General features: G+C 50.4%; 205 protein-coding genes across 205 annotated transcripts in view; 101 read left to right on the top strand and 104 right to left on the bottom strand.

Moving 5' to 3' along the window:
- The window catches only part of N7496_006893 (uncharacterized protein), a gene marked incomplete at both ends in the record, with an annotated part of 787 nt that extends 429 nt beyond the window's left edge, over positions 1-358 (bottom strand). The window contains 3 exon segments of the mRNA XM_056699822.1: positions 1-66; positions 119-261; positions 275-358. The exon segment at positions 1-66 is cut by the window's left edge and continues 247 nt beyond it. Coding sequence (XP_056555235.1) covers positions 1-66; positions 119-261; positions 275-358 — 293 coding nt within the window.
- A 93-nt stretch (positions 359-451) lies between these two features.
- N7496_006892 (uncharacterized protein) lies at positions 452-1,338 on the bottom strand (the record flags this gene model as incomplete). The annotated part of the gene is made up of 4 exons (XM_056699821.1): positions 452-541; positions 591-849; positions 904-1,122; positions 1,184-1,338. 4 exons carry the CDS (start codon positions 1,336-1,338, stop codon positions 452-454), a joined length of 723 nt encoding a protein of 240 aa, XP_056555234.1.
- Positions 1,339-2,188: 850 nt separating this feature from the next.
- Positions 2,189-3,698, top strand: N7496_006891 (M20 family metallopeptidase; the record flags this gene model as incomplete). The annotated part of the gene is made up of 4 exons (XM_056699820.1): positions 2,189-2,204; positions 2,240-2,331; positions 2,393-3,404; positions 3,475-3,698. 4 exons carry the CDS (start codon positions 2,189-2,191, stop codon positions 3,696-3,698), a joined length of 1,344 nt encoding a protein of 447 aa, XP_056555233.1.
- Positions 3,699-4,374: 676 nt separating this feature from the next.
- N7496_006890 (uncharacterized protein) lies at positions 4,375-6,368 on the bottom strand (the record flags this gene model as incomplete). The annotated part of the gene is made up of 4 exons (XM_056699819.1): positions 4,375-5,526; positions 5,586-5,753; positions 5,815-6,071; positions 6,167-6,368. The coding sequence occupies 4 exons, from the start codon at positions 6,366-6,368 to the stop codon at positions 4,375-4,377; spliced, it is 1,779 nt and encodes a 592-aa protein (XP_056555232.1).
- A 308-nt stretch (positions 6,369-6,676) lies between these two features.
- On the top strand, positions 6,677-7,924 carry N7496_006889 (pseudouridine synthase PUS4; the record flags this gene model as incomplete). Its single annotated transcript, XM_056699818.1, has 2 exons — positions 6,677-6,710; positions 6,777-7,924. The coding sequence occupies 2 exons, from the start codon at positions 6,677-6,679 to the stop codon at positions 7,922-7,924; spliced, it is 1,182 nt and encodes a 393-aa protein (XP_056555231.1).
- Positions 7,925-8,323: 399 nt separating this feature from the next.
- On the bottom strand, positions 8,324-9,479 carry N7496_006888 (EBP2 family rRNA-processing protein; the record flags this gene model as incomplete). Its single annotated transcript, XM_056699817.1, has 2 exons — positions 8,324-8,610; positions 8,678-9,479. 2 exons carry the CDS (start codon positions 9,477-9,479, stop codon positions 8,324-8,326), a joined length of 1,089 nt encoding a protein of 362 aa, XP_056555230.1.
- Positions 9,480-9,742: 263 nt separating this feature from the next.
- N7496_006887 (uncharacterized protein) lies at positions 9,743-10,116 on the top strand (the record flags this gene model as incomplete). The annotated part of the gene is made up of 2 exons (XM_056699816.1): positions 9,743-9,802; positions 9,862-10,116. The coding sequence occupies 2 exons, from the start codon at positions 9,743-9,745 to the stop codon at positions 10,114-10,116; spliced, it is 315 nt and encodes a 104-aa protein (XP_056555229.1).
- Positions 10,117-10,560: 444 nt separating this feature from the next.
- N7496_006886 (protein disulfide isomerase family protein) lies at positions 10,561-11,734 on the bottom strand (the record flags this gene model as incomplete). The annotated part of the gene is made up of 2 exons (XM_056699815.1): positions 10,561-11,138; positions 11,212-11,734. The coding sequence occupies 2 exons, from the start codon at positions 11,732-11,734 to the stop codon at positions 10,561-10,563; spliced, it is 1,101 nt and encodes a 366-aa protein (XP_056555228.1).
- A 472-nt stretch (positions 11,735-12,206) lies between these two features.
- N7496_006885 (MKT1 family protein) lies at positions 12,207-14,906 on the bottom strand (the record flags this gene model as incomplete). Its single annotated transcript, XM_056699814.1, has 7 exons — positions 12,207-12,299; positions 12,354-12,546; positions 12,609-12,840; positions 12,902-13,148; positions 13,209-14,141; positions 14,238-14,818; positions 14,900-14,906. 7 exons carry the CDS (start codon positions 14,904-14,906, stop codon positions 12,207-12,209), a joined length of 2,286 nt encoding a protein of 761 aa, XP_056555227.1.
- Positions 14,907-16,194: 1,288 nt separating this feature from the next.
- N7496_006884 (uncharacterized protein) lies at positions 16,195-17,608 on the top strand (the record flags this gene model as incomplete). Its single annotated transcript, XM_056699813.1, has 6 exons — positions 16,195-16,365; positions 16,426-16,509; positions 16,571-16,624; positions 16,678-16,694; positions 16,761-16,911; positions 16,985-17,608. 6 exons carry the CDS (start codon positions 16,195-16,197, stop codon positions 17,606-17,608), a joined length of 1,101 nt encoding a protein of 366 aa, XP_056555226.1.
- Positions 17,609-18,445: 837 nt separating this feature from the next.
- Positions 18,446-20,287, bottom strand: samB (MYND-type zinc finger protein MUB1; the record flags this gene model as incomplete). Its single annotated transcript, XM_056699812.1, has 1 exon — positions 18,446-20,287. The coding sequence occupies one exon, from the start codon at positions 20,285-20,287 to the stop codon at positions 18,446-18,448; it is 1,842 nt and encodes a 613-aa protein (XP_056555225.1).
- Positions 20,288-25,108: 4,821 nt separating this feature from the next.
- N7496_006882 (WD40 repeat domain-containing protein) lies at positions 25,109-26,549 on the top strand (the record flags this gene model as incomplete). The annotated part of the gene is made up of 5 exons (XM_056699811.1): positions 25,109-25,226; positions 25,383-26,095; positions 26,165-26,254; positions 26,334-26,453; positions 26,529-26,549. The coding sequence occupies 5 exons, from the start codon at positions 25,109-25,111 to the stop codon at positions 26,547-26,549; spliced, it is 1,062 nt and encodes a 353-aa protein (XP_056555224.1).
- A 115-nt stretch (positions 26,550-26,664) lies between these two features.
- Positions 26,665-26,844, bottom strand: N7496_006881 (uncharacterized protein; the record flags this gene model as incomplete). Its single annotated transcript, XM_056699810.1, has 1 exon — positions 26,665-26,844. One exon carries the CDS (start codon positions 26,842-26,844, stop codon positions 26,665-26,667), a length of 180 nt encoding a protein of 59 aa, XP_056555223.1.
- Positions 26,845-29,743: 2,899 nt separating this feature from the next.
- On the top strand, positions 29,744-30,725 carry N7496_006880 (phosducin family protein; the record flags this gene model as incomplete). The annotated part of the gene is made up of 3 exons (XM_056699809.1): positions 29,744-30,361; positions 30,419-30,648; positions 30,710-30,725. 3 exons carry the CDS (start codon positions 29,744-29,746, stop codon positions 30,723-30,725), a joined length of 864 nt encoding a protein of 287 aa, XP_056555222.1.
- A 1,263-nt stretch (positions 30,726-31,988) lies between these two features.
- On the top strand, positions 31,989-35,714 carry N7496_006879 (uncharacterized protein; the record flags this gene model as incomplete). Its single annotated transcript, XM_056699808.1, has 2 exons — positions 31,989-33,266; positions 33,654-35,714. The coding sequence occupies 2 exons, from the start codon at positions 31,989-31,991 to the stop codon at positions 35,712-35,714; spliced, it is 3,339 nt and encodes a 1,112-aa protein (XP_056555221.1).
- Positions 35,715-36,248: 534 nt separating this feature from the next.
- On the bottom strand, positions 36,249-37,705 carry N7496_006878 (putative transcription initiation factor subunit (TAF30); the record flags this gene model as incomplete). Its single annotated transcript, XM_056699807.1, has 7 exons — positions 36,249-36,337; positions 36,401-36,521; positions 36,575-36,715; positions 36,782-36,924; positions 37,037-37,188; positions 37,456-37,496; positions 37,697-37,705. The coding sequence occupies 7 exons, from the start codon at positions 37,703-37,705 to the stop codon at positions 36,249-36,251; spliced, it is 696 nt and encodes a 231-aa protein (XP_056555220.1).
- Positions 37,706-38,670: 965 nt separating this feature from the next.
- Positions 38,671-39,765, bottom strand: N7496_006877 (Ran GTPase-binding protein YRB1; the record flags this gene model as incomplete). The annotated part of the gene is made up of 4 exons (XM_056699806.1): positions 38,671-38,744; positions 38,807-38,935; positions 39,001-39,244; positions 39,463-39,765. The coding sequence occupies 4 exons, from the start codon at positions 39,763-39,765 to the stop codon at positions 38,671-38,673; spliced, it is 750 nt and encodes a 249-aa protein (XP_056555219.1).
- Positions 39,766-40,655: 890 nt separating this feature from the next.
- Positions 40,656-43,160, bottom strand: N7496_006876 (uncharacterized protein; the record flags this gene model as incomplete). The annotated part of the gene is made up of 1 exon (XM_056699805.1): positions 40,656-43,160. One exon carries the CDS (start codon positions 43,158-43,160, stop codon positions 40,656-40,658), a length of 2,505 nt encoding a protein of 834 aa, XP_056555218.1.
- Positions 43,161-45,117: 1,957 nt separating this feature from the next.
- Positions 45,118-45,744, top strand: N7496_006875 (ankyrin repeat domain-containing protein; the record flags this gene model as incomplete). Its single annotated transcript, XM_056699804.1, has 1 exon — positions 45,118-45,744. One exon carries the CDS (start codon positions 45,118-45,120, stop codon positions 45,742-45,744), a length of 627 nt encoding a protein of 208 aa, XP_056555217.1.
- A 294-nt stretch (positions 45,745-46,038) lies between these two features.
- Positions 46,039-46,578, bottom strand: N7496_006874 (uncharacterized protein; the record flags this gene model as incomplete). The annotated part of the gene is made up of 1 exon (XM_056699803.1): positions 46,039-46,578. One exon carries the CDS (start codon positions 46,576-46,578, stop codon positions 46,039-46,041), a length of 540 nt encoding a protein of 179 aa, XP_056555216.1.
- Positions 46,579-47,548: 970 nt separating this feature from the next.
- On the bottom strand, positions 47,549-48,810 carry N7496_006873 (putative mitochondrial oxaloacetate transporter (Oac); the record flags this gene model as incomplete). Its single annotated transcript, XM_056699802.1, has 6 exons — positions 47,549-47,641; positions 47,699-47,844; positions 47,903-48,374; positions 48,449-48,578; positions 48,643-48,717; positions 48,794-48,810. 6 exons carry the CDS (start codon positions 48,808-48,810, stop codon positions 47,549-47,551), a joined length of 933 nt encoding a protein of 310 aa, XP_056555215.1.
- A 620-nt stretch (positions 48,811-49,430) lies between these two features.
- N7496_006872 (WD-repeat containing protein SWD2) lies at positions 49,431-50,672 on the top strand (the record flags this gene model as incomplete). The annotated part of the gene is made up of 3 exons (XM_056699801.1): positions 49,431-49,535; positions 49,597-49,825; positions 49,885-50,672. 3 exons carry the CDS (start codon positions 49,431-49,433, stop codon positions 50,670-50,672), a joined length of 1,122 nt encoding a protein of 373 aa, XP_056555214.1.
- A 267-nt stretch (positions 50,673-50,939) lies between these two features.
- N7496_006871 (uncharacterized protein) lies at positions 50,940-52,673 on the bottom strand (the record flags this gene model as incomplete). Its single annotated transcript, XM_056699800.1, has 1 exon — positions 50,940-52,673. The coding sequence occupies one exon, from the start codon at positions 52,671-52,673 to the stop codon at positions 50,940-50,942; it is 1,734 nt and encodes a 577-aa protein (XP_056555213.1).
- Positions 52,674-53,438: 765 nt separating this feature from the next.
- N7496_006870 (uncharacterized protein) lies at positions 53,439-55,401 on the bottom strand (the record flags this gene model as incomplete). The annotated part of the gene is made up of 7 exons (XM_056699799.1): positions 53,439-53,714; positions 53,778-54,388; positions 54,448-54,522; positions 54,573-54,613; positions 54,669-54,994; positions 55,054-55,248; positions 55,327-55,401. 7 exons carry the CDS (start codon positions 55,399-55,401, stop codon positions 53,439-53,441), a joined length of 1,599 nt encoding a protein of 532 aa, XP_056555212.1.
- Positions 55,402-55,699: 298 nt separating this feature from the next.
- N7496_006869 (uncharacterized protein) lies at positions 55,700-56,886 on the top strand (the record flags this gene model as incomplete). Its single annotated transcript, XM_056699798.1, has 2 exons — positions 55,700-55,785; positions 55,857-56,886. The coding sequence occupies 2 exons, from the start codon at positions 55,700-55,702 to the stop codon at positions 56,884-56,886; spliced, it is 1,116 nt and encodes a 371-aa protein (XP_056555211.1).
- A 131-nt stretch (positions 56,887-57,017) lies between these two features.
- On the bottom strand, positions 57,018-57,961 carry N7496_006868 (DUF4112 domain-containing protein; the record flags this gene model as incomplete). Its single annotated transcript, XM_056699797.1, has 3 exons — positions 57,018-57,540; positions 57,604-57,818; positions 57,887-57,961. The coding sequence occupies 3 exons, from the start codon at positions 57,959-57,961 to the stop codon at positions 57,018-57,020; spliced, it is 813 nt and encodes a 270-aa protein (XP_056555210.1).
- A 667-nt stretch (positions 57,962-58,628) lies between these two features.
- N7496_006867 (decapping enzyme complex catalytic subunit DCP2) lies at positions 58,629-61,303 on the top strand (the record flags this gene model as incomplete). Its single annotated transcript, XM_056699796.1, has 2 exons — positions 58,629-58,659; positions 58,728-61,303. The coding sequence occupies 2 exons, from the start codon at positions 58,629-58,631 to the stop codon at positions 61,301-61,303; spliced, it is 2,607 nt and encodes an 868-aa protein (XP_056555209.1).
- Positions 61,304-62,519: 1,216 nt separating this feature from the next.
- On the top strand, positions 62,520-63,804 carry N7496_006866 (uncharacterized protein; the record flags this gene model as incomplete). The annotated part of the gene is made up of 2 exons (XM_056699795.1): positions 62,520-62,553; positions 62,696-63,804. 2 exons carry the CDS (start codon positions 62,520-62,522, stop codon positions 63,802-63,804), a joined length of 1,143 nt encoding a protein of 380 aa, XP_056555208.1.
- Positions 63,805-63,915: 111 nt separating this feature from the next.
- On the top strand, positions 63,916-65,337 carry N7496_006865 (YgfZ/GcvT domain-containing protein; the record flags this gene model as incomplete). The annotated part of the gene is made up of 1 exon (XM_056699794.1): positions 63,916-65,337. One exon carries the CDS (start codon positions 63,916-63,918, stop codon positions 65,335-65,337), a length of 1,422 nt encoding a protein of 473 aa, XP_056555207.1.
- A 187-nt stretch (positions 65,338-65,524) lies between these two features.
- N7496_006864 (putative cell cycle control protein (Cwf23)) lies at positions 65,525-66,811 on the bottom strand (the record flags this gene model as incomplete). Its single annotated transcript, XM_056699793.1, has 1 exon — positions 65,525-66,811. The coding sequence occupies one exon, from the start codon at positions 66,809-66,811 to the stop codon at positions 65,525-65,527; it is 1,287 nt and encodes a 428-aa protein (XP_056555206.1).
- A 551-nt stretch (positions 66,812-67,362) lies between these two features.
- On the top strand, positions 67,363-68,622 carry N7496_006863 (uncharacterized protein; the record flags this gene model as incomplete). Its single annotated transcript, XM_056699792.1, has 2 exons — positions 67,363-67,736; positions 67,812-68,622. 2 exons carry the CDS (start codon positions 67,363-67,365, stop codon positions 68,620-68,622), a joined length of 1,185 nt encoding a protein of 394 aa, XP_056555205.1.
- A 2,101-nt stretch (positions 68,623-70,723) lies between these two features.
- Positions 70,724-72,053, top strand: N7496_006862 (uncharacterized protein; the record flags this gene model as incomplete). The annotated part of the gene is made up of 4 exons (XM_056699791.1): positions 70,724-70,929; positions 70,978-71,236; positions 71,294-71,746; positions 71,997-72,053. The coding sequence occupies 4 exons, from the start codon at positions 70,724-70,726 to the stop codon at positions 72,051-72,053; spliced, it is 975 nt and encodes a 324-aa protein (XP_056555204.1).
- A 562-nt stretch (positions 72,054-72,615) lies between these two features.
- Positions 72,616-74,207, top strand: N7496_006861 (uncharacterized protein; the record flags this gene model as incomplete). Its single annotated transcript, XM_056699790.1, has 3 exons — positions 72,616-72,706; positions 72,765-73,115; positions 73,171-74,207. The coding sequence occupies 3 exons, from the start codon at positions 72,616-72,618 to the stop codon at positions 74,205-74,207; spliced, it is 1,479 nt and encodes a 492-aa protein (XP_056555203.1).
- Positions 74,208-74,378: 171 nt separating this feature from the next.
- On the bottom strand, positions 74,379-75,578 carry N7496_006860 (amidohydrolase family protein; the record flags this gene model as incomplete). The annotated part of the gene is made up of 1 exon (XM_056699789.1): positions 74,379-75,578. One exon carries the CDS (start codon positions 75,576-75,578, stop codon positions 74,379-74,381), a length of 1,200 nt encoding a protein of 399 aa, XP_056555202.1.
- Positions 75,579-76,204: 626 nt separating this feature from the next.
- Positions 76,205-76,537, bottom strand: N7496_006859 (uncharacterized protein; the record flags this gene model as incomplete). Its single annotated transcript, XM_056699788.1, has 1 exon — positions 76,205-76,537. The coding sequence occupies one exon, from the start codon at positions 76,535-76,537 to the stop codon at positions 76,205-76,207; it is 333 nt and encodes a 110-aa protein (XP_056555201.1).
- A 797-nt stretch (positions 76,538-77,334) lies between these two features.
- On the top strand, positions 77,335-78,573 carry N7496_006858 (calcium-dependent phosphotriesterase; the record flags this gene model as incomplete). The annotated part of the gene is made up of 1 exon (XM_056699787.1): positions 77,335-78,573. One exon carries the CDS (start codon positions 77,335-77,337, stop codon positions 78,571-78,573), a length of 1,239 nt encoding a protein of 412 aa, XP_056555200.1.
- A 399-nt stretch (positions 78,574-78,972) lies between these two features.
- N7496_006857 (isopenicillin N synthase family dioxygenase) lies at positions 78,973-80,123 on the top strand (the record flags this gene model as incomplete). The annotated part of the gene is made up of 2 exons (XM_056699786.1): positions 78,973-79,041; positions 79,131-80,123. 2 exons carry the CDS (start codon positions 78,973-78,975, stop codon positions 80,121-80,123), a joined length of 1,062 nt encoding a protein of 353 aa, XP_056555199.1.
- Positions 80,124-80,375: 252 nt separating this feature from the next.
- Positions 80,376-81,373, bottom strand: N7496_006856 (SDR family NAD(P)-dependent oxidoreductase; the record flags this gene model as incomplete). The annotated part of the gene is made up of 2 exons (XM_056699785.1): positions 80,376-81,217; positions 81,301-81,373. 2 exons carry the CDS (start codon positions 81,371-81,373, stop codon positions 80,376-80,378), a joined length of 915 nt encoding a protein of 304 aa, XP_056555198.1.
- A 1,590-nt stretch (positions 81,374-82,963) lies between these two features.
- Positions 82,964-84,439, top strand: N7496_006855 (ferritin-like domain-containing protein; the record flags this gene model as incomplete). Its single annotated transcript, XM_056699784.1, has 2 exons — positions 82,964-83,338; positions 83,402-84,439. 2 exons carry the CDS (start codon positions 82,964-82,966, stop codon positions 84,437-84,439), a joined length of 1,413 nt encoding a protein of 470 aa, XP_056555197.1.
- A 436-nt stretch (positions 84,440-84,875) lies between these two features.
- On the top strand, positions 84,876-85,802 carry N7496_006854 (uncharacterized protein; the record flags this gene model as incomplete). Its single annotated transcript, XM_056699783.1, has 1 exon — positions 84,876-85,802. The coding sequence occupies one exon, from the start codon at positions 84,876-84,878 to the stop codon at positions 85,800-85,802; it is 927 nt and encodes a 308-aa protein (XP_056555196.1).
- A 241-nt stretch (positions 85,803-86,043) lies between these two features.
- N7496_006853 (uncharacterized protein) lies at positions 86,044-86,973 on the bottom strand (the record flags this gene model as incomplete). The annotated part of the gene is made up of 1 exon (XM_056699782.1): positions 86,044-86,973. The coding sequence occupies one exon, from the start codon at positions 86,971-86,973 to the stop codon at positions 86,044-86,046; it is 930 nt and encodes a 309-aa protein (XP_056555195.1).
- A 146-nt stretch (positions 86,974-87,119) lies between these two features.
- On the bottom strand, positions 87,120-89,660 carry N7496_006852 (DUF3632 domain-containing protein; the record flags this gene model as incomplete). Its single annotated transcript, XM_056699781.1, has 5 exons — positions 87,120-88,003; positions 88,117-88,225; positions 88,690-89,135; positions 89,197-89,260; positions 89,322-89,660. The coding sequence occupies 5 exons, from the start codon at positions 89,658-89,660 to the stop codon at positions 87,120-87,122; spliced, it is 1,842 nt and encodes a 613-aa protein (XP_056555194.1).
- Positions 89,661-90,368: 708 nt separating this feature from the next.
- N7496_006851 (uncharacterized protein) lies at positions 90,369-90,904 on the top strand (the record flags this gene model as incomplete). The annotated part of the gene is made up of 2 exons (XM_056699780.1): positions 90,369-90,389; positions 90,458-90,904. The coding sequence occupies 2 exons, from the start codon at positions 90,369-90,371 to the stop codon at positions 90,902-90,904; spliced, it is 468 nt and encodes a 155-aa protein (XP_056555193.1).
- A 1,238-nt stretch (positions 90,905-92,142) lies between these two features.
- On the bottom strand, positions 92,143-93,340 carry N7496_006850 (carbon-nitrogen hydrolase family protein; the record flags this gene model as incomplete). The annotated part of the gene is made up of 3 exons (XM_056699779.1): positions 92,143-92,411; positions 92,470-92,797; positions 92,864-93,340. The coding sequence occupies 3 exons, from the start codon at positions 93,338-93,340 to the stop codon at positions 92,143-92,145; spliced, it is 1,074 nt and encodes a 357-aa protein (XP_056555192.1).
- A 217-nt stretch (positions 93,341-93,557) lies between these two features.
- Positions 93,558-96,251, bottom strand: N7496_006849 (fungal specific transcription factor domain-containing protein; the record flags this gene model as incomplete). Its single annotated transcript, XM_056699778.1, has 7 exons — positions 93,558-94,133; positions 94,187-94,636; positions 94,685-95,017; positions 95,067-95,129; positions 95,187-95,880; positions 95,945-95,993; positions 96,152-96,251. 7 exons carry the CDS (start codon positions 96,249-96,251, stop codon positions 93,558-93,560), a joined length of 2,265 nt encoding a protein of 754 aa, XP_056555191.1.
- Positions 96,252-96,812: 561 nt separating this feature from the next.
- N7496_006848 (potassium transporter) lies at positions 96,813-99,720 on the bottom strand (the record flags this gene model as incomplete). Its single annotated transcript, XM_056699777.1, has 11 exons — positions 96,813-97,745; positions 97,804-97,950; positions 97,999-98,154; positions 98,216-98,267; positions 98,321-98,487; positions 98,555-98,723; positions 98,782-98,827; positions 98,888-99,062; positions 99,121-99,355; positions 99,424-99,449; positions 99,508-99,720. 11 exons carry the CDS (start codon positions 99,718-99,720, stop codon positions 96,813-96,815), a joined length of 2,319 nt encoding a protein of 772 aa, XP_056555190.1.
- Positions 99,721-101,671: 1,951 nt separating this feature from the next.
- On the bottom strand, positions 101,672-103,633 carry afeA (adenylate-forming enzyme AfeA; the record flags this gene model as incomplete). The annotated part of the gene is made up of 3 exons (XM_056699776.1): positions 101,672-102,077; positions 102,150-103,279; positions 103,385-103,633. 3 exons carry the CDS (start codon positions 103,631-103,633, stop codon positions 101,672-101,674), a joined length of 1,785 nt encoding a protein of 594 aa, XP_056555189.1.
- A 3,098-nt stretch (positions 103,634-106,731) lies between these two features.
- On the top strand, positions 106,732-108,258 carry N7496_006846 (integral membrane protein TmpA; the record flags this gene model as incomplete). Its single annotated transcript, XM_056699775.1, has 1 exon — positions 106,732-108,258. One exon carries the CDS (start codon positions 106,732-106,734, stop codon positions 108,256-108,258), a length of 1,527 nt encoding a protein of 508 aa, XP_056555188.1.
- Positions 108,259-110,536: 2,278 nt separating this feature from the next.
- Positions 110,537-111,864, top strand: N7496_006845 (FAD-dependent oxidoreductase; the record flags this gene model as incomplete). The annotated part of the gene is made up of 2 exons (XM_056699774.1): positions 110,537-110,554; positions 110,614-111,864. 2 exons carry the CDS (start codon positions 110,537-110,539, stop codon positions 111,862-111,864), a joined length of 1,269 nt encoding a protein of 422 aa, XP_056555187.1.
- A 678-nt stretch (positions 111,865-112,542) lies between these two features.
- N7496_006844 (Major facilitator superfamily domain general substrate transporter) lies at positions 112,543-113,986 on the top strand (the record flags this gene model as incomplete). Its single annotated transcript, XM_056699773.1, is given in 4 exon segments — positions 112,543-112,733; positions 112,793-113,166; positions 113,227-113,857; positions 113,869-113,986. 4 exon segments carry the CDS (start codon positions 112,543-112,545, stop codon positions 113,984-113,986), a joined length of 1,314 nt encoding a protein of 437 aa, XP_056555186.1.
- Positions 113,987-114,287: 301 nt separating this feature from the next.
- Positions 114,288-114,653, bottom strand: N7496_006843 (uncharacterized protein; the record flags this gene model as incomplete). The annotated part of the gene is made up of 2 exons (XM_056699772.1): positions 114,288-114,361; positions 114,428-114,653. 2 exons carry the CDS (start codon positions 114,651-114,653, stop codon positions 114,288-114,290), a joined length of 300 nt encoding a protein of 99 aa, XP_056555185.1.
- A 1,215-nt stretch (positions 114,654-115,868) lies between these two features.
- N7496_006842 (alpha-arrestin) lies at positions 115,869-117,491 on the bottom strand (the record flags this gene model as incomplete). Its single annotated transcript, XM_056699771.1, has 1 exon — positions 115,869-117,491. One exon carries the CDS (start codon positions 117,489-117,491, stop codon positions 115,869-115,871), a length of 1,623 nt encoding a protein of 540 aa, XP_056555184.1.
- Positions 117,492-123,940: 6,449 nt separating this feature from the next.
- On the top strand, positions 123,941-124,966 carry N7496_006841 (PIG-L family deacetylase; the record flags this gene model as incomplete). Its single annotated transcript, XM_056699770.1, has 2 exons — positions 123,941-124,178; positions 124,305-124,966. The coding sequence occupies 2 exons, from the start codon at positions 123,941-123,943 to the stop codon at positions 124,964-124,966; spliced, it is 900 nt and encodes a 299-aa protein (XP_056555183.1).
- Positions 124,967-125,514: 548 nt separating this feature from the next.
- Positions 125,515-127,842, bottom strand: N7496_006840 (uncharacterized protein; the record flags this gene model as incomplete). Its single annotated transcript, XM_056699769.1, has 1 exon — positions 125,515-127,842. One exon carries the CDS (start codon positions 127,840-127,842, stop codon positions 125,515-125,517), a length of 2,328 nt encoding a protein of 775 aa, XP_056555182.1.
- A 1,465-nt stretch (positions 127,843-129,307) lies between these two features.
- On the top strand, positions 129,308-130,482 carry N7496_006839 (uncharacterized protein; the record flags this gene model as incomplete). Its single annotated transcript, XM_056699768.1, has 4 exons — positions 129,308-129,512; positions 129,635-129,854; positions 129,910-130,244; positions 130,340-130,482. 4 exons carry the CDS (start codon positions 129,308-129,310, stop codon positions 130,480-130,482), a joined length of 903 nt encoding a protein of 300 aa, XP_056555181.1.
- A 1,317-nt stretch (positions 130,483-131,799) lies between these two features.
- N7496_006838 (uncharacterized protein) lies at positions 131,800-132,915 on the top strand (the record flags this gene model as incomplete). The annotated part of the gene is made up of 3 exons (XM_056699767.1): positions 131,800-132,048; positions 132,099-132,361; positions 132,417-132,915. 3 exons carry the CDS (start codon positions 131,800-131,802, stop codon positions 132,913-132,915), a joined length of 1,011 nt encoding a protein of 336 aa, XP_056555180.1.
- Positions 132,916-133,345: 430 nt separating this feature from the next.
- Positions 133,346-133,844, top strand: N7496_006837 (U4/U6-U5 snRNP complex subunit LSM3; the record flags this gene model as incomplete). The annotated part of the gene is made up of 4 exons (XM_056699766.1): positions 133,346-133,468; positions 133,538-133,630; positions 133,690-133,726; positions 133,810-133,844. 4 exons carry the CDS (start codon positions 133,346-133,348, stop codon positions 133,842-133,844), a joined length of 288 nt encoding a protein of 95 aa, XP_056555179.1.
- Positions 133,845-134,505: 661 nt separating this feature from the next.
- On the top strand, positions 134,506-136,546 carry N7496_006836 (putative GTP binding protein (GTPBP1); the record flags this gene model as incomplete). Its single annotated transcript, XM_056699765.1, has 3 exons — positions 134,506-134,559; positions 134,618-136,142; positions 136,203-136,546. The coding sequence occupies 3 exons, from the start codon at positions 134,506-134,508 to the stop codon at positions 136,544-136,546; spliced, it is 1,923 nt and encodes a 640-aa protein (XP_056555178.1).
- Positions 136,547-137,223: 677 nt separating this feature from the next.
- On the top strand, positions 137,224-138,117 carry N7496_006835 (uncharacterized protein; the record flags this gene model as incomplete). The annotated part of the gene is made up of 2 exons (XM_056699764.1): positions 137,224-137,383; positions 137,528-138,117. 2 exons carry the CDS (start codon positions 137,224-137,226, stop codon positions 138,115-138,117), a joined length of 750 nt encoding a protein of 249 aa, XP_056555177.1.
- A 475-nt stretch (positions 138,118-138,592) lies between these two features.
- On the bottom strand, positions 138,593-142,288 carry N7496_006834 (DEAD/DEAH box helicase; the record flags this gene model as incomplete). Its single annotated transcript, XM_056699763.1, has 1 exon — positions 138,593-142,288. One exon carries the CDS (start codon positions 142,286-142,288, stop codon positions 138,593-138,595), a length of 3,696 nt encoding a protein of 1,231 aa, XP_056555176.1.
- Positions 142,289-142,639: 351 nt separating this feature from the next.
- On the top strand, positions 142,640-143,900 carry N7496_006833 (uncharacterized protein; the record flags this gene model as incomplete). Its single annotated transcript, XM_056699762.1, has 2 exons — positions 142,640-142,812; positions 142,898-143,900. The coding sequence occupies 2 exons, from the start codon at positions 142,640-142,642 to the stop codon at positions 143,898-143,900; spliced, it is 1,176 nt and encodes a 391-aa protein (XP_056555175.1).
- Positions 143,901-144,058: 158 nt separating this feature from the next.
- On the bottom strand, positions 144,059-146,160 carry N7496_006832 (putative CorA family metal ion transporter; the record flags this gene model as incomplete). Its single annotated transcript, XM_056699761.1, has 4 exons — positions 144,059-144,152; positions 144,210-144,263; positions 144,322-144,374; positions 144,433-146,160. The coding sequence occupies 4 exons, from the start codon at positions 146,158-146,160 to the stop codon at positions 144,059-144,061; spliced, it is 1,929 nt and encodes a 642-aa protein (XP_056555174.1).
- Positions 146,161-147,789: 1,629 nt separating this feature from the next.
- On the top strand, positions 147,790-153,074 carry N7496_006831 (sodium:solute symporter family protein; the record flags this gene model as incomplete). The annotated part of the gene is made up of 10 exons (XM_056699760.1): positions 147,790-147,868; positions 147,918-147,981; positions 148,031-148,088; positions 148,137-148,323; positions 148,376-148,475; positions 151,486-151,723; positions 151,777-151,947; positions 152,002-152,320; positions 152,378-152,892; positions 152,943-153,074. The coding sequence occupies 10 exons, from the start codon at positions 147,790-147,792 to the stop codon at positions 153,072-153,074; spliced, it is 1,863 nt and encodes a 620-aa protein (XP_056555173.1).
- Positions 153,075-153,270: 196 nt separating this feature from the next.
- N7496_006830 (Gfo/Idh/MocA family oxidoreductase) lies at positions 153,271-154,554 on the bottom strand (the record flags this gene model as incomplete). The annotated part of the gene is made up of 1 exon (XM_056699759.1): positions 153,271-154,554. The coding sequence occupies one exon, from the start codon at positions 154,552-154,554 to the stop codon at positions 153,271-153,273; it is 1,284 nt and encodes a 427-aa protein (XP_056555172.1).
- Positions 154,555-155,154: 600 nt separating this feature from the next.
- N7496_006829 (polysaccharide lyase family 26 protein) lies at positions 155,155-157,782 on the bottom strand (the record flags this gene model as incomplete). The annotated part of the gene is made up of 1 exon (XM_056699758.1): positions 155,155-157,782. One exon carries the CDS (start codon positions 157,780-157,782, stop codon positions 155,155-155,157), a length of 2,628 nt encoding a protein of 875 aa, XP_056555171.1.
- Positions 157,783-160,265: 2,483 nt separating this feature from the next.
- On the bottom strand, positions 160,266-161,107 carry N7496_006828 (uncharacterized protein; the record flags this gene model as incomplete). The annotated part of the gene is made up of 3 exons (XM_056699757.1): positions 160,266-160,355; positions 160,410-160,618; positions 160,675-161,107. 3 exons carry the CDS (start codon positions 161,105-161,107, stop codon positions 160,266-160,268), a joined length of 732 nt encoding a protein of 243 aa, XP_056555170.1.
- Positions 161,108-162,222: 1,115 nt separating this feature from the next.
- N7496_006827 (uncharacterized protein) lies at positions 162,223-164,703 on the top strand (the record flags this gene model as incomplete). The annotated part of the gene is made up of 14 exons (XM_056699756.1): positions 162,223-162,325; positions 162,379-162,412; positions 162,467-162,516; positions 162,567-162,661; positions 162,720-162,865; positions 162,914-163,097; positions 163,157-163,226; positions 163,274-163,558; positions 163,610-163,660; positions 163,712-164,019; positions 164,072-164,172; positions 164,223-164,395; positions 164,462-164,624; positions 164,676-164,703. 14 exons carry the CDS (start codon positions 162,223-162,225, stop codon positions 164,701-164,703), a joined length of 1,791 nt encoding a protein of 596 aa, XP_056555169.1.
- A 317-nt stretch (positions 164,704-165,020) lies between these two features.
- N7496_006826 (DNA-directed DNA polymerase gamma MIP1) lies at positions 165,021-168,534 on the bottom strand (the record flags this gene model as incomplete). Its single annotated transcript, XM_056699755.1, has 2 exons — positions 165,021-168,277; positions 168,351-168,534. The coding sequence occupies 2 exons, from the start codon at positions 168,532-168,534 to the stop codon at positions 165,021-165,023; spliced, it is 3,441 nt and encodes a 1,146-aa protein (XP_056555168.1).
- Positions 168,535-169,168: 634 nt separating this feature from the next.
- Positions 169,169-169,722, top strand: N7496_006825 (uncharacterized protein; the record flags this gene model as incomplete). The annotated part of the gene is made up of 2 exons (XM_056699754.1): positions 169,169-169,439; positions 169,511-169,722. 2 exons carry the CDS (start codon positions 169,169-169,171, stop codon positions 169,720-169,722), a joined length of 483 nt encoding a protein of 160 aa, XP_056555167.1.
- A 247-nt stretch (positions 169,723-169,969) lies between these two features.
- Positions 169,970-171,587, bottom strand: N7496_006824 (gluconeogenesis factor YvcK family protein; the record flags this gene model as incomplete). The annotated part of the gene is made up of 2 exons (XM_056699753.1): positions 169,970-171,318; positions 171,392-171,587. 2 exons carry the CDS (start codon positions 171,585-171,587, stop codon positions 169,970-169,972), a joined length of 1,545 nt encoding a protein of 514 aa, XP_056555166.1.
- Positions 171,588-172,320: 733 nt separating this feature from the next.
- atmA (DNA-binding protein kinase TEL1) lies at positions 172,321-181,471 on the bottom strand (the record flags this gene model as incomplete). Its single annotated transcript, XM_056699752.1, is given in 10 exon segments — positions 172,321-172,340; positions 172,397-173,354; positions 173,406-174,467; positions 174,521-174,911; positions 174,964-179,416; positions 179,475-179,815; positions 179,870-180,781; positions 180,796-181,218; positions 181,292-181,334; positions 181,393-181,471. 10 exon segments carry the CDS (start codon positions 181,469-181,471, stop codon positions 172,321-172,323), a joined length of 8,682 nt encoding a protein of 2,893 aa, XP_056555165.1.
- Positions 181,472-181,742: 271 nt separating this feature from the next.
- Positions 181,743-187,026, top strand: N7496_006822 (nuclear pore complex Nup192/Nup205 family protein; the record flags this gene model as incomplete). The annotated part of the gene is made up of 5 exons (XM_056699751.1): positions 181,743-181,929; positions 182,013-186,377; positions 186,438-186,593; positions 186,650-186,921; positions 186,976-187,026. 5 exons carry the CDS (start codon positions 181,743-181,745, stop codon positions 187,024-187,026), a joined length of 5,031 nt encoding a protein of 1,676 aa, XP_056555164.1.
- A 677-nt stretch (positions 187,027-187,703) lies between these two features.
- Positions 187,704-190,601, top strand: N7496_006821 (cullin family protein; the record flags this gene model as incomplete). The annotated part of the gene is made up of 5 exons (XM_056699750.1): positions 187,704-188,426; positions 188,481-189,555; positions 189,615-190,043; positions 190,094-190,454; positions 190,541-190,601. 5 exons carry the CDS (start codon positions 187,704-187,706, stop codon positions 190,599-190,601), a joined length of 2,649 nt encoding a protein of 882 aa, XP_056555163.1.
- Positions 190,602-193,186: 2,585 nt separating this feature from the next.
- On the top strand, positions 193,187-195,210 carry N7496_006820 (uncharacterized protein; the record flags this gene model as incomplete). Its single annotated transcript, XM_056699749.1, has 4 exons — positions 193,187-193,193; positions 193,319-193,829; positions 193,893-194,518; positions 194,582-195,210. The coding sequence occupies 4 exons, from the start codon at positions 193,187-193,189 to the stop codon at positions 195,208-195,210; spliced, it is 1,773 nt and encodes a 590-aa protein (XP_056555162.1).
- Positions 195,211-196,089: 879 nt separating this feature from the next.
- Positions 196,090-196,881, bottom strand: N7496_006819 (mRNA splicing protein SMD2; the record flags this gene model as incomplete). The annotated part of the gene is made up of 4 exons (XM_056699748.1): positions 196,090-196,132; positions 196,259-196,507; positions 196,753-196,785; positions 196,853-196,881. The coding sequence occupies 4 exons, from the start codon at positions 196,879-196,881 to the stop codon at positions 196,090-196,092; spliced, it is 354 nt and encodes a 117-aa protein (XP_056555161.1).
- A 758-nt stretch (positions 196,882-197,639) lies between these two features.
- On the top strand, positions 197,640-201,273 carry N7496_006818 (putative GATA transcription factor (Ams2); the record flags this gene model as incomplete). The annotated part of the gene is made up of 2 exons (XM_056699747.1): positions 197,640-197,833; positions 197,898-201,273. The coding sequence occupies 2 exons, from the start codon at positions 197,640-197,642 to the stop codon at positions 201,271-201,273; spliced, it is 3,570 nt and encodes a 1,189-aa protein (XP_056555160.1).
- A 905-nt stretch (positions 201,274-202,178) lies between these two features.
- N7496_006817 (putative ssDNA binding protein Ssb3) lies at positions 202,179-202,731 on the bottom strand (the record flags this gene model as incomplete). Its single annotated transcript, XM_056699746.1, has 3 exons — positions 202,179-202,249; positions 202,329-202,383; positions 202,486-202,731. The coding sequence occupies 3 exons, from the start codon at positions 202,729-202,731 to the stop codon at positions 202,179-202,181; spliced, it is 372 nt and encodes a 123-aa protein (XP_056555159.1).
- Positions 202,732-203,275: 544 nt separating this feature from the next.
- On the top strand, positions 203,276-204,730 carry N7496_006816 (microfibrillar-associated 1 family protein; the record flags this gene model as incomplete). The annotated part of the gene is made up of 1 exon (XM_056699745.1): positions 203,276-204,730. The coding sequence occupies one exon, from the start codon at positions 203,276-203,278 to the stop codon at positions 204,728-204,730; it is 1,455 nt and encodes a 484-aa protein (XP_056555158.1).
- Positions 204,731-205,211: 481 nt separating this feature from the next.
- N7496_006815 (trafficking protein particle complex subunit 5) lies at positions 205,212-206,055 on the bottom strand (the record flags this gene model as incomplete). The annotated part of the gene is made up of 2 exons (XM_056699744.1): positions 205,212-205,698; positions 205,775-206,055. The coding sequence occupies 2 exons, from the start codon at positions 206,053-206,055 to the stop codon at positions 205,212-205,214; spliced, it is 768 nt and encodes a 255-aa protein (XP_056555157.1).
- Positions 206,056-207,494: 1,439 nt separating this feature from the next.
- Positions 207,495-209,363, bottom strand: N7496_006814 (putative NAD+ kinase; the record flags this gene model as incomplete). The annotated part of the gene is made up of 5 exons (XM_056699743.1): positions 207,495-207,651; positions 207,722-207,998; positions 208,095-209,097; positions 209,189-209,236; positions 209,319-209,363. 5 exons carry the CDS (start codon positions 209,361-209,363, stop codon positions 207,495-207,497), a joined length of 1,530 nt encoding a protein of 509 aa, XP_056555156.1.
- Positions 209,364-210,266: 903 nt separating this feature from the next.
- Positions 210,267-211,475, bottom strand: N7496_006813 (uncharacterized protein; the record flags this gene model as incomplete). Its single annotated transcript, XM_056699742.1, has 1 exon — positions 210,267-211,475. One exon carries the CDS (start codon positions 211,473-211,475, stop codon positions 210,267-210,269), a length of 1,209 nt encoding a protein of 402 aa, XP_056555155.1.
- Positions 211,476-223,094: 11,619 nt separating this feature from the next.
- On the top strand, positions 223,095-223,915 carry N7496_006812 (OBAP family protein; the record flags this gene model as incomplete). Its single annotated transcript, XM_056699741.1, has 3 exons — positions 223,095-223,311; positions 223,365-223,820; positions 223,878-223,915. 3 exons carry the CDS (start codon positions 223,095-223,097, stop codon positions 223,913-223,915), a joined length of 711 nt encoding a protein of 236 aa, XP_056555154.1.
- A 738-nt stretch (positions 223,916-224,653) lies between these two features.
- N7496_006811 (putative mitochondrial inner membrane protease subunit 1) lies at positions 224,654-225,254 on the top strand (the record flags this gene model as incomplete). The annotated part of the gene is made up of 2 exons (XM_056699740.1): positions 224,654-225,010; positions 225,081-225,254. The coding sequence occupies 2 exons, from the start codon at positions 224,654-224,656 to the stop codon at positions 225,252-225,254; spliced, it is 531 nt and encodes a 176-aa protein (XP_056555153.1).
- A 192-nt stretch (positions 225,255-225,446) lies between these two features.
- On the bottom strand, positions 225,447-226,760 carry N7496_006810 (mitochondrial 54S ribosomal protein mL38; the record flags this gene model as incomplete). The annotated part of the gene is made up of 2 exons (XM_056699739.1): positions 225,447-226,171; positions 226,238-226,760. The coding sequence occupies 2 exons, from the start codon at positions 226,758-226,760 to the stop codon at positions 225,447-225,449; spliced, it is 1,248 nt and encodes a 415-aa protein (XP_056555152.1).
- A 207-nt stretch (positions 226,761-226,967) lies between these two features.
- N7496_006809 (mitochondrial 54S ribosomal protein uL4m) lies at positions 226,968-227,907 on the top strand (the record flags this gene model as incomplete). Its single annotated transcript, XM_056699738.1, has 2 exons — positions 226,968-227,051; positions 227,134-227,907. 2 exons carry the CDS (start codon positions 226,968-226,970, stop codon positions 227,905-227,907), a joined length of 858 nt encoding a protein of 285 aa, XP_056555151.1.
- A 458-nt stretch (positions 227,908-228,365) lies between these two features.
- N7496_006808 (mitochondrial 37S ribosomal protein mS47) lies at positions 228,366-230,012 on the top strand (the record flags this gene model as incomplete). The annotated part of the gene is made up of 3 exons (XM_056699737.1): positions 228,366-228,520; positions 228,584-228,745; positions 228,807-230,012. The coding sequence occupies exons 1-3, from the start codon at positions 228,398-228,400 to the stop codon at positions 230,010-230,012; spliced, it is 1,491 nt and encodes a 496-aa protein (XP_056555150.1). The 5' UTR covers positions 228,366-228,397.
- A 635-nt stretch (positions 230,013-230,647) lies between these two features.
- Positions 230,648-231,934, top strand: N7496_006807 (iron-containing alcohol dehydrogenase; the record flags this gene model as incomplete). Its single annotated transcript, XM_056699736.1, has 1 exon — positions 230,648-231,934. One exon carries the CDS (start codon positions 230,648-230,650, stop codon positions 231,932-231,934), a length of 1,287 nt encoding a protein of 428 aa, XP_056555149.1.
- A 646-nt stretch (positions 231,935-232,580) lies between these two features.
- Positions 232,581-234,735, top strand: N7496_006806 (Zn(II)2Cys6 transcription factor; the record flags this gene model as incomplete). Its single annotated transcript, XM_056699735.1, has 3 exons — positions 232,581-232,586; positions 232,672-233,691; positions 233,746-234,735. 3 exons carry the CDS (start codon positions 232,581-232,583, stop codon positions 234,733-234,735), a joined length of 2,016 nt encoding a protein of 671 aa, XP_056555148.1.
- A 625-nt stretch (positions 234,736-235,360) lies between these two features.
- N7496_006805 (RidA family protein) lies at positions 235,361-235,821 on the top strand (the record flags this gene model as incomplete). Its single annotated transcript, XM_056699734.1, has 2 exons — positions 235,361-235,472; positions 235,526-235,821. 2 exons carry the CDS (start codon positions 235,361-235,363, stop codon positions 235,819-235,821), a joined length of 408 nt encoding a protein of 135 aa, XP_056555147.1.
- Positions 235,822-235,977: 156 nt separating this feature from the next.
- On the bottom strand, positions 235,978-236,733 carry N7496_006804 (GNAT family N-acetyltransferase; the record flags this gene model as incomplete). Its single annotated transcript, XM_056699733.1, has 1 exon — positions 235,978-236,733. One exon carries the CDS (start codon positions 236,731-236,733, stop codon positions 235,978-235,980), a length of 756 nt encoding a protein of 251 aa, XP_056555146.1.
- A 407-nt stretch (positions 236,734-237,140) lies between these two features.
- N7496_006803 (arylsulfatase) lies at positions 237,141-239,072 on the bottom strand (the record flags this gene model as incomplete). The annotated part of the gene is made up of 2 exons (XM_056699732.1): positions 237,141-238,842; positions 238,918-239,072. The coding sequence occupies 2 exons, from the start codon at positions 239,070-239,072 to the stop codon at positions 237,141-237,143; spliced, it is 1,857 nt and encodes a 618-aa protein (XP_056555145.1).
- Positions 239,073-239,844: 772 nt separating this feature from the next.
- Positions 239,845-241,716, top strand: N7496_006802 (sugar porter family MFS transporter; the record flags this gene model as incomplete). The annotated part of the gene is made up of 2 exons (XM_056699731.1): positions 239,845-240,169; positions 240,233-241,716. The coding sequence occupies 2 exons, from the start codon at positions 239,845-239,847 to the stop codon at positions 241,714-241,716; spliced, it is 1,809 nt and encodes a 602-aa protein (XP_056555144.1).
- A 798-nt stretch (positions 241,717-242,514) lies between these two features.
- Positions 242,515-243,483, bottom strand: atfB (bZIP transcription factor atfB; the record flags this gene model as incomplete). The annotated part of the gene is made up of 1 exon (XM_056699730.1): positions 242,515-243,483. One exon carries the CDS (start codon positions 243,481-243,483, stop codon positions 242,515-242,517), a length of 969 nt encoding a protein of 322 aa, XP_056555143.1.
- A 1,647-nt stretch (positions 243,484-245,130) lies between these two features.
- On the bottom strand, positions 245,131-247,039 carry N7496_006800 (uncharacterized protein; the record flags this gene model as incomplete). The annotated part of the gene is made up of 3 exons (XM_056699729.1): positions 245,131-245,831; positions 245,905-246,231; positions 246,301-247,039. 3 exons carry the CDS (start codon positions 247,037-247,039, stop codon positions 245,131-245,133), a joined length of 1,767 nt encoding a protein of 588 aa, XP_056555142.1.
- Positions 247,040-247,589: 550 nt separating this feature from the next.
- On the bottom strand, positions 247,590-249,307 carry snf4 (AMP-activated serine/threonine-protein kinase regulatory subunit SNF4; the record flags this gene model as incomplete). Its single annotated transcript, XM_056699728.1, has 6 exons — positions 247,590-247,772; positions 247,838-247,947; positions 248,037-248,393; positions 248,467-248,616; positions 248,726-248,849; positions 249,158-249,307. 6 exons carry the CDS (start codon positions 249,305-249,307, stop codon positions 247,590-247,592), a joined length of 1,074 nt encoding a protein of 357 aa, XP_056555141.1.
- A 366-nt stretch (positions 249,308-249,673) lies between these two features.
- On the bottom strand, positions 249,674-250,917 carry N7496_006798 (SRR1 family protein; the record flags this gene model as incomplete). Its single annotated transcript, XM_056699727.1, has 3 exons — positions 249,674-249,797; positions 249,865-250,515; positions 250,574-250,917. The coding sequence occupies 3 exons, from the start codon at positions 250,915-250,917 to the stop codon at positions 249,674-249,676; spliced, it is 1,119 nt and encodes a 372-aa protein (XP_056555140.1).
- Positions 250,918-251,582: 665 nt separating this feature from the next.
- On the bottom strand, positions 251,583-253,697 carry N7496_006797 (uncharacterized protein; the record flags this gene model as incomplete). Its single annotated transcript, XM_056699726.1, has 1 exon — positions 251,583-253,697. The coding sequence occupies one exon, from the start codon at positions 253,695-253,697 to the stop codon at positions 251,583-251,585; it is 2,115 nt and encodes a 704-aa protein (XP_056555139.1).
- Positions 253,698-255,097: 1,400 nt separating this feature from the next.
- Positions 255,098-257,308, bottom strand: mdv1 (uncharacterized protein; the record flags this gene model as incomplete). Its single annotated transcript, XM_056699725.1, has 4 exons — positions 255,098-255,373; positions 255,433-256,454; positions 256,529-257,129; positions 257,225-257,308. 4 exons carry the CDS (start codon positions 257,306-257,308, stop codon positions 255,098-255,100), a joined length of 1,983 nt encoding a protein of 660 aa, XP_056555138.1.
- Positions 257,309-257,915: 607 nt separating this feature from the next.
- Positions 257,916-258,988, top strand: N7496_006795 (chorismate mutase ARO7; the record flags this gene model as incomplete). Its single annotated transcript, XM_056699724.1, has 3 exons — positions 257,916-257,986; positions 258,191-258,845; positions 258,911-258,988. The coding sequence occupies 3 exons, from the start codon at positions 257,916-257,918 to the stop codon at positions 258,986-258,988; spliced, it is 804 nt and encodes a 267-aa protein (XP_056555137.1).
- A 184-nt stretch (positions 258,989-259,172) lies between these two features.
- On the bottom strand, positions 259,173-260,154 carry N7496_006794 (protein-transporting protein BCP1; the record flags this gene model as incomplete). The annotated part of the gene is made up of 3 exons (XM_056699723.1): positions 259,173-259,730; positions 259,788-260,024; positions 260,080-260,154. The coding sequence occupies 3 exons, from the start codon at positions 260,152-260,154 to the stop codon at positions 259,173-259,175; spliced, it is 870 nt and encodes a 289-aa protein (XP_056555136.1).
- A 502-nt stretch (positions 260,155-260,656) lies between these two features.
- On the bottom strand, positions 260,657-261,388 carry N7496_006793 (uncharacterized protein; the record flags this gene model as incomplete). The annotated part of the gene is made up of 1 exon (XM_056699722.1): positions 260,657-261,388. The coding sequence occupies one exon, from the start codon at positions 261,386-261,388 to the stop codon at positions 260,657-260,659; it is 732 nt and encodes a 243-aa protein (XP_056555135.1).
- A 933-nt stretch (positions 261,389-262,321) lies between these two features.
- N7496_006792 (uncharacterized protein) lies at positions 262,322-262,789 on the top strand (the record flags this gene model as incomplete). Its single annotated transcript, XM_056699721.1, has 2 exons — positions 262,322-262,609; positions 262,688-262,789. The coding sequence occupies 2 exons, from the start codon at positions 262,322-262,324 to the stop codon at positions 262,787-262,789; spliced, it is 390 nt and encodes a 129-aa protein (XP_056555134.1).
- Positions 262,790-264,539: 1,750 nt separating this feature from the next.
- Positions 264,540-266,030, bottom strand: N7496_006791 (alpha-mannosyltransferase; the record flags this gene model as incomplete). Its single annotated transcript, XM_056699720.1, has 1 exon — positions 264,540-266,030. One exon carries the CDS (start codon positions 266,028-266,030, stop codon positions 264,540-264,542), a length of 1,491 nt encoding a protein of 496 aa, XP_056555133.1.
- Positions 266,031-267,256: 1,226 nt separating this feature from the next.
- N7496_006790 (Zn(II)2Cys6 transcription factor) lies at positions 267,257-269,692 on the top strand (the record flags this gene model as incomplete). The annotated part of the gene is made up of 1 exon (XM_056699719.1): positions 267,257-269,692. One exon carries the CDS (start codon positions 267,257-267,259, stop codon positions 269,690-269,692), a length of 2,436 nt encoding a protein of 811 aa, XP_056555132.1.
- Positions 269,693-275,245: 5,553 nt separating this feature from the next.
- On the top strand, positions 275,246-276,544 carry N7496_006789 (uncharacterized protein; the record flags this gene model as incomplete). The annotated part of the gene is made up of 1 exon (XM_056699718.1): positions 275,246-276,544. The coding sequence occupies one exon, from the start codon at positions 275,246-275,248 to the stop codon at positions 276,542-276,544; it is 1,299 nt and encodes a 432-aa protein (XP_056555131.1).
- Positions 276,545-278,372: 1,828 nt separating this feature from the next.
- N7496_006788 (non-ribosomal peptide synthetase) lies at positions 278,373-282,206 on the bottom strand (the record flags this gene model as incomplete). The annotated part of the gene is made up of 1 exon (XM_056699717.1): positions 278,373-282,206. One exon carries the CDS (start codon positions 282,204-282,206, stop codon positions 278,373-278,375), a length of 3,834 nt encoding a protein of 1,277 aa, XP_056555130.1.
- Positions 282,207-285,250: 3,044 nt separating this feature from the next.
- N7496_006787 (EGFR-like transmembrane domain-containing protein) lies at positions 285,251-286,084 on the top strand (the record flags this gene model as incomplete). The annotated part of the gene is made up of 1 exon (XM_056699716.1): positions 285,251-286,084. The coding sequence occupies one exon, from the start codon at positions 285,251-285,253 to the stop codon at positions 286,082-286,084; it is 834 nt and encodes a 277-aa protein (XP_056555129.1).
- A 1,052-nt stretch (positions 286,085-287,136) lies between these two features.
- On the top strand, positions 287,137-289,402 carry N7496_006786 (uncharacterized protein; the record flags this gene model as incomplete). The annotated part of the gene is made up of 3 exons (XM_056699715.1): positions 287,137-287,426; positions 287,479-287,617; positions 287,669-289,402. 3 exons carry the CDS (start codon positions 287,137-287,139, stop codon positions 289,400-289,402), a joined length of 2,163 nt encoding a protein of 720 aa, XP_056555128.1.
- Positions 289,403-289,784: 382 nt separating this feature from the next.
- Positions 289,785-290,492, top strand: N7496_006785 (uncharacterized protein; the record flags this gene model as incomplete). The annotated part of the gene is made up of 1 exon (XM_056699714.1): positions 289,785-290,492. The coding sequence occupies one exon, from the start codon at positions 289,785-289,787 to the stop codon at positions 290,490-290,492; it is 708 nt and encodes a 235-aa protein (XP_056555127.1).
- Positions 290,493-290,527: 35 nt separating this feature from the next.
- On the bottom strand, positions 290,528-291,026 carry N7496_006784 (uncharacterized protein; the record flags this gene model as incomplete). The annotated part of the gene is made up of 2 exons (XM_056699713.1): positions 290,528-290,695; positions 290,769-291,026. The coding sequence occupies 2 exons, from the start codon at positions 291,024-291,026 to the stop codon at positions 290,528-290,530; spliced, it is 426 nt and encodes a 141-aa protein (XP_056555126.1).
- A 921-nt stretch (positions 291,027-291,947) lies between these two features.
- On the bottom strand, positions 291,948-292,747 carry N7496_006783 (dienelactone hydrolase family protein; the record flags this gene model as incomplete). Its single annotated transcript, XM_056699712.1, has 2 exons — positions 291,948-292,470; positions 292,530-292,747. The coding sequence occupies 2 exons, from the start codon at positions 292,745-292,747 to the stop codon at positions 291,948-291,950; spliced, it is 741 nt and encodes a 246-aa protein (XP_056555125.1).
- Positions 292,748-294,041: 1,294 nt separating this feature from the next.
- On the top strand, positions 294,042-294,362 carry N7496_006782 (uncharacterized protein; the record flags this gene model as incomplete). The annotated part of the gene is made up of 1 exon (XM_056699711.1): positions 294,042-294,362. The coding sequence occupies one exon, from the start codon at positions 294,042-294,044 to the stop codon at positions 294,360-294,362; it is 321 nt and encodes a 106-aa protein (XP_056555124.1).
- Positions 294,363-295,094: 732 nt separating this feature from the next.
- On the top strand, positions 295,095-297,244 carry N7496_006781 (kinesin-3 family protein uncB; the record flags this gene model as incomplete). Its single annotated transcript, XM_056699710.1, has 2 exons — positions 295,095-295,458; positions 295,551-297,244. The coding sequence occupies 2 exons, from the start codon at positions 295,095-295,097 to the stop codon at positions 297,242-297,244; spliced, it is 2,058 nt and encodes a 685-aa protein (XP_056555123.1).
- Positions 297,245-297,758: 514 nt separating this feature from the next.
- On the top strand, positions 297,759-299,491 carry N7496_006780 (translation initiation factor eIF2B subunit delta; the record flags this gene model as incomplete). The annotated part of the gene is made up of 2 exons (XM_056699709.1): positions 297,759-298,433; positions 298,496-299,491. 2 exons carry the CDS (start codon positions 297,759-297,761, stop codon positions 299,489-299,491), a joined length of 1,671 nt encoding a protein of 556 aa, XP_056555122.1.
- A 480-nt stretch (positions 299,492-299,971) lies between these two features.
- Positions 299,972-300,595, top strand: N7496_006779 (uncharacterized protein; the record flags this gene model as incomplete). The annotated part of the gene is made up of 1 exon (XM_056699708.1): positions 299,972-300,595. One exon carries the CDS (start codon positions 299,972-299,974, stop codon positions 300,593-300,595), a length of 624 nt encoding a protein of 207 aa, XP_056555121.1.
- Positions 300,596-300,890: 295 nt separating this feature from the next.
- On the bottom strand, positions 300,891-302,988 carry N7496_006778 (DNA-directed DNA polymerase alpha subunit POL12; the record flags this gene model as incomplete). The annotated part of the gene is made up of 3 exons (XM_056699707.1): positions 300,891-301,064; positions 301,130-302,597; positions 302,666-302,988. 3 exons carry the CDS (start codon positions 302,986-302,988, stop codon positions 300,891-300,893), a joined length of 1,965 nt encoding a protein of 654 aa, XP_056555120.1.
- Positions 302,989-303,295: 307 nt separating this feature from the next.
- N7496_006777 (CRAL/TRIO domain protein) lies at positions 303,296-304,388 on the top strand (the record flags this gene model as incomplete). The annotated part of the gene is made up of 2 exons (XM_056699706.1): positions 303,296-303,995; positions 304,054-304,388. The coding sequence occupies 2 exons, from the start codon at positions 303,296-303,298 to the stop codon at positions 304,386-304,388; spliced, it is 1,035 nt and encodes a 344-aa protein (XP_056555119.1).
- Positions 304,389-304,953: 565 nt separating this feature from the next.
- Positions 304,954-306,776, bottom strand: N7496_006776 (MFS transporter; the record flags this gene model as incomplete). The annotated part of the gene is made up of 3 exons (XM_056699705.1): positions 304,954-305,266; positions 305,330-305,771; positions 305,849-306,776. 3 exons carry the CDS (start codon positions 306,774-306,776, stop codon positions 304,954-304,956), a joined length of 1,683 nt encoding a protein of 560 aa, XP_056555118.1.
- Positions 306,777-310,889: 4,113 nt separating this feature from the next.
- N7496_006775 (TauD/TfdA dioxygenase family protein) lies at positions 310,890-312,099 on the top strand (the record flags this gene model as incomplete). The annotated part of the gene is made up of 3 exons (XM_056699704.1): positions 310,890-311,233; positions 311,318-311,889; positions 311,942-312,099. The coding sequence occupies 3 exons, from the start codon at positions 310,890-310,892 to the stop codon at positions 312,097-312,099; spliced, it is 1,074 nt and encodes a 357-aa protein (XP_056555117.1).
- Positions 312,100-313,277: 1,178 nt separating this feature from the next.
- N7496_006774 (MATE family efflux transporter) lies at positions 313,278-314,861 on the bottom strand (the record flags this gene model as incomplete). The annotated part of the gene is made up of 2 exons (XM_056699703.1): positions 313,278-314,161; positions 314,225-314,861. The coding sequence occupies 2 exons, from the start codon at positions 314,859-314,861 to the stop codon at positions 313,278-313,280; spliced, it is 1,521 nt and encodes a 506-aa protein (XP_056555116.1).
- Positions 314,862-315,930: 1,069 nt separating this feature from the next.
- Positions 315,931-317,975, bottom strand: N7496_006773 (uncharacterized protein; the record flags this gene model as incomplete). The annotated part of the gene is made up of 7 exons (XM_056699702.1): positions 315,931-316,125; positions 316,189-316,316; positions 316,372-316,446; positions 316,496-317,125; positions 317,182-317,271; positions 317,322-317,635; positions 317,749-317,975. The coding sequence occupies 7 exons, from the start codon at positions 317,973-317,975 to the stop codon at positions 315,931-315,933; spliced, it is 1,659 nt and encodes a 552-aa protein (XP_056555115.1).
- Positions 317,976-319,025: 1,050 nt separating this feature from the next.
- On the top strand, positions 319,026-320,668 carry N7496_006772 (agmatinase; the record flags this gene model as incomplete). The annotated part of the gene is made up of 8 exons (XM_056699701.1): positions 319,026-319,160; positions 319,238-319,334; positions 319,395-319,485; positions 319,553-319,636; positions 319,708-319,929; positions 319,985-320,295; positions 320,359-320,509; positions 320,581-320,668. 8 exons carry the CDS (start codon positions 319,026-319,028, stop codon positions 320,666-320,668), a joined length of 1,179 nt encoding a protein of 392 aa, XP_056555114.1.
- A 3,876-nt stretch (positions 320,669-324,544) lies between these two features.
- On the top strand, positions 324,545-330,065 carry N7496_006771 (uncharacterized protein; the record flags this gene model as incomplete). Its single annotated transcript, XM_056699700.1, has 4 exons — positions 324,545-324,701; positions 324,847-325,170; positions 325,241-325,419; positions 325,482-330,065. 4 exons carry the CDS (start codon positions 324,545-324,547, stop codon positions 330,063-330,065), a joined length of 5,244 nt encoding a protein of 1,747 aa, XP_056555113.1.
- An 863-nt stretch (positions 330,066-330,928) lies between these two features.
- N7496_006770 (uncharacterized protein) lies at positions 330,929-332,395 on the bottom strand (the record flags this gene model as incomplete). Its single annotated transcript, XM_056699699.1, has 2 exons — positions 330,929-332,222; positions 332,295-332,395. 2 exons carry the CDS (start codon positions 332,393-332,395, stop codon positions 330,929-330,931), a joined length of 1,395 nt encoding a protein of 464 aa, XP_056555112.1.
- Positions 332,396-333,069: 674 nt separating this feature from the next.
- On the top strand, positions 333,070-334,606 carry N7496_006769 (GDP-Man:Man(1)GlcNAc(2)-PP-dolichol alpha-1,3-mannosyltransferase; the record flags this gene model as incomplete). Its single annotated transcript, XM_056699698.1, has 2 exons — positions 333,070-333,916; positions 333,990-334,606. The coding sequence occupies 2 exons, from the start codon at positions 333,070-333,072 to the stop codon at positions 334,604-334,606; spliced, it is 1,464 nt and encodes a 487-aa protein (XP_056555111.1).
- Positions 334,607-334,762: 156 nt separating this feature from the next.
- Positions 334,763-336,679, top strand: N7496_006768 (uncharacterized protein; the record flags this gene model as incomplete). The annotated part of the gene is made up of 1 exon (XM_056699697.1): positions 334,763-336,679. One exon carries the CDS (start codon positions 334,763-334,765, stop codon positions 336,677-336,679), a length of 1,917 nt encoding a protein of 638 aa, XP_056555110.1.
- Positions 336,680-337,871: 1,192 nt separating this feature from the next.
- On the top strand, positions 337,872-339,658 carry N7496_006767 (sugar transport protein; the record flags this gene model as incomplete). The annotated part of the gene is made up of 3 exons (XM_056699696.1): positions 337,872-338,100; positions 338,374-338,989; positions 339,070-339,658. 3 exons carry the CDS (start codon positions 337,872-337,874, stop codon positions 339,656-339,658), a joined length of 1,434 nt encoding a protein of 477 aa, XP_056555109.1.
- A 204-nt stretch (positions 339,659-339,862) lies between these two features.
- N7496_006766 (MFS transporter) lies at positions 339,863-341,839 on the bottom strand (the record flags this gene model as incomplete). The annotated part of the gene is made up of 3 exons (XM_056699695.1): positions 339,863-340,531; positions 340,587-341,487; positions 341,547-341,839. The coding sequence occupies 3 exons, from the start codon at positions 341,837-341,839 to the stop codon at positions 339,863-339,865; spliced, it is 1,863 nt and encodes a 620-aa protein (XP_056555108.1).
- A 1,271-nt stretch (positions 341,840-343,110) lies between these two features.
- N7496_006765 (inositol polyphosphate kinase KCS1) lies at positions 343,111-347,208 on the bottom strand (the record flags this gene model as incomplete). Its single annotated transcript, XM_056699694.1, has 3 exons — positions 343,111-344,992; positions 345,106-346,858; positions 346,893-347,208. 3 exons carry the CDS (start codon positions 347,206-347,208, stop codon positions 343,111-343,113), a joined length of 3,951 nt encoding a protein of 1,316 aa, XP_056555107.1.
- Positions 347,209-350,328: 3,120 nt separating this feature from the next.
- N7496_006764 (DUF614 domain protein) lies at positions 350,329-351,543 on the top strand (the record flags this gene model as incomplete). The annotated part of the gene is made up of 4 exons (XM_056699693.1): positions 350,329-350,514; positions 350,599-351,268; positions 351,351-351,370; positions 351,436-351,543. The coding sequence occupies 4 exons, from the start codon at positions 350,329-350,331 to the stop codon at positions 351,541-351,543; spliced, it is 984 nt and encodes a 327-aa protein (XP_056555106.1).
- Positions 351,544-353,517: 1,974 nt separating this feature from the next.
- Positions 353,518-355,134, top strand: cp6 (uncharacterized protein; the record flags this gene model as incomplete). The annotated part of the gene is made up of 5 exons (XM_056699692.1): positions 353,518-353,762; positions 353,815-354,145; positions 354,190-354,703; positions 354,755-355,021; positions 355,070-355,134. 5 exons carry the CDS (start codon positions 353,518-353,520, stop codon positions 355,132-355,134), a joined length of 1,422 nt encoding a protein of 473 aa, XP_056555105.1.
- A 1,817-nt stretch (positions 355,135-356,951) lies between these two features.
- N7496_006762 (uncharacterized protein) lies at positions 356,952-358,233 on the top strand (the record flags this gene model as incomplete). The annotated part of the gene is made up of 6 exons (XM_056699691.1): positions 356,952-357,131; positions 357,157-357,223; positions 357,282-357,349; positions 357,417-357,790; positions 357,846-357,916; positions 357,971-358,233. 6 exons carry the CDS (start codon positions 356,952-356,954, stop codon positions 358,231-358,233), a joined length of 1,023 nt encoding a protein of 340 aa, XP_056555104.1.
- A 549-nt stretch (positions 358,234-358,782) lies between these two features.
- N7496_006761 (Large-conductance mechanosensitive channel) lies at positions 358,783-359,577 on the top strand (the record flags this gene model as incomplete). The annotated part of the gene is made up of 4 exons (XM_056699690.1): positions 358,783-358,919; positions 358,990-359,190; positions 359,278-359,422; positions 359,479-359,577. The coding sequence occupies 4 exons, from the start codon at positions 358,783-358,785 to the stop codon at positions 359,575-359,577; spliced, it is 582 nt and encodes a 193-aa protein (XP_056555103.1).
- A 195-nt stretch (positions 359,578-359,772) lies between these two features.
- Positions 359,773-361,071, bottom strand: N7496_006760 (alpha-hydroxy acid oxidase; the record flags this gene model as incomplete). Its single annotated transcript, XM_056699689.1, has 3 exons — positions 359,773-360,479; positions 360,542-360,867; positions 360,974-361,071. The coding sequence occupies 3 exons, from the start codon at positions 361,069-361,071 to the stop codon at positions 359,773-359,775; spliced, it is 1,131 nt and encodes a 376-aa protein (XP_056555102.1).
- Positions 361,072-361,757: 686 nt separating this feature from the next.
- Positions 361,758-362,244, top strand: N7496_006759 (Dabb family protein; the record flags this gene model as incomplete). The annotated part of the gene is made up of 3 exons (XM_056699688.1): positions 361,758-361,823; positions 361,889-361,999; positions 362,080-362,244. The coding sequence occupies 3 exons, from the start codon at positions 361,758-361,760 to the stop codon at positions 362,242-362,244; spliced, it is 342 nt and encodes a 113-aa protein (XP_056555101.1).
- A 239-nt stretch (positions 362,245-362,483) lies between these two features.
- Positions 362,484-363,425, bottom strand: N7496_006758 (SDR family NAD(P)-dependent oxidoreductase; the record flags this gene model as incomplete). Its single annotated transcript, XM_056699687.1, has 2 exons — positions 362,484-363,339; positions 363,415-363,425. 2 exons carry the CDS (start codon positions 363,423-363,425, stop codon positions 362,484-362,486), a joined length of 867 nt encoding a protein of 288 aa, XP_056555100.1.
- Positions 363,426-364,172: 747 nt separating this feature from the next.
- N7496_006757 (uncharacterized protein) lies at positions 364,173-365,779 on the top strand (the record flags this gene model as incomplete). Its single annotated transcript, XM_056699686.1, has 6 exons — positions 364,173-364,325; positions 364,374-364,501; positions 364,565-364,715; positions 364,779-364,825; positions 365,011-365,437; positions 365,495-365,779. The coding sequence occupies 6 exons, from the start codon at positions 364,173-364,175 to the stop codon at positions 365,777-365,779; spliced, it is 1,191 nt and encodes a 396-aa protein (XP_056555099.1).
- A 394-nt stretch (positions 365,780-366,173) lies between these two features.
- N7496_006756 (sugar phosphate/phosphate translocator) lies at positions 366,174-367,731 on the bottom strand (the record flags this gene model as incomplete). Its single annotated transcript, XM_056699685.1, has 7 exons — positions 366,174-366,497; positions 366,553-366,960; positions 367,024-367,123; positions 367,200-367,317; positions 367,406-367,411; positions 367,485-367,552; positions 367,631-367,731. 7 exons carry the CDS (start codon positions 367,729-367,731, stop codon positions 366,174-366,176), a joined length of 1,125 nt encoding a protein of 374 aa, XP_056555098.1.
- Positions 367,732-369,495: 1,764 nt separating this feature from the next.
- N7496_006755 (isopenicillin N synthase family dioxygenase) lies at positions 369,496-370,841 on the top strand (the record flags this gene model as incomplete). Its single annotated transcript, XM_056699684.1, has 6 exons — positions 369,496-369,651; positions 369,732-369,839; positions 369,900-370,319; positions 370,377-370,513; positions 370,563-370,734; positions 370,794-370,841. The coding sequence occupies 6 exons, from the start codon at positions 369,496-369,498 to the stop codon at positions 370,839-370,841; spliced, it is 1,041 nt and encodes a 346-aa protein (XP_056555097.1).
- Positions 370,842-371,027: 186 nt separating this feature from the next.
- Positions 371,028-372,669, bottom strand: N7496_006754 (class I SAM-dependent methyltransferase; the record flags this gene model as incomplete). The annotated part of the gene is made up of 11 exons (XM_056699683.1): positions 371,028-371,124; positions 371,183-371,611; positions 371,682-371,868; positions 371,940-371,965; positions 372,014-372,054; positions 372,112-372,187; positions 372,256-372,297; positions 372,348-372,377; positions 372,428-372,484; positions 372,537-372,589; positions 372,640-372,669. The coding sequence occupies 11 exons, from the start codon at positions 372,667-372,669 to the stop codon at positions 371,028-371,030; spliced, it is 1,068 nt and encodes a 355-aa protein (XP_056555096.1).
- A 673-nt stretch (positions 372,670-373,342) lies between these two features.
- On the bottom strand, positions 373,343-374,409 carry N7496_006753 (phytanoyl-CoA dioxygenase family protein; the record flags this gene model as incomplete). Its single annotated transcript, XM_056699682.1, has 2 exons — positions 373,343-374,288; positions 374,342-374,409. 2 exons carry the CDS (start codon positions 374,407-374,409, stop codon positions 373,343-373,345), a joined length of 1,014 nt encoding a protein of 337 aa, XP_056555095.1.
- Positions 374,410-377,203: 2,794 nt separating this feature from the next.
- On the top strand, positions 377,204-378,316 carry N7496_006752 (intradiol ring-cleavage dioxygenase; the record flags this gene model as incomplete). Its single annotated transcript, XM_056699681.1, has 1 exon — positions 377,204-378,316. One exon carries the CDS (start codon positions 377,204-377,206, stop codon positions 378,314-378,316), a length of 1,113 nt encoding a protein of 370 aa, XP_056555094.1.
- Positions 378,317-379,002: 686 nt separating this feature from the next.
- N7496_006751 (uncharacterized protein) lies at positions 379,003-380,686 on the bottom strand (the record flags this gene model as incomplete). The annotated part of the gene is made up of 3 exons (XM_056699680.1): positions 379,003-379,197; positions 379,267-379,367; positions 379,435-380,686. 3 exons carry the CDS (start codon positions 380,684-380,686, stop codon positions 379,003-379,005), a joined length of 1,548 nt encoding a protein of 515 aa, XP_056555093.1.
- Positions 380,687-382,154: 1,468 nt separating this feature from the next.
- On the bottom strand, positions 382,155-384,441 carry N7496_006750 (uncharacterized protein; the record flags this gene model as incomplete). The annotated part of the gene is made up of 2 exons (XM_056699679.1): positions 382,155-384,269; positions 384,331-384,441. The coding sequence occupies 2 exons, from the start codon at positions 384,439-384,441 to the stop codon at positions 382,155-382,157; spliced, it is 2,226 nt and encodes a 741-aa protein (XP_056555092.1).
- A 977-nt stretch (positions 384,442-385,418) lies between these two features.
- Positions 385,419-387,003, top strand: N7496_006749 (MFS transporter; the record flags this gene model as incomplete). Its single annotated transcript, XM_056699678.1, has 4 exons — positions 385,419-385,518; positions 385,600-386,628; positions 386,682-386,855; positions 386,906-387,003. The coding sequence occupies 4 exons, from the start codon at positions 385,419-385,421 to the stop codon at positions 387,001-387,003; spliced, it is 1,401 nt and encodes a 466-aa protein (XP_056555091.1).
- A 308-nt stretch (positions 387,004-387,311) lies between these two features.
- Positions 387,312-389,678, bottom strand: N7496_006748 (PalH/RIM21 family protein; the record flags this gene model as incomplete). The annotated part of the gene is made up of 2 exons (XM_056699677.1): positions 387,312-389,434; positions 389,570-389,678. 2 exons carry the CDS (start codon positions 389,676-389,678, stop codon positions 387,312-387,314), a joined length of 2,232 nt encoding a protein of 743 aa, XP_056555090.1.
- A 1,209-nt stretch (positions 389,679-390,887) lies between these two features.
- Positions 390,888-392,215, bottom strand: N7496_006747 (pepsin-like aspartic protease; the record flags this gene model as incomplete). Its single annotated transcript, XM_056699676.1, has 3 exons — positions 390,888-391,225; positions 391,292-391,812; positions 391,890-392,215. The coding sequence occupies 3 exons, from the start codon at positions 392,213-392,215 to the stop codon at positions 390,888-390,890; spliced, it is 1,185 nt and encodes a 394-aa protein (XP_056555089.1).
- Positions 392,216-395,690: 3,475 nt separating this feature from the next.
- Positions 395,691-399,063, bottom strand: N7496_006746 (uncharacterized protein; the record flags this gene model as incomplete). Its single annotated transcript, XM_056699675.1, is given in 6 exon segments — positions 395,691-396,470; positions 396,540-396,844; positions 397,004-397,629; positions 397,644-398,635; positions 398,676-398,854; positions 398,934-399,063. 6 exon segments carry the CDS (start codon positions 399,061-399,063, stop codon positions 395,691-395,693), a joined length of 3,012 nt encoding a protein of 1,003 aa, XP_056555088.1.
- Positions 399,064-399,845: 782 nt separating this feature from the next.
- On the bottom strand, positions 399,846-401,742 carry N7496_006745 (putative UV radiation resistance protein (UVRAG); the record flags this gene model as incomplete). Its single annotated transcript, XM_056699674.1, has 2 exons — positions 399,846-401,612; positions 401,662-401,742. The coding sequence occupies 2 exons, from the start codon at positions 401,740-401,742 to the stop codon at positions 399,846-399,848; spliced, it is 1,848 nt and encodes a 615-aa protein (XP_056555087.1).
- Positions 401,743-402,082: 340 nt separating this feature from the next.
- N7496_006744 (mitochondrial 54S ribosomal protein mL67) lies at positions 402,083-403,219 on the top strand (the record flags this gene model as incomplete). Its single annotated transcript, XM_056699673.1, has 2 exons — positions 402,083-402,364; positions 402,497-403,219. The coding sequence occupies 2 exons, from the start codon at positions 402,083-402,085 to the stop codon at positions 403,217-403,219; spliced, it is 1,005 nt and encodes a 334-aa protein (XP_056555086.1).
- An 840-nt stretch (positions 403,220-404,059) lies between these two features.
- ptcG (type 2C protein phosphatase PTC1) lies at positions 404,060-405,828 on the bottom strand (the record flags this gene model as incomplete). The annotated part of the gene is made up of 2 exons (XM_056699672.1): positions 404,060-404,500; positions 404,557-405,828. 2 exons carry the CDS (start codon positions 405,826-405,828, stop codon positions 404,060-404,062), a joined length of 1,713 nt encoding a protein of 570 aa, XP_056555085.1.
- Positions 405,829-407,468: 1,640 nt separating this feature from the next.
- Positions 407,469-409,395, bottom strand: N7496_006742 (PPIL2 family peptidylprolyl isomerase; the record flags this gene model as incomplete). The annotated part of the gene is made up of 4 exons (XM_056699671.1): positions 407,469-407,967; positions 408,031-409,223; positions 409,309-409,325; positions 409,386-409,395. 4 exons carry the CDS (start codon positions 409,393-409,395, stop codon positions 407,469-407,471), a joined length of 1,719 nt encoding a protein of 572 aa, XP_056555084.1.
- Positions 409,396-410,382: 987 nt separating this feature from the next.
- On the top strand, positions 410,383-412,584 carry N7496_006741 (putative C6 transcription factor; the record flags this gene model as incomplete). The annotated part of the gene is made up of 5 exons (XM_056699670.1): positions 410,383-410,718; positions 410,786-411,139; positions 411,190-411,524; positions 411,601-411,951; positions 412,008-412,584. The coding sequence occupies 5 exons, from the start codon at positions 410,383-410,385 to the stop codon at positions 412,582-412,584; spliced, it is 1,953 nt and encodes a 650-aa protein (XP_056555083.1).
- Positions 412,585-412,910: 326 nt separating this feature from the next.
- On the bottom strand, positions 412,911-415,047 carry N7496_006740 (mRNA decapping enhancer EDC3; the record flags this gene model as incomplete). The annotated part of the gene is made up of 4 exons (XM_056699669.1): positions 412,911-413,158; positions 413,216-413,754; positions 413,808-414,870; positions 414,933-415,047. The coding sequence occupies 4 exons, from the start codon at positions 415,045-415,047 to the stop codon at positions 412,911-412,913; spliced, it is 1,965 nt and encodes a 654-aa protein (XP_056555082.1).
- Positions 415,048-415,488: 441 nt separating this feature from the next.
- On the bottom strand, positions 415,489-417,781 carry N7496_006739 (DEAD/DEAH box helicase; the record flags this gene model as incomplete). Its single annotated transcript, XM_056699668.1, has 3 exons — positions 415,489-416,284; positions 416,338-416,756; positions 416,810-417,781. 3 exons carry the CDS (start codon positions 417,779-417,781, stop codon positions 415,489-415,491), a joined length of 2,187 nt encoding a protein of 728 aa, XP_056555081.1.
- Positions 417,782-418,730: 949 nt separating this feature from the next.
- N7496_006738 (uncharacterized protein) lies at positions 418,731-421,354 on the top strand (the record flags this gene model as incomplete). The annotated part of the gene is made up of 4 exons (XM_056699667.1): positions 418,731-418,808; positions 418,874-419,150; positions 419,206-419,837; positions 419,888-421,354. The coding sequence occupies 4 exons, from the start codon at positions 418,731-418,733 to the stop codon at positions 421,352-421,354; spliced, it is 2,454 nt and encodes an 817-aa protein (XP_056555080.1).
- A 309-nt stretch (positions 421,355-421,663) lies between these two features.
- Positions 421,664-423,415, bottom strand: N7496_006737 (uncharacterized protein; the record flags this gene model as incomplete). The annotated part of the gene is made up of 1 exon (XM_056699666.1): positions 421,664-423,415. The coding sequence occupies one exon, from the start codon at positions 423,413-423,415 to the stop codon at positions 421,664-421,666; it is 1,752 nt and encodes a 583-aa protein (XP_056555079.1).
- A 997-nt stretch (positions 423,416-424,412) lies between these two features.
- N7496_006736 (mitofusin) lies at positions 424,413-427,390 on the bottom strand (the record flags this gene model as incomplete). The annotated part of the gene is made up of 4 exons (XM_056699665.1): positions 424,413-424,774; positions 424,831-426,881; positions 426,952-427,000; positions 427,078-427,390. The coding sequence occupies 4 exons, from the start codon at positions 427,388-427,390 to the stop codon at positions 424,413-424,415; spliced, it is 2,775 nt and encodes a 924-aa protein (XP_056555078.1).
- A 2,161-nt stretch (positions 427,391-429,551) lies between these two features.
- N7496_006735 (glycosyl hydrolase family 79 C-terminal domain-containing protein) lies at positions 429,552-431,404 on the top strand (the record flags this gene model as incomplete). The annotated part of the gene is made up of 7 exons (XM_056699664.1): positions 429,552-429,711; positions 429,763-429,862; positions 429,925-430,377; positions 430,428-430,493; positions 430,540-430,577; positions 430,624-430,832; positions 430,886-431,404. 7 exons carry the CDS (start codon positions 429,552-429,554, stop codon positions 431,402-431,404), a joined length of 1,545 nt encoding a protein of 514 aa, XP_056555077.1.
- Positions 431,405-432,066: 662 nt separating this feature from the next.
- On the top strand, positions 432,067-433,001 carry N7496_006734 (ESCRT-III subunit protein DID4; the record flags this gene model as incomplete). Its single annotated transcript, XM_056699663.1, has 5 exons — positions 432,067-432,072; positions 432,127-432,341; positions 432,418-432,478; positions 432,541-432,801; positions 432,861-433,001. 5 exons carry the CDS (start codon positions 432,067-432,069, stop codon positions 432,999-433,001), a joined length of 684 nt encoding a protein of 227 aa, XP_056555076.1.
- Positions 433,002-433,417: 416 nt separating this feature from the next.
- Positions 433,418-434,991, bottom strand: N7496_006733 (Protein kinase domain-containing protein; the record flags this gene model as incomplete). The annotated part of the gene is made up of 3 exons (XM_056699662.1): positions 433,418-433,960; positions 434,027-434,544; positions 434,625-434,991. The coding sequence occupies 3 exons, from the start codon at positions 434,989-434,991 to the stop codon at positions 433,418-433,420; spliced, it is 1,428 nt and encodes a 475-aa protein (XP_056555075.1).
- Positions 434,992-436,209: 1,218 nt separating this feature from the next.
- On the top strand, positions 436,210-437,865 carry N7496_006732 (uncharacterized protein; the record flags this gene model as incomplete). Its single annotated transcript, XM_056699661.1, has 2 exons — positions 436,210-437,108; positions 437,220-437,865. The coding sequence occupies 2 exons, from the start codon at positions 436,210-436,212 to the stop codon at positions 437,863-437,865; spliced, it is 1,545 nt and encodes a 514-aa protein (XP_056555074.1).
- Positions 437,866-438,567: 702 nt separating this feature from the next.
- N7496_006731 (triose-phosphate isomerase TPI1) lies at positions 438,568-439,702 on the top strand (the record flags this gene model as incomplete). The annotated part of the gene is made up of 5 exons (XM_056699660.1): positions 438,568-438,605; positions 438,716-438,995; positions 439,100-439,174; positions 439,292-439,619; positions 439,674-439,702. 5 exons carry the CDS (start codon positions 438,568-438,570, stop codon positions 439,700-439,702), a joined length of 750 nt encoding a protein of 249 aa, XP_056555073.1.
- A 291-nt stretch (positions 439,703-439,993) lies between these two features.
- N7496_006730 (mitochondrial distribution and morphology protein 10) lies at positions 439,994-441,515 on the bottom strand (the record flags this gene model as incomplete). Its single annotated transcript, XM_056699659.1, has 2 exons — positions 439,994-441,366; positions 441,419-441,515. The coding sequence occupies 2 exons, from the start codon at positions 441,513-441,515 to the stop codon at positions 439,994-439,996; spliced, it is 1,470 nt and encodes a 489-aa protein (XP_056555072.1).
- Positions 441,516-441,760: 245 nt separating this feature from the next.
- On the top strand, positions 441,761-442,628 carry N7496_006729 (ribosome assembly factor MRT4; the record flags this gene model as incomplete). The annotated part of the gene is made up of 2 exons (XM_056699658.1): positions 441,761-441,954; positions 442,085-442,628. 2 exons carry the CDS (start codon positions 441,761-441,763, stop codon positions 442,626-442,628), a joined length of 738 nt encoding a protein of 245 aa, XP_056555071.1.
- Positions 442,629-443,476: 848 nt separating this feature from the next.
- On the bottom strand, positions 443,477-444,906 carry N7496_006728 (U1 small nuclear ribonucleoprotein 70 kDa; the record flags this gene model as incomplete). The annotated part of the gene is made up of 4 exons (XM_056699657.1): positions 443,477-444,195; positions 444,290-444,386; positions 444,451-444,578; positions 444,645-444,906. The coding sequence occupies 4 exons, from the start codon at positions 444,904-444,906 to the stop codon at positions 443,477-443,479; spliced, it is 1,206 nt and encodes a 401-aa protein (XP_056555070.1).
- A 223-nt stretch (positions 444,907-445,129) lies between these two features.
- Positions 445,130-445,684, top strand: N7496_006727 (mitochondrial 54S ribosomal protein mL43; the record flags this gene model as incomplete). Its single annotated transcript, XM_056699656.1, has 3 exons — positions 445,130-445,168; positions 445,245-445,327; positions 445,393-445,684. The coding sequence occupies 3 exons, from the start codon at positions 445,130-445,132 to the stop codon at positions 445,682-445,684; spliced, it is 414 nt and encodes a 137-aa protein (XP_056555069.1).
- Positions 445,685-446,195: 511 nt separating this feature from the next.
- Positions 446,196-447,466, bottom strand: N7496_006726 (putative RING finger domain protein; the record flags this gene model as incomplete). Its single annotated transcript, XM_056699655.1, has 3 exons — positions 446,196-446,348; positions 446,409-447,227; positions 447,314-447,466. 3 exons carry the CDS (start codon positions 447,464-447,466, stop codon positions 446,196-446,198), a joined length of 1,125 nt encoding a protein of 374 aa, XP_056555068.1.
- A 349-nt stretch (positions 447,467-447,815) lies between these two features.
- On the bottom strand, positions 447,816-449,503 carry N7496_006725 (pre-mRNA-processing factor 19 family protein; the record flags this gene model as incomplete). The annotated part of the gene is made up of 5 exons (XM_056699654.1): positions 447,816-448,276; positions 448,343-448,806; positions 448,877-449,318; positions 449,372-449,416; positions 449,491-449,503. 5 exons carry the CDS (start codon positions 449,501-449,503, stop codon positions 447,816-447,818), a joined length of 1,425 nt encoding a protein of 474 aa, XP_056555067.1.
- Positions 449,504-449,820: 317 nt separating this feature from the next.
- On the top strand, positions 449,821-450,373 carry N7496_006724 (DUF4604 domain-containing protein; the record flags this gene model as incomplete). The annotated part of the gene is made up of 2 exons (XM_056699653.1): positions 449,821-449,848; positions 449,898-450,373. 2 exons carry the CDS (start codon positions 449,821-449,823, stop codon positions 450,371-450,373), a joined length of 504 nt encoding a protein of 167 aa, XP_056555066.1.
- A 415-nt stretch (positions 450,374-450,788) lies between these two features.
- Positions 450,789-454,372, top strand: N7496_006723 (GTPase RIA1; the record flags this gene model as incomplete). The annotated part of the gene is made up of 6 exons (XM_056699652.1): positions 450,789-450,851; positions 450,917-450,937; positions 451,025-451,968; positions 452,028-453,551; positions 453,617-453,933; positions 453,993-454,372. 6 exons carry the CDS (start codon positions 450,789-450,791, stop codon positions 454,370-454,372), a joined length of 3,249 nt encoding a protein of 1,082 aa, XP_056555065.1.
- An 852-nt stretch (positions 454,373-455,224) lies between these two features.
- On the bottom strand, positions 455,225-455,962 carry N7496_006722 (exosome non-catalytic core subunit CSL4; the record flags this gene model as incomplete). The annotated part of the gene is made up of 1 exon (XM_056699651.1): positions 455,225-455,962. One exon carries the CDS (start codon positions 455,960-455,962, stop codon positions 455,225-455,227), a length of 738 nt encoding a protein of 245 aa, XP_056555064.1.
- Positions 455,963-456,510: 548 nt separating this feature from the next.
- Positions 456,511-458,611, bottom strand: vac8 (protein anchor VAC8; the record flags this gene model as incomplete). The annotated part of the gene is made up of 6 exons (XM_056699650.1): positions 456,511-456,842; positions 456,903-457,652; positions 457,719-457,964; positions 458,028-458,141; positions 458,201-458,321; positions 458,444-458,611. 6 exons carry the CDS (start codon positions 458,609-458,611, stop codon positions 456,511-456,513), a joined length of 1,731 nt encoding a protein of 576 aa, XP_056555063.1.
- A 2,202-nt stretch (positions 458,612-460,813) lies between these two features.
- N7496_006720 (FHA domain protein) lies at positions 460,814-462,672 on the top strand (the record flags this gene model as incomplete). Its single annotated transcript, XM_056699649.1, has 4 exons — positions 460,814-461,231; positions 461,303-461,828; positions 461,884-461,980; positions 462,040-462,672. The coding sequence occupies 4 exons, from the start codon at positions 460,814-460,816 to the stop codon at positions 462,670-462,672; spliced, it is 1,674 nt and encodes a 557-aa protein (XP_056555062.1).
- Positions 462,673-464,403: 1,731 nt separating this feature from the next.
- N7496_006719 (uncharacterized protein) lies at positions 464,404-464,933 on the top strand (the record flags this gene model as incomplete). The annotated part of the gene is made up of 3 exons (XM_056699648.1): positions 464,404-464,487; positions 464,585-464,646; positions 464,837-464,933. 3 exons carry the CDS (start codon positions 464,404-464,406, stop codon positions 464,931-464,933), a joined length of 243 nt encoding a protein of 80 aa, XP_056555061.1.
- Positions 464,934-466,559: 1,626 nt separating this feature from the next.
- Positions 466,560-469,073, top strand: N7496_006718 (glycoside hydrolase family 3 protein; the record flags this gene model as incomplete). Its single annotated transcript, XM_056699647.1, has 3 exons — positions 466,560-466,644; positions 466,705-467,141; positions 467,196-469,073. 3 exons carry the CDS (start codon positions 466,560-466,562, stop codon positions 469,071-469,073), a joined length of 2,400 nt encoding a protein of 799 aa, XP_056555060.1.
- A 666-nt stretch (positions 469,074-469,739) lies between these two features.
- On the top strand, positions 469,740-470,084 carry N7496_006717 (uncharacterized protein; the record flags this gene model as incomplete). The annotated part of the gene is made up of 1 exon (XM_056699646.1): positions 469,740-470,084. The coding sequence occupies one exon, from the start codon at positions 469,740-469,742 to the stop codon at positions 470,082-470,084; it is 345 nt and encodes a 114-aa protein (XP_056555059.1).
- A 123-nt stretch (positions 470,085-470,207) lies between these two features.
- Positions 470,208-471,446, top strand: N7496_006716 (uncharacterized protein; the record flags this gene model as incomplete). Its single annotated transcript, XM_056699645.1, has 1 exon — positions 470,208-471,446. One exon carries the CDS (start codon positions 470,208-470,210, stop codon positions 471,444-471,446), a length of 1,239 nt encoding a protein of 412 aa, XP_056555058.1.
- A 326-nt stretch (positions 471,447-471,772) lies between these two features.
- Positions 471,773-471,976, bottom strand: N7496_006715 (uncharacterized protein; the record flags this gene model as incomplete). Its single annotated transcript, XM_056699644.1, has 1 exon — positions 471,773-471,976. One exon carries the CDS (start codon positions 471,974-471,976, stop codon positions 471,773-471,775), a length of 204 nt encoding a protein of 67 aa, XP_056555057.1.
- Positions 471,977-472,006: 30 nt separating this feature from the next.
- N7496_006714 (uncharacterized protein) lies at positions 472,007-472,944 on the top strand (the record flags this gene model as incomplete). Its single annotated transcript, XM_056699643.1, has 2 exons — positions 472,007-472,134; positions 472,449-472,944. 2 exons carry the CDS (start codon positions 472,007-472,009, stop codon positions 472,942-472,944), a joined length of 624 nt encoding a protein of 207 aa, XP_056555056.1.
- Positions 472,945-473,046: 102 nt separating this feature from the next.
- Positions 473,047-473,430, top strand: N7496_006713 (uncharacterized protein; the record flags this gene model as incomplete). Its single annotated transcript, XM_056699642.1, has 1 exon — positions 473,047-473,430. The coding sequence occupies one exon, from the start codon at positions 473,047-473,049 to the stop codon at positions 473,428-473,430; it is 384 nt and encodes a 127-aa protein (XP_056555055.1).
- A 388-nt stretch (positions 473,431-473,818) lies between these two features.
- Positions 473,819-475,232, bottom strand: N7496_006712 (uncharacterized protein; the record flags this gene model as incomplete). Its single annotated transcript, XM_056699641.1, has 7 exons — positions 473,819-474,035; positions 474,088-474,242; positions 474,298-474,453; positions 474,509-474,631; positions 474,680-474,835; positions 474,890-475,036; positions 475,089-475,232. The coding sequence occupies 7 exons, from the start codon at positions 475,230-475,232 to the stop codon at positions 473,819-473,821; spliced, it is 1,098 nt and encodes a 365-aa protein (XP_056555054.1).
- Positions 475,233-475,500: 268 nt separating this feature from the next.
- On the top strand, positions 475,501-478,319 carry vp16 (tethering complex subunit VPS16; the record flags this gene model as incomplete). The annotated part of the gene is made up of 7 exons (XM_056699640.1): positions 475,501-475,645; positions 475,698-475,804; positions 475,861-475,989; positions 476,046-476,539; positions 476,598-476,692; positions 476,741-478,011; positions 478,071-478,319. 7 exons carry the CDS (start codon positions 475,501-475,503, stop codon positions 478,317-478,319), a joined length of 2,490 nt encoding a protein of 829 aa, XP_056555053.1.
- A 42-nt stretch (positions 478,320-478,361) lies between these two features.
- On the bottom strand, positions 478,362-479,053 carry N7496_006710 (Alb1 domain-containing protein; the record flags this gene model as incomplete). Its single annotated transcript, XM_056699639.1, has 3 exons — positions 478,362-478,601; positions 478,684-478,976; positions 479,038-479,053. 3 exons carry the CDS (start codon positions 479,051-479,053, stop codon positions 478,362-478,364), a joined length of 549 nt encoding a protein of 182 aa, XP_056555052.1.
- Positions 479,054-479,340: 287 nt separating this feature from the next.
- On the top strand, positions 479,341-481,415 carry N7496_006709 (ubiquitin-specific protease UBP1; the record flags this gene model as incomplete). Its single annotated transcript, XM_056699638.1, has 2 exons — positions 479,341-481,059; positions 481,113-481,415. 2 exons carry the CDS (start codon positions 479,341-479,343, stop codon positions 481,413-481,415), a joined length of 2,022 nt encoding a protein of 673 aa, XP_056555051.1.
- A 509-nt stretch (positions 481,416-481,924) lies between these two features.
- Positions 481,925-486,045, bottom strand: N7496_006708 (putative SNF2 family helicase; the record flags this gene model as incomplete). The annotated part of the gene is made up of 10 exons (XM_056699637.1): positions 481,925-482,173; positions 482,226-482,402; positions 482,460-483,635; positions 483,720-483,807; positions 483,853-483,952; positions 484,007-484,164; positions 484,224-484,343; positions 484,400-484,572; positions 484,701-485,421; positions 485,480-486,045. 10 exons carry the CDS (start codon positions 486,043-486,045, stop codon positions 481,925-481,927), a joined length of 3,528 nt encoding a protein of 1,175 aa, XP_056555050.1.
- Positions 486,046-489,012: 2,967 nt separating this feature from the next.
- On the bottom strand, positions 489,013-489,799 carry N7496_006707 (uncharacterized protein; the record flags this gene model as incomplete). The annotated part of the gene is made up of 3 exons (XM_056699636.1): positions 489,013-489,286; positions 489,455-489,666; positions 489,758-489,799. The coding sequence occupies 3 exons, from the start codon at positions 489,797-489,799 to the stop codon at positions 489,013-489,015; spliced, it is 528 nt and encodes a 175-aa protein (XP_056555049.1).
- A 1,629-nt stretch (positions 489,800-491,428) lies between these two features.
- On the bottom strand, positions 491,429-493,895 carry N7496_006706 (uncharacterized protein; the record flags this gene model as incomplete). Its single annotated transcript, XM_056699635.1, has 5 exons — positions 491,429-491,526; positions 491,574-491,645; positions 491,701-493,500; positions 493,591-493,721; positions 493,801-493,895. 5 exons carry the CDS (start codon positions 493,893-493,895, stop codon positions 491,429-491,431), a joined length of 2,196 nt encoding a protein of 731 aa, XP_056555048.1.
- Positions 493,896-495,843: 1,948 nt separating this feature from the next.
- Positions 495,844-496,467, bottom strand: N7496_006705 (uncharacterized protein; the record flags this gene model as incomplete). Its single annotated transcript, XM_056699634.1, has 1 exon — positions 495,844-496,467. One exon carries the CDS (start codon positions 496,465-496,467, stop codon positions 495,844-495,846), a length of 624 nt encoding a protein of 207 aa, XP_056555047.1.
- Positions 496,468-496,756: 289 nt separating this feature from the next.
- On the bottom strand, positions 496,757-500,353 carry N7496_006704 (NPA1/URB1 family protein; the record flags this gene model as incomplete). The annotated part of the gene is made up of 5 exons (XM_056699633.1): positions 496,757-497,077; positions 497,134-497,460; positions 497,514-498,307; positions 498,365-500,149; positions 500,206-500,353. 5 exons carry the CDS (start codon positions 500,351-500,353, stop codon positions 496,757-496,759), a joined length of 3,375 nt encoding a protein of 1,124 aa, XP_056555046.1.
- A 637-nt stretch (positions 500,354-500,990) lies between these two features.
- N7496_006703 (Sec1 family protein) lies at positions 500,991-503,461 on the bottom strand (the record flags this gene model as incomplete). Its single annotated transcript, XM_056699632.1, has 8 exons — positions 500,991-502,113; positions 502,178-502,499; positions 502,529-502,643; positions 502,705-502,907; positions 502,965-503,111; positions 503,173-503,260; positions 503,323-503,360; positions 503,428-503,461. 8 exons carry the CDS (start codon positions 503,459-503,461, stop codon positions 500,991-500,993), a joined length of 2,070 nt encoding a protein of 689 aa, XP_056555045.1.
- Positions 503,462-503,914: 453 nt separating this feature from the next.
- On the top strand, positions 503,915-506,344 carry N7496_006702 (ATP-dependent RNA helicase SUV3; the record flags this gene model as incomplete). Its single annotated transcript, XM_056699631.1, has 2 exons — positions 503,915-505,209; positions 505,261-506,344. The coding sequence occupies 2 exons, from the start codon at positions 503,915-503,917 to the stop codon at positions 506,342-506,344; spliced, it is 2,379 nt and encodes a 792-aa protein (XP_056555044.1).
- A 436-nt stretch (positions 506,345-506,780) lies between these two features.
- Positions 506,781-510,482, top strand: N7496_006701 (uncharacterized protein; the record flags this gene model as incomplete). Its single annotated transcript, XM_056699630.1, has 1 exon — positions 506,781-510,482. The coding sequence occupies one exon, from the start codon at positions 506,781-506,783 to the stop codon at positions 510,480-510,482; it is 3,702 nt and encodes a 1,233-aa protein (XP_056555043.1).
- A 396-nt stretch (positions 510,483-510,878) lies between these two features.
- Positions 510,879-511,791, top strand: N7496_006700 (histidine phosphatase family protein; the record flags this gene model as incomplete). The annotated part of the gene is made up of 4 exons (XM_056699629.1): positions 510,879-510,927; positions 510,973-511,363; positions 511,454-511,663; positions 511,725-511,791. The coding sequence occupies 4 exons, from the start codon at positions 510,879-510,881 to the stop codon at positions 511,789-511,791; spliced, it is 717 nt and encodes a 238-aa protein (XP_056555042.1).
- Positions 511,792-512,547: 756 nt separating this feature from the next.
- Positions 512,548-513,894, top strand: N7496_006699 (LLM class flavin-dependent oxidoreductase; the record flags this gene model as incomplete). The annotated part of the gene is made up of 1 exon (XM_056699628.1): positions 512,548-513,894. One exon carries the CDS (start codon positions 512,548-512,550, stop codon positions 513,892-513,894), a length of 1,347 nt encoding a protein of 448 aa, XP_056555041.1.
- A 139-nt stretch (positions 513,895-514,033) lies between these two features.
- N7496_006698 (putative G-patch domain protein) lies at positions 514,034-514,846 on the bottom strand (the record flags this gene model as incomplete). The annotated part of the gene is made up of 1 exon (XM_056699627.1): positions 514,034-514,846. One exon carries the CDS (start codon positions 514,844-514,846, stop codon positions 514,034-514,036), a length of 813 nt encoding a protein of 270 aa, XP_056555040.1.
- A 210-nt stretch (positions 514,847-515,056) lies between these two features.
- N7496_006697 (putative oxidoreductase) lies at positions 515,057-516,367 on the top strand (the record flags this gene model as incomplete). Its single annotated transcript, XM_056699626.1, has 2 exons — positions 515,057-515,233; positions 515,291-516,367. The coding sequence occupies 2 exons, from the start codon at positions 515,057-515,059 to the stop codon at positions 516,365-516,367; spliced, it is 1,254 nt and encodes a 417-aa protein (XP_056555039.1).
- Positions 516,368-516,803: 436 nt separating this feature from the next.
- N7496_006696 (NAD-dependent epimerase/dehydratase family protein) lies at positions 516,804-518,110 on the bottom strand (the record flags this gene model as incomplete). Its single annotated transcript, XM_056699625.1, has 2 exons — positions 516,804-517,986; positions 518,082-518,110. The coding sequence occupies 2 exons, from the start codon at positions 518,108-518,110 to the stop codon at positions 516,804-516,806; spliced, it is 1,212 nt and encodes a 403-aa protein (XP_056555038.1).
- Positions 518,111-519,750: 1,640 nt separating this feature from the next.
- N7496_006695 (deadenylation-dependent mRNA-decapping factor PAT1) lies at positions 519,751-522,349 on the bottom strand (the record flags this gene model as incomplete). The annotated part of the gene is made up of 3 exons (XM_056699624.1): positions 519,751-519,881; positions 519,939-522,158; positions 522,219-522,349. 3 exons carry the CDS (start codon positions 522,347-522,349, stop codon positions 519,758-519,760), a joined length of 2,475 nt encoding a protein of 824 aa, XP_056555037.1. The 3' UTR covers positions 519,751-519,757.
- A 952-nt stretch (positions 522,350-523,301) lies between these two features.
- N7496_006694 (glycosyltransferase family 15 protein) lies at positions 523,302-524,680 on the top strand (the record flags this gene model as incomplete). The annotated part of the gene is made up of 4 exons (XM_056699623.1): positions 523,302-523,349; positions 523,448-524,200; positions 524,263-524,551; positions 524,616-524,680. 4 exons carry the CDS (start codon positions 523,302-523,304, stop codon positions 524,678-524,680), a joined length of 1,155 nt encoding a protein of 384 aa, XP_056555036.1.
- A 931-nt stretch (positions 524,681-525,611) lies between these two features.
- On the bottom strand, positions 525,612-526,296 carry N7496_006693 (mitochondrial 37S ribosomal protein uS12m; the record flags this gene model as incomplete). Its single annotated transcript, XM_056699622.1, has 2 exons — positions 525,612-525,677; positions 525,766-526,296. 2 exons carry the CDS (start codon positions 526,294-526,296, stop codon positions 525,612-525,614), a joined length of 597 nt encoding a protein of 198 aa, XP_056555035.1.
- Positions 526,297-526,616: 320 nt separating this feature from the next.
- N7496_006692 (proteasome maturation protein) lies at positions 526,617-527,463 on the top strand (the record flags this gene model as incomplete). The annotated part of the gene is made up of 3 exons (XM_056699621.1): positions 526,617-526,619; positions 526,832-527,282; positions 527,396-527,463. The coding sequence occupies 3 exons, from the start codon at positions 526,617-526,619 to the stop codon at positions 527,461-527,463; spliced, it is 522 nt and encodes a 173-aa protein (XP_056555034.1).
- A 996-nt stretch (positions 527,464-528,459) lies between these two features.
- Positions 528,460-529,471, bottom strand: N7496_006691 (uncharacterized protein; the record flags this gene model as incomplete). The annotated part of the gene is made up of 3 exons (XM_056699620.1): positions 528,460-528,617; positions 528,700-528,783; positions 528,865-529,471. 3 exons carry the CDS (start codon positions 529,469-529,471, stop codon positions 528,460-528,462), a joined length of 849 nt encoding a protein of 282 aa, XP_056555033.1.
- Positions 529,472-530,889: 1,418 nt separating this feature from the next.
- erg8 (phosphomevalonate kinase) lies at positions 530,890-532,430 on the bottom strand (the record flags this gene model as incomplete). Its single annotated transcript, XM_056699619.1, has 2 exons — positions 530,890-531,994; positions 532,069-532,430. The coding sequence occupies 2 exons, from the start codon at positions 532,428-532,430 to the stop codon at positions 530,890-530,892; spliced, it is 1,467 nt and encodes a 488-aa protein (XP_056555032.1).
- Positions 532,431-532,938: 508 nt separating this feature from the next.
- On the bottom strand, positions 532,939-534,285 carry N7496_006689 (putative C6 transcription factor; the record flags this gene model as incomplete). Its single annotated transcript, XM_056699618.1, has 1 exon — positions 532,939-534,285. The coding sequence occupies one exon, from the start codon at positions 534,283-534,285 to the stop codon at positions 532,939-532,941; it is 1,347 nt and encodes a 448-aa protein (XP_056555031.1).
- Positions 534,286-535,261: the final 976 nt, after the last annotated feature.

Below are 535,261 nucleotides of genomic sequence, written 5' to 3'. Positions count from 1 at the left end.
GCGATGATGGTTGTGAAGGCCATTAGATAGCATCGGGAGTTCTTGAGTTTGGAAGCGGCAAAAGAGCTTTTGAGTGTATTAGTTCATCTGGAATAAATAATTCGATATTATCACTCACGTTGAAAGTACGACTATCAAGATGAAAGCGCTCAAAGGCATAGCTATCAGGTATGTTTTTAAAGTGCTGAAGCCTAGTGATTGAAGTACAATGGAAGTAAACTTTGTCGAAGAATAGTTAGAGACATATGATGGAATATTCGGCTGTCAAACTCACAGATGTATATCCACCATTTGGAATGTTTGACTTGAGGGAATAGACGATAAGCATCCAGGTTTTGGGATCTCGAAGAGCTTCCATGGCCTGTTTCCAATCGTATCTACCGGTCTTTGTACCTGCATGATTGCTTCGAAGACGTTCTAGAGCAATCAATTTTCCTGCTCATTAAGAAACTTAGCCGTCTCGGGGTGATCTGGCAAGCGCCAAAGAAGCATCAGGCCCCAGACGAATGTAAGTAGCTAGCGCCATAATAATGAAGAGCCACTGGATTTAATTAGTGAGTATCGAGGGCAATGGTATATAAATACTTTACCTGCCACGGTTTTAATGCGTCGTGAATATGGTAAATCCCCCATGCCATAATACTTGCGAATATACCTGATGCTGAATTGCTTGCAAACCAGAGACCATGGCGTAAGGGCTGCTCAGAAGTTCGATACCATAGAGACGTGATTAGGCTAAAGCCTGGGGAGATACTAGCCTCCGCAACCCCAAGGAAGAACCTGGCTACCATCAAGCCTGCAAAGTTCTTTGTCGCAGCATGACAACCAAGAATAATAGCCCACACAATACTGAAAGCCAGAGTCAATAATTATGATACGCCAAATAAATATTCAACTACTCACAAGACCGTTGCTAATGACTTTCCTAATGGAAGCTTCACCAGCATCATCAAAACAGGATAGGATGCGAGCAAGTATCCAAAGTAAAACATGCTGACTGCCCAACTGTATTTAGTTCCATATAGCTCCAAATCTTGAATGATTCCCATTATTGTGCTGTTGGAAAGGGCTTGTTTATCCAAAAACTGAAGCATGTATGCAATAAGCATGAAAGGTAGAATGCTGAACCGAAATCAAGTGTCAGTTAACCGTGGAAGGGCAACAGGTAGAAGGAATTATCAACTTCATGTCTATTTTTCGAATAACTCTTCTCTCCTCGGCCGTATAAGAGATTCTCTCCGAGCTGTAGATTACAGCCCCTTTAAGTGGAGCTGGCAAGGGTTCTGTATCATTGCTAGTAACCTCTGGTTTTTTCTCCTCGTCTAGGGAAGCGACCATGTTGAGTTCGTTTTCAGAACTTCGGTGATTGAATAAATCAAGAAGGTAGATAATTCTGTCGGCTTTCTCGATCGGTCATGCGACAAACATTAGAGACATTTTATATGTCAGTCCTAACTACGCTTCCTGAGAGTATCGTTTCTTATCAGCAACAAAATAAAATAGAGCGCGTTAGTTACACGGGGTCTGGGATTCGAGCATGAAGCTATAATGAGATAACGTTATTCTTTTCCGCTACCCCTTATAGGCCAAAATTCAACAAAAGAAAAGGTACGAAATGATAAGGAAAGTCACGGAAAACAGGGCTGTTGGAAGATAGGTTCGATGGCGACAAGGCGGATCATTAAACACTGAACTTGGCGGACGGAAATGGTTAACTTCGACTGCATGATTCCTTCATAATTTACGTCTAAACTAACGCCTTTCGGGCCAGCCCTTCTCGTAATGCCTTCCCCCTTAGGCACTAACTTGCGATAATACCACCCTTGTTGATTAGCCAAGAGCTATGACTGGTCATTTTCTCCTCATAAAAGTCATGCATAAAATTATTTTTCGAGTAATGGAATCTTTCAGATCCAGCATACACAATATATATCACCGGATCCTTTGGGAAATTTCGAATTTCGCATTGCTGGCCATGTACACCTAGAAGATTAAACAAAACCTTCGCTTTGAGTGATAGGAAAAGATAGGTAAAGTATATATCCGGGCCTCGCTTAGGGCATTCGGCCTCTGAGCCTGGTTTACTAGGTGGATGAGAGACTTCTATAACTAAGCCCTATAAGTAGATTTGTAAACTTATAAGTGAACGACCTGAATTTAACCATTTTACTAAGGCACGGTATCGTCGATGCAAAAGGCTGATAGTGATCATTTCCGCCGAATTTTTTTTGTCTCTAAGATGGAATCCACAAGGAATATCTGCAACTGATTGACAGTGTGCAGGAAAGTTTCTTGCGCCATGATGATAAGTTGAAGCGTATTAACCAAGAGGTGACTTCCTATTCCGAGATCCATGCTCTAAGCAAAATTTCTAAGAGCATACGTACATTAGATATGGTCCAATCCCGAGCTAGGCTTCGAGGAGCATAAGGCGCAGATACCATCATGCGCCTTCTTTGAAGCTCTGGGCTCTGAAGGCTATACAGTCCGCCGAAAGTGTTTTGGCCTTGATACTTCCTTCGAGGTTGAATACAGCAAAGGGACGGGAGGAGTCGTGGTAGCTTTCAATGCTGAATATGACGCCCTTCCCGGGATTGGGCATGCATGTGGGCATAATCTTATTGCGACTAGTTCCATTGCAGCTTTCATTGCTGCTGTCGAGTCAATGAACAAGCTTTACAGCGCGGGACTCTCTGATGCTTTCACCTTGCGACTACTTGGAACACCTGCAGAGGAGAATGGGGGAGGGAAGACCCATATGATAGCCGCTGGAGCATACGAAGATGTCGATACGTGTCTGATGGTCCACCCTGCCGGAAGTATGGGGCCTCTCGAGGCTATGGGACTGCACGGCATTGCTGCTCCCCCCGTTGGAGCTTTTCTGGCTAATCAGAAAATTGAGGTGACATTCACGGGTAAGCCGGCGCATGCATCCGCGTTTCCATGGGAAGGCGTCAACGCTCTCGACGCTGCAGTTGCAGCCTATGTCAACATTTCGATACTACAACAACAAATTCACCCGACACAACGTATTCATGGTATCATTTCACATGGTGGCGACCGTCCCAATATTATCCCGGCTCGGACCGTGATGAATTTTGATATTCGATCAACGGATAAACAAGGATTGGAAGCATTAGAGGAAAAGGTTCAGGGCTGTTTCAAGGCTGCAGCTCAGGCAACGGGCTGTGATATGGAGTACACGAAGTATGTTTATGCCTTGTTCGCTCCTTATGTTGAGGACCCTCGCTCATGGTCAATCGAATACAGAAAAGAACGATATCTTGACCTGAAATCCAACATGGTGATGTGTAAGAAATACGTGGAAGCGGCAAAGGCCTTGGGTAACGCTGTTTGGCTTGGAGGCGAAAGTGCTTCGCCCTCTGGGGCTTCCACTGACCAAGGTAGATACTCAATAGGCCGACAAAGGAGTCTTAATTTATGCCATTTGAGTCTTACTGACCAACGTTTTAGGAAATGTGTCATGTGTTACTCCTAGTTTCCATGGGATGTTTATTATCCCCACTGAGAATGGCGCACAGCCACACACGCCTGAGTTTACCAAATACACCGGAACAATGGAAGCATATCAAAGCTGTTTGAACGCTGCTGCCGGAATGGCTATTGTCGCATGCCAGCTACTTGCAAATACGGCCCTGATTGCTCAGGTTAAGGAATTCAGCGATATGAGGCAGTAAACTTGTAATCCTCGGCACAGGCGTCATTCGAGTATCTAGTTGTTCCCCCTCAATGATAATCAAGCTATGTAATATTATTATTTTAGCTTGATCGCTACACTTTATCTCACGTAGATGGGAACTTAACTTGGTATTTTTTCAAGCTTACCGTGTCTGGCGCTGGGGGTTATCATTTCACCGTCGATTTCATAGGGACCTATATTCTACTTATGAAGCTTTGATAAGAGGCTGTGAGAGTAATCAATCCAAGGCAGATGTTGTAACTAAAAGGGTATCTACCCCAAAAACTCGTTCTCTTCAGATACGCTCGAGGCGAATGATGGAGGTTCTTAGGAACCACAGAGGAAGCGGTCTTTGACGTCCTACTCGCTACAGTTCACAGCGGGAACAGACTGAATCATCAAACCCGAAGGCAAAGGTATCATTTCAGCGTAAAGTACAAAGGTTAACCTCTGCAAAAGCATCTAGTCAGTTGAGATGTTCACCAAGGACCTGAAGGAGATACATACAACCCCAAATATCAAAATCAGCTTCAAAGAGCTAATCTTCGGGCAGTATGTTCATGTGACGTCGTTTCGAAGTCGATGCATCATGATCTTGCAAAGCTATGTCTAAAACCATTATCTCATGTAGTGTGACCATTTACCTCATTATCCTCATTCTGATTCTCAGAGTCCTAGCCATTGAGCAATGGTGCTGAATCTCCATTCTGAACTGTTTCAGAAGGTTCCATGTTTCCATTTGCTTCCCCATTCTCCATATTTGCGGGATATTTCTCGGGGAAAGCAGAGCGCATCTGCGCAACGTGCTGGTTGAGCAAGTACTGCATCAGATTGCTGACAGGCATTGTTGTATGCATGCGTCGTTCGGCTTCAACTATTTCGATGCGCATCTGTGCCTCCCAATCATGTTCCGTGGCATGTGCCTCGATATCTTGCTTGCGCTGATCGCCCTTGGTCGAGATGGTCTTTGAACAGCCGGGCATGCGGCATGACCATATTTCTGAGATCTTATTCAATTCAGCAAGAGGGTGGGATGTGAGGGTATCTCCGTTCATGTTGGAGAGCAAAGATGGCGTCTGGGGAGGTTCTGACGAGAGTACGCTCTTCAATAGTGAAGACGCAGCAGATCCAGAACTGGGGAGAAGGGAGCGGCCCCGAGACTTTGCGGTGGCAAGAGGTGTTCTTATCAGCTCATGACCGCGAGTCTTGCTGGGTGTATCGATGTCGTCAATGTCTTCCATGTCTTCCATGGCTTCATCCTCTTCCTCGACTTCGCTGGTATCGGACTGTACGTCCTTGTTGATGACTGCATTACGATGTCGTTTCCCCATGATCTTCCCAGAGACGACAGAGTTCATCTTGGGCCGCAGAACCGATTTCTGTGTGTGGCCCAGGCGTTCATCATCACTAGAGTCCTCGATTGGCTGTAGTGGTGTGAGAAGCCCGGGAGAGAGTGTGCTCTCTTGAGTTGCAGCGTGTGTGAGCTCTCGGTGAATCACATAACGAGCCCACCGGAAGCCAGGCGTATCCTCTTCGTCTAGCCGCTCCACGACCGCACCTGCTCTAGCCGCAATAATCTTGCTTGCATTTTCCCGGCTGAAGGAATATCGATCGGCTAGACGTTCCGTCAAGAGATCGAGATGTAGGCGGCGCTTTGCTAAATAGCCTTCTTCCCTCAGATCTGTTATCATTTGGTAGATAGCATCAATTTGTGATTTCGCTATGGCCGCTGGATCATGCCGAGGTGTTGATACTGTGGTCTCGCTCTGCTCTTCTTCATCCTCGGACTTGTTCGATCGCTCTTCCATGAGCTCGTTGTAGACATCCTGCGCGGGAAAAGATTCAGCGGATGGAAAGAGAATGTTCGAGTAATGCAACGACTCACGCTAAATTGGCGACGAAGGTGAACGAATACATTAGTCTTCTTCCAGTCCATACAGTCACCATCCTCGTCGTCTTCAATCATGCAGCGGAGAAGGAATGGCGCATGTTCCGTGAATACCTCAGCCGATTGCTCTCTAGTCTCGCAATCGCCGTGTGTGTGAAAGACATACTGGCTGGGGTTAGTCGTCGCGACAGAACGCGCTGAGCGGGGGAGTGGTATAGGAACACACCTGCTCACACAGATTCTTAAAAGATGGATTTAGCTGCTTCTTGCCATGCTGGTGCCGATCCGTTAGGAAATAAAGCATATCCACAGCCTGGACCATGCGACTGAAGGTCGGCACATAGCCCTTGGCAGGCGAGATATTATACCAGCCAGCCTTGCCGGCCACCCATAGCTCAACGCTACGATCTTCCGTCTGGCCATAGGCGTAATGGGTGACATCGTCGATAATAACACGTTTAGAAGCGGATTCGGGGTCGAGTACTAGACGAGAGAAGTCGCAAATGTGAGCAATATGTTGACGAACTGATAGGACGCGCCTTGCGATAAGCCGCACAGGCGTGTAATCGAATACGCACGTAGGTGGTTCTGGTCCTCCCTCAGCTCCAAGCAGCCAATCACCTGGACCGGATTCCGTTCTGTGGCATCGAGAAGATTGGCATAGAGCATCTTCCCCGGCCGCAGGACCTTGACGTCGACCAGATCGAAATCCGGCCAGTCATTCTCGTCGGTGATGGAGGAATTGATGGGACGGAGGACGGTATCTTCGCGGGCGCTCATGATTGCGATGACTTCGGGGGGATCATTGTGGTTCGAGTGATGGGGGAGAGGTTTTCGAAAGGGATTTTCGAGGCCTCCTGGAGGTAGAACGTGAAGAACGTGAGAGCAGGTTGGAATCTCGCGGCGTCAACAGTCTCCATTGATGGCCGGTAACTTACCGATACCCGGCAATACCTTATCGATTAGCCTCGACGTACGATACCGCGAATTTAATTACTTGCGGCTCTCAGCTCGAAACCTTTTTCCTCTCCAACTTCCAACGGCGACAGATGCCATTCCCACGAAACTTTCGGTTGTTTCGCACCACAATGTCTGGAGAGAAGATCTTTGAGGGCTGTTTCGGTAAGTCGCATTGCCCAAGAACGGATCAAACCGAGTTCTTCTCCCATTGACAAATAACTTGGTTAGCCGTTCACAAGCCGCAAGGCATCACCTCCGCCGACGTCCTCCGCGACCTACAGCGCCACTTCAACCCCTCCAAGCTCTTCGCGCCATGGATTGAGACCGAAAAGGCTCTCCGCAAGAAGGAGAGCAGCTTCCAGAAGAACCGCCGCCGCAACAAGAACAGGAAAGTCGAGGTGAAGATCGGTCATGGCGGCACACTCGACCCCCTCGCAACGGGCGTACTGATCGCCGGCGTTGGAAAGGGTACCAAGTCGCTCAATGACTTCCTGGCCTGCACCAAGTCCTACGAGACGGTGGTTCTCTTCGGCGCGGAGACGGACACTTACGACCGCTTGGGCAAAATCGTGCGCCGGGCACCATACGAGCATATTACCCGGGAGGCAGTTGAGAAGGCCCTAGACCAATTCCGGGGAAAGATCATGCAGCGTCCACCAATCTTTTCGGCGCTGCGAGTGGATGGAAAGAGGTTATACGAGTATGCGCGCGAGGGCAAGATGCCCCCCGTCGAGATCAAATCTCGGCCCGTCGAGACCGTGGAATTGAAGATCGTGGAGTGGTACGAGCCCGGTACCCACGAGTACAAGTGGCCCGAGGAGGAGATGACTGGCGATGAGAAGATCATCGCCGAGAAGCTCCTCGACAAGGAAGCTGAGATCCCCGTGGAAGGCGAAGCCGCAGACCAAGAAGCTTCTTCTAAGCGAAAGACGCCACCTGCAGCAGATTCGCCCAAAGAAGGAGACCAGGAAGCCGCAAAAAAGCAAAAGGTCTCCGAGGACGGTTCAGCCCAACCGGCCGCACCTGAGCCTGTTGCCCCGGAACCTGCAACTGAAGACGCCCCCACAGAGAAAACAGATGAGCCTCGTCCCCAACCCGCGGCAGTCAAGATTCACATGACCGTTACGTCGGGCTTCTATGTTCGCTCTTTGGCACACGACCTAGGCAAGGCCGTCGGTAGCTGTGGTCTTATGAGCGAGCTCGTTCGAAGTCGCCAGGCTGAATTTGATCTGAAGCCCGAGAATATCCTTGAATATAAGGACTTGGAGCAAGGCGAAGAGGTCTGGGGTCCCAAGGTTCAAAAGTTCCTTGAAAACTGGGAGAACAAGAGGGCCGCTAAGGCGGAGGAGGAGGAAAAAGCGAAAGCTCAACAATAATAAATGCAATGCCATTAGGCAAGGCAAGGGAGAAGATTGTGTACAATAGATACTGCATCATGCAGCCAGGCATTCATGCACATTGAAAAACAAGCTTCCATTCGTCCAGCTTTATTCCCAAAGTATTCAGGTCTTCACGAGGGTAAATGGTTAGGCTAATACACTTCAGATCAAACGTCTCTAGTTCCAACTCTCCAACATCAGACATAAACCGTAAAAGGGTAATTCAATTGACCATGTGCAAATGCAGGGTAAAATTCTAGATATTACAGAAAAGCCAAGGCGGATATCCACCAATAAAATTTTTGTTGCGCCTGGCGCCATCATCATCCTCCTTCCTCAAAATGACAATAACCCGCACAGCCAGCCCATTCACGTCACATTCGGAAAAGACAAGCTTTACGAGCGACCCTTGGCCGCAGCGCGCTTGCTCTTACCGGGCCGCTTGGACGCGCCAGCCTTCATCTTCTTTTGAGAGAAACCACGCAGGTCACCGGTGGACGCGGCATCACCGCTCTTGGAGAAACGTTTCTTACCACCGAAGCCGAACTTCTGGTCGCGCTTCTGGCGCTTGGCGTTGGGGCCACCCTCGCGGTTGCGCCTCTCGGGCTTGCCAGAGTCCTCGATGGCGACGTCGAAGAGATCGTTAGCGTCGTCAGTGGGGGCAGCGGAGTCAGCCTTGCGCTCTGTACGGAATGTAGTTATTAGCTATGGTCCCACAGTCATTCAAAGTGTGTAGGGAGTTAGACATACTCTTCTTCAAGGCATTGATCTTCTCGAGGGTATCACGCTTCTCCTTAGCACGCTGCTGCAACTTGGCGACCTGCACCTGCTTGCCGAACTTCTTGAGATCACGCTGGCGGCGAGCCTCAGCAGCAGCCTTCTTGCCAGCCGCCTCTTCGTACAGCTTCTTCTTAATCTTATCCATGTGCTCGTCGTTCTTGACCATTTCGGCAAAGTAGTCACCGGGCCGGGTGAACGGGATACCCTCCTTCTTGAGCATACCACGGGCCTCGATGGCAGCGGCCTGGCAGACCTTGTAAAAGGCCAATTCACGGTTGAGATCGTCATTGGGGTCGGTCACTTCAATAGGCTCTTGCGACACTAACGAGTTGTGCTCGGAGAATGGGGTGTTCTTGGTGATGAAGGAGATGCGCTTGAGGGAGGTCTTGATGGCGGCGGAGTTGTTGATGGTGAGACGCTGGTGAGTGACTACATCCTCGCGCTCGTCGTCCTCGAGGTCTGATAGCGGGATGTCTTCCTCTTCCTCCTCTTCGTCGTCGTCGTTTTCTTCCTCATCGTCCTCGGCCTCTTCGTCGTCTTCCTCGGCATCTTCAACCTCGTCCTCTTGTTGAACCTCCTCCTCATCCTCTTCCTCCTCAGAAGCAGCAACTTCCTCCTCTTCGGGCTCCTTGCTGGCTTCCGTGGTGGTATCGGTCTTCTTCAAGGATTTGCGCTTCTCAGCGGCCTTGACCATCTTCTTCTGCTTCTCGGCATTGTAGTCCCGGCCCCGGTGGGCATCGAGCGTCTGGAGGAGCTTGCTTCGCTTGACCATGGTGCCTGTTTTGAGGGGAAATTGGGGGTTGGTAACGACGGTGAGGAAACCAGCTGGGTTGATGCTACGGGATTTTTTTGAACTCGGATCAGTCCTAATCGGGTTAGCGTGGCGATAAGGCACTAAACGGGGTTAGCGGGTATCGGGAGCGGAGTAACATGATGATCCGGTCTTATCGAAGCGTTGCTCCATCATCCATGGTTACTTACTCCCGCATTTCTGCTCGGAGCAGTATAGTTACCTCCTGTTGTTGGCTGCACATCATGGCCGAGGAAGCCTCTCCTGAGAAGACTACCGCAGAGGAGTCTTTTCTGTCACAGCCAGTATGATCCTCTTACCACCCACCAACCCTCAACACAGATCTCCCACTGACCAATTCTAGAACTCCGATGCCCAAGGCCAACTCACCGCGGCAGTCGACGAGCTGCTCGACCAACTCCAGAGCAAATTCGACAATGTCTCCAAAGAAATGTTTAGCAAGTGTCCGTACCCTCCCTATCGCTTGGCTACGGTCCTCCCTTCTCTGTACAATACTAACCTCCTGCCAGTGGATGACATGACCCGCCGCCTCGACGAACTGGAGGCCTCATTAACAGCTTCGGGCACCGACTCGGCAGCCGCGACTCCCACTCAATAATGGCGAACCCGTTTATTGTACACATACGGCATTGCATAGTTGGATGCGACAATTGAGCGTTGCATTCTGATTCTCGACTTCGCACGCAATGCTGCTACTGCTGCTACAACTCACACATTTACTTGTCAGGCCAGCGTTCGTCTGCGCCCCTCTACAGCTTCGGCTTCGTTTGATGTTTTTACCAAGATACCCTACGTCTCAAGAAGACGTATTTTTCAGAAGAAATACATATCTTCAAGCAATGAATATATTCTCGTATACAAATGCCTAGGTCTCCTCCTAGAAAGAACTCACCCGGCTGCATTCGACGTGTCTTAATTCATACAATATAGCGAAAAAGGATACCAATCATTTTCCAAGGTTTCATCACAGGGTGTATGGGACGCAAATGAGGGGGTTCCAACCCAATTCCCAATATACTCAACAATTCAAGACGAAACAAGCTTACAGCTCATCCTTGGGCTCAGTCTCTCCGGCAAAGCCACGAAGGATGTTGCTGCGCGAAACGATATCATCAAGTTTCTCAGGGGCAGAGCCACCCTTGCTGAGGACCTTGACCAGACGAGCCAGCTCCTTGGCGGCATACTCCTGGTTCTCGGCGAGCTTGTCGGCAACCTTGACGTAGTACTGAGCGTACTTGTCCTGCAGGTCCTTGGCAGCCTTCTTGATCTCGGTAGCGAGCTTCTCGAAGTTCTTAGCGGGCACGTACTCGGCAACCAGCTTGTCCAGGACGGCAACGGTGCCAGCCTTGTTATTCAGACCACCGCCAACGGCGCGGTTAGAGCCAGTCTTGGTGTTCAGGAACTCGACGAAGGCCTCCTCGGAGCGGGCGCCGGAGTAGGCCTCGGGCTCGGTGGAACCCTTGGGGAAGAACTTGATGGTGGGGTAGCCGGTGACGCCCTGCTCCTTGGCCAAGGCGCGGGCATTCTCAGCTTCGGCGTCGACCTTGGCGATCACAATGTCGGACTCGAGGGCGAAGTCATTGGCAACGGTTTCCCAGACGGGAGCGAGGGTCTTGCAGTCTAAACAGAGAGAAGTACGTGGTTAGTAAATCAGAACTTCCAGAGACAAAGGAGCAGAATAGAAGCTACTCACGGCCACACCACGGCGCAGTGAAAGCAACCAGGACATTCTTGTCGCCACCAACAGTGGTCTTGAAGGTAGCGTCATTCAGGAACTCGATCTTGCTGGGCTCCTTCTGAGCACCGCGCGGCTTAATACCAGTCTTGTCGGTAATCCACTTGGACAAGCTCTCCAGATCACGACCACCCGAGTACTCCTCAGGCTTGTCACTCTTGCCATCGAACCACTTCAGGGTAGGGAAGCCCTGAACGCCGAAGCGCTTGCCCAAATCACGGTGCTCATCAGCATCGACCTTCGCGACGGTGACCTTGTCCTCGGCGAAAGCAAAGGCAGAGGCGAGCTCCTCATAGACGGGAGCAAGGGTCTTGCAGTGGCCGCACCAGGGGGCGAAGAATTCGACGAGAGCGGGCTTGCCGGACTTTAGGACGACCTGGTCAAAGTTGCTGGGGATCAGGTCCGTGACGGCGGAGCTGGCGTTGGCGAAACCGCTGAGCGCGGAGAGGGCGCCGAGCAGCAGGAAGCTCAGGCGAGCCATTTTAATGTGATTTTTAAGGATTTGAAATTATTCAATTGAATGTATGATCAACTTCCTGGAGGAGATAGGAAGGAAAGATGAATGGCGAGGTCGGGGGTGGGCTTCTTTGGCGCTGATGACAAAACATCCCCGAAGAGGCCAAGTGGTTCGTCCCGCCGCAGATCATTCGATTATCAACCACGGAAGTGCTTACTAGACATAGTTTACTACGAGAGTTTACTATAACAGTACTTCATATCTTATTCCCCGTCGGGAAATATTTTGCTTCGTTTCCTTTATTACTAGAGTAGTAATACAAATAGAGAAATTCGCCGTCACATCCTCTGGTGTTCATGTAGAAATAGTTCCTGCTGTCATAAGAGAGGCATGAAACTCAATTGTGACCCGCATACAATGTAAGGCCCGAAAATTCCCCTTCATAATGATGCGTCTGATTGTTAATGTAGCTCTCATAGCAAGATCTTCTCCTCTCTCAACGTCTCTCCGCCAACCACTTGTTAGCATCGTCCCAAAGCTTTGCCTCCTTGAACTCGTTGTTGTCGGCGTTCTGGGAACCCTTGTAAACCTGTATTTAAAGATTAGTTTGAACCCTAGACCCGAAGATATACAAGGCACATACCGCATCCCACAGCTTGAAAGCCAAATCCAGATTTCCTGTGAAGCTCTCGCTATGCTGGAACCATTCCTTGCCCTTCGACTTCACCTCTTGTCGAGCCTCGGGCGAGGTAGGGTTCGCTTGCAGAGGAAGATCATCCAGATAGGTCCGGACAGCAATACCCAAACCGCAGTCATTATCGTCAATGAAGGGAAGCCTATTAAAAAATTAGTTGAGTCTCGCACGTGAGACTGTGAGAGGTTTAGAAGGGATACATACTTAATTCCTAGCTCAACCCAGTCGTTACGGTCTCGATCAACTTCGCCACTCAGTAGCAGACTCGCCAGCACGACCTCGATGAGATTCCTCAACGCGGTGCGAACTTCGGAGATGAGGGAACGGTAGCAAAGGAGTTGTCGGCTTAGGGGGCCAGAGTATCCGATAGGCTTGTGCTGCAACTTCGCAATACAGGCCACACGGGATACCAGCATGTTGAAAGTCTTGTCCTCCTCTGTACGTTCAAGTCAGTCTCGTCTGCTGGGAATACTCTGGTTTTTGACAAAAGAACTTACCCGAGCCTCTCATCGGGCCGCCGGAGACATGTGAGAACCAATGTTTAGTGTTAAGAAGGTTCATACGGAGCATCTCAATGGCAATGAAAATGGCATCCTCCAGGTTGTCGGTAGGATCCACCGCCGACAGAGCTTGCTCCAGGCACTTGCCCCATGCAGTCGGGTTGTGCTTGTCGTCAACGTATCCACGCAACTGCAAGAAGCGCCACATGACATTGGACAATACATCTTCTTGCTTTGACAGGATCTATACGCAAATGTTAGCTGGATGAAGGAGGGGGAATCTGCCTGAGAATTTCCAACATACGGGCGTCTCTCTCGTCGCAAATGTCTTAGCCACGAATTCAGAGTTCTTCAAACTCTGGATGGCAAACTTGAAGGAGCCCCGAGGCGCCTGCAACTTCTTAACATCTTCAGGGAACTTATCACTGGATACCCTCCAAGCTTGGATGGTCTCTTTAACTGATGGGAGTTCCCGGAGGTTGATCTGCCTCTCTTCTGAATTCTCATCGAACCAAGGTCGAATGGTGATGATTTTGGTCTGATAGAATCTGTGGAGGCAATTGGCCAACAGGCCGATCGACTGTGCCCGAATGGGAGTCAAAGTATCGGCCACGAGTTGACGGTATACCTCGGTATCCTCGGTTCCCAGAGGGAGCGAGAGACGGACTTCGCCCGATGTGAGGAAGTTGGGAACATCTCGGCCAAGAACACCCTTGGACAGATAGAAGTACAACTCCTCGGGGAGGCGCAGGCCGATGAGCTCGTGCATATCCGACGAGGTATGCTCCTGGTCCATGGGGCCAACCCGTCCCTCAATATCAATGATCACATGGTGCTTGACAACCAGATACGCCCGCTTGTATCGCTTCGTGTAGTCGAGCTCCGGCATACGACGCTCGTCTTCGATCTGAGCACACAAGGCCAAAGCACTGCGGCCGGCGGCATTGAACATTGGTAGCGCATCGCGAACGAGGGGTAGCTTTCCGGGGAAGGCGGGACTCTCAAACAGCGGGAATGATCGCAGGAATGGTGACCCGAGGAGCAGGCAGAATTCTAGGAATTGGTCATTAGATAGACGGCCGAGTTCTTCCAGTAGAGTCTGCTTTGTGAGCCAGGAGAATTGGGCGGGTTCGATTTCGATGCGAGTCACAAGCTTCTCAATGTCAAAAAGAAGCGTCTCGGAAGGTCCGTAAATGGCATCGATCACAGGGTTGGAGCCACGGGCAAGATAGGCGAGCTACTCGGAGACACTAGGTCAGTTCCAAAGGGCCTCCTCCAGCGACAGTGACGAACGATAGCCGCGGAGTTTTCACGAAGAACACTCATTACTCACCTGTGCACAGGCGCTATAGGGTGCCACCATGAATGAGACTCCATTTTGGGATAGGATTCGCTGCAGGAACTTGTAGAGGGTTTCCGGGGGTGGGGTCCCTGAGGTATCATCGTCAGCGTCGATTAGGGCTACCGGCGGCAAGGTACAAAGGAGTCTGGGCGGGAGCGAGGGGGACCAGATATCCGACATCCGGGCAAGGGATTCTGTCATACCGGCATTGCTAAAGGCATCCACAACTTGGTCCGCTTGCTGCTGATCGTAGAGCTCCCAGGCCTGCTCAAATGAGCGTGCCATGGCGGACTGGTTGCGAGGCTTCTCATCTTTCTTGCCAAAATCCAGGCCATTGAAGACAAAGATACATCCGACACCTAGACTCTTGAAGGTTTGTAGTTCCTTCTCAATGTTGGCTTTCAAGGCGAAGGGAAAGCCGCCCAGAGCGCCGAGCAGGGCCTCCCGGGTCGACTGGTTTACCAGGTGTTGTTGAATGTAGTGCGACGCATCGAGACCGATGACCGCACCCTTTAGCGCGGAGAGGGGGAGGGACTGGGTACGGCCCACGGTCCATTCATCGAGAGGACGGACTAAGGAAGAAGGTCCCAGTTAGCGAGCTTGGGTGAATGGAGGTCAGATTGGGGGGGTGGGCTTTGGTGGCTTGGACTCACTCGGCATGGTTGTGAAGCTGATGGGCAAAAAGCGCGGCTAAACGCCGAGCATTGAGGCCCTTGAAAAAGCGTGGGAGAAGAGTGGGGGAGGAAGGAAGGAAGAGCGGGCAGATCGGAGAAAGATGAGGTCGCGATGGAGTTGCGAAATGACGAGGGGGGAAAGCGGAGGAGGCACAGCTGGCCAGTGTTTTTTTCTCGGACAGCAAACATCATAACATGCGACCGAACCACCTTTTCCCTTAGAGCGCGCTTACAATAAATAGCTAGGATTTAGTTTTTCAATTCTAGACTAAACTACTCGATCGACTTTTATCAATTTTGGAGCCTACTTGATCTATATTCTACATAGCCTAAATATTTGTTCCACCGCGCGGTGGGCCCCATTCAAGCTCAAGTCTACTGGGCAATTGATCGCATGCAACAAGAGAGATATAGAGGCTTATCGAGACGAACATTTGCTGGAGAATCATAAAAACCTTTCTTTACTATCTACAATACTTAAGTTACAAGTCATATTATTCGATCATCGCCCAACTTACCTAAATAAGTAACACCTTGTCACCACTATGCTTTCGTCCCGTTCAGTGCTATATATATCACAAGTTCCTGGGCAGGTCTGTCCCAACTCCCCCGCCAATACAACCTATTCTACCAATAGCTACAAATTGAAAGAGTCTCTGGCTCTGATAAGGTTCTTCAGCGCATAATTGAACTAGTCGATCATTCAAAAAGGTTAGTTTCATCGCTAGCAGAAACTCCCCAAGATATCCACCTAATTTGCCTATCTTCCTCAATTCTCCAAAAAGAGTATCTAACAAAATTACACGTATAAACTAAAAGATAAGTCAAGCCACATCCAGCTCAAACACAGGTGCTTATTAACTGTCCAGTCGGTTAAGGGACTGTACCTACCTAACAGTGACTAGTTCAATGGCGGGGTCGTCCTGCCAATCTGCACGTCGGATATCGCCTGCGCGCGGGAATCCACCCAGACCCATCCATGGACAAAACCTCTTAGTCGACTCGATTAGCCGAATTAATCGGGCTTGATAACCAATCTTTCACTGTTGGTTGATTACCGCGATAGGCCCCGATTTTTTTTTCCGCTTCAGGTAACCGATATCTCCCTAGCGCTAACGCCCCAATCTATATAATTCTCCAATTCTCCAATTTCTCCACGTGTGCCCGTGAACTACTCCCCCTCCACATTTCTGAAGGGAGCTCTTGCTTACACTCAATCTACCTGGATCTGTCTGGTCCTGTTTTCTTGTCTAATTGCAAATCGACCATCCACCATGTCAGATACCGCGATCCCAATTGAGTTGCCCGTCATCGACATCTCTGATCCCCATGACCCCGCCGTGGGGAAGGCGATGCTCGATGCCGCGGCCAAGTATGGTTTTTTGTATGTGAACAGCAAGGGCACAGATTTTGCGACGGAGGATGTCGACCGTGGGTTTGAACTCGTATGTATTCCATTGATGACTTTGGTATGCAGAGTTGGGACAAGCTAACAGTCTGTACAGTCGAAAAAGTTCTTTGCATCTCCTGTGTCCGAGAAGGAGACTTGCCCCATTACGCCCAACGTTGGTGATCCTCGTCCAGTGCCTGTTTTATGAGCACAGTCGCTACTAGGCACAGACTGACTCGATGTCTTTTCATATCTTCTAGAACCGCGGCTGGTCTGGCATGCACACCGAGACTCTGGATCCCGAGCATCAGCGCGTACGTCAGAGACTCCCGGAATTCCAATTGACTAGGCTAACCATTCTCTACAGACTGGCGATTTCAAGGAGTATGTATATACTTACCAATATAAAGATGAACTCAAACCATGAGTACCCACTCACAATTATCACAGAGCCATGAACTTTGGCGACTTCAAAGATGGCAAAGCGCAACAGCCTCTGCCAGCATCCCTGGCACCCCATGAGTCAGAGATCTACGACTTTGCCCAACTCTGCAACAAGACCTGCACCAGAATCCTGACCCTGCTCTCCCTGGGCCTGGAAGTAAGTTAACAATCTACCAATTACCCAATTCCCCCAGATATAAAAAGTATAAATACTAACTACTCTCCTCCAGATCCCCAAAGACTTCTTCACCACCCGCCACGACCCCAGCCTCGGCCCCACAGGCAGCATCCTCCGCTACCTGTTCTACCCATCCATCTTCTCCCCCGCAACAGCATCCTACAAACACGACAAGGACGTCCGAGCCGGCGCCCACTCCGACTACGGCAGTATCACCCTCCTCTTCCAACGACCCGGCCAGCCGGGCCTCGAAATCCTCACGCCAGAGGGATCCTGGGCCCCCGTCCCCATAATCCCAGGCGACAAGCCCGACGCATTCCCCTTCCCGCCGATCTTGGTCAACATCGGCGATCTGCTTAGCTACTGGACGGACGGACTGCTCAAGTCCACCGTGCACCGGGTCGTGTTTCCCCTGGCCGAGCAGCGGAAGCCGAATCCGCAGGATCGGTATACGTTGGTGTATTTCTGTCATCCCGTTGATACGACGGAGTTGGTGCCGGTGCCGAGTGAGATTGTCGCGGCGCATCGGGAGAAGACTGGTGGGTTGAAGGGGGATGGGGCGGTTGGATTTGGAGGTGGTGCTGGCAGCTTGGAGCCGGGCAAGAGGCCGTTGACTGCGGCGGAGCATTTGGAGTCCAGGCTGGCGGCGACGTATGGGTTTACGAAGGAGGAATAGAGGAAAGAAGTGGGAGATCATGGGATTACGTATTTACTTGTCTACACGAGAAAAAAAAAGAGATCAGATGCAAATGAGTTCATTCATTTCGAAACGACAGTGCCAATGAGTATAAGAAAAGAACGCCGCTGCCGTGGAGGCAAAGTGCACATAGACCAGAACAAAAGGACCCTCCAAAAGACGTAAATTGGCATCATAGATGGGACTGCACAAGGAAAATGCTCCCGTGGTGGAACGGTCGAACCTGTCGGTAGTGTTGCCCATCTACGGACATAAGAAACTCGTGACAGCACAATTAAGTATGAGGAAAGATGACAAGCGCAGTGTGTGTCAGGCGGTTAAACCTGTATAAATCGGACGAAGGAGGGACCCTCGTGAGAGTCCCCCATGAAACAATGCGAACAACAAAACAGATATACACTCATGACAGGCTGATGGGAAATATTGAGTAATGATATAGTGTGGAAGGGGGGCCCATCGATCTGGATGGCACCCCTGACGTTATCGGAAGACAAAAAAAAGTCCCCATGTTCGAGGTAAGAGCGGTTCGAAGAGACGATGGGAAAGCCAAATGGGAAATTCAAAACAACATGTGGAAAAATAGGTATCTTGGGGGGTGATGTTTGTCGAATTGGAAACGCCACCAGATTTTGCAATGCCATGCGCAAGTGAGACGTAAGACCTTGAATCAAACAATAGAAGGGGGGAGGGGGAGACGCGATATGACGCTATGCGAGAGCCAATATGCATTTGTGAATAATCAGAAACAGAACTCGAACATCGAGGTCGGCGGGAGGAGGTGTATGGTGAGTGGTTTGTAGAGGTGATGGATTGGTATCAAGGAGTAGTATGGCACCAGTGGCGGTGGTAGACCCACGCGGCCTTTTGGCAGTCTTTGCTGCAATACTTGGTGCGACGGCAGCGACGGCATTTGGCGAACTGGCGCTGGAACTCTTCCCACTTGCCGCACTTGTAGTACGCACATTGACGGATGCCGCCTCGCGACTCGTCCTTGCGGCAGAGATTTCTCATGACGACGCAGGCCCAGTACTGCATGTCCTTCGAGTGGTGCCGAACGGTGAACTTCTCAACCAGTGGGAAGATATTAACATCGTCGGGCAGCAGATACTCGTCCTCCTCCTCAACCTCAACAGGAGAAGACGGGTCTGCATTTTCATCAAGAAGATGCAATTCCCGGTCGATCTTCAGTTTTGGCACGAGGTGAGAGCGCTGGAAATACGACCTCAGATTACAGTACTTGGATACATAAGCCAAGAGCTGCAGTGACATCAGGACATCCTCATCCCGAGGCATAGTGGTCAGGACGCTCTGAGTCGCAGGTGTGTTTCGATCGCGCAGGTACATGGCATAGGGGCTAGGGGCAAGAGTTGGGGAGTTGGGGTTGTTCGGAGCCTGGGTGGGCGAAAGACCCAGCCCGCCATTGGGTTGCGTGGTGCCGTTATTGTTGATGATGCTGCCATCGACGGCAGACCGATGGGCAATGTTGAAGGTCTCTGCATCCTGGCCCTCTTCCGAAGGATCGGTCACTGTCAGGCCATGTGCAGGAGAGACATCGTCAATCATGGTTGTCTGTTGTTCATCGACACCGTCGATCTCCATTCGGTTAGGCAGTCCAACGATGGGATCTGGATTCTGCCCCAAAACAGTATCATCTCCCATGGTCGAGTCCTCACCATTCGCATCGTCCGATTCACCCGAGGCCGACGGTTGCTGCCGAATTGCGGGCCGTTGCCGAGCGGGTGCCGCTTGAGGAATGCTTCGGGACTGAATGGGTCCACTGGGTGTCGTCGGAGAGTCGGGTTGCGAGATGATACCAGTTTGCAGCCCAGGCAGCATGCTTGGGAGGCGCTCGGCATCACGCACGGGTCGTAGACCAAAGGTTTCGGCGGTGTCGATCGGGGGAACGGCGGTGGCCAGGGGTTGCATCGCTCGCAAGCGATGGCTCGTCCGAGAAAACCGGCCATCGTGGGCTCGGTGGTTGTGGACATCCTGTCGGAAGGTGCTTCGTTCGGGGGGTGATGTCATGGGTGCACGGGGAGGGGAAGTGATGTCCATTGCATCGGAGTCGGTCGGTTGGTTATCTTGGTAGTAAGGCTGGGGGATTTCGATGCTTGGGGGAGGGGCCTGTCGGCGAGAGGAGGGGCGGGCTTCGGCGTGGCTGCCCGATTCCACGGGGGCAGTCCGTTCGGGGGCCTCGCGGCTAGAAGAGCTGGGCTTGACAGCCTGGCGACTCGAGGCATGTTTTTGCGAGTCGGGCTCGGCGCGCGATCGCACTTTGTCCACCACCTTGATGTAGTTGTCCAGAATAGTGGCAATCACGGGGACCATGTCGGCCTCGACCACTCTGGTGCGCACACTTTCCGAGCCTCGTACTCCGATGTTGACAACACACTGAAAGGCGAGACTCCATTTCCACATTTCCATCAAATCCTTGCTCCTGCCCTCCTTCAGGATGCACACGAGTCTTTCGATGCCGCCATCGACGGTCAAGATGTCCCTAATCCTTGCCGACGAGGTTGTGAGGTAAGCTAGGTGGTTGAGGGAGTTGATGAGGGGGAGGGTCGATGTGCAATCAAGGGCACGACGGTCATAGAGGGTGGTGGTGATGTTGACCGAGGCCTTGTTCACATTGGGGATGCTGAAGTTGACTTCCCGCATGGTGAACGGGGAGTAACGATTAAAAAAAATCAAACGAGACGAGAAAAGCAATGCAGGCGTGATGGATATGATCTGCGTCCAAGGGATTCGACAAAAGGAAACAGGCCAGGCGATGAGGACCTTGACGATACCCAAATGGTGGTATTTCAGCCCCTAACCAGAGGGATGGCGCCCACGGGGACGAGATCAAGAAACCCTCACAAGAAGTGCTGAGATCCACCCAGAGACATCAGGGAACACCGGTCCAGGAAAGTATATACAGCGCCTGATGGGTTTCCCGAGAATGAGGGGAAGGGGAGCGAGAGGGGGTTGGGTGGTGGAGGAGGGGAGGAGACTTGTGATGACTCCACGAGAACGAGACTGGGCAGGCGAGAATGAGGCGTCAACGAGACGGATGAGGGAGGGATGGTTGAGAGTCCGATTAAAAGAAAGAATCAGTGAATGCAAAATCGATGGAAGGGTCGCGAATCCGATCGTAGGGTCGTTGGTAAGGGAGATGGGCGAAGTTGAAAAGCCTTTGAGGGCGAAAGCGGAGAGGCGTCAGGTGCCTCCTTAATATTACGGCACCCGAGGATTGGCTCCCGCCACCCTCAACTCTGAACTTTGCCTGATTTTCTTGCCCTGCTATTTTTACCGCTCTTCTTATTTTTTTTTTCTCTGCTGTGATACACTGTATTCAAATTAAAAAAAAAGTTGGAAGAAATAATCAGAGAGTACTCGTCTCTATTTAATTCTCCTTCTTCCTGCTATATTATCTTTTCTTCCTCTAAAATCCCCGACGTGCGCTGCAGGGCCTATCCGATCCCTCGTGGCGGCTAATGCTCGGGCTCGGGATGACTGAGGGTGACAAAGCTGATAGGGCCAAGGGCTTAAGGGCCCAGGATGTGTGGCCGAGACCAGTTAACACCGAAGATACATAGGAACATTAACAGAACGAATTACCTGTTTCACACTTTATCTACTAGAGTGCTTGATCCCATTTCAAATTTAATAGATACTACTACGAATTCTCTGCAAAGGCGCTCTTCTTCGCTTCTAGCCCTCGGCCTAGTCCCGACATCCCGATATTAGACCAACAATCTTCCCAATTCGATATACGACATGGTGATCAACGACGCGCAATGCACTAGAAAGCCCCGGAAGCCCCATATGACATGTTAGTCTTTTGATTGGAGCCAGAGAGGGACTTAACTTAGGGAAACCACCAAGGTAGATAGATAGATGAACCGATAGTAGATGGTCTAACGTTGAGCACTCCTCTCGATTTACCATTTCTGGCGAAGATTTCTGTTAGGTCAACCCAGATGTGCATCTATTCCTGGTACATGGGATACTCAAGTTCGAGGTCTCTTCGAGTCGATACCGAGGTACTTGGGATTCAGAAAAGTGCTGGAGGTGTGACTGCATTACGGATGGGATGTCTACTGGCTCAATCTATGCTCTGTCTAGCTCAGAGAGAAGACCATACTATCAGCTATACATGGCATCAAGTGAAAGAGCCCCCTTTGCCTCAATCATGGAGGATATTACGGTAGATCTGCCGTTGCATGCACTAACGCAGGGCATTGCACACCGCACCGGAGCCTGCGAATGCCATCGGGCCGAACTTGAGCGTTGAGAACGGGGCCAACTCTAGTCAGGCAGACGAATCTGTTCATGGGATACTAATCCTCAAGTTCCTCCGTCGTTGACGCTGATTATCATAATAACTATTGTCGTTGGCGAATGACTCAACTGCTAGCCCATGGTGCCGAGGGTTTTATTCTTCAAGTGACTCAGCCGTGCAGGCGTTCGATCGCCCCTGACGAACCGCTTCATGTCAGACATTATTACGTGGGAATCGAAGCCGCACTAGCACGGTCGTACATGAAGAACGCTGCCCAGGCCGCATTGATGCGACCAGTACATCCTATTTGTATTTTGATGTACACTTTGTGTAGATCTTCAACGACGAGTGGGGAATCCCGGTGGAGAGAGAGGGGATTGGCACGTTCAACAGTCAGTAGTGGGCCTTTGCAGAACCAGTTCGGGGGTCCCGGCGCAGCAGTTCCAACGCCTGGAGAAGATGTGGGAAATCAAAATTCCACAATGGAGATAATCTCTCTGCTGGCCTTAATGGATTTGCCATGAGAACCGGTCGTAATTAACGACTAGGAATTGTCGTTCCGTGATGTATGAAGTTTGTCCTCCATACTCCGTAATAATGATCGGCCGTATGCATATCAAACCAAACCTCTTCTTTGGGGGTCCGGGAAAATAGGGGGCTCCAGAAACCGTCGGGCAGTGGGGAGCTCATCTTCCTGCGGCACCCAGGGAGAAGACTGCGAGGCCATTCGGCACGGCGTAATCTATTGAGATTGAAGGCCCCCCCTTCGCAGGATTTAACGGCTGGACCCGCCGGGACGGGGGGCCACCACGCCGATTTGCCAACCCTAAGCTGCCAGGGTTTGTTCTGTTACGAGGCTTAGAAGATTATTCTAGGGTGGTCATTGTAGATTATTCAGCGAGTTTGGTGGAGACTGAAAAGGATCAGAAGCGATTAGAAATGCACTGGTGCGAGAGCTTGGACCCGGTTTATGGCTGCAAGTGCTGTTGGTGGATAATGGGTCCGGGACAAACAGAAGTGGCTAGTGAGTCTCGTTAACTTACTCCGTGAAGTAGTTTTGTACGGAGTAATTATTATTTTTACTACTGTATGGACTCGGAGATGAGTATGGGGCCTGTATTGTGGTATCCAATAATGTGTACAGTATAAGCGCGTACAGTATGAGATGTATTGCTGGTACTGTACCACCATGCCCAGACCGACCGAGGACCCAGCACATGTTGACATGGAATATGGGATATTAGTTGGATGTTGGCAGTTGAAATGGCAACGTATGTTCTCGTAGCAATAATACTTAGCAAGCACAGTCTTCCATAGCATGAATTAATACAAAATCATCGGGGTATCGGAGCAGAGTACCCAAAACGGGAAGCATCCCCCTCAAGAGAGTCAAGCCCAAGAGTCTTTCCACCTCCGCGCTTTGGTGTCTACTGGCGGAGGTCCGAAGGCTAGCATAAGGGGGGGAAAGATCTTCAATATCTGCCGGCAATGACGCCAGGGAGAAGCAGGGCCAATGAGAAGCCTGGGGAAGGAAAAAAGCAAGAGCAGGTAAATAGCCGCCCGCTGGAGTTGGACGTGGAGATCAAAAAAAAAGAAAACGACGCACAGGGGTTCGAGAGAGGGCCGAAGTGCCTGACCCATCATTCTGGTTTGTTGCTACCGTACGGATGTAGTTCCAGCACCCTGGGGAAATATAGTCCGTACAGTAAATACCCTGGTCGTACGGAGTGTACTAGGGCCTATCGTTGCATGTTGCTGTCGAAACTGGGGCGCACTATTGACTTCACTATAATTAGAGATGGGTTTCATCTCCAACTGTAAGTGGAATGATGAGCCCCTAGGCCTGTTAGAAGTATCGCGCCAAATGCTACTCTATTGTTTAGGTGCACCCTAAACATTGCCGGTGGCTATGTTCTAATCTTGAGTGTAGGTGTTATTTTTGAAGGCGATCGCGAAATACCGTGTTTATGGAGCATTCAACCGAGCTTTGAGGATCACTCGTGATATTGGGGTGATCTTTAGCGCTGGTGGGACCTACTTGAAATGATCCTCCATGTTCCTCGATATTATATAGTTATAAGTGTTTGTCATTTTTGGTCTTTGTCATCACGGAGGATATTTTTGAAATAGTAGGTAGGAGTGGATAGCTCTGAGAGGATTTGAAGGCCTCCCCATGCGGTATTAAACAGAGGGAACATGTATTAGCCAGGAAGACATCAGCTGTCAGCCTGGGCGATCAGGGATCGATTCAATTATCTAGGTTGCGTTCATGCAGGATTACTGTCTAGTACTTTTAACCTTACTACCCTATGGGATAGTAGTAATGTGGTATTCATGTACTACTGCTTAATAACAAATCAAGAAAAAAAAGCAACAGAGCTGCCCCCGACGGAGTCAAAGTACATAATCAGGTACCGCGGAGGGATTATTTCCCCTGTGCGTATTATTGACGGTGTATTTTTCACTCCACCCTCGGCCTGGCCTTTAACACTGGAACGGGTAGATATGATGAATCTACTGTATCGAACCATTATACTTCTACCTAAGGCATAATGACGGAATAGAGACTCAATGTATCTATAATAGGAGTTCAATTGACCCTGTAGAATGTAATCTAATCCGAATCGAGACGCCATCCACGGTCTCGATGTGTTTGTTCTTGTTGTCCCTACTAGTGTACCCTGTCATCCCGTTACCACTAGCAGCCGGTAATATATTGCCCATCCAGTAGTCTGGGCCAGCCACCGCGGTAAATATCCAAGGTAACATTACCAGCCCGTACCAATCGTAACTAACCCGTACGGACTTCCGTATCATTTCCAGACGCTCTCTCTTCTTCCTCCCCCCTGGTCAGAGTCCCAGAAACCTTCACTATTCCTTTTCCCTTCCCCTCCCCTTTGAGCGACGTGGAACTCGTACAGGAATTTACTTCCCCCCCCATCAGCAATCCCCCTTGCAAGTGATCATTTTACGTGTATTATGATCGCAGCTTGAGGCCCTGACTCGGTCGCTTCCAACCTTCTGTCCTCTTCGCTCCACTTTCAGCCCCCTCGTCCCAACTTGCCCCCCTCAACACCCTTTCCGACTCTCCCACCCAACCGTCAACCTCCCTCCACACCTCTTCCGCTTTCCACCAACCCCCTGGAACCTCGTTTCCTTCGCTCCCCTTCCTTTTCCTCAACAACGGTTACTAGGGGCCATTTCAATCCGGCAAGATGGCAGCCGATATGACGGGCGAACAGATGCAGGCCAAGATTACTGCGGCCAGGCGCGAAGCTGAGGGTTTGAAGGACAAGATCAGGCGCCGCAAGGATGAGCTGGCCGACACTTCACGTACGATTATTCCCCATTGGATTCTCCGCGATCATTTTCCGGACCTCGATTCCGGACTTTTTGTTTTCCTCGATGGACCAGTTCTCAGGAGAGGCAAATGGGTGGAAATGGATTACGATGAATTGGAATGAATTGCTGACCTCCCTCTCTCCGCAGTCCGCCAAGTTGCCCAGAACCAGACCGATACCCTCCCTCGAATTGGCATGAAGCCGCGCCGGACGCTGAAGGGTCACCTCGCCAAGATCTACGCCATGCACTGGTCGACCGACCGCCGCCACCTTGTGTCAGCTTCGCAGGACGGAAAGCTCATCATCTGGGACGCCTACACTACCAACAAAGTTCACGCCATTCCCCTGCGCTCCTCCTGGGTCATGACCTGCGCCTATGCGCCCAGCGGAAACTACGTCGCCTGCGGTGGTCTCGACAACATTTGCTCCATCTACAACCTGTCGTCGCGCGAGGGTCCTACTCGCGTCGCGCGTGAGCTTTCCGGTCACTCGGGCTACCTCTCCTGCTGTCGCTTCATCAATGACCGCCGCATCATCACCTCTTCCGGCGATATGACCTGTATGCTGTGGGATATCGAGTCCGGATCCAAGGTTACCGAGTTTGCCGACCACCTCGGCGACGTGATGTCGATTAGCATCAACCCTACCAACCAGAACATCTTCGTTTCCGGTGCTTGCGACGCCTTCGCTAAGCTGTGGGATATCCGTACCGGCAAGGCCGTCCAGACCTTTGCTGGTCACGAGTCCGATATCAACGCCATTCAGTTCTTCCCCGATGGAAACGCCTTCGGAACCGGTTCCGACGATACCTCTTGCCGTCTGTTCGATATCCGTGCCGACCGCGAGCTCAACATCTACCAGGTATGGTTTATCCTTGTTACGCGTCAGATTCCACTGGCTAGATACTAATTTTTTTTTCAAATTCAACAGAGCGACCAAGTTCTTTGCGGTATCACCTCCGTTGCGTTCTCCGTTTCTGGCCGGTTATTGTTTGCTGGTTACGACGACTTCGAGTGCAAGGTATGTTTTGTCTCTCAATTTTCTGAGAAATGATGACTTGAGAACAATTGTCTGGAACAATCACTAACTGGAGTTGCAGGTGTGGGATGTTCTGCGCGGCGACAAGGTTGGCTCGCTCAGCGGCCACGAGAACCGTGTCAGCTGCTTGGGTGTCAGCAATGATGGCATCAGTCTGTGCACTGGATCTTGGGACTCTCTCGTAAGTTCTGGTCTTTTTCTGGGTTGCAATTTGATAAAAAACAATACTGATGACTTCCCCCCCCATCCCCTACAGCTTAAGGTCTGGGCCTGGTAATCTCCCCCACAAAAGAAAACAAACGCAAGATACCCCGTGTCGATCATTTGCAATGCTCTTATTCGAAATTTTCTTTGGTTCGATGGGTCGAATCTCCGCCATTGTACGATAATAATCAGTTACCGGGGAACTTTCGGGTTCTCGGGATAATTACGGCGCAGACATCGGTCCGTCGCATGCGATACGGAAGAGTGGTGTAGTGGTAGAAGGCGAGTGCGACGCCTGGGGAAGACACGAAAGCGACGACACAACAATGTTTGGATATGACGAGAGCGCTGCCGCTTGGGATGGTCATGATGAGAGGTGCCGTGGACCTTTCGTGGTGGTTACACCGGAAGTAACAAAAGAACAGAGTTGCCATCCCATGCGGTTCTTTACCTCTATGACCATCCCGTTCGTTGGCTTCCCTCCTGTTGGTGATGATGCCTCTTTTTTTCTCTTCTTCTCCCCTGGATTTACCTTTTTTATTTTTTTTTCTCACCTCGATTTATTCCCTTTCAACTACCCCCTCTTCGTCTGTTTTTTTTTTCTTTGCCCTTTCCGCATCGGTTCGGTATGTATTTTCTTAGTGATGGAATGGACAGGGACCGGTTCGGTGGATTCGGCCATGATCTTTGCGCTTCTTTTGAAATTTCCCCTGCGTTCCCGCGTCATCTCTTCTCAGTTTTCTTTGATTTCCCCCTCTGATCTATCATCACATGTTTGATCGTTTCCCCGCCATATTTCCTTGTGTCTCGCCAAAGAAAGAATTGTGCCTGTACCTATTGCCTCTCCTATGGTCTGGATCTTTGGGGAATTCTTCATCGGATTTCCCTTTTTTTTATGTTGTTCCCTTGTTTTTTCCCTAAGAAGCCTTCAATTTCCATTTGTGATTTCAATCTTTGAGTTTAATTTTCTTCTGGCTGTTTGTCCTGGGACTTGCAGCCGGTCTGTTCGAGCGTTGCGTTGGCCTTCGCTTCCTTCGTTGCGGGTTGGGTGTCTGCAAGCGTGGCGTCAGCGTCAGCCATAGGGCATCCATACAAGGTCTTTGGTGATAGCGTGCCTTGGTAGTGCGTAAGTTGGTAGTAGGTTCGTAGAACCTGTAGATGTGGTCATGATGCTAGGCAGCCGGGAAATTTTGAGGCATGTCTTTTGATGAGCTTGTTGTCTCTGGATAAACCCTGTCTGGAAAGCCAACAGGTCGTGAATTGAACGATGGATGTATCTAGGCAATCATCAAGACAATCCATCTTCACCGCAATTCCAGTCAGCATGCATTGGTTGTACTCCGTGGTTTGGGCTGTTGTCAACCATTTGGGAACATGAAGAATGAGTGGGCCAACATCACGGCCGCAGCCACGTATTCCGATAGCTGGACGAACTCAGCTGATGAACGGGCTCAGGATTCCCGAGTCAGACAGAGATAATGTTCTTTTGAGGTGATTCTTGCCTGACCAGGACCAGTGATCCTGGACGGGGAGGAACATGCCACCGTCGGCGAGGAATAAATTGTATCTGCCTAGAGATAACAGAGCAGTAAATCCTCGACAATTCCAGCTGGTGTATATGATGAGGGGGCTCGAATTGATCAGAATTGATCCTGCCCCTGAAGCATTCGGGGATGTTTACAAGGAAAAAGCCAGTTAGGCCAACCAGATTACTACCTAACCTTCGCATTGACCAGAGTTTTGGCCTCGAGTCACTCTGTCCTTTTGCCATTGTCCTTTGTCTCGCGGGCCTATCATCCGGGTTTAATGACGGGTTGTATAAGGACAGTGCACTACTTTTTAGTACGTGGCCAACATAAAAAAAAACAACCAACCAGTACCGAAGTCCGATTTAAATTAAATAATAACGTTATAACTATTTTTACTTGTCCTGCCCCCAATTTGCGACCAAGTCGTGTTGCCTAACTTGCCTTTGGTCGGGAAGCTTGTGGATCAGATCCTCAAGATCCGCTCCACAAAGTCCACAAGTCCTTCCCGGGGCTGAATCATTCCAGACTTTCCAGCCTGTGCCGTTTTCTACAGTAGTTTCGAACGGTACTTAGCCCGATACGGGCAATGGCGCCGTCAAAACACGGAGAATGGGATTCGAGATTAGCGAATGGGGATGTCAATTCATCGTGGCCCGGAGTAAGAGATCTGCGTCACCTAGGAAGCCACGCGCGCGTAGGTGTTTCAGAATTGCAGGTTGCTTATGCCTTGTTGGGGGGGGGGGTTAACCGGTTAGGAAATAGGGAATGTGTACATACTCCGGAGGGTTGAAACGGGCTGAGAATCTAGGATGCGATATGTGAGCCTATTAGCCTGTTAGCTTGTTAGGGTGGAGAAGGTGAGCGTATACCTGATTTGAATTTGCCAGAGCTATTTGTGATGATGTTGCAAGTAATTTCGCCCTAGGGAAATTGCTTCGAACAAGGAAGTTGGAACCATCCAGTTAGCATATCATCCTTGAGAGAGACTCGCACGAACCGCTCGCATTGATGCGCAGATGGCGGACAAGGATGACTTTCCACGTGGGTTAATTTGGGGGCCGACGATCATTCGGAAGTGAATTCTTGAGATTGGGAGGGTTTGTCTTTTGAGTTTGTTAGGGTTATCCTTGACTCGAGCTGGATACTACTAGGAATAGACTATAGTTGGTACTCGGTTATATACTAGAAGAAGTATACTCAGTCCTATAAACAGTATATACTATATCCCGGCCGAAGCACTCCCACTTCAGAAAGACCACGGCATCAAAATCAAAATCAAATCAAATCAAAAATTAAAGATCCAGTGGAAGATTCTACGTTCAGTGGGGGAGTTAACATCATCCTTTGGTTTGAAACTCGAATGGTCGAAAAAGGGGCTCCTTTTTTTTCCTTTTTCTTTTCCAACCGTTTCACCCTGGCGATCTCTTCCCAGCTCAGCCCCAACTCCGACCATCTGTTTTCTTCTTTGTCTTCATGCCTCCGCGACTACCGCGCTACTCCAGACTCGTTCTAGTCCGACCGTTCTCTTCAGGGGCCAACACCTGCTGAACGTCTGAAACCGCCTTAGACCCGTCGATCCCTCCGATTCAGACACTCCCGCCCAATTCCTGCCCCAGAATTCCCAGACATCCTGGTTCCCTCCAGTCACTCCCACTCCCACACACATCTCTCTCCCTCCCGACCTTAAATCCCATCTCCACCCCCCAGACCCCCCGGAGCCCTCGCTCTTTCTTTCACCATGTCAGCCCAAGAAGAATTCGACCAGCTGGTGGCAAACAATCGTGCCCATACCTCATCCCACCCCGAAGATCGTGACGACTCCCCGCACTTCTCCGACGACAACGATTCCCTCTCCTCCCCACCACGTCACCTGCGCCAACGTCGTGTGTTCGACTCCTCCGACGAAGACGAGGATAACACAGACAACATGGTCTCCTCTCGTGGCAATTACCACGTCCCCAACACCGTCTTCGAAGCCAACACCGGACCCAAGGGTGTCATCGCCGATGCCCAGGCCTTTGAGCGCGCCCGCAAGAAGTCCTTCCGCAAGACCCTCCTCAGCGCTGCGGGCTTCGACTCCAATGGTCCCACCTTTAGCTCAAACAAGGGAACCCGGGACGAGGCATCTGCCCCCGGGGTTGAGGGTTCGTCCGGTAGCGAGGACGATGAGGAGCGGTTTATGCGCAAGTGGCGCGCCTCGCGTATGCAGGAGCTTCAAACCCGCGGTATGCGGCGTCCCTCTCCACGTGGGCGACGCTTTGGATCTGTAGAGACCGTTGATGCTGCGGGGTACCTCGATGCCATTGAGAAGGTGACCTCGGATACTATCGTTGTGGTGTGCATTTATGATCCTCACGTATGTTTGAGACCCCATTGACCCTCTTTAATTTCCGGTCTAACTTTCCTTTTCTAGTCCAATGACAGTGCCATTGTCGAGGAGTGCCTTGTCACTATTGCCCGCAGACAACCTACTACCCGCTTTGTCAAGCTGCATCATGAGATTGCCGAGATGGATCATATCCAGGCTCCAGCGCTGCTTGCCTACCGTGGTGGTGAAGTCTTTACCACCATTACCGATATCATTCGCAACATCCCCAAGGGCCGCAGCTGCAGTGCTGATAGCCTAGAGGACCTGTTGAAGCTGTATGTCGTCATCACGAAGCCCAGAACATGCCCATGATTTGAATACTAATATATCTTCCAGGAACCGTGTGCTCTAAAATAGCATCGACGTCACTCTTTTCTGCATCATCTTCGCACAGCAACGGGCGTCTTGGTTACTTCCTTTTCCTCCATCTCCACTACCATCTCTCTTCACCTCTTCCACTTCTGACATGTCTTCCTATCTCATCTTTTTTTCACTCATCCCCTACCTTCATCTTCTCTGTTAAATGCATACAAAACAGAAAAAGACGGCGGCTGTTTTCAGGCGTTGGGATCTCAATAGACCGTGTGGAACGGAGCTCCTGGCTGGAATCTTGTTTTTCTGGGGCATACGCTGTTTGGCCCTGTGATTTTCCTTATTTGTGTTTTAACGCCGACCTGTGTCTTATGCCGATACTCTCCTTGTGTTATTTCCCTTTTGTTTTCTGTTCTGGCTTTCTGGGGTTTTGGATTTTGAGCATGTGGTGCGGGTTGGGCCTTGGTTAGTTGATATTGGTTTTAGTTGAGATATCCCATGATGTTTTTGATTCTTTACTGTGAATGTCCTCTCCTTTACTTGTAGTTTGTTTCTTGTCTATGAAGTTTAGTTTGAGTTTCAGATTTTGACCTACCATCCATTACATGGCTAATCTCCACAAGCAATCAACTTTTTGCCCTGAATCCATCCCGTTCAACCTTATTCGCCAAATATGCATAACGTAAGGGCCTATGTCATGTTTGTAAGAATGCACGTGGGTGATGGCCATGCAGTATGCGTCTTGTTTCCGTGGGCAAATCAGGATATTCCTTTTGCCGCGCAAGTACACTACTCGAACACGGGGATTGCCTCAGTAGGTGGAGTGAGATTGCACTACAACAGATGTTGGATAATGCCCAGAAAGTGGTATCGATAGTTTCTGTGCTTGAACTCAAATGGAAGTCTACTTAAGACCTCCAGACCCAAATTCCTCTCCCGCTACTAGATGAGCCTCAAGGTCAACATGCAAGAGGATCACCTCGTATCGCCTGGTGACAATGCTGACCACGTCAGCTGAAGAGTACCTAAGTAGTCTATTATTGGATAGATCTGTTACAGTGAAGATAATGCGAGCCTTGGCATCAGCACTTCTCGACGCCTCCAACTATATTGCTAGTGAGAGGATGCCCAAGGCTTATCTGGACTCCCACATGTCTTCTCAGGTCAACGAACTCTACACTGTTTTTGACCTAATTCTTCCCTAACATCATAATCATGACGACTACAGTAGCTTTCCAAGGTCAAAATTCTGGTTCCCAGATAGGCATCAATCAAGGCAAAATCACTCTTCATCACCATACTCATGCAGGTACCTTCCCTGATTCTTTTGGGCGAGACCGCCACTAGATACTTAATAGATACAGATCCCCTAGACAAACTGCCAGTCGCACACGAAGCCGAATTCGACTCCTACAAAGACCAACACGAAGAAGAATGTCTGCCAGGCACTAGAACCGAACTTCTCAGCAAAATCCAAGAATGGGCCATATCACCAGAGGGAAAATGCATGTTCTGGTTAAGCGGGGTGGCCGGAACTGGGAAGTCAACAATATGCCGGACTGTGGCTAGACGGTTGAAACAGGACCGATTACTAGCAGCAACTTTCTTCTTCAAGAGGGGCGAGGGTGATAGGGGGAATGCAACGAAATTCTTCACCACGGTCTCGAGACGGATCGCGAAGAGTACGCCCGAACTAAGATTGCTTATTCAGAATGCCCTTAGTGAGGACACTGATATTGCGACGAGGTCACTTAAGCACCAATTCGATACCTTGTTACTTCAGCCAATTCAAGAGCTCAGGAAATCGAACTCCCATATCCCGACTAGGGTTATCGTGATAGATGCGTTGGATGAATGTGACCCGGACGATGACATACAGGTTATACTACAGTTACTCCCACAACTACGCGAGGCACTAAGTCTACGGATATTCCTGACTAGCAGACCCGAGCTCCCTATCCGTCTAGGATTCTCCGAAATGTCAGATGACGCCTACCAGAATCTAGTTCTTCACCAAATTCCCGAAACGGTGATCGCACACGATATAACCCTATTCTTGGACCACCGACTGTTGAAAATTAGGAAAAATCAATCACTGCCGAATGACTGGCCGGGATCTACAAATATCCAAGCTCTCGTGGCTCTATCCGTGCCATTGTTTATTTTCATCGCGACTCTTTGCCGAATGTTTGAGGACCCGCACTGGGATCCGGTGGATAGTCTAGATGAGGTACTCGGGTATAAGAGAGACGGATCACAATTGGAAGCGACTTATCTTCCTATATTGAATCGACTTCTTAAGGGACAACGCAAGAGACAAGAGTCCCGGCTAGTTGAAGAATATCAGAGAATTCTTGGCACGATCGTGATACTTGAGCGACCACTCTCGATTACGACGCTTTCAAAGCTGGGCGATCTACCTGAGCGCTTGATCGGTCTCAGATTAAAGCTATTGCATTCGATTTTGAACGTGCCCGAGGATACATCTCTGCCAGTACGGCTATTTCACCTTTCTTTTCGGGACTTTCTCCTCGATCCAGAAACAAAGGCGACAAATCCGTTCTGGGTGGATGAGAAGGAGGTACACCGCAGATTGACTAGTCGATGTCTCCTTCTGTGTCAGACCCTAAGAAGGAATATATGTGAACTGCCAAGTGATGGAACAAGGCGCGAAGAGATTGATTCCTTGAATATCAACCGGTGTCTTTCTCCAGAATTGCAATACGCTTGTCGTTATTGGGTACACCATCTCGTGCAGAGTCAAGACTCCCGCAACGAGATAGAAGCCGCTTTTTTATTCCTTCAGAGTCACTTTCTGCATTGGGTTGAGGTCATGAGTATTTTAGGTATCGTTTCAGAGGCCGTTGGAACGATTGAGCTATTGCAATCAGGTATACAAGTAAGTTTCAGACAAGGAGTCTGCGCATAACTGTCCCCCTTGTCCAAAGCCGGCTAATGTCCCAAGCAGAACAAGAACCAGGAAATAATCGACTTCCTCCATGATGCTAAACGTTTTCTTTTGAAATTCAGACAAATCGCCGACGAAGCACCCTTGCAAATATACTCCTCGGGACTTCTATTCACCCCCAGAAAGGCAATTATTCGGAAATATTTCAAAGAGGAGCTTCCTAGCTGGGTATTGAGACCACCAGATGTCGAAGAAGCCTGGAGCGAAGATCTACAGTCTCTCGAGGGACATTCATTCGGTGTTCAAGTCGTTTCATTTTGCTCCAAGGGTCGGATTTTAGCATCGGGTTCATTCGACAAGACGATCAGACTGTGGGACACGAGAACGGGTGCACTGCAGCAAACTCTTAGAGGCCACTCGGATGGAGTTTCATCCCTGGTATTCTATCCCGATAACAACGGTAGGTTTCTTGTATCCGGCTCCTACGATAAAACGGTTCGGCTATGGGATACTGTCACTGGCGAAATGAAGTGGTGTCACAATGATCATTCAGATGGCGTGACGGCCGTGGCTGTATACCCAAACAGTCGACTTTTCGCATCGACTTCGTTCGACCGCACAGTCATGTTGCGAGATATGACCACTGGCGCGATCCTCCAGCCGCCTCTTACGGGCCATTCACGCTCTATATTCTGCCTAGCATTCTCGGCAGACGGAAAACTGCTAGCATCCGGCTCTCGAGATAAAACCATACGTCTTTGGGATTCTACTAGCGGAGCTTGGCAAAGGACGCTTCTGGGCCATTCAGATCTAGTTTACTCTGTGGCATTTTCCCCACAGGGTCTTTTAGCATCTGGCTCCGAAGACAGAACAGCTCGACTCTGGGATCCCGCTACGGGTGCGCTGCTGCAATGTTTCGCGTCTCGCATTGAACTAGACGCAGTTTACGGGGTCACTTTCTCGCCCGATGGGAGACTTTTAGTGACTGGTTCCGGTGATAGAACTGTCAAGGTTCGGGATACTGCCATGGGAACCTTGAAGCATACGTTCAAAAGCCATTCGGCTTTGGCTCGGTCTGTGGCGTTCTCTCCTGATGGCCATACACTTGCGTCAGGCTCCTTGGACCACACAGTACGGCTCTGGGATTTGTCCACACACAGTTCACAGCAGAGTGATGATGGTCATTCTGATTGGGTTTGGACTATCGTATTTTCACCTGATAAACAAATCCTGGCTTCCGCGTCGTGGGATCATACTGTGAAACTTTGGGATCCCATCTCAGGCCATCTACAGAGAACACTGAAAGGTCATTCGGATGCTGTTTTGGCGATAGCATTTACCTCTGATGGCCAATATCTCGCGTCTGGTTCTCGAGATGAATCTATCAAGATTTGGGATATCACCACGGGTTCTCTACAGTTGACGCTTATAGGCCATATGGACCCAATCTACTGTGTCACATTCGCCCCTATTAGTCGACTCTTGGCATCTGGATCGAGCGATGATACAGTTAAGATATGGGACGCTACTACTGGCGCTCTTTTGCAGACACTCAAAGGCCATTCAAGCTCTATTCACTGTGTGGCATTCTCCCCCGATGGTCTATTGTTAGCTTCCGGCTCGAGTGATCATACAGTAAAGCTTTGGGACATTGTTACGGGTACTCTCCGCCATACTCTTGAAGGCCATCAAGATACGCTCCTATCTTTGACCTTCTCCCACAATGGCCAGCTTCTAGTTACTAGTTCGAGCGGCCAGACCGTCAAGAGTTGGGAAGTCATGAGCGCAACCTTGCAACACACCTACATCATGAACGGGGAGGTCACCGGATTGGAGTTCTCGAACAACGATTCATATCTGAGAACAAATCTTGGGTTACTCTATCTCCAATCTTTGGATGATCCTAACACTCAAATCTCCCATCTCGCCAGCGAGGGCATATCCATATTAGAGGATACATGGATTGCAATCTGCGGCGAGGCAGTCCTGTGGCTACCCCCCGAGTATCGATCCGTCTGCTCTGCCATTCACGGTAACAAGGTTGTCCTGGGACACGCCTCGGGTCGAATTTCATTCCTAGGGCTATCATGTTATATTGATCAAGAAGCATCTGGCCGCTAGAAGCGCTACTGTGTGCGTCCATTTTCACAGCCAACGTTGACCATAAGGCCTTTATATCAAGGAATTTGAGATTCAGTATCCAGATTGATCATACAGCCCCCTAACCCGTTTATCAGAAAAAGGAAATAGCCAACTATGATTCCAATCGTAGATATTCCAATGTACATGGACTGGAGTCTACGAAAGAAAAAGAAGAAGAAAAAACCACGGTCACGAAATAGAAAAGACCACACAGCCAAGGTTCCTTTAAGGGCCCGCTAACTCCCCAATTCAAAAACAAACCAGTAAAGAAACATGGAACGGCAAAAAAGGGTGAGATGGGGGAAACAGAGCATGGGGAAGTACAAAATGAGAAGGAAAAAAAAACGTGAAAGACAGGAGGAACTAGAAAGAAATTTTTGCTAGAGCAAGAAACTTTCGTGATATGGAAGGAGATTTGTGCCTAGAACATCCAGAACCGGAACCAAGAATTTCAAATGGGTAAAGGTGACTGTGCCTTTTCTTTGTCCACGTTGCTTCGTTACAGGGGGTTCTTTACAGGGCGCCCCGGTCAGCCGTGAAGTCCCAGAGCATCTTGATCAGGGAATCCGGGAGGGTGTACAGGTCGACATGGAACTCGCCCACTGTGGAAGAAATCAGATTAGCTCGAGAAGTTTCCGAGGTTGAGGGAAAGTGCTTATGCTTACTCTCAGCATCGTTCTTGGTGTACGAATCGGCGGACTTGTTATCATGTACCATCTGTACAACTTGCAGCAGATCATCCTCGTTCAACTTTTGCAGACCATCGGCAAGCTTGTCCATATCAACCTGAATACTATATTAGCCTCGAAAAAAGGTCACGAGCAAAGCAGAGAACTCACATTCTTCTCAGTGCGCTTCTTCTTCTTGGCACTCTCCTCACCGGTAGCACCGCGCTTGGCCTTGAGACCATTCTCGTCACCAGGAACGGGACCAGACTCACGCAACAGTGCCAGGAGGGCGGGCTTGGGGTTGCGGAAGGTCTGGAATACGCAAAGATGTTCAGTCAGCTTCGGTTCATCTCACGTATACACAAAAGAGGATCTCACAATCGGGTGCTTGGCCTCATAACGAGACTGAGCAAAGTTCAAGTCATGCCTGATCGAGTATGTCTTATCCGCAACCAGCTCAATGGTCATATCAAACTCACCCCATCCCTCCTCTTGGATGCGGAAGGGGGGCTTCTTGAAAGCTGTTTTTGTGTCTCGTCAGCCCCGATATGTCCCAAGAAGGGGCAATGCCTAGCAGATGACCGCGCAGCAGCAGCTGGGCATAGGCTCAACTGGTAGGAAGATAATACATACTCTGGATGGCTCGTTCTCCGAAACTGGGGTGCAGGTGGAAGACAGCCTTATCGAAGACGGAAGCCGGCACCTGCTCACCCTTGTCGTTCACCAGATACACCTCGATCGACCACTCGCGCTGAGGGAAACCCTCAATTTCCGATGCCTTGTCACTATACCAAATCAGACGATCATGGTCAGCCTATGTAATATACATCATCTTTCACGTTCCGGTATGTATGCGGGGAAGCTGTGGATGGCAGGTGCTCGCGAGCTCCTTGCGCGCCCATCGGTCTCGACCCCGACGCGTTTCTTATTCTCGTCGCACCGGAGCCATGATTTCATCGGGGGATAGTCCCGTCAAAACCAGGTATATGGAGGAGAGAGGATCAATCGCTCGTGGTGGGTAGGGAAAGGTAAGGTAAGGCCCGGACACGTACATGATGTGCTGCTCCGTGACGAGACGGACAGTGCGCTTAACCTATATCACAGAATAAGAGTTAGCATCCAGAATATTTCAGTTCTAGACGACAGGCTTCAAGTCCAAAAGGAGGCGATCGATCAGCGTGGAGACGCGCGATGTGAGTGCGGCTTCGCACCCCAGATCGCGGTCCGGACGTTGAGAACGACGGGCCCGGGCCTAGCGAGAGCACTTAAAAGAAGGAAGGAAGAATAACTCACGTCAGGCATATTGGCAAGAAGAACGTGAGAATGTCACGGTCACCGGTGTTGTTTAGGTAAGGTGGGTTTGGAGGAGTGCGCGCCGAGAGATGCAAGAAGCTCGGAACAGTTTGCGCGGGTTGGAAGGGAGACGCGGCTCTCCTGTATGCAGGTGATGGAGGGTAAAGGGTGGGTGGAAGAGAGGCAGAAATGAGGCGAGATCGTCGTTGCAATGGTCACAGGGATTTAGCCAGAACGGCGGTGAGCATTGGGGGTATTCGAAGTGAAGGGAGAAAAGATGAGAGCAAGCGGGAGTGGGGAGGAATGAAGTCGACGGGCAACGGAGACCAACTCGGAGAGCTGAACAAAGCCTACAGGTAGAAACCACTCGCCAGCAATAGATATACAACACGTTTTTATTTTGAATTTCTAAAATGATCGATGGGTACCCCAGGAAATTTGGTCCTCTCATGGTCAGTTCAAAATTACTTGCGACCAGGTGCCTGTCATTAGGCCGTGACGGGCTCGTAGCTACTACTAGGCATCATGAGATCAATCTATCTGTCGCTACTTCTAAAGAAAACCCAAGACAGCACACGATAGACTATGTTTTGACGTGCAGGGTGTATATTCGATGGAGAAAAAAAATAATATGTCTATCTACTGCCGACTGTGGACCAAAAGACATCAAGGAACTGCCCTCCGTTTCATAATCACATCACGATAGCCGTTGCGAACAGCATCATCATCATTGACTGCCTTGGTCGTCACGTCGTCGGGGAAAGGGGTAAATGGAGAAAGGTCATAGAGGCATGGATGGGAGAGGAATGGAGGAAATGTCATGATTCTTTCGTATTTGGGGGGAATTTGAATTGTGGGATGGGTAAATGGGTAAAACTGGAGCGCAAGGTCCGTCAGCGAAAAGCATTTCATGCTAATAAGCTTGGGGGCTCCTCCATGCTGGAGAAAAGAAAGATGCACGGTGCGATCCGTGTTTACTCGGAAGCACCGAAGATCTTCTCGTTCTCCTGCTGGGCCTTCTCAAAGGCATCCTTGAAGAGGTTCGCGTCTGGACAACGAAGGTTAGTATAATTTCATGAGAAATCGCTCGTCTGAATGGAATCAACTCACTCTCGCTGTTGGCAAAGCGGATGGCAAGAGTCTGCTTCTCGGGCTCGCCCTCGGAGACATCGGCGGTAGTGTTCCAGACCCAGCTGCGGTCACTGCCGACGTTGGGGCTCAACTTCATCTCGGGGACGACTATTAGATAGGTCGCAGTCAGTATGAATATTCAAAAACTCAGGGGGTTCCCGGGAAATTCTCACTGTAGTGGTTGGCGCAGACCTTGAGGGTCTTGTCTCGGCGCATGACCAGGCGGGTCTTCTGGTTCTCCTTGTGCTTGAGCAGACGGACGTCACCGGTACCACGCTCCTTCCACTCCTTGCTCTCGGGGTCGAACTTGAAGAGCTTGGCGCGCATCTTGAACACCTGCTCTTCGAGCTCCTCGTGGGTCTTGACCTCAACCACATCCTTCAACTCCTGCTTAACCCAGCTGGCATCGGAAACGACCTACACGGAAGAAGAAAAATGGGTTAGAGACGCATATCCAAAACTCATTGCGAACGGGATGAAATGGTGTGGGTGGTTGGGTAGCGGCGAGCCACACAAGCTGCGGGGCTCGAGAAAACACCCCGCGTTCTGGGGCTTGAGTGTTTTGATTTCCATCACCGCGCATCCCCAAAACCACCCAACCCAAGACACCACCCCATTCAAGTATTCCAACTCACCTTGTCGGCCTCAACGTCCTCCTCCTTCTCCTCCTTCTGGGCCTTGGCGGAGCCGGAGCGGTCGTTCTCCTCCTCGTCCGCCTTGGGCTTCTCCTCCTTCTTGGGGCCACCACCGAACATGGAGAAAACGGTGTCGGAAGTCTTCACGGCGGCATCCTTGGCAGTCTCGGCAACCTCAGCGGCCTTAGAGGCGGCAGCCTCAGTGACGGTCTTCTCGCCCTCACCGGTGGTGGCGGTCTCAGGCTTGTCGGCCTCAGGAGCCTGGGTGGTGGGGTCGGGCTTGGTCTCCGCAACGTCAGACATAGCGAAAATAGAGGTGAAAGGGTTTTATTCGGGAAAATAGGAGGTAGGAGAGGATCGGAAAGAGAGTGAATACCGGGGATCAAGGTATTCAGGGGTAAGAAAGTGCTTTGTTGATGCGGGAGGGTTGGATGAGGGGGGAAAAATTAATAGTTTGGGTGCGGGCAGAACTCGCCACCGCTTTCGGGCCTTCGGACGGGTTTACAAGGCAACTACTTCCACCACCAGTAGTTAACTAATGACTTATATCATGGATTTTACACGACATACTGAGCCTAACTAGTACAGCCTACCTGAATTAAGTGCCTGAGGAAAACTAGATAAGCTCTAATGTTCCTCTTTCGAAAGGGTTTCCTCAAGGTCTTTAGAACTATCTTCCTAGATAATCTGCGAATGATTTCATAAAATGCGCTTATAACTATAAGGGATTATGCCAAACTTCATTTTTGAGCAACGAGATTTTCTTTAGACCACCTCGGGGTTTGCAATTATTGTCGCTAACGAGAAGCTTTATCTTTTCATCACTGTTGAAGATGTTGATCTCCCTCTCTTCCTCGGGATCGATGGATTGGACGGATACTCGAAATTAGGCGAGCTCAGTATGCGTGACTTCTATAATTCATAATATACTCCTACGTGGCCTACTTAGAGGGCAGAGGTATAAACTAAGCCTTAAATGATTAGGTCAAGGTTATCCTCTGAAAGACAAAAAAGAATAATACTCGCGTGAGTTCAGCCTCTCCAAGTTACCATCCCGCCCAGCCTGATCGCCGTAAACAAAAACCCCCATCAATAGCCAAAGAAACATAGAAATCAGCAAGAGTCGAGTGCAGAAAAAAAAGAACATAAATCATGGCGACACTGGGAAGCTAGCCTCGACCCCAGCAATGATCCTAGTCGCGGCGCCCCACAACGCGGCGTGCGCGTGCCTGAGCCCGATCTAGCGCGGCACACTTGGCACTACGCACTCGATCCATCATGGAGTGAATATCAACTTGGGCTGCAGAATCGCCGAGGCGATTCCAGGCCTCAATGACAAGCCCTCTGGCTTCCTGGTTGACCCGGACAGAACGGCTGTGCACGACAGCAGAGACGGTTCGGAACTGTTCAAGCGCATTACGAGTAATGACCTCGGAGAGTTGTTTGGAGCGCGAGAGCACGGTATCCCGTGCGAGAAGACCCTGGCGTCGCAGGGTGTCCTGGTGCAGGAAATGAGACCGCTTGACCAGATCCCCCATCCTCACCTGCACATCGGTGGAGACCCGGCCGTACACTTCAGCCAGGCTGGTTTGAGCAATTTGCAAGTCTTTCGTGACTTGCGAGGAGACCTTTCGGGCTGCTCGTCTCCAGCTTGCAATCTTCAGCCACGGTGTTCCAAAGTCAACGGTCGTGACTTGGTTGATTGGTGGCTTCGACTTGGCAGAGACGGTGATATTGATCAAACCATATGCATCCTCTCGGTCTAGCCTTAGTGTATAGACTCCGTCAAACAGCTTGGAAAGCTCGTATGACAGAGGCTGCTCGTATCGGCGAGCGCTCACGTTAAAAGGCGGTTGCTTCTTATACGTGACAAAGCTGCGAGGAGGCTTGATAACCACGTGGCAGTCACCAACAACTTGAATCTCAAAGACGTCCGGACTTCCAGAAGAGCTCGAATCGGTAATTGTAAGCTTTGCGACATGGTCGATGATTGCTGCGGGCTTGCTATTTGGGTGGCACGACTGCCCTGCGGGCCATATAGACCCCGAGGTCTGCGGAACTTTGAGGACTGCCACGGAAGTCGATAAAAGAGGAGGACTCAGTTGAGACCCGGTGTTGGAAAATTTTGGCCCGGAAATCCATTGAGATACAGAAACAAACACGGTATTCACAGCTGCATATCCGATTGAGAGAGCAATAGCGGAAATCAGTGTCAACGTGACAAGGCGCAGCATGGGCCCTAGCTCACGCGCCTTGGAGGAGTATGATGAGTGGAGCCAGTTCCGAGGGTACTTCTCCGGGTCTGTCGATGAGTATAGTTCAACCGGTCTGGGGGCATCAGCAGTAACTTTAGGGATCTTCTTGGGATAGAGGTCCATGAGCGAAGCCAAGTTCCTGTTGAGCTGGCCGGGTGTGATACTCTCGAATGTCTTCAAATCGATGGGATACCGACGCAGCACGGCGGTTTCCCCAGTCCGTGGGTGTCGAGACTCCAGGCACATATGAAGACTGTTGTGGTTCAAAGGGATGGGCTCGCTCGCCCGCTTCCAGAGCGGCTCCTCCGAGATCACCATGGCGGGGATTCCATGCCGCTCCAAGAAAGTATGGACATAGTGCTGCGTCTGGATAGTAGCCGGACTATCTCTATCAGACACGAAAAGAATTGCCACATCTGGTAGAGTCCATTCCGATGCAGACGAGATCCGATATTGATCGCCATCCCACCATGACCGACATGCGGGGCGATTCTTGAAGTCTAGGTGCAAGGTGCTGGGTCGAATCTCGTGAGACTCGGCACTCGCATCCTTGCACTCGTCCACGACAAGCTGGACGTGGATCGGGAGAAGCTCTGCAAAGTTAGGCACGGCACCAGCTCCGAAAGAGGTTGGCACCACATGGTAGCGGGAGGAGTTGGCCGAGCTGGTTTGCGATCCGGCGGTCGAGCTTGATACCAAGACATCGCCGATCTTGTCCAGGATGATATTCCGAGAGTCTGGCTGGCCAATATACAAAACACGATAGGGCTTATCCAGGTCCAGACTTCCTTTGGTCATGGTTTGCTGAACCGTGGTCATCAGGATCGCACCCTCCACGTTATGCGGCAGAGACTCCCTCATCTTGGCCGCCTCCGCGTCATCGAAAATGTGGATCGTGTGCTTCAGCTCTACTCTCTCCCTCTCTGGCCATTTATCGGGCTCCACAAACTCGATCGAGTCGATCGACTGACGATAAGCCGTGCGGGTGGTCAGGTTGCTATTGTCGATCGCCGTCTCATCCTGAGTGAACATGATCGGGAACTGCTGCGAGGCTACCGAGTCCTGCAGATCGTCTCTAACAACGTCCTCGTCCTCTGGGGGATATTCGTCGTCAGGGCCACCGACTTCGCTGCTGCTGTATCGCTCATCGAGACTGGCTACGTCGTCGGCGCCGGTTGGGTCGATCAACGACCCCATATCGGTATTCTCGGAACGGCTGCCATCCTCAGAATGTAGATCGGAGACACTCAGGTCTGCCCAGCTATCACCGAGAGATCTTGCGGGCAGCGTGAGATGTTGGTCTGACGTCATGTTGTTGGCTGGACGAGAGCGGGACAACCACTCTTGAACGGAGGCTGAGAGCGGCGGGAGGGTCGGGTATTGTAGATGAGAGGCTGTGTGGGCGCTCGGGGGACGCCTGGGCGACTCTGAAGCGTCAGCCATGACTTTGGGGGGATCATAGAGTGATTGTGAGAGTGGTTTCAAGGAAAGAAAGGGAAAGGATGAAGCAGAGAGAGAAACCAAACGCACCGCGAGGATGGGGATGCCTGGGATCTAAGCATGTGCCCCCGTTGGGTGGGTCTGCGGGGAGGAGCCCGTCAGCTGGTCGCAGTATCGAAGGGCAACTGCCACGGGCAGCTGCGGAGGAAATGGAGAGTAATGGTGATAGCAGAGAAGACTGAATGTACGAACAGCTCGATAGATAAAAAAGTGGGTGGGCTGTGGTGAAGAAGGAGAGGAGGATGATAAAAAGAGGAAGCTTTGAGGGAAGCCATACTTTCGTAATCGATAAGCATCCAGTGACCAGGGCGGGGTTGCCTGCCCAAATCAGTTTTAAACGGTCAAAGAGCTCCTCAGCAGAAAGTTCTCTCCTTTCCTCCACGATGGAAATTCTTGGTGATTATTTATTCCTTCTCTCTCTAGCTATGAACAAGTTTCTCTTTGTTTACTGCTATCTCTATGGATGCTCTTCGATCGTGACAGTACAAGATGAAGCTACTCCATTCCGCCGATAAGCTGCCACGACTCCACCACGCCCCACCGATCATCCCGGGCCGAATGAAGTATAGTCTACGGAAGTATATAGAGCACGCTACCTAATTCACAACTGTTTATTCAGACATTTTATACAACCTATGGAGTAAATATGTGGGGATATACGGTGAGCTACGATACATTCTTCGGCTCAACAACTCCAAACAGCCTCAACCAGCTTTCGACTTCAGGTTCGACTGAGAGACCATCTCTTACCTCACTCAACACTGCGAGATAACCGTGCCTTCTTTCCAATCACGCCTCTCGCCCAATATCCCCATATCTCGTCACGTGTGTGTCACCATCATGCCTCTTATATCCCTCCCTCTCGAGATTCTTCTCATGATCATCCAGATGCTGGACTGTTCGAGCCTCTCCGCCCTCACTCGCACAAACAGATACCTGAATACCTGCTTCACGAAAAACCTCTATCACCGCAGCATCAGGACTGAACTGATGGTTGGGCGCTCCGCTGGGCGATTCAAAAGAGTTAAGTTGGGACAGCTCGGCGATTTCTCCGGCTTGGGGGTGATGCTAATGTCCCGTATAGCCATGACTTTGACTGGTCATACATACCACCCTCACTGCCGTTGATTGAATCTGCCGCAAGAAACGAGCTGGAAATCGCGACTTTTCTCCTAGAATACGGCGCAAACGTTAATAGGCAAGACTGGAGCGGCGCAACAGCTCTGTACATGGCATCCAAACTACACAATCAGTGGATGGTACGACTGCTTCTCGAACATGGGGCGGATATCAGATTTTCTTATGGGTTCCATCCTCATCAAAGTGAGGTCGAGAAACTAATGCGAACATACTCTGGCCGTCTTAAGGAGGGGGAACCGGTGGTTCCAGCGGAGTGGCCTGGGGAGGTCACATGATATCGGTAGGTTCGTGGACGCAAGAATGAAGGCCATCCAACCCCGTGAAAGATCACCTATCTGATATTGATTTGGTGTGTTTGGTAGAAACAACACCAACCTCTCTCCTTGAATTCTAGCTGGGAAGAAAATCGATGAGAACTGAGAGGGGATTGAGGAAAGGAAGACCGACGAGAGAAACGAGGTCTCCATTCATAACACAAGAAAGGCTATTTTTGCATATCCAAATTTCATTCTTCCCGGTCTTGGAGTTTCCTATTTGAGCCACGGGCGGTTGCTTGCTAAATCCATGGATAGTTACCAGAACGGGTTGTCCTTTATGTAATTCTCCCTTTCTATCGACGGGAGACTCCTATTACGAATAGACTATTACTTATTTGATTTCATTCACGTCATGCATATAAGGCGCTGAGAATCCCTTACAATCATTCATCAACCTATCTGTAAAACTACCCTAGACCAACTACTTCCAAGTCTACCAAAAAATGCCTCTCACATCTCTACCTAATGAAATCCTCCAAACCATCGCCGACAATCTTGAAAACGAGAACGAAGTCAATCAATTCATCCTCACAAGCCGAGGGTTATACTCCCGCTTAAACGACTGGTTCTACCGCCGCAATATCCGGGAAGGAGGATGGGCTCTCTTCCACGCAGCCTACAACGGCCGAGAAGACACCGCAAAGCGACTTCTCCGACTTGGGGCTGATGCAAACGCTAAAGGCAGCCACCATTCCTTCGCGGCTGTGAGGACGGTCTTGGGAGTCGCCGCATGGAGCGAACATTACGAGATGGTCAAGTTGCTTCTCACGTATGCAGCCGATCCCAATGAGCGCGACTCTAGAGGTCGAACGCCGATATTCTACGCTGCGCAGAATGGAAATGTCTCGATTGTGGAGCTCTTGCTCAAGTGGGGAGCGGATGTCAATATCTACGATTTCAGTAATCCTCCCGAGACTCCACTGGACAGCGCTTTGACGGCGGAAGATAGTCAGGGCGTTGTGGCGCTTTTGCTGGATGGGGGTGTTCATGCGGGTATTGTGGAGGGCTCGGCTCTTTGCAGACCGTATTCTCCATGGTCTGAATCGTCTACATCGTCTTTTGAGTATTAATTTTTTTATGTGGGCTAGCATTGCTTTCAGGTTGCTATTTCTACTTGGTTCGGAGTCGTAACATACTCGGCGCGGGATATGGAATATTTCAGAACTGGCGATTAGGGTGTTTCGCATTGCAGATATACTCAAGGAGCGCTAAATGCATTGAATTAAGTTATAATTCTATGAATACATCAATACTGCAGGTCTCTTGCCCAAGTTCCCATTCTTCTCTACCTAGAAATGCTACTCGAAGACCTCAAGCCTATATACATCCACAAAGCAGACCACACATTGTCAAATCGTTCTACATCACAGCACGAAAAGACCGACGACGACTGCAGCCCCACCAAGCATCATCTCTTGAGCAGTAGCAATCGGCATAGCGGCATTGCTAGTAGAGGCGGCAGATCCGGAGCTCGTTTGAGAGCTGGTACTGCTGGCGGCAGAGCTCGTACCTGATGAGGCCGAGCTAGCACTCGTACTTGTAGACTTGGCCTCATTTGTCGCAACAGTCGCTCTAGTGGCCGCAATCTTCGAGGAGGCCGAAGAAACCAGATCCGAATAGTTGCTCGCGCTGAAGGGAATCTTTGTGAAACATTCGCCAGCAGTGGACCAACTATCGTAGTCATCGCTTGTCGTAGTCGCCGTTGAAGCGCTGCTAGTCTCCACGGGAGGAGTCAGGTCGTAAACGCAGCAGAAAGCATCACGGTCTTCAACTAGCATGTTTCCATAGCAGCATTTGGTATCGCCATTGAATGTGTTTGATAACCAATCCCCGGAACAGGTGGCTGCGCTGGAAGTGGCCACTAGGAGGACTATTGGGAGGAGGAATGTCTTGAAGGATGGCATGATGGTTTTATATAAGCCAGAGATTGGGACTTTTGGAACTAATCATTAAAATCAAAGACGGATATTGTCCGGTTCTTATAGAGAATTGGACGCCAAGGACCTTAGCCAGGCCCAGTTGCCCTGTGCACGGAGCTGCAAGTACAACCTTCTTGATTGGCAGAGTAACCCCTGATGCCTTATAATGAGGATCCTTAGCTCGCTCGGCGGGGAACCAACGGTGGGGCTGAGTCCTGGAGACTTGGAAAGTATCCAGTAGGAAGAATTGGAAGCACAAGGTTGCGGCGAGGGATTTGGGGGCCGCTAGATTTCAGGCTCAATCCCACGGGTATCCAGTGCCCTACAGGAAATTCTTAGGTAATGAACGAGAAGCCATACGTAGTTGAGGCTACATAGCGCCTCGTGCATTACATTGTGACTATGCCAGGGGAAAGGAATGCATGCTGCCCTCAATAGTTGTAAATGCCGAGTACACTGAAGCTCCTCTCCGAAGAAATGCCTCTTCGCCAAAACAGAGGCAGGGAAACACTTTCTGCCATGATTCAAAATGTCCAAATCATATGAATCCCACTAAAGAAAGTTTGTTACAACAAGGTACTTTTGAGCACCCTATAGTATGTCAGTTGTTTCTACGGTCTAGATATCTCGGATAGGGATTGCCGGCCGAGACCCACGGGCAAAATGCCTCTGGGTGCCAGGTGGAAGCAATGGCAGGATTGAACTCTAGGAAGCAGAAATCATGTCTTCAATCGCACTAAAATTTACCGCCGTAATTATGTACAAAACAAAATGTTCAAGAATCGGCGGACCAAGAACGCCAAATCTATATCCAAAGAAAACCTGGTATCGCAAAGTCCACCTCACTCAATGCAAGTCAACATGTCTAGAAGAATCAAAGATGAAGTAAGTCTTGATGCAACGCGAGAGCCGGAATGGGCTGAGCTCAAGAAATTTCGGTCTTGGCCCTCATTAACTAGATCTTCTCGCGGAGAAAGTCCGGAAGGATGCGGTCCTCGACGCGGCGCATCAGCTTGTTGGTCTGCTCGGCCAAGCTGAGGGTCAAGATCTAAAAGCCATTGGATTAGTATTTCAATTGACTTATACCCAAGTAGATCAGACTTACGGTGTGGGGGAGAATACGGGCCAGGTGAGCGAAGAAGCCCTTGTAGATAGCCAAGACACCCTCGGTGCGGATAGTCTTGAACAAACAGTCAAAGACACCCTGGTACAGGTTACCAGTTTGGTTGTACATGCGAGCCATGATGGTATCTGGAAATCAAAGTATTAGCCACAGTATCACGTTGGTCTCGAAAAGTGTCAGACATACCAGGAGGATGCATGAAGCAGCACACAACAAAGCCAGACGCCGCACTGCTAGCCAGATGCAAAGCGGGTCCCTCCTCCATACCCAAGTGCCGTGTCAGACGGCGCTTGGCGAAGAAGTATGTGGGGAGCTGAACAGCACTACCGAAGCTGGTACGGATCATAGCAGCTCCAACACCACGATAGATACCCCTGACACCCTCACTTCTATAGATCTTGCTCAGGCCATCGATCGAGTTCTTATAGTTATGCTGGGTACCGACAGGAAGGAAGGGCGAATAGGACTGCAGGCGGGTCTTCACCAGGAAGAACGGAGATCCAGCAGCCGCACCGATGACTCCAGAGGCCGCACCGGCGAAGACATTAGCACCGAGGGACTGCACCTTGGGATCGCTGTAAATGGCGTTGGTAACATTAGAGCGAATGGGTTCGTAAAAGCCGAGGCGGCAGCCATTGAGAAGGACCTGGTAGATGTACTAGATATGATCCGGGCGTTAGCTCACGCCAGACTTTAATAAATGGTGCTATTAGGGGGCATAATTTCACTCACGGCAGATCCAATGCCACGGAACAATCCTCGGGGGCCTTCATTTTGAAGGATAACCTTGACACCGTGCAGGACACCCCGATACTTCTTCACACCTTCGTTCTTCGCCTGCAATTCACCCTGAAGTTGTAACCTAGAGGTTATCAGAATCAGCGCTAACATCAGGCGACCAAGGCGACCGATTCTGTAAAGCTTACCGAATCTTAACGGTCTCGAAACTGTGGGTGACAGTTACGGCACCGCAAGCTGCGATACCACCGGCGAGGAAAGCCCTAATTTAACCACGCCGAACGTTAGCATAAACTTGGGTTAACTCCAATTGCACTGGTGAGGGATGCAACACCATACCCAGTTGTGGTAGACATCGTGACTCAAATGTAAGCCTGTCGCGGCAGATGACGGATCAGTCAGACGAGTAAGATGGCGATCGGGGTGAGATCGGAGAGGGCGATAGAGGTAAAGAACGAGGCGAGCCCCCGATTAGAGAGTGTGGGAAAAGTTGAAAGCCGGCGAGGCTTGTTCGAGGGCACAAATCTCTATATATCGAGGGCCGGTGAAGTGTTGAGACTGTCAGATCAGGCGTCCGGACGAAGTAATCTGGGCTGAAGTGCATCTAAAAGCTTACTTGCGGTTACTGCAGGCCGAAACTCGGCCTCCATGATTGGTCAATTGCCCCTGCCGAGCTCCGACTCCGGGGGCGGTCAGGACGGTCAGGGCGGCCAGGGCGGTGACTCGGCGGAAAGTAAATCCGTGGCGCGAAAAAGAAGGCGCGCGTGGAGAGCTCTTTGTCTGGCCCAAAGCGGAAAGCGCGACCCTGCCCTGGGCCCTTCCGCCCAAACGACCTGAGCGTTGACTGTCTGCATTGTTTCCCTGTACTACCTAACTCAGTTCTCTTATTACTTCAAGCTCAACCTCCTCCTCCTCCTCTCTCACGCCCTCCTGACCTGAATCATCAGTATCCCTCTGCACCACCTACACTCTCAATATGGCCGAGGGCCAGCAGCAGACAGCGGTGTCTCAGCCGACTGCCCAGGCTACTCAGCAGTCTCAGAAGATACCCGATGTTATTCGAGGGTATCGTCCCTGCAAGGTAGGATAGCCAATGGATCCTCAATCTGCCCCCACGCCGCCGCTCATCCTCTTTGTCTTAGTCCTTCAAAAGCTCAAAGTCAGAGTCCACCTCAAACTATACTACCTCTCTAGACTTTGATGACCAGGGCGACTTCGTAGTCGCTGCTGGTGACGACGAAACCATTCAGATCTTTGATGTCAAAGAAGGCAAATCCACCAAATCGGTTCCTAGCAAGAAATACGGTGTTCACCTCGCCCGATTCACTCACCACTCTCGTCAGGTGCTGCATGCCAGTACCAAGGTTGACCGTAAGTACACCGAATGGTATTGATTGATAGAAATTGGTATAACTCAGTCTGTCGGGTAGATTCTTTGCGGTTGCTCGATCTTCACAACGAAGGATATGTGCGGTACTTCTCCGGTCACACAGACAAGGTCACAAGTCTAGCAGTGTCCCCCGGCAGTGATGCCTTTATTTCTTGCTCCAAGGACGACACGGTCACCGTCTGGGATCTCAGTTCCCGCAACCCACAGGGCAAACTCAAATTGGCGACCCCATACCTCGTGGCATTTGACCCTTCGGCTTCGGTTATCGCGATTGCTTCACAGTCTACCTCCTCCGTCCTCCTCTACGATTTCCGCAATTATGACAAAGCGCCCTTTTCCACCTTTGACCTCGCTCCGTTTGAGGAGATTTACACCCCTTCGACTCGTGGACGTGCCTGGACTAAGCTAGAATTCTCCAACGATGGGAAGTTTTTGATGGTTGGAACCGACTATCATGGACATTACATACTAGATGCCTTTGACGGCACGGTCAAGGCTTTCTTGACTGGCAAAAGCGGACCAACTGGTCGCGCTGCCCCAGTGTCAACTACTGGCAAACCTCTGGGTCAAGGCGATGCCTGCTTCACCCCTGATGGACGGTTTGTGATTGGCGGCAACGGAGAGCAGCAAGACGTGCTGGTGTGGGACCTCAATGAAGTACGAGAGGGACGACACGACAATGCCGCGTTACAGCCTACTGCCAGACTACCTCACCGAGGTCGGACTGCTCTCATTGAGTACAATCCGCGGTTTAACATGATTGCCAGTGCCGACAAGGACATTGTGTTCTGGCTTCCCGACGAACCGCCCCGGCCATCCGACAAGTAGGCCTTTCACTTACGACTTTGAAGTAACTTCTGCGGTGGCTCGGATGTGTTTAATTACTATGACCCGAGGTTTAAAGACACTCAGTGGACCAGACTCGTTTCTTGGACTACTATCATCTCTATCATCTCTATCACGAAATATCTATGTGAGCGGAACATCTCAACCGATGGTGTTTCTCAAACAAGGGAACTTTGTCTATTTCTAGCGGAGGGCCCTTCCCAAAGGGTGTGCGGTCGATGAACACCTGACGACCACATCTCTCTATTTCTATGCTTTGCGATCTTTTTCTTTCCCGGCCAAACTTCGGGCTGTGTCACAGATCCAGACCATGGGTCCCTCGAGGTCTTCATCAGTGCCTCGATTAGTCTCGATCGTGGTTTCGATCTGCTTATCGATTGTGCGATTGCTGGAAATGGTCGTCATTCCAGTCACCCACCCATACATGAAAACGCTGTGGTTGATATCCGATAACCCTTCTGCAACTCGATCTGCCACGGGGGGTATTTTTCCCTCTGTCTTTGCCGCAGTGATGGCCGGCTGCGGGTCGATGGCCTTGATGGGGAGTTGCCAGTGTGTTGGCACCTGCCAGTCCGACAACTCCTGGAATTTTTGGACGGCGATCTGGCGGTCCAGGCGCGCATATGGGGGATCACCCATCATAATCTTCGTCCTTTCTTTCTCGGTATCGGTGCCTATGAGTTCCACAATTTCGCGCATGCGAATTGCCGCCTCGTTGGTACACAGCAGCTCATGCTCACCCATGGCGGGCCAGAGCTCGGTTTGTAACAGCGGCTGCTGCTTTTCAACCTCGATCTGCCGAAGAATAGCTCTATGGAAACTGGGTAATGTAACGATTTCCTTGGCATGGGATAGATCAGACACTAGGGCGAGGAGCAGAGTGCAATCCACATTCAAGGTAGCAGTGAAGCGTTTGAATGGCCTGGGCAGCAGGCAGGTCAGCTCGGGCTTTTTGGCACCGGCAGCTATTGACAGAGTCTCTTGACATTCGACCTTGACCCCATAGCTGCGCATCTCATGGAGAATATCATCAATTTCAGGGACATTTCCTTCCCCGATTTTAGGCAGTACCACTCGTAGTCGCGGGTGTCTATACCGCAACCGTGTAGCGTCGGCCGCTTTCCTTAGATCGCGTGCCAACTTGATGAGTTCCAGCTCATCCTCATCATCATCCTCTTCGTAGTCCGAACCATCAAAGTTCCGTAGCACAGTCCGTCGTCGTGGACCGTCACTCCCTTCGTCGGACATACACTCGTCCTCCGAGTCCCGCTCCCACCCTTTCTTAGCCATCTCGAACAGCAATCTGCTTTCCGACATGGTCGACACTTTGACCCATTCTTCTCCATCATCGGCCACGATATCCACAAAGACACTTTTGCGTTTATCCTTATTGGGCTGTTTTCCCCCGCCCTTTTTCGAAGTAGTCTTGGATGCACTCTTCTCCTTCTCAGAAGAATCCTTCACTTGTCCATCCCAATAGAACCGTTTCCCCAACGCAAGAAGCCCGTAGCACGAGCCCCTCGCAATATCCCACACAGCTTGGTAGAATGGTAAATTGGACGACCGCAGCGCATGCATCAGCCGCATATCCACCGAATCATCATCCTCCCCAGCTTCCCCGTCCCCATCACTATCATGGTCCTGATCCTGGTCCTGACTTTGGCTCTCCCTCTGAACCTTCGTCTGGGACTCGCTGGTACTAGCAGCACTCTGGAACCGCTGCTCCAATTTCTGCAGCATCTTCAGCTCAGAGGTCACATTGGACCTGAACTGGCGCACCTCGACGAGTTGCGGATTGCGTAGGGAGGACTTGAGGAGGCTCTGTAGCTCGTCGACTTCGGCGAGAAGATCGAGGCATTGCTGATGCAGGCGCTCGGAGGCTTTAGAACTGGGCTGGATCGGGGAGGGTATGTATTTCTGCAGGTCGAGGGGCTTGTGTGGGAATGTTGGAGGGTCGCCGGTGCTGGCGGGGTCTTGCGTCATTGTGGAAGTGGGGTTACGCGTGTTTTGGGATAGTGGACTATATGGACTGCATAGATGGAGCTGGAGAGATGCTTGATTGGCGCTGGTTGGGGAATTGACGGCTTTGGAAAAGTTGGGTACGAGGCGCGTGTGCTGTGGCTTTGTGCCTGGCGGAGTGCGGGGCGGATGCGATATGCTTGCTTATCGCAGATGGAGCCCAGGAAGTTTGTTTATGTGATTGATATAGTTGAGACTCGTGGGTCTAATATGCAATTGAGTTGGATTCAACCAAGGACCGGAGCATAGGATAGGTTAAATACGGGCATACAAGGGTCCAATATAAGTCAGAGATGAGGCTCTGTATGACTCAAGCTGTCAGTGGGACCCGCCCCGGTCGATCTATAGGCTTCTGGCGGATTCGACTTGTGACAATAAGAGTCATGATCAAAGCAGTATCCTATCCTGGAGGATCTAAATCTCTGTCATTAATATTTGTACATGATGTCAATAACTATTTAATTTCAGCAGCTAAGCAAATCCTGTTTCTGCAGCAAGCTATTCAGAGCATATTCCGGTGGCCAACATACAAGCCAGGTCGATCCAGGTGTATCAAATTCCCATCACACTAAACAAAAAAAATGAAAGGGAAACAAACGCCGCGACATGCATGAAGCTCGAGCCAGACTCTGGACAGATGAATTTTTCACGCTGTTCTCAAGAAAGGCTCAATTGGCCCCGGTCAATGAGGACAAATTGCTAGCACAAGACATCGAGTCATGGTCCGCTCTAATGGGTGAGTCGTTGTCTTTCGCTAGAGTTACGAGGAGATTCGTCATCATCCGACCACTTGTCTCCGTCCTCACCAACGGCGAAGATCGTCTCCTCATCGAGGGAGGCCCGCTGATTCGACGCCGAGACAGGCTTGGGAGGCACGGGCGACAAATCGCGACGCCCAACTGCAGCGGAACTGCCGGGGTACTCGGGAGGAGCATCCAAAGGATCTTCCTCGTCAAGGCCACTGCCGAATGAGCGAATCTCGAACCCGTCATCATCTTGGGCGAGCTGCAAGAAGTTATTAGTATACCACTTTCAACACACAGTTTCGTTTGTTAATAAACCACGTACCTCATCACTCATAGCGAAGCGCCGGTTGTTCGCGGTTGGTCGCCAGAGATAAGCGACAAAGGCAATGTCGAACAGATAGACCAGGTTGAGCCAGCCATCCAGCACGAACCACCGTGTCTTCCAGTGCTCGGGAACAAAGCTGGCATCACTGCGGCCGGCAAAAGCAAATGAGTTGATGAAAAAGAAGCCGAAAATTACGATGATGCTACCAAGGATGCACCACCACAGCTTCTTGTACATCAGCGCCTTGGTCTTCTGCTTACGATCGATCAGGTCCTTCATGGTGGCGTTGAGCGAGTTCAAGGTCCACACATAGAAAGCCGTCAAGGTACCGGCCAAAGGCAGAACAATCAGGAGAACCATCGGGCCGGCACCTTCGGGAGTAATGGACAGACTGGCGATCGAGTAGACCATGGCGAAAATGAAGTGCGCAATGGCCAAGATACGGACATAGACCATGGTCCGGCCCAGAGAGGGCTTGACGACGCCGTAACCCATGCAGACGATGAGAAGGAGGAAGAATGAGAAGGCGTTTCGACCAGCATTGAGAATGGCAACAATAATCATCAATGCCTTTGCCATGGTATTCAATCCATGCCGGTTTTGGTAATCTAGGAGGGGAAAGAAGTCAGATCACGGAGCAGAAAGATGACAAAAACAAACAACATACCATAGAAGCCCCAGGTCATCAGCTGCTCGACAATCAAGAACACAAGGATCGCAGTAATGTAGTTCTGGACGGGCACTGTTTATAGTTAGCACCTGCATCGGCCAATGGACTGATTTCAGCCTTACGGATATCATGGCGGTTTTGAACATATAAGAATGCCCAGAACCTAAAAATCTGTCAGCTTTTCTGCTCTGGAATATACCGAGTCCATATCCACATACATTCCGACAACAGCGTAGACAATTGTCAGAGCCCCGTAGAACGGAAGCTTAGCAATTTGCGCCGCAGGAAGTTCACCGTACGAGTTCCGGAAAGTAACCACCGCGTTATAATCCTCCCCAGAGTATGCATAGGTGCTGACGCAGTAGAAACCGGTCTTGTGTACCGGGTACTTGATGGCATCGGGGTTGTTGAGATGAACAGCCTTGGAAATGATCGGGCTTTGAGAGGCATCGGTGGCGTTTTTGGTAAGAATGAAAGAGCCGACATCTTCTTGGTTGCAAAGTTTCGCGTCCACGGCCGCCTCGTCGCAAATGGTATCCTTCATCTGAGGTGCAATCCATTAATTCCTATTTCTGCCTGGCCGTGAGACTCGGGGGGAGATACCTCGGCGTCATCAGATCGGTACTGGCCAATCAATTCTTCGTCATTCCATTCAAAAATCACCAAACTGGCGAGAGGGTCTCCCTCCTGGTTATCGGCTTTAGAGAACTTGACCAAGATAAAGGGGTCGACATTTCCACCCCAGGCCTTTCGACTGTACATCCCTGAGCATCGTTGTCGGTGTGCCTCGTCGGATTTCTATGGAATCAAGGTTGTCAGAACTCCATTATACAAATACGGATGGACTGATCCCAGCGAGAACGCGACGCCACTCACAATTTCCACTTCGTTAGCAAGCACGGAGCCTGCGAGCAGGGCCGTTAGGCCGAGTGTCCGGAGCCAGCCCTTCATCGCGATCGTGAAGAAGCAAGCAAGGCTCCAGGGTTCGGAGAGAAAGGCTATTTAAAACCACGCCGCATCCAATATGCGCCGGATAATAGTTAGAAAGAGAAAGGTGTCTTTCAGGGCAGATCCACCGAAGCTCGTCCGGAACCGTCGAGCTCAATTGCGTGGCCTGAAAGCCCGGGGAACCCGCGCGTGTAATCTTACCTAAGCCGCCCGCCGGCCGCACCGCCACCAACTACTTTTTTCATGAACTTTTTTGGATATCGGCGATCTTGATCAAGAAGTTAAAGCTAATTACGCAGCAATGCCGGCTAAGGAGTTGGTCCGTCCTTGTTTGGACTGCAAGGATGCAGAAGCTGTCCTGGATACCCGAAAGAGGCAGTATTGTGGGTATGCAACGCATTATCTGCCCCTCTATGCTATCCATCCGGCTCGGTGCAGAGTTCTAAATGACCTTATAGGAACTGCTTCCAGCGTTTCGCTGCTCACAAAGTCTTGCTACGCATGTCCAAATATAAACAATTGAAAAAGGAAACCGGTCAAACACCCAAGCTGCTGCTCCCACTCTCCCTCGGTGTCTCATCCTCAGTTCTGCTGCACATTATCAACGGCGATATTGAACGCCAACTCGCCAACACCTTCGTCAATCTCGGTTTTGAACTCACTATACTTGTCATCGATCCATCAACTATCCTCACGCCAGACGCCAAGTACAACCAGGCTTATGAGGCCGTCACAAAGGCTTTCCCGAAGCTCACATTCAACAGACTGCCATTCCACAGCGTCTTCGAGTACGTTTCTGATATGAAAGAAATCGTCCAAGAATACGCCGGCTCAAGTTTCACCGATGACGAGTCGCTGTCAAACGAGGATCGTCTGACGACATTCCGCGCTTCTATTTCCACCGCTACCTCCAAGGCCGACCTCGACTCGGTCCTGTTGACCAGGCTTGTTGTTGGATACGCCAAAAGTCTTGGCTGCGGCACTGTGGTTTGGGGCGACTCGGACACCCGTCTTGCGGCAAAGACACTTGCCGGGGTTGCCAAGGGTCGCGGTGCCTCGTTGACTTGGTCAGTTTCAGATGGCATGTCTCCCTGGGGTGTGGCCTTTGACTTCCCGCTTCGAGATCTGTCTAAGCCTGAGCTTGAACAGTTCAAGGGTGTTTGCGAAGAGCTTTCGGGCATCGTTGTACCGGATGAGCCTATTTCAGACAATGTTTTGACAAAGAACCTGTCGATTGACGAACTCATGATGCGCTACGTTCGGACACAGGGCGAAAAGTACCGTGGTGTTATGGCGAACGTGTCGAGAACTGCCAATAAACTTGAGTCTACCACGGGATCAGATGATGTTTTGTGCCCGTTGTGTGGAGGACATGTTGGCAATGTCAAGGGCAATTCCGGGGTTACGGTCGCCAATCAATCCAGCGACAATTACAGCTCCAAGTTCTGCTACGGATGCATGAGATCTCGTCCAGGAGCCAATTGCTGATTAAATTACTATGGGAGATGTGCTATCAAAAGAACCCGACCAAAACCAACCTGCAGCAGTCATTACCTGAGTCTGTCCTCAACCCAGTCCGAAAGGGTATCTGTCGTCAATCATACCTTGGAGCGTATCAATCATCTTCCTCGCTCCAGGTCATCCTCACGCTGGCGCGACCCGCCATACCACCTGCTGGAGCCACGTTTATCGCGGGACTTCTTCGCGCGCGGAGGCCTGGTTGGTCCGTCATCAGCATTATCTGCAGGTCGGACTCCTGACATCGCATGCTCGTGATAGCCAGGCGGCGAGCTATCTACCACGCCACTCTCCTGCTTATCCCACTCCTCTGGAAGGCTGTGATCAATGATCCGTTCTTCTCGTCTATTTTCAATGGCCGGAAGGTCATGCCGTCGAGCCTGCTTCTTGAGTGTCTTGGCACCCTTCTCGCGCAGGTGCTTTTCAAGAATGACGGCATTTCTAGTGTTGCATTTGTACACAGCATCCGCGATGTCACCGATGAAGGGAACCAGGCCAATGAAGAAGTCGATGACCACGTTGATCAGCATCATCATACGCAAACGCGGTGGGAGTCCACCATCAATTCCTTCGCAGGTTCTCACGACCATCAAGGCAAGTGCGGCGTCTCCGGCGTCTCCAATACTATGGAATAGCATTGCGTTAGTCCAGATAAGGGATCAGAGTAGATTCGGGTTCGAGACTTACAAGGGAACGAGGCCAATTACACTACCCCAGCCAAAGCGGACTCCGCACAGGTTGAACAGAGCATAGTCGAGTCGGTACGCTCTGCGCTTGACCTGCGTGAGAATTTTGGCATCTTTCTCCGATAGGCCGGGAGGGATAGCCTTGCGACGCCTTTGGGTCTTCTTGCCAAACGCTTTTCCGAGACGGGATGCAGGGACTTCTTCGAAGTAAGGGTCCTAGGAAACAGCCATGGGGTTAGCTCAGTTGTTTTGGTTTGTGGTAGCCTGTTAATCAACAATCGTACCTCAGTGCCAAAATGGTTCCTTGCAGATTCGGCAAGAACCCTCTTGCTGACTAGAGACCAGAGTGCGCCAGACATTGTGCACGTAGTGAGTGCCAACTAGCTCCTGAAGAAGCAGCGTGTAGCTCGTAGGGGTGTGGGGGGTGGAGCTGAAAGATATATTGTGTCCAGGGGGATAAAAATAGAACGTTCAGATTCTCAGTTTCTGCGAGGGCGTTAAAGATCTTAAAACAATAGGTGACCGTAGCTTTCAATGGAGCCAGCAAAATAAGTCATGAAGCGCCCGGGGGAAGACAAAACACAAAAGTCAAGTGGGTGAGGGCGCGCTGTTTAATGGCACAACGTCATTCCCTAATTAAAATTGCGGCGCGCCAAAAAGCCTGGCACCTGCGCCGATCTCTGTGGCGCATGCGATCTTTGCACAGCCACGTTAATAACCAACGCCACAGTTTTGCCTTAGTCAGCTGATCGTCACCTGGAGGTTTGGTGGGTAGTTCCGCTTGCCTTGCGCCTGAGCTGTCCGCCCTCTTCTCCCCCGATTGGCGCTTTGTCTCCCTTTCTCTCCGTCGTCGCAATCTCATACGGCCCCGAGACTATCTCTCCTTTCATCATTACATACATTTTTGGGCTGCTGCACCCTTCCTGCAAGCTTATCCTCTCCCGTTGAGCCGTGTCGCCTCCCGCGGCCTGAGCAAGCGTCTGGTTTCGGTCGTCCACGTTGAAATGCGAAGCTTCGTCGCCCAACATGACCGAATCAAAGATGCAGCTAGAAGACTGTGGGTGTTGATCTGGAATCTCCTTGGTTGATATTCATCTCTAACGTAAACCCGATTACTCTTTACAGGGCTGGATGATTTATGCGTCCGGTTCATCATTAACCTGCCACACGAAGAGCTTGAATTAGTCGAACGAATCTGTTTCCAAGTCGAAGAGGCACAATGGTTCTACGAAGACTTTATTCGACCCCTCGATCCTGCGCTACCCTCACTTTCCCTCAAGGCGTTCAGCTTGCGCATCTTCAAACACTGCCCGCTCATGTCGCAATGGTCCCACTATCACCACATGGCTGCTTTCTCCGAATTCCTAGCTTACAAGACCAGAGTTCCAGTTCGCGGCGCAATCTTGCTCAACGAAGAAATGGACTCTGTTGTTTTGGTGAAAGGTTGGAAGAAAGGCGCGAACTGGAGTTTCCCCCGAGGCAAGATCAACAAAGGCGAGCCTGATTTGGACTGTGCCATTCGTGAAGTCTACGAGGAGACTGGATTCGATGTCCGTGCAGCCAATCTGATCAAAGACGAAGACTCCGTGAAGTCTATTGAGGTTACCATGCGAGAGCAGCACATGCGACTCTTTGTGTTCCCAAATGTTCCCCTTGATACGCATTTCGAGCCCCGTACCCGCAAGGAAATCAGCAAGATTGAATGGTACAAGTTGTCGGAGCTGCCGACTCTTAAGAAGAACAAGCAGCACGACGAAGGAATGGCAGTGGCGAATGCCAACAAGTTCTACATGGTTGCACCATTCTTGCACCCACTGAAGAAGTGGATCGCTCAACAAAAGAGATCGGCGGCCAAGGATCAGACAGGCCTGAAGCCATCTTTGCAAGCCGAAGGCTATGTATCTGTCGATGAGAATGGTCATCGGGCTGATATCGCTTCTTACGGAGGCGGAGTTAGTGACCTCCCAGAGGTCGACACGGTGGTATCTGTACCGGATGTTTCCTCTCACATCAAGCAGTTACTCAAGATTGGAGGAGGCCCCCCAGAACCAGTTCAAGTGCCAGCCTCTCCCACTGCTCAAACACCTGCTGTGGACCAGATGAAGTCGAACGCGCTTCTGGAACTTCTCAGGGCGGGCTCCCAAGTCTCTGCTTCCCAAGTACAGAAAGAAACCGTTGCTTCTCAACCATCAATTCCCTCCGGCGTACCTTCTACTACTCAGCCATCACACCTAGCGCCCAACTTCTTCCCCGGATTTCCTCGACAGCCGCAGAGCATCGCTCCATCCAATTTCATGCAACAAACCTCTGCACAACATCTACCCGGGCAGCAGGTGGGAACTTCCCAGGCTCCTATGCAAGCCTTCCAGCACCAGCAAGTCCCTATCTCTGGACAGTCCGAGCTCTCGGGAACCCCTGCGATGCCCCAGTTCCCACAGATGCCACAGCAGAGCTATCAAGATCTCCACCCTCAATCTCTGCCTTCCGATATTGCGCCTCCTAGGAACGTTGTGGCTCCGTTCCAACGGACTGGCGATCCTCAATTCTCCCAGCCGACTCAACCCTCTCAGGTTCCAGGTGCCATTGTACCACCAGCTAGCAAGCTGCCTCCACCAAAGCTTACTAGCCACTCACTCGCGCTTCTGGGCTTCTTCAAGGATGGAGGCAAGACCCCCAAGACCCCTCATGCTGCCCCGGTGTCTGTCTCTTCGCCTATCCCCGTGCCTGCACCCGCGCCGGTTCCTGGTCAGCAGCGCAAGACTTCTCTCCACCAGGACAGCCTCTTGAACTTGTTCAAAGGCCCAAAGGGTTCACCCGCGGCTCAGCCTGCAGAACTGTTGGGTCAGCCTGTTCGCGTGGCACCACCTGCAGAGAGGCAGATCCTTCAACGACCACCCTCCCAGGTTGTACCTAACCAGCAACGCGGTGCTGCCGGATCAAAACCCCACATGAGTACGGCTCATCCTACGGCCACCGTATCTGGTCCCTTGAGCATGCCCCAATTCGAGCAAAGCCCAAAGTCGGCGGCTAGGCGGACGGCAAATGGAGCGAACCGCAGAAGTAATTCCCATCGCCGGGACCAACCACAGGTCCAGCAACTTTCCTCGCCAATTACGATTCTGCCTCGACCCCAGAGCGCGAAGCGGGATGCATCCAGCTCTGGGCCCCATGTTCCAATGGTGCAGGCTCCATCACAGCCTCAGATTCCCCAACCAGTGGCCCCTGAACCAGTGAAGCCCTTCCAGCCGCAGATTTTGCGCCGCTCTGGAAAGGCGGGCTTTGAGAACATGTTTATGGGTACTTCCAAGCCGGACAATGCGGATCGCAAGCCAAGTCTTCCGGGTTTACAGACCAACCCCGAGGAGCTGGCTCCACAAGCAAACTTTGATCGCCGGCCTAGCCAAACGCATGCGCAAAAGGAAGCGCTTCTCTCACTTTTTGGCAAACCCCAGGTGTCCCCTTCCTTGACCTCGGCTGTCCAGCTTGATTCCCGAGCTGTCAACCAGCAGCCTCCCAATGTCTCCGGTCTGGTCAGCCCACTTTCGTCGCTTCAGTTTGCTAGCAGCGGTGAATCTGTTTCCCGCCATGGGACACCGTCCGATAGCGAACATGTCCCATCTTCCATTAACCGGGTCTCCTCACCAAGCAACAAAGCCTTCTTGCTGAGTTACCTGCAGGGAGTCGCCAAGGGCGGCAACTGAACGGGTCAATTTCATGTGTCGGTTACATTGCCGACAGGGTACGATTAATTCATTCCGGACAATGTTCACATAGTCAATCAAGGATAATTCGATGTATTAAATTTCCCGGTGTTCCATTCCACTTGTATTGCGTCCAGGGGGTTCTGAGGATGAAATGCTACGAGGTACCTAGGTACCTAATCCGGCAGGCAGATAGGCATAGTGAGGGTTTACCTAACGGTTCAATATATATATCCCACACAACCCCTCCCGACCTCTACTTATATCCTGACCGAACTTCCTCAAACCTCATATAGATTCAGTGAATTTAATAAATTGATCTAGCAGCTGTGGTTGCTGGTACGCTATAGAGTAAGCCGCCTAACATCCATTTGAACGAATGCTGAATCATTTGGTATAACCGACGGCACCCTAATAGAGACAAAAATTTAAGCACAATAGGAACAACAATACATATCTACACACTATCGACCAAAAAACGACAGCTGGCGGATTTGAACCGCCGCCTCCGAAGAGACTTGATTTCTAGTCAAGCGCCTTAGACCACTCGGCCAAACTGTCATGTGATTAGATGATGAACGAAGGGAAAAAAGTGTACTATAAGCGAGAAGGTGCTGTGGGGCGGATAAAAAGGGTAATTAGCAAAAACGACAGCTGGCGGATTTGAACCGCCGCCTCCGAAGAGACTTGATTTCTAGTCAAGCGCCTTAGACCACTCGGCCAAACTGTCATATGATTGGATGATGAATGAAGGCGAAAAAGTGTACTATAAGCGAGAGTGTGCTGTGGGGCGGATAAAATGGTAATGTGCCGAAAATGGCAAAAACGACGGCTGGCGGATTTGAACCGCCGCCTCCGAAGAGACTTGATTTCTAGTCAAGCGCCTTAGACCACTCGGCCAAACCGTCCATAAGTGATGGACTGTCATTTTGCCAATATAAGCCAGGGAGCCGGCGTGAAGGCTTATGTAACTCCGTGCTTGGTTGGAACCGGCCTACCTACCTATGGATCCATCAGGTCGACTTCCCCAACATGGAGGCAAGATTGTATCCCGATTATTATGCCTTACCATCTGGCACTCTCCAGTAACCGCTTGGCGTAACGCTTTATCTTCTGATAGTTATGTGTTGATTTAAGCCCATTAGATCCCTGCGTAAGGAGTATAGTGGCTTGAACGGTATGCACTGCCAAGACCCTTCTGCCAGTGATATTTAACATGACGAAGGCGGTGTGGTCGGTGTACAATGGTGGTAAAGGGAGGGTGTTCTAAACCCTCTAAACCCTTATCCTTGGGCCTGCCGCACACCCAAAGCTCTCTTCACAATCACACTCTGCCACCCCCCCATCTTGACTAAGATGGCGGCCAACAATCCACCCGATGACCCCCCTCAGATCCGAAGATCTATGATAAACACGTGATAGAACGAATCCTCGATGTCATTCGTGCTCAACCAAATTACGATCAACGAGTGATTGATCAAATCCTCGATATCGCAGCAGAATGCGAACCTTCACCCCCAGCACCTGCACCACGATTCTACTATACCCGTGAAGCTGGCCAGGAGCATCTGAAGCAATTTGCTACCCACCATGGGTATACCTTGAACACCAGGCGCTCAGACGAATCCAAAGTTGATCTGGTTTGTTCTCGTTGGCCCGATCCCAAGACAAAAGGAGCAGATCATGAGGGGACGAATATACGAGATCGGAAATCCACTGGATGCAGCTGCCCGTTTCGTGTTCAGCTAAGAAAGCGCAATGCAGGGCCGCAGAGACGTGCGTCTGCGGTTCCTCCAGAAAACCCACCAGAGCCGGTGTGGCAGCTACGAGTACAGCATGGAACCCATAATCATGGGCCAAAACGACGGTTTGGCAATTCCGCGCGAGCCCCTGTCTCTACTGGGATGATTGGCAACAACCAATCCGATATCTCCTTCCCAATAAGCGATGAGCTCTTGCTAGATCAACTTTTTGAAGTCTCAGAGGATGGCGTGCATTCACCCCCAGAGCCGCCAATGCCAGAGCCAACCATCGAAGTTCCGGAAGAAAAAGAGCCATCGCCGCCAGCGCTACCCCAAGTGCCACCCCCAGCACCCCCACCACGCTTTTACGACTCGCGCGAGCTTGGTCAGAAAGATATCAACGAATTTGCTGCCAGCCACGGGTACACCCTAACTGTCCGGCGTTCAGATCAGTCAAAAGTTGACCTAGTCTGCTCTCGCTGGCCAGATCCTGCGAACCCACGCGAACGGAAAACAAATGGAACCAATTGCCCGTTCCGACTTCAGTTCAGACGGCGTGCTGGAGTATCGCGGAAACCTGGGTATATTATTCTTTCGGATAGCCCCCAACCGACGGGATGGGAGCTGCGAATCAAAAATGGAGAGCACAATCATGGGCCAATGGCTGAGTCTCCGTTAAAGAAGAGAAAAAGAAAGAGTATCGAGCCATCGGAGTCTGCCAATAACATTGAGCCATCAGGGTCTCCACTCGACACTTGAAGACAGCACAAATAATACAATATCTAAAATCTGAGCTGCCTGTCTCTAATTTTATGGAAGGTCCTTTTGAAACTACACGTGCAAGTAAATATTCTTAAATGGGTTGTATAGATGGATGATGACGGATTCTGCCACTTTCTGCCGCCTAACGTCATTGCCCGCTCCGCGTTCCGTCGGCAAAATGCTGAGAGCCGCTTCACATTAGTCACTTCGATAAATTTGACCTCGACAATGATGCGGCCTCGTCCCTCGACCTGTAGCCGCTGCCTGACACACAGGAGGCTCTTCTCAACAACACATCACCACGCCGAACCATTCCAAAATGTCCCTCCCCCACCAGATGTCGGCTACACTCGGCTCACAAACCGCGGTCTCATATCCATTACCGGAGTCGATAGCTCAACTTTCCTTCAGGGCCTGATCACCCAGAACATGCTGGTTGCTAATGACCCGAACAAAAACATCCGTCACACAGGCACATATGCGGCCTTCCTCAACTCCCAGGGCCGCGTCTTGAACGACACTTTCATCTACCCGGTCCCGAATTCGAACGGCAGTGATATCGAACGCGAATGGCTGGTCGAAGTGGATAAGAATGAAGTTCCGACTTTGATGAAACACCTGAAGAAACATAAGTTGCGCGCGAAGTTGAAGCTACGCGCCCTCGACGACGGCGAGCGCACTGTTTGGTCGTCATGGAAGAATCATTCCGAGCCTCGGTGGGCTGCTTATAACCTCGAGTCCGAGACGGCGTCACCATTTTCTCTGTCTTCGAATGTCGTCGGGTGTATCGATGCCCGGGCGCCGGGCTTTGGGTCCCGTCTCGTTACTCCCGGATCTGACGACCTGCGCAGTCATTTACCCGATGAGTCGCAGGTTGCTGGGTCTGAGGTTGAGTTGGGATCATACACCGTGCGCCGGATACTGCATGGTGTCGCAGAGGGCCAGAAAGAGATTATTCGCGAGTCAGCGCTGCCGCTGGAATGCAATATGGATATGGGACGGGGCATTGATTTCCGCAAGGGTTGCTACGTTGGCCAGGAGTTGACCATCCGGACGCATCACACCGGCGTGGTGCGCAAGCGCATTCTTCCCGTTCAGCTTTACACTGGGGATCTGTCTTCAGCAGATGGCCCTGTGTACGATCCCTCGGTTGAGCTTGCTCTGCCACCTCATGGATCGAACATCAACAAGGCTGGCGGCCGCCGGGGTCGTAGCGCTGGAAAGTTCTTGGATGGTGTTGGCAACATTGGTCTTGCGTTGTGTCGTCTGGAAATGATGACCGATATCGCGCTGACCAGCGAAGGCACACAATACACCCCCGGAAGCGAGTTCAAAGTTTCATTGACATCGGAATCGGAGCAGCCAGCCGAGATCAAGTTGCAGGCTTTCATCCCGCCTTGGACCAGGGAGTTTATCATCGCTGGTGGAGCACGCAAGCCGGCCCCACGGAAAGTTGATCTCGAAGGTGAACGGGCACGATTCCTAGTTGAGCAGCTCGAAGAGGAAGAAGCGCAGCGACGAACCGAATAGTGGACAGCTGCGTCAAATGTAACAATGCATCTATGTATGATAAGATAAAACTCTTGCAAATAATCAATGTATCTCTATTCATGTAAACTGAGGTCTTGGTAGACCGGGGTATCTTTTGAGCCAACAAACCGTCCCTAATCGGAACAAAAAAATAGAAAAGAATTTCGCCATGCAATGTTAAAGTTCCTCACGCTCCATTAGCCTTTGCTGCAGCTTCTGCAGCATCAGCGGCCTCATCTTCTCGGGCAAGCTCTTCTTCAAGAGCCTTGCGCTCCTTTTCACGCTGGGCGTTCTTGAGCCGCATCATAGTAATCTCTTGGAGACTGGGAGTTGATGTCTTTGCTGAAGGATTGAAAGACGAAGCCTTCGGAGGGTTTCCGGTAGCGGAAGGGAATGAGCCAAATGAAGGCGCCTTTCCAGATGGGTGGGACCCGGGCTTGATTCCGGGAAAGTTGAATGAAGGCCTGAAAGGCTTGGTGGATGTATCAGTCGTATCGGCAGGGGGCTTGGATGAGGATCCCTCCGAGCCCACTGATGGCGTTGGCTTCTCAGCATCGCCATTCGTACTGAATCCAAGATCCGGTGCCTGACCTGACGCATAGGCAACTGAATCAACCAGAGCCCAGTCACCATCCGCTTGCCGGATCTTCTTCTCGCTGTCCAATACCGCGGCCTGTGTACTGACAATGGACTTGAAAACCACGACGCCAGTGCCATAGGTGACCTTTCCTTTCTTGCCCTCCACGCGGGCGCGTTTATCCTTCAACACGAAAGTGCCCTCGATCTCTCCAAATGGTGCGCACAAGGCCTTCAGCCAGTCTGCATCCCAGTCCGCTCCACGGCCCTCTCGCGCCCAGCGCACCTTCACCGAGCGCTCGAGTTCAGAAACATTCGTGCCGCCGTCCCGAGATCGATCAACACGCTGACTGCTTCGGTCCGCCGCTTTGCGTGCCTCCTCCTCTTCCTCCTGCATCTTCCTCTGTTCCTCCTCCAACTCCCGCTTCAACTTATCCGTCGCCTCGCGGCGGCGACGGCGCCCGTCCTCAGCGATTCGCTCAATCTCCCGCTGCAGCTTAGCCTCAGCGTCTTCTTCGCCACCGGGAATCCATGGCCTTTTGACACCCTGCTGAGCTGCCGCACCAGCACGCTCCCTCGCTTCAAGGTCCTCGCGCATCTTTCGCTTCGCAGCGTCCATCTGGTCCCGCTCGCGCTGCTTGCGCATACGCGCCTCGCGCGCATTGTCGTAAAGCTGCCGAATCGCGGGATCGGAGAGCACATCGTTGGCGATCTGAAGCAGGTGGAACTTGTCGATGTCGGCAGCGGTGGGATTGGAGATCTTGTCGGGGTGGTATTTCAGCGCGGTGCGGCGGTAGGCGCGCCGGATCTCAGACTCGTTGGCTGCGGGGGAGAGATCTAGCAGCGCATAGAAATCTTGATTGGAGGCGGCATGCGCCTTGAGGTCGTCCGCTGGCATCTTGGAAACTGAATGGGATGTGTGTAAGGAAGAAAGAGAGATAGAGTCCAGGACAGTTTGTAGCGGACGCCACTGTATCATAACCCTTTTTTGCCGCATATTAGTTCACCGCTTCTATCGCCGCCTCTCTAGTATTTACCTTTCTCCATGCATTCAACAGTGGATTTAATTTAGGAGTATGTGCCTCTAGAATATTCTAAATCATTGAGAGCCAAGATAGTTCACACTTTAAACTTGCATCAGATCGGCGGAAGGTCGCGCCTCTTCGCTCCGGTAAACGCCAAGCACCAACCCACACCACACATGCAGGATCTCCATTTTATGTGGTATGATCAGTGTCTTCAAGACTCATTCTTATCTTTCCAACCAAATTTGAATGAAAGTGTCTTGGATATTTGAACTTCGGCGACTTGTAGCAAGGTCGTAATATGATAAGGGGAGGCCGACTTTAACAATCCCCTATATAAAGGCGTATCCCACCCGCGCGCCTCCCTTTCTCTTTTTTCTTTTATTTTTTTACGCCTCTTGTTTTTATAGATCAAGTCGCCGTCATGGGTACCAGCTGGTCATCAAACCGCACTGCGGACCCCTCATTTTCAGCTGTGGATCTAGAACAGCCCCCCGATCTACCCATCCAGTCCAAATACCCTCGTTGTTACGGGGATGTGGTCCCTTCGGTCTGTACCGACCGCCCCGAGGGCTTTTACGACGAGCTGTATGAACAGATGTACTTTGTACAACATGCCAACCAAGACTGCATTGTGGCATTTCATAAATGCGAGAAAGAAAATACCCGTGTCGACCCCGAGGAGTGGTTTAACCTTGCTGAGCGAATTCCCCGAGTATATGAACATCTCGCTCGTAGCACCAATATCCCGAATGTGGACGTAGACCAACCGATTGATCTTCACCCCCGCATCGTCAAGTGAGTAAACTCTCCCTGCCTGCTCGTTTTTTGCAATCGCCGCTAGAACACTGCAATTCTGCGTGGTGGGAGTAGATATCTTGGCCGTCTCCCCGTGGGATATCTGCTAGAGAAGCTGGACCCCGGCCCACTGGCCGCTACGACCCTGCCAATTCTGTCCACATTTCCTGCATCGCGCACATCTTCCGATGATAAGGAATTACCCAATGAGGGAGACAGAGAGCCCCTCCTCCTGCTCTACTACCACTGGGCATTGCAATCGCTCGCCATGCTAGCCTTCCTGCACGAACACGCGGTCTACCTGATGGATTTCGGCGCGAGTACGATATGGATACGTGGTGATCTCTCGATTGCACTATCAGGATTTGTAAACGCAACCATCCCGACAGATGAATGGCCTTACTCTCCCGACGGGACGAGATACGAAGTAGAGATTTACCACCCCACCATTCCCGGTAGTGGGTACCCAGAGCTCACTCCGAAGATCGATCTCTCGGATTGGGCGACCTTTGTCTGGCAATTGATGCGAAAGGATGCGTCTAGTCATGGAGCGAAGAGGTGGGGGTTGCCTACCGATCCAATGGATCTGACGGAGATTCCAGGGGATGTGAATCCATGGGGGTACCATACGCAGCGGCTGAAGGAGGGCAAGCTACAGCTTTTAGAAGAAGAACGATTGGGTCTGATGCTGGTTAAGGCCTGGAAGGGGGAATATGAAAATGCTCGGGAGATCCTTCAAGAGGTACGATCGTATCTCCAGCAGATTGGGGTTCGGACGGACGGAGAGGATGAGGTCCTTCTGGATGATGGGCGAAAATGGGAGGATGTATTCACGGTAGTCCAGACAGATGGCCCCCGTTGGGGCCGGGAGATTAGATATAAATGATATCTATGGGTCCATAACTCGAATACTCGGCTGTAAATTCTAGCTTTCTTGTAAAGTTTATCCTGGACCACAGGCCTCTACCTTGAACCATCAGCATATGGAGCAGAGTTCTGCAGTAGAAGCTGGCTGGTTACTTGGCATAATATGCTTTATAGTTATAAGGCGAAAAAACTGCCATGAGTTGACAGATTGACAGACCTACTTAATGAGTCGGATCATTCATATTTTGAAACCGAGGAAGTATGGACTGCAAGTACAGCTAGCTGTAATCGAGAAGAAACAAGGTTGATGTCGTCATACGAATTTGATAATCTAGGTTAATTATAGGTCCTAAACTTGGGGTCATCTCTTTCACTTTACCGGGTGGGCATATTAACAATGCTATAAAAGCCTCAAAAAGATCTGAACTTATCAGTGATGAAACATGAGGTTGAAGGACTCGATGATCGGCCTGAGGGTAAATCTGGACTCCATTCCAGACCCATACGGCCGGATTTCAACATTCTCTAGCACTTCTATCTTCGGAAATTTCTCCGTACTTTGGGTTGCAGTCACACTGAAAGACCCTTCGCATAACCGATCATATCTTTCTACCCAAATGGGAGAATTTTGACATTTAGGTCTAGTCCCTTATTCTCCTCTATCTGATTCATTTCTGTGGGCCATTGTAGATTTCATTTATTGGAATTTTCTCAGTAATTGGTCCTTTTACAGTCGTATCTTTCCAGGGGTTCGTTCCATATTGATTTCTCCTATCACTACTTTCACCTTTCCGCGAAAAGTCTCTCTCGAGACAATGGGCAAACCCAAGATAGATGAGAACAGGGAACTGGCCGAGGACCCAGTCGAAACGAATTCGACCGCTTCCCACGATATCGAAAAATCCTCATGGTGACTGTTATGACGTGGAATAGGCTGCTGTCTCCTATATCAAGCACCTCTCTTCTCCCGGCCATTCCCGATATGGCGGCCACATACCATACTTCAGGGTTAATAATTGGTCTTACTAATGTCCTGTACATGATCTTCATGGCCTTGAGTCCTTGTTGCTGGGATTCGTGGTGCTAGGCCCTGGGATGATGATTGGTATATATCTACATGAATTTTCTCCCAATCCACATAGCTAGCCGACTTAATGTTCACAGAAAAGATGATGAATTGAATACTGAAAGGTCGATTCATAGAGTCCTGCCTCGCAAGTAGTGTAGTCTTCCTCGCATCGCTAATTGGAATGGCACTGAACCTAGCCGCCTTCATGCTCGTCCGAATGCTGAGCGCCTTCTCCGGCACCGTCATACATGCCATTGGACCGCGATCCGCGATCTGTATCAAACACTTGATCTTGCCAGTGCACTCACATGATTCTGCACAGGAACCCTAGTCGGGCCCACCATCGATCCACTCCTAGCAGGCGCAATAGTCACCTACAAGACGTGGCGGGCGATATTTTGGGTAAAAATATGCGGCATTCTGGGAATGTCCTTGGTATGCATCCTTTTTGAACGTGAATGAGGATATTTTTTCCCGTGATATACCAGCCAGATGTCATTGACATGCATGACTTGCAGAATGCGCGGGCCACGAATCTCGGAAGAAAAATTTCCGATCGCCCCGAGCCATGACGAGATTAGTCCCCAACAAGTGGCTAAGATCGTCAGTCAATAGTTACACAGGGTTCTGGGCAAAGGGACTTCATGATAGAAACCTTTAAGATAGATTTGGATAATTTTATGTGGAACTATAAGACCCAAGTTTTCCCGAGGCAGGCAACGTGATCATCATCATCTCAAAGATGTTCAATATGTTGTCCTTCAACCACAAATTCTACCCAATACTACATGCAGTGATGGCTTTCTTTCATCGTATAACCATAGCTTTTAGTATCGAATACTTGGTTGCCCTGGTTCACCCGCGAATCGAACACGTCGTCTTGATCAAAAGCCTTGCTCGGACCCACGAGACTATTCAAGCTTTACAAAGCATGATAGAGACAGATGGTGCTGGCTCTTGGCCCCCTAAAGCCTCGTATAGAGAATCTTGGCCGGCGGCACTTCGTCCATACCATGACATATTTGTCGAACTGGCTCCACTACTCCCGGTGATGGAGGTTTCGCTCAATGACACAGTTAACCAAAGCCGCCGGACTGAGTATCAATGCCGATCGCGAGGGCTGCTCCAAGAACGTGTGGATATGGAAAAGGTGAAGGCAGTTCTTTCCACCTCTGAAAATGGCCATTTTTCTGTGATTAAGAACGAAGCATACAACGGATTCTATGCATGTATAAGTGCCTTACGACATGCCTTCAGGTACAATATCTTTTAATCTCTATAGAGGTATAGCTAACATCAATGCAGATGGGGTACTGTGCCTGTCGTTAAGGTTGCTCAACGAGACAAGATTATCCAGTTCCCACCTGAGCTAGACCTGCCATGGGGCTTCATCCGTCGACGATATGGTATCACCTCGCAGGGAGGAAATGTGATGTCTAATCTTCAATGCAATATCGATAATGCTACGCGCAGAGTGGCCTATGCAATCAATGGCAGCATGCCCGAGCCTATCCCTTCAGCCGAGTATTACCTTATTTACTCATTTACCGAGCCGGAGAGAAAGGTGCTATACCTCTTAACTCTTTTGAAATTTTGAAATGACTTCTGACGATCAAAATAGGCTTTACCAGTCTATTACCATCTAGTACAATCTATTAGATGCTATGAGAAGGGCCAGAGACAAGCATGTCTTGCTCATCTGCAGGGAATCAGCATTCACCTAAAATCGGTCTTCCGGATATACTATGAAAACGTTGTCGAATCGAAAATACCTCGACATGTCTTTACAGCCTATATTCAAGGATTCCACGGCTGGGCCGCTGGTGAATTCATCGAGGACGAGTATGTCGAATATGATGGGACCTCCGGTGCCCATCTGGTCTTGTTCAATGTCCTTGATTACTTTCTTGGTTTGGAACCCTTCTTTGACGAGCAAGATTTCATGAGATATTTTTCTCACTCGCAGAGGAGATTTATGGCTTCTGTCAAAGCCCATGCCTTCCGGACCGCTGCGGAGCAGGCTAATAACTTTGGATTGACGGAGCAATTCGAGAAAATTGCAAAGCAGCTTCGAGTACGTTCCCATAAAACTTCCGTCATTCATAGCTGACTTTTCCTTTTTGGTAAGACTTTCCGAAGCGCACATCGTAAGCGTACTCGTCAATACTTAAGTGTTGCACGCCCTGAGCGCCTGTTGATGACTGCCGGGTCTTCAACGATAGACTCTGAAGAGGATGCATTGACAATCCAAGATCTCGTTAGGCAGGTGGATGACGGGCTGAAAGAAAAAATGATTCATACATATTAAGTGAATGGCTATGTAGAGCTGGAATTATGCACTCAACACTGTTATCTTGAACCCTCCAGCCAACGGAACTTAGACCACTCATGTTTTCTTGCCAGTAATGCTTCTATTGACTGTGAAACGTCAAAGATAAGCTCTGAATCGGGCGACATGAAAGAGATTAAATAGAATTGAAACGATCACAGTGCAAATTGTAATTTGTTCGGACGAAAGTACGCTCAGCTCGGATTACGGGGGTTTGACCTTACTTAACATTATTTAAAAAATGGCTATAGCTAAATAACCTCGAAGATTCTATGTGATAATACCACATAAGCATTAAGGTAGAGAGGGCTAACTTTCAGCTATGCATAACTGAAGTATGGCTTTTTGGTGAACGGCAACTCATGCCTACGTAAATTATGGTATAGGCTTTCAACTAACTAGTATCTTTCAGGAAGAGAAGATTAGATGCCTATTTAGTAGGTAAACTGCCGTCAGAAACCTTAGGCAACCAAATGAGGCAACAATGCCATCGTACCTGCCTTCACCACGTTTGCTTCACTTTCAAACGGGGCACACCCCCACGTGCTCAGTTACCTTCTACGACTTTCTCTCTCTCGTCTTTCTTCATCAAATCTCCACTGTTTTCGTCCGAAATGACGACTCCCGTCGCCAAGCCACCAAGAGCCGCACTGGCTCTTGCGCTGGCGATTGTGAAGAATAAGCCAGCAGGCATCTCGGTCAAGGGTAAGTAAGCCTTACTGAGAACCTTCCTAAAGTAGCGTCATCTCACTTGTCGCACTAGATTACATTCTTGACCTCCGAAAGTCCATCAGAGAATCGGAGAACCCCAAGCTGATTCTCACCAACTTCTTCTTTGACAGTGTAGAACACTGGCAGAGGGCCTACATGAAGGCCGAGGGTGAGCAAATCAAGCTGCACAACACAATCTTTGAGTTGAAGCAGCAGAATGAGGCTCTCGTCGCCAAACTCAACGCGGCAACTCCACCACCAAAGCGTAAAGCTTTCAGTGACGTTGAGAATGAGCCCGAGACTGGCAGGAAGCGACAGAACACTCGCAATCTTCGGACCCAGTCGCAACGAGACATCGCCAGTCAAGATCAAGAGGTCAATCGTGAGCAGGAAACCGAGCAAGGTATGAGGTGACATTGAATGGTCTTTACGAGTATAAAATGACTGACACAATATAGGCGTCTCCTTCTTGAGACACATCTTTGCCCTCCAGCGAACGCTGCAGGCCAAGCGTCGCAAGACCAAGGCTCTTGCTGTTGACGCAGTCATTGCGTGCAAAGAGGCAGAGCAGGGTCTTTTGACTGCGATCCGGGCGGAGGCCACACCGCCAGCTCCACCAAAGCCTTTCCGAGTCTCGAAGAACAAGAGCAAGGGGCCCGATTTCCTCGCTGTCGTGAAGGCCGTTGACTTGACCTTCAAACTTGTCCACCAGGCCCTTCACAAAATCCCTCAAGCGGCAGACGATGGCCAGTCCCAGCCTAAGATCGTCTACTACTTGGTGTGTCTCTTCAAGTCTACCATGACTGGACTTGCACAATATTGTACTGCGGTATCCAAAGAGAGCGTCGCAGGCAACGGGGCCATGAGAACTACCAGGGTCAAGCCGCGACAAAAGATGAAAGCAGGGGTTCCGACCAGCGCCAAGCAGGACACAGCTCAGGTGCTTGTTGACTTACTCTGCAAGATGGCTCTTTCACTGGACATGAGTCGATTTTGCGACCAGCAGGTGATGGAAGGGTATTTCCACACCGTACTCGACCGGCTCGGAAAGATGCTGGCCCTCTTCACCTTCAACGACATCCAGCTACCAACGAATCTAAACCCAGATATGCGACCTCCCGAAGGCCTCACTGCAATGAGGGAGGAAGATATGTCGCGACAGACCGCCCAGCTGGAGGCAGAGAAGCTCATTTTATTCCTTGATAGAGTTTTGAAAAATGAAACTCTGTTCCCTCCGGCAGGTCCTGCATCCGGTGGCCAACTTCCCTTCAACCTCAAGGTCCAGGAGGCAATGAAGAAGACCTTACTTCAGGCAGTTTTCGGCAAAGAGGATCCTCTCTTCCAAGGGGGCTTGGAGCGACCCGGGACTCCGCCTCCAGCTGATTGTTGGGCACCTCCGAATCGACGACTGGATTTTACCGAATGGTTTGCAGGAGAGCTATGGCGCCTGATTGGCTGGGAGATATTAGATCCTGCCAGAGCCTCTCGCCAGTGATGGCTCGAGTGACTCCATTTGATCGTCTCTCATCGTGTTACAGCGAATGCTGAGTTGAACGTGCTGTTCTCAGAACTGATTGCGCTCATCATTTTGTTCCTGTTGAGAATGATATCATGTTTCATTAAAGAGCAGGAATTATCCAGGATAATGAATAATGAATAATGTCAATTACTTCAAGTTGAGAATGCGAACTGCATTGCCTCCCAACACTGCTGCCACAGCTTCATCCCCCTCAAATGCCGCACTAATAGCCTTGTAGTTGGTAGTCACACTAGTCCACTTGTCATCTTCCTCATTAAGAGGCGGGAAGAAGGGATGATCAGTACCTTCAAAGTTGTCAGCATTAAAAAATGTCATTGGAGGAGGACAATGGCTCATCATCTTACCAAACAACAGGCGATCCGTAGTGCCCCCTCCAGCCTCCACAGCCGCCTTCAACCCAGCAGTCCCATAAGCCACCGCATCTAAATAAATATTCGTCTTCAAAACATCCCAAATACCCCGTTGTGGGCCCTGAACACTCCCCCCATTAACCTTAAAAGTCCGCTCATGGGCAATACAACTCTCAATCCTCCCCGCCAAAAACGGAAGCGTACCACCCGAATGAGCCAACAAGATCCTAAGCTTGGGGAACCGATCAAAGACACCACTCAAATACATACGCGCAATGGCAATAGTCGTCTCCAATGGGAACCCGAGTGCCAACGGGAGAACGTGTCCATAGCGACGAACGATCTCGGGTCCCCCGAATGCCTCGTCCGGCAAGCCATAGTGCGGATGCAAGAACAACATGAGCTGGGTATCTTGCAGCGCTCCCCATACTGCTTCTAACTCGGGGTCATCCAGCCCATTGCCTCGCCCGGTGGTACCCATGATGACGCCGCGGATATGGGGGAGGGCGCTGATTCGATGCACCTCGTCCGCTACGGCGACCTGCTGTGGTGCACCCAGAGGTAAAGTTCCAAATGCAAAGAGACGAGGGAGTTTGTCTGGGGTGGCCGTTGCGCTATTGACTTGTGCACAGGTAGATTCTAGATCATTATTGATCTTTTGAGCCCACTCGGAAGCTTGTTCTTCGCCGATGAAATCTAGCCATGGGTTGGCGAGGGAAATGACGCTGCAATCGATGCCGTGTTTGTCCATGAAGTCGAGTTTGACTTTTATGTCGGAATAGGAAGAGTCGACTGGTCGGCCGCGTTGATCGAGGGGGATATTTGGGTCATCGTCTGATGAGAGGATGATAAGACGGGGTGGTCCACCGTCGGATGGGTCGTGGATGTATGGCACCTTGTGACGGGCGCGGAGCATATCGATGTATGCGGGTGGGTAGACATGGGTGTGGATGTCGACGATCAATGGGTTGGCCATTTTGACGATATTTGCAAGCTTTGAAGAGGTTGACGAAGAAGACGAGGAATAAATGAAGAAGGAAAGTGAGGGGTACAGGAAGTGCAGCTGCAGTCTTCGGTGTTTTCCCTGGACAGATAAGAGGCGGAGATGCGGGGATCTCCAAAGTCCCTATCGCTTCGATGTTACCTTGAGCAATCTAAGCTTATCTTTACTTTGATAAACGATCGATAATGCCGGTCTTTTTTATTTCAACGAGTTCATAGAGTAATATAATGAACTGTCTTCTGGGAGACTTCCTCTTTCTGCAGAATCCACGACACTTGAGAACGCATTGGCCAGACGCAGGAATTTGGATGTTTAGACTTCGCTCCCAAAATGGTGAATCGGATTTACTTCAAGTACTGGGTATGATAATGGAAAAATTTCAATCACTGATTGACCCAAGAACACAATTGTATTGAGCTGATAGTCCATAAAATAACGTCATACATTAAATCGTCAACTGCATGAAAGCCCCTCATTCTCCATATTAATGGTTATTTATGGAAATTTTTGACCAGGCCTATATGTATCACGTCAGCACACTGGCCAGCACCTAGGAACGAACTCAAAAGTACTCACAATCTGACAGAAAATCAATCAAATTAGGAGATCTCCTGGCTTCCAATGGTGCTACCGGCGAGAGTAACGGGCTGCTTGTTGGTGAAGTTGGGGATATCGCCGAAGATAATAGGCGCAGTCTCTCCGGAGACAGCCGCCTTGACGGCCTCCTCGCTCTCCCACACTAGGGTGGCGGCAATCAGGTACTTGGGAGAAGTGCCGGCAAGATCGCGGTCGTACTTGACGACATTCCAGCTCTTCAGACCAGCGGGACCCCAGTGCTTGGCCACCAGAGGCATATGGGTCTGCAGGTAGTAGTCGGTGTCGAACGTGGTGTCCGGCTCATTGGGGTAAACGACGACAGCGGTGAAAGTCATTGTGACGGATTGATAAAGGGTGAGTTTCGTATAGAATAGAAACAAGGAGGTTTAGAGTGCAACAGGGGGGTTCTTAAGTAGAGATGAGGGGCAGTCTTGTTTGTTGTAGAGGATCATCGGCTTATTAATAATTGTTGCGAGGTGGATCTCTTAACTGTCCGAGGTCCGCTGAACACGTTGAGATGCCCCCCCATACATGTGGGCCTTCAACCAACGGAGAGTCAGCGAGCCTCGGTGTACTCTCGGACGGTTTTTTTTCCACAGATAGATGAAGAAGATTGGCAATGTGGGCCATAGTGGATTCTACATATGTAAGTCCAATTGGAGGACACTACATTCACTGTACAATATGTACACTTTTTGTCTTCATGTTAATCATCAAAAATCCATAATCATTATAGTGTATGCCTTGTTCTTCGGCTTTGCCAAGCCGACTGCATAAAGATACATTCACGCACATCTATAGGCCAACATCCAGTACACTTGCCCCTCATTCTCATCATTTCAGGGGCAAAACAACCGATTAGTTAACAAACCCGGTAAGCCACCCCTGGAAGTTTGAAACATTCAACCAATTCCAAGTCAGCATGTCAGCCAATGATTATTTTTGCCGCCCTCCAGACCCTCTTGACCCACGCAAAACCAGCCAACGGCAGCCAGCAATAGCCAGGCGGTGCCAGGGCCCTTCGAGGGTCTAGGATCGGCAGGGTTAAGACTTGCCCCAGACTCTGGGCGCAGGGCCCTGAAATATACAGCTCGTGCCTCCCAAATGTCCTTCCCCGGCGCTTCCACCCCCGATGGCGACCGGCGTGGACCAGCCAAGACGGCGATATCTTGGCCTACTACCATGGAGTACAATAGTACTTCTCATAGCGATCGTCTTCGGATTCTTCTTCAACGATCGGCTTCCTTTGTTTCTGAGTTTTGACCGATCGGCTCAGTCAAAAGAGAGTCCTATTTGGTGGTGGAGATGTTCGCAGATTCACCACCCCTTCATGGAGGGCTGTGAACATATCTGGCTAGATCATCGAGACAGAAAACTCTACGGTGCATGTACTAACACTACATCTCCAAAGGACTGGAACCCTGGAGGCGGCGCTGCTACTACGTGGGCGAGGTCTCGTAGAGATCATATCGCGGTCTTGGAATTGGATCCCTCCGGTCGGGAGAACGAGTACAGGATTCAGCGCCTGGACATTCCAGACAACCTTCACCAGAATTTGAATTTACACGGCTTCGATGCGCGCCGTATTGGCAACAAAATTCGATTCTGGCTCACCAACCATACGCCAGTCCTGGATCCAATTACAGGCAAAGCGCTTGATGTTCAAACTGAATCGAGCGTCGAGGTTTTCGATCTCAATCCGAAATCCGGCAAACTTGTGCATGTCCGGAGTATTTCCAGCGAAGCGCTGGATTCTCCCAACAACCTAGCCGTCGATAAAGATGGAAAGGGATTCTTGGTGATCAACGGCGGTCGCACTAAGCTGGGACCTTTCCGTGGAGGTCCGTTTCAATTTGGCAGCTCGAGTATCTCCTACTGTCGAACAGAGACTGGGTTATGCCGGACTGTCGCCAGCCAGGGCTTCGATCTTGCCAATAGCATTGCCATGGGCCCCGACGGCTTAGCTTACATCTCAATGTCGTCAACCGGGACATTAGCAGTCTACAAAATGACTGGAAATGAGCTTATTCAAATTGATGCTCTGTCACTGGGCTCAGCACTTGATCACCTTTCCGTGGATTCTCGAGGAAACATTCTCATTACTGCATTCACAGACCCTGTCGAATTGCAAGAAGCATCGACAAACCCCCAAGCCTCCGTGACTGCCGGAACAGTCCTGATGGTTCAAAAGAAGAATGGCCGATCGAAAAAATCGGATGAGGAGCAGTATATACTGCAGCCGATGATCGAAGATGAAGCTGCAAAGCTCATGTCAACGACCACGACGGCTGTACACGATGTTCAGTCCGACCGCATATTCTTAGCAGGTGTATTTTCACCGGGTATCAGTATATGTGAAAAGCGATCTTGAATCTGCTCGGTCGGATTGTGTGCATTATAAGATGTTGAGGTGCTATGGGGTACTGTGGCCAGGTGCCATATGGTTAGCAGACATTTGTGTAATTAGCCCGATTTATCCTTTTTTTAGCCTATCGCATGACGAAGCTGGAACGTGCTTTACGGAAGGAAATGTTTAAATTAACCTATCAATTATCTCCAAAGCGCCGAGGTCTGAGCACTGGTTTGCTCGAGCTTATCTTGTGGTCTTATCATTCGTCTCATGCTTGAAGCAGGGGTGCATCATGCGTCTGCATTTCCCCTCTTCTTCCCTCTTCTTCCCTTCTCTTTCTCTCCCAAAGAATCACTCTTAGCGACCATTAGCATTCATTGAAGCGGCGAGGTTTAAGAGGAAACCCCGAATCTAGCGAGGATGGCGGGCAACCTTCAAGATATCAACCCAGCGTCTACTGCCGTGGCCAAGGACGATCTGGTGATTCCTGTTAGTCCTCTCTTCTCTCACAGGGGAGTCTTCTGTCACATGTGCCCAAGCTCTCATATTCAGGTGAATAAAGTCTAAACTGTTCCCAGCTTATCGACTTCGGGCCCTTCTTCACCGGAACCCCGTCCGACAAGCACGCCGTCGCCTTATCTATCACCAATGCCTTCAAGACATCCGGCTTCGTATACCTCAAAGATCATGGCATTCCACCCTCAGTGGTATCCCGAGTCTTCGCTTCATCAGCTGGATTCTTCCGTAGACCACAAAGCCAGAAGGACGGTCTGGGCTGGACTACCCCACAATCGAACCGTGGTTATGTCGCGATCGGGCGTGAGAAGCTAGCTACCCTCGAAGAGACGGGGGAGATGGATGCATTGCGGGGATCTGCACCTGATATCAAAGAGACCATGGAGATAGGCCGTGAGGGAGTCGATGGTCTGCCTAATCAGTGGCCGGATCATCTCGATGATGAAGGGAAGGATTTCAAGGAGACGATGCTTTCCTTCTTTAGTATGTGCAAGGATCTGCACAGACAGGTTATGAGTGCTATTGCTTTGGGCATGAATTTGCCGGAGCACTTTTTCGACGGCTTTGTCAATGAAGGGGATAATAATCTTCGTCTATTGCACTACCCTCCCGTTCGGAAGGATGTCTTCAAGCAGAACCCGAATCAGGTTCGTGCGGGCGAACACAGCGATTATGGGTCTATCACGCTGCTTTTCCAAGATCGACATGGTGGTCTGCAGGTGCGAAGTCCCAAGGGGACGTTTGTCGATGCGACTCCCATCCCTGATACCATTGTCGTCAATGCTGGGGATCTCCTGGCCCGGTGGTCAAATGATACTATCAAGAGTACTCGCCATCGGGTCATTGAGCCGCCCAAACCGGAGGGCCAGGATGTGGATGATACGTCGGATTCGTATCCTTCTCGATACAGTATTGCTTACTTCTGCAATCCGAATAACAACAAGGTGATCGAGGCGCTGCCGGGTACGTTTGGTGAAGATATCAACGTGACCAAGAAATATGCCGATATCACGGCAGGCGACTACCTGGTTCAGCGACTGACTGCCACCTACTGATCAGCGAACCTTGAAGGCTTTACATATTTGTTGCACGGCTTTTGTCTTTTTCCTTCGTACTATCCTTTGTGCCCGATACCCGAGTTATTGCGGCGAGTTTGATCATCTGAGCCATAGTCACATTGAACTATTCGTATCTATGAACTGATAAACTGTCTATTCCGCTGTACCGTTCTATCGATCGATAGGAAATCGCAAACGAGAAACGGGAATATCGGAATGATATCCAGTATTCCATATATATCCCTCCTCTTAATAAGTAGCCGGAATCGCACTGACCCGACCACCATCAGTAACCATCATAGTACCGTTCACGTAACCGCCCGAGTTGCTCGCCAGCCAAAGGACCAAACCAGCGAGATCCTCCTCGCTACCACCGCGAGTAAGAGGAATCATATCGGTCGGGAACGAACCCTCGGAAATACCACCTCCCTGGGCACCATTCTCCGTGAAGACATTATTCGCCATCTCCGAGTCATACAGACCCGGGGCAATACCATTGACGCGAATATTATACGAGGTCAGGTTAGTAGCAAGCATCTTGACGAGATGAGTGGCAGCAGCCTTGGATGCATTGTATGCATAGCTGAACGGCACTTTTCGGTTGAAACCCGCAATAGAGCTGGTGATCACGATCTGTGCGGTGGGCGCGGTAAGCACACCCACCTGCGGCGCGGGTCGTCTCTTGTTGGCAGCTTCGAGGAGAGGCAAAAAGGCTAGGGCGGTGTAGTAGGAGCCGGTTACGTTGACGTTTAAAACCTGCGTGAACTCCTCCATTGGGATATTGAACAGATGTTCGCGGAGCTCGGACAGAGAGGGCTGAGAGCCGTCGGCCTTGGGAGGGGGCGAGCGCATGAGCGGACCCAGGATACCGCCATTGGCGAAGAGGATGTCAACGTGGGTTGTCTGTGCTGCAACGGTCCCGTATGCCGACACCAAGGACTCCTTCGATGTGATGTCGCATTTGACCGGGATGATGACTCCGTCTGCTGCTTGAGCGGCTGTCTCGCGGAGAGCATCTTCCCGGCGACCGAGGATAAAGATCTTCGAGGCATTGTTGGCGGCGAAGGCGCGGGCCATGATACGGCCCAGACCTAGCAAGATAGTCTCATGTTAGTTGTGGACATCAATCAGTGTGGGTATCCCCCAGATTCATCATCCCCTTAGTGGGGCTTACCGCTGCCTCCGCCAGTGATGACCACGACCCGGTCCTGGACGGAGAAAAGATGCGAGGCTTGAAGATTTGACATGGCGAGGAAGATGAGGAGTGTTGATAGAGGGCTGAAACTGCGAGACCGATGCAAATAGAGAGGGGTGTGGAAGAGTGACGGGGTTACCCCTCATAATCACTAATCGGTAAGCACAACATCGTCGTGCTCCACCCCCGGTCGGCGTAGCTCCGAAGGGGTTCGGCTCTCGTGATAGCTTGGCAGATTATCCTTAAGAGTGTGGCCTCGAAGCCAGGTATTTCAATGGATTTGAAAACTGCTTTCAATTGGCGACGCTGTACATGGCAGATGTAAGATCAAGTACTCTTCCATGATTGGAGTTACACTGCACGGCCGGTAGATCTCGTGGACGCAGGCTGAGAAGTTGAAAGATGAGACCGAAAGACAGCAGATGAAATAATATTTCGAGGTGATATTCAGCGCTAGGATAAAGGACTCTGCAGCCAAGAGACCTTTGGAATAACCGTTGGACCGTGCACACGCGAGTCCTACAGTAGTCGCTTCCTGAAGACTTTTACCCCCTATACCAATTAGACGACTAGGAATCGACCGTTCATAATATTCTTGACCATTTTCATTTTTTCATAATTGATATTTTCCATAACGCTGAATTCCGAAGGCTCCGGGGAGGCGGAGATAATTTCCATCTCCATGTACTATTATTTCTCCTTTCTACGGGATCGACGTCATCACCGTCTCCACTATGAAGCGCTCACTCCGTTCTTATCGTCCGAAACAATACAACCTGCTTGAAAGAGTCAAGTACATGCAGGCAATGTGCCTTGATACTTAAGAAGTTTGAAGAGTCTCATAGACGAATCAGTATCTTGATCTCTTGCAGCTGGTCAAATGCTGCTCCCTTCCATAATATTCTGATCGATCAATGCAATTCGTCTATAACCCACGCCTGTCAACGCAACGTAAGCCTAAGATCCGGGATCTCCGCTGATTTTGAGAGACTATATACCCTTGCCACCCGCCAGGGTCAGAATTCTCCCTGTGGAGTGACGTGTATGACAGCATTCTGGAGACCGCCCACTATTCGACCAATGGTGCAATGGCCCATTGCTGCAAGCGTCGAAGATTGATCGAAGAAAAGTAGGAATCGAAACTTAAAAAGGACGCGCCATAACGGCCGTTCAACCGGTTGGGAGTTCTATCCCGCTCACAGTCGCTCATTACCTACGGCTGACCTCAACTTTGGGGATCTCCACAGTGCCCCTTCGTCGTATAGTAGTCGACCGACGCATTTGGTAGCTACGATGAGGTCGTTGACTCTACGGGTGTCGGATTGATGCGCCATTTGAGTCTAAATTGCTGGTGCCAGGTCTCGATGTGCTGAATCTCGCAGCCTGATTTCCTTTCGTACCTGGGTTATGTCGCAATACAGACCTCGTCAGGTCAATTTTGCTGGGTCAATCGTCACCGATGTCGATGTAGGGCTCATGAGGGATTGAGACACAGCCCTGGGACATTATATGTACTTTTTACGATGGCCACCTTCGTCCGAGTTCCTGGATCTTACACCTCTCTCACTCCTATACGCTGTCATATAGTCCGAAAGCGAGACATCAGCTTTGAGAGGGAATCGACAAATTGCTTCCTATCATCATGTGGGATATTCTTCCACTTCTGAGCGTACTGGGCTTCCTGCCCTTTGCTTCTGCAGTTCCCAATGGAATTGTGATTGCTCGCGCAACTACTTCTTCGTCAGCCTCTGTTTCGGCCCCACCAGTTCGAAGCCATCCGTCTTCTGAGCCGCATACTCCTTTCAGTGGAACCCCGTCGGTTACGGGTGCACTCACTGCTTCATCGATCGGATCTGGAATTTCTAACGGAAGCGTCTCACCGGCAGCTACTACCTACCCCAGTGATGGAAAGCTTCATAATGCCGAGCCAGCTCCATATGTTCCTGCCGGAGGAGTTGGTACCAATGGATCGATTCCCGTCTATAATGCGAAGAGCGACTATGACTATGAATCTCTGGTGAGTCTTCACTGTACAAGCCGTTGACCGTTCTAATGTTTTGTTGCTGACTTTGAATTCCAGGCCCTGGCACTGTATCAAGAATGGGTCGAAGTCGACTTGTTCCAGGATGGATTGAAGCGCTTCTCGGCGAAGGACTTCCAGGCCGCTGGGTTGAACGCTGCAGACAGAGAGCTGATTGCATTCATGGCCGAGCAGGCGGTTGGCCACGCAACTCTAATCAGCAACATTCTCGGCGCTGAAGCGCCGCAGCAATGTGCATACAACTATCCATACACCAACGTCAACGAATTCCTCGACTTCTGCCAGAAGGTAACTCGGTTCGGCGAGGCCGGTGTATATGGATTCCTGGCTCACCTCGACTCTCGAGAGGCAGCTAATCTGTTGACGCTGTCCGTCGCGACCGACGCACGCCAGCAGATGATCTTCCGCCAGTTCCAAGGTCTCTTCCCTATGCCCGAATGGTTCGAAGTTGGTATTCCGCAGTCGTGGGCCTGGACTCTCCTGGCGCCATATATCAGTTCCTGCCCAAGCAATCAGACCCGTCTGGTGTGGCAGAACTTCCCGGCTCTGAGAATCCTCAACCAGCCTAGCATTGCTGCGGCTGGCAACAGCAGTTCCAACAGTACTGGCCTCAACAACACTATCAGTGCCGGTACCAATGTTGTCAAATCATCAAACGGTTCTTCCAGCTCCGGCAACAGCACTGGCGCTACGGTGACTAGTGATATTGGTGCTCTCTCTTTCCCCGGTCGCCAGGTGGCTTTGCAATGGGAGAGCGCTGGCAAGGAAGTCGGTCCCAACAATAGCTATGTCACTTCTACTCAGGCAAAGAGCGCGAAGTATGTTGTCTGGGTCTCTCAGCTTAACGTGACATACACGCCTCTGCGTGTCATCAACAGTACTGGTAATGGCAACGGCACCAGTGGTGGCCGTGGATACACGATTCAGCCTAATCTGGAGACCTACCAGGGTGACTCAGCCATCAACGGCACCTTGTTCATTGCTATCACTGATTCTAACCCGGTCTTGACTCCGTTCAACCTGAGCTTGATCAACCCGCACGTTGTTGCTGGTCCTGCCATCTACCAGGCTGGTTAAAGGATAATTGGTGGTCTCGAAACACGAAGAAAGGGAGTTTGGCAGCTAAGGGGGTCTAATATAATTTAATGGAAGTTGTTAATGGGAGCATTGTGATTTGGGAACCGAATACAGTGTGTTGCTCGCGATTCTGCATCATCTTTGACATGCTTAGTATCTGCTCTTGGGTGTAGTCAAGGGCTGGCAGTTATTTGACACGATTGTGACAAGAAGACATATTTGCCTTTCGGAGCCGGTAATTAGCGCTCGCGCAGCCCTCTATATTTAGCATTCCTATAAGCAATAGTCCCGATGCAAATATTTCTCATACTTCGTTGTCACTGGGGCAGTTTCGCCGATCGGCCGATCCTCCGAGTCCGCAGACCCACTCGCGTGTTTTTGTTTCTTGCCAGCTCACCCGCTTATTCAATCTCTCCACAACGCCCATCCACAGATCATGGAGGCTCCAAGAAATCGAAAGCAGCGCCGTGCTGCCGCAGCGAATATGAATACAGCTTCAGAAGAGCCAGACATTCCTCTCGCCCTTCCAGAACGCGGCGATCCGAGCAAGAAGAGCAGCGAGCCAACGTTATATGACATCATTGAGAAGCGCCAAAAAGAGCTTCTCAAACAAGCAGAAAGCCTGGGGAAAGCGCCAGCGCCAGCGTTGGGCAAAGGGCTGCCATCAAAACCAACAGGCACTCGATATGTAACTGTCGACGCGTCGGGGAACTTGGTGGAGGCTGACGGCAATGTCGAAAGCCCAATCCCCATGAACATGGGCACACAAAAAGCCAAACCAGGCCGCAAAGCACAACCAAAAGACAATAACGACGACCCCGAGCTGGAGATAGACAAGCCTCTCCCTCCTCTACTCGATACCATCCTACTTGCCATTCCTCTCACAACCCTTCACCTCACCCTGGCCTATCTCGCCGCACATCAGTATGCCGAATCGACCAACATCCCCGTCCTCATCAAAGAATCGATCTTTATCACCCTCCCTCTCCTCACTTTCCTCGTCCACTTCGTTCACGGCCATATCGTTTCTTTCAAACTCCATACCAGCTTTGGCTTCCTCGCGGCCCGGCCAGTTTCGGTTCTCCCGCTCACGCGCGACAAGTTCACATTCTTTTTCCTCCGGCGTCTGGTCTTCCCGCCAACACTTCGAACTATAATTCTGCTTCCCATCTCAATGCTATTGGGAGCTCATCTTATTACCATTACGAATGGGGAGCCGTACTATGCTGTTATGAAGAAGGCGCCTGCTTTTGGCACTATGTGGATCTGGTGTATTTTGGAGATGTCCTTCGGACCGGCGGTTCTTGGGGCGCTGGGACCATTGATTTGGGGCGTTTACTATATGGGATATGGTATTTTTTGAAAGTTTCTAGGGCTTGGATCTGTATGGGGCCTATCTGACCCGATATCGAATGAGTTTCAAGGTATTGAAACTCCTATTTCAGATGATTAACTGTACAAAACTCTTCGGTCTAATCTATAAAACCATCAACTATTTACTAGGCAGATAAGGTTGCAGCACTTCAAGAATTTCTCCCCATACTTTCTTCTGCAACGCCTTGCCTGGTGGACTTGTAGCAAGCTCTCCCTTGCTGTACACAAAATTAGCTGGCGGACTGAACCCTATGGCTAAGCAATACATACCTGAAGAACATATCGGCACTCCAGAATTGACCATGCGCTTCTTGACCAAGTGTCACTCCACTAACGTAGCTTCTCGCCCCTTCCTCGGCCGAGCGAGCAAGCACAGATTGAATGAGAGCCATGGGAACCTTCAACCAGCTCGAGAAGTCTCGGCCAAGGTCCGTTCGACAAGGCCCCGGGCAAACAGCATTGACGATGACGTCTGAGCTGCTCGTAAACTCCACCAAACCATCTAGAACATAAAAGAGCAAGAGTTTTGTGACGTTGTACTGTCTGTGCACCCCGAAGAAGCTCGGTTCATTGACTTGGTCCAAGATCTTGGCATCGGACCGCGAGAAGATATCAGGCTTTACATTGCGACCGGCAATACTGCCCACAAGTTCAAGATGTGCCGGCTTGCCAGAGATGGCAGGTGAATTTTGGAGCTGTGGCAGGAGAAGTATACCCAGTAGTGCGGTTGAGAGAGCCGTCACTTGCAGAGACATCTCGTATCCCTCAGGGCTGAGACGATAGGACGGCGCCATGATTCCGGCATTAAGAATTGCGATATCCAGCCGAGGTTCTTTGGCAGCCATTTCAGCAAAGGCTTTGACAGAGGCAAATGTGCTCATATCGAGTTCGTAGAGCTGGATGTTGCATGCATCGTAGCCGGTTTGTTGGCATATTCGTGCTCGGGCCTCTTCGCCTTTGTGAAGCGATCGGACACCGAATATGAGGCGTGAGGCACCCCATGTAGCAAATTTCAAAGAAGCTTCATAGCCTAGACCCGTATTGGCACCGGTGATGAGGACGGTTTGACCAGCGAAGGAGGTCGTTGGATCTGTTGGTGGGTGTCGGGCTGCCCACCACATCATATTGAGGCCGTCTCCGTCGGGTGGCGTGGAAGACATGGCGTCGCAACTCTAAATTGAAATGTCCTGAACAATGCAAGAGCTTTTAAGGGGATATTCCCAACTTTGTTGGTAGACCAGGTCTCTTTATATAAGGGGCGTGGGATGTCCGAGAAACGTTCCGATCATAACATTCGGAGGGTTTATCATCGACGAGCTCGGCCTCCACGATCGGAATCTCGAAGGCTAGCAAGCAGCTCTCTCAATGGCTTGCAGTGTCCTCGGGGCTCATACAGTTCGGGTTGTTCACTGGTCTCATGGTCTAGCATCGTTCGGAGCAGCTGAGCCGCTTTCCCGGGCTTGGGAATGTTCTCGCTAGCCACGGAGACATTGTCAGAAAGACCAAATTTAGTCTCAATACTTCTCAGCATATCTTCGCTAATCTTCACTAGGATCTGTACTTGAAGGTCCACCCGAGCTTCAAGCTTGAATCCGCCGAGATGCATGCCCGGAAATAATTGCGGAGTCGGGTGCTGAATACCCAACAGGAAGGGCAAAGAATCCACAATACACGAGAATATTATTCGATAGATACGCACTAGAGACACGTAGCATGAAACCAGCGTCATGGTGATAGGCGTATCGCATGACAGATTGAAAACTTCGCCCTCGGTACAGTGTGGCTGGAAGTGGTTCAAGATATCGATGAGAGCCGTTGAATGATCTAGCATACGACCGACCATGACGTTTTGGGAAGTGATAGAATAAGTGGCATTGATCGCCTCAGGACACTTATCTGCAGTTTTGCAATACTTCACGGTCTCAAGATCAGCAAGAATATTTGCTTGGAGATCAGCTAATTTCTTAAGGGCTTCATTGGGTGGCGCGAACGGTGGAGTAACAGGGAGACGTTCATTCGTAGCACCCGCCAATTCTTCAGCGGCAAAGGGATGAGGCCAGATATCGTTAAAGTCGTCGATGTTGGCTGGCGAGAGTAGACGTTGCACCTCTAGACTTGCTGCGTAGCCCGGGACTTCCGGGGGTGTGTCCAACGAAACAGGCTGCCGCATCGAGCCATCTGGTGTGATATCTGCAACCAAACTTGGAGTTTCATGTCCTTCAAGCACCGAGAATCCTGGCAGAAGCGGACTATTCGATATTTGCGTGGGCCGGCCGGATCTCAGCGCAGGGCCCATGACACACTGGGCGTGGGCTTTCTCACATCGGTGGCAGCGCCCCGTATCCCCTTTCTCACAGCGGAGTTTGTGGCGTCGACATCGGTCACAAGCTGAGCGCTTGTTACCGATGCTGTCTGATGTATGATTCAGCATTGATTATGCTTGGAAGGTATCAAATTTTCGGAGTCGATGCATAAAGAGATAGTGTTGATGGATGGGGATTCGGAGACGAGTGGAGACCGCCGACTCCGAGTGGGGGCCACTCACGCCAAGGCTTTCCAGTGAGGGTTACTATACAGCATGTAGGTTGATGCATTGTATGTGCCACATGGTTAATTAAATAGCTTATGCACACGCATATATGCTGACACAATTGTACTGTATATCAGAAGTCGAAATCCACTCTTGCGACTTCATTCCGGGAAATTATATCTGATAAAAGCTAGATTGAATTGGACAAGGTCTTCTAGGCCCTACCTATGTGCGTACCCATACCCCTTTTGTAACACTCAAAGCTTGGAGGAGGGAAAGATGATCCATTCTGAGCTACCTCCGCGGCTAACTACCAGAAATTGCGCGTTCCTACCTACCTACCTACCTCAACTATCTGCCCCTCCGATTTGCCTTCAATTTCGTCCATTTTGGTCGCCACCGCGTGAGAACGCTTGGAGACATCGCCGGAGGTTTGCTTCCAAATATAAACAAACCGCTTCTTCCAAAATTGCCATCTGTCCAAATTCAGTCCTTCTTTGCCCTTGTAGAGAGAACCCGACTTCTTGATACTGGAATCCTCTTTAGAATCATCCCTTGCCTCTCTGAGCAGTCGTCCACCAGCGTGGACTATCCATTCCTCTGCCACGGCGATATTAGAATCGAGAATTGTCGGATCCTGGATCTCTTCCTCCAGAGCAGCACTCAACTCCCAGACTCCAAAGTTTATCCATCGGGCGAGGTCTCCCGCTAGTAGTCTTGCTGCAAAGGAATTGAGACTTGCCCACTTCTCAGCTAACTGGGAGTCCGGAACACTATCATTGTATGTAGGTGCTATAATATTTCCAGTCAAAGTCAGAGTTAATCTTTACAGCGCGGGGATTTGCAAACGCACATATCCAGTTGTCTCTCATACAAGGTCCCAGCAACGGGAGGTCTTTCCATAGGCGAGCCTCAGACTGTATTTCAGGCTTAGTTGGACCAAATTCCAATATTTTAAAAGTGATTCAATAGACTTACTCCCCATATCGTCGTCGTGCCCCTGGATATTTGGCTCAGAGAGTCCAAAAGCGCCACCATTCGGGTCTGGCCTTGATGGTGGCGGGGAACATGCTGCATGACTTCTATAACTAACTCCCAGAATGACCAGAGAAAGCCCTCAATGTTGCTTTCACTTTGGTTTCCATTTTCTGCTAGGGAGTTTGTTCCGAGTGCGTCGATTCTCTTTGCTGCGTCTGTAGAGTCGACGGTTACACCAGGCTGCAGAACATCGTTCAAAATTTTGAATATTTTCCGTTCCAAATCAGAGAAATTTCCCTGATCCTGAATTGACTGTAGTTGCAGACGTGCTTCGCTCATGGTGAATTATGTGCTTGGTATCGCTGTCCCGGATGCGAAGGCGGAATCAAGACGAGCTGAGCCTCACCTCACGGCGCAGCAACAACTCGTTAGTTAACTACCTAATGGGCGTCGGGATTATTAATCATCCATTTTTTTCATCCTATTATTTCGTACGGTAAACTGGGAGTTCGTTCATCCACGTTTACAACTCTAACATGCCGTCATCATCCGCTAGAGGTCACTCAATAGATGTCTCCACTACAGCCTCCTCGCCCCAGTTAGATCCTGCCGATACTAGCTAATACACCTGCCCCCATCCTCCACGAAATGAGAAAAAGTAAATACAGCGTGGTGACTCCAGTGACCGGAATACGAGCCTCACACAACGCCCAACATACGGGTTCAACTGCGGCTGTGTCGATCGAGAATTGCTGACTGCTTTTGCTGCAAGTTCATCACAAATTCCTACCAATGGTTTCCAGTGTCGACCTTTCCTTATATCGTGGCTGTCTAACACTGTAACTATGTCAACACAGTCTTTGTTGAGCAAGCATTCATTGGGCCGCGAAAGCAATCTCAAAGGTTTCTGATCGAGAGACGTCGGGCGTATATAAAAACCCCTTGCCCTTGGGAAATCTCAAATTGTAAAGCAATCTGCGCAGCACTTCACGTGTATCACTATCACTATCACTGTTACCAGCTATAACCCAGCATCGAGATCAGAAAATGACCACCCCCAAGTCCATTGTATGCGTCCCCAACTACGCATCCCCATCCCCGTGCAATCAATTCAACTGCTAATATTGAATATAAAGTACTCCCTCTCAGGTCTGCCGCAAAATCACTCGTTACGCTACACCACCAGAGACCACGCCGACGACACCGCAAAACATGCTGACTCCACACCCCCTTCTACCGGCCGAGGCTACCCCAAGCAATTCCACAATCGGGAGCAGCTCCAGGACCTGACGGGCCTGCTTACACCAAGACCAGGAGCAACCCTCCAGGAGTTCCCCATCACAGCACAAGGCAAATGGGCTCCAGGGCAAAGCCCTGGTCCTATGCGCTCCATTCATGAATCGGGGAATCCTCAACATAACATTGTGGCGTACCATGACCCCAACAACACGAATCATGGGGCGAATATGACAGGGCCTAATTATCATTCGTATTCTCAAGCGAAGGCTGCGGGGCCAGCAGCGGAGGCTGCGTATAGGCAGTATTATAGTAATGCTGTTGCTGGGAAGCCATGGATGAACTAGCATTTATTTGTCGCTATCACTATATAATAAGGCTATAATATATGGTGATCAAAGAAAATATTTCTTCCCATACCTCCACCGACTGTGCAGGCGTATCGTGATCCGTCCCATCAAACCTCCCAGCGACAAGATTAATTAGTGATGCCTATTGCTTCGTCAGGCTGGGCTCTATAATAGAACATACCACTCAAATTGAGCATCGTACCACCTCTGGCACCCATCCTGGTTTCACGTTGTCTAGGTGAGAGGTACAGTATGCTCCGTAACGAAGGGTTAGGTGGCTGACCTGGTATGTATGGACTGCGAGGCGAGTAGACTGGTTTAGAGCGTCGGGTACGATGTCGCCAGGAGCAATGGAAGCACTTAATTCTCGGACCACTATTACAAGCAGGTCATCCTGCCGCTCATAGCATGAACCAATGCCTATAGTATAAGAAGATGATATGGGCGGGTGAGAAGAAGTAAATGACGAGGTTGTGATGCCTGAGAAGCATAAGAGCTTATACGGTAATTTTCATGTTTCGACCTATATCATTTGGATCTAAAGCGGAATTACTGTAATAGGCAGTCGAGGGCGATGACTCAATCCAATTGGTCCCCGAAAGAAAAGCAAAGAACCACCATCACATATCCATCTGCCAACCTGATCAGCCTTGTCAGCAGCTCAGCCCCACAATTGCCGGGGCGCGATATGAACGAAATAGTGTTTCACTCGGGCGGGAATCACGTTATATGAAAACACGATAATGTTTGGGTGGTGGAATCTCGCTCCAAGCAAGGGAAATCGTGGTCTACGCTGTGACCCGCTCGCTCCCGATGGGTGCGCCATACCATCTTCATAACCACCGGTTCTTCATAGATTTTCGAATACTGTAGAATTCTCAAACATTCCAAATCGAGAGAAAAATGACAAAATGGGGTTTATTGCCATGCATAGTGGCTCATCAAGTTAGTTTAGAACCCAGCGCCGAGGTATTCTTCTTTGTGCAAACGCCTAGGCGGGGGTCACTAACTAGGATCCATTCAAGTCTGTTCAATTGATTCACTGGCGAATATCACACCAGTTATGAATACAATATGATGATGCCGTTAATCGCCGGCACCCAGAAGATTGGACATTTGATGCGAACTGCTGTTGGGGGTTTTCACGGCCTCATCCATATGAGGCTTCTTTACATCCATCGATATGATACATCTGCAAAACTAGTTTTGGGTCATTCCAGGGCTGTAAGATCAAATCAAAAAGGAGGAGGGTTCAAGTCGAGTCCCTCTACCGTCAGCTTGAACTCGCTCCTGGAATAGCTTCCGGCAACATCAAGATCAAGCTTGCCTCGCTCACAATCCTCCAAATCAATTTCCTGAATTAGGAGGCCTTCCTTATCAGAGAATTCTCCCGATTCTAAAGACTCGAGTGCATCGTCAACACATGTTTCCCAGACAGGACCGGCAAGGACTTCTCCCAAGGGGCCAACAATGCTTGATCCACCACGAGCAATGTACTGGTCTCCTGTATTGTCAAACCAATTAGCTTGATGATTACGAGAATAAATAGTAGATACTAATACCTTCTAGTGCAGTTCCTTCCTTCTCAGCATGATCGGTAATCCATGGTGGCAACTCGCGGTACCGGACACACTGGTTCGCAGAGAGGACGAAAGTCCTACCTTCACCAGCAACTGTGCGCATGAGAGGGAGCCATGTGTCTCGGCTATCGGCAGTTGGAGCAAGGTAGATGTTCACGTTCTGAGAATACAGACTCTGTCGAAGGAGAGGCATGAAGTTTTCCCAGCAAATCGCAGCAGCGATGGTAAGCTTCACTCCATTGAGAACGGTCGTGACAGCTTTTAGAGAAGACGGCGAGCCCTGGCCCCAGATGAGGCGCTCAGAAGCAGTCTATTAACGCAGTGAGTGAGCCGTACACAGAGAAACTGTTATAAATTTGTTCTATAGCAAACTTACCGGCATCACCTTTCGTCGCTTTCCCAAGACACCCGAGGTCGGGTCCACGTAAAGCGCCGAACAGTACAAAGTACCACCGGCCTTCTCAATCACACCCGTAGCGATGAAGACACCGGTCTCGCGAGAAACCTTTTCAAGGAACTCTCTCGTGCCATCGCCGCGACGATCAGATCCCCTAGCAACGGGCAGTTTTCTTTCCACCCAGTCATCTCCAGCACCTGCGGGCGTATCTCCAAGATCTATGGCATCTTGGAAATATCGCAAGAATTGCTCTCGTCCATGAGGAGCACGAGCACCAACTGCTGTTCCAAAATCACAGGTACGAGGATAACCTCCGAGGTATGCCTCAGGGAAAAGCACGAGGCTCACCCCTTGGGAAGCTGCATTGCGAGTAATGCGCTCCAACGCAGAGAGAGTAGCGGAGAGGGAGGGGCCAGTGCGGGCCTGCGCCACGGCAACCTTCAACTTTTGAGGCATTGTGTTATGAAAGAAGAAAAAAAAATCCCAAGAAGTTTGAGACTTGCAAGTACCGATAGACTCTATATTTATAGAAAGAAAAAGATACGGTGAACACGAGTGCCGAGGTGGATAAAAGAATCTGACCATTCGAGTCATCATCGGCGTGAACATTCCGATGCGTCGGGGCCAGAATGCCCGAAGGAGGCTCCACCCCCAACTCATGCACTTTGAGATTTTAGAACTCGGCTGAGCCAAACAACGCAGGAAATATAATCGTATCGTCAAACGTTGTGTATGCCTCGTTCATTTCGCTGCCTGTGACATTGTGAGTGTCAGAGCTCAGATTCATCATTGAGTCAAAAAATGCTGTCCCATGGAACATCGCGCAATGTTCAGAGCACAGATGGTTCCCTCTTGGAGAGTCTGTTTGCTGCAGATAGTCTTGTGGACTGGACGGAAAGTCATCTTCCATAATTTCTTGCAACATGCGAAGTACCACTCGATTCCTCGAGATCTCTTGTATCGCACGCATGTGCGATTTAATCAGCACGACCGAATCCGATGTTATGTGTTTCGAAGAAAGACTCATATCAGGGCCTTCATGCGTTGGAATTTCCTTTGCGAGAATATCAAAGACATCACGCAGAGGTTCGGCTTGCGTCCAGCGCTCAGCAAGAATGGCCAACGCAGTCGAACAAGCCCGCAGTGCTTCCGAAACTTCTGTGGCTCGATATGCGGGTGTACGATATGCTGGCGGCGTTGCCCAGAAGCAATAGAGAATCGTGACGCCAACTGTGAACTGACTCAGAAGCTGATAGAAGAGTTAGCGAGTCGATCGTGTTTAATTGCTCAGAACGAACCTACCCCGGGCCACAGCTGAGCTGTTTGTCGATCCTTCTGAAAGGCTCGAAATGTCAATGCAAGTTTAACGGAAGCTGAAACCGACCGGTCGCCAAAGCCATTGCAGACATTATCTTTGGTAGGTTGGTGTAGCAATGCGATCGTGTAGTTGTAAGCCATACCAACCCACCGGTCGCTCAAGTACCCTCGATTAGCTCTGTGACTCAATCGTTGAACCTGAGTTCTCCACGTCTCCAATTCTTCTAACATGTGCTCTCTCCATGCGGAAGATGAATTGATTTGGTGAAAATCTGACCGTAGAATGGTGTTTATTATTCGAGACTGAATGCATCTGCAACGTATGAGGTGCAAGGCTGGCGATATACGAGTTCTTTGAAGCAAATCCCGAGTGGGTGGTTCTGCCAAGTTGGCAGTGTCTTGGGCGAGACTTGCATCATCTACATTTGAGAAAAGCTTTTCTCGTCAGCGAGGTAGAGCGTAGGAAGAAAATTCCAGACATACCTCCACAGTGATGTGCTCATCAGTCAAATTGTTAGGGATGTGGTAGATCCAACTGATAAGTCGGTCTATTGCGTAAGCGGACCAAAACACTCTGCGACGAATTTGCACTTCTTGCGAGAACTCTGGAAACAAAGCCTTCGGCTCATATTCCGATAAATGTAGACTGCTAATAACGCACTGCCGCATAGTCGCCGCTACCATGGTAATGATCATTTGAGAAGACGGAGAATGAAGGGCATGTAATGTCAGGAGAAGGTGCGCTTGAACGTGGAGAACGGGATCCGGATGAGTGAAAACAAAAGATAGATATTTCATGGCAGTATTGTAAAGAACCTAGATTGTTAGAAATTATTTTTTTGAATTTCCTTTCTGGTTAGCGTACCTGCGAGGTGGCGATATCATTCTGAGATACTTGGGGAGTTAGGAGGATGCTGACTGCTTGGACCTGGGGTGAAGATGAGCAATCTGAGACACACAAGCAGAAATTACTCAACGGGCGTACCATTTTAACAAAAAAGTCTTTCCATCTTTCATTTTGTTCCCCTGCAAGGCGTTCCATCGGACGAGCTTTCCAAGTCTCGTACCATTCCAGAAAAGTGCTCACATGAAGGAAGGGATATCGAGGATTGACTCTTTCCAGATATATCTTGACAAGCGCATCTTCGACCTCGGAAGGAAGTCGGATGGAATGATCTGGGTTTAGCAGCTGGGTTGTAATGTGTGGAGACAGATAAACATTCCGTAAGGCACGATCTCCATGAGCAGAGATCCCACATGGACTTCCCCTGGCAAGAGTCGCTAGTATACTAGTGAGGAGACTTGTGTGCCCGCATTTATCGCCGAAAATTGGTGATCCAATGAGGCCGGTGGAATGCAGTGGAGAAGAAACTGAGATATTAGATATGGATGTGCAAACAGGAACACAAAGTTGCTGAGCTCGCTCTGTTTCAGTCTCACAGAGTCCCTCTGTTGACCCGAGATTATCCGAAGAGTCTCTCTGGGATCCAAGTAATGGCACACAATTCCCTTCTGGCTCGGATATGGCACGCTCATCACACCTAACCGCCTCAGTGGATAAGGCTGGACTATCGCCTGTAGAAGGCTGGAACACAACCTGCCGGCGTGAGTGAAAGGCCTCGGCCTGGTGGGTCCGTGGTAATTGAGCCTCAAGCTCGGCGATCTTTTCCTCGAGGGATCTAGTATATCTATAAGAATTAACATTAGCCAAGAGATATCTATACCGATGGGAACGTCACTCACTCGGTACTGATTCGAGATTTTCGAGACACAGGCTCACTGGATATACATTCTACATAAAGACATTATTAAGAATATCTCATGTGATGTGGGACTGTATTCGAACCTTGATCTGCCGTGATGCAATTATGGCATGGCCGTGTGTCACTGCACTACAATATATGATGGTTAGCTCGTCAACTGCGCCCAAACGTGATCAGTCCAAGGTACCCTTTGTTTTCGAGAACGACATCTTTGACACGATAGCGTTTTTTGTCTCTTCCTTGGAGACTCGGTGCTCTCGTTTGCCAGGCTCATTTTTCAATTTCATGCGGTCTAGTTCAGACTTCGGAGGTTGAGGTCCGTCGGCACGAAAATCGCCGACGAGGAAAGTGGGCAAATCCCGAAATCGGCTGGTGCCCGAAAGCGCCAAGAAAACACGTCATCTATCTCCTAGATCGCTTCCAGATTCCAATCTCGGAACTACTAAACCAATAGTTGCAGTAGTAACGCTCACCGTCTCTAATAATTCTCGCTGAATACATTATTACTTCAAATTGAACCCAATTAAGACTCATTTCCTCTCCTCTCTAGCATTTAAAGATCCTATCAAGTCATGAGTGAGCAGATCACGAAGAAGAAAATTTTCAGTGATGACCTATTCTTGGAAGAGAAAGGATATAGGGTGCTTTAATTGAATGTAGCTGGATAAGCCCCGCCATGTTATGGCATGAGCAGAATCGATAATCTCTTCAGCCAAGGAAGGTAATTAGCCAACTTGTGGCACTTTAGCATCCACGTCTTAGTGAAAACTTGAAACCATCTGTCTGACTTCTAATTAATTTCAAATAACGAATCCTTCCTGACCAAAAGATCAAAGCCGAAAGAAGCTTTAGATTTCCTTCACAAAGCCAACCTCAACCACCCTGTCGGTCTCGACATTCAGATGTTGAACTTTAGTTCGGCTAGCATCTCGCAACCACAAAAATGCCCAGAGGAAGCCACGACGGAGGAAGTTAGTCTTTGCCGGAATTTTCAATTGCTCCTTTCCCACGATGTAGATGACCTGAGACTTCCAAGCTCGATGCAGAGTGTTCAATCTTTCCGTATCACTCTCTGGTGATCTGGAAGTCTTTTGAGAGGTCAAATAGCCCCGAACAAGATCGAGAACAAGAATTCCTAGGTCGGGTGTCACTATTTCATCCGTATATCCATGGCGGACAATCAGTCTGTAGCAATTCGGAATGGCTTGCTTGCCCGGACCGGCGCCGTATGTGTAGCAACGAGTGACTGAATATCGTTCTTCAGGAGCCACGGTGGGCATAGACAGGGGACGTAGATGAAGGAACACGGACACCTCAGGTACTGCGCTGAATTTCCGTAGGAAGTGGAGGAAAACAGTCGGTGTATTATTCGAGCTGCCGGATTTATCGAAGAATATTCCCAGCCCACTGATTGGGGTAATGGTAGAATTTCCCGATCCATCCTTTAGGACGAGTTTGTTTTCTCTCAACGCAGTCGTCCGGGATAGAGGTGTGTTATCGGACTCTTCTGCTTTCCATTGCTCCTCCTTTCCATACCGCCAGAGGACAAAAATGCAGGTTAATACCACAGCTACCATCAGCGTGAACCATGCACCATGTGGAACCTTGCTCAAGGCGGCTGAGAGGAACATTCCATCCCAGAGCGCGAAAATAAGGAACACGGGAAAAACCAGATACACGGGTAGCTTCCATACAATGAGTGCAACAACTGTTACCATGCAGGTTGTGAGAAACGAGACGAGTATGACACATGCTCCGTAGGCTTCACCGAGGGCAGTTGTCTATAGCAGAGTCAGTGAGATCAATATTCAATATCAAATGAAGTTAATGAGCACATACATTGTTGTAGACGGCTGTCACAATGATGCTTCCAATCATCATGAGCCAGTTGGCTAATGGAATGTACACTTGCCCGTGGAACTTCTTTGAAGTATGGTATACCTTCACCTGAGGGAAGTAGGATAACTTCATGATTTGGGAAAGCAACTGAGAGGAGTTATATATTTGATCAAGTAGAGGTGGCGATTCACATACCTGGAAAGATCCAGTAATAACGGCCTGGCTTGCCACAATACACGCTAGGATTGCCACCACGAGGCTTGGATATAGCATACCAGGCGGGACAGTGAGATAGAACGGATTCGCATATGCGCTGGGCACTCGGCTAATATAAGCGCCTTGGCCGATATACTAGGAAGGGGCAGTTAGAATATTTTTCCCGTCCTGTGTGGGTTGTACCGTGGGAACTAACCGAGATTAGAAGGCATGGATAGACGAAAAAGAGCCACGAGATTTGGATTGCCCTGCATGAATTGTGAGTAAATCCGAGGCTATTGTACCGAAAGCGTACACGTACCGTTGGCTAAACGCTCCCAAGTCTGCGAACAAGGTTTCAACACCGGTGAAGGCGAGCAAGATTCCTCCTAGTTGTAACCATCCGTCTTTCTTATTGCGCATCAAGAACGAGCCCGCGAAGTAAGGAGAGAATGCCTTGAGCACGGACGCATCATACATGACCAGATTCTAGAATAAAGTAAGAGATTAGCATCGCTTCCTTTCAGATTTCGATTGTGTCTTGCTTCCGCCTTACATAGATTCCAAACGAGAGATTGAAAAACATCCACAATATCACGATTGGAGCAAAACCGCTTGCAATCTTGCTGGTTCCAAATGGTTGAATCACGAAAATGAGGACCAGAATTGCACATGATACGCCAACCACGGTGGAGGAAGAGATGTTTGGGTTCACGACAGTAATGCTAAAAATATTCAGTTTTGGAGGGGTTATTTTGTCATAGGTAGTCAAGCAAAGCTCACCCTTGAATCGCCCCAAGGATAGACTGCGCAGGGGTCAAAACTCCATCTGAAATATAGACATTAGTGAAGTGGACCTATATATTTCCAGGTAATAGCGTTTGCTTACCTGCAAGAAGCAGTGACACTCCAAATGCACCGACGACCTTGAGCGTCCATTTGATGACTGCGCTTTTCTCCATAATATCACGAGCCATTCGATTCGGTTTTTGCAGGTCGTTAGTGTTATACCGCTGCATTTTGAGGAGATTGGTGTGGCGTGGGTCGTGTCGAACAAGTCTTGCCTAGGCGTGATTTGAACATGTCAGTGGAGTTCTCAAGCGAGATCGCTGCATAACATACATATCTTGACAAGAGAGAGTATATAGCAAATGTTCCTCCTTCGCCCTCATCATCTGCATTGAGCACGATGCAAACATATTTGATGGTAACCATGATGGTGAGAGCCCAGATGACGAATGACACTGCGCCGAGGATATCTTCATAGCTAGGTTCACTGCTGAATGTAGACGAGTAGACATATAGAGGGCTTGTTCCAATGTCGCCATAGATCACTCCGAGTGACTGATAAGCGAGCCTATGTATGATGAAGCATTGAGTAAGCACTGAGCGGATAAGCTGATTCTGGGAATTGGAGACACCAACCATGCTAGAGTCCATCCTTTGAAAACCTATCCTCAGATAATCAGTATACTCCGTGACGCTAGAATGCAGATAATTCCAAGTTACCTGCTTGCTGTGAAAGTCTCTTTCCTCCATCTCGGGCGAATCCGTGACGGATGCAACCTCCAGGTCCATCTCTTTTGTGTTTGTAGCTCTGTTTGCATGGATGTGAACCTTGCGTTGGGTTGCACGAGAAGAAAAAACGCCACCAGCGCTGGATGTAGGATGGATATCCATCATGCGATCTTCTGGAGGTTCATCCTCGGTGCTGGTAGACATATTGGCTTTTCTCTAGTCCTGCGTCCTGCTATAGGTGGTTCAATCCCTTGTGAAGTACACGGGGGCTGCTCAGTATTTAAGCTCAGCTACTAATTGCTCCTTTGGGATTCATGGTTTTCATCTCTTATCTCTACACAAAGCCTATAGTAGAGCATGTCAAAATGCACGTGGGAACGAACCAATTGGAGTGAGAAGTTAGGCAAGGGTATGAGATTAGGGAAACGTGAATAAGAGGAGCCAGAGAAATGCCGCATACACAAACATACTTCCTTGATACGGAAGCTCAGACCTTTTCCTTTAGACTGAATAAACCACATTAAATGATACCCTTTCCATCCTCCATGACAAAAAGAAAATCGAAATGGCTGCTGAAAAGTAGAAATTACACCTTTCAAAGACCTAGAGCTCTCTGAGATACATGAAGAGCGCAAAAGTTCACTTGGTTAAGTTTCTCTGCGAAATACTTAATCAATCGTCGGGGAGAGATCCCACATGTACGAGGCAATTATCTCCTCCACAGAACCATATCGCGCGGGGGAGGAAGAGGCTGACGCCACGTTTTGGCTTATCGCTCAAAATTTATGGAGCAAAGTCATTTCTATTGTCATATCAACAATATCTATGATACCAGATATTCGAGTTTAGTTCTTACTCAAATGCTTTGACAATAGACTCCTTCTAGCTGCCTAAAGTCTCAGGCATAAAGGCTATATGACTAAGCAGGATGAGCGGTCGGGTCCAGCCTAGGTAGGTGGGCGGAGTCCTGGTTGGAAGCACGTGATAACCGGTTGTCGGTCGCCGATTGGCCAGCCCATAACTAAATAAAAGACTCGAGAAATTTCAAGCCCAGAACTGTGACTGAGTTAGAAAGATGAAAGGTGACCCATTGGACTAAGACTGAGCTGTACCTAAGAGGAATGAGTCCCCGCATGACTATGACTAAGAGCTTCGGGCCTCCTTTGGAAGTTACCTAACAAGATGGGCTTCAGCTTAACTATAGGCGGTCTGGTCTTGGTAGTTGAAAGAGGACTTTTGTTCGGCGCTGGAGAGAACTATTGGCATCGGTGGGACAAATATACCAGCCCTAGTTTAAGCTGCATTGAAATGCAAGGGCCAGCTAACTCTGAACGAGATCGATCGCATCTACTCCAACTACCAGCTGACCACTGGCTTAGGTAATCTCCGAATGCCAATATCGCCCTTGTGCAACACCGACGCTCTCCACTAGATAAGACGCAAGGGCATCCATCAGTTAAAAAAAACCTGGACAACTTGCCCACCAGAGTATGACGCGAAAATTGAAAAGCAATCAGGTGAGGATATCCTGGATCCTGGATGCAGGAACCGGGGCCCTGGCTCAGGTTACACACGATTTCGATCTCGGCGGATCAGCGCCCGAACAAGGGCCGCGTGGATGGCACGTCGTCAGTGAGAGTGCGGTGTGCCAGGGCTTATAATTGCTTATTTTGTCCCCACCTTCTTCATGCATGTATTATTGGGCAATTTGGGCAGTTATTGTGTGGCTAGAGGGAGGGGTAAAATACGTAGTGTTATGGAATAGATTCATGAGTTGTACACCGATGAAATATTTGCTTTTGGACACTTGATCTGGTATTTCTTGATTTATAGGACTGCCGAGATTCGATCCGCCGAGGTGGCTGGTATAGTTCTAGATTATAGAATCGTGCGCGTAAATATCGTAAGGAACATGTCAAAAAACAAAAGCACCCACCCGGCCATGCTTGCCAATAAGCCGCCCGAAATAGCAAAAGTAGAGGATTGAGTCTTCAAAACGCCCGTCACAGACCCAACACCAACGATAATTCCCACAAACACCGGATCCTTGACAACAAAATTGAACGAACAACGCGAGAAAAGTGTAATGTCAGAGACCTCCGAAATGCAGAGAGAAATTTGACACTGGACTGTTTCGTCAGACAACGACACACCTTCAAGCAACGCCGACGGGTGGAACGTCCGCACTTGTAGGTAGTGCACGAGCCAGTGCCGAGGTGCCTTCGCCTTCGAAGCGTTGGAGTAATGATGCAACCATCTCCCTGTAGTCATTCATCTGCGAGAGCTTGAATCTCTGGATTTTACCACTCGCCGTACGGGGAATCTCTTCCACAAAGACCACACCACCGTCTAGCGATTTGTAACTGGCCAGATGTTGACGGGCGAAGTTATATACTTCTTCCGCCGTCAACCGGCTCACAGATGGATCGCGCGACCGTACCACAAATGCTCGGGGTACTTCGCCACTACCGTCCTTCAAATTCACACCAGTGACAGCTACATCGGAAATCCCGGGATGCCGGAGCAAGACACCTTCAACCTCAGCTGGAGCAACCTGCCATCTATAGAGACAGTTAGTATATCTGATACAGGATGGAGATAGAGTGCCGGTGGAATGGACAGGTAGAGCTTACCCTCGCACTTTGATGAGTTCTTTGGTCCGTCCTACGATAAAGTAATGACCCTGCTTCATGAAAGCCACATCGCCAGTACGGTACCAGCCCTGAGCATCCTTCGCATCTGTGCGGCCCTTGTATGCCAAGAGCAAGCCAGGACCCCGCACGTGGAGTTCACCCGCACGCTCATCACTCCGTACAACATTACCATCATGGTCTACAAGGCGCACCTCGTATCCTCTCAGGCAAGTCCCAATACTGCCAGGATCTCCATGTTGACCATAGCGGGTTTGGAAAGTCACACCGACTTCAGTCATACCCCACAGCTGGCATGCATATGCCATGGGGTGGAGACGACTTCGGAACTGCACCATCGACGGACCGTCGATGGGAGCTCCCGCTACACCCACGTAGCGCAGTGAGCCAAGATAGTCGGAGACTGGCAATGGGGAGCGGTTGATAGTATGGATTATAGCCGGGACTAAGTACGTCTCGGAGATTTGGAATCGATGGACTGTGGCCAGGAACTGCTTTGTCTCAAAGCGCGGCAGGACAAAGAGCGGGTGGCCATAGCGAACCGGGAAAAGGTGAGTCCATAATGCGCCAAAGAGATGGAACATGGGAAGGGACATCAAGCGGCTGACGGGGTAAGGAACGTCGTATTGAATCGATCGATGATGGGACACGATGGCATGATGCGACAGAATGGCCGCCTTGGGCAGACCTCCCGTTCCTGAAGTCGAGAACATGGCAGCTGGTGTGTTTTGCGCCGACATGGGATCCGTGAACATCATCCAGTCACTTTCACCATAGCAGAGCATATTGGCAAAATTGAGGTTGCGCCCATTATCGCCACCAGCGTTGGCAAAGAAATCCGTGCCCGCCGAATATCCCAGTTCGTACCACAGGAACAACTGGGCGCAATGGTCGACGGCACGATCATCGACTACGCATATTTGTTCTGGGGCAATTCCACGGGCAGTCGCAACTTCTCTAACCGTTGGTAAGGCGTCGCGAGTTGTGAGGATCAATTTGGGTTCGGCAAGGCCAACGATATGGTCCAATTCTTGTTGCTGGCTGCGAGGATTCGAGCCCATGTAGACACCTCCGGCGCCGATGATGCCGAAGAACAGGGCAGGGTACAGGATCTATGCGATATTCAACCAGGCCGAGTCAGCATTGCATAATCTCCGAAGACCTTTTCTGATTCTCGACCAGTCCGAATGGCCGGATAGGCATGATGTCTCACTTACACTATTTCCCAAATGCAGCAGGACACAATCTCCCTGTCGCACATTATGCGCCTTAAAACCAGTGATCAAAGTCCGGACTAATTGTCGGAATTGTGTTGCGGTAAAGGAACGAGAAATATCCTCAGCATCGATAAATAGTGGCTGGTTTGGGTTATAGGGTGTCGGACCACAGAATGTAAAGGTCAAAAGGTCTGTATATAAATCCTGGTGCAGCAATGGATCTGCGGCGGTACCTGCCGGTACGGCCATGTTGGGATTCCAGTATCCCATTGTGTATAGAGAAATATTCAGGAGGACTCCGATAAGGTCTTATATATGTGGAAAAAAGAAGTAGTCGCCGTCGAAAGTAGGGAATAGGCGGGATGAAAGGAAGACAGCACCGGACATAGTGGGGGGCCAACAAAGAGGGATCCCTGCCATGGGGTTTTATATTAGCCAGGGACTTGTAGCGGAGCCCAGTTCCAATTAGACAGCAATTTGACACAATTTGATTTCCTGAAGCAAGCGCGATCCTGCCACAAGTCGGTGGAGGGCTGATTTGGAATACTTCGTGCTGACATAAGCGCATCCTTGGGAGTTCCAAAAGTTCCACCCAATCACCTTCATGCAGGAACTGTCAGCCGTTTCTTTTTGACTGGTCCACCACTCTATACTTTCTAGAATTTGTCAAAGGGCTTTCGAGGAAACCCGTCCTCGGCTATCTCATCATGCTGGTGATTATTCTCAGGATCATCAGACCATGAATGTGAAATCACAAGCGAAGAAAAGGATCAAGACAGTTCCAGAATGGGGTTGAGATATCCGGATTTCCGGATTCAGCAATATCGCAACAAGGACCATTGGGTCAATATTGCAAATCAGTTCAACCTTCTCGAGTGTATGTGTCATTGGACGGGTGGACACACTCGATCGCGAACAGGTTCGTCCGGTCTCCACTAGAGTAGTTCGGCGCTAACCCTACAAGACTTGACACTAGTGGCGCAACACTCGCGCCACGGGCCCCTTTCTTCGTTGATTCGACGGATCGTCGCCTGGCATGCATTGTTGAACACCAGCTGAGCCACAGGCTCGGATCACTGGTCTCGTACGATTACAGCTGGCCTTCGAGGCTCTGACACTAGCAGGGTTGCTACATTGCTTTGCCTCGGGTGTACGGGCCATCGGAAAATCACTACTACGTACTTTTGTGCTACAGCACTACTACTACCACCACTGGAACCCATCATGGGTCTCCATCGAGCGGAAGGGGCCCCGATCGAGGATCGCAGATCGACAAGGCAGCAGATCGCATGCCTGCAAATCCCCATAACCTAAACTCATCCAAAAATTGCGGCGAGCCCGCATGAGGACCGGCACGTCGGTCGCTCACTGCAGTCCTCCCTCGCAGCGCCCACTACCATTGGCCGCTAGTTGAATGGACATTACCCCTCTCCCCACGAGACGAGGCTGCTCCGTGCTGTTCGGATGGCGCCAGACAGGGATTGTTGTTAGTTAGCGGAACCGGGGAGAGTGCGGCCCAACCGCTTTTCTCGATGATGTAGTGCACAGCTGTAATCCCGTCCCGTCTCCCACCAATGAACAAATGCAAACGCATCAATGTGTTCTAACCCCCACTCATGTCATGTTTAGCTTGACAGTCTCAACCAGGGTACGAAAGGCTGATCTTCCGTCCACAGGATCCGTGGGTCTCATGGGCCTCGATGCTCCGTCCGATAGTATCTCTTTTTTTCTACCTTCCCCCTTCAATCGGTTGCAGGACATTCCAAAGGGCTTTCGGCCCGCCTGAGGTGGGGCATCTTCAAGATCAAAAGTCCTGAAGTTCTCCATTCCGTGTGACAATCCCAAATGCCAGCTGAGAATGAGACAAAAGTCTGTTTTTCTCTGCTCAGATCTGGATCAACTAGCGATAAGGATGCGCCACAACGGATGCAATGCGCCCCCCTTCCAGGCTCGTGGTGTAGCACAAGGTCCACTGCGTTTCCTGGGATTTACGCCCTGTTTCCCATGAAATTGGGTCTGGTCGCATTGAATCTGGAAGGGTGCCGAGTTTCCCCCCGCTGCAAGGATCTACCGCACCGCGCAGGAGAAAAAGAAAAAAAAGTAACTTGCATTGCAGGGATGCGAGGCACATGAGGAGGGCGGAAACAGCCTCGGTGACGAAGGCACTGATAACCTCATTGTATCAGATTTGCTTTGATAATGGTCATTTTTAGTAATTTCCTTTGACGAGAACAACCAACCCCCGCTCCCAGGGATTTGGCTTCGCCCGGCGGGGCTTGTTCATTGTGACCGGGATCGTCCAGGCAATGAAGCCTTGCCATGGACATTATTGGGTCATCATGCATTAGCCACTTCTCGCGAGGGTCGCTTATATGCAACAGGACCATGTAGGAACGAGATACTGGTGGCAACTTGCATGGCAATAAAGCAAGTTGTCCGTTGAGGCCTGGCCCTCAGTCAATGATCAGATAGAGCAGGAGTCGTGATTGGGTTACATCTCGTTGGGCGAACGATGGAGCCTTGTTGACATGGTTTCTCATTCCGGTCCATCCCGTCTATTCCATGCCTCTTGAGGATAGTGCCCACATTCGACACTATCCTAGACATAGCGGGTCCCATTATAACCCCATCCGGACATCAGGGCCGTTCGTCCGGGGGTCAAGGGTGAGCTGAGGGACGGTAGAGGAGGTCCAACATGCGCATTCATTGGCAATGGCCCATTCCCGCTAGTTGATGCGGGATGTGAGCCGGCATGATGGTGTCATACAACTGTTGAACTTTGGAAGCCAGGATGCACACTATCCGCAAGGGGAGGAGCCATTGAGAGGGGTTTGTGAAGCATCTGAGGATGATCGTCCGGTGACTGAATATTACGCTTTCTGCATCTGATCCGATTTCGACCGGAATCGAAAGAGAGTATTGCAGGGGCGTCTGAAAGGGATTCAGGATGTAGAATGAGACGGGACAAAGGAAGCGACTGGGATAGTGATAAAGATGATAGGACCGCCAGAGACGGAGAAACCGAAGCGTCAAGTCCCAGGAGAGCATTTCCCCATCATCATCTTCTCCTCATTTTCTCAGCCTATGACTGGGGAGGATATCACAGCTGGACAGCATCTCCACTATCCACCGGCTCGCTCACTAGCACACGCCTGTTCGTTGGGCCGAGTACTAGAATCCTTTCATCATTCGTTTCCGTTCATTGCTGCACCTTCATGATCCACATGCTGGCCTGCTTGTGATCTTCCATGAGGTCTTGTCCTAGTCAAATTGCCAATCCCTCGCCCGTTCTTGCATTCAGTCATCTTTCGAACTCAATTATTGTATTCTTGCAACACCTCCACGCCATGTCGGACTCGGAGAAACCCCCCATCACTCTGCCTAAGCCTGCCATGACAAGGATGGTAACCAACTCATCGAATCCCAGTGAGGTGACCCTCACTGATGGCGAACAAGCCAACGTATTCGAGAAGGTCCTCTTCCAAGAGATGGGATCTGTCGATGCGGGCTCAAATCATACCGTCGACCTTGAGGCACAGACCGTCAGTGCTGATCCAAAGCGATTTGCATCCTTGCGGTATGCCATCCTCACACTCTATCGGCGTCTCTTCACGCTGGTATTCTTCGCGAACGTTGGCGTTTTCATTTGGGTCATGGTGTCCAACCAGAAGCTCCTCGCTTTGGTCAATGCCACCGCCGCCAATTTGCTTGCATGTGGATTGGCCCGGCAGCCACTCGTTGTCAACGGCATCTTCCGCATTGTCCTGTCCGTGCCGAGGTCAGCGCCGTTTGTATTGCGCCGCATCGCCTCCAAGGTCTACCACTATGGTGGCGTACATAGCGGGTGCGGCGTTGCAGCCCTAATTTGGTACGTAGGGTTCGTCGGAGTTATGTCGCGTCAGTATTGGACGCCTCCGTCCGTTAGCGCTGCAACGGCCGTCAGCTTTTCAGCTGCTCCGGTGGCCTTAGCTTACATCATCCTCGTGCTGTTGCTAGCCATCATAGTCGTGGCTCACCCCACGTTCCGTATGAAGCGACATGATTATTTCGAACTCACCCACCGTTTCTTGGGGTGGCTTATTGTGAGCTTGTTTGTTGCCTTGTTGTTGGTCTTCGCCCATGAGATCAGCCAGGCGCAGGGGCAGAACTTGGGTCTGTTCCTCGTCAAGTTGCCTGCATTCTGGTTTTTGGTCTTGACGGTAGCTGCTATCGTTCAGCCATGGTTAATGTTGCGAAAGGTCCCTGTCCGCGCAGAGGTCCTGTCTACCCATGCGGTGCGTCTGCACTTCGACCATGCCGTCACCACCTTTGGCAAGGGCACCCAACTAGCCAAGCACCCTCTGCGGGATTGGCATGGCTTTGCCACCTTCCCCGACCCCAGTCCAGCGGGCACACGTGGCAAGCCGAGCTTCTCATGTCTGGTGTCCAAGGCTGGTGACTGGACGAGCGACACGATCAAGAACCCGCCCACCCATTTCTGGAAACGCGGCGTGCTCCTCTATGGCTTTGCATACTCCATGCGCGTGTTCAAGAAGGTGATCGTGGTGACGACGGGATCAGGTATTGGCCCCTGTCTGTCCTTCCTGGGTGATGATAATCGCCCCGAGCTGCGTGTTCTCTGGCAGACTCGCGCTCCGCTCAAGACTTACGGGCAGGGGGTGATTGACCTCGTCCACCGGATGGACAACAATCCAATCATCATGGATACCGATCAGATGGGACGAGTTGATATGGTCCCAATCGTGCAGCGACTGGTCGCAGAATTCGATGCCGAAGCAGTGTGCGTGATCAGTAACCCTGGACTGACTCGCCGAATCGTGTATGAACTCGAAGCGCGCGGGGTTCCAGCATTCGGTCCAATTTTCGACTCTTGAGCATCGTTTTGGTGTCTTTTGCATGTCCCATGATATGATAAACGTCTCGAGATTTGGTGTTCTTTCAGTCTGCTCTTGCATTGCTGCACCTAGATGTTTGTTAGTCGTTTTTTTCTTCTTATACCCCCTTGGGATCACTCAGGCGTTTTTTAGGTACATTTCTTTCGGGGTTCGAGTTATATCATGTTTTCACTCTCCAACGACTTCCCGGCGAAGTTTCTTCGTGCATCTCTTTACCGCACACATATCCTCATGGGGAGAGTTGAAGGGGAAGGTGTGTGGTGGAAGAGGTTGGAGCTCTCTGTACCCAAGTGTCTTTTTTTTTCTGGCGGGAACTTGGGATCTGTGGCCAGGGGTCGCTCGGACCCAGGACCGTGCAGTTAGGCAACCCATGCAGGCAATGGAAGAGCTGTAATTCCCGCAACCTTATGCGTGATCGTATGTGTGCTTCTTCAAATTCCAAATTCCCTGGCTCCACTATCTCGTGACTACGCGCTATGATTGGCTGTCGGCTGTACATAGTGGGACCTTGACATATTTGTGACTCGCCAAGAGTTGACGTTTTCGAGAAGGTCGATTAGAAGAGGAAGAAATAATACGAGAAGTCAACCACTAAACTGTCTAAAATTGATGTTACCAACTATGGATCTGTGTGCGGTCTTCGAACTTACTGCCAATATTCCCTATTTCCCAATCATAAAGACGCAAATCACACTCGGTTCATATGAGCTGGTTATCACCAAATTTCTTACAGGGCCCTAATGGTCTTCTCCATCGACGAAAGATACTACCATGGTCCACAATTTGGCTCATAATGGTATCTACAGTTGCTGGCCAAACCTTGCTGTGAAATTCGGACCCATAGTGTGGAAATTGCAGTGGACCGTGGAGTCAAACTTGTAGAAAGGAGGAAGATAGGAGGCGCAGGCAATCCTCCGTGCATTGAGGCAGTATGAGGACTGTAAGCTGATGCACCTTGGACTCTATGATGGCTGATGAAAAATAATACAATTAACTTCAGTCGAGGAAAACTAGTCAGCCTTTGGAGTAAATATGCGATCTACGAAGTTTTGAATCATTCGCGCTAAGTCGCTTGTCAGATTCCACCTTAATGTATAGACTCGAAACGAACATCCAACCGAAGACCATCTTCTTGTCCTACTGCACCAGCGGATTAGAATAATGTATCATTTCATAGATAAAATATAAAGACTCAAATGAAGAATATCGGGTATAGAGTCACGTGGCTCTATGGTATCTCTTACGAGTTTATTCTAAAGCTGGACACCTGGCCTTGGCGGATGCTTCCAAATGAGAGCCGCGGCATAAGCGTATTATCCGTCATTTATCTCGTATATGCAAGCCATTCTGCATCTCATCCTTGGTTTCTTGATTTCTGGGTGATCATCATGTGAGGTATCGGATACAGACAGGGATCTACTACCTTCCATTACCCCCATGCTCTCAATTGCATACATAAATACGCCTAGAAACTTCAAAATCAATCAAGTCAATTAATTTCCATGGGGCATTCATCAAATTAAACCGAGTTGCCATGTAATCCTTGTATGCTGGAAGGCAGATCACAACAACATATCCTGGGAAGACAACAGCGGCAATCTGATGGGCAAAATGACCACTCGACAAATATATAACAAGGACAACATCCTAGTCTGAATTGCCCGTAATTACCACTTTTGAATGTGAACCTCTAATGCGAATGATACGCGTTAGTCCATCTTTGCACGAGACGTGGAGACGTGCGTGACTCCCCGCATCCCGCCCACTACCTCCTCCACGCAAGCTTTACGCCTGAAAGGACTAAAGAAGAAATCAAATACCAAATCCTCACAAGGAACGCTACCATTTACCTCATTTCGTTATCCAATTCGTTGATGGGGGCAACTGTTGGGTTGAAAATTTGTTTGGTTCCTGAGGCTGTAGAACCCGCTCGAAACAATTTCCCCAAACTGACTAGCGCCTTCGCAGGAGTACAAAGCTACAAAGCCACTCAAGTTTTATATTTGTATTCTATTTTGGCGCGGAACAACAGATCTGGAAGGAACACATACCGGCTGACACATAAAGTCGCAGCTTCTGCTTTTGCTGAGAAATGGCTGCCTTCTTACTCCGCGGACTCCGCGGGCTGGCCTTCCCAATCGGGTAGTCTTCGCGGACTTCGAAGGACGTCAGCAAGTATATCAAGCGCGCTTTCCACAACCTGAGACCTCAGATTCAGATTCAACAACCCAGTCTAATTGACCTCAATTCCCCAAGAATGCCTCAGAGTCGAAAGGTACCTTATTTCCCATGCGTCCTTCGAGAAAAATTACCTCGGAGCTAACCCACTGCCAGGCAATCATCATCGGCGCTGGCCCTGCCGGCCTTGCAGCTGCGCTGCGTCTACACCAGCAAACCAACATCCAAGTCACAATCTATGAGTTACGAGCAGAGCCCACCACTTTGGGCGGAGCCGTTGGTATTCAGCCCAACGGTCTACGCCTCCTGGACCGCCTGGGCGTCTACGAGAAAGCAGCAGCTCGTGGCTTCATCAGCTCAAACTTGACATTGCATTCCATGCAGGGGCATATTGTGGCTCAACAGGACTTCGTTGGCTGGGCGCGAGAGCAGACTGGTTTTGGGTACATGCGCATCAAGCGCACGGATCTGGTGGATGTCCTGCTGGGGGCGGTGCAGAAGGCCAAGATCCCGATTCATTTCAACATGCGGTTGACGACTATCAAAGAGAGCGATGAGAGTGTGCATGTTACGTTCGGAGATGGGTCAACCGATACTGCTGATATGTTGTTCGGGTGTGATGGTATCCATTCGTTCGTGCGACGTGCCTACGTCGATTCCAAAAAGACCCTGGAGTACTCTGGCATGTCGGGTCTTGGATCTATTATTCCCACCAGCATCCTATCTTCTTCGACAACAACCCAGATCACCGGCCTAGACGCTACTCTGACCGAGGATGGTATGCTTGCCGTAAATCCATGCTCAGCAGGGAAAGATGAGCTGTTCTGCTTCTTCTCCAAGGAGGTCGGCCTCCCAAACTCGGGGGATAGCCGCGACGGCTGGGCGGTGCACAGAAAGGAAGAAGTGGATGGCTTCAAGTCCGCCATGTTGGAAACTCTGGAGAGCGCGAAGGGTGAATGGGGAATTGCTATGAAGGAAGTCGTGGACAGCATCTCGGTCGTGAACTTCTATCCCGTTTACAGATTGCGGCCTGGTGGTGTCTGGTCCCGGGGCCGGTGCATTCTGCTTGGTGATGCTGCTCATGCAATGTCCCCTCATGCTGGACAAGGTGTTTCGATGGCTCTTGAGGATGTTTTCTTGCTCTCGCGTTTACTTGAGGACCCTGAACGACCACTCAAGAAGGCCTTTGAGATCTACGATCGAATTCGCCGACCTCGCATCAACGAGATTTTCAAGTTGGCTGCACAGAATGCTCAAGTGCGAAAGAAGACTGGCCCATGGGGTTTGTGGCTCAAGGAAGTTCAATTCTCACTGGCGATGACTCTTTCCTGGGTTTTTGGTGCAGACAAGAGAGGACTGCGACAGGGTCATCTGGTCTACGATGTTGATGAAGTGGACCTGGTCTAGATGTGTTTCTTTTGTCTTTTTCTTTTGTCTGGGCCGATGGAATGATATTTTTTGGTGGGGAGACGGATCGTCATGACAGGGAACAGTAACATGCTTATTATTCTGTATCGCTTTAGCATTAACCACAATTCCACTTCTTTTATCCAAAAGGCTCTTGTTTAAGGCATCCTCACGGCTGGCCTTGTAATCAAAGGACACTTCGCTATTTGGGTATTGCGCCATCCGTTGACCCCAACGAGGCGACCAACGCGTGACCACGGCTAAATGGATCATGAGCCTTAAAAGTCATATATCTATTACCAATCAAACTTCAACTCACCCCCACTGGCTTCACATCAATTCCATGGACATATTCTGCCCCTCGAAGAAGACCTACAAGTGTAGCGGACGGCATACCTCATCAAAGCTTGGCCCCCATATTCCGTCAAATACCCGTAAAGTGGGGCATGATGATAATATCACAAAATCCTTCAACCAACAACCACGTTTCTACTCCAAGAAAAGGCTACATCATTAATAATTCAATGTCTGAGGGATAATGCCGAAAGCCCGAGACCACAGAAGGAGGACTCGCCTTAATAGCTGCTTATCATCAAATACGCCAGTCATGGAAGTTGGGATATAATAGGTGGTATTCGCGCCTCTATATCCTATACTGTCGGATTCACATCATATATCATGTCTTTACACGAAGAAAAAGAAGGTGTCTTGAGTGATGCGCTCTCCTCAGCGCCAGTTCCAGAGTCTGATGGATCAGAAGTCGAGAATCAACCACCCAAAGAACCCGCAACGCCACCTCCACCTCCGAATGGAGGTCTTACTGCCTGGCTCCAAGTAGCAGGAGCATTCTTCTTGTTCTTCAATTGCTGGTCAGTAATTGGGCCATTTATCATCCACATACAGAGCCGCTACTAACGCAATATCCCAGGGGAGTGGTGAACACCTTTGGCGTCTACCAAAGCTACTATGAAGACACCCTACTCCCTGACTACTCTGCATCTTCAATTTCATGGATCGGCACAGTCCAGGGCTTCCTACTCTTGATGGCAGGGGCAGTAGTTGGACCTATCTATGACAAGGGCTACCTCACATCCCTGCTTGCGGCGGGCACATTCCTAGTCGTGTTCGGACTGATGATGACTTCACTCGCAACGAAGTACTATCAGATATTTCTGGCACATGGGCTTGTCGTGGGTCTTGGCTGCTCATGCTTGTTTCTGCCGAGTATTGCTATTGTAGCGACTTATTTCACGTCACGACGGGCACTAGCGACTGGTATCACCGCGTCGGGAGGTAGTATCGGTGAGTCTATACTGAAGAAGTGAAACCCCCGGTGACAGGGAAGCTAATACTCATACTTAGGATCTGTAATTTATCCCATCATGTTTCACAAGTTAATCGGACCGGTGGGCTTTGGCTGGACAACCCGAATTATCGCTTTCGTCGCCCTAGGCGGACTCATCTTCTCCATCGCCGTGATGAAACCGCGTCTCCCACCACCCAAGCAATCTCGATCTCTACTCGACGTGTCCGCATTCAAAGAGGCACCTTTCCTTATCCTGTGTTTAGCCTTTTTCTTTTCCTTCATTGGCTTATACTTCCCATTCTTCTACCTACCAACCTACTTCACCTCCTTCCTCCACACTGACGGTAGCATCGCATTCTACATAATCGCCATTCTAAACGCAGCCTCTGTCTTCGGCCGCATCGCACCCGGAATCCTGGCGGATCACATTGGATCCTTGAACACTATTATCCCGATAAGCTTTATCGCAGCCGTCCTAGCCTTTGCATGGATTGGAATTCGAAATGAGGCGGGTACTATCGTGTTCGCCATTCTGTATGGGTTTGCTTCCGGGGCGATCGTGTCGCTGCCGGCGACTATTCTTGCCCGACTCACGTCTAATATGAGCATCTTGGGTACACGGATGGGGATGTCCTTTACCTTTGCCGGGTTGGGGTTGTTGATTGGCAATCCTATTGCAGGTGCATTGTTGGATATAGAAGGGGGGTGTTCTGGAAGGGACAGCTGTTTAGTGCTGTGATGGTTGCGGTTGGGACTGTGTCGTTTTGTTTGTTGCGGATTTTGAAGTGGAAGCAGGGCGAAGGGTGGAAGATATGATGCTATGAAGTTAATGATGGCAGATGGTTGATTCATAGAGCTGTACGATTGAGAATGTGAATAGTTAATAGATATAAGATATTGAATTATGGAGGTCTGTAGATAATATCAAGGCAACTTTACACTTAATTATGTTCCTCGTAAGTCGGAATATCAGAACAAAACTAACGAAGATATCAACTTGATTCAATAAATGCCAGCCACCCTCAAACCCAACTCCAGCCCCTTGGCTCGATCGTCGTGCATGATCATACTTTTTCGAAGCAGCCCAGTCCGCCCGCTCCTTCTCCTGTTGACTCAATTAGCGTTTCGCCCGTTCATCCTCACTTAGACGACGGAAGAAGCCCCAGTGATGGTGGTGAGGAGTGCCATTTCCTACATCAAGTATAGTCGTCTTAGCACAAATCACAAGATAAGCTTCCAGTAACCAGAAATACTAACCCGCTTTGTCTTTATCACTACCCTGTGATTCACCCCGAGATGCAGATTCAGCCTTGGGCTCTTGTGGATCTTGTGTAACTTGCGATACTTGTGGCACCTGGGGTTCTTGCGGTTCTTGTGGTTCCTGGGACGGAGATATGAGGTTGTCCTGGGTGCCTGAGTCCTCAGAATCCTTTCGCTGATGGTGGTGGAAGGCATCAGATGCCCTACGGAAAAGATTCGACATGATTGTGAGTGAATAAGTATGTTAAATACGTATACCAAGGCAATGTTTGCAAATTCTTTGGTAGATTGACGTATTTAGACCAGCAACCGTGTATATAATAACCTCTTCCAAGCGAATGATGTCATATAGCCTGATAGGAACATCTTGGTATAGGTGGTCATGCGACATGTAAGTCCTAGCTCAAGCCTTGGGACATAGCTTCAGCTCCCACGGCCAATAATCATCTGGTTTCAACCAGATGATGTTTTGAGTTCGGAAAATACATGGCATCATCGGTGGGGACCCGTGGTCGGGAAGCCGGGTCGAGACCTCCGACGGTTCCGGCAGAGTATGTGAATCATGCTATGTATAGACTTTGATTATTAACCTTAAATTAACTTTGAGGAGAGTTTGAAGGGGGCTTTGGGTTGTTTGTATGCCCTCGCTGGTTGCTTTCATCGGTGTCTCTTGAGGGAGAACTTGTCACTCGACACTCAGACTATTGGCTAGCAGGTCTGGTCCCTCGGAAGGCCACTGTAATGGCGATCAACTGTGGAGTCAATGTTTTGTTATCATAAAACCTGGGGATAACATTGCTTTACTATTCTAGATAAGAGACGCCAATCGGTAGTTTGTCAAATGCCAAGGGCCCAGTCAGAAGATGGTATGTGGCGCGAGCATATCTCAACTGCATGCTTAAACTGGCAGTCTAGGTAGTTACCAGTTACACAATTTACATAATCATGGGAAGATGGACCATTTAAGTCAATGCATTAAGTTAGAGTAGAGAGCCCATTGGCAAACAAAGATAATCAACCATAAGACAATAATGTGTTTCTAAGGCAAGAGGGGGAATATGATCATAGCTGAAGACAGAGCAGATGAAATATGCACAGAAGAAGTAGTGATGGGTATAATGCAGGGGTGGAACGAAACCCGTCCGTCCGAGCCAAGAGATGCATTCTTTCTGGTATGACAGTAGTACCAGATTTTTCGTGCTTTTTGTTGAGACCGCGCCGACGCCATTGATGATAGAAGAGAAATGCAAAAAAACCATATGATGCGGGGACATTGATCATGAGCCATGCAATGTCCCCCGAGATGTTGATTATCGTAAAGGTGGGGGATAATAAGAAATAAAAAGGGCTGTGACAAGTCCGTGACTTTGGGATATCTTTCTTTGGGTCGTGGAGATCATAACGTCATGGCGGTAGAATGATAGTAGTGTTGAAGGGATTATTGGCGGGTAGAGTCAACCGACGGAGCGCGAGAGGTGACGCGGGAGGTAGGCTCAGAGGGATGCGGGGTTTGCTCAGTGACCAAGTCGTCAACTGTGAAGCGCATACGGCCGCGGTTGTTGGAGGTAGAGTTGGTAGAGGAGTGGGTTGAGTCGCTGTCCAAACGCAGAGAGTCCATTCTCTCCAACTCGTCGTAGTCGGGCAATGGGAGGGGGGAGCCCTGGTAGTCCTCCATAACGCTGCGAGCGTCATCGAGTTTGAAGTAGCCGGGAGGGCTGGCGGGGACGTCCTCGTAGACAGGAGGCATTTCCTCGTCCCAGCTGATACCGAGACCACTGCGCTCCGTGACGTGGAGGTTGAACTGCATGCGCAGGACACGGGCAGCGCCGGTGGGGGTGATGAGGCGGGTGTTGCGGTTGGGGCAGAACTCCTCGGCGACAATGAGCTCAATGACAAGGTTGTGCTTGACCTCCAGGCCACCGGGAGCCTCCATGTCGCAGACGGGGTTGGTAGAAGGATTGATGCTAGCATCGAACTGCATGGTGATTTCACCACCGGCGGTGTCAAAATCGGTCTTCCAGCCGCTCTTCTCCTCGTTGTGGCCGATAATACGGGTCTCCTGGTGGAGGACACCCTTGTTCTCGCCGCCAATCTTGTGAGCGTGCTTCGTGCAGGCAGTGGAGACAATCTTTTGGTGCTCCTCAATGCGCCACATCATCTTGCGCAGGCGCCAGCGAGTCTGAGTCTCGTCACCCTTGTCCACCACGCCGCTGAGGGTCATCTCCACGGGGAAGTTTCCAATGGGATGAACAACGGAAGGCAGGACGATGCGGCCAGTCAGGTTGGTAGGAGGGAAAATGCGGATAGAAGACTTGTCGTTGCCGGGGATCAGGGCACGGCGGACGTTCAGAGGCAGCTTCAGGCTGAATTCCTCACCAACGGTGCTCTGGGCATGCGCGAGCAGGAAGTACTCGACTTGGCCCAGGGCGCCATTGCAGGAAGCAGGGAGGTGGCCGGGGAACAGGTAGCTGAAGGGGAAGTCGTGCGCGCCAGGCTTCAGGTGAAGAGCCTCCGTGAGGAAGTTCCAGCGGGTGAGCTCCTCCGTGCGGGTAGCACAGCTAGGGCAATGGCTGGAAACGGGCTTCTTGGTGGAAGTCTTGGAAATGAGGCGAACGTCGAACTGGTTGAGAGTGACCTCACCAGCGCTCTCGGGGATAGTCACACGCAGACGGCCAGAGAACAAAGCACCGGTAGAGTTGCTGGGGTTGCCATAGCAGACCAGAGGAGGAGACTCGACCAGAACTTCGAGCTTAGCGGATGGCTTCGCAAGCTCCTCCTTACCAAGGCGCTCCTTGGACCGGCCGGCGCGTCCCAGACTGCGGCGCTTGTCCTTGCTGTGGTCTCGGTGGGGGTGGATCAGGTGGTCCATGTTGAAGGATAGACGACGCTCGGGTGAGCGAGCACGGTCCGGGGTGCCATGCGCTGGCTTCTTGCCAGGGTGATGGGGAATCTCATTGACGGAGGTGGTCGATGATGAATTGGAGTGGATGGGAGTCGAGGAGACCGACGAGTGCAGGGAGCCAGAGCCCCGAACAAAGTTGGGGATCAGACGGCCCGGCATTGTGAAAGCGCCTGTTTTGATAGTGGTTGATGCTGTGTGTCAACGACGAAGTGAGATGGCGGTAATGATCTCGAATAAGTAGTGGGGGGTTGATATAGAATTGGCTTGGCTGATGTTCAGGAAGCAGTGCGGTGCTGGAAGAGTTGTGAAGAAGTAAAAGAAGCCAAGCAAAACATAATCCAGTCTTCAGGGTTTGTAAGAAGGGGAAGGAAGTAGTCCAAGAGGGCCCGGGTTGCGCTGCTTTTTGAATCTTTGTAGAAGATCATGTGCTTGAGCCTAAAAGCCACCGAATCCGTGGAAAACTTCTTGGAACCACAGAAAAATTTCTAGTTGGTTCCCACTTTGTCCACTTTGTCCACTTTGTCCCATGCAGCCAGCCAGGTACCGAGCAGCCATTCGCTCAGGTCTGGCCACCATCACCAGAAAAAATGTGTCTGGAATGGGAAATTCAATTGAACTAACTGGAAAAAAAAATGGGACAGAAAAATTAGAAAATTTAAAAAGTCATTGAGTGGGGCAGGGCCCATCGTCATAGTGGAGTCTGACCATACGCGTACTGACACAATACCACCTCGTTACACCGCCATCTTTATTCTTAGATGGCCGATTGTCTAAGCAAATTCCAAGTAAAAATAAAGAGCAACTCTTGTTTAGAGCGCTGTTGTGATCAAGCACACCATCTTTGTAATTCAATTCTAGACTATATACCATGAGAAGTTGGATATCATATCCTCGCCGAAGTAGACCCGTCCTCTGGGCTCGCACGTCATCGTGGCTTCCTGATGACTCTATACTTTGCCCTATACTTCTTCAGCCTATGGTGGCCAGGAACTTTAACTCTTTGACTCGGCTCTGGTGCCGGCAAGAACCAATAATCACAATGACTCCCGACTTTCTCGACCGAACAAAGATCGAGGGATCGCCTGATGCCAGCAGCCCAGACACTCTACCCCACATCCTCTTTTTCCTTGATGGCTGATGTGGGCATCATTCTGGGATCATCTTAAATTCTGGACCAATCTAGTAAGACCACCTGATGGTGCGCATCCTGGAAACCTTCGGTGTCGATTACCCCTCCCACTACTCCTTGTCAATAATAATAATAATCCTGGATGTTCGATGTCCGAACTTCCTAGCCAGCAAAGAAAAGCCCGTGCGCAGTGAGTCACTGTCGGCTAGAGCCCCGGCGTGGATGGGGATGCGATCTTCCCCCAAGGTTTGTTAGGGAGGCCCTTCCCACTCGGCCCAGAAGGCATGTGGCCGAGGGGCACGGCGGGGTACGACCGATCGCGGTCTCCTTCGGCTCCTTGAGTGGCATTCTTTCTACGGAGTATCATGATAAAGAATCTAGTTATTATTCATTGAGGCAAATGTAATATACTTTGTTAATATGAGTATCCTCCAATAAGACAGCACTTAGTAGTACTAGGCCTTAGTATGGTGTCATCGCTCATCTAGTGCTTAACAATCAACCTCCAAGGCTCGTACTGGGCTCATTTACCCCGGATCCTGAGCACGACCCGGTCGGACCACCCTGCATCGGCCATCTCTGCAAGTGACGGAGTTCCAAGCTTCTGCGTCTGCGTCGACTCTCCGTCCTTGTCGGCGCATTGGCTTTCCCAAGACGCTTTGTTAACACGGAGGCTTGCCCGATCACCTGAGGCTTGGGGCGGGCTCCTCTCCCCGGCTTTGTGGTGCCGTGTTGTCGCCCAGGGTAGTACAGCTACCACACCGAAAGTCTTCTAGTTCGGTTTTTGCTGGCTTGTGACTGCCCCTATTAGAACCTTGCCCGCGGAACCCGAGGAGATAGAACCTCCCCCGGACAGGGGCCGTTTTAACGGAGCCGAGTCGCTCGAGTAGGAACTTGGACCCGGAGGTCTAACATTGAGTATAGAGTAACTACCTAAGTTAGGAGAATAGGGAATTGACTAATATTGTTAGCATAACTTAACTAACTAGTAAGCATGATGCCGACTATACCGTATGATGACCCAGCCCAAGTAATATGCTGCAATTTAATTCCCGAGAGCAGCATGGCTATTAGACTAGCCATAGCTAGTTTTCTCTATAGAAGATATGATACAATAACACCTACTAGTACTGTGGATTCAATAGTACAGTATACTTGTAGTAGTAAAATGATGTACTCCGAAACAACTCCGTGGCCATTGAACCATCACGTGGCGCCATCAGAGGACCAGCGACGGCCCGACCGCTGGGTCATTCTGACTGTCACAATACAGGGGCTGTAACAGTCGAATACCACAATAAAATACACCCGCTAGTGGCAGATCCTCACGATTGCGCTGAGAATTTTTCCCGCTTACCCGCTTTGGGCAATGAAAACGCGTGCCAAAGGCCCAAAGACCCTGTTCGCTCCACTTCTTCTCTGACTCTTTGCTTTTTTTTTTCTACGCCGGCTTCGTCGCCAAACCACTACCACCACCAACAAGGTCAATACCACCACCGCTGGTTCACCTTTTCGGGGTTAGTGGCTGGCATTGGTTCTTTCCCCCCGCACTGCACGCTGGCGCCATTTTGCGGGGCGCAGCCCGGTCATTTGGACTGTCGCAATTTTCTTTCTCAGCTAAGGAGGACCTCGTCGTGATGTAATTTCAGGTTGGGAAAAAAATTAGAGACCTAGAACTGAGATCAGGTACGATTGATAATCTTTGAAATTGATCATCACGCCCCTAGCCTTGGGAGCTGTCAAGAGTTGCTCTGTGCTTCTCGAACAGGGCCATGGGCGAATCATCAATTCCCCTGCCCGCACTAATTACATAACAGTTTGCTCTTTTTGCGCCTGTCAACCCTGTTGCGGGAGATCCCTCCTGGATCACCTTTTCTTTCCCCTGGTGACGGGTAAAAACAAAAAGAAATAATAATAAAAAAAAGCATGGACGGTGTCCACTTGGTATCAGGTACCTCTGACCTGCAGCTACGAGCTGCATCTCATGGCTTCTTACTTTGAAGCCCATAGCTCAAGGACCTATACTCCGGACCTGTGGCCGACATCTTATGTCGGACTGGGATGCTGAAGAAATACCTTCTAGGGCTCGTGCGCACCCGGGTGGACGGCATGGACTCTCCAGCTCGACTTCTCTCCTTGACCGCGGAACAACGTGCCTTCGCCTTTCCTTGCGGTGAGACGCCTGGCGACCGGGGACCCGATCACGCCATGGAGATGTGCTCCTCCAGGCAAATCGTCCAGGCGGTCCAGTCGTCGGGAGGAGCCCCGGACGGAGTACTTTGTCGGAGTCGCCCGCGCGGCCCCTCTTGAGCCTGCAAAGGCCTGGTGCTGCCCACGCCTTGATTCTACGGTAACAGCCTCGCGGCTAAATAATGTACCTCTTTTCTGGCCTCTTTTTATCAGGATCGGTATGTCGATCAACCATAAAAATAAGCCCCCCTTTTAGTTCTCCAGTTCCGCATAGAATAGCCAATTCGAAGTAACCCGTGGGAATGAACAAGCTATGGGAAGAAATGGGCGAAGATGGATCGAAACCCGTTTCAGTAGGACTATCGCGGGGATGTGCAAATCACAGCCGCGTTCTGTCCCAGGTGCTTAGCAGTTAGCTCGACCGTGTACAGAGTACTCCACATGACTCGCCATTCTACACTTTTTACGCCTTACACCCTACGCCTGACAATAAGCACCGACAGATCGGGAATTTGAGCCAATGGAACGAGGTGGCTTGCCGTGAAGATCGAAATTGTCGGCTCTCTGGCGAACTTCCTCTTTCGGGTCGATCTCGGAGACGCCCTCCGATCAGGACTGAGTCACCCCTTCTATAGGGAAGGAGGACGGTGATGGACTATGATTGCTTTGCCTACAACGACAGTTGAATGGCAGTATGAATCTTATATTAATCTAGTATTAGGCCAATTACCTCCTTACTTCATAACGTTACTTTCCTAATCCAATATACAAAGCACATTACCTTCCTAATCCCAAATCACTTACTTCAAACTCTCAGCCCTGCAAGTATCACGCTATAACTAAGCTCTAGTCTTGCAAGAATTCATCATCACCCAAGGAATTGCGTTTCCCATTTGACATTTCATACTACATACTATACAGACATACTATACAAGTCCAACCTCTTCCCCGACTCCAATAATCTCCAATTGCACCATCCTAAACCAAACAATAACAACACACCATTTCAACAATTAAATCACTCAAAAATAAAATAGAAATAATAAAACCCAAGAAAAGAAACATTCTCCGTCCTCTCCATCCTCGATTATCCATTTTCCATACCACCATCAAACTTTTCCTAGTGTTCTCGCCAGCCCGGAAAACTCCCGGGTCCCCGCCCACAATGAAGTGTGCCGCGCAGAAATTTTCTGTTAGGCTGGTCTCTTCACCCACTGGTACTAGACTCGGCCCCTCCTCACCTTCTTTTCCTTCCCCTTCACTAATTGAGTGACTTTGTTTTTTTGTTTTTTTTTTTTTTTTTCCTTCGCCCATAACCCCCACCCACGCCCAGAACCTTATACTCGGCCCGACGAAACGTGATGCTTAACAGGTCCGCCAGTGGCGGCGGCGGACCCGGTCTACGTGTGGTTTGTCCCTGGTTTACGTTGTCGTTTCAAGATGGGGACCTTTTTGGCTCTTCATGCCATGGATGTGTAGTATCGTACTAAGATTGAGGGTCTGTAAAGACCGATATCGCAGAGTATTACTCACGGATATGTAATAGGGAGCTAGTGGGGAGGTAGTACCTAATGATTATCATATGTTTTTCTATGCAACTACAAAGTTAGTATCATATGCTGTTGGTAGAATATTACACGATCGTCAATCGCATAGAGTACAAGAGCGGTCGCAATGGGGCGGTGGACTTGGTCGCGCCCGATGGCGTGTCGTACTCGAGGCGTTGTCCGCCGGGAAACTCGTAGGGTCTGGGTGAGGCTTTTTGAGTAATTTGCCGGGCCGATGGAGTTTCGGTGTGCCGGGTGGATTTGGGTTTGTGGGTTGTGTGGATAGTGTCAGGTTGATGTGGATTTTTTGTTTACATCTTGTTGTACAGTATGTATTTTTGTAGATGACCTGATGTTGATCGCGCTGATCTATGAGGACATATGCTTGTAGTAATTACATGTTTCAATATATTTTGCCAGATGGGGTACGAGTCCTGACATGATGGAAGGCTTGGGTGATCGATGTTCGCACAGAATAGGTCTTGATTGGATGTTGGAAATTGACTCATTGCGGTCCGCGATATTTCACCATTTTGACGTCAAGGTACCGGGGTAAGCTTATGAAGATGGCGTAAGATGAGATGACTCGATCTGCACATTCTGCTACGTCATCTTCAAGATGACTTTGCTAATTTTAACTGCTTATTGTTCCCTATGGTAGACAGGCAAGAAGTGACCTGGCATGAGGAGCAAAGAGAACATTCTCAGGACTCATATGTCGATTGACTTAGTCTGTGTGTAGCGTAGTACATACTGTACGTACTTTGGCTCGACTCTAGAAGAAAATTCGGAATGCCGCTAGAAGTGTTCCATATGCCCAAATAGGCAGGTACAGCAGACAGGGCAGACCGACGGACACCACCGCTAGATTTCTAGAATCTCCTTGATCAATGGTAGCGATGCCACGCGGCTGACCGAGTGGCATCTCATGGGGTGCACTTGAATTTAAGGTATCCAAGGTCAGTGCTCATAATCTGCAGACCATTAAGCACGCGCAGATCATGGTACAATTGGCCTGATAACAGAACTTCCCCCGCAGACCTCGTGACTTGCTCTGATAAGAGTCGTCTTCCTGACAACCACTTGCTTTTTCCTTCCTAGCCGATAATGCGTTCTGTATCTATAGATAAGAAGCCAAGAGAGGGCATGACTTAATCAAATTCAAACTTAATTCCTCCCATGCCTTTACAATCGCCTCAACGAACCCCTGGCACGTGACCCCCACTCCGGGGGATCGTCCCGCAAAAGGAATCATCATCTGAGCTTCCCCTATTCCGGCACCACAGCTTTCGGCCACCGTGTTCTTTTAATATGGCCGACTGATTCGCCCTCCCGACCCTTCTCTTGCCTTGGAACTAGGGGACTCGGTACCCGTTCAACTCATCCTCAATTGACTATCATCTCGCGTGTCTCCTGAAGATAGGCAGCTTCCGCCTCCACCGCAATTCCATCTCAAGCACGTCGACCAAGTGGGATGTTGGCTGTACCCCACCGTGCCAGGGTTAACGGTTGAACCAGTGCAAACATTGATCCACAATCCTCCGAGTCTAACGCCATCGCCCTTACATCTCGATCTATCATCGAGATAAGCTCGAGTTGAGAAGGGTTCTGGGATCCGACACTCTTAGACGCAGACGTCATTATAAACGCGGCCATCGCGTGACCACCGAAGGACTGTTGGCGGCGAATTATCGCGCTATTGATCTCTCCCCGCCTCTCGATACCTGCTATCTCCTTCCACCATGTCGCCATCGTTCAATTGGACTGCTCTGGCGGTTGCCATCGCCGCAGTCTTCCTCTTCTGGACCATCTCCTCCACCTCGTCACCTTTTACTCGCTCCTTTCCCAAACTCCGCAACAAGCGCATCTGTTTGTTGATCGCGCACCCCGATGACGAGGCTATGTTCTTCTCGCCCACGGTGCTGGCACTCACCAAGCCCGAGCTTGGCAACCACCTGAAGATCCTCTGCTTCAGTACTGGTACGTCACTACAAGCACCAATCCTCTCCATTGGGCTCGCTCACGCATGCCAATGGCAATCTCAATCCCATAGGTCGAGTGCACACGTCCACAAGGAAACCAAAGCTAACCACCATCCATCCACAGGCGACGCAGACGGCCTCGGCGAAACCCGCAGAAAAGAACTCCAAAAATCCGCTCTCCTCCTCGGTGTCCGTGACGAATCCGACGTCTTCATCGTCGACGACCCCACCCGCTTCCCAGACAGCATGTCCGCAACCTGGGCCGCAGACCAAATAACCTCCCTGCTAGCCTCAGCCTTCTCCCCAGACCTCGCTGCAACCCTAAACGGAACCGCAAAGAAGAATCCTAAAAAGGCGCCCACCGCTACAATCGATGTCCTCCTCACCTTTGACCAACACGGCATCAGCAACCACCCCAACCACCGCTCGCTGTATCACGGTGCGATCCATTTCCTGCGTACCCTGATGACGGATAAAGAAGGGTTTAATTGTCCTGTGACCTTGTACACGTTGACGTCTACGTCGATGTTGCGCAAGTATGCGGGTGTGCTGGATGCGCCGTACTCGATGTTGTTGGGGGTCTTGGGCAATCTATTCGGCGGGAAGAAGACTAGTGCTGCTGAGGGGCCGGCGCGGTTGTTGTTCGTTAGCTCCGTTGGCGAGTGGTTGACTGCGCAGTCTGCCATGGTTATGGGTCATAAGAGTCAGATGGTCTGGTTCCGGTGGGGATGGATTACCATCGGGAGATATATGACTGTGAATGATTTGAAACGCGAGAATGTCTAGCGTTGGCCAAGAGGGTGATTTTCTGCGTCGCTGAGCCGTTATGGTGTGGTGAGGCAAGATGGAAGTACCTTGTATGATTGGATTCGAGTTCGCGTTTTGTGACTCTTGTACACAGTCTGCACTCGGAGAGATTCCGAGGAGCTTATAATGAATATAATATGCTACTATATACATGAACCTACTGCCTGACAAAGGAATCAGCCGCGCTTCTGAGGGTTGTAAGATAAGCCTGAACGTAACTTCTCCAAGGAGTGTAAATATTTGGACGGTGAGGCACTCAAGGACTGAATGAACTGTGGCATACACGCCCAGCTCAAAAAGGACCAGGATACAGCGAGAATGTCTCAAAGTTCAGCTATGAGATGAATGAAATATTGATGAAAAATACGTTCTATCCAATGCATCTAGTATAAGATCTATAGCCAAGACCAAATGCAAGCCCAGCATCGACCATATTCTCACTCTCATCTTCCATCCGAACGGGGTATCAAAATAAGTAGGACGAATGACGCCAGCAACATTCACCCCACATGCATCCAGTGCATCCCCTAAATCCAAGATTGCTCATCCAGCAAAAAAACGCTATTGCTATTCCTCGGCTTCAGCATATCCAACGCGGCCAGACGTCCATACAACCCAGCATGCGGGTTCTTCTTCGTCGACAACTCATGGTCATCCGGATACTCAGTCCAAGTATTACGCATCTTCTCCAAAGCCTTGTTAAACTCCTCCGTCGCGGACAATTGGAACATGAATAACCGATCCAGCGGTGCCGCCGTCCGATCTAGATAGGGATGTCGCACGGAAATATCGTCCCATTTTCCTTGCTCGGTCCAGCGGGGCCAGCGGCCTGGATCAAAGAGGCCTTTCTGGTCGGTTTGTCGGCGTGTTGGGATATACCGAGGATCGACTTTGTAGGAGCGGCTGCCGAAACCCTTGGCGCCGATCATCTCGATGTGACCCGTGTCTTCGCCGTAGAAGAGCTGGATCTTGCTCGGGATGAAATCGACCCATTCTTCTAGCATTTTGGGTCGTTCTTGGAGATGCCATTCTTTGTCGGAGATGTCTTTCCAGCTGGGCACGCGTACGACCAGGTACAGTATGCGCTGGAGGAGGTAGATTTGTTGCCAGACCTCGAGTCTGATAATGTCGTAGGTTTGAATCGCTTCGGCGAGAATGGGGGAGCGGAATAACTCTGGGTCTGGCATTGTGGCACCTTGTCGCATCTGTCGACGGGCGGCTTCGAGGGCTGGGGCGAGACAGCGCATCACGACTGTGTGAGCTTCGGCCTCTTTTTTTCGAGTTTCCTCTAGAAGATTGTATGCGCCGCGGATGTAGTCTTTGCAATCCTCCAGTCGACCACTGTCAATACTGGTGTTGATCATGAACCGCCACTCTTGTAGCGTTGGGGTCACGTTGTAGGGCTCGGAAGTCATGGTGTCAAAGACTGATCGCACGACGTCAATAGAGACTCGTCCGACGGTATTTGCCCATTCGGTGTATTTCTCAGATCTCTCCGTCTCCGATGCCGACCATCGCTGGCGTGATAGTACGTAGGCTCGCTCGAACAGTTCGTGCCAGACTTTTGCGGGAATTGGGATGTTGTAAGAGGATGAGATGAACTGAACTGTTCGAACCGCGCCGGCAATGTCATTGTTCACCCCCAGACCGTGAGCCACTGCGAAAAGAAGCTTCTCGCTCGGATAGAGCGCTGACCACGGGTCGTAGGCTGTCACTGGTGGCAGCTTTGAGTTGTCGGCTTCTACCTTCAGCGCATCCGCATCCACGTTCCAAACTTCCTTCAGAATATGTTTCATCGCCCGGTCGTGGCCCACATGCGCTGCAGCGAGCATCAAGTTGATAAACGTGCGCTCATCACCGAGGTGACCTTCGTCTTGCATCTCGCTAAAGATACGGAGGATAAGCTTCCGAATACTCCTCTGTGCAGTCCCGAAACCCTGCCATCCTAGTACTGGCTCCTCAGTACGCCGCTTCCTGTAACTTTTCGGATTCATGCGCATGCGATACGCTTCTCGCCCGGTATAGCAATGGTCCCAGACTTTTGCTTCCATGTAGTGGTTGTAGCAGACCGTGTCGGGGACCACGTCCATCTTCATCATGGTGTCCCATACCTGATCTGCGAGATTGCCATTTCCCATGGCCCGAGCGCAATCCAGGAGGTGGGTAAATTCCGCCAATTGCAAAAACTGCCCGCCTGACGTCCGATAGCGGATGACGGTAAATAAATTATTGACAAAACTGTCGAAAACTTCCTCGATGCGCCGGAGGCCATTGACGAGCACGGCCCAAGTGTGTAAAGGGTGGTGGAGGTCGCGGAAGGGCTCCACAAAATGGGTCGGGGAGAGAAGGTGGAGCGCCTCAAGGAAGACAGTCTGGGGTAGAGACCCAACTAGCCCCGCCGACCGTGGGTCGGTCATGGCTTTCATCACTTGGTCGGGCTGGCCATTTTCAACGACGCGAATGAATTTCTCCGCATATTCATGCTCTTGTTCGGGGGTCTCCCAGGAGGGAAAGTCGGCTTCCCCTTCGAAAAGGGAGGCCTCGTCCGGTTCCTCTTGCTGGATGGCCTCGTGTGAGGAGACCACACTGGCGCCAACGTTGTTGTTTCTGGTATTGAATTCGCGGACCGTGTCATTAGGATGGGACTCGCGTCTGCGTTGATGACGAGCGGAGGACAATGGCTGAGAATGGGATGAGCTCAGCGAGGACAGTGATCTTGTGCGCCCGGTGAGATCAAGCGTCTGGTGTCGCGTGGTGGAGGTGTAGAAATGGAGACGACCGTTTGATGCTCTAGGTCGCGATTGGTGTAGCCAGGGAGAGGATAGCCTCTCACCAGCACGGATAGTCCTCCTCATGAGTACGAGAGAGGTGATGGAAGGAGGATGAAGGTGGTACAATCACAACGCAGAAAGAAATAGAAATGCAGGGGGGGAAGAGAATGAGGGGGTGCGCATCGACCCCGGCCACGCCAATCCAGGTCCGGGGGGGGGGAGGGGGTGTCAATACTACGTGTACTAAGCTATGACTGGCCGCACCAGTGAGGGGACAATATGGGAGGTTCCTTAGCAGCCGTTAACTATAGATCATTGTACTGTCTGCCCTCCTTAGTTATAGCAGTTGGCTGACTGATGATTCTATATTACTATAGTTATTCGTAGCTCAGATCTAGATACATTGCGGATGACACTTCCACTGGGGCTGGCCCGTAGTGGAGAGCGGAACAAAGTGGAGTCGTCAACTCTGGAACTCTGGGGAGGATGGACTCGGTTAATCTGTAATTCCGAGTTTCAAGCTATTGACGATTTCAGCGGTTTTTGATATATCGTTAAGCTCCATGGATAGGGATAAACACTATAAAGTGCACTTTAATCTATCTAGCTAATAGGTAGATAGGCGACTCCTTCCCCCCTCTCTTATAATACCTTTAGGAGGGTTCCTAAGTATATCGTTAGGGAGTTAGGAGGCAAGCCGAGTAAAGGAGTCCACTAAACTACTAACCCGCCAGCGTGTGGCTAATATGTAGAGAATGTTTCGGTGAGTGCCGCCCGGATGAGAAGTGGCCAGAGGCATCTGTTCGTTGGTCGCTCAGTTCTCAAGCTGAAAGCCAAGACTTCCAGTTTGGCAACCAATTTCCCGCTTACTACTTTGCAGATCTCCACTACTAAGTATTACCGTTCATTATAACCTATAGCATTTCCACGACTTGACCTCTGCTACACAGGGAAAGGTCAGACACGCGACTCTATTTCCGCATACCTAGACGTACTCCGATTTGAGATAGCAGCAGCCAGGCTTATAGATCAGCTTCCGTACCTAGCCATATGGAGGGTTTGTGCCTACCGGGCTTCTCATCAACACCAGGTGTGACGGGGCGCTGCGGCTCTTCAAGTCGCGGCAGCTCCACATTCGAAAACAGCCGGATAGCACGTTTCTGGAATGCTTGGACTGCCTTAAGGGAGGAGGCTCCCTGCTTCAACTCGTATTTTAACTTTCCAACTCTATGCTAAATATACCTCTAAGCATATTAGGTTAGGGGGCATACGTAACCTTTTCCTCTGCTAGAATTGATAGGTCAGTGTCCAGGGGCCAGGAAAAGACGAAGGGGCTTGACCCCTCCTTATCCAGACCTCACTATGCCTGCTTTGATGAAAGATCTTCTGTATTGTTGAACGAGGTAGCTCACCCGTCTGTATATTAGTCGCATCTCTGTTCCTCTTCTTAGACATAGGAGAGAGTGTTCAACCTATAAGGACATTAGTAACCTACGCTGATGTCCCCTCAGCAGCGCTCTTTTTATTGAGTGGATCAGAGCTCTATATCATGAAGTCTTCGAATCTGGTATCCGTGATAATACTTTGGGGGATATTCCCTCTGAGTGTACTCGCCGAGAGCGAAACATTCTCTATACTTTACCCCTCGGCGTTGCCAACAATCAACTATATCGATTACATTGAGGTTGTCTTTATCACGCCCGACCAGCACCCCATTGTGGGGGCCAACTGTGAAAACGACTATTTGAACACGGGTATATGGTTCTCGATAGCCAGTTAGTAACTTATGTATCCAGCAATCCAACTTGAAAGGGATGTAGAACTAATCTCTGCCTGCTTTTATAATATTGAATAGACCCTAATCTTAAAACTGCAGCGGCTACGTTCACATCCCTTGGCCTATACTATCAAACCCTGGCCTCGCTGACATGTTCCATCTCACTTTACCTCAACACCACCTACGCTACTGTTTCTGACACCACTGTGGTTGGTGGGACTTTCTATATCACCTCAGTGGCTGGGAAGGCACGCTCGCTATATGCAATAGGCTCTACGGCGAATATAGATACAACAAGCTCTCCGGCCAGTGTCGAAACGTCATCCGCAACCACTGCCGCTACCGCCTCTGCTAATACCGCTTCATCAACCCAGACAGCCCCCCTCATCATCTTCAACAGCCCTCTCTGGGTCGAACCATGTCGTCGGGGGCGGATTATCGAACGGCGCAAAAGTCGGGATCATTGTTGGTTCCATCCTTGGAGTTGCGGCTGTCGCAGGGTTTATTACAATTATTGTCCTTCTCTTGCGTCGTATGAAGAGAAGCGAAAAGCAACTTCAGGACTTACAGTCGCAGCAACACGACCCTCCCCACAATAATCCCGGGAATAACAGTGGAGCGCAGGGCGACTACACGGACTCGCAGGCACTGGCGCAACAGTCTGTGTTCCTCTCCGCACCGACGTCAGTGTCAGAGGCCGCTAAGGTCTGTATGGTACAACAACCACGACGCCATTTTGCACGGGGTGTGGCAAAGAGAGCAGGGCACCTTCGGAACCAAAGGCATACTCAGATATCGATGCAGATCCAATAGACCGACACGAGGTGGAAAATGTCGCGCGCCATGAGGTGGAAATGACCATTCTGCGGCATGAGATGGAACCAACCGCGAGGCATGAGATGGACCCAACACCACGCTATGAAATGGCCCCTGGATATAAAAGGTAGATCACGGCTATGACCCAAATTCCGCTCTTCACCCACCTTTATGCCGATTGTACCTTTGCTCTCCTACCCTTATACGCGGGTGTGTCCAATTATTGTCAATATTGCCCGAAACCGGATGACTTTCGCGATGATATCCAGCATGTCAATTCCCAGATCCCGGATTCCTTCAGATACTCGGCGTCGGTTATTAGTCTCTGTACTTTGTTGAGGCGTGATGTTTTCTTCGGACTTTTCGAGGCCCGAGCCTGTCACTATGTCTAGGGATGGATAGTGGTATGATCTCTATCAAAGTCCCTAAAGGCCTAGCTTGTTTGGCGGACTGCGGTCACGGTGTTCATTCTTCCAGTCCTTATATTTTTAATGGCGAGAGTCCGAGCTCCACTGTGCTACTTTAATTTATTATATACTTATGGTCTTCCAATTTTAAATTCTTCTAGTATCCTAGTCTTCTCCCGTACTCGACTAACTTGCTCTGTATTCTCCGTTCCTAATTAGCCGGTTTAGGTAAGACTTTATTCTCCTAGGATTGAGTGCCTTTACTCTCAGGTCTTCAATTAACAGGGCTATCTTCTTTAGATTACCAAGCTATTCTTTAACTATATTAGTTAGATATTGAAGACCTAAGACCTTATAGTATACCATATATTTGAGACTGGAATAAATTGTGACTATTAGGTGGAGTGTTCATTGATCTGGTAAGGCTACGATGCCGCATTTCCAGACCCTGACCGGAAAAATTCAGGGTCCCCCGCAAGGTGCAGACTGATTCAGGGTCTCCAAAATAATGATAGTAGCCAGAATGAGTGCACTGTCAATTGACTAGGATAGGGCGCTTTCCTGGATCAGTACCGCTTAGGCGAGGCTGTCTCTCGTTGGAACGCCACAATGCTCCACCCCCTGATCACAGGAGCCGCAAATCGAAGCGATTGGATATAAATGCCCAACTTGACACAGCTTGTGTCGGATACAACCGATTCGGAGTTGATAAGGAGGGACTAAATTAACGGAAACACCGAGTTCAGCCAATTCGAACAACGTGCTCGTATTTCGCATCGTTCCCTTCTTCCTGCAGGTGGGCCCAATAACGGCTCCATATCAATGGCCTGTTTAGACCAAGCCGGGAAGCTGAAAGCTTAGCTCCGTGCTGGGCTGCGCCCTGGAGTCTGCCTTATAATTGTCCTTGATATCGCAGTTTACGTACAAAGTAGTTACAAGTTACCCTCATCAGAGATTGAGACTGCTTTTAAACCGCGTGGCGGAGTATATTGAGGTTGATCGCAAAAAGTCCACTTGAACACAGGCAGTGCCTATTTGAAAATGCTTTCTGGGACGATTCTCCTGTTATTGACGGCCTTAGGGGCCGCTAATATTGCCTTTGCACAGACGAATATCACCGCCAATGCCTGTGCAGACCCCTCTGCCTTTACCAGCTGCACGACACAAGCCCTAACAGCCAGTACGGGCTGCATGAATCTTTGTGCTGGGAATAAAATCTGTGTTCTTGGCTGCGGATGTGCCATGTACCAGTCCTACATGAACTGTGTGGCCGAGTCATGCTGGAATCAGGTATGTTAGTGAGATATTATTTTCATTGATTCAATTGACCTTGCCGATAGGCATACTCCTGCGAATACGACGAACTGGTAGCAGAATATTTCCTCGAATGTCCCACGGCCACCGAACCGATCCCATACTGGCCAGCCCCAGATAATGCTCCTGCAGGCTGCTCGTGCAATCTTGGCAAGGTATTGCAGTCGGTTCTCAACGCGCAGAAGGAGTATAATTCGTGCATTACGAACAATACCTCGACCTCGGTGATTGAACTAAGCAACAAAGACACTGCATGTGGATGTTGCGAGGTTAGCGCTGGACTATCTGCGTACGTATTTCAATCTTTCTCGATCGCGCTATGCATACTGACAGACTGTGTCTAGTATGTACGAGACCTGCCCCGATACAATCCCGGCCAAAATGGGCGCAGACCTTTGGCTTAACACGGCAACTCTCTATGGCGCGGTGATCGATTGGGATACATGCGGGAGTGTTCTGGACAACTACAAATGCCCGAATCTTGGATTTGCGCCTCCGTCGTCCAATTCTAGTACTTTTTACAAGCCCAATAGTTTCCCTGCCAATGGCACCCAGACGCTGTATAATACTGGGGCTGCGACTGCGCTCACTGCGCCGCCTAGTGGGTCGGTATTCTCCTGGTCACAGTCAAGCGTGACGTACACTGTGACTGCGTCTCCGTGGAAGAACAACGAGGTCAAGGCGACTGGAACTGGTGAATCCGATGGTTCTGGAACTGGGACTGCTGGAGCTGCTGGAGCTTCTAAGACTTCGAGTACTGGAGCAGCTACATCGTTGAAGCAGTCGGTCTCTGTTGTTTGGCTGCCGGTGCTCACGGTCCTCGCCAAAATAATGATCGCTTAGTCGAGAGTTGCCAGATGGCTATCTTAGACGACAACCTGACCTGGCGATGAAATGTTCACGGGTTGTATGCGGTTCGGTCTTTCAATATCTAGTGTCTTTCAATATCTAGTGTCTTTCAATATCTAGTGTCTTTCAATATCTAGTGCCAGATCTGCAGAATGGAATCTGAGCGAAATACAAGGCACAAGGCCATTCTGACTAGCACTGTCAAAAGTAAGCCATGCCTTGATTGTATATACTATAATGTGTTTGCACCGTATGTTTAATTTGCATTGGCAACAAAACCCGGGGTAAATAATGATGACTCAGCATGTCCCCTCCATGGACGCGCTAGTCCCAAACAGGCAGCGGACAGAGCTCGCCGATTCTGATCTCCCGCGCAAGCTGGAAACTCGGTGGTCAGTGTGAACATTATTGCCCACCACTCACAATGGCTGACACCGAAGATGTTGGCGCATCCGTATCGGAGCCCCTCGACCTTGTCCGTCTGTCGCTAGACGAGATTGTGTTTGTGAAGTTGCGCGGAGACCGCGAACTCAAGGGCCGCCTTCACGTGAGCTTTCCCCCTCCAGTCCTGACCCAATGATCCCGGCCTGATGACTGATTTGCGATGACTCTTTAGGCATATGACAGCCACTGCAACCTTGTTTTGGGCGACGTGGAAGAGACCATCTACGTGGTGGAGGAAGACGAGAACGAGCAGGAGATCACAAGGGTAGGGCACGATCGTGGGATATCGTGGTTGAAGCGGTTGCTAATTGGAGACTTGGACAGACAATTAAGAAGCAAGAAGAAATGCTGTTCGTGCGAGGTGAGTTGCTTCTGGAATCTCCTCTCCAGATAAGTTTGGATCCAAATGCCCTTTATACTGACATGCTTTTAATCTACTTCTAGGCGATTCGGTCGTATTGATCTCCCCCCAGGCCTGATCAGCCTCCCATGAAATTGATAGAGGAATCGGCGTCTGGAAGATACCAGCTGGGAGGAAATGGAACAAGATACCATCCACGATTCCGTCGCATTAGATATGAGACCATGAAATTGTGGTTTATGACCCGCACCACCAGTGCTCCTCCCGTAGGCCCCTCGCAGAGCCGCAAGGCTGTACGACTTAGACAATGACTCTAGCACCTTCTCCAAACCCCGCTGTTAGTCACAGCACATTTCCTTTTGGTTCTAAATTAGTCTCCATGGTCCCTGTGGCGCAGCGCATGAGGGTAAAGCTCGAGGTGCGGGCGCTCGTTTTGGCAGTCGGCCCTTGGGATGACTCAAGCCAAGTGACTCGACCCTCTTTATCGATAAAGCTGGGTCCGCCCCTTCGATGGATCTACTTTCCCCCTTCTTCTTTACTTCTTCTCGCTATGTTCTAAGGCTTATTCAGAAATTCTCATCCTCAATAATCTCCTGTTCTTCTAATCCAAAGAGCAGTGTCAAGCAATGATCCCTCGAATACACGTTTGAACTGCGCCAGAGCTTAAGGCGAGATCCACACCCCGAACCGCCCGCAACGTCACTACTCCAGGAGCGATTCACCGTCATTCGACACGAACCCATTTAACTACCTCTTTCCCGATCCAACCCCACAAGAAGATGCCCCAGCTGAAACCGAAAACCAACGCCGAGGAGAGAAAGCGAGGCGAGATCGTATGTGTCTCATGGTTGTCGTAGCAAGGGCCCCCCCCCTCACTAACATGATTTCCAGGCCCTCAGCGAGTTCGCCGAGTACGCTGAACAGCAGCAAGCGCATCGTTCGGCCGTGCCGGTCCCGCCTAGCGACAGCGGATATGAGACCGGTAGCGTGTCGCGCGATGTCGAGGACCATGCTGAGCTCGAGATCCTCGACCAGCTTGGTCTCTCCGATGAACCCCGCACTGTCAAGCTGAAGGAGCTCCTCCTCGGAACGGGGGACTCGACAACTGAGGATAGTCTGCAGGTACTTGCCGCAACGATACAAACCCGAATAGACGAAGGCCATGGAGAGACAATATTCGACCTCGGACTTGAAGATGGCGGCGATTCGATGGGCTTTGACCTTGCGCAATGGGAGACGGCGCTTCAGCGTTTGCGTGAAGCCGCTGAGACGATCCCCGCCCACTGCCGAATATTGCTCACATACAATGTTGGTGGTGCTCAGGAATGTGCAGTGAAAAATGACCGCTTCAAGGGTGCATGGGGCAAAGTCTTGATTCGCCAGGTCGCAACCAATATCGAGGAGGTAGGCGAACTCCGCATTGCGGTCGTAGGCAACGTCGACGCAGGGAAGAGTACCATGCTTGGTGTGCTGGTAAAAGGCACGCTGGACGATGGTCGTGGCCGTGCACGAGTGAACCTCTTCCGTCACAAGCACGAGATTGAGAGTGGGCGAACCAGCTCCGTTGGCATGGAGATCATGGGCTTTGATAGCCACGGCGAAGTCGTGGGCCATACCCAAGGCCGGAAACTGTCTTGGGAAGAGATTGGAAAGCGCTCTGCAAAGGTCATCTCCTTCTCTGACTTGGCTGGCCACGAGCGATACCTGCGCACTACAGTCTTTGGCATGCTGAGCAGCAGCCCCAACTACTGTTTGCTTATGGTCGCCGCCAACAATGGCTTGATTGGCATGAGCCGGGAGCACTTGGGAATTGCTCTAGCTTTGAACGTCCCTGTCATGGTTATTGTTACTAAAATCGACATTTGCCCGCCGCAAATTCTCCAGGAGACCCTGTCTCAACTGTCGAAGATTCTGAAGTCGCCAGGTGCGCGCAAGATTCCCATCTTCGTCAAAGATATGGAAGAAACTATCAATACAGCAACCCAATTCGTCAGCCAGCGCATTTGCCCCATCTTCCAGGTCTCCAATGTTACCGGCGAGAATCTGGAGCTTGTTCGAACATTCTTGAATATCCTCCCCCACCGAGGCCACTACGACCAGGAAGCTCCATTCGAGTTCCTTATCAACGACACTTTCTCAGTGCCCCACGTAGGTACAGTTGTGTCGGGTGTGGTTAAGTCCGGTGTGATTCACGCAGGTGACTCGGTCGTTGTTGGACCCGACTCTCTCGGCCAATTCACCACTACTACAATCAAGTCTATCGAGCGCAAGCGAATACAAGTCAACGCCTGCTTTGCAGGTCAGTCTGGCTCGTTTGCTCTTAAACGTGTTCGCCGCAAGGAAGTTCGCAAGGGTATGGTGGTACTCAAGAAGATGGAGAATCCTCCCAAAGTGTACCGCGAATTCGTGGCCGAGGGTAAGCTATCGTAGATTACACACCATTTCTGTATGAAACTTTCCTAACCTGCCACCCTAGTTCTGATTTTGTCTCACGCAACCACCATCAAGCCCAAGTACCAGGCTATGTTGCACGTTGGAGCGGTAAGCCAAACTTGTGCAGTGATCGACATCGACCGCCCCTTCATCAGGACAGGCGACCGCGCCCTCGTGGCGTTCCGCTTCATCCAAAGGCCCGAGTTCCTGGCCCCAGGCGATCGTGTCCTGTTCCGGGAGGGTAAGACAAAAGGTCTGGGCATTGTGAAGAGCATTGGCTATGACCCCAACCATCCTTTGAATCCCAACGCAGCGAAACCAGAGAGCGAGGGTGACTTGGAGAAGGGGAAAGAGGAAACAAAAGAGAAAGCTGATATAACGGCGTAAAGAATGACTGCATTACATAGTGGGTAGTTTTGTTTCTCGTTTTACTGATTCCCAATTTGTTATTATTCATTGTTCGCTTTGGGCTGCAGCAGTGTTAGACCAACAGCTGTATCTACACCGATCTTATATTTTTCTAGGAAGCTTCCAGTAGGAGTATCTATCATTATGCAGGGCTGTCTCCCATCTCCCATTCTTCTGTAGTTTCCATGATTCTCCATTTATACTTCTCTCACGTGACATGACGTCAGATGATGCCATACATTGAGGGATCCGCACGACGTCGCCATCCAATCAATCCCCAATCGACCAATGAATCTCATCATTGAATCACTCAATTCCTTCAATAAGATTTTCATCTGCAGTCTTCTCCGTATATCTTGGGCTCCACTGACGTAGTCCTCTGGCCGCGGGCCTAGTTACGCCCCCATCCCACTTCCCTTACTGCAGACGCCAGCTAATCTATTCTCCAGCCATTGATGACATCTTGACCTACTCGAAACAGCTGTGCTTTATCTATACTCCCCTCTACCTTACCTACCCCTCTAAGGTCCCATCCTTTAAATTCTACCTAATCCTCCTGATCTCTTGATCTATTTTACCTACCCTACTACCTCCTAAATTATCAACCATCATCCGTATATTCCTATCAACCTTCCACTATCAAATCCTCCATCAAGATGGAAACAGTTAACAAAGTCGTCAATGCAGCCACGGCCGCCCTCTGGGGCGACGGCACCACAGTTCAGCAGCAGTCGACACCACACGGTGAAGAGCCCATTGCCGGTGTTCAAGGCAAGGGCAGCTTCAATGACCCCTACGACGCTGGTAACCGCGAGGGTAAGTTGTGCATATCCATATCTACACCTAGTATTTGAAGAACATGAATCTAGACCCCGGAGAAAGATTCCACAAAACCTACATATTCCCCACCACCAACCGATATAACCAGAATTAAGCTGACTATATACCTTAATCTCTCAGAACAACCCGGATCACCCAGCTTAGAAGGAAACACCGCCCCACAAGAGCCGCAACTCGATGGTGCAAAGCCGGATCCGACCCGTAAAGACCTGATCGCGGATATAAAGACCGACGACGTCGATCTAGAAAAGACTACTCCCAGCGCCCCCATTCTCGCCCCTCCCACTCTGACATCCCCCGCCCTCTCTCCCGTTCCCGTCGCTGGTGCATCTTCGAGCTCGACACCAGCCGAAGCAGGCGGAAGCAGTGCCGTCACAGGCGAGCCTAAAACCGAGCAGCGCTCAACTGAACCCACCGAGGGACAGAGTAGCCAGCGTTCTTACGCCGCTGACCACCGCGAGGTGAGCGAGGAGGCATTGAAGGGCCCGCAAGGCCCGGCCCCCGTTCCTGCGGAAGAATTCGAGAAGGAGGCTAAGGGGCTGAAGCCTGTGAAGAAGGAGGGCACTGTTGAGAATGGTTCGTCTAAGAGTGCTAAGTCTTCTCAAGGGAGTGAGAAGGGGAATGGGAATGGGAAGCATAGTCCACTGCATAGGATGAAGGAGAAATTGAGCAAGGTGGCGCATCCGCGTCATGGGAGCAACAAGGCTTAGTGGATGGTTGACTTTTTGATGTTAGTTTTGGTTGTTGATCTTGTGATTGTTGGATTCTTGTTTGAACTATATCCCTGATGTCTGCTGTTGTGACTATTACCGTCTATACTATACCTTCTCTACTATACCTTCTCGGTCTTGTGGTTTTAGTTTGTTACTCACTTTGATATCTCTGTCTTGGCTTCATGTATTACTAGGCAATGAGTTAAATTCTGAACTATGAGGTCCTCACTATGTAATTTCACGCAGCTTCCAGTAGCTAGAATGAGCAGTAGACACCTAGTGATTAACGACTCGGAAGAGAGCAGTATATTCTATTTTTGCCGTTAACCTATAACAACCTTGAAGAAAAGGCATGGTTTTCCCACCATACATAACGCCAGGAAGAGGGAATCACCCGAGCCCCATATGTTAAAAACCCCTATATACCCCATGTTTCCAAAATGCCACCCTTGACGTCGAAACGCCCAAATTACTACTCAAATAGCAATCTCAGCTCCTCAATGCGGTCCTTCTTCTTATCATCCTCGCCTTCGTCACCACCAACGCGCAGACCAAGCGACCCGGCAATATTCATTTTGCGTTCCTGCACACGAAGCATTCGACCCTCAATCGAATCCTTGACAATGAACCGCGTCACAGAGACATCACGCAGTTGACCCATTCGGTGGACGCGGTCAATAGCTTGCGCCTCGATGGCAAAGCTCCACCACGGATCCATGACGAAGACGTTGCTGGCGACAGTTAGATTGAGACCGACACCACCGGCACGAAGCGAGATAAGGAGGACTCTCGGGGTGGGCTCGGAAGTTTGTGATTTCGAAGTCGAGGGGCCAGACCGTGATGGTGTTTCGTCCTCGGTGTCGATGATCTCGTCCGTGTACTCCTCAGTTTTGGTGAATTGAGCCAGGACTGCCGCGCGAGCTTTCTGAGGCATAGATCCATCGAGGCGAAGATGGGAGATACCCACTTTGGAAAGCTGAGGACCGATGAGGTCTAGGAATGAGGTGAATTGTGAGAACACGACAGATTTTGTGTTTGGTGGAACGCGCGAGAGATGGTTGATCAGTGCGTGGATCTTTGCTGAAGTATGCGCTGAAGGAGAAAGAGGATTGATCCGGCGAAGAGAGATGCGAGGAGCAGGCTGTGAGCTTGACGGTGGGTTATCACTAGCAGCAAAATTTTCCATGGGCGTGACAGAATGAGAAAGCGGGTGCTTTACGACTTCGAAGATATCCTTCGCGTCCACATCTGCACGGCATGAGAAACAGCGAGGCTTCACTCCCTTATTCATCTGATGGCGCACAAAATCCTCGAGACACTTTTTGCATGCGCTATGCCAGCACGCCGTCACTGCGGGATCGATCATCGGTTCCTCACAGCAAATCGGACATTCTCCACTGGACTCGGTTTGAATTTGCCGGAGAGCGTGCGCTGTAAACTTGACGGACCGGTCCTCAGTTTCTGCATTCTCCGTCGATGCCGTAAATCGGTTAATTAGCTCTTGCAGGTCCATGTCATCCGTCAGACTATTGGTAGCATCGAGAGCTGCAGCAACCGTTTCTTCATCGGCGACAATGTCTTTGTTACGGGTGAGAATTGGATGACAGCAGGTCTGGCGAAGACGGAGCAGCTGAGCAAAGATGGTGGAGTATGACTTCAGAAGGGTTCCAGCTTCGACGTTGTCGTTATAGGTTCTTTTGGCTCGAGTGTAAATGCAGTCATAGATTTCGCGTTCTTGTTCCGAAAGCTCAACCTCCTCGATAGTGACAGCACGCTTTGGCAAGGGCACTAGAGGTTCGCCTTCGGGGGTCTTCATCGTTTTTGTTCGCCGAAGCACAAGAGGCTCCAAGACACTTTGGACTACGTTCAGGGCACGAACGAACTCCTTGTTTTCGAAAGGCACAGTAATGAACGTCTTCCAGAAGGAGAAGTTGCTCCATGGCTCCACCTTAAGGAAGCGTACCAGACTGAATAGGTCCTCTAGGCGGTTGACAATCGGTGTACCCGTGAGAACCCATCGATGTGTTGCCTGGATCTCGTAACATGCTCTGGCAGACTTTGACCGCCGATTTTTGATCATGTGGGCTTCGTCGAGAATGACGCGGAAGAATTCGATAGAGAAGAGACCACCAGGCGCATTGAAGGCCGTTGAAGATTGTGCTGCAAATTGGCGGAATTCTGAAAGGACAACACCGTAGCTGGTGACAATGACATGAGGAGCCGATGCATAATTGGCCTCGCAGCAGATATCACGCAGATTGACAGCTTTGTCTGCTCCGTAGTACAAAAGGGTTCTCATGGAGCCTGGCTCGGAAGCTTTCAGCGCCTCACTCTCCCATTGGGATAGTAGGGAGGTTGGTGCGACTACGAGGGTGGTATAGGGCGCAGGAATCACGCCAGTGGACGAGGCTGGGACCCTTGCAAGATCGTTCACAGAGTTCATACCATCTGAAGCCCCGGAGGGACGCTCAGATGTGTGAGAATGGACAAGGCTGAGCATTTCGATAGTCTTTCCAAGGCCCATCTCGTCAGCGAGCACACCGCCAAGACAGTGCTGTTCTTGAGCAGGGAAGTCCACACTCAAGTCACCGGAGTAAGGATTGACATAGAAATGATCTATCCCCTCAACCGAGGGCAGCTCTTTGTCATCAACATCCTTGGTGGGCCAAGTGTATTCTTCCCACAAGGGATGCATGGATCGCTCGCGTGCTTCCTTTTTATCCTTTTCCTTCGACAGCATCCAGAACAGAGCCTGCTTTTGGTACTTGCGTAGATTCATTTTGAAGGTCGAGGCAGGCTCAGCCTCAGGCATACTGAAGTCGAAAGACTGAGCTTTACGATATAGGGTGTCGAGCTGATCTTCTTCCAATTCAGCGGTGTCCTCTTCAGAGGAAGAATCATTGGGGTCTTTGTTGGATTTGGCTTTCTCCTTCTCCTTCTTGACGCCGTCGTATTGTTCGGCCATTTCAGCCGCGCGGAGTAAGCCATCTCGCTTGTGCTTCTCCGTCGTGGGATTGGTAGAAGTTGGCTGGAGATTGATTTCATGAAATAGTTTCACGAGAGCTACTTGTCGAAGTCGCAGGTTTTTTTCTTCGGCGCTCTCCTTCTCTTCAAACAAGCCCATGGATCGATTATCATCCGTAGTTCCCATGAACGGACCACGCATGAACGCCTCCTTGCGTAGATAACATTTCAGCTGCAAGTAGATCGTATCATTCACCCGTACTCGGTCTGGGATAAACACACAGACTCCCTCAAACTGGCACATCTTCTGGTCAATCAAGGTTGAGACCCACTCCGCCGTCTCGTGCGGAAGTCTTCCAATTTCCTGCCCAGCAGCATTTGTGAACCGCGTCAAAACATCCCCCTTATTGTTCGTGAAGAGCTTGCCTCCTCGACCACGTTTTGCAACCGGCTGAGACCGAGCACGTTCGATATTGACTGGATCTCCATGCTTGAGGAGAGCAAGTCCACTCCTTGTGGCCCAGCCTCCTACACCAAAGGCTCCTATATACCTCGCGGCCGGTTGCTTTCGCAGAACTGAGACATGCTCGGTTGGGGTATCCTCGGTATTCGATGTCGGAAGGGTAGTCGATCTTTCACTCGGGGTAGATGCTGATGCATGGGCTTGTCGGATAGTCGGAGTCACTCTGCTGAGAGTCACTTTCGTCGGCTTCTTCCACGACCCGTCGAAAAATATGTTGACCGCTCGCTCGACGTTGTTGGAGGAGGCGGATTGAATAATTCGCAACGATTCGGCAGACAAGTTTTCTCCAATAATGCTGGTAAATAGTTCTGCATCGAAACCGTTTGATGCTGAGGATTGTGTCGTCGGAGGGATGGTTGCTTCGCTTGCGGCTGGTTGGATCGTTTCGTTGTGCAGCGGAGAGTTCGTCGATGGATTCTCTTCTCTGTCACCCCTAGGAGTTTGCGTGGGTGATAGCGCGTTTATGGGACTCGTCAATCCACAAGCCACTGTGTCACCCTTAGAAGGCGTCTCTGGAAGGCCAGCATGTCCATCGTGCTCCGTTTCACGGTCGTCTAGTCCAGGACAATGGCGAGGTAAAGACGCGTCCCCAACCCCTGCAGCCGAATCTTGTGGGGAAACGGAGCTGTCGACGAAAAAGCGTTGTCTTTTCGCTGGCCGGTGCTCCAGATCCTCGTTCATACTCGTGGTTGACACATTCGGTTCGGGCTGAGAAGGAGTAAAAGTAGAGTTGGGGAGACGCGCCGAGGAACGCGAAACGGGCGCGATCGACGTCAGTGTCCCAAAAAAGTCAAATTTCAATTAACCTGCGGATTCAGGATGAAGCCCCGGTAAATCACTACGATTGCTTCATCCATGCAGTTAGTCAGTTAATACACTGCAATCAGCTGTATCTTTTGAATCTGCTTTATCCTCTACTATACTATCTATTTGGCCGGCAAAAAGATCCGCGCTGTGGACCAATACCATCGGGTGGATTACATTTCTCTCGTCGCAACCTCAGCTTCAACTCCACCTTTACACACACCTCCAATGTCATTCTTCCGAGAAGTCGCCCGGCCATGTCGGGCCGCGAAGACATGCCGAGTCACTTCAAGGTACTTCTGGCCTCAAACAAGGCAATTCAGTCGGACTGCAAAGGTCTCTGCGCCTTTGACCGCGGAGGAAGTCCAAGGAGCGCATAAATACTGCGTTTCCCTTCTCTCGTATGCGACACCGAAACGATTGCTTGATCGATATCAAATTATACCGAGAGACCACAATGCTAACCTGAAGCTACAATCCTACTAGAAAATATGACCGTCCCTCCTATACCCTGAGCACCTTCATCCCACCTCACGCCCGATCCTTCTACATCGCCCTGCGCGCCCTAAACGTCTCCCTCTCCATGATCCCGGAGACCACCTCCTCACCCACAATCGGCCTAATGCGCCTACAATTCTGGCGCGACGCAGTCACGAAGATTCTCGCTGGTGCTCCACCCAAAGAACCTGTCGCGATCCTACTCGCCTCCGCCATCTCGGAGCTCAACGAGCGCACCCAAGGCCGTGCTAGCATCACCAAGGGCTGGCTAACCCGTTTGATCAATGCGCGGGAGCAGACACTCACCAACGATCCCTACCCGAACATTGCGGCCCTCGAGTCGTATGCTGAAAACACCTACTCCACGTTGATGTACCTGACGCTGGCGGCGCTGCCAATGACCTCGGTCACGGCGGATCATGTCGCATCGCATATCGGCAAGGCGGTTGGTATTGCGGCTGTTTTGCGAGGATTGCCCTTGGTTGCGTTTCCGCAGCCGTCGCCTCAGTCGCCCAGTGGGCCTCCCGGCATCGGTGGTGGAGCCAAACAGGGCGCGGTGATGCTGCCTCTGGATATCATGGCGCAACATGGTGTCAAGGAGGAAGAGGTGTTGCGACGGGGCGCCGAGGCTGAGGGGCTTCGTGATGCGGTGTTTGCTGTTGCTACGCGAGCGAGTGACCATTTGATTACTGTGGATCAAATGCTGAGCAATCTCCGTGCTGGAAAGGACGTTGGTCACGACTTTGAGCACGAGGGTGAGGAGGGTCATGATTATGATACTTCCGTGATCGGTGGACCTAAGGGCAATGAGACGCCCTTGGATGAGATCAACCGGGCATTTGGTGTCTTCATGCCTGCGATTGCCACACGTCTGTGGCTTGAGCGGCTGCAGCAGTACGACTTTGACGTTTTCCGTCCTGAGTTGCTCAGTGGAGATTGGAGGCTACCGTGGAAGGCTTACATGGCGTTCCGACGGAAGAACATTGAATGAGAAATTAGGGCATAGCCGTTGTATAATAAATGTACTAATAGATACAAGACCTGAAGGTCTCTTGTGCCAAGGCAAATGTACAAATGATAGAGAGGGCTTCTCTTCTTCAAACCACATGACATCGTAATAGCAAAGGACAAGCGAGGACAAGATGAGAATCACCTTTTCTTCCTCTCCCGCCTCTGCTTCCTGGAGCTAACAATGAGTCGTCTCTGCGCGAGCATGACGACATAACGTTGGATTTTATCACGCCTAAAAAAAGGGTCAATACCAATTGTATCTGATGTCAGGCGGGAAATCGGGCCTTACATGAGAAGCAGAGTTGTCACAAAGACGAAGGGAACAGCGATTTTCCAAAAGTATCTGTCAAACTATGTAAGGGTTTTATTCAAGTCAGAAGGGCCTTGCCAGAGAGACTTACGAGTCACTATGCTCGATGCCTGCAAAGTCTGTAAAGTTCATTCCAAAGTAACCCTGTAACTGTGATCAGCCAGTGTGATGGCAACATGAAATGAAAATATAAAACTCATACCGTTAAAAAGGTCATTGGAAGATACAGACAAGTGACAATGGTCAGCTGCTTCATGCTCTCATTCTGGTAGGCTCCGATAGTGTTGAAAATGAGATCAATCATGTTATCTGCGGCGCGCCGCATTTGATCATATCCCTCCACGATAGTGATACAATGATCGAGGACATCTCCGAGATAGGTATGACACATCGAGCTAATCGTGACACTCGAGCCTCCGAAGCTCTTTAGGTTGGGTGTAATAGTACCAATTGTGGCAGGAGGTGGTGGGAGGTCGAGTTCACCGGGGGTAGAAGTCGGACTGAACATCCCTTTTCGCAGGGCGCCAAAGCCTGGGGTACCAATAGGTTCAGATCGATGATCACGGAGTGCGTTGATCACTGCTACCATTGGCTGCATCGAATTTCGCAGCACCGCAATTTCAGATGTCAGGATATAGAGGCTTTTCGACTGGTCGATATCCGGATCAGTCAACACTTCGAGCTCGAGATCTCCGATTGCATCTTGATAGGCCATAGTGACTGGAATAGCAAGATCGATGACTGCATCAAGAATGGCTTGCAGAAGCATACTAGCATCGCATGACTGTCGGAGAATCGTCTCCGGTGAGCTCAGACGTCGGACAATAGGAGCCTCGATATCGTCCGCACTGTTTTCGAAGAACGATGTGACGGTGTTGTCAGCGTGTAGAAAAACGGAAACTTGCTCCAAAGTGACACAGAGTCCTTTCGAAGCCAGCACAGCGTGTCGTTCCATAAAATCAATTCGATCCTCATTCGGGCCACCACGGAATCGCTGCAGGGTTCTAGCTGTAGCGGCCCGAGGAGGAGCAACATTCCCAAACTGGGAGGCCCGTTTTGAAGTTGGTCGTCCTGGACCAGGACGAACGCTGGCCCCAACCGTCGCCTTCTCCTTTTGGTCCTTTGAGGGCGTTTTGGATCGGAAGATATCTTTCAGAGCCTCGAATATAAGACGTCGCTTGGTCAAACGTTTCATCGACACCGAGCTCTTGTCGCTCGCAACAGAGCTTTTACGCTCCTTGCCGCCCCATTCTTGCCCATTACCCTCGTCCTCCGAGTCACTGCTATCTGCCTCTTGCAGTTTCACCAGCTTCTGCAACGTTAGGGCGATAAAGGCGTGGTCTGAGTACCAATCGGCTTTTGTCCGATTGCTAGTGTGCACGATATCCTCGATCGCCAGTCGGTGGAGTCCCTTATGACTACCGACGCATTTGATCACGTCCCAGCTCAATCCATTCACATTGATCCACCGGCATTGTACCCAAGGCTCTCGCTCGCGAGAGAGGAATTGCGGGAGTGTCTCGTTGTCGAGCTCATATTGTCGCATTTCATGTTGGGAAAAGTCCACCACTGTAATCTCGCTCTCTCGCTGTAGGTCGCCCGGCACGTTCGACGCCCATTCCGAGCTGTATGGGGGCAGAGGTTTTGTGGGGTCGATACCCGGTTCTGTACCTGGCTGCCAATTGACTTCACTCAAAAATCCATCCGGATGGTACGATCGTGCAGTATTAGAGCGTCGCGCTCGGCGTTTGGCTGTATCGGTGGAGTTGACTCTGGCTGCCGCGGTGGTGAACGCGTCCGTAACGGACCCCTCCCTTCTCATGGGCGAGATCGGGGAGCTTGGCGATTGGGGACCAGCCTCAAGGTCCACCACTTGAAGGGTATCTGGTTGGGGGGCGCGCTGCGCATAGTCGACGGAGTGGATGCTCATGGTGACGGAGGATCGGTCGAGTGCCGTGTTGTGAAGTCGGGATAGGGTGTCCTCATCGGTCTCGACAGACCAGGCCCTTTGGCACAGACAGGGCACGCTAGAGGTAGTGATACATCAATGGAGAGGCGATACAATATTGAAATGCGCGTGCAACGACACGGTTAATCGTGGGCGGGAAACATGTCGGAGGTGGTTGCGGGGAAATGACGTTAGGGGGAGGGAAAGTTGGACAGGACTCGGGATCGTCGCCCACTGCAACTGGTGTGCTTTGGAGTTGGATTCGAATTTGCCCGTGCTTGTTGCTTCCTCGTGTCTGAAGAAAAGATGTGCGAATGGGCGAATGGGGGGGGGGGATTGCAAGGAGGAAAGACTAATCAGCCTGCGGTCCCAAAAATGCAGCGCATCAGCCGCTGGCCGTTCGGGTCCAGCATGTGCCAGTGGTTCTCAACCAGTGGTCCTTATTCTGGGCCAGCCCGGAGATTCGACTCAGGTCCGATCTATACGATTCACATTGAATTTGCTATCAATCTGATAATCTGCAATATATGACAGAGACGTCGGGGGGCCAATTCCTGCCTGCAGTAGTCGGGGCTAAATCGCTTAACCCACACCATTGCGTTGGTCTGATTTGCTCAATGACTCGGGCAGCTCCAGGCAGTAGTTGGCACCAGCATGCTCATTGACCAATGACGAGCCGCTAATTGGTTAGTCGGCGAGGCTTCAGGCCTGGAGAGCCGCAATATCAAGGACAATGAGGAGGAGTGCCAAGGTCACTGTTATGAGACGATGATAGTAGCCAGACCAGTCATCAATCCGTGAAAAATCTGAAGACTGTTAAGAACGGTAGAGATTGCTTTGATCATTTATTCTGCCTGATATACCTATCAAGGATAATATTGGAGAGTAGAGTAGAAATTGTATCCTGCGCCAGATGATCGCAAGTTCAAGGTTTCAGTCCATCTCTGCGGCAACGGGAAACTCAGTAGAAGCGAGGTATGCACAGAGCCATACCTAGCGAGAATAGAGAGTCTATATCATAGTAGTGAAAAGGTACGAATTTTTTTGGGCTGATAAATAGGAAATTAGATAAAATTCCTCGTGCAAGCCCGTCCAGGTGAAGTACATGGCCTGGATTTGAGGAGGAAGAGCCCGTCCGTGACTCCAGACAAAGTATAGTTCAGACCCCGAGTGTAAATCTACGCTCAACGTGTGCTTCCTCTAGACCCATCTGGATTGTTCTAAATCCCTGCGCAAGTCACATTAAACACTGATCTAATTCGTAATCACATTGACCACCCCTGCTTGCACCATTTTAGTGGCTTCTTTGCAGAAATGACGAGAAAGCATCGCCATGAAGCGCGCTTAGCACGCCATTCCACTGGCAGCTTTTCGAGGAAAGCTGGGCGCGACCACGACTAGATTATTCTCGTTTTAGATACTTGAAAGAGTAATTCTTTAAAACTAGTTTGGTATAGTGGAACTGAATTTGCATCTTTACACCCAACCGATCTCGGCCGATATTTCTGAAGGTCGTGTAGAACCTTTGATAAGTAGCGTAGCTAGAACATTGGCATTGGAATTATCGTTCCCGTCAGCTTTATTCTTTCACTTTATTCAATTTCAAAAGTCATGTCTCAGATATCTCCCCCTTTATCGCAAGGCGTGGGATATGGGGTTGTGATTGGAGTCGGTTTGGCCTTTGCGGCAGGTAAGGTCGTAGATATATGATCCTTGAGAAAGATACTAAACAAACAAAGGAATGATGGTGGTTACCAATACGTTGAAGAAAACAGTTGGCGAAGATAATTCAAAGGCGGAAACGTATGTTTAACTACGCACCTGGTACAGGATTTCATCTGATCGCGACTAGATTCATCGTTGCCAATCGGTCAGTTGGTACCGGTTTAGTCGCCTCGGCGGTTGTCTCGGTAAGTTTCAATGGCAGCTACATTATATCAATTCTGACTCCTTAATAGTCGTGGCTTTGGAGCACAGCTTTACTAAGTGCCGTATTGGTGGCCTACCAATACGGCATTAGTGGACCCTTCTGGTATGGTGCTGGGTGTTCACCCATGATCGTCTGTTTCGCATATCTCGGAACAGTCTGCAAGAGGCGTGTTCCGAGTGCGCATACCGTTTTGGAGATCATCAAGATTCGATATGGTCAGTATTATTCTTGTTCTTGAACACTATTCGGTCTGACTATATAACTCAGGGACACTGGCTCACCTGAGATTTACCTTTTTGGCGGTGGTAAACAACCTTTTCAATACCATCAATATGATTCTCGGGGCTTCGTCAGCCATCACATATTTGTAAGTTGGCCTATAAGGCTCAACCGGTATTTACGAGAGAGTTAACAAAGAAAGGACTGGGATGCATATTATGGCATCTACATTTTTAGGGTTCAGCTCATGGCACTACAAAATCGCTCGTGACACTACATGACAAATCCACACTAGTCCTAATTAGGAATTAGATCTTCCCATCACCAAATGGTACATCCGACATCTACATAATATATGCCAAGCTCTTATGTATGTATATTTCTATACATGAGCGCTTCTCGCGCATACCCTCGCTGTCGCCGCCTACATATGATGAAATCACGTGACCGCTTTTGTTTACCTCCATACCCCTACATACCAACCACCACAACTATCTACCTACCTACCTACCACCCATCACCCTTTTCTACTAGTAAGTCCACCAATCTACCCTTCTCCCACTACCCTTTCTTCTATTCACGATGGCCCTCCTACCACCACCCAATAACTGGCTAATCAAGGTCGAATCCAGTAAGGAAGCCCGCAAGATCCTTAACGAATTTGCCGCTAAGCAAGGGTACGCCATCACTACCGCCCATTCGAACGATTGGTCAGTTCGCCTACACTGTGACCGCAGCGGGCAGCCTAGAAAGCATGCAAATCGGAAGACTACCCGCCGGTCTCCGGTCTCTCGGCGTTGTGGTTGCCACTTCTCTGCCTACCTAGCTAGGCACCCAGAGGGCTGGCTTCTTACCGTTAACGAGGGATCTCATAGTGGGCACGTTGCCTCTGAACCAGCTACACATCCTATCCACCGCCGCCGGCAGCTAAAGGATCTCGAAGAGAGGATAATCAGCATGTTTATGCTGATGTATACGAATACGGAGATCATCAATATTCTACGCCAAGAAGGAGCCTTCGGTGCGCAACCGGCTGACCTGGAGGACCCCTATAAGGCCCTAATACGACTGAATGGAAGAGACATCAAGAACCTTCGTCATCGCGCGCGGTTACGATTACTAAAGGGCCGCTCACCTACTACGGCACTGCTTATGGGCCTACCAGGTTGGGATATCTCGTGGAAGAAGGCAAGTGTGGATTCGAACCAGGTCCTACATGTCTTCTGTGCATCTCATTCAGGCCTTGAAATCCTTGCCCGATTTCCCTCTTTACTCTGGATTGATGCCACATATAAAACCAATCTCTTCAAGATGCCAATGGTTAATATAGTAGGCAAAGCAGCTACCGGACAGACCTTCTTCGTGGCATGCGCCTTTGTCTCTAATGAGAAGGAGGAGTCCTACCAGTGGGTATTAGAGACCCTTCGGGATCTCCTATACTCCCGTTCAATCCCTCCTCCCATCACTATATTTTCGGATGATGCAGAGAGTCTCCTAGCTGCTATGGCAACGGTATTTCCTACTACTATCTCTTTACTCTGCATATGGCATATCCAGAAGAATATTGAGAAGAGGTTAAGACCGATGATTGCTCAGCATCTTCTAGTCTACCATGAGAGGAAGGGGGATATCCGAGAGGAAATCAACGAGCGTTGGAACGGCGCTAAGGGTCTCTTTAATCAAGTCATCTTCGCACCTACACTGGCTGAGATGGAGACTGCTTGGGAAAGCTTTAAAGAGGAATTCAAACACGAGGTTTTTGCAGAGGCAGTACAATATATCTCGGACCAATGGATGAAAGATGGTATTAAGCAACGCTTCCTTCGCTGCCATACCAATCAACACCTTCACTTTGGAGAGACCTCATCCTCGCGGGTAGAGAGTGCCCATGCTTACCTAAAGCGATTTATCCGTTCGTCGATTGGAGACCTTCTGACCGTTATGTGCCGAGTTCAAACCGCGGTCAGTACACGCCATATTACCGTTAATCAAGCGATTAAGGAAGAACGCCAGAAACTGCCAGATAACCTTCTTAAACCCTTATTCCGCGGAGTCCTCAATTGGGTGGCTATCTCAGGCCTACAACTAGTTGCTAGGCAACTAGTTGCATATGAGAAGAAAGAGATCAAGTTGGCTGATTGTACCCACTACCATCGGCAGGCGCTTGGAATACCGTGTCTCCACGAGATTATGACGGCAATTGAAGGCAAGAAAGCTCTCACGAGGGATCAATTCCACCGGCAATGGTGGCTCCTGACTTCAATCGAAGACGACTACCAGCCACTTGATATAGAGAATGTGCTTCAAATCGAGGATCCAGTGATTGCGAAAGCGGCAGGCCGCCCCCGTGGGCGAGCAAATCATACTCGAAAGGACCCTCGGGTAGTGGCTATCAAGGAGGTTGGCGATGTCTCCTCCACCAAGAAATCAACCATCAAGAAATCAACCATCAAGAAATCAACCATCAAGAAATCAACCATCAAGAAATCAACCATCAAGAAATCAACCATCAAGAAATCAACCCGCCAATCGGCCCGATTAGCTCGATCGACCAAGCGAGATCCTTCTGGATTTGAGATTGTGAGGAAGCGTACGGCGCAGGCAGGAAGGAAAGGGCGTGCAGGTCGATCGAATAGGCGATGAGATAGGTGAAATCGATCTAGATCAACAGTGTGTTAGCTTCCAAATTAGGAAATTGTATCTTCTTCGAAATCTCTGCGGATTTGAGCGATTTGGGTAGTTAAAAGGGCCGTTGGGAGAGGGTGTCAGGGAGGGGGGTGGTAGGTAGATAGTTGTGGTGGTTGGTATGTAGGGGTATGGAGGTAAACAAAAGCGGTCACGTGATTTCATCATATGTAGGCGGCGACAGCGAGGGTATGCGCGAGAAGCGCTCATGTATAGAAATATACATACATAAGAGCTTGGCATATATTATGTAGATGTCGGATGTACCATTTGGTGATGGGAAGATCTAATTCCTAATTAGGACTAGTGTGGATTTGTCATGTAGTGTCACGAGCGATTTTGTAGTGCCATGAGCTGAACCCCATTTTTATTACCGCTCGGAGTCGTTATCTATACTCTGACAGGAGGTATCAAAGCTACGTATGAATTAGCCTGTTCCCCTTGATGGGCGCACGAAGCTGACTGTATTGTAGATTCTTGACGGACTATATACACACTTTCATCATTCTAATTCTGTGCTGCTACGTGACCCTTAAAGCCTTGACCAGCCCAGAGGTTGGCTCTATCGGAGGGCTCTATGATCTTGTCGTTGCAGCTCAGCCGAATCACAGTGTGGATGGAAACTACCAAGGATCACTTTTGACTATGACATCCCAACAGGGGATTTTCTTCGCAATTATACTGTTGGTGTCGAACTTTGGGGCCGTCATTGTTGGTACTTCCTCCTACTGAGACCATCGTGAACTGAGACTGACTCTGTATAGATGGACACCGGGTACTTCACAAAAGCCTTCGCCGCATCTCCAGAAGGTGTGGTTCCAGGCTATGTGATTGGAGGAATATCGTATTTCAGTATACCTTGGGCTCTTGGAACTGTGATGGGCATGGTCGCACTTGGCCTGGAGACTACAAAAGCGTTCCCCACATACCCCAGAGTGAGTTCAGTCGGTCAATAGAACATGTTCAGGAAGCTGACGGTCAATTTTCAGATGATGACTAGCACAGAAGTGACAAATGGACTGGCATTGCCGTATGCTGCAATCGCAGTAGCAGGCAAAGGAGGCGCAGTGGCTACACTTTTGATGACCTTCATGGCGGTCACTTCTACACTGTCAGCACAGGTAATCGCCGTATCTTCTATCGTTGCTTTCGATGGCTACCGGACCTATTTCAACAAGAGTGCAACAAACAAGGAAGTTATCCTGTGGAGCAGAATTGGTGTGGTTCTATTTGGTCTCGTTGCAGCAGGTCTTACCGCTCTATTTCACTATGTTGGAATTGATATGGGCTGGACACTTTACATGATTGGTAAGCTCTGAAAAGACCCTGGTCTACTAACTAATATTTACTGACTAAATCATTCAGGAGTGATCACTTGCCCTGGCATCTTTCCCCTCATTCTCTCTATTCTCTGGAGAAAGCAGAGCCGACTGGCAGTCATTGCATCCGCCTATCTCGGTCTTCTGACGGGCCTCGCTGTCTGGCTTGGAACAGCTCATCGATTCTATGGCTCTGTTACAGTGTCTTCCACTGGACAGACACTTCCATGCATGTATGGTACCGTTGCATCTGCATTCAGCCCTTTGCTATACTCTGTGATTATCACATTATTTAGCCCGGAGGACTTTAACTGGACGTCATTGAGCAAGTCTAGTCTGGCTGTCTCTGAGCTGGATGGGACCTCTGAGGATACTGTTGAGACAGAAACAGGAAAGAAACCCCGGATCACTGAAACCAGCGAAGATCAAGACGATACTTCTGAGGCCACCCAAAAAAGGTGGTCAAGATATGCGCTATTCTGGGCCATTGCTACCTTCCTGGGCCATTGGGTTCTCTGGCCGCTTCCCATGTATGCGGCGAAATTCATTTTCAGCAAAGGAGTAAGTGACTTCCGAATCAAGAAGCTGAATAATTTGCTAACAATTACTAGCTCTTTATTGCGTGGATTGTGGTTGCCGAGATCTGGCTGTGGGTTACCTTACTGACAGTCGGCTTTTATCCTCTGTGGAATGGACGCCATAAAATACTTCTTATCGCGCGGAGCATTACTACTGGTGCATAGAAATTTGCTATGAAATCGGCTGCCTAATGTGAATTCAAAGAAATACAGGTACATAGACCTCGGACCTGACTACGATCAATCCATGGACATTGAACGCCCGTAATGGATATGGAAAGAAAAAGGAATCTATTTCACATATCTCTATTTCATAATTCTATCTCATACTAACCACAGTCTATTCATCTGACCTCTTCGCTTAGAATTGCACCAAATCCTTGACTTGGACGACCTGCCCAGTACGAATAGCCTTGTTCGCGGCAATACCAGTCAAGATCGACATGGCCCCATCCACATGCGAGGCAGCACGATGCAGCCTATCAGAAGCTGGGGTACCAAATAGGTCATTGAGCAAGACAGGGTCTCCGCCACCATGGCCACCTTCTCCTTCCTCGATGGGAACCTCGTAAGGTGGTGCGAACATAGGATGCACGTTGATCTTCGTATGAGCCACGGCACCCTCTTGAGCTTGTTCACCACCAGCATTGACGTAAGATTGTTCCAAAACGTCCATTTCCAAGCGACCCTTGGTACCGTTGAAGCTGACTCGGAATCCCTCCCAAGGGCAGTAGGCGACGAGGCTGTATGTCAGGATCGCTCCGGATTGATAGCTGACCAAGACACCCATGGTGTCCTCAATGTTGATTCCGTCACCGAATACACTTTGATCTCGATAATACCCATCTTCATGCTCTGCGTCAAGATACATAGCCTTGAGCTGAGGGTGATCTTCCATGTGGAGAGCAAATGGGTCGTCTGCTGCGGCAGGACTGCCGTGCGCACGACAGTAGAATTTAGTCTCTCCACGAAGCTCGGCATTTTCTTTGCCATAAAATTTCAAATCACCCTGCGCAAAGACAGTCGCGGGACGACTCCCTAGCCAAAAGTTGACCAGATCGAAGTGGTGCGTAGACTTGTGTACCAGAAGCCCTCCGCTGTTGCGCTTGTCTCGGTGCCAGCGACGGAAGTAATCGGCTCCGTGTTGAGTGTTGAGCAGCCATTCGAAGTGAACAGACGTAACTCTTCCAATGGTATCATCCATCAACAGCTCTCGAACCTTGGTGTTGTGCGGCGCATATCGATAGTTGAAGGTAACGCGTAGTTGCCGATTCGTGGCTTTGACAGCATCAAGGATCATCTGGCATTTGATCTCATCCACCGTCATAGGCTTTTCACTGAGAACATTGCATCCTAATTCCATTGCCCGGATAATGTATTGGTGATGAGCTCGATCAATCGTCGTAACAATGATTGTATCGGGCTTTGTTTCTTCAACCATTCGGTCGAAATCAACCGCTTTGAAGGTCGGTAAAGGTGATAGACCTAGCTCTTGTACTCGAACATTGGCGACATTCATGCGAGTTTGGTTGGTATCGCAGAATGCGACAAGCGTTGCTGTATCCTTGAAGTCACGAACAATTGCGCTGTAGAAGAACGAGGCGCGGCCTCCAGTGCCCACGACGGCATATCTGGTTGGAGCCATCTTCAATCTCAACAAATTTCCAGGTCAATATTATTGATGTTTCAAAAGATTGAAAGTCACAAATAAAGAATTCCTTTCCCTCTGGTAAGTCAAACTCTTTTTTTGACGATGCCTCGCGTCGCCCTCGGCTTACTGTTGGTCACGCTGTACCCCTCACAAACCTAGAAAAGATCTACCCCGCGAAAGTGAGTGGCTTACAATTTTTCCATCAATTAGATACCCTATTTGACACGGACTAGCTTTGATACTCCCCGGGGTCCAGGCTTCACCCCCAAAGAGGCAATAGATTGAACCCCCGCTCGAAGTATGGTTTCGGGGCTACGGGTCAATGAAAACCGACGCTATCTTCGCCATAATTTTGGGATCATTCCGTGGCTTTTTGGGCTGTAAGGCCATAGCTGTGGGCTGTAAGAGTAATATTACGCCTTTCACTTGGCGAGAAGCTTGGTTGGATGTTCTATATGCGATGTACATATTCGATTGAAAGATTTGAGGTAAGGATAGGATACTGCCTATGCCCGAGCATTTTCCGTACAAAGGCGATAATTCATCTAATAAGAGTATCTAGAGCAATCTAAATTGATAATACATGCTAGTTGTCTATTTCAAGAATTTCCCGATGCTCGCCAGGTTGGAGATCGCAGATACCCCATACCGAGCAGCTTCATTCGTTGTAATCCATGGCGCTTCTTCCCCCTCTGAGAAATATTCAGGAGCCGTACATTTTATGGCACTCCAATCATGGTCTGCCGTATACCCATCGGTGTTGAAAAATTGCTCCCACGCAGCATGTGCCAGCTTTTCATCATCTTGTTCAACCGCTGCAAAGGCCGTAAGAGTCGAGTGACTTTGCCGCCATGTTGCATGGGATGGGAATTTGAACCCAAATTCTTCGCGCTGGACGTCTGGGCCCCCGTTGTAAGCTCGACAGTATGCAAGCCACACATTCATAAATCTTCCAACGGTATCCGGAACCTCTTCTCGAGCAAAATGGAAGAGTTCGGCGATGATCTCTGGGAACCCAAACAGCATAGATAGATGAGAGATGGCATACTCTGGTGTCGGGGGAGGGCACTCTCGCACCTCTCCACTGGTTGGGTTCAGGAGGATTGCGTTATTCCCAATTCCATGTTTGAGTCCAGAAATACCGTCAAGTAGTTTGATAAGGAGGTCCCTGTAGTGGACCCATCCCTCTGAGCGTCGCTCCCATGCCGTGAGCCAAGCTGCGATAAGGGCTCCGCAGTCCAGACCAATGTTTGTCATGGCAAACCTTTCGGGGATACCGGCATGCTCTTGGACTTTGCGATGTGAGTCCAGCACTAGCAAGGTATTTTGACAATCCTGGAGCTCTGAAATCAAATCACCGGTGCGCTCATCCCCGGTCAAGTAGAAGTAAATCCGGCGATAAAGCACATTGGAAATACGGAGCTGCTTCGAGCTGTCGCTGAAATGCTGAACACCGTGTCGAGTGCCGAACCCTCTGAATTTTCCAGAGTGATAGACATCAACTTCTCCGGTGTGTCGAGTCATCGCTTCCGCCATTTTGAACACCTCGGCTCGTCCGGTCTGGAGGAAGTAAAGCCACAGCCACAGGTCCGTCGAGAGCTCGGAGTTGTCCCACGCAAATCCACCGACATCGTATCTCCAAGCGTGTCGATATGGATCATAGGTATGCTGCACATCTCCGTGGTCCCAGAATCCGTACCAGCGATGCTGCTCAACCTGTCCATGGTAATAATTGAACAAAAGGGAAAGCTTGCCCTCGATCTCGGCCTGTTGGCGTGATGGTTTCAATCCCAAGGTCTGAGAATCGGGGGCCCAGCATCCAGCAAACGCGCCCGAGGACTGCATGTGCTCTGCAGTGGCAATCAAGCGAGGTGACTCACGAACCAATGACGAGAAGGAACTGAAGTCTTCATTCGACGGGGTATGAAGGAATGGTCTCAAAAAGAGCTGATTGGTCCTTCCAATACCATTCGCGGAGACGAATCCCGGCTCAAAATCCTCGTAAGTCACATCAAGAGCTTGCAGTTGCTTTTCGTAGGTATCGAGATCAAGTCCATCGTGATACGGAGATGTATCCAGAGGCTCTGCAAGTGGTGAATATAGCCACACAGTGACAGAGCCTTCCTCGGTGGTCAAGTGGTTCAAGTCAAGCTGTGTGGGATACCGCTCCCAAAAGTCGGACATGCCAACTGCAAGACCTCCGGTGGAAGCTGATCCAACGTATGCAGTTCCATCGGCGCGTCCACCACCAGTGACTTTGACCCAGGAGCAGCCCGGCTTTGTCCGCTTCTTGATGGTGAAGCCATCGGAAGAAAGCTGGGCGAGGGAATACGAGTCCCATGATGGGATATACGACAGCCCATTGGCGAGTTTTGTTCTAGTCCACTCGGCTTCTTGTAGGATGACTTCTCGTCCCGCTGTTTGATCCGTTCGATTTGCAACGGTTGGACCATGCCGTAATCCTGAAAGACCCTGCACCTCCTCTTTCAGAACGCCTCCACTGGACCCGCCCAGTCTCACGTGGCGATTGTGTAGTTCGGTTTTCCCAAGTGGAACATTGAACCGTAAGCCGAGGGACGTGATAGCTTTGTCTGAATCTAGATCGTGGACGAACGAATGGAGGACTCTAATCGAAGAGCTGTGAGAGTAAACATAGAATCGAATGTCGAAGGGGAGATGGGCGCTGCCATTACCATCTTCCACCACACCAGATACTTTGATCAGAGCTCGGCTGGGGGTGGAGTTCTCCACATTCACCGTCTCCACTCGAGTTCTGTACTCTTTCTCATTGATAGATGCGACCACCGTGGCCCCAGAGCAAATTGGTTGCCCTTGAATATCGAGGTGCTCGAGGATTGATGAGCTGCCAGGTGCAGCAAACCTCAGATACAGCCCAGTTGGGGAAGTCACCGATAGTGATGACTCCTGCTGTCCAATCGTGATGCTGCCAGTGGGTTTGGGTGGATGCGACACGCCTTTGACCGTGTACTCCTCAGCATAGTCAATATTACCACTAACCGAATGAGCAGTCCATCTAAGAGAGCCATCGGCCCAATAGGCGAGTTCACGCGAATCAATAGGCCATTGGGCATCCTTCGCTTCGATCACAAATCCCTGACCTGGCTGGTACAGGCCCCGCGGCCACGGCATTCCAAACGAAACGCCATCCGACAGGGCGTGGGGGCCATTCCCCATCAGCCAGCGTAAATTAGCCGGAGACATCGCTGCGAACAAAGGGAAATTCGGTTCAATAATTGTGGAGAGACTTGTGATCCTTCGTGGCGTTTGGTGGCGCTTGGGCCTCGTGAATCAAGCAATGCGGGACAAGACAGCCAAGCGTGGGCCAAGACAAGGGGGGAGATGGATATGCGGAAGTTTGGTGGTGGTCGGTTCAAGCCAGAAAAAGTTGGGTAGTTATACAAATCGTATCACGCCATTGGAGCGGGGGTAAGGAAGCGAGAGAGGGTCAGCATCGCAAGTCCTTGTCTTACCATTCCAACGGTAATCCGGCATCGTGAGGAAATAAACTAAACTAGCGCTCGTCTGTGACTCGTGGCATACGATTGTGCAGCTACTCGGTGCAGCTGATAGCGATCAGACACGCTAAATTTCGGCCTATTCCTGCCCGAATCGATAGGGATATGTCTCAATTTCGGTCGATAATTGGCCCGTTCTTACGGCTAAACCAGGGTGTTGACCCCAGAAAGTCAATCTCCATGTGGTCTGGGGATGCGGAGTAAATTAGTGGAGAGTGTGGAACCGTCGCCTACAAAGAGACCCAGCTATTCCCTGGAATGCGGGGAGTCAACATTCAATCCTCTTTGATTTTCATTTGACTTGGGCCTCTTCTTCCCATCCTCATCACCTATCGAGATGGCCGAACATCAGGAGGACATCTATAACCAGGCCACCACAAGGGTGATTCGTGAAAAGGACGAGGAGACATTTGAGAATGTCGACGATACTCTCAAGGGCGCCCAGAGGGCTACCGCCGATGAACATGGAATGAGCCTTCGAGAGGGTATTCGCAAGTACCCCAAGGCTGTTTTCTGGTCGGTTTGGTTCTCCTCGGCCCTGATCATGGAAGGCTTTGATCACGCTTTCGTCAGTGGTTTCTTTTCCTTCCCTGCATTCCAAGAACACTACGGTACACTGCAGAAGGATGGAACCTATCAAGTTCCTGCAACTATGCAGTCCGCCATTAGCAACGGTGTCAATGCCGGAGAGATCATCGGTCTTCTGCTCAATGGTATCCTCGCCGATTATCTTGGTTACCGTTGGGTTATGATTGCCTGCCTCTTCCTCATGATGGCTTTCATCTTCCTACAGTTCTTCGCCACCAGCATCTACATGTATCTCGGTGCTGAAATCCTTCTCGGTTTACCATGGGGTGTCTTCCAAACACTCACCACTACATATGCGGCTGAAGTTTGTCCGAACGTCCTGCGACCGTATTTGACAATGCTGGTGTCTCTTTGCTGGAGTATTGGTTACCTACTTGGAACTGGTGTCCTGCGTGCATTCCTGTCCTCGACCGGCCAGTGGGCGTATCGCATTCCCTTTGCGCTGCAGTGGATCCTTCCTATCCCTCTTGCGATTGGTATCTACCTGGCCCCAGAATCTCCTTGGTGGCTTATTCGTAAGGGTCGCACCGAGGATGCTGGCAAGGTCCTCCGTCGACTGCGGGCAAAGGATAGCCCGGAGGATGAGATTGAAGATACCGTGGCCATGATGGTCCAGACTGTCCGGATCGAGAACGAAATGAAGGCCACTAGCACCTACTGGGACCTGTTCAAGGGTGTCAACCTGCGTCGTACTGAGATCACCGTCTTCACCTACCTCATCCAGGAGCTGTGTGCTCCCCTTGTTGCCTATATCGTTTACTTCCTCGAGCAGGCCGGTCTTGATCCAAGTACCTCATTCGACTTTGGCATGGGAGAATACTCTCTGGCTATTCTGGGTGTCTTTGTCGCATGGTTCTTCGTGCCTCGAACCGGTCGGCGCACCTTGTTGCTCAGTGGTACGGCTTTCATGACTGCTACAACATTCGTGGTCGGCTTCTTGGGTCTTCCAAGCCTCACGACACACCCGAACATCGGTTATGGAATTGGCGCCATTCTTCTTGTGGAATACTTTGTGTTCTTTATCACCATCGGTCCTATCATCTACACTATTGTGACTGAAATTCCGTCCAACTTCCTCCGAAACAAGAGTGTTGTCCTTGCTCGTGCTGTTTACAATGTTGCCGTTCTTGTTTACGGTCAACTTGTGCCGCATATGATGCAAAAGGCGTCTTGGAACTGGGGAGCAAAGTCTGGGTTCTTCTACGGATCTATCATGGGTCTTGGTTTGATCTGGGCATACTTCCGTCTCCCTGAGACTAAGGACCGCACCTTTGCTGAAATGGATATTTTGTTCAAGAACGAGGTTAAGGCACGAGACTTTGCGAAGACCAAGGTGGATATTGCAAGTGAGACTGTGTCTCAGGACTAATGAGGATGTCATATAACTAGTTTTTAGTCGTTATTACCAGGTCCAAGCAATATCAATATTCGCTTTCGTCCGTTGAAATCTCGTGGTGTTACAATGATAGAGATTGATGATAGAGAGGAAATATAGGGAGTAATGAAAGAGAGTAATGCTCTGCACATATGATTTTTAGTATTTCCTCTTCGATTCATCCAAAACGAGAGAACATCTAATTTTTACCATGTCTCAGAATATGGTCGCAGGTCTAACTCGTGAGTAAAAGAAGTTCTTGGCTGGGTGTGCAAAAACCAGTAAGACTCGGCTATCTATGAGAAGTCAGTGGACGAGCATAGGTCGTCGTCAAGCTTTAGTTAACTCACCCATTCTGGATCGATCTTGGAGTCGGCAATATCTTGACTGTATCCCCTTGTCTTCTCAGTGTCAATAATGCCGTCAATGATAGCATGGGAGACATGAACACCCTTGGGCCCGAATTCACGTGCAAGAGATTGTGACATGGCACGAATTCCGAATTTGCTCATCGCGAAGCCAGAAAGTCCCGAACCTCCTTTAAGCGCTGCCGTGGCACCTGGATGAAATACTTAGCAGCGCAATAGCAATAGCAGTACTGTCGGCGCAACCAACCTGTAAATATCAACGTGGGCGGATACTGCGCTTCCTTCGCATCCAACATAAAAGGAAGCGTTGCCTGCGCGAAATTGAAAGCACCCTTGATAGAGGGCTCAAGGCTACCCAGAAACTCCTCCGAGCTTTGCTCCAAGAACGGCTTCCGCACGAACTTGCTGGCAACGTTGTAGACTGCTGCCGCAATACTGATATCAGAGCCAAAATGAGCTTTGACTTGGTCCATAGTCGCTGTCATGCCCGAGGCGCTTGTCACATCGGTTGGAATGCTGATTGCTGAACCTCCGTTTTCCTTGATCTCCCTTGTGACAGGATCTAAAGACTGCTGCGACCGAGCCAGTAAAACTACTGGATAAGCCTGCGCAAAGCGACGGGCAACGGCACTGCCTGTACCCGGGCCAACGCCAGCAATGATCGCGATTAATTTTGGCATGGTGAAATATTGCAATATGCTTAAGAGCCCATACTGGATCTCCCTGGGAGCAGCACCGCTGATTTATATGCCTCTCTACGATGATATCATCATTCCATCGAGTGAGTAACTATGGTCTGTGCGCACTTAGCATTGCTTCGAGTAAGCTTACATGAGGTGTCTAAAGCTCTTGTTTAGAACCTCTAATCATGGTAAACGGAGCTTCGGAGGACCGAACCGCGATCTTTAGTAATTGGGGTTATGAGCAGGGGTGGCAGCGCTAAGTGAATAATGGATCGGGCTTGAAATAAACGCCGAGATTACTCACGATTTCAGATCTCGGGTCACCCTTTTTGAATATTTACTGGACATATCTAGAGTCCTTGAAAGGCGTTGACAGTAGATTTACAAGTTCAATCCTTGGCTGAATACCAAAATCCTCACATCAATCCTAATTTGAAAGATAACTCGAGAGAGATATTGCCTATTATGCTACTCAGGAAGACAATTCGAATGGAAGACTGTCGACAAGATCTTCTCATGGAATGAAGTGAAAGCTAGCTAGTAGCAGAAGGTATATCGGGCTTTCTTTGGTCTCTTAACTCGAATCTTCAAAATACTACTGCCTGTCTCACTGCTTTGACTTTGATTGAATGCATAATTATGAATTCTTTCAATAAGAAACATCAATTGTCATCCATTTACACCCTACCACCACTAAAATATATCTTTCAACCCGCTTGTGTTCATCTTTGCTTTGTCTCTTCGTTATCAAATTTGCCATCGAAGCTGCTATTTCCGTTACTATTTCGCCCAAGCCTCGTCAATTGGGACTACCCGTATCGGTATAGGAACTCGGTACTTCTAGACCCTAGTAACTAGCATTTGTAGACCTTGATGCCCGAGGCACAAATTCACTTGGGGCGGGGATGCGGATCGCGGCCGCAGTGGGGCCAGTTCCGGGGGAAATGATTGGCTCGTGGAGAAAGTTGTTGCGACTGTCCCAGCTTGGCGATGTACACTCCTCAATTCTCCCAGGGACCCTGGGTTGCACTCGCTTTTTATCCTGTCCAGCCCGCAATAATAGCCATTGAGAATAAACCCTACTATACCTAACTCTCAGGTATTATTTCATTATGACTGAACCCAGAAACAATAAAAGGGCTCGCTATGATGAGGACGTCAACGGCGATGATGTCCGCTTGAATTCCGCGGCTGAAGGCTTCTTTGAAGCCCTGTGTGAGTTGAGTGCTCCTAAGGTCATCATGCTTTCGCTAACCTCACTTTCAAAGCCGAGGCTGGAGTTACGCATTGTTTTGTCAATCTGTGAGTCGTTCATGCACCGACGGCAAGAAAAGACATGTCTGACAATGTAAACAGGGGGAGTGACCATCCTGCCATGCTCGAGGCTATGATCAAAGCGAAACAAGGTCGGTTCCAAAAGATTCCTATGATCCAACTATCTCTAATATTGGCATAGAAAACTCAACCACGTTTCCCAACATCATCACCTGCCCTTCAGAATTGGTCGCGCTCTCGGCTGCACTGGGTTATGCCCAGGTCACTGGAATTCCCGTATGAATCATCTCTTGTATGCAAATTTTCTTTCCACTAACTGACCGATCTACACCAGCAATGCGTGCTTGTTCATGTTGACTGCGGTACCTTGGCATTGGGCCAGTCTATCCATAATGCATCGGTCGGTCGAGTGCCGGTTCTGTGCTTTGCTGGACTCAGCCCTTTCACCCAAAGAGGTGAACTTACGGGCTCAAGAACAGAGTACGAGACTCAAAGTCTAGTCATATTCAGAAGCTAACATTGCTCAAGGTTTATCCATTGGTTGCAAGATGTGCCTGATCAGGCGGCAATTCTCCGCCAATATTGCCGGTATTCCGGGGAAATCAAGACAGGGCGCAACATCAAGGAGATGGTCAACAGAGCCTTGCAATTTTCCATGTCTGATCCTAAGGGCCCAACGTATCTTATGGCTGCGAGAGAGGTGCTGGAAGAGGTATGTTTTTCAGCTTTGGATTTGAACGAAACAACACTTTGCTCACACCGAATTTCCAGAAAGTGGACCGGAAGTTCCTCGAAGAAGAAACACTGACGCCTATCACGCCTAGTTCCCTACCCGAGCCAGGTAAGATATTTGACCTTGAGTCTGTGCAAGCTTCTAACAAGTTACAGAGGTTGAGTTGATTGCGAAAACCCTAATGAGCGCAAAGCGACCTCTTGTTATCACCGGTTATCTGGGCCGAAACCGTAACGCGCCTCCTCTGTTGGAAGAGCTCTGCGACAAGCTGCCTATCGGTGTCGTCGAGATGGTTGGGTCTGACTTTTGCATCAGAAGCGACCATGAAGCCTATCTAGGCGTGACTGTTACTACACACCCTGCAGTTCTAGAAGCCGATGTAATCCTGATCTTGGATTGTGATGTGCCATGGATTCCCACTGCAGGCAAACCTCAAAAAGGCACGAATTTACCCTCAACATTTCGAGTATCCGCTAACTGACGGACTAAAGGAACCAAAATATTCCATCTCGATGTTGATCCGCTCAAGCAGCAAATGCCATGTAAGTCTTGTTAGGCCTTGACTTAGTATGTTGCTAATAATTCATAATCAGTGTTCTCGATCAACGCTATACGCAGGATCAAAGTCAGCTGCGAGCTTGCCCTTAAGCAGCTCAACACCTTCTTGGATCAGCAAGCCCTGAACAGAGCGGACTATGCTGTCCAGTTCGAGGCTCGCGCCACTCGTTACGCTACATGGCGGGAGGAGCTTCGCAGCTTGCAGTCCCCACCTGAAGATGGTGTGATTAGCGTCCCGTATCTTACATCTCGTCTGCGACAGCACGTTCCCCAAGACACGACCTTTGTCATGGAGGCTGTCACCAATGCTGGATTATTGATTCATCACCTGAACTTGGTCATGGTAGGCCGTCGTCCTTACCCGTAATATCGGCAGAACTAACACTATACCGTAGCCTGGAAGCCTCGTTGGCAGTGGTGCGGGTGGTCTCGGTTGGGGTGGTGGTGCCACTCTAGGAGTGAAATTAGCACAGCCAAATTCTTTTGTTTGCGGAATGTGTGTAAACCCCTATCCAATATATGGACAGTATACTAATCCACTACCAGAGTCGGAGACGGAACATACCTTTTCTCGCAGATGGAAAGCGTCTATTGGATCGCCCGCCGCTATGATGTTCCATTCCTGATGATTGTCTTGAACAACGGAGGCTGGAACGCGCCTAAAGTGTCTGCCCTTCTAGTCCATAAGGATGGACTGGCGTCAAAGTCCAATAGGAAAGGTTTGTCAACTCGTTAACTTTAGTCAATCAGGACATCTGTGCGGAGACTGACAATCCTTTATCCAGATCTAAACATCTCCTTCGAGCCATCCCCTGACTATCCAGGGATTGCTGCGGCTGCTGGTAACGCCTGGGGTGCTACAGTGAAGGTGCAAAGCGAATTGGATCAAGCCTTGCAAGAGGGAACTAGAATTGTTCAAGAGGGCAGATGTGCTGTCATTGAGGTTGCGTAAGTGAGAAGAGCCTTATGTCTCAGGCGAATGCTAACCCAGTGTGATAGTGTGCCTTCGATGTGGAAGGAGACTTGAAACCAGTATAGAAACCCGAGATATGGAGGTCCAACAAGCAGTTGTCTTGTTGGTAGTAGATACTGTTACTGTACGCCAAGACTTGAGATGAATGTGCATTTTGTACATTATCGTCACACTATAGGTAACATCTTCGACGCCGTCCCAATGCTAGTCCCTGATGCAATCCACGTAAGAGCATAAAACATACAGCCAGCCCAATATTCAAACATGAGAGGGTAAAAAGTGATTAGGTACACAAAGAGAAAGGGAAAAGGGGCTGAAAGAAAATATAAAGAAAGAAAGTAAAGGAGAGGGTGGAGTAAAGCGGATTAGAGCTAAGCACGAGCAGAAGGCCGAGGCTTCCAAGAAGACCGGTACATGCCAACCTGATGTTGATGCTTGCCATTTCCGTTCGAGGATGGTCGAGGGTTTCGGAAGTCAGGGTATAAGCCAGATTCCATGTCCATCAGCACTGCGCGCTGGGGCTCCGCAGACACCCAGCCGTTGGATTTACCTTTGGCTTTTGAGGGCGAAGAGCGGGTTGTGGTGGGCTTGCCGGCACTAGCAGCCTGGGCTTTCTCTCTGATAATCTCACGGAGCTCCTTGTCATCCTTTGTGATTTGAGCTTTGATAAACGCGAGATCGTTGGATGCCTGCAGGGTAGACATGACCGACTCCCGCGGTATATAGTCATATTTTTCAGGATTGGGAGGAGATCTAGGGGTGATAGAAGGGTCCAAGAAGGCAGCATCATTCTTGTCCAGCAGTTTGGAGATATCCAGAGTCTCCCCATGAGGAATTTTGTGAGGATGTGAAGGTGTGATGCAGTCCATGTCGACCTCTTTCCGCAGGACGTGGTCAATATCGACAGCGGAGAAGTACGCACAAGACTGAGGGAGGTCGTCGATGCCAACTTGCTGTGAGAAGATAGCACGTGTCCAAACGTTGGCGATCTGGAGTGCAAGAGCAGCCCGGTACTTGTCTTCATCCTTCACTAGATAGCGAATCTCGTCATGAACAGTAATAGACAGGCGGGCCTGGATGTTGAACCGTCGAATGAGATAATCCATGCCCACGATGAGAAGGTGAAGATAGTCAACACCTGACGATTGGATAGCCCAGTTAATGCGAGAAGTCATGAAGCTTCCCTTGTTGATGAACCGGCGCATAAGAGCTTCAGTGATCCCAGCGCCGAGTGCCGGGGTTCTCGGCCGTTCCTGATCGGCAAACTCTTCGAGCTTGTTGAACACGAATGATTCAGTGCCACCTCGCCAGAATGGGGTTTCGCTCAGGGCTCGGCGTGAGGTACGCGTGCCCTTGGTCTCCTTATAAAGGTTGGCTGCAGTCTCCTGTGTTTGCCTCTCGGTCAAGGAAGGGTTGAACTGGCGTAGGAGCGTCGCCGCGAACTTGACGCCTGCTCCATAGATTCGACCGTAGTTGAAGACTTTAGCGTCATTACGCGAGATGCCCAGAATCGAGGCACTGCGGGAATGCAAATCGGTCCCTGCAGCCTTGGAGCCTTCCAACGTCATGAAGCCAATCGCGTTACCCCCGTGCAACTGGAACGGAGCGTCTCCAACAAGGCTGGCGATCCACAACTCTTGAGAATCAACATCCGCGCCAACAAAAACATGACCTGGAGGGGCCTTGATCATCGCCTTCAGCTCGGACCCAACCCGATTGGCCTTTGCATTGCTTGCAGTGAGCCAGGTATTCTCCACGGCACGGCGGGTGATGGTACCCATGGGGATGACCTGGGGTAGAATGAAACCTAGCCGATTTTCGGTCGGATCTTGTGCGGAGCCACTCTTTTGGATTTGATCTTCATAAACCACCATCTGACCCATGATTCGGTCTCTCGCGCTGATCCAATAAGAGCACGAGGCGTTCATGTCCAAGGCCTCCTTAGCAAGCTCGAATTGAGAAGACAGGATTCCACGCTCAAAGTACTGCATGTAGCCCTTCCCCAAAGGATTGGTGCACCGAGCCTGCGGGCCATCCTTGTGAGGGATCTTGAAGTAAGTGTTCTTTCGATCGTCGCGTAGCTGCAAGTTCTTCTCCTCGGCCATGTCACATACAACAACCGGTTGGTTCTCGTATTTCTTGACTTGGTCACGAGGAACCCGGAAAGTCCACCCATACTTGTCAGACCAAACAAGCGGGTAACCATCCCAAGACAGCTTGAGCAGGATAGGAGCAATCCTTGTGCGGACGGTGAGATTGATGTCGGCATTGCTAGAAGGGAAAAGATCCTTGTACCACTTGGGCATGCCTGGTTTCTTTTGCCTAGCAGCAGGACGGGGAGGGTCGCCCTTTTTCTTGCCCTTGACCATTTTGATCTCCTGGCCAGACCAGTCCAGCTGCTGTAGCCAGGGATCACTCGTGTACACGTCGGGTTGAGCTTTCACCTCCAAAGCTCCGTCGCATAGCTCGAGGAGTTTTCGTTGGACTTCGTCGAGTCGTTTGTGGTAGGTCTCTTCAGCTTGGGTGAGATATTCTTGCCAGGTCTGATTCACAGGAAGAATGACTGAGGAGAGATGGCGAAGGGCTCCAAAACTGACGGGATGAGGGCAAGTCTCCAAGAAGTTAGGAAAGACTTTCCTGAAGACCCGATGGGTAATTGCAACGTCGGCAGCGCAGTAGTCGACTAGTTCGTCCAACTTTGTGAGAAGCGTTTCCCGATCAAGCTCGCCGAAAAAGTCTCTTTGAGCCTTGTCTATCGTGACATCGCAATGAAACTTGGCGACATCCCGTAAGGAGTTGACTGAGCTCCTTCCCACCCAAAGCTCCTCTTCCTCTTCTCTGAGCATGTTGTTCTCAAGCAACGCCGCCAATTCCACGGAATTTTGCTCGCTCGCAATCTTGTCCCTCAAATCTTTGTTCTTCTTATGACGCATCCAAGTTGGTCTTTGCTGCGAACACATGCCGTTTACGGCGACGTGGAGCGACATTGTATCAAGGAAAAAGTTACGAGTCTGTTTCATGTCGTACTCCTCCAAGACTCGGGCACGGTCATAACCGATGTTATGTCCAACGACAATTCTTGGCTGCGAAGGGTCTCCCAAGGGAATCAACTGCACCTTTTCTTCCGATTCTCCCAAAAGCCAAGGGGATAACCATGCATACCAAGCTGTCGGGCTCACCGCACAAGCCATGACCGCAAAAGGATTATCCTTGTACATGACCTCGGTATCAAAGGTCAGCATTTCCTCGTTGGGCGCATCCACGGGCTCCGATGAGCCGTCCGAATTATATTTTGTCCATCCACTGCGCGTGACCCACTTGCGCGGTTTTGTCGGGCAGCTAAGAGCTGCAAAGGCTTTGGCATTTGTCAAATATGGTTCCGATGCGTCCATTCCAAGCTTGTGAAAGTGTTCGTCAAGTGTCTGGCCATGGAGAGGCGGTAGATCAAAGGCGATCGGCTCGGCTCCGGTCTGAGATTTGCCAAGAAGGTCATGTCTGGCTAGGTGATCTTTTGAGAGGGCAACGAGTTCGGGATCGGGAACCCGACCCTTGTTTGGGAAAATCTGAGGATGGACATAGTCGCTGAGATGCTGAACGCCGATCTCATTGAACCTAGGTAAAGCGGGAACTGTGCCTGGTTAGTCTGGCCGATCTTGAGAAATTTGACTCTGGTTGCGACAATGCTAGCGCCAACGACCTACCAGAAAGAGAGCGTTTCTGGGTTGTCTCATCGTTTGCTGGCGTGGAATATAGCCTTCCGCGCCCACGTATAGGCAAAAGCCATTTCTGTGTGTGGACAACCGGTACTGGGCGCAATTTCAGGCGCGCCGACCTCACAACACCCCTGGAATAAGGAGTGTAGGAGGGATTCCAAAATAACATCATACGGTAGCTGAATTTGCACGTTTCAAGTCATGGTAGCTCGTGCGACTGCAGCCTGGTCGAACCCTGCGCTTGGTATTCAGGATAGATTGATGGCGTAGAGTGATCGTGGAGCTGTTTCCATATCAGTTGCCTATCGCGGTATCTGAGCGTCATGCAGGAGGCGGAAGAAATGTGCTGCCGATAGCGTTGACCGCCTTCCTCTTTAAAGTGGCTTATCGCTAATCGATAACAACTCATGCCGCCATGGCCATTTTGCCATCCATCATTCTTGTACCTTTGTCAACTGCCTTGATCCCTCGTCTTTCACGATTCTTTGTTTCTGTTTGCCGCTAGTGCGCTGCTTATATCGTGACTATATTGTTTCTAGGTCTTTCCAAAAAATCTGGACCTTATTCTACCCTATGTTTAACAAGAGACAGCCTCGCCAGACTCCATTGCCCTGTGGAAAGCGCCCAATCGACAGACCCAGTTGCACTTGCTTGTTAGGTTCCTCCCCAAGATGAGTCGACGGGTTTCTATCGTTGACCTCACGTCCACGCGGGCACATCCCTCCTCTCGCCATTATCAACAAGTTTCCTCCTCTCCTTCCGCCTCTCCAACTCCCTCATCCTCAAGCTCCCCGGAACCACACACGATGGCTCGCGGTACGAAACGAAAACGCCGGGACGATGGAAGTCGTCCTCGTAGCTCAGCTCCACCGAATCGCCCGCAAAGTCCCATAGAGTCTATCGACCTGACTGAGGTTGAGGGCTCCTCCGCTCTTGCCAAAGCACTTGCAAAGCAGCGCGAAGATGCCGTCAAGGCCCAATCAAAGGAGGAAGCAGACAAAGCTCAGTCCATGTTGACTGCATACCAATGCCCAGTATGTATGGATACGCTAGAGGATGCTACCAGCACATCATGTGGTACGTATCATCGCTGCTGTACTCTTATTGCCCACCGACTCTGCTCTAACATGACGACTATCTAATTGCAGGTCACCTCTTCTGTCATAAGTGTATCGTCGAATACCTTCAATCAATCGACGTTCAACGTGCTGAGCAAGGGAAGCAGACCAAGGGAACATGTCCGGTGTGTCGAAAGACTATCACTCGGAACGAGTCGAGTGGACCTCGCAGGAGCCTCATCCCATTGAAGCTCAAGGTGGTCACCAAGAAGAGGAGACTGGTCACTCCTAATAAAGCATGACTCTCTTCGATACTCTTCTTCGAGCATGTAAAGGTGGAGCATGGGCTAGCATGGCGTTCTGGATCATTTTGGTGTTTTGTTTTTCCCGGCACTTTACGAATATGATGATATATGCCTTTTGGGAGTGGGCGATGAATCCCGGTATACTCATTGCACAATCTCCTTTTTTTTCTCATTAAGATTATCGAATGATTCAATGTACTATGTCTGCTTAATTTTCTGAATTCCTTTGTCCACTTCCCTCCACTTATTTATCGCGCCGGCCGGGGTCCAGGGTATTTCTCCTGCCCAACCCACTCCCAAGGCCTCCACGCACCATTGCATCGCCTTTTTTGCCCAACACCACCTCAAGCGCTTGTATTAGGGCATTCGGGTCGTATCTCATACCCACGCACACCTCCTTGCCTCCCTCCATAGCAGTGATTTTGCGCCCATATAAGCGCAAGGTTTCAATGCCCATCTCTGTCAGCCTTTCCCTGTCCACTTGAGGCGTTCCAGGCCCATCTAGATGTAAGATATGGGTCACATAGGCAGTGTATGGAATAGGCGTGTGTGGCCGGATGGTGTCCGGTGATGACGGCGACTCTTCATGGTGGTGAGAAGGTCTATGTGGATGTCGTCCACGGCTTTCCTCACAAGCACGCGCAATAGCTTCGACGAAATCGGACGCTAGGAACGGCGCAGATGGAGGTCCAGTCTCGCGGTCTAAAGAACCGTTCAGAATGAGGATCTTATGGCGAGCTGGACTGGTCATGATATTTTTGCCAACCCCACGAAGAATGATGGCCGGTATGATAGAGGTGTATAAGGAGCCAATGCTGTAGATGATAGCTTGGGCATCGCTCAATGCTTCCAGAACTCGCGGATTTGCGGGTGGTCGAATTTCTTGTCCGTATGGATTGATATACCAAATCCGGCTGATCCGGCAGGGTAAGTCTTCGTTCTGTGTTTTGCTGAAAGAAATATTCTTGTTCCGCAAGGTAGCGAGAGATCCCGGGAGATGATCCTCTTCATATGACACCGCATCAGAGGCTTCAGAGCCGGTATCTTCTAGGTCATCTCCGTCCGCAAGGAGTAGGCTAGGTCGTCTGGGCTTGTTGCCACGGTCGCGCTGGAGGGCCGTAGTCTCGCTCGGATGGGAGATGCTATTTTGGCCAACAATAACAGTTCCATCGGCTAGAGTGGCGGATATGTGGTGTGAGAAGTTGGAGTTTATCGCCGGGATGACACGCACTATGTCCGACTGCACGCCACATATGCTTCCTAGAAGGTAGATGGCACTCTCAAAACTTCCGCTAAAGAGTCGCGCACCCGTAAGGAACAAATTTCCGACACTAGCAGAGGTGAAGTCAAAAGTAGAAGACGGCGGTCGGGCTCGCTTAAGAATCTCCAAATTCAGCATGTTGAAGAATGAGCGGATCAACTCTTTCTTAGCGGGGGTGATAGACTTCCATAGGCTGGACGTGCCATCTACGATGGTGAGCCATTCATGCGCTGCTGCCCCTGCTTCAGCAGGCAAGCGATGATTGAAGAGAGTCTTGATCGCTGTCCGCTCAGAATTGGCAGGCGAGTCTGGAATCAACCGAACAAGACGACCTGTGATAACGGAGTTAGCCAAATATACTCTTCGGGACAGTTCTCGTTAGGTGTCGCGTGTCAAGGAGCCTACTTCGAACATCACCGATTCCAGGGCCCCCAAAGATTCGGATCAGCTCCGACGAGGAGCCACCATTATCACTAATTGGAATGATGTAACTGAGCAAGCAGTTCTTGCTGTCTCGTACAGCGTCGAAGACATCGACCAGGTTGTTCGCGGCGCTACCTCCGGAAATGACGACAATCCCTCGATTGGGCGTGTCAGCCATGGCGGATATCGCCGGTATTGATAGGCCGCGTTAGGTTAAGGACTCGAGTTGTGCGACGCAGTAAAGTGGAAATGAGGCAGTTGAATGTCAAAGACTGAAAATTCTCAACCGATATTACTAGGGACTGGTATATCTCGGCGCGATAACACCTGAACACCTAAGCCCGGAAAACGCCACGACACCCACTGGAGCTTGGCCGTCTCGGCAGCAGGCACCCAAGATAGACGGTTGGCTAGGAATAGCCACCACGTAAAGGATAATTTTATTTCATGCGACAAATATAGATGACAAATTCAAGACATCGATGAGGCGCAGCAGTTCTATTGGCCTTCTGGCCCGGCCGGAAGTCCAACCGCAGGATATTGCCAAGTCTCTGAGTCTTGAAACTCAAATATCCCAGTCCAAGATCAAATTGAGCTTTAACTTCGATTTTGGGTGTACATCTATGTTTCGTTGGCATGCGATGTTTAGATCTTGAAGTAGCTAGATCCGAAGAGTTTCCATTCTTGCTCGAAATCCCCGTAGTCCACTCCCTAGTATGGGGGCAGAATCCTACAGAAACCCCGGATAAGGAGAATTTTTACTTCTACACGGCTGCGAGGGAGTATATAGGCTTTGAGAATTTGAGAAGCTGCGTTATTGACGCGGGCACTCCTGGTGCTCGTCTTCTTTCTCAACATGCATGGCACCGATGCAATATTTACACGCTAGAAACCAAACCGCCTAATTCGCTTCAAGCATAAGATGCCCACCCTAATAGCAAGTTAGCGAATGGCACAGCCAGTCCTATATATGTCACAATCACTTACCACAATAAAGGACAGCCAAGTTCTTCTCATCGGTCGCTTGCTGGATCAATTCGTTGACGGTGGCGGTGACGCTCAGGGTTTTGCTCAACTTTTTTGCAACCACGGTCAAAGCTCTGTCGGCCTCACTGGGTTCGTTGGTCGCAGGCTTATCCTCTGCACCAGGCAGAAGAGGAGGACCATTTCCAGCATCCTGGTTATCTTGCATCTTCTTCATTCGAAGGGGAGACACGGTCCAGCTGTACAATGGATCATATCGAAGCACGTCCAGAATGGTCATGATGCTGTACGACTCTTGCCGGAGCGCTTCCAAGGTGAACTCGCAACAGCGCCGGAAGACACCCTCCGTCTTGGTAATGCCAAACCCATCAACCAGGTCCCGGGTCAATCGGAAAGGAACCACCTCAGGGACAGGAAGAATGCGTCCTTGCTCAAAGGCCACACCCAGGTCAATATGCACCACCTCTCCTGTCTTTTCATCCAAAAGGATATTATGACCATGTCGATCACCGAGTCCGAGGACATGACCCAGAATGGAGATCGCAGCAGTACTCCGGGTATATGCCAATCGTTTGCTAAACCAGTCGTCCGGATTACTGAACTTCTCCATGAAGAAGTATTTCATCACCGGATGGAAATGTTCCGTGACCTGGCGGTACGTTCTGACTCTTTGTTCGAATGATCTGGTCTGCATATCGGCAATATGCTTTCTGCACGCGCTGGGCTTCATGTCCTTGGGGAAATATCGCTGATGTGCGGGCATCAGATAGTCGTGCAGGGGGATGGTATTTGGCACGAATTCAATGATTCCAGCATTCAGCGTTAACGGAAGAACCTTGTAGGTCCGAATTCCCAGATTCCGTTGGCGTGTAGGCTGATGATCTTTAAGAAGACTGCTCACTTGCTCGAACACCTGTTCCATGATTGCGTCCTGACGGAGGTCGTCATTTCCTCCTTTGTACTAGGGGCTTGTTAGCGTAGTCGGTGTTACGAAGGGAGCCAAAGAACTAACCAATTGCTTGTATCGAACCCCGTTGGTGGCAACGGCAGTCACAATCTTCGGAGCACTGACACCAGATGCAAGCGTGAATTCAGAGCTGAATCTGGCGATCGAAGGAACGTCGCTATAGTCGAGATCTGCGCGGAGCTCGATTTTCATTGTGGGTGGAGGCAGCTTATACGTCTCCGCATCCTTCCCCAGGCGATCTCCGGTGGACAGTTTCTTCAGAGGAATCTTCGCACCGGTCTTGAATTTGCTGTCTGGCTTGTCAATCGCGAAACGAACATACGTAATGTTCATGTTGTGAACTGCAATCCAGGTCGGACCGATGTCCTTGTCGTTCTTCAAGCGGTCGACGAGCTTGTTCGCCGCTCGGAAGCGAGAATGCGAGGATTGATCTTTTCCACCTTTTGACTTGCTGCTGGCGAAGATCTGGTACATTCCATGGAATGGATGTTCTGCGCAGATTCGGAAGACCAGTTCAGTGAGAAGAGATTGGAAGTCATCAGAAACATCAAGAAGGCGCGATGAAAGCTGATTCATGAGAGATGCAAATTTGCGACTGGGTACGTCGTTGACATATCGGGATACTGCCGTATTCGCAGTTTTGCTATCTGATTTGTCGAGCCAAAGTGCACAGAAGCGAAGAGCATCGTTGTTGTAAATTTCACTTTCCCGCAGTGCAAGCAGGTAATTTTCGAGACATTGTTGTAAGAAAGCCTCTCGACTTCGCAAGAGACGCTGGTATTCACGGTCGTCGAGATCGAACCATTGTTTTGCTTTGGCACGGAAGATCTTCAGAGATTCCCTTTCTCGGCCTTCGGCGTTCTTCATCATGTCTTCTAGGCCGAGGAGTTCTTTCTCTTTGCGATCACGTAGTTGCTTAACTCGTTTGAAGTCTTCCATTCCGTCAACGTTAAGGAGTTGCTGGTCACAGAAACTCGCGAAGCCGTGGTAGACTCGTCCGGCGGACTCTCCTCCTGAGGCACCTTTCAATTCCTTGACAGCCGGATATAGATAGTCCTGGAGGATTGAGTCTGGTTTTTCTAGCCGCGCCTCGGCGACGTGATGTCCCTAGTGTAGATGCGTTAGGCGTGAAAGATGGCACTCTTCTCGAAATGGCTTACCAAGGTCACAAGCAATTCAGCGCGACTGAGTGGGATAGCTTGTTTATGCAAATCAGTTTGACCCTTCAGCTGTTGCAACATCCGGATCGATGCAGTCATTTCTCCCTGGTCCCAAAGAACGTTCGCAAGGTCAAATCTCGCTGCCCCCTCAATGTTCATTCCCAACTCAGCACAAGGTTCGGCGAGCTTAGACAAGCTAATCGCGGATTTCAAAGAAGCCTGAGAAACGCCATGACTCCTTGTGATATCCAATGATTGGCGGAACACCTTTGCCTCGAGAAGGCGCGAGTCTCCTGGACTTAGGGTTGACTTGGACGTCAAGAAGGCATTCTTTCTGATGGAAGAAAACAATGCCTCGTGCCAGCTCAAAATCTCTCCGACCTCAGCATAGCTACTTCGGTTAGAAAATCTTTGGGGTTCAAAGGAGTAATAGTCAAACTCACCTCTCGGTCTTCAACCAACTGCTTCTGGCCATAATCTTCTCCCATTCGTCCTTCATATCCTGGGCTGACGACGCTTGTAAAACATCACTCATCTCAGTCATGATTCCAAGTGCACGCATCGTATTTCTTAACTCAATCGTCGATTGACCGGTCTCGCTAAGAGTCTTCAATGTTGCCAAAAGACAGTTGTCTAGGGAAAGAGCGACTTCAGACAACGATGCTGATGTGTTCAAACTTTGGAATGCGCGGAACACTGTCGCTGAGGGTGAAACATCCAGTGGTGAGACTGGAATATCCCACTGTTGGAGACTTGTCGCTGCTTGTAGCATGCTGTCGAAAGACGCAGGCACGCCATTAGCACTTCCAGAGGCAGACAACATTGTATTGGCTATTCCTTGAAGGTTTGTCGCGTTCAAGGCCCTCAAAACTCCAAAGGGATTTGCATTGTCGGACATCTGGACTTCGCTGTCGTACTGCGCACTCTGAAAGAGAAGGTTTTTCAAGCCTGAACTCTCGTACTCTAACCTCTCCATCACGGTAGTCAAAGATGAACTTTGTTGAATACCGTAGAAAAGATCTGGATCGTCGATATTTTTAAAGATGTCATGCAGAAGCCCCGCTGGCGGTTCGTATTTTGCCACGGAGGATCTGCGAGATCCCGAAATCACCCTGGATGCCTCGATTTCAAGGAAAAGAAGAGCTGTCTTTTGCAGCCCACACTGATGGGCAGCTGAAGATGCCTGGCCATAGTCAATGTCGAGCCAATTGTCGCGATCAACAATTGTTGACTCCTGAGGAATAGGCCGGTTTCGAAGATACAAGATGCAGCTGATAACAAGTCGAGCATGTGGCATGGTGTCTACAGTGACTTCACCGAGGATCTCTTTAAAAAGACCGGAGATCGACTGTCGAAGTCGACGTTCTGTATCATGTTCAGATAGTAGCACCTCATGAATGATGTATGGCAGGGCCTGCACTGCCAATCCTGGAATCATGTGTAAAACCGCACGCAACGGCCCAATGACGGGATCATGCGAGGCAGCAATGGACAAGGATAGAGAAGCATGGCGAGCCCACTCGGTAATATGCGCAAGCTCAGCACCTCTGTGAAGGGCAAGGTCGCAAATATCGAGCTTCGCTGCAGGAAGCGACAATTTCGGGCAGGAATATGGGTTCCAGAGGAGGGCGGGCATAAGTGATTCGGGAATGATATCGACATAGTCCTGCAAATCATCGGCATCGGTGATGTGGCTGATAATAACCTGGAGTGTCCTCTCAATTAAGCCAGTCTTGGTATGATCTTGGACCTGGAGCTTGCTGCAGAGCAATTGAAGAACAGTAGTCTTGGAATGATGAGCAAGATTCGAGTGGTCACTCAACTCCGGCGTTTGAAACAAAGCGTTCTCCTGCTCGCGCACCAATCTTTCATTGATTTTGCCCGTGGCAGCAAAGGAACGCCCGATCATTCGAGCGGCCCACAGCTGGTACTCTGGACCGTCGTTGAACTCATGAAGCGTTTCCCAAAGTGAAAAGATGTGGGATCCAGATTCCAAATCATTGCCCAAGCTGCTGTCATTGTCTCTCCCATCTTCTTTGAATTCGGGGCAAAGTAACGAGAGTACCAGATCTGCGGATGGCTTACTCAAAAGAGACTGCGCGGAGTCGCGATCTTTGAGTATGGCAAATACCAGATCATTTTCAATATGGGTGCTTTCCGAGTTCGCAAGGGAAGGCAAATTTCGTGCCAAGTCCAGCAATCCTGCAAAAGACTCCTTGGTTTCCCTGCTCCATTCTGAACCTTGACAATCGTCCATGAACGCACAAAGCCACTCGCGGAATGTTTGCGCGATCGAAAGCACAGCTTGGAACTGACTTTGTTGCGTGGTACTTTCTGGAAATGACAAGAAGAGCTTGCGGAGGGTCACCAAGGTTGAGACGCAAATGCCGGCTGTGAATTCGGGGTTCGTCAGCAGGTAAGCTTTCCCTGCCTCAAGCAGATACCAAAAGATTCCTAGGGCATCTTCAGAACAGTGGACATCAACAATCAAAGGACGAAGGGCACTGAGAATCATCTCCAGTGGGTAATTTTCTAGCATGATTGGACCTGCAAGACAGACAAGGACCCTGATCTTGCGGATAACAGAGCATGTATGCAGAGATCCAAGTGCAGGGTGAATAGACTCCAGAAGAGACCGGCAGACAAATGTAGCAAGTACTGGTGACCAGATTGTTTCAAGCTCAAAGCCCGCACGTTTGCACAAAAACTCGAGTTCGTCTAGCAAGTACCGAGCGCGGAAAGATGGTTGTTGATTTGCAGGCAGAGAGCTCTGCGAAGCGCATTTCGCGCTAATTCTGGTCTGGATATCGAGTGCATGGTGAAAGCTTGGACGCTTTGAATATGCTCTTTCTATTTGATCATGTCGATCAAGAGTTTTGAAGAAAGTTGCGATAATCTGTGGGAAATTGTCCTCAATTCGGGCCATGAATCTCTCCTGTCCAAGCAGTTTCCTTAAACGGATCTCAACACCTTTAGGTTGACTTCCCTGCTCGGGAGGGGTGCTTATATCTCGCGCGATACTGTATGCCTCTGCTTTATGAAATGACGCCTCAAGAAGTTCGACATAGGGTATATCAAGGAAACTTGCAAGTTCCTGGCTTTCTGATTCCTTGGCACGCATCATCATTTGTCCAACAACCTCATCTTTCACGTCAAGGATCATATCTTTGAGGGTGCCATATCCGAAGATGCGGTACGGCATAGACATGACACTCTGCGTTTCGGTCCAAGTGTAGAGTATTTGGGAAGCGAAGAGACGAAACAACTCTGTTCCATCTCGCAAACCAAGAGAAGTCGATGTAGTTCCCATGCATGTTTGAGCAAATCCGAGAGAATCGGGGACTTGAGCTGGGGTCTCAAACATATGGTAAATGCTCCTTCGCAACAGAGTATGCCACCGAGACGCCAGTCTTGACAGGACAAGGAGACGAAGAGCAATTCCTTCGATCCAATCTGGATCCCTTGGCAGGCTCTCTAGAACGTCATCAAAGATCGCATCGTGGTCTTTGAGAAGGAATCTTTCAAACAACGATGGTAGAAAATCAGCAACACTAAATTTGACCTGAATATCACCCTCTTGTAGAATCATGAAAAGGGTGGTTCGTGGAGACGGGAGAGATTGCTGATTGCCATATGAGGGACATAACTCCTGGACAGCCCGCACGAGCTCAGAAAGAGCGATATACACGTGAGTAGACGCCCTCTTCTTGGCAAGCAGAGCGTCCATGAACCAGCTGTACAAGTCCATCGCTGAATCGTTCAAGTCGTCAGCCTGTGAATCTGTCCATGACGCGGCAAAGGCGGTCATCATACGAATGCAGACGTTGTGTGAAGCCTCACAACGCTCCATCTCATACGACTGTAGGCATTTCTCTCCGAGATCTTCTAGAACTTGGATCATGTCATCCCGCTGTAGTTGGGAACATCTCCGATAAACTGCTGGCAAAATACCTTGGGTGGATAGGAGATCAGACTCGTCCAGGCCCGTCAGATATTCCACAATGACTGACCGGCAGTCTTCGAGAGTGGTATTCTCCCTCTGCGTTCTCAAAATAATTGATAGTCGAATGGTCTCGCAGCGTTGAAATGTAGCTGCATCAGAGAAGAGACAAGTCGCCGCTCGGTTCGAAGCAAGAATTGCCTGGTTGGCAAAGACCTCGTCCCCTTTGTAGGGCAATTGATCATCCAAGTCCATGATATCTCTCTCGCCCGGTGATTCCGCTTTAAGGTTTTGACGAATCTTTTCAAGGGTTTCCGCCAATGGACAGAGGAGTGGGTAAAGAGCATTGCAGATGCCGGACATCTCCAGTTCAGACTCTGACGCAAGGATTGGTGATATTATCTCAAGGCATGGTTGAATGGCAGTCGACCCGTGTGTTGACAAAAATTCGCAAATGGAATTCCAGAGGGTATTGCAATTCTGTTGAAGACCTTGCACTCGAGATCTCGACTGCGGGGGAAGGCATGCCCCAAACAGAGAACAAACAATGCAGAAAGAAGTCAAAATTTGCAAGATGTCCGCGGTAACGTGAAGCGATCTGTCTCCGCTTATCGTCTTCCATGATTGAAGGAAAGATTCGGACTTTGCTCGCAAGATATCAATTATCACCGAGTCATCTGCATCCTGGCGAGCCGAGGGTTTCAAAGACCATGAGTCTCCATAATTCCAAGGATTCGAACGAAGGATTCGGCAGCCTGTTCCGAAAATATACTCCAGAAGCTCCTTGTTTTCATGGAAGTAGAACCACATCCGAGTAATGACGCCCGATGATCCACGATATCGGAAATCCGGAATCTCGAAAGATCGATTGGTGCATGCCATGAAGAGGTCGAGCAAATTAAGCGGGCGAGCAAACGCAGCGATCTGCGCAGTTTGAAGCCGATCTGTGACATTACCTGCACCAGGATATCAGCAAATCAAATGGCTGAGATGAAGAACATTTAGCTGACGTACCAATAGCCCATACCTCTCTTAGCCAACTGCAAATTTGCTGCGATGCATTTTGCGCTGTCCCCGGGCTCAGCTGTAACCTTTTCCGGGCTATTAATGACCACATCTTCAAAGCCGAGTCGGAAATGGCGGAGGGGCCATTCAAATTTGCAGACGAGAGCATTGATCGTATGTTCTCTGACACGATGGAATATTCCAACAAATCCGCTTCAAGTATTGTGCTCAAGAGTTTGCAGGCCGCTCTAGACGTTACCGAGGAGGAGAAGGCGCGAGTTGCGAGATCTACAGCTTGGGGCCAGTATCCTTTCAGCTGGTGATGTTGGCCACTGGGGCCATTGGCAATACTATCCGAGCGTTCGATTAGTATCAGCAGCTGGATGGGCAATATACCAACTCACCTTGTCAATGCTATCATGGTCCAAGTCGCGATTGTACTGTTATCATCGAGGATGCTTGGAATAGCTCGCTGAATAAAAGAATCTTTTGTATCAATGTCAATCTCGGCTTCAAGAAAAGGGATCAACTGCAACGCGCAGATTTTTGGCGAGCCTATCCCCGATATTGCGTCGCGAAACACATCATCCATTCCCGATGTAAGACGTTGTTTCTTGCTTAATTGCTCCCCAGAAACGGCATGGTCGGGCTTCTGAGCGGCAGCTTTTTCTGTCAGCTTCAGCAAGTTTGCAAGGGCCCATAGCACAGTCCAGCTGTGTTCAGATCGAGCATTCCCTAGGCGAGGCCCATAGACAGGTCCACCACCGTGCCCCCCTTTCTGGTAGAAGACCGTCTCGTCCGGCTGGAGCAACTCCCTATCAGACCGCTTCACATATTCCAACTGGAGACAGTTTGCCAGTCCCTCAATCGAGCGAACTAGCAATTCGGATGGATTCTTATGAGCCAGATCCGCGAAAATGACCAGACACAACATGATCGTCGTGAGAAGCTCATCCTTGAGGCTCTGGAGCTTAGTGGTCCACAGGCGTCGAATTATTGGGATCAGATCCGTCAGGGACGACCGAGCCAGCTCAGACTGATCGAACAAAACTCTGGAAATGACTGTATTGATACTACTGAATGCCAGTTGATGTGTATTTCCGGCCATCAAAGCTGGTGACCTGACAAACTCCACGAGCCCTTGCAGGATACTCTCCGCTGCAGCCTGTATAGGGGCGCCAGGTCTTGACGTCAAAATCTGGATACACGCTAAAACTTCTCCGACGGTGTTTCTATCGCCAACGAATTTCTCTCTATTGCCTGGAGCGGGGGTCATTCTTTGAGGGGTCGGGGGGTATCGCTTGCATCCAGAGAGTCTTCGGGGGCCGACCGGTGTCCACTGCGAATGCTGAGTTGACTCTCATCGCTCTCCTGTACGTGCATTGCATCGAGACAGAAATCAATGAGCCTTTCCCAGTCTGCATCCCCCAGATGCTCGGTATGGGCAGGGTGCTGAAGAAGAGATGTTATGCATTTCATGTAGTCCACGCTGAGTGGCTCCCACAGGCCTTCCCCAGGCACCGGTATGGCCTCTGTGATGTGATCAATGATCGCGCGGACTGTTTTGGCTCGGATGTTGCGCAAAAAGATATCGACTGCTATTCGAAGCACCGAGGCGCATGTTGACAACCGGGTAGCCGATGGGCTTTTAGTATTCGACCGTTGAGCGCGAATGTAGATCGATCGTTCTATCGCAATAAAACGGAAGAGGGCTTCAAAGATCTTGTGGCAGGCTTTGTCGTTAAGTTCCAGTCTTGAGGTGATCCAGGCCGCATGTTAGCTTGTGCATTGGGGGGAAGTAACATTAATTAAAAGGCAGCACTTACAGCTTAGGGCTTTGTTTGTTTTGCTGCAGGATGTGCTTGATATCTAAAAACCCATTAACATAAACCCAACTCGCTATAGTGAGAAAATGAGAGGATCAGACCTGCTAAACCATCAACTCGTTCCTTCTGCTTATCTGAAGAAAGCAGGCTGAGCGCCTTGTCCAAATAGATCTCCCCCATTGCGCTGGGCCAGGCAGCCGCTCGTTTTGAGCTTTCGCGTAGAACGTCGACATCAAGTATCCAGGCTTCCAAAGATAGAATGATTCGCCCCAGGCAACCGTGCCGTGGTCCAGGCGTTCGCGTGTCTGCAATAGCTTCTCGTCCGTTGCGGTGTTGTGGAGCGGCAGTACTGCCAAACTGGATGACCGCCCGGAATTTTGATCGCGTTCCGCCTTTCAGGAAACAACAGAGCTCGAAGCTACCCTTCCCACTTCCTCCACCCCGCGCCGTCATGGCAGAGCTTCACGAGAATCTGGCAGGCCTGCGAGGCTTGTACCAGGATCTCTCAGCCATCTCCGACAGCTCATTTCTGAATGTTGACCGACTCATCTTCGAATTGAGAGAGCATATTGAGGACTTCCAAAAACTCCTAGACAAGCCCGCGAAGAGCAATGCCAGTCGCCAAACAGTACTTTCTGGTAAGTGGTCGCCAATATTTACGCTGTCTTGCTTCGGTTTTTCCCCCGAAATTGTGTCTCTAATATTCGTCGCCACGACTTAGGCAAGATCACGGTTGCCGACGTCGAGTACTCCATCAATGAAGACTTCCAACAAGGCGCACTCCAGCTCGCCGATGCCTTGAACATCGACGAGCTGGAGGCGGCGGTCATGTTTCTCGCCGCACAAGAAGACTCGCAAGTCCTGGACCGATCTCCTCTGATTACTGCGATTATGCGATTCCACGAGCGCCGCCATTTTCTCCTCGAATGTTTACGCCTGATCTGCCGCGAATCTCTCGAATCGGAAGAGCCAGGGAACATTCAGCCTATCATGCAGGAGACTCTAGCGCTCATTCTGAACACCAAGAATCGACAAATGCAGAACGCGTCCCTGTTCGCCAGAAAAGCGTTGGAGTCTATGGGTGACGTCGAAAGGTGGTTGTCACTTCTCGGAGACCAGGTTCAAAAGGCCTCTATCGTTGGGCAGGAGGAGGATCGCGACGTCATGGAAGCTATTGAATATCAACGGCGCAGCCTGCAGCAGCAGCACGAGTCGCTCGGGGCCATCCTACTCTATCTTTTCAAGGGTACCTTCACTAGCGCTGAAGACTTTCGACTCCTTATCACCCATCTGAAGAAGCTAGACCGTCTGGATGGGCTACTTATTCACTACTTTCCGGTTGCAATCGCCTCCTTTGTTCGCCACGGATCTCCTGAGAGTTCCGGTACCCGCGTCGAGGCTCGGTCCTTGCACGATGTGATCACCAAAGCCACCGATGGCCAAACCTGGAACCTCCCCAATTTCCATGCTGCTATCACCGCATTGTGGCTAGCCATCTACAGTGGGTGGTACTTTGACGATGGCCCATCAGATCCTGTCCCCAGTGTCGATCTTGAGAAAGAAGCCGAAGAGCGCACGAAGATGTTCATGGCATCTCTTGACGATGGGGCACTCGACTTGATGTTGGCAATTTGCGCCAGTGTCAACAGCGAAGAATGGGCCGACCCCGCTCGCAGCGAATTAGTGGCATTGCTTTTGAAAGAAAGTCTCATCAGCCTACCCGACTCTAGCTCCTGCAGTGCTTACATGAAAGAACTATTGATGGAAAGTTTCGAGGTGTTCGTGGAGTCATGCATTGCGAACATGCCGGATGCTGTTCGAAAACTCAAATCAGAAGAAGACACTCAACGATTGGATCAAATAACTGCGTTGAGGGATGGTCTGACGTCGAGTACGAACCGCGGTCTGGTGGAGGCTCGAACTCACCTGGAGTCCCTCTTGATGATCATTTCATTTGCTTTTGAACACCGGCAAGATGCTGCGCAGGAATTTTGGGGTGATGTTGAAGGAAACCTCTACGGTTTTCTTCAATGGGCCTCTAAGCGTCAAACGGTGCCTCGAGTCAGCGCTTTTTGCGAGATGCTCTGCTCTATTTCGGAAGGCGAAGAAAACGCTGCTGCTGCACACAGGTTCTTGACAGAGGAGGAAAAATTCCTATCTTCCAAGTTGAAGCGGTCTACAAACATGAACTGGACACAGATGTTCGCCGAACTACACCTCTACGCTACTCGAGTCACGGAAAAATCTACCCCCAGCGGCCAGACCTCGCATACTACTCCGGGCCTCATGCGTGCTCGAAAGCCGGGACCCGTGGACATGAGCGAACCAGAGTCCCCTGTTATGCTCACCTGTTACCTCCGCCTCATGGGTCACTTATGCAAACAGTCTTCAGCCATCCGAGAATGGATGCTTCAAAATCAATCCTTCAAGGTTGCAGAGGAACTTTTGACTTTGTGCAAAGGACCTATCCCAAGTCATCTCAGAGCAACTATTTTCACTACGCTCTCCGCATTGATGACTGACAGAAGTCCCGGTCATGGCAATGAAATGTGGGAGTCGATCAACACATTTTTGGTCAGTGCACCGGCCGGGGAGGCATCAACCCTGATGAAAGCCCCTGTCCATTCCAATCAGAGCCTGTGGTACGAACAGCAAACGTTGCAGAAGATTGGGGAGAGTTTTGATCAAACCAATGCATTTGTGGTTCTCATCAATTCCTTAGTAACCCCCACCTCCGACTTTGGTGAAAAGCCTTTGTCTCTTGCATTCCCAGAGTCGTTAGGAGCAGCATATCGCATGCCTGGAATCGAACCATACGTGGACTTTATCCTGGGTCATGCTCTTTCTCGGAGAATTCAAGATCTCAGTGGCTATCAATCTCGCCTGCTGACCTTCAATTGTTTGGAATTTGTTGTGACAACCTTGCGAACCTTCAATGAGGATCTCGTTACTGTTCTTAGCCAGCCGTCTCTTGCCGAATCTGCTGCAAAGAGTTCCAACCTCGAGGCCTACGTTCGCCTTCATGCGTTTTCCCGTGTGATGGAATGGCTTTTCAACGAAGATGTACTGAAAGCGCTGTTCGCAATCAGCCAACTGGATATATCAGAAGTGGCTGAGGCTTCATCTGATTCAGTTTTGGCCCTGACACTGCTACGCAGCGTCGAGGTAATGAACTTGATTATGGATCTTCAGTCAACTTACTTCAACATCGTCAAGCCAATGGTCAGGTCCAAGTCTGTGGGACATCGCTCTACCGTTGCAAACTCGTCGCTCGCTTCATTTGAAGATAGCGTTCTCAACAATTTGTCCTTGATACCTGCGCTTTGTCTGTATTGTGGCACGGGGCACGAGCAACTTACCGTCACATCTATGGCTCTGCTAGAAAAGCTCACGAGTTCACGCAAACTCAACAAGATGTCCTCGCCTGAGATCACAAAGTGGCAGTCCTCAAACAAGATTGTGGAGGTCCTTGCTAGTGAGGTGGATGTTGACAGTGTAGCGCGCTCACTAGTCTCCATGATGGACCCGGACCTTAGGGAGTTAGAGTGTGGGCCTCAGGCAGCTGGCTATGTTATTCGGGAAAGCCTTCTTGCCCTCTTGAACAGCTGCTTGGGTATGATCACAGATCGCCCCACTGTAGCTCATCTTCTGCTCGGCTTCAGTTGCCTGGGAAATATTCTTGATATACCTTCGGATGGCTTGTTCGCCAATGGGATGTCATTGCTCCATGCCATCATTGGCTTCCTGCAGGCTTACCCTGATGAGTTGGATGGGACCATCACATCATACACGGTGCACCTTAAGCGCATGGCCTTCGAAGTCCTGAAGCATCTATGGTCCTCGAAGCTCGCAACTTACTTCACTCTTACTGAGATGCGTGCGTATGGGTTCTTGATGAACATGTTCGCGGGACAGCCCATCGTCGGACCCAATACTCTCTGGAATGGTCATCCTATTTTCACGGACGAATTCTGGGTCACTGATGCTACTTCGGCTTTGGCAGAATTCCTACTCTACCGAAGCCATCTGTTTGCATATGCTGCCACGGAGATACGCTCTGCAGCAAAGGTCGGATCACCGACCCTCCAGGCCGGGATTCTTTCCACTCTTCTTGGAAGCTCGACCCTGGATAACGGTGAATCTGTCGCCAATGCGTCAGTATTTGATCTCTTTGACTTCGCCGACCTCGATGTCTCGCGCAATTTCCATGTGCCTCAATTGGTGTTCTTGAGCAACATTGCCGTTGACGACTGCGCCAGCCAAGAACGGGACAATTTGATTCTTTACGACATTGCCAAGGTTGAGGAGTTGATCCACATTCGAAAATCGGAGTTACTTGCTGCTGGCCCAGCACGGCCTCACAGTGAAGAACAATTCGAGGCTGAAGCGGAAAGCTTGAAGATTTTTATTCTCGCAACCAATCAGAGCCGGCAAATTGGTTACAATCGGTATCTCGCACTCCGATCATGGGCAGAGCTCGTCACTACCATCACTACTTGCTCCGTCTTAGACGACGCCACCAGGCCGACGTTCATCCTACATGCCATTCAGATGATTCTGCCCAAGCTCGAAGTCTCAATTGAAAGCGAATCCCGAGAAGCCATCGAACTCGCGCGATTGGCAGAGACATTAATTGGCAAGCTTGCATCCGATCTTCCTGAAGCCCCCGCCTCTCGGAGTGGAGACGTCATTGATGAGAAGCTTCATCAGCTCTTCCAAGTGTCCGTCCGTGGTATCATGCTGGCTTCGGGGAATGTATCTTTGAGAGAAGTTCTCTACAGCATCTGCTCCCACTACATCACTCGCATCACGTCCTCTGATGTTACACACGAGAGTCTCCGCCGTCACAGCCAACAAATCGTCAAGACTGCAGGCCCTGGTCTTGTGGAGGCCGTCTGCGACGATGCTTATACCGGGCAGGAGGCTTGTCGTGCTTCGGCTCTACTATTTTTGAACTGCCTGGCAGCTCTGGATAGCCGAACAGATTGCGTTCTTGCTGAGCTGATATCTCAGTCGAACTATCTTAGTCTCTTCCTCGATGCCATCAGGTCACTGCCCGTTGAGCTTCGGAATGCGCAGGCAGCCGGTAAGTTTCGTTCTTGGCCCCGATATCTTCTGCGGGCATCACTCATAACCACGTTTGCAGATACTTCTTCCCTTTTGGCATACTATGAATCTTTGCTAGCACTGCTCCAGCAACTGTCTCAGACCAAGAGCGGAGCCACTTACGTTCTCAAGTCCGGTCTCTTCGACTCCGTTCGCGAGTCGCAACTCTTTGCTGCGGATCCCGACATTGGCATTGGTCAGTTCCTTTATCAAGACGTCTTCTCCTCTTAGCACCGTTATTGACATGATTAGACATTGACAATCCGGATGCTCTCCGGAAGTACTATGACTTGCTTCTATCCGTCATCCGTGTCATCGTTTGTGCCGTTTTCTCCAGGGGGGCCCACAATGAGCAGATCAAGGCACAGACTCTAGCCTTCATCACCGAGAATCGGCCCTGTATGGTCGGTGTCTTCAAGCGATTTGCCAAGATTGGTGGCAGCACCAGTGCCACCCATCACGAAGCTCTCTGCGAACTCGTCAAGTCATTTATGGCCCTCGTGACCGCTACTGATTTCCTCGAGGTTTGTTTCCCCCGCCCTCATTTCAATTGAATATTGTTGCTCATTAGTTCACAGTTCGAGGACCAAGAAATTAAGCAGAGCACTCGGCCCGCTCTGTTTTCATGACCTTGGCTTTAGGGATGTGCATGGATAGGTCCAGGAGAAATGGCGTGTAATTTATCAGCGGAGTGGGAGGTTAAGCGATTTTCGAGACACATTTTCATGAATGCATTACATTTCGTTTCTGGCTCGACGATGAATGAATATATCCGTCTAGCCAGTACGCTGAGCATAATTTTGTCCTTTCATTCTAGACTTGAGTAGTTTTCAGTATGGTTAAGCTGGCGGTCGAGGAGCATACTGTACCTATAACCATACACCCACCTAGTACCCCGTTGATAGGTCTTGATATATTTCTTGCATGTTAACCATGATTGATCACACGTGCCCGCATAATCAAGAGTGACGGGTCACATTTGGGAGACAATTCGAAAAAAAAGAGTCTCGAATCTTTGAGTTGATGTATATAAGAATATTGAACTAGGATCCAAGAGGCTACAAAATGGTCGAATAATAATTTCCAGCAGCATCTATGACGGCGTTGCACAGGCCCCGGAGCTGTTGCTATCTTATCGCCGTGCGGAGGTTGGAACCTTCGCCAGAGAGGAGCAACGTCAATTCCCCTCAACACCCGAAACCCGCACGACTCCGCCCAGACCGCCCTGGCGGAGACATGATCGATCTATCATCGCCATCCTTCCACCGTTAAGAGCATCTCCTCCGTGTCGGACTGAACCGGCTGGATGCAGCAAACCCCGAGCGCCGACCCCGATCAGCGGAGCGGTAAGCGCAAATCGAGCGGCAAGAGGAAGCTTTCCGATCAAGGAGAGCCATCACAATCGCACTCGCAGCGGACCATCTCGGAGCTTCTCTCCTCGAATCCCTCGCGCAGCAACCCCTCGCAGAACCTATCTCCGTCCTCGAAACGGTCCCGCTTCTCCGTTTCACCTTCGCGCCCAGCTTCCGGTCACCCAGTGTCCCCAAACAAGATGTATAACTTCTCTGGTTCCCCACCTAAGAATGGTGCTGCTTTCGTGCGCACATTGACGGGATCAAATTCGAATACACCTTTAGCAAAGACACAGCCATTCGCTGCAAATGCCCGTCAGAACAACTTCAGCCCTCATGCAGGAGCAAAGAAGCTTGTCGTCAAGAACCTCCGCACGGGACCTCGGACGAACCAAGAGCCATACTTCGACAAGACCTGGGCGCAACTGGATGCTGCACTGTCAGTTATTTTTGATGGTCAGAAGCCTGAAATCTCGTTAGAAGAGCTATACAAGGGCGCGGAGAACATCTGTCGTCAAGAGCGGGCGGCCTTACTAGCCAAGAAGGTACAGGAGAGGTGCAAGGATTACGTAGCTGGGAAGCTACGGGACAACTTGGTGACAAGGGCTGGAGGTGGAACCGATGTCGATACATTGCGGGCAGTGATCGAGGCATGGTCGGTCTGGCACTCGAGACTAGTATGTTATTAGTGACTCTGGGAGTCATTGACCTATGGACTAACTTTGTTACAGATCACAGTTCGGTGGATCTTCTACTATCTTGACCAGTCATTCCTCTTACACTCCAAAGATTTCCCTGTCATCCAGGAAATGGGACTTATCCAGTTTCGCGCCTACGTGTTCGCTGATCAGAGCCTGAAGCCTAAAATTTTACGAGGTGCCTGCGATCTCATCGCTGCTGATCGCGGCGCCGAGACTAGCATCATCCCCGATGCAACATTACTCAGAGACGCTATAGAGCTCTTCCATAGCCTCGAGGTTTACAGCAGCGACTTTGAGCCGCTATTCATTGGTGACTCGCGCAGCTTCGTTGATTCATGGGCACAACGGGAATCTACTGGGGATCTCGCTTCATACGTCGAAAACAGCCAGCATCTGATCGAACGTGAAGTCGAACGATGCGGGCTATTCTCATTAAATCGGAGTACCAAGCAGAAGCTGTCCGAGCTGTTGGATGAGATACTGGTCGCCGAGCATGAGGCAGTTCTCCTCAGTGAGAATGATGTGCTCGGCCTGATGCGGTCCGGCAAAAAGGTTGCTTTGAAACAGCTATACAGCCTTCTCACCCGGCGAAACTTGGCAACCAAATTAAAGTCTGCTTTCGGTCATTTCATTGTCGAAGAGGGCTCCAACATTGTCTTTGACGAGAAGAACGAAGCGGATATGGTCATCCATCTACTGCAGTTTAAGAAACAGCTGGACGACACACTAGCTGAGTCGTTCGATCGGAATGAAGACCTGGGCCATACTCTGCGCGAGGCATTCGGCCAATTCATGAACCTTAGCAAGAAGGGGGAATCCACTGCCGGTACCGACAACCCCAAGACCGGAGAGATGATCGCCAAGTACGTGGATCGGTTGTTGAAAGGAGGTTGGAAGATGCCTGCTAGCCAGCAAGAAGGCGCGATGGCGGATGAGGATGCCGAAATCAATCGCCAACTCGACCAAGTCCTGGACCTGTTCCGATTTGTCCAAGGAAAGGCTGTGTTCGAAGCCTTCTACAAGAACGATCTTGCTAGGCGCCTATTGATGGGCCGAAGTGCAAGCGACGATGCCGAGAAGAGTATGCTGGGTCGTCTGAAGAGAGGTATATGCCCGTTCAAACACATCCTTATCCGTGCTTTTCATTTGACTGACTCTCGTTAGAATGTGGATCAAGCTTTACACATAATCTTGAGACTATGTTCAAGGACATGGAAGTGGCACGCGACGAGATGGCAGCATATACTGCTTTCAACCGAGAGCGTGGTCGCAAGGATCGCCCACCGGTTGACCTCAGTGTCAATGTACTCTCCGCCGCCGCATGGCCAACGTACGCTGACGTTCCCGTGCGTATCCCATCGATCATCGCGACCTCGATCAATGATTTCCAAGAATTCTATTGTAACAAACATACCGGTCGCCGGCTCAACTGGAAGCACCAGCTCGCACACTGCCAATTGCGAGCCAAGTTTCCCAAGGGTTCCAAAGAACTAGTGGTTAGCTCGTTCCAGGCAATCGTGCTGCTCCTCTTTAACGACATTGGCGAGGGAGAAACTTTGCCCTACTCGGAAATTCAAGCCGCAACAGGACTCTGTACGTAATTCTCCTCGTTGTAATTGGAGCCTAACTAACAATGCCTTTAGCGGACCCTGAATTGAAGCGAACGTTGCAGTCTCTCGCATGTGCCAAATACCGCGTCTTGTCGAAAACACCAAAGGGCAAGGAGGTGGAGACAACCGACGTCTTCTCCTACAATGCCAGCTTCACCGATGCCAAGATGCGCATCAAGATCAATCAGATTCAGTTGAAGGAGACCAAGGAGGAGAACAAGACTACCCACGAACGAGTCGCAGCCGACCGACACTACGAGACCCAGGCGGCGATTGTGCGCATCATGAAGAGTCGCAAGACCATCAAGCATGCAGAGCTGATTGCGGAGGTAATTGAGGCCACTCGTCACCGTGGTACCCTCCAACCTGCCGAGATCAAGACCAACATTGAGAAGTAAGAATCCATCATTATTTTCTTGTCGAATACTGTCTGTTTCTGCGTCCGGTGAGCATTTGGGCTAACATCTTCCCCCAACACAGATTGATCGAAAAGGACTATATGGAGCGAGCCGAGAACAATCAATACAGATACGTGGCATAGAGCAGGATGCCTCAGGCCGGCGGGGCTAATAGTTTCTCTCTTTTTTTTTTTTTCTCTCCAGTCTTAGCGGTGCGTGGGATTTCCATTTTGGGACCGGAAGGGCGCGTGGATTTGCCGTTTTTTAGTCTTTTTCTTTTCTCCTCCAGTTCTGGGCCTGCGCTTAGGATTGTGCAATTGAACAGTAGTAATACTCATTGCCATTAAGATCGTATATGAATCTGGCGTGATAAATTATTCATTGATTTGAAACGGTTTGAACTCACCACTTATCGTCCTACATAGCCGTCCAATGAGTACTACTCTCTTTCGGTAGAACCCGAGTGGAAGACGGAAGGACGGTCGGAGTAGCTCCGAGTCCCCATATGCCGAGCCGGGACAGTGGACTACTATCAGAGGACTACTCGATAGGAGGTAGAATACTGCATCCGAGCAGACTAAATACGAACTGAGTTGGTAGATGAGTTGGTTGGTAGATTTACTACTACCCCTCCTACTTCAACTACTATACTTCTACTACTCAGCGAAAGCAAAGCGACCAGCGTGACTGGGGGGTTCTAGGGTGGGATCCCCCCCCTTCTTAAGGTCGTTAAACGAAGAAGATTAAGCTGCTAAGTGAGGCAATTACTCTGCTAGACCTACTCAGAACGGGTCCTTGGGCGCGCAGACAGCTTGTATACTCTGTACTTTTGCTCGGCACTCGTGGGGGCTTGGTCAGTGCCGTTCGTAAAGGCTCAGACTTAGACCCTTTCGCAGAGAGCAATAAGAAAACAATGACCAGCTATCCAAGTCTTACGGCTGCTAGTTCAATTAGATCAGATCATTCTTGACCACTGAACTGCCCATAAAGAAGCACGATGTAGTCTTCAAATATCTGCCTTGCAAGATTCCCCTGGCGCATTTGTATCTCAATGCGTTGAGCCCCGCTGGGGCTGCTCGTGACTTCGTGGTGGGGCCAGCACATGATTACTAGCACCATTACTTCTTCGATGGCTATCAGGGTCTCAGCATCTAGGGAGTCTATCGGATTGAGGAAGCAGAGAATATAGTAACACATGAATATAAAGCCAGATCCATCCATTTGGATCAGACAATGCAACTTACCACCGCTCCTTAACCCCATGAACTCTATGGCCATTGCATCACAGCCAATAGATCTACTGTGCTATTCTTATTTTCGCCAGGGGTATATAAGAACCTCTCCCCAGGAGACCCCACCTCGGCGATCTGACAGCGCGGGACTGGCACGATCTGGAGCACGTCTTTTTTTTTGCTGGTCTCATGATGTCCCTTTGCCTCCACTCTGTGCATCTGGGGCCCTTATCCTGGTCCCCGCTTTGGTCTGGACAGATTTGGTAGGTATAGACATATCATGACTGAAAGTTTGGAAGAAGAACGGAATCATTGGTTTGATTATAAGCAGTGACCGAGTACTTGATCATAGAGCTCATACTTCAAGTGGATTATACGTCTACCCACTACGGACTACTGTGCTATTAAGATAGAACCCAGGGATTCAATTCTATTGTTCACGATATTTGTGGTAGAATAGAGTAGTCCCGGCTAACTTTCTGTTTCAGCCGTTAGGGGACCAGCTGTGCAAGGGGGAGGAGCACAGTATGGCCGTTGTCTACTACTCGGGCGAGAATGAACCATTGAATGCGATCTATCAAGTCGTGGAACGGTTGCGCCCGTTCCCTAGCGGTGTATGTTTCGGACGATAAGCTCAGTCAGCCGCTTTCCCCGCTGTCTCGTAGTAGAAGTATGTTAAGTATTACATTGTAGTCAAGTCGTAGCTTTTTCGAGCCGGTCGCGGAATGCGGTGCCTGGCGGGTAGGCGGGATATCCGTAGAGGGTAAGCCGAAGCGCCTACGGTCCAGACCGGAGTACGATGTGGATGGAGATGGGTTCATGTGAGCAGCAGAAAAAAAAGAACAAGGAACATAGAAAGAGAGTCGCAAGCTAGACCTGGTGGCTTAAAGAGAAGGAAATCCCCCCTCTTCGTGGTTGTAGAATTGTTGAACTCCCATTGACCTTGGTGGTGTGTATACTTCCCGTTCTCGTGTATACTTCCTATACTTCCCAAATCGGTACAGTTTCCCTTCTTTGCTCCCCCCTGCCAATAATGTACGATTGAACAAACCCCCACTCAACAATCCTGCGACCCCTCGATATCACCCCACGAATCCCCCAAATCAATTTCCCATTCTCCCCGGCTTGTCTCTTGGAAATCAGCTAACTTGAATCCCAGCGTCCCCGCTGCGTCAACTCCCCACTTTTTCCCCGCCTTCGCATCGCCTCAAGTCCAATCCGCGACCCGTTGTCCAACAGCGATACCTGGTTTAGTTGACAGACTCCCGGACCTGTGAAATTACACAACAGTTTGCCGATTGGCGACTTGGCCTTTGGCAGCACCGTACGACGAATTGCGCAAAGAGAACGTTGTATAAATACCGTGGATTCTCCCGCGTGGAACTACCCCGGATTTCCGTGTTTGATATACCTCGGCGATTCGCTTTTTGAAATACAACGCGAAAGTAATATTCGGACAAGAATATTGAAAAAAGTCCACTTGGTGATCCATAATAATGCAGAGTAGGACTCCTCTACCCTCTGATCCCCACTGCCTTGTTTTCTCTAGTGGAGCGCATACTGGTCGATCCAGTGGATCTACACAAGACGGCAAAGAAACTCGAATCTGACCTTCTGTCACTCTCCAGCCAAGCACTTCTTTTCCGATCCGAACCATCTGGTTCTCACCGCACTCAACTCCCTCACCCTCACGAACCCTTCCCTAGCATTCGACGCCCAGAACAAGATTATCTTCCGCCGCCCAGATGCTCCCCGTAGGCCCGGCAAGGTCTCTATCATAACCGGCGGTGGCTCGGGCCACGAGCCTGCATTCGCGGGCTTCGTCGGCAAAGGTCTCTGTGACGCTTCCGTGGCTGGAACCATTTTCGCCTCGCCCTCGGCAGAGCAGATTCGCAGAGCTGCAATTGATCGAGTCCCCACGGACGCTGGCGTCCTGATTCTTCCTAATAACTATACCGGTGATGTGCTGAACTTTGGTATGGCTGCGGAGAAGTGCCGCGCTGCTGGTATTCGCACCGAGTTCTTTGCGATCAATGATGATGTGGGTGTTGGTCGGGAGAAGGGTGGTAAGGTCGGTCGTCGTGGTATCGCTGGTGGTGTGCTTATTCTGAAGATGACCGGTGCTCTCGCCGAGGCAGGGTAAGTTTGCGCTGATTCCCATAAATTTGGAAGATAATAGGCTCTGACGATCGTCTTTTCTAGTGGTTCTTTGGAGGAGGTTCACAAGCTCGCAGAATTTGCCAATGAGAATTTGGTCTCCATTGGCTCTTCACTTGAGCACGTCCACGTCCCTGGCCGTGGCGTGCCGGAAGATTTCATCCCTAATGGCGAAGTCGAGATTGGCATGGGCATTCACAATGAACCTGGGTCTCACCGCACTAAGGCTGACCTGAACGAGACGGTCTCGACTATGCTCAAGCAGCTGCTCGACCCGAATGACACCGACCGCGCCTTCGTGAAGCACGCCCCGGGGGATGATTTTGTTCTATTGATCAACAACTTGGGTGGTGTTAGCCCTATCGAGCTGGCCGGTATCACTGACGAGGTGCACCGTCAGCTCGTCCGCGATCACAAGGTCAAGCCCGTCCGGGTCATCCAGGGCACTTTCCTGACCAGCTTGAACGGTATGGGCTTCAGCCTCTCGCTGCTGAAACTGGCTGACAATGGCCTGGGCGAGGGCAAGTCGATGCTTGACCTGATCGATGCTCCTGCCGAGGCCGTGGGCTGGTCTGCCCCCATTGACCCCTCTACATGGAACGAGCGTATTGACACGCCGGTGGAGCTCAAGGCTTCTAATGCCATTGAGGATACTCCCAGCAACCTGAAGCGTAAGTCATACTTCTAGACCTGTCCCCTTTACAACCTCTCACTAATCCTAACTCTCATCGTAGTCGACCCATCCATCATCAAAAAAGTCCTCAGCGCCGGTCTCAAGCGCGTCATCGCTGCCGAGCCCGAAGTCACCCGCTACGACACCATCGTCGGCGACGGCGACTGTGGCATCGGCCTCAAGCGCGGCGCCGAAGCAATCCAGAAACTCCTCGACAGCGCCTCCCCAGCCCTAACCGACGATGCCGTCAACACAGTCCTCCGCATCATCGACGTCGTCGAAAACGTAATGGACGGTACATCCGGCGCCATCTACGCAATCTTCCTAAACGCTCTAGTCCACGGCCTCCGCGACCAAGACACCGGCTCCAATCTCCCCGTCACAACCGATGTCTGGGCCAAAGCATTGAAGCACTCCGTCACCGCGTTGGCCAAGTACACGCCCGCGAAACCGGGTGACCGCACGATGATCGATGCGCTGGTACCATTCTGCGATACCCTTCTCGAGACGCAGGATGTGCGCGTTGCGGCTGCTGCCGCGCAGCAAGGCACTGAGTCGACCAAGAGTATGAAGGCTAGTCTTGGTCGGTCGGTTTATGTTGGTGGTCAGGCGGAGTGGATTGGGAAGGTGCCTGATCCTGGTGCTTATGGGCTTAGTGAGTTTTTGACTGGCCTGGCGGAGGCGGTTTAGATCTTGATATAAGCTGTCTTTGGTTGGAAGGGAATCTTGGACTGCCTGGTGATGGGCAGTGAAGGGAAGGTGCCCGTTTTGTGTGTTGTTTTTCGATATAAATAGCGTTTCATTTGGCTCAGGGGCCATCGGCCTCGTGGTTTTGTTCTAATATAATCTCATGATGATGACAATGGATCTTGAGTTGGTCTCGAACATGCGTAGATAGTACTCACCGTACAACATCTAGATGCTATGCCACTATGTAGATGAATATTGTCCAAAGTCCCTAGGGCTATAGGTAGGGTGATGGTGCAAAAGTTACTCCGCCAGCCATACTAGGTCTACATGGGCTAGTCGGGCCTCATAATACATATAACAGTACTTGAATCATCCATGGTCTTTCAAAAAGTTCATTGCTAACCATCATCTGCTACTCCAAGGATATGACGCCGCCCAACGCTTGCCTCTAGAAGCGTGCATCCATCGACCTGAAAAAAAAGACTGAACGCCGGAGATAATTTCATTTTTATCCATCCAAGTTTTTGACCAGGAGCATCGACCAAAGTAACGTCAAAACGACGTTACTTCATACGGAACGATGCGTTGATCTGGAAAAGCCCTAGCGGTGGCTAGAAGCAAGGGCGGCAAGGGTTGTTGTAGAGTCGGGAAGAAAACATAGATAAGAAAAAAAGGGTATCGAGATCGATTACATGGGGGAATCCTTTTTTGATCCCACAAGGCAAAAAAAAGCGAACAAAGCGTTGTTCTCTTTGTGGGCAGGCGGCGCACGATGCAGGAAGATCAAGCGTCCCGCAGATTCGGATCTAAGATACCAGGGTTGGAACCCTGGTGGGATGAACGTGCGCGATAAAAAGATAGGATGACGAAATAAGGCGCTCAGCTCAGCAGGACGAGGATGACAGAGTCACCACGCAGGAACCTGGGTAGGAGGGGGGACAAGGTTAGTCGATAGGAACTCAAAAAGGGCCCGAATCATCACGAATCCCGCCAACCCGGTTCAGGTAGTTGAGATAGTGCGCTCGGGGTCATCGCAGTCCAGACTTACATCTTGCTGACGAATCGGTCCTTGTTCACACCCTTGCCCTTGCTGCCCTTGGGCTTCTCGGTCCACATCTCCTTCACGTTCTCCAGAACCATGTTGCAGTGTCGGTCAAATGCCTTGACACGGGCCAGTAGCTTCCGGTTGTTACGGCAGGAGATCAGGACCTGAGTGTGTGTGCGGGTAGCGGTCTGCAGAAGCGAGAGGGGGCCGGCGGTGAGCTCGTGCTCCTCGACGAGACCGACCTCATATTCTCTGTGAGATGCGCGACGCACGATTAGTTTTCATGTACACTCTTTGCCTGCATGCATAGGAATGTGATGGGATCGAGGGGAGAGAGCAAGAGCATGTCGTTCGGAGATACTGTCAACCCCGCATTTGCGGCGATTAGGCAGCACTCGGAGGGAAAAAGGGGGGTAGGGGGATGTTCATCCGTCGAGCGATCGGGAAACCTCGTCAAGGTGGTCGGGTCTGGGGGGAAGGAAGGTTGAGAGACATACGTGAGCTCGCTCTTCGGCTTGTTGAGCAGGTCTCTGTTCGGGGAACACGGGTCAGCTGAGATACATTAAAGCATGATGAGTCATTGATTGCAAAACGTACTGAATCTTGGGGTCCGGAGCTGTCGACATGGTGTGTGGGAGGTTGGGAATATAAAAGGGCCTGGATGGTCTCGTCGGGTTGTTGAAGATCGCGCGGTCAAGTTCGACCTATCACGTGACCAGGCGAGCTGCTAGGTTGGATGCCTTAAGGTTCAGGCAAATTAAAGACGTGCGCGATTGGCTAGTCACGTCGCGTACACGCTTGTTGATCGACGGATAGCTTCAACCCGCGTATGCAAGGCTTCTTTTCTACAACCGTTCCCGCCTCTTTCTTTCTTCCTTACTCACTCCTCACTTCTCCTCACCCTTCCTTCTCTCCTCTTCAGGCTGTATGTCCCTTTGGCTCTTCCAATTCCTTTTTATCCCGTGCAACCAATCCATCCTAAGAGGCGGTCTATAATTTCACCCTGCCGAGGATCCTTCTCACCTGTCAATCACCCGGCTAACATTCCAATGCTGTAGTCTACTCCACCTCCTGCAGCATAACCTACCGATTCTCCCGGACGACCAGGTTCTTCAATAGTTGCTTGGCTAGGAACTGCCCCGCTACCACCCTGCCATCCCTTCCGAGTACTACCTGCAGTGCATTAAGCCGTCTTTATTGCCTCGTCCTTCCGGATTCAATATCCACACATTCACGCCCTACCTACCAACGACCAAGTGCGAACTTACCTCCTTAAACCTACGAGACTCGCCCATCCACCTTTCTCTATCATTGATTTCCTTCGATTTTCGACATTGCTTTTCAGCCCGCTGTCGTGCATGGTGTACAAGCAGATTTTGTTGAGATGGAATCTCAGGACGGAATTACCGTCCGGCCCATGAGGCTAAAGGTCTTGTACACGTTTGACAACGAGAACAAGACGAATTGCCTCGCTCGGTGGCCCCATGTGCTCGACCTTCAAACTGCCTTTTTGGATGAGCAAACTCAGATCGGTGTGATCGAGTTGAAGACATGCATCCAGGCGATAGTTTCTGCCAGGTTTGACTACCTTGACCCCTATACTGTAGAAATCTTATCCAAGTACTCACACAGACCGATCTAGTCCTGAATTGGTGGCACAGTTGGGAAAGGACTACACAGTCTACGCCTATGACTACTCCGAATATGAAACCCCTTTGGTTGGACAGGGAATGCTATCATGGGTTCTCGCATCTGCCTCGCCAACACCGGATGCTCCTGCTCACCAGTCCAAGACTATGGTGACGGGTCGGGTGTGCAAAAATCCACTTGGACTTTTCTCCAAGGGCGCCCAGGAGACGTTGGAAGTCAAACTGCGGCTGGTCCCAGTCCCTACAGTGATGCAAAGCGAATACCTCGACAGTATGCAAAAGTACCGCGAATTGAGCAATGTCATCCCTCACGACTTTGACGCTCAGTCATGGACGAATTTTCTTCGGCAGAATCCGGCTCTTCTAGAGGCCTCCCGGAGCCAGCAACAAGGTCGCGTGCCTTCGCCAATGGATCAATCAGGCATCGAACGAGTCCACCAGCTTCTGAGTGAGAGCGCCACACCGCGGGACTACTCGACTTATCCTACCAACGAGTCTGTCCGATCTTCATCGCCAACCCACTCCTTCGGCCCTCCTAGCCGAATGTCCACTCCCGCAGGAACTCGCACTCCTACACAACACCACCAGGTTCTGCAACCGAAGCAAAGCTTTTCTCATAGTGACAACATCCGCCCTTCATCTAGTGCTTCTATGCAGGACAGTGATTTCCAACTTCATCAATTTGGCCTCCATTCACGAAGAGATTCAATCAACTCGGGCTATGGTAGTGGAGGTGAAGATGCGGCGGAACCCCAGCAACGGAAGCGGGCGAAGCTCTACCAAGCTGGATGGCCAGGCAAGTCTGATATGAACATTGAACGGCAGCCTAGCTCCCTGCGAGTCGCTGCTAGCACTGCAGCCTCTGTACGAATCCACCGCCCAACCCCGGTGAACCCTGCTCTCTCCGTAGAGCAGTCCCACGAGGAACCTGTTCGCCCTCCAACTCCCATCTCTCGACCTGGCGATTTCCAAAGGCGTACACGACTGCCGTCGAGTCTGCTACGAGAGAGCTCCACGCATAGCAGCAGCTCGTACGCATCTCCTTACACTCATAGCGATGATGTGGCCACGGATCAGACAGCTCATTCGCCGGAAGACCGGTACCAGGGTCTGTTTGAGCCTCCCTTCAACATGCCTTCTTCGCCTCCAGTTCTGGAGTCCCGGTTCCCGTCTCGGTCTAGTCCCAACTTGCCTCCCATCTCTCTGGACACTGATTCTGGTTTCATGAGTGGCGGTCTGGATGACCTTATGGATGAGGGAGCTGGCACTCCCGTGGAAGAGTCCCAGAGGGCTGATTCACGGCCTGTGACTGGTGAGAAGCGCCCCCGGTCAGTTCGTTCTGCAGTGCAAGCAACTTCTCCGGCTAGTGCGATCGGTCTGGTGTCAGAGAGTTTGAATGATCCCATGCTAGTGAGCGATGGTCTAACGGAGCAAAAGTCCAATCAAATGAACTCTCTTCCACGCCCAAGCACATCAGCAGGCTCTCGGCCATCTTCGCGCATGAGCTGCCGGCCGACGCCTAAACCGCTGGCACCCGCACCTATGTCACAAAGTGAAATTGAACAGTTTAGGAGGTCTATCCCCGCCAGCGACCCGGTGGTTCCCGTTCAGCCGCCTGTTTATTATTCACAGACCAGCGCGGGGCCCATGAGCGATTTTTCCATCGTCGAAACACCTGCGCCCCAACCCGAGTACACCAGAAGGGCCCCTCGCAGCGGAGGTGCGGCGAAGAGAGCAATGCAGGTTCAGGCTCGACTCGACGCAGCCATTGCAAGTGGCGGAATTCCTCCGTACTGTGAAAATTGTGGTACTATCGAAACACCTACATGGAGACGGGCATGGACAAAAGACTTCCCTGGCAGCGAAGAGGATGCGAAGAGCATGATGAAGACGCGAGGCCTGCTCTTCTGGGAAGTGATCGAGCGGAATGACAAGGAAGAGGTTGTGAAGTTCCGGATCTACAAGAAGGGCCTTGGTACCGGTACAAGCCCTGAGGACCAGGGATGGACACAACTCCTGCTTTGCAACCCTTGCGGTCTCTGGCTTCACAAATGCAAGACTATGCGTCCAGAGAACCGATGGAATCGACAGCCACCTGCGTGTGGGAGCGATGGCAAGCAAAAGCGGCCATCCAGGAATCGCAAGCAGAGTGGCGGTCCTCTGTCCAAGCCCTCTACGCGCACCCGCAGCAAGGCTGTGTCAATTCGCACTGCACAGTCTTCTCCCGCTCCCACCGAGGCATCCTCTGTGCACAACGAGGAGGGCGCTACTCCTAACATGGAGAACCATGATCAAGATCAGGATCAGGATCAAGCTCAAGAACAGGATGACGAAGCAGAGTATCCTAACAAGCGGCGCAGGGCAAACAGTGCTGAGCCTCCACGATCCAGCGAGAAACCTCGTTGGGATCAGCAAGAAGCCATTGAGGCTTTGCGACTCGCTATTCAATCTAGCCCAGCTAGGAACATTGAGAATCGCAACTTCCCTGCCCCCGACGAGACCAAGCTCACCCCGAAACCTGTGCGCCGTGCTCTCTTTGCGTCTTCCCAGAAGGAAGGGGCACTGAAGGAGCTTGGTTCTTCATTCGTGAACAGCTGCTCGCCTCGTCGCAGCCCCCGCCTCACCAAGGGTGATAAGCAGATCGAGTCAAAGGAAAACCTGGCGCCTACGCCCCAGGATGACATTGATAACCTCTTTGAAGGCCCTTCGCTGGATTTCGATCTACCAGTCAGCCCAACTCCTCGACGCCGCCACACTCGTCCGGCTGCCATGCATGAGAGACGTCACTCACTTCCATGCAATTCACCCACCGCCAATAGGCGCAAGGATGTCGGGGTGCCCACCGCCGCCGCTCGTCTCACTGCTGAGAGACTACAGCGCATTCAGGATGGCCCACAGCATTCTCCACGCTCCGTTGGTTCTCAAAATCGCTCTCCTACCAAACAAGGCGTTCCAGCACTGCCCGATACTGGTCTGCACTCCGAGGCTTTTACGCCTCTGGATGGCATGATCCTTGACATCTTCGATGATGCTGCTGACGAAGCCCACTCGTTTCAACTCGAGAATGACAAATTCTCTGGAAACAACTGGGCGGACTGGCTTCCCTCCGACTATGTCTCCCCCGCCGCGTCCGATGAAGACAACAATCCATCCGACGAGCTCATCAACGCAATCCTTTCGGATCCGGCTATCCTGAAAGAGAATCTCCACAACTCAGAATTCATGCCCTTCACCTTTGACGACAACGTCGTCCCCGACTCGGGCTTCTTCAGCTCCGATGCTCTCCAAACCGACCCCGTGAGTCGAGCCACCGCCAAAGCCACCAAGCCTCCCAAGGAGCGTGGCCAGGCTGCCTCTTCCCCGGCATAAGCATAGACGGCCTTGCCTTCATTTTCCTCTTAATGTCTTCTTTTTCTCTTTATTATTCCCCTTTGCATCCTATTGGATTATTTTCAGCGTCGGTGTTTGGGTTTTGTGAGGTATACGATCTTGTTACCTTTTACTGCATTGTCGGCCTTCACCTACGGGTGGGCCTATGGCTTTTATGTGATGATTTTCATTTTGTTATATGTGATGACCAGGAGTGCCAACTAGAGGGACTTCGAAGAAACCTTCTTTTGAAAGAAAAATGAGATTTGATTGACTGATTCAACTTGTAGCTTTTTTGCTACGTAATTTCCTCTCGGTCGGAATAGAGTAGATGTTAAGTCGCTGGGCAGGTTGTCTTAAGTGACACATAGGAGAACAAATCACCTATGGGCGATCGAGGACGCTTCCAAGACAGCACTTCTATGTCAGCCGGATGTGACAGTTAGAGCTCTTATTCTTTAAGTTCTAATTTGTTTCGACCAAGTCCTGACGACTACTGTGTATTGCAGGAATCTTGATTCCATTCTATAGTCAGCGTGAATGCACGGTATTACAATCGCGACAATAGTCTGCAATATTTTCAATCTATAGCTCTAGCACTAGCCTATGAGCATAAATCCCGGTTCACCTTTGCCCAAAGAAGCTTGAAATAAAGCAACGTATCAAGGCCGAGTTACTCTTCCAACATCAAAAACACATAAAGGGTTTTTTGGTTACATTGCGCAATGTTGCCATCGACAAAAGTTCCATTGATCATGAAATCGTAGGTAATATGCAAAGTCCATATAGGACACGAAACAAGTAAAAATGGTAGCATCGAATATCCCAGCCTTCAAGACATGACTCCTAAGTAATATTCGGATTCCGAGAACACGGTGTATCTTTCCTCCTACTTCAGTCACTTTTTACTCGGCGTCGTAGAAGATAGACTTGAAGCGGTGGGTGGCCTCGACGACTTGCTCGTAGATTTTGTAGTCTGTAGTAACCAATATTAGTATCAATCACTCAAGTACAGCCCGTTGGCGAGCTGTAACGAGCAAAAAAGAGAGACTAACCGCAGTCCGAAGGGTTACCCCAGTCCGTCGTGCCCAATACCCGAATACCAAGACCCTGGGGATGCAATGTTAGTGATATATAGTACTTCCGGACACGAGTGCTCGCGAGATTATGCGTCACGCAAACCCCGATCTTATCCAATGTAAATCAACGTACCTGACCATCTTCCAAATCAGTAACTTTCCCCACAACCTCAACAAGCTTGCCCATCTGCAAATGCGAATCCGGCTTCAAGAGGAGAGTCACATCGCCGTTATTGCCACACGTAATCGTAGCTTGGTCACCGCGGAGTCCGGTCACTGTGCCTAGGATGCGGACGGTGTGTGTTGAGCGCGGGCCTGAGCTGGAGGGGTGGAAGGCGTTGAGGTGGGCGGGGAGGATGCGGGGGGTTTGGAGGGACATTTTCGCGATTCTCTATCTGTTTGCAAAGAGGGATATCGTGGTAGAATGGAGAGTTTGAAGTATTTTGAAGATGTGCGAATAGCTGGTTACAATTCGGAGTTGACTCGAAGCTTCTTGTGTTGACGCGGTGCGCGGGACGCGTGATCACGTGCTGATCGTGATGCACTTACGGCTGATAATGTCCATAGTGTAGCACAGAGAAAATGCCCTACAAGGAGATTTCAACAAAATGTTTGTAGGCTCTAAATTGAATAGGCCGTTGAACTGGGGAATATCGAAATTAAAACGTTCCTCATGAGTTGTTGATGTTTCAATTCCAACTTAATCACTCAACTGGTCATAATCTGATATCATCACGTGATGATATCAATTTCAACCCGAAGCTCTGCTTTCTCCGAGAAGCAACGTCGACAGGAAAGCTTCAAGTGCCCTCAAACCGAACCGGTTGGCGGTCGGATTGTCACTCAGCCTAAATTTTAACTTTCAGGAGTACTTGCCATCTTTCTGCGCACAACGTCAACCACCTTCCATCCATCTCAGCTCGATGCCACCTCCACTCCCCTCCCATCATCGTGGGATGACCGCAAACCCACTGAAGCCTGTGGGTCGGTATCGTCCCGGCAAAGCGATCGCAGAGGAGCCATCATCTGAGGAAGAATCCGAGGAGGAAGAGGATATCGAGGCGCAAAAAGAACAAGAGCGAAAGCGTCGAGCGGAAGAACAACGACGGAGACAGCAGGCGCCGAAAGCGAGCTCATTCCCCGCAGCTGCGATTAAGAAAGCCCAAGAAGAGGAAGATGAGGATGAAGAGGGATTCGTGACCGACGAAGAGGACGACGAAGCAGCTCAACCAACCGCAAAGACCGCGCCTCAAGCGCGACCTGATACCGCGCGAGCTCCAGTGCCTAAACCAGCGCCAGTCGCAAAGCCAGCAGCAAGCGATGAGGAAGAGGATGATGACGACGACGAAGAGGACGAGGAAAGCTCCGAGGAAGAGAGCAGTTCAGAGGACGAAGCACCACGACGAATGTTGATTCGGCCTACATTCATTAAGAAAGATAAACGAGGCAATGCGGGAGGACAAGGCGCAGAAGCCGCAGCCCAAGCACCGATCAGCGGTGCCGACTCCGCTGCAGACAACGAAGCACGACGTGCTCAACGCCAAGAAAAGGCCGACCAATTGGTACGAGACCAACTCGAGAAAGACGCCATTGCAAAGTCCGCCGCAAACAAAGCCTGGGACGACGATGATGACCTCGCCGAAGCCGATGAAGAAACCGCCATCGATGACAGGGACGACGTCGACCCAGAAGCCGAGTATGCCGCCTGGAAACTGCGCGAACTCAAGCGCATCAAGCGCGAGCGCGAAGCCATCGAAGAAGCCGAGAAAGAACGCGAAGAGATCGAGCGCCGGCGCAATCTCACCGCTGAAGAACGCGAGCGTGAGGACCGCGAGTTCATCGCCAAGCAGAACGAAGAGCGCGAGGCAACCCGCGGCCAGACCGGATTCATGCAACGCTATTTCCACAAGGGTGCTTTCTTCCGGGATGACCAGGAGCGCGAGGGTCTGGACCAGCGCAATGTTATGGGTCGTCGGTTCGCGGACGATGTCGCGGTCGAGACGCTACCTCAGTACATGCAGATTCGGGATATGACCAAGCTAGGAAAGAAGGGACGTACGCGCTACCGCGATTTGAAGACGGAGGATACGGGCCGGTTTGGCGAGGGCTATCAGAATCGGAGGCGGGAGAATGCGCCTCCGGTTGGAATTACGGACGAGCGGTTTATGCCTGATCGTGGTGATGATCGGGGTCAGGGACCATCGGGGCCGACTGGTGCTAACGCCAGTGTTGTTCGGCAGCGACGGAGGTCGAGATCGCGATCGCGGTCTCCCAGGAGAGACCGGCGTGATGAGAGGAGTCGGTCTAGGGAGCGGAGGAAACGCAGCCCGTCACCATATGATGATCGTGATAAACGGCGACGAGTGGAGAGCTCTTGATGAGATGATCTTTTCATGGTGTTGGCATGGCGTTTCTGATCAAAAGCTTGCATGGTTGGATTCAAGTCTATGTAATATACTGGCCTTTTGAGCCATCGATACACATTCTATAAGACATGACATATCCCTCTCCCGGAGGGTTCATTATTATTGATCTAATCAATCGTCGCTGGCCAACTGCCAGCTAAGTCTTTGTACATGATTTTCACCGTCAGCCCCCATGGTAGTCCAGTTCCCAGGCCAGTATTGTTTCCGTCAATGCACAACGTAAACAACCGCAGCTTGATCATCAATGTATGCCAACTAGTTCAATGGGAAAGAGTATATTGTGGTGTACTCTGCCCACAGGTACGCAATATAGCGTAGCAACCCCCTATATTTGCCCGAATCACCAGCAGACAAGTAGGAGCTACATATCAATCCCAGACCGAACCTGAGGACCGGCCATGAACAACAGGCATTAATACATCCTCGCACACCCTTATTTAATACCCGCCCTCTCAAGCACCTTCTCCCTCTCCATCACACTCTCCCCAAACCCAAGCAAAAACACCGTCCGACTCGGCCACATCTCCGTAGGCTGATTATGCGCCGAAACCTTCGCCTCAAACCCACACCCATCACAGACACCCTCAATAATGCCCGCCACGAATGCCGCGCAATTGAGCTGATTCATCTCGCGCGGCACGCTGATATACGTATTCACGAGCGGATCGTTGTCCGTGATCATGTATTCGTTGGGGGTATCGGGAGAGACGGAGTGCTCGAGGGCATCTGCGGAACGGCCGAAGAGGAGGCGCCAGAGGGGGCCGTGAATGAGGTGGAGGAGGGTTAGGATACGGAGGGGTCTGTTTGGTGGGGAGGATGAGGTTGAGGAGCTGGAGAGGGCGGAGGAGGAGGTTGTTGTTGTGCGGTAGAAGAGGAGGTCGAGGAGGCGGAGGCCGAGGGGGTATCCTTGTTCATTTAATCTAGAGGGTTAAGTTATTAGCGGCTTTACACTCATGATATATCACAATGTGTTCCAAATCTCTATGGAGGACGCACCGTTTCTCCAAATCTTGAATGCCCGTTACTCGCCGCTGGGCATATGTGACCATCTCCGCGAAGAGATACGCGAAACTCGCCCGGCTGAGCTCTGCATTTCGGCTCCGGTTCAGGTGTCGGTCGTAGATAGTCTTCCGGTTTGAGGGGACACGGAGGCCTTGTGTTGGCTGGGGTGTTGAGGGCTGCTGTGGTGTCTGTGACTTGTCGCTTGATCCGGACTGCGGCGTGGCTGCGGCGTTGCTCACGGATAGCATCGCCGAGTGTCTAGGCGGTGCGGCCATGGTGTGTGGTGGGGGTTTGGAGGATTGCGTGTGTTCAGTCGAGTCGATGATGTTGGTTTGAAAAGGAGAATTGAGCCAGTTCGTGATTGCACAGGTTCAGAGGATCGTGGTATCTGAATTGCGGTGATTAGGGAGGGGAGATGAGGTAGGGAGTCCGCAGCGAAGCTGTGGATGCGATCTACGGTGGAGCACATCCCCCGAGGGTGCAAGTCTCTGCCAGTTGAAGAGCTGTCTTGCTCAGCTTAAGCTCGGAGCAAAAAAAGTCTATTGATTTTACAATTTGCCTTTACGGGGATAAAAAAAAGTATTTTGAAGATATTGACTGCATTGATTCATGTATTCTAGACACGATAGCTCTACCTCGACGCCGCTGAATCCTGATATAGAGCCACCAGGCCGAATGGAAAAAATCCTTCCAACCAGCTTGAAGCACACGACCAAAACCAGCAGCGACAATGCAAAAGCTTTCGCTATATCACGATTGCCGATGGCAACGCAAGACAAGAAAAAGATATCCCTATTCAATTCTGAAAACCAAGCACGTTAGCCAGGTTCCACACCACGACAAAAGTCGTCGAGAAAAAAAATCGACAAAGCGACCAGCAATTTCAATCAGACATCCAAGGAAGTTATGCGCTCAACACCATCTTAGATTAGGTTCGGCGATGGCTAGCGTGGAAACTGCGAATGTAGGAAGTTTTTCATCATAGAAATGGAGGTCGTCTCGTCACGGAGTAACGAAACAACCCTTGCTGGTCGAGCGCGAGATATCGACGATGGGAATCAAACTTACCAAGTTAGTAGTTATTGTAATTGTAGACGGTAGGCTGTGGATTTTCTCTTTCCGGAACCCGAGAGCAGGAAAGATCGCATTAGACTTTCTTGCTCGACGGGTTGACGGTGAAGATGAGAGTGAAGAGAAGAGAAGAGCAGAAAAAAATATCGAGAGGATTTTATAGGGACGAGTGGATTTGCTGAGCCGAGTGGGGCTTTCCTTTCTGGGCTTAGTGTTATAATCATGTGATATATATCACGTGTAACAGAGCATCAATATTCGACGACTCCACTAGAGCTTGGGAATTCGAAAATTCTGGAATATCCACTTGAAAGCGGATCGAAAGTTGTTTCGAAGGAGAGATCTCTTCATTACTATGATACAGAGGGATTTAATGAAAAATCAAAGGAGACTAGGTCCGGACCCTCACCTCATTACGCAAGTCCCTGCAACAGCAGGCTACGCTAACCCAAAGTCTCGTCTAAATGCATTTCAATTTCAATGCTATTCAAGCCAATGTCAATTCCAATATGTGCCCAGTATATACTCCTAAACAGGCCATCCAGTGGCCATTGCAACCCAGCCAAAACGAAACAAAACAAACAGAAACCAAGCCAATATGCCCAAAATTTCAATCTCACCATGCTCCCCCAACCCCCAAGACCTACTTGAAGCTTTTCTGTTTCGTCCTTGAATTCCAGTTCAACGTTTTGGAAATACTATGCACCCAGTCTTCGCCCCGTCGATCTTGGGGTAGCACATTGGCGAATGGGTATCTCGATGCAGACACAGTCACGTAGTCACCGGGATGTAATTCAACCCTGCAAGCACCTTGTTAGCCCAATAATGCTCATAGACCCGGAGCCAATAGAACTCGTAGATTTGACTCACCTCTCCCGTCCATCGAAACTAGCCCACGAACTGGTCCGCGCATCGTAAGGCACACCCATACGTAGCACAATAGTATCTGGCAGGATAATCGGGCGGAAGGATAGGGTGTGTGCGCAAATTGCGGTTACCAGTATAACCGGATTCTCAGGGTGCGAAAGCGAGCCTCCCGCCGCGAGGTTGTACGCCGTGGAACCCGTCGGGGTTGCAATGCAGATTCCGTCCGCAAGCAAGGTAGTGAAATGCTCGTCGTCGCCAAACAGTTCGATTTGAGACATAGCTAAGAGAGGGTTTGTTAGATATGCATGGTTGCGGGGGGAAAGAGAGCCCATTGAACTTCGGCCTGCAGGGAGGGAAATAGTAGCATTTCACGTACTTGGATTTGGACCCCGGTCCAGAACGACGTCGTTGAGAATCTCGTAGACTCGATCCGGGGTATGTGTCAATGTGTCTTCTCCTTCCTCTCCAATCAATTCTTCTACCAGATCCCGGCTTGTGAGAGTTCTCGAGTCGGGGTCTTTCAACCGCGCTTTGCTTCGCATGATAGTGCATTCAAAGCGCAGTCGGAGGCTGACAATGACGCCTTCCCGGAAAGCATTCTCGAGGATTTTTTGGTGATCGGCGAAATCGAATTTCGTCATGAAACCTAGTGAACCGAGTGCAAATGATAGAACTGGCGGTACGATACGCTGGAATAACCAGCTCGTATAGAGGACCGTCCCATCTCCTCCAAGAGTAATAACAAAATCAAACAGGTGCGGCTGCTCCTGTGCAAGTTTTGGATCCCAGTATTGCAATCGGCCCTTGGCCGATGGCTCCTCCTGCACCAGCTGCAGTGCTCCGAAGTCCGGATGTGTCTCTAGACGGCGCTCCACATAGACATTATACGGCGCATCCCGGTCCTTAGACAACAGCCACCGGGTCATTTTCCTGGTCAGACTGACCAGCGACTCATCGTGTGTCTTGCTCACGATGAATACGTTATTGACCGTGAGCTTGAGCTTGATACTGCCGAGTTTCTTTGACAGTTTCCGCACGTTCCATGCCATATCAGAGAGTTGTCGTTTGGTCAGGTGCCGCGATTGAATGACGGTCGGCACGGGTTTGAGCATCTTATTATCGCTATCGATGACGGACACCACGTCGTCCTCATCGAGAGACTTTGTGTCCACGTTGGGCTCCTCATCACTCAATGTCCGGATCACATCCTGCGTCTCGTCCACATGGCTCGACGGTACGGCCCATTCGCCGGCGATAAGGGAATGCACATAACAGGCCGTCGACTTGTCATGTTGATCGAAGTGAGGTCTAAATCGTGGTTTCTCCATTGTAACGAGGGATGATTTACGGCGGTGGTTAGAATCGGGGTAGAAAACGACCTGCAAAGCAAGAACCCCCAAAGCACGGGAATCGTTAGCAATCAGCATCAATGTAAATGAGTAATCAGTAGAATAGGGACTGCTCTCGTACCTCCAACTGATTTTGCTGCATCTCAGAGTCGCTCATCGCCCCGTGGCTCTACAGATGCCATAAAGTCAGTCACCGAGTGTCGCGACGTTGACCATCCCCCGCATCCTGCACAGCGCAGCGATCAACGTACCTCGCCCATGGCGCCCGAGGACGACCGCACGTAATCTTCGGCCATCGCGCGTCAATTCCTTTTCAGGTTTATTTTGCGCCGCTCAGGCTCTCATTGTGGGTGCTGTTTAGCTTCCGACCTGGCCGGTTACAAGGTTGCAAACGGTATGGACTTGGGAGAAAGTGGGTATGACGTCGGTCCACCCATTCTCTCGCCGAACCCCCCGCCATCTCCCTTTGTCGAGCATGCTTTTGATCGGGTGCGTGATTTTCCTAGACTCCAAGGCACGGAAATATAAAGCATTTTCTTTCTCGAGGCCGTTTCAAGTTTTTTTTTTAAATTGTCCAGCTTTGTCTTGGTGAACCGAGAACAAGGGGGGCTCTTTTTGTATGCGGATCCGGGGCGCCGGGCTGTAGATAGAATCCGCAGAAGCATTGAGACCCCCGTCATCCTCAATAAAAATGTTATGATATCCGCCAATCTGTATGCCTCTCCAGACCTTACATGTCCCCAAGTTCTACTTCAATCAGCATAGACAAAACCATTCTCCAGGTAAGATATCTTCGGAGGCAAGTTGATCCATCGAGGCAGTTTATCCGGATCGGGAGAGCTTCCACAGCCAATCAACAGGTTTGAAAGTATACTTCGACATTACAACAGAAAAAGCAAGTCTACGACAGGCAAGGAAGAGTTGCTTGATAAGCTAGTTTGATTGGGCGAGATCGTCTGTCATCGCCAGCTATTGCTATGTTGAAACAAAAAGAAAAGGTTGAGCGATTGCTCCTGGTCAAAGCCATCTTACTGAAGAGTAAGTCCCAGGGTATCCTGCCATGTTGTCACAACTCCGGAGCGAAAAAAAAAAAAAAAGATAGAGAAACAAAAAATGGGACATCAAACTCCACGCTATGCTCGCTGTAAGACTGGGAACGGCAAAAAGGGAAATGTTGTGTGTTGCAGTCGTTGATGAGCTCAGACCCGATAGTAACCATAGGTCATGCAGGGTTGGGTCAAGTCGGGGTAACGCTGCACGGGAGCCCTGACATGCTGGTCGGAATCGTCGTTATCAAAGAAAAAGGATTTGTGCAAGAGGTTGAGGGCTTGCTTGGATGACTGTTTCGGGATTGGGAAGTTCGAGGGCTGCGCCATGGGGAGCTGCTCTTGCGGGCTGAACTGAGGTTGAGTCGAACCGAAATCGTTGACCTCATCATCCACCTCACCCTCGGCATCGGCCTCGTCGTCATTTTCATCGTCTGATGGCGAAAAGGTTTCCTCGAGCTTCAGCCCCTTGCCCAGAGTTCCCTGGTGGATTTGGCCAAGAGCATTGCTGGGGTGGCTGTACAAGCCCATACCAACAAGCTCTTCCTCGGGCTTGCCGACTTTCTTCTGAGTAAATGCTGACTCGTCATCAAAATGCTGAATGGGAAGGAAGTCCGGTGTTGATGGACCACTCATTTCACCGGGGGAGGGCACACTGGCGTAGCTGGGGCAAGTTGTCTCTGCTGGAGGAATGTTGTTGGCCATCGAGAGCATGTCCAGGGTCCAGCCATCAGACGTAGATTGGTCGATTCCCGAGAAGTCAGCGTTGGCAGTGGTATCCCAAGTGATTGGCTCGACCTGCGAGCCAGCCACGGAAAGCGAGGGCGTCTGTTGCTGAAAGGCCAGGGAATCCTGCATGTCCGCATATTCGGGGAAATATCCAGTTGAGAAAGTTGGACCCGCGGAGACAGGGTAAGACATCATGCTGTCAGTGGGTAGGCCGTGCATGGGCTGATCTTGCATGGTCATCGTCACGAAAGCCTCCGAGGCATAATCAGGCAGGCGGATTGGGTTAGAGAACCCGCGGGTCCTGGCCGAGGAGGGATGCCAGGAGATGGGTCGAGTGTTCTGCGCGTTCGAGGCGAGGATTGCCGCCTCCAGGGCTGACTGATGATACTGGTTGGGCATTCCATACATGCCATTCTGAGCGATGGCGGTGCGTCTCCGGACGGCCGACGACGGGCTGTTCCCTGCACTACGGGGCTTCATGACCCGATTTTGTCGCGGCCGAGGGAAAGCACGCATCCAGTCCTGCATTTGGGCGTTGGAAAGTTGATCAGACGACATTTCGGGGAACCATTGTGAGCCTGTTGTTGAAGAGGCCTGAGGTTGTTGATAACCGTAGTCGGAATAATCGGCCATAAAAACACAAGTTGATGGAGTTGTTGGGAGAGAGAGAGAGTTGAAAAGATGACGTTATATTATCCGCTGGAAAGTGACTCGATGAGAAGGAGACAGAGTTGACTGGATTTCCAGAGGAGGTGAAGTGGGAGAGTTGAGGTGAGGTTGGTTGTAGATGGTGGTGGTGATGGTTGATGGAGAGGAAGGAGAGATGGTGAGAGCCGAAGTTCCAGCGAGGGAACGACGGCAGGAGCGGGAGGTTTTTTATCACGGGGGGATCTTAATGTCGTGGACGTTTAATCATTCCAATAAAAGGCAGGAGGCTGCAGGGCGACAGTAATATAAGGGGAGCGAGATCCAGGGAGGGCGATCTACCCAGGTCCACGATCCCACCGCACATGCTAACTACTAAGATGACACGACGTTGACACTAACGAAACGAGCCTAGTCCAACCAAAATCCCGAATCCCGAATCCATAAATTCGAAAAAAGAGAGAATGTTAAATAAAAATCCAAAATGATCCAAGTCATCGATGAATCAGAGCTAACTTGGGAGGCGGTTCCACCGTTTCGGCTGGGGACCCAGTCGCTAACCAAAGCCAACCAGAACCAGCTCAGGCAGCTAAACTAACGTTAGTTGGCTCACGAACCAAGGAGAGTGGGCAAGGGGAATATTCCGGAGTGTACCAAGACGGGTCCAGTGGAGGGATGATCGGACCTATACGTCGTAGCGTAGACCTTTGCGGCGAACATGGGGAAAAGGCTCCAGTCGAGGGTCCACTGGCGTGCGTCTTGGGTATTTCTTGGGTTGTCTTTTTGAATCATTATTAGGTCTTGGAGGCTTGGAGACTTTAAGAGACTGGGGTTTAGGTTTGTACAGTATTTCCATCGTGTCCTGGATTCTATTCATTCAGAGGTGGTTTATGATACTGCATAGTATATCTCTACTATGAGGATGGTAATCATAACCTCAGTACTCCGTCATGATACTGTATTAACTGTACACTTCACTACTATCCAGTGCATACTATTACACTGTACAGACTACAGAGTATACAGTAGAAGTGGACCCTCACACGGGCCCAGTCTGGGGCTACACTTTGTTTGACTTTCCTTTTCACATCCATTATTATTACTATTATTACTAGCTCGGTTAGTCTCCTCTCTTTTCCCAAAAAACCTTCCCCAAGAAACCGTCCCAGGAGCCAGGAACCTTGGCCCTGTACCCGCTCCTGGAATGCCCGCCTGGCCGTGATCTGACTCGATCGGCGGCCACGACTTCCTTGTTTAGCGAGGCCCTGGGGCTTGCGATTTTCTTCTGTATCGGTTTTACGGAGATGATCAGCCCTGCAATAGGAATGCCAGTCTGACATGCTATCTCTCCGTTACATTGGTCCGCTTGCATGTATGAGTGATGGATCATGGACTTTTTTTTTCAATGATCGGTAAGCTAGGCTTCGTACTTGACCTGAGACCTTAATATGGGTGTATATCCCGGATTCGTTGTTCAATTACGACCGAGGTCAAAAATTTCATCTTATTACTATTAGCCCCTCCCCCTCCATAGCGTCACCACCAACTCCGTTACGCAAGGGTGACAGACAATGTAATGTGATGGGCTCCCTCAAAGATCGACTTGCACATCCTTTCGTGTCGCTCCTGTGCATATCGACAGGGGGTGGTCATCGCGCCCCAAAGGAAGAGAGTTAAAAAAAATCAAATTCGTTTTCCATGTATCATTATTCACATTCAAAGAAAAGTGGAGTTCGGTAGGCAACCTGACTCCGTCATGATGGTCTTGTTATTATTATACTTCGACCTAATCATGTACCCGCATCCACTGGACCGAGTACGACAGGGCGGAGGCAGATTTCGAATTGGTTTGATGGTTCTGATGACTATCGTTCGCGGAGGCTTTCCCAAGTGGTCTAGATCCAAAGGGCGTTAACTAACCAACGGGTAGCAAGAAACATTCTACCTCTAGTATGTCGGTCAGCCATCAGCCACCCTTACCTTTAGCCCACCCCTCCGTATCCAGTCAAGACACAGAGAAAAAAATAAAAGGAAAAGAGAACAGCAGCAAGCAAATACTCTTGGGCCCTTCTTTGTACCGTGCATACCCGGTGATGTTTCTTTTCTCCGCTGCAGGCGCCCTCAGTCCATCCGCGGAGTACATGATGCAGGAGATGCATCATCGCCACCCCCGATCTACTACTTATTTTACAAATATTATTTTCTTATTCCTCCGATCCCCAGCATCCTAACTTTCGACTCATGATTGGATCCTTTATACGCCCGCCCTGGAACCATGCTCCGTCGAGGATGTGGGTAAGTAATGGATATATGCCTACATTCCTTTCTGGCCAAGCGATCAACGCCTAGAATTAAAAAGCCCCCGCAACCAGCCAGAAAAGTCATTCTTTAATATCACCTGAGCCCTGGCACAGTGTTCAAGAAGTTTTGCTGGCCTGCATGGACTGCATTACCCGAGGAGGCGTTATAGTGGGCCTTGTTTCAATGCCCGTCGTACCGCCACCGGTGTTCGCCCATGTTCTTAACGACTCTCCTGGGCGGGAAGCTCGGCAATCCTAAGCGTTGCGCGTGGACTTTTACCTTTAATTTTAATTTTCATTTAATTATTTTTTTTCTCTTATGAATAATCTCGTTCTCGGGTTGATGGGGGGTTCTATCAATTTTGACTTTTTTTGAGTTCTTTGGATATTTCCTAGGGAACCGAGCTTTGAACACAGCCTAAGTGACTCAACGTAATTCAACCATTCAAAGTCAGCCGATTTGGGCGGTCATCTACGTATGTAGTATGTACAGAGGGGGACGAGAAAAGTACGGGCTAGGAGCAAGGATTCGAATGTGATCAGTCCTTCTCTCGTTGTGACTCCTGCCAATAGGTCCTGAGGCCTGTAGGCGTGGTCTAGGATTTACTCCGGATCCAGAGTGCTCTATACAAATGACGGAAGAGAGTGACCGACCGACTAGAAATTGCTCAAGGTCGGAGCCAATTTCCAGAAGATAGGATTCCCGAACACTAACGTGGCACTAAGACGGGATTAGTTCAATAAAACATCGTGGCCCTCGTGGTCTGTGAGCAGATTGACTAAGACGCTAAGAGCCTAAGAGGCAACAAAAGAAGTTATCCCAATCAAAAATTGACCAGGAAAAAAGGAAAAGGGGAAAATGGAGGAGCAAAATGAAAGGAAAAAAACCTTTTCGGGTCAGGAAACGGGCGGTAGAGCCACCATTCACAACGTGGCCGGGCGGATCTGATCGTGCTTAGCGCCGTGCCAAAAGCTAGCCTTGGGTTCATTAGGGAGCCCGGGCCCTCCGGATGAGCAGGTTTGACATTTCGGATGTCCTTTTTTTAATTTCTTTTTTTAATTGCCTTCTCTTACGGTAGGGAAGAAGGTTGCTTTTTTCTGCCTTGCTGTATAGTTCCAATAATAATCGTTTATCGTGAAGCATGGTTTTCCTTATTGTTGCGTGATAAGGAGCCATCCCTCGCATGTATAGGGTAACACCTGGTAGCTTGTACGTAGTACTTGTCTATGCCTAGCAACAACCGGGAGTTACCTATGAATCAGATGCCGGAATCACATTCTCCATAATCCTCGATCGAGTCCACAAAATACATCCATCACTATCTGATGCTTCCTTAGTCTAATAATAATAATGTACTCCGTATGTGCAACATCATGGGATACCTCATCCACCTATCAACTCCTCAATCAAGCTTAGCTCACTCGGTTGGACAGGGATTTGATGGCGCTCAGGGGACCAGAACCAATGCAAAACACCCACCCCAAGTCCACCCTGGCCACATCATTCCGCAGCAGGAAAGCGATCCCAAGGCCTGTACCGCTCGGAACGCATTTGCAGGGCCCACTTTCTGCACTGGAGGGGGCCCACTATTGAAAAGCGAAAAATTGGAGAATCGGTCATCGTCCACGCATCCACCTACTTCCAGAAGCCCAGAAGAGGACCAAGAGGTGGTAGTGTAAGCTCTCCTTGGTGGAGCCCTTTTTCCCATCCCTTCCTATTGATATTGGGGACGTAAGTTCCATGAAGGTTGCCGATCTCGAGAGTATGTTAGCATACCGCGGACCGAAACGGCACGAATGTCACCATAGTTTAAGGGGGAAGGGGGGCATGGGTTGGACTGGCAATGTATCTTACTAGGCGCCCAGGATAGTTCGGCCAATGTGTGTGAACAAGTGGACAAAGTGCAGGATCATCCACCTAGCCTCGCCATACTGGTGCCTTTCTTGCTCTATAGATAGAAGAACTTGTTGCCTTGCGTAGAATTACAAACACATCTTAAAGACAAGAAAATAGGAAGCTCTTTACGTCCTCGAACAGGAGAGCTAGCCGTACCGCAGAAAAACCTTGATGGCCCTGCATACCTGGCAAGATCCGAGGCCCCGTTCCATGTTTTCTTGGCCATCAAGTCCCGGGTGATCTAAAATGCATAATCAATTGAATAATAGTCAGTTAATTTATTCTCGCTTCTACAACGAAATTTCCGTCCTCCGTCCATTATCGCTAACATGAACATTCAGCGACATCCGTCACTAACCACGCTGCAGCTAATAGCGGTCACACTCCGAGACTGGACCACACCGTTTTGGGGCTAGATCTGCCTTCGTTACACTCCTTGGCTGTCAGCCTCTTTATTTTTTCCCTTTCTTTTCCCCTCCTCAGTCTCTGCGCCAGCCCACTCTCCAAACCTCCGATGCGTACTAGTCGCCCGTCAGGACGGAGTAGTCTCTATTTAGTGGCTTGTAGGCTCGTTCCTGGGCGAACTCCATTTCCTGATTCCACTCCACTATTCTACGACAGTACATAGCCTATCATGCCTATGGCCATGTCCCCGTCCATGATAGACGGTCCATGACTATGAACCCACTCATCCAAACTTCCAGACCGCACACGCGGTGCCGATCCAGCCCCCTTCCTCACTTTTCTAGCCTTTCTAGCCTTCCTTCGTCTTCCAGATGTTTCACTCGTTGATGATGATTGCCCGAATCCCACGCTGTTCCCCTCAGCCCCCACCCACCATTTATCTGAACTTTACCAGCTTCCTCCTGACCCCCATGGAATGCAGCGGGAGGAGCTGTGGGCTAAAGCAATCTGGCTTACTCTAGTGGCATGTCATTGGCATTTTTCGCCTTGGCTACGGTGTACCTTGTCGCATCGGTCTCGGGAATGACCAGACCAGGAACAAGGCCGAAGCGATAGCCGTGCGCCTGAAATGAGCTAAAGTATGTCACCGGAGCCGAGACTATCTGATTACGAGGGGCCATCCATACAGTATGTCTGTTGTAGTTTGACTCCTCCATTTCGAGGACATCACACTGTATTCCATTACACCGTTCCTCGGTCGGGTTTCCACTCCAGCAGGATTGAACTTTGCCAACTCAATTACAAGATCCTTCGCTCTATCCATAGTACATCCCAAAAGCTGCTTCAGTCCTTACTGAATTTATGAGGGCCACTCATCCAATAGTATTATTAGCCCCCGCTTCCTGTTACGTCTGCTCCCGTGGAGGGTCTCGACGATCACAGTGTGGCTTGCGCTCCATTAATTATCCTCCGAGCGTGACCTTCACCTGGCCCTCTTTCCAAACCTACAACAAAACAAACGGAAGCCTGTCCAGCTGGCCTTGCTTTCGGATCCGCTGTCTTGTGCTCCAAAGTATAACCGAATGATAGGGTCAGAATCATGGCTGAAACTAGCCTGTCAATTCTCCGGTAGGCTGCAACGGACAGACCGCCAGGCTGTGCTTCAGAATCGGACCGTATCTTCTCTGGAGATTTGCACTTGGTGACTGCGTATATTGGATGTGGACTCTGTACTCCAAAACTCACACGTAGCACGAAGAACGGGTCTAGTTCGTCATCTTAACTGATTCGATGCTGCCTGCGATACCGCGCCTTGCCAGGCTCCGGATGTTATCCGTGCGGGCTGCAGGTGCATTGCCGATAGAGGCGATGAAGCCTCAGTGAGATTTCGTCATCGGGGGGGAAGTGCATTATGTGCTTCGTACAACGTACATATATGATATACATGTGATATGTACATGAGACGCTGGAGCTAGCTGTAGCATATCGGATATGAGATTTGAGATTTGGGGGCCAATATTGAGATAATCTCAATCAATCAAGCATGACGAAGTCCGGAGTATATTAACCATTGATCATTGGCCAATCATAACTTATATCGTCTAGGAAAGAGAGTTCCAAAACTCTCGGTTTTACCCGTGCTTTGCGTCGGGCACCGTCCGGCCCATGCAGGCGGCCCTTCTTAGCAAGTTTAGGGAGGCCCTGGTTGCTGGGTTCTGACGCCTGAGGCGCGACGCCACTGAAGGTCCAGGTGCAGTGTGGGTCGGAGACGATCTGGCTAGCGACTCTCTGGGATCGGGGCCTAAACGGTGCGTCACGCCGAGTCCAACGGACACTTGCGACGCCTGGTGGCGGAGTAGCGACCAGGATGGAATTTGGGGTATGGACTAAAAAGTGGGAGGAAGGTGAACACTAGGTATAGTAGCACTGTAGGTACAGTAGAATTTAGTTACCTTGACAGAGATTGAACCAGGAGTTATGGGCGGATAGACTAGTACAGACGAAGCTCAAACTATGTATTGTATACTTCCTACGGGTCTAACTGGCACACTATACTTGGGACTATGGCTGGGACTATAGCAAGGACTAAGGATGCTCTTAGCGGCAGTGCTACCATATACTTTGTAGACTGCGTACTCCTCGAAGGAAGATTTGGAGTCGAATCGGAATAGTGCATGTACATGTCACGACTCGGTACTCCATCAAGACCCGAGGAAGAGGAACAAACGAAGCGGTCAAGCCCAGCAAGAACCATCGACCCTAACCCCAACCATTAAGGAACTTTGCTCGTGGAAACCGCCGTTGGGGAACTACATCCTCCAATCACCTAAGTTCCATTCACTTCTTTTTTTTTTCAGGTTCAGGTCTGTACGGCTCTTAAGGGGGCACGCAGGGGGAGGCTGGGCCAATCATCACCACGACCAGACTCTTTTCCTCCCCGACAAAGTCCCCCCTCCCCTCCAGAAACTAAAAAGCAAAAAAAAGGAAAAAGAAAACAGCCCCCAATCATCATCTACATGCAACACCCTGCTCAAACCCACCCCAGGTTTTCTTGTTCTTTTCCCGCTGCTTAACCGCTTTGCTGCTCCACTTCATTCTTCCCGTGGCCCCTGCACCCGCGTCAGCTGGGCCTGAGCTATGCAACTGTACAACGCTCCGGACGGAGAACGGAGGTCCTCCTCCTAGTCTCCTCCTCCATCTGGATCTCTAAACGCCACTAGCTAACTATACGACGGATCTCCGTACGAGGAGGCTGCAAGCAGGCCTCAATACGGAGTATGCTCATCCTCATCCTCCCTACTATGGGTCTTCGTGTCTTCGTGTCCATTCCAGGCTCGTCCCCATGCAGGGGCTGATCCTGAACCCTCCTACGAGCCCATGAACTCGGCTCATCACACATCGCACAACTGTGACACTCGGACATGCCGTTATATTCTTTCTTCCAGGGGCGCCCTGCTAGGCTACGACAGGACTACTGCTGGTACTGCACCTTCCACCACACACGACCCATAAGCCCCCCATCGTAACCCGTTGCCACCACCCCACACCCAAACGGGCGATCAGTGCAGCTGAGCACCCAGCAAGGAACAGGGTAAAGGGTGAGGGTATGTATGGGGTGTGAGGGCGAAGGAAGTGTCCCTCTGCAGTATTGGCGCAATGCAGTGAGATGGCACATTCTCGACCTTCTCTCGACCCCCCGATCTGACAGATCCGTGCTGGTTGCTGATCTACAGTACAGTACATTCGGAAGAAAGGGGCTGATAGGCAAGGCCATTGGCATGGGGTGTCTTCTGCCTTTTTTTTTTCTTTTTTCGTCGGTTTCTCGTACACTGAATGATCGTCTTATGCAGGTGATGGTCGGGTTTTCGACTCTATGCAACGAGGCGTACCGAGTATGTACTCCATACAGCTGAGGGGCCAGCGATTCCTCGTTAGTGCCGTTTGGCATCGTGGCCCGGCGAGACACCGCGGCCCCAAAAAATGGACCTGCGTCTGCTTACGAGGTAAGTAATTATGGTCCCGTAGCGTAAACTTAGCTATATCCGCAACGAGAAGTGCTTTTGAAACTCAAGTCTTAGTTTTGTTTCTGTTGTGTACTTCCGATTTGGAATAATTTTGCTAGCCTTGCGACTTCGCTTCTGCCTTGCGAGTTCGGTGTTGACTCCCAACAAAATCGAGTTGATATCAGGCACAGCCTGGTGGGGTATACTTGTTATTTTCGCACGTAATGTCCACAAGGCTATGGCGGTTATAGATTCTTCGACGTTATTGAACATTCCTTTTCAAGGAGTGCAGATACTAAACAACCTTCCGCTCGAGTCCAGCATGTTCTAGCTACGATCCATCAATAGCTATCAAGGAAATTCTCAAATCACACCTTCTATCACTGCAACGATCCCATCCATGTCCCCACAGTATGGCTGTTCGTTGATGTTCACTTCTATGCATCTCGATTTGGATATTTTCAGTATTTCGAAGCTGACAGCATCTATAACGCCAACCACGATAACAGGATCATCTATCGAGTGCTTTCTATCAGATAGGACGCCTATTCGCTAATTATCTGGTATGTCAGATACACACGTCCAATTCCCACGAGATAAGGACTGCAGAGCATACACGAGATCTTAGGATCAACGGCTTCTAGTCTTGGAGCCCTACGCCATTATTGTTCTTACAGGCCTGTTATGCTTGTCATGCGCTTCTACCCAAGCCAGTGACCTTCAATAAACAGTTGTCAAGGGGATACTGGTACTAGGTACTTAAAAGCAGGAGGACATACGCTAGTCGCTGGCTCCTCGATAAGGTGGACACTGCCTTGATCAATCGATTGATGCAGAAGCTGTGGCCTAGGACCATCAGGCTTGAGGGCTGTGATATGATATATCTCTCATCAGGGCCACGAGAACATACCACTTGGGGATATACCTTTGCATCACTCGGAATGGTGTGTAGACTTCGATTCATGCACGTCCTGACCCATGGGAGTACATTCGATGAATGCATCGGATAAGTATGCAGGCAATAGACAGGGTCCAACCGATTGTTAGGGACGGTCCCGGAAATCCTCCAAGTAAAGGTTGATATCAAGCAGCATGCATTGGTTGATTCCTTGCTGTATACCAGATGTTGGTTCACGTTGGAATTGATGTTGACCACGGTCGTAGTGATTGGCTATCGAGGTATACTGTAGACCAGAAATCAGAGGAATAAAGTTGATTTTCAGGATTGAGTTTGGCCGAATTCTACATCGCAAGACCCTTGAAACTCGACTCCCCGGTATCGGCACTGACAAGCCTACAGCCTCAAACTCAAGCAGCCGCAAAGCCTAATGAGTTGGGCTAATTGGCTTTCCCAGGTTGAGACTCGAACATCGCTGAACACGCAAGCAATCAATGAAAACCTCGATGCTTGGACATGGTGGCTGAGTCAAGATCTTCGGCCCCCAACACACCTATTATTGTCTACTGTAGTATGTACTCTGTACTCTGTACAAAGTAAACCATCCAGCACTCACCGTATAATGTACACTGCATCCACGTCTCAGCTGCACATTATTAGAACTATACTCAGATCCACGTACGCCTCGCGGCACCACTTCGGGCAACAGTCCCCGCCATATACCCGTGGATCTACTTGATTAAAACACACCTCTCGCCCGTGCAGCGCCACCGCCATGCCACAATCCTGTACTATTCCAATCCGTGGTTTACTTTAAGGTCTATCCAGAACTTACACTTACCATAACCGGGACTACTCTCGTCCACGCCAAGTCACGGCCGAGAAGAGGGCAAAAAAAAAGCTAAAGGACGATCTTCAAATCTTCAGTAAATTAGTGTGGACACACACCCTTCCCGAGTTGCTCAACCCTGGGCTCCACAACCACTGCCCATCCCTTCCTGAATAGATCACCAGGACAAGGGATTGCCGTGGAGTAAAAGTTGCCCGTACCGCTTACGTTCTCCGCATGAAACCCTCGAGCCTCTGAAAAGTCAGAGTCCAAGAACAGCGGTGATGAAGTCAAGATGAGGGGGGTGATCCTTGTGCCAGATTCCCGACCGTGATGGGTGGACACTAAATCGAGTCCTCGTTAGTGAACGAACTAACTTACCGTATGGAGTACAAGAAGAGAAAAGCGGTACCGCACTTGCATAGTTTAGTGGCTTTGGTACAAATAAGAAAAGAGAAAAGGTTTTCCGCATCCTCACTGACTCAACGCATTATGCCGTACACCGTATCCGAGTCGAACAATGCCGTTGATCTCAACTAGCGATGACTCTTTTTTGCATCCTTCCTTTGAGCTGTTGACTCTTTGACCTCCGGTAGTTCTCCGTGGACCCTCTCTGTACTCTACACTCCTGCCGCTCTTACACCATTTCGATCTGTGTCTATGTAACCGGTAGTAGTGCGTTGATAGCGCCGCCTTTAGTCCAGTCTGGGTCTAGACCATCCACTTCGAGTCGCTAGTAGCCACTTTTGATGCACGCTTTATCGGCCGATCAGTCATGTGCGCCCTGCCCTATGAGTTTTCCTGTGATTCTCTAGTCTGTAGTCGTAGCGACACTGTGGATTCATTTGCGCTTTGAAGTCCGTTGAAACTGTTGGGCATCGCAGGATGCGTTGGATCCACGCTCGGGATTTTAATCAAAGTTCTCGTGCCCGTCAAAAAGTTTGATGATCACGGGGCGCTTTTGGAAGAGATTTTCGTTGATGGATCTGCCGGGCGTACTGCCCGTAGGCTTCGAAACTGGTGTCCACGAAATTTACATTCGTTACATGATCCAGGTACAATGTTTGAGAAATAAATCCGATAGCTCTATGTTACTCATTATTTCATGTGGAAATGGAATGGATTCGCTCTGTGTATTTGGTTGTCGGGCATGGGCAGAGTTCCTTAACCTTATCTAATATCTATCTGCAACCTGATACCTAGACCTAGGACATCAGAATATATATCTTCACTCAATGAGCCAGCCAATCAGGGACCACCATTTATTGTCGAGAGATAGATATCGTAAATGAACTGCTTCTATATGACCTCGATTGAATCAACCTCATGGATAACCATTTGAATAGTTATGGCATGAATACCCAAAACCCCAACTCCGTGGATGGAGTCTTCGACGCCGCCAACTAGAGGTGGAAGTCGCCGGCAGGGCAGTGACTATCAGGCATCTCAGCTTTTGATACCATCTCTTGGAAGAATCAAGAAGTAATCTAGCCATTATAGCAGACTACAACCATCAGATTCATGTTACCTGAAATGAATTGTGTTGGTTCGCTGTATCAAGCGCCGAGTCTGGAATCTGCAATCATTGTGACGTCAAATTGTTCACGTTGACCAACAAGACAAATATCTCGACACGATGACCGATTGTATATAACTCATCCAAGGATATTACTTTGAAAACATTTCATGCACTGCTTTCAGTTATCCTTCTTGAAAAGTCGGCATACCTGAATATTTTACCACTCCGAACCAACCCTATTGAACAATCATTGAAGATGGCATCCTGCGCCAAGAACTCCGCATCAGAGTCGAGTGAGATCCCAGGAGATCCTCGCACCGCCAAGAGTCGCGTACTCGAAAGTGGCGCTGCAATGGCTCAAGACTTCACGCCCGTCAAACAAATATGTGCGCATCTAAATGCATTCCACGTTTACGCGGACGAACCCACGCGATGTATCGAATCGAACCATTATTGCACACACCTGACGGAGGGTAAGTAGTGCGTTCACGAATGACCACGGTATCCATCAATTGACCATCATCAGATGTCCGACAATGCTTGATCTACGACTCGCCCGAGGCCAACGCACGCCTCCTCGGCGTCGAATATATGGTCTCTCCACGAATTTTCAAAACGCTTCCACCCGAAGAAAGAAAATTGTGGCACACGCATGAGTTCGAGGTTAAGAGCGGCATGCTTATCATGCCTACGCCTAAGGGCATGCCCACCGTAGTATGGGAAGCGGCCGAGACGGCCGAGATGGAGGATATCGCACCCGTGTATGGCAAGACGTATCACATGTGGCAGGTTGATCGGGGAGATCCCGTACCTATGGGCCCGCCGCAATTGATGGGGAGCTTCACGTCGCCTGAGACGGTCGAGAAAGCGCATAAGGGTGGGATGGACGGGTTACTTCGGGACCGAGATGAGAGATTTGGGGTTGATTATCGGACGAAGGCGAAGAAGAGGGAGGGTATTGTGCCCGTTGAAAAGCATCCTGGTATGTTAATTTGTATCTTTAGTGATTGAGTGAAGCTGACGGAGACGTTGTGAACAGATGCCGACGCAATATGGAAGTCGGATGGGAAGAACTGAATGAGACGGCGATAATTGAAGAGGATATTCGTATGGAAAGTGTATGAGATTCAAATCATAAATTGTTGGGATTCAATTGAATAGAGGCTGCAAAAGATTCTAAGATAGCATCGAGGTGTCTCCCCACTATACCAGCCTCAAAGATCCAGTCCCATAGTTAAATGGGGTCAAGAATGAGACTAATTGGGGGACAGCCTTGTCAACCGACAAGGCCGTTTGTGTTCATCTTGCTTCATTGTCCACACTTGCTCGTCCTGGTGATAAATTTCGACGACGGCAAGCTCTAGCATTTGTAGAAGCGGTGATCATCCCAACAGCGATAGGCAGAGGGAGAGTATTTTGATATATAGGGATACCATCAAGTACTGGCATACGGCGTGTTGTGTTGCGTTGCATCTTCAATCATAATTGAGAAGCTCCTGATTTGAGATTCAGGGTATCGACGAGACAGCGTACCACTCAATCATGATCCCACACATTAATGGGCGATTGAGTGAAATCGCACTGGTCAAGACAATAGCTTGATCGAATGATTGTGCAAGCACATCCTCGCAATGAATGCAGAGGGATTCGCCAACTCGGACACTGAGAAGAGGAAGAAAGTGCGGGCGCGAGGAAATTTGATTTTTAAACCGACGGGTCACATGACCCGACTCTCCCGCGATCCCCGATAACAATCCAATTCGATGCGAACAGCTCAAGTAGCTGCTCACAGGGCATGCAATTGCCGTGCGACATATGGAAAAATTCCTCCGATCAGCGCTGAGAAGCAGCCCACGGGCAATCGCTCGATTGGCCTTCAATGGTGCTGGTGTGTTCTGCGCCTGCACCCTGGTGTGGGAGCACCTAGTGACCATCCAATCGAGTGAGGGACCTTCGATGTATCCGACTTTCAACCCGCGGGGTGACTGGCTTCTTATTTCACGACGACATGCAAACGGCAAGGATATTCAGGTTGGCGATGTGGTGCGATTTAATCACCCCAACATCCTCGGCGCGCATGCTGCGAAAAGGGTGATCGGGATGCCTGGCGATTTTGTCTGTCGTGACCCGCCGTATAGTACTGGGGCTGGGACGCAGCCGGACATGGTTCAGGTGCGTTCGATCTTGAAACTATGCTTCTGGATTGGAAGTTGGTCTCTAATATTTTCCATCTATGCTATAGGTTCCCGAAGGACATGTATTCCTAATTGGCGATAATCTTCCCTGGTCGAGGGACTCGAGGACCTTCGGGCCTGTGCCATTGGGATTGATCAACGGAAAGGTTGTCGCGCGAGTCTGGCCACCGTCGCAGATGGAATGGGTGCACAATACAATGCAACCGGCGGAATTGGACTAGACGCCCTCAGCGTGGAGGATATTGGCAGGACTTTGATACATGTTATCTTTTTGCATCTACAGGGAGTTGGGTGTCTTTTTCAAAAGGAAACTGGATTGCTGTGCATATTCATACATATTCAATTGTACAATACAAATCTATACTCAAACAGGGGCTTGGACAGGAGATGGAAGAGAGATGGATGAAATGCCTTCACCTCATGGTGGAAGGGTTTCTCCGCTTGTAGGGAAGAGGCTCGACCTTCTTCCGGCGGAGCTCGAGATCGGCTCCGCTGTATCCAATCTGCTTCATGACCTCCAGAGTAGTCTCATCCCACTGGCTGCGGAACAGGTGGGCACCGATAGCCTTGAGGTGGTACCGGGCCTGCAGAGTGCGCAGCAGTGTGTTGTCCCGGTCAGTCTCCTTTGCCTTCACAGCGGCAAAGTCAAGAGGCTGGGAGTCCTTCTGCTCCATGATGAACACAGAAAGACGGTGGTAGGGACTACCCTTCTGGGCAACGGGAGGCAGCCAAGGAAGGACGACCTGCGAGTCTGCCGCGAGCTGAGAAAGGTCAACCTTGGTGTTGACAGCTGAGATGGGCACATTGACAGCCAGATAGTGCATCTTGAAGTCAAAGCTATCCGCCTCCACATTGGGAACATCAGGGTCGACAACGGCAATTGTGACGAGCTTCTCTCCACGCTCGAACATCTGAATGTCAAGCTTGGGTGCCTCGGTGCTAACCTTGGCCTCGACGTAGTCTCCAGGCTGGACCTGTCGCTTGTTGAAGTACAGCTTGGTTTCGACAGTAGGATCGCAGTGGGGCAGAACGTCGGGAACGACATTCATCTGCGTGATGCGCTGCACCAGGATCTTGCGGCGATATTCGCGCCATTTCCGGTCGGCCAGGAAGCGGTAGATTGGCTTGCTCATGTCGCCTGTAACCAAAAGAGAGAGATAAGTATCGAGTCAATGAATTTTTTGCAAAAAAATATGGTTCATACCAAGTCCGTCCTCGAATTTCCGCTTGACCAATGGGTCGTTGATGTCGGCATGGATCTTGAGACGCTCCAAGTGCAATTGCATGGCGCGCACGCGAGACTTGTGCACCTGCTCACCTCCAGCCTCTTCAACAGACTGAGCCTCCACTCTCGCAATCTTTTGCCTCATTGATTCAATCTCCTTCAACTTCTCTGCACGGTCCTCCAACAGGACCTTTCGCGCCTCCTGGAAACATTGGTAGGGCAGCTGCTCGAAGGGGATATTGGCGGAACTCTGAAGGGCAGCACGGCGACGACGAGATCCAACGGGGTTGGTACCCTGTCTCATCAGTCGTCGCTCCAGTCGAGGGCTTGAGACGAGCGATGGGTCGGGGTTCTTGTGGAATGGTTGGGTCTGTTCGGCTTGAGCCTCTGCAACGGCTGCCGACGTCTGGAAGCCGCGTGCCTGGACGGCAGGCAAGCTTCTAGTATATGTGGTCCGGAGGCATTGGAGCAGCGGCTTGGATGCCCGCTCGCAATGAGCCATTGTGAAAGAGATGCGATGGGGGATGTTGGGGTTGGGATTCGGCGGATGATGGTGTTGTTGTCCACGGGGGAACTTTTTCTGCTCGGAGCCAAGACTTTTGCTGGCGCCCACCGCCTCCCCGGAATCGATCAACTTTTGCTCTTCCCTACTCAGAACGCCGCACATTATCAACGCACGCGATCTGCCTTTTGTGGTCGATTGTTCACAATGCCTGGCAGCGAAACTCTTCGGGCCCTGCGGCTGCTGTCGCGCAGCTCCGGTGGCCTTCTTTCTGGATCGGAGAATGTGACAGTATGGTCCCAATTTTTAGCTTCACCAAGATCGCGAGGAGCCCATTGAATAGAGGACACCGACTGACTTTCTCTGGTACTAGCGACGATGCCTTGCACGATCCATGGCCACAGATGCCCAGGCCAATACTTCAACCACTTCCGATCCCTCCTCGCTCGCCCCATGGGACCTCCCCGTCAACGTTATGACCTACTCCTTCCCTTCCATGGAGCCCGTTCGATTGGTGAACTACACCCAGAAACAACTACAGATGCCCATCCGCAAAGATATTCTTCATCGCGCAATCATATACGAGGGTGATGCGACTCGGCAAGGCACTGCCAGCACGAAGTGGAGAGACGATGTGCACGGAAGTCACAAGAAGGTCATCCCACAAAAGGGATCCGGTCGTGCTCGTGTCGGTGACAAGCAATCGCCAATTCGAAGGGGTGGTGGTGTCGCTCACGGACCTCACCCCCGCGACTTCTCGACAGACCTGCCTGCGAAGATCTACGACCAAGCGTGGCGCATCGCATTGAGCTACCGATTCCAGCGCGGTGAGCTGATTGTCATTGATGACAAGATCTCACTTCCCTCGAAATCTACCCCCTACCTCCTCGAAAAGGTTCTGGAGGCCAACGGCTGGAACACTAAGAAGGGCCGGTCGACATTCATCACGGACGAGGTGGACATGGACATGTTTGAGAAGGTGGAGAAGATGAACCGCTATGCGACTATCATGGACCGCAGCGATGTGGACGTTAAGAACCTTTTGGAGACTGCGAGGTTGATTATTGAGAAGAAGGCGCTGGATCAGATCCTCAAGAAGCACTCGCGGGATCTGAACAGCAAGCCTGCGGCCGCAAAATACCTGTAAGTGCATTTCGGGGTCGTGGCGTGTGTGTGCATTGATATCTCTTTCCCTTCAATTATCTGTATTCTGGCCATCTGTACAAATAGAATATCATTTTCCAACTTTCAACGAGTTCCAATTGATCTCGTATGCTTGGGCCAAGCACAAGCATATGCCGGAGCCTTCTAAGAAGCATCCTAAGTGACCTATGTAATACCAGCGATAACGTGGAAGACGCTGAAGCAAAGTAGGAATGTCTAGTTCGATTAGTACTCTTATTAACAACCGACTATAACCATATTTAAAAGCATCGTCAATCAGCACTTTACGTAAAGATGATCGAGGCGGGTGTTGATCTCATCGCGGTTTGAGGCGGAGAAAGCGGCCCTCGGACCGGAAGAAAATCCAGTCCAAGAAAACTCCCGAGGTCGACGGTAAAGCGGAGAACATCTGATTATCCTTTTAGCCCACCCTCTCCCTCCGATTCCCTCTTTGGCCTTGGTGTCTAGTCTCCATGTTGCTAAGACACTCTTTTTCCCGGTTACCTTCGCCGCCGAGCTGGATCTCGCGGTGCTCCTCGCCAGCAATGCCTCTACGCGCCAAGGTGACGAACCCTGCCTTCCGCGCAGCTGCTTCGGTAAGAGGACTCTTTCGGCGACTAGATGGACGGGCTCATACTAAGATGCTGACTGTATGCTAGATGTCTACCTCCCCCGAACTACCCAAAGAGCTCCCCGGCGATGAGCCCGACGATGTTTTGTTCAACTCCATCTACGGTCTCCGCAGCATTGAGCTCAACCGTCCTAAGAAGCTCAACTCCCTCAATGGCTCCATGGCTCGCAAGATTCTCCCTCGATTGAAGGTCAGTTGGCTTGTGGTCCCCCCGGAGATGGGTCAAGTACTAAGCAGTGTTGGTCACACAGGAATGGGAAAAGTCTCACCTCGCAAACGTTATCCTCATCTCGGGAGCTGGAAACAAGGCGCTCTGCGCTGGAGGTGATGTGGCCGCTCTGGCCCTGCAGAACGAGAAGGGAGTCGAGGGACAGCGTGAATCTACGGATTTCTTCGGACTCGAATACCGTCTCGACCACACGATCGCTACATACTCGAAACCGGTTATCTCTTTCATGGACGGAATTACCATGGGTGGTGGTGTCGGCCTCAGCATGCACGCTCCTTTCCGTATTGCGACTGAGAAGACTGTCTTTGCCATGCCCGAGACTACGATCGGTTTCTTCCCCGACGTTGGTGGCTCGTTCTTCCTCCCGCGACTGGACGGCGAGACCGGTACCTACCTTGCCCTCACTTCAGAGCGTCTGAACGGCGTGCAGGCTCTGTACTCCGGTATTGCTACCCACTACCTGCACTCCAGCGTGCTTAGCAACATGACCCAGCGTCTTTCGGAGCTGGTCTTCCCCGACCACGTCCGCCTGCCCGAGCGGTTGAACATTGTCAACAAGACCATGGCCGAGTACTCCCTTGGACTTCCTTCTCTCCAGGAGGAGCCCATTCTCTTGGCCGGTCAGCTGCGTTCCGCCATTGACCGCTGCTTCAAGTTCAACACCGTCGAGGAGATCCTCCAGGCCCTGGAGAGCGAGACCGAGCAGAAGGAGTGGGCCCAGAAGACCCTGCAAACCCTGTCTAGCCGCTCCCCGACTTCTCTCAAGGTGACTCTTCGCCAGATGCGCCTCGGCAAGAAGTGGAGCATCACCGAGACCTTCCAGCGCGAATACGACATTGCTGCCAACTTCATGCGCCACCCCGATTTCGTCGAGGGTGTCAAGGCCCGCCTGATGTCCAAGCCCGCCCGCCAGGCTAACTGGCAACCGGCCACTCTGGCCGAGGTCTCCAACGAGACCGTTGACAAGTTCTTCACCATTCCCGAGGGTGAGAGCCGCGTGGCCCTTCTGAGCAAGGGTGACTACAACCGCTACCCACATGAACGCTTCGCTCTGCCCTCCGAGGCCGAGATCGAGAAGTTTGTCCGCAGCAATGGCAAGGGCCAGAACCAGGTCATTCAAGAGTTTGTTGGACTATGGAACCAGAAGGATGGTGTGCGTGAGAAGGTCTCTGAGGTTTTGGCCCGGCGGACAAAGAGCACTGCTCAAGGTCTGCAGTGGGTTGAGTAAGTGGTTGGAGACGCTATTTACAAAGTGTAATTTTTTATCTTGGTTCCTGATGACGAATTGCTCGTCATCCTGTGTATTAGATTTATCCCCCGACGTTTGAATTCATATATCTTCCATTTTCTAGTTCCGCCTGTTCTGTTGCAACTCTATCAGGACGGGAACAAGGTTCCAGATATACACGGACGCTAAAGCTACGACACTCAATGATCTACAGCTCTTGAATTCTGATGCAGCTAGCCATGTCTTGGCCTTGAAATTGACCATTTTTGGGATAGCCAGCTGTAACACAACCTGATAGTCATTGAGTATCACCCTATCAGGAAGCAAGTGCAGTGCAGCGGGGCAGTACAAACTGCAACCGACGTTCAATAAGCTGCCATCATTGCTTGTAGTTATGTGTTTTCTCCATTTCACTATTCCATATATGGTAGTATAACTTTTGGCCCCCGCGCAAAAGCCCCCAATCGGCCATCTTGGAAAGAATGCACTGACGTCAGCGGGAGAAGCTTAGCCCCGACCTACTCGAGCTGATTGATACATAAGCCAGCCGATGGGCTGGTTACAATCATTGTAACCAGAAAGGCGAAGCAAGCATCATACAAACAAAGAGGGATATTCATACAGAGACAGCAACCATGGCAACTGAAGCCAAGGAAGTATATCGATTGGCCTGCCCAGAAGCCAGCAACTGCCCCGACATGCACATCTCGTACGGATTGCCATTCACCGAGTCCTGCGCCAAACACGCAGAGAAAACCTTCCAAGCGAAGCGGGTGTACATTATCGCCTCTACAAGTCTGTCCAAGCAGACTTCGCTGGTCTCAGACCTGGAGCGAGCCCTCGGAGACCGACACGCAAAGACTTGGATTGGGATTCGCCCTCACACTCCCTGGGATGACCTGGTCCCTATCATCAACGACATCCGCAAGGTGGAGCCAGATCTCCTGGTTACCCTTGGTGGAGGGTCTCTGTCTGATGGAGCAAAGGTGATTGTTTACGCTGTGGTTAATGGAGTTCAAACGGTCGACGACTTGGACCGTCTCTACCAGGCCAGGGCTGCAGATGGCACTCCGATGCGAGACAGGACTGGTGTGGGCAACGAGCCTACTTTGCCTATCCTCTTCATCCCGACCACGCTATCAGCTGGCGAGTTCTCCTGCTATGGGGGATCCACCAACCCGGTCACCCTTCACAAGCGTATTATGAAGCATCCCAAGATGTTCGCACGGCTGGTCATTCTGGATCCTCGTCTGACCCTCACAACGCCGCAGTGGGTTTGGATCTCCACAGGCGTCCGGGCTATCGACCACTGTGTTGAGGCACTGTGCTCAAACGATCCTCTATCGAAAGAACTGCTCCAAATTGCAGAGCGATCCCTCGCCACGCTGGCAAAAAAACTCCTGCTCACAGTGAAAGACCCATCACAGCTGCAGCCACGACTGGATTGTGCAATTGCCGCAGGTGACATTGCAGGCAATCTCCTTCTGGCCCCGCAAGTTTCCGTCGGCGCGAGTCATGGAATTGGACACCAGCTTGGACCGCTAGGGGTAGGCCATGGTCAAACCAGCTGTGTGATGTTACCAGCCGTTCTTCGCTTCAACAGATTGCATTCGCCGCCGGATAGTGACCAGGTAGAGAAGCAGGACCGAGTCAAACGAGCTATCTGGGGCAGTGACCCTACGCTTGAACGGATCCTGACGAGCGAAGGTGGATTGGATAGAGACTCGGCCGATGCGAGCACGACTGTCCGTGGGCTATTTAATGCATTGGATATGCCGAGTACACTCAAGGCTGTTGGTGTGGATCGAAGTCACTTTGATGCTCTTGCTGTGAATAGCTTGGATGATGTTTGCACTGCTGCTAATCCTGTGTCCTTGAAGAAGGAGGATATTGTGGAGATTCTGGAGAACGTGGCTGAATGAGCACTAGCATCCGTACTATATGGTATATAGATCATTTAGTTCCTGTCAATCTAGTTGCGGTTCCTGAACGCAAGCGTTGCCTTCAGCCGCAATAGTTCTTGTAGAATTGTTTTGCCTGTGAAATATATTGAACGCAGTAACATAGATCCATCCGTTATCTATTTATGGCTGCTCATCTCCCAAGATATCCAGGAAGGAACTATGCGCTATCCTGAAATGATAAGTCTGTATGTAGCATTGATATAGAAAGGCTATTGTAGATCATCGATCATCATTCATCGCTAGGTACCGTTCTGAACCACCTGGGCAGCGGCTCAGGAACCGCGTCGTCCCTGATCGACCACGTGGGAGTCTGAGCGTCGTGCATGCCTCCCTAAATCAGTTCATCCTAGTTCTCATTTTCATTTTTGACATGAATACGGACGAGCAAATGTATGAGTATCACCATGCTGGGCCCCTGAACCATCCGCAGGCCTCCCGAGCTCGTCATCGAACCCACCTTTGCAATCACCCGTTTATCGTGTGGACCAGCGCCATTGCGGGGAAATCGGTCACGGCCGACCGGCCTCACTTCTTTGCCAACTGAACCCTGACTTGCGCCGACTATGCTTCTGGCGCTACCAAAGCTGGGACCACTTGTTCCGATATGGAGGTACATAGTGACTACAGTCTATTTCTTCCCCTGAGATGAAACTTCACCAATATGGCGCAACTAACACCATTCTCTCGGCTGACAGGTGCCCAAAGCCCGGGGAGCAGGCAGATCTGGTCCTCGTCGACGGACAGGCTGTTTGACATGCCGGGCTCGAAAGGTTCGCTGCGATGAGACAAAGCCAAGCTGTTCAAATTGCGATCGTCTACGCCTGCATTGCGCATACAAACCACCCATCGCCCTCGGTAGCCCGTGGTCGGCCTCGTCTCGACTAGCACACGACCCAAACTCGACTGCAGTTACGCATACGATTTCACAAGCTGGACCAGCCCCAGCGCTGGGACCGACGTCGGCGGCGGCGGTCGTTGCGGCTGCGTCGCAGCGTTCGCCCGACATCAACTTCTTTAACACTGTGCTCCGCTCTGATGAGCAGCATCGGACAATGGCCGCGGGGGCAGCGCCAGTGCGACGGCTACCTACAGACCCTGATTCATACCCACCGGAATTAGGAGGTTCATTTGATATGCTTGGATTTATGGGAGGGATTACGTCCGAGTTGGAGCAGAAGCATCTCGACTTGACGAGTGGATTGGCCGCTTTCACAACCAGTCAACCCCCGCAATCGTTGGCAGGCATCGCAGGAACTGCCTCGGAAGAAGGACAGCTCGTTGGCGAGAGACGCTCACCGTTAAGTCCGGACGGCTCAGCCTCGTTGGTAGATGGAGTTTCGATTGGCAGTGCCTCGGACGCTGCGACTACCCGTGGCAGTTGGCCTGATCCTGGGAGCACCACGTACGAGGAGCAGCTTCTCCAGCACTTCTTGGTGATCGATCCTCCTGCGGCGATATTTGGGCCGGTGGCAATGGAGTGGAAATACGTTCGGCCCTCGATACTCGCTCATGCGCGGGACTATGGCCCACTCTTGAATGCATTATATTGTTACTCGGATATACACAAAGCCATGATGGAGGGGAAACGATGGCGATGGGCGCCAACATACTACCGAGTAGCAAGCTCGGAGATACAAGCGTGTCTCCTTGGAGACGTGACTGATACAATGTTAGCCAAGGTCTTTGCGACAGTGTTCTTTTTGATGTTATCTGAGGTACGTGTCTAAGCTTGAAAAATGAGGATGAGTGACTTACCAGGAGACCTATAGGTTTTCTCATCGCCAGAGCTTTGCGCTCCAGGTACATCGTATCTGCATTCCGCCTATCTTCTACTGCAAAGATTCAATGACCGCACTCAGGCTTGGACTGGACTCGGCCATTTATTGGTGTCCTGGGTCTCACTGCTTGATGTGAAATCACTTATTGCAGGCCGCGAGGGCGATCCATTGACTGGGCTAGGTCATATATCAGATCACGAGCCAGTGGGAAGGATACCAGAGCAACCCCAAGGAGCCGCCTCGCCCGAGGAACGCAAGGAAGACAGCGCCGATGATCCCTTCCGTAGCCCGAGCTATCTCGTCTACGAGGCAATAGTCGGCCCGGCATTTCGCTTCTTCGTAAAAGCACAACAGATAGTGCGACGCATCGTCTGCATTGACCTCCATCACCGCAGTCGTGGCACGCTCGGCGACGAATTCGAAGTCCTCCAAATCGCGCACAAAGTGGGAGCAGACCTCGAAACACTCTGGCACCGCCGCCCATCCGTGATCGATGTATACGGCAATCCCGAGGCCTTGACCGATACCCTCTGCGCGCCAGTCGCACTGGAAGTCTGCCGGACTTTCAGGCAATACATGGCCACTTTTCTAGCCAACTTCATCTACCTTCACCGAGTGGCATTTGCCATCTATCCTCGAACTGACCGCGTCAATGGCGCCGTCGACCAAATCATTCAATTAGCCACGGTTGAGTCTGCAGGTGTGGAATCAGGACACCTGCCGGTTAGCTTTCTCTGGCCATTGTTTGTTGCAGGCCTGGAAGGTTCTCCTGAGCAAAGGCACTGGATTGTCCAAGAGATGCAACGTATGGCGCCAACCCCTGATTCGGAACCTGCTGCCTCCCTTGCATGTCACCCTTCTGCGGAGAAAGTCATTGTATTATTGGAAGAGATGTCGAGGAGACAGGATGTGTCGCGTTCATGGGCTGACTCGAGGTGTGTGCGGCGGGAGTTGTTTACGGATTTCTTTTTCATGATTTGAGGTTCGGGGCATTATTAACTTGTAGATACCTTTTCATGGGCTCGTATGGCGTTATTGTATTTAGCGAGGCTTTTCCTATATGATTGGTGGTGGAACCGAGTTTTATTAAAAAGTGGGAAAGGTCTTTCTCTTTCTTCTAAGGTAATCTGTCACTATACTAACTAGGGTATCATCATCTTCTAGAATATGCAGCATTCGACGCCGTGGACGCATATTCGCCCATCTAAAATGACGGGACTAATACAGGCATGCGAAGTCTAAGTGCGCTTGCTAACATCTATATAGAGATTGTGCGTCATAGACCGGCGTCTGCATTTGCTTTCTCGTTTTAAATCCCGATAATTTAGCAGGAGTTCGTATTCCGCCGACCGAATCAAGTGTTTGATTGGACACTCAGCGGGAACTGTTGTTCAAAGATCTCCACTGGAGGAAACATGAGGTGGATATGACAAGAGAAGTGGTGACGGAATTCGAAATTCCGCCGGTGAAAATACCTTTTTAAAGGTGGCGTCAAATATAAATCGCACGATCACTTGTAGTAAAGAACTTGTTACTGGGAATTCAAACAGATATCGTCTACCTAACTGTCTCGTGCGAAAATTAAATTACATTGACAACTTTCCTCATGTCTCACCTTCAATATTTCTCTTACAAGGGCGTCGGTGAACGCAACCGCCAAAAGTTCAGATACAGCCAAGCTGTTCGGATCGGCGACCGCATTGAATGTGCAGGCCAAGGTAATGCTTCCACCATTTTCAATCAGTTCGTGTCACTTATCTTAGATGCATAGGTGGCTGGAATCGTGAGACTGGCGAAATCTTCCGAGAGATCAACGCGCAGATTGATCAAGCTTTCGCCAACGTTGAGCATAATCTTAAAGATGCTGGTGGTGAAGGTTGGAGCCAGGTCTTCCGTGTGAACTCATATCACGTTCCCATCAATGACGAGGCGCTGGCAGCGATGGTCCGTAACTTTGAGAAGTATATGCCGGGACATCAGCCTATCTGGACATGCGTTGGCGTTTCTCGGCTGGGTGAGGACGATATGCGCGTTGAGATTGAAGTCGTGGCGCATGTACCACAATAATCGAGGAAAAGCTTAGATCTGACAATTTTCAAGAGATGATGTCTATATAAACATTTAATTTTCCTTTCAGTCATGTATAAAACATAAAAAAGCCCTTGATTATAGCGGAACCTGGCTAGTTCCATCATATGGAACCCTTCTTACAGCCAGTACATCTCATGCAGTGGTTCCCGTGCGCATAAATAGATTCCGAGGCCTCGGACGATCCACAAACTCTGGATCAACGGTATATTCAATCTCAGGTCCTTCCGGCTTAAAGCCTAATTTCGCATACACATGACGACCCATCACAGATGCCTCGGTGATGCACTCCGGTATACCGCGTCGTTTAGCTTCATCAAGACCCCATTGCACCAGAGCCGTAGCGATGCCTTTCCGCTGGTAAGCCGGGTCGACGGTACACATATCCAGAATCATCACTGCTGGTATGGCCTCGGTAGCTTTCTCCTTGATCACCTGGTTTCGGCGCTTATGGAAAGACCGGATGGCTTGGCAGACATACCGCTGTTCCGGCTCATTCTCGGGAAAAAGGGTCTCCACCTCCAGAGATTCCTTCAGGTTCTCCATAGGTGGATCCCCATGACCTTGTACGGCTGAGGCCTGTACCCAGATTGCGATTCCGGCAATGACACGGTCTCCTTGGTTGGGGTTTGGTAACGTGGCCTTTAGGAAGATGACATCTGGATTGCCATGGTCGTCTTTTGTCGTTGCACGCCATCGTGATACCATGCGAGCAGCGCTGGCCGCTTTACCCTCCAATGTGTCCCAGCCGGGGTTCATAGCAATCCACAGACCATCTTGTGCCTGGTGGCCAAATGCATTCGCTATGGGGTCAAAGGCATGATAGAAATCGTCGGGCTGGTTGATAAGCTCGATGCGCAAGCCGGTATCTTCGCTTGTGTTGGAAGACATAATTGCAGTTTGTTTTCCTCACTAGGGTGAGGGGCCAAGGCGAGCGATCTGAGTAATGAACGCGTAGCGGGAGTCCTGCGCTATTTAATGGTCGGGAGGAGTCTCAACAAAGTAGAAGCATAACTAATACTCAAGTCAAATAATTCGGGGATTACTAAAACGGACCCCCCGTTGCCCGAGGATGCCCGGAAAACCAGGCATCAATTAATGGTGTTCTATAGATTAACCTATGCTTAACCCAAGCATACACTCGAGATCAAAATCTCCGCATTTTAAAACCAGATAGTCTACACCACTACCCTAGTGAACAAACTTGTGATGATGAAATTCAAATTCTATTCTCTCATGATATCATCAAAGCAAGACCAAAGGTATCATTACATGCAATATCAACCCTCTCACACATCCTAGAAAGGTTTCACCACCCGCTGGAATCGAGGTGGCTGTCGAGTAAACTTCTCCGGTTCATCCCTCGCACCCTCCTTCCAATAATCAAACTCCATCCACGCATTCTCCGGCATCTGTGCCTCCGTCGCCTCCAAGAACTCACCCAGGTCAGGGCACAGCGGAACAACACCAGTCTCGAGGACATATTGATCCCAGAGCTTGAGGAGCTTTTGAAGCTTCTCGGGTTCTTGCTCTGATAGGTCGTTTACCTCACCGGGATCTTTCTCAAGGTTATAAAGTTGCCAGCGCTCGGGACCCTTGGGCTTGGGGATGAAGACGATTTTCCAATCTGCGCAACGGAGTGCGGCTCGACCGCATGTTTCCCAGCCTTGGATGAAATCCTTTGGATGGATGCGTTCGGCATCGCCCGTGGCCCAGGGGTAGAAACTGCGGCCACGCATGGAGACGACTTCGCGACCCTGGTAGGTTGGTGCTGGGTGTTTGATGCCTGCCATATCTAGGATGGAGGGGGCCAGGTCCATGACGGTGGCGAATTGATCAGTAATACCGCCTGCGGCACCGGTAGTGTCGCTGGGGTTGAGAGAAATGTTCTTGGGGAAGCGGCAGGTGAAAGGGACTCGAACGCCGCCCTCGGTGGTGTAGGCCTTGTAGAGACGAGACGGGGCGGTAGCAGCCTGGGCCCAACGGGGACCGTACCAGATGAATGAGTTTCCGTTGCCCAGATTCTCAAGACTGTTGTCATAGTACTTTTGCAGGTGAGGCATCACGCCGTTCTTGACCATGGGATAGGCCTCGTAAGCGGCACCCTCGGCACCATTGTCGGACATGAAGCACACGAAAGTGTTGTCCAACTCCCCAATCTCTCGCAGATAGTCGACTACCTTGCCGACGTTGTAATCAATGCATTCAACCATACCGGCAAATACCTCCATAGCCGTTGAAGACTTCTTCTTCTCATCGGGAGTATACTCATCCCAAGCCTTGACTTCCTCTGCATCAACGGGATGCGGCACCACATCATCGCGAATCATACCGAGCTCCTTGAGTCGTTGCAAACGTTTCTCGCGCAAAACATCGGGTCCCTCATCGTATACACCACGGTAGTGATCGATATACTCCCGCGGAGCTTGCAAAGGCCAATGAGGCGCAGTGAAGGGAAGATATCCAAAGAAAGGACGGTCTCCATTACCCTCAGGGCCGGCACTACTACCACTCTCCTTCCACTCACGAAGGTAATCAATCATTTTATCTCCATACCCATCGGACGAGTACCATCCCTCAGGAAGCTTGCGTACGTACTCGCCATCCTCCATATGGAGGGCGATATAACTCGCCTCGATGAATGTGGGGATCTGATCCTGATCGCGGAGTTCGGGTTCGTAGGCATAGTGATTGGAGCAAGCAGGTAGGTGGGCGAATGAACGAACAAAGCCGCGCTTGTGGGGGGATCGCTCGGGGGTCAGGCCCAAGTGCCATTTACCCGACATCACGGTGTGGTAGCCAGCGTCTCGTAGGAGTTCGGGGAGAGCTACGACTCGCTCGTTGAGATATCCCTCGTACCCGGGCATACCACGCTGGGGCGCCGTGCTCATCGCAGACCCCTTAGGACCATTTTGGCCGGAGATGTTGGTCCATTCGATCAAGTTACCTAGACCGGCGATGTGGTGATCAGTGCCAGTCATGATCATGGCACGTGTGGGGCTGGAGAGAGCAATTCATGTTAGTATTTCTGTACCACCTCATCTATCTCAAGGATATCTGGCTGTGTCAACTCACGAGCATGCCGCCGCAGCATGAAAGTCTGTAAACCGCAGTCCTTCCTTTGCGATTTGGTCAATATTCGGAGTGCGGATCTCGCCGCCAAAGCAGCCCACGTCGGAGAAACCAAGGTCATCGGCGACAATGACGAGGAAGTTAGGGCGTTTAGCCATGATGACGAGAAGTTAAGTTGTCAAGGTAGAATGAATAGAACAGCTGCCGAGTCAGATCTACAAGGCAGAGGAAAAAGAAAGCAATGAAGAGAGAAAAAGAAAAACACCAAGGAGAGGGGTACAGCTGCACGCGTATGCGGTCTTATAGCATCCCCGCAGGATCGGCCTCTACTCCGATCCCTGTCCACATTGCAGGGAGTAAAAACAATTTAGATTTCACTCATTCCTTGTCTCGTGCTCGGCTGCTATCAATCGCCCATCGGCAGTCGGCTGCGATGGAGTCAACAGTGTGGAGATGCGGTGGATCCTCGAAGGGGATTCGTGGCTGCCGCGTAATCGGCTGTAAGATTACATGCGGGGAAGCTTATCCTCACACTAACAAGGCTTAAATACTCGTTATAGATCTGTATATGTTACACCCACCTGATGACGGGAGGCTTGGAGATGCTCCCAACTTTCATCCGTCTCCTTCTTCGCTTGGATCCGACCTGGTTCCTGAACTTTGTCTTTCTTTTTATCAAGATGATCAACATCCAGCATTTATGAATCATTCCAGAGCTGCTTAGTGCACATGGCGTGATCTCCCCACCGACTTGCGTGTCGGCTGTCGGCAGTCCATGACATAATACGCTGCAAATCCGGAGATCAACATCTTCCCGAAACAGCTGCCTCTGCCAAATCTGGCCATCTCCAACCGACCATCATTCATTCCTTAGGGCTGTTCTCTGGATCTCACTACAATTCTTGATCCTTCCTTTCTTTCTCCGCGATAATGCCCGACCATGTAATCCACCGATCTATATCAAGAACCTCCCCTGCCCAGGTTACACGTTCGCCCCGTGCTTCTCCTGAGTCAATCGTTTCGTCTTGGCAGGCCCGAATTTCAAATTGGTGGAACCGTACTTCAGACTCCTTTGCTTCGTACTCGGAACTGCCCCAACAGCCCGAGCTTCTCAGTCATCAATTGGATTCGGAGAGTGACGACTATCTCGCCATGGAAGCCCTGAGGCTATCAAAGGCCCGATGGCGTACCTATTGGTTAGCAGCAGTACTCTGCTGCGGTGGTGCACTATTCGGCTATGATTCAGGTGTCATCGGTATGTGTATCAACCATCAAATTCTCTCTTCTCAAGGTCAACACAAATTCTAACCCAATCCAGGCGGCGTTCTCACATTCAAGTCCTTCCAGGACTCCTTTGAATTCACATCAGCCCAAAAAACGAGGGTGAGCTCCATCGCCGTCGGCATCCAACAAGCCGGCGCTCTAGCCGGGTGTTTCATCATCTGGCCCGTAACAAACCGATACGGACGACGCATCGCCATGATGCTCTGCTCGCTAGTCTTCTGTCTGGGCGTCATCCTCGAAGTAATCGACACGCACTCGCTCGCTGCATTCTACGTCGGACGAGTAATCTGCGGTCTGGGCATCGGTGGTTCTGCAACTATCATCCCGATTTACATGTCCGAGATGAGTCCCAAGGAAATCCGCGGTCAACTCGGTAGTTGTTATCAATTAACCTACACGATCGGCATCCTGATCTCCTACTGGATCGACTACGGCGTCAAAGCCATCCCCAACACTGCAAGACAATGGCAACTACCCATCGGATTACAGCTCGTCCCAGGCGCACTAATGGGATTGGGAATGTTCTCCCTCGACGAGAGCGTCCGCTGGCTCCTAGCACACGGCCAAACAACCTCAGCCTGGCGCAGTCTAGTCTGGATCCGAGCCGGGTCCGGCCCCGCCGTACTCGAAGAATTCAACGAAATGCGCCGCGGCCTCGAAGAAGAGCGCCACGCGACAGCAGGTTTCCGCCCTCGCGAACTCCTCGAATGGCCGAACTTGCACCGGCTGTTAATCGGCGGAGGCCTCTTTCTCGCACAGCAGTCCACCGGCTCAACGGCGTTGGCCTACTTTGGCCCACAGTTCTTCTCGCTGCTTGTCGGGCCGGGAGATAAGAATCTCCTGTTAACGGGTATCTTCGGCGCAATCAAGGTCGTGGCTTGTCTTATCTTTGTCGTTTTCATGTCTGACCGGTTCGGCCGTCGCCCCTTACTGGCGAGCGGGGCTTCCTTTATGGCTGTCTGCATGTTAGCCACGGGCGCCGTGGTAAAACAGTACCCGCCCTCCGATGGCGTCGTCACGTCTGCCGGTATCGCCACCGTCGCTTTGATATACCTCGACATCATCGCGTATAATTTCAGTTGGGGTCCACTACCGTGGCCGTGCACGAGTGAGATTTTCCCCACGCGTATCCGCGAGCCGGGCGTTGCGTTTGGCGTTGGATCGCAGTGGTTGTTTAATTTTATCTGGAGCTTTTCGACCCCGTATATCATGGCTGGGATTGGGTGGGCGACGTTTTTGCTGTTTGGGCTTTTGGATATTCTCATCGTTGCGTTTACTTTCTTCTGTTTGAAGGAGACTGCTGGGAAAACGCTGGAGGAGATTAATGAGATGTTTGATGGGGTGGATCCCGATGCCGAGCGTGGGTGGAAGGGGGATGCAATGGATACCGAGGCCGAGGGCCATCCGAGCCATACCGATGATGACCGGGGTCAGTACTTGGATCGTGCTGATCCTGCAAAGTCGGCTCCTGATAAGGATCGTGCGATGCACGTTGAGTCTACCGCCGGACGGGCCTGACTTGATTGTACAGAGGTTCCTAGCACGCTTTTTTTTCTCGGATATAAAACGACATGTTATAGATCTCCATAGAATATACGAGATTGTCGCCCGAATAGTACCTCATTAAACTATTACATTCGTAAATATTCCTATCTCATCGAACCTGAGTAAAGCAAACTTGAGCAGGATCTGTTCCTAGAGTTGTACGCTGACACTATCACAATTTCTCCGAGGCAAATTATGTACAGTCTACAAGTCAACCAGAAACAAGGAAAATATTGGAAGTAATCCAGATCCATTCGGTATTGGAACTTAGGTAGTTTGACCTATTTCATCGAGGTAACGAAGGACAACCCGTATCAAACCACCCATAAACATCAACAATAGACAAACAGCCACCAAAGAAGCAAAAAGCCTTCCAACTCGAGGAAACACCACATCGACACAAGCAAACGGATCAGAGGGAAAAGAGAAAGATCGTAAACCGGAAGCATATGGAGACATCACCGCCCCTGGGCTGGCTGTAGACCCCATAACAGTTCGATTCAAAAGACACAAACGCCAGACACCCTCCAGCCTCTCGCTAGGGGTAAGACCGGATCGCACATCAAATTACAAGGGAGAAAAGAAAAGTAAAGAAAGTAAGGGAAATCAAGAATCCAGGCCACGCTTTTAGTCAAAAGCTCCCCCGATATCCAAAGTAACGCCGCGCTAAACAGGTCTGCTGTCCACCAAAGACAAAGGTAGACCCGAGATAAAATCAAAGGGCGAGGCCACTTCCCATCTCGCAAGGACACGCATGAAACAATCACCCCATTATACATTGATCAAGTCATCAAAAGTCTCATCCGCAGAAAACGCATAGGACGACTCGGAAACCATCGACACCTCCGAATCCCGACGTAACTGCTGCTCAAAGGCCTCTGCAGCCGCAGCTGCCGCAGGCTCCAACTGCAACGGATCATCGAATCCAAACGAAAGAGCCGTCGACCCAGTCGGTCCCGGCCCAGTCGTCGCAGTCGGCGTAGCCGCGGTATCTGATGGCGAAGCCGGGACATGCTCCGGTAATGGGATGGGCTGATCAACCGGCACGGCGGGTGCACCACCATCTGTATCGGTGATCTTCTTCACCATCTGCGCCAGATGAAGCTTGATGGGCTCATCGCCGCACTGGGCATGTTTCAAGACCTCGTTCTTCAGACTGAGAATCTCCGAGCGTAACCGTGCGATTTCGCCCACGAGCAACTCTTTCTTCTCAGACTGTTCTTTGTACCGGAATTCCAGTTGCTGGGTATGTTCTTTCTTCTTTTGCCGACATTTACTTGCGGCGAGACGGTTGCGCTCGAGGAACTTGGCTCGTTTTGCGCGCTCTTGTTGTGGACAGTCGTCTAGATTGGGACTCAGACTTTCAGCGGCGGTTTTGGATTCTCTAGCTCGGCGGCGTTTACTCGCCGGTTCAGCCTCGAGGCTGGATGTATCCTGCAAGTGCTGATCATCGTATGGAGGGGGTGTAGGTTGACCGTTGCGGACTTGGGCGTTCTTTAGATCGCGCTCCAGCGCTGAGCCCGCAAAGGCGGCTGCGTCAGCCTTCGTGTCCCAACCACCGGTGCCCATGGTTGGTGAGATTGGACTGAGGCCCCAGAGGTGCTCGTCGTCTGGGATTGGGAGGCTGAGAAAGTCGCCGGAGAAGGTGTTGGCTGTTGTGAAGGGGGATGTGCCGATGGTGGTGAGGGGATCCACGACTGGCAAGCCGTTAGGCAGAGGGTTCACGTTGCCGGTGGACATGGTAGAGTTCCTTCTTTGATTTTTCTAGGGCAGTCGCCTGGTTTGAACTTAAAGTAGCGGCGGAGAGAGCGATGGGTTGAGCTTCCTTTCGTGGGAAAAGGGAAAGTTGGAAGCCGCGATGGAAAGAGCTGCGGAGTTGACAGATGGAGCTAGATAGTTTCCGCTAGGAGGATATTCGTAGAAGGGTAGGCTTGGTAGATCCAGTGCAATAGATTGTACGTCCCGTAGATTCCGTAACCGTTCTGGTTCAATGTAGGGCTTTTTGAGCTTCAAGCTCCAGGTACAGAGGCAATTAATTCTCAATCAGATGAACCTCCGAAGAAAGATGTCGACCAGCTGGAACCAGCAGGAACACGACTCCCAGGAAATGGAGAGGACAATAAGAAGGAAGAACCACGGTTATCCGGAGTGGCCCGGTGCCTGGAGGAGAGAAAGCGATGGAAAAGGGTGTTGCCCGCCCAGAGAGTGAGATTGTTCAGGTCAAGGGCAGGGTCCAGGTCGTCGGTCGACCGAGTTTGGAGCCACGGTCGGACAGAACTTCCAGCGGTCCAGCAGATCCGGGCGAATGTCCGTTCAGCATCTGACGGCGAGGAAACTTGGATGAGTTGTGTGGGATTGGGTAAGTGGGACAGAATCGGGATTGGGGAGGGAGGGTGATACAAAGCACGAGATGGTGAGAGAGAGAGGAGAAGATGGAAGGGTAAATGGATTGTTCGTAGGAGATAACCAGGTAACAAGGTCTGAACAAGGGTAAGTAGATTCACCCCGCCGGCTGTATGGGCCGATGAGGATAGATACAGAAGAGAGAAGAGTCTCTTACGACAAACGGGGAGGAGGGGCTAATAATCCACGGTCTAGACTTTACAAGGGAGGCATTGGAGGGATCCTACTGGTCCATAAAGCTTCTAGTGATAGTCCCGTTTGGTTCATAGTTTCTTAGTTCCTGGGGGGGGACGAAAGAGGGGTGGAGAGTCTTTGACATCACCAGAGAAGAACTCCGGATTCGGGTGGAAATCGGGGAGAAGAATATTAGCAGGAGAGCTCTAGTAGAGCTACTACTGTAAGCTAAGTGACATGCAGTAGTCTCTATCATCTAGAGTATACTATGAGTATAGCTGATCTCCTCTGGTTGGTCGACTTGCTAAAGCTCTCGAACTTGGGTCCTGGCGGGATCTCAACCCGCCCAGTCATGCCAGTGGGGCCAACTCGACCTTAAACCGGGTTTTGATGTGGAGAAAGTACATACTGGCATGCCTTGGAAAATAGCTAAAGGTTCAGAGATACCCGGTATATGCATGCTATAGTGTCTTATAGTATAGACAGTATATTCCAAGATTCTAGTGTAGATCATTTACAATAACAACACTAAACAACACCTGATCTTCCCTCTAACTACTGACTCTACTCGAGGATATACTGTTTTCTACTGTTCGACTGGAACCTCAAAAGATAAAATCAAAACGAACACGAAAAAAAGGGAAACCCTTGAAATCAATAATGACAAGAAAGAGTTGCCCAACCGGACAACAAACGAACAACGAACTTCGACTTCCCCATTCTCACCCTCGTACTCAAACAGTATGTACTCAAACAAAACGTACTAAAACAACGTGTACTCCATACAGTTCACAGCTCACAACTCACTCTTCACCCCCGAATGTAATCCTCTGCCGAAGAAGATCTGGTCCACGCCCGCAGCTGAACGTTGATATCCGACCAGTACTCAAGTAACATTCCCGTCACAAGTTCTTCCTCAATCTTCTGCAGCACTTGGGCAGCCCCTTGAGCCTGCGAGTCTTCATGATCCCGCCACGACCCAGCAGTAGCCCCTGTACCAGTTCCACTCAACAGAGGTCCAAACACCTGCGTCAGTCCGGCGATTGCCACCACCCGGAGTGGCTTCCCGGTGTTATCGGACTCGATGCTGCGGGTTCGAAGCAAGTCACGAAGAAGCCCGACGACGGCACAAAGGAGGGAGCATTGCATTTCACTGGTCAATGCCACGATGGCGAGGGAGATGAGCCGAGTACGGGTCGCCCGTGGGATATCGGAACCAACGACGTCTTCAAGAAGATAGATCTTCTTCAACGTTTCGTACAGCACGGTAGATCCAAGGATTCCCTCGGGCAGGCCAGCCAACAATGCCTTGAAGGTCCAGGCGACAGTGAGCACTGGAGTCGTCTCGCCGTCTTGGCAGATGGGCATGGTAATCACGCGGAGGGCCGATGAGATTCGGTGCTCATCCTTTGTGGCGGACAGGACTTGGCTGGCAAAGGAGTCGTACAGGCGAATGGCTTCCTTGAGGTCACCGGGATCAACGAACAGATCTCCAGCGCGAGTATGGTCGCCTATAAAATTCACTTAGTCAGTATTTAAGATTTTCGGGACTTGGGAACGCCACAAATGAAGGTAGGTACTCACCATATTTGCGCAAGAACATGATTGAGGCCACGATGCATGCTGGTAGGTGCAATGGAGCTGGCGCCAAATCAAACGGCAATGTGATGAAGCTGGCTCCTCCTAGGCGAGCGAGCTTGTCGGCCGACATCCCATGAAGAGATGTCATCGGCTCAGGACGGCGCAGGAGGTCCACAAAGGTCTTTGTCCGCCGCAGTCTGGGAACACGCGACGGCGCAACAGAGGGAGCTTTTACCAAGGCCAAGCTCGACTTCACAGGGCGAAGTAGTCCGGAGAATCGGTGCCGACGCGATGAGCCTCCAACCTCGAGGGTCGGTTCCTCTTGGACGACTATATGCAATGGTCAGACAAATCCAAAAGTAATGAGAAACATATATCTGATTTGCAGCGTATGCTTACCATCGGCGGTTTCCGATTCATCGGCTAAGATGCCCAGTGGAAGGTTGAACTGCCTTGCCACCACATTGAATGCCTCTCTGGCTTTGACTGGGTCAAGAAGACCCAAGCCAGTGATGCAATTTGACTGGCCGCTGAGAGAACTGATCTTTTCCTGAACAGAGACCGAGTGGGGAACGTCATGACGACGAGCATAGCGTTGGCTGTACTCGCCGTACGATCTTCCGGACGCCAGGTGAGACGAGTCTTCGGTGTAACTGCGTCTCCCTGACTCCGAGATCACCGGCAGTGGATCCTCGCTGTAGCGAGAGGAGGAAAGGCGGTCCAGACGAGAAGAACTTGCGATCTTTCCATCTGAAAATGGATCCGATACCTCAGGGATGTGGATGCCCTCCCGGGCATACTCCTCAAAGGCATTGCTGGTATCCACAGACCAGTCCTCACTCAGCTCTTGCAAGTGCAGCGAGATTCGCTGAGAGGGGCGTCGGCAAACGGTGATGTTGCTGTGAGCTGATTCTTGAGATTGCACCGTTTGGCCGCTCACTTGCAGGTCCTGGTGCTGGACCTCGGGCTCGCCAGTAAGCTGAGCTGCGTGGAGGATATCCTCATCACCTGGCGAGTGATGGAGATGCCCCTCCAGCACAACCGCAGCAGACTGCGAGCGGCGGATCCGAGGCCAAGGAAGACGAGGCCGATCTGTCTCTGACTTGCGTGATCGGAAGAGGGTTTGGAAAAGAGTCATTTTTGTGCGTCAAAAATGAGATGGAGGTGGGCACGTGCTCGGTTGTTTGGGGGAGAGATGGAGAAGGATGGATCAGAGTGAAAAGAAGAGACAGATGAAGCGTGTTTACGCTGCCTGCCCGCGAAATAGCCGCCTTACTGGGCTCCTGCTACTCTCACTTGGACGTTACGTTGATATTGGAGTGGACTGTGGGTTCCTGCTTCCTGTTCTGGAGTTCAACTAGACTTTGGATTGTCAATGTTCAACAAGTTTGGAACAGCTCAGTGCACACGAAGAATGAAATCTATTTCTGACCAAGTACCCAGTCTTGTCTCCACATTTGATGGGAGATTCTGTAAATTATCTTTGTACATTCATCAGAGGTTTAGCAGTAAATTGGGATCAGAGACTGGAATGGATCGCCAAAAGCCTTGCAATGGCCTGATGGTTATGTTTCAATCCGGTGCTCTCACAAAGGCACGAACAAGAAACGCAATAACGCCAGTACCATGCAAGAAAAGGAAGAAGGTTATGTATAGGCGTGGGGAACGGAAAATACTTGCAAACTCAATCATACTTCGTCATTTTCTCCCTCAAGGAGAATGTAGTGGAGGATGTCACTCAAGGTAAGCACGCCCTTGAGCTTGAAGTGCTCATCGACAACCACTAAACGGTGAACCCGAGATTTGCGGATGGTGTCGAAGATGGTATCCAGTCCATCGTTGAGCGAGCAAGTGTAGATGCCGGGGAATTCCTGGAGATGAATGAGTATACTTTCAAAGGGAAGGGATAATGGTGGTCATATTCCGCAGGACATACTGGTGAACGCTTCTTCAGCACCTCTCCTACAGTAAGACCCAGATCGTCATAGACACCACCTCGAATCAAAGCGATGACATCGACAGCTTCAAAGACGTTATACACGACACCTGGATAGTCGAGATCGTTAGCATTGACTCAGAAAGCCTTGGGATGAAAAACCAGGCCGCAAAAAGACCTATAAGCAATATATTCATACCCTCAGAATTCAAGATTGGCACACTAGAAATACTGCGCTCGACCAGAATATGAATCACGTCGATAACAGGCGTATCCATGGAAGCCGTGGCGATATTCTTGTATGTGCCCAGTAACAGCTCTCCCAGCGGACGGCGCAGCATCTGTGTATCGCTTACATTGACGGCGACGAATTTGAGGATGCGGTACTGAGTGATGACGCTGAGGACGTGGGGCCGATCGGTCTGGCTGTCATTCGTAACGAGAGGGATACGGCGGGCACGAGACTCGAGCATGCGCCGACAGGCTTCGTAAAGAGGACGTTCGGGGTCAATGGAGATGGTTTCGGGTGGTGCGACGCCCAATGCTTTTTCCACCTCTATGGGCATCACCAAAATGAGTCAGTGTCGAGCCATAGCGGGTGATTTGAAGGAATCTATAAAAATACACACCGCGCAAACTATCCAGTCGGAACTGGTCGATTTGATCGAGGGCGGCCGGGTTCTGGAAATAGTATTGAATGACGTTGATGTAGTCGGAAGTGGTCAGAAGACCGGCAAACTTGGATGCTTTAGAGTCCCACAACGGGGCTGAAACGATGCCTGTACCTCCAGATCATTGCCCTTGCAGTTAGCGGGTGTTTCTTATATCTCGAATATTCATCCTACTGGAGATAATTTGTCAGGAGAAGCATAGGGAAGTGCGACATGCCATTTTGAATGAGAATGTTCAAGCTCTCCTTGACGGACAGCCCGGTATCGAAGATGATCAGGCGAAAACTCAGGGGGAGAACGTCGTAACTAGTGCGGACCTTGAGGAAGTTGCGAATGGCACGCTGTTTGACGCTGCGTTAGTCAAGATCTGGATATAGACAGCCACGAACTAGGGAGAGGTTGGCAATTCGGAGCATGGCCCCTCCGTTGCTCTGCGGTTGATCCCCGTCACATCAGCAAATTCTTCAAGTCCATTGTCCCCGTCAGATCTTTCAATCTAGCGGAGAGAGGCGTTTGCGAAGAGTTTCCTGGGAGATTGCGCATTGGCTTGGAGGGGTGCGCGACAAAAAGCTTCGGTGCGGGGCGGGGGATTAGGACTGGGGATGGGGATGGGGATGGGAGCACGAAATCCAAGAAGACGAGAACTCACCAGGCCCTGCCGCTCTTCCACATCGATTGGTCTCTCGGGTTGGGAGGCCATTGGAGGGCGAAGGTACGAGGATGGCTGCACAAAAGGCGCGTGACCGAGGGAAGTGAAGGCCCCGGAGAGGTGAGGCCGAGTGTCTTCCGCCTTCGTCATGTTCTTTCAGTGGGGGTGGGTCATTTACTGTGGTAGAGTGGAAAAGGTATGAAAGGGAGAGTAGAGTAGAGGTTAAAGCATGTAAAAAAAGGAGATAAGAAAAGGCAAAAAAAGTCCCAGAAAAAATCCCGATCTACAATCCGAACCAAGTTCAACATAATTCCTTAATGCCCCTCCTCTGATACGAACAGAATCCCAGCCGCATCAACTCCTCAATTTGGCCACTTTAGAGGGCCCATGCTGGAGTCGCGGCCCGATTTTCCAGGCCACCAGGCAGAACATAAGACATTAAGACATCCAACATTATTGACCATCTTAGACATGGAAACAACTGGAAAATTAACTCTGCTTCAAAGACTCCCATTCTCAACCCCGACACCGTCGAATGTACATCACCGTCCGACAAAAGTCATCATCCTCCTCTGCCCCAAAGTCAAACAACTCATACTTCTCCAACATGGCCCGCACCCGAGGAGAACTAGGATCAGTGCTATACTAAATTAGTACAAACCCACTAACCTATCTACTCCGAATCCCAGAATAGACAAGATACTCACCTAGACATCTTCCCCTCTTGATCTCCATCCTCAAATCCCACCCGCTCCCAGATAATAACCGCCGGCCGAGCAATGTCCGCCACGATTTCCTTGACGGGCACATTCGGACTCACCGAGAACACAATCGACTCGTCGTCGATTTCCAGCCATGCCCGGGGATCATCGATAACCTCCATCCCATGCTCTTTCAATACCTCACTGTCCACACACCGGTAGCCAGGATCTTGGGCATAGCACTTGACATCCCGCCTCCCATCTCGCCCAGCCAACCATTCGCGCAGCACCAGCAACAGAGCATGCTGAATATACGAGCGCGGACGATCATCATAATCGTATGAAATAGCACCCAAAGCAAGGCCAACAATATTGGTGATGCGATGAGTTGCCGTATGTGCAGTGAGAGTCTGAACGAGTTTCTTGGCAACCTCGGTTTCTCGCCAATCCTGGACATGGGCCTGGAATTTCTGGGAGACTTTTTCGCGGGGCTGTGTTGGCCAGGGATCCACGGGCTCTTTGGTCTCTTTCTTGAATTTCAGCGAGGGATGTTGAATGGTCAGACTGCAGAATGGGGGCCGGTCTTCCCTTATGCCTGCCCACCAGAGATGGTGTTTCAGATGAGCGCGACAGTCATATGAAAGCACTGGATCGAGTCTGGGAAGAACGTCAGCATCAGAGGAAATCATCCTTCTTCAGTCCGACCTCAACATACAGGATATACTCCAACTCAACACCATCCTTGTCAATCTCCCCCTTAACATCCCCCGTCTGACTCTCAAACTCGACCATTGCCCCAGTGATATCTTTGGTGTACAGCATCTTCCCGCGAGGAGGTTTGCGCTGGCACTGCTCAAAGGCAAACCGAATCATCTCCTTCGAAAAGAACGGTACTCCAGACTCGTAGAGCTTGTCAATCCGGGCCTGGGCCTCTTCCATGGTTTTAGGTTCATCGCCAGGCGGCTGAGTCCAACGAAAGTGATTTCCGAAGTAATGATTGCTGATATTCACGTCTCCGTTGTTAATTTCATAGTTTGGTGAATCATCCTTGGTAGCCATTTTGTTCGTTGTTTATTTTTTTTTGGCGGGCGTTGTAAAAGTTGGAAATGTTTGTTGACAAAGCTCCAGGTCACCAGATGTGTTGTCAACCTGTTGGGCTCTCATGCTGGCGGGGGCTGGTTTGCCGTTGCCGCCGTACAGTGCTGCAGGACATAATTAGGGCCTCCTATCACATCGGGTGTGACTGGGCCAGTGCGCGCGGCTACCTAGATTCTCTTTTTCTTTGCTTTTTCTTGCTAGATACCGCTTTCTGACTGGTCTAGCTAGCCTCTGGCGCTGTTGGATCTCCCTTGCAGTGTTTAGTTGAGCCTACAATGTGGATAAACTACTTATTTATAACCATTTCTCGGAAGCGGGTACGGACATCCGGAAGATCAGCTGTATTCCGCTGTATTCCATTTTCAAAAGCACCAATTCCCTTGAACGCCATCCTCGCAGCCATGCAACGCGCTAAATACAAGGTATCGCCGACGAGCAGAGATCTGAAGTAAAGTAAACGAACAGAAAAAGCAAAAACATACCCTTTTCCTAGGCCTGGATATAGAAAATCAAAAGTCGTTACGAACCGGCGGCATAAAGGGGAAGGAGACACGAAGAAGAAACAAAAATCCAAGACAAGAATGAAAAGCAAATGTCTATCTATCTATACTCTGACCTTCAAACTCCTACACATGCCCATGAAGCTTGAATCGGTAGATGCACGTCTGATTCGAGCCCCAATTCGACGTCATTCGGAACACGACCTGATCCACACGAAGATTGGGGATCTCGATGGTGCTTTCAAACGAGAAATGCTGTATATAGTCCTCGGCATAAAGGTCGTACATCATCTTGCCGATGCGGTAAAAGTTCGGACCCAAATTGGCATCACCCGAGTACTCATCCTCGGGTATATCCTTATTGGCTATACGCAGGGTGCTCATCACCACCAGAGGAAGAGTCTCCTCAGTCACGACGGAGGCTTTTTCCACGTAGCCCAACTCATTCCCTTCTGGTGTCTCGCCCTTCCAGGGATTGACGTCACTCCACGTGAACGATGACTCTGATATTTCATCCACCTTCTGGTCCGAGGAAGGAAACACTGCATAATGAGCCCAGACTTCAATGTCCTTGGGTGCAGTATATGGGTTAGGGGTTGCGGCGAAGGGAATGTTCTCAACCACAAATTCTTCCGGTACGATAGGGTGTTGGAGAATAACGGCCAGCTGAGAGACGCCATCGTGAGTACCGCACCAGCAGTCTCCGACATCACTCCAGGGCTCCAAGGCAGTCACGGGAGGGGGCGGAGTCCGGGAACCATACTCGGACCTGAAGAAGGGTATGTACTGGTAGAATTTCTGAATCCAATCCAGCTTCCGGCCAGCAGATGGAGAAGTCTTTTTCGGACTAACGACTGCCCCCATTCCCGGCGACAGGAAATTGATCTTTGGCACCGGCTTATCAGGCCGGCCGGGATTTACAATGCTAGTAGTTCGCGGAGATTGAGCGAGCTCTGACCGTATTGAACCGAGTTCGCGCGATAGAGACGAGAATTGCGAGTCCATATTCGTCACTTTCTTTTGCAGACCGTGGAAGGCTGCAGAGTCCGTCATATTGGACGAGAAGTCTATCGGTGATCTTCCAAACGGTAAGGACCAGCGGATTCTGGCCAGATTGTCACCCGGGAAAATTTGGAGAATCTCGTCCTGGTACTGGAAAGCATAGAACAGGCCCAGAGGGATAAGTAGGATGAGCAATGCTCGAAGCCACTTGCTCCGTCGTGGGGATGTAAACAGTTTATTCGTCCGAGTTCCAGATTGTTGCGATGACATCGAAGACCAAATCTGCTGAGCCAGACTATCTCTGCGAGGAGAACTCCCTGAGACGGCTCTTGATTCATATTCTTGTGGAATGATGGTCCGTACCGGCGCCTCCCATTCTTCCGACAAGCGTGGATTTGCCGGCTCGCGCACGGTATCGATCCTTTTCGCCGGTTGAGAGAGCAGCTCCGATTGTTCTTCATCTTCCTCCAGAATCGTATCTTGGATCATGGACAAACCCGATGGGCGTCGAGGTGGTTTGGTGATATTTTGGCCATGGGGCTCTCCTCGATATTTGCTTGGTCTCGTTCGTTGTAAGTCGTCTTCATGAATATCGCGTTCTAGACTCCACGACACCTCGGAGGCATTATCAACCGAGCTCTGTCGATCGGGTGAGCTTCGCACAATAGCATCAGTATTGTGGTTCCCACGTCGTTTGAGTGGTGACGGGTACAAAGGCTCATTCGTTGAGTCTGATAGCCGTCGTAGTAAAGGCGGGTCAACGGGGGGACTGGAGTCTGTGGAGACTGTTTGTGCGACGGGGGGTGAAAGTGTAGCATCAGATCCAGGCGGAGAATTAGTTGCATCTTGTAGCGTATGCATCAGCTGGGTCTGGTCCGGAGTGGGTTGCCGCGGAACGGGGCCCCCATTTTTGGCAGCGGTTTTTCGAATTCGAGTCCCAATGGGCTCAAGATTGCTGTGCGTGATCCTCCTCGAAGGAGGGCTGGCTGATCGTTTTTCTGCCATATCAAGGCCGGCGTTGATTCTCTTGGCCACTCGGTTGGCATCCAGGGCAGGCTGCAAAGCCATCTTTCGAGGGAGACCTGTCCCTGTGGTTGCGCCGTAATTCCAAGAGTTTGCAATGGGGACAGCGGGCAGAGTTGGTCCTGGCATAAAGTCTAGTAAAGTCTCAACGGCTTCTTCGTCTTCTGACTCAGTAGCATAGCCTTTCTGGCGGCGACGTGTGCGTTTAGTGGCCATCCTAGCGTAAAAGGTTAGTTCCAATGTGCCGCAAAGGACAATATTTGACGCTGGAAAAAATCGTGTAACAACAAAGAAACCAATGGTACGAAGCGATCTGAAAGGAGCAAAGATCCAGCAAACAGCCAAGTCAGGTCTGTACAGGAAAAGACAAGGCTAATATGGAACCCTCTCCAGTTTGAATTTGGCAGTCTTGTTTTCAGAAGGTACACAAGATCTTATGCTCAAAATCAAGTAATAGAATAGGTGGCGAGAACCATAACAAAGAAGCCTGGCACTTACTGAGTAGCAACACAGTGCTAGTCGCCGCAGTAAGCAACACTGCAAGATATGATCAATTTCTGTGTGAAATTCAAACACACGAGACCTGTATACACAAAATAGTTAGCTAATCAGATTCCATACATGTTCGATCCATTGGTGGGGGGAGGTATAGTCTTCAGAAGGGGGGTCTCACACCACGCTTGCGGAGCATCCAGGGACCACAGGGATGGCAGTCGGGAAGCGACAGGAAGACACTCGACACTTACCAGTGACAAAGTTTGATACTCAGATTCAATTCAGCATGCAGCCGCTGGTGCACTTTGTTGATATCGATGATTTTCGTAGATCGCGACCCCAGACTTGCAGCGGCGAGACGCGCAGAGACGCGACGGAACGTGACGGCGGCTGGTTGGCTGAAATGGGGGTGGAGCCCGCGCCAGTGGGAAACTAGGGATCGCAGGCAGTAGAGGAGTTGCTTGCTGAACTTTAATATCTTAAATGTTCATGTGTTGCGATCGCAGTGGAATATAGGGAGCAGGCGTGAAGGTGAAGTGCAAGTGAAGAGAAGAAGAGTTGGGGTGGAGCGGCGATCGGGTCGAGTTGTGAGGAAGAATCTCAGCGGCCCTCGACACCGCAGTTGGGACAAAGTCACTCTTATGAATACTTGCCTTTCATGGCTTTGTCTGCCCCCAGAAACTGTATGTCTTTCTTAGTTCTTTATTTCTTTGATCTACAAGTCTTCAGGTTGTTGCTCCTGTGATGCTATTTTTATATTTCTTTGTGATTTACCCAGGCCAAGGTCTCACCTTCTTACTTCGACTATCGAGTCGGCGTGAAAGAAGAATATAACAACCATCAAAGTTGTATTTGAATGGACTAGATGTAATTGCAGGAAATGAGCTTGTTTATGTGTATAACAACAGTAATTGATATCATGATCCTGCCTCTTCAAATGCGCCAGCTTGCTACATCCAGACTCTATCTAGACATGGGGATGGAATACTATACAACGGGCGTGGAGGACAAAGCGGAGAGAGAAGCTGTGACAGACCCCTGACAAGGAGACACAAAGGGGGGATGGAGTAGAAGGGGGAGAGCAGGAAGTAGGGTGCTATGAATTCAAAAAGGGAGTCACTTTAACACGTCCAAGCGGCCATGGTACCGTCTTTACGTCCCTCGACGAGGTAGCCGTCCTTCAGGCGCACCCGCTCAACGGTCGCAGGGAACGGTCCTTCCTCGTCGACACCAACGCCAGCGCCGCAGTCCCAGTGGTGGCCATCGGCCTTGTCGTAGACCTTGACCACGCTATCGCCAGCGGCAGCTACAATGCGCTTAGAGTCGAACATCATGCTGGTGATGGGCTTGTCGTAGGCATAGGCATCGTATATAGATCCGGTTCGGAGGTCCCAAATCTATTTCTCAGAGTTAGAATATTGGAAAAATCAAGTCACGAACGAGAATGAAAACTTACCCGAATACTGCGGTCCAGACTACCCGTCACCAAGTGCACGTCGTCAAACTGTAAGCAGGTGACGGGCCCAGTGTGGCCCACCAGGCTACGATGCACCTGGCCACTACGTAGATCCCACAGGCGGACCATACCGTCTGCAGTTCCACAAGCCAAGGCTGCATCGAAGCATTGCACGGCCCCGACAAAGTCAGCGGACGCATCTGGAAGACGGCCAGACGGGCGCCAATTGCCGTCTCCAGACATAGAGGAGGAAGACTGGGTTGCCGCCCAAAGGATATCTAACGTCTGCACGCAACGGCCCTTGACCAAATCCCATTGTCGCAGAGTCTTGTCTGCAGATCCCGAGATGAGGGTGTCGCCCTTAAAGTGGAGCGCGGTGACTTCGTCGACGTGTGCTTCGAGCGAAAAGACGTGGCAATCTTCCAAGTTCGAAGAAGGTGGCACTGACGAGGAGTGATCGTCTGCTTCATCGAGTCCATCCCGTTCATGCTTGTTCAATCGGTTGTCACGACTGACGGGTCGAGCACGACTCAAATCCCATAGCCGGACGGACGCATCCATGGATCCCGTCGCGACGATGTTATCCTCCACTTGCAAGGCGCGGACAGAGGCATGATGTCCCTCCAACAATCCTGAGCAACGGCCCACATTCATATCCCACACCCGCACGGTATCGTCCAATGCTGCGCTAACCATAGTACCAAATGGATAGTCAAAATCAATGGCGGTAACCATATCAGTGTGTGCGTCAATCTCCTTGATTAAAGATCCGGGAGCGAAATGTTCGTGCAAGATCGGCATAGATCGTTTGCGGATTGATCGGTGTCGTAAACTTCGAGGGGATGGGGTCGGCAATTTCTCATATATCGATTCCGACATGAACGAAGCATCCATGGCAGGGTCACCGGATGAAGCACCTGCGTCGTCTTTAATCTCGGAGGTTTTTGGTGTCTCGGCCGTGACAGATGATTCGGGGGTTTCCTCTTCCTGGAGATCTTCCAACTTGTTATCAAGTTCCGTGACTGTAAAGCGCATGTTAGAGCGTGTCCCTGATTCCATTTCTTGACAAAAAACGCGTCAATTAGACTCGACCTACTTTCAACTTCCATAGCTGCTTCATCCATTTCCAACCCGGCTAATCGATCCAGTACGATCTGGCGCATTTTGTGCAAATTGGCAATCTTGTTATCGATCTCGTGGATTTCGGCGCTGCACATATTCTTTCGAATACCCATGAGATCCAACCGGCGACCCAGCGCTTTTCGTTCCTCCCTCAATGCCGCAGGGCCCGCGGTCAACGCTCCACCCTTCTCACTGTCCTTCAAAGCCTTCTGTGCCTTGGAACTGCGTCTCCTGTGCTTCTTATGGCCATGTTCCTCCTCGGGAAGGGTCGCCTGGAAGCCCTGGAAGAGTGAATAAGAACTAGAATCTTCGGGGATGTTGGCGAGAAGGTCATCCGGCAGGGAAGAAAGAGCTCGCGACTGGATTTCGGCGGTCGACAGCTTCGATCGGACTAGGTCGGTAGGGGTGGTTTGAGTGAGGGAAAAGACCTTCCGCTGCGCCGTCGGCCGGCGCAGCTCGCGGTGGAGGTCGGACATGGCATTGTGATAGTGTGTTCCGTGAGACTGCTCGGCCGGCCCCATCAAGTGTCCTGCCGTTGACGTGACCTTTCGCCCAAAGGCTTCAATGTGTCGGGTCTGTTATCGCGAGGCAAACCGGTCAGCGGGCGCGATGCCGAGGGAGGGAGTTTGGCGTGTGCCGCCAAACAAGAAAAAAAAAGACGAAAGCTTACCGTTAGACCAGTACCCAGCAGACCGTCGCCTTCGACAATATCTGAGAGACCAGAAGGCGAGTCATCGCGGCGGTGGTTCTCCATGCCCGGAGATTGTCTTGCGGGGGCTCTCAACCAAGACCCATGCGCGGTTGAAGAGGTGGATAGTTAGCGGCGGGAGTTGCGAACGGGGAGAGAGATAATCGTCAGGTGTCCACGCGATGATTTACCGCGTTCCCCGGGTACGCCCTTTGTACGGTACTTTTACAGGCCTGAAACTGGGTCTTTCGGATCAGCAAGTCAGCTTGGATCCTACTGTGTTTACCGCCGATAGGAGCTAGTCAGCTAGGAGGATGCAAGGTGTACTCCTATTTGCTGGTTGGTACTTGTACCGACTGGGTACCGATGATGCTCGTCATTCCCTGTGCTGAGCTCGGTACTGGCCGAGTACCGAGTACCCGATAGAGGCGCAACAAACTCCATGGCGAAGCTCATAGGTTCGATTATATGGTACATGGGATACTTGCATACGATGAATAGCAAATTCGATTCATCAAGTCAAAAACAAAAATAAGCGACATGGTCTATATATACCCTTCCTGTCACACAAACCAACCTGCAGTGCGAGAGTTCTCCTCCGAAGAATTATTGACTCCGACTTCGCAGGCCCCATCAGGAACTTCCTTTTCTTCAACTCACCACCTTTGAAGCCATGGACGCCGCCATTGATCTGTCCGATGTCTCCAAGGCATTGGACCTTGCCAACATCCGTTTCCAGCTAATGTGAGTATTTTCGACTTGTTGAATACACCCCCGACCGCAGTATAACCCTCATAGTACTGCCGTAGCTATTGCTTCAGCTTCTTCCCCGCGCCCCGCCATGAGACAGGCGCGCCACAAAAACCTTCCAGCACCACCATGATCAATAACTACAGCTTCTCAATTAGCTTCATACAAGAGCGGTTGCTAATCAACCAAAACTACTAGCCGTCTGGAGGACACCATTACCTTCCACTTGATCGAACGAGTCCAATTCCCGCTCAACAAGACCATCTATGTCCCCGGCGGTGTCAAGATCCCCAACAGCGAGCACAGTCTGATGGACTACATGCTCCGCGAACAGGAACGGATACAGTCTCGCGTCCGCCGCTACCAGTCACCCGACGAATACCCCTTCTTCCCCGACGTACTCGAGGAGCCCATCCTACAGCCGTTGTCGTACCCGCACATCCTGCATGAGAATGACGTGAATGTCAACGACATTATCAAGGAGCGGTATATCAAGGAGATTCTCCCTGCGATCTGCCCGCAGTTTGATGGTCGGGAGGACCGAGGCGAGACGCAGGAGAACTACGGATCGGCCGCGACGTGTGATGTCGCCTGCTTGCAGGCGCTGTCGCGTCGCATTCACTTTGGCAAGTTCGTGGCCGAGTCCAAGTTCCAGAAGGATCCCGAGACCTTTGTGCGGTTGATTCGCGCTGAGGACCGTGAGGGTATTGATGCCGCTATCACCAATGCTCAGGTTGAGAAGAAGGTTCTGGAGCGTCTGGGCCTTAAGGCTAAGACTTATGGTACCGACCCTGCTTTCCCGGATGAGCAGGGTTCGAAGATCGATATCGATGCCGTGGTGGCCATGTACAAGGTACGACCGAATTGGAACGATTGAGTGATCTCGAGCACGGATTGCTAACTTCTATCTTCCTACAGGAATGCGTGATCCCGCTGACCAAGGTTGTCGAGGTCGAATACCTTATGCAGCGCCTGAAGGGTACCCAATGGGAGTAAAGCGAGATTTCATGAAGTTATGAACTTTTTGTTTTATGGTGAGCTCTATAAATCATAACCGCAGGCGACCACGCGCTGGGGTGGGAGGTACTAAAGCAGAAAGAAAAGAAAGGAAACCAATAAATAGAAAATATTTCGTAAATGGGACATGAATGAAATGACCGAATTGGACCAAAAATCAGCTTTACACGCCAGGCGGCTTCAAGTACTCCGTAAGCGCCTTGACGGTATTCTCAAAGTTGGCACCATCAATCAAGGTCAAGCTACCCTTGGTGCGAATACCCAATTCTTGGAAAGCACGCTTGGAATCCGAGTGACCCTCATCCTGTTTGTTGGTATACTCCATCGTTCCCGTGCAGATTGCGTTCCGCTCCAACACGTCGTCCTCGGGGTGGAAGAAGAACCGCTGGGAGGGTTCACCACCCTTCTTCTTCTTCTTCTGTGGCCGTGACTCCTCCATGTCGAGCTTGGACTCGATCTCTTCGTAGTTCTTCGAGATGATGAGGTAGTGGGAGAAGTTGTAGGGTTCCTTATCCTCGATCGCCCAGGCAATCTCCTCCAGCAACATGTTGTACATGGGCGGGATAACCTCGGAGGGCATGTTGATCATGCGCTCGGTCAGGATGAGGCCGATTGGGGGCACAGGAGTTTGCGAGAGGAGCTGGCTGAGGGGGGAGAGGGCGGGGTTGGCGGCGGCCTTGCCCTTGAAGTAGTTGATCAGGTCTTGGATGACGGGTTTATCCTGTGGGTAGACGGTTAGTCTTTCCATCAGTCCGTCTGTATTCAGATGAGATCATGCCTTGTGCTCCTGAAGGTTCAACACCGACAAAAACGCATACGGATCCGACTCGTTACCGTCCACCTTCACCGTCGAGCCCAACAACGGCTGCGAGAGGATCAGATCGGCCAACGCAGACAAATCAAACATCTGCGCATCATTATCGAACAATTGACGAAGCAGATTCTTGAGTCCGTGGAAGTCGACCGCAGGTTGCGGGTCAAACCATTCAAAGTCGACATTGACCATGTCCACATCCTGGGACAGTTAGCAATCCCCAATTGCAGTGCGGTGCGCGGGCGAGGGATCTCACGTCGTCGGAATCAGAGTCGCCGGCCTGCATGCCGCCCATGGGCACGTCGCCGAGGTCCTGCTTGCGTTTCCCCATGATTTTTTGTAGTTTTTTGTGATGTTGAGGAGGGAAGAGGTGGAAGCCAAGGCGTTTTGGTGGTGCTCGGCCCACGGCCGCTTGCGAACTTTTTTCTCTTATCGGTTGTTATCGGTCCGATCTATGTCATTGCTTGAGCTTTCTCCCTTGTTGATGATGGTTCTGCTTTTGTGTATTGATTCAACAGCGATATACAATTTCATTGAATTATTTACTCATCCTTGATGATGTTCGCTTATTTGATGATGCTAAGGTGCTTGTCATTACTCTTTCGAAATTCTGTTTATATATTTCAACATGGAACTCGGTGTTAACAATGTCATCGAGTACCTAACATTCAAACCCATAGTTAAATTCGATCCCACCTAGTAGATTAGGTACTTAAACCACCTGTAGGCAGGTAATCAATAGCAGTTAGTTCATTGTGCATCTCTCCTAGATATGGATTCAATAAAGCTCGGAGACGGTCATTATGCATCTTGTTCTCTACCATACATAACTTCTAAACATCGTACTCGACCTGCTCAACAGTAGGCACCTTATTCAGCTTGACATCAAAAAACTCCGCCACAAGCTGCACACAATCCCAAATAACCTGTACCTCCTCCTTAGGCAACCCCAACCGCCTCGTGCCCCGAATATGCCAATGCGTCTCATTCGGCAAATTCTGGCTCATAATCCCAGGCAACACAACAAGCTGCGTATCGACATCATCCAAAACCTGTCTATCCGACAAAAACAACCCATAGGTAATCTCCTCCGATAACCAGGAAAAGTCCTTATGCGCCGCAAACAGATTCAACGTGCCCGTGGTATTCCGCGAATAAAGCTTCTGCATCCACGCCGTGCCGCGGTCATGGTTGGCTTCATCGCATGCCCAGCGTTCGCGGGTAAACGTGTAATCTTTATCTTCTTCGCGCTCGACTTTGCCGATTGAGAGGATTGCTTCGATTGGTTTGCAGACGCCGACTATTGGCACGGCTTTGATGAGGGCTTCGCGGAGGCGGCGGATGATGGCTTGTCGGGAGGTTGGGGTTGTGTTGCCCGGTTGCGAGCAGAGATGGAGGTAGAGTTGGTCTGCGCGCTCGGGATCGGGACTTGCGGCGAGGGTGGAGATGGCGAGGATGTACCATTTATCGTTGCCTAGGGTGGTTGATTGGAAACGCTTTTCGAGCTCGGTGAAGAGCTGCCGGAAGCGGGGGAGGACCTCCGTTGCGGGGGTGGATGAACTCATTGCTCGGGTTGAATGGGCGTGATGATTGTGGTGGTGGTGGTGGTGACGACGATGATGATGATGGTGGTGAAATGGTAATTTGCAAGATAGCCTGGGAAGATCTTTAGATTGGGAGTTGAGGCCTGAGTAGGAGGATAGCTGTGATCTCAGGCGTGATCGTGGTGTGTATAATGGCCTCCGATGGCCGGAGTGGGTCGGGGATTGCGACGTCCATCCTGTGCGTGGTTGGGAGAGTGTCCTGCAGAAGGCCCTCGGGCTATTGAATGCCATTGAGCATGTAAAAGGCCGAATAGGGCTAAGTAGAGGAGAAGCCAATCAAGAGAACGATCGGGGATAGGTCTGGGGCAAGGGGAAAGTCTCCCCTGACTGGGGCCAACCCTAGTAACTTTGGGCGGTAGGGATGAGGTATAGCCTATCATGACGATCACCCTGCAACGATAAGCAATGTCGCCAAAAAATAAGCTCGGCTTTCATAGTTGATAAAGTGAAATCATTCTATTGACCAACTAAACGAAAGGAGTAAAAGTGTCGACTCAATTCTATAGCAACTGTGGAACTTCCAAGAAATAGCGGAGTATACAAGTGGAGCACCGATGTAAGAGCTCTCGCCGGACCCCGATTGATCTCCCTCAACGATGTCACAACAACCACCTCCTGCCTTGATTATACCTCTCTCTGATGCAAACCCGCTCCATCAAAACCAAACATCCATCAACGCACACGATCAAAGACCCCTATAAGTAATGTTTGCCATCCCGGCCACTCGCCCCACAGTTATGATCTCAGTGACTCCAACATGACATCACACCAGACTACTTTGCCAGGTATAAGACTGAGGATTTCCATAGACAACGAGTTATAAGAACGATCATTCAAGCTTCTAAATCTCATTCCAAACACTCCTCATCCAATTTCCGAAGTTCACAACCCAACATGTCCACCCACGCATCAAAGATGACCCACGGCTCCGGCCAGTCGAGCGTTGGCAACCGCTCCCTCTACGAGGCCGGTGATCAGCGTAACGAGCCCCAGTCCGTTATCAATGAACGTGAGCGTTACAAAGAAGGTGTCAAGGGTAGCCACAAGAACCTTGATTCCAAGGATGAGCGCTCCATCGCCAATAAGCTCGCCTCCCAGGGTAACAAGCCCGACTCTTCGCACCACCACAACAATTTCTCCAACCCGGAGGCTGAGTTGAGCAAGCAGGATCCTACTAAGCCGGTAAGAAGGAACACCCCGAGTTTGCATGTAGATTCAAGGAACATATGTGGCTAATGTGTCGTTTCTTTTTCTTTCTAGGCGAAGATGCATGGTAACACTCCCTCCAAGGGTGCTCAGATTGATGCCGAGCTGCAGGCCGAGGAAGAGCAGCGTCTGCGCGAGAAGGGCATTAAGAAATAAATCAATTGGTAGAAATACTATTATGAAATGATCTCGGGGGGGGGGCTAGGGATTTGTGTTTTCCTGTACGATATGACGAATTTCAAGTTAGGGCCTCTTGCCTTTTAAAAGCATTGAGAGCGTTCCACCGCTGACATACACAAGAGCATTCGTTTGTTCGGCAGTCTACTTCTTCCCACAATCCCTTCCGGCCCGGCAACAGCAGTAGTATTTTACAACCATTAGGGGGCGAATAAGGCTGATCCATTAATAGACTACTATATCTATCTGTGGATACGTCTATGTCGACAAAAATGTTGTCTTTCCATTAACAAAAAGATGTAGGGATACATAGAAACCATAGGAGAAAACCCACACTAAGACTAGGCCAAAAGCTCCCTCTATCCGTAGATGGTAGCAAGATCTTTCAAATCGTAGGGCGCATTAATCAAGCAACAATTTCCAAGGAAAGACCGTCCTTAGATTGTTCGCATCTAACACCATTTATCACACCAACATTTAGGCTGCCAGTTGTATTCCATCAGCCTTTGCCTATATAGTTATCGTTCGTCTGTGAGGGAGGCCATCACTTACACAACCGTCCGGAAGACAACAAAGAAGAGGCTGCCAGTCACTTCATGTCAGCCCGTCGCCCTCAAAATGGGGGCGCTTTTCTTACCTCACGCTCTTTCAGCAGTTGGATTCGGTCTTCATCCCATGGGAGCTCAGTTGGGAGTGCCATCACGCCCGTGGCTAGGAGAAAGGCGTAAATAAACTGAATTGGTCGCATTTTCACTGCAAGTAGTATTGATATTCTTTCGGTAAGTGTAGAGAGGAGGGGTAAAAAGAGCGAGTTGCAGGAAATAGTACTAGGGGTTTAAATATACCTCTACAAGCGGTGGGATACTTGGGATAGGTGTTCATTGTGAGGAAAAAGGTAGGTAGGTCCTGCCCGATGGCAATGGTACAGAGCTAATTCATACTTTCAAAAGGCCGCTTTGCTGCCCAGAATTCTGCATTAGGTTCATGTGATAGGCGTGAGGATGGGTGCTGGTGGATCGAAATATTGCAACACATAAAGCAAGAAGTATTGATCTGCACTCAGCTTTACGATAAAAGTACTAACTCAGTGGAGGTCGTACTACTGATCGCCACCTCCCGGATGAACTATCGATTCTTAGTAAGTTTATATTCGGTTTAGCTTGCCAAGTAGAGGAAATAAGATCGTCGACAAGCAAGAAATCCTGTCTAATGGGATATTCTACAGAGGCAGGCAGATGACCCAAGGAGTTTGGAATATCTCCGTGCTCCATTCTTTATATTGCATACGAGTCCCAACAGACAGGATTAATATACAAAAAAGGTAGGAGACAGTGTATACACTGGATCATCCCGCTGCTGGCTGTTGTGCTAATGTACAGTGTATATGATGCTCAGGAGGAGCTTTCGACCTTGAGCAAGCAGCGAGAATACCAGGGCTTTCTACCGGTTTCTAATGCCGGGAGGACACTGGCTGCTGCCAGGTATCGGTGCCTCTTGTGGTGTCAGACGATAGGGCTCCATCGTGGTGGATATGACACGAGGCAGGCTCTGTTAGTGTCCCAAGATATAACGAGCACTGCCTCGAAGCAGACCCAACGCCTGGTAGATGGTGACAGGCCGAATGCTTCGTAGATGGTGATGCATGGTCCCCTTGTACCCAAAGTATCGGGACTTGTGACCACACATGCGGCCTGCAGTGAAGTGAGGAGAGACCAAGTTGAATACTTGATCAACCGTCTTCGGTAAATTTAGGATCGTCCTCGTGCGGTTCGGCAAAGATATTTTTCCAATAATCCTCAACCTTCACACAAAGGCCAGCCTTGTGCTCCCATGACTTGAAAACATTTTCCAGGTGGCAGGTCACCCATTTGATCTCCTCCCAGTAGGCCTTTTCCGCGTCATATCCAAATCGACGAAGAGCCTCGGGCGGGGCAGTCCACGCACGACTATCTGAACCATCCTCCTTGATGGTCGGAGTGGTCTCCCAGCCCATACCGAAGACGTTGTCTCCAGGGTTGAATTTGGGATAATTGGCATGGATGAAGAAGATATGCGGGGGCGATGCCACGGACGGGTCCTTGACTCGCCACTTATCTTGCGTGGTGAGAGCGTGGTCTTCGCGAGGATCGGTCTGGGCCATGGCTGAACCTGCTAGCTTCTCTCCGTTTTGATGGCCGACAGCTTGCACTCTCTCGCTCACGGCGTAGAAGGGTGCACCTAGAGCTGTAGCAGCTTGAAGGAAAGTTTCCTTGTCGCCTTCCCCTGGCCCGCCTTGACTTAACAGTCGGAAGTAATGGGATGGTCCATAGAAATTATAGTAGGCAGCCAGTAGCAGAGGTAGGAGATGCGTCTTCTTCGAGACCAGGAAAACACCGGTCTCCGAAGACTGGCGAGCAGACATGGGCGGTGCGTTTTGCCGTGAAATCTTGTAATACAAGGGAGATGCCGAAGAAGCCCAAAAGTCGGGCCAGATAACCAAACCTGTCGAGGTGAAAGGCTCCGAATCGAGGAGTTCCTCGGGTTTACCCAGCGGGAAGCAGTCTGCGTCCATCCACACAATCTCCTCAAACGAGGAGAAGAGGACCGCAAAGATCTTAAGCTGATAATGCTCAATGACATTCTTTCCCACCACGTCGGCGAGTACCATGCACCGTGCATCGAGGCTGGGTAGAATATCATTACACACGTGTTTCTCATACTCGCTCGTATCCTTCATATACACCTCCACTGGAAGAGTAGACCCAGCCCGGCGTAGCATACGCAGAGTCGAGACAAACACCGGGAGATACGTCGCACCGGCCGTCGAGACCAAACCTCGCTTCCCGGAGGTATGAGCGGGTTTCAAATCCTTCCCGGCCTTCTTAATATCCTCTACAAAGTTGGTATGCGCATCCTCCATAGCCTTCTGATCCGCTTCGCTCATCACCGTCAGATCCGGCCGCGGACTGTCCTTGACCGGATCGAAATGGATTGCGCCGGCGTCGCCATCCTTCTCGGGGGATGGGCAGTTGGGATTATGACGTTCGAGAATGGGCTGGAAGGCTTTCCAGAAATCCTTCTGGCGTTCGACGAGCGGGACTTCGAAGGCGGTACTTGGAACGACGGAGACGGTGGAGGATGCGGTGGTTGGAGTCCAGTAGAGATAGACGGTGCACACGAGGACTGTCGCAAGGAAAGCGAGTAATAGGGACCGGACCCGACCCGGCCTGAACATACCCATTGTGTCTCGAGCCTCGGGCCAGGATCCAACGAGACGTGGAAGCTGAAGAGTGACCGTTTAGCTTTTGGATTGCGCCTGAGAACAGGGGGTTATAGCCGACGGCGCACGGGCCGAACGACGACTGCCTGGTGGATGTAGGCAATCAGAAGAGGAGGCGATTGGCAGGTGATTGGATATCTGTCACTGGCATGGCATGATAGGGGGAATAGGAAAGAGAGGAAGATGTAGGTTGGAGAGCGGATCAGATCCGAGGGGAATGTCCAACTGGAACGGGAGTTAGTCCCGTCGGGGGAAACGACGGGATCCTTGGCGAAGGCATCATTTCGCTTCAAGCTGACACGAAGATGGTAAGAGAAGAGATGCGAAGTATACAAAGTGTATAGAATATTGATATAGAAAGTAGACGATACTAGCAGTCGGAGAAATAATTGGTACATTGTTCAATTAATATACCAAGTAACTAGTTCGTTCTCCGCACATGACCCTAAGACATGAGACAACCTCCTAATTGACCAGCACCTCAAATATTAAATAGTTACATAGGTGAAACGAAATCATATAATCATTTAAACGCCAGTGAAACACGTCCCAGGCTTCGGTGAAGCTTCTAGCTCAATTTTGAATTATGATCCTGGATCCATCTTCCATCCCCATGCGGCTAAAACCCTCCGTGGCTGGCCGTTCGAGGTAGATCAGATCAGCTTGGAAGCCTTTGTCCCTGGGATTATCGTGATCGCCCTGATCAACTGGATCAACCAGTCGAAAGAAACGTCGTATGTAGTCTCCAGTATCGTAGACACTGGTGAACTAAACTGCGGATCCTCCTCCACTACGGAAGATCAACGAGCTACTTTTATAAATCCACCGCCCCCTCAAAACCAGAAACCCCAAACTCAAAGCCCCCGAGAAGCCTCCGAAAGTCACTGCCAACGACATCCGAACCCCGAATCCTCTTCCCATACGTCTACTTCACTCCTCTCCTACCCCCGAGGACCCTTTTCCAGCTTAATCTAATCCCTCTGCCTGCTACCACACCCGGCGCATTCGATCGCCATTCTTCCAGTTGACTCCGTCATCCTCGCTCAGATCCCGCAAACCACTTCTTTGCCTCCTAACCCGAACTCCCCTACGACGCGGCCGACAACGCCTCTGTCCCTCCTCTGACCGGTTCAACGTTTCCCACCCATGGAGCCCCGCGTGGGTGTATCCTCCTCAACTCGCCCATAATGCCCGAGAATCCGGCCCGCCCGACTCGGGAACCCGCGGCCAAGGGCAAATCCCGCAAGACAGAGCCAAGCACCGCGCCCATTCGAAAACGCCGCAAGAGAACCGTCGTGAGCGGTGCTCCCGATGATTGCTTTGCATGCGCCAAACGAGGGGCTCGGTGCGACCGGCGCCGGCCCTACTGCTCCCAGTGCCTCGAGATGGGTCGTGAATGCTCCGGATACAAAACCACCTTGACATGGGGAGTAGGTGTCGCGAGTCGAGGCAAGTTGCGAGGTCAGAAATTGCCCGTCATGGAGACCGAAGGAGATTCATCGGCGAGTGCCTCGAAAGGAGCGCAGCGCGCAGCTGCTTCGAGCAGCCAGAGTCCGCCCTCGTCGCAAATACCTTCAAATCTCGCTCCACTATCTACTGCGGCGCCTCCTACGGGGATGACTGCTCCCATGCTGGATCACACAGTGTTGAACTCAATCGAGTCAGATCCTCGGCATCCACCCGCCATGTCGACGGTTCCAGATATGTCCGCAAGCATGTCGTGGGTTATGGATATGCCCGATCCACACACCTGGTCTAATATACCGGCGGCGCCACCTCAAATATCTGGGCTTCCTCTGCCCACTCGTCCAATGGTCGCTAATCGCTCTAGCCCCAGTATCGCATCGGAGGCTTCAATGCACTACGCACCCACCCTAAGCCCTGATGCCAGTTTCGCTGCTCCCATTTGGCCAGTCGCCCGAAATTGGCCCGTCACAAACGCGACATCGCCATCACAGGATGCGGACGAGGAATATGAACGACGAGATCCTCAACATTCAATACTGTGGGACTCGGGTCATCGCCCGTCATATTCGCAGATGCTCCTGGCAAGATCTGTCGGGCGCACACCTCGTCTCCGGTACCTGATCAGTTATTTCGCCGAAGTCATTGCCCCCATGATCGTCGCCTTCGATACCCCTTCAAATCCTTTCCGTATTCAAATCCTCCGTTTGGCTCAAGATAGTCCCGCTTTACAAGAAGCGATTGCAACCTTGGCGACGAGTAATCTGCGTCAGCGTCGGGAACGAAATCATACATCCACCGAGAGAACATTGCCGGCACGCATGTCCTCGATGGCCCATCGAGCGCTGACCGATGAAGCATTCCAAGATCGATATGGTATCTCGGTTCCTGAGGGCTATGCCCGCGAAGAGAATCATCACCGTGGAATGGCCGTCAAAGCCTTGAATGCCGACCTGGCTGATCCCCGCCGCAGATTATCAGACTCGGTATTAGCAACGCTACTGATTCTGTGTCTGTTTCATGGTTGCGATACTGGCGTGGCCGAGTTCCGGACGCAGTTCGCAGGAGTCACGCGACTACTTGCCATTCGCATGCGCCATTCTCCTGTCATATCAGACGATCTTAAATGGTTTATTCGCATGTTCTCATGGTTTGATACCCTGACAGCGACCACGAATGATCGTGATGTGCAGCTTCGCGGGAAATGCTTGGAGATTAGCTCGATCACTGACGGAGAATGGGGCCTCGAAAATCTGGCTGGCTGCGATGGTCGTTTGTTCAAGTTAATCTCTCAGCTTGGTCGTCTAAATCTGCTCAGCCAGGATCAACAGCCGACCGAGTCTCGCCCTGCCGACGTAACCATTCCCACCGCCTCTCTCCCTCCAAATATGGTGTTCCCTGGCTGGAACACCGTCACCGCAGGCACTGGCTCGGGGTCTATATCAGACCAGGGATATGGCACCTCAATGCCAACTCCACCACAAAGCAGTGATCAAGCCAGGAAACCGTCGTCTCCCGCATTCTGGACTGAATGGTACTCGCTACGACAACGCCTCGAATCCTGGCGATTTGATCCACCTGCCCAAGCATCATTCCCATCTCCACCCCTTTCCGCCTCCCATCTATCCTGGAATCCACCCGCTTTTATACCCGCCCCCGCAGCACCCTCGATGCCATATCAAGTAGCTCCCGAGAACCTCCAGGATATCTACCAAATCTCCGAGTGCTTCCGCCACGCCGCACTCCTCTACTGCGAACGACTCGCCGAACCCAGCCTCCCATCCCGCCACCCGCGCATCCAGCACCTAGTCCTCCTCGCCATGCACTGCATCTGCGCCGTCCAATCCGACGTATACCTCCTCTGGCCCCTCTTCATTGTGGGCTCCGAGTGTGTCCAAGAAGACCATCGGGCTGCCATTCGTTCCCGCTGCAAGGATATCTCCAAGGACTCGGGCTTCGTAAATAATCTCTCCTGCCTGGAACTGCTGGAAAAGATCTGGGCAGATCACTCGGACGAGTCATCTTACCCCGTGTACCCCTCTGAGATGGGTCCCCCGCCACCACTGGATGGTAGCGGTCGTCCGGCTCCGTCTCAGGCCTTCCGTTGGTCTCGCGTGATGCAGGCGAAACGGGGTGATGGGGAGTATATGGTGGTGTAAATAGCTTTTTGATCGTCTATATTTTCTTTGGATCTAGCTTGGAATTTTACCCCTGGGACTTTTGTTGAGGGGGAACTGAGTGTGAATAGCCTTTCTGTATCGGTCCTATTTGAGTTCTCCAGTTGGATTGAGAGGACTGGATGAATGGATGTGAGGTCTTCGTCATTAAAGTCATGTAAAGTGGAGCTTGGAGCTCTACGGCTTTGGCCCGAGAATATGATACCATTTCTGCACATACTGAATAAATTATCTTTTGTTGACATACTGCTGGGAATCACTTGTCGGGGCTCGTTACTGTTTTCATACACTGGCAGCCATTCAATGTACTTGTCATCAGCAGACCAGAGCACAGTAGTAGAAATTCCCTTTCATGATATCCCCGCTTCGATTATTGCCTAAAGACCCTAAACTATCATGAACCATGACCAGATCCGATGAGAATGAATCTTTTGGGTATCCACACTCTAAACTTGTTCCAGACCTCCATGAGAAGCCGTCTTCAAGGGGATTGGTAGAACATCTCTCCCCTGATTGCCAAGTCTACCATACTCTTCAAAATTAGCCCTTATCCAAACATTTCCACAGACTTTGTTTATAGCACATATAAATTTGCATCATAGTATGTTCTCGCTAAAGCCAGACTGGAATGCCACGAAGCTCAAACTCATCTCCAGTATGTAACCTAAAAGTCTGGGGTGCAGCGACGGCCGAGCTAGTGTGGGGCATGAATAGCTGTGGCTGTATTCTAGAGCAACTCCATCGACTCTGAGCTCAGGAGACCCAAACATCTCCTCCATACAGCCACACCATTCAATCCAAGACCCCTAACCGAGTCAGATCTCTCGCTAGAGCCGCGCAATAGATTCCATCCCCCCTTCTTCCTTCCAGAATGTAAGCATGAGCTAGGGCTCAGGGTAAGGGCAGCCACAGCCCGGTATGTGATCAGTGCGCGCACAACGCACAGTCATTCGAAATTTCCCATTGAATTCTAAAACTTGGAAGAAAATATCACTCTCCCAGCAGGCTATTTCTTTGGCCAGTCCTTGAGCTGCACACCCACTTCCCAGATGCTGTTTCCTCGAGCTCATCGCGTATGGTTTGTTTTGATTCTCCCCGGTAAGGGGGAGGTGTTTATCAAAATGATCCATCAGATGCGTAGGACGACACCGAGGAACCGGTCCTATTGGACTGTGCACGGCAGAGTTTTTCTTTTCTAATTAAACGCCAACCAGGATTGCGAAATTAAAATTTTCAGAGCATGGACCATATCGCCGATAATTACAGTGGAAATCCGAGCGTGACGGTTCCAGAAGGAGGTGCTTTGATTATGGACACGGCCGGGTCCGTTGCCCCTGAATTCTTTCCGTACTATATTTGATAGTTCAACGAAGGAAGACTCCATAATTTCAATCCTACTGAGTGTTGTGCAAGGGCCTGCCGCATTACGGAGGACACGGATTTATCAGTGGTAGTCAGCTTACCAATATCCCTGCCATAGAATTCCATTCGCATAGCGATATGCGCATATATGAACCTGATCACAGTTATTGTGATATCATTTATACTCCAAGCTTTCATGCATCCTCATGCCCAGGGCACATACCGATAGGCCCAGGCATATGTCCCTACATACTCGCATACAGTATACAGACTATGCCGAGGAAGGCTGGGACAAAAGGCGAATATGCGTGAGGATCCCCATAGGCCTGCGAGGCCGCGGCGAGCCCATTGGCGCAACCCGATCCTTTGTTTCTTTCCCCGGCGCTCCACCTAACCGAACTAACTAATGATCAACCCTGCTGTGCACGCTGACTGTTTCCTGGTGCGGTGGGTGGGCCTTGCAGTTACTCCCGGCCCGCAGGACTGGGGCTTTGTTAGGTCGGACGCACGTTTCTGGAAGGCGATGCGGCGATTAGGGTAGGTCAGGCCCTGCTGAGGGTTGGCAGTGTCTTTCAGCACAGCATGTCCTAGCTGAGGGGGCCTGGTTGTGCTATGTGTGTAACTGATTTGCTGGTATTTTTAACTAGGAGGCAGTGCTTTGAAATAGAAAAAGAAGTATCAAGAACGGTCTAGAGTACTCCGTAGGATTCGCTGATATCTTGGGATGCGGGTGGGCATAGATTAGCAAACCGTTCTGGCTGCGCACAATCAGAAGCAAAGCAAGAAATTATTAATACCAAGAAATAGATAAAGCACAATAATCACTCAAAAGTCAAAACCTCGAGAGCCGAAAAAAAGCAAAAAATAAAAATGAACGCCATGTGCAACACTCACCGATCGGCGCTGCCTACCGGTGGCGCAGACGTCGTCTCCGTTTGGCTGCCTAGCAAGAAGTCAAGAGAAGTCAAGGGGCAAGATTTCTCGAACGGTTGACTCATCGATACTGTAGCAGATGGAAAAAACTTATTCAACCAATTGACCTGACCAATGAGATGATAGAGTGTAGGACCCTGCCAATAGCCCTTGATTGAATTACCCAGGTTGGTCCTGGAATGTCCTCGCATAGGCTCTGTAAGGATGCGGTTGGACGTTTGGGCATTTCCATGCTTTTCTTTTTGTTTACTTTATCCCTGCGGTTGGTGCGTGAGCGTAGGAGATAGTGGTCAGCAGGTGCTATGAGGCTCTTGTTTGATTCTTTCACTGGGTTACAGTCCAGTATGGTGTTCTTTGTGTAGTTGTGTTGTATGGATGAAGGTTCACTGGGTGGTTCGGCCTACAAGGGATGTTTCGTGATATCCTAGAGTGGACATTCGTATTGGACGTCATAGGCCATACACTATAAGCGGAGACGGGCCATATAGAGCCAATCTGCTCTCAGATAAACTGGCTTGACTCGTTAATGATGACAGTCGGTTAGGGCTGGCTTGGTGCGGTCGCACTTGGAGTTGACCCACGTGAACAATGACTGCAGTCAACGTTCGTTCATGCTAGCATCCGGAGTCATATGAAGAAGATGAAATGCTATGACATTGTAGGATGAAACTTAAAATGCGAGCAATCAAGTATCAGAGACACTGTCTACGAGTTGCTCTCTACTACTATTCGCTTGTAGGAAGTATACTTCAATCTATTCTCCCATGGCCATTCGGCCAAATGATAGCATCACTATTTTTGTAGTGGGCTGAGCAATTTTGAATATTTAAACCCACACAAATAATTCTTGTTCTAGGCTCTGGATAGGCTCGACTACTATAGTACTATTCCAGTCCTGCAAGTTGCGGTCTGCGAACCCTCTCCATCAGACCCCCGTTTTGGCCCAAGATGGACGGATTGCTGCCCAGCGAACTTGCAGCGGTAAAGCCCATGCGTGGTCCGTGATGTTGCCCAACTGTAGTATCAAGGTTTGTGTGTGTCAATAAGGAAAGGTAGATGGAACTCGTTCTTTTGTTCCATGTTCTAAAGTATTAATTTTCCTTGATCCTTTGTTCTTGCCATGGCAACGTGCTGTATAGTGGACACCGAAGACATGGCGGTTTGAGAAATGGGTCTGTGGAGTCAGAACCAGTGGACGAGACGGGAGCGCCCGTTTAGAACTGACGGGATGCGATCGAGTTGCCGCGAGCCAACCATGGAACCAACTTGTTATCTGGAACTATTCAACGAAGGGTGCTGAGTTCTGGTTTGTGTTTCGTTTGCTTTTTACCGACATACAGTACAGCATACATGATGTATGTATAGTTAGTTGGGTGGCTCTGAGGCTCATGTTAGGCAGGTCTGGTTATCAATAACTACCGGGACTGGACTATTTTCCCCGATAGAGTAGCATCCGTCGTACACTCTTGCACTTTCCACATGCCCTAGTTGACTTTCCAAAAGTCCCAGAGGGAGTTATCTTTCGCGGGTGTTCATGCAAAGTTGAGCTGTACAGGGTGGCATGGTATTGATTGTACCCATAGTTTCTGGAAGATGCCGGCACATGGACGATGGATTCCTAATCCAACGGTGTCTTGACACGCTGTCTAGTGGTTGATATCTGGGTGCACTAAATCCAGCTGGGCCAATAAGGCTTTGAAATTAGTATTGCCTAGGTGCTGGCCGTTTTGGTGGCAACATCAGCCGGTATGTCTCGATCTTGTTCATAGATGACGGCCATCGAGTCATCCAAGTTTTTTGTTAAAGAGTCATAGTTAGGTATCTGCCTTGTATCGTGATCCCAACCATCTATATCTGCGGTTGGCTGGTGCCCAAAGGTCCCGCGGGCCAACGAGCCCTGTCAGCAAGCGCAGGTGCTGGTATCGTATCTAGCGTGTTAGTTGTGAGGTCAAGATGTCTCCATCCGGACTAGTCTGAGGGGTAGCCCTGTGGACAACCTGTAGGAGAGGAGGGGTCAAGGTAAGTTGTGTGTGAAGATGGAGGAATATTACAGAGAGAACTCGAACTTCTTATAAGACAGTAGTGAATGACCTCGTGAGTCGGAGTTGAGTCATAGTAAGTGTCGTAGGGCATGAATATCCAACCTAAGAGAATCAATAGGGAGTATAAAAAGGTGGACACCCTCCCTATTACTGGAATAATTAATCTCTAGTAATTCATGGCCAGGATCTCTATCTGCTTGACATACTTTCGACGTAGATTTCTTGCCAGGAAATCCGAATACGCATAAATAACACGCCCTATCGCCACTTCCCCCGACGCTAACTCCCACGTCCTCGGTGGTCCTGGCCACGCTGATTGGCGCAGGCCACCAACCAACAGGCACCCAAAAGGCCCAAAAAAGATCCAGAAAAGACCCAGAAAAATTAAAAAATAAAAAATAAAAAAAGCCCAGCGGGTCGCCGCTGACCTCGCTGGATCCATCTCTCGCCCTTGAAATTTTCCCTCTCCACTTCTACCCCGATACCACAAAACACACACACCACACACATTTTACCAACTTCCCCTCTCCTTCTAACAACCACTCTTCTTCCACACCTTTTCCCTTCCCCTATACTGGGAAGTTTTAACCAAACTTGCTGGGACTCGTGGTCACAGAGTCCTTTCTTTTACCTAGAAACGCCCCTGGATCTCGACTACGAGATTCAACCTTGACGACTACGGCTTCACCCCCTGCCTCGTTCGCCAAAATATCCTCACCCTCTCGCGTCTGATTCAGACCGAACAACGTTCAAATGCACTCTCGGCACATTCAGCTTCAACCCTCCTCCTCTCTCCGATCGGAAACCGTACCACGGTGACGGTCCTACTCAACCTCTTGGGACTTGTTTTCACCCCGGCGTCGTTTTGCTCATTTGCGCACGATATCCTGTATAATATATTCGGGTTGATTGGTTTCTGCTGTCTTTTTTTTTGCCGTTGATCGTTTGCGTCTGAATTTCTTTCATCTTTTCTTAACTGGTTTCTTCTTCGGTCCCGTTCTTCTTGGGGGTATATCATCATCTCTCTATTTTGACTACGTCTTACTCGTCGGCTCCGTCATTATCGCCACCTCCTAGCTCGAACCCGACGGCAAATTTACTCTGACGACTCGCACTTGATATCACCTGATATCACTTTACTCTCGCCTATATATCAGCTTGCGTTTTGCCCGTCGCTCATGCTCGTTCGATCTCGATAATGTATCATTACTCTAGTCCACCCCAGGGGTGGTCAACCTACGACTACTCGCAGTCACCCCCAACATCACAATACTACGCTCAATATGCCTCTCAGTATGCCAACGCATACTCTTCGCCACGAGGTACCTCGCGACGACACACCCGCAAGGCCAGCTACACGGCCACCACCAAGGAGCCCGCCTGGTACTCGACCTACCCGCAGTCTTACTACGAGGCAACGCCCGAGTATGGCATCCCGTCGCGAAAGCACGATCATGTAAGTGCTTCTTTTGCGGGACCCAAGCACCGTCGCTCCCGTAAGACGGGGCATTCTGCAGGGGATGGCCTAGGCGCCGGCACCGGCTTCAAATTTGGTTTCCATCCGCAATCGCAACAGCCCATCTTCGTCGATGTGGCTGAGGAATTCGATACTCCGCGTCACGCCTCTTTCCATGAGAAGCAGTCGCCGCACGAGTCCCAGCCCCAGCCTCGCCCGACCCGCCATGGCCGTCCCCCAGCAGATGCACCTGCTACAGCACAACCCTCCACGCCGAAGCGAGATGGCCCCGGCCAGCATCGTCGAACCGCGTCGACCTCTTACCGCAAAGCGTCAGCCGCTGATTCTCACTTTTACTTCACCCAGGCACCTAACAGCGAAGACATCGAATCAGCTCGTCGCTCCCACGGCCGTCGCCAGTCCACCTCCACCCGTACCCCATCCAAGCCCAAGCCAGCACCCCCTTCTGCTAAGCCACCACCCGTTGCCACCGAAGAGGATGCCGAGCGCGCCGGTATTCCACCCGGCTATTCGACCAAGAACTGGGACCCGACGGAAGCACCTATCATTCTCCTTGGCAGCGTTTTCGATGCCAACTCCCTCGGCAAGTGGATCTACGACTGGACCGTCTTCCACCACGGCGCATCAACCCCCATGGCCGACGTCGCCGGCGACCTCTGGCTTCTCCTGATCAAACTCGCTGGCAAGGTCAAGCGCGCCGACGAATGTCTCCCACGAATTCAAAGCCCGGAGTCCCAGGATATCGTTGAGGATTTCCTCGAGAGCGGCGATCGCCTGTGGAACCGATTCAAGAAGCTCCTCAAGGCTTGCGAGATGTTCATGTGGAAGGCGGCCAAGAGGGAAAGTAGCAAAGGGCAGGTTTCTATGGGTCGCAATGCAGGCTGCGAGTTTGTTGACTCGATCTTTGGCCGCGATCGCGAGCTTGAGAATACGGAGAAGCTGATGAATAGTATCCGGTTGTGGAATATGCGGTTCGATGCTAATTGCGAAGATATTCTGCGTCGGCCGTCAGCTCCATAGATGGTTGAAAAGAAAGGCCATCGTCATACACCACAAACCGGAAGAGATTCATTATCGACATAATCGGCTTCTTCGGAATCTCTCCCTTTACTCGAGAAGAGTTATTTATAGCAGACACCTTGTCCGACTTTTTCCCCCCTTATTCCATTTCTGGAGCATTTGAAACCCCTGGTTGAATTGCATTTGCAGCGCGTTGGGTCTGGCACACTGGCTGGCATTTCTTCGTTTGTCGCTCTATTTCTACGGTCTGCGTCTGCTTATTTGGATCAATCGGCAGCTCCTTTTCTTCCATCACCCAGTCGGTGGTGATTCCCCCTCCTCAAAAAGCTCATGGTTTCGGCGCTTCTATTTTATCCTGCGTTTCTTACCATTTCATTTCGTTTCCCTTTCGGGGTGGCGTCTTTGATCTTTTGATTACCCGGCATGGCGTTATCTGACAGTGATGCGCTTTGCTCTTGCGCTCTATCTCTGTTGTCGTTGATGCTCGTGTCATTCTGTCTTTGGTGATACCATCTAGCGATTCCCCAATTTTGTGCTTTGCAGGCTTTTGGATTTATTTCCTTTGTCATACTTTTTTTCTATCTTGTTCTTGTGGCCTGATTTTCCTGTTTCTTTCTGCTTTTCATCAGCGATCCTGTTGAGGTCGGAGGAATTGGGTTGTACATAGCGAAACCTCGACCTCAGCAGCCCTTTCCCCCCTGGTACCCTAGTATCCTCATGATCTATCTCTCTTATAGAGCAGGCCACAAGAGACCACTCGTTTAATCCAAAAGCCATACACACTATATCTGATTCTTACAATACCTCTTCCCGCGCTTACCATGCACGTCATCTTATTTCCACGTGTAGTCCTGTACCTCGTATCTCCTTATCACAATCGGTAGTATAACCCCCACTTCCCCTCATCCTAGATCCTCAACCTAGCCTGTCCATAGTCGAAGACCAAAGTACCCTATATGTGACAACGCTACCACACACCTCCCCAATATACCCGCCATAAGCACCCAACGCAACCACATGCACTCGGCGCTTACCCAGCCCGCACAGCACACTTCCCGTAATCCATATCAAGTAGACGTGCAGAAGCAGGTACTTCACGCCCCCAATGACGGCACACCCATCTGATGTCATGTCATGTCACCAACGGACAGATACGAACCCCGCGCCCAGAGCGGAGGAGGTCCGTGTACATGGTCCTGCATGGTGACGGGTGATAACGCTGTTGGTTGGTTGGATGGGAAGCGTTGGTGCCACAGGCCCGCAGGAGCCGAGGGGTTCCGGTGGGACGGGAGGGGTTAGTTCACAAGTTGAGGGTAGTGATTAATCTGGTTGGTTGATTTGGGACCTGGCCTGGATACATGGAAGGTGGGAAGGTGGTGTGGCGATCGAATCAGAGTTTAGTGGTTGAAGGTTGTGGTGTGGTTGTATGGGTTAATTGATGGAATTACTGTATTGGGGTGGTACAGTTAGGTATGAGGGCGGGGTTGGATTACTGTGCTTATGCTTATGCTTATGCTGCATGTGGCAGGTGCAGTGGTTCTTTTTTCTAGAATGTCAGGTTTGAATGTGCTTACGACGGGGATTATAACTGGATGGCTATTTATAGAGGATCTTATCTCATACCTTGGAGTGATTTGACTGTAGGGTGCACCTTGGTGAGTATGCAGCAAGCAGAGCAATTGTGATGTTCAAGTACGTCGATTGTAAAATCCAAGTAAAGCAATCGCCTCGTTCCATAGTTCTAATCATCAAAGGTAGCAACAAAATCAATAATCTAGCTAGATCTCATATTCGTAAATACATCATATAATGTGGATAAATAGAGCAATTAAATAGGCTCATCCCGTGGCTCAACCAGAATCTCATTAACAGAGACATACTCTGGTTGACACAAAGCGTGCACAATCGAGTTGGCCACGTCCGAGGGCTCCAGGATCTTTGCACCAGAGGGCTCTCCGAATTTCTTCACAGCCTCGGCATCGGTGGACATACCCAGCAGGGGTGTTGAGGTGTTACCGGGCTGGATGCTAGTAACTCGCAGACCCATACCTGCCGTCTCAAGACGGAGAGCTTGCAAAGTTGCCTCAACAAAGAACTTGCTGGCCGAGTAGACACCAAGGCCGGGGAAGACCTTACGACCCGCATCGGAGGAGATTGCCACAACGTGACCGCGGCCGCGAGAAAGCATGCCAGGAACGGTGGAAGACAGTGCATTGAGCAGACCCTTGCAGTTGACATCGACAGTGCGCTCCCACTCGTCAGTCTGGACATTGGCCATCATGGTGAAATACATCACACCAGCACAGGCAACGAGAATATCGACGGGTCCAAGCTCGTCATTCGCGGCCTGGATAAGTGCTTCGGACTGAGTCTTGTTGGTGACGTCTGTTGAGCGAATAATGCACTTGACACCGTGAGCCTCAACCTTTCGCTTGACAGACTCGAGAGCATCGAGGCGGCGAGCGCCCAATGCAACGGAGCAGCCCTGCTTAGCCAGAGCCTCGGCCACGGCAGCACCAATGCCAGACGATGCACCCGTAACGACGGCCACCTGGCCGCTGAGCGGTCCCTTCTTGGTGAGCTGGATTGAACGCTGAAGAGCCTGTTGACGGGAAGGAGCACGTGGAAGCCAACCACGAGCAAACCAGTGGCGGGTGTAGGTCTCCAGAAGCAGGCTGTCCACCTTGGGTCGCCCCACGACTGCGCGGAACGGCCTGGTCAGAGAGTTGTCGAGAACCACGATGCCACGGAGGAACTCCACCGTCGGCATACCACTACGCAGAATATCGACGGTGAAGGAACCGTCACCACCCTTGGTTGAGCCTCGCTTCTCAAACCACAACGCTACCCACTCATCCCAGGAAAGGGGTTTCGTGGGGTAGCCGAGATCGTTCAGGTTCTCAAATACGGAGCGGGTGTTGACGGGGTTGGGGTCACCCAGATGGAAGACGGTCTGGTCGGCCTGAGTCTGGGTGGAAAGGTGGATGATGGATTTACTGACAAAGTCCACGGGGGTCATCTCGGCACGCCAGCCCTCGACCTCCGGGGCGTATCCGAGACGGATCGACTCGACCAGCAGCGCAGTCAGAAGATCCCATGCATTAGCAGAACCCGTGAGACTGTGACCACTGATAGTACCGCAGCGGTGAATCTTGACAGGCAGGCCACGCTCGCCAGCCTTGAGGACGAGCTGCTCGGCCACCCACTTGGTCTGGCCATAACCATCCAGCAGCTTCGTAGGGACATCCTTCACATCCATCATAGTGTGCTCGGACCAGCCGTTCTCGCCGGATGGCGGCAAAACACCATTAGTAGAAACGTACTGCACTGTAGCACCACCCTTGGACGCCAGACGGAGAATCTCCCGGGTTCCGCCAATGTTGGCGCCACGCAGCGCAGCGTAGGGGTAGACCAAGTTGACGGTAGCGGCCGCATGAACAATAACTTGAACACGGCCCGCGAGCTCATCGAATGCTTCAGAGGACAATCCAAATTGAGGTCGAGACAAGTTACCAGGAAGAATCTCGACACGCTCCATGAGGGTATCGCGCCAGAGACCAAGATCCAGCAGGTTTCTGCGGATACGGGCAACACCACCGGCCTGATCGTCGTCTTCCGGATCAGTGAAACGCACAAGACAGATAATCTTAGCCGAAGTATTTTCCAACAGATCACTGAGCAGGAAAGCGCCCAAGAAGCCGGTGGCGCCGGTCAAGAGCACGGTATTGGCTTCAGCGATCGAAGTGATGGAGGCATTGGCAGGAGGCTTGATGTCCTCGTCCAAAGTGGAATCAGCCAGCAAGACGGCGGGAAGGTCTGCTTGCACGGCAGCGGTGTGGCCATCTCTGACAGCACGCACGGTCTCCAAATGACCAGCCAGAGTTGTGTTGTCCGCAAGACGGGGAATGGGGACGCGGAATCCAAAGTGTCTGGAAAGTCGCGAGGCCAAGTCAGCCAGGGACAGAGAGTGGCCACCCAGATCAAAGAAGTTATCTTCGGGCTTGAGAAGAGTCTTGGAAGTCTTCAAGACGGTAGCCCAGATCGCGGCAACATCACTGATGCCAATGGGATCCTTGTCGATCGTCTGGTCGCTGCCACTTGGGCTGGCGCTACGGGGTGGAGGGAGGCTCTTAAGATCGACCTTGCCAGACACTTCATGCGTTGGCAACTCACCCAACTCAACCCACAAGGCGGGAATCATGTAGTGTGCAAGGTAGGGCTCAAGAATGCGACGAGCTGCCGGGCTGTGTCCAGTCTCGTTGATCTCCACCGCCGGCCGATCCCCAGCAGCCTCCTTTTCGGCCACGATGTATGCAACCAGCTGTCGCTCCAGACCCTCGCCATGCGCAACTACGGCACAGTGACCCACGGCCAGATATTGGCAGATATCGCTCTCAACCTTGGCCGGGACAACGGAGTAACCGCGGAGCTTGATCATCGATCCCACACGACCAGTGATTTCTAGGAGCCCCGAGGGCAGCTTGCGGGCCAAGTCACCCGTGCGATACATGCGCGCACCGGGCGTAGAATCGAATGTATCAGGCGTGAATGCCTTGGCGGTTGTCTCGGGAAGGTTGAGGTATTCCCGTGCCAGCAGGTCTCCTCCAATGAAGAGTTCACCCGCCGTGCCAGCCTCGACCTCCTTTCCACTCTCGTCCAGAATGTACGTGTGTGCTGGGTCGAGAGACACGCCCACCGGGCAGTAGAGAGACTCAGTATCGAGGACTTCGCGGATATCTCCGCACGCAATTTCATGGGTTTCACAGGCACTATAGCAGTTGAGGAGGCGGGTATTAGGAAGGGCCTTGATAGCCTTGCGGGCGAGGTCAGTGGTCACCACCTCACCGTTCAACCAAAGGGTGCGCAACTCTGGCAGACGCTCCGCAATTCGAGGGTAACGTGAGAGAACGGTAGCTAGCAGTGTCGGGGTCATAAGGGTCTCTGTGATTCGCTTGGCGGCCAGCAGGTCAACCAGCGCAGCCGGGTCATAACTGGCATCGTCGGGCACTGCTACAACGGTGGCACCTCGCAACAGCGGACGCAGCATCTCCCAGATGAAAAAGACATTGCAGGCCACTCGATCTCCCGGCTGCAGGTCCTGTACACCGAATCTCAGGTTGTACGAAAGAACGGGAGCCCGGTGGGGATTCGCAATACCCTTGGGCTTTCCTGTCGTGCCTGATGAGTACGACACGAAGGCCAGACGATCCAAATCGTCATCGGCCGGTAGGGGAGCCGCCTCTTTGGCATGGCCATTGATCTCCGCGGCTGGCTTGTCCAGCACAATCAGTGGGCATTGCGCCTTGACTTTCTCGACCTCGCTCTGGTGGGTGATCACCACGGCGGGGTTGGCATCGTCGATGACGTCCGCCAACAGGCCCGCTGGATATGCCAATTCGAGTACGAGGAAAGCACCACCAGCGCGCAGAGCTGCCAAACAGGCAATCAGGTAGTGAGCACTGCGAGGCAGGAGCACTCCGACAAGCGAGTCCCGACTGACGCCAAACTGGCGCAGGCGACTAGCGAGCGCTTCGACCTCGCTCTCGAGTTGCCCATAGGTGTATGTGATGGCGTCATCTTCCAGGGCGATGGCATCAGGCGTCGCCTGCGCTTGTTGTTTGAACAGCGTCGGCAGATCCTTGCCGATGTCGATGATGGTCATTTTGGCTATGCAGTTTCGCAGTTTGATTCTTGAGTGTGAAGATTTCTCCCAGATTCAATATTCACAGGTATTCACGAGGGAGTAGGAAAGAATGTAGGAATGGCGAATTCGGTCTCGGACGACAAAAGTCGTATGCCAAAAAGCAAAAATGACGCCGCCGTTCGATTTGGGGTTGGTCCTAGTCGATGAGTACTAGGATAGCATGCGGAGGGACCTGGTAATTAGTGTTCTAGACCACAGTCTCCTCGATGCTGGTAGGGATTTGCAAAGAGGGACACGAATAGAAGAAAGAAAAAGAATCAGACTAGGAAAAAAAAGAGAGCTGGACTAAACAGCTAGACAGCTAAACCCAAAAGAAGCAGCCAAGGAGCTGGCCCAAACGGGGAAAACGGTCAGGTCCCTACCCACCTTTGAGAATGTTGAGAATCAAGATCCAGAATTGATTAAATAATAATATTTAATAATTTAAAATAGCGGGAGATCAAGAAAAGGAAACCAGCTTAGCCAATGAGGCTATACTGAATGTCGTCTAGCCCACGCAACCTTGGAATTCACAGAGCTAAACTTCTTATCGAGAACCAATGAATTACCCGGACTGCACCCATCCGTCCCTGAAATGCCCTGATGGCCCTATATTTAATGCCCATATGGCCTTGAATGCCTTGCTAGGGCCTCCGATCGCCCTAGGATCGAGTGCATGTGTGGCTTTTCTAGTTGGTAGCAGGTGCAGTCATGATTATTCGTAGTATCCATCAAGCAGGCTTCTCAATCCTTTTCCCAATGCCTATGATGGCTGTCCCCGCGCGGACTTCACACGCTGCTCCATAAAAACAGTGCCCTGGACCTCCCAGACCTCCCAGACTCCTCCAGACTAAATCAGTCCAGCCAGTCTCGTCAGTGGAATCCGTCAATTGTGTCTCCGTAGCCCCCCGTGTCTGCCCCACTTGGGAAAGAGGGGAATTTGCATGTGAAAGTGTCCGTTCCCAACAGTTTTGTTCTTCTCCGTCGCCACGTTGGCATTTTGGTTAGTTGGAACGTTTATTAATGTCGCGTGATGAATAGGTTTCTTTTCGCCGATATAGGCGCCTATATAATTGCTGGTTGGCCTGTGGCCCCGGCGCCTGCATGGTGCATGGTGCATAGGGTCGATGCTCTTTGCCCGTTTAGTCGTCGCTTTGCTCGTTCCCCGTCGGGTCTGTCCGGGCTTGCCGCTTTTGGCGCCTTTTCGATTAGTTTCTCTGGTGGTCGATATCATCGGCTATTTTGAATTTCCTGGTTCTTGGTGATTGTTGGTCTTACATTTCGATAGGATCCGATGGCTCGGTTTTTCCGATCTCGTGGAGGCACGTGTTCTTCCAGAAATTCCCTGCGCCCGGACCAGCCCTTTGTCCTTCTTGGCTCGTAGTCTGCACAGGAGCAGCAGGAGTTGTCTAGGTTATCGACTCTGTACTCCGTACGGCAGTTGGATTATATGATTGCCTTACCATAGCACTAGGTACTTGTTGCATCTGTCATGGATCATTGTTCAGATAGTCAAGTGTACATATCCCCTGTTTACCGCGACTGCAATACTCCACACCGGTCGGCAATTCAGACTATGCTAGATATATATTTACCTGGCTCCACTATCCAACTGGACTCGTTTATCCTAGCGACGCCGTAAACACTGTGGAAAACACGAGGCACGAGATCTGTTACCTATACCGGTACCATTAATAGCACCATAAAAGAAATTATTATGTCACTGCCAGTACCTCACATCCCTTGGTAAACACCGTAGTACTACTCCGTACCTAGCTTTCCTTACTCAATGGATTTGCTTTAACCCCCGGCCTACCTCAATTCGATCGGGCACCTAGGATTACTACAAACACGACTTAACCTTTAGGTACTCAACCTTAATCTGCGAAGCACTATGGGGAAGTTAAAACGTCGAGGTTGTTGAAAAGAGCTTTCGCTGATTGATTATTCCATATTTGCTTCTTCCGACTTTCGAGAAGGCTTGTAGATGACGCTAAATGCAACCGTCTGCCATTTCCACTGGAAGAAGGAAGGACATGAAAAACAAAGGCTTAGTGTCCTCCCTAGCGTCCTGAAGTGTTGCATAAAGATCTAGAACCATTTTTCATCTCCGACTCCCTCAACCCTTGGGACAGAAAAGTAGCGCGGGGACAAGTGGCTTGACCCATAATTTAAGCATCCGAATCAAGATGTCTTGATGTTTCTGACAGATGGAGCTCAAGGCGAAGACGACCAGCCTCTGCCGGCTTCCGTAACGTCTATTAAGACACTTCGTATAAAGGTATGGTTGCCAAAACTCGGGGCCTGCCTGATTGGATCTGACTTCATAGTTCCTGACAGCCACTTGACAGGGGCCACCAGCCATGTCGACGAGGATAGGTATGAGCCTCATCTCATGTTTGTCGGAGAAAAGTCAAACATGGGGTTTCAAATACAACCTCGAATCCGTATATGCAGGGGATTTCTCCGTGCCTGAACCAGCCAATTTCATGATTCACCACACAAAACGCAGTCCAGCCCTCCCCGAGTGTCCAGTATCCTCTCATTGCTAAAGTTCCGGTTGAAATTATAGCGAAATCAAGATATACCATTTAAAATGTCCTCAAGTTCTCCCATAAAGCCAGACAGGGAGATCTCAGAACAGGCAAAGTTTGTTTCGGGGTATGATGAGCGGAGTGGCACCCTTGCTGATCACCTCGTGTTCTTCAGCCTCGGTGGACCACACAGGGGGATCGCTGGATCGCTTGACCTCTCGCAAGGGCCCGAAGACCCTTTGCCTAGGCCTGTGCTCTCTCTTGACCGGGGTTTCATTGGACGGGGAGAAAAGGGACAATTCAACCACCACAAGCCTGTGCCGTCTTTACGTCTTGGCATGCAACTAATATCCCCAGAATACGAGCTTTTCTTGGAAGGAATTCCCGGTAGTTAAAAGTAGACACACCCCATTAAATTTTGACTCTGGAAGTTTATGCACGAAATCTCCTTTTGTTGGTTGTGAATAGACCGTCATTTCATCAGTTACAATGGTGGCCTCATCATTCCTTCTTCTGCCACTGTATCTGGCTCATATTCCATCGGCTACGGCATGGGTCTTTAGTTGGACAAACTCCTCGGAAGGATTCCTTACGGATCATGGAGATGACATCCAGTCATGCAAAACAATCGATAATCCCAAGGGAAATGTATTCGATTGGGATCCGAAAGGAGGAAACTTTTGCATCTACCTCTACAACAATGGAAACTGCTCTGATCCTTCCGCCGGCTATACTTGCAAGTTATGGCCCTGGAACAACCATGTCGCAGGATCATATATCCATTCGTACGAAGTTGTATTGAACAATACCGACACTTCATCCACCACATCATCAGCATCATCCACATCAACAACCTCGACATCCGCGACGTCAAGCTCGACTCAAACATCGGCTACCGCTGCCTCTACCTCTGCTGCCAGCAATACCAGTTCACCCACTACAACACCAATTGCCGCAAGCACGGATAACAACACGGCTAAAAGCTCATCTATTTCTGGAGGCGCTATTGCGGGAATCATTGTCGGCGTCCTCGCTGCAGTTGCGATTGCAGGTATCTTATTCTTCTTCCTATGCTGGCGCCCTCGCAAGAAGACAACGCCCTCGACCGGATCAGAGCGACCGGTACCTCCAATGTCAGAACTCGGCTCATACGACGACAAGCCATCTTCCCCTACTCTCAGCTCTCCTACCTCTCATGGACAGGGCTCAGATGTGTATCAGGGACAGAAGCTTCGTGAACTGCCCGGGTCTGGTGTGGCAACGGAGATGGGCCCGGGTGTCATGAGGGCAGAACTTGCGGGTTCGACACATTGGAAGAACTGATTGGAGAATTAAAAGATCGCTTGATGTACCCTTGGAACATTAGGCGAATGAGGCTGGATTTGTTGCGATGGTTGCATTCTCTCATTACCTTTGTAAATATTCATTTCTCTTAGCGTGAAAGATACCTCGTCCGTTTGTACTTACTACCTATATTATTCTGAGAGTTACAAAGTCTTTGGAAATTGAGGTTCAGACCTACTGTTTATATTTAAATCAAATGCATATACAATTCAGGCTTCAAGTTTGTACCATATTGACGAGCTGTGGGGATAGGAGGTCGTTATCGATGACCGTTTGTCGTAAAGTTTGCTGCAAAAGGAATCAAAATTTCCGAATCTATGGCAATCAACAAATAAAATCCTTCACGGCAAGATTTTTGATCAAATCAGATCAGATCGAATCAGATAGAATGGCAAAATTCGTAGATCAGGGAGGCAGAAGGTCCCACAATAAATCCAACGCTAAACTCTAACGCGCTACCTGTTCACATCCGAGTTCTGGCGATAATAGTGCTATTTAGTTTGAGCCCTTGATAGCTCTCCATGTGTTTCTATGATCTGACATCTGAGTCCTATATTATTTAATTCAACATTGACAAGTCATCGCATGACATAGCATGATCCCTGATTGTAGGCGGGGAAGAGTCACGGGACTGTAGATCGAAGGCGAGGAAGGTTTTTTTGACATGCTCGTTGACATCATCTCCACCACCACAAAGGGATTTTATACCTCACGTACATCCTCAGAAATTTGTCACCTTTTTGTAATGCTGATTATGTCACAGCAAGACGACAGGAGCTCCGCATCAGATCCTGGATCTATTTATGACCCCACTACGGCCTCTCTAGCTTGACATTCCTCATTTCCCGCGTACAAGAGTACGCGCTGCGAGACTAGGGATGAAGCCTTGAGCATCTCAACTTTGGTAGACTCGGCGTTGCTGTTCTTTATCATTTCCACGTCTTGACCCCAGCTGTCTGCACATCTCTCTGCGATTTCCCTGGCTCTTTCGTCCTTCCCTTCTGCTTCCGGTCGCAGTGCATGGCGCCGCAATGCAGAATGAGTTCCCACCACTCGCGGCCGCCGCGAACGCTACCACTGAACAATTGTCACGATGGGAGCGATTCTCCAGTCGCTTTCACATGCGACCTCCAGAGGACGATGAGCCCCAGTCGTGGTGGATTGCCTCGACTGCTATTCCTCTCGTAGCTGCGGCTGCCGGGCCGCTTGCTAATGTCATGTCCATCGTGGCACTTGTCATGCCTTGGAGGAACACGATTATTTCCAGAGAGACAGGACCCGCCGGCACCTGGGTTGAGGAGGGATATAATGATCCCCACTGGTGAGTGGTCTCGAGACTCGAGGAACCAGGACTTGGCTAACAAAGCCGATAGGGTCACTGCAATGAATGCCGTGTCGCTTTTCTGCGGTGTCGTTGGTAATATTTTCTTGCTGCTCAATTTCACTCAAACCGTTCGCTATATAATTGCATTGCCCGTAACGATCGTTACCTGGTTCCTTGCAACAGGCATTGTAAGTTACCGAGCCATGTTGGATCTGCCCGACGACTAATCTTCGATTTAGCTCTGCGGACTTACAGCATCCCTGTCTATCTACAGCCCCCCGATTCCACCAAATGAAGTCTATTCGCAAGCATATTGGAGTGCTGTCATTGCTGCAATACTATATTTTATCCTGGGATCTCTCTTGATGATTAACATGCTAGGCTACTTCCTTGGAAAGTATCCCCAGCACTTCTCCCTCACTGATGACCAGCGGACCCTCATTCTACAGATGACTGGATTTGTGGTCTGGCTTCTCATCGGTGCGGCCATATTTCAACGAGTGTTGGAAATCTCATTTGCCGACGCGCTGTATTTCTGCGATATCACCGTTTTGACCTTGGGCTTTGGTGATGTGACCCCACAGTCTGCGGTGGGAAGAGGTCTGATCTGGCCGTATGCGGTTATTGGAATCATCATGCTTGGTTTGGTAGTCGGCAGTATCCATCAATTTGCTCGGGAAGTTCATTATGACAACGTCGTGCGCAAGCATATTGAACATAAGCGACAGACCACATTCAACAGAACTGTCACGTTCGAACAGCTTCGCGATGCTCGTGAGCCTCTAGAAAAGGACATTGTTATCCCGAAGCATGCGAGCCACCGATCCAAGGCTCATCACAATCGACATCACCCGCATCATAGACACAGACCGATCCACAATACCATCAATTCCCTGGCTTCCGGTCGCCGTCCCAGATTACTCGTCATGAGGGAGGAGAAAGATCGATTTGACGCAATGCGTGCGATTCAATACGAGACCATGCGTTTCCGCCGCTGGAACGACTTGATTATCAGCATAGTTGTATACGCGATCGTGTGGACGGGTGGTGCAGTTGTCTTCTGGAGACTCGAAGACATATCCTATTTTGATGGCTTGTATTTTTGCTTCTGCTCGCTGATCACCATCGGCTACGGAGATATCACGCCGCAATCAAATGCCGGACGACCTTTCTTCGTCATGTGGTCTCTGATCGCTATTCCGACGATGACCATGCTCATCTCACAGATGAGCGATACCGTTGTTGCAGGATACAAGCATTCGACTGAGAAATTCAGCGATTATTTCGTCATGCCTCGCCAAGGAGCATACAAAGGGATCCTTGCTCGTGTTCCGATTCTTCGACAGTGGATACAGATACATCAGGAAAAGCAGCGGTTGAGACGCGGCTTCGAGGTCGGTACGGAGGCTGACGAGGCAGCCGAAACGGAGGATAGAGCTTCGGTAGCCTCAAATACCCAAGAAAGGGCGCCAGTCGTGCCGCTTCGTCATCGATCAGGCGATGGTCATCCGCTACGAACTATTGAGGAGCTCGCTCGCGATGCCAATCCATCTCCATTCGAACTCGCGCAGCAACTTGCTTTTGCTATCCGTCGCACTACACACGATGCCCGAGAAGGAAAGCGAAAAAGGTACACCTATGAGGAATGGGTCGAATTTACTCGCCTCATTCAGTTTACCGACCCGAATTCACGACCGAGCTCGGCTGTGGATCGTAATCACCCTTTCCACAGCGGTACTAGCGTCGATGAAGATGAATACGGCGTCTTGAATTGGGACTGGATCGGTGAGAATAGTCCCATGTTGGCGCACCAGTCAGAACCAGAATGGATTCTGGATAGACTCTGTGAGAGCTTGGTCCGGTATGTGTCGACGCAGGAGCAGGCCCGGGCTGTATCACGAGGTCAAAACGACGATGCAGTAGAAGAGCCTACCTTGAAGAAGGAGAGGGATTTGGGAATTGAAGAGGCCTGATTTTTACAATGACTTGGACGATTTTCTTCTCTTGTTTGATTTTACATTTGATATTGGCGGCTGAGCTGATAGAAACACGATCTTGCCAATACCCTTTTTCTACATTGACGTGTACTTTATCTCATAGTTGGTGCCTGATCAGGCAACTTCATTTGCTTTTAGCTAGACTATCAGAGATTTTTCCTGGCCTCAATTGTTTGTTAACGTGGCGGTGCGATAGATCCACCTTTTAGCCGTCAGCCTGGTCAGATTTTGGGCCCGTAAAAGGACACTTTAACCCCTCTATCGGGTCGATCTATCACTCCCGCATTTCAACTTTTAACCTTACACATCTCAGACCAGAATACGAGCACTCAACCCACAATCAATTATCCGAACAGTCATGACGTCCAATATCCCAGAAATCATTCTCCTCTGCATGGACTCCGAATTTATCACCGCCTTTGACGAGGCTTTGCAAACGTACTGGTCTGACTACGAACCGAGCAAGGTGAAGATCACCAAATTCAACGAGCGCCTCAACAGCCTCCCACCATCAGTCAAATTCGATCTAGTGGTGTCACCGGCCAACTCCTATGGTCGTCTAGATGGCGCATTCGATCATGCTATCTCAATGACATTCAGTCCTCGAGACGACTACCACGCGCTGACTCGCGCAGCCCAGTCTGTCCTGTACGAGAAGTGGCGGGGGTTTGCGCCCCCGGGTTCCTGTTCTCTAGTTGAATTCCCAGAGAGTCTCAAAGCGAACCATCGCAACTGCAAATGGGTAGCGATCTGTCCAACTATGAGAGAACCGGAGGACGTGACTTGGGATCGTGAAGTGGTCTATGAGTGTGTGTGGAGCTTGCTGTGCCAGGTTGAAGGACACAACCGTGGTAATGTGGATAATAGGATCGAATCTCTCCTTATGACACCGCTGGCTACTGGAATAGGGAAGGTTAGCAAGGAGCGATGGGCAGCTCAGACTGTGTTGGCATTGGCGCATTACATTGACGCGCTTGAGAAGCCTGAACAATGGAGTTCTTTGCAGTGGGATACTATTGAGGTGATTGATAACGAGGTGCGTCAGACTTGGGCGCCGAAGAAATAGAGTATAGCGGGGTGCATAAATGCTACTATCGCAATTCATTTACGCTTGAGATAGAAATAAAACCTCCCAGATCGGTCGAACTTCTTGCTTTCCATGATGCCTGCCACTATGTTTGGGCGCACAGCTCGATAGTACAACATCACAGGATGGTCATCATAGATCAGCGCAGTAGAGACGGCGCCCTGGTATTTGACCTCATGTAACTATATCGCAGATAATGTTAGCTAGCGCACAATGCATTTGATATTCATGAATAGAGAAATCAAGATGACTTACCGAAGTGCGTCCCCAATTTTGATATTCAACCGGCCTTCCATTTCTGGAAACGACAATGGGAGCCACATCCTCAGTCGAAACAAAGGTTTGGCCAAACCAGTCGAACTTTTCAAGCTCCTTTTCGAATGGGTGCCTAGTGGGTAGGACAATGCCATCCCATTTCCCTACTAATTGCTCAGGTTGGATTGGCCTGAGATCGTAGAATACACTGTCAATATCGGATGGACTCAGAATTCCAGGACTTGTGGTTAACGACATGAACTTTTTGGAGGGGCTCGATCGAAAGTAGTTGAATTGAATAGCGGGGAACTGCAGAGATATGCTGGAGATGCTGTGGAATAGTGGCTCGACTGGTTGACTCGGAGGGACTGCGAAAGCGTGGGAGGGTCTTGATTTGATTGAACTAGACGCGAAACGCAGAAACGGTCGCCTATACAGTCCTGCATGACTCGTGTGAATACCGGACGAGATTTCGGCCTTCAGAAATGGGTTATACATCGTTAGAAGCTGGCATATGAAGAACGACAGTTGAAATGTTTGAGTCCGGAGAAGCGAAACATCCGCATCTTATCCCCCTCGATTCGCTTCCCCGGAATCGTGATACGCCCTGCTAACCCTTAAATTCCTCACGATCTTGGAATTAAACATATTTGTTCTAGCTCGCTCTCGAATGGAAGGGGTTATCCCTTCCAGAATGCGCCACCAAGCCTACGCCCTGCGAAATCAGTACATTAAACTAAACAAGATCATCCAGTTTGTTGACAGCTACCTTGGTACGTGCTAATAAGACCGGACTTATCTGATTTTTAAGTTATCTGATCTTATCGATGGCGTTTACTCTGGAAACGGTCGCGTGTCCCCCTACTTTGCCACATTCCGACCCGTGCCATCATCTTTTAGGGTCTTTCCATTATGAGAAGGCTCTTATTATGAATAACCGTGTATTCGACATAGGTATAGTGCTAGAGACTTGTGTTATATACTGTTTGATGCTCGGGAGTAATGCCACACGCGCGTTATCCTTGAACGTTCTGATAGGTTTCCCTTGAGGTTACAAGTAGCTATGCAAACAAATATTTTCCAATCCACGACATTGCAAATAATTGAGACACTATATTCCTAATAGGACTTGTTAAAGGACTCTCCAAATCCGAGCTCCCGCTTGATATTCGACGACAGTCAGTGAAGGTACTGCTTGAACCAATAAACAGCAGCATTCTTCGCCCGAACGAGACCCTTCAACTCAGCCTCATTCTCCTTGTTACCTCTAATGGCAAACCCATGATCCAGAGCCGGGAAATGCTGATAGTCGTAGTCAAGTCCTAGCGACGGGATAACGCGGTTACACCAATCCTTTAACTCCGGCGTAAACACTGGATCAATCTCCGGTGCCAGGATTTGCACCGGCACATCAACATTGTCAATTTCCCCCTTAGTGAGCCAGGACGGATGTGCGGTGGAAATACAATCCACTAACCCTCCGCTTTCCCTAGCACCGAGACGAAATACGACCCAGCCGCCGTAGCAGAATCCGATGGCGCCGACGCGTTGGTACTTTGCTCGCAACTCTCTTGCAAAGGCGAAGATCTCGGGCTCGCGGACTTCTTTGCTATTTCTGGCTGTAAAGGCTGGAAGATCGAGCGGTCCCCATTCAGATGTGTCCTTGGATAGGATATCGGATGATAGCACTTCGCCGCCGAAGCTGGGTTTGGAAGGTCAGTGGTATGTACATATAGGATGCTTTGATATGATTCGGCTTACAAGTCAGGGACGTAGACGGTGGCGTTTGCCTCCTCTGCGTACGCGTCTGCCAATAATCTGGTGTTGGGAAATGTCCAACCAAAGAGGTCGTGGATAAGAAGGATCGAGGCTTCTGGATTGGAGCCCGTTACATATGTCGATGCACCAGATGAGGTCGTTTCCACTCGACCTTGGGGCTGTCCATCCCACTTGAAACCTTTCACGCAACAGTTGCTCATGTTGTCGTCTATGGATTATATGCTGTTGTTCATACAATGTGATATACCTCGCAGCTTACTCTAGCTATATACTAGGCCCCCTGGATTTCTGTGATACATTCGAGATTATTAATTGGGCTGAAGGATGTGCCGACACCCGGCAGCTTATGTAGCTATCCTTATTGACGAATCAACTGTGTAGGATAACTAGTTACCTCCTTCATAGTATGAGTCATTGGTCTGTGTGAGGTGATTTGTGCATATACCCCTGTCATTGCCCACCGATAATCTCATGTGTCTCGCGGCCGCGCAAGATTAGTACCTAGGACCTAATACAGAAACAGGATATGTGAGCCTCGAGTCCAACTGGCTGGAGCCTTAAGAGTAATTAGGTCCATCCTAGTTGAAGTATTTGTAAGCATGGGGGAAACCAAATAGGTAGGTAAGCACTCTTCCAGGGGTGTTCAGGTAGGCATGTCTTGTAGAGCATAGCCAGCAGCAACGTCCAAAGCATTTCACAAATGATCAAAATCTCTACTTGAAGCTTCAAAGAGAAGTGAGGAATAAGAACATGGCCACCCCGCATTTGAGATGTTCATGAGACCAGGATAACCGGATGGAGTCGGCTCTTACCGCGTGGGCATATCCAATAATGGCGTTGTTTTCAAGGATCAAAGCTACAATAGCTCGGAAAGAGCTTATTTTGCCACCAAATAGCTGGCCATTCTAATAATGGCTAAGCCAATCTCGATCAAGACCTAAACAAGACAGCTCTGTGGCGACCAAATTTCCCCCATGATGTCTTGTTACCCGCACCCGTGGAATTGCCTCAACCCACCCATGTTTCGAGGCAACTCCCGCTCACCATTATAACTGGTCAACCGACTACGAACAAGCTTCGAGAAAGAAGACGAAAATTGGTCAGAGAAACCTCACTGGTAAATCGCGGAGAAGCGACCACGGTGGTGGTGAATGTCGTCGTCATGATCGTATCATGGTAGTGGCCGCGCCGCCACTTGACCCCAGACTTTTCCCTCATAAATATAGCAACGAAAGCATACGCCTAATCTGCTTCTTTTCACCACTTCTGATGAATTACGGTTGATTAAAGTACACAAGACCCTGGTATGTTTCTCCCCTCAATCACCCCTTCTATCGGCCCACGCTGGAGCAGGGAGGAAAGAGAGGAGATCGCCGAGGTAGTTTGTTTGGGGTGTCGCGTGAGGTGTTGGGGGAGAACTATATAGCTGTCCATTCATACAAATCGACGATACTAACCATGGAAACTTTGAATATAGCTTCAGGATAATCCATTATGCCATCTTCCAAAACAGACACCGCGATGCGGTACCCCGCCAGCGACGACCAACAACGTCGCGCCTGGACGACCCAGGACAAGAAGGCGTCGGCCAAAGCCCAGAGCGAGCTCAGCTCTGGCAGGAACAAGGCCGAAGATAGCTCGACTTGGTCTCCCGAACAGCTGTTGGCATCCCATATGGATGCCTCCGGTAACCCGGAGGCTGACCCAGCGACATTTGGCGACGGAGCCAAGGCTAAGATGAACAAGAGAGGCAGCATGACGGACGAGGCTGATTTGTTCGAGGCGATGAATGCGGAGACAGCGGACTTTGATTAGGCTTGAAGCCTGAAAAAAGAGAGTCCTTTTTCGTGTTAGTGATGTTTAGCATCCCAGATTGAGAGAGTGTATATGCTTGAGCGCATTTGGTTGTTCCATACGAAAAAAGTATAACAATATCAAACCCATTGATCACGTTATCGGCGCTGGGCTCGGAACAGGAGTGGCTGTAGATAGTCAAGGATGTTTCGTTAGCTCGCTGACTTGTTAGCTTGACCATCACCGAACTGGTTAACCAAACAAGTTCGTAAGTTCGCTAGTCCCCGTAAGTTCGTCAGCTCGTGAGGCGGGAGTTGGGCTGCGTATTGATTGCCCTGGCAACCCCCACCGTCTCCTATCGCCCTAACACCGACCACCACAACCATCCCCAGCTACGTCAATTGCAAACATATCGCCTTTTCTTGTATCAGGCTATTGTCCAATTCTTCAATTGTTACCATATCCATTCATTTTGCATTAGCGAAGCATTGTCGGCATGCCTAACTGAAGATCCTACCCCTGCCGAACCGTGTTTACACTCCGAACTCCCCCGCGGGGAGGACCGCTGAAACGAGAACCTCCAACTTGTCCAACTTCCAGGAAGGAAACAACCAAACGCGCAACTGTACCGACCCCTTTCCTTTCATTCTTGATTCCCCTCTTATCACATACACTCGTTTCATTCTCCAACAGTCGACTTGGCTCGATCTTTCCTTTCAAACCCCCACCTTTCCTGTATTACCGATTCGTTGCATGTACACTCATCTCGTCGAACGACGACGCGACGCCGTCGAAGCTTGTGTTCATTTATTGAGGGAGTATAGTAGGGAAATGGCGCTGGATCCGCGCTTCTTTCGACACATCGGCCAGAGCTCCGGCCCTGGCTCGATCTCGTCTGCGACATCCTCCGACTCCTCCGCCCTCACTGGCATCACTTCGCCTAGCGTGATTTCGACTTCGGCATCCGCCGCGACTATGCGATCAACCGCGTCCAGTCCATCTCTGCGCGCCCGAGAAAGCGTCTCTATACCGGTCAATCGCCAAGATGGAATCGCCAGTCCATCTCCTGGCGGTAATGTGCGCGTCGTGGTGCGAGTCCGCAAGTTCCTCCAACGAGGTATGTGCTGCAAATGGAGTCGCGCCGCAAGCATGGAGCGAATTATCGAGAACAGGAGCAAGGCGATGGTTTAGCTGACTGTGCGCGCATAGAACTCGACCGTCAAGCCGAATGCCTTATCGCGATGGATCCCCACACTCAAATGACTAGCCTCAAAGCGCCCAAGCCGAGCCCCGTCGATCGCGGAAAGCCCAAATCACAAGCGCGAGGCAAAGTCCTCGAAGATAAATCTTTCACCTTTGATAACTCGTTCTGGTCGCATGACGAGGAAGATGAGCATTATGCACACCAAGAGGACGTGTACAACTGCCTGGGCGAGGAGTTTCTCGATCACAACTTTGAAGGCTATCACACCTGCATTTTCGCCTATGGTCAGACTGGTTCGGGAAAGAGTTATACCATGATGGGTACACCGGAGCAGCCAGGCTTGATTCCTCGGACCTGTGAGGATCTGTTCCAGCGCATAGAATCCTCGCCATCACCCGATATCAGTTACAACGTTCGCGTATCTTACTTCGAGGTCTACAACGAGCATGTGCGAGACTTGCTAGTCCCTCGAACTGACCCTCCACACTACCTTCGAATCCGCGAGTCTCCCTCGGAGGGCCCATATGTGAAAGACCTGACGGAAGTCACGGCGAGGAATTACGTCGAATTGATGAAATATATGCGCAAGGGCGACGTATCACGTACAGTCGCAAGCACCAAGATGAACGATACATCCTCACGATCGCATGCCGTTTTCACCATCACATTGAAGCAAATCCATCACGATCTCTCTACGGACGAAACGACAGAGCGAACGGCTCGCATTAGATTAGTCGACCTCGCAGGTTCCGAGCGTGCCAAAGCGACTGAAGCCACTGGTGCGCGACTGCGCGAAGGATCCAACATTAACAAATCCCTCACTACACTTGGTCGAGTCATTGCGGCTCTCGCCGACCCCAAGAAAACTCGAGGAGGGCGCAAGGGCAAGGAACTAGTGCCGTACCGTGACTCGATCTTGACATGGCTTTTGAAGGACAGCCTGGGTGGTAATTCCAAGACGGCCATGATTGCCTGTATCTCTCCCGCCGACTACGAGGAAACCCTTTCGACGCTGCGCTATGCCGATCAGGCCAAACACATCCGCACCCGTGCTCGCGTTAACCAGGACCATGTTTCGGCTGCCGAACGTGATCAGCAGATCGCTGAGATGGCGGAGACTATTCGCACTCTTCAACTCAGCGTGAGCCAGGCACATGCCAATCAGCGTGCAACAGAGTTGCAAGATGAGAGATTGGAGGAATACCAACAAAAGGTGGAGAAGATGCAGCGACTCATGGAGGAAACCAAAATGGTCAGCGAGTGCAAGATCCGCCAATTACAGACCGAGAACGAGGCCCTTCGCATGCACTTGAAGCTCGCACTAGAGAGTCTCAAAAACCCTATTCCACCGGTCACTCTCGAACCCCGTCAAAGCCTATCATCATTAGCGGAAGAGGATCAATTACCAGACGGCGACCAGGAGAATCCGGAGGGATCCCCTGTTGTCGAGCCATCCGACTCTGAGCCAGAGGTTTGGGAAGATGACGAAGATGATGAATACGACGACGACGAAACAATCACTCTTGATAACAGTGAACAGGAAGCTTACCAGGTGCAGGAGCGCATGCAAGATTTGCTCGGCGATCTGGGAGTCTTCAAGCGCAAGCTCGCAACTGACCATGAACGCTGGCGTCCCAATGAACATGCAAGGACCCGCAAGCGACGTGTACTTGGAACAATCGCTGCTAACAATCGTTAGCATTGATTCATTGAGCTTTTTAGCGTGTAAATTTGGTGTTGGCGGCGCACTGTATTTTTCAACTCGTTCTTTGTTTGGACTGGAGCCACGCTCTCAGGCAGCAATCAGCCTGGTTGTGACTCAAGATGTCCGTTTCTTGTAATGGGTACATCCCTGCCCTTTGTTGTGTTGCTTATTCCTTATGTTAGCGAGAGATTCCCAGCAATGAATAACGAAACCTGACATGATCCATGTTTCAAAGAGGTTGTTTAGTATCTTGGTCTGGACGTAAAAAGATGATCATCGAGTTGTAATTCGATTCTAGTAGAGGTCCTTTTTGTGCTCATCTGTACATCCAAGACGAACTGCGATGAACCTGCAGATGCGGAGGCGGAGATTAGGGCAGGTGCGCCGGGCAGTGGGCCGCTTATGGCATCACTTCTTTTTCCGTGAGTCAACTCTCCCTCCCCACCAACGCGATTCAAGATCCTCAACGCAGCCCCCCCTCGAACTCCGAGAGATTCAGCCATTCACCATGGCGGATTCCGTTGACTCAGCGCTGAAGTCCTCATCAGACATTAAATCCGTACAAGCGCAATCCTCTCCCGCGACCGACACCACCCCCTCGCAACAGACCCAAACCCTCCCCATCCGCGAGTCCAAGAGCGCAAAGTCCCCCGCACCGTCGGAAAACCAAACTGGCAAGAACAAAGATGCCTCCAAGCCCCCTGCAGCTGGTGCTGATGCTGCTGTCCCTGCGGGCGCGGACAAGCCACTCACTCCCGCGGAACTGAAAAAGAAGGCCAAGGCAGAGAAAGCTGCTCGGCGCGCGAGGGAAAAGCTTGCTAAGGAATCCGGTGGAGCTGGTGCTGCTGGCAGCTCAGCTCCTGGTCCTGGCCAGGGCCGTCCTCCGGCGACGCCAAAGAAGGATGCTGCTGGTGGAGGCGCATCGCAGAAAGGGCAAAAGGCCGCGCAGCCCCGCCGTGGATCTGCCCCTACCGGCCAGACTGCTGCTGATGAGCCGACGAAAAAGGAGGATAAGAGTGTTGCTGTCTTCGGACATCTTTACGGCCAGCCGCGTCGGACGACTATCGCTGGTGCTGGCAAGGAAGTGCACCCCGCCGTCCTGGCTTTGGGTCTGCAGCTCCGGGACTACGTTGTATGCGGCAGCAGTGCTCGCTGCGTTGCAACCCTGTTGGCTTTCAAGCGGGTGAGTCTCAATTGCTGCTGAGGTCGATGCAGGCCCGAATACTAATTCTGTAATCTCTGAAGGTCATCGAATCCTACACTACTCCCCTCGGCACCTCGCTCTCTCGCCATTTGACAACCCACCTCTCACACCAAATCACATACCTCTCGACGTGTCGACCGCTCTCCATCAGCCAGGGTAATGCTATTCGTGCATTGAAGCTGGCTATCGCCTCTGTCGACCCCTCCACCCCCGAACTGTCCGCCAAGGCCACCCTCTGCGAGTTCATCGACAACTTTATTCGAGAGAAAATTACTGTGGCTGATCAAGTCATTGCTGGAAGCGCCGCTCAAAAGGTTCAGGATGGCGACGTGATCGTCACGTTTGCCGGCAGCTCCATTGTCAAGCAGACTCTTCTCACAGCACACAAGCAAGGCAAACGGTTCCGTGTCTCAATCATCGACTCGCGCCCGCTTTTCGAGGGCAAGAATCTTGCTCGGGCCCTCGCCAACGCTGGCTTGGATGTGCAATACTCTCTCGTTCACGCAATCAGCCATGCTATTAAGGATGCTACCAAGGTCTTCCTCGGTGCACACGCCATGACCAGTAACGGCCGCCTTTACTCCCGGGTTGGAACTGCTCTAGTTGCCATGTCCGCCAAGGAGCGTGCTGGTGGCGTCGAGGTGCCCGTCATTGTCTGCTGTGAGACGGTCAAGTTCACCGACCGTGTTGCCCTTGACAGCATTGTCGTCAACGAGATCGCCGACGCCGACGAGCTGGTCTCGGCTCAACCTCTACAGCAAGTCACCGGGCTGGTTGATCCAGTAGCCCCCGCAAAGCCCGATAACAAGAAGGGCGGGAAAGCTGCATCCAGTGCCCCGAAACCCGACCCTTCCGCCTCTTCCCTCAACCCTTCCTCTTCGCCCCTTTCCAACTGGAAAGAAAACCCTAATCTCCAACTACTCAACATCATGTACGATGTCACGCCGGCCGAGTACGTGGACATGGTAGTTACCGAAATGGGTAGTCTGCCACCCAGCGCGGTTCCCATTGTCCACCGTATGAGTACGAACCTGTGATGTATGAAAGGCCATGTTCTTGAAAACATGATGCAAAAAGTTGAGATAGGGTTCTCTTTTTCTTTCGGATCTTCTTCACCTACCTCTCTATCCATGGGAAGAATTATGCACTGGCGCGGGTTTGTTTCGTTTATTCTAAAGGTTCTACAATGGTTTCATGTTTCACCCCATGTTCGTAAGGTCCGAATCACTAGACTCGAATACAAAGGACCTGTCATACTCTGGATTTAGTTGTGTTCTCTTTGTACTTGTGGATAAAGACTGCCAAGACGCTGGAACTGGAGGGGGGGGCCATATCAACACGTGACAATGCGGAGCTTAGAAGGCGGTGTAGCATGTCCATATTCTGCCGTTTGATGTCAACAATCAGCACGCATTCGAACCTTGACCAAACAATACAACAGACAATTCTATTTTTGAAGATCCAACCTGCATACTACACCAAAATCTCTACTATTCTTCCTGAATTGAAAGCCCAAAATGGTACCCACTGACCCTTCATACCCCAATATCTCAGCCTCCGACTCTCGACTAACACCACCCCAGAGCAAAGATTCCTCAGCAACCCACCTACACATGCACCAACCCCGACTAGCCGACCTCTTCGAAGAATTCACAAAACCACACATGTCCACCGCAGGCATATCATCCGACTCCCAACACCTCTCTCAAACCGGAACCACCAACCAATCCACAAACCCCACCTACGGCTCCTCCTCCCCCTCCAACATCCCCTCCTTCCTGCCCATCGAAGACATCTACCTGCAACAGCAATACCAGCCCCCAAACCCGGAAGACGAAGACGATGTCGTCCCGCATCAACATGCCGTGTTTGGGATTACCCGGGCTATGGAGCGCAGACATGAAGCTGTGTGGAGGGATTTGGGTCTTGAGGCGCTGGTGAATGGGCAGGGTCATGGTGGTGGCGGCGCGGTGGCTGGGAATGGTGCTGCTGGCGGCGCTGGTGCTGGGGGTGTTGGGTTGGGGCCTGGTGCGACGTTGCGTGGGAGTGGTGGTGGTCCGGCGTCTGCTGCGTCGGCGGCGGTTCGGGTGAGGACTGCGGGCAGGAAGATGGGTGGGCGACGGGTCATTACTTTGCGTTGATTGAGAAGTTGCGAGTTGAGGTTGACAGTCTACTGTGATGGGACCTCGGGAAAAATAATTTGCATTACTGGAGTCTTGGTTTATGGCGGGATTGCATTCGACTATTGTATGATACCAATGGGAAGGAATGGTTCGTTACGAGATATGTTTTCATTGATTCAGTTCGTTGATATTGTCTTTTGAAGTCCAATTTAGAGTCCCGTGCGTTGAGGCTCTATGCCGTTACTATTTGCTTTGCGCCTCCAACGCCAAGTGAGAATGCCAGATGATTATACCAAACGTTGTCGCTGATTCGCTAGATTCGGTTGATATCAACACGGGACCGCTCGTATAGCTTATGATCGAGTTGCTTGGACTCGCGCTCTTCGTCTGTCACGTTTCGTGGGTGGATGCTCATTTGCGCGTAGGAACCGGCGGCTCGGCGCTTTGACAGGGTGCCGGGGTTGATAACAAGTACACTGTCGACAACCTAGATTGCAATGATATGGTTAGTAGGCGAGCCAGAGCGTTATAGATATCTTGGAATCTGCATACCTTGACAAAGGGCGGCAGCATACTAGGGACGATCAGAATATCAGGTCGCACATTCCACCACTCGCCAAGTTTCAAGTAGGGCAGGTCCAACATCGCACCAGTAGCCAGGCCAGTATCTGAACCGGATTTGGGAAGATTGGCGCGGGCGGTTGGAGGGAAGAGAGGGAAGAAGTGGCGCTGCTCGACGAGGTATTTGGGCAAACGTGTGAGCAGATTACCCTCCGCGGGTCGACCGTGCAGAACTTCTTCACGACGAAGTTCAGAGAGAACATCGTGGGAGCACATGCCCACGACGACTTCGTTGAAGGACAAGGTCACTGGGTTGGAGACCATGCGGACTTGCTTCGGTAGACCCAAGTCTTTTTTAAGCAGCTGTTCTTGTGGCCAAGAGACGTGACGACTAATGATATCGCGCACGGACGGAATAACCACGATTGTGATACTGGGTACAGCCTGTGCAAGGCGTGAGAGAGGCGTCGAAATGCAGTGGCGGAATACAGTGGTCATTGTCATCGTGTCTGGGTCAACTCCCTTAATTTCGGGCAGGTCAAAGTCGCCTGAAGCGAGCAACGGGTGTTCGATATCCAAGAAGGGACCCAGTAAGACAACGGCGTCTGCATAGCTGTCTGCGGCCTTCTGGCAGAGCTCCTGCAAAGGCTCAAAGTCCAAATTGTCATCTGACGTGTACGGGCCTGCCGCTACCATGACATTCAGCGGTGAACTGCCACCACTCTCCAATCGTTCATTAATAGTATCCAGAGTCACCGCCGAAGACGCAGCGGGAGGCAAGAGGGGGATAGGAAGAATCTCCTTCACAGTGAAATAGTCACCAGAGGGATTGATTCCTCGAAGAGCGACGATCTGACCGGGGAAGAAGCTCAATGATGGGACTGAGTCCACCTTGAGAGGAACTCGTCTTCCAGCACCAGTACGGCGCGATGTCTCCAAGACCAAAGAAGCTGGGTTGAGCTTCCCTTCCAGAGAGTCCGAGGCAATCCGGCCAACTGCAATAATCTCGCTGGTACTTTGAGTAGCAGCGCTGCCGAAAGTCAGGTCGTCGGAATCGTAGTGCTTCTGGAAAATAGCTGCAAACTCGTCAATTCGGTCGTCCAGGATCTCAGATGCCTCGGACAGTCGCATTCCCATTGGCTTGTACCCAAACTTCTTAAGATCTGTATTTGCCGTTGGTCGGATGCGCGCTTCCGGGAAGGGTGCCATTGGTGTCTCTGGCAGCGAGAGGTGCGCATTAAGTGTTTCCAGCGTCTGGCCAGGGTTGGGGCGCTCGGCGAATGATACCGCTGGGCCGTTTGCCACGGAGCCAGGTGTCTTCGCACCAGCTGGTGTACCGACTTTCTCGATTCTTCCAACCTTTGGCGTGGCAGGAGAGGTAAACTCGGCTTTGCGCTTCACTGAACCATTTCCATTAATCGTCCGAGCATTCGCGGTGTTTGGTGTCAACTCGTCCAACCTAGAAGTCAATCATGAGTGGTTAGCCATTTCCTATTGGCATAGATCCAGCTATATTCATCTTCATACATTCCAAATACATCGGTCCCTGCCGCCGCGCGCGGGGTCGCCGTGACCATAGGCCTTTTCTCTGTTTGCCGGCCAATTTTGCCGCGACTTTCGCGCTCAAGGGCTTCTTGGACATCTTGCTTGAAGCCTCGGACTGTCTCCATACTCAATTTCACCTCGTCACCCATCTTAATGCTGTATGATTCCCATTTGTAGAAGAGCTCTTCCGCAGTAATCAAATGGATCCGCAGGATAGATTGGAGCTCGGTGAGGATATCTTTGGGCAAGCCATTGGGGAAAGATGCCACGAAGAGCTCATTGAGCTCAGCCGTGGTGTCGGTCATGATTGCTCCGTCTGGACGAGGTGCGAGGGCAAAGTGGTCGAGTTGGCACTGAATGCGCTGTCGGGTCCTCTCATCGAGGGGATCGGGAACGACGCGACGCGTGAACGTGTTGCTGACATAAGCCCGTCCCAAAAAAGTAAAATGTGCTGGACTTCGGAGAATCGGAGAAGATCAAAAAGTGGGCCAGCACTATCCAACCTTCTGTCCAATGACAGCCAAGGACAACTTATCCTAGCAGCGAGTCTCAAGATCGGCTTGATCCCTTAAGCATCCCGTGCATCGTGCAGAGAGTCTACCATCGACCGCCATGACTGCCAATGATTCCGCAAAAGTCGACGGGGCTGTGCCATCGACCAACAATGGTGATGCTGTGACTGCCTCATCAGTGGCCCAGAAGCCTTTCACCCACCCTGTTGACACCGCCAAACCCGAGCCGCCTGCGAAGCTCACCCCGGAGCAGCAGGCCAAGTACGAGACTGTGCTGAAGACGGCCTCTTCCTGGACCACAATTGCAACCAAAGCCGAGAAGAATGCCCCGACTGAGCCCATTACCGATGATGAGCGCATGTGGTTGACCCGCGAATGCCTGCTCCGATACCTTCGTGCGACTAAGTGGAACGTCTTCGAGGCTGAAGCTCGGCTTCAACGCACCCTGACTTGGCGTCGGGAATATGGCATGGAGAAGTTGACACCGGAGTATATCTCAATTGAGAATGAGACGGGCAAGCAAGTTATCATGGGCTATGATATCCACGGTCGGCCCTGTCTATACCTCCTGCCCTCGAATCAAAACACCGAGAAGAGCGAACGCCAAATCCAGCATCTGGTCTTCATGCTGGAGCGCGTCATTGATATTATGGGTCCCGATCAAGAGACTCTGGCCCTTCTTGTCAATTTCAAGGAGACTAAGTCTGGTCAGAATGCGACAATCGGTCAGGCAAAGCAGACCCTCGATATTTTGCAGAACCACTATCCCGAGCGATTGGGACGTGCATTGGTGATCAATGGTTAGTGAATATGTGTGGCTTGATTCTGTTGCCCTAACTGACCTCCCACTCTGCATAGTACCCTTCATCATTTGGGGATTCTTCAAGTTGATCACTCCATTCATCGATCCTAATACACGACAGAAGCTCAAGTTCAATGAAGACCTGCGCCAACACGTACCTCCTAGCCAGCTCATGAAACCAGTGGGTGGTGACCTCGAATTCGAGTACGACCACTCTATCTATTGGCCCGCCCTCAACGAGCTGGCGAAGCAGCGCCGTGAAGCCTACCGCGAGCGGTGGATTCAAGGTGGAAAGCAAATTGGCGAGTTTGAGAACTACCTCAAGGGTGAAGATATCCCGAGCGTATCCCAGGTTCAAAGCACTCCGCTGGAGGCCGAAGCTTCTGCCTAAGGCCTGGTTTCTCCGTTCAAACTGTCGTTTCGGTCGAGTACACATTTAGCATTCTGGCTTTCATATACTCCATGTGTTTGTACTCTGTTTTAATTTCTTTCGGGTCAATTTTTGCATCGCGCTAGACAGCCCTTGCGTTTTGTTGATAGATACCATATACTTCTTGCACTCTGCATATATTTTGCTAATAGAGTCACAAATATACTTCGGCATTGATTGGTGCCATTCACCTTATTGCGCGAGGAATTACAACCTAAACTTGCCCGAACGCTGTGCATGGACGGTCTATGAGGCCTGAAGAACATGGATTAGGTAGTTCATCACTGCCCGAGCGAGGGGCTAGCCGAGCAATCCAGGATCTAGTTGTTCTTTGATTCTTTGATTCTCTCCAAAGACACATCTTATCGACAACGTAAATCCCGAAAGTATTAAACTATCCCCAAACACCAACTTGGGCGTCGCGCAGAGTGGAAAAAGCGCTACCCATCAATGTTGTCCCCAATGGCAGATCCAGGATTCACCTCTCATAGATCCAAAATTCAATCACAGTGCGACATAATCTGTCTCAAGCCATGTCGTCTTTTTGGGGAAGATTGATTTCCTCATTGGTTGTAGCAGAGGCAGAGCTCTCAGCCTGTGCAGACTGCTCGGTGGACTTTTCGCCCGCGGTCTTCTGCTCACTCTGGGCCCTCATACGGTCAGTCATAGCATCTAGCTGACGGGCAGACTCCGCCGCATATCGACAATGGCGTCGGATAGCAGGGCCGTATTTGTAAAATATCCAGGGAAATGGGAGACAAGCCGCTGCGAGAAATGCTGAAATCGAAGATCCCCAATGAATACCCAAGCGATCGTACATAGGTGTAGTGAAGAGAGGACTGGAATAGAATATTGTTAGATCAGTTGTTGCAGTACGGACCGAAAGAAAAAAAAAGACCTACAAGGCTGCACCAAAGAGAGCACGTATGACGGCATTCCCAGCCAACGCCGAGGCGGCATAGACAGTATAGCCATCAACGAGGTAATTGACCACACTGAGGAAGATAGAGACGTGGGAGAATCCGAAGAGGACAGTTCCAATTTGGCAGACAATCCAGTGAATCCTGGGGAAGTTGGTCCAGGCAAACCAGAACAGGCCAATGGGCAGCGTCACGGCTCCGACCATGGCAGGGACCAGTCGTGCCTCCGGGGGAGGGCGACCATAGCTGGTTCGATCAGCAATCTTTTTGTATCGGCCATCGTCAAGAATGGAGTAAGCGCATCCCAGTATCTGACCAATCATCATTCCTAAAAAGGATAACCCAGAAGTACTCTGTGGCCAATGGCGGGCTTCTTCAAACACGATAGGGAAAGCGGCGAATTCCATGTACATTGTACCATATACTATGAGTGAACCACGATAGTGGTAAAATAATTAGCTTGGGCACTTGAAGGCAGCTGGAATACTCTGCTTAACTCACTGATAGCCATGTAGATTGAAAGGAGTAGCACAATTGGCTCTAAGAAAAGCAAAATCCAAGGGCGCACCATCGTTTTCGTAAAGACCTGGCCAGCTGTTTTGTGTCCCTGTTCCACATCGAGCCGGCTCTTGTAAACAGCACCTGTCATCTTGCTGAGTTTTACTGCCCTTTTTTGCAGAAGAACGGGGGAGTAAGTCTCGGGAACCAGGAAAATTCCCACCAAGAACATCATTCCATTGAAGATTGTAGTGAGTCCTTGAACCCACTTCCACCCCTTGGACACTGCCAAAAAGTCACAAGCAATAGGCCCAAGGCTAGGACCAAGGAAAGGAGCTCCAATGAAAGCAATGGTGGCTAGTCCTCGGTCACGCGCTGTGTACATGTCAGACACGACACCTCCAGCATTGGATATGGCAGATGAACCAAATGCTCCGGAGAAGAATCGAAGAACCAGAAGAGTTGCGATGTTGGGACTGGCGATAGTCGCCCCAGCAAAGAGAGTGGTCATCCCATATGTAATGAAATATATCACTTGTCGGCCATATAATTCTGAGAGAGGTGCCCATACCGCAGGGCCAATGGCAAAGGCGAGCACGAACAGCGACGTATCGGCAACTACCAGCTCCGTACTAGCCCCAAACTGCTCCTGAATCTGGGGGTTGGCGGCAGAAAGTGAAGATGAGGCGAATGTTATGGAGAGAAAAGACGCGGCCTGGAGTAGAGTAATAGACCATTTTAGCCACTCCTGCATTTGATGTGGATCTCGCGGGTCCTCGTGCAGCCACTCCACGAGATATGGGCTTTCAGCGGTTCCATCCCCTTCCCATTGATGCTCGAGGACTTCATCGGTAATGGTACCCTGAGACAAAACCAGCCGGTATAGAGAGAGTGGGGAACGCTGAGACTTCTCCGTAGTTTTAGTCGCCATCTATAATCGAACTCCTATGTAAGCTAGTTGCTGATAATGGAGCCACGAACGATGTATATCCTTACAGTCGCGAGCGCCTGTATAGGACTCGATCGCTCGATATAGGTGACCAAGATAGAAACAAAGCAAAATATTGGTAGAAATTGGTCTCAATACAAAGGAAGGAGTCCGATTCCCTACTATATTAAGGCATAATCTGGTGGACGAGTGAAAGGAATAAATGAAAAGGCCGATATAAGCGAGTCTGAAAGGTTTGGGGGAAATCCGGTCTGAGTTGCATTATTAATTATTATGAATGCAAAATGGTGTGATTAGAAATCAAATTGCCAATATTTCGGGCTGCGACAAAGTTGTAATCGGGGGGCATTCAAATCGCTGTTTTCTGGCCTTTTCGAAGCTGTAATTTTGTATAAATGACGATGCCCTGATTCTAAGGCCATGCCAAGCTTTTTCCAAACGGAGCTGGGATGATTTCTGTCCAATAATACCACGTGGCTTGCCCCACCCGATTCTGTTCCCGCTAGTACCCACCCCATGCAGCTGGCTAGTCTGCTCTTGGGAATTCAGGCCAGCGCAAGGATGCGAAAAGGGTCCGGAAGTAACGCCAATGGAATTGCTAGGCGGGTAACTGGGACCATTGGTGGAAATGATCATGATACTGTTTATTGTAGACTCGATCATGCCCTTCGCTGGCTAAACATCCATCAACCAAAAGACGCATAGCTGGGGAGGATAGTAGTTAGTCATTTTTCAATGAAGAATATTTAATCTGCTCATAGAGTCTATCTGGCCACAGCAGTACATGCATAATGCTCTCTGTGCCGATCCATTTTCTGGCCTGCCACTAGAGTGAGGTAGGTAGTATCGAAGTGTTGGTAATCCATTCACACTCATCACTAAAACCTGCCATCTGGCATCGCACGCAAATGCTATGAAAAGGTGGTCTAAAATTGGCACGTAGATATCCTATAAATGCTAAAACCATCTCATCACTGAATGATTTCTCTCACTGATCCCTCAGTGCTGAGGACTGATCTTTGCAAATCCTCTAGGACAAAATGTACGGGCCATTTCTTACTGTGTTCGATGGACCGTATAGACACGTCAGAAACTCGTTCGAGATATCCTGCCATGGACTCGAGAATATATTTCAGTTTGCTCAAGGTCCGAGCAATCAGAAAATCTGCTAGAAAGGCTTGATCTTCTTGTGGGACTTCAAAGCTCCCCACCCGGAATCTGTCTGTGACAAAACTTCCCGGTCGAGGTTTGATGGGCCCGAAATTAATGTTGTCAAAAATGAAATCTCGATAGTTGGCCCCGTTCATTTGTGTCGTAATTCCATTGCTGAAGGCTGCGGGACCACGGGTGGAACTTGCGTGGTGACCATAGTTTGCAGGATGAATCGAGTGCTGCGAGGATTGTTGATTCAATATCAGGCACTGCAGACCTCGAAGAATATTACACAGTCCCATTGCAAACATTAAAACAGCCACCGAGCCACGATCATGTCAATAAGCAGAACAATGCATCAGTCGTTCCCAAAGAATTCGGCTATCCTGGGTGGCCTGAAGGATGACAAGCACGGGCACGGGGGAATATTTGCCTTCCATTTTCTGCCAATTGGATAAGAATCTGGCTTTATTGCCAATACAGGCGCAACTATATGTCATATTCATGTCACCCGACATTGATCTCGTTCGTGGGAGGCCCCTTGTCGGAGGGTCCCGGGACGTATGGGGTATTTCAGTGGAGAGAGACAGATCAACTGCCTGCATGACACACCAAAAGTCATCTCCTTCCCCCTGTAACAGGTTCCTACTTGGTCGGAATAATGAAAGATGGCAGATTTCCAGTGAAATGTAAAGCTGCAGGCGGTCCATTGTATAGACTCACCAAGGAAACCATAGAATAGCTGGGACCTTGTGTGTTAAGTCCTATTCCTGCATCTAGACCATGGAAAAGCTTGGGGCCTTGTTCCCATGAGGCTTCTAATATAGACGCTGATGGAAATACAGTGTTATCATCTATATCAATGAATGTGTTTGGCTCCAGAAAGTCTTGTAGTCCATCCACACTACCAGCAGAGAGTAGTTCGTCTAGCCCCAAAACCTTTCCCTGTTCAGCCGGGGAAGACCTTGGAGAAGAATCACTATCCAGAGACGGATTTCTGCATCTTACACCTGGCTTATTGCGAGTCTTCTTCGTCGGAGTGCATTTTTGTTGCGACTTTTTGTTCTTGGACCCCTTCGGGTCGGCCCAGTCGATTAGGCTCACTGTAAATGCAGGGCTTTGTGGATATTGCACATCCGGTGCATGGATCTCCCCCTGAACATTTCATCTTCAAGGCATGTCATAGGTCACATACTGATCGAACCTTGCGCAAATTTGATTCATCCATGCTGGTGTCCAGAATAACCTCCAGGCCGATGATGACCGTAAGCGCCTTGACTAACTAATGGTTTTTCATCTACGACATCATAGACGCTTACAAGATTCTAGATCCAATGCACTCGATTCTGTGAAAATTCTATCACTTTCATCCAGAACTGATGCGGATAATAAGGTATGATAATCGTAAAATATTCATCCCCGAAGAGCTAACTTTTACACTGGTAGCAAAGCTCCGAAGACGACCAAATGGCCCCGTGAGGTTTTCCGTCCACTGCGACATTGGTCTCGGGGACAGCTTCTGCTAATTGGAGATGCTGCACATCCAGTACTTGTGACACTTGTTTGATCGTTGGTCTTCACTACTAACGTATACCCAGATGTTGCCTTTCAGTGGACAAAGCGCTAATCAAGTGATCGGAGATGCTGGGGCACTTCGAATACTATTCGAAGATTTCGTATCACCGGATGAAATGCCTGCCCATTTATCATTGTTTGAAAATGTGCGCCAGCTTCATGTCTACTGAATCCAGACCATGCCAAACGTACGAGTGGGGAAAGAAGGGGAGATACAGGAAGAACTAGAAAAGTATGCGGACTATCCAGGCGCTGGCAAGTTCCATCCCGAAGACTTTCTTCATAGATCAACCGGTCGGAAGCCGCTAAGACCGCTTCCGTTAGATGTTCCAAGAACATTTCAGGGGCGTCTCGAGCATGACTTCAGGTGAGAACTTGGATTATCCCAGAATCTTTCTCAATTCAAGATAGACGATCACTAATGACATCTAAATATAACCTTAGTTACGATGTATTTGAAACAACTAGCGCCAAACTCCGCGAGTATGAAGTGAACCGCAAGATCCAAGATACCTCTTCTCTGCGACTTCCTTTCCAAACCCCAAATGTATCACTGGTGGCTGCTTGGCTTCGCGAGAATTTTTCTGAGCTTTTCAGACCTTTGGCAAAAATATTTCTGTGCGCCTCAGAACGGCCAGACATTGTGAGGTTTGTGTGGCTAGTTCAGCATACCCTGTTTGGGAGCTGTAGAGTATGCTGTTGTGACTGGTCCCAATGAATGAATGTCGAGGGGCCTTGGTCAAGTAACGTCAGTTTTACTACGACAATAATTACGTGTTGGACATTCTGTAATTGGCTTATCTACGGGAGACAGAGAGCGCGGGTCCATCTCATAACTACAGCCTACATATGGATGTTCTAGTCAGCTCCCGGGTTTCGGCTAAACGGATGGCCTACGTAATCGAAGCATTGATGTGATTTAAGAGTCACATTTCGTGATCGAGATCAATGGAGTAGGTTTGAGGCATTATCCGACAACACATATATTGCCAAAAAAGGATAACTCCGAGTATCGATCGTTTGCATTGCTCCTATCGAAAGCGCGAGTTTATGCATGTCCTGAAGAGCGATCTTGAACTCTGTGGAATAATGCAGTCAGTTCATTCATTTGGTTCGAGGATGTCCAGAAGTGGGCGATTCTGAGGTTCTCCAGGTATACCATGAGTGACCCCGCACCTTTTATGTTTGACAAGCTAGTAGGTAAAGATGCAAGTTCCACAAGACATGACGTGATTTATCGGATCCAGGTGGAGTGGTGGGCAAAACACTTATAACAAGGGACCGAACACTTGATTTTGACGAGCTAAATCCATACTCTTGTGAGTTTGAGACACATTAATTTATCATTTGTGATTAAAACGCACCTTCATGGCTCCCCGAGTACCCGATCCTGCGCTTCCTTTGCGGCCTGGGCCTGGCAGCGTAGCTGAGCAGGTACAATATCCGTCGCCGTTGCGCTTCAATGGGGCCTTGGATAAATTCGATTCCGAGGACACGACGCCTGCGATCGGTCGTGAATTCAGCAACGTTAATATTGTTGATGACCTTTTGAATGCTCCGAATTCAGACGAGCTCATCCAGGATCTTGCTATCACCAGTACGATGCCCCCACCATCTGTGCTGAATTTCACCTCTGACAAGTTTTCTACAGTCTCCCAGCGGGGTGTTGTCTTCTTCCGTGCCCAAGACAACCTTACGGATGATCTGCAGAAGTAGCTAGTTCATCGGCTGGGTCAGCTAGCTGGAAAACCAGCTGACTCGACATTGCACATTCATCCAGTGCTTAACAACACTAGCGAATTTGGAGTCGCAGACGCGCAGGTGAGCACCATTAGCTCGCTTGCCCGAAAGAAGATGTTTCGCCACGAAAAGCAGCTCAACACCCGTCGTTACGACTCGGCTCAATGGCACTCCGATATCCAATTCGAGCCTGCGCCGGCTGATTATACTTCACTTCGCTTGACCCAGTTGCCAAAGACCGGCGGCGACACACTTTGGGCATCGGGCTATGAACTTTACGACCGGTTCTCACCAGCATACCAAAAGTTCTTTGAGACCCTGACAGCGACGTATAGTGGTTCTGGTTTCATTGCCGCTGCTAAGGCGGATCCTGAGAACGTCAAGATCTATACTGAGCCAAGAGGGAACCCTCTCAACGTTGGGGAAGAGCTGTCCGCTGTCCACCCCGTTGTACGCACTAACCCGGTTACGGGTTGGAAGAGCATCTATGCAGTTGGGCCATTCCCTAAGCAAATCAATGAGCTCAGTCCAACTGAATCAGAGGAGCTCTTGAAGAAATTTTACAACACTATCCTTGAGAGCCATGACATTCAGGTGAGGTTCAAATGGCGGAATCAAAACGATATCGGTATGTATCCTCCCTTTTTAACGATATTCAATTATCTGACCCAGAAAATCAGCGATTTGGGACAATCGATCAGCTTTCCACACTGCCACATTTGACTACGAAGGGCTAGGGGAGCGCTTTGGCCACCGAGCGGTTGGTATCGGCGAAAAGCCGTACTTGGACCCAAATAGTAAATCGAGGGCAGAAGCATTCGCGGAGGAAAGTGCTTGAACTAGATTTTGCTTTACTCCATAGCATACTCTACTCTAATCCAAGGAAGAGTCCACGAACACTGCAGATAGAAATCTTCATGTAGATGAACTCAAGAAAGCTTTGGCTCCACAGACTTCCAAAAAGTTTCACTAGAAACCAGCTGGGGTAAATTGCCGCATATTGGATTGCTCCTCGAGGTCAGGTTTCTCCATATTGGCACGCGTAGACTCATGCGTTCAGAAATCTCGCTTCAAAGAGGTATGTTTATTAAGCACCAAGGCATGTCGAACTACACTGTCTAGTATTTTTGATGGCTTATCTATCTTTCAGGCTTGAATTGCCGATGCGATTAATTGGTAGTATCTAGTTTTGAGTCGGATATCATCTGTGAAAATGACTGGGCTTTACCACTTAAGAGGCTATTTGCTTTAAGGAACAACCAGTCATTGCGGACGGTTATATATTCAGACACATTCTCCACGATTGGAATGACGAGAATTTAGTCGCCATTCTCAAGGCACTCCTTCCTGCGCTCAGGCCTGAGGCGAACGTCTTCATTGGTGAAGGAATCCTTCCAGATCCACTAGCAAAGAGAATTAATGCCTTGACAAACAAGATGATATTGTGCGTCCCCGTCCCTTTATGCGATTCTCATTAATTGCATTATGTCTAACAAACACACAGAATCCAAGATCAGTTTATGCTTGCCGCTCATGATGCCCGAGAACGGACTGTAAGTGATTTTGTTGGACTATTTGAGCAAGCTAGTCCAAGATTCCTCTTGAAAGGAGTCACCTCTGGAGTTGAGACTGGTTGATTTAACTCGTTGCTAGAGTTTGAGTTCCAGTGATTAATTGGCTGGTGGATCATCTACATCTGGTCTGGAAGATGAGACAGTTCTCGTAGAACTAGGATGAATGAAGCTCAAGTTTCTCTAAAAAGTCCTTCTTGCAGCTTTTCTTCACGAATGCCCATTTGCAGGCTCTTATGGCCTTAAAGAATAACAGAGGAACGGTTTCAAAAATGGAGTCGACTCGAATCCTACAGGTTCACCGTATCTGGCGTCACATACAATCGAATCTATGAAATGATGCTATGAACTCCTTTATCAGAAATATCGCTTATTCTAACTAAAGCGAATAGCAAAGTATGGTAGCGACCATAAAAAGACCTCTGGGCTTGAGATAACAATTCTGCTAGTGGCTCACATCCATCCTCTTGAAGGCTCTTTGCACCTGCGATTCCCAATTTGTCATTGCGACGAGAATCCACTCCAGAGTTCCTGCACAATACAACGCAACGCACTGCCCTACCCAAAGCCCCTTCAGCCCCCAGCCATGGAATGCCAGATATATTCCCAAAGGCAACGCAAAACAGTAATAGCTGACAAGATTAACTGCAGCACCTAAGTGCTGTCGACCCATTCCTCGAAGACTTCCACCACAGCTTCCATTCAAACCATCTGCAATTTGGAACAGCGCAACAAACGGCATAATTTCGGCAGTCAATTCAACAACCCGTGGATCATTGTTGAAAATTTTGGCAAAGTGATCACGAGTGCCCATCAAAATTGTTAGTACCAGGGCGCCATATATCACAGAGAGCACAGCTGAGGAGTGGGCGGTTACTGATGCGCCCTTTGCGTTGCGTAGGCCCAGTTGATTACCGAGCCGAGATGAAGTTGCGACACCAAGACCGAACGGGATTGTATTAAGAATTCCATCTGCGGTCATGATAACGCTCTGGGCAGCAAGTGGAATCGTTCCAAGTCGACCAGCTACTAGGGCGACGATCTCAAATGCCCACCATTCGGTGCCGACATGGAAGAATCCCAAAATGGCAAGTTTTGCGAACGTCCCTAAGTTTTCGAAGGCTGCCCACGTCCATCCACCCCAGCATTCAGAACCGGCAATGAATCGAGCATATAACAACAAGAGAAAGAATGACATCCAGTATGAGATTCCTGCGGCTATGGGACCAGCCAGAAGTCCGAAGTCCAGGGTGTAACATAGGAAGTAACATAGTCCTGCGTTTAGTGGCGAGGTAATCATCAAGACATACGTTCCAGCTCTCATGATTCCTATGTCATGGTAGGTTAGATGAGTTCCAAATAATCAACAGTATTAGCCAAGAGTTCTCTCACCTTGGGCTTGGAGAAACTTCTTCATGGTCTCGAAGTAAATGTACCCCAGACCGCCGGGGATCAGAACAGTTAGGAATCGAGATGTTTGATAAGACAGCTCTGGGTCCTGGCCAAGGGCCTGGAAGAAGGAATTCGAGCAGGCCCATAGTATACATACAGGAATGTATAGGAGACCCAGTACCAAGAATGCCCGTTGAAGCAGAACGCCAAGATCATGTTTGTTGCCACTTCCAGTAAAAGTGGATGAAGCAAGAGTGTCCAGAGCAGTTGTGCCACCGAGCGCAATCATCCAGCCAGTGACCAAGGCAAACATCATTGAGAAAGCACTGACTGCCAAGTTCATCGGAGATGAATGTCCGATAATGACAACTGTGGCTGTTTGAAGACTCATCTGCAGGGTATAGGCCAGAATCACGGGAACAGAACTTGTCGTCAATTTCCAGAACTCTGTCAATAATTGTTTCGTTCGCGTCACTTTATAATCGCCTCTTCGCCAGACACAATCTATTTGAGTCGCATCTTCCGGATCTATCGGTTTAGGAAGAAGTGATGTATACTCGTTTGGGGGTGTCTCGATAGACTCGTTGAATTGGCCATCGAGATCGGGTGGATTGGCATTCTCGTAAGCGGGAGGCATGTTGTCTTTCATCGAGGTAATCAATCTGATGCAAAAACCGGTTGAATTGTTAGTTGAGACGCAAAAGTCATATTTGATAAAAGGCAAGTTCTTTGATGCGCATTCTTACTGTATATCAAAGAATCTCAGCCAGAAAAAGACGCGCACGTTAAAATCTGACGCTATGATGGTCGGCTAAGTACCTCTGCTCAAACACAGTGCACCTCTAATAACGGATATTTTGGATCAGCACTTATAGCTTTAAGACTAACAGACTTTTTTGATGGTGAGAGCCTATAAGTACGCTGTGCATCCGAGGTCGGGTTGTGGGATATCTCGTGAGATCATAGGCGGAGCCGGTTTTCTTACTACCGATAATGCTCTGCACAAGAGAATGCAGTTCTGTGGGAGCAGTGCTGTACCTCGATAGGCTTCCATTCTAAGGGCTCTTATCAATTACGTGAACAGATATCAAGATCATGTTAAAGTTTGCAATAGAATTGATGTTTCGTTATCGTGGTCACGCAGGAAGCCGCGGGGTTTCTCGTTCTCCAGGTATTGTCCCAACAAGGAAGGTTGATTGAAGCGCGAGATACCTCGACCGATTGGCCACGATTGCCAATATGCAAGCCCCATCGAGGTAAGAATATTATTGGTTGGCAAGGTATAATTCGAGCAATATTCTACCTCGATTCCAATGCGTCCCGCTTCGATACAAACTAGCCAGCACATCTACTCCGGGTCGGTAAAGCAAGAGATAAGGCCAGTTTTCAGTGACTAAAATCCCTTGGCTTGATAATTATCGCTCGTAAGATGAATCTTCTTCTATGCATGAGGCCTATCTCGTCATGTTCTCGCGGGTTGTGCTAGATTATTTGTCCGCACGCAGAGGCCTGGACACGGCTGTAAGCCTCCAATCACGCAGTCACACACAGAACACTCGCCCAATTCCTGAACCTAATTCTGTAGCCAGCTCTTTTCGTTACTAAATCCTGTTGAATGCCATTCAAAAAACATTGGAGCTTCAATGAAATCAGTTAATTGAGAGCAGACTGTGTGCTCTGCACAAAATCTCTCAGATTGTCATTAATTATTCGGCTTCGACTTCCACGACTATATCATATTCAGGATTAACCCAGGATGGCTGCGGTACCTTACTTCTCATGAGCCCCCCATATCTGTGTAGGACTCCAAAGAGCACAGCTCCTCCAAATAGAACTATCAATCCTTGCGCGGTGAATGTCCAAGTCCAGCCAACCGAGGCTTGCCAAGACGCAATGAAAAACTAGCCATGTCATAGTCAGCAAACTGTAGGCACCTTGATTTTTTTTTGGCTACATTGACTCACCGGATTAATAAATGCACTTAAATTGAGGAATACGGCATAAAATGTAATGACACTCGTCGATTGTAAAGGATAGTTGTCGACAATATAACTGCTGGTCACAGTGTTGCCGATTTGTATTCCTGCGGCAACTGTTTCGTCGTCAGTTTTCGCAACCAAAATACCGCGGGTCAAGTTATCTCTTACAGAGGAAGAAAGCAACCTGTCCAACCACCCAGTGGTAATTTTTATCAATGCTGATGCCCCACAAAATTGAGCCAACTACACGATTAGTCAAGTCTTGCAAAAGGGCTTTTTTCGCCAAACCTACCTGCTGTAACCAAGATCGCGGGGTAGGCCAGCCATAACCGCATTTCTGCAACGCGAACGTTGTCTCGCTTTTTTGCCAACTTCTCAACAATATAATCGCTCAGTCGCCCAGAACAGAAGATCTCTGAGACTATAGTACCCAAGAGCAAGCCAAGGAACAACAGCCCTTGTATAAGCGGTGTATAGTTCGCATATGCGGCTGGCACCATGGTAATAACTGATAGAACCCACCAATACCAAAGGAAACAATATCCGATCACTGCGATGGAGATGGTGGGGAACTTGAAAGTGATGAAAAAGCGAGTAATAGAGTCCCAGGGCTTAGGGTGCCGCATTCCAGGGATCGGTCGTAGGTTAACAAAAGCTAGATTTTTTGTCCGGTGCAAGTCTAAATGGAACTCTCCAGAGAGCATCTCGCGTGCAGGTGGCTCTGGTCCCTTGGTTTCCTGTTTTTCGATAGCGATGGGGGTGGTGCTATTGGTAACAGTACTGCTTTGGTAAAGCAGCATTTTTTGTCGAGGATAAAGCGTCTCGGGCATGAAGAACAGCTCCAGTACCAAGAGAACGGCAAACAGAATTGCATTGAACCAGTTAATCCATGCGGAGCTTACTAGATCCATAAAACCACCCACTAGCAAATTGAGTCTGTTAGTATGGTCCCCTGGCGAGCAAGGTGGAGGAACCTACGGGTCGGCCCAAGCAGAAGTCCAGAATCTATCGCCAACACCCACAGCCCAAGCTTCTGTCCTCGTTCATAGTCAAAGAATAAATCATTCACTACCAGAAAATTATCAAATGACCACTAAACGGGTGCCAAGAGAACTCACCAACAGCCATGCCAACAGTTGAGGCAGGACTGACACCAAATCCCTGGAAGAACCGGGCAGCCATGTATCCAGAGTAGCTATCAGCGACAGCTGCTCCAATTGTTGATACCAAAGCAATAGTAGTTCCAATCAGGAAGATAAGTCGACGACCATATATGTCACTCAGAGAAGACCACATAAGAGGACCAACGGATAGACCGAGGGCGGGTACGGCGACAGTCCAATTCACTTGCGAATAACTGATCTGAAACTGATCTTGAATCTCGGTGAAAGAAGGTACCGTCGTTGTTGTAAGATACGTGAAGAGAAAGTATCTGAAAGTAATATCTTCAGCGTTAGCCGATGTTCAAGGCCTCTCCTGTTCTAGGCTGCACGACACGTCTAGCGCGTAAAATGTCCCATGAACAACACTATTTGAAAAACTCACTTGAGCATCACAATTGCTAGTATAACATGTTTTTGCATAGTCGACCAATTTAATGGATCTAATGGGTCATTGGTCGGTTGTGGATGGGCTTTGGTCCCATCTGCCGAGCCCCCTGCATTGCAGACGAGGTGAGTATCACCTTTCTCGATCGAGGTCTGGATTTGCTCAGAAGAGAGGCCGAGGCCATCGCTTTGGGACGTTTTTTCTATCTCTTTTTCTGCGCTCATATTTCACGCTTTCTCAATTGTTGTTCAAAGACCAAACTTAAGGGGTGTAGGTTCGGCAATGCCTAGCCTTGTGAAATCAAGAGGTTCAAAAGCGTGCCTCGATGAAGTTACCAAATCCAATTTCTCTAATATGGAATACTGAGTATATATCTACCCCAATCGCATATAAGCTCCAATTCTCATATAGTTGGAGGAGCCTCTATACCCCGGCATAGTCTTATCAGTGAACTAACGTCTAATCCTGGAGTATTCACACATCTCGAGTTAAGAGCGAATGAAACGGAGAAAAGTAATCTAGGGGAACAAATGCATGGCTGAATCAAAGTTCTAGCCTGTCCGAGAATCATTCAATTCTTCCCGGTTCTTCTGTTTTATCAACGAGAAGTAATGAATTGTGTAAAGCTTGGTGTCCTCCGCGGGGCTGCGATCTACATGCTGACGCCTTTCTCGGACAGATCCATCAGAGATCGCCAATGACGACCCCGCGATAAGCCACGTCAAAGACCAACCCAAAATAGACGCTTATCTTTTTCTCCCCATATTGATAGAGATTTTCCCTCTCCCCCGGCCTTCCCTTTTTGGACTTTGGACTTATTTTCTTTTTCCATTTAATCTTTAACTCCATGTGGCCGTGCATAAGGGCTTACATACCCAAGCCGCGAACCCCGCATGTGCTGTCCAGCTTGTTATCCCGATTGGGAAGTAAGATAGCGAGGATAGGATTCAGTAGATAGTGATTCAATTCCATGAATAAATCTTTGGCCAAGCAATTGGGAGTTTAGGTGAAACTATGCTGATCTAGCTTTCAGATCAGTTGCTCAATATGGGTAAAGAGGGGAGACAGGGCAATGCCAGGTACGATAACGTAACTCTGAACAAAACTCGTAGAGAGCAAGTACTTATGCATAGTAGTTAAAGCAGAATCTGGGGTTCATCGTAGTATTCTGCATATATAGTCCAAGCACTACAGCTCACTGCAGTCCAAAATTGGCTGTACATCACCGTGGGTGTTCGTTTCATTCATCTTAAACGTTATTCCGTGATACAATCATGATTACTACCACTCTCGGCCTTCTCCTTTTCTCCGCGCTTTCAGCTGCGCATGGAGACCATGGACAGGCTCCAATGTCTGGGCCACACAAAGGACTTTGGTACAACACCCTACCAGGAGATGGCGGCACTCAGGTAAGAACCTTTGCTGAAAGAAATACTCAAATTCAAGTCGAGGACGAGCACCTAATGGCTTGATACAACAACTCTAGGCTGACTCGGTATTCTCCGGTATCTCGACATTCGGCCGCCTTCCGTACTTCCCATGTCTCTCCAGCGAGGACGAAAGTTACGACATTGCCTTCCTAGGTGAATACTTCGTCACTCCGATTGAGTCTTCATAGATCCTTCAGTCTCATACTGCTATAGGAGCTCCCTTTGATACGGGTACTTCGTACAGACCCGGTGCTCGCTTTGGACCAAGTGGTATCAGACAAGGCTCACGTCGTCTCAATCTCTAGTATGTTCTAGTCTTCTGGAACCCGAGGTCCATCAATTAGTCTGGAGTTTTAACCATCATACAACAGCGGAGGCTACAATGTGCCACTTGAGGCGAACCCATTCGTTAGCGATCTGAAGGTTCTGGACTGTGGTGATGTTCCAGTGACCTCGTAAGTGGCCTCGTCAAGTTCCACATGTACGAAAAAGAAACCCAGAGCTGACAGACCTTTCTCTCTTATAGATACGACAATGCCTGGGCTATTCAACAGATCGAAGAGGGCCACAACAGTGTTCTCATGCGCAAGCCGTTTACCGATGCCCATAAGCCAGGACTTTCTCGTGCAGGAAAGACTCTTCCTCGCGTTATCACTCTCGGAGGTGATCATACTATTACTTTGCCCTTGCTACGGAGCATCAACAAAGCCTACGGTCCTGTCACCGTAATTCACTTCGACAGCCACCTGTAAGCAACCTTAATTTCAGAAGAATTGATCAAGACACTAACTAGCTATTGCTAGTGACACCTGGAAACCAAAGGTCTTTGGTGGCTCGCCCAGCCAGGTCGCTGCCATCAATCATGGCACTTACTTCTACCACGCTGCCATGGAAGGTTTGCTCAGGAACGACACCAACATCCACGCCGGTATCCGCACAACCCTCTCCGGTCCTTCAGACTATGAGAACGACGGGTACTGCGGTTTTGAGATCGTCGAAGCCCGAGAAATAGACACGATCGGTACCGACGGTATCATTAAGAAGATCCGGGATCGCGTCGGCACCGAGAACCCCGTCTACCTGTCCATCGACATTGACACCCTTGACCCTGCCTGTAGGTCATTTGCCACCAGAATTCCCAAATCTAGATTTTGGTCAACTAATACTTTATAATTAGTTGCCCCGGCTACCGGTACCCCCGAAACTGGAGGTTGGTCCACTCGCGAACTTCGGACGATCATTCGCGGTCTCGATGGGTTGAACTTTATCGGTGCCGACATTGTTGAGGTTGCACCGGCGTATGATACCAATGCGGAGCTTTCGACAATGTAAGTTTTGTTTCGTCCTGGATCTTTAGACGTCGGCAGTTCAGGGGCTAAGCTAATCATTTCGCCTGCAGGGCGGCTGCGGATGTGTTGTACGAGGTTCTCACCATCATGGTGAAGAAGGGTCCTCTCTCGGTTGAGGGTCGGGTGCACGAACTGTAGGGAATATGACTAGAGTGCTTTGGGTGGTTGGTTCCATCTGGGTTGAAACTATGAGCGTGAATCCTTCGGAATTCGTGAGTGGTAGGCGGTTAGCGAGTTACGGTAGGGTTGAATGTCCGATGAGGCGATTAAGTAGTGTTGAATAGGATATAAAAGAAATCCGAGTTGACACACGAGAGTATTCTAATTAAGAGCTAACGTACGTGTGTTTTATTGCAAGAATCTAGCACGCATGTTTGACTACGGTGATGTCAGAATTTCAAAATCACCTACACTTGGAGAGAATTAGGGTCGCTTCCCCTTGCTCCGGATAGTCTATATAGAAGTTTTCGTCTGAATTCTATATTCAGACTTGGCTCTTTAGATGAAAATCTCTAGACGAAAATGTAATGATCATTTCCTAAACCTGGAAGAACTATCCTCGCCGCCGCCTGATTTTCATTTCCCCGGGAATTCAATTCTACGATTTGCTGATGATGGTGACACAGCATTATCGAGGTTGCAGAAATATATAGCGACGACAGTCACCGATCGAAGTTATTCCTGTCTTTTTGAATCGGGTTCTACCAAATAGAGTACACTTTAAATCCAGTATTTTAATAGTGCTCAACTCAGAAGCAGTTACTTGTACTTACCCAATCCGAATGCCGTCTCTAATGTCCGCGATGCCAAGAAACGTGATTGAGTTATCACAATCTAAATTAAAAACGTCGCGGTGGGTCACAAACCCGCGCCCCTTCCGAACACGAAGTTTGTTTCAAACCAGCGAACCTATGTAAGCAACCTTCTTGCTAAGTTAGCATAGGAATCGATCGAGACCCAAATTATCTCGTGGTGCCGATCCTCATTGGCAATTGAATGACCGCCAACGGTTAACCCCTGAAACCCGATGGCAGATGGCAATGGCGATTGAGTGCTCCTGCCAGGGGTGGAGGGAACCAAGCTCGAAACCTGAAACCAACGGTGGGCCTGGCCAATGCAGCTACTCAGGGCCCGGCTCTTCCGGGAGAAAATCGGCATAGGCCTGGGCGAGATGCAGAGGGAGTACGAGCCGGGTCAATGGGATCGAGTCAGTGAAGTAGTTGATTGGGCTGATGGTGTGGAGATGGAGTTGGTTTGTTCTTCCTTTGAGATGGAACGCGATGGATGCGAACTGGGTAGGGATTGAGCTACTTCACTCAGTATCATATACCGGACGAGTTGGATATTGTAGGGTTCAAGATATTGTTTAGATATTCAACGCTCACTTTGCGAGAATGTTCTCTCCCGTTTTATTATTCTACAAGCCATGCCATCAAAAATGGAACTGGACGAAGCAAACATGAGTTGAACTGCAATGCCTAAAGATGGGCTAGGTCTCGGTCTCGGTCGAACAGTCAGGTGGAGTCAAGCAGAATGAAGATCGATCAACAAGAAATCCTTCATATCCCCCAAATTCAAAAGCCCTACAAAAGAAAAAGTGCATCAACCTTGCCTCGCACGAGACCGACCCGAGACGCGCTCCACTTATTAGTGTTGATAGGTTGTGCAAGGGATACCTCATTTTATCACGGGTGTGCAGGGCTATGCAATGTACACTGATCATTATTGAGGCGATGGGGATGAGATCCTTCACGTCCAACAGAGTTCGTGGCACACCACGTTTAATAACAAACGCGTCGATCATGCGCCATCCGGGCGTGAGCTCGGTCCCCCCTACCGTAAATATGAACTCTTTGGATTAATAATTTGAGGGAGTTAACTGGCGATCGAAGGAGGCTGTATTTTGGAAAGTTGGATGTGATTGAGATTGAAGTTTTATCGGGGGTTTGATGCACGAGATTTGGATCTCAATTTTGGGCTGTATGAAAATATCGTGTTGGCTATTGTTCGCTGGGCCACGTGAAATTATTTGGGGAAGGAGGAGAGACCTCGGACTCTCCCCTATTAAGATTGAACGCGGCTAACATGCCATTGCGGTATTATCCTGGTCAATGGTAGACTGCGACTAGAGATTCTACTTGGATATGGCGCCGAATTCACGCTTGTCTAGGGTTTCGTTAGGTCTCAGCCTCCCTGTCAGGCACCGTCGCCCAAAGGAAAGATCGCGGCGGGCTGGACGGGTGGAGCGCCCAGGATCAGGGGAGAATTACTGGATTGGTCGGCTGGCCCGTCTCCGTCCCTGGGCTAGCCTTTGGTCTTCATTTCGCGAGGCGATCGACATTTGAAAAAGCCGCTATGCACCCCGGTACCGTGAGAATGGTGGGAGTAGTAGAGTAGACGGGGTGTCTATACGAAGAGCGGATAGAAAGAGGAGCGTGGAGGAACATCCTCGGTACAGTACGGAGTACTGTATTATTCTGATTATTGCGTGGAATGCCGAACTGTCTCCGACCGGACCAATGCACCGTTGGTGATAGGTAATAACCTAAAGTACGAATCTGAAACAACCCACTGAACTCCTCCGTACGGTGTACAAGAGTACGCAAACCACGCTGGAGAACTGGTGGGTGGACTGGTTCCTGGTTCCTGGTGGCTCGAGTCTAACGACTGGGATGGGGGGATCGGTTGTTTCAACTGTCATCGTGTAGCCCGGAGGGCAAAAGTACGGCGTTTAAAGGGTTTGGAATGGGAGACTCCACTGGTGGAGGATTAAATATCCCGAGTACTCCGTATAGTATACGGAGTACATACTGTACATATGCTCAGTATATCGTACAGACGGGCAGATTCCTAGGACGCGTGGTTGATGAAGAACCGTGGAACTCCCGTGGGGCCGAGCCGTTAACATTCCAGGAGATGCATCAGCTGCAGATACATCTCCTGGTATCAAGGAAATATTATATACATATAAATAGTATATACATAGTATTAATATGTATATCCCCCCCCCCCCCCCCCTCACCTCCCTTGAACCTGGAACATTGAAAGTGTGGACGGTAGGGGGGTTCCAACCTGGGGGCTTAATAAGTTCGGTAGTCTCTGGCGAACCGAGGTGGCGGCCGAAGTAGTGGAAGTAGTACGGCGATGAAGCCCCATCCAGTAGTTGCCTAGTGATAGTTCATAATAGATTGTAGTGTACTAGTAAAGAGGGAGTACTTACTACTGTACTGTAGTTAGGATTGTAGTACCGTAGTATGTGGTAGTGTTCCCCTGAACCAGACTTCTCTTCCCATTGGAACACTCCCGCAAAGACACGTCCAACTCAAACTTTGTATACTGACAACTCTCTCTTCCTCCTAAACTCTAACCCTCTCTCTCGCCTTTTTACTTCTTTCCTCTCTCTTCTCTCGGTTCTGGACAAATCACTCCAATTGCCAATCCATCCCCAATTCATCCACTCCATCCACTGTTTCTGGCCCCCTCTCCCCCCCAAATCCACTTGTCCCCTTCGTCTCTTAGTCTCCACCACCCATCATCAACCACACCGAATCCTCCTTCATCTTAATCGGAGCTAATCCACCTGGAGTTAGCCCGTGCACGGCCTTCTCCAGACGTTGCGCGGTGCTTTTACACCTCCTTACCCTCCCTCTCCTGCCTGACTGGGGATTTCATTTCTGGCAATTGATTGTTTCTTTGTGAGAGAGAGGACCGTCTGAACCCTCCAGGTACGTGTCTCCCTTCATCCTCTTTCCCGACATCTTCGGTATCGATGTTGTGCGACCGATTTTCAACTCGTTGTCCATGTGTTTTTTTTTTCCTTTCCGCCAAAAAAATTAAGGGGTTCTGGTTCTGGACACTAATTCTCGCGACTCTCCACATTCTAGACAATCCCCTGTCTCTGTGACTCCTGATGATCGCGACTCCTTAGCATCGCCGACGAACAACCCAATCTTTTCTGACGTCTTCGTTCAACATTCCCCTGTTTCCCACCCGGCGTGGTTTCTCCTGGGGAGAATGACCGTCTCACCGCCAGCGTCACCGACGGGACCCGCCCCGCGGCCCATCAGCGCGCTGATGCGCACGCCGCGCAGCAACAGTCGCATGAGCATGAGCAGTCGACATGGCGGAAGTCGCGCGTCCGACGAGGATGGCAAGACTGCAGTCAAAGTTGGTACGTCCTCTTTCAAATTCCCCCGAGATTCCGTCTGCCGTGCGCGCGTACTGCGGCGGCAAGGCCGACGGCAGTACCACTCGAAAAAAAAATCATGGCAACACAACTAGAAGAATTGGGAACAATTAACTGACTGGCGCGATAGCTGTCCGAGTGCGACCACCTCTCAAGCCCACCGATCCCGGATACGAGTTGATTCCCCAGCGATTCCAACGGTCCATGGTTCACGTCACAAGCCCAACCAGCGTTGCGGTCGATGTCCCCCAAGGTCGCAAGTTGTTTGTGTTTGATCGCGTTTTCCCCGAAACAGTGGAGCAGGATGGTATTTGGGAATATTTAAACGACAGTGTCAACTCGTTCATCCAGGGCTACAACGTTTCCATATTGGCGTATGGCCAGTCTGGTGCGGGAAAGTCATATACAATGGGTACATCCGGGCCAAATGAGCAGGGAAACTCTGGTGCGATGGGTGAGTTTGCGGACTTCAAGAAGGCGAGGTGTCGTGGGAACGACTGGCTGATTGTATACTTTCATTACAGGTATCATTCCTCGCGCTGCGCAGGCCTTGTTCGAGAAGCTCGATGGACCCAAACACGTCCGCAACGGCTCCAGCTCAACCGGTCTTCGGACCCCGCAACGATACTCCATGAGCTCGGCCTCCAGCCTTTCACGAGCACCCGTGGAAAAGAATTGGCAATTGAAGGCCACTTACGTTGAGGTACACCTCGATTTGCTACATTGCATGGTCATTGCATCCGGAAGCTGACATTTCCTGTCTAGATTTATAACGAACAACTTCGTGACTTGCTTCTTCCCGACTCGGTGTCTGCCACTGACCGCAGCTCCGTCACGATTCGCGAGGACGCCAAGGGTCGCATTCTGCTGACCGGCCTCCACCAGGTCAACATCAACTCGTTCGAAGACCTTATTGGAGCTCTGAACCACGGCTCGACCATTCGCCAAACCGACTCGACCGCCATTAACGCCAAGTCTTCCCGTTCGCACGCCGTATTCAGTTTGAACCTCGTCCAGCGCAAGACTTCCGCGCAGCCAATGTCCCCCAAGGAAAAGCGCATGTCAATGCCAGTGGATTCCTTCTCCAGTGGCGAGTCCGTGACTGTGGACAGCAAGCTTCACTTCGTGGATTTGGCAGGTAGCGAACGTCTCAAGAACACCGGTGCTTCCGGCGAACGCGCTAAGGAGGGTATCTCTATCAATGCTGGTCTGGCTGCACTCGGCAAGGTCATCTCCCAGCTCTCGTCTCGCCAATCCGGCTCTCACGTGTCTTACCGTGACTCAAAACTCACCCGCCTTCTGCAAGATTCCCTGGGTGGCAACGCAATTACATACATGATTGCCTGTGTCACCCCTGCCGAATTCCATCTCAGCGAGACCCTCAACACCGTTCAGTACGCGCAACGAGCCCGTGCAATTCAGAGCAAGCCCCGCATCCAGCAAGTTGCCGATGATAGCGATAAGCAGGCTTTGATCGATCGATTGAAGGCCGAGGTTGCCTTCCTCCGTCAGCAGATTCGCAACTCAGAAGGCTCCGAGCGCCGGGATGCAGCATCTACGGAACGGAGCGAGCGCAAGAACGAGCGTGAGATTCAGTTGCAGAACCAGCTACTTGATGCCCAGGAAAGCTATAATGCACTCAGCCAGCGCCACACCAAGCTGATTTCACAACTGGCCAATGATTCGACCAACGGAGAACATGAGGCTCACCCAGATGACTTGGGCAAGAGTTCCATTGAGCGAATTCAGCGGTCGAAGTCCTTTGCCGAATCTGTGGAACAGGTTGTTGTCGAGTACGAGAAGACCATTCAGGCCTTGGAATCGTCCCTGTCTGACACTCGTACTTCCCTGGCCACCACGGAAAGCACCCTCTTGGAGCGTGAAACCAAGTGCACCTACGTCGAGACTGTGAACTCGCAGCTGCAATCGCGTCTGCAAAAGCTGTTGGACCGCGAGGCCAGCACTGAGACTTATCTCCATGAACTGGAATCTAAGCTGGACGGTGCGTCTACCGGAGAGGAGAGACATGCTACCCTCGTTGCCGAGCTGCGCAAGGAGCTCAGCCGTGCTCGCGAAAACGAAACCGGCTGCGAGGAATACATCTCTACCTTGGAAGACCGTCTTGCCGAGTCTGATCAGGACATGGAGTTGATGCAGCGCGAGCTGATTCGGCTGGAGCATGTTATTCAGCGCCAGCGAGGCCTGGGTGCACTGGACAACCTCCTTCATGATCTTGATACCCGTCACCAATATCAGAACGGCGGCAAGGAGGAGGAGGAGGAGGAGGAGGAGGAGCAGGAGGCGGAGCCGCACACCAACGGCACCGATGTTTCCCATGTTCCTCCCCCGGTCAAAACTTCCCACCACAAGCACACTCCCTCTTTGGATGTTCTGAACGAGGCTGCGGAAACTGCGATTCCCGAATCCGACGAGGGCTTGGCCGAGCCCACTATCGAAGAGGAGGAAGAGCCTGTTGAAGAGGTCGAGAAGGCTACTGAGGAACCGGGTGAGGATCTCAAGGTTCTTGAGAACGTGACCAGCCAGCTCCAGGCCCTCCGCGCTGAAGCCGTGTATGAAGAGCCGGTTGCCAGCCCCGCACAGTCCAAGTTTGTCGTTGACAAGCTGGAGACCGTTACCCAAGAACTCTTCGAGCTTCGTCTCAGCCACGAGAACACTCTCAGTGACTACGAGATGCTCGAGGCCAAGTATGAGGAGGCCCTGAAGGCGCTCGCTGAAATGCAACAGGACAAGCTCGATGAAGCTCGTCACCCAGCCCCGCAAGTTCAGAACGAACCCTCGCGTCCCGTGTCTTTTTTAGAAGATGCGACCGCTCCGACCTTGAAGTCTGGAGCACAACACTCATTCTCGCAATCACTCTCCTCGGAATTGTCCTCGGCCGGGGAATCGCCTGCTTTGCGCGGGCTTTCTGAAGACTCCAAGCACGACGATATCTCCACACCCGTCACCCCTATCGCCTCTTCTGTCATTGCTTCAGCCGACGCTGAGGAAGCCGAGAAGATGCGCAAGGTGCTTGCTGAGCACCAAGCTGATGCTGACCGGATGACCCAGAAGTACGCTGAGCTCCAGACTGAGCATGAGGAGATCCTCGCCCTTGTGGAGAAGTTGAAGGCCGAGGCCGAGGCCCAGCGCCACAAGCCTAGCCCTCCTTCCACCCCTGGCTTCAAGATGATCCGCCGCATGACCAGCCAGAACCTCTTATCGGGTGTCGACCGCGCTCACCGTTCGCTCACCGCGCTGCGGACTATTGCCAACGAAGAGCTTTCCAGCAAGCCCGATGTCTACCAACACTTCGAGGCTAACCTGGATGCCACCATGCACGAGCTTTCCTCCCGCATGGAGCGTCTTCAGTCCCTGGAAGCCGAGAACCAGAGCGTCAAGAAGGAGATGGAGATGAAGGCCACTATCATTTCTGGTCTTACTCGTGAGCGATCCAGCTTGCAGGGTGCTTCGTCTGTCGACATGGCGCTTGTTACTCAGCTTCGTGACCAAGTCGTCAACCAGGAGAACCAAATCCAGGAGCTCCGGACAGCCCACGAAGCTCGCGAGAAGCAGCTTCTGGCCGAGATTGAGAACTTAAACGCCCTGTTGAAGAGCCAAGAGGTCGCAGCCAAGGCTTTGGACGCCGGCGCTGAAGAGCAGGACAAGAAGATTGATGCTCTGGAGGGCGAACTGACCGAGTGGAAGGGCAAGCACCAGTCTGCGCTGGAGTCTCTGCAGGCCTCCGAGCAGCAGCTCGCCACTACTCTTGCGGAGCTGGAGTCTTCCCTGGTCGCTGTGGAGGCCATGCGCTCAGAGCGCTCTGGTACCAGCGACACATCTTCCGACAAGGAGGCTGCCGCACAGGCCCTTGAGGCTGAGCGCGTCAAGCAGCAGGAGCTTGTGAACGGCCTCAAGAGCGATATTGAAGAGCACAAGACCACTATCTCCACCCATGTCGATACGATCGCCACGTTGGAGAAGTCCCACGCGGATCTCCAGGAGCAACTGCTTGCAAAGTCTTCTGCCACCGAGCTTGACACTGCACCGGTCGATATGACTCGCATCACCGAACTCGAGCAGGAGATTGCCACTCACAGGTCAGCTATTGACTCCCACAAGGGTGACTTGGACTCCCTCCAGGAGTCTCACAAGCGCGAACTTACCGAGCTCGAGGAGCGGACCAGAGCCGCAGTTCAAGCTGAACAAGATTCTCGCCTTGCTGAGAAGGATGCCGCACACGACAAGACGATGGCAAATCTGCAGAAGGAGATTACTGATTCCCGCGATGAGCTGGTTCACTTGCTCAAGGCCGTTTCTTCGCTCCTCCAGTCCGATGTTACCAGTGCGACCCTCACCGACCAGATTGAAGATGTCTTGGCCCAGAAACAGCACTTCTCTGAGAAGTACGCTGAGCTCATGGATACCAACGAGGATCTTCGCAAGCAGCTTGAGGCCGCCGGTGATATTGAAGAATTGAACAAGAAGAATGCCACCCAGGAGGCCAAGGTTAATGAGCTGGCTCTCTTGGTTGCCACCCTGGAGGACACTCTTCGCCAGAAGGACGAGCAGGTTAAGAAGAAGGAGGCTCTTGTTGAAGAGATCACTGTAGAGAAGCAGAAGAGCGTGCGCCTGGTTGAGGAGCTTGAGGAGCAGATCACCAACAGCTTCGACCAGCACCACAACCGTCTTTCTGTCATCCAGCAGGAGCGTGACCAGGCTCTGGAGGATGCCAAGGCTAGGATCGTTATTCTCGAGAGGGACATCGAGACCTACCGCGTGCGTATCGAGCAGCTTGAGCTTCAACTCAAGAACGGAACCTCCGATGTTTCCCACGACCGCAGCAGCTCTCTCACTTCTAACCTTCGCAAGAGCTCATCGGCAGCTTCTTTGCCTTCTCCCCCTCCCGCCATTCCCCTTCCTCCTCTCCCAACCATCGCTTCTGCCGCCAACGGTTCCGGTAGCGTGTCCCCTCCCAGCTCACGCCATGCTAGCAAGGAGCTGGTCAATGCCCAGATCGTTGAGGACCAGGAAGCCCGTATCCGTACCATCGAGAAGCACCTATATGCTGAGAAGCAATTGACTGCTACCCTCGAAGAAGCCCTTGGTGACCTCGAGACCCAGAGCAACAAGGTCAAGAACGACTGCGAGAACTGGAAGAAGAAGGCCTGGGGTCTTGAAGACGAGCTCTCCACACTCCGCAAGGAGCGCAACTCCGCTCGTCTGTCACTCCAGGCTGTCGAGGAGGAGCGCAGTGCCCGCAAGGAAGCCGAGGCTGCTCGTGCCCAGCTGGAGGAGCGTATGAACGCCCTCAACAAAAAGAAGAAGAAGAGCACTCTCAACTGCTTCTAAGCCGAGCTCTCGGCCCCCATTTCCTCACTTTCACATACTCGCCCCCTGCAAAAAGCGTGTTGTGTTTTTGACCTTTACGCCTGTCATTACCGCTCTCACACCTGGATATGTACACTTTTCTTCTCTGCTTCTACTTGTTTCATACCCTTTTTTCTTACCCCTTTTTGTCATTTTGATCCGATTATCTGCGATTCGCTTATGCCCCCTGCCCTACCTACCTATCTCCAACACACAACCCCCTGATCTCGCCCAATTCCCTGTATTATGACACGTACCTGGTTTCTTCTTTTCTTTTCAACGTCGATTGCTTCGATACCTCTTTTGCCCTTCTGCCCTGTGCCATAGTAAACCAGTGTCTACTCTCCTGATGCACAGTCCACTTTTCACACCCTTTTTTCTTTTTACATATTTTTTCTATTTTGTGTGGTTATCTTCTTGCGTTTGCAACGACAACCCTCGCTTTTTTATGACTGGTAGATTCTGAACTCGCGTCTGGATTTTTCTCAATTGTACATTTTCTTTACGTTGGATGTCTCTAGATTGACTAGTGCGAGTGTTGAAATGGTTCCTTCGTTAAATAGTTGTGGTGGGGATTTTGTTGAGGACTTGTCCCGAATTTACTCTCGCTATGTGCGTTTGTTTCCTTCGAAAGCTCATGTGTAACTTATGTCGCGTGTACTATCAAGGGTCTCTTGAGCTTAAGGTTAGAGCCGGAGTTTGGACACTCTTGAGGTTTGGTATCCTAGGCCTCCTCGATGGTAGGTCATGAAGGAGGGTCACGGATTAGGATATGTGGTAGTTGAATCTGCCATGGGATTTCCATTCTCTACTACAGAATCGTGCATTCCGAAATTTTCCTGGCCTTACAGCTTCCATGTCCAAGCCTTCCCAGCTGCACCCTCAATTCTCACCCAAAGCGTGGCTACACTAGCAGCGAAGAGCAACACGCCCACAGTAATAGTCGCCCTTTCATAATTGAAAGGCGCCGACAGGGCAGACTGTCCGGGTAATAACAGTCCAGTCAAAGGTGTTCCAAGCAAGGCACCCATTCCTCGAATCAGATACAACGCCCCGTTAACCGACGTGAAATGTTGAACACCAAACAACTCGATCAGACTAGCCGGGAAGAGCGAGATGTATGCACTGCCAAAGCAGCCATACAATATAGCGAACAAGATGAAAAGTACATCCGCCGCAGTTCCAGAGATTGCGTTATTCGCAAACGTGGCAGGAAGCCAGAAGGCAAAGACGGCAATCGAACTCATAACGGTTGTCAGGAAGAGCACGTTCAAGCGACCATACTTGTCAGCCATGTAACCAATGACGATTCGAGAAACGAAGTTGGCCGCGTTGCTGATCGTGATAAAATTATCCGCCATGGTCTCACTATATCCCAGAGACCGCGCAAAGGCAGCGTAGAAGAATAGAGGCGTCGCATATCCAGACGACTGCAGGAAACAACCCAGAGCCTGCGAGACAAACTTCTTGGACTTGGCCACTCGCCAATTGACCAGAGGAACATTGATCCAGCCCGTCTTTCTGGAAACTCCAGCTGTCTGGCCTCGAACCTTCGCCTTGAAGTTCGGCTCCCAGCGCAAAGTAAAGCCCGCGATGGGAACGAAAAGAATAACGAGACAACCCGAAATACGCAGCGCATTGCGGAATCCGATGTGCGAAGTAATAGCCCGTAGAACGGGGGGCCAAATCATTCCACCACAAGCCGAGCCAGAGATAACGATGCCCATCGCCAGACCTCGCCGCTTGTCGAACCACGTTGGCGCGACAGACATGGTCGGTACGTAGGCCATGCATGTACCCATGCCCACAAGGATACCTTGTGTCAAGGCGAATTGCCAGACATACTCGCTTAAGCTGGCGAGGATACAACCGAGTCCGAATACAACGCCGCCGCACATGATCACCGGCTGGGGACCGTATAGTTTCGCCCAGGTCATGGCGAAGGGCCCGCCCATGGACATGACGGCGATAGACAGTGTTCCGATTAAACTGATAATTGAAGATGATGTGCCCGTGAAGGGCGTCTGTGGTTGTTTGGCCATTTCTTCGTAGATAGCTTGGTATACACCGTAAGCGAAAATGATTGCGCAGGTCATGAACATGACTATGAAGCCCGCTGCGACGATCATGCACTGTCGCCTATATGGATATATTAGTTCATCTCGCTGCACGTGGAAAGACTTTGTGGTTATGGTCCTTGGCAAATCTTACATTTTGGTTGGCGGAGGTAGCTCATCTTGTATGACGAGGGCTTCCACTGCACGCTCAGGAGCAGCATGGTCGTTAGTCTGAATACCCTCTTCGTCTGCCATGATAGTGACCTGGATGCTACATGTGGTCCATAGGTAGGAAGGGGAGAAATCAGAAAAAAATGACTTATTCTCGAGCATGCGACCGCAAAGAAGACCGAGCTAGTATGGCCGGATACACGGCAGCGAGACCGTCGTACTTAGCCGGTAGGGCAGATGGGCCCCGCTCTTTGAATCCCCGGATTGTGGCGATGGAAGTATAATTTCTGTCTTTCTTGTATTTTTGTTCCTATATTTGCATACCATAGATGATAATGTCTGTATACCTGAGTTTGGTCGCCAATCGAATGCTAATTGACTTCCAGGGAATGTTCAGACGTTGCAGGCTCCTTGAAGCCGGTACAATCTATATCCATCGGTAGATGGAGCAGGCTGCGATCCGAGTGGTCAGTCTTGAATAAGGCATCACAGCGATAGGTCTATGAGATCCATGCGTTAAGCAAGACTTAATCGCATTGTAAGTATATATGCAATTCATGAAGAACCGTAAGCTAGTATTCTTGAACAACTATATAGAAGTTCGACAGCTACATAATTATGGATAAAGTTGCATACGGGCGTCATGTGATGACGTACTTCCCACGTGTCTTTATCGTAGCTTTCGCGGGACGCGATTAACAATCGATAGCTCTCGACACAAGCACTCCAACAGACGGGCGTCTAGCTAATTACCCACTATGCCGGGCCTTACACCCTCTAACGTGATCATAATTCACCCCGATCTAGGTATTGGTGGTGCGGAACGGCTGATCATCGACGTTGCGCTGGCCCTGCAGAATCGCGGCCACCGAGTGACAATCTACACCTCCCATCGCGACAAGTCGCATTGCTTTGACGAGGCGCGCGATGGCACTCTTGATGTTCGTGTGCGTGGGAACACGATATTTCCGGCCCATATCTTTGGGAGGTTCCATATCCTCATGGCATCGCTGCGCCAGCTCCACCTGACCGCATCCCTGCTGACGGAGCTTGGATCGAGGGGTAAATCAAAGGCGCAAGATAAGGCCGCCCCTGGTGAGGAAGATCAGGACGATATTTTCATTGTGGACCAACTTCCAGCATGTGTACCTATCCTGAAGAGCTTTGCGCAACCTCGCAAGTCTCGACGCCAACGGATTCTCTTCTACTGCCATTTCCCTGATCAATTGCTTGCGCGGCGAAACGAAGGCGGCTCCCTATTGCGACTCGCAAAGGTTCTATACCGATTCCCTTTCGACTGGTTTGAAGGATGGGCGATGAGCGCTTCGGACCGGGTTGTCGCCAACTCGAATTTCTCGCGCGGAGTGCTTCGTGGTGTTTTCGGGCCCGACAAGCTCGGGGATGTGGAGGTTGTATACCCATGTGTCGATACAAATGCCGGAAAGAATACACCCGAGAAAGAGCCGGAAGAGGCTCTTTGGGATGGAAAGAAGATATTGTTGAGCATCAATCGCTTCGAGCGAAAGAAGGATATGGGGCTGGCGATTCGCGCTTATAATGGTCTGGGCGAGGGAAAGAGGAAGGGAACACGGTTGGTGATTGCTGGTATGGACTCTTCGCTTTTTCCTCGGACGATGTTCATTTGCTTTATGGAAACTAAATCAACTTCTCCAATTAGGTGGATATGACAACCGCGTCCAAGAGAATGTCCAATATCACCAAGAGCTCGACAATCTCGCAAAGGACCTCGGCTTACGAACTGCGACGACGAAGACGGTAGTCTCTGCGCTCTCAATCCCCGACGATATCGATGTCTTGTTCCTCCTCTCCGTTCCCACCACCTTTAAAAATACATTGCTCGCTCAGTCAAAACTCCTGCTATACACCCCGATCAACGAGCACTTTGGTATCGTACCCGTTGAGGCCATGCTTGCAGGACTTCCCGTGCTAGCATCAAACACCGGCGGTCCATTGGAGACCATTGTTGAAGGCGAAACGGGCTGGCTCCGTGACGCTCACGCGGTTCAGGAATGGACCGCTGTTATGGACAAGGTTCTCTATGGTATGTCCCAGCAGGAAGTAGACCGGATGGCGGCTGCTGGCAAAGCAAGAGCAGAGCGAGAATTCTCACTTACTGCCCTGGAGGATCGACTGGAGGAGGAAATCTCGACTATGTTGTCGGTTGAGAGGCGTCCTTTCCACGGATGGCAACAAATATTTGTCGCGCTCGCCGTTTGTGGGTCTTTCCTTGCAGTGGTGATTGCTTTCTTGCTTCGCAGCGTGTATTTTATCTGATAGTCAAAATAATACCCCCTTTCTCTCGATTTACTTAACTTCACTTCTCTCTTCTCCTTCATATCTCCTGGTTGTATATCCGATAAGGGTCACATGACTTCGTGACGTCGCGTTTCTCCCGCATCGCGCCCCTCGTGTCGCTGGCATCCATCCAACATGCCCGAGGTCATTGACCTCATTTCTTCAGATCCGCCCCTTCCTGATAAGCCTAGACCTCAGCATGTGCCGGCCGAGTCACGGCAGGCTGCGGTTGGGCCCACAGCGACCTCGGGGCTGATTTCGTCCGACTTCATCGACTTCTCTGCCCTGAGCGACGACTTTCTTGACAAGCCGGCCAAGAAACGCCGCGTCAGCGACGAAAAGCGCTCTCCTCCTAGGCAAAGAATTGTGACAAAGAGGGCGCCACGGCCCGATCCACCCGTGTTCTCCTTCTCGGATGACGACTTCAGCCTGCCGCCTTCAAACCCCAGAGCGCAGAAGAAGTACCAGGGACGCCATGCCGACGAATCCGACCCTATCATTTTCACATCATCTGCGCCAGAACCTTCCAAGAAGCAACACTCCACCTGGTCGAGACCAAACCACACACAGTCCGAAGTGATCACGCTCGACGATGACGACGATGATCTTTGGAAGTCATTAGGCAATGGAAGTACAAGGCGTGGAAAGCAGGATGACATACAGGAATTCAGTGACCCATTTGGGCTTGGTGATTTCGATGACACGTTTGAACTCTCGGACCCGGAGATTTCCGCTTCTAAATCGGGGTTCTCCAGCAAGACCGCTGCCTTATTATCTACCCTGAATACCGCACCAAAGGGAAACAGACTCAACAACAAGGCTGGATCTCGCCCTCAAAAACGCAGGGGAGCTACAATGGATGCATCGACGATTGGAGATTTCTCTGATGAAGTGGACGGCATTGCTGAACCGCGACAACCGGCGAAGAAATCTGGCAAGCTCACCACGGAAGAGAAGGAGGCGAGAGCACAGGCCCGGGCCGACGCTAAAGCACAACGGGATCTAGAACGCCAGCTTGAGAAGGAGCGGAAACTGAAACTGAAGGAGGAAAAGGCTAGAGAGAAGCAACTGGCCGCGGACATTGCTGAAGTCAATAAGCTCAAGGTGGATAGAAAAGATTCTACCGCGGAGATGATACTGGACATTTCGTGTTCATTTGAAGAAACAAGTGTTGGAAATCAAGCTATCGAGTTCATGAAGCGACTCAAAGTTGAGTATCATTTCTTCACCGGCCCAATTCCGAATGTGGTCAAGTGGCGGCGAAAGATGAATGCCCGATACAACGAAGAAGCCGGTCATTGGGAACCGGCTCCATTTCATATCTCGGAAGAAAAACATGTGCTCTGCTTGGTTACTGCACAAGACTTTGTTGACATGGTTATTGACCCTCCACCCGGCGAGGAGAGAGAGTCATTGGAAGTGCATGTCTTGAAGCTCAAAAGTGCCTACCCTGGATATACAGTCATCTACCTCATTGAAGGCCTCACAGCTTGGATGCGCAAAAATAGCAACTCTCGCAACCGAGCCTATGTAGCCGAGGTTTTGAGTCAATACGAACCTGAACCCGAGCCAGTTTCGAGTCAGGTATCTGCACCACGTCGCCGAGGCAGGAAACCGAAACGCAAACCAGAGACTACTCCACCTGTTGATGACGATACGATTGAAGATGCCCTACTCGCGTTGCAAGTGACACATTCCTGTTTCATTCATCACAGTGCAGCGCCCCCAGAGTCCGCGGAATGGATCAAGAATTTTACAGAGCATATCTCTACGACTCTATATCGGTGGGAACGAATGGATGCACATGACGCGAATTTCTGCATGGAAAGTGGCCAGGTCAAGCCTGGTGAAGACAAACATGATGTTTTTGTGAAGATGCTCCAGGAAGTGAATCGAGTCACTGCCCCGATGGCATACGGTATCTCATCACAATACTCTTGTGTCACCGACTTGATTCGCGGTATGCAAATGCATGGACCTACAATGCTGGAGGACGTCAAGGTATGTTACGGATCGTGCTATCTACCCTTTTCGATTCCTTCGATATTCTAACAATACGTTACTCTAGAAATCTGCAAATAAGAATGGAGCGCTGTCTGATACTCGCGTGGGTCCGGCAGCCAGCAAGCGATTGTACAAAGTTTTCACTGGGCGGGACCCAGCCTCCACAGACGTCTAGCCAGGCTTTGGAGACATGATAGTCGGTACCATCGTGCATTTTTCGGTACAGTGTAATATTAGGACAGGTTGATAGCTGCTCGAGGTATCTTGGTTGCCTTCGTTGCACTTCATTTGTCCTTGTTGGTTGACGGCGGACAAAGATAATACATACATCTTGGGCTTTATGGTGTAGCCCATACATAGTTCCAAAAATCAATACGGGTTTCTGTCTTTGAACTCCCATATCTCCCTACACTTTGAAGGACTAAACCTTGGCTGAAGACCGTCCCAAATACAAGCCACATAAGTATAACGGTTACGATTCTGAGACAGAGTTGTGTTGCTCTACTTAAATCCCTCGCGGAAGGCTCGGCTGTTGAATCGGCTACAACTTGTGCCAGTAATCTACCGGCTAATAGCCCGCCATAAGCAGCAATTTGTTACAAGATAAGCAAAAGCGATGGGTGCTCTATTATGGATGCAATGTCAACGATATTGAAAGCCATCTTTTTCATCATAAGTAACAGCATCCTTGCACCCCCGTACTCGATTAGATATCAATCAAGACCATCTGAAAGGTTGAGGGATTACAATCGAAATGCTCCTTCCTCTTTCAACAGCCTCGTAATTTCGTTGCCTGATCGGTGGATTCTCGTCGAAAATGTGGATCTGGTGGATCCTGAGTTCGCACCCTGCGATTCAGCGACGCCGCCATTTGCCGAACATCCGGCTAAGCTTGCCCTGGCAAAGCTTAGCACCCCGTAGGGCTGCAGGGCTAGATACGCACTTACGCAGGGTGTATCCTAGTAGGGTATGATTGAGGGGGTTTACTACTCAGCACCAGTAATAATTTCAATTTTTTGTAGGCATATTTTTCTTATCTTCGTATTACCATTTACACAAATCCCGCTCTGGTTGCCCCGTCGGTGGATCCGTAGAGAAGCCCAGTGAAGCCCATCGGCTACGGCCAGCCTTGCTTTCCACATTCCTCGCCATCTTATTTTATCTGATTGATTTGATCAAATTGATTGATAACTCGACACCTACCCGCCACCTGCAATCCTGGTGTTGTGCCGGCGACGACATGGCTTTCTCTAGGCAGACGTTGAGTCCGATGCTCATTCTCTCAACAAGCCTGCTAGTGATTTCGGCTTTCAACTATGGCTTCAGCGATCAAGCTTTTGCGTCTTGCCAGGCCATGGACGCTTTTGACCGGCAATTCGGCTTTTATAACGAGAAGACCGGTGTCTGGAAACGGCACCCTTTGTTCACGTCCTTGTATAACAGTTTGAAAGCTGGTGGGCAAATTATTGGTGTGTCGCTATTCGGATTCATTTCTTGCATATGCTGGTGCTGGACATGAATTGCTAATCTGATTTACTAAATAGGTGTGTTTCTCGGTGGATATATTAGTAACAAGTATGGACGACGAATGTGCATATCGGTCATGAGTGTATATGCCCTGGGAAGTGCCTCGGTGGTGATAAGTTCACGAACAGACGCCCAAATACAAGCTGGCAGAGCTCTGCATTGTGCGAAACCCATATCTATCTATTCCAAGGTTATTGACTAATTTCAGTCCTCAGACGTCTACCTCGGTATGCAGATGGCGGTAATTCCAACAACTTTGACCGAACTCGCCCCGGCAAAGGTCCGTGGTGGAATGGGAGTGCTGTACTGGCTTAGCATCAAAGTCGGCGGTCTCGTCGTTACCTCCATCACACGTGGAACATCCAGCATGTACTCAAATGCGGCCTGGAGAATCCCCTTTGGTCTTATCCTCGTCGTCCCATTCATGATCAGCTGGTCTATCTGGTTCGTTCCCGAATCCCCGCGGTGGCTCCTTCTCCGCGGTCGACACTCCGAAGCTCTTGTGTCTTTAACTAGACTCAAGCCTAAAAATACACCCGAAGAGTCTATACAAGAGGAGTTTGAAATCTTGTCTCAAAAGGTGGCTCATCAACTTGAGAAGAAGCGCTTCCGTGATTTGTTCACGCCGCAGAACCGACAACGTACGTTCGTCGTTGTTGCTGCGAATTTCTTCCAGCAAGCTACCGGCCAGGCCTTTGCTTCGCAGTATGGTACTCTATTTGTAAAGCAGCTGAAGTCGATTAACGCATTCAGTGTCACTCTCGGCACCAATGCTGTTGATATTGGGGCTATCGCTATTTCGGGGTCTCTCATTGATCGCGTTGGACGCCGGTATGTCGATATCCATCACATCATTACATACTGAATATTTCCTGGGCAAGCAAAAGTGAATGCTGATTTCTATTCATTAGGGCAATGTTCCATGTCAGTTCGACGATGCAAACCGCAGCATTGATGACAATGGGTGCATTGGGAACCGCAGGCTCGAGTAACGTGTCAGCCAAACAAGGAATCGTGGCCATGCTGGTCATATACAGCTTTAGTTGGTCTCTTGGCTGGGCGCCTCTTGTTTATGTGCTTGGTGCAGAACTCCCATCGTCTCCTCTGCGAGAGATGACGTTGCAGATTGCCTATTTCGTGAAGCTCATTACCGAGTATGGATTCCACCCATTTCACTCCCTCCTCTTCAGACATACCATGAAGAATAGTACTGACATTGGCTTTTTTAGATTTGCCGTGACATTCTCCTACCCGTATATGGAGACGGCTGATACACCAGGGCATGTTTATCTTGGTGGTAAACTGGGCTTTATTTATGGATCCCTCTCGGCTGTAGCCATTCTCTTTGGATTCTTCTTCATTCCAGAGACTAGTCGTCTGGAGCTTGAGGATATCGATAGGAAGTTTGATACACCTACCGTGGACCTTCTGAAGTCCGTCGAGGACCAAACGGATGTGGAGCAACCGAGGGTGGCGGAGGTTCATGAACAGAAGAACTAGCCCGGGCACTTGAGCGCCGAGGATGCATCAACAAAAGCTGTGATAATAGTATAGAATACTCCAATTCATAGAGATACCCAAATGCATTATCGCTAATTACACTCACAAATACTCTATCGCCAAGAAATGCATCATGGTAAACGCCAGTCAGAAAACCGAAAATATAGAGGAATCCAGGCTCGGGCCATATATAGGAATCCCGGCTCAAACAACAACACCCTTCCGCTTCCAGCCCCTCCAAGCAGCTGCCCAAGCTAAAATAGCAACCCAGACACTGGCAGTGCAACCCACAGCCCAAAGCCCATAACATCTCCAGCCATGGCACTGACCATCGGGGGATCCAAAGCCAGCACCCGCGTCAATTGCATTCTGGTAGGCAGTGGAGTAGACCACGCCCCAAAGTGCAGCACCTAGGGCAGGCATCATAGCAACGATACCCCAGTTCGTAGCAAAGTTCTCCACGCCCCATACCACCGAAATAATGATCGGAGTTAAAGAGAAAGCACTACCATAGCCGAAGCCGACCAAGGCAGTTGTGAGGTGGAAAATGGATGGTTCCTGGAGGGGAATTGGCGTAGAAAGAATCAAGTAGCCAATTGAGAGGAGGAATGCTGAAGGGAGGAGGAAGGCCATCCTGGAGATTGTTGGACGGCTGTTGGATGGAGTAATGGAACGGTGACGCGCACCCTCCGGGATAGGTGGGAAGAGATGCGTGGCCGGGGGTGCGAAGAAGTCCGATAGAGAGCCGGTGAGAAGACGGGCGATTGTTGAAGTCAATGCAACGGTAGTGACGTGGGTGGAAGGAAGACCAGCTGGAGGCGAAGCATCTGCTTCGTAGGAAGGAGGTGTCAAGGTAGGAATGATAGTCCCGAGCTAAGTCGCGTATGTTAGTGATTGATTATGGAGCAGTAGATTGCAGGGAACTCACATTGTTGATATATGATTCACCTGGTCCAGTCACCAGGAAGAAACCGGCAGCCAACCACCACATTGTAGGATCTTGAAGAAAGACACGGGTTTCATAGTTGAGCAACCAGGTCTTCTTCCGACGCTCCTCCTCTTCCCGCTCTTTTTCAAGTCTTTGCTGCTCCCGCTCCTCCTCAGAGAGAGTGATCGAGCGATCGTCATCATCCTCGGCAAAAGTTCCATACTCAACCGCAGCTCTGACCGGCCGGAAGAATTCGCTTTCCTCAAGTAATCCGCTCCGCTCTAGCTCTTCAACCGTCTCGTCAATATACTTCTCCTCATCGCTATCAACGATTTGCAACGCAAATGTCCCAATAACCCCAATGACCAGCAATAGGATGGCCAGGAACATAAAGTACCGGAAGACATCCACATCGCCGCGACTGCCATCCGGGTTCTTTTCGTACAAAACATATGTTCCAAGCTGGCTCTGCCACATGCCGCTAAGGCCGAATGCTGCAATGGGAATAGCCAGCATGATTCCCTTGTGTTTCCCCCTGCCGTAGTTCTTGGCGCACGTTGCCACGGCTGCCAGATACATGCAACTGGTACCCATGCCAATCGCGATGAAAGCCACGATCATCACCCAAAACGGCCAGCCGGAGCCACCAGCATCAACAGGAGGTCCACTCCTGTACGTCAGCGCAGCAAGCAGATATCCCACTCCGAATAGAAGTCCCGAGAACAGCGCCAGCGGCGATGGACTGTATCGATCACAAAGGTAGCCGAAAAGCGGGACTAGCAAGTACATGGCAATCTCGGCGGCAATCGACACAGCGTTGACCTGGAGCTGGGTATATCGAAGTCGTGTAAGGAGGAGATGGCCGTATAGCGAAAAGGCGGTAATACTTCCCGCTCCAAGACTAACAGTGACGAGTGTTAGCAATCAAGTGTCGCCAAGCTTGACCCGGGATATTCATACCAGGTAACAACTCCCCAAGCAAAGCTTATCACTCGGACCACCTCCTTGTGCATTTTCCTTCGGTCCCGCTCAACAATGCCATCAACCACATCGCTCAACAGTCCGTCGTCACTTCCTCCCCGTCCGCTCTCCCCCGAGCGGCGTGAGTAGTGCGATCTCGGTCGTGACCGAGCCGAGTCTGGATTCCACTCTTCATTCGAGGCATGCTGATCCGAGGCCAGCAACAGAGGTCGATTCGCGTCGAAGTCTCGCTTATCGATATGCTGGTCTGTTTGGCCGTTGGAGCCAGGCATGATGGGTGTTGACAGTTATAGTCGGCGCGTAAATACGCCGACTAGATAGGATAGATATATATATCGGACGCCCTGGGACCTTTCTCCTTATGATGCGTCAGTCGGATAGCTTCTCCGCAGCCTGCTCCGTGACCGGAGGCGGAGCTTGAGCGGTCGGGGTTGGGGTCAGGTGGGTGGATCAGTTGGTTCTTTGTTGATCGTCCACCTTACGTGATTCAGGGGTCAGGTTCTGGTCATTCTATGAGAAGGAAAACTTATAAATGCAAGGGAACAGAGAAATGCCTAGAGGAATGAGGGGAATGAGTTGTACCCGACAGCTCAGCTAGCCTGACTCAAGGCGGAGTGGAGTAAAGCTGGGACTTGCTTATCAGTGAACACGTGACATTGGCCGAGGTTGCATCATTGCGGAGATGCCCGATTGCCCAATCTGATAAAACATTACTCAACTGGGGAAAGAAGGATCTCTGAGGTTACGATCCGGAACTTTGATCTATAGCGGTGATATCACAGCTTGGCCCAACTATGATCAGCGGGGAATAAAAATCTTGAACTAGTTTACTCAATCATCCATCTAAACACCAGCCTAAAAAGCTCATGCGGATAAATGAAGCGCACTCTATCTGCTTTGCTATTTCTCCAAGACAACGTCATTTCCCTTGCTCGCCTAAGTCGATGCAATGCAAAGAATGAAGAATCAAGTAAGAAGTAAGTGATTTATTGTCTAATCCTAACGAATATCATGTACAAAACCAGAAACCTGGCGCCAACCCCGCGGATTGCTAGAAGATCAACCGATAGCCCGATGGCCGGGTATTATCAATAAAACAAGACCGAGAAGTGAACCGAGTTGTGAATGGGGGAATCAAAGACGACTACTCACGTAGTCGGAAGAAGCGAAATTTGAAGAAGATCAGGAGGGTGAAGAAGAAGAAGAAGAAGAAGAAGAAGAAGAAGAAGAAGAAGAAGAGGGGGGGAAACGCGTTCAGAACAAAGCCAGCCGGGATTCTAAATGCATTTCAGGCATTGAAAAGGGGGTCATCGGAGCATCCGTGGGGGTCGTTATTCGTAGGTTCCTCGTCATTCAAGAGGACGGTACCGTAGAGGAAACATAAAATCGAGCAGAAATCAGAAGGGGAACTCCATATGTGGGACACATTGTCTATTCCCCAAACGCCATAAACAGGAGAAAAAGTGCCAGATAATGAAACAAGTAAAATGGAAGAAGGAAACGCAAGAGAAAAAAAAGAGAAAAGAGACATAAATCGGGGAAATCAGAAGCTGACTTCACCCGCATCAGTCTCCATCACATTCTCATCCCAAAACTGATCAGAGGAAGATTCACGGACAGCGGGTTGGGAACCGAGCGCAATTGCTTCGCCCTCGCCGCGTTCCACAAACTCGTCTTGCGTGATCTCTCTCATGATCCGTTGGAAGTACATTCGTAGAGTGCGGAGACCACGCAGGTATCCACGATCAATGTCCTGAGGGTGGTGGGGTGGACAAGGTGTGTCTGGGGGTAATTCATCTTCGCCAGTCACGCAGTTGGCAAAGTCAACGATCTTTAGCTGGACGTCAAAATTGTTATGGCCGTCCTCAGATGCCTGACGTCGGGGCGGACGTGGTTCGCTAGGATGACTAGGAGTTTGCGGGGGTGTCGCCTGCTCTCCATCGTACAAAATCAATAGACTGCTAGCATAGAGCCGGTATCGATCCAGCTTCCGGATCATATGTTCCAAGAGAGATAGCTTCTCGAGGATTATCGGTATCTTCTTAGCGACACTGGTGTAGCTCACCCCATCATAGAGGAATCTGGTGAGAGCATCCTGGAATTCCCGGCCAGACTTCAAGTCTCGACCAAAGTATTTGTCTTCGAAGATGTACTCTTGTTTCTTGACGTTCCAGGCTTGCATACCACAGAGACGAACGCCTAGTTGCTGTGACGTTGTTGACTGACACTTGCGCCTCTGAGATTTCTTTTTCTTCTCAGTTGCCTCAATACCATATTGTCGAGTGCCCATTTTGAGGTCGAGAACGCATGGTTTGTTCATGCCAGCCGTGAGGTCTTCCAGGAGAAGGAAAAACTGGACACGTTCATCCTTCCTCAGTTGGGCTTCCTTGGGATTGCTTGGAAGATGGGCGCCGACGTCTTCTTCGTCATCCTTGACCGTAGCTCGCGAACTCTTAGAGGGCTCTCGAATTGACCGACCCGTGGAGTTTTGCTCACTGACCGAGGTGCTTTCCGAAGAGGGGGAGGATGAAGGCTTGATTGCTGAGGGCTCCTTAGGGGGGACGAGGGCATCACCCTCCATCGAAAAGATTTCATCCTCCTTATCGCCACCATAACCTTCATCGTCGAAGAACATGAGATCACCAGTATTATGGCTGTTGAGACTACCGCGTCGTTGGAGACCACCTCCCGAGTGACGTCGTCGTACCTGCTGGCCTCGGTTGAGCGAATTCGACCGATTCGGCTGGTCTTGGGTTTTCACATTCTCAAGTCGGCTGCGATTCTCTTCCAGGGCAGTAGAGGCAGATGATGAGAGTGTGTGACCCTCGGCAGAGCGTGACATGATGTTCAATGCAGCAGTTTGTGGAGCGTCTATCTTGGTAAGGGGCGAGGGGCGGCTGCTCGCCGTGTGATCTTCTGACAAATTCCCGCGGCGACGAGAGACATCAGAAGAAGCCCGGGGTAGCTGAAGATGCCCGCGAGCATGACGTCGATGTTGATGGATCGCTGGTGGGCTGAAGACTTCCCGCAGAACTTGCTCTTGCAGCTGTCGGTTGACCGTGGTAGCTCCCCAAATCTTGTTCTGCTTCCTCAAGGATGGATCGGATTCGGTAGATAGCTTGCCCAAACCATCGGCTGAGCGAGGTCGCCCCAGCATTGTATCATCTATCAGACGCGGTCGGTGGGTGCGAGAGAAAAGATCGGCTGGGATGATATGCCTATTATTCTCAAGGATGACTTTAGGAATTACGCCAGTGACTTGCTTCTGGCTTACAATCCGCTGGGGCTCGGGAGCTTCGAGGGCTTGGGATTTCAACGAGGTTCCATTAGTATGAATTCCCTCGGATGCATCATGGGCTTGGTCCGGACGATTTTTAGGGCGCTTGGAAGTCTTCGAGAATGTTACATTAAGAACACCGATGTATCTGCAGATTATTAGTATCAGATGGTTTTCAAAGAACGTGGGGCCAGGCGCCTCATGAGATTATCGACTGGAAACGATTCTCATAAGCACCCCCACACCACAGAGTGTACATACCTTGGGAGAAACACTAGCATATCAGGATGTCTTCGTTCAATGCGTTCATAAAATTCATTTTCTCGATTATTCAACTGCTTGCAAACAGCACGTCTAGAGAAACGGAAAACGGTCGTATGACCGCCAACCTGATGCCGGTAAGGCTTCAGCTCCACTGCTCCCAGAGGGGCAGGAGTCTTCCGCTTAGGTTTAGGAGGGAAACGATGGCGCTGAGTCGGAGTTGCCGTGGGCGTCAACTCCGCGTCATCGGTCAAACTGGATTCGTCGTGAACGGATAAGCCACTTTCATCCGCTGACGGGGCTTCGGATTCGCAAGTAGACTCATAGGTGCGCTCGGAAATCGTAGTCGAAGGCTTCTCCGGCACGGCCTCGGTCGGATGTCGGATGTCTCCAAGCTCGCCGTAAAGCGTCTTACTTTCGGTCTTAGATCTGAAGGAGATATCCACGTGGCCGACTTCCTGCTCAGGGGAGGCACTTCGCTCTTGAGGGACCAACATGAGCTCATGGCCCTTCTCCGCAGCGGATAGCTGCACCGGTTGTGCGCCATGTGGGTCTGCCACTAAAGGCTGAGCACCTTCAACTCCTTCAGAAACTGCAATGCGTTCGTGGGGGAAGTATAGAGCAGATGAAATCTGCTCGTTCTCCTCTTCTTCTTCATCTTCAAAGCGTGCTAACGGGCGGCGGTCCTCCTCTTCAAGAGAACTTAAAGACTCGGAAAACCGGTCTATGTGAGGCTCTTTCTGGAAATAGTCACGACCGCGTTCAGCATACTGCGTCGGGATACTCTTAGAGAAGGAAGAGCCTCGGCCTCCACCGGGCGTGAGATGGAAGTTTCGAATTTCCTCCAAAAGACTGTGCGGCAAGACCGGTGGGCGACGCTTGTGAAGCTCATCCTCCTCCGTCTGGCGACTTGACTCGACCGACTGCGGCAGGTCAAACGTAGGTCCATCGGCTAACGAAGGGAGCGAGATGCTTTTTCGAAGTAAACCTTCCTCCTCTGCCACTAGGCGTAAGGCCGGGTGTTCAATTTCCATGGTACGATCGGTCTGCTCGGATATCTCATCGTGCTGTTGGGCACGGTCCTCTCTTCGTTTGCGGTCTGGCGAGGTGGTGTTTTCCTTGAACAAGCCTAAGTAATGACTAGACTTACGGCTGCGGACGTGAGAGGCTGGCTCTACGTTGCTGAGATCTGCTTCAATGGAACTGTCCACACGACCTCGATGACTTCTGCTAGAGTTGCGGTCCAACGCAATGCCCCGGGAAGAGTCTGCCCGTGAAGTATGAGGTGCTGCCTCCGGGCTCACCATCGGCCAGTCCTGACCGGGGGCAGGGGGCGTCAGAGACTGTGGTGACAGAGAGACATCGTCTAATACGGACGGGAGAAGACTGCGTTCAGCCAGGGAACTTTGTGAGCCACTAGTTTTCGTACCTGATTCATCCAATGGCCCAGGCAATCGCGACTGAACTCCCGTCTGCACCCCTTTGCCTTTCACTTGGTCTGCGGACGAGATAGACGAGCGCAGCCGAGACAAACGGGTGACATCGGCCGGGGAGAAGAGGGAAGAGGAGCGCAATGGGATGTGTCTGCGGACGTCAACTTCCATGTGGGAAGGGTCGACGTGAGAACGATGGGGAGAAACCTTGGAGAGAGGAGCTAGAGAGCCAGACACATCATCCAGGCCAGGAATCGAGTTGACCTGGCGCTCATTGTCGGAAGGGATTTCGGGGGGGGAATTGTGGGGTAGTTGCGGCGCTGTCCGAGGGGAGATAATGCGTCGCAAAGATACTATCTCTCTCGGACAGTTGTGGGCTGTAAGTAGTGTCGGGACGGGGAAATTTCTCCAGCGGGACCGTCGGCGCCCTTTTTAGGGCCAAGTTGGAGCCAGGCTGGGACCATTGATGGGTAGTTGTGGGGGATTCTGCACGCGATGGGGATTGCTCCTGTTGAGCCCCCTGGGACAAGTGTTGATCCTGCGAAGAGTGGTGACGTGGGTTGGGCCGAGCTCGCTCGGCCGTCTTCGAGCAATCATGATGGGCAGGCGTAGCAGGTGTCACCAGGGGGTCAGGCAAGGTGTGTTCGGGAACGGGCGGCGGGTTTGACATGGAGAGGACATTGGTCAGGCCCTGCACGGTCGGAATGGAAGGGAAGCGGAGCCGGCGGTGGTTGGCTGTTGGGGGGGGTGTGGGCGTGTGTGGACGTGAGGTGTAAGAAGAGATTCGGGAATTCTTTAGAGTGGGAGAAGGGGAAGATTGGCCGGGGGTGGGTGGCAGGGATGGCTTGAGCGACACAGAGGAATAGCTGGCGTCACGAAGACGAGCAGAAGCAAGTTAGTGGAGCAAGCAACTTGAGAAGGAGGTTGACTGGGGGGGTACCAAGGCAGTGAGAAGCCTTTTCTTTTTTGGAGAAGACACAAGTCGGGCCACGTTCGATAAAGGAAAGATCTTACAGGTTGGAGAGCTGACCGCAAATCGGTGGAAAGCCGGGATCAGAAACGAAGCTCAGACACCCGGGGGGAAGTGGAAAGATAAGTTAAAGGATCGAGGAAGCTAAATGGGGAGAAGGTGGTTCGGGCTGGGTAACACAGTGACGCCGATCGTCCGTCACCGCCTTGGGAGTCTCGACGTCCTGATCTTCGTGAAGGACCGAAAGGTGTCGGGATCTATTATGATTATTGACTACAAGGAAGAAGAAACAACGAAAGTGGCAAGTCCCGTGAACCTGTCTTGGGACTGGACAAAGACCGATGAAGTCACCAGATCCGAGGAACCTTCTCCAACTCCTCCTCTTTCTTCTTACCCCGGATACTCCAACCACACTCGCACTCTTACCGATTCTCTATTCTCTACCTGTATCCTGCAAGGGACAGTATCAAACAAAAAAAAATAATCTCTGTCTCGACCAGATCCAGTTATCGACTGCAAACGAGGCTCGTTCTCATCAACTATGCACTGTGCGGATCCTCGACCTTTCCCACGGGGTCCTCAGCGGCACCTGATTCGCGAAGCTTATATCTCTCGCAGCTGCGATTTTCCCTTGACCAGGAAATGAAACGACCTTCAAATGGCTGGTGTACCTGATTACCTACAACACACTGGAGCCGGAGATCCCGGAATGTTTAACGGATAGGTAATTGATCGACATCTCATGCTGGAACATCAGCTTGCACACACGATGATCTGCCGGTATCTTTGATCCAACTTCGAAGAATCATCAACTCGAGTTCCTCGAGCACTCTTACTACTACTGACCTACTGACCCGCGACTGCTCCTCCTCTTACGAAGTGCAAGACTGCAAATTGTACTGTGGGGACAAGGGATAACAAAGTTCTCGGGCCGATATAGCTGTGGTTTCTTGGAACGCTCTTTTCTTGAGTGTTTCTACCAATCACCGGCCTCCGCTCATGGCGTGCACTCTTGACGATCGGTCATAGGCGTCGTCTCCGCCATTCTTTGCAACTCGGCAGGATTCATGCTTTGCTATCCTTGCTGGATAATCCCTTTTCGGTTTCATTGCATACTGAGAAAACGGATGCCGAGAGCGAGGGTCGGATAGCTTTGTTCATGATTAACCCCTTGATGGTGTTGAACAGTGCCTTTGAACTCCATCTGTGGTATGCGATAATTGCCTCGTTGGCCAATTATCACAGCCCTAAGAATGGCCTTGTTGAAAAATCTGAAATAATCAAGAGTATAACGGTCGGATTCATTCAACGGTTGAACACAGAGCCGCGCTAATTGTCTGTCAATATACACTGGGGGGATGAGGTATTTATGTCTAGCGGATAACTTTGATTCGCCATATGCATCTGGACCAACCTGGATTGTAGTATCTTAGTGAGTGGGCGATCGGCCGCCAATATATACTTTTGCGACCTCAGGGCGACTTTCATGTGACCTGCTCGGGATGTAACCCGCGAAGCGAAACTACAGATCACGGAAGGTGCCGAATAAGGAGAGAGCTCAAACTTGAGTTTGAAAAAGCAAAAAGGCAGAAAAAGAAAATAAAGCAGCTTCACTGGTTTCCTAGGAAGCTCTAGGAGCTTTGACCGGAGCGAACGCCGAAAAGTAGCTCCGTGCTTGGCGTTTTCTGCCCAGTAGTTGCCTAATTCCAAGAGTAATCAACCGGCTCAGTTTCCATTTGATTTCCCTAGAGACTCGCACCTTGACGTTTTTAATTGCTCTTAAAATTACTCCGTACACTACCCTATTCCCATTTCGATTCTTATTGTGGTTTCTCCATACTAATCCTTAACGCTACGCTAGTCGACGGCCCGCCAACTAGGCGCGATAGGGCGGGGTCGAGGCAATTTGGCAGCAAACGGTGCAACAACAAAGCGGGAAAGTGACGTTATTACCTCCATAGACGAACTCGAGTATACTTATAAAAGGGCACACGACCACAGTTTACGAGATTTAAGGTTGTTTGACGCTGTGCATAAGAAAGAAGATCTCGAAGCGGCTTTGACCACCAGAGAACCCTGTAAAACATACATACTTCCAGAATAATCAGTTAGAAGGTCCCGGGATATACCTAGAAAGAGTCCCCCAGAGCGCTATATAGTCCATCAACTGCCAACAATGACACCAAATTCCAAAGGACTATCCATGTCTCTATCTGCTCCAAACAGGTGATATCGTCCTTTTGGTGTGATCGCCTGTGATGAGAACGGGGCTAACGCCCAACGGAAGGAGCCGGGCGGGCTCTAACCCAACCAGAGTTGCCGGCGATGTGAAGACATTGCATTAGCCCGGCGGGGACACTCCCTAACAAAACAGCTTCGCTGCGAACTTGGAGCTCCCAAGCCACTCGTTGCGCCCCATCCCCGCGGAGCTCTGACCTAGTCCCCCTCAGATCAGTTTCGATCTCCACTTTGATCGTTTAACTCTCTTCCCTCCCCCTCCGTGATGCACCTCTTTTTTCCACCTACACATCTCCTGTAAGCTTGGAGTTTACTCATTTTCTACGATCGACTTGATCTCGCATGTCGCGCAGTGGATGATCGACGGATGATCTGTGAATTGAGCTTGCGCTGCATGTGTTGATCAACAGGGGGAAGCTGTCGAGACGGTACAACTACCCTGACAGCTTTCTCTGGTACACATTTGCTTCTAAGCTGTGGAAACCACATGCACATCCTTCAAGCTACGAATGGACGATAGCGCGCCATATTGAAAACTCTACGAATATATACAAAACTTATTTGAGAGCTCTAGTCGTCAATATGCGTCGACAACTATACCTTGACACCCAGGTTGCTCAAAACCAGAACCAAAGATACTCTTTCATCGAAACTCCTGTGGAAATGCATGCTGGAAGTCAACTTCCTGGGCCTTCATCTCCACCTCCACATTTACCTGTGGACTCTAGCCAAGTTGTGCAGCCTCAGCATGCGATTGATCAACCTCCGGTCTCGCCACCACTAGTACCTACGCAACAGCACCAGCAACAGCACCAGCAACAGCACCAGCAACAGCACCAGCAACAGCACCAGCAACAGCACCAGCAACAGCACCAGCAACAGCACCAGCAACAGCACCAGCAACAGCACCAGCAACAGCACCAGCAACAGCACCAGCAACAGCACCAGCAACAGCACCAGCAACAGCACCAGCAACAGCACCAGCAACAGCACCAGCACCAGCACCAGCAACAAGAACGAATCCAATCGCATCAATACATACCAACTGAGAAAGAGCGACAGCTACAAGAAGAGGGCATCATTCCTACATACTCCCGATACCCTCCACCAGAACAACACCCAGCTTTCCAGGCCCCATTCGCAACTTCCCCAGAGCCCCAACAGTCCATCCAAATACCCCAATATGCCTATACCAACCCACCAAGCTCCCCAGGGCCATTACCTCTTAAACTCCGCGAACCACCCAAACGAAGCGAAATGCTCTCAATAGAACCCGATGCAAATCCATTGCAATCACCAAAAACCTCCTACTTCCCTCCACCTGCGACCCCTGCCTTGAACTCATCACAAGCCCCGCCGGCGGAGGATTTGAGTGCATTCCACAACCCCGGACAGATAATGCATCCAAACCAGGAGGTACAAGGTGGAACGTGGACTCATGGTTTATGCGATTGTTCGAATATCGGAATCTGTTGTTTGGGAATTTTCTGTCCATGTATATTGTATGGGAAGACTCAGCACCGTCTGTCCATGAAGTCCCGGAAAGAGGACCCGACTAATATGTTGGGATATGACACGTGCAATGGGTCATGTACTGCGATGAGTTTGTTCTGCGGATGTCAATGTGAGTTATCCATCCCATTTATTTTAAATCCCGCAGTGAACCCCGTTGCTGACACCGAATTACAGGGCTTCTGGCTACAATCCAACACACGAGAACAAGAAAAGCGTATGGGATTGAAGGAGATGTTTGTTCAGACTGTGCTCGAGCGACATGTTGTACGTGTTGTACTTTGATTCAAGATGAGAAGGAATTTCAGAAACGAGAGGAGCGAAGGGGGAGAGCGGCTAGAGAGCGAGGAGCCACTTTACTTTCGCCGTATACAGCTCCCGGGCCAATGACTTATGGCCTGCCACCGAAATGAATGGGTGCAATTACTTGAAGCGTTCTTACCTGCCAGATACCCTATGCCATGTGTTGACGTCTTCCTTCCTTCTTTATGCCCCGTTTTTCGCCAATCCACCCACTGATATACTCGCCGAGTTCCACCTGACTGTAATCTGCACTCGATGTGAGCGAGTATCTAGCTGGTATAACCTACTCTACAAAATGTAACATGCTAGCCCTCTTAATGTAAACCCATTTACTTTGATTGCCCCTGCCGACAAGGGCTATGGGAGAAAGGATGGCTTAGAACGTAACAACAAGAAACCACTGTCTTCGTCCTGTAGGTCTCACATCATTAAACCATTCCAACCCATCATAACCCTTTCTGGGCTTAGCAGTTCCTTCTAACAGAGTCACCTCCAAGAGCATAATTTCCTAACGCGTGTATAGTATCTTTCGCCTTTCTATTTGACGCAAGTATAAAACATACGTAATATTGGAAGACGATCATCGAGATTGTATTAGGTGGGCTTGGGGAGAAGTTTCTAGAAAACCGTAGCCAATAACTCAAAATGGCTTCTAGAATATCCAGTGAACTATAGATTCCCCTGTGCATAACACCTACCAGGAACCCCAAGATGCAATCTGAGATTATAGTGGGGCATTCTGGTAATTTAGGTCATTTTCCATTAAGTTAGTAGACAGCATTCAGTTTGGGTACGCCATACTGGGGCTCTGAGGTTGGTTCATAGTTCTCATTTTCTTCCTTAACACCCTTCGTAATCTCTCTTCTGGACGTTTGTCGCCCGTCACTATGTTTTGTCAAGAAGGCACTTGAAGACTATCGCTTGAGTCAGTCATGGTGGTATTCACATGGGTGACTGTCGATAGCCGTGCCCCGCGATCTTCAGACGAGGCCAATATGAAAAGAAACCACTACTGAAGAAGACCAGACCTGTAATACCCTGGGCCGTACTCTCATTCCGCCAGGAATCCATGAAGTCTATCATATTCAACTTAATGTAAGAGCGATGTTGAATGGGATCTAAATGAATTCGTCTCATGCTTCATATTATCCATGCAGCACGCTGCAATAGTATGGAAATTACGATTACCAAGAATGGCTCTAGCACGTCATTATCCTTTTGTGGGTTGTGGGCATGCGCTATTAGATGTAAACACCGCAGGTTTGCTCCGTATTGCAACAGATACAGCCATAGATTATCCAAACTATAGGATACACATGAGACAATACGCCAAAGATATCTTCTAATTTAATAATGTCAGCAGTAATTGTCCTATTAAAGCGGTCGATTCAGGGTCTTCTTTCTTTTGCTCACCAAGCGTTCGAAGTCCCCACCGTTGTTTGATAAACTCGGTAGCCTAATTTTTACTAGCAATAAACTCATCGATTGAGATTGTCACGATTTTCCCCGCCTCGATCTATCCTTTCGCCTTACCTTCCCCTCACCGAATCATATTGTTTATGTATGCACCTCCAATGAGCCGAATGTAACCACAATCGGGGATGTTTATTGGCAACCCGTCGCATATCCACACGGAGTCCGGTCTTGGCTGCCGACCACCAAAATCTCTTGACCAAAGCTTAGGATTTACTGGTCGAACATGCATCCGGGGCACTGCCTTAATTTGGAAGATGATTTACATGACCCTGAGCCATCGATAATAACGTCGTATTCCGACGGCACTACTAAGTTGCGGGTCTGATGATGCTTCTTAATGCAATGAAGATATTGGCTTGTATGAAGCCATGGCATTGTTTCATCTTGCCGGGGGAGTATTTAATTGCGAGATTCCCTCTGGTTGTCAGGACAAAGTAACTACTATTTTCATCGGTCATAAAGCTCTTCGTTCCATTAACAATGCGGCATCAAAGGTGGCTACTACCTCTACTGGCAGTTGGGGCTAGAGCTGCTCCCGCAAGCACAGCCAAAGACAGCGTCTCGTCTGTCGTCAAAAATGGCGTCAAATATACCGTGTTTGAACATGCCGCGACCGGAGCCAAGATGGAGTTCGTCAAGAACTCGGGCATTTGCGAAACTACCCCCGGGGTAAACCAGTACTCAGGATATCTATCTGTCGGAAGTAACATGAATATGTGGTTCTGGTAGGTGTCACCATCAATTAAACTTTCTCTTTTTTTTATCTAAATTAGATAGGTTCTTCGAGGCGCGGAATAACCCACAGCAAGCTCCTCTGGCTGCCTGGTTTAATGGCGGTCCTGGATGCTCTTCCATGATCGGCCTGTTCCAGGAAAATGGCCCCTGTCACTTTGTCAACGGGGACAGCACTCCCTCATTAAATGAGTACAGCTGGAACAACTACGCCAACATGCTATACGTTGACCAGCCCATTGGTGTTGGCTTCTCCTATGGTACCGACGACGTGACTAGCACAGTCACAGCTGCGCCATACGTCTGGAAACTCCTACAAGCATTCTACGCGCAGTTCCCAGAGTACGAAAGTCGCGATTTCGCTATCTTCACCGAGGTAAGTCAACCTCCTAATTCCACAGAACAATGCTAATTTATCAGTCATACGGTGGGCACTATGGCCCTGAATTCGCCTCGTACATTCAGGAGCAAAATTCCGCCATCAAGGCCGGATCTGTCTCGGGAGAAAACATCAACCTGGTCGCCCTTGGCGTTAACAACGGCTGGATCGACTCGACAATCCAAGAAAAGGCATATATCGATTTCAGTTACAACAACTCGTACAAGCAGCTCATCGACGACTCCCAGCGCACCAGCTTCCTGAGCGCCTACAATAACCAATGTCTCCCTGCTATCCAAAAGTGCACAAAATCAGGAAGTAACTCGGACTGCCAGAATGCGGATAGTGTCTGCTACAATAAGATCGAAGGACCGATTAGTAGTTCGGGCGACTGGGACGTCTATGATATTCGCGAGCCGTCGAATGATCCCTACCCACCTTCAACATACTCCACCTATCTCTCCAATGCTGATGTTGTGAAGGCTATTGGTGCGCAGTCCAGCTACCAGGAATGTCCGAATGGGCCATATAATAAGTTTGCGTCAACTGGTGATAGTAAGTCTGCGTCTTCATCTGCTTATCTTAATGCAGGAACTGACAAGATAGATCCCCGATCTTTCCTCTCTACGCTCTCCAGCGTGGTAAAGTCCGGTATTAATGTGCTCGTCTGGGCGGGTGACGCCGACTGGATCTGCAACTGGCTTGGCAACTACGAGGTCGCCAACGCAGTGGACTTCTCGGGACATACAGAATTCAGCGCGAAGGACCTGGCGCCATACACAGTTAATGGCACTGAAAAGGGCATGTTCAAGAATGTGGACAATTTCTCGTTCTTGAAGGTGTATGGGGCGGGGCATGAGGTTCCTTACTATCGTGAGTTTCTCGTCTGATCACAATATGAATGATTGCTAATTGAGGTAGAACCCGACACGGCGCTGCAGGTGTTTGAGCAGATTCTTCAGAAGAAGCCAATCTTCTCGACTTGAGGATCGAGATATGTGTGTGCTTTAACTGCAAAGAGACTGATCCCTTAATGGGTCTATACCAATCCATATATTTTCCGCAAAACTTGGCACACGATGCCGGTGCATGATAAGGAATACTTCCGCTATAGATTGTGCGGAAAGAAGCGAAGCATCTAATATCTCGCCGTCAATCTCGATTGACCCGGATAGTGGTAGTCGGACTGAAATTTCCTCGGTGATCCAGACCCCGAGCGCCCCGTAAGACGGTGGAAACAAATATACTGGGGAAGCCCCACTAGACAAAAGAAATATGATACGTATAGATACCTACACAGTAGTACATACTGCGTGGCTTTGAGCTACGGATAGATCACGCGGAAATGTTGTAATATTGCAACCGTGAGATCCTGTTCAATACACGGCAACCAGAACCCTGCACTCGGAGCATGCAAGATAGATCTGCAAGTGTGTTCGCATATTGATTCCTATGGGCCAGATTGATTCTTCTAACGGAAGATCAGTGGCGAACGAATGAGATATCAGCACCAGACTGCATTGTAGATCACCCATTGAGGAACCAAATTCCTGGGAGTTGCAGACAGCAGACTTGTCAATTCTTCACAAATCACAGGGATACGGCGGAATGATGTCAATGGAAGAAGTTAGGTTCATATGTTGTCAGTAAGCCTGCTTACTCTGGAACTAGTTAGATCGAAGGAGTTATGTTTGTACCCTGTGAGCTAGGACTGTGTATTCTGAATTTCACAGCATGATTCTTAGCTTGGATGTTATTCAATAGAAGGTGGGGCGGATAACTACTCCTGAAGAGTTGGTGCTACACCAGGCAAAATCCCGGGGAGCCTCCTCACTTGAATATCTGGAACCATCACAGGGAAGGTCTGAAGAATCAAATATATTAGTACAAAGTAGGTCATATAAGAAGATTAATGGCTCGGAATCAATTGCTTCAGAATTTGAGGAGCGATGATCAACCTGGACTCATGGTTGACCCTTTTGACAGGTGGTCCTAGCGAGGTGGATACGCTTTGCGATGTATCAGAGCTTCCGGAGTCCATTGCAGCTCCGGGATCGTGGAATCGCCTGATCGGACGAACCAGGTCCATGGACCCGGTTCGATCGTACATCGATCCGCCGTTATAAAGGAATTCGTCAATGTTTAGCGACGAAGATCTCGGACCTAGGCGATTCTGTGGCTCCCCCGCATGTTATGGCCACCGCACTAGCCACAAACTTATGCAAGGTCATGTAGAAGGGGCCACAAATCTTGACCTTGGTCCTTGATAGTCGCCGCAAGTGACGAGTCTACTATTGACGATTATTTTGTCAGATAAGGCCGTTTACATGAGACTGTGGAGTTCCGGGAAGGCGATTGAATATTCCCCAGAACTCTATGTGCTCTCACTTACCCCGATCGGGGTAATTAATTTGCCTGTCGACTGATGCTGAAGGGCCAGATGTGCGGAGTGATCTAGGGCTTAGATCATCGTGTGCATGTAAGGGTGCGACAGGTCTATTTACTCTCCCACTTAGAGTGGCGCTGGGTCGCCTAGTAACCACAAGACAAGACAGTCGAGAGACTTGAGAAATCAATCGAGTGACTCGCGGGGCAAAATTAACCTTGAGACCTGTCTATCCTAGCTACCTATTATCATAGCTTTATTGCCTCGTTGGTGGCTGGTAGCCATGCTACACATATATTGAGGTCGTGGATCCCACTGCCATGTCATGTCTTGGTTTTCCTCGCCAGGCTCTCATCAAAACCTCACATCCAAATCCTTCGCATTGGATTGAATACTTCTACTGGTATACACTCAAGAATGTCGACAACCTCCCAGGATGCAACTGGCGTCGACCACGATAACCTACGGCACGTTGTCATCACGTCTACGTGTTTCGCCTTCATCCTGTCTACTACGGCGGTCGGATTTCGAATTCTGTCTCGAAAGATCAATGGAACTGGTCTGTTCATAGACGACTATCTCATGCTGTCAGCCCTGGTAAGATTCAACCTTCTTCTCTAAGCTGGAACAGCAGTCTAATCATGCGTGGAAGCTTTGGGAATGGGGAATCTCAATCGCTGGTGTCGTCCGTAAGTTGACCTTCGATTGTGACATCTTGGAAGATAGCCCTTCTCTAACTTCCCACAGTTCTTTACAATGGTCTAGGAACACATATTGTTTATGTGAAGCCTGAGCAGCTCACCGTTTACTTGAAGGTAGGATGGACACCTTTGAAAGCGACATGCCTAAAGATAGCCAAACCTAACGTGGACATTATCATAGACCCTTTTCACTGGTTCAATTCTCTACACACTTTGCGTCGCCTCGATCAAACTTTCCATCTTGATGCTTTACAAACGATTGTTCCCCGTGAAACCTATGGACATCGCTGTCAAGGTTGTGTCGATGATTATCATTCTCTGGGCCGCCTGCGGTATTCTAGCGGGCTGCTTTACTTGCATTCCGACAGAAAAGCTCTGGAATCCCATGATTCCCGGTGGTTGTATGGACCTGGGCAAGTTCTACTATGGCCTGCAGATCCCCAACATTGTGACAGACGCAATCATCTTGGTCATGCCCATGCACACTGTCTGGGGATTGCCTATTTCCAAGGCGCAAAAGACTGGTCTCTCGATCATTTTTGTTTTGGGCTTCTTGTAAGCATGAGCTCTCGAGGGACACCTTTTTCACAAACTAACGAGGGATGAATAGGACTCTCATTTTCGATATCGTCCGACTGGTTTCCCTCATTGATTTGTCAAAGGCAGGAGATGACATTACTTGTACGTGGACCGAATTCTCAATCCAGATTAATGGATCTTTCTAACTGCGACTAGATACCCAAGTCAACCCTAGTGTATGGACGTGCATTGAGCCCGCCGTGGGTATTGTAGCGGCTTGCCTGTCGAACATGCGTCCGCTGTTCAAGCTCGTACACCGGAAGGTCTGGATGCGTCATGTGGGCTCGACCAAAAACACCAGCCAGCAGGAGATTGTTGGAAGCAACAGCGAGAAGCGCTGGACTCGAGACACTACTCGAGACACACCTAGCCCGACCCTCCATTCGCAGACAACGCACTCCCAAGAAAGCCCCGCTTGAAGATCAGTTGAACTAGCAAGGCTTTGACAACAAAGGTTTCGAAGTTATCCGCGATCTTCTCTTTTCTTCGAGTACCATATAACTGGTGGTGGATATATAAGATCCTCTTTACACTATCTAATTAATCTTTCATTTACCTTTTTCCCGTAACCAACAAAACACCAGCTTCATCTACTATGACGTTTTACTCTACACTGCAAAAAATTCTCTCATGTGTCGAGGTCAGACGGTAGGGATGTCGTCGATCCCGTCAGTGCCTCACCCGCCTAGACACAATCGATTCGTCCAAAACTTGGAGATAACCAGATTTTGATCTTGGTAGTTTCCGCCCACGGCCACCAGCTACAAATACCATTGGCCACGCCCCTCACGCCAAGTGACGGCCAAATCAAAGGCCCCCAGCCGTAGCCCCACTCTCCTGGCCCCTAACCACACCCACCTGACTGAGGCCGATGCGCGATGACGCGAGGTCTGCGCGTGAAAGCACCCACCTTACGGACAATAAAGAACCCTCCGATGGCCTCGGCGAGGTATCAACCGCTAAACACGATGCGAGGTCTCGATGAGAGCACCGATGTCCTGATCCGTGTCGGCCAATCTGCCGGGGAGCAGGTGCGACATGGATGGCAGGCCTTTGTCAACTTCGCAGCTCGCGACAATGTCCTCGAGGTCGCCCTCGGTTTGATGTCAGAAAAATCGACTCGTCCTCAAATACAGCGAATTTTATTTGTGACTAACCCAATATGCGAAATCTAGTATCGCCAATGCGTTCACCAAAGTGGTGACTTCGTTTGTGTCGGATATGGTACTGCCGATCGTTTCTTTGCTGCCCTTCTTGAACCGGAATATGGACCAGAAATTCGCCGTTCTGTCTCAGGGGCCCAATTATGTTGAAGGCGAGGGTTATAACACTCTCAAGCAAGCCCGGGATGACGGTGCGCTTGTTTTGGCATGGGGGTGCGTATCTCCTTTTAAGTAACCTGTCATCTTAGCTGTGGCTGGAGACGTCAAGCCCCGGGATTCTAATTCTGACCGATTGTATAGAATGTTTGTCGAGAACATACTCAATTTTGCCGGTGTCAGCTTGACTTTATTCGCGGTTGCCCACTTGTACATGTTCATCTCCCACGACAAAATCATCAAACCTACTATTCGGTGCAGATATTGTAGGAAGTTTATCAGCGTCGAGGTAAGACTTTCCTTTTGTAATGAAAGCCGCTCGTGGAATAGCTGACCGTATTCTAGGCAAAACGCTGCATGAATTGCTCGAGCTGGCAAGATGGAAGAGAAGACTTGCCTCAAGAAAGCAGCAGTAACAGCAGCAACTTCGCTGACCAAAATTGATCGAGCAAATATCCACCAGTCCCTCTACGTCTCGTTTTCTTCTTGATCATAGTCAAAGGTCCGCCAACTATTCTTGGTGTACGCGCTACTGCTCATACGCTGACTGGCTAGCTAGGATAACTTTGAAGGTAGAAAGCGTGTCACTTCACTTGAAATGTTAGCGAGTTGCGATTCTAGATACAAATATCAGTCCGTTCACAATTTACTCAAACGTCCATCTACAGACAATCTGAGCAAAGAAGAGTTGATTTCTTGCAAGTTGGAAGTTCCAGCCAATGCCATAGTGCGGGTCAGCTCCCTTTCAAGGATATTCATCACTGTTTCCACTCCCTTTTGGCCATCAAAAGCCAGCCCCCATAATGCTGGACGGCCAACAAGCACAAAGTCTGCACCAAGTGCCAATGCCTTGAAGAGGTCACTTCCACGGCGAATTCCTCCATCCAGAATCACAGGAATTCTCCCACCCACCGCCTCCACTACACCGGGTAATGCTTGTATGGTAGAAGGCACGCTATCCAATTGTCGACCACCGTGATTAGAAACAATGATAGCGTCAACACCATATTCCACTGCAAGCTGGGCATCCTCAGGTGCTAGAATACCCTTAAGAATGATTTTCATTTTTGTAGTTTCTCGCAAGAACTTGATGGTTGACTCCCAGGTCAGAGAAGCGCTGTGTGCCTTGCCCCCAATCTCCTGAAGAGCAATCTTAGCTTGCTCGGGAGTTCGCGCATCCATCAAGATACGATTCGGTGATGGCTTCCGGGTTCCTTGTATCTTGTCGGGCTCGAGGTTCTCCAATCGAATACCCTCAGGTAGGATCAGTGGAGTTTGGCGCTCATTGATGCGGTTTCCGAGAACTGGGGTGTCGACAGTAAGGACGAGGGCCTCATATCCCGCCGCTATGTTGATATCAGTGGTGAATTTCGCAAGATTTAAGTTTCATCTTCTCCACTTAGCTTACCTTCTGCGCGCTTGATCAAGGGGACGCGGTGCTCCAAGTCGGTGGTAAGATAGATTTGGAACCAGAAGGGAGCCACGGACCTGACTTCACACCGAGTCCTAACGGAAGCCACATCCTCCAGCAATGTTGTGGAGTTTGAAGAAAGAGTGAAGTTTAGACCCATTGCGGCTGCTGCACCTGCCATTCCCATTTCTCCATCTTGCCCTGCAAGTTTTTGCATGGCGCTCGGTGCAATGCCGACCGGAATTGGAAACTTCCTCTGGAAGAGTGCAACAGACGTGTCAACTTGAGAAACATCGCGTAGTATGCGAGGCAGGATCATCAAACTGGCCAAAGATGTTAGAATAGTCTTTGAAATCGATGTATTTTTCACCTTGCCTATCGAAATCACCTCGGTTTCTTTCCATCGCTGTTTGGTTATCGGCACCACACGCATAGTAGTTATAGACATTACTTGGAAGCTTCTGTCGAGCAATGGACTCGACCTGGTCAACTGTGATAGGGTCATTCTTAGGATCCTTGTCTGCCATTTCTTTTTTTGCTTGCATGATTGGGAGGTATTACAACAGCGTCATAAACAACATTTTATGTTCTGGCGACCGCCCACCAATGCCTCGGAAATAAATCCGGTCTTCACCCCGCTACTGCCATCTTTGATACAGCTAGTGCCGACAGTTGGTGTCACTTAACGATACCGCCGAACATGTCCGAAGGAAATAAAATGCAATAGAGCAGGTGTGCCTATTGACCTAAGGCAGCAGGTGGAGCGTCGGCACCTTGGTCTATATGGAACATATTTTACCATTAGCAAACGAGAACCTCGTCAATGGCCAAACCAAAAACTCAAGGTATAATTATAGAGTCGAATGTAAGAGGATAGCTTTCACACCTGCTTTGATTTCTAAAAGTCAGTTGTTAATGGCACCCTGGTCTTCGTATGGGCGATCTGTGGCGACGGCTCTTGTTCTTTAGCCAGTGCGCCCACGCCAGCAATGGGAATAAACTTCCCGTTTCGAGCGTGTCACGGCCAAAAAGGTCTTATGTCTCTTCGAATAGAATAATTCAAACAGGTACGGTCGAGATGTCGATATCACGTGGACTCGTGGGTCTGGCAATCAACCCCGCGTCAACAGGTCCCAACATCTGTTAAGAAACTGGCAACCCTCTTCTTATTGCCAATCGGTTCCTCGCCATCCCTGCTTTTCCGAAAGCCATTATGTCCATCACACACATTGTTCTGTTCCAGTTCAAATCTGGCATAGACGCTAAAGTCGTCAAGGATGTGAGATATTGGAGCGCCCTTTATTACATGGGGTTCTAAAGCTAACTATTTGCTTGCCTCTAAAGACATGCGATCGTATGATTGGCTTGAAAGAAAATTGCATTCACCCGACATCTAACAAGCCATACATCAAGGCTTCCTCGGGTGGCCTGGATAATTCGATCGAAGGGATTCAAGTGAGTTAAGCCGAGGCCCACAAATGAAATTGGTAACATTCTGCCCTTTTTGAATGATTGGACTGATCAACAATCCCAAGAATGGTATCACGCATGCTTTTGTTGTTGAATTTGCCAGCGCAGAGGACCGAGACTACTATGTCAAGGAAGACCCAACGCACAAAGCGTTTGTTAAAAGCCTCGATGGGGTGATTGAGAAGGCACAGGTTATTGATTTCACAGACGGCGTGTTTCAGCGCAGCTAGTCTCATGTATTCTCGTTCTTGACTAGCTGTTATAATTGGTGCATATCTAAACGACGATAACTTGTAGCGAATCATCAAGCTCTACAAGTATAATTGCGATCTAGAATCTGACTTTAGCCTTCACTTTGGGGCATATCGACTATAATAATATTCGAGGACCTTGGATCTCTGCTTTTCTGTTGTTTGGAATGCATTGAAACAATAGTAGCTATGGGATCATACGTGAAGGCAGATAGCTGCTAAAGCTTAGATGATCGCAGCTGAGAAGACCACCCAGTTCCCGTAGACCCTGTGAGTCCACCGTCCACTACCAAATTCTGACCCGTAATGTATCTTGATGCGCCGCTCGCGAGGAACGCCACACAATTAGCTACATCGAATGCATCTCCCATACTGCCTTGGGGCACATTATGCTCGGTGATCTTCTTGTGGATTTCGCGATCCTCTGCAGAATCGCTATTGCCTAGCATTTCCAGCAGCGGTGTGTAAACCATACCCGGCGAAATAGAGTTCACTCTGATACCCTTGCCAGCATACATAATGCCAGTTATTTTCGAAAGGTGGATGACCGCCGCCTTGGCGGATGCATAGGCCACTTGGGGCTTACCCAGGTATCGCATCCCGGCGATAGATGCGTTGTTAATAATAGAGCCAGATCCCTGCTTCTCCATAATGGGCAGTATAGCATTGCAGCTCAAGAAGGTGGTTTTCAAATTCAGACGAATCTGCGCATCCCAGGCCTGTTCTGACATAGTCCCCGGGTCTCCAGTCTTTGTTCCGCCGACGTTGTTGACAAGAATGTCGATTCGGCCGAACTTTTCCATCACTTGATTCACAATTCGCCTAATATCGGTCTGGCTCGTGGCATCGACTTGGATGGCCTCACAGATTCCCCCATCTCCTTTGACTCGAGCAGATGTTTGCTGAGCTGATTCCAAGTTCATATCGCAGGCGATGACTTTGGCACCTGACTCACTCAAGACCTTCGCGATGGCCGCCCCATTTCCCCAGAAACTGCTTTTGATATCCCCTGATTGACCTGCTCCAATGACAAGGGCAACTTGTCCCTTGAGGTCGGGGTATCTAGCAGTTTGTCTGTCCAGACAATGAGCAAGAAATGTCAGATCACAATCGGGTCGTAGATTCTAGTGACCGAGAAGTTAAACTCACCGATGGGCCATATTTCAACAGGAACAAAACGCAGCATACGTATCAACCAGGGTTCTTAGTCTGTAAAATCATAAATATTTGAACGCGGGGGCAGTACTAGGTCTTAGTAGAATTGCGGAGAACCTCACCACAACATATCCGGGAAATCTCCGGGCAAGATTCCCCTCCGGAGTCTGACTAGACTCCCCGAAAGTTATCACACACGGTGGAGCTGTCGAATCAAGGGATATTACGCAATGACTCAAATTCACCAAGGACATGCATCGTTGAAACTTCCCCGCTCGGAATCTCGCCGGTATGTCGAATCCGTGGGGCCGCAGATCAAGCCGATGTACCAACAAAGCATAGGCTTTTCAACGCCGGGTCCATCGTCAAGGCTTCTATTAGATGAATACAAGAGCCAAGTATCACAGCTCTATAATGTAGACGGAGCAGCTACCAATGCATGCCGTAGTATCATTTTGGCGAGACGACAAATACACGTCTGACATGGATACCCTCAGACTACATAGCCCAGAACTTTTCAGACAATAATCCACAACATAGCTATCCCAAGATTCTCCACTTAAATGCGCCCCTGCCCAACCATCACATCCATAGGAGCTTAGCTTGCATCTTCTCCGCAGTTTCCCCAGGATTGACAGAGTTCCGTGTGAGTCTAAGTCACAGTGACCCGGTGAGAAAGGCGATATATTAGAACCGAGGCAGGCTCCCCATCCAATTCACATCCTTCAAACATACAGGTTTGTCTCAGAGCAATGTCCAATCAGCCGACGATCTCAAAGCAGAAAGAAGTGTTCCACAATGAGAATGTTGAAGAAATCGATCCTATCGCGGAGAAGAAACTCATCCGGAAGATCGATCTTCATTTAATGTCATCAGTGTTCATTCTTTACCTTTTCTCTTGTGTGGTTGGTAAAGCCCCTTTGAACAGACTGAGATTTTACTGACATGGGCAGGACCGTTCCAATATTGGCCTAGCAAAGATTGCAGGCATGGAGGAGGATCTCGGCTTAACGTCTGATCAATACTATACGGCTGTGATAGCGTGGGTTATTGGCTATACTATTGCCGCGGTTCCATCCAAGTATGAGCTGCGAATTAAGTCCCTCTAGAAGTAAATCCTAGCTAATCTTGTTCGTCATACCAGCATGATCTTATCCCAGACTCGACCGTCACTCTTTATCCCTGTGATCACATTCGGTTGGGGTGCGGTGGCGGCGCTTTTGGGAGTTGTACAACACCAGAGTCATCTGATTGCACTACGCTTTCTGCTCGGTGTCTTTGAAGCTGGGTTCAGCGTGAGTGAGACGAAATCCAGATTTCCAATTTGTTGACTCTAATTGATATCATTTTTCACAAAGCCTGCCGTTATTTTCCTCATCTCAACTTGGTACCGAAGGAGTGAGCAGTATGTTTGATGACATTATTACCTCTGTGTTCCTGGACAATCATTTGACACACTTAGGTCCAAGCGATTCATCATTTTCCTCATAGCAGGTATATTATCCGGGGCGTTTGGCAGCGTCTGAGGTGCCATCACCTCAACTCTCGATGGAGCCCATGGCATCCGTGGCTGGTGATGGCTATTCATAGTCGAAGGCGTCACGACAGCAGGAATCAGTCTGCTCGTGCACTGGACTCTCCTGGACTACCCCCATCGCAGCCGTGGGTTGTCCCGGAAGAACTGCAACTCGCACAGCAACGGCTCCTCCAAGACGGGATGGCGGATCCAACTGGAAACGGACTAGATGGAGAAACGCCCATGCTTGTTTCGTTTGTGAAAGCGGTCCGTGACTGGCGCGCCTGGCTGCTTGTTCCAGCGTATATGTCGATTCTAGGAGCGCTGGCTATCTCCTACTTCTATTCAACCTTGATCGATGGCATGGGCTACAGTTCGACAGCGGCGCAGTATAGGACGGCCCCATTGTATTTCGTGTCGCTGGTAGTTGCGTTGCTGGTCCGCTATTTTGCCGATCATAACCTGGATAAGAGAGGTCTTTTCTTGGCGGCCAACCTCCTTGTGGGCATGATATTTTTCGCGCTCACTGCTGGAATTCAGAATTATGCGGGTCGGTAGGTCTTCCTGTGTTTCATCAACATGACAATCTGGACGGGAAATGCGCTCGGGTTATCGTTCGCCACAACGGCCCTGGCATCGGTCAATCGGGATATGCGAGCTATCATGTTGGCATTGATGAATGGGATTGCAGCTCTCGCGCAACTGTATGGGAGCGCTCTGTTCCCGGCCAAAGATGCTCCGGAATACCTTGTTGCGTTCTCTGTTTTCGCGGGCACATTTGCGGTGGGTGCTATATTGTACGGCTTGGCCGATGTGCTGTTCAAGCGATATCCATACAAGTAATGACGGCAGCAAACCCCCCAAGGCATCTCCAAAGGAAAGCCTTGGAACATTTCGAATTCTGGGACGCGAGTGTTACTTTCAGTGGTATCCATTGGTAATATCAAGGCTGTCAGGCAAGTGAAACACAATCATTAGAACAAAGACATGGCCTGAAAAGAAATTTGTGTTCGCCTTAAATCCCAAGGACATTCATCTATACCCCTCCAAATGTACATGCATGCCTCCAGCAAAGAAAACGAAGCATACCCTTCTATCAAAGACAGTTAAAAAAGTGTAGAGCCAACTTCGGTGAGACCACAGCGGCTTAAGCAAGAAACAATAGAGAAGCTATTGTGGTACGTATTCGGCAAGTTCACCTTCTTGCGAATAGCAGGAGAATTCAAACGGGCAACCATTAGTTGGTCAGACGAGCGGAAGACGGAGCTCCAGTGTACAGGACCAGCAGGACAATGGTGGCGACGACACCAACAGCAATGCCCTTGGCCTGAGCCGGGTTAGCCCGGCGGTACTCGCCGACCTGCAGGCGCACGTCGGTGGTAAGGGCCTGGAGCTTCTCGGCACCCAGCTTGTAGTAAACAAGGCCAGCCAGGGCAATAGAGTAACCGAAGAACTGCTGGGGAGTGACGGGGTCATGGAAAATCATCATCGAGGCGCAGACCAGGAGGATATCCTTGAGGATACCAGCCATGGTCAGGACGACGGCCGAAGTCTTGCCAATCTATGGGCTAGTTAGCGAGAGAATTCGTTGGAAACAAAGGGAAGACATTGCGTACCAAAAGAACAACAGAGGCGTTAAGAAGGAAAGCAACCAGCGCGTTGGCAATGAGAGTCATGATACCAAGAGAGTAAATGTCGTTCATAGTCATACGGGGGACATCGGTGAAAAGAGTAACGATGCCGTTGGTGACGGCGCAGGCGGGAGCGTAGTAGTACAGGGAGACGAGAGGGTCCATCTTGAACTCAGCGGAGCTAAGCAGGCGCTGGACCATGACGAGGCGCAGAGCCTCGAAGATGATACCACCACACTGGATCAGGAAACCAAGCATGTCGAACTTGATCTCGCCGAAGGAAGCAATGACAACACCGACGACAATGATAGCGACGTTGCCAAGGGTCTTGAAGTTGGCGGGAGCAATTCCGAAGGCCCAGGTAGCGAAGAGAGTAACGACAGCGTTGGTAGCCTATAGGATCAATTGTTGGATTGTGCTCAACAGTATGATACGGGTGAGGGATCTTGAGCTTACCTTCAACATCTGGATGAAGGAAACACTGAGGTAGAGATAGGCCAGGTTACCGCAGATAAGGGACAAGCTGAACATGATACCGATGGGGACAATAGCACGACTATTCATGTATCGCAGTGTTAGCAGCAATCTGTGCAGATCAATTGCAGGAGTGATTTGTGGTGTGAAGTACTCACGCATAAGTGCTAGGGTTCATGGGAACCTTGTGGCGGGAGTCCAGGATGGTGGTGAACTTGGCCAGACCCTGCGTCATGGCAGTAGCGAAGATCATGTGCCATGTTGTGAGGAAGAGCGCTGTTTCGGATATTAGCTGTTTAGCCTCGAGATGCGAAATGCGCAGGCGCAGATTCCATTGTATGTCGAGAAATCGGAAAGCACTTACGGAAGTCTAGAAGCAATGCAAGTTAGTAAATCGTCCACGGCTGACATTGGGGTTTAGACTGATAGGGGGAGACACTCACTGAACTTGGCAGTAGAAAGAACCCACTTGTTGAACAGAATGACGCTGGAACTCAAGGCAATCCACAGGCTGGGGACATATTAGCTATTGATTCGGAGAGAGAGCGAGGGACCCTCAAAGGGAAGGGTCTCGCTGGTGACGACGCACGCAATGTAGAAAGCCGGGTGCAGGCCGGTGCTGGGAGCGGGCGCGGGAGCAGCACCACCCTCGAGCTTGCGTTCATCCTGAGAAGAGCGACCGTTTGCCATGATTGTGTGAAAGGTGAGACCCGATCAAAAGAGTGACTATGGGTGAGTAGTGTTGGAGAGGTGGTTGAAGGGAAAAAAGTAGAACGGGGGGCAGGAGAGGAATCAACATTTAGGGGCACGAAGAAGGATCGGCGCTCGTGGGGGCGGTGACGGTAGTTGTGGCCATTTGATTGGGCGGTGAAGGGGCTGGGTCCTCTGGGTCTTTTACTCTAGACAGCGGCAGAGCTGAAAAGTACACGTCGACGCGTGGAGTCCTCCTTCCCCTGGCCCAGTTTCAGATTCTTTACTTGGCCGTGGCTCGTTTCTTGTTTCTTTGGGTTCCGCTGGCTACGCTGGGGCCCTCAAAGCCGTTGTCGAATCCCGGCTCGAGTAGTCAATCGGCTACAAAAAAGTTAATTTGCCTATCAGACCCTGAGACCCCTATTTGGTTCCATTTCCATTCATTGTAAAATTCAATCATCAAGATCACTGCCAATAAAATCTTTATCCATGATTATCGGCCATACAAGTACAGCATACTGGAGGATAGCATTGAATTAAAGCCAAAATCAATGACCATTGCTTCTAGAACCTGGCTAATTCTTCCATATCCCCCTTTTTGCCACCAGCAACAAGGGCCTTGTCAATTCCAAGCATATCTCCAACCGAAAAAAAAACATTCTCAAAGTAATAAAATGTCGATAAAGGAGGGAGAAATTATGTCGAGATTCTCCTATCCCAAAAGCTTAAACCCATCAGTGCACGCTTTTTCCCATGGTCCCATAGGCACAAAACAAGCCCCTGAACCCTACATGACAAGCCCTTGACCATGGAGTCATTAGTACCAACCTAATTCCAGGTTTGTCGATCACAACCCATGAATTGTTTGGTGCCTCTTGCTGGTGAATGAAACTCCACTATTTTGCGGTCGGGATCCTCAACCAGAAGAATCTTCTTTATCCTTGCAAGGAGACTTTGGACTTTTCAGTGCGGCCCTCCTCGCTGCTACCATGCTTATCCGCAAATTTCTTGAATTATCGAGTCATCCTATCATCCTGAGGGAAAGCCATTTAATTCTCTTCTAGGTAGGTCTGACCATACAAGATTCGGCACTGTAGAACCAACATGCATAAACGCCTTAGTGCGCATGGTGGTCGCTACTAAATATCCGCCAGATGGATTGAACCTATCAGGGTAGTCAGTCAAGTTGCGTCTATCGCGGTTGATCCCGGCACCTCCTTGGAAGTAGGGCACATACTGTACCGCCCCTTCTTTGGCACGCTTTTACGTTTACGATAAGCTATCATGTTTGAAACCAGGAAGCTTCTAGACTAGGGATCGATATGGCCGAGTCTACAACATAAGACAGTCAGCCAAGTATCAAACCTCGCTGTATGAGGCTAGGCGCACTCATAAATGGGCTATAGTCCTACAGGAAATTAATGAAACTATTTCCCTCTAACTGGAGACACAGTCGTGACAGATTTGTAGCATTGAGGGAGAGGTGAACACATTCTCACCACATGGAGACCATAGGAGACATGCTTTCCCCTGACAACATATTCCAAGTTTTAGAGCCCAACGTGTTCGGCTAACGGAGGCGTTAACTAATGCTCAGACTGGAAGGAGTAAACGATGCGGAGATATGAGGGGTACGCCGCCGGAAGATAAGATAGGTTCTTCAATTCTTCCTCGGCCGAGCAACTACGACCACAAATCCCCCCCCTCGATAGACAATTCATTCACCACGAACTTTTTCGACTCCTGACGCAGCCAAGAAACATCATGAGCCAACAGGCTGATTCTTCGCAGCTTGCGAACTGTGACCATATTCCTGTTATCGATCTATCGAACATAGACAGCGCATCTCTTGAGGAGCGTCAGAAGCTTGCTCAGACAATTTTCGATGCTTGCTCGCAGGTTGGGTTTTTCTATATCAAGGTATGAGAATATGGCGCGTCACAATATACCATTTGCAAGACATCGTCAAATTCGGGTACTAATTTGTCTCGCACATTCAGAATCACGGAATTCCAGAGGAGCTGGTGAATGGGATCCACAATGCGGCAGCACTTTTCTTCGACCTTCCCGAGGAGGAGAAGATGAAATCCTATATTGGAAATTCCCAGGTTACCATTTATCACCATTCATCTGGGTAGAGATGTATTGGCGTGCTAACCTTCCACTAGAAATTCCGCGGATACAGCCCGATAGGCGGCGAAAAGTCCACGGGCACTGAAGATGATCCTATTCCAGAGGAGGAAGCGGTGGGCGTGCTCTCAGAGGCATTTGACATCGGTTACGAAGTTGCTATGGACTCTAGCAAGCCCAAAGATGCTACCCTTCCTCCAGATCCCTATGAACTCTACGGAGACAACCAGTGGCCAGACGAGGAGACAATTGCCGGATTCTCGGAGACATACGTTCAATACTGCATTTCAGCTCTGGATCTTTGCCGCAAGATGATGAAGATATTTGCTCTTGCACTTGGGTTACCGGAAACGTACTTTGATTCTAGCATCCGGACTCCAGGAGTGACCTCAAGAATGATGCATTACCCCGCCCAGCCGGTACCAGGGGAAGTACAAGAAGGTCTTGGAGCGCACACGGTAAGCTAACGTTTAGACTTTCGTTCACGTTGAATCCTGGCTCAGTATCACATGTAGGATTGGGAATGCTTTACAATCCTTTCTCAAGGCAAAGTCCCTGGTCTAGAAATACTTAACCATAAGGGTGACTGGATTCTGGCACCTCCTATCCCAGGAACACTAGTTGTCAATATTGCGGACTGCTTGTCTACTTGGTAAGTTTCAATAGTAAAGACTGACATTCGAGTGTTCTAACTTTCAAAGGACAAACAAAACTTTCAAGTCGACCATCCACCGTGTCAACAATCTGTCGGGGGAAGAACGATATTCGATCCCTTTCTTCTTTGGCGTTGACTACGATGCTACGGTCTCCGTTTTGGAGAAATATACATCGAGCGATAATCCTCCTTGTAGATCCCCATTCAAAGCTGGTGATGTAAGTGACAAGCTTCGAGAATGCCATACTCTGTTACTAATAAAGACTGTTTCAACTAGTGGGTTCGTGAGAAGCTTTCAAGGGCATACGTGGGCTATGAAGGCTAGGTCTCGAGTGATTATTGATAATCTGGACCCAAAAAGAACTGCCTCGGCAAGGCCACTTAAATCACAGGTAGATCTCAATAAACCACACTGAAAGTAAAGTACTTCACACGGTCAATGTTATCTTGTAGAATATCAACCAACACAATTTTGGCTTCAATCTGATAGTCTGGAAGAAAAGATGCAGCTTTATGGCGATGGCTCGCTCTTGACGTTTGCTTCCTCAGTCTTCGGCGCCTTTGCCATCAATTCCTCTACAGTAGGCTTCCTCGCCCACACACGGCGACTAGTTTTGTTAGCAAATGAATTAATAGAAAAAATAGTCATGCAGAAAGAGAGCTCACCAATATCCGTAGCGATGGACGTGTGGATCCTTCAATTCCGCGCGCACTTTGGCCAGATAGATCTGCACCTCATCCGGAGTCCACGGCTCAGGGTCTCCAAACTTAGTAAGAAGCCACATTGCCCAGCCCTCGATAGCAGCGCTCCAGTGAGCATACTGGAGCTGTCCGGCCTCCTTAAGGATCTTGTCCTTGGCCCAAGGGCCTAGAGGGATCTTGAACAGATCTTCATGTGCATCCACGAAGCCGGCTTCCTCCATTGCGGCGCGCATCGTTTCCTGGGTTCTGAGTGACCGGCCACCTTTCTCGGAGCACTTCAGGAACAGGTCACCCCAACCAGCCAGAAGACTATCCGGTTTCAGGGTACCGTCGTCGCTGCGAACTCGGATATCCATCTCCGTTTGCTCGATCCAGCCACCTGGCTCCAGGGCGCTATAAAGAAAGAACATGAGAACTCGGATTTCACGTCTATGATTGCCAAGCAGTAATGGTTAATACTCACTCGTATGCCTGCTTGTACACTTGATTCCATCCCTCCTCGTCGAAGCTTCCATACATCATACGCAAATGAATAAAGTCAAATGGCTCTCTCCATGTCCACTCTCGGAGAACGTCGTCCACCTCGAAGACGCAATTGGGAGGCATCCAGGTCACAGGAGGAGGGAAAAGGTCCACTCCGCGGACAGTAGCTGTCGTGTGTTAGTCTCTTAATCTGACAATAGAGCGACCTCGTGCGACGTCGTGATCAGAATTCCCGTACCTGACGGATAGACATCCGCAACGTCACTATGCAATTATTAGAGACTTTCTTCATACCCGATTTCATTGACTTACATTGCCCAGCTTCCCTTTCCAGTTCCAATGTCAAGAATATGCTATCCCGGGAGATCAGCTATTTGCAAGTGGAGAAGGTCGAAGTATGGTAAATTTACCTTGGGCGAATCGCCTATAGGAGCACGGAAAAGAGGGTTCGGTTGGTTGTAATCCAACACAAGGAACAAGATATGGCTTATTGTGTCAATAATCTTTTGCGCTTTCCAGAGATACGAGAAGATGACACTGGGGACAAAACTCACCTGATCTCGAATGCCTCGAATTGTTGCTCATCAGAAGGGCCCCTACACATTGTTAATCAATGAGTCTTGGATATAAAGACGCCGGGACCAACCAATAATTGTCTTCTTTTGTCGCTTGATATCTATGATCCCCGTTAGTCAATGAATTAGGCCACGGCTGGAATGCGCCGACCTTCGGCCATTTTCCAAGCGCCCCTTTGCGATTGTCGATGCGATTGAGGTAGTCTCCCTAGTAATAAAGTGAGACAGCTATTCAACAGATAGACTTAGGAGATACTCACGACCGAAAATCATCCGGTTCCTGGTTACCCTTCATCGAGTAGAAGTAGGGGTCCTGAGCGGGATGTGAGAATAGCTCCGACAGGCCGTTTGTGCACCACTTACCACCGCGATATCATCTTCCTTGTCGGCCATGATTGCGACAGTTTTCTTTCGTAGGCTAAAGCTAGGAGTTTCGACGCCGACGCGATCGTGAATTTGAGGGTCTGAACGGCATGGGAGGGAAAGAAAGGCCAGGGGGGGTTGTTAGCATAAGCGTAGCGGGGCTCCGCTCAGACCATGGATGGATTTGGATCAGCCCGCCATGAAACCAAGATAAGTATCTGATCGGTATATTGAGTAGCTAATACACAAGGACGACGATATACAACAAATTATCGAGATCGCGACTAGCATTTCGCTGGTTCGGGTGATCTTCTACGGGAGAATCTTAGTTGTGCTAACAATAGATCCGAGAACCTCGCTCGCCATAACAAAGAGTTCCTCAGTCAAAAGAAATTGTTTTCTTGATGTGGTCTCACGTGATAGTCACGGGCACTAGACAATTAGATTGTTCCCTTTTGATTGCCTTTTGATGATTGCGGGCCTCGTAAGCCTAGGTCTAACTAAAGGTGATGATTGGCTATCTCGGACGCTAAGTGGAACGTGCTAGTGTACAAAGAACCTCGCGTAGAGCCGTAGACAAGAGATTATGATAGCTCACAATTTGCTCCCGTCATAATAGTGGGCAAAAGTACCGAATAATTAATGCAACTTGTTATGAATTCATCTAATAGCCCTGTGAGCTTTCAAGCCTCGGCTCATGGCATTAATACGGCTTGACCCCTGCAAGCCGGAGCAAATGCTCGGTATGTTCTGGTTCCTCGAGAGGTCTAGACCGATTGCGGGAATCCAGACTTCCATCGGGGAGATAAGCTTCTTTTTCGCGGGGGACAATATTATCGTGAGCCCAGTGTGTCGTTGCTTGAAACGCTTCGAACGCTTCTTTCTTTCGCTCAAGTGCCTCTGCAGTCGCCCAGTGCGCTGGCGAGTACGATGCGTAAATAACGGTTCGAATTGTGTTGCTTTGAGCGCTGGGCTCCCCGCCCCAATGAATGGTGCGCGAGTCCCATAGAATCAAGTCGCCAGGCTCCGCCATAACCTTTGTGGGCTTCATATCGCGCGCTTGGAACCACTTCATTTCATCCTCACTAATCCATCGAATATCATTTTTATCCCAAGTTAATGAGTCGGTCTGAGTATCGAAAAAGTGTTCGGTAATCGTATTAGACCGTGGAAGTACAATTAGAGATCCGTCCTCGGGACCGGCGTGGCTCAAGTTGATAATGCCTTGAATACAATGGAGGCCTCGACGTAAGGGCGACTGATCCACATGTGGCCAAGGCTTTCGGGTGGGTTTGTCCACCATGTTTGGTAAAGTGACATTCAACGCATCGAAAGAGACAAGTAGCTTATCAGTTCCCCAGATTTTGGAAAAGGCATCTAGAACTTTGGGTTCCATACGCGCCTCCCACATGAACTTCTCATGAGCAACACTATATTTGTTGAAAGTGTTTGATTTGCCTTGAAACGGTAGGTTTTCGACCGTCCATGTCGATGGATCTTTCAGATCTAGGGGAGTATTGAAGGACGTGAGCCAGTCCAGCGCTTTTTGTTGATAGTACTTGGCTTTCTCAGGAGCGATTGCATTCTTTACAACCGCGAAACCTTGAGATTGCAGGTCATCACGCCAGTCACCGTAAGGTCCTGTGAGTCTATCCCCAGTTGTTTAGCTTGCGCCCGTCCAGTATCAAGGTGGAAAGTCTACCTGAAAGTGGAATTGTTTATTGACACGGAGGTCGTGGTCGCAGTTGAGGTAGCCATATTCGCAGTCATTCAACGGAGGCTTGCCGATACTGACAGCAACCTGCACTCTTCGGGGTGATATTTCAGTCGAGGCGAGGGGGATGTTGGATCGTGCTATCAGGAGGGAAATATTTCAGGAAGAATGAGAGAAATCGGTTGAGAAATTCGGCCTCTGGTAAGCTGCAGAGAATCATGTGAGCCACCTATGGGGAAAGCAAAGGGAAGCAGACAATGACTCATGATTAAGGATCGGAATGAATGCCGATTCCTAACCAGTTATTGTGCGTCCCCCACGCATTGATTTCACCCCCAAACAGGGTTGTCAATGCGCAGGTCGTCAGCGGATGAGAGACATTGTACCATTCATGATGATCTTGTGTGCTGGACTTCGACCCCACTTAGCCGGGTAAACGGGCCATCATCCGGTCAACACGTATTTCAACTTCGCTGAATGGACAGGTCAGTCATTGATTAATTCAGCAGAGGAGGAGCGGGGCCACCCCGCAAGCACAACAACGTGAGTGAAGGTTGTCCCTACTTGGGATATTTGCCGAAAGACCCGGCTAATTTGATTTTTCCTCTAGCAGGCTGCAAGCCTTGGAATCAGTGGTATTCAGCGGGCTATATTGTTATACTTGGCCGTTGCATGGGGCACATGGACTTCAGAAAACATGACAAATATAAGAGACGCAACATACAGAAGTCCATGACAGGAAAAGAAGATGCTCAGGAACGACAGAATTCTCGTATCCGCTCATAATATACTTTACAGAAAAGATTTTTCGACCATGGAGGCGTTCAAGGCGTCTCTACTAAGTTTTATAAGTTTCCAGCTTGCATGACTTCCTGCTATAGCAGATATTACGTGGTCGGCGACATGGAATTTATCAAGCAAATTATCCGGGGGTGTCCTCATCTATCACTTTTGAAATATTGAAATCAAACACGACGATCTATAAGAAGAGGGTAGTTAATGCAGAATTTTGGAATATTCCTCTCTGGTCGAAGTCCAAACTGGGCTTGGCCCTAATAAGTTGACCTCGAGCTTTGTATCGAGTATCACGAAGCAAGACATGTGGTTTCTGATTTGTGGATCTATTCGTTTTCTTTCCATACTATATACATCGTTAAATGTATGCCAAGAATGAGTGAAACGATGAGTTAGGTCCATTACCGGTGGCAAGAAAGGATAGACTAATTAATGAAGTCAATTCGTAATATGCTGTCCTTGAAAGACGCCATCATCTTGTTTGTAGAATCCAACGACACAAGAGTAGCAATCAAGACGGAATAATTTTCCCTGAAGAGAAAGCTCTAATCTACGTTTCTCATTTTTCACAAGCCAGAATCAATCAGAATAGCACCAATCAGCCTCATTGTGAGCCAAGCATAGGACTTGTTGGAAGTCGACTCCAATATGGCAGCTACCTTAGAATTCTAGAGAGGTAAACATAGGATGTGGCACCCGAGCGGCTGGAGCCACTCCACAAAATTAGAGTATCCTCAAGCTACGGCGATCCCTTGCCATCTCGCTCGCTTACTAGCCAAGAAAAGACGATCCCTTAAACTCACTAACACAAATCAAGACTTTTCATTTATTCTGGACAGGGATAGATTGTTTAGTCAGCGGCGAGGAGGTGCTCCGAGATCTGAATATGCCTGATGATAAGAATCCAGACCTACTCTGGGCTCCAAGGTAGTTAATCGTGGCGTAAGGCTATACTTCTTCATGCAACAAGTAGCTAGCGCCGGGGAAACATGCATATAAACACCTGAGTATATCCCCGAGTCCGTCAGATATTCCCGCCATGGTATTTTCCCGTTGCCGCTGACGCGTCTCAGGGCTTTCATCGCATGGGTTTGATTTGTCGGCGACATATGCAGTCGATCAGAGTAGTGTCCGTTCCAAAAGCGACACGCACACATGATCTACATGGGGATCCAGTACCTGCATCTGCAAGACTCGTAGGCAATATGCATATCGGACAAAGGGTTTCAGCCTACGCCTCTCTGAATGCCCCCTCATGAGTAATTTTCCACTGGTGATTTGTCCGCTCTCTTCTTGGCATAGCTGCATACATAGTTTCATATTGATGCTTCCTCAACCTGGTGTCGATATGTATAGAACTTCCATCAAGTAGATAGAGCCGCTTTAATTTTCTGAAAGTTGCTACTGGCAAGTCCCTATACAACTGAGAAATTTATATCGCTATATTAATGAAATATTCATTTGAAGACCTTTGCAAAGCTTGACACCTATAGCTCTTTTCTCTTTCGTATACTCAACTTTTGAGCTAATCCTTAGCTCCGGGACTCCGCTTCTCCTCATGTCGATCACTACTCATGATATTCTTGGCAGTGCCGAGTGGCTGCATCTCGAGCCTATCGTGGTTCCTCAATATCCACCAAAGAGCTTTCACATTCACCCTGGCGGATGAATATTTACCAACCCCGCAGCGGAATGGGCAAGGTCGAAATCCGGGGGTGCGTGGCCGACCTCTTAGCCTGCTTGGCGAGTGCTTGGCCTGTTTCGTCTTGGCAATCCTGAATACTCCCAAGCCAATTACGAGCGGCAATTTACGCAGCAGTAGGATACCCTGGGGGGAAACAGACGTCGTCATCTAGTCATGGCGATCTATACGTCCTTGGATGGCGAATTACCGATTTGAAACAAACCGAAGACACAACTATCCTGGTATCACGAAAGAAGAAGTATAAAAGGGGTGTTCATGGCCGCAAGAACAATGACTATTCGCAAAGCATTCTCCAGCAAAGCGAACTTCATTCTACCTGTCTTGAAAAGAAAACTGTGTATCTCTTCAAAATGCGATTCACTGCTCTGTGGAACGTCTGCCTTGTTGGCATGACTATTCCATTCGCATTGGCTCACCCAGGCGAACACGAGAAGCACGATGCCCGAGCTGAGATGATGAAGCGTGAGTTCCGAAAGCATACTCGCCGTGGCCTTGAGAAGTGTGCCAAGCGATTCGAGGCCAACGGACTGAATGCTCGTGCCGAGGCTCGTCGTCGTAGCCTGTACGATCTGCACCGTCGTCGTGTGGCCGCCCGTGATACTTCCGATGTCCTCGCCACCTCTCATCTGGTTGATGACTCGAGCATTACTGCCGACACTTCTGCGGACTCTCTGTTCAGCAGCAGTTCCACCTGCGTGCTTAACCCAGAGGGTGAAACCGGTCCTTTCTACGTCAAGGGCGAATTGGTTCGATCCGAGCTCCGCGAAAGCCAGGAGGGCGTGCCGGTCATTTTCGATGTCCAGTTTGTCGATGTCAATACCTGCGAGGGTATCGAAGATCTCTACGCTGACATCTGGAACTGCAATGCTACTGGGGTCTACTCTGGCGTCGTCTCTCAGGGTAATGGCAACACTGCCGATACCTCCAACATCGACGCAACCTTCCTGCGTGGTATCCAGGCCACCGATAGTGATGGAGTGGTGTCCTTCGACACTCTCTTCCCTGGTCACTACTCCGGACGCACTACCCATCACCACATTGTCGCCCACTTGAACGTTACTGTCCTGTCCAATGGAACTATCACTGGCGGCACCGTCGCTCATATTGGCCAGCTCTTCTGGGACCAGGACCTCATCACCGAGGTTGAGGCAACTTCTCCGTATAGTACCAACACCGTCACTCTTACCACCAACGCCGAGGACCGAGTCTTCTCTGATGAGACCGAGGGTACTACTTCGGACCCGGTTCTGAACTACGTCTGGCTCGGTGATAATCTGAGCGATGGCCTGCTTGGTTGGACTACCGTTGCTGTTGACACTTCTGCCACCTATGATCCAAACTACAGCTTTGTTTATACCGCCAGCGGTGGCGTTGCTGAATCTGGTGGTGGCTCTGACAGTGTTTCCGGAGGATCTGGAAGCTCGTCCGGCCCTGGTGGCTCCGGTGGCTCACCCTTTGCCTAGACTTCTTGTCAGGGTTTGAATCGAGTTAAGCAGGTAGCTGGGTGATTTCTATCAACTTCGCGGCCTAACGAATCGGCCGCAGAGTCACCCATCGTGGGACACGGTAGTCTTGAGTCTTGAGCTGATGTCATTTGTGACAGTAAGGCTACGTTTTCTGTTTTCCGTAGTCAGACTAAATGTCAATAATCGCAAATATCATTTTCTCAAGTCAGATCTTTTTCTTCATGTTCCCAGGTGAAGCTCCATGCGATCCCTCGCAAGTAGAAACCCCGCAATCAGTTTGCTATGTTATTTAACAAGCAATGAATTATGCACACAGTCTACATTAATAGTCGCTTTCAAATGGACCTGTATATAAATATGGATCCACTTCGATTATTGGAACCTCTAGTTGTGGGAGTTGCAGTTGCCGGTGATACAAGTGTTGCTCGCCTTGCCGAAGGGCAGTGACAGAATTTGTTTTGGAATTGCTGTCATAGCGTGGATAACTGACAGATTTGGGAGACGAGGTTTCCTTGGCAAAACTCAAGGACGATATCTAAAAGTTACAAAGAAGACTTTTCCGTACTCAGAGGGTCTTAAAATAAATTTGACGGTACTAATACAAAGCGTCATGAACCAACATATTGCCTGGCCAATCACTTCGAAGTGAGTTGACTCCCCAATGCTTCGCCATCCAGCGTTATTTAGTACCAGAGAGCCTTGTTCCAGTAAGTGCTCTTAGCATTGGCAAGGTCATCCTCCTGAAGATACATGGTGGAGTTGAAGACAAGCTCGGTGGCATTGCTGCCATACTTGGGCCAGTAGACCTTGTCGCTGGCCCACTTGGTGTTGGGGTTGCCGGTGAGGACAAAGGAGAGGAGGTACTTTTGCATCTTGCGCTGTATTATGAAAATTAAATGTTAGCTATAACTTGTCGTTCGCAGAAGGCTTTGAGGGATTATACGTACAGCAACGGTCGAGCTGACAGAGGAAGCGCTGCTGATAGCAACGCCAGCACCGGAAGCAGCGGAGCTGGAGCTGCTGGAAGAGAGGGAGTAAGTACTATACCCTATTTGCGACATATAAGTTAGCCAAATACTCTTTTGTTGATAACAAATGGAGGTGACTGTTCATACAGTAGTAGCTCTGGTCAGTACCGTGAGTAGCTTGCTCAAGGGCAACCATGGCATTCCAGGTATTGTTGCTCAGGGCACGAGTGAGCGCGTAGTTGTGAGCAGTAAGATCAAAGGACTGGCGCATGTCTGCGAAGCGGTAGCCGGGGCTAGTATAGTCAGACTCGGGGAAGACCTCCATGATCTCCGCAACAACATCATCCGTGATAGCCGGGAAGAAGGCGCGAAGCTCAGCCTCGACATCGGCAGTAGTGTTAACACCGGAAGTAGGCGAGCCGTTGTTCTCGTGCTCTTCGTGAGTGATAACCAGCGGACCATCCCAGTTGAAACGGCCCTGGTAGAGCTGCGACTCGTAGGTATCGGCAACAAAGTCGCCGTCCACGCGGGGCTGGAATTGGTAGCCGTAAGTGTCGTAGACATCGGTGGCAGCATCGGTGAGGTTGGCAAAGGCAATATCACGCATACAAGTCAGATCACCGCCAGTGCAACCAACGGCAGTCGAGACGTTTTGCCAGAATATCTCGCCCTGGTGGTGGCCCGCGCCGGGCACGAAGCCGGGAGAGGTGATGTAGGCCTTGTTGAAGAGCTGCTCGCTGTGTCCACCATAGCGAGTAATCTGGAAAAGTGGCATACTGGCACCAGCGGAGAAGCCAAACGCAGTGATGTCATCGGGGTTTCCACCGAACTTGGTAATATACTTCTTCACCCATTTGTAGGCATGCTCGACATCATACAGGGCAACGTTGTCGGTAGCACCCTGGTGGACGGCGGTCACAGAGTTGGCAATACCAGTAATACCGAGACGATAGTTGAAGGCCACAAACACAAACTCAGTAGACAAGTCGAACAGACCCTCGGGCGTGTTTTGAGACTTGGAGCCACCAGTGAAACCACCGCCGTAGGTCCAGACCAAGACGGGCAGTTTCTTGCCCTTGGCATTAGCCGGTGCCCACACATCCATGTACAGACAGTCCTCTTCCGAGGAACAGTCAACATCAGCCGTAGCATAGGTCGTGCCGTTGTTGACTCCGGACTCCTTGGAGGGCCATTGAGGCTTGGCGAATCGCAAATCCCCGGTAGGCACGGCAGCAAAACGAATGTTCTGGTACTTGTAGTACCCCAGGGTCTCGTTACCAGCTGCAGCTTGAACGGTGGTATAGTCAAGGGTCACAGTAGGTTTATCCGAGCTAGAGGTCGTCGGAGCGGCCGAGGCAAGAGAAGCTACCAGAGGCAGCAAAAGAGTGGAGAAATGCATGGCGGCTCAAGAAGGGGATCGTATAGAAAGGAGTGAAGGCCTTGTGAGCTGTAGTCTCTTTGGAATCGAGTCCTGTATCTTTAAGTAGTACATGATATTGAGAGACTGCTCTATACTCGTCGTCATGATCATGACGCGGCCACGCCACACCGGACAGACGGCATCCCCAAAAACCCGTTCCCCTGAGGCACTCCACCATGAGAGAAAGTTTGAGCAAGATCGACGCGTGCCAAGAAGAGCCAAGGATCCAGATATATGATAGAAGATTTGTTGGTATGTCCGTAGTGCTGGAGCCCAAAGCCATTAGAGTAGGCCGAAAGCCACGCGACTCGGCCCCAGAACCTGCACATAGATCGATTTGAAGCTTGGGAATCGAGGAATATAACCACCCACGATGATGATGAACGGGTCATTCTCACCTCAAAACAACTATATTGTTCAGCCCTGTTAGGCAAAAGTGCCCTGGCACATAGCTAGAAGTGTCCACTGTTGAGTCTAAATTAGAGAATTGTGGGGATACTGAACGGACCATGTCACAAGGAGTTTATTCGGATAATTGACTAACAAGCCAAGCCCTCTGTTGGTGACGAAGACTCCAGATCTCATCCATTATGCAGGTACGTCAAGCTTGATTTAGATTCGCATTAGTGGTTTCGATGTATAGGAACAGCCAATGATTTGACTGCGTCGAGAGGATCCTGCGGAGTCAAAATCCCGTTTAGGGCTGGCGCGGCTGAATTCATATCCGGGGATCCTTTCTCCTCCTGTCCGATTTAACACTAACAAAACACTGATGAAGGAGAATCGTCTGGCTGAGAAATCCCAGGGCATTGGAAGTAGTCATATCTTTAGTTTGCGATTATTGGTCGAGACTTTCGCACAATATAGGAATGCCTTGGGTCTTTCCGCCTTGATTGAAAGGCCCTGAACATCAACCCCACATCATGTTTATCAGGTTATTGCAAACGTAGCGATAGTTCTCTAACGATGCTGCCCCGGAAATAAAAGAATTAACCTCCCCCTCGAATTAGGCCACGCGGCCATGCTAACAAGCTATCTCCAAGCTTGTCACCTGCCGTGGGACCCACATGGAACTAGAACCGTGCAGAAACACTGTTCAAAGGGGCCACGTTCAGAGTATTCAATTATATTCTAATGGTAGATATTCATACAACGAGTGTTCGTAGCTATGTCAATAAGCAGATCGATCACTGTCATCCACCCAATCCACCCAATCTAGAGCCAACCCTCCCGACTCCCACTCTACCACTCTAACCCGGTAATGGAAAATCCCCGAAATGAAAACACAAAATCAGCCTAGTGACCCCGTAAACTCAAAAACTCCATATGTCGCTTAATGATGTAAAGTATAAACGGCGCAGGTATCGTAGGAGTTGAGAGGATAAATAAAAAGAAGCGAAGAGAATGCCGAGAAATGAAAACATTTCTTTTGCGGCTCGGTTGAACCTCAAATTTCTTGGGCATCGAGTGCCCAGATTTCCCAATTTTTCAGGAATTCCCAGCCAACTCGCCGCATGTGCCGTCTGTACACGAATCCGTCGTTGGTTATAACGGGCGGGAAGTGTCCACAATTCGCCAGGCTCGGATCGCGGTAAGGGTGATCAAAGGTCTGTGCCGTGTCATTAGCGGGCGGGGCAGGTTGATAGGTAGTGTCGTAATCATCATCTCGTGTGCGTTTTCCTAGCGTAGAGGAAGGTATGTTGCCGGCGGGGGTGGTGCAGGGTGCGGTGGGAGATTTGGACGGAGTAGGAGCGGACCGGTGTTGTGAACCGTAATCGTTGGCTGAATGACCATTCATTCCATTGGGTGGTCTCAGTTGCTCCTCTGCAGTCGCGGTCTCAACGGCCGACGAAGGTGACTGGGTCTCGGAGGTTGCGCGGGTGGGGATAGGCGTCTTGTAGAGATCGCGCAGTTCGAAGGCTTTCCAGCCCATCCCTACGACCTTCACATTGCCAAAGATCTGGTGGTCCGCCAGGTCGTAGCTCATCATTTGAATGAGCAACTCGTCATCCAGATCGACAATGTCTGCGAGACTGCGCGCATTGAGGATAATGTTTTCAATCTCCTTGGGAAACTGGTACAAGTTCGTTTTGGCGATCAAGTGTGGATTGGCCACAGAGTTGGGGACCGCCGACTTGAGATATGGGTCTCCGGCGTGGGCACTAGTGGCTGATGATGGGGCGTTGGTATTCGTACCACTCTGGGGTGCTGGAGAACCGGCAGGAATGAGAAGTCGGAGGGCAACCAGCTTGCGGAGGAACGGGACCAGCATTCCAAGCGAGTCCATGCTGGAAAAGTCGGTTGCGAGAGCCAGTTGCTCGAGGTTGGGGCAACTGTGCACAAGACGAGCGATCATGGATGTGGAAAGGGGCCACTTTGAGCAAAGAAGCAGATGGCGCAGGGTTGCACCGTGATTTATGGTGATATTTGCGAGATAACTGTCTCGCACACTGATTGCAATATTCAGCTGGCTAGCTGGAGAAGCGGCCGTAGCTGGAGAGTTTGCCGTGGTACCATTGACAGCAGGAGAATCTGATATTGGCGGTGTTAACGCGGCGCAGGCAGGACCCATGCCTGGACGCGGAGAATTGAGGTAGTCGGGTGAGTTATCGAAGACATTGACAAAATATAATCGCTCAAGGCCCTTGAAGTTTCCTATAAACTCTGAATTCCGCTTCGATACCGTATCCATCCTCATGGATCTGATCTTGAGCTTTCGATCGGGCATAACGGTGGGCCAGCTATTCTCGACGAAAGTATTCATCAAACCGACGGTATCCGATCCGTTCAAAAATGTCACATCTTCAACGGTTGTGGGGTCGAACGAAAAATCAAATTCTTCACTGTGAAAAGCATATAAATTTTGGAAGGAGAGCTTTTTGACGGAGAGGGGTTGTTTCGCGGCAGTGCATTTCCGGAAATAATCGTGGAGTGATACGCTGGGTTCCTGCGCAATTCGCATACGAGGCGACCAGTGGAGTTTCAGCTCGCGTAGCTTCCTGCTTTTCAAGAGGATGGTCGAGATGTCATCCGGGTAGCACAAGGGATCGATGTCGGTGATCTTCAAGCAGCGCAAGTTCGGCATGCCCGGAAGCACGAATGTCGGTTGTGGGTGACGGGTAGAGGGGAATCGAATCGTTAATGAGGTCAGCTTAGGTAGCTTGGTTAACCCTATATAGACGGTTTCGAGCATTTTCGTGTTGAGTTCCCAACTGAAGGTTTCAAGGTTGGTCATGCGATCGACGGCTGCCCGCACCGCAATGTTCAACAGCATCGAGGAGTCAGGTACCCGCCCAACCTGCGCGTGTTCCTCGATGTCGGTTTCCTTCCAATCGCCGCGCAGAGTGATCGATCGCACAAGAGTCGCATACGGTCTCGTAATCACGGCGTTGAGGCCCATCGTAAATGGGCTTGCGCTCCCGCTACCTTCGGGCTGCTCACCGCGATAGCGGATTTTATCGTAGGAGGTCAGGGTCAAGCTGCGGTAGAGCTGGGGGAGGGCCATATAGTTGAGCACGCGACATGTTCGGCATAGTCGCGCTGTGTCACCGGTATCCTCGACCTAGCAGCGGTGGCAAGTCAGTTACACGATCATCAATCACTAAGATACTGGGGAAACTGACATTTGACACAATCTGGGCAATCAAGTTGAGTGGAAGCAACATCAGTGAGGCCCCACCAGGACGGTCCATCGCGATGCTGGCATCGAACATGTTCTGATTGACGGCCGCCATGATGCGACATCAGGCTCGTGGCACAGCATCGACTGGGAAGATCGACGAGGGGGCTTCGAATGGAAATCCAGTCTGGGGGAGGATGGCTCGGAGCAAAAAGTTCCCGAACGGCAAGGCCGAGAGTCTCGCCCCACTTTGAATCTGGCGAATCCTCGAATGACACTCGTGCTATTAGGAGATGAGGGTTTACCCAGCGGAGTCTAGTTGAAATGTGGCTAGTTGGATGAAGAATCGTGGCTGAATGGAAATTAGGTCAGAGCTTCATCTATCATTTCTAATACTGTCTTGAGTTCTAGAGCTATATCAGACTAAATATCAGGGTCTTGAATAAGGCGGTGACTAAATACTTCCTGTCAACTATAGTTATACACTAGGTATAGAGGAACATACCTGATAGAACTCTCTAGAAACAATGAATATAATTTAATACAATCACTTAATGTGCATTGAGATAGACACTATGATATTAGGCATTCTAGCTTAATCAATGTTATGTATCAAAGGTGGATATCGTTGCTTTTCCCACGAGTCTGTCCTGCCAATTCGAAATATTGGCTTCTCAACTATACAAAGTTTAACACTCTATATACAATCTACACTTGTCAGTATTCACTACCTAACCTTCATCTGATAAGCTCGATGTTCGTGGTCCACCCTATCTCCCTCGAGGTTACATACACTAAAGTCCCCACGCAGTCCAATGCAGAAGGCCGAGGCTGCGGAGCCTCCAGCTCTGCATCGCCCCCGCGACACCTGCAAAAAGTGAGATTTTCAATCTTCTTCAAGAGACGAGCGGGAGCCTTCGATGTCGAAACACACCCACCAACGATAAGAGCATATTCCAGATCTCTCCGGAAATATAATACCTGCATCGCTCTATCGTAACTATATCCTACTTGGCATCGCTACGGCGTGACTCATCCTGTAAAGCAGGACATAAATAGTCGGTCACCGCGCCTCTACAAGAACAAAGCAAAATGACTACCACTGGAGACTCGGAGACCAGCTCACCACGCTGGACATGGCGTTCAGCGAAATGGTTCATTCTAGCCACCGTCGCCCTAGCCCTTTTCATCGGTTCGTTCTCTCACTGCACCGTTATATAGCCCACATCTATTCATCAGAAATCTCACTAACCACACCCAACCCATTTTTCAGAAATCTTCCTCTATGGCTTCCTCGTCCCGATGCTACCCTACATGCTAGAGGAACGCATGCATCAAGATCCCAAGCAAACCCAACGCCTAACATCCATCTCACTGGCGTTGCACGGTCTAGTCTCCGCCTTCGGTGGTCCTCTCATCGGCCACCTAGCCGATAAAGCGCCCAACCGCAAGATCCCATTCCTCGTGGCGCTGGCAGGCTGTATCGTGGGCACGTTCATGGTAGCCTGTACCACGGACGTGGGTGTCTTTTTCGGCGGGCGCGTGTTGCAGGGGATTTCGGGGTCTGGAGCTTGGATTGTTGGCCTTGCGACGGCGGCAGATACGGTTGGGCCGGAGAGGATTGGGACTACGATGGGGATTATTATGGCATTTGTGAATGCGGCTATGGTTACGGGGCCGATGGTTTCGGGTTTGATTTTGGAGATGGCAGGATATTGGTTTACTTGGAGTGTGCCCGTGGTGATTTTGGTGATTGACGTTGTGGCGAGACTGTTGATGGTTGAGAAGAAAGAGGATGGGAAGACTTTGGCGGATGCTCAAGAGACTGATCCCTTGTTAGAGTCTTCGGGTGAGGAAGAGAGTCGTCAAGATGGGAAGACTCCGACTGCGAACTTCTGGCGGACGATGCTGGGCAATAGCCGTGTGATGACGGCCTTGGTGATTGGGGTTTGGGGCCCGACTCTGAATACAAGCTTCAATGCCACACTGCCGCTGCATGTGTTAGATATCTTTGGCTGGGGTCCCTCGCGTGTCGGATTGATGTTCTTCTTCCTGTCCCTGCCAGGTCTACCCATCAGTCCCCTTGCCGGATATCTTCGTGATCGCATTGGAACTCGCACCCCTGCTACCATCGCTCTTACTCTGCAGGGAGTGTTCCTCGTCTTGCTGGGTTTCGCTGGAAACAAGCAGTTCGAATGGTCTAGTGCGGCCGGTCGAGGCAAGGCACTGTATATCTTTTGTTGCATCGTATTCGGAACCCTGCGGCCATTCGTCTCGGGAATTGGGCCTGTAGAATTGACCTGTGAGTCTTTTATCCGATCATAGAGAGATCTACCGCTAACCAGTCATCTGCAGGCGTTGTCAAAGCTGAAGAGGCAAAGAACCCGGGTATCTTTGGGCCGCGTGGAGGTCTCTCGCGTGTCTTTTCTCTGGTCGAGGTCGCCGCCACGAGCGGTATGACTCTCGGTCCCATTCTCGCCGGAGCTCTCACGGAGCGTTTCGGATATTATACGATGTGCTGGACATTGAGTAAGCTATCCATATCCATCTCTTCCTTTGCTTCTCACTGACATATATAGGTGTCATCTCCATCATCATGGCCACCATGGCCCGCATTTTCCTGGGTTCGAAAAGTACGCAAGAGGAGAATAGACCTCAAGAGGAATCTGTCGAATAATGTCAAGTCATAGAAGAGTACTCGGAGGACCCGAAAAAAGGCATTGAAAGTATTATGTATGTTTCCCAGGGTATATAACACGGGTACTAGATGAATCAAAGAATCAACCCCAAATCCCATGTCCACAGATCCTAGCCTTTCCAAGTTAAATGTATGTATGTAATCTTCTCAATAGAATGCTGGTATGTTGAAAACTCCAAGCCTGCCCAACCCTTTCCCGAATAATAAGTCCAATCGCTAAGAAACACCGCGCAATGCCAGCCAAAGATACACAACCCGCCTGGTCCCGGAGAAGGTATAATGCAAGATCAAGAGGTAGGGTGCCCGTAGTCACCGTCGTGCTGAGAGCCCGCCTGACCAGACGGAGTATCGTTCCGCTCGTCTGAAACGGTCGTTTCTGTCCAACTGGCTCGGTCACCCGTATCAGGGCGCTCATCGCGGGCACAGTTCACGTCTTCGTTGATCAATGCAGCGGCGTCCGGATCATAACGCAAAGTGTAATCTCCATCACCGTTCTCAAGGTCCGCATGCGTCCAGGGAGCAGAGGCCTGCGGTTGAGAGGGTATAACCCTTACGGGCAGGTCAGGGCGGCCAGGCCGGGACTCATGAGAAGTGGGGATTTCCAGCAGAGGATTCTGAGGAGACCAGGTGTGTTGCTGGCCTCGACGACGAGCTGGGATGACGGTAACAGGCAAAGGTGCGTCTGTACCTTGCGTTCCCGCGCCAGGATGCCTTTTTCGGTTGAGGGAGAAGAAGTTGTTGTTACCCCGTGGCTGCGTAGGACGCGGCTGATGATCATCATCGAATGATCCGGAGTCACGACCTTCCTCGTCTTGCTCCTCGCAAGCTTGGGCAGAGGCAACTTCCTTGGGCAAAGACCCGCGTCTCCTCTTGAACGGATTGAGCAGGGCGCGCCATCGTGGGTCAGAGGCAACAATCTGTGGTGATTGTTCTCTGGTATCGTGACCTAAATGATCATGTCCGGCAGCGTTTGCGTCCTGGGCCCCTTCGATTTCCATCTCCTTCTGCTCTTCTAGCTCATCGCCTTCTTCCTCCATATGTGGCATTGCCACGGGTGGTGTCGGGCTAGCCACTGGATGATATCGAACATTGTACACTGTACTGGCGGCACTGGTAGTATCAGCCCGACTGACGGGTGTCACAGCAGCCGGTGGGGGTGTAGGACGAGGGTTCCGTCGAGGAGGCATGGCTGCATTGTTTTGACCAAGCACTCCATTGCCACGATTCCGATTCCCACGAGGAATACCGACTCGCGTGCGCAGCGGACGACCCCCCAGCCCTATCATTCCGCCCCATCCTGACGATGTGCCGTTTCCACCCCCCTTGTCGTGTCCTTGCGTCGAGTAGCGCGGCCAGTCGACCTCTTCTGAAGGAGTGACTTCCAGCATTTCGTCCCCGTCAAAGACCTCTCTTCCAAGAATTCCATCCTTTGTTTCATCTCGTTCGAGCGCTTCTATACGCTCCACCCATTCCCACACAACAACACTCGCCGCAGCCGAGCCTACCCATCTGATATACGTACCCCATCCCGCAATCTCCGGTTTTGCAATGTCCATCACGAAGAATATCACGGGTATTAGAATCGCGCAAAGCGATAATAGAGCCACGAGGCAGATATTGCGCATCTTGGGGTGAAAGAACGCATACCGGTGCTTCGAAATCGAATAGAAAATAACCCAAGCCGCATACAACAAGTTGAGAGCCAGTTCAAACAAATAGCTCAATGCAGGAATCGCATCGTCGTATAATCGTGGGTGTGTCGAGGTATTCCGTACCATAAAATTCTCCAAACAGCTAAACGTCGTATCCAGCACAATCAGCGCAAAGCCCGCCCATTTTATCATGACTTTCTCCTTATGTCGCGGGAATAATCGAATCAGCGTTTGAACCTGTGCCAACCAGAGGAACGTGCTGGATATGACGCGAACAATGCGAATCTCCGTGCCATCAATGACTTCCTCCGAAAGCGCCTCGGCATCCGAGTACCCGTAGTTATACTGGCGCTCGGCGACTTTGAATGAGTCCGCCGTTGCGATAGTCAAGGAGATCGCAACGAGAATCGCGGCTACTTTTTGCAACCATGGCCGACCTCCAACACCGACGGCTGATGGGTTGCCACTGTAGGATCCGCTGATCATGCCATGACGCCCGAGGAAGTTTGCACCGCCGCCAGGGCCGCCGACGTAGAATGTGCGCGGGGTGATGAGGAGGATGATAACAAGGACGTAGCTGACGACGGTTGCGCAGCCGATGGCATAAAGTTGCGGTGTGACGGAGGAGTAGAATGGGTCGCGAGTGTCAAGGATGGCGGAGACATGGACGTAATCGGCTGGGTCGCCGGTGCAAACGGGCTCGTAGACGGCATTGCCAGTCAAAGTCAGGGCGTACGATTTATTGATATGTATAATACCTATAAACAGGCACAAGTGCCGGGGTTAGTTCGGGCATAAAAAGCAGAGATGGTTTGAGGCGGAGAGCGATGGTCGGTCACTCTAGACGTCTGCTCAACCCATTCAACCGACTGGATATTAGGAGATCTGCATACCTTCGCTAGGTAGAACGAATGGCGTACACCCTGAAGCATACGTATGCGTCGATGTCGTTGTTGGGTTCGCCCAGATCTGGCGGGGAGTCACACGAGGCGCATCTCCCATGATCAGACACTCCAGGCGGCTACTTGGCCGGCCGGGGACTGCTATTCATATAACGAGTCCAAATCCGCCAAATCCGTTATCGAATGCTCTGCACAGACAGTCAAGTCTGAATCTGCCCTAAACGTCCATTCTGGGGTGGCTTCGAGCCGCGCGTACAAAAGCCGTTCTGAGAGGGAGCGAGGGGAATCAGCTCACAGGGGCGATTGGTGGGATCGGTCGGCGGCGAGGTGTGTCGGTCTGGCCGAGAAGATGAGAAGCCAGCAACTCGGGAAGTTGTATAATGATCGAGACTGGAGTAGCCTGGGGTATTGCGATCTCGTCCGGGGACAGGTCCTGTACAGATTGATTTGCGGGATGATTTAAGGTCGAGAAGAAGTCTGGAGTTTGGCGGATCATCTCGACCCGCCACCCGGTCCACTACTCGGGCAAGTCGCCCACTCACGCCGCTCTCCTCGGCATTCCTCCATCTCCACACATGCATGGCTCTAATTCTTCGAACAGATCTCGCGACCGGTCTAGAATTCTGATGGAAGATCACACCATCTCTGTCGTTCATCGCGGGAATTTCGAGGCCTTACGGGTCTTGTAACTATTCTACGGCTTTGCCGGGGGAAAGTGGCCGAAATGACTGTATACCCATATATCCAAACGATAGCACTACATGTCAGCAATTTGGGCGGAAAATGTTATTCCGTGTTCTAAAGCAAAGTCGGGGTAGGTAGCAGGGATTATAATGAACAGGTAAACCTTAGAGGATACGGATTGAACCCCTGTTCCTGCTATACCGAGGGAGTACAACTATGTAGAACGTGGTCAAGTTGCACTCGACATGAGAATTCCAGCACGACCTTACCCAGAAAAAAAGATCTTGATACTACGATATTTGCTACTACTTACTCAAAATCCCACTAGAAATATCAATAAATAACAATGCGTTGTATGTATTATGTGCTGCACGCATTATTCAAGACACCATGTACAAGCCAAGCCGCGTCAAGACTTAAGGCCAAAAGGTAATCAATCAAGAACGAAATGTATCAATCCACTCATCCACCAAAAATTCAAGCTAGCCTGCTAGCCAGCTCCATAATATCATGGGGACTAATTTTCCCTCTCCTGTACTATATCTTTCACTATATCAGGGTAAATCCCTCGGCGTGAGAGAGTCACAGGAGTGTACTCATTGCCCGGTGGGATCAACCCGTTCGCTTAAGCCTGGGGGGCAAAGCCAAGGCGGGGGCCGTTGGAGTCGAAAACGACGTACTGGCTCTTCAGGAAGATGTCACCGAAGATGGAGAAGCCCAAGCCGGAGTTGCTCTGGATACCGCCGAAGCAGGTGGAGCTGCCCGACTGGAGGGGAGCATAGTTAACCAGAGAGCCGGGAACAACCGCGTCGTAGCCGCCAATGGTGACGGTGAAGTCGGGGAGCTGGGCGGAGCAGGGGAAGGTGTAGCCACCAGCGGAGGAGTCCTGCTGGGCACCGGAGACCTCGCCGTAGTAGTCGGAGACAACAGTATCGTCGAGGAGCAGGAGGGTGGTGCCAGTGTCTGTGTGAGATAGAAGGTTAGTCCTCATTCTAGACTAGGGTGATAATCAAAAAATGCATCACTTACCAGCAATACCGGTGATAGAGCCACCAGACTTGGAGCCAATCTTGTAGGCATCGGCAGTGAAGCTCCAGAAGCCCTGAGAGCTGTCAACCTGGGCGTAGGTGAGCGAGCCGGTGTACTTGGACTTGTCGACGAAGCCGAAGTCGTAGGTACCGGGAGCGTTGTGCTTCAGGGTAACAGCGAACAGAGGCGAGTCAAGCTGGCCCTTCACAGTGTCGAAGAAGGTGGTCTGGGACTTGGGCTTGACGGTGTTGATAGAGCTGAAAGCCAGACCAAGCAGACCGTCGTTGTTCTTGTCCTCGACGAACTGCTGGCTGATCTTGGAGGCAGCCTCAACCGCCTGGGCAGAGGCCGAGACGCCACCAACAACGACGGTGTCCTTGTAGACGTCACCGCTAGCAGAGCTCTGGTCACCGTACTGGATAGACCAGGTGTAGCCAGCGAGCTTGGTGGCATTGCTGCTGGGCTTGTAGAGGCTGTGGCCAGACGACTCGGATGAGGACAGCTCCGAGGAGAAGACCCAGCTAGGTTCATGTAAGTATATTGACGTTGCCAATGTTTTAATGCAGGCAATATCAAGATTAGATAAATGAAAACTTACAGATCGGCAGATCCAGTATCAAAGTCCAAGTTCAGAGTGGTACCACCGACGTTGACGGGAGTCAAGTACTCCACGTCGTTGTCCTCCGGGGTGGTGACAGCAGAGCCGCTCTCGGCAGCAGCCTTGACGCTAGCAGGGACTGCAGCGCCATACTTGGAGAGGGCAGAAGCGTACAGGCCAGGCAAGTTAATAGCCTTGGGCTGAGCAACGGGGCGAGCTTTCTGGTTGATGGTGAAGCTGCTCTTGCGCGAGCTGCCCGTCGGCACAGCCGAAGAGACAGACGCCAAACCGGCCAAGACGACCGTGATCTTGCTGAAGACAACCATGATGGATGACAGGGAGATGGGAGTAAAAAGAATGGGAATAGGAAGAAAAAGAATGAAACTCTAGAAAGAACGGCTCTAGACTCGAAAGAATGGAGTTGAGTGGATTGAAAAAAAGACCTTCTATCGGCCGGCGATGAGGGCTACTTTATAGGCCTTGCGGATAGGCATTAACACCACCGTCAGGCAGATCCAGGGCGTAGACATGGCTCGAAGGTATCAGTAGTGGAGCGGTACTCTATCGCCCCAGATCCCGGAGAGCGACAACCAGGAGATGTTGCTCTTCCGGGAAGCCAGGGCCGCCGATCCAGCATCTGCAGGGACAGCCGGGGCATAAACTTCGAGATCATCACGGAACTCCATCGGCCAGCCAGAAAGGCAAGACGGAGACCGCCAAGAGGTGGACACATCAGGGGGTGAAAGGCCAAAGAGAGCATGAGACAGTGTCGCGCTGAAATGGCGACATGCCGATGGGTCTGATAGCGACGAGAGCCAAGGACGCCCAGGCAGACAGCGAGGGCGGGGGAGGTGCCGCAGCTGCGACGGGGCTCTGAAGCATAGAGGCTTGACTGCGACAAGCTATCTTGGGTAACTAACTACTACCGTTAGTACTGTAGTAGTAGTCAATGGGCGATCACATTGTTCCAGAACGGGGAAGTCCGGCCAAGACCGACACGAGTCCGTTCGAAGCTTGATACCCATTCGGCGGAGGCTTGACGATCGCCATTCGAGACTGGACACGAGAACTTGGTTCCTGAGATGGATGGAGGGTGGAGTTCGGAGATTCAGAGCTAAGCGATAGTCCGGACATGATTTCATTGTGTCTATTGGTGGTTGGAAGTTGATTTGACAGGGTCAAGTAATGAGCAAATGGACGTTGACGGAGGGCTTGGCTATGTCGATCAGGGCCCGATTATCTCCAGATGCAGCCAATCATCGACTGAAACCAGGAACTCTTTGGCTTGCCCCTCTCTTTTAGGGTCACATCGCGTCTTGACCTGACTTGATCATTCTGGATGAGGATGAGAAACTCGGGGGCTTGATTGGATCCGACCATCCACTGGTGAGGCAGTCTAGACGGCAGTAGAGAGGAGTGAGCGAACAGTCAGAAGACTCTCTCATACAGTTCCGGTTACCAAATTCCCAAGAATCAATCCTAAATGGAAAAGTATAGACATGCCTAGTATGTATTGACAGAAGGTAGGGAGTGGATAGAAAGGAGCTAATCGCAGGTTTAACGGAAACTAAATTCAGGGTTCAAGGTTCCTCTTTGGGCCCACTGGGGTATTGTGAAACCGCCATCATACGCCTAATAATCTCTAATCGTTTTTATTTAGTGTCTGCCTGAGCTGGTATAATGGTGTAGTCAAATCATATTCCAGCCTGATAGTAGAATGAATTATGCAATAGTAAACCCTATGGTATTACAAGTATAGTGTTATCCAGTGTCCCGATTCTATTACGAAATTCATGATACTATGACTCTATACCGTTATCCTACTATCTTCGTAGCCTATTCTATTACATCTTCCACATTAACCCTTCCGGTCTACCTGCAAATCAGATCAGCGCCCCGATCGGACTCCGTCACCAGATCGACCCTGCACGTCCGTTAGACCCTGTCCAACCCAAACACCTCCAATATCCAACCCATTCGAGTCATTTCAAGTCATTCATACATTCATGTTCAATGCGCAATGGATCCCCACTCCATTCGCCTTCACGCACACGCTCATTCCCGAGTGAAGATCGACTCGGCCGATGTGACCCTCGACCGGGGAGGACCATGCAGTAAGCCAAACAAATGCCCACACTCCTAACCCGATCTAGGCTACTCGCCTTGACCTATGATCTATCACGAACACACGCCTTACTTATCAAAAGGCTGCACCGTAACCCCCCGGGTGCAAGATCCCCTCGGGCGATCGCCCTTCATTAGACTATACCACAATAACCCAATAGCGTAGGAGATCGGCTGTCTCGCTCGATGGCGCCAGATGCAGGGCCAGGGATCGACGCCGGTGGGCTTGGTGCCCTGGTCCCTGATGCGCAAACTACGATGTTGCGTCTGTTCATGTTGATAGGCTGGCAGAGTATGTCTTCATCACAATGCAGTAACTTCTAGAGTACGGCGCAGATACCGACTCCGGCAAGTGCTGCCTGGTTTTCCCCTATACTTCCAACTAGAATACCGGGACTCATGCGCGTTCGACATGTCCGAAGTTACCATATTTCTTTTTCGTGCTCTCCTACACTTCATTGCAGAGTCTCCATCGTAGATGTCGTGATAGCCATACTGGGAGAAGTCGGTGGCTCTCATACCTCGCATTGAATCCAGTCAACCAATCTCAATGCCCGGAAAACAAAAATTCAATGGAACCTCCCGGTCTTGCTCCAATCTATCTCACGCAAGTCTATCCCATCATGGTCCCATCGTCATCACACAGACGGGCGATACCCAACTCACGATAGTAGCACTTGGCATTGTGACCGAAAAAGGAAGATTCCAAGAATTTCCAAGACATGCAGACTCAAGCCACCCGGTAGTAGTATTAGTTTAGCGCGGCTGAAAAGATAATGACGACAGTTCACTAAAAAGTAACTACAATGTAAATTGAGGCTTGGGATCAACGAACAAGCTCGCTAAGCATGGCATGTGAAAGCGGAGGATCTGCCATATCGCGAAGTTGAAACTCGTGCCCCGCAGGCTTGAGACCGACGGAGACCGGCCGGGGTACCTTAATCTCGAAGCCGGGACAGTCTGGAATTTAGCAGCCTGGAATGGTGAAACAAATTAGCGAAGTGATATGTGAGGGATCAAGATGGTAATTAGATGATTGAAACTATTCAAGTATTCGAGGAACTAGAGTTCAAGTAAACTGGCGATTTCTGAACGCCTAAGTGCAATGGGCAGAAGATTAGACAAATTGTATCGCTATCACTATCTTGCTTATCAGATGAAATGTCCGTAGAATCTGTGGACAAACTATAAGGCTTCTTAATTGGATAGTAAAAAACGTTCGAAAACGCCACTTCATCGTGCACAACGAAGCAAATACCGCAACCGCAACGCCTCTTTTCTGCAATGACCAGCATGAGACCAATTACTGACCCACCAACAACAAGGTCAACCTGACACATGTCATCTGATATTAATTAGAAAACAAAATACGAAGTATAAACCACGGGCCCGTATGAATCAGGCAGGAGGCACCACGGCGCTGTTTCATCCAGATTGTGGCACTGGCCAATCATTGTCCTTAAAACACTTAACTACCTGGACAAAATGTATCAACAAATAACAAAAGAACTTGACCAAGTTCAGACCTCCTCCAATGCAACCGACGCCAACATGAAGATCCCGCTGGGGTATAAAGTTTTGTACGGGGTAAAAGAAAGAGAAATGTGACAGAAAAAGTACGAGTCATATCCGCAAGATGACCAAGCCAGTCCAATACGTGGCGCACGAAGAGCAGACTTAGCCCAAGAAATGGGGTGGAATTCCTCCAGACTCATTCTCGCCGTTTCCGTGCCCGTCGTAGCCTTCGTTCAAAAGTACCTCCAACATATCAAACTCGCCCAACATCGGGCCCGTCCCGCCTAGACCCTGGTCCACCGCTCCGCTGGAGCTGTTGAAGAATTGATCCAGAGGAAGCGCAAACCAGTCCGGCAAGGCACCGGACGTAGAGCCCGCCCCGTTGCTATCCCCGACGGCCTGTGAGGAGACAACGTGGTTGGATGACGGTCGCTCCAGATCGTTCGCCGACATGGCCGAGTTCGAGTCATAGTAGTTGTAGTAGACCGATGGCGGAGGCGGCATGAAGGAGACGTTCAAGTTTGACGAGTTGATCGGCTGCGCAGGGATACTGGCTAGGGGATCGTGAGCCGATCCGATCGGCGCTAACGGATTCCCGCCGGCGCCGTTGCTGTCCACGTAGGCCCCTAGGCCTCCGCTCGGAGTTGCATCTTGGGTTGATGACCAAGGTGTGTGTGGGCGACCTGCAATGCTGTCTCGTGGCGGGGACTGGGCGCGGGAGACGGGTGCCGAGGCATGTCCGTCACCATCGGCGCCACGGTCGTGGGGTGCGAATCGAAGGAATCGCGTTCGAATGCTGCTAGTAAGAAGCTCCAAGAGGCGCGCGACAGTGTTACTGATATGTACATCGTCAACGACGAAGGTCCGCAACGCCTCTACAGTGCGATCTTGCAGGTCCAGAGAGACTCGCACGTCGTCTTCTCGGGCGCCGAGGGTGAATGTCTGGAGGAGTAAAGTCAGCGTTTGGATCTATAGTTGTCGTTTTGCACCAGAGAATTCGGTGGGGCTTACTTTTAGGATGAATATCATGCCGGACAAAATGCGGAAGAACGTTCGGATGGGCGCATGTTTGAGACGCCCGCCCGGTACAAGACCTTCCAACACAGTCTGTAGAATCTTACGTGAAGCATCCACGACTTCTTGTATATATTGTTCGTTGACGCGGTAGAGCTCCATCAAAGTACGGAACCACCCAGTACTACCAGCAGATGGCCCTGGTCCTGACCGACCAGTCTGGGCTTGGACAGAGGACTCATTTGACATGGTAGTCCAACGGTCGACGACTGCTTGAAGGGCGAGCGAGTTGACATATAAACCTATGAAATATTTAGCTTATCGTCATACAACAATCCGAGAGATGATCAACTTACGAGTATATTCGTATTCAATGATCAGGATGCTTCGCATAGCCGGGGACACTGTTACTAGTTAGCCTATATCCACCGGAGGTCTAGACAGTTATTTGTTGAACTCACGATTAACCCGGTCTAGATTTTGTCGAAATTCTCGCAACTGCGGTTGGAACCAGTCGATCTGTTCGCGATACCTCCCGCTCCTGATCAACTCCGAAGTTTGCTCGCTGGAAGCAAACAATTGATGGTTGGCCTGGTACACTATCTTCGAGATACCCATCCAACAATCTTGCATCTGATTCAGGTCCAAATCACCGTCTTTCAAGTCACTTGTAGCCGCCGGAATATCCCGTCCCCATTCGGTTAGAGGCAGCATAGATGGAATCCCGAGTCGTCCACTACTGTGTGTAATGAAGACTAGTATCAGTCGTCGAAGGCGTCGCTTGCGTGCCTGTTCAGAGGGCAGTTCAGGGACTCCCTTGGACTCGCTCTTGTGGTCAAAAACACCAAGTTCGAAGGCCAAGGCTTGGGCGGTGCTCAATAGCATCCATGACATTCGGTCTGACCTCCAGGCAGGCTCCAACCATTTTTGGAACGCAACTCGACCTTCTGCCGATGGGCCTCTGTTACCCGTCGGATCACTTTCATTATCTAGGTCCTTGTCGGTACGATTTTGTGATTGAGCTTCCCTGTCCAAAAGTGTGTTCTCGTCATCACCTGGGGGAAGTGAAGATTTCGGGGATGCCAATCTGTGAGAATCAACAAGGCTTCCACTGTTCCCAGGGCTCTCAAATTTCCCTTCGACGTAGGACCGCCAGCACCCGACGCAAGATCCAATGATCGAGGGCGACCTCCTTGGGCGTCAAATTTCTCTTGGCCCCAAAACAGACGCTCAATCATACCACGCAAGTATGACCAAAGACGATCATGGATATAAAAGGCACGCGTACTAGCGCCATCACCCTTAGGTTTCAAATGTCGGGAAGCAATCGTGAGAATAGTCACCGCCAGGACAGGTTCGTCCGTTAGCAGCACGCGATGTGTAGAAGGCTGAGAGTAGTCGGGAGTCACGACGGGGCTCATTGGCGCAAGGTTTTCGTAGTAGTATGCCACATACTCCATACCCTCTTCAACCGTCATCCATCCGGCACGGACGAATCGCAGTCGGGACCATGCTCGCACAGCATCAAGGAACCCGGGGTCTTGAGGATTTGGAGAGCCTTCCTGCTGACCACCGTCATCGGGGATCTGAGTTTCGACAGCTCCCGAGCCTCCAGCTGAGCCTGGGAAGTAACCATTCCCACCAGCCGACATACCGGACCGAGGAGTGCGCGAAAAGGACCCGCTCACGTTGCCAGGAGAGTTTGCATGGGCGAGAGGAGAAGGCCCAGAGTTGAATGAGGAAACCGAGCGTCTGGCACCGTAGCGATTCTCGAGGCTCTGACGATTTAAATCTTCTGTTCGACCTGCAGCTTCAGAGAGGAGATGTAAAGCATCGTGGGTATTGGTGATGGCTGGCGACAACAGTTCGACGGCAGTCCGGTTCATCATCGGCGGGCCTCCATACCCAGGCACCGTACTTCGCTCGCCGGTTTGAAACGGTGGTAAGCGAGGATTTCGCGATTCAAGGAACTGCCTAGCCTGTGAGGCGATGGGCGCATTAGGCGTAAAACGCTGAGTGGTAGTAGCAGCTGCGGGGGGGGGCCTCGGGCCATCTCTGCCGAGCACGAAAGCTGTCGGTCTCGACGGACGGTTCTGGGGGAGGGAATTGATTTGGCTCAATTTTAGTTTGTACTTCAGTTGCAGCTGCTTCTCCGATCATCATCCGCTTGTCACGGCGAAGTACTTCGACGGCCTCCGCATCGTCCTCGGCCGCCTCGGAGGCTTTGCGCTTGCGACGAGTTGCCGAGAATTCGCATCGTTTGCTTTCGCGACGACATCGCACGCAAGGTGGGGGACGGGGATTGTCGACACCTATGAAAATTTTGCGACCAGTCAGCCATCGTTGGACGAATGCCGCGCGGGGAGGAGGGGTTGATCGCTGATCGCATACTGCCTAAATCACACTTGACCTTGCGTTTGCGACATGGATCGCAGGCCTGGTAGCCGCGTCTATGCTGCGGGGCAGACGGCGACGGCGACTTTCGCGAGTCATTGGCCGCGCTATTGGTGTCCTGTCCCATGCTGGGAAGGGGGAGGGGTTCGAGAGGTGGTCGGGCAGCAGCAGGGTGGATAGCAAATGCTGGGGAAAGCCGATGCAAAGCGAAGATAAGCTGGGAAGGGCGGTGGGGGTGGGAATTTGCTTAGATGAGCGACCAGCCGATTGGGTGCCGGGAGTTCACAGGGAGAAAAAAGAAAAAAAATGTATAGAAACAAATATAGAAACACGACGGAAAGGAGAGGTTACCGAGTCAATTAGGAAGGGAAGGAAAGGGAAATTTTTTATGACCGAGAAAAAGCAGGCATCGTCGTGAGGGCCATAGCAAACTGCCCGGGTACTACGGAGCCTACGAAAGAGCCCCAGTGTTCTCGACCAGCCACCAATTTCCATTGTATAATGGAATAGGGCCTTGCGGGGTAGCAAAAGTGTAATGAGTTAGTTACATTGCTGACTATCAAGAATTGAATTGCATCCATCATAACTTGGGTTCTTACGCTACAATCGAGGCAGGAGCTCGATCGATATATATATGCGCCTAGGTTTGGAAGTACATCTTTTAAAATAGAACAGACTGACCAACTTTAATATGTTTACAAACCGTCAATAGTCTTCTGCACAGATCAACAGAGAAAAGAACATGGCATTCACTCATGCAAACCTGGTATGTACGCCTTCTACATATACACAAAACAAATGCATACAGACCAGACCCATAGAACCAACTAAATACACAAAGCTAACCCAGCCGAGAAAGATTGATCAAGGATTACCTTCCACACAGTAAACAGATTCACCGGTACATTCTCACGCTCGCGATGACAGTGGCGGAGTGGCAGTCCCCGCCGGCGTTTTTGCTCCATGATCCAGTGCGAATCCGTTCATGCGGGAGACCAAATCGAAGGCTTTCCGTGGCTGGACCAGCTCACCAGATGCGGTGCTTTCGAGACTGCCTCGTCGAGACATATTTGGGGTTAGTCTTCCAGTGAGAAGACCACGGATACCACCCGCTTTGCGAGCAGGGATATCGGGTGTGACTGCAGTGAGGATGTAAAGAAGGTATTTGAGGTTTGGAAGGGTATGTCGAATGTCCAGGCCGCGAATGCCTTGCTTGTTAAGCAAGAACTCAATGTCTTTGTTTAGAAGGAAGACACCATATTCGAAGCGGTACTGGACGCTGACGGGGTAGAGGGGGAAAGTCCGCTGTGGCAGATCCTGAGACACTGGATCTTGGATCAAGGAGGTCGACAGATTCGGACTAATCGGGTAGGGCATCGCGACGGAGAGATAGAAAGAGAGCAGGTATACAAGATGAGCGGTATGACCCAGTGCCGCAGCAACCCCCTCGCGGTCAATGTCGTCAAAGTTGGAGTTGGGAAGTGGCAGTCCGGCAATGGTAAATGCCAATGTCTTGTCAGGGATAGGATCGATTGGATAGATCACCATCAGGTCCTCGGCAATGCGCCGGATCTGGCCCTTGGTCTCATCCGCATTTTGGTTAAGTAATTGTTCGCTGTTGACAAGCTTTTCCTGAGCATCGGGGAGGTGGCTTCGGGCCTTCTCCTGTGCAAGGCGGCCCTGTTCCATAGATTCTTTCCGGGCCTTAATGCTAGCAATAAGGTCCTCCTTGCGCTTATTCGCAGCTCGAATCTGCTTGCGCTCGGCAGCGACAGCCTGTCTGATCGAGGCGAGGCGGTCCTGCGCCTTGGCTGCCTCGCTCTCGGTCGATAAAGCGGCCTCGTTCTTTTTCAAGATTTCTCCAATTTGCGTCTCCAATTTCTCTCGGGTCGCCAGTGCGTCTTGAATGCACTCATCCAGGTTTGCCAATCGCATTAACGCGTCGTAGGAAGATGTCGGCAGCACAGCCCCGTCCGCAGTACCTCGTTGGCCCGCGCCATTGAATGGCAGCTCGACCGGGGGAATGTCAGTCAGATTGGTGTACACTCCGTCAGGGAAATGAAACAGAATACAATTAGCCGGCAGAGGCTGATGGAAGCCCTCAATTGTCTTTCCCAGGAACTGTAAGGAGCGCAAGTGTTGCTGTAGTTCGACCAGCAGAGCATACTCCGACATATTCTCCGTCTTCGCCCAAAGCTTTAGAGTCAACGCATCCAGGCGGGACACTGCGGGACCACAAAAGTCCACATCGAAAGACCGAAAGCTGGGATTGGTTGCCTTGTCGACCACTTCGCTGATATATACCGGTTCCTCAATGCCATCACAGTGTAAGGAAAAGAAAGTATCCGCCATGCGACTCTTGGTAATGTCCTCTAGCCGGATTTGCCTCGTGTGCGGATTGGGGTCGTTCCAAGGCAGCAGGCTTCGGCGACGCGACTCGCGCATCTCGGGTCTCTTATCAACATGACCATCTTGACTCGGGCGCGACTTGAGATCTGTAAAGGAACGCGACGGTTGTAGTGGTCGAGTCTCATTTTGAGCTAGGATTTTGGAGGGCGACTTCAGGGTGTTGGGGATATCGTCGTCATCAATGGTCTTGCCTCGAGCTCGATTTGAAGGGGGCGTGACTACCAAGTTGCGGACAGAGATGCCATGGAGATGCCGGAGCTTTCTGTTCTAGGAATTGTTAGCCTCGCAAGAATAGCTGTGCAGGTAAAGACCCTACCGATGCATAAAGCCACGGCCGCTCCCTGCGCACGCCTGCGTCATTCTCCGTAGCTGCGTGTCCGCCGTCTGGGCCGTCCATCGCGACGCTTGAGCCACCCAGAAGGGGTAGAGAATCTAGCAGCGGCGGAAGCGGCAGCGCAGTATCAGACCCAGGTGCATTTTACCGCGAAATAAGGATGAATCCTGGAAATTCGGCTTGCAATGGGGAGGTGTCTAGAGCGATAAGGTCAATGCGGAGAGCAGCCAGCGCCAAGACCTGCGGATGGCCCCGTCAAAAAATCCACCTCCGTCTTCACCTCTCATCAACACCCGACGACCCTCACACCTCACGGCCTTCCACTACTCTGTCAATGCGATAGATCTCGCCCAGTCGACTACCTTCCCTGTTAACGGGTAATCGCGCACATATTCCGGCCGCAATGGCCTCAGCCAGCACGGCGTCCAAGCCGATCCAGAAGATCCTGGACTCAACCCGAGTTGCTTCGTTGAAGAAATTCGTACGACACCCGCCCATTGACTCGACAAAGCCGATCCAAGGAAAGATTCGCGAGTCGAGCTCGAATGCATTCAAGGAACATTTGAAGCGTGAGAGCGTGCGCTTGCAAAAGGCACTGAACTCGCTCACACACGGAAAGCACATCTTCGTCTACCACAATGTTCAGACGAAGCAGGTTGTGTACTCTTTGACTCGGTACTTGGAGGTGAGTTTTCTCTCTAACCTAATTTGATTGATCGCGGACTATCATGTCACCAACCACCCGATTTGACCTGATTCTGTCCGGATCTCCCCATTCGTCCCGCAAGCCTCTAACCATCCGTGTCTTCCGTAACAGGAGAACAACGTTCTGCGCCAAATGGTCTACCACGGCAAGAAGACTGTCCCTGCCGAGCTCCGCCGGGATATGTGGACTCCATACTACTCCGTGCACTTCGGTGATGCTCGCCTCGGCCTCCGCGCCTACCAATTGCTCCGTGAATTCTCGCTGCGCCGACAAATGTCTCCTCCCCCCGAGATGATCACAGTCACCGAGGAGTTCCTGGCCTCCAGACGGCCAAAGGACCCCTCCGACGCGGAGGAATTCGACAGGCTGAACAAGAAGAGGATCGGTCACCCAATGGAGAAGAAGGAGCGTGCGCGAGTCCTCATGGACCAGAAGGCGACCTCTGTTGCCGATATCGCGGCAGTCCTTGAGATCCAGGAGAACGAGATCGAGAACGGCATCTTGGACAAGGAACAATGGCGCCAGAAGCACTTCCGCAGCCAGAGAAGGCGTCAGCGTGAGGCTATGGCCCAGGAGGCCGAGCGTGCTGAGCAGAACCAGGCCCGCATTGAGGCCTTGGAGCAGCAGCTGAGTGAGCGCGAGGGTGTGGAAGTCAAGATTGGCGAGATCGGTGATTATCCCAAGACACCCGGTGATGTCAAGATTCTCTGGCGCGACGTGCACGATGCCAACTATGCTGCTTCATGGCCTACTAAGGTTCAGCATGGCGAGCTGGAGATTAAGCGTGACAACATCATCGGCGGAGAGCGCACTGATTTCTCTCTAGAGGTCTAAAGATGGCGAGGTTCGGAGAAGTTATAGCCGTCCATCATCGTCGTGACGATCGATCTCTTTCTCTCTTCCATCGGCCGTCCGCTTTATCTCGATCTTATCGAGGGTTTCGACCTGTTGATATCTCTCCTTCGACCTGAATTTGGTCTCAGGCCATGGGAGATACTTTGTATTTGTTAAACCTTTTCGTCTGTTCCTCTAGCTATCTCCCAAGCTCACCTACTGCATAAATTGTATTTTTAGACATTTCCGATCTTTATAGTGACGAACAAAGATGCTCAAATGACCAATCATTCCAATTATTCCAGCCGGAACTTTAGAACCTCTCGAATTTGAGAGGTAAACTAAGTACAGTCTCTACAGGCTCATTCTTAATTTAACCTCATGGGCATAATGACTGGGCTTTCAATTTGCACAGTGAAACGACCTACCCATACATACACGGAAGTGATATTCAAGAACAAATAAGGATGAGAAAAAACAATGGTCTTCAACTCATGAGCCCAGGCATGTTAGAGGGAAAGAAAGAGGGAAAAGAAAAGTGGCACACTATCCATGAGATAGGATAGACGCCAGATAATAGAGTGGTTGCAACATCCAGGCCGAATCTGCCCATATACTCCTCAAAGGCGGCGCCGATGTAAAAAGAAGACAACCGCAGGTGGGTTGGTTGCAACTAATAACTGACGCCAATGTGCAATAATCAGAAAGTGGAAGGGAAACGAGATAGACAGAGAAAAAGCCCCTGGACCGCGTGCGATCAGAGGAGTCAAAAACATGTATGTTTATCGGATTCTTGCACCTTGCCAATTGAAAATGGGGGGAATGGGTACTTTATTGACATCACTTGGTTCCCTGAGACGTATGCGTCGAGGCCAGAATATCCACCGATGGCAGACTACCGTGCGCGTAGAGCTCGGCCTCGGAGGATTCGCTTTTGTTAGCCATCTTCTGAAGAGTCTCCTCTCCGATCTGCTCTGCCTTCTCTGAATCGGCAATTCCCGCGTTGGCCATGCTTTTCCTTGCCCCCTCCACAATCTTGTCTGCTTCGCTCATACCGTGAGCCACGTTCGTGGCTGGGTCGCCTTCCACTCCAATCGGCTCCGTCTTGTTGTTGACAACGTTCTTCAGACGGGCGGAGTCGAGCCGGATGACCATGCACGAGAGGTTATCGGTACTGAATCGTGCGAGGGCGTGGTCGACAAGAAGCTTGGATGCATGTTGGGCGTCCTGTACGTTGCGGATAAGATCAACAGCTTCTTGGTCACTGCAAACATCCCATAGCTAGAAAAAACGTTAGTTTTGGACAGAGTCTGAAAGAAAGGGCGAATAATGCTTACCCCATCGCAGGCTAGAATGATAAATTCATCCGCGTCCGGCTGAATGACAGTCTCGGTGGTGTACGGATGCCCGGTAACCAAGTCCTTGAGATAGGCATCACCAAGGGCACGAGTGACCGCAAGCACGCCATTAACGCGGTTATTCAGGATCAGCCCACCAGCATTGGCGATTCTCTTCCCTTCGTTCTCATCGCTGCCCTTGTGATCGTAGGACAACCGGAGGGCCTTGCCGTTGCGACATAATACAATGCGCGCATCACCGACGTTGGCTGTGTATAGAACGCGCTGGCGCTGAGCCTTGTGCTGCAACTTGGGGATTGACCCAGAGGGGCCCTCCTGAGTCGGAGTATCGTTGGCATCGGAGTTGGCGTCATTCCTACCTGCGGCTGCCGCAGCAGCGAGAGCGGCAGATCCAGTGGCCGATTGAGAACTGGGCACACGGTCCTCCCAGCGAAGAACGGCGATGACAGCCGTACATCCACTGTTTTTAAGAGGGAGCTTCTCCAGTTGCTGGTCGACACTGGTAAACGTCTGATCGAGAAGTTCAGGAACGGGCGTGTTGGGGTTCTTGCGCATGATCTCTTCGAGAATCAAGTGCAGTTTTTTACCACACCACTCTGCTGCGAATGTGCCAGCATGCCCGTCAAATATGGAAAAGTAACCGTTGTCTGTTTCCACCACATTTGAGGCAGCCTCCGACGCTTGTGACCCGCTACCTGACCCAGGAGGATCGTTGCCATTTATGTCGGGCGCCGTAGGGGCTGGGGTACCGAGAAAGTTGTACAGGTAGGCATGTGTATCTTCCATTGTGCGGCGACATTTTCGATTCCTATCTTCCGTAACACCAACGCGGAAAGATGATCGTGGAGTCGGTGCCGATTCTCCAGCGGAGTTGTTGAAGGACCCTTGCGGGACGCTCAGGGCCGGGTCCATCTTACCCAGCCTTTGGAGGGGGCTTTCGGAGCCTGATGGACTACTGCTAATGGCCGAGAAGGATTCACGCGTGCCGTTCAAACTCAAGGAGTTTTTGGCGTTGCTGAAGAAGCTTGCCGCCTTGGTGACGGTACTGCTGCGACGCTTCTTCTCACCGGCTGCGCCTTCTTGATCGCTCTGTCGGCGGTTAAAGAATCCAGCACCGGGCGGGGAGAACCTCTTGTCGCGGGGACTAGCGTTTTCGGGATTGATGTTTAGGGCGCTGGTGTCAAGCCCAGGGACTGGAGTTGAGACGGCGTCTGTCTTGTCTTTGGGTGGGCTCGAGGAGCCACTGAACATTCTGCTCAGCAACCCACCCTGCTGAGAAAAGCTGCGGCGCTTATTTCCTGCCAGCTTGATTATATCCCTGGTCGACAAGGATGGGGGCGGACGGTGTACGGGGGGAGGGAGAAGGCGGGGTTGGTGATGAGCGGATGGAGATACTGCGGACTGACGTAGTAGTAGTCCCTCGGTCGGTCGACGGCGGAAGTAGTGACTATTGGTTTGACGGGAGTTAATTCAAGTCTGATTTGAAGGACAAGGTTGATAGAAGGTGAAGGAATTGGCATGTATAAGCTGTGGGGGGAAGTGTGGTGCCTAGCGACAAGGAATAGAGAAGAAGCAAAGTCAATGGGGACAGCTGGGGGCAGCAGCAGGGCGCAGAGGGGGTGGAAGCGCCCGTTGTTTTCCAGCGCGGAACAGGCGCTCGGAGGAAAAAGAACGGCCATTGAGGCGATCAAGCTCATAGGCGATGGTTCGAGGCTCTGCGGCTGCCCGCTAGGCTCTCAACAAGTGCATATAGACCTGATGGCCATCACGCGTTGAGGTCCTTCCTCCGAACCCCCCACTCCACGGAACCTCCGGGGGGAGCTGCAGACTATGGACGAATCAAGACCAACTTACCGATGATATCGAAGAGTATGGAGATTGAGAGTATCTGATGGGAGATCAGGGAATAATGGTGGATGGATGAGGTGTGGCAGTGCAAGTGTAATGAGTTGAACAAGTTGGAGTTGGGGAGATGATGGGATCCGGATTGGGGAAAGCGATGGAAGTGGAAGTGGAAGTTGGAAGGGCCCAGTTAACTCCGCCCCGTTACGGTTGGGCGGAGGAGAGAGAGCCAAGAACGGAGAGGAGAGGAAGTGGAGTAGGAGCCGAAAGAATGGAAGGAAAGAAAAGGTTTCGAGTAGGTAGAAGGGAGTAAATTTGGTAGTTTGACGAGCTTACTGGTCTTCGATGATCCCTGCTTTCTACAGGTACGGTATGGATGGAGTACACCTTACACTGTAGATTCTGGGGACTGGGGAGATCTCTATACTACACGTCCATTTAAGTGGCGCCCCCAACATTCAATCTGTCCTTACTGCGCACCACGAGACCGCTGATCGGCTCCGCTAGGGCACTGGAATTGACTGGCACTAACTGACTAGCGAAACACTATTGGATAGACTATGATCTTGCTACCTTTCCGAAAATAGCAGGTTCGCCTTGACATTGACTGATCTTGATCCCTTAGCTAGGGATCCGAAGTATACCCACCCGTACGATATCAATTCAAGAATACCACCACTCTGTCAACAATCTTGAAGTATACAAGAACATCTACACAGATTCATGGGTACGCTAGATGATGCTTTTAACATACTCACGCAAATAGCTATTTGTACAGAGATTGAGTTCATAGAACTACGATGAGCTCTGTATACTTCTTGGTGACAAGGCTAGGAGTACGAAGTCATACACTCTTGAACAAATGAACCTTCATGATAGTTCCCATCTCAAATGCCACGCTAACTCCGGTCCAAATGAGCTCTGGTCCCAGCTCCCTCCACTCGTATTTAGAGGGGGGGAAAAGAAAATGTACAAGAAATCACCTCATCCACGCAGACGCCCCAGCGCCAAGGCGAGTGTGGAGATAAAAAAGAAATGAACAGGACCGATTACCACGAACTAAAGTCTCCAAAGCCGCCAGTGCCCTTGGCCTTTTTACGAACCGGTTCGGGCTCGGGCTCCTCATCCACAAACTCTACGATTTCATCTTCCTCGCCGCCTCGGTCGGTCAGTGCAGCTTTGAGGTATTTACCAACGCCGCCTGGTCCCTCTGCATTGGAATCTGCGCCGGCGCCCCGGACCCGCTTTCCAGTCCAGGTAACACGGTCATCGTCGGCACGTCGACTCGTCTCATCGCCATCGGCGTCTGCGGCGGCAGTACCTTGGGTCCCTTCCGCTCGCTTCTGGTTGAGGAAGTCCTCGAATGGGTCCACGAAGACAGTCACGTCCTTGATGCGGACTTCGGGGATAGGACGGTTGGTGTTGGCCTCCACAGGATGTGTTTCGAGGGCGTTGAGGGTCGTAGACGAGGGAGAAGGATCATCAATTAGTCGGCCGAAGACAGTGTGTTTGCGGTCAAGGTGAGGCAAGGCTCGGTAGGCGAAGAAACTAGAAATGCATGTTAGCAGGACTTCCTTTGAGTGCGGGTGACAAATTACGAGCATGACTTACAATTGACTGCTGTTCGTGTTCTTGCCCTTGTTGGCCATACTGAGCGTGCCTCGTCCATCGTGCTTCAACGGCCCTTCAAACTCATCGGCAAAGTACTTGCCCCAGACGCTTTCGCCGCCTCGACCCGTACCGGTAGGATCACCACCTTGGATCATGAAGCCCTTGATGTTTCGGTGAAAGGTGACACCCTTGTAGTAGCCCTTCTTGGCTAGTTGAATGAAATTCCATACGGCCTTTGGGGCATATTCCGCGTATAACTCCACATTCAAATGTCCGGCAGTAGTGTCGATCCGAGCGTAGCCCTTGGCCTTGACCCGTCCCCGCTTCAGCATGTACTCTTCTTCTGATAGGAGCGCCAACTCGGCCGATGTGTGAGGAGTCAATCCGGTGCTAGTGAACGAAGCGGCAGCCTTGCCAGTCGTAAATTTCGCGGCATTGTATGGCGTAGGCTTGCCTGCTTGGGCCGTAACCGACTTCGATGGATTTGCCCCGGCAGCGCCAGCCTTGGAGACAGCCTTCGAAGCAGCAGAACCGGCCTGCTGCTGAGCCCTTTCTGCGCGCGCCTTGGCCACAGCCTCCTTTGCCTTCAAGATCTTCGCAGAACTACCAAGCGCATTGGCGTTGACAGATCCTGTAGGCTGGCTCTGTCCAGGAATATCCGTTTCGCCTTCTTTTAGGTAGTTGAATGAGCTGAGATTGCGCGATTCGATATTTTGCGGGTCCTGTAGGGTGATGATGTCCTTGCGAGTAAACTCCTCATCCGTGACGAGATCGTGCCACATTTTCCCCTTGATATTCAACCGTTCCACAGTATCCCAGGAGAAGACATTGCCCGTATTTCGCAGTGCGACGATATGTGTGTTGTCCGTCAGGACCTTGTACGTCACCGGGTCGACATATTCGCCGTCCTCGTTCTTCGCGATAGTGAGCTTGATCAAGTCGCCGCTCTTCAGCGGCGATCCGTCTACCGGGTTGGTCCCATGCTTTTTAATCCACGGCAAGATGTTGGTCAGGTCGAAGATGGTTCCTGCGTGTGTGCAGACCGGATGCGCAAACGGCTGGAGGGAGAGGGAGCAAAAATTGAACGGTAGTCGCTTGAATGTCGCATGGGAGCCTCCTTGTCGGGCTCTGGCGACACCAGCGCCTGCGCTGGCTGAGAATGCATCTTCCGATGCCCACTCGGAGTGTGTGATCTAGATTCGGACGTTCGTCAGTAGTTGTTTCGGCGACAGTAGGGTGGCTTAGAGGGTGGAGGTTTGTTATGAAGGGGGGCTGTACGTAAAGCTTGTCCGTTCCTATATGTAGTTAAAAAGTGTCAGTGGAGTTTAGACGAGTCATTAGAGCGCAAAACGTACCTTTACCCATGTTGCTTAAAGCTCAAGCTTCCCTAGAAACGCAGACCCTCGCGACTCGAGAAGGCCGCAAGAATGACGGCGGACTAGCCCGTTTCGGTCTAGTGTAACTAGTTGCGTTACTTACAGACATTGTACTGTATCTGTCACGTATCAGTACAGCAGTTTGTTGCTGGATCAAGCTCATCCGCTGTAACAACGTGGAAATAAGCTTCATTCGAGAATGAAGCCTTCCCTAAAACATTCCCCTTGACTCTTTCCTTCTATACGTTTCATATTTCAACCACCATATGACTCGGCTCTCTGTAACGTTCGGATCTTTCTCTCCAGTCATGCCAAGGTGCTCTAGTCTAAATCTGGTATACCTCGTCGGAATTTCGATATTTCCGGAGTACACTGTACTGTGCTTCCTCTTGGGTCTTTTTTTATATTGTTAATCTATTTATTATTGAATAAGAACGATTCGAGTACTCAATGATTATCAAGATGATACATGTATTCCTTCTTGAGGAGGAGTGACAAGAGGCTTCTACTCCGGACTCGAAGAAGGATCTAGGGTCTCCTCTGTAGATACAGTAATGGGGTCTTTTCCCGGTCCTATCAGCTGAGCTGCAATCTGATTGGATGGGTAAATTAGCTACATCTCGAACCCGAAGCACTGTCGCCAGTGCAGTTCTTACATCATACACTCTGCAAAGATCCCCAAGGAAACAGCCGCTCGTGGCAGCAGCTTCGGTGCCGGGCAATCCTTTGGCATCACCTGCTCCCTACGGCTGGCCACCAATTTCACAAATCTTGTGCGGCAGTGGACGAGAGTACCAGTACTTGGGACTTCCGCCCGTCGCGTTACGGAGGATTCGTGTACTTGACAGGCACGTCCAAGGGTGGGGATGATGTCGATGAGCGTTGCAGACAGTGCGGTCGAAGTTACTATCCACAGCTACAAATCATCTCTTCTGCGTCTTTTCGAGCCAACGGGCCAGATCAACCGAAAGAAGCCATGAGCACCTGGCCTAATGAGCCTGAAGGCAATGCTCGCTACAAAGTTGCCATTCCTCGGATATCGGGCAGACGCCCATTGCCCAAACGTCAACGTGTAGCTCGAGCTTGTGATGCTTGTCACGTAATTAAGCTGAGGTGCAATGGAAATCGTCCATCGTGTGACTATTGTCTCACCATTGGGAAACCATGTCTCTATTCGGCTACGAAAAGGGAAGCACGGCAGATCAGTGTTCAACGTCTGGAAGAAAGGATTCAAGACTACGAGTCCGTACTGGGTGAAGTCCTCTTGCATTGTCCCCCAAAGAATCTGAAATCTGTTCTGAAATTGATATCTGTAAGTCTCTTCTTGGATTCATGCAAGTCATGCTGGGTGCGGTGGCCAACCATGATTGGAATACTAGGAGCGTCGTCCGGAATTCCTCGCAGATCTACAACAGTCAACACGATTACCTCAAAGCCCCTCTGGCTTGAAGTTCAACCTCAATCTAGATCGGATGCACCTCACCTTTCGGGATAACCAATTCGGAGCAGGCCTCTCTCTTCAGCGCCAGCCTCTAATTCAGACCAAGTCAATACAGCATTGGACTTCACTTGTTGAGGACGATGTAGCAAGCCACTTGCTATCGTTTTACTTCAACTGGGAGAATCCAACTTGGCATTTGATTGACCAAGAGCTTTTTATTCATGATCTAGAAACGCGATCTACAAAGTTCTGCTCCCCGCTTCTAGTTCACATTCTGCTATTGTTCGGCTGTGTACGTCAAAGTCTTCCTCGCAATGTTCTGCAGCGGCTAACCTGTACCAGAGCTTTTCATATGGTCTCCATTCTTTCACCGATAGACGGCAGGAAAAGGCGCTCGGGCAAAAGCTCTACGATGAAATCCTTCGACTCTGGGCACTCGAGAAGGAAACAGCCGACATTCCAACAATACAATCTGGTATCCTGCTTGGTTTACTATGTTGTACTTTTGGAACCGATCGATTGGGTACCGAACTCATCATGAGAGGGGCAGCCATGTACTACCGATCTGGTTTGCATAAAGAAGGCGCTCCTTACTTTCAATGCGCCAATGACGATCTGAGACAGAGTATGGCCAGAGCCCAGAAGTTGATATCATGGGGTGTTTTTGATGTTCAATCGTAAGTTCGCCGACACCCGGCCATCGCCATTGCAAAATGTGTCCTTGTTGCAACTTGCCCCTCTAACAAAATACAGTCTGGCTTCCCAGGTATACAAGAAACATAGCGAATGGCCCCAGCCGCCATCAATAGGCTTCTCTCCGGAAGAAGCAACGTCTCTGGATGACAACAACATGTGGAGCCCATACCCATTTCAGACTCCAATTTTCGCATCCAACACTTATAAGATTGCTCGGTTCCGCGGCAGGCTTGCGGGACTGGTCAACGAGACTGCAACTTTATCACTTCAGTTACGTGATTCGGGCCCAGCTGAAGACAGCTGGGCTCAAGGCTGTGAGATCTATGGGAAGCTGCTACAGTGGAATCAAGAGCTGCCACTGGAAATACAACAAGAACGAAAAAGCACGCCGCATAGTCTGTGCTTACGGTACGTCTTTCTATTCCACCCTTCCACGCGACCCTGTCATGCTAAGCAACTTCCAGGATGTACTACCAATGCACAGTGATAAGCCTGTGTGACGTATTCGAGATCCTTTCAATCAAACAGCCAGAGGGAAAACCCGACTTCGACACCGCAGAAATCAAGTCTAGTGCCGTAGAGGTCCTAGGATCGCTCATCCTCCTCTACAAACATTTCCACGGCTGGAAATCCGTCCCAATCGTCATGCTACACTATCTCTGCGTCGCAGGAATCCACGCCATCGCTAGACTAAGTCCGAGCGAAATGAAGTGGATGAAAGTCCTAGAAAGCAGTGTCTTGGGCCTCTGGAACATGGCCATCGGATGGGGCCGATTAGGCAAGGCTTTCCTCAAGATAATTGCTTTTCTATTGAGGGCCAGAAAGGTGGAGAATGACTACATTACGCCCAAGACAGCTGCGATCATGGATCAGCTTGATGGTGCATACTGGACCGCGACTGATGCGGCGTCGCTGGCTGCGGACTATGTTGTTCATTCGGTTCCGTCGGATTTGACATCGACTCCTTCTGATACCGGCCACGAAGTCACCGCACAGTCTTTGGGGGAACTTATAAAAGCCGCGGAGCAGCTTACTCTGTAGACAAACGGGAGATAATAATGAATTTTCGCAACATGGGTCAGGAAAACGTTGCCATGTTGCTATTGACTTCGTATCACATCTACTATATCGGCACTAGGAATATCCGACGGTTTGAGTTTGCCTACATGGAATAGAAAGGAGTGCCTCGTAGATTGGTTATTGAAGATGTGCAGTCGCTAATCATACATGTACAGAGTAAAGATTCAGAAGAGACGCCGGTAGAGCCACAAGCTCCCTTTTGAAATCATTCCACTCCTTGAGAACGCCTGTGATGAGAAATTTTGAGTCTGAGATCGATGCAGATAAAGCTAGATCCGTCGAGATACTTATGCGGCCAGCGTCTGCAGCCGAAGCGGCACCACCCATCGGTTGCCGAAGTCGATACCGTGACGGCGACGAGTGCCGTACTTGCGCCAGACGATCTGCGGGATACCAATGTCGGCCACGGTAAGGTTCCAGGTTTCTCCTTCTCCGGAAAGTAGAGCGTTGAGGATTCCGGTCTTCGGGGCCCCGAGGCACACCACGGATGAGCTGTTGACGCACAGCCGACCGCCATCGGCCATTGTAACCTCTCCTAAATCCAATCATTAGTCGTGTCAAATATAGCAAGTGAAATAGGTATGATACGTACCGCTAGAAGCCGACATCCCGGACGGAACATCGACAGAGAGAATCTCGATATTGCTACGGTTCAGCCATGCAATCATCTCAAATGCAACGCCTTGGTCATCAGTCCGCAGGTCATCGAAGGCAAGGTGCATGCCAAACAGGGCATCAATAACCAAGTCAGGAGCCAGGTCGGCGGTGGTGATACGAGCTGACAAGTCCTCCCATTTGAGCACTCTTCCGCCAATCTTCCTGAAAATATCCAGCTGCTTGCGGCAATTCTCGAGCAACTCCTCTTCGTGCTCCAGGCCGAGCAGGCAAACGGTGACACGGTGTCCACGGCTTCGGAGGTGGCGGGCAGCAGAAATCGCTCTTGCTCCGGTCCGGTGGTTACCGGTTATGATCAGAATAGTAGGAGCAGCTGCATCGTTAGAAAGCAGAGCAACTGCGGCTTCTGCGATGCCCCGTCCAGCGTTTTCGGTGAGAATGTCCTCCGACAAACCGAATTCCGCCACGGCAATCTGCTCCACTTCAAGAGTCTGCAACGGACTCACGGTGGGACAGCTGCGGTTAGTAGTCGTCAGTCGCAGCGAGGCACCAGCGGGGTTGACTCCAACCATAGGCGATCCCGAAGATCGGCTTGGTCGGGGCTCGCGGCGCGGGAGGTGTTAAGCTGGCTGCGGCCGAGCGCGCTGATTTGAGGCACCATTGGCTGTGCCATGATCGCGCTGCCCTTGCGAGAGGTTTGGATGCGCCCAGAAGCTCTTGACCGGTCACGTCCAGAGATGTTCTCACTACTGAGTCTGGCATCACTAATAACGTCGACATCGTCGCCAGTGTCGCTGTTTGGAGGGCTGTCAAGCACATTCTCCGTCCAGTGAAGGTTTTTTCCACCGTTAGTGCCGGGCTTTGGCCGACGGTTGAAGCTGACCAGGCGAGCCTCATCGGCCGTGGTATCATCATTGCGGATCTCCTCAAACACACGCCGCTTGTCGAACTTGGACAGGTTGCTCTGGAAATCGAATTCCCCAAGCTCTTGGATGTCGGTTGCATCCTCCGTAGCCCACCCACTAGGGTCTTCAGCGTAAGCACGGCGCGACTTCTTCTTGCGGAGCTTTGCGCCTGGCTGGACTGCATGTTCGGGCGATCCATGGTTGGTTGAGGAGGCAGGTTCCACAAATGCAGTTTGGCGCCAGCCTTTGCTCTTGGGGTTTGTGCTTGCCGCAGCGCCATGCTTGATGAATCCCTCGTCATTTCCGCGTCGGTTTCGCTTCGGTGTCTGTTTAGTGGGGGTCGTCAGGCTCTGTGCAACCTGAGGCTCCTTTGCATGCGAGGGTCCATGGCCTCCAGCTTGTGCAGCTGCCGTATTGAGTTCCAAGTTGCTGAAGGGTTCAGTCAAGGATGCGCTAACAGAGACTGGACCCTGTGCCACATTTGACTCCATGAAGTGAGTCTGTGCGGGGAGCTGGGAAGGGGGCTTGGAGAAGCTCAGGATGGCGGGGTCGGCAAAAGACTGCGGAGGAGGGGGTCCACGTGAAGCAGGTGCATTCACTTGAGGCCCCTGTGGTATGTGCTGGTGCTGCGGCGGAGCTGGTTTGGTCGACTCGAGTGACAGATCAATGATGGCGGAGGCATCGATCGAAAATTGGGCATGGCGCTGGCCATTCCACAGGAGTGTGACTATGGGAGAAGTGGGTTAGAACGTTATTCGGTGGGGGTTTGTGGAATATTCAGCATCATACCATTTTTAAGCAGTAGAGTCTGCCCGATGACGTTGGCGACCTGCCCTTGAAGCTTCCCACCTGGCGGGACTTGCAAGGTCACGAGTACATTATACCCGATGAACTCGGAAGCCATGGTCACCGAGAGTCGCGAAAACCCCCCAGGAAAAGGTGAATCGAGGATTTGGCAGGGATGACGTCAGTGTTGATCGAGAGACAAACTTGATGTGCTTCAGACGAGAGGAAGCTCGGACGACGCAGTTATTCGCAACTTCTCGAGGCCGATGCTTGTGTCAGGTCACGTGCGTTGTTTATCGATAAGAGGAGTGTGGGGGAAGGAGGCGCGTCAAAACTCCGAAAGCAAACGGAAGACGCGTTGCCACTTAAGCAGTCTGATGATTGCTATTGGTCTACGGGCACTACTGCAGAAAGTTGATTTCAGCGAACAAGAGGTTGCTGCCTTTCAAATAGATCGTAATCATGGGATATCTCTATGTTTAACTGATATATGAATACTACAGCTCCGATGAAGCCGTTCCAGGCAAATTTACGCCTGCATAGTTCCATCACGCCTAGATCATAGCTCATCCTCAAAGTCATCCGCCCCACCCGTCTTTTTCTTCTTGGATTGAATGACCTGAGTGATGGATACCAAGTTGGAGTAGAACTCTGTCACCTTGGGATGTACCATGACCTTGCGTGGCTCAAATCGCATAACCTGTAAACCAGCCTGGGAAGTAGCACGACTCAGAGCAACGTAGGCCTGGCCCTTCTCAAAGACTCGACCCAGATCAACCTTCACCCGATGGAGAGTCTGGCCCTGAGCCTTGTGAATTGACAGTGCCCAGGCCAAAATCAAAGGCACCTGCTGGCGCTGGGCTTGGACTTCACCGTTGGGAAGTTCAATCTTCCAGGCTTCTGGCTGACAAAGCAGATGCCTCTCGGTTCCATCAGGCTGAACAAAGCTTACCAGTGGCCATTTTCGTGTCACTGTAACTCCGCCTTCTTTGTGGGCCAGGGGCTTGAGTTTCTTGCGGGCACGTAGAGCTGCATCCTCCTCGTTGTCATTGCCCCCGGCAACAAAGACCCCTTCATTGTCCTTATAACAGTCGAAGGTTGACTCGTCCATAAAGGCCACAACTCGTCCGATGGAACCGTTGACGAGGGTGTCTTCCATGTTTTTGATGAGCATCACCTGAGCACCTTTCTTGAGGTGAATAGCCATTGGCGCCATGCAGTTGGATAGTAGCTTCTCCCGGTGCTGGGGATCTTGGATCGTTCCTGAATCAACTGCATGGAACGTCATCACCTCACCAGATAGTCGACTCATTCGTTGGGAATTGGCATTCTCAACTTCAGCACGAGTTGGGAATCTAGTAACATGTTAGCAAATCCCAAGATGACTGTCAACAAGGGGAAATCATACAATTCGGTCGCCTCCAGAGCGTCGTGGAAATCAAGGGGACGAGAGAGCTTCCGGAATGCATCAATTGTCTTGGGACTGATCTTGCCCAGACGCATTTCGTTAAGCATAGAGGCAAACTCGGGGTCTTTTTGTCGGAATACATGCGTTAAGAGAATGGTATGTTGGATCGTAGTGTTCCAAGTAGCTGCTGCAAAGGAAAACCTTGCCTCCCGACCATGGCCTTCTGGTACAGGGGGTAATTGGAAAAAGTCACCGGTGACAACAAGCTGGATACCTCCAAATGCACGACCATTATTACGAATTCGTCGAGCAATCTCCTCGAGTTTGTCAAACAAATCACCATCGACCATTGATACTTCGTCGATAATCAGAACCTTAGTGCGGAGCCAGCGGTTCCGAGCTTTCTGGTTCTTTTTGATCTAACCAAATGTCAGCATTGGCATACTCTCATCTACAGGCTGAGAGCACTCACCTTCTTAACCAATTCAGGCACAGCCTCTTTGCCCAACCCAATACCGGCAAAACTGTGGAGAGTAACGCCTTCGATATTACAGGCTGCCAACCCAGTCGACGCTGTGACTGCAACTCGATCTGGTTCTCGTTTGAACTTTTCCCGCAGCTTTTTGATAATCTCTCTCATGAGGACTGACTTTCCGGTACCTGCGGAACCAGTAAAGAAGATACTCTTCCCATGATCGACGACAGCTTCCACGACGTGTAGTTGTTCATCGCTAAGGAAAACTTTGGCCACCTTGCCGTTATCCCTCTGCTTGGGTGCGCCGTCTGCTTTTTGGCTTTTCTTGTACTCCCGTCTGAGCTCCTTTTGTTCCTCCTTGATGGCGCTCGCACTCTTATTCCAAGGCTCTGCGGGTTTTGATCGCTTTGGGGTGACAAGGTTGCTCTTCTTTTCTTGCAGAGGCTCCTCTTTGGCCTCCTTTAACCATGGAAGGGTACGTGGCTTAGGTGGCGGCTGAAAATGGGAGGGAGGGGAGGATGACCACGGATACTGCATGCTGCTCGGAGGAGCAGCCTGTTCTTGAGACGCGGGTGGTAGATCCGGATATGCGATGTCCGATTGCGGTTTATTCGCCGGGGCGGACAAGGGTTCGGGGGAATCTGGTGATGTGAGGTCGATGGTCGGATAAGTGACTGGGTCAGGCTTCTGCGCATAGGTGGTGCTCGTTGCACTCGGGATATTCAGGGCGATTGGTTCATCAATGTCGAGATCCAGATCATCGTCGAAGTCATTCTCGTCAAAATAGACGGAACTGTGGAGGGAGCCCAGCGTGGATTCCCCGCCATTCGTCAAATCGATTTTTCGTTTGACGCCGACAGACTGCGGCTGTGCGGGCTTGGAGGGAATGACGGTGTTTGCGCGGAGGAAATTGGACTGAAGGGGCTTGGACGTCCCTCCAGGGTGATCTTTAACGGCTTTTTTAAACATCGTGGTTTCCTCGGTGATTGACCGTGAAGGTGCGGACGAATAGGTGGAAGTGTTCGGTGGTCTCGAGGAATAGTTCAAGGAGATTAGTCGGGTGATTCCTGTACCGCGAGGACCGGCCCTGGCAGCGTGCATAAACAACAATAAACCCAGGGCGAGGTGGGGAAAGAGATTGACGCTGATTGCCAATTTGCGGCGTTGATGGGTTTCTTTGTGACGCGTGAACCACAGACGCGCACCAGACCGTCGTTTGATGCCTGAGGCATCAACATCTCATTACGGGTCCTTCGAGGTACGAGATCATCTACCCAGGAAACATGATCATTAGTAGATCTGCAATCGTACTTTATTGAAGGTTTTGCAAGACTTTCTTATTTTTAACCACTACTAAGTACTATAAGGCTATTTTTCGATTTACTGGGTGCTGCAATAGCTATCAATATCGTGTGCCCTCTCCTCGTTTCGAGCGTAGTCACTCGGAATATATATTTTTGCATGTCCCAGGTGTAAAGATGATAACCTAGGTGGAAGGCTTGGAAATATTAAAACTTTTATCAGATATATCAATTCGAGTCACTCAGAATAGATTATATAACATAATATAATATCTAAATTATGGAACACTTCCAATCTGGAACACTTCCAATCTGGAACATGAATGATGATCAAAAATCAAGAAGCATGTATTGGTGACCTTCCACAGTGTTTTATACTTCATTCTCCGTCGCGGCCCCCCACTCGCCGAGGGTTGCCACACGTGACTTTAAGATTATCGCGACGCGCGGGATCGGACTGGCCTTCAGATCTCAATTGCCCTCGCTTTGACTGACGCAAGCGTGTTTCGCTAGTAATTCCAGTAGGAAGTACATGGTGGAACTGCCGACCATGAAGGATGGCTGAGACCGAGGCTTCGGGTGAGTTGAACGAAGCACCTTTTACCAGCATCACGCTAATGCCCAAGACTATAGACAAGGAGCACCCGCTCATGGGCGCAATCATTTGCTTCACCTCAGTCCCTTTGGAGCAAAAAGTATGGACATCCCAAATTGGAGACCCCAAATGGCACTAGACTGACGCGTCTATCCTCACCAACAGACTCAGCTCAGCAATGTCGCGAAGGAGATGGGCGCAATTGAACGACCCGACCTCACGGCAGATGTGACGCACCTTCTTGTCGGCGCGACGGATTCCCCGAAATACAAATTTGTTGCCCGCGAACGGAACGACGTGACCGTCCTGAGACCAGAATGGATCGAGGCTGTTCGGCAATCGTGGATGCAGGGCGGGGACACGGACATACAATCCTTGGTGAAACAATACGAGCTTCCTACCTTCTTTGGTCTCACGATATGTATCACGGGATTTGCCGATAGTAAGTTGGCTCGATTCAAGGCTTAACTGCCCAGACTGGACTGACACGTGCCTAGTGGCCTTTCGACGCCAGATGCACGACATGACCCTGGAGAATGGTGCCGAGTTTCGGAAAGACTTGACCAAAAGCGTCACCCATCTCGTTTCTCGCAATACAGAGGGCGAGAAATACAGGTTTGCTACGCAATGGAATATAAAGGTTGTCACGGTAAAATGGTTCCACGATTGCCTTGAGCGCGGGATGATCTTGGACGAGGACAAATATCACCCTACACTGCCACTGGAAGAGCAAGGTGTGGGAGCATGGGATCGGACGATACCGATGAGTGCAAAAGTACAGCTTGGAAAAGGCAGGCCAGCGGCCAAGGATAGCTCGTCAAATCCACGGCCGAGGAAGAAGCTACGCAGAACGGCGAGCACGAAACTGATCGACCAGAACGAAAATATCTGGGGAGACATTATCGGCGCGGGTTTTGCCAATGAGGTGGCTGAATCCAGAAATGCTCAATCGGAGGGACCTGACACCGAAAGGCCAAAGCCTTCTATCCAAGTAGCCAAATCATTCGTGAGCGAGACAACGTTTAGTGAAACCATGGACAATCGACCGCCACCTGAAGTCCTGGCTAAAGTCCCCGAAGGATTTCTTGATGGGTGCTACTTCTACATCCATGGCTTTACTTCTAAGCAGGTAAGCCCCAAGCGTTCAAATTTCCTCGAACGAGACTGATTTCCCCCAAGAAAGGCGTTCTCCGACATCATCTGGAATTCAATGCGGCTCACTGTGTTGATTCCTTAACCGAGTTTTCCAGCCCTAGCATACCGAAGACAGGACAGGGTCTGTATGTTATGGTACCATATAAGACTCCGAGGTCAGATATTCCGTCGACCGATGACATGGCGTTTGAATGCGAGACCGTCACAGATATGTGGCTGGAAAGATGTTTAGATGCCCGAGCCTTGGTCCCCCCGGAATCCCACGTTGCAAGCACCCCATTTCCGAAGTTTCCCATCCCAGGATTTGCGGGAATGCGAATATGCTCTACTGGATTTGCCCGCATCGACCTTCTACATCTTTCTAAGCTGGTTGACTTGATGGGAGCATCATACGACGAATATTTGACCCCCAAGGCCTCCGTTCTTATTTGTAATGATCCTCAAACGGCGAGCCATGACAAGCTTCGACATACGACCGAATGGGGTGTTCCCGCTGTATCCGCTGACTGGTTCTGGATTTCCGTGCAAACGGGACAGAAGAAGCCATTCGAGCCGTACATTGTCCGGAGACCCGTGTCGCAAAGCAAAAGCAGCAGGGAGACGCTTAGTGGAGCCTCTGTCAATGGGAAGCAGATGCATCCATCTGCCGAGAAGGCTCGAGAGGGGTCTTCCAGATTAGCAAAAGAGCCCATCACTTTGCAGCGGACAAAAGCTGTGCCAATGGAGAAAGTTGATAAGACCCGGGTGATGTCTATAGTTGGCGACGGCTTTGCCGATGAAGAGCCTACTGACTTACCCCAAGCAAGTGTCGCAGAATCACGCACCCCATCGCCAGACAGAAATACTGATGCAGCACCCACCGAGGAAACTGCGAAACAACCAAAACCAGCTGCCCCATCCGCTCTTGACTCTGCGCTTAAGGGCCTCCTCCAGCAGGCCCAAGCTGCCAAATCACGACGGCAATCAGAAAGCATGACTACGGACGATAGCAGCTACCCACACCGTCGGAAACGCAAACCCCTTCTCGGCCGTGCACCATCGCATTCATCAAACCGAGCGACCGAGCTCACTCGTGCCCCGTCGCGAGCAAGCTCCATCGACACCGTTAACGACGATGGTCTCGGCTCGGCAGTTGAAAGTGCAGAACCAACACGAGACAACTCATTCTCTCGCATAAACAGCCGCAACGAACAAAGTCTATCTTCAATGTTCAGCGGTGCCAAGTTCGACTTTCTGGCAGACCCACTGCCCGCGCAGATCGACAATGAAGACGAAGAGAACCGTGAGCCTCAAATGACGCAGCTGGACTATGAAGACCCCGACGCTATGGCTATGCGCGCAGAGTTTCTGCGAAATGCTGGCAAGCTAGCTGACAATCCGAAGAATGCTGATTCTGAGATGCTTCTTGGCGAGGTTCGAGAATTAGAGGATGTTGGATGGGGGCATGGCAGGAGGACTCGGAAACATGTTCCAAAACCTGATGAGCAGTGATCGAACTCCTCGAATCTAGCATTATTTTACGATCGATTCAGGATATTGCATTGGGAAAGGCGTCCTTGTGTTATGATTCATTCAAGATGGAGTTTTTTTACAAGGATGCTTCTGGGTCGGGATTGATGGATTGATTAATATACACGCTGCTTCCCTTGTCGCTTTTTAGCATGCATATTGCAAAAATCTATGCATTAACTACTGGCTGATATCTCTGTTCAGCTACTAGCATCGATATCCATAATAAGACAGTTGCATTGAAGAAATTGGCTCTACTAGCTATCTCATAGGTACTCGAGATCTAATCCCTCAAACACCCGGGCTTTGTATAAAATCGTCGTAGTCGATCTGCTGAGCGATGGGTGTGTATCTCCATCGACTAACATACCCTTCCATAGTATGGTTCCCACCATTGGTAGTAGCATAAACACCGAGCAAATTACCAGTGAAAACATCAGGACCACTGATGAGTGACCCACTGAATATCGCCAAAAGTCTGGACTCGCGAGGTCGAGTAGCTGGCGCTGCTGACAATTGATAATGAGTGCTATTCTCAGCCCGAATAAAGAGACGAATGGTTTCTGATAGCCACGACGAGGGAACGGGTGTCACCACAGGAGATGGGAGGGTGGAATTGGTCGCATCCGAGTCAGTAGCTCGGCAACGGAAGCTCAGGTTTCCTTTGGATTCTAGGGATCCTCCCGTGAAGACAATTCCTAGGTCGATATGATGATCTTGATGCAGGAAAGCAGTTATGCCAATCTCTTCTCCTTGGGCTTTGTAGAAACCAGGATGCACGTCCACGGAGAAGTCGAAGAGGGTGTTTGTCTGGCGGCGAGCCAGTAGAGTCAGACCATCGAGAGCTTTAAAAGATGCGTCTCCAGTGAGATTAGCTCTGGACGCAGTTAACCGGAGGGTATTGGGATGTCCCGGAGGAGAAATCGTGAAGGACTCCGGCTTCGCTGGTGCTCGCCAAAAGACCCAATGCTTGGGAATCGAGGATCCCGGGACAAAGTCCACGATATCTGCTTCTCCCATGAATGTGGACAGGGAAGATTTCTTGGAGGATTTCGGCGGCAAGGGACCACTCATTTCACCCATGACCTGATCAGCTCGTGGCCAGTCACCCTTTGGCCAGCTCACTGGGTATAGAACCGTCTCTCGACCCATCGGATAAATGGTCTCATTATATAGCTCTGGTCCGGCTCGAGTTGCCAGTGCAACACCCCACCAATTACCTGTAGCATCTTGGAAAAGGTCCGCATGGCCCACTGTCTGGAAGTAGCGATCCGTATATCTGGCTGAGGCCAAGGGATTGTGCGGCGAACTTTCCCAAGGGCCCTTGATGCTCTTCGAGCGAGCGATTGTAGAAGAATGAAGTAGTTCCGTGCCTCCCTCGGCGATGAGGAGATAATAATAGCCATCCTTCTTGTATAGATGGGGTCCCTCTTGATTGTTGTAGCCAGTGCCATTCCACAGATCAAACGGTTCACTCGCATTCCCAGTTGTCAAGTCAATATAGGATGCTTTAATGGGCGAACCGGAAAACGCCATAATAACGCTGCCATCATCATCCCAGAAGAGGTCTGGATCAATGGCGCTCAAGGGGTTCTGAATATGGAACGCGTTTGTCCATGACTTTTCATCATATGGATTAGTGGTCGTAAACAGGACAAACTGCACGCCGTCGTTGTCCGTATCCAACCATGCGGTGAGCAAGTAGAATTTGCCATCATGGTAGCGTAGCGTGGAAGCGAAGATCCCCAGCATCTGGGCGTTTGTCGAGGTTTGAATCTGTGGAAGCTGTGCTGGGTGGTTGAGGGCATTGCTGATTAGATCCCAGTGGACCAGATCTGTGCTTGCAAACACGGGACAACCTGGGAAGGCTAGGAACGAAGATGTGGTGCAGAAGAAGGTGTTATTCCATTCTGATACAAACGTGCAGCTAGGATCAGAATGCCATCCGGGAATGATGGGGTTATTATAGGTTGTGTTATGGGCATGGGCCTGCTGGGTGGCTATTTGAAGCCCTAAAGTTGCCAAAAAGAGGAGCCAATTCATCGTGAATTTGTTCAAGTCTGGTATTCGAAAGCTGATATCTGAAAAATCAAGGAACGTGGATGGAGATCTCATATAAGGTCATACCTCGCGGGGTAAGAAAGACACTAGAACGGCAATAATCATTATTCTGGAAGTTGTAAACAGCCTAATTGCAGGTCTCAGACAATTAAATCATGCAGATCATAGCATTCTGGGAAAACAGAAATATTCCTGCCTGGGGGTATATTATTTTGATTGGCGCTGGACCCTGAAAAGCCACGCTAAAATCCATGCCGAATCCATGCGAAGGAGACCATTCACCCGGAAATAGCGGAACAGTAATCCACCCCCGCATCTGCCGGAGATTCCTGCGGGGATTTCTACCGGCAATCGGCCAAAGTGGGCGGGTGGGATGTAGCAGAGTGTATAATGGAGATACTACCGTATTAAATGGGATGTCTTGGATGTGACTTCCATAAGCCAATACGTGGATTCTCGGGATTGCATTGCATGTGCAGGTGAGTTCCACCAATTGTGAGCCTTATTTCGTCTCACTGAATCCAAGTCTTCAAGACATCTCAGTACAGTTTGGCCATGAACTTGAGTAGATAATATGGAGATTGCTTTCTTATTTTGGTGCCCATTCTAGCTGAATGGAAAACAATCTAATAGCTAGTGAAGGGCAGATAGATCCTTTAAGTATAGAATCAAGGTCACAATGTCGAATTCAGGTGGGAATCATGGGCTAAATTTGGGACAACCTCCGATGCACGCCAGAACACGCCACAAAACGGATGGGACAGGGGCTAGACTGTGCCTTTTCAAAAGAACAGTTGTGACGCCCAGAAAAAGAAAACGAAAACCGTACACAGGAGAAGGGATATCGGAGGGGAAAAAGGGTGTAGGAGGTGGGGAATGTACATGCTCGGGGATGATAGAGATGATAATGATAAGAGTCGCAAAAAGAAAGAAGTAAAAAGAGTAAGGAGAGTCATGGCTGTTGGTACATGGATAGCACTTATGGGTCGAATGCACCCATGGCACCGGGTAAGGGGCCGTCAAGATCAAGGTCTTCCACAGAGCGGCGGTTTTCTCCACTCTCACGGAAGAGATTGGCAAAGTACTTGGTTGCAATCTCGCTTTCTTGCTTGACCTTGCCAACCTCCTGCTTGCGCCGAGCAAGGTCCTCAATGTCCTGAGCCAGGCTTGTTTGCAGATTGTTCGCTGGCAGACGAAGGATGCGTCGAACCTCGGTCGAGATGCGGTTGGCATTAGAGTGGACGTAATCCATCTCAGAAAGGGTTGCTGCAATCTTCTTGGATAGACGAGGAGGCAGAGTTGTCGGGATAGTAGACAGCACGTAAGCAGTAGCCAGGACAGCTTTTCAAAAGGTTAGTAATTGTCCATATTGAAATACGAGAATTTGAAAAACTTACCAGCAGCGAGAATACTAGGGAAGAACAGTCGGCGCAAGTTGTTCGGGCCAATGACCTTGACTGCACTGAGAGCGCTGTCCACCCAGCTGAAGCCACCTAAGGCTCGGCTACCAAGAACAGTGACTGCGGTCATTGCAACGCCTGTTCCGGCCATCTTCTCTTGGCGCTCCCAAAGACCAGCAACGTCAAAGAAGTCCCAGAGTTCCACCTCGGTATCAACCTGCCGAGCCAAGGTATGGCGGCGGCCACGACGGAACATCAGATCGGCGCGGAAGTTAAGAGGAGAGAATTTGTCTTCGCCAACATGCAACAGACCGATGTTCTGAATGAACCCAACTCCCTGGACGGTCTTTTCGCGAGCGTAATCCTCACAACCATTGACAGCTAGAGAAATTTGGTCAAGCATTGCGTGTTTCAAGTCCTCTGCATACTGGAATGCCGCAAAGATACCGGGATATTCAACCCCGAGGTCAGCCTCGGAAACTCGGGCGATAGTGTCTGTCAAAGTAGTCCGCGTGTGGTTGTAAACGTCGTCGCAGGAGTCATCGATGGCCTTGTTGACACCCTCAGCCAGCTCAGCCTTCTGCTTCTTGCCATTCTCATAAGCAGGCTCAAGCTCTGCCAGCTCATCCGTAACTCGCTTGAGCTCTGACTGAGCAACGTCACGGTTCACAGTGGCTAGAGAATTGAGATCGGCCAGAAGGTTGAGCAAGTAGGTGCGAGCAGGGGCAAGCTTGGACCGCGACCGCTTTTCGAGAACAAAGCGCCGAAGAGCGCCTTCCAGGTTCTCAAAGTCTTGGATCTTTTCCTTCTCCTTGCCCTTACCCTTGCCCTTATCCTTGGAGTCGTCGTCATCATCGTGAGGGTCACCGCCGTCACCGCCACCACTGCCTGAGCCTGAAACAGCCCCAGGAGGAGCAACAGGGATAGCATTGCTCGAAACAAAGTGGACCAACTCGGCGGCCTCCTTGTAGGTTCGAGGGCTGAGTTTGCCGACTTGGTCAAGAATCATGCGCTCACACCGCTGCTTGTCGCGGATCTGATCAAAGCCGTTCACAACCATGAAGATGTAGGCCTTTTCGTGAGCAGCATTGAGAATGAATTCCTTTGCGGAGAGTGTGAAGTGGTTAGCCGCGGAAACCACGAAGACCACGACATCAATCTCCTCCTGTCGAGCGAAAACAGCAGTTGTCTTGAGAGAGTCCGAGTTCAAGCCAGGCGCGTCGATAAGAGCAATATCCACAACACCATTGTTGAGCAGAGATTCGTCGATAGACCGTACATCCTTCACGTAAACCTTGCACTGCATGTACTTGGAGTTGTCAATAACGATGTTCTCGAGTTCCACCAAGGGGAAAACGTCGTAGGTGCTCTCGTCGTTGCGGTTGTACTGGATATCCTTGTGAACAGCGTGCACTTCCTCGATCCCACCATTCTCACGAGCATCCAAAACTTCGCAGAAGATACTGGTGCAAGGCTGCTGGTCCTCTGGCAAGACCTTTCGTCGCAAAAGCGCGTTACAGAATGTCGATTTGCCGGCGTTCAGATCTCCCGTCACCAGAACCTTGCTCGATGTGTCCTCGATCCGGTCTCGTAGGGACAAAAGGTGCTTGATGCTTTGACTGATCTTTCCATCAAGTAATGAGGCAATCGAAGCCTTCTCCAAGGAGTGTACCAGTTCCGCCTGGGACAACGCGCCCAACTTTAGATCCAGCTTCAAAATCGAGAACTCCTGGGCGATTTGTGGGGTCATCAATCGAGGCCCAGCGGGCACGCGTCGTTCAGCAGCCGCGCTAGATTCCCCAAGATCGTCCCCACCGGTCATAGTCGCTGCGCGCCTTAATTCCGGCCGAGGCGGGGTGCTTGGTCTGTAATCATCCTGGCCGAATTCCGAGTATGTGTGCGTAAGTTGCGGCCGATCCGAGGGCGACTGAGGAGTATTCTGCACGGATGGGTAGTGGGCAGGCCATTGGCGGTTCATATCCTGGAGCTCCTTGAGTGTTTCGATAGTCCGAGAGATTGCGCGACCAAGCTTATTCCGATTTGAGTTGCTAAAAGACCAAGATTTGTTAGTGTACCGAGGGATGATGAACCTCGAAAAAAAATAAAGAATAGACTTACTATAGAAGTTGGTGAACGTGGTTTGCGACAACTTGCTTCTCATGCTCAGCTACACCAAGAAAAGGTGTCGCGTCAGTCCAAATTGTTCCCGGAAATTTTTGTAGCAACCCCGTCGAGTCCACTTACCAGCAGGATTCCACTCGCCGGCGCGCGTCGGGGTGTGAACGGGCGTCGGTCTGTCTTCCAACAGTCCCGTGCGCCAAGCATCGCTTCCATCAATATGACCAGCACTATCACCAGCGATGCTACCACCGTACCCTGAATCGTTGTTGAGAGACGTCATGAGCGCCGTAGCACTGGCCGAGGTTGAACCGTTGCCGACTGTCATGTAAGCCGGTGGGGGTTGGGTAGTGAAAGGACTCCGTTCTTCATCCTCGCCGGCGAACCGAGACGAACCGGCTCTCGAGGAGCCTTCTCCTGGGAAGTATTCCTGACTCATGACGGGCGCAAAGTGAGTTGCAGGTCCATCGACAAAAGTTGAATGTCGGTGGGCAGTTTTCCATGGAGGGTGACGTGCAGGCCAGGGACTAAAGCCTAAACAGGTTTAGGGTTGGCAGGTGACTAGGCGGTAAGACAGCACTAAATTACCGTTATCTTACATGATCGGTGCCCCTGTCCCGTTTCTTCTAAGTATTGGTACCTCCCGTATGGTCATGGAATTTTGACGTTGGAAAGTTTGTTGAGTATATATTTGATGTTGGACTGGACCACTCTCAAAGCCACGGGTATGGCCTCGAATTCCCTAGCTACTAGAGACAAGGTCGAAAAATGCCGGCATGGAATCCAATTACGGGGCAAGGAATATACCACTGCAGGCATGCGAATTTCTTTCGGCCTTCAGAGCAGCTTGCGCCTAGCCAGTTGTCCGAAAGAATCCTTTATCATTCGAGATCTTGGAGTTCCTGTATCATTATGTCGAGGCCGTGGTGCCTTCTATGATACCTCTAACTATGGACGTTATGAAAACGGTCTGGACCGAGGTGATCTTGCCCGACGCGCAACAGCATGAGTTTATGATATCTGTGGACTCTCGGCTTTTCACCTTGCATACTTGATGCCGTTAGAAACAACCAGGTATACCAATGCTGGATATTGTTATCATAATCGTTTGATCGGTTTGTTTCAGAATGCTTCTACTATCTCACCAGGCAATGCGTGTGCTGTACTAGCTTTTGCATTTCTCCAGTTCTTAATCAGACTTGCCTTACCAGCTCTAACTGAATCTCTAAAATCTGGAGATGTGATCGATGAGATCCACGCGTCACTAGTAATGGCACGAGGGTTCTTCAATTCGCAGCCGGTGACTAATCCACATATTCGGGAACGCATGGTATGTTCCTGGTTGCGTATGGACGAGGCCCATCTCAACCTCTCGTCAATATACTTACCCTTGAAGTCATTACTTGACGATCTTGAGCAATTCAACAAAGCCTCCTCGGCCGACAAAAATAACACGGTGGCTTGTCACGATGCTATTAAGCTTCTTCCACTCATTCCATTCAAATGGCATACTATGTCCACCTGGCAAGTATATTTTACATGTTGGATATCAATGGAACAGGATGTTTGTCTCAACCTATTTCATCTTTCCATTCGGATTCCTGATATTAGTAACTCGTTACCATGAAGAATATCAACGCGCGGTACATCTTGAAATATGCTGGCCATTCTACTTCAACATAGCAAGCCTACAGCTTATTTCCCAAAGAGGATCCTCCCCTTATTTGTTAAATACATGTGGCGCATAGCCCTGGTCCGCTGCTGAAAAACATAACTTTCAGCTAGGCCACCCACCCTGCAGTCATATACATATTTGCCACCCCATGCTTCCAACTTAGGCGCTACAGTTACTCATATGATTGATGCAGCTTTTGTTCAGCTATTCGCATAGTTGGGGCCATGATAGATCGCATAGCCATTCTGCGCTCAGTTCAGACGATACGTATTGATAAAGGGGGGTCAATACTGGTCCAGGTTGGACAGAGGCTGCGTGGACACCATTTGAGCCATGAAATCTGTTCACATAATTTGATAGCCATATAAAGGCGGTTTTAGATTGCCCATAGCTAACCTAGGGATCAGACTCATTACTTAGATTTATATCCTTCCAATCCAGAGCTGTAAGAATGGTAAGAGAAGGGCAATCATTGTGAAATGCGACAGGTAATTGACATCAAACTGGTATTCGAAGCCATCAGCTATAAGTTTCCTCTCCGGTACTGTCATGAGTGGACGCCTAAAGGGGATTAGTCAGAATTTATTTCAAATATTCAAATAATAACTCCTAGGATTATAGCTTTTGTTGGTTACAGTCTATCTTTTGTGCCTTCTTTGATAAAAAAAAGCCATGCTGACGAGCATACTGTGAGTAATATATTTAATAAGAAAATAAGATAAACAATCACGGTATTCTATCAAGGCTGGGGGCCGTAACATATGCTAAGCAGCAATGATATCATATAGTCCGTGCGAGTCTGTATTGCGCCTCCATGCTTATTAAATAGATCAGGTAAGATCTGCAGAAGATCAATTGACGATAGATAAATACAAGAAGGTAAGCCAAGATTAAGGGCGCATTTTGAAGCTATCAATTTGTGTCAATGATGAACTTCATTTCAGTACTTTATCTAGTGACCGCTGCCGGTGCATCATTCATACCCATCAACGTTTCACATAATGTTCCTCATTATGCGTCTGCAGCCGTGAACCCTTCCTTTCTCGGATTTGCATTTGAAGAAACTAGTTTTGTCTACTATGGTGGTATGACTGGCGAGTCTCAATGAGGTGTCGATAAAGCTAAGAGTCCATCAGGAAACAAAACCTCTCCCGATATTGCGTCCCGAAACTTAGTCCAGGTTATTGCAAACAAAACCCAGGCAAGGCCTTTGATTCGCGTTGGAGGAACCTCACTGTAATAACTCCATATTCCAGATGCGTTCTATTATCTATCTGAATTTAAGGCTTACTATCTAGTGACCATGGAACGTTCAACGCGAGCCAAAAAGAAGCAATCACTATCCCACCCAGTGAAGTCGGAAGTGGTATACCAAAAGGCATACAGATCGGGCCTTCCTTTTTTGAAAGCTTTGCCAATTTTCCAACCGCCCAGTTCATGCTGGATATTCCTTGGGCCGAGCAGAATCTCAACAACTCAATTGCTTTTTCCCGCGCCGCCTACAGGGCCATTGGGAAGGATCGTCTGTTTGCTTTTGAACTGGGTAACGAACCGAATAATTATGGTCGATTCAAAGGGGGAGACAAGAGGGAAAAAATGGAATCATACGCAAAGGAATGGGCGCAGTGGACTGACGCCATTGATGACGCCGTTGGGGTTGGAAGTTCATCGATTTGGCAGGGTGTCGTCCTATCAAGCGAGACCGGAGGTAGAACACACTTTCCAGGGGGCACGAGTAAAGACTGGAAAATGTAGGCTATAGGTTCAACAATCTGTTTTTGAGTCACATACTGATCGGCAGACCCGACCTATTCGAGAATGGACTGGAGCAGTACGCGGACCGCATGAAATCTGTGGCAATGCATTAGTGAGTACTATGCGCCGTTGAAGATGATAACTAACGTGTAAATTAGCTACCAAACACAAGAAAACCCCAACACAGATATCCAAGGTACGTGAGCTTTCCATTGCCTAGGGTGCCCATGCTCACTAATTAGCCGATCTATTAAATCATACTGCCGTTGTGAAAGGGTCTGAATTCATACGCAAGGCAGTGAAATACCTCAGAAACCCAAAACGTAACATCCCCGTCTATCTTGCAGAAGTTGGCAACACCCTGGGGAATGGTACAAAGTACATCCAGCTTGAAGGAAGCCTCGGGTCCGCCCTATGGCAAATTGACTTCTCTCTATACGCTATGTCGATCGTACGTTGGTTAACAAGGCACGCTCACCCTACGATCATCGCTGATTTTCCCAGGGTGTCACAGGAGTAAACATTCAATGCGGAACTAAATTTCCCTTTTCTCTCTGGAGACCCAACATCAACCACACTCACGGTGAGGTACTACCTGCATTTTATTCCCATATATTCAGTGCTGAATTCATGGGGTCGAGCGGGAACACCCGTGTAACCAATATCGACCTGGACTCGCCATTTTTGTCATCCTATGCAGCGTATGAGAACGGCAGCATCGCGAGAGTAGCAATAATCAACTTGCGTCAGTCTGATGGATCGTTGAGCGAGAACGATGCGGTGAGGGTAGCCTTGTCTGTTGGTGATGACGTTAAGACAGCCGAGGTGAAGAAACTGAGCAGTCCAAACGGAGCGGCGGCAACTGCAGAGACGATCTCATTCGACGGAACACAATGGGTATATGAAGATCCGCGTACCGAAAAGAAGGTCAAAAAATACACGAAGTCCTCATTGTCGATAAATGGCGGCACTGTCGATTTAGAGGTCAAGTCCAGCGAGGCGGTGATCGTCTATTTGGAATGAGCAAAGTGAGCAAGAAGGGGTTGATACGCTGAATATTATTTCTATGACTATACGTTTTGCTTATGTATGGATCTATTGGCTAGTTCGATCAATGCACTAATTAAACATTGAACGGAATATATACATGGCACCCGTCGTAGAGGGTCCTGGATTGAAGTGGAGTACCAGAAAATGTGTTTGACGAAGAACTACAAAAGGATTTCGTGGAACCGTTGCGTCCTTAGCAAAAAGCCTTAAGTGGCTGTTATCCATTAGCCCTTTTATACCCAACCCCTGGCATCAGTAGGCTACAGTTTGCGTTCTCTGACACAGATTCCCTAGTATGGAACAAGTACGCATGATACTAGACTTAGGGCTAAGACTCTCCTTAACCATCCAAATTAGTGCAGGCCAGATCTCCCAGCCTATCCAATATTACTAGGCATTTCTAGGCATCCTTGTGTCTAGTTTGCTGTAGTTAGAGTGATGTGCAGGCCAGGGACTAAACTAAATAGGTTTAGAGTTGGCATGTGACTGGGCGGTAAGATTGGAAGACGGCAGTAAATTCCCGTTATCTTACCTGATCGGTGCCGCTGTCCCGCTTGATGTCACTGCCTGTCTGGTCAATAGGCACGGCCCCAACTGCTCTTTCCAGATCCCCTTCTTCCCCCCCCACACCCACCATGAATGTGAGCTCTCCTGTACAGTGTCAAACATTTATTCAATACTGATTCGAGTCGCAGATTGTCGAATGGGCATTTGGCAAGCGCATGACGCCAGCGGAGCGTCTTCGCAAACACCAACGGGCCCTCGATCGAACGCAGCGTGAACTGGATCGCGAGCGCACAAAGTTGGAGAACCAAGAGAAGAAACTGGTGCAGGATATCAAGAAGAGCGCCAAGAATGGCCAGATTGGAGCTTGCAAGATCCAGGCTAAGGACTTGGTTCGGACGAGACGGTGAGTGGGCTACAGGTCCCACCATTCGCCTCTATTTGTCGCAGACTGAACTGACGGACTGTCTTTGTCCTATCAGGTATATCCAGAAATTCTACCAAATGCGCACACAATTACAGGCCATCTCGCTTCGCATCCAGGTACGAGAGAACCCGCTCCAGGAAATGACATACTCGAGAGACTCACCGTTGTTACACTGCAGACCGTTCGGAGCAATGAGCAGATGATGCAGTCGATGAAGGGCGCAACGATGCTGTTGGGCAGCATGAATAGGCAAATGAACCTCCCGGCCCTACAGCGCATCACGATGGAATTCGAACGCGAGAACGAAATCATGGATGAACGACAGGAGATGATGGATGACGCGATTGATGAGGCAACCGGCATGGAGGATGACGAAGCGGAAGGCGAGGATATTGTCAAGGAAGTCCTTGATGAAATCGGTGTCGACTTGACTCAGGCGGTTCGTTCTTCTACTTGTGGCCTTGATCTCGTGCCAATTGCTAACCGGTCTAATAACAGCTGGGTGAGACACCGTCGGGCGAGATACACAAAGAAACTACAGGCGGAACTCGGGTTGCTCAGGCTATCGGCGGTGGTGGTGGGCCGGGTGACGCTGGTGATGACGACCTTCAAGCCCGTCTGGACAGCCTCAGACGATGACGACGGTGGCCCCCGTTTTACCCCGTTGTATCGATGTGCATGAGCACTTGCCATATTCAGCATGAGGGCGGGCACTTGACTTGAGCCTCATTTCTATCTGACGATCTCTTTTGTTGTTCTTAGCGTTCTATTATTATTTCCAACCTGCAAGATATTAAAATGGCTGCCTATCGTACGGTATTATATTATGATTGGTTGTCGGGTCAGTAAAACCGCACCAATCCGATAACCTTTTTCTACATCTTACGTGGTGAGAGTATTGTAATGAATTATGATTCGTTAATAGTCAAAGTAATGAATGACGTGCATAAGTTTGTGACTGGGCCGCCTGGAAATGTCAGAAGATCTACAGCCCCAAAACATTGGGAATATGCCTACTGGGGCTGAATAGTACCAAAATAAGATACAGGGTATCATCACTTGCTTCTTCTCGTGCACGCATGCCGAAAGTCCCTAGAGAACGGCCTCTCATAGAACTGAGTCTCTCGTGCCCACTGCGAAAACCAAGGATAACCCTCCAACTCAGCAAGTGTGGGCCGATCCTCCGGATTCTTACTGAACATCGCCTGCAGCACATCCTTACAGTCCTGTGGCAAATTCTCGTCAATAGGCAGAGGATCATTAATAATACGATACCTCCGGGGTAGGATCTGTTGAGGATCAGTGAATACCCGAGCGTCCAGCAGTTCTGGGTGAGCATCTCCATTTTTAGGGGGCTCGTTCCATGGCCAGAAGCCATGAAGGATTCCATAGATTATGGTAGCGAATTTCCACATAACCTCATGTCTCAAATCATGAGTCACATCGGCATAAACGGACATACCAAACCTGGTGGTAATCTGCTGTGCAAGTTCGGGGGAGAGTTGATACTCCTGGAAAGGAACGTACGCGTAGTTGCGCTCGAAGAAGGCTCGCTCGTCTAATCCGAAAGCAATATCTCCGAGGTCGATCATCTGAGCCTAAAGATGAAAGATGAAGTTAGCATTGAAAACTTTTGGGGGTATTAAGATAGGGGTTAGACTTACATTCAGATTCTTATCCACGAGGATGTTGTTGACTGAGATGTCATTGTGCCAAGCGTTCATATCAGCCAACTGTCTCATCGCCTGAAAAAGCTGCGTTGCAATTTTGCGTCCCTCATCCGCGTTGAGCAATGGTCTATGATCCTTGGTTAGCAAGTATCTTGCTGTAAATCCAGGGAATCTACGAGAGAAATTGCCTGGTGGTGACGGTTGTCGATCAGAGTTGTAGTCAACACATGGAGACATAACAATGGCTTGGAAGCGGTCATGGGTGTAGACCGAGTCTAGGGTGGGAAACCTGTCACTCTCAGAGAGAAATAGCATGATCATCGCTTCTTCAGGAATATATCGAAGGGACTCTTGGTTTTCTGGGACCGGTCCATTGGGAGGATCGCAATGATTCGCCTGCAAAGCACCAAGCAAAGTCTCGTGGCCCTGAACTTTGACGGCATAGTGTTGGAGATTTTCGGGTTTATTGTTGTCATTGTCTCGCTCACGGGCAAGAAATACTGAACCGAAAGCTAAGAGATTGTTAGCAAACCAGAATCACGAGGCAATTGGGGGTTTAAAGGCAAACGGGAAAAGACGGGACTCAACTTACTTCCTTCGCCGGCTAAGCCATACACGTCCATACGATCCTTCAGCTCGCTACACATGTGCTTCATGCGGTTACCTGTGGCATTCCTGACTGGATCCGCTCGATCGTACGCATTAGGCCATTCCCTTTTCTGAAATACGTCACCATCACTCCGACAACCCTTATACCCATGATGGAAGGTGGTATGAGAGCATAACGAGACCGGCCTGTTGTTTCGGACAGCATATGCAGATCCCAGACGAGCTCGAAACACCTGATAGAGATGTGGATATCTCTGCGCTATTTCACTCTGAGGATTAACAAGATCTTGGGCTGCGAAACAAAAGGCGCCTTTCCAGCACGAGGGGGTCTCGTATTTAGGAATAAGCATGGTGAAAAGCTGGTTGAGGTCAAGTCTTGTGCAGTGAGATAATCTAGATTGTTTAGTATAGGTTTCAAGGAACTAAACAAGTTATCCTACTGAAGCAATTCCGATATATGTGCAGCGAAGGACTTAAATATCGAATGCCGAACAAAGTGAACAATCTATGAAACCCCTTGATCCATTAATTCTATTGTACTGTATTTCAGGCAATATTGAAGACAAAGAGCACAAAGATCCAACAATGGAATTCCGGTCTCTCAGAGATGAACGGACAAAGACCTTTTGAAAACCACGCAATCTATATCTGGGAGATTAATTTGACCCTGATTGTGGAGGTCTACAATATCACAGGTAGTCGGTGTAGTGATGGAGAAGAGCCTCAAGTACAACACCAGGGAAAGCCTTGCGCCAATGGAACCCTCTCCTCCGTGAAGACGGAAAACATTGATGAAGTTCCCCGCGAACGGATTCGATACACATCCAATCACAAGTCTCAAAAATTCGCAATCTTATACTCTGCAGCGGGCCGTGCACAAGGATCATTGAGCCTCAAGGAACACCCGTACTTCTCAATGTACATAACCCATCCATTCACCCTGTACGACTGTGCTCGCCCATATTTGTCCCCTACGCAGGGAAAATCAAACATTTGTATCCTAGCCAGCTACGTTGGAATTGATTTAGTTTGTTACAGCCAACAGAAGAGTATTAAGATGATTGGGAATTAGGGGATAGCCACAGCCCTACTAGTCAGCCTTGACGCGCTGCACGGTTTGATCAGCCGACAAGAATGGGGACCTTGCGGACATACTTTATGGGAATGAACTAGAGTTGCCCTGGCCCCCAAAACATGAAAGCAAGGGTTCTCAGCTTAGGGTTGCGGGGGTTGAAGCACCCAAGACGAGGCTGCTGACTGCGAGCGCCCGATCGCAAAAGTACGAAATTTAAAAGTTGCATGACCGATTGCGGAAAAAATCCGAATAAAAGAATATTTCGAGCATTCCTTCTTCCCCGTTCAATGTCAGCGTCGTGAAGGCCAACGATCATGAGTGTTGAAACCCGGGTGAAAATGGTGTTTAGCTGTAACCTTCAGGTCTTCTATCTATATAAAAGCCTCACCTGGCTGCGTCCGGTTTCTGCTCTCCATTATAATAACGTTTTCATTTTCCTACACTCTGGAAAATTTATGTGCATCTCTGTTGCATCTTCTCTTCTTTTAGAACCATGACGACTTGCAATCTGGCTAACCAGAGCACAATCGACGCACAAGAGAAACAACCTATTTCCCAGCCGCAAGCGCAAGCGCAAGCACAACCTCAACCTGAACCCGCACCCTCCCAACCAGCATGCAATCCTCAAACCGACAATGCTGGGCATGTCCAAGATGCTCATATACTCCTCAATTTGACCCATGCACAAGAACTGCCTGCCGAACCCATAAATTACGAGGGTTATCAATTCTTCAAGGCAGATCCAATTCCAGGGCAGAAGCCATCATGGACCCGGGTCGAGCGCACGCGCATGCATCTAAGTCAAAGCGAGTTTTACAAGTTGGTCCATAAAAGAGCCAATAAGACCTCGGCAGCCCATCAATATCAGAAATTGTCTGCTACTCGCCGGGCCCATGTCAACCAGTTAATCCACGAGCAAAAGAAACTGGATCCCTCGGTGGAATGGAGCTGCGTATATGCAAAGGAGCGTGATAGAGCTTCCAAGGCTCGCAATGCCCACCGTGCTGATTATGAAACAGTCTCTATGGAAATTATTTTGATGAAGAGACCTTTGAATAATAGACCTTATCCAAGAACTCCTATGGGAGATTTGGTTGACCTCGCTCAGCGTCAAAATGAAAACGATATGCAGCCTACTAAGCCTCCTCTGCGTCGTACAATGACCACTGCACCTATCCACCCAGCAGTGGCAACTGCAATGTGGATCTCCAAGGATTTATCTATGAAACCGGATCCTACCACTGTCTCTGCTGGTGTTGTACAGGGGCCACAGCCTCGTCCGATACCAGTGACGAATCCTTTCACTTGCCTCGAGTTGGGTCAACATACGCCCGTCCCCAGTGAGCAGCGGCAGCATTATAGACCAATTAATCGACAAACAACGACTGATAAGTAAGCTCTCCCGTTCTAGAATCAGTTATCCCTCTGATTTCTTATGATACGAGAACCCCGTCTCATTATCAGCCAAGTTTGTACATGGTCTAACTCTTTCCTTGCTCCTAGTAATCGAGACTGCAACAATGATGACATTGAAGAGGCGGAGTCTTCAGCTGAGTCGAGTGATTCCGAGGATGCCAATTCCATGAGCGAAGATTCATCCGAGTCAGATGGCAGCTCATCTACCGAAGAAGCTGATCCAGACGACATGGAACGCGACGACTGTGAAGAGCCACAGCATCAATCTATCACCGTCCAGAACAGGTCCGGCAGCCCCAACAAGCGTACTCCAATCGGTCATGGGTCTCAATACCGACAGAAGTCTCGAGGAAGACACTTTGGCCGACGAGACAAGCCTCGATATCACTATACGGATATCCTTGCCTCCAAGAATGGCTTTCCCAATGGCATGCCCATCCGGCGGGCTAGATGTGCCGGTAAGGTTGCTCAGACTGCGCCTTCCGATATCAACATGTGGTATCGTATCCAGCGCATGGACGATCAGGAGCTTCGACGTCGACTATTGGAGTGTGAAGCTAAGCTTGAGCGATGGGAACAAGCGTATGAATACCAGAGCAGACTTTTACAACAGAGTATTCAAGATTCGCAGCGGCAGCAGTTGGAGAGATGCCCATTTTTCTGGAATCCTCCTCCCATGCCACATTACGGCTATGATTATCCCAATGACGGCCATATGGATGATTCTAATTAACTTATACTATTTTTTGGGGGGGGGGGGATTTATTTGACACTCAACGCGTTTTTATCGTTTTTATCTGTGTTTATATCGTTTCCTCTTTATTTCGAAGTCTCATGTTATAATGTTTTGTTTTTCGTTGGAATTGGTATGCAGATTACGGCTATAATTGACCGGGATCTTGCAAACAGACATATACGATGTTTGTGGGAAATCCTGGCATATTGGAATACTGATGATGGGAATATTGATGATGACAGTGATGAGAATACTGATGAGGAGGCATCGTTGGGATATTTGATTTGATTTGATTTGATTTTCTTTCTTTTTTCTGATTTACTGCTTGTGTCTTGCCACCAATATGAATGATCTTTGCTTTGCTCCAAGCCAAGTAAAGGCCTAACTTATACCTATAGAGACTGACCAGATGACCTGCATCCACCACTCTCACACGAAGGGTACTTTGGATACATCTTCACGCGACTCGAGCCAATGCAGTAAGACTACGTCGAGCTTTCATGGAACCGGCATCTCGGTCAACCGGTCAGCTAGTTATGTCATGGTGGGATGCCTGGCCACTCAGGCTTCTACCGATCCTCGGGACATGCCCCTCCATTTCTTTTAACCGCCCGCATTCCTCGTCCCTATCCATTCTCTTTCCAATCTTTCTTTAATTCTCAATCTCCCAAAACCTCCATACCATACACATCCATCACTATGCCTCGCCAATTCTTCGTCGGTGGTAACTTCAAGATGTACGTTTTGTCTACTCCACTACCCCGCGATCCCTCAATGGATTGCCCCTCCATCTCGAGAGTCAAGGTACTACAACAAGCAAGACCAGCGCAATTGACCAGCATAATAGGAACGGTGTTGCCGAGAGCATCACCAGCATCGTGAACAACCTCAACTCGGCCAAGCTCGACTCTACCACCGAGGTCGTCATCTCTCCCCCTGCCCTCTACCTCACCCTCACCCGCAGCCTGGCCGACCCCAAGATCGGCGTTGCTGCCCAGAACGTCTTCGACAAGCCCAACGGTGCTTTCACCGGCGAGATTAGCGTTGAGCAGCTGAAGGACACCAAGATTGACTGGGTTGTCATTGGCCACAGCGAGCGCCGTGTCATCCTGAAGGAGACTGACGAGGTATGTACAACCCGCGGCGCGATGCGGGCAACGAACAACGCACCAGCTCTACACGCCCAACCACCACCCACAGAGAACCCAATGCTAACAACTATTTGCAATAGTTCATTGCCCGCAAGACCAAGGCCGCCATCGACGGTGGTCTGTCCGTCATCTTCTGCATTGGTGAGACCCTCGAGGTACGTCATTTCCAACTCGGTTACCCGTTTTCCTTCCCGAGACCCGGTGTGGGGCATCGGGACAGGTCCAAGATGAAGAACCTCCGCTTACACCCGATTCTATTTGCAATCGTATAGGAGCGCGAGGCCAACAAGACCATCGAGGTCGTCACCCGTCAGCTCAACGCCGCCGCCAAGGAGTTGACCAAGGAGCAGTGGGCTAAGGTTGTCATCGCCTACGAGCCCGTCTGGGCCATTGGCACCGGCAAGGTTGCTACCACCGAGCAGGCCCAGGAGGTCCACGCCGCTATCCGCGAGTGGCTCGGCAAGACCATCGACGCTCAGTCCCAGGACAACGTCCGTGTCATCTACGGTGGCTCCGTCAGCGAGAAGAACTGCCGTGAGCTCGCTACCCAGCCCGATGTTGACGGCTTCCTCGTTGGCGGTGCCAGCTTGAAGCCTGCTTGTAAGTCTGCCCGATCAAGTATATGCGAGGTATTGAATACTAACTTGAATGTAGTCGTCGACATCATCAACGCTCGCATCTAAGGTCGTCCTGAATTAAAATGATATCCCGTTAATAATTTAACTGCCAGGACTGGCTGCCTTGGATGCAGGCCCGACATAAATAGTTCAACAGCTTGAAACGTGAGATATGTTGTCATGAGAATATATGTACATTGGGGGACTGCCAATATGTCCAGTATTGCGGCCTATTAAAACATGCAGGATGTAATCGTAGAAGTTGGCTAACCGCACGTCCAAACATGTAGAAACGTGTATGGACTGTGGGAAGAACCCAGAAGAAAGAAAATACCGATCGTAGTCATACCACCATGTTCATGATGAATACATCACCGACACTCCCACCCCGCGCCAGTACGACGTGCTAGGACCACCGCCTCCACTCTGCGCCGACCCACTCCCCGCCACGGAGGAAACATTCGGCGCCAGCGAGAATGACCCCGGGCCCAGCCCGACACCCGCACTCACCAACAACTCCTTCACTCGACCCTCCCAGAGCAATCGCACATTCCAGGACTGGTCAATGCGAAGCTTAATGACCGAGTCACTCGCCTCACCCTCAATGCTCTCATCTGACTTGGTGATAGCCGGCTCGGGTTGAACCGGGTCGGAGAGTAGTGGAGATGTTGGCGGGGAGCCCGGGAGAGGAGCGGAAAAGTCATGCAGGCGCATTTTACGGCGGGCCCATTCGAGTCCGTCGTCGGCAGGGGATGTGGATTTTGCAGCTCGCCGCCAGAGTTCACATCCGGCAACCATCTCGCTTTCCCAGCTGTATACGTTGAAGCCGAAGCGGGAACTGAAGGAGAGATTGGGCGAGGCTCGGAGGGAGTACGTTGTGGATAGAGAGCCGGTGATTGGGGTGAGAGTAACGGTCAACGTATACGGGAAGGTAGAGATGGGGTGGCTCGCTGAAGACGAGGAGGATGAAGATGGCACTTCAGTCGCGGCTGGTAGTGTGCTGAATCGCAGGCCAGTTGACATGCCAATTATTGAGGAGACTGGGGAGTAATACGCCTCTGCGCCAGCAGACAGAAGGGAGAGACGAGGAGGTGCACCGTCGGGAGTATATCGAGGATCGGCGCCAAAGTTCCAGAGACCACGCCAACCAAGGAGCGCGTTATCCGTACTGAAAAGGTACTCGTTGCAGTACTTGCCAGTGTCATGGGATAGTTGGGCTAGCATGGATGCCTGGGGCGCGGACTTCGACATTGGCGGTCCCTGGGTGGAACAAACCGCGAGCGACAGCTGCGTTGTTGGAGACATCCGGCGTAGGAATAGCGCATATAATGTTGTAGGCGATGGCAGATGTAGCGAGGCATGCAAAAGTGTTGCCTTTCGTTGCGCCTCGTCTTCTGGTGATTGGTTGCCATTCTTGAGTGCGGCAGTCGCGGAGCGCAACCCGCCATTAAGGCCGGGAATCCTAACGCCATCAAGAAGAGAGTCCCATCCCCATGTGAGTACTGGAGCCTCGGGAGCTTGTACTTGTCGATAGCCCGGAGAGATCTTTCGAAGTGGGATCAATGCGCTTCGGCTGGGGGTGTTATGCAAGGGAACGGTGCTGAAGAGGTATGAGATGGATCCATCGAGCAATCCCACCGTTCCAAGGGTATAGCTGGTTGCAAAATGGGGCGTTGAAAGTGATGAGAGACGAACGCGCAGTCTTTCAGGAGTCTCGAATTCCAGAATCGCTATACCGAACGCGTTAGATCAACTCGGCGCATCCCTGAAAGCCGAACTTACACTGCGCGGTAGTTGTGAGGGCCGAGTAGGAATTGTCCTGATTCCAATTAGTCGCCTCGGCAAAGGCGAGCTGGACGTAGTCCATGAAATCCAGCATGGTTCTCCCTCGGCGGCTTCGATGGTATTCGAAAGTCGCGAAAGTCACCAAGTCGTGGAAGCGGGAGTCGAGAACCAACGAGCAGCTGGTTTCCCCATCGAGGCTAGTGGGGGTCGGATAAGGTCGGCACAACTATTGATCCGGTTATCAGCGAAAAAAACTAATGCCACAACTGGGCGCTCGACCGCTACGACAACGAAACATACGCCTTTGACTTTTCTATTTAATTTCTCCAGCAGCTCAAAATGCCTCGTTCTAAGCGTGCGCGCGTCGTCCACGAGTCTAAGACCGTCAAGAAGGACCACAAGGAGCAGACTCGCCGTCTGTACGCCAATATCCGGGAATGTCTCGAGGAATATGATCACCTGTTTGTCTTTTCGGTGGATAACATGCGGAACACCTACTTGAAGGATGTGCGCGCCGAGTTTGGAGACAGCCGGTATGTCTTTTCTGGCAATTGGGCATGCGAGTGTGATTGAGGAATCAATCCAAAGAAATCACCGTATCCCGCATCATTCGGCTCACTCAATGCCTTGATCAAGACTAGCCCACTAACATTATATTCCCAGTCTCTTCTTCGGCAAGACCAAGGTTATGGCCGTCGCCCTCGGCACTACCCCCGAAAATGAAGCCGCTGAGAACCTGCACCGTCTCTCCACTTACCTGACCGGTGCCGTCGGTCTGCTCTTCACCTCTCGCCCCGCCGACTCCGTCACCCAGTACTTCGAGAACTTCCGCCCCTCTGACTTTGCCCGTGCCGGCACCGTGGCCACCCGCTCTTTCACTCTCCCCAACGGTCTGGTCACTGCTCGTGGTGGTGAGATCCCCGCCGACCAAGACGAGCCCGTCAGCCACACCATTGAGCCTGCCCTGCGCAAATTGGGCATCCCCACCCGTCTGGTCAAGGGCAAGGTTATGCTCGAGCTGACCAATGGCCAGGAGGGCTTCCCCATTTGCCGTGAGGGTGAGACGCTCGACTCCCGGCAAACTACCATCTTGAAGATGTTCGGTGTGACATCTTCCGAGTTCAAGGTCGATCTTAAGGCTCAATGGACACGGGAGTCTGGAGAGATTAAGATCCTGGAGCAGGGTGGCATGGACACTGATGCTTAGATGAATTGATCGTGTTGCTGTCTCTTTTGCCTCTGTTCGTCGACTTGTGTCTGGTCGATGCAAAAAAAGATTCTCTGAGGGCATCTTACGGAGTTTGGGGTGGGCGCTTCTTTTTCATTTCTTTTCAAATATATTGAACAGTTTTTTCTTATCCTCCCATATATTGTCTTGGGAAGAGCATGGGTTCTTCCGATTGATGTGCCTATGATGATAGATACCAGATTGGATATAAAAAAAAGTCTTACTACTCAACTTCTACGTAGAGACTGGGTCCCAATAGACAGTATTACTTCCATTTTTTTGCAACTACCTAGCAAGATGCCTGCGCGTATGTCATTGCAATGGCCCTTACCTGGTCTTACCTGAGCGTAGCCCCATTTGATTTCCGTCACTTGAATATGAAAGACTGCTTCGACTAAAGTACATACTTACCCCCAAGGAGAAAGGAAGGGTCACTTGAGGGACCCTCCAAAGACTGGAACACATTGAAGAAGGAAAATGTAGAGGGGGACTTGAAGGAAAACGGGGAATACAAAAACACTCCGTAGGGATCACACAAGTTATGTGCATGTTGGCGCAGGGGAGCGGAATCGCACGATAACCGGATACCCTGTGGTCAACGAAAGCATGAAGGAGTAGCGTGTGTTGTGAAACTTCGATCGCTCGTGCTGGATATTTCAGACCCCCTTGTTATCTGCGCATAGGTCGCCGTCTTAACCTCCCTTACCCGGACGATGGAAAGGGACATGAGACGGACAGTATCAGGGATACCCACCAGCAAGTTGGGACTGAGGAAGGGAAGGGGGTAGTGTCCATGACAAAAAAAGGAAAAAGGACGTGGTAAACGCTTAGTATCGTCTTCTGGAGCGATTGTCATCATACCCGTCATCCTCACGGGGTCGCTTGCGTCCAAAGTCCTCTCGGCCACCACCGCTGTACCTATCGCGCTCACGGTCACGCTCTCGATCGCGGTACCGATCTCCATTGCGGTCTGACATGCGGTCTCTGTCTCTGTAGCGGTCACCACCGTCGCGGTCTCCACGATCTCCACGATCTCCACGATCTCCCCGATCGCCCCGGTCACGGTCGTCACGACGGTCGCGGTCTGCGTATGCGTCTCGAGGGCGAACGGGCTCGCGGTTGCTGCCAGTCACACCACGGTCAAACCTGCCTCCACCACCGTAACCGCCTCCATAACCACCTCCGCGTCCGCCGCCGGGACCAGATGGTGCATTTGGTGGTGCTTGCCCTCCGAAGCCACTGCGGCCACCTTGGTAACCGATTCCTCCACGGCCGCCGAAACGATCACCACCACCGCGGAAGCCTCCGCCACGGAAACCTCTACCACCGAAGCCGCCACGGAATCCCCCACCAAATCCACCAGGACCGGATGGTGCATTGAAACCTGGTCCCATAGGGCGGGAAGGCATGGCCTTAGTGTAGCCACGGCCACCGAGACCACCGCCGAAGCGACGTGGCTTCCAGCCCTTGGTTGTGCGACCACGCTCCACATCGACTAGGACTCGTCGATCCTTGATGCGAATGCCATCTGTTTCCTTGTATGCCGCTGATATCGGGGTCACTGTGTTAGCAATGCTTTCTTACCATAAATGAGAAGCTCACAATGGGCGTATGTGATGTGCAAGATCTGGAAATTATACCTTTCATGTCCTTCTCGCGTTCGTAGACGATGAAGGCATATCCTCGGTGGGCCTTCTTCTCTGCTTTTGGCGAAACGGTATCCTTGACAATGCGAATCTGTATGTGGCGATGATTAGCTATCTTGAAGATGAAAAGGTCTTATCGATCAAGGCAGTCTTACACGCTCAATCGGGCCAAAGCGGCCGAACTCTCGCTCCAGGTCTGCTTCTTTCACGTCGTAGCTGAGTCGTGCAACGAAGAGTGTTCTAAATGGATCACCTCGAGCTTGTGGGTCCTCCTTGGGATTGACTGTTATAGTACAGAAACGTTAGCGACTTGAGTCAAGATGTAAAGGGCCTTGTAGATGGATCATACAGTTTTGCAGGCCATCAGTCAGCTGAGAGGTCAAGGTCTCCTGCTTCTCAACCTTCTCGCGCGATTTGCGCTGCAACCAACACTCGGTCGCATTGTATGGTGACTCTTCGTTGAACTCCTTTGCAGCAGCAAGATATTGGGCGACACCAGAGATGGTACTTTTCGGGCAGTCCTCTGGAGCGCGGTCTGTGGGGACAATGTAGCGAAGGGGTGGCCGGGGCTGGAAGAGGGCCAGCAAAGGCGGTGGGAGCTTGTCAGTCATTTCGACTCCTCAGCCGTGGCTCGTGATGCGGGAGATCAGATGAAGCCTAAGAAGCTGACCCTTCAGGAGTGGTCGCGTTCTGCAGTGGTCGGATCAAGGGCGGTAACCGCGGCTAACGCTGTAGCCGGATTTGGCGCTGGCTCACCGCCTTCACGTGCACCTGAAAATGTGCCGGGGGAGAACTGGAGGCAACCAAAACGAATTGAAACCGCAATACACAGCAATGCCGGTCAAGGGAATCAAGACGGTCACGGCTGCCAGGGTATGTGATTTGAGAATGGGTGATGGATGAGAGAGGAAGAAAATTTAGGTCAGGAGCTGATGAAGTGAATCCTCAGAACGGCGTCGGTGCCTTTATCCTACAATGCAAACGCCTTGACTTCCACTACTGCAACTACGGCGGCAGCTCTCGGGGCATGCTGTAAGTAGAGCTTGAGTCTCCATGTTATATTCTTTGATTCTGAGACTGACCGGCTACCTTCACAGGGCCTTCCTCACCAAGACCCTCCCCAACTTCGCCCGCGAAAACCCCCAGATCGAGATCCGTGTTTCTCCCCGACATTCCAAGCACCCCATTATTAAGGGCCACTACATCAACGGTCGTGAGAAGTCAATCTGTGTGCGTAATCTCGAGCCCACTGATATCCTGGCAAAGGCCATGATCCTTAAGGATGCCAGTGGCGAGAAGTTGAAGCTGCAGAAGAAGCCCGTCACGAGTCTGAACGAGAGTGTGCGTGGTATCTGGTCGCCGTACCACGGTGATCTGCGTGGTGTATAGATTATGGGTGTTTCTTTGTGGCGTTTTTTTTTGGCTGTGGCTATGGTCCTGCCGTCGCATCATATGTACTATTAGAACTGGGTTCTTTCTTTCTTCTATTTTTCCACTTCTTTGTCCATTTCACTATGCCCTGGAATTGCAGGGTCTCCCACATGCGATATGCATTGCAATGGCGAGTTATCATATGCCTCGAAATGAAGTCGATTCTACAATCAGTCCTTGACTATCAAAGTATCCTCTCATCTGATGGAATCATCTGTTCCTTGTTTACGTACTTGTTGCAACTACACATGGAAGATTGAATTTCAAGTTTGAAAGGACTGCAAGAAGGAATGCAGAAAATGATTCGGATATCGAGAATGAGGATAACTAGTAAAGCCAGAGGATAGAGAATCAACGCCCCGTATTTCCATGCAAGTTGGGTATCGACAAGAAAAAGGAATAATGAAGATGCAACCAAAAAACACCACCCGTCATGCAAATGAGGAAACTGGGACGTCATGGAAGGGCATCATAGGTATAGGTGAAGCATGGCGGTAGGCGCACTGACTGGCTTACCGCAGCCCTCGACCTGGCACTTGGAGAAAGGCTTGGTTTTTGGAGCTGCTTGTGCCTTTTTGGCCTTGGAGAGAGACCTGTTCTCAGCACATTCACCGCAGTAGACCTAAACCATAAATTGTTAGTTGATGAATACGACGCTTAGCTCAAGTAGGGAGATACGAACGTGACCACACTGCTTCGCAACCCAAATCTCCTGCTTCTTTCCGTCTCCGGTTCCTAATTCCCAGTCACAATTGGGGCAAATTGCAACGTCATCTTCACCCAGTGTGCGCGAAAATCCTTCCGGGGCTGGGCTAGGTGGTTTATATGCCTCACGTTGGCGTCGCTCTTCTTGTTGCGTTGAGGCTGGTTCCATAGAGAATGAGGGAAAGGCGTAGTCGAGAAAAACTCCAGGGGTGGGCATGCTTGGGATGGAGTCTCTGGAACCGAGGAACAGCGCGTCTATCTGGCTAGCCATGATATTATGAGGTCTCGGAAGTCTTGGAAGAGATGGCCATCGCGACGTCTCCTCCGGTCTTCGACTGCGAGTCAACGGGAAGTTGGTCGGGAGCAGGCTGCCAGGGTCCCACCTTCGAGGTGGTGGTTGCTGGCGTACTGTGGCGCTGACGAACTGAACCTCTGGGCTACTGGAAGGTCCTTCTCCAGCGTTGTCCGGCTCATCCTCCAGATCGACGATATCTGCCTCGGCCATTATGTTTCTTCCAAAGCGCGGGAGTCGTGAGGAGTATGAAAGACGGTTCTCGTTGCGATGCTGACTTCGCTGTGGAGGAGTCTCAGGTTCGTTGGTCAGATCGATGACATCGTCGTCCTGAGGTCTGGCCTCCGCTGGTCGTCGATAGTCAAAGCCGTCTCGGGGGGTTCTTATAGGTGGCAATCGGGCAGGTCGAGAGCTTGACATCTCAGGACGCGGAGGATGAAAATGGTGGTGCCAGGACGATTGTCCCCCCTCACTAGACTCTTCCGACATGTGACGCTGAGTTGGCTATACAACGAAGGCATGCATGGTCAATAAATCCATCATTCTATTTCCACTTGCCCCGCGGGCCATCTTGAGGTTTCATTGCTCACCTTGGACCTGGCGCCCATGAACTGGACGCCAGGATCTTCACTCATAGCAGTGCCAAGGCCCAATATACGTGGATATAGCGGGACGGCAACTTGAATTGGCATAAAAGATGACCACAGGGTAGTAGAGGCAAGAGGATGGTTCTGGGTGGACATGATGACCCCGAGTCCCCGGAGGCGGTACAATTCTGCTGTGATTACCAAGGCGGTCACTATCGCTGAAGCTAGGCGGTGAGACAATAGTCAGTCGAATTGCGTACTTGATTGGAAGCTAAGTAGATAAAGTAGGAGGGGAGTAGCCAATTTAAAGGCGAAATATTCAGAAGCAAATTTGCTAGGAGAGTTAGATTTGAGAAAAAAAGTGCTTATGAGTATGAATCATTCAGATCGTGAAGAAAAGACTGTTAATTTTTCCTGCATCAAGAGCTGTCGCAAACGCAAGAAACACCATTGAAACTCAGATATCCAGCTCTAAAATTACATGTTTTGCCCAAAAAATTCATAATTATGCTGCCAGAACGGTGACTGCACCGGCGTCGTTAATGGTGACAATGGTCTGAGCAGCAGATCCCCATGTAACAGAAACAGCGGGGACAGCACTGCGGAGAGGCTCCGACCATTCCTTGGCCGACTTGTTGCATTGCTGGACAGTCACTCCGCTAGGGCCACCAGTCACGAGGAACTGACCAGAGTAATCCCAGTGGATCGAGTTGACCTGGCTGCCGGTGTCCAGCACCTTGATTTCCTTGAAGCTTCGCAGGTCCCAGATGGAGACGGTGGTGGACTGCGCAGCCACTGCTGCCAAAGAGGTTCCGTTCTCGGAGAAGAAAAGACATTTCACTGGGCCAGACATGGCAAAATCGGCCGCTTCATTACCAGTCCGGACATCAAAGACCTTGACTTGCCCATTGGCATTGCCAGCAGCCAGAATATGGCCATCAGGGTGGAATGTAGCAGACAAGAATGCTAGATGAAAAAGATTAGTTTCAAATTCCAAGTATCAGATGAAAAAGGATAGGGGATGCTTCTCACCGGCATCGCTCCAGATTTGAGTAATCGCAGTGTTGGAAGTCAGGTCATAGAGGACATAGCTCTTGTCCACGCCAACAGAGGCGACAATGCTACCACTGGGATGAACTGCAACGGCAGTTACCTCACCACCATGGGCACTAAAGGTGGCCACTTCGCTGCCATTCTCAAAGACCTTAACAGAGCCAGTGGCTGATCCAACGACTGCCTTGTCACCGGCCCACGTAGCATCCGTCACCGGGCCATCCGTCTTCAGAGTCTGTACGACGGTCTTCTGGGAAAGAGAGTAGACACCCACAACACCATCGGCACCGCCAATAAGTGCCAGCTCGCCAGTCGAGTTGACCGCGATGGTGCGGCTTCCAGGGTAAAGAGGCTCAGAGCTCTCGGCGGGCTTGTATGTCGAGATGGAGTCAGTGGTGGCCCAACCTTCGGGAACTGGACGCTTGCGGCGAGTCTTCGAGAGGCTTTAAACAAAGCATCGTTGTCAGCATTTTTACATGATGGTCGGCTAGCAAGACTCCCAAGATTACATACCTTGCTTGTGTGTTCTCAATCAGCTCCAGCACCGCCTGAGGCAAGGCAGCAGAGTCTACCTGCATAGCCTCTCCACCAGCTGCAGCACGAGTAGCACCAACGGTCACCTTCGAAAGCGCATCACGGGCCTCATCTCTCTCCTTCGTCAGACGCGCAATGACTCGCACGGCGGCATCATGCTGATAGAGCGCAGCGCTCAGCTCGCGCCGCGTTTGTGCCAAATTCTGCTGTAGGGTATATGTTTCCAGAGCCAGCGCATCCCACTCCTCTTGGAATACACTGAGTAGAGAGGGAATGGAGGTCAGGGTGGGAGGTCGCGGTCGAACAACGCGCTGCGACTTGACATCGATCAGATCGTCGGTGGTGAGCTCTTCGCCATTCACAGGATCCTTGCCATTCTCGGCAATATACGCCTCGATTAGGCGCTTCTCGAAGACACTGCCTGTAGAGGTGTTAGCAAGGCGCGATTGGCGATTAGAGGCTGGGAAGACCTACCGCTCTTGGAAGAGACGACCGGCACTTGGGGGGCCTCTCCGGAGACTATTGCGGGAAACTGGTTAGAAACAGGTGTGTAATAGTAGCAATTTGAAAAGATCAAATCATGGAGGACTCACTTGCGCAGAGCATGATTAATTGGGGCTTGGGTGGAGGTAGATGGATGGAGAGGACCAGACGCGAAGAGCGGCTCCTTTGGACTTTTCGATGTGTCCCGTTGCGGTTTAGCGCCGAGCGAGCTGTTCATGGCCCCGACTTGCTTCCTGTTCTTCAACAATTCTTCACTACCTTGCTTTATGACTCGAGGGTAAATACCAGAGTCAATAGCAATAACTTCAATGGCTTACTCTGACTGACTGGCTATCTACGATCATTTCATGAGGGTGTGGGTATACGGCATGATCCTGACTTGACAGCAGCGAGCTACAACCTCACTGTGCCGCGCGACCATGTCGAAGAACCCGAAGCTTGCCTACGGTATGTCACGCCTTGCCTACTTGACGGACTCTACTCAAAATCATTATAGAGGCGAAAGAGCCCGCTTTTCTCCAGAAGCTTCGTGGCCACTATGGCGATACTTCCGGTCGCCTCGAGCGACCCGCTGCGCGCCCTCGAAAACTCAAGGACAAGAACGAGGAGGACGACGATGCGCCCGTCTATGTCGACGAAGAGAGTAATGAGGTGTTATCCAAAGCAGAATATGAGGCTCTTGTTGGGGGAGGATCAGATCAAAAGGACGACGAAACCTCCGCGAAGGACAACCCCGCGGGCACTGGTCAGGACAATGCGCCGTCTCAAACCGAGACCTCGACGGCTAAACAGAGCAATCTGACCGAAGTCGGGGGCCCTAGAAAGCGGAAACAGGTCAAGGTTGTGGGCGAGGATGAGCCAGAGGAGAAGTCTGAAGATAAGCAAGAGGCCGACGAGGCTAAGCCCAAAGCACCAGCGCCTCGGAAGTCCAAAAAGGCCAAGAAAATCAAACTTTCGTTTGACGAGGAGTAATATAGCGATTTCCAAGGTGTATTTTGCTCTCAATAGTCAGAGAAACCAGAGTTGAGGCCTGCTCTTGACTCGAGGTACATCGAAGGATCCGGTTGATTCATCATGAGTCAACTGCAATGACGAAACTGTATAGCACTAGTGTCACGTTCTAGACCTTTTAGAATAATTAACGAATAAACTCAAGTAAAAGATATCCATACTTCTCTTTTGCGGCATTCGAAGTTAAGTTAAAACCGAGGTCGTCGTTCTTTGCGCGGCTCCAACATTCTAATTGTCGGGCCCAGAGAAAGCGCGTGTTGTATTTCCATTTCTCAGCAACTTTTTTCTCCGCCAGTCCGACTGCTTTACGCTCTCCCCACCACCTTGCGCCCACTGGACTTGCTGAATATAGTGAGAGCTACCAGTGCCAGCCAAGATGCCTGTGGTCAACGTAGACGACCTCGTTCGCCTGCAGCGAAAGCCGGAAGATATTCGCAATGTGAGTCCCTGCCCCTCCATCCCACCTGTGATGTCAGGCCCGCGATATACTAATTCTTGCGCTAGATCTGCATTCTCGCCCACGTCGTAAGTCCACACGACAACTGAATGTTCTCGTTCTTGCCCGAGGTACTTTCACTAATCAACCGCCTCTTTTGATTTTCGCTCATCTAGGACCATGGAAAGACTTCATTGACGGATAGTCTCATAGCCACCAATGGCATCATCTCGCCCAAGCTGGCGGGCAAGATCCGCTACTTGGACTCGCGACCAGATGAGCAGCTCCGAGGTATTACCATGGAGTCTTCAGCTATCTCGCTGTTCTTCTCGATGCTTCGTCGTTCTAGCCCGGATGCTGCGCCCGTGCCCAAAGAGTATCTGATCAATCTGATCGATTCTCCGGGTCACATCGACTTCAGCAGTGAAGTCTCCACGGCATCTCGCCTTTGTGATGGTGCTGTCGTACTTGTCGATGCAGTCGAGGGTGTCTGCAGTCAAACCGTGACCGTACTGCGCCAGACTTGGGTTGAGCAGCTGAAGCCCATCCTTGTCATCAACAAGATGGATCGACTGGTTACTGAGCTCATGATGAGTCCTAGCGAAGCCTACTCCCATCTTAGCCGTCTTTTGGAACAGGTCAACGCAGTCATTGGTAGTTTCTACCAGGGCGAGCGTATGGAAGAGGATCTGCAGTGGCGAGAGCGCATGGAGGACCGTGTCAACGCCGCTGCTGCACGGGACAAGGATAAGACTAAAAACAAGTCTTTGGAGGACGAGTCTGTTCAAAGCGTGAGCGACTTCGCCGAGTTCGAGGAGCGTGACGATGAGGACCTTTACTTCGCGCCCGAGAAGAACAACGTCATCTTCTGCAGTGCCGTGGACGGATGGGCGTTTACCATTAGGCAATTTGCTGCCATCTACGAGAAGAAACTTGGTATCAAGCGAACAATCTTGGAGAAAGTTCTTTGGGGTGATTTTTACTTGGATCCAAAGACAAAGCGTGTGCTAGGACAGAAGCATCTAAAGGGCAGGGCATTGAAGCCTATGTTCGTGCAACTGGTTTTGGACAGCATTTGGGCTGCATATGAAGCGACCACTGGCGGTGGCAAGGGCAAAGGGTGAGTAATCCAGTGAACGTAATGGTTTGACGTGAATCCCCCAACTGACCTTTGCATAGTGACCCTGTTTTGTTGGAGAAGATCACCAAGTCCTTGAACATTTCCATTCCTCCTTATATTCTCCGCTCGCGTGACCCGAAGAACATCATGACCACACTCTTCTCTCAGTGGTTGCCGCTGTCTACGGCTGTCCTCGTTTCCGTCATTGAGTATCTCCCAAGTCCCCCAGCTGCGCAAGCCACTCGTCTTCCTGATATGATTGAAGCTTCACCTGGCTCTGACCAAATCTCCGAGTCTATCAAGCAAGCCATGGTGACATTCAAGACCGGCCCCGAGGAACCGGTTGTTGCCTACATTAGCAAGATGGTGGCCATTCCCGAAAGCGAATTGAGCTCAAGCAAGAAGCGTGCTGGTGGCACTATGACTGCTGACGAGGCTAGAGAGATTGCTCGTCGCAAGAGAGAAGAGATTGCGAAGATGCAAGCAGAGGCTAGCGCAGGACAGAACGATGGCTTTGAGAGAATGACATCCGCATTCGAGAACACAACTTTGATTACCGAGACCGATGAGCCGGAAGAGCCAGTAGAGAAGGAAGACCCAGAACATCTCATCGGCTTCGCTCGACTCTACTCAGGCACACTGTCAGTCGGAGACTCAATCTATGTGTTGCCGCCCAAATTCTCTCCAGCCAACCCCCATGCAAGCCCGGAGCCAAAGAAGGTTACGGTCACAGACTTGTACCTGCTCATGGGTAGGAGCTTGGAGCCTCTCCAGTCTGTTCCAGCAGGTGTGGTCTTTGGTATCGGTGGTCTTGCAGGCCATGTACTCAAGACTGGTACTCTTTGCAGTCAACTCGAAGGTAGCATCAACTTGGCTGGTGTTTCTCTGAGCACCCCGCCTATTGTCCGCGTTGCCCTTGAGCCCGTCAACCCGGCAGATCTTGGTAAGATGATTACTGGCCTGCGTCTTCTTGAACAGAGTGACCCTTGTGCACTGTACGAGGTTCTTCCCAGCGGTGAACACGTTATCTTGACAGCAGGTGAATTGCACTTGGAGCGGTGCGTCAAGGATCTCCGTGAGCGTTTTGCCCGTTGTGAAATCCAGACAGGTGAAGCCATTGTTCCCTACCGTGAGACTATTGTCGATGCAGCGGAGATGGCCCCTCCTAAGAACCCAGAATTGGGCCGGGGAAGTGTTTTCTCCGTCTCCGCGTCTAAACAGATGACCGTCCGACTGCGTGTTATGCCAATGCCTGCTGCTGTCACCGAGTTCTTGACCAAACAAGTCGGTACTATCAAGCACCTCCAGGCAGAGAAGCGCACGGCTGCCGAGTCAAAGTCGGAGGCTGAGTCTTCAGTCGCAGACGGTGCCCCGCAAGTTGACGCCGCTGGTGAGGTTGGCGAGGGTAACGTTCTATCGCTGAAGGAGTTCCGTGATGAGCTGGACAAGGTGTTCAACGAAGAGGTCAGGGAAGACAAAGAGCTTTGGAAGAATGTCGTTGACCGAATCACTGCATTCGGTCCTCGACGAGTTGGCCCTAACATCTTGGTGGATGCTACTGCAGTCAACACCTGCGAGAAATTGTGAGTCTTTCAACTACTAAGCTGCGACAGCATTTCTTTTACATATGCTAACCTGTACCTTTTAGCTTGCTTGAGGACTCCAAGCAGAATGTCGTTTCTTCCGATGATCTGAAAGCCCTACTGACACGCGACCTTTGCGACAAAATCGCCTACGCCTTCCAACTGGCAACAGGTCAGGGACCACTCTGCCAAGAACCGATGCAAGGTGTCGCGGTCTTCTTGGAGGATCTTTCTGTGGAAGCCAGTTCCAGCGACGAGCTAGACATGGGCCGTCTAACTGGCGACTCCATCAGGCTCGTCCGCGAGGGCATCACCCAAGGCTTCCTAGACTGGAGTCCCCGCATCATGCTCGCAATGTACTCCTGTGAAATCCAAGCAACAAGTACGTACTCCTCCTCCCCAAAATCCATCCCACCAACTAACACCCCTCTCCACACACAGCCGAAGTCCTCGGCCGCGTCTACGGCGTGATAACCCGCCGCCGAGGCCGCATTCTCTCCGAGATAATGAAAGAAGGAACCCCCTTCTTCACCATCATCGCCCTCCTCCCCGTCGCCGAGTCCTTCGGATTCGCCGAGGAGATCCGCAAGCGTACGTCCGGCGCGGCCCAGCCCCAGCTTATCTTTGCGGGCTTCGAGGCTCTGGACGAGGATCCGTTCTGGGTGCCCGCTACGGAGGAGGAATTGGAGGATTTGGGTGAGTTGGCGGATCGGGAGAATGTGGCGAAGCGGTATATGGATGCCGTTAGGAGTCGAAAGGGTCTTGTTGTGCAAGGGCGGAAGTTGATTGATGCCGAGAAGCAGAAGACGTTGAAGAAGTAGGATGGACGTTGGGGCGGTGTTTTGAGTTTGATTTTTGGGGTTTGGATGCTCTTCGTTTGAATGATACATAGATGAAGTGAATATACAAAAGTGATCTTTATATTCTTGTTCTATGGAACGAGTGGCCTGTTGTATGAAGGTATTAACCAGAAAAGTGCCGTCTCCGATACACAAGTAGAGAATGTAACCCTCAGATCTCCATTCTGTCAAAACAAGTTCAAACAGAAAAAGTCGAGTCCAAGGCTCCGCAGAAAATGAGAGTTCCCCGCGTGATTCCGAAGAATCCATCAATCTCCCTCCATTGACAAACACAATCCGACATGGAAAAAAGTCTCGACCGTGTATACTAAGGAGGGTAAATAGGCAATAAATGACTCTACGGAGAATAAACCGCAGCTGAGAGACTGGGGATTGAAGAAGTTAATCATGTCCTTTTTCATTCGTTTAGTGGGTATCTCATAATTGCTGTGGGCAGGGACAGTGATCCCTATGCAGCAGTAGTGGTGCTGTACATGCAGATCTCATGCCTGCTCGTATGCCAGTCGGTGCGGCACTGTCGGAGGGAGGTATTCGTTCCTCGGGCATGATGTGGTCCGTCTGGTAGGACCTGGAGCGAGCCGCCTCGTGGATAGGTGATGACTGAAATCGGTGGGCTCTGAACGCATCGGTCAACAAGACTTGTGATGCAATGGGCGTGCAGTGTCTCTCAGATAGAAGGTCGTATGTATGCGAAGCCAGGCCAGAAACGAGGTTCGCGAGCCATGAATGTGCTCGTCGGCATTCGAGGCGTAACTTCGACAGAATCATTCAAGGCCGGATATCTTGTGGGGAAAAAGCAGGAACGACAAGCATTCAGTAAGGTCTGGCAACCTTCCTCTGCTCTCCAGCCCCAGTAACAGGGTCCCTCATCTCCTTCCAACTAACGGGGAACATCATATTCCCCGCTTCACTCCGCGCCATAACAACGCCGAGATCATTCCGCGCCGTCGTCAGATAATAGAAGCTCTGGTCACCGAGCGAAAGCACCGAGCCTCGAACGATATCACCAACGCGGAACATCTCATCCATAACGACACGATCCTTCTCCACAGCCCGAACATCCTCTTTCCGAATCAGCGCCTGGAACCGCAGTTCGTCCGTGCTACTGTGGTTCTCCGGGTTCGCGGCCGTAGTGAGGATAGAGGCGACATTGTCGTTGTCGGAGGCGAGTTTTGAGGGGTCGGTGGTGGAGTAAGAGGTTTCGTCAAGGACGACGAGGATGGAGACGGTTGCTTGGCGCTTTTGTACACGGGTTACTCGGGCGAGGACGATGGAGTCGACGGCCGGGAGGGTGTTGTAGCGGGGCTTTTGGTTGGTGGGAGCGGCTGAAGCTGGAGATGGAGCTGCTGGCGATGTGCCCGGGAGGATCCTTGAGACACGAAGTGTTGACTTCGTCTGTGTCTTGGGCTGTGCGGGATCAACGACGACGGGGCCGGCGATGGAGGCGTAGATATTGGATTGTTGGACATGGGTGCCGGGTCCGGCAGAGTATGTGGAAATGGAGCCCAGGCGTTGCCCAGGAATGGCAACGGGTGGAATGGAGGTAGCCATGGTGTGATTATCCCTTGAGGGCAGGCAATTGCAGACCTGTTCGTGTTGAAGAGATGGTTGGAGTGGAGGAGGTTTTTTTGCTCGGAGAGCTTCGTCTGGATCCATCTGGACCGGCGGTACTATTTTCCGCGGTAAATGGCAGCTAGTATAACCTCGATGGATTTTACGACAACCATTCTAGCTAATTGAATTCCGGACTCGCTGTGCACAGCGGACTAATTAATTATGACAAAGGCCCCATATCTAGCTTGAATACACGGTGTATGCGTAGGAACAAGGAAAAGACAGCGGCACCGGCCCAAAAATCCATGGTCATGGAAGAAAACTCGTACTGAAGAAAGTATCACAAAAAAAAGGAAAATAGAAACGGTCCTAACCACGCCAAATGCCCGCTGACAAAAAAGAAAGTTGAATTCGGTGAATCCAATGCCCAGATGAACACCCAAGGAACGGAAAAGGAAGAAACTAGACGAAAGAATCTGGAGAAGTCAAAAGGTCCGAAAAGGGTAAATTGTCGCACACGTGAGAGAAACGAATTGTTGACAGGCTTATGCCTCGACTAAGGTCTGCTTAGGACCAGTCCCGAGCAGCTCTAGGCAGCGACGCGCAAGGGCAATGACTTCCCCTTCGCCGTCATCGGCATCCTCCTCGTCGGACTCGATGTTCTTGTCGGAGATAGACTTGACCATCTGCACCACATCCTCTGATTTGGAAATATATCCAATGAGTTTCTGATCTTCCGATTCGAGGAGCTGCAGCAGAGTCCAGATCGCAATGTGTTGGAATGTAGGGTCACCACTAGCGAGGAATCGATGGAGGTAGCCGTGGATACCTCCATTAGGATCGGCCCAGTCACGGACGAAGATTGAGTAATCGCCAACTAGTGAATTGTTAGCTACATGTGGCAATGAGGCAACCTAGACACAAGAAGGAAACTTACCCTTAGAGGACAAATTACCAAGGGCAGCCGCACTGTTCCCTTGCACTTCAATACTCTCCGAGTTTGTCAGTGGAATCAAGACGTCAAATACGCCGAGGTTGAGAAGATGAGGCTTGAGATCATCGCTGAGGGCCAGCACAGCGATCGCAGCAGTCATTTCAGATTGAACGGTCAGCGGGACGCGAAGAACGAGGTCCTTGCATTTCTGGACTGCTCCGGCCTGCAAAACTAGCTCCTTGTTGCGATCGGAGCTAGCAGCAAGGTTGCGAAGGGTGGAGATGGCGTGGCATTGGATTTCTTCGTTGTCGGTCGAGCCCAGAAGGTCGACTAGCGGCTTCAGGAAGCCGGCTTCAATGATAGGAGACTCGTTGAGCGGATGGATGGAGATATTGCGGATACATGCCACGGCGGAGAGAATGAGAGGGAGGTAAGAGGATTGCAAAAGTCGTAGTAGGGGAGAGAGACCCTTGGCGCGAACAATCTCTAGTTGATACTTCTCATCAGAAGCGAGATTGCGAAGAGCGAGTGCCGCTTGACACTGGACCTTGGGGGTGGAGGAGTCCATGAGGTGAACCAAAGACTGGACCAGGCGCGACTCGGTTTGGGCCAGACGTTTACGGTTGGTCGAGTCCACAGCGATGTTGCTGAGAGCTGTGGTGCAGTAGTATTGCACGTCGACATCGGGGGATGACAGAAGGTGAACCAAGACGGGGATGGCGCCGGCGTTGACGAGCTGTTGGCGATTGTCATCTATTGACTTGAGTTAGCGTCTCCACCTCCAAGGCTCCCTCGAATCTCAAAGCGTTTGGTATGTACCGGAATGGGTCATGTTAAGCAATGCGCCGGTCGCATTGCGCTGCACACGCATATCCTTCGACTTGGCGAGACGGATCAGAGGACCCAACGCCCCTGAGCGAGCGATCTTGGCCTTGTTCTCTTCGTGGGTGGCCAGGTTAGTGATACAACCGACGGCATTGCACTGGACTTCGACGTTGGGCGACATCATTTGACGGATCAGAGGGGCCAGCCCTCCGAGGGCGACGATCAAGACTTTGTTCTCAGCTAAGGGTTGGGGTCAGCGATCGAGATGAGCATGGAGGTCCCGAGATCACAGCTGATGCTTACCATTGACGGCAAGATTGCCCAGTGCCGCACTAGCAGCTCGTTGCACTTCAATATCCGAGCTCTGGAGCAGGAACAGGATGGGTTCGAGAGTATCCCGATCGACTTCGCGCACATCTGCAGGTTTGGGGTCAGGTCTGACAACGCCATAGGCAACGGGTATTATCCAAACGCACCTCGTTCGGTGATTTCGGCAAAGGTCAAGCTAGCGCTTCGCTGGAGATCGACATTATCGGAATATACGAGAGTACTCAGGGCGCGCAGGGGTTCTCCGGCGAAGAAATCAGTCTCGGCACGCTATGAAAGAGGACAGGGGCTGTGGTTAGCAACGTTTATCGGCGCGGGTCACGGGCATCACCGATCGGGGGGGTTCACGGCATCTGGGACTCCGAGTGACAGAAACAAGAGTTGCGGCGTACATTCTCAAGATAACCCAATAGATCCGACACGGCTTCTCGTTCATTATCGGCGAGGGTGGTTTCGTAGATGCCATCCCGGGAACGGCCTCCACCCAGGCAGGCCGTGATATGACACCATCGGTCGACTGCCGACAGGCACGACAGACAGGTGGTGACGATTCCACTCATGCCGTCCTCAACAGGCCCGCATCAGGGCCGCGAAGGCGATTGGATCGAAGCTGGAGGGAAGGATAAAGGAGGGAGGTGCGATTCAAATTTCTGTGGGGAGACACTTGGGTTGGTCGAGATGAGGAGGAGGCTGGACGGTAGGCAGTTGCATCAACCCGGGTCAAGCTTCGGGATGGGGAACACAAAGTCGCGGCGCGTGATCGAAAGGAGATCCCCGAGGAAGCAGAGTCGGATTCAGAGACTCAGGGTGAAGATAGAAAAAAAAGGTCAAGATAAGGGAACGATGATCCGCAGGGAGGGGGGGGGGAGGGAAGGAAGTGGAGGGAAGTGAAACGAGGTTGCAGGCGCGAGCTCTCACTAACTGGTAACTAGCAAACTAGCTCAAGTGTCAACTCGGGTTGGAACGGTCTTGTCTACGACACACCCGATTCTTTGGAATTTGACACTTGATAAATTAGTAAAAGACTATGGACATTGGGCTATTCGATTTTTGCTTTTTTTTCTTTTTCATTTTCCTGCTGTTATCTGAATATCTGTATTCTCTCCTGAGGCCTGTCAAGCTCCCGCATAACATCATACATCATCCCGAGAGCTGCGACCAATCCGCAAAGAGCGGCGTCTCGACTAATCGACTAATGGATGACGGAGATCAGAGGACGGTATATTAGACTATTATTATTTATATATGGTATTTAGAGATAAGTATTCTATCAAGACTTGAAGAATCTGATTAGGGTGTATTGACTGGACTAACACTCTCTTGCTACCGCGATAACTTATAGTTAGTTAAGTTAGTTAGTTACTTTCCAGTCATGACTAAGTTAATAGGAAAAGCAATTTAACTGTGTGACTGTCCTATGATTGATCTATATAGATTTGCATTTATATCTGTACCTATATCAATATAACTCTTTATCCATAATATTCAAATCATTCCCTTTCATCTACATTCTTTCCCTCCATTCTGTCATGAAACATCCCAGCCTTCTTCTTTCCCACCCCCGCCCTCTCAATCCTCGTTGCCTCTCTCCTTCCGCTTTGCCTCTTTTCCACTTCTCGTCGGTAGGGTCCGTGCAGCACAGACCCAATGAGGTTCCATCTTTTCTCATCGCCCTTGTGATTCCTTCCTAGTGACGCAGATGATCACCGGACGGATGATCCGCCCGGGTGAAGGATGAAGGTAGGAAAGAGAGTTAACGAGGCCCTTGACTACGCCTATTTACGTCGCAGCATCACATGGAAGATAATAGACCCAAAGGATGGAAATGCAAGAAGCGGGCCAAGCTCAAGAGGCGGGATCTGGGATCCTAGGTCGAAGGAAAGTCGACCCGTGCGAAGCTAGTCCTAGTCCCGTCTTTAGCTCTTTAGCAGTCAGGACCAAGTAGGAGAGCCCGTCGGCTAAAACTACAAGAGGCAAACTCGGCCCGGATTGGAGGTTATTTCCCCGCAAAAAAAATTGGGATGAGAGGCGAGGGGGGCGACGAGTTCGGAGTCTGGGGAGGATGGTATACCGGTATGGACAAGACGGACTTGTTGTCCTGATACAGGTTTATTCTGTAGCTTTTCTTTCGTGTCTTCTATAGATCTAGCGGTCTTTGTCGAAGTGTCTGTACAAAGTATAGGATGCTGACCACAATCCTGTGGAATGGACTAGCCTCTTCCTTTAACGCCCTACGATGGAAAGTAAATTAGTGTATCTTCCTAGTGTCCATCGTCCCATCGAGACCAACTCATAAAACGTGGAACGACTGGGTCTGGTTCCGTGAAATCTCCTTCCACATCATACCAAGCCTACGTCCTCTCCTTCGTCTGGCCCTCCTACTTCTCATTCCTCCTCCTTCCTCTCCTCTCCTCACTTCTCTCTTATCTCCCAATTCTCATTTCCCTCTCCCTCGTGCGATTCTTTGTTCCTCGGGCCCATGCCTAGATAGTCCCGCTCAACCGCCCTTTGAGCCGCTCTAGTCCAGTTGCAGATCCCAAGGTAGAACGCCTCTCTCCTTCCTTCAGACAGTGCCATTGCCAGTCCCCCATCGATCGACTGGGCGAGGCAATCCCCGTCGCATGCAGGCGACCGATAGCAGGAAAGACACAGGTTGAAACCACACCACCGAACCCCCCCCCATAATTAGCCAAGCAAAAGCAGCCAACAGCCAACACGCTTCCCCCCCCCCCCACCAAAGTCCGCCGTACTTTAATAGCCCCATGTCTGCCTCAACCGCCACCGCCTCCGCCTCGCTCTCCGACTGTCCGCGCCCAGGGCGACTCCGTCGCTTCAGCCAGCTTCGTGCCTATACACAAAATCTATCTCACTCGTCTCCCGGGCATCGATCGCGTAACAGTCTCAGTAGTCGAGTGCCTTGGTTATCCCCGTCCTCGTCGGGTCCGGAGTCTCCAACGCAACAGGTGGGGAACTCCACTACTCCAGGCCCCGAAAGTGACCAACCAGCCCTGTCTCGCTACACTTCTGCACCCACTGCGAGCTCCCACGGTCTCGGCGTCGACACACAAACGTCATCGGCCGAGTCCTCTAGGTCAACTCCTCCAAACGAGCCAGTTCAGCCTTCCCCCAATGTCATGGCGCGATTAAGGAGTGCTTCGGCCGTGCAAGGTCGCCCGCCTCGTACGATCGCGCTCGCGAGAACCACCGCCCCAGAGGATCCCATTTCCTCCCCAGAACCGACCCCCCTGCAGCCACCGATGCGCCCGACTCGACAGGTGCGATTCCGGCGGACGCTGCCCAGGTCACCACCGTGACCTCCAAGAAGGCAACCATTCGATTTTTCCCGTACCAGGACACTTTCCAGAGCTCGAGACCGTCCCTCCCTTTCGTCCCCATTGCACGCACGTTACCCTCTGAGAGCTCCGTCATTCGAGTTGGTCGGTACTCTGAACGCGATGGCATCCCAATTCCCAACCCCACCGAGCCCTCGGACGCCCCCGTAGGCTTTAAATCGAAGGTGGTCAGCCGGAAACACTGCGAGTTCATCTATAGTAATGGCCAGTGGCACATTAAGGATGTCGGAAGTTCCTCTGGCACATTTTTGAACCATATGCGATTGAGTCAGCCGAATATGGTTTCACGTCTGTACTCGATCAAGGATGGCGACATTGTGCAGCTGGGAATTGATTTCCGCGGTGGCGAAGAGATGATTTTCCGTTGTGTTCGGATCCGAATTGAGTGCAATCGCTCTTGGCAGCAACAGCCGAACGAGTTCAAGTAAGGATGTCCTTTCACACTGGTGCATTTTATACCTGGCTAACATATTGGTCAGTAAAAACACCGAGAGTCTCATCAAAAACCTCGGGAAAGGAGATGGAGCCGACTATTCTGGTTGTCGAGAGTGTTCGATTTGCCTCGGCTCTGTTTTGGTTCGTCCTTTGCGTCCTGTCTACAGTTGTACTTGCGGCTAACTCATCTCTCACTCCAGCGCCCATATCAATGTCTTTTTATGGCAGCATGTGCCCACGTTTGGCATTACAAATGTATTAGTCGATTACTGCACTCTCCCGACTATCCCATGTTCCAATGTCCCAACTGTCGTGCATTCACCGATCTCAGCGCGGAGGTCGACGACACCAACGATGTCGTTGAGAATGACGAAGGCAAAGCCCCAACCGAGGCCACACCAACAAATGATGCTGCCGAGTCTGCTTCAGGGACGCAGCCCGCCGTAACTGCACAAGCCACGACGAACGGTGCGGAGGAGCAACAGCCGACCCCGTTGGAACCGCACACCGAAGAACCGGACTTTGTCACCGACGTTGAGAATTTACACTTACAAGACGATAATGATGAAGCATCTGGTTCTGGAATCGATATGGAGGATGGCCGCAGCTCGGACTCCCAGGCCCCGAGTACCAGTCATGACGACCTTGCTCGCAGCGCCACCATCAGCATCCCCGGATTCCAACCTACACAGCCTCTCAACGTTCCCGCGGCTCGACAACCACATCTTCGTGCAGACACACCCGGCCGGTCAGAGACATCCGATGACAATCCTCTGACCCCACGTAACGACTCGGGCCCACTAGCCTTTGACGGGCGTGCGGGTATGCGGTGATCAGGGCATCGCACACCCGAAATAATCTTAATGGACGATCTCTCGGACAATTATTCATCGAATTCACTTCGTGCTATTTGAGTGCATTTATCATTCCTCTTTGCGCCATTTTCTTGCATTACTCGGATGTCCTTTTTGGACACTCACTCCCCTTGATCTTGAGATACTTTGGACTTTCCAGCTCATTCTCCCGCCGCATTTTACAATAGCGTTTTGCGATTCAACCGGACCTGCTCATGGCACTTCGGCGTTTCCTCTTTCCATTATCAACAACTTCCATTTTCTCTCTTTCCTTCGAGTTAATATCGATTTCTACTGCAATTCCCCTTCTCCCTATCTCGTTCTATCCGTGATGCATCCCACCCTCCGTCATTTTCGATATACCCCATTTCAGCAAACCCGGGCTGTTCTCTATGGATTTGGTGATCTCTGGGGCGAACTACGAGCCTTCTGTTTGGCCGGATTCTCGTTTTGCCCTGTTTACTATCTAGATGCCGAATTACTCTCAAAACTTCTTGTCTTGAGTTTGGCGTTTGATTCCGCAGTTTCTGTCGTGACAGCCTGGGTATCTATGAATTCTTTTATATGCCAATTTCTATTGCGTATCGTAGTGGGACTGTCAGCGTAGCACTGGATTTAATTCCTGTGTCGGTGAAAGGCTGCGCTATAATCTTATAACTCGAGAAAGAGTACCAGGAATCAGAAGCTGCCTTTTAACTCTCGCGACAACCTTCCATCTCATTGTCCTGATTTTCATCCACGAAAGGAACTCGTTAGTATCTCGTTAAACAAAGGAAATACTCGAGGCGAACTTTCCCATGTCAGCAGCATGCACATCCATCACCAGCCACCCGCCGAGCAAGCAAGGATCGACACGACGGGGATCCAAGTTTAAAACTAGCTAATGTAAAAATAAAACTCATAACGGCCCCCGAGCTCTAGATCTTGAAAACCGGGGGCCTAGTATCTCAAACGACCCCGGCCCGGCCCCGAATGGCTTGTTTTTGGCCCCTCGGCGGGTAAAATGCACCGGTTCCTGGATTCTCACAAGATGTCTGATACGTAAGCGCCCATGCATTTAGTCCATGTTATGCATTGAACGGGTCTTTCCGTATTCACCTTAATTCAAAGCCTCGATACCCTAGATTGGAATAAGCGGTTTTCTTTCATCATATCTTCCACCTATGATTCCATTCAAGGTTGAATGCTTCTCCTTGGCGGCCCTAGCTCAAATCGCAACGGACCCTTCCTTTCCCTTCACCTCCAACTAAAGTTAGTTAACTAGGTTAGTGGCCCTAACCACTAATTTCAGCACATCGCACTAATTCATGCCCGCTCTTTAAAACCGACCATAAAATGAGACCCAGAATCCCGTGCCTCTGCAGGTAACCTCCCACCTTTCTAGAACGGGATAAGCGGGCGGGGCATATAAACCACTGAGCGGCTTCGAGTATGCGGGCAAAAGCGCCCCCAGGAGTGGACGGCTTTTTTTGGGCGCTTGGGGCCGAGGGGTCCTTTTTGCAGGTGAGGGAGCAGGGCTTGGCTTTTTGGGGGATTTGGACCATTTATAGTGTTTGGCTTTGGCCGTGTGGGTGTGAGAAAGGTTTCTTTGTTTTTTTTGTAACTCGACTACCTAAGGGTTAGGATTTTGTTCGTTATTGGTATTTCTTGCTTCTAATTATTCCGAGGCGAGGAACTGCCCAGGTTTTGGCTACGGTGCATATCGAGAATATGCTGAGGCTTTCAATTACAACAAGTTGGCTCGTGCTCGCGGGGTTGGCATCCGCAGGCTTCAATAGCACCGGTGAACCTCTGGTAAGTTGATGCATTATGTGTCCATTTTGCAGTTTTGATATATTAGCGTATCGCTAAATTCGCGTATATAAAGCCTGTGTTATCAACATCAACACAGTTTATGAATGGCTTCCAGCAACGCGCAGAGTGGGGCGAATGCTTTGAGCTGAAAGGCTTAATGTATGTATTCTGACTTGACATAAATTTCATAGATTAATCCTAACTCTAAACAGATACAAAACTCTCGGATCTATAGATATCCCATGTTCTCATGACCCCGGACTCGACAATATTTGCACAATCTACGAGTACGTAAACAAACCCGCCAGGTTCCCGACTGACAAGGCACAGCTATGCTAACAGCTCACAGGGACAGAACATGCCAAGAAGAAATAATCTCATTCGACCGTCCCCATTATAATCTATTCACCTTTGGTGATAAGCCCAGAGAAAAGGCCATTGGATGACGGGCCGCAAGTGTCAAGTGTCGAATGCAAGTCACCCATAGAGAAGGTCATATTTGGAGGAGTACCTCTGCTTCATCGAAGTTTGGGAAAAGCTGTCCTGGTGATCCTTGCAGTGACGATAGAGATTGTGAGATGTCGCCGCGGATGTTCCAGAATTATCAGTGTGCTCCGACTTCGAGGACGTGTAAGCAGCGTCGGGTACTTAATTCTCAGGTGCCGAGGGATGTGGAGAAGGAGATCTAGTATTGATTTTGATACCCATTTTGCGATATAAAATTAATACAAATTGCTCAATATGGACTTGCCTAGTATCTGGATGCCAGCGGTAGATACCCTCGAGTTTGGCGAGCAGACTTTTGGAGGGTTCGAGGCGATTATTACTAGTGATATACATAATTTGAAGATCACATAGTTCTTCCACGTCAACAGGTAACGTTTAACCGAAGTGTTGTGCACTTGAGAGTCTCCTAGTCATATACATAATCTGACAAAGAGCTAAAAGACAATTCGACTAGTGATGTATACTAGAATAAATGTGAGCGGTAATGCCACACAAAATCTTAGGTCAGAATAAGCCTGCGAGCGACAGAGTATTTCATCAAGGTTGGCAAAAAGTGCAACCTTGTTCTATATCGGATGATCCGTGAATATGAAACAATTGCCTCGCGTTAGGAGGCACAACAGAAGTCTCACACCTGGAGCCTAGCTTTAGCAGCACTTTTTGCAACAAAAGAGCTAATTGTTCGAGATTAATGACAACATTTAGGCAGGCAAGTTCCACTAGATTATTAAGCGGAGATAGGCATGCCGTCATAGGATTTCAATCGGATTACAGTGCTCTATTATGCTTATTGTCTTCCCAAGTGAAAGAGATCCCTGGAAAATATTCATGATAGATCAGACATGCTAGGGGTATATATTCACAAAACATGCACTTACATGCTGACTTGACTTCAGTCACATTCCCCTCATAGATAGCCAGCTTCATTACAGAAGAAGATGCAGAACCACGCCTATTTCTCAACTCCCTCGATCGAATCCTAAAAAAGACACTATCTGGCCATCTAAGATGGCAGCCTTGACAGAGAAGACCACAGAGAAACTGTTTCATACACTGCTCTATATGCTACAAACTAGTCTTCACATCTTTCCCTACCTAAACCGGGTAGTGATCGGCACCGGCATTTCTTCGGGTTGCCGATTTCTCTATTTCTCCACGTGCGTGCAACCATAATAGGCTCTACATGTCGGATTTTCCGAGTTTTGCATCCCGACCGACCCTCTTTTCTACAGGCACATCCGTCATCCGCGTAATCCTGGCCCCTAATTCCACGTAATAACCCCATCTTAAAACATCGGGCTGAGTAAGGTGCATAGGGTGTAAATTGAGATCATGCTCTCTAACCCTGAACCCATTTGGCTCATATTTAACATCCTGAAATGACGCGTTAGCAGGAGTCAAAGAATACCTCATTTGGACTTGATGTTGCAGATCAGAGGTCATGAACTCTTTATATAGCAATCTTATGCTCATAAAGATAGAGTAGAAAAAAAAAGTCAATTTATTACATTCTCAGCGCTCATTCTTCACACGCTTATACTAACCGTTCTATTCATCTCTTCGAGATGAAGGTCTATTCTTCATCTCTTCTCGGGGCTCTGGCTAGTCTAACGAGTGCCTCAAGTCAAGGTCTCCTCTCTAATAGTCAAGGTAAGATCTTTGCAGCTACCAAGGTCCGTTGGTGGTAAAATTAAATATTATAAACTATAGTCTCTCTCGGCGACTGGCAAACAGCCTACGAAAAAGCGTCTCTTTTTGTAGCCAAGCTCAATACGACCGAGAAGATTAAGCTCATCACCGGTAGCAGTGTGAACACCACCGATGGCGAAAGCTTCACTGCCCTTGAGTTCCTTGATGGAAGTATGGGTCTTCAGGATTATTACTATGTCTCGGCTTTCAGCCAGTCTTCCGCTTTGGCAATGACCTGGGATAAGGAGGCTTTTTACGCGCAAGCCAAAGCCGTCGCTACCGAGTTCTACCTCAAGGGTATTCAGGTTGTCAACGGGCCTACTTCTCATCCATTGGGTCGAACTCCGTGGGGTGGGCGTTTAGTTGAGACTTTCGGCTCCGATCCGTACTTGAATGGTATTGCAACGGGTCTCAGCTCGAAGGCGTATAAGGATGCAGGTGTGATTGCTGGTGCCAAGGTAACCTTTTTCCCAGAAGCAAACTAATGCAGCAAATAGCTAAAAATATTTAAGCATTTCATCTTGAACGAGCAGGAAACCAACCGTACGAGTATGGGCGGCGACGGCGGCGGTGCAGGTGGAGGCCCTTCCTCTTCATCAAGCTTCAACTCCTCCATGAGTTCCTCGACGGGCTCGGCAACTGCAGCAGCACGACCTTCTTCTTCTGGTGTCAGTAGCGTCGCTAGCAGCTCATCGTCATCTTCCTCTTCTTCCTCTTCCGGTGCTCCGTACTCTTCCAATGCCGATGACAAGACATTGCATGAAACTTATCTTTGGTCCTTTTACGACGCTGTGCACTCCGGCATTGGGGGTGTCATGTGTGCCATGACTGAGGTTAACAACACCCTCTCATGCGAATCCTCATCGCTTCTCATGAAGCTTCTCAAGACTGAGCTTGGCTTCCCTGGATTTGTTTTCCCGGATACCAATGCCCAGCAGCATGCCCTCGCCTCTGCGACCAATGGTCTTGACTATGGTTCCGCTAGTCTATGGACTACGTCTACCATCGAGGGATATCTGAAAAAGCATAACTTGACTGAGGCCCGTCTTAATGATATGGCTATCCGCAACCTTATTGGTTACTACTATGTCAACCTCGACAACGGCACCCAGCCCTCGACCGCCGACGAGGACGCGTACGTTGACGTTCGATCCAACCATGCTAAGCTGATCCGCTCTCATGGTGCAAAGTCTCTGATTTTGCTGAAGAATGTGGACAATGCTCTGCCTTTAAACAGGCCCCACAAGATGGCCATTTTCGGCTCTCATGCTCGTGCTGCCATCGCTGGTCCTAATATGGAGTTCAGCGTTGAAGGTTCAGGCCCTACTTATGATGGCCATCTTGCGACCGACTCTGGATCAGGCCAAGGATCTCTGCCATACCTCATCACCCCCGAGACTGCGTTGACCATCAAAGCTAGCCAGGATGGTACGATGCTTCGCTGGGTTGCAAATGATACCTATACTTCAAGTGGCGGCTCCACGCTTGTCGTACAAGGTTCTGACAGCACATCTGTTACGCCTAGTATTACTAACTATGCAGAGAACATGGATGTCTGCCTTGTCTTCCTCAATGCCCTCGCCGGCGAGGGTGCTGATCGAACTGAACTTTACAACGAGGATCAAGACGTTCTTGTCAACGAAGTTGCTGATAACTGTAACAACACTATCGTGGTAATCAACACCGTTGGCGCCCGTCTTATGGACCAGTGGATTGAGCATGATAACATCACTGCCATTCTCTATGGCAGTCTCTTGGGTCAGGAATCTGGCAACTCAATTGTGGATGTGCTCTATGGTGATGTCAACCCCAGCGGACGACTAATCTACACCATCGCCAAGAATGAGTCTGATTACAATGTTGACATCTGTTATACTCACAACTGCACATTTACCGAAGGCAACTACATCGACTATCGGTACTTCGATGCATACAATGTCACCCCTCGCTACGAGTTCGGCTACGGACTCTCCTACACTGACTTCACCTACTCGAACCTGAAGATCAACTCGCCCTCCGAGCTTTCGACCTACCCGACCGGAAAGCTATCCGTTGGAGGCTATGAGGATCTCTGGGATACCGTTGCCAGTGCCAGCGTGACCGTCCAAAACACTGGATCTGTCGATGGTGCCGATGTACCTCAGCTGTACATCGAGTATCCCAAGTCCGCGAAGCAGCCCGTTCGCCAATTGCGTGGATTCGACAACGTGGATATCAAGGCTGGTCATAGTGAACACGTCAAGTTTGAACTCCGTCGTCGCGATATCTCATACTGGGATGTCAAGGCACAGAAGTGGGCTGTCGCACCTGGGAAGTACACTGTTTATGTTGGTGCCAGTTCGAGGGATCTGAGACTGCATGGAACTTTCAACGTCCAGACCAAGGCGTGAAAACATCGTGCCATACTTGACCGGGCAATGGTACTTTTGATGTAGATAAGTCATCATTGAGGGGCTTGGACTCTTCGGCTGTACTCTTCCCGTGTCTCTCCTTCATCAAGTCCTTGAACAAGACCTGTACTATTTTATATAGAGAGTTACCACTTTGCCGTTAATGGCTAAAAATTCCCGTCTCCAAACTTTCAGATAATGGTCTCTGAATGGTCCAATCACCAAACCCAAGACTGATTGTAGCAATGATATGCAGTAAGGTTGCACGGGGTCCCTTGGAGAGGCTGCCGTCTGGGGTAACCACGCGGTTGTCCAATCGCTGATACGCTTATCACTTGGCAGTTTGGTTAGCGTCGCCATCTCCTCCCCCTTTCAGGTCCTCACTAAAATCACTGATAACACGACTAACCCTGCTATCGCTCTTATCTCCCAGCCATATCTATCTAAGCTTCACGCCAAGATGTATCATTCGTAGTGGAAGTCGTCCGATGCGCTACATCGCTTCCATCGCCCGATAGGGACGCGGGGTCACTATCAGCAAGCATCATACTTGGCGACATTTCTCCGCATCGCATTCCAACGCCAGTGCGTATATAAGGAGTTATGTTCCCCGCTCACATGCTGGGTGCCCCCTCACGGCATTCTAGCAAATGATCATTGACCACCATGGAGAAGAAAATCTCCGCAGAAGACCATCCTATTCCCAGCGAAGATGCCAGTTTGGGCGTTGTCGAGCCGTATCGTGAGACTAAACGTGGTCTCGCGTCGCGCCATGTGCAATTGATGGCTATCGGAGGGTCCATTGGAACGGGCCTCTTCGTCGGTATCGGGTCTTACCTTCGGGATGCCGGTCCACTGTCGCTGTTCCTGGGATATCTGGTTTGGGGAGTGCTCTTCATTCTGCCGACTAATCTGAGCGTTGGAGAGATGTGTGCATATCTGCCTATTCGAGGATCCATTTTCGAATTGGCTGCTCGGTTTGTTGATCCTGCATTTGGTTTTGCAATGTAAGTCAAGTTCCTACAAGTGTCACTTCTTGAGTTTGAGATTAATGGTCATGTTTGCAGGGGATGGGTATACTTCTATGGAGGTGTCATGCTAGTATGTACCGAATACGCTGCTGTCGCAACAGTCATGCAATACTGGACAACGAGTGTCAATCCGGCAGTTTGGGTAGCCATGGCTCTAGTAGTCTGCTCGTTACTCAACTTTGTCGCCGTCAAATACTACGGAGAAAGCGAGTTCATCATGGCATCGACAAAGATCCTACTCCTCATCGGGCTCGTGCTCCTTACCTTCATCACGATGGTCGGCGGGAACCCCAAGCATGATGCATATGGATTCCGCAATTGGACCGATGGCGTGATGTTTGAATACTATACGGATGGCACTACCGGTCGCTTCCTTGGTTTCTTCTCCGTGATGGTGTATGCTGCTTTCTCCGTGGCCGGTCCTGACTTGCCGGCTTTGGCTGCTGGAGAGATTCAGAACCCACGATACACTATTCCCCGAGTTGTCAAGATGACCTTCTGGCGTATCGTTGGATTTTACGTCGTCGGCGTGCTAGCCGTTGGAATTATCTGCAATCCAAACGATCCTCGTCTTATGTCCGCCATTGACTCTGGTGCCGCTGGATCTGCTGCTTCACCCTGGGTGATTGGCATTCAAAACTTGGGCATCACTGGCCTTCCTGATCTGATCAATTTCCTGATTCTTCTGTCTGGCTGGTCCTGCGGAAACGCCTATCTCTATAGTTCCAGCCGAACTCTTTACTCCTTGGCTCGCGATGGCCAGGCCCCGAAATTCCTTCTCAAGTGTACGGCATCCGGTATCCCCGTGTACTGCGTGCTTACCGTCTCGCTTCTCTCCTGCATCACTTTCCTCGTCGCCGGCTCCTCTTCGGTGACCGTATTCTACTGGTTTGTGGATCTCACGACCATCGCCTTCGTGCTCACTTATACGGGCATGCTGGTCGTCTTCATTGGCTGGTACCGCGCCTTAAAGGCACAGGGCATCGATCGCAAGTCCTTCGTCCCCTGGGCATCTCCCTTCCAGCCCTACTTTGCCAGCTTTGCGATCGGCATTGGTACCTTGACAGCCATCTTTAACGGATTTTCGGTGTTCAAGCCCTTCAGCGTGCAGGGCTTTGTGACATCCTATTTCGGTCTTGCTTTCTGGGCTGTTATGTTTGTATTCTGGAAAGTTTATCATCGGACCAAGTTTGTGGATCCTGCTCATGCGGACTTGTACTCTGGCAAAGCCGAGGTGGACGAGGAATGTAAGGAATGGGAAGATGGTGGATGGGAGGAGCGTCGAAAGGCCGAGTTGGCGCAGATGAATTTTGTGCGACGATGCTGGGAGCGAATGTGGTAATAGCCTCGTTTTAGATTAGGTCGGTAATTTCTCAATTGATTTTTGAATTCTCCAATTCACTCGGCTCTCATCCCGTCGCAATTCAGGCTGGCTCGATATTGGATTTTGTGCCAGCCGGTTCAACTTCTCGGATATCTAAGACCGAATACTTTGCTTCTGTGCTTGAACATTACTGTCCAGTCAGTCTGAATCAAAAGTAGCCAATAATAGAGGGAACATTCATTTGCATACTTTGGATTGCATGTTTTGCATAGAGTACTCTCAAATCGAATTCTGGAGAAAATAGCGGTGTATCACTGGCTAAGGAGCCCACCAATGGCGCTTAATCAACAAAGCCACTGGGCAAGGGTGTCGACGTGCAGCACTTGGTGATCATAGCGTCTTCCCCCCACCTCAAGACGCGACGGAGCTTCAACCTTCCCTCCTCGAAACCTGTTGGCCGCCACGATTCGGTCACTGCCAACTGTGTTGGTGAAAAGAGTGACTGCGCCGATCGACGGTGCCAGCTCCACAGCAGAACCCTTGAACATCGCGGATCGATTGATCCACCCGGAGACACGATGCGCTTAGTCTTCAGTGAGCCAACCACCCCGACGCTGAGTCGCCAAAACACCTCTCTGCAGGGGCGACACCACCAACGGCGGTTGACACACCCGCATCTGTTGTCGTCGCGAAAGAAGCCAAGAAGGTAGGACGCTGAATTTCCCGAGGCTGAGAAATGTAACTCACAACTCGATGTAGATGGCCGCTTGTCTTCCGCTTCATCAAGGGCGCTATCCACGCGCAGATCCTGCTACCAGTTTTCCTGCATGCCATCTTCACGGCCTTTGTCGTTTACCTTGACACTTATGTTTTTGAGACTGTCGGACTTCCGACTACCATCGTACGAAGATTACCCAAATCCCTCGGAGGAGACCACCTGTTAATACATCTCTAGATCCCGTCACTCTCTATCGTCGTGGGTTTGATGCTCGTTTTCCGCAATCAAACGTCGTACAATAGGTTCTGGGACGGTCGCAATGCCATGAGCACGATGAACACCTGCTTGCGAAACTTGACCCGTACCATTGTCACTAACAGCTACAGCTCAACCCGTGGCCCTCCCACACTCGCCGAGCGCGAGGATATCGAACGTACCATCCGTATTCTCATGGCTATCCCCTTCGCAGTGAAGAATCACCTGCGTGCTGAATGGGGAGCAGCCTGGGCCATTGGCGGTGCGTTTGGAAATGACGTGGATGAGCGCGGCACCGCGGCGTATAACCCTGACTACGCGGGGTTGCTCCCAGCTGGATTGGAGGGCCACGAAGACGAGGGACTTGGGCTCCCGTATCAACTTACCTTTTTCGTCGATGGGTTTATCAAGCGCGGTGAAGACCGCGGCTGGTTCAATGCGCCCGGCGCGAGTCAAATGCAGGCACAGCTGAACACGTTTTTGGATGCGTATGGGAAAATGGAGACGATTAAGCTGACTCCGATGCCAGTGGCTCATCTGTAAGTTTTCATGCTTGGTTCCATGACTTGCAAATGCTAAATTATATTGTGAAGCATCCACCAGAAACAGGTCCTGGCCCTCTTCGGGTGTGTCCTACCATTCGCAATGGTCGACGAGATGGGTTGGTGGGCCATCCCGATTGTCTGCCTGGTGATATTCACTCTGTACGGCATCGAGGGTATTGGTTCACAACTGGAAGATCCATTCGGCTATGACAGGAATGACATCAAGATGGACGCGCTGGTTGGCGATACCAAGATCGAGATTGACGTTGTCCTCACAGAATGGCGCACATACTCCAAGGCCATGGAGAGTTCCTGGTATGGAAATGACGGGGCCCACGGTCACGGAGAGCGATGCTTGGATGCTGGCGCTCAACCAGGCGCAAATGGAGATAAACAGAAGAAAGAGAAGTACACACCTCCTGATCTGTTTTTGAGGTTGAGGCCACGTACACTGGGCGATAACGGACATCGAGAGACCGCATAGTCTGCTCTCAATCACTCTTGGTGGGTTATCGGATACAACCCCTGTTTAACAGATATCACTGTCGTCTATATACTTCTGGAGGAGCTTCGCTGAGCCTTATTGTATAAGTGCGCTTTCGCTAAACAAGGTCCATATTCTTTCGTAGATTGGAGTGGAGTTTGTGAACTATAACCATGGAGGATCTATTCTCGCCTTCTTTTGGTAGTCATATGTCCTGAACCTACGTACGAACTGCCAAGTGTTTCGTTAGTCTAAATCCGCCATGCATCAAGGAGAAACAGTTTCTATTGGCTAGAGGGGTATTTTGAATGCTGTTAACTGATACAAACGACCTGAAACGTGTCTCACGCCACAGGGGAGGGACGAGAACGTTCGCATGGCCTATTCATCAAATTGGAGGCTCCAGCTCCAAAATGCCATCCAAGATTGAATCCGGTGTGACATTTGCCAGGACATGGGAAACGGCCACCATATCACTCCCATACTGTAAACTTCGATCTTGACCAGGAGCCGTGACGACGATACGATGTCGGAACACCTTTCTCGCGGCGAGAGCCACGATTGAAGGAGTAAGATAATCTATTCCGTGTAAAGGTGCGAGGAATCTATGAGAGGGAGTTAGTAAAGTGGGCAGTAGGGGGAATAACTCCGACTGACTCTGCAAATCGGGCGAGCTGAAAGTTCGCCTTGGCAGAAATCCCACCACCGACGGCGCGACTCAGACGTAAGAAGACAACGATATCTTGAATGTATCGGACAATTTCTGCGCTTGTAGTGACCGATTCACTAGCTTCTCGTAGCTTATCCATCACCTAAGACGAGGTTGAGGTTTAGTCACCCACATTGGAGAGGGAAAGATAAACTTACTGTTTCATCGACTTTTGCGGTTTTCTTCTGCTGGTGCTTTGGCTTGTGAATTACCGAGGAAGCCGACAATTGGCTGTCGGATAACCATTCATCTTCCTCATGATACACGAAGCCATCTACCCAGTTGTAGAAATGAGAGACGAGAAGATGCTCATTCTGCCAAGATAACATTAGAACGAGACGGTCTATGTAAAAGCGGAAAAAGACCTACCAAATGAGTATTTAATGGTGGGTCAAGCTGGTCAGACTCCCTTACTACCAGTGGTATGAAAAGGAAGTCCGTGGGTGCGTTTAACATTCCTGGCTCCGTAGCTAACCTTCGGGCTCGCATTAACTGTGAAGATTGTGAGTACCGTTCCCTTATCGACGACCAAAGACTAACCTGTAGAGCCTGGACTTGGATGTCATCATCTACGAGATTGAAGTTCTTAGCAATGACAATGTTGACAACATTGATTTCATCGGCGGTGCTTCTTGGGGCTGGAGACCTGCTCTGATCGCGCTCCCGTGGTGTCATGTATGTCGAAAGGTTACTCGACTTTATTGGTTAGCCGGTCATTCAAAGATCCATCATAGAGCAATGAATACACACAGATCCAGTCTTCAATCTGAAATATGACGACCGCTCTTGTCCTTTGCGGGCATCAGCGGTGAGGATCTCATCATGGAAGTCCTCAATGGAGGTTTCCGTGGAACAATCAAGAATGGAATATGAAAGATCAAAAGTGCGTGAGCATATCTAGAGCCACATTAGCCAAAATTCCACGTTCATTCAGAGGAATCTGTCATACCAAGGCTAGTTCTTTGGCGAGGTCGTCAATAAGGTCACCCGTGGTCTCAATGAGGCAATGTTCGCGCGCAACCAGAGAGAGGAAAAGCGCGACTTCAAGATCAGACAGCTGTCGCACAAATTCTTCAAGTCTGGTATCATCCATTCTGAAGATCCATGGGCCACAGAGCCCTTGCCGAGTCTCTTTCGGCGAAGTCGGATGGCGTCACAGGTTGTTTTCGAGGCGGATGCGGGCATGAGATGCAGAATTGCGGCCTGAGATTTAGGGCATGGAACTGACCTAAATAAGACTAGCGTGGTTTCCCCGTGGGAGCCGCGGAGCTTCGCCAGCCAACACCCAACCACCGTAACAACACGGGGCATGGGTTGATGATCTTTCCAGGGCCCTCGTCTTTGACAATTATTGCCCAGAAATGGCGCCCTCAAACCCTCTCGCCAACTGGGAGAAGGTTGGCGACAGCTTCTACCGCAAAATCCCCGTCTATGACGCTGTCTTCGACGAGGACGTTGAACTAGAGAACTACATCGTCGCGGGTGCCCCTTATGGGGGAGCCATAGGTATGACCCAGTTTTAATCGCAAAGTGAGACTATAGCTGAGGCTTTGTGGAGCGCTTTATCGTGATGAGAGCAAACCATTTCAGTTGCGGGACAGCCAGGCCTCCCGGTCCAGTATCGACATTTATTCCTGCTCAGGGAAGCAGATCAATCGCATTAATGTTTGTCCATCTCCTAGAGAAACAAATTCTGAGTGTATGTACTGATTGTAGATTAGTGGGAGCAAGCTACCGTCCGTGGGCTCGGCTGGTCCGACAAAGAGGAGCTTCTAGTGGTGTCCGAGGACGGCACTGTCCGCCGTTACTTTGGCCTTGACGGTGAATTTACTTCGTTCTCCTTGGGAAATGTAAGTAAATCTTGGTCTCACTCTCTTTTTGAGTCTGCCTAACTGACGATATCCAGGGAGCAGAAGAATACGGCGTCCGAGCCTGCCAGTTTTGGGCCTCCGGTCTTGTGGCACTTCTGTCTAACAACCAGCTGATTGCTGTTTCCAAGTATGACGAGCCACGACCAAGGCTACTAGCGCCGTGTCCCGAGGGCGAGGTGTCATCCTGGTCGTTGATCCCTCCAGCCCAGACACTTTCCCGGTCTGTGGAGGTACTGCTCGCAGTCGATAAGACCGTTTACTTGGTCGATTCTACGGAAGCGGAAGACAAGATCTTGCAAGATGGCCCATTCAAGCATGTCACTGTGTCACCCACGGGTCGCTTTGTGGCATTGTTCACGGGAGAAGGAAAGCTATGGGTTGTCAGTAACGACTTCCAGAACAAACTCAGTGAATATGACTCAAAGTCTCGCGTGGCACCCAGTAGTGTGAACTGGTGCGGCGACGATGCTGTTCTTCTTGCGTGGGAGGATGAGATCCACCTTGTTGGGCCTAACGGCGCGGCATCAAAGTAGGGATTACACCTCGCATAATCTCGTCCAATTACTAACTAGGATATCTGCAAATAGGTATTACTATGATGGACGGGTGCATGTCATCCCTGAATTTGACGGCGTGCGACTCCTCACTAATGATACTTGCGAGTTCTTGCACAAGGTTTCCGGTCAGAAGCGCCATCTCCCATGTATGAAACTATACTGACAGGATGCAGATGTAACGGCAGAAATTTTCCGACTCGGCTCTTCATCGCCTGCCTCAGTCCTTCTTGATTCTGTTGATCAACTAGAAAAGAAGTCGCCCAAAGCCGACGAGAATATCCAGCGTATTCGTTCTAGTCTCCCTAGTGCAGTCGATGCCTGCATCAAAGCTGCAGGTCAAGAATTCGATGCCTACTGGCAGAAGCGGCTTCTGAAAGCTGCATCCTTTGGGAAATCGGTATTGGAGCTTTACAACAGCGATGAATTTGTTGAGATGACTGAGAAACTGAGAGTTCTCACTGCTGCCAGAGATTACCAGATCGGTCTGCCAATATCATATGAGCAATACCTCCGCTTGACCCCAGAAGGACTCATTGAAAGACTCATCAGTCGTCACCAGTATCTTCTTGCTATTCGGGTCTCTGAGTATCTTCAAATCCCCGCAGACAGAATTTATGTTCACTGGGCTAGTCAAAAGGTCCGGGTTTCAACAGTCGATGATGAAGCCGTGTGCAAACTGATTGTTCAAAGGCTGGAAGGGAAGCCAGGAATTTCTTTCGAGGTCATTGCCCAGACGGCCTATGATGAAGGTCGATCGCACTTGGCCACTCAATTACTGAACCATGAGCCGCGGGCAGGTAAACAAGTCCCTCTCCTGCTGAATATGGAAGAAGATGAACTTGCTCTCGACAAAGCAATCGAGAGTGGTGATGATGACCTGGTGAACTATGTTCTCCTTCACCTGAAGGGCAAGCTTCCCCTTGCAAGCTTCTTCAGAATGATTAACACTCGCCCTATGGCCTCAGCATTGGTCGAGACCACAGCACGAGGAGAAGATACTGAGCTACTCAAGGATCTCTACTACCAAGACGACAGGCCAATGGAAGGATCCAACGTCCTATTATCGGAGGCTCTACGAGAGACAGAGCCGCAACGCAAAACTGAGAAACTCCACCAGGCATCGCGGCTCCTGTCGGACTCCAAAGACCCGAACGTGATGTTGCAACAGAAATTAGTCTCCGAGGCTTCTCAGCTTCTGAAAGTTCAAGAGTCCCTCGACAAAGATCTCGCTGATCACAGTGAATATTTCGGTCTCAGTTTGAACGAGACTATCTACAGATTGGTCCGAGCTGGCTACGGTAAAAGAGCACAGAAGCTGCAGAGTGAATTCAAGATGCCGGAGAAGGCATTCTGGTGGTTAAGGCTCCGCGCGTTGGTGGCTAAACGCGACTGGGGAGAGCTGGAGGAGATTGGCAAAGTCAAGAAATCTCCAATTGGATGGGAGGTAAGATTGTTGAATTTTCCTTTTTATTTTTGGATGCGCGCTGATGCGAGCGGGTATAGCCTTTCTATAACGAGATCCTTGGCGCCGGAAACACAAAGCTTGCCTCGATCTTCGTCCCCAAGTGCACACATCTTCCTGTCGCCGACCGGATAGAAATGTGGGTCAAGTGCGGAATGATTGTCAAGGCGGGAGAGGAGGCGCACAAGGCCAAGGACGTGAACACCCTCGAACTCCTCCGGACTAAAGCGTCCGGTCCTGCAAGTACTGAAATTGAGCGCATGATCAACCAGCTCAGGCCGAAGAAATAGTCTCCCCAGATTGGGTCGGTCTTTTATGATGTGTTGTTGCGTTCAGGTGATTTCGTCGTACTCGTCCGTGGGCGCAGATGCGGCTGCGACGGGGTTGGATACCGTATTCGTGGACTGGGGCGCGAAAATGCTGGCCATCATAGGATTGCTGGGGTCTAGTTGCTCAGTTGCCATGGCATCGTCGTTTTCATCATCATCATCATCTTCGTCGTCGTCGACTTCCTGGGTTTGTTGGAGAGCGGCGAACGCGGTTGATTTCTTGTTCATTTCTTCCCAATCACCCTAGAAAAGGAGGGATTCCGTCAGCATATTTTCAATACCATAGTTAGATCACAGTTCATAGGCAATTTTTTTTTTCGCATACCCTTCGTTCTTTTATGGACTTTGCTCGGGTGATACTCTTGGCTTTTTTAATCTCCAGCTGGTCTAGGACCGCCTCGGCCCTTTCCATGCCCTTCTGCTGTCTCAAGCGCTGGGCTTTTGATATTTTCTTGCCATTGCTCTTCTTCTTTTGAACACCAGCATTTGCGCGATCGACTAAGAGGGAGGGACGCTGGACGGTGGGAGACTCGGCTCGAGGTAAAGAGGTCAAAGACTTATCCAAGTCGAGACTTGGGGAGGCGCCCCGCCGGGCTGCACGAGTGTTATTCGCCTTTGCTGCAAGAATTTAGTTTCTGCCAATTTAATCAATAAGTCGCAAAATATGTCTCAAACTCACGCTTGTTCTTGGCCATTGTGGGATGTGTTTTGAAAAGAGATGGAAGAGATAGTCAAGTTGTGTGTGGGGATCGTCCTGCTATCGATAAAAAAAACTTTACGGCGGGCGGGACCAGCCCAAAGCGCAGTTCTGGCGCGTGGTGGAAATTAATAATGACCGTATACAAATCGAGAGGCTCCTCTTTCTCCACCTTTCCCTTTCCTCGAACTGCGCTCTCCGCGATTTCACCACCATACCCACTCGGCCCATGCTACACAGGTCTATCTCCTGCTGCCTGCGGCTCGCCTGATCTCTCATTCCGCCATGAATGCTCATAGACAGGGAGCTGACATCTTCTCGAGCGGCCCCATTCATCATTACGCAAGTCAGAGCAGCCACGATGAGACACCATTTACGGCCCTGCGGAACCACCAAGAATTAGCATACACGATAATCGCCATATTCTGTACTTACTTACTTCTCGATCATTTTGGCCTCGCTCCGGTTTCCCTTATACGGTCGCTCTGGAACGTGTTCGTCTATCTTACCCCGTCCTGGGTCCTCGTCGCATTAGATTCCCGCATGTCGCCGTCCGACTCCTCCCCCTCGAGCCCCTCGGGATTGTCCTTCCATGAAAAGAGCGAGTCTATGCAACGGATATTGGGCTTGGATAACAACTCTTTCCCATTCTTCCCGCGATCCCGATCCCTTTCCGGAATTGGCAGCGCTCTCCTGGGTAACAACAAAGACGCCATCCCTCCAGGTCTCGGCAACTGGGATAATTCTTGCTATCAGAACAGTATAATCCAGGGTCTGGCGTCGCTAAAGTCGCTCTCGGCATTCTTGGGGCGTAACGTCCATCTTCTGGGAGAGAAGAACCCGTTCTCGACACACCAGGCGCTTAAAGGCATCATCGACCTTCTGAACAGTGCATCAAACCATGGACATAAGCTTTGGATTCCTTCGGACCTGAAGTCGATGAGTAGCTGGCAACAGCAGGATGCGCAGGAATACTTCTCCAAGTTGGTGGATCAGGTCGACATTGAAATCCAACGAGCGTCGCGAGGGGACACGAGGAACATGGGTCTGAAAATGGCCGGGCCGGAGGAAAACATTCTGAAAGAAATTTGCGTGGATACAACGGCAGTCGACGAGAATGTGCTATCAGCGATCGAGAAGGCTTCTTTTCGCAATCCGCTCGAGGGCTTACTTGCCCAGCGGGTCGGGTGCATGAAGTGTGGATGGACAGAGGGGCTCTCGCTCATCCCTTTCAACTGCCTTACAGTTCCTCTCGGAGCTAAATATGAGTACGACATTCGTGAATGTCTAGATCAGTATATGACACTGGAGCCCATCGAGGGTGTGGAGTGTGCCAAGTGTACTCTGCTACGAGCACGGGACCAGCTGAAGAACCTCCTTGGAAGTATGTCTTATGAAGATGAAGCGGACAAGCTACAGTCGCCCGGCCTTTCAGATGCTGTGAAGACATCCGCGCAGACACGTCTCGAAGCCGTACAAACTGCTCTTGAGGAGGACGATTTTGCCGAGAAGACGCTGGCAAACAAATGCCACATACCCTCCAAGAACCGAATGACTACTACCAAGTCTCGCCAGGCTGTGATAGCTCGGGCACCTCAATGTCTGGTCGTCCACATCAATCGCAGCCTGTTCGATGAGATGACGGGGATGTTGAAGAAAAACTATGCAGCAGTCAAATTCCCCAAGAACCTTGATTTGAATGACTGGTGTCTTGGAACTCAGCCTACTAGTGAGTCTGAAGAACCCTCCGAACGCTGGGTTACCGACCCTTCGGAGTCAATGCTTCCCCAACCTGGCGAGGCAATCCGCATGCCTAGCAGACAATACGAACTCCGTGCCATCATTACACACTATGGCCGCCACGAAAACGGTCATTATATCTGCTATCGCAAATACCCCACATCCATCTTTCCTGCGCCAGTCCCTGACGAGGTCCTGCAGGCGGAGGGTGACAAGGAGAAGCCAGAGCGCTGGTATCGACTCAGTGACGATGACGTGCAGATGGTCAGCGAAGGCCATGTCATGTCCCAGGGGGTGCTTTCATGCTGTTTTACGAGGCAGTCGATACGAAGACCTCGGTGCCCTTGGATGGAACTGCGAAGCCGGAATCAGTCCGTTCCGAGGTCTCCGAATCGGTGTCTAATTTCACCATGTCTGAAAACATGTCGACTACGTCCACGGTAACAGACGCCGATTCCACCACGTCTCGTGCAACCAGCGTATCAACTCCTGATCAGACTGCGCTGCCTGTGGAAGATCTCGGCGCCGATTCCATGGTTCCCAAATCTTTCAATGTGGTGAACAACGACATCCATATCTCCACCGAGGAGCTCAGCTCCCCTTCGGCCATCACTGCCTGATGATCTACTTTGATGGCCGACTTTGTACTTTGTTCTGCATTATCATGATACCCGAAACACGTTCCATTGGAGGCGTTAATTAAGGATTTTTGTATTCGGAATGGACGGTTTCCTAATGATGTACTTTTATGGCATAACATGCGATACTTTTCACGAAATAAAGCACAAATGGTTTTCAATTTGTGAAACTTGCTGCTAAATGCACTGTAAATATCACCATATCACCATGGGTTTCCGACCCAGTGTCCAGCTTTGATTGCATCACAAGTGCCTCGACAGAGCACGATGCTCGAGAATGCCTGCTTATGAACTCAACTAGTGCTAGCAATTGTCAATCTGTGTTGAGATCATCATCCTGTTAAAAGACAGAAAACCCAATCTCAAATCGGCATCATCCTCATCCCCCCGCCGAAGAAACCGAAAAATCAAAGAACGCAACCTGAAACCTGCTGTCCACGCCGAATACCGTATCTGCTTTCCGCTGCATTTCCCCCGTGATATCCTGTTGATCATGCTTCGACGTTAGGTTCAATCCGGAATCCCCCTCCCTCCATAATAGTGACTGTGCCGAAGGTTTCCAGAATTTCTTCGACACCAGCTCGGTCTTCAAGCACTGGGCGACTGATTACTTTCTGGATGGCTTTCGTCTTGTCCTTCTGGAGTCGAAGCATTTTGACGTCATCGATGGTCCCCGTAGCGACGATTTTGATGATTTCAACATCCCGCTTCTGCCCCTTTCTGTATAGGCGACCGTATGCCTGGTCCATGTCAGTTGGTAGTTCGGCATGCTGACAGGGGCAGTTCACTTACCTGCTCCTGCAGAGCTTCATTCCACCACAGATCCAAGAGAATGCACTTGTTTGCCATAGAAAGGTCCAGTCCGACGCCACCTGTCTTGAATGAGGAGATCATGGCTTGAATCTCTGGGTCGTCGCGGAATTTGAAGATGCTCTTCTCGCGGGCAATAGGAGCCATTTTTCCAGTCAACTTATCATTGTAGCGTTAGTGAGATATTAAGTTTAGGGGCGTGAATGGAGTACTCACCGTGGTAGAGCCCCAGCCCTTCTGGTTGCACATCAACTTCAGCAACCGGACTGTGTCCAAGAATTGGGTAAAGATGAGGATCTTGACATTTGCATCTTCATCAATCCATCGAACTAGTATTTCGCAGAGCCTTGTGAGTTTAGCACTAGGTGTCGTCTCCCCAATGACTGGAATCCAGTCTTCCTCCTTGTCAGACGCATCCTCATCTGCAGCGTCGTCGGGTTGAGATCCGGGCCGGCCGAACATCATGGATGACCGTACTCTCTTTGAAGTACCATTTGAAGTACTCTTCGACTTCTTGGATCCTCGGGATCTCTCGGCTTTGTCGGATCGTTTTCGCTTAGTCCCAGTAGATGGGCCCGCTGACACTGAAGATTCATATCCCTCTGGGTTGACTCTGTCGAAAACCCCATAATAGGCAGCCTCAGTTATCGGTCCCGGGCATTTGCTGCATAGTCGCTGCTCTTTCCCAAGCATTCCATCTTCGTCCGGAAGTTGGTCAAAACATTCTGCATAGTACAAATGCTTGCAGGAGGTGATTATGGCCTGGACCGGGATACCTCCGCAACGAGGGCAGTCATGTCTCTCCTTGCTATCTTGCCACCTTTCCTCTCTGTAGAGTTGTTCCATAAACTCACGGAATTCTCTGATCAGTTTTTCTCGGTTTCCTGTGGGCTTCAACGGAGCAATCTCATCTTCCAGAGAGTCCCTTTCTGCGACAGGAATTGAACCCCCATTATTTGCAAAGATAAGCATTCTGGTGATCTGCTCCGATGCATTATCCGTTGTTTTCTTCAGAGCATTTATGGTATCTTCGTTGAACGCGTCTTGGACTATATCCTGAGCCGTAAGCAGGTGGCTGGTAAACATGCGCAGCTTCAAGAACATGGTCAAAATGCACCCCCATTGGCGCACCTCGGTTTCCGGGCCAGAGTCTGCGACTATTTTAGCATCAAAGATTAGACCACGGGATATTTTATTGAAATTCTCGATGAAGATCAGCATGATCTTGTCGTACAAGATCCTTTCAGCTTCACAGAGCTCAACATTCTCTTCCTTCAAAGTCACCCCTGGTAACTTGAGGATAGGCCGAGAAAATAGCCTGCTTTCATGCGTTTTTCGATGGAGGATCAATTTCAGAGTGTCAATGAGGTGCTTCCTTGAGTTCCTCTTCCCCTGTATGCAAAAGAAGCGTCAGAAAGTTCACATTGAAAGGCGTGTGGGACGTAAGCAACGCGCATAGGGGAGCCATTCTCTTACATCGCAATACTCATGCTTGAAGTCATCGATATTAGCACAGCGTGGAGCCCCAATGAAGTTGAAATACGGATACATTTCCTCGATGCAGCTTAGAACGTTAGCAAAGGTCAACCTGCTGGGTATTTGGACGTACTTATGCAGAGGAGTTCCAGTCACAACCCACTTATGAGTTCCGATGAGTCCTCGGATTGCTATCGATGTGGCAGAGTCACGGTTTTTGATTACATGGCCCTCTAAACATTTTTCAGTCAACTTTTCCAGAATGCACACAAATATCCAATACGTACCATCAATAATGATTCGATGCCATTTCATCTTATGTAGAACACCCACATGCTCTTGGAAGAAGGCGGCCCACCACTCTCTGATTTCGCCCGGGGACTGAAGCCCTGCTGGTACCTTTGGCGTTGGGTAAGACCGCCGTACATGCTCATACGAGGCAAGCCTATGCCAAATTAGCTTCAATAGAATGCTAATATAGTGAGTGCTCAAGGACGATCTTACACCACGTCAACTCGTCGCATGACCTCGAGATTGTTTTGTTGACTCATTCTCGTGCTGCTTTGATACTCATGGACAGCTCCAAATATCTCGGTGTCGAAAAACCTGGTGATTTGATCCGCCCTGTCCAGATCCATTAGCCGACTTGTTGACATTGGTCGCAGCTCAGCCATACTTACCAGTGGCCGATCATTCCGGGTGGAACGACAATCAAGGTAGGGGCTTTCTCTTCATCTTGGTTCACACGTCTTCCATCCAAGATGGTAGAAAGAGATGTCACCGTTTTCCCAAACCCCATAACGTCACACAGCAGTCCCCCGAAAGGCTCAGTGCATGATCGCTCCCGCTCTCGCTAAGAATTCTATCAGTAAATATTGTCTCCAGGTCATTGACGGGTAGCATACCATTCAGCCAACAGCTAAAACCTATACCAATGTTAGATCATAGGTTCATTGTTGGGTTGAACATAGCTCTTCTTACCTGATGGTGACTTAAGCTGGTCTTCAACCCCTTGACCTTCCAACCGCCTGCACCATCGCTCGAGGGTTTGTGATCAAATTTTCGGGTTGCTTCCAAAATACGCTGTCTGTCAGACTTGGCGGCCGCTTGATCCTCTGGTGATAGATCTGGAAGGCTCGCAATAAGCTCATTCAGAGCCTTAGACTTGTCGGTATTCGTAAAAGTCGGGATCTCAGGCAATGCCGCGTTTTCCTTCGCACTAGCAATTATACTGCTAGAGCTCCAGATGCTTTCCAGCTCTTCGGCCGAGAATCGATTGGTTTTTTGTCGGGAAACCCTCTGGTTTGAGCTGCCCTCAGTCTGATTGGTAGGCTCGGTATCACGTCGCTTCGTTCCAAGCAATCGTTGAAGACCGACCTCCATCGATGCAGTCTTTTCCTTTAAAGAGGGCGTTTGCCTTCTCTTTTTTATCTGATTGAGCTTGGAATTTGAGCCCGAGGCGTCAGCCTGTTCGTTAGATAAGGGGAAATTATCACCAAAGGTTTCCTCAACAAAAAGCGCCCCATCGTCTTCCTCATGTAGATCCTCGCTATTCACAAAACAGCTCTGAGGAATCTTATGGCCTGGCACTTCTTCTTCTTCTTCTTCTTCTTCTTCTTCTTCCTCTGCCTTAGTGAATAGGATCTTTTCCTTGGCCGATGGATTGTCCAGAAGCTTGAACCGCTGTTCAGCCTGGCCGTACCTAATAATAAAGTTTGATTAGGATATATTGTCATATTCTCCAAATAAATATAACTTACTGTTCGTTATCACACTCATCTTTCCAACTATGTGGAATATCATTTGGATCCTGATCGACAAGTTTGCCATGATCAAGCGAGGCATGACGTTCGGAACTCGGGCCGTTAGACTGATCATCTCCCCAGGATGGCCCTTGAGCACCATGACCCCCCTCGGATAGGAAGGATGCCTGATTTTCAGTAGAATGATCCAAGTCTGTAACTAACTCGGCGGTCGTGAAGTCGTCAATAGCACGTTGGAACGCTTGTCTGCCCTGCCTCGGCGGCCCTGAGTATACCGCTTGAAAGTTAACCAAACCTTCTTCGAGGCTTAGGCCCAAGCTATCATTTTCCGCAAGTTCAAGCCTAGTATCGAAGCGAGAAAACGCAGTCTCATCCCCTTCATGAGCCTCCGAGAGATCATTGTTCAGATCCATAGTAAGGTCAACGTCTGCCTTCCATGGCTCATTTTGAGTCATGTTAGCATTTACGTCCGCGGAGTTGAGGCTTTCGAGGGTTAAGGATGCCATGGATGTCATACCCTCCCCCATTGGAGGGGGAGAGTTATCTCCAGTATCATCACTCATGTTGACGATTCTGGTCGTAATTGTGGAGTTTCTGTGATGTGTCAGTGTAATGTTCTAATATAAAAGATGGCGTATCAAGTACAAACCGGGCTGTTTTGTTTGTTAGTATAAAACAGTTGTTGTGAGCACCAAATCTCAAGAAGTAGGGGATTTGACAAACCGAATGTGGGGTTGTAGGATATAAAAGAGGTTGATGACTTGTCAAACCCTTTCGGATTATGGCAAAGGCGATGAAGTTCTGATAACCCGTGGAAAGGGTGTTACCAGAGCCTAATCAACTTTGGCGGCTCTCGTAAGTGAGACCAAGGATGTTCGAGGTATCTGAAGAAGAGATAGTCAGAGAGTTGACGAGGTTGCCTGTGCAGAAGGAATATAAGACAAATAAAAGTATGGGAGAGTCAAAGGGGGCCTGTCGGATGGGAAGTATGAGTGATGAAGGTAAGGATAGCGATGGAGGGAGGGTTGATTATAGAAGAGAATTGGGAAGAGAGACTTGAGTGAAAGATGGCTGGGAGGTGTAGCTGGGAGGTGTAGCTGGGAGGTGTAGAAAGGAGTAGAAGGGAACTCCAAGATTTCTCGGCCACCGAAGAGGTGAATGGATAGAGTTTGACGTACCGAAGAAGAGAGGGTCGGAGAGTCGTCAGGGTTGCCGATGTTGAAGAGATATAAGAAAGGGGAATGGATAGAAGAGTCGAATAGGGGCCCGCGGCAGAGGAAGAGGAACTGAATGGGAGAGTTAGAAAAGTAAAAGGAATAGCAGAGTCGAATTGGGACCCGTGATATAGTAAGGGGGATTGTTCAAGGTGCGAATACTAACCCAAAGAAGTTTAGGTATAGAAAGGAAATCGGAAAGAGAGACGCGAGTGGTAGATGCCCAGGAGGGTCTAACGTGAGCAGACGAGAAGCTAAAGATGTCGTGATCACTGAAGAAGTAAAGGCATAGGGTCATAGGATAAAGGGAACCTAGAGCGGGAGAGTTAGATGGGAGCTATGATATAGCAAAAGGGACTGTGAAAGGTAAGGATACTGACTGAGGGAGGGTTGGGTATAGAAGAGAGTTGGGAAGGAGACAATTGAGTCCTATATGGCTGGAGGGGTAGGTATGAGTAGAAGAGAAGGACGAGATGTCTGGTTAGCAGAAGGAGCAATGAGAGAGCATTCGCGGTGTTGGAGAAGAGAGAGCCGGAGTGTCGCCAAGATTGCCGATGCAGAAGAGATATGAGAGGTAGAGTGAGAGAGGCAACTAGGAACCTAGACCTGTTAGTTAGGAAGGAGGACTGACGAAGGTGAGAAGATTGATGGAGGGAGGGTTGAGTACGAAAGGGAATTGGGAAAGAGAGAGTGGAGGGGTATAGATAGATGAGCAAGAGCGAACTTCAATATATCTCAATCGCCGAAGAGGTAAAAGGATTTAAGGTGCTGGAGAAGAGAGAGTCGGAGAGTCGGAGAGCTTACCGATGTTGGTGAGATATAAGAGAAATGGAACGACGAGAGAGTCGAGCGAGGAGTTGCGATATAAGAGCAGGGGCTGATGGAGGGGGGTTTGAGTATCGAACGGAATTAGGAAAGAGAGAACAGACGGGTGGTAGGGATGGATAGGTAGGAGAAAGATTTAAGTGTAGATGAGGAGGGGAGGAAAGAACTTTTAGGAGAGGTATATGTCGGACCGTTCAGTACGTGAAGGTAAAAGGGACGCGAGGGCAAAAGTTCGAGTAAACGATGGGGATGGTATAAGTCGAAGGTTGAAAGAGAATAAGCGAAGTGAGACTTCGGGTTGATGCCTCGTTAGAAATCTCCTCTGTTTCTCACGTCTTTCCAAAGGTCTTTCTAAGGTCTTTTCAGAAAGCCCTAGTAAAAATCTCTCGAGTGATCTATCAAAGCATAACTAATAAGATGATTCAAAGGTTGAGTCATAGGCTTAAGCTTATAGGACCCCACTATATATGGGTACATAATGCAAATGCGGATAACCTTGGTATCATTATACCATTGTATAGAGGGGTGTTTCTGATTAGGCTTAGCATCGTAGTGTCATGAGTACGATCCATTATAATCCCCAGTTACTACAATTTGACCTTGTATCACCGCCAGTGCTAACATGATATCTTGCTACATAGCGCGAAAAATGGCAACACGCCAGGGTTCTTATATCAGTAGGAGGTAAGGTTCGTAGTTAGAGAGAGGATATGGCATAAAACCCAATGGAAGTCGAGATATTAGAGGAGAACCCAGCCTGAATACCATCTAAATAGACAGCGGAATAGTTAGCTAGTCTGTAATGCACCTTTTCTAAGTGAACATCTAACAAAATTATAAGGACTAAATACAACCTTCAAGATGTTAGCTCATCTAACAAGTAAAAAAGAATGATGTGCCAGTGGAGAATGGATACTGACTTAATTAAGCCTGTTTGGGTCTTGTATGACAGTCCTTTGATGTTTATTCTAAACTAAACTGCTTATGCAGCTTCATAGAGCATACTGGCTACGTAGCTAATGACCCTGACTGAATATTGAATAGATTCCATAATACTCGTACACACATTAGTCATTAATCATTGAATAAAAGATACATAAGCGATATTCATCCTAGGAGCATCACAAATCCACGCGCAGCCCGCAAATGACCATACCACAAATAAATCCATATCACCCGGCCCTTCTCAGCCCTTATCCGCAATCTCATCCTCTCGACCAACACGCAACACGAGTGTGATAATTGTCATGGACGCCGGTGGTGCGTGAGACACTGCATTTGAAGAGGGATGTTTGCTTGATCCTGGACGTGTCCTCTTCACCAGGCAATATCCGGGTTGTCGTCTTGTCCGTTCCCACTGAACCGATCCAGAACGCCAAGTTCCTGGAGATCGTGGAGTGCGATCTCCGCCTCGGTGATATCTCGGTCTGGATCAACCTCGTCAGTGTCAATACCCCACTGCGCGGTTTCGATATCAGGTCGAACAAGCATTCACTCCTCATCAGAGCTGGAGGTAGAATCGGCGTTCGCTTCTTCCTCGTCAGATTCAGAAGAGCCATAAGAGTTCTCCTTCTCCTCATCTGAGTCGGAATATAGGATTGGGGTGAGAGCCTGGGGGGTTGGCTGGCCTGACGGATCTTCGTAGATGGCAAAGTGTTGGCTCTGTGGGTGACATGGAGACCATCCTCGACCTTCATGGCAACGAGTGGAAGGCAGAATACCGTGGAAAGAGCCGGTATCAGTCTCTGCCTCGCTGTCGATGTCACTGTCATCTGTCTCCGTGTTAGCCACTTCTTCCCTGAAGGTTCAGGCACGTCCTTCGTTTACAGTGATATTCCTAGCAGGTGCCATGTATGGTGCTAGAGTATAACATTAGGGAGAGTATCATTCGCCATCAGGTAATTGGCAGGGATATTAATGTTCATGAACTTACCCTGAGACGTCTCGATCGTTGTCGAGGGACGTAGTACTCGAGAACTGGCCTCGTACAAGCGAGCAAGCTGGGAAACGGGCTGTCCATCGCGGGCTCGTGAGCGAGTGATCATGGGATGAGTCGAAGGCATACGAAATCTCCATGAGCGACGACGGGTTCGGGGTAGCCGGCGGCGGCGTACGGGACCGGCAGGTAGTCGAAACGGCTCCGGACTCGATGAAGAGTCACGGATGATGTCGTTCTGTGTTTCCCTTCAATATCAAACTCCGTTTTTTTTTTCATGTTGATGATAATAGGGCTTACCCTGCGAGAGCCGCCACTGCCTGGCTGCTGTTCTGGCTCCATTTTCGATGAAACGGTATCAAAACGTGAGGTTTGGATGGAAAATTCGAAAATTTTATCAAACAAGACGGTAGGGAGAGAGGAGTTGTTTTTTTTTTTCAAGTGAGGTGACGAGACGTGATGTTTGTTGACTCGACGCCCGTGGATGATAATGCCTACGCCGTGCCCTTAAGAGTCTGAATCATGTCATGGTGCCTATAATAAATCTAGCAGAATCTTCCCTCTAAGTCTTGCTGAAGCTAGTATAATTATGACTATTCCTTTCGAATGTGATGGATGTTCCATGCTCTAAAGTGCCTGTGAGAACTATTAATCTCATTTCGAATCAGAAAATGAACGCGAATCGAGCCACACGCGAAATTATTAGATAGGTAACCTATAGGAAGCATCGTGGTGTAAATCAAGGAGTCCTGTCTTTAGAGTTATAGAATATTATATATTTTAGAGCAGGATGTACTTAAGCTATGGAGACTAGATAGAATTTTACTTCTGTTCACCATTCAGAGAGCGTATATAGCTCGTGGGAGAGAAAGACATTATTAAATATCAGTATTATTGAAATTCTATTAACCATCAATCCTATCATTGGTTCGGGATATATCAGGGAGTTTCGAAATAGAATATCATAGCATAACCGCCAATGTTAACCCTCTCTCCATTAGCCGTATACTAAAATTACCTAGCCATACGGGCAGTCGTTCATATCTCGCAGTAGAAGGGACGAATGCCTAAAGCAAGAGTCATCTCATTAAATCTACAAAGTATGTAGTTAATTCTGTAGGTATTATATTGTCAGATAGAAGACTATTCCGAATGATACTATTGAATCATAAGGAGAGGTATATCTCGAAAGACAGTTAAAAGGAGGCGTAGGGAGTTCTGCACAGCCTAGACTCCAGTCAGTTCCCTTTCTCGTTAAAGACTGGAAATTTGTTATGGAAAAACCAGGGCATTTTTCTCTTAACAAAGCAAGGTAATCATTAGGTCCGTACGTAGTATCGAATCATTAGTCGTATTCTACATGGGATTACAGTAAGTGAATGTGAATACCACCGATTCTGTATCAAGTAATGGGCACATTGTATTTATCCAGCCATCTCCAACAATAAGAGGGAGTCTACCAATATCTTAGACTCCAAACCTCCTCTGGATCATAGATTCACAATTGATCCACCACTTGACCTATCAACCATATCACTGCATCTCAATGTACTCGTTCACAGCCAGCACTAGATACACAGCAATGTCATCTCCTTTCGAGGATAGAGAACATCGGAGAATGACAATCAAAAAACTGCAACAGAAGATAGTATGCAGCGAAAAGGAAAACACAGAACGAGCCAGAGCTGAGGGTTATCGAAAAGCAGCAGCACCAAGCATAGGCATCATAGTACCGAAGATGGGCATCAGCGAATACATCAAGGAAGGAAAAGATAAGAATAGATGTACTTTGATCTCTCGATAAGATGCAACGTTGCCGTGTAACCAGGCTGGGTGAAAACAAACGAAACTCTTGCACCGCATGCTGTCCACCACATATTTGCCCAAATTGTCACATATTTCATTGAGCAATAAAAGAAAAACATGGGATAGATTAAATGCAGGCATCAAGATCATCGTGCCATGTTTGTTCTATCTGAACTGACCGGGGCCGACCATACCACCGCGGCCGTCACCACCGTTGGGCTGGCCGAACATCTCGAGGAGGTGGCGGGATGAGGGGGCGGGCCCTGGGGACCGGGACCACCTGGGCCAAATGGGCCCTGGCCACCCGGACCGACTCCCATCATGGCCTCTGGGTTAGGGGGCATATGAGGGAAACCGGGGGGAGGCGGACCACCCATGTATCCTGGCGGTGGCATCATGCCGGGTGGGGGGGCCACGGGGGGGCATCGGCATCATACCCGGTGGGAAGCCGCGGTTAGGCGCTGGGATACCAGGAGGAGGGCCCATGGGGCTTGGTCCATTGCCTTGGGGAGGGTGTTGACCGGCCCAGCCCGGAGGTGGCATGTGGTCCAGTCCTGGAGGCCGCTGAAGTGGCATTGGGGGCTGGTTCAGGCCCTGAATAGGACGAGAACCACCAGGAGTCATGGGTCCCTGGGCGCCCTGAGGAGGGAAGGGCACATCATCGAAGTATCCCATGGGCGGGGGTCCGTTAGGAGCGCGCCGACGGAGCTGCTCACTGTCCGGTCGCTGCATGTTTGCGATGGCCGGGTCATCGAGGAAGGAAGGTGTCTTCTGGGCACCCAGTCCAGGAGGAGGACGAGGCATCATTTCGGGCATCAGGCCAGGGGGAGGGGCTACGCCTGCATTCGGAGGTGACTGCTGGGGTGGAAGACCCGAGGGAGGTCCAACGCGGACTTGCTGCATCAACCGAAGCAGATGCTCTCTCTCGCGAGATTGTGGATCCTTGCCAGCCGCAGGGCCCATAGGGTTCTCATGAGGGCTCATGTACTCCGACTGCGGGAGAGAATCTCTCGGAGACGACATGTTGGGCATGACGCGTGGGTGGTGTGCAGGGTGCGCCATCGAGGATTCGCGCGACTGCTGAAGCATCTCGCCCTGTTGAGGAGTGCCATTGTTAGACCGGTTGCCCCCGCCTCCCAGCATCTTCAAAATACGCTGGAACCCTTCCTGGTCAGCATCATGTGCATTGGCTGGGCTACCGCCACCAAATAGCATGGCCATAGAAGGTGCTTGAGGCTCAGGTTCCTTCGCAGGGCTCTCCGGTGGCGGACTGAACAGCCCAGCGAAACGAGAGGATTTGCCGGGTTTGGCGCTCATGCCGGCAGCTAGAAGGTCTTTCTTGGGAGTTTGTTCAGTGGCGACTGGAGAGCTGATTTCGGGGACGTGGGGTTTCGTATCTCCCAGCATGCCAAAGAAGCGTTCCATCGAGGTGTCTTGCATGAACTGGGTACCAGAACTGCCGAAACCCTCCCCGTCGGCAGCATGAGACTCTGGCTGCTGTGCAGCAATGTGCGATTCTGCGGGGAACTCTCTCTTCTCTTCCTGAGCTGGAGCCTGCTGACCAGCACCAGATCCAGCCTTCATTCTCTCCTTCCAACGCTCAAAGTCTTCCTGCGTATGTGCACGTCGTGGCTCATCTCGGTCATTGCTATCCAGCCACTCGGGCTCTTGCTCAAGTTTAGCACCGCGGGTCCAGTCGCGGTCTGCGCCGTGTCGATCACGGCGCCATTCTCGGTTGCGTAGCTGTGATTTGTCCTCATCAGCATCGGCAACCTCCTGGGTGGTCTCATCGCGGAACCAGCTTCCTTCGAATTTGGCTCGTCCCGGCTGGCCATCCTTCTTCGCTGCAGGGCGGCCGTCTCGGTCCCGGATTGCTCGATCATTGTTTGGATCCCGCGCATTTTCTCTATTCTCCCATCGGTCAAACTCGCCATTGCGGCGTGGCTTGCGGTCCTGCTCGTCTGGACCGAGCCCACGGCGAGGACGGCCAGCATTCCAGTCCTCCCTCTCCCCGCGTCGGCCGTTCAGGCCAGCAGGCTTTCCATCTCGGCGCTCCAAGTCTCTCTCCGGGGCGTCTTTATCTTTGAAAAACTTGTCGCGGAAATTGAAACGGTCACTCTTCTCATCTGAATCGCCAGGTCGCACGGACCGTTCCGTCAGGTCAAACGACCCTTTACCGACCCCACCAATTCGTGATGACGCAAAGGCAGTTTTTGGAGGGCCAAGAATGATGTCTTCTAGAACATCAAAACCGGGTTAGCAAGATCGATCGCACGAACAAAACTGGCCCATGACCAGTTAGCGAAGGACCCAAGAGCAAGACCTACCTGAATTGGAGCCACGGGAGATGTGACGAGCTTCAAAAAAGCTCGGTCTTCTGTTGGTAGTTGTCTCAGTTGGGTTATTGGGATCACGCGAGTTTCGTGGCTTGGTTTGGGTCGTTGGGTCAGGTTGAGGCCTATAGAGGGGGGTGATAAGGTCAGTCTTTGCTGTGGGGATGCGGAGTGGCCGAGGTTGGAGGGAAGTCTTAAACATACATCCATTCTTCAATCGGGGGTAGGCCAGGAGGTTTTGCGACAAGAGGCGATGAGCGCAGCCATAGCAGCTCATCGATCTCGTACCGTCGCGCCATGACGGCCTGGTCTGGGAATGGTGTGTGCGATCTTTATCCACAGGAGATCAGGGTCCTCTCATTGGGCGGCGGGGGCTAAAACTCGTAGAGTGCGAGTGAGAACGCCGGTAGGAATTGTGCGTCAGGAGTTCAAGGTTCGGTGTGAGGAGGAATAATCGAACTGATGAGGGCAGAGGGGAAAGAGGGCGCGAAAATCGGGATAATTGAAGTTGAGTGAGGAGAAGCAGCAGTAAGCCACTTTGTGGCGAGGCTCAAGGCGGAGTCGGGGTCGGTGAGGATGGAGGGGGGGTCGCTGGTTTGGACCAGGGGATTCTCCAAGGGGATGCACAATCAGGACAGGGAGGCCTAGCGAGCTAAATTTGATATAATCAGAAGATGAATGGAGAGGATTATGTTTGGGGCTGGCGCGAAGCGAGGTATTGGAAGGGCAAAGAAGGCAAGAGGGGTGTGCGGCGTCACTCGTGACCTCCTCTGATATGCGAATGGGCTGATAGGGGAAGTCCACCAGTTGACAGCGGCCACCTTGGGAACCATACGCGCAATTCAAGTCAGGGATTAAATACGATATCTGCATCCTTCTAGTGAAATTGCTTTCATTGCAATTCTACCATCTCGTTTTTGGAGTGCTGCAATAACTTAATATCTTGGATATACCTTCCCCGTTTTGGTACCATAGGTAGTATACTACGTGTTCATAAGGTCTAAACCCCAACAAAGTCTAGAGACCATCTTGTCAATGATAATGAAACTGTCTAGAAATATCCAAGGTGTCTTCAGTAACCGAGTCTCTAGAAAGTAAAGAAGGTGAAGCATATCTAAATCGCGTGCTTACGAGCTCCTGTGCAACACACGCCGGAGATAGCCACTTGGAGCTCGTTCATTATTGAGAGACCTCCTTAAAACCTTTTGATTCTCCTTCATAAATTTCCCCTACATAGACAGTTTAGGTAATCACAGCTACGATTGAAATTTGGACCATCCATCCTGCAGATCGCCGAGGTGGAAGTATCAACCAATCTAGCTCTAGCAAGGTAGCTATCATCGCAATTTCTCAGTAAGTCTAAAGAGCGCATGAAATTAAACAATAAAATCTCTTCCCTCGTAATTATCACTCAATGTAATGCTTTTCAGCATAAACCCGACAAGTATTCCTCCGATGGTCATGGATTTCCAAAGATAACGTCCCATTCCTAGACACGTACCAGCCAACCGAATTCTCTCCAATCAGTTGCCAAGTACCCTGCGCATAGAAACAAGACCGTGGGTAATCGGGATATTGCGTCTTGAATATATCCATCGTCTGATCATTGGCCGAAGTAAGTCTGTGAAAGACGCCCTCAATTATGAAATCTGATTCATCACGGCTCCGCTGCTTCTCGTGGACGACAATATAAACACAAGGTTCGGTATGTTGTAAAGTGTTGCTCTCTTCGGTGGCTTCTTCGCGTGCTCTATTGACTTCTTCTATCAGTTCTAGTGGGAACTGGGATTCGCTGGTGCGTGCGTGTTGCATTATTTGGTGAATGGCAGTAGACGGGCTTCACGTTGAAGACGAAAATGGATTTTGAAACAGTTAAATTTGCCTTTGTGCGAAGTTTTATGACGATCGAGGACGAAGAATGACGTTTCATGATTTCGTTCCTACCTAGAACGTGTTCCTAGGTACAGCTTCTCCGGGTTCCTGGCTCCAAAACTTTATGAAAGAAGCTACACAACAAAGAAGGGCTAATGAGTAACTTGGATTTGCATCACCGAACTTGAAATGACAGCACATAAGTATAGATAATTTACACTAAGACTAGGCTTTTATCAGATTATGTGGTTGATGTCGCTCTACTTGCTTCTGGAAACGTAAAATTAGTTATAAAGTCAAATTTGTGAAACAATCAAGTAGGTTGGAACTAAAAATATTAAATAATGACAAGCGAATAGTAGGGCCACAGTGAGCCTAAGTATCTCCCCAAATACGAAGCCACAGAGCACGTCCTTTTAGGTCTTTATGATACCTAAGAATCCTGGCATACTTGTCCGCAAGAGCATACTTCACCCAGGCATGCAGGCTGCGGTTTGACTTTAATACCATGGAATAACGAGGGTCGAACAAAGTCTGAATGATGCTCCTCTCTAAACCAATCAAAATCATGGCTTTATTGATAGGCATTTCCTGAAATAGCGAGGTCTGAAGAAGACTGATGTGTTCATATACATAGTCCATCAATCCCAGTGGATGCGGTGTGGACTGTTGGCAAATGAACCCCGCCCATAGCTCTCTCCCAGATGCGGGTGTGAAGCCAAGGAATTCAAGGACCGCAATACTCTCTGTTGACAATGGGACACTCACTTGGTAGGGTTTTCCTCCGTCGATATCATCGTCTGCTGTTGTAAATGGCACGGGCGGTAGGAACTTCGGGTTTAACTGGAGGCGGGATATCGTGACCGTGCAGGTGCCACTGTGTTTTGATTCGGATGGAATTGGTTCGATTATTGCGGCCTTCTCAAGACGTCCGATATCATCATCTGTGAGAACTCCTTCGATGGTAAAGGTTTCGTCGCTGGAAGGTTGATCAGACATGGCGGGCTGATACTTGAAAATCCGGATCTGATACAATAGGTGAAGTATGTGAATATGTCTAAGGAAGAAACTATCCATGCCCCGCTTGGAATAAAACATTCTCTATGATTCAAAAGGTATAGCAACCATAATAGGGAAAGTCGCATAAAGGTCCATGGACAGGATGTCCGAATTTACTCTCGGATGCCAACTTGGGAAAGAACGATGCCTGACCTGGACATAGGTAGTTAAGTCATCTTTTAGCCCGGAAATAGCAGTATTGGAATTATTGTACAGAAATGTTTACATCTTAAGCTTGAGAGATCTCCTTCAGGGCATGCTCAATAGTTCCAGCGCTCCACGCATCGACCCGCTCACGGTCCGACGTCTCGTACAGTTTCCGCGCCAAGGCCACGAGCAATGCCACTTCCTTCGCATCAGTCTCTGCAACCTGAACTTGAATCCAGCTAATTACGGCCGCGCGGGTAATCAGCGTAGTACTGCCGCCCACCTGTGCAGCTCGGTAAATAATGTGCAGAATCTTTCGTCGCGCCGCCTCGCCAAGCGTCGGGGATTGGTAGAGTGAGAGAATGCGTTCGAAGACGTTGGCACGTCTATAGATTTCCATATCCTATTCAAGAAGATTAGTAACTGAAATTAGAATGGACATATAGCTGGAATACGTACGGCCTTAGTACGCAGACCCTTCACGAAGAGTCCCAGTAGCCAGTCAATCTCGTCAAAGTAGCCGTCATCCAACTCAGGCTCGTTGAGGAAAATCTTGTCGATCCAGTAGGATGGAATCTTCTCCACTTCCCATACGGGAGCTTTCTGCAAAAATTTGTTGACCTTTCCATACACCTTGTGCAGGGGACTGGTAAGGATATTCAAGCAGTTGGCAGCACATTCACCAATGATCCAGGGAATGGGCTCCTCGAGACCGATGTTGTTGACGGTCTCGAGAAGCTCACCCGTCAGAGTATAAACAGTACGCCACTCTACATATTTGGACTCCTGTGGATAATGTCAGCAAAGACCCAACTCCAGTCCGGGATATTAGTACATACCTTCAGCTGGACCATGAAGCGAGCAATTTTGGCGAATGCCTGTCTCCGAACTTCCTCGTGCTCCGAGCACAAACAAAGCATCAACTCCGCAATACGACCTTGTTCGACTGCTTGCTCTAGATCCTCTCTCTCCCATCTGTGCAGTGCGTTATGTGTGGTGCCTTCCGTAGGCAGGAAGCCGAAGATCTCATCGAGATCCACCGTTGAGGTCTTGTCGGGTGACGTCGGGGCGATCGGTCCAGAATCCACATCCATCTTATCTTCGTCATCGACGTCCTCTTGTCCCTTGAAGCATTTCTTGATCAAAGAGCGGGTTTTCTTCGTCTCGGTAGCTTCAATCAAAGCGTCACGAGCAGCCTTCAGTGCAGTTGAGTTTTCCCCAGCCTGCTTTAAGTGCGCAAGCAACTTGGCAATCCAGGCTCCAGTGGCCGTTTCAGCAGATTCATCACCAGCCTTAACGACAAAAGGCCATTGTTCAACGATAGCTGCAACGAGAGGGCTGGTTGCGGCTTCATCTTGAGAATTGGATCCGATCAAGTCCAAATAGTGCACAGGCTTCTTCGCAACTCGGGACACGCAGTTGTCAATAAAAATCAACTGTTTGTGCAGAGTCTCTGATTCTGAATCTTCAAGACTGGACAGAAGGGCATTGAATGACTGTGGGAGGTTCTGCAAGACGGAGTTTTCCGCCAGGACAGACCTTAACAGAGACGAAATGCGACGTGCAGAGTCCTTATCTGAAGTTTCAACCAGAACCCTGAGAATTGAGGTGAACGGCGAATATTGCATAGATGCTGCAGAACACGTTAGTTGTTGAATTTGCATATTACGGTTTGGAGAAGCCTGCATACCTGGCTTTTGCCACCATCTCATTGAGGCAGACTGCTGCGCGATCTGGAGCACACTCTGCAACTGGCTCAGAAGCATCTCAGAGTCATCAGCGCTGAGCTTTGGCTCTTCCAGGCGCTTCAAAACATCCACCAACACCAATGAGACGTCGAAATTTTCCTCCAGAGCAATATCGGGCATGACTTCGTAGTAACAAGCCAGTAGCTCAGCAACAGCTTCTTGCTGCTGCAAGTCCTCCTTTGCAGTCCGACGGAACAATAGGATCGCATCCTTGACGGCTGGAATCCGACGAGAGAACTCAGCAAGCAACTTCGAAGAAGCCTGGTTCCAGAACAACTGGGCTTGTCCATGATCAGCTCGGAAGATCTTCAGGACAGCCCGCAGTTTCGTGAATGCAAGAGTCAAGATTCTCACGGCAAAGAGAGTAATGATCTCGGCATTTTGGTTCAGGCACCGGGTCATGGTTTTCTGGCTGAGAGGACGAGGAAGAACATTCTCAATAACAATGGACGCGGGAGGCGGCAGGGCTGGCTGCTTGTCCTTCCAACCGCAGTTGGTGGGAACGGGCAGCTGCACCGTTGAGAAGAGGAAAGCAGACTCAGCCATCCATGACGGGGTGGCTTTGGGGTCTGCCGTGAACATGGTCTTCTTGGTAAAAAAGTCGGCAATCAGCTCAGGGGCGGCGTTGAAAATAGTGACCAGCAACTCGATCTGCAGACTGTCCACATCTGGGCGAAGGCATTGAATCAAATGAGACAAGGAGTTGTTTCGCACGGGGACGGACTCTCGGTATTTGTCAACATGAATAGGCGAGTCGAGACCCAGTTCGATACATTCGTCATCCTCAATTGGTAGAGTCTCGGGATCGGCGCCAACGGGATACCAACCAGTCTCGGGAAGGAGGACGCCGAGACCAGAGGTCTTGCAGATATTCATCAGGACCCGGTGAATTTCATTGGCAATTATTATTCCTTCCGGGTTGGGTTCATCAGACTCGCGGTCATAGCCATAAAGTGTCACCAACTTCTCCAGGTTCCATCTGTTGAAGAACTTGCTCTTGGATTTTCGGGGCAGAGATTCATCTTGCACAACATCTCGCTCCACTGCTTTGATGATTTCCAAGACATCTGCCCGAGAGTCTTTTCGCGCGTGCTCAAGCAGCGATCGAGTGAGTTTCGGCTGCTCGAGAATGTCGCTTTTCTCCAAGGTGTGCTGGACTCTCAGATTGGCAAGAAGATACTTCAGAGCGTTCCGTCGGAGTGTCGACTTTGGCGCATCGTCTTCTGCAGCCTCAAGCTGCAGCTTGTTAGGTGTCAAGAAAATTTCAAGCCGCTTGAAAGTGATATAACGGCTGAGGTACAGCTTTCGAGCAGCAGCGCCACCATCGTAAGTGACAATTTCTGTGAGAAGACGTAAACATGGAGAGATCAGATGCTCCTTTGTCTTCGTGGCCGTCAAGCCACGGTTGAAAAGTCTGAGCTGGTCCTTTTGTAGCAGGTGCTTGCACAACGCGACACCAAATTCCCGGAATTCGAGGTGCCGGGAGATGGTCTTTAGGAAGATTGCCAGCACCGAGGGAATATTAGTCAAGAGAGGCTCATTGTTGTTGCTATCGGCGAAACCCCAGGTCTGGATGATGTCCGGGAAGCAGACCGAGGAGTCTTCCTCTTTTCCCGGAGTGATTTGCTTATCACAGTAGCCCTTGAGAACACGAAGCTTCTGGGCCCTGTCATTCTCCTTTTCCGTCTGGCCAATTGAGACCAGGAACTCCTTGAATTTGAGAATACCTGTCCAGTTTGAATTAGCGGGCACAATGCAACGGCTTCAAGGGCCGGAGACTGACCTTGCTTGGCGGTAGGAGCATTTTGCTGGAAAAGCAGGAGTTCGCGCAGCTGGGATGGCGATGTGAAATTCACCTCCTCGCTGACCTGGTGATCATCATCAAGCTTTCTGCGCTTTGCCCGAGAGGGATGCTCGGTAATGTGCGCCATATTTTGTGGCGTTGCGTTGATGACGATGGTATTTTTTTTTTCAAAGTCTTGATGTTCCGATGCCATCGAGATTTCACGTGCACTGATTGGCTCGGGCCACTCCGCAATTCCCTTCACCTTAAGAAACGGCGATACGATAAGACAGCTACTCTATAGATTATACAGAGCTCCTTTTAACTTGAAAGGCTTCTTTCAGAGAGTAAAGATTGTAATTGAGCAATCTAGTTTCAAATTTAATGGGTTTTTAACCGTTCCGTCTCAAGTTACGCCGACTCGTTGGAAAATCTACCAGCATATATATTTTCCCTCAGGGAGGACATCCCGTCCGCGCGTTCTCTAGGAATCGCTCTATTAAATATGCCATTGCTGGATATTAGACAGAGAGAAGCTTCCTACATTGGAAGATAGAGAGCGACAATGTGTGAAATCCATTGGTATACTATGTACAAAATCTCAAATCGTGCATTTCCACTTTCCCTTTGATCATCCATCCGTTGACAATAAGTTGCTGAAAACTCGGAGTCGGATGGGCTAAATTGACACAGAAAAGATGGTATCACATAGCGCTCAAAAGAGAGGACAGGAGGATGGGGATGAAGTATTTCGAAACTGGAGGTTGAACGATTCTGCTAGCCAGCTATTTAAAGAACCGGTATTTCTTTTCCTTGTCTTTCTTGTCCTTATCCTTCTTATCTTTGTCCTTCTTGTGAAGCTTGCCACCCGGTGGAGGGGCCGATCCGCTATTCAGGGACAGGTTCGCCATCATATCCCCCGGGGCCACGGGCGGGTTGAGATTCGGTGGTGGGACAGGCTTCTTTTGTGGTTGGGGAGGGGCGGGTGAAGGTGTGTTCCTCTCGAACAGATGAGCAGGGGCTGTGGGCTTAGGTCGATCCGCAGGAAGGTCCAATCGACGCTTGTCGACGCTGAGATCCCCAACTTGACGGATGAAGAGCGCCGGGGTCAGCATGTGGGTAGTGGCTAGGAACACATCCCGGTTGTAAGCCTGCGAGACCTCGTAACAGGCGCGAGCCTCGGAGTGGGTGGCACCACCGGCCATGAAGACAATCATGCGCTGACGTGGCTGATCAACAGCGCGAGTGCGCGCCCAGGTTGGTTTGGCACTGCGCAGAGATGCTTGCTGGGAGAGCATCTCCTGGGCGGCTGATCCACCATCGGTCTCGGTGTGGGGTCTTGTGAAAGGGAAAGTGGTGGAGTCCAATGTGCCCTTGATTTGCTCCTCGAGCATCTGCTTGAGATTTAATTCATAGCGGGCCAGGCTGAGCTCTTCCGACTCTGGAGCAGGGGCCTTGCGGTTGAACAACGGCTGCACGGCTGGCTTTTCATCTTTGAGTGGTTTCTCCACTCGAACTCCGAGAAGGTCCAGATTGGCAATTACCTGGCCATCTTGTCCTGGAAGCTGGGCATGTGCCATGAGCTTTCGAATGTCACCGCCGAGTAGACCGCCACGGTACATAATATACAATAGGATCAACCGCAGTCGATCCCGGGGGATGACGGATTCGTCATCTAGCAGTTGGACAAGTTGCGCTGCCAAGTTTTTTGCTTTCTTGAAGTTCTCGTCAAGCCCAGTTGCAAAGGACTGTTCAATGGAGCTGACTTCAATGAGCTTACGCTCCTGGAAGAATTTCATACACTCCTCTGCCATATTCAAATGCAGCGTGTACGCGTCTTTCCCTTCCGTGAACTCGTTCAAGCCAACCAGCATATCTCTGATCGTATTCACGCTGAGCTTTTCATTGCTGAGGATCCAAGTATTAGTCAAGAACACATATCAACAGGATCGCCTGCCCCAAGTAGACTTACTCTTCAGCAAATTGTGGATTTGCTGCTCTGAATTTGGCAAAATCATCGCCAAGTTTCTCGAGCACATCCTTCATGTGCATGTGCCGGTAGTCTACCCAGACCTTGTCCTGCTCACCAATCTCCATTTCTTTCAGCTCCTCGTTGGGCTTGCCTTGGTTGAGCAGGGTTTTGTATGTGATCTTCTCTCCATCCTTGACCGGCAACAGGTCGAAAACCATGGCCCCATATGTGAACTCATGGAGAAGTGGCGCGAAAACGTCCATCGAACGGTCGACAACAAGTAGCACTCCACGAGGTCGATTCGAGGGAGGGGGAAGTCCCGCTGGAATTGCGCAAATTGATCTAATTCACTTTGGATGAAACGGGCGAGGTGGGAGCATAGCACGCCGGCTTCGTGGGTCGGGGCACGCGGACGGTAGTACCGAATAACGGGATACTCACCCAGGCAGGCGCAGAGAGAGACAATCTTCATCCTGATCAGTACACGAGCATGCGGAACGATAAGACTGGTATATTAGTCACGATACCTTCTGAGCCAATTCTTCAAGATGTTTGCGAACCAATCCGTTGCAGGCTGGGTGGAACAACATCGGGAAGCTCCAGGGATCGCGGAAGGTGACCAGGTGTGATTCTCGAGGATAAAAGTCGATGTTCAAGATCCGGTAGTCAGCGATGTGATTGCGCGCCATTTCAGATCGATCAAGACGTTGACGCTGCTGGGGGTCGAGGACTGTAAACCTCATCAGTAACCCGTACTCCACGGAAGCGCCATCTCCCCACTACGCACATGAGGTCCAAACCAGGTATGCCTTCTTGTATCGTCCAACCTCGAAGTCGGCCATCAAGCAATCGATAATCCATGACTGCGGCGACAATATGTATAGCGCATTCATGTCCGGATTGGGCTGCCGGCGGTTTTCGATTTGTTCGATGTCTGCGGAGTGTTGTGATTTAGTAGACCGACCGAGGCACCAAGAGGTCGGGGACTCGCTCACTAGAGACATTCAAATTGAGAATCTCTTCATTTTTCACAGCACTGTTGATCAGCTTTCGGCTGGCCTCGTCCACCACCAAAACTTTCCACTGTATCCAGGCGGCAGTCATCAGCGTCCGTCGTAGAGGGGAGAGGAGAGAATGCAACCCACGTCATTGCCGACGACATTGCGGATCGTGTTGAGGATAACTGTAAGATGAAGAAATAAGGTCAGTCGCCATCGCTCAAGAGCGTAATCAGCTGAAAAGTCACGTACTGTCGCGCTGGATGTCGATGATGGAGGAGCCCATGTTGGCGGGCAGCCCACGGGACTGGTACTGGTACTGCAGAAGGGACGGAACCGACGGAGATGCACGAGGATGAACGGTGAAATGCGCCGAAAGCCCAGGATAGGCGACTCGAGGCGGTGCGCAAGGGACTTAGGTGGCCCGTAGTGGTAGTCGTAGGAGGTATATTGCCAGGATATTGGTAGGAGAGGGTTCCCCACCATTGGGGGGGGGGAGCTTCGACAGGGAAGAAGTGGATCTCCGGGTGGCGCGCCAGGGAACTCATCCCGATAAGCAACTTGCGCAACTTTGATTCTTTTTTTTTTGAAACCGCGCTGAAACCCGCCTGTCTCGTGGCTCTGTCCGTCGCATTTCCCTGTCCAATTCCTTGTCTATCGTTGGAGAACCCTTGTTCTTGACCGCTGGCTCAATCTTTCCCTCCCAATTTCTGCTTGGCAACGCTCCCAGCGTGCAGGAATGCAGTCATGGACTGGCAGAGGCAGCCGCTCGCTCTTCTGCGCCTTGAGACCACTCACTCGGCCTGCTGAACGACATTTCACCATAACTCCGGCCCTCCAGCGATCGAAGCGGAATCAAAAACCGAAAGTCAAGCCGAGCGAGGATAACAACAACAGTCTCTTCGGCAAACCCCCGAAGAAAAAGTCCTCTACGACACGACAATCCGCTCGACAGGATATTGCAGCGACGCGGGATTTCAGTCGAGTGGTGGAGACGGTGTTACGAGATATCAAATACAAGCTACAGAATACAGGCCAGCTACCGGAAGCATGGGGCCGATTCGAGCGCCAGATGATGAATGCCTGCCGGATAGAGGAACCGAAGACCAGCGAAAAGCAAAGCTCAGGAAGCTCCTATCGCCGTATTAAAGTCGCGCTACAAAAGGCTTATCTGCGGTCTGGGGAACAGGGTCTTCGGGATGAACTGCAGTATATTCTTTATGCTGATAGCATGACTGAGATGTACTCGACCCCGAACTTGGAAGGACAACGAGAAGTAGCCGACTTTCGATATCCCGCCGAATGGTACCCTCGCGCACGCTCGATCCAACGGACGATTCATCTACATGTCGGCCCGACGAATTCCGGAAAGACTTATCATGCATTGAAAAGGCTGGAGGGGTGCAAGTCCGGGTTTTACGCAGGACCTCTGAGGCTGTTGGCGCAGGAGGTATACCACCGCTTCAAGGACAAGGGTGTTCCCGTCAGTTTGGTGACAGGAGACGATGTCAAGCTTCCAGAAAACGGAGCAAATCCCCGCGTCATTAGCAATACAGTGGAAATGGTCGGTCTTGGCCGCGAGTTCGACGTTGGTGTCATTGATGAGATTCAGATGATTGCCAACCCAAAGCGAGGTTGGGCATGGACTCGAGCTGTACTTGGAGCGCAGGTCAAAGAACTGCATCTCTGTGGTGAAACGCGTGCTGTGCCGCTTATTCGCGAGTTATGCGCCCTCACGGGCGATAACCTTGAGATTCATCGCTACGAGCGGCTAAATCCTCTTGAGGTGATGCCCCATAGCTTGAGGGGCAACTTGAACAAACTCGAAAAGGGAGACTGCATAGTCTCCTTTTCCCGGGTTGGAATTCATGCTTTGAAAGCAGACATCGAGAAGCTGACGGGGCGCCGCGTGGCTATTGTCTACGGTGGTCTCCCAGCCGAGATTCGGACCCAGCAGGCCAGCTTATTCAACGACCCGGACAATGATTACGATTTCCTTGTTGCAAGTGATGCGATTGGTATGGGATTGAACTTGTAAGTTAACTCCGCAATGCTTTGATGGAGCTTTCATTAACTCTCCCAAAGGAGCTGCAAGCGTGTCATCTTCGAGACCCTCATCAAACGGACCCCAAGTGGCCTGCAACGTCTGTCTGTGCCTGAGATCAAGCAGATTGGCGGACGTGCTGGCCGCTATCGACCGGTTAATGCCCAGAATAGCCCAGAAGACTCGTCCGAGCCTAACGTTGGCCTCGTCACTTGTATTGAAGAAGTTGACCTTCCGTATATTCAACAAGCAATGAACACAGAACCCCCACCGCTTCGAGCAGCGGGAATTTGGCCACCCGATTTCGCGTTCCAGAAGTTTGCAGCCTACTTTCCAAGCAGTGTACCCTTCGAGTATCTCATCAAGCGACTGATGGAAATCGCTCAAGTCGACCCATTGTTCTTCATGTGCGAGACGGAAAGCCAACTGCAGAATGCGGAGATTATCGACTCTGTGGAGGGATTGCGAATTCATGATCAGCTCACGCTCATGGCTGCACCCATGGAAACCAGGGATCAATCATCTCGCATGGTTTGTGGGTCCTTTGCCGACTGTGTCGCCGAAAACACGCGGGGCCGATTGCTGGACATTCCAAGCCTTGATCTTGAGATTCTAGAGCAAGGAGTCTCGGGAAACAAGGAGTATTTGCATGCGCTAGAGAGTTTACACAGATCCATCATTTTGTACTCGTGGCTGAGCTACCGATTTGGTGGTATCTTTACGGACCGGACTCTTGCGGCTCATGTGAAAGAACTTGTTGAAGAGAGGATGATTCGGGCATTGACTGAATTCTCGGCCAACAAGAAATTGCGAAAGAATGCTTCGCTCAAACGCCAGATCGCGATGCAGAAACAGAAGCTTGATCAGATGCGCATCATGTCAATCGCAGATCTCTTGTCTCCTCATGGCGAAGGGGAGGACCCAATGCAAGTAGACCTGTCGCAAGACGAGTCTGCAGACAGTCAACCAACGTCCTCTGGGGGTGAACTGTTTGACGAAAGTCCAGTGGAGGAAAGCTCCGAGGATACCGCTAACAGTGACCTTCCGGAGGACGACCTGGTTGAAGACTTGGAGAAAGACTCCAAGGAATCTGAGGACATCGAGTCCAAATCAGTCTCAGCATGATTGACAACAAATGTAATAATATCTGTATATTAGTTTGTATAATACCTGACACCCTCTCCGACCACGGAAATTCTCCCCCCGTATGTATGATTGCCATATCAAAGTCCGAAACTAGCGGCAAAGAAACTATGGATAGTATCTTTGAGACTATCTTTGGTAGGACTTTCTCTCGAATTCATTTGGGTTAAATTCGAAATACTATCCCTGAAGAAGTTGTGCTATAATAGTCTCGTGTATAAAGTGCTATACTTTGGTTGAGCTTATCGCTTATCGGTGGCAACTTCGGCCAGACTGATTTTCCGCCGCATTCACTCTTTGCTCGCGGAGCACGGCGTCGATCACCAAGCAGTGTTTCGCGCACTCGCTCACTCGAAATTCCTCTCGTTCGCGTCTCGTATTTCTTTCATCATTGTCGCTCTTTTCCACGGTCGCCACCATGGATGACCTGGAGTCGCTGGAGCTGCTCTCGCTCGTCTCGCGGGTGACGACCGAGCTCCAGAACTACCTGGGCATTAACGACAAGACGCTGGCGGAATTCGTGATTGACCGACATCTGAAATGCAATGGCTCGTTTCCAAATTTCAAGAAAAGTCTCGATGAAATGGGCGCCGAGTTTCCGCAAAGTCTGATGGACAGTGTTGACCGTTTGGTGCTCACCATGCACCCCAAGTACAAAGGGAAGAAGCAGGAAAATGGAGACTCGGGTGGCGGAGGCGACAATATTATGGATGAGCTGGATGCTCTGGAGAAGAAGTCTCGCGTGTTCAAGGGGCTTGCTGTTCCAGACAGAGGCCAGCGCTGGGAGGAAGATGACTACCTGGATCCCCCAGCCGACAACGAAACCGACGCGCAAGCCGGCGCCATGGACGACACATTCGCAATGCTTGAAGGATTGGCCGGAAAGGCCAAGGAAGATAAGCCTCGCGCCTCGCGAGATGACCACAGTAGCAGGAAACGAAGCCGCAGCCCCGGGTACGATGACCACGACCGCCGACGACGCCACAGAGACAAATACCGCTCAAGATCGCGCAGCGCACACCGACGCAGCAAGAATGACGATTACATTGACGAGTTTGGAAGATCTATTGGCAAATATGGGGACCGGGAGACCGATCGCAACGGCCACAACGGCCACAACGACCGCCGCAGACGCCGAGATCGCGACAGAGATGAAGACGACGACTTCCGCCGTCCACCCCCTGTCGAGTTGGATGATGCGCCAGTTCTTTACAAAATTTACGATGGGCAAGTCACGGGTGTGAAAGACTTTGGTGCTTTCGTCAACCTGCGAGGAGTCCGAGGGAAGGTAGATGGCCTTGTTCATGTATCGGCCATGCAAGAAGGAGCGCGAGTGAATCATCCATCCGATCTAGTATCACGCGGCCAGCCGGTCAAGGTCAAGGTTGTCAGCATGGAAGGTAACCGCATTGGATTATCGATGAAGGAGGTGGACCAGGTATCCGGCATGGACCTTATCCCACAAAAGCGCCTGGCGTCAGGCGCGAATATGGAACGTCTTCATGGCTCGTCAGGCAACGACAGATATGGCAACCTTAGCTCGGATGTGCCCGTTATCGAGGGATCCAATGGCCGACCGATGATGAACCGGAAGCGTATGACATCTCCTGAGCGTTGGGAGATCAGACAGCTCATTGCATCCGGTGTTGCGTCTGCGGCGGATTACCCTGATCTGGAAGAGGAGTACCACGCCACTCTTAAGGGTGAGGGAACTTTCGAGGAGGAGGAAGATGTGGATATCGAAGTCCGGGATGAAGAGCCTCCATTCTTGGCTGGCCAGACGAAGCAATCACTTGAGCTGTCCCCTATTCGTGTGGTCAAGGCTCCTGATGGCTCAATGAACCGTGCCGCCATGTCTGGCACCAATCTCGCAAAAGAGAGACGTGAACTGAAGCAGTCAGAGGCACAGGACAAGGCTGCTGAACGGGCAGCCGAAGTCGATCTGAATGCGCAGTGGCAGGATCCCATGGTCGCGCCAGAGGATCGAAAGTTTGCCGCGGATCTTCGCAATACCCAACAAAAGCAGGACGAGCCAGTGCCGGAGTGGAAGAGGGTGACCATGGGCAAGAATGTGTCTCTCGGCAAGCGGACCGACATGCCCATCAAACAACAGCGTGAAAGCTTGCCCGTCTTCAAATTCCGTAAACAACTCCTCGATGCCGTCAAGGACAATCAGTTGATGATTGTGGTTGGTGATACTGGCTCTGGAAAGACCACACAATTGACCCAGTACCTGGCAGAGGCCGGATACGGAAACAATGGTATCATTGGCTGCACTCAGCCCCGTCGTGTTGCTGCCATGTCTGTTGCGAAACGTGTGTCAGAAGAGGTTGGCTGCAGACTGGGTGCCGAGGTTGGATACACAATTCGTTTCGAGGATTGCACCAGTCCTGAGACCAAGATCAAGTATATGACGGACGGAATGCTTCAGAGAGAGATTTTGATGGATCCTGATCTCAAGAAGTATTCCGTAATTATGCTTGATGAAGCGCACGAGCGCACGATTGCCACTGATATTCTGTTTGGATTGCTGAAGAAGACCATCAAGCGACGGCCTGATCTTCGTTTGATTGTGACTTCCGCCACGCTGGACGCCGAGAAGTTCTCTGAATACTTCAACGGATGTCCTATCTTCTCGATCCCTGGACGAACATTCCCTGTCGAGATCATGTATTCGAAAGAGCCTGAATCTGACTACCTGGATGCTGCTCTTATCACTGTGATGCAGATTCACTTGACAGAGGCGGGTGGTGATATCCTGGTCTTCCTCACGGGACAAGAAGAGATCGATACGGCGTGCGAGATTTTGTACGAGCGGATGAAAGCTTTAGGGCCAACAGTGCCCGAGCTGGTCATTCTTCCCGTCTACTCTGCGCTTCCCAGTGAGATGCAGAGTCGAATCTTCGAGCCAGCCCCGCCTGGAGGCCGAAAGGTTATCATTGCTACCAACATCGCTGAGACCTCCATTACCATTGATAATATTTACTACGTCATCGATCCCGGTTTCGTGAAGCAGAATGCGTACGATCCCAAGCTTGGCATGGACTCTCTCGTGGTCACGCCCATTTCTCAAGCACAGGCTAAGCAACGAGCTGGCCGTGCCGGCCGAACAGGACCCGGCAAATGTTTCCGACTATACACCGAGGCAGCTTATCAGTCTGAAATGCTTCCTACCACTATCCCCGAAATTCAGCGGCAAAATCTTTCACATACCATTCTCATGCTTAAAGCGATGGGTATTAACGACCTCCTTCATTTCGACTTCATGGACCCCCCACCTACCAATACAATGTTGACTGCTCTTGAGGAGCTGTACGCTCTGTCAGCTCTGGACGATGAAGGTCTCTTGACTCGCCTTGGTCGTAAGATGGCCGATTTCCCCATGGAGCCCGCTCTTGCCAAGGTTCTCATCGCATCCGTTGATATGGGATGCTCCGACGAGATTCTCAGCATTGTCGCCATGCTTTCCATTCAGTCGGTCTTCTACCGCCCCAAGGAGAAGCAGCAACAGGCCGATCAGAAGAAAGCCAAGTTCCATGATCCTCATGGTGATCATCTCACCTTGCTGAATGTTTATAATGGCTGGAAGAACTCCAAGTTCAACAATGCCTGGTGCTTCGAGAACTTCATCCAAGCTCGGCAGATCCGCCGTGCTCAAGATGTGCGCCAGCAGCTTCTCGGAATTATGAACCGTTACCGTCACAAGATCGTCTCCTGTGGACGGAACACTACCATGGTACGACAGGCACTTTGCACTGGCTTCTTCCGGAATGCGGCTCGCAAGGATCCCCAAGAAGGATACAAGACTCTCGTTGAAGGCACCCCAGTGTATATGCATCCAAGCTCTGCGCTCTTCGGCAAGCCCTCCGAGCATGTCATCTATCACACTTTGGTCCTCACCACCAAGGAGTACATGCATTGCACGACCTCCATTGAGCCAAAATGGCTTGTCGAGGCGGCACCGACCTTCTTCAAGGTCGCGCCCACGGATCGCTTGTCGAAGCGCAAGAAAGCCGAGCGCATCCAGCCTTTGCATAATCGGTTCGCTGGCGAGGACGATTGGCGTCTCTCTGCCCAACGGAGACAAGGCAGAGGTGGTGGCGGTGGAACTTGGGGTTAAGGCGACGTTCTTTCTTACAGTTTCAAGGATACCAGGTGCTTCTCGTATGCTTCGTATATTATTTCACCATCATGTACTTTTTCCAGCTCAAACAGATAAACTTGGAGTTTCATGGGTGTATGAGATGATCTATTCTTGTACACAAAAAGGCAAATCTTGTTCAATTGTTTTCACTTCAAATGGGTAGAATGCACTGAATAATCATTATCTGTTTCGATTGGATAGACTTTCCTTCAACCACGAACACGTTCGGTGCTCCGGTGAAGGCCCGCGATTGGTGCCGCGGGGTTTCTCTTTTTTATTCTTCACCCCGCGGACCCGCCACTTCCCCAATCAATTGACTGTAATTATTCAAGAATTACAAGAAATCCATACACAGAAAGACCCTCAATCACAATGCCTGACAAGGACGCCGGTACTCCCCGTGTCTTCCTCTACCGACACGGTACGTCCGGACCATACTAAGCTCTACCAAGCCGCATTCTAACAGTGATCCCCTCAGGACAAACCATCTGGTCCAAGAGCGGCCAATACACTGGCAAAACAGAGCTAGACCTCACAGAAGATGGACAGAAACAAGTCCGCGCCTCTGGCAAGATGATTGTCGGACCTGGCAAGCTAATTGACCCGGCGCACCTTGCACATGTGTACATTAGCCCGCGCAAGCGCGCGATGCAGACCTTCCAGATTGCCTTTTCCGAGGCGGATCAGCAGGCGCTGAAGGATGCTCAGAAGATTAGTGAGACTGAGAGACTTGCTGAGTGGGATTATGGTCAGTATGAGGGTCTTTTGACCAAGGAGATTCGGGCTTTGCGGAAGGAGCATGGTTTGGATGCTGAGAAGCCGTGGGATATCTGGCGTGATGGCTGTGAGGGTGGAGAGTAAGTGGCCTTCCCCACTGATATCGTATAGACTATCTACAGTCTATATATTTGGTTTGAAGAAAGGCGTGGCTGATATGACCTTTGCAGGTCCGCCCAAGAGGTCACCGACCGCATTGATAATCTCATTGCAGAGATCCGTGACATTCACCGGGGTAACATGCACGGTGAGAAGCATTGCGATGTTGTTCTCGTTGCTCATGGCCATCTCCTTCGTGCCTTTACCAAGCGTTGGCTTGGATATCCCATGGAGTTCCCTCTTTCCTTGATGCTCGACCCTGGTGCGGTTGGTGTCCTGAGGTATTATCTTCCCCTTGATCCCTATAATCACGAAGACGAAATCATTCTGACCTTCACATAGCTACCAACATCATAACATTGATGAGCCGGCCATGCTGGTTGGATATGGTTTCCCGTTGGAGGAGTGATAGCATGTGTCTAGTTTGTAGTTTACGATGCAGATAGAAGGTGATAGAAAATAGATACATGACCCGGTTACTGGCACGGCCAAAGGTCAGCTTGCATGATGAACTAGGTTTACATTATTGCCTGACTATATTCCCGAAGAGTTTCGTTAATCATAATCCAAAAGAATCCTCCAAGAGATGATTCTGTGGCTGTTCAGAGAGACGGTTCAAAAGACGGTTCAAAAGATCTAAATAAGCGGTGGTTGAAGCGTGTCTAGCTACAGCCTTTCTCTATTCCCTAGATTCATACTTCTGCAGCAGACAGAGAGCAACCTAATCGTATTATGTTTAACTTGTCGTGCTGCTTAACTTCTCATCGTGCCAGGAACTAGATCCTAGCAGTATAAAGCTTGAGATGAAAGTAAATCTGCAGCTGTCTGCGAACACTTCCGAGGCCATGGAAAGAAATTTAATTGGTCTATTGATAGAGTGATTATCTAGATCAGCTATGGAGCTCTTCGTCATCGTTCAAATACAGATCACTGGCGAGATCTTGCGTGAGCCGCCTAGTGCAGCACGCCATGTCGTATTTCAACGCCGGAGATTATAAATGAGATTATAAATCCGATAAATGTGAAGCTACAAGCAGCGGGGTATAAAGCTTCTGTTTGAATTAACAATCTCAAATTCTAGTTAGAAATAGAAACGAGAAAAGCCTCAATACTACTTTATCTCTCTACGCTCCACCACCGATAGACCAAGTCAACCACAATCACCATGGCAGACTCCCAACCAAGCCGCCAACTACACCTCACAGCATTTATGCGACCAGTTTCTCTACACACAGGAGCCTGGCGATACCCAGGTTCCTACCCAGACGCCAATTTCAACTTCAAGCACATCGCAAACTTTGCCCAAAGGCTCGAAGCCGCCAAATTCGACGCCTTCTTCATGGCCGATCACCTCGCCGTCCTAAACATGCCCGTTGAAGCACTCAAGCGCAGCCACACAGTTACATCCTTCGAGCCGTTCACTCTACTATCCGCACTCGCCGCAGTGACGGACAAAATCGGTCTCGCGGCAACGGCAAGCACAACGTATGACACACCGTATCACGTTGCGCGACGGTTCGCAAGTCTAGACCATTTAAGCGGTGGACGGGCAGCGTGGAATATCGTTACCACGAGCAACCCGGAGTCTAGTCATAATTTCGGCTTCGATGAGCACATGGCCCATGGAGACCGGTATAAGCGGGCGCGCGAATTCTACGACGTTGTCACCGGGTTATGGGATAGTTTTGCGGATGATGCGTTTACGCGCGATGTCGAGACGGGACAGTACTTTGATCCTGAGAAGATGCATGTGCTGAACCATGAGGGGGATGAGTTGAAGGTGCGCGGTCCGTTAAATATTGCGAGACCGCCTCAGGGGTGGCCTGTTATCGTGCAGGCTGGACAGAGTGAGCCTGGGCGACAGTTGGCTGCGGAGACGGCTGAGGTGGTCTTTTGCAGTCCGAAGGATATTGAGGCTGCGAAGGCCTTGTATGCGGATATTAAGAGTCGGGTTGAGAAGGCTGGCCGGAAGAGGGAGGATTTGAAGATCTTGCCTGCGGCGCTGATCATTGTTGCGGATAGCAAGAAGGCAGCGCAGGAGAAGAGACTCAAGTTGGATAGTTTGGTGCATTATGATAGCGCCATTGCGTCCTTGTCCATCGTTCTTGGGGTGGATGCGACTCAATTTGATCCGGATGGGCCTTTGCCGACGGATTTGCCCGAGACGAACGCCAGCAAGACGAGTAGAGAGGGTGCTGAGAGACTAGCGAAGCAGGAGAATTTGACGGTTCGACAATTGGCCCAGCGATATGGTGGGTTTTCCGGGCTTGCTTTCCTAGGATCGCCGAGTGATATTGCCGAGGAGATGGAGATTTGGTTGAAAGAAGAGGCATCCGATGGGTTCACTTGCACATTCCCATTCTTGCCTCAGGGATTGGAGGAAGTCACGGACAGATTGATTCCAGAGCTGCAGCGCAGAGGCTTATTCCGCAAAGAGTACACAGGTTCGACATTGCGGGAGCATTTCGGCCTCGAGAGACCGGATAATCGTTTCTTCAGCAAAGCATCATAGTTCGATAGATCATACGGCAGGTCGATTGCAAGAATCATTCATATCAAACATCACTCTGTATTCTCTATCAATGGGTATCATAATCAAGTAGCTCACAAACCATATTCCATAACCGTATTTCATCAATCCCGGGCATCCTTCATGCATCCTCCCCAAGATACTTCAATACCTCATCACTCTGGAAAAACAAATTTCTAAGTTTCTCTCCCCTCTTCCTAGCCTCAGCAGCTCCCTTCCGTGCCTGTTTCGCATTCAACTTTTCAACTTTCTTCTTCGGTGGTGGCGGCGCCACTCGTATCCGATCTCCATCTTTATCCAGACCCGTGCCCAAGCCCGCAGTATCATGTTTGATCCGCCCTTTCAAGGGTTCACGGATACCTTCACGTCCTGCTGCGCCGAGTCCGAGACGACTATCCGGGTCCCAGCCGTAATTGGAGAGGTAGCGTAAGCCGGTGCGAGTCCGGTCGAGATGGGAGGGTGGATGTGAATGTTGGAGACAGACTTGGTGAGCGAGGGAGGCTTCGTGGGGTCGGGATGTTGAGGAATCTGTGGTTTCGTCTGATACGGGCTCTGATGATATTGGGAGGTTGCATATTTCACAGTGGTCTTTGGATTGGGTGTGGGATGTAGGAGCAGGTGGCGGAGGTGAGATGGCTTCTGATGCAGGCGGTGCGGAGTGTGCGGTGCGCTCTGGAGCTAATACCTCTCTATCTTCTGGCGTGCTCGGCGATGTGCTTGTAGTCGGCTTCTTAAGCACGATCGAGAGGTATGTGTCCGCGATACTCGGCCCCGGAGGTATAGACGAAGGGCGTGTCGGGTTTATCGTATTGAGCTCATGTTCTGATGACCGCACGAAGGGTACACGTTTACGCCGTATACCCGCACCAAAAACCCGCTGGTCTTGTAGTGGGAGGTAGTAGTCCTCATCATCTTCCTCTTGGAAGTTGGACATTGTGGGCGCATCGTAGAGTTGAAAGATGAAAGATGAAAGCTCTCTGGAAAGCCAAGACGAGACCCGCAGTCAGTGGCGATAAGCTTGATAAGATGGGCGATAAGGGGGCGATAAGGGGGCGATAAGCCACGTACTCTCCGCGAGTCCGGACAGCTCCACGTCTTTTTCTCCTTCTCTCGTTATTTTTAGCTCAGTTCACACCTGCCCACCATGCCCATTCCCATTATTGCCCAGGGCATTCAGGAGGGCATTAGCTCAATCCCATATGCCTGGACGGTGATCAAGACAGCACCATGGCTTCTCTTGATCGCCGCGCTGAAGTATTACTTTGGCGGAGCACGCAACACCTCCGAGCGGTTGATGCACTCTAAGGTGGTGATGGTGACAGTATGGAATTCCACGGATCAGTCTCTAAATTCTCTTTACTAACAACTTCCTTGCTAGGGCGGTACGTCCGGCATTGGAGCTTCCGTCGTTCAAGAACTAGCTACTCGCGGCGCCCAAGTCATCCTCCTAACCAAGCAACCCCCCTCCGACCTCTTTCTCGTCGAGTACATCGAAGATCTGCGCCGTACAACGGGCAGTCAACTCATCTACGCCGAACAAGTGGACCTCTCGTCTTTACACTCAATCCGCACCTTCGCCACGAAATGGATCGACAACAATCCTCCCCGACGCCTCGACGCCGTAGTCCTCTGCGGCGGCGTCGCCGTCCCATCCAGCGCACGCAAGAACACCCTCGACGGCATCGACGAGGAGTGGCAGATTAACTACCTCGCCAACTTCCACCTCCTAAGCATCCTCAGCCCCGCACTACGTGTGCAACCAGCCCACCGAGACGTCCGAGTCGTCTTCGCAACGTGCTCCAGCTACATCGGGGCTAAATTCGATCTGGACATTGTAAAGCGTGGAAATGACGCTTCCGCTACATCCGCAAAGAACAAATCCAAGACACCTCCCGTATCGAAAAAGGGTATCTACGCCCTCAGCAAATTCTCCCTCATGACCTTCGCCCACTCCTTCCAGCGTCATCTAAACGCCTACGCTCGACCAGACGGTCTACCCCCCTGCACCCGCGTCCTCGTCGTCGACCCCGGCCTCTCGCGCACCCCAGGGACACGTCGCTGGCTAACCGGCGGTTCCCTCTGGGGTCTGCTCCTGTACCTCCTCACCTGGCCACTGTGGTGCCTGATTCTCAAATCACCACAACAAGGTGCCCAGAGTATCCTGTACGCCCTGATGGAAGAGAGCTACTCACGCGGCGAGGGCGGCTGGATGATCAAGGAGTGTCGGGAGGTAGACTGCGCGCGACGAGATGTCCGGGATGAGGATTTGGGTAAGCGGTTGTGGGAGTTTAGTGAGAAGCAGATTGAGGAGGCGGAGAAGGAGAGTGCTGTGAGGCGGGCGCTTGAGAAGAAGGAGAAGGAGGCGGCGGAGGAGAAGAAGAATCGGAAGGAGACTTCTTCTGGGAAGGAGAAGAGTGCTGGGTCGAGGAGGAGTCGGAAGGGGAATAAGAATTAGATGGGTTGAGGCCCATCTTGAGGGTAGTGTTTATAGATCGGGTGGGTTGGAAATCATGGGAGGCGTTTTTGATTTTGGTTGGTATACATTAGGACCAATTCTTGATGCGGTAGTGCCGTTTTATAGAATTGATGTTATGCATAGAACACAATTGCATAATGAAAAGTATAGAGTACTTCGGTCAAGTCTTCAATACCTTCGGATACACAATAGTGAGAGCCACTATATATCTCGTCTTCCTCCATCGCTAATCTCCGACCTTCAAGGATTACCAATGTGAAATCAAAATATATAGCGAAAAAGGAAATTCGTTTCATATATTCTACCATGAATACTATCTATGCCCACGCACAAATATCTCAACAAGATACTTTTTAAAGAGAAAAAAATCCCAACCTCATCAGCAAAAAATCGTAGCGACTACCCAACTCAACCCTTACTTCTTCAGGGCAGCGAGCAGCTCCGCAGGGGGCTGCTGGCGGTAACCCTGGGGGTTGTTCTTAGTCCAGCGCCAGAGATCCTCGCAAGCATTCTCAAGAGTGTACTTGGGGGTCCAGCCGAGCTCGTTGGTAGCACGGGTAGCGTTGGCAGTGAGGTTGAGAACGTCACCGGCACGACGGGGGGCAACCTCGTAAGGGAGGTCGCGGCCGACAGCAGCGGAGAAGGCCTTGATCATCTCGTAGACGGTGGAGCCCTTGCCGGTACCCAAGTTCCAGGCGCGGACACCGGGGTTGTGCTCGCGCAGGTAGTTGAGAGCCTTCAAGTGACCGTCAGCCAAGTCGAGGATGTGAATGTAGTCGCGGATGGCGGTGCCGTCGTGAGAAGCGTAGTCGTCACCGAAGACGAGGAGCTTCTCGCGCTTGCCGGTGGCAACCTGGGCGAGCAGGGGGAGCAGGTTATAGGGGACACCCTGGGGGTCCTCGCCCATGATGCCGGAGGGGTGGGCACCGGCGGGGTTGAAGTAGCGGAGCAGGGCACCGTTCCACTTCTTGGCCTCGGCCTCGTTGCCGGCCTTGATGGCGTTGTTGCGCTGAGCGTTGATCACGTCGGTGATGGCAGTCTCGACGGCGAACTTGGTGTTACCGTAGGGGTTGGTGGGGCCCAGAGGGCACTCCTCGGGGATAGGGATCATGTTGGGGAAGCGGGTGGCATCGCCGTAGACGGTGGCCGAGCTGGAGAAGACGATGTTGCTGACGTTGTGCTTAACCATGGAGCGGAGCAGGTTAATGGTGCCGTAGACGTTGACCAGGTAGTAGTCCAAGGGCTTCTCGCCGGACTCGCCAACAGCCTGGATGTAAAGAAGAGTGTCAGTTTCGGGGTTATTTCGTGACAATGGCTGCGCTGAATTGGTTTCTTCCAATTCAGCATGGATATATGAGCGCACCTTCAGGGCAGCAAAGTGAATGACACTGTCAATGTCGGGGTGGGCCTCGAAGACCTTGTCGAAGCCATTCTCCTCGGTGACATCGAGCTGGACAAACTCAGCCTTCTTGCCGCAGATAGCCTCGACACGGTTCAGGGCCTCGGCGGAGGAGTTGTACAGGTTGTCAGCGACGACGACCTTGTAGCCAGCCTCAAGAAGGGCGAGGGTGGTGAAGGAGCCAATGTAACCGGTACCACTAGTGGGATCAATTAGCTGGGGAATTCGCAATGGGGCCAGGATGGCGGGGGTGGGGATGGGAATGGGAGAATGTAGGAAACGGAGGAAACTCACCCGGCAACGAGGACTGAACCAGCAGGCATGATGGATGGAAGGATATTAGGAAAGATAGGAGGAATTGAGGGGATTGGAGAGTTCGAGAATGAGAGTGGGAGAGGATAAGGGAGGAGGAGGGGCAGCTTTTAAGGGGAAGAAGGAAAGAGAGAGCCAACCAGCCAAAAGGAGCCAAAGAGTGGGGGGGCACTCCGTCATATTTCATCTCCTTCGTCTGGCCCCATCTTACGCGGCCAGACCAGCCTCATTGTATACTTGAAAATTTTATACTCGGTTATATTTATGAAATATTGATATGTACCACAGAGTTTACTCTACAGTATCTTGTTGTGTGTAAAACATATACTGCCGGTATGGCGCAATGGCCGCCAGCCATGATACGTTACAGCACTATCTCTGCGACGGACTCGTCAATGGACGAACCTTGGGAAATGATAGACGGACCAGAGTGTAGATCACAGATCGTCCTGGCGGTGTACATCGACTACTTGAATTATACAGAATCAACATTCTCCTGTGCTTAATTCATGATCGGGTAATTTGACCAGCAGTCTCTAATCTCTATGCATGGCATTCTTAGCCGTCAGCCCTCTATACTTAGCTACAACTCTAGCTTAAGATAGGCGGCTACATATGTACTTGTACCCAAGAAATTTCTCCGGTGGATGAGCTTGAACTAGCCCCCTTTCAAAAAGCCAACTGTCAATTTCCAAACATTAAGTTCCTCGTTAAAGAGAGGCAGCCCCGTTTCACCTCAGGACCGTGCGGGTCATCGTCCCACCGGGCGTACCATTGCCGAATAAGAAGCCCGGCTGGGTCCATACCCCCCGGGGGCCCAGGGTCCAATTAGGCTCACGATGGTCCGGTTAGGTCCAGTTAACTTGTTAAACCCAGTCGACTTCCCGTTGGGACCCAGTACGTGGCCCGAGTGGTTCGCCCCTGGTGCCCGCGGCATTATACTTGCTGTCCCGATTTTGGCCGGTGGAACCATTACTACCTAAATTTACTCGGGATCATAAGATGGTGGACAGCATGTACAATCAAACCCGACTGATATCGGAGAAATCGTAGATTATCAACCATATCCAGAAAGACCAAGAACTAGTTGCTAACAAAGGGGACACGGATAGACCCTACCCTGGGTCAAGAACAATCCCCAGGCATCAGTTCATTGCAAGTATGCCCATATATCAAGCTCTCCCCCCCCCTAAACACAGCCGTGAGGAAAATGGGTACAGTTTTTTTAAAAAAAAGGATGGAATTGGTATGAGAAGAAAATAAAGAACACGTAGATGCTCGAGGTCCGGGGCATGGAAAAAATAAGCTGCCCGGTCAAGTGTTTTTCGTTGGCGCCAGCCAAAGTATGTCGAAATGCCCAGGTTTATTGGGTTGGATCATCCGACTCAAGAACTCTCGAGTGAAATCGGCGCCGATGTGCGTTTCAGCAACTTTGCGCGGTAGAAGGGGTATCAAGACACCCAAATTGAGACATGTCTGCAAAGCCCTCAAGAACAGACCGGTGTTAAGATCCAGTCTGGTCAAGGGACAATCATCTCCCGAGAGACCCCCAAATGGAATGCGTAAACCCACGGCCATGGGCATGGGCTGCAATAGTACAACTCGAGAAGAGAGGAAACCCGCGAAGATGGTCTCCCGGTGATATTACAATTCCGGGTTTAACCCAGGAGTTCCACATCCAGACCAATGGCCCGCATGAACAGGTTGACATTGCCCAGCCGCTGGCTGGCCATATCGGCAGGCAGGGTCTTGCTGTAGCCCACAGTCTCCATCACACGATCCCTAAAAGGCAACATGGTTAGCAAAGTACTTTCACAATTCAATATGGGAGTCACTCACTTAACAGCAATCACAAGGCGCTGCTGCTGCTCCGGGCTAGCACCAATACCCACGGCGGCCAGGAACTGCCACACATACATGTCGTCACCCGTGTTGATCGCGCCGGGGAAGATATCTGCGAGCGAGGGCTCGAGGGTATCGAAGAGAACATTGAACTTCTCAACCCACTGCTGCCAGTCCCGCTCGGCAGCCTGACCGGCCTCCTTGACAATCTCGGCACGGCTAAGCAGCATCGTCAAAATACCCAGGCCAACCTTGGTACGAGCCACCGATTGCACGTGCGTCTGGGCAATCACCAGACCCAGCAGACCGATAATGATGTTGAAGGGTGCTTCGTTCACGTAGCCAAGCAAGCTGGGCATCACTGCCAGCGAGAAGAGGTCAATAGACTCGCGCACCGCGATGGAAGGCTGGGCCTCACCCGGTCCGGGCTGCGCGAGACGGACCACATCCAAGCTGTCCAGGTGGACCACGATCATGGTCAGAATAGTAACACGTTGCTCTTGGTCAATGTGACGGAAAATACGGGGGATGGCCTTCTTGCCCTTAGGGTAAGACAAGAATGCGATGAAAGGGTGCGGGGTGGTAGAGTTGGGTACAATAGGCTCCATAACCTTGAGGGCTCGCCACAACTTCTGGTTCAGCGAGTGCACCTTCTGCCGCCATTCCATATGCTCCTGGATGGCCTCGGCATCACCTTCCTCGGGAGGAGGGGGCATGGTCCGCTCCATATCCTCCATGGCCATCAGAGCACTGTACACGCTTTCGATGTTGGTGAGAATGGATTTACGGTCGCTGAGGCTGAGGTCTGATTGCACCTTCTTTGGCCGAGGACCTTCGGAGCTATCAGGGCGCTTGATGTTAAGCATGGGCTTGGGAGCCTTGGCATTGCTGAATGAAATCTTGCCCAAGCTACCCTCGATGATAAGCTGCTTGTTCTTCGGCTTGGCCTTGGCCGCCTCAACGGCACGCTGGACCTGCTGCTGCATGCGTTGCATATGGTTATCGGCACTCTGGAATGCCCTCCTGTTTCCGTGTCCACCCAGGCGGTTTCCGGTCTGGAGGAGATAGGTCTGGGCAAAGTGACCCAGAGGCTGGTGTGGGTGCTGGCGGGGTGCACCACGAATCTGACTATAGACTTGGTAATAAAAGTCTTCCGCCAGAACAGCTTCCGGGTCCGCATCGGCCACATTTCCAGCGGCTGCCACCAATTGCTGCAGCTGAATACGGGTGATGAAGTTCTTGTCCTGGGGTGTCATCAAGCCATTGCCCCGAGACAGGAGGAAGATCTTGTGGTTGCGCTTCGCTCGTTTGGCGTCCTCCACCAGGTAAGCATTACGCTGCTCTTCAGTGAGATGCATAAGCTGCTGCGGATTGGTGATGACCGGCAAGCCACCGTTGGGTCCACGGGACGATGGTGGCGGCGGCATCTGCTGCTGCTGCTGCTGCTGCTGACGCTGACCTTGAGGCGGGCCGGGATGACGGTGACCCTGAGGAGGCAGGTTCTGAGGAGGGAGTTGATTTTGCTGGAGATGCATCGGCGGAGGTCCAGACATGATAGGGGCACCGTGGAGCTCCGGGATACCGGGAGGGAGACCAGGCATACCCGGTGGGAGCACACCCTTCTCGAGGGCAGCTCGCAAGTACTCGGGAGGAATTGCGGGGAAGCCCTCGGGGATACCCTGGGGATATTGCGGTGGGGGTAGGAAGGAAGGCTCGGCCATGTGTTGAGGGATTGACTGCGATGGCATCGTCGCGGTAGGCTGGGACCGCTGGCGCATCTGTGCCTCAACCTCCTCTAAGCTCATCATCGGTCTCCGGCTGGCAGCTGGAATCGGGTCGGGCTTCTTCTGCGAGATACCCCAAACGCTGGACTTGGCCTGCAGATCGGGGATGTATCCCGGGTCCGAGTACTTTTCATATCCAGAGCGCTTGGCGGTGGTCGCGGTGGTGGTGGACGTCGCGGTCGGAGCTGGGGCAGCGGCATGCTGCTGGGCGGCCAACGGAGCTGCCGAAGGGTTCTGCAGGGCATAGCGAACCTGTTCCTCTCCAATGACATCGGCGACCTTGGCCGTGGTGCCGAAGAAGTCAAAGTCTCTCCCAACCGCACCAGTAGTGGCAGCTCCAGCATCCCCACCGCCAAAGGTGTCATCGTTGAAGGCATCCTGGTCATCGTCGAGCTGGTCACCGAGACCATCGTAGGTATCCTCGAAGTCAATTCTAGTCATGTTAGTTAGTAAGATGCGCATTTTGGTCATACAGCCAATGGCGATAGCTCACCCATCGTCATCTTCCAGTGCTTGCGCACGAGCAACCTCCGCGAAGGGATCCGGGTTCTCGAAGAAACCCCTGGCCGGGCCACCTTGTTGGCGGTCCCGTGGAAGGGTGGTATCGAAACCAAAGAAAGACATGCCTCTTTGGCCAGATGCCAGGTGGGATCAGAGAATGGGGGAAGAGGGGAAGGGATGGGAAGGGAAAGGCGAGATCGGCTGGTGGTGGGGGAAGGTGAGGTGCGAAGTTCTGGAGGGATGGGGGCCTCAGGCAGCCATGAGATCTGCCTGTCGATCAACTGGCCAGTTGACTCGACGTACTGTGGGGATCACCAAGCGCAAGGAGGAGAGCTGTCAGATGATCGATCGTGTCGGGATTTATTCTTAGTTACAGGGTCTTCTTTGTTTCATATTCCATCAGAGTTTGAATTTGAGACCCCGCACTATCATATCAGTAACATAACGGGTAACTATTATTACTTATTCGTGAACTTGTCCAGTTTGTTTGGGATCGTGTGTTGTTTTCAATTGGACTATGCACAATAATACCCGGCACTCTATGATTGGCCAGACTGGATTACGCCCGTAAGCTCTGGATCCATGTCCTGACGATTCTGCGATTCTTTTTATACTGTCGATCGTCACTGGCCAGATGGGGGATTTGCATCATCGAAATCCCAGACTTTAAATAATCAAGTACAATCGGGTTTTTATTAGCCAAGCAATTCCCGGGGGCCACAATTCCAACCCAGGTTCTGGATCTCCCCCCCCTAAACGGTCCGAAATGTCTCGCATTCGGTGAAACCACGCGGCTCAAAGCGGTTGTCGCCATTGTCTTGCGTGGCCTGGTCGGTCGCGAATCTAATTTCCCCCATTCCTACTCCTCCTCCACCTACTTTCCCCTAAACACCTCTCTTACCCGTGTTTTTCTTTCTTCCCTTCACATCTGCTCTGGTCCATCGGCGGATGTTGATCATTCTTCACTGAGGACTTAAAAAAAGGATAGGCCGCATTTCCGCTGGCCTGGTCGCATCCATCCACTCGTTACCTTTGCCTGCTCCTCCAGGCCTTCTTCCTCTCCCCACTCGACACAATGTCGGTCTCCGCGCGATATACCCGGTATCTGGTGTTCGCCGTCGTGGTAAGTACTTCAATCGTCTTCTTGGCCCAGCGCCGCCCGCCCCTGGCAGCCGTTGAAGTCGCATGAAATCGCAGTGGCGCTAATCATCGTCCCCACAGGGATTGGCCTTTTTCTACATCATCTCTCGATCCTCCTTCCACCTGCCCAGCGCATCCTCATTCCCTCGCCCTCAACCCTCCTACGAAGATTTCAAATCGTCAAAACCACAAAATGTTGGAACGAACAGCAGCGAGCGGGTCAATGCGACGTTTGTCACCCTCGCCCGCAACTCCGACATCTGGGAGATCGCCAAATCCATCCGAAATGTCGAGGATCGCTTCAATCGTAACTACAACTACGACTGGGTTTTCCTGAACGATCAAGAATTCGACGATGACTTCAAGAAACTTACCACCTCACTGGCCTCCGGTACAACACACTACGGCAAAATTCCTGAAGAGCATTGGTCGTATCCGGACTGGATTGACCAGGATAAGGCTAAAGAGGCGCGAGAGGAGATGGGTCGCAAGAAGATCATCTACGGTGATTCAGAGAGTTATCGCCATATGTGCCGCTACGAGTCGGGCTTCTTTTTCCGCCACCCACTGATGATGAACTACGAATACTATTGGCGCGTGGAGCCCAGCATCGAGCTCTACTGTGATATCGGCCACGACCCATTCCGCTTCATGAAGGAGAACGACAAGAAGTACAGCTTTGTCATCAGTCTGTACGAATACATCGATACCATTCCCACTCTCTGGGATAGCGTGAAGAAATTCCTGAAGAGCCACCCCGAACACGTCCCCAGTGGCAACGCCATGGAGTTTATCAGTGAGGACGGCGGTGAGACTTACAACAAATGCCACTTCGTATGTCGTCCCTGGTGCATCGATTTCTTAAATGTTCAAGACAGCTAACATTCAATCTACAGTGGTCCAACTTTGAGATCGGCAGCCTGGAGTGGCTGCGCTCCAAGGCGTACATTGACTACTTCTCCTCCCTGGACCAGGATGGTGGCTTCTTCTATGAGCGATGGGGCGATGCACCCGTCCACTCCATCGCCGCAGCCGTTATGCTGAAGAAGGAACAAATCCACTTCTTCAACGAGATCGCCTACTACCACGTACCTTTCACCCATTGCCCGAGCGATGAGCAGACGAGGCTGGACCTGCGCTGTCATTGCAAGCCCGAGGAGAACTTTGACTGGAAGGGCTATTCTTGTAAGCATTGCAAACCGACTCTCCAAATAATCCGTGAATCGCGTTCCTAATTGTAACATTACAGGCACCAACCGGTGGTTCAAGGTCAACGACCTTCAAAAGCCTGATGGCTGGGACAAGAAAGATTGACTCCTTGCGCTCGGTCGCTATGTCGTTGTCCTGTGTCTGATTGGTGCAATGGTTCTGCTAGCCAGTCAACGTGCGCGAATGAGGGTCATGCAGTGGCTGCATATGGTGATCGAGTCGGTGGTTGACTTTGTCAAAGTGTGCCGCGGCACCTACAAATACCGCTCGGCGAGCGAAAAGTGAAGACGAAAATGAGGAAAATCGGTTGAGTTTGTGATGGCTTCTCTAACGATGACCATGCCTTTTTTCTCTTCCCATGGCCAAAGGAAAAGGATATCCCATCCTGGTCCATACTGCTGTGTCATCTAGAATGACTCGAATGCGGATTTTTGGATGTAGGATTACATTTCGATTGGCTCTTTATTCTTATTCAACTTTCCTTGCGCGGCACCTTTTGGAGGATTGATGGCTTCCATGTGTTACTATCTTCATTGTCGACAGCGTGTTTCCCTTTTTCTTCTTTCTTCATTTTAATCATCTTCTTTTTCTTCGAAGTTGATTGCATCGGTCACCGGAGTACAAGAGGATTCTCACAGGATGAGCAACGGTTTTTTTATATTATTCCCACATTTGACGTACTCAAATTTGAAAGACTACGAATATTAGCTCCCAGTCTGAACGACTTCTTTAATATTAAGACTCGACGGATCTTTTTTCTACTGCGTAGACCTAAAGCTTACTTCGAGCCAGGCTGGACGTATTCGAGATAACCAATCACTTCATAATAGTACATGCGATACAGTAAATGACAACAAGGGCTGTTGCATAAATACAGTGGTTTAGAAAAAGAAATGAAAATATGATGCCACTCTTCTCAAAGGACATGGTCCACACAGGACAGCGAATTGAGCTCAGCTCGGGGCTGAACACTCCGAATGCCAGTCTGCATCGTTCCTCCAATGTCTCTCTATCCTACACAGACAATTCCAACCTTTTAGTTGCTCTTAGGCTTCTTCGTACCATACTTGGAACGACTGGTCACACGGCTTCCAACACCACCCTATAACAACTCGTCAGTCCTGATCATCACGTAGGCCTATCCCCTCAACAACACCCGCCAGAAACCAAATCAAAAATCAAGTACTTACCAAATCCATAGCTCCACGAACCAAATGATACTTCACACCAGGACAATCCTGCGCCCTACCACCCCGAACCTGGACAACACTGTGCTGCTGAATATTATGACCCTCACCGGGGATAATAGCACTAACGACCTTGCCGGAACTCAAGCGAACTCTGGCAACCTTGCGCTCGCCTGAGTTAGGCTTCTTGGGCTTGGTGATACCCGTCTTGACGCAGACGCCCTTGAGAGAAGGGTGGTTCTTCAATGCTGGGGAGCGGCCACGGCGCGCGCGCTGGCCGCTGCGGCAGCCGCGGCGGACTTGGTTGTAGGTTGCGCGGATGATGGGGGAGCTAGAGAATTGGCGGGTGAGGGCTGCTTGGGTGCGGAAGATTGGGGTGAAGGTGAAGTGGGAGGTGATCGGGGTGGTTGTGGTTGTAGTTGCGCGGCGGAAGGCGCTGGTTGTGAGAGTGCGGAGGGGTGTTGACGTTGTGGCAGGACGGTGGATGAGTGTCCGTAGGGCCCGGAGGGCCAGGGGTGAGATTAATTGAGGCATTGATGTGGTTGGGATTGTTTGGTGGTGGATTGTTCCTTCTGGAGAGGCCGAGTCTCTGCTTCGCCGATGATTTGAGATTGGAATTGTAGAGCACGTGACACAGAGAAGGGAATTGCTCTATCGGCCTTTGTGGGCCGCCGGAGGAGCTGGACGCGCTGCTGCTCTCTGCCTGACGCCGTCCTCCGCATTTCAGTCATCATCCTCCATTACTTTCCTGCTTCTTCATCTTCTTCCTCTGCAGCTTTGTCAATCTCCAAGATCCTCATTGAATCTTATCATTTGAGCTAAGGAACCCTCGGAATTACTCCCATACCGTCATAATGGTGCGTTATCAAGCTACGGATCTGGGCCTCACCCTCCGGTCCATCAAGCCCATGGCTTTCTAGAGAGCCTATCCCCGATGCCACCAGCATCCCCTTGGCCATCCCCAATCCCAGCTACAGCACCTGTTGAAGCTTCCTCCTCCCAATCCACACCCAAATCCCCAGTCATCATTAACACGCCCATATCGACCAACAACTAACAACCATCCCAGTCCCTCCGCATCGCACCCCCAAGCGGCAACCGCACCTCAACCACCAACACCTCCGCCCGCCAACAAACCACACACGCCTCGCACCTCTCAAAGGGCGCCCCCTCCGCCCCAGGTCTCCCAGACACACTCCGCAACAAGCTCACCCTCCCCGCCACCGCAACCGCCTCGTCAACCAACAACCCATCCGCAGCCGACATCCCCTCCTCGACACACCCGCTCGAGGCCCGCCTGCTAGCCTGGCGCGCAACCCAGGACTCGATGAAGATGGAGTCTCTGCGTCGGGCGTATGGTATTGCGGAGCCCGTGCGTCGTGGGATGGAGCTCAAGATTGTGAGGGATGGTACGTTCCGGCCTGCCGTGCTGGGTGGTTTGAAGGGTGGTAATGTGCATGAGGATATTCTTGTGCTGGGTGGTCGGGATACGGAGATTGGTTGGGAGGATGTTTTCCAGGGTGAGTTTGGTGTCCTCGTTATGGTGTTGACTTTTCGAGTTGAGACTTGCTTTGTCTTGTCTTATAATACCTACTGGGTGACATGGCTGGCTAACTGGTACTTCTTCTTGCAGGCGACGACCTTCGGGAACCCCCTTCGTTCCACGACGAGATGGAGAAGAGGCTCAAGATGAACTTCTAAGAGAATCAGACTTGGATGAATTAATTTTAACGTTTCGTTTCGTTTCCTCGATGGATATCTCCCATTATCTCCTGCTCGCAATGTTCCATTACACTAGGTCCCTTCCTGCTTTACCTGTGTCGCCCTTTCATCCAGTGTCAATGATAGAGCGATAGAATACTGTAACAGCAACTCTGTGTATCTCTCTACGCTGCTTCCCTATCAACAGTAGATACTGCGAGACGGCCCGTTAGGTGATCTTCCAACTCAATATACACCCTAGAAATCACCTCCATATCTCCAGACTTAAATAATCTTTGACTGTGGAGGCTTACTCGATACAAAGTCCCAATCAACATCAATATCTCGTGAGGGTTTAATTATGTACCAGTGCAAAAAAAGCCATATACACTACGAGAACGAAATGATCAAGACGAGCGAGGAATCAAGAAACCAAACCAAACCAACAAATGGAGAGCAGGCACGTTCGTAGATACACAAAAATCCCATGAGATAGCCATTCAGAAAATAGACACAGGAGGAACAAGACAAAGAGACGGGAAAGGAAAATGGCGAGTCAATCGAGAGAAAAGGAAGGAGAAAGGGATCGGATGGTGGGGTATATAGATAGATAGGAAGGACAGGGCAAGGCGAATATGAGAGTGTGAGACAGAACAGAGGTAGGGGTAAGGTGGAAACCCATGGAGAGTCAGACATGACTGGTCCAAGAGGGTAATGTAGGAAGAAATGCGGCAGGTCCCAGGGATCAGTAGGCAGACTATAGTCGAACAAGTCATCGGGTATAACGGAACAGCCAGGACTCGACCCAGTGTTCATCCTGCGTCCAGGCAGGGTATATCGAGATGCCACGGGTAGACGACGGCTAGTGTAGGGGCGGTTCCGGAAAGGTCAAAGGTGATGCGCAGCGGAGGGTGGAGTAAGATATCAGGAGCTCGAAATCAGGCCCAGATACATCTGATATATAGCATGGCCCCATGCAGATGGTGGATATATCGTCTATAGGATGACACAGCGACATCCAGGGCTGCGCTCACTCGCTTCGCGGTCACGGTTCAGGTGCGCCTTTGCACCCTTGGCATCTTCCTCATCCACCACCTCTTGCGGTTTGACGGTCATATGTACGACGTTGGGGTGGTCCGCGCTGAATTTCGAGTCTGTAGAAAGCGTATGGATTAGCATATCTGATAACCTGGTGGCCATATCACGATACCATGATCTTCCGATTAGAGAACCTACCAGATAGAGGGGACTTGTCATCCAACAACTTGCCGAAAGAGATCAGACGGATAGAGCTCGGTGACGAAGGACGAGTTTCCCAATCTAATACCAAGAATTAACATCAGACCCATCAAAGTATCCGAATACCATCGAGATAGTCATCCCGGGGTTAACCAAACTCACCCGATCGCCATGCCCGCCAAATCAATTCCTTCAGCGTATAAACGCTCATCGCAAAGGGATCATCATTCTCGACATTAACTGATTGCTTCTGCAGATACTTCGCATCGATCGTGAACGGGTGCCGCGATCCCGTCGTTAACAGCAACGTGATGACCAGCGACGGACCCGCATCCTCAACCTCCTTCCCCGAGATATCCTCTGACTGGTCCGACGAAAGCTCCGCGCCAGACTTAGGCTCATGAGTTCCCATTGATGGCGTGTCTAGATTTTGAGGCTGTGCGACGGCGGTGGTGGTGATGGTGGTGTCGTTGGCCGGGGTCGTCGTGGTGCTAGTCGTTGCTGTCATAGGGGCGACGCTTTCGCCACCGGTTGCGGGGTGCTGGGGCGCAGTGGCTGTATCTTCGCCCGCGGGAGACTGTTGAGGATCCGCCGATGCGGTCGATGTAGGTGCATCGGCGACCGGGTCTGGATTTGCTGGGCTAGAAGTAGACTCTGTGGTCGTGGGTTGGGGTTGGGAGCTCTGCTGCGGAGAAGTCGTGGTGGCCCCCGACTCGTGGTGGTCGCTGGAGTCGGGCACCCCGGACTCCGGGTGATCGGTGGTAGACATGGTAGCGGTGGCCCCGATGGTAGGTGGCAATTAGCTTTCCCTGGGAGGCTGGGAAAGATGGGCACCAACGGGGGATGGAAGGAAGTAGTCAAAGGGGAGGGAAAGGGTAAAGAGGTGGAAAGAGGAGAAGGAGGAGAAGATGCGGACGGTCCAAACGTGAGGAGTCGACCCTAAGCGGGAGGCGCAATAGTCTTTGTCGCTAGCGAAATAGCGACCCTCAAAGGCGATGTAGTATAGATCAAGAGGAAGTATATTTTAAATTAACAGATGGGAAGAAGAAGAAAAAAAAATGAAATCAGATGAAAGGAGGTTGCACTAGAGGGAAGAAGGTCGGCTAACGGGTCAGGTTAATGAAGTTTCAAGCACGGGCAGAGAAAACCCTTGAAGGATCGGCAGACAAAGCCCGCAACGGGGGAAATGGAGACAAGTCGAGGGAGGAAAAAGTGGTTTCGAGACTATAATTATCAATAGTCAACGTTATCAGGTTAGGAAGAATAATGAAATGCTGTCGACATCTAACCCCGTAATGGAAAACGCGATAAGGAAGATCCGGGGAAAGCACTAAGCTTGCCGAGAAGCCAAGAATTAACTACCTCATCTCGACGAGTCAACGACTGGCGAGATCCACGAGAGGGATGTGTCGATAGGAGATGGACGTAACTATGCTCCTGTTTCTCTTCTAGTTCAAGATTCGCTATAGTATAACAACCGCATCACTAAATAACCCAGTGTTCGCAGACCCTGACCAACTACTGTAGGGCTGACAATCGATTCCTATGGATTTGGTCAATCGATAGCTCGTCCTACTGTGATACAATCGGAATTAGACGTATAGCCTTTCAGCCACTTTGGAAATCTACAGGTTCCAGAACAAGCCCATAAAGTCTACTGGACGCCAACCATCACTGGTCCGGTCAATTGCTTGCTGAATAGGGATAAGCCGAGTCATTCCATTCTAGGCTACAATTAGTGAAGCGATGCCGTAATTCGTATGCTCGTCGCTCAGAAAATCCGGGTCGTTAACCCCATCCAAGTCCGACTGAGACACCCGACAAACAAACCTCGGTCACACACAGTGAAGGGTTTCTCTAGGGGTTTCCGGAGTAAAGTAAGGCTAATCGGTAGGACTGACACTTATGCCGCCATGGGTTGTCGCTATGATAAATAAATGCATACAAAAGGACGGATGGATGGGGGTATAAAAAAGAGATGGGTCTTCGAGCCATCGCTGCGATGTTTCGCGGACCAGCCATGACTCGTGTGATTCATAAATTTGATGGGGCTCATAAAGGTGTGGTAGTCCAGGTCTGACATGCAGGGAGCGGGCGACTGAGGGCAGGATCTCATCAACTGCTAGACGAAGCCAGGCTCGCCTAGTAATCTTCCAGGTAACGAGACATCATAGGCAACTGGGTCTCCTAGACCCAGCCAGCATACTGGTCGAGCATTTCATTCTTCACACCCTCGGATCCGTGTCGCACACCCAATAGTCGCGCCTTGCCAATCTTGCCGCCAAAGTCGTCTTCCACTGCACTCTGGTAGTTCTCAAATCGCTCATTCAATCGCGTAATCACAGAGGGGTCGTCGCGAATCAGCAGCACAATGGCATCATATCCGCCAGCACCGGGCACGACACCTCCGATAACACCATCGATCTCGGTCAAGCTGTCCAGCAGCTCGGTCTGCACACTAGGCTCGATGGGAACGCCCGTTTGGCGGGTCATGGTACGAATGAGATGCCGGGTGCGCTGGATCAAACTCGTGATTTCGGAGAATTCGTTATCCGCATTGGCGTCTGGGCGCTGAGCCAGGCGCTTCAATTCTTGTCGCAGGCGCTCATTATTGTTCTGAAGGCTTCCCCAGAGGACATCGGCCTCCTTGCGGTTTTCGTTCCTCCATTGCAGCACCTTCTTCACCATCGATGGCGTCTGAGAGCCGCATTCAACGTCGCACAAGACCATCTGCATCCCACGCGGGAGCTGCATGCCAAAGTCCACACACTCGGTGTCCCAGGGGTGCTTAGGGTCCACATCCTCGACAATTGCAAACAATCGCTCGTCAAATCCAGCGGTACCCACATCACCGACAGATTCCAGAATCGCAGGCGAGAACCGCTTATACAGGCAAGATCCATATACGGCAGCCGCCACATCGAATCCAGATCCAACCTTGCCCTGGGCCGCGCAATGAGCAGCTTGAGCCAGGTTGTGCAGCTTGTCACGTCCAGCACCCAGATCATCTGCTTGCATAGTCCGGTGGATCACCAGGGAGGAGACGAGAGCCGTAACGAGGGCGGCGGATGAACCCAGACCCGTCTTGTGGGCTTCAAAGAGGGGAACACCGAAGTTGACGAAGCGTCCAGCGCGACCCTGTGCATCGCCCTTTGACGTTTTTGTCTCGGAGTAGTAGTCATTGTCCGCCAAAATGGTAACCGACAAGGAGCCGAAATCTTTGGAGTCGGCAACGTAGCTGATGTAGGTCAACGCATAGCTCAAAGAGGTCTCGACGAAGGGATTGCGAGCACTATAAGCAAGATGCGAGAGTTAGCGGCGGTAAAAGCATAGGATTCAAGCTCTGAATGAGAAAAAAGACCATACCCATTGCTCTTTTGAATGACCTTCACACCCCCACCATTCTCGCACCGTTGCACACCGTACTCCCAGACCGCATCTACGAATTGCGGTGATCGCACGACGACGGTGTGCTCGGCCTCTTGTTCCTCTCCCTCGGGCTTAGCAGCTTCTGCATCTGCGTCGGACAAGGCTGCTTTCGCATCTGCATTGGCCCCGGAAGGTCCACGGCGGTGTCCCCGCCTCAACTGCTGGACGACAACGTGGATACGCGCATCGAGTGCGAAAACGGTGCCCGTGTAGGCTCGATCGAGGACGAGGTAGCCGCCGGTCAGGAGAACCTTGCCGGGGGCAGACAAGGCCGTCACTGAGGAGGGTTGGGGAGACATGGATGCGGAAGGACGGTTTTGTGGAGGAAAGGTGGGGTGGTCGGTTGGTTTATCAATGTGATACGCCCCGCGGGACTCGTAGTGCACGGGAGATGAGAATTCCCAATTCCACGGTGATAGTATAGTCGTTAATGGTAGATTGAATCCTTCGTCGTCAATTTTGAGCGTTCTCTTGTAATGTGGAGAGGGGAAAGGGGAAAAGAACGGCAGAGGGAAAGGGTGCCCCTCGTCGGTGGAGGCAGGGATGTATCTAAATCTCCTAAAGGGGACTAGCGTGTCTGGCCATTTGTTGCATACCCTAAACTCATTCACTCGAGCTATACAATCTTCGTGGACGCAAGGGATATTGAAACTATTGTTATCTAGTAGATATAGTGCAGAAAATGGTAAATATGAGAGCTAGCTTCCTGCTCACCTTCCTATCCAGCTAGAGGTGAATACCAAGTAACCAAGGACATGATATACATGCTGCTGCACAAGATGCATCCGTAAAGGATAGGGACAATAACTACAACGAAACATCTCCACCGTCATGAAAGAAAATCGACTCCCCAAAATCAAAGTCCCAACTCCCATCATCCAAGTCAAACTGTCCATCTAGATCTCCCAACAGAGACGTAACTCCATCCGACACCGCAGACCCAGTGTCAACACCCGACGCTTTCACAGCCATTGCCTCCAAAATCCCACGACACGTTTCCAAGCTTTCCCTCGCAGCAGTCATTGCCGCCTCCTCCGGCGACGACCCATCAAACAAGGCCTCGATCTGCGCCGTCGACATACTAATATACACATACCCTTTTATATTGGTCTCGCCATGAAGCATCCTCTCCTTCGCATATTGCGCGACCCGTTGAGCGTCACGGATGATCGACTCCCGTCGGGCGCGATTACGGCTCCGTGAGACCAGAGAGATGTCTGCGTCGATGTCTGATGTTGATTCTAGGTAGAGGATGAAGGCGCCGCGGGTGATCAGATCGCGGAACATACCCCCTCCGGTGAGGAGGAGGCGAGTGTACAGTTCGTCATCGAGGACGGAGACTATGTCTTGGACAGCTTCGAGGCAATGCTTTTGCGAGTAGGTGTAGAGTGGATTCTTCTTGGATTGGATTGCGAAGGGGAAGTGGAGGCAGAGTGCGAAGCGACGGAGGAGATGGGTGAAGTGACTGAGTGCAAATCGGGAGGTGTGCGATATAAGATTGAGCGATGGAGTGCTGTCAAGGGCAGTTGTCGCAGTGCGACAGGCTGCTGCTAGGTCCTTTTCTAAACGGATGACTTCTTCGTAGGATGGTTCCTCCTGAAGGCTGTTGATGACCTTGGTCACGTTGAGTCTCAGGGGGAGAGACTCTGCTAATAAAGGGAGAAGCTGCTTCTGGGAGGATAACCCATTCATTTCGCTTTGAGCCTCCACCTGTGCTCCTCCCAGCTCAAGCTCTTCGTCACTCATCCTGGACGGTGGCAGGGTATTGAAGTCCCCCGTTGAGATCATGGGTGACATCCCGGCGTCCAGAGCCGCCTGGACATTCATCTCGAGGATTGTATACCACAATCGTCTTCGAATTTCCTTTTCTTGTAGGCTCATCTCCTCCATACAGTTTGGATCGAGATGCAAACCCATCTGCATTGCCATGCGTATTAAAGAGCCCGCTGAGATCCAAATCAGATCGGGCCCCAGCCGAGTCACCTGCCGTGCAAGAAGCAGCAAGCAGTGAATCTGGATTCCATTCCAGGTGAGACGATTCTTTTCCAAAGGAGCGGAGAGCCATGTCTGTGCAGTCTGAATCCACTCCCGTGATTTGGCGGCGAGTTCGTCACGAGTCTTAGCATCAGAATGAAGTACACCTGTCACAGACATGATGAGAAGTAATTCAATGACGAACGAGCTCTTTGCATGTTCCAGGTCATTCTTATATTTTCTATACTCTCTCATGAAAGACGGGTAGCATAGAATGCGATAGCAGGATTCAAAGGTTGCAAAGTACAGCTGTACCAGTTCATCCATCACTGCACCGTCAGGGAACGAGCAATATATGTCAGGGGACAGACACTTTCGACTAGGACGCTGCCTCTTCGCGTCTCGTGCTAATTGCTTGCATTCAGCCACGGTTTTTGCCGCAGGATCTTGCGCGCCGTGGCTATCCACGTGAAAGATTGATTGATAGCACTTCATGAGAGGCTCTAATGTTGGCAGCCCGCCTATCTGTCTGAATTGTTAGTGAGAGAGAACTATCCAAGGAAAGAACCTTTGTATATCCGACGTACCATAGACATCGAGTTCATCCAATGCCCGTAACCGAAAACCCGAGTCTTGTTCAAGGCGCCGCGAATCCGAGTCGGAGCCGAGGAAGTACCAGGCAGGGCATTATCATCAGGTCGGGATGCTTGTTCTGGAGTTCTATTCCCTCGCTCACTCTCTTCTGGAAGCAATTCTGCACGTTGGGGAACACGAGGATGACGTTCTGCGTATGTACATGAGGGTGCGTTGTGAGCTGTGCACTGCCCACAGGGGTTTGCCCGGTCACAGCGGACTTTGCGGCGTCGACATTCAATGCAAGAATAGGCGGGACGGCGGCGCTTTCGGACGCCCGAAGGAGAATTAGAGGCCATTTCGGCTTTCTGCTGGTCCGTGATGCCTTGTATCAGTCGTACGGGGTGGATTGACAAAGCAGTTCCTGGCACGGACGTGACCGATAGCTGCGGTTATTCCGATATCTCCAGAACAGAAATACAACGCAATTAGGTATGTATTCGACGGTTGAAAGATGTAATCTCGCGAAAGTTGGTCAGAATAGAGTGAGAAGCTTGGTGGTTGGGAGCTCGGGCCTAAAGCG

Source organism: Penicillium cataractarum, assembly GCF_028827025.1.
Source record: "Penicillium cataractarum strain IBT 29864 chromosome Unknown utg000005l, whole genome shotgun sequence".
Classification (NCBI taxonomy): Eukaryota; Fungi; Ascomycota; class Eurotiomycetes; order Eurotiales; family Aspergillaceae; genus Penicillium; species Penicillium cataractarum.
The sequence above is the reverse complement of the archived record's forward strand: the minus strand, read 5'-3'. Positions and strand labels throughout refer to the sequence as shown.